Source organism: Anas platyrhynchos, chromosome 11, assembly GCF_047663525.1.
Source record: "Anas platyrhynchos isolate ZD024472 breed Pekin duck chromosome 11, IASCAAS_PekinDuck_T2T, whole genome shotgun sequence".
Classification (NCBI taxonomy): Eukaryota; Metazoa; Chordata; class Aves; order Anseriformes; family Anatidae; genus Anas; species Anas platyrhynchos.
This window is the reverse complement of record NC_092597.1, coordinates 9,724,663-10,301,378: the sequence shown is the minus strand read 5'-3', so window position 1 is coordinate 10,301,378 and position 576,716 is coordinate 9,724,663. Positions and strand designations below refer to the sequence as shown.

General features: G+C 39.7%; 3 protein-coding genes and 3 long non-coding RNA genes across 19 annotated transcripts; 4 read left to right on the top strand and 2 right to left on the bottom strand.

Annotated features, from left to right (window-relative positions):
* Positions 1–96,880: 96,880 nt before the first annotated feature.
* Positions 96,881–507,026, top strand: RORA (RAR related orphan receptor A). 8 transcript variants are annotated; one of them, XM_038185245.2, is made up of 16 exons: positions 96,881–97,241; positions 97,898–98,005; positions 98,502–98,633; positions 132,764–132,855; positions 135,415–135,657; positions 136,531–136,778; positions 393,542–393,571; positions 476,120–476,205; positions 484,897–485,038; positions 486,416–486,622; positions 489,979–490,100; positions 491,532–491,664; positions 492,428–492,535; positions 494,006–494,116; positions 495,282–495,394; positions 496,628–507,026. In XM_038185245.2, exons 5-16 carry the CDS (start codon positions 135,605–135,607, stop codon positions 496,790–496,792), a joined length of 1,518 nt encoding a protein of 505 aa, XP_038041173.1. In that variant the 5' UTR covers positions 96,881–97,241; positions 97,898–98,005; positions 98,502–98,633; positions 132,764–132,855; positions 135,415–135,604; the 3' UTR covers positions 496,793–507,026. The 8 variants fall into 8 exon arrangements, with proteins under 8 accessions (XP_038041173.1, XP_027321953.1, XP_027321954.1 ...); XM_027466152.3 differs by having other exon boundaries at positions 96,915–97,241; positions 486,416–486,811; XM_027466153.3 differs by having other exon boundaries at positions 96,915–97,241; positions 135,415–136,101; positions 486,416–486,811.
* Positions 225,534–229,469, bottom strand: LOC119718090 (uncharacterized). The gene is made up of 2 exons (XR_005268722.2): positions 226,887–229,469; positions 225,534–226,449 (listed from the first exon to the last, which is right to left on the bottom strand). It is a non-coding gene; the product is annotated as an uncharacterized lncRNA (long non-coding RNA).
* On the top strand, positions 352,881–381,743 carry LOC110354189 (uncharacterized). Its single transcript, XR_005268721.2, has 4 exons — positions 352,881–353,376; positions 376,241–376,323; positions 380,884–380,995; positions 381,434–381,743. It is a non-coding gene; the product is annotated as an uncharacterized lncRNA (long non-coding RNA).
* Positions 481,942–509,498, bottom strand: LOC113844831 (uncharacterized). 3 transcript variants are annotated; one of them, XR_011811894.1, is made up of 6 exons: positions 509,317–509,458; positions 508,205–508,293; positions 495,694–495,762; positions 492,782–492,863; positions 482,398–482,459; positions 481,942–482,291 (listed from the first exon to the last, which is right to left on the bottom strand). It is a non-coding gene; the product is annotated as an uncharacterized lncRNA (long non-coding RNA). The 3 variants fall into 3 exon arrangements; XR_011811893.1 differs by having other exon boundaries at positions 481,942–482,459; positions 509,317–509,498; XR_003499784.3 differs by lacking the exons at positions 481,942–482,291; positions 482,398–482,459 and having other exon boundaries at positions 492,612–492,863; positions 509,317–509,485.
* Positions 509,499–509,544: 46 nt separating this feature from the next.
* Positions 509,545–533,795, top strand: ICE2 (interactor of little elongation complex ELL subunit 2). Of its 3 annotated transcripts, none has more exons than XM_027466150.3 (15): positions 509,545–509,655; positions 510,448–510,552; positions 513,148–513,415; positions 514,204–514,323; positions 515,426–515,560; positions 515,920–516,036; positions 517,531–517,690; positions 519,532–519,716; positions 520,797–521,748; positions 522,330–522,508; positions 523,751–523,880; positions 529,406–529,490; positions 529,583–529,633; positions 530,716–530,974; positions 532,099–533,795. In XM_027466150.3, exons 1-15 carry the CDS (start codon positions 509,627–509,629, stop codon positions 532,267–532,269), a joined length of 2,946 nt encoding a protein of 981 aa, XP_027321951.1. In that variant the 5' UTR covers positions 509,545–509,626; the 3' UTR covers positions 532,270–533,795. The 3 variants fall into 3 exon arrangements, with proteins under 3 accessions (XP_027321951.1, XP_071899371.1, XP_005028026.1); XM_072043270.1 differs by lacking the exon at positions 509,545–509,655 and adding an exon at positions 509,828–510,339; XM_005027969.6 differs by lacking the exon at positions 509,545–509,655 and adding an exon at positions 509,847–509,902.
* Positions 533,796–547,131: 13,336 nt separating this feature from the next.
* Positions 547,132–575,149, top strand: ANXA2 (annexin A2). 3 transcript variants are annotated; one of them, XM_027466031.3, is made up of 14 exons: positions 549,206–549,358; positions 553,531–553,590; positions 557,076–557,175; positions 563,124–563,218; positions 563,960–564,016; positions 566,367–566,480; positions 568,142–568,232; positions 569,212–569,291; positions 569,640–569,699; positions 570,310–570,403; positions 571,165–571,260; positions 571,991–572,049; positions 572,684–572,806; positions 574,772–575,149. In XM_027466031.3, exons 2-14 carry the CDS (start codon positions 553,543–553,545, stop codon positions 574,829–574,831), a joined length of 1,077 nt encoding a protein of 358 aa, XP_027321832.1. In that variant the 5' UTR covers positions 549,206–549,358; positions 553,531–553,542; the 3' UTR covers positions 574,832–575,149. The 3 variants fall into 3 exon arrangements, with proteins under 3 accessions (XP_071899373.1, XP_027321832.1, XP_027321834.1); XM_072043272.1 differs by lacking the exons at positions 549,206–549,358; positions 563,960–564,016 and adding an exon at positions 547,132–547,181; XM_027466033.3 differs by lacking the exon at positions 563,960–564,016 and having other exon boundaries at positions 549,214–549,358.
* The last annotated feature ends 1,567 nt before the right edge of the window (positions 575,150–576,716 follow it).

Here is a 576,716-nt window from a genome sequence, read left to right as displayed (position 1 = left end):
AAAGTAAGTCCTCCTCCATGGTGGTGGCACTGCAAAGGCAGAAGAGCTTTGTCCCTACACAATGGGGGGTCTGTTTGCTTTGGAGCAGCAAGGAGCCCAGGTGTGGAAGCAGAAGGGCATAGGGCGGTTCAGCTCTAGCTCCTGAGGACTACCAGGAGCACGTTGCCTCGTGTCCTTTCCATATTAAGGACTAAGTATGACATACAGAGTCTGAGTCTGGGCAGCACTGTAATAGTTAGTACCTGTGAAGTTTTGTTATCTCATTGGGGAGATAAATTGGTGAGTTCTAAGGAAGTTATAAAGTTCCTTGTATTACTTTTACTGGATTAGTTAAACCAGCTGAAGCAGCAGGACTACACTGTACTAAGACTGCAGGAAGTAAACTGCTAAATGCTGACACTGGTCGTGAAACTGATTTTTTATTCAGGTGTCCTTGCAGCACAGGACTATCTGACATCATATTTATTGTCTGTATGCAGTAGAAATATAAGAAATCATATACATTTTGGTAGGTAGTGTTCTGATTCAGTTGTAATAATTCACAGTGTTGCTTAAGGGCTTCCATATTGCTTTGGGCATAAAGCTGTATTATAAATTACAGCACACAAAGCTGAGTTTGACCTACCAGTTGATGCATAAGAAACTGACTTAATTCTGAATATTAACTACATATTGTGGCCTAGAGGTTTTTTCTCCTCTATCTGTAGCACTGAATTATACAAGAATCTTTCTCTTGGGTGAAACCTAAATATAAATACTTTCCCAGCCTTAATACCACACAAAGGTACCAATGGGAGAATATTTTCATCCTAAATATTTCTAATGGCAGCAGAAAGTAATTCTGAATATTGACAACTACAGGAAGTAACTATCTAGACTTCTCAAAAAGTAAGCATCAGGAGCTGATTTATATCTGAAGGATTTAAGTAGTAGTCATTATGAATAGAGAAGTATTCTGATTGCAATGGCATATTATTTCTTGTTCTGCGTAGACCTATCTTATGATCATGGATCCTAGCTTAGCTTTAGAATTTTGCCTTAGGCTGAACTGTATAATAAACAATTTTGGACCTGGTGAAATTGTCTAAAATAAAAATGATGTGGTCAAACCATCTTGGAATTTGAGTTCCACTCACAAAGTTTTTGCTACTGGTTGATAATGCATGTTAATATGATCTGCAATATATACTTGCTCACTAGAAGGACTAGAGGTGTGTCTTTGGAGACTGAGTCAAAATGTGCTCATTTTCTTTGAAGATATTGCTGCAGAAAGTCACAAACTAGTTCTTCGGGTTATTTCATAACTATCTGAAAAAAAATCACGACAAATCACGGGATTATCTTAAAAAATAAAATAATTACCTTACATTGTACTAGAGGTAAATGTGTATTAATAATTATATATTGCATTTTCTGTGAAATTCTTAGGCATTTGCAGGACTTTTCCAAAAGTACAACAAAATTATGTATTTTTTTCTGTCCTTTATGAATCATATCATAGCTATTTTTTTTCTTTCAACTATTCATTAACCTTATCTGATGAGTAAGAATGTTGTATACAATGGTATCAGTTACTGTAAAGACTGCAGCATATTTCAAGTGCTTTAACCAGCAGGCATACAATTCCTCACCACCCAGCAGTGTTTTCTGTTGCTCATGCTTCACTTAATTCTCACCTCCAGGGTTACAGCTCTGGGTCTTTACAAACAGTTGGCTTTCTGTATTTTTTCCCCATTTGTCTAACAATGCTCTTTGGTACCAGTGTGCCTCTCTGCCAGCAGGAGGCATGAACTGAGCTCTGAATGGCATCACCTATAAGGACCTATCCTCTCCTTGTACAGTATGGCCCCTCGGGAAGCTATGACCTCTTCTCATGCCCAGATCTACCACCTGATGAGATCTCCCCAGGAGATATTCTGTAAGCCATCGACTGTCCTTAACAAAAAAAATTTAAAAAAGTGACAGTATAAAATTCTCAAAAATGCTGGATGGAAGATGAAAGCATTTCAGTGATGTTTTTCTTTGTGGCACATCAAAAGGAGAGATGAGTAGACTATTTTTACTTCTGCTATCATCCTGCCTCAGAGGAAAAGGGAATAGAGAGGAAGAATATGGAGCTGGTCTGCTTGGTATCTTCTAATCCCCTATATTCTTGCTGAAGAAGGAAGACCAAAAATTCCAGATCCCCAGGCCCATACAGATGCTATCAGTCTGGATAGGCAGTGATAAACATTAACAGTTCAATCAGTCAGTCAGGCCTTCATTTCTTTGCAGGTACCATAGTAGCTACTATTACCACGCAGTTATTATTTCTGCTTGCCTGCAATACTTCAGGTGGAGTGCAGATGATGGATATTCCTTGTAAATGCTAAACTGCATTTGAAAACTTGTGATTCAAGAGCTCTTTAAATACCAAGTCATCAGATTTTTTTTATTTATTTTTTTTTAAGAAAAAAGGCTCATTTCAAAATATTCTGAAAACATTCTGGAATCAGCTTTCAACTCTGAAATACTTTTTCCACAGTGCTTGTCTCTACAAATTCTTACAATATGTTATCCCAGAATTATAACCTGGTGTGATATTATCTCATTTTCAGTCAAGTCCTGGTGAGAAGCATATGACAAACAGCAGTATACCCAATCATTTCCAGATACATACTTCATCCATCATAAATATTTAAAGTTTAATCATTAATCAAAACAGCTGCACCCTTCCTTCAAGTGATCAGCCACTAATAGCTTAAGAACTCTGATTTATTTTAATTAAAAAAATGCAAAAAAACAAAATAAATAAATAAAAATCTGGCTTTCACAAGCTCTCACCCCATCCTGCCCTTTCTCTTTTTTGCAAAAGGGAAAATAGTGGATAGCTGTATTCTAGTAGCTCCAACTAACGACTAAGTTAACAAGACAGTTGGAACTCTTTTGGGATTACTCCTGTGTGGAGCTACCTTATGGAATCTGGTTCTGGATTTTCAATCAGTTACTTGGCTGTGAGGGATGATGCTATGAATGCTGCAATGTCTTTCTTAGTCAAGAAGCACTAGAAGATTTTGTTGTTGTTGTGCAAGCATAACCACATGGAGCTCAAAAGGTGAACAATAGATCTTAGCTAAAGTTCTTTTGTTGTTGTTGTTTGCTTTGTTTTTTAACTAAACCGACAAATAAAAAACACTTCCTTTTATTCCTGGACTGGAAAATACAAATCCTTTCTTGAAAGAACTGCAAGCTCTGCACTATATAAGTACATTAAGCTCAGTGCAGATAGGTTTGGAAGAATGAGAAGTTCCTGGCCTTGCTTTAAATTCCAGATTACAGTCACTGTTGTTTTAAACCTCAGTCTTACACCTGGAAAATTTTGAGTGAAGCTCAGCAGTAGCAGTAGGTTAAAACGGTAGTGAGTTCTCATCTTGGTGTCTGTTTCTTTCCTGGTAGTGTAGAGTGGTAGTTTATTCTTTTCCTTACAACTGCAATTGCCAATATGTAGTGAATAAGTAATGGCTGATATTTGATATTTATGCGATAACTGACTGTAGCAAGCTACATACATTCAGTTTTCATCTGTTCTTATCTTTATTTAAAAATATATTTGTGAGGCCTCTGATTATATGACTTCATGTACCCTAAGAGTGCATTGGAACAGGGTTGACGCTATCTGATATCCTGAATGGGTATAGACCATCCTAGAGTGACACGATTTTAGCTATCATATCATGAACACTTATTTTTGTGCTGTTTACATCTATAGCCTGTATTCAGTCCCAAGATTCATTCAAAATGTTCTTTAGTTTGTAGACTTGTGACAGAGTGAGCGAGGTAAAAAGCCAGCTCACGTCTGAAGTGATGTGCTTTCCTGCTGCCTCCTCTCCCTCCAGGGAGGAATTTGGGGAATTACTGACACCGAGCAAGTCTGTACAAAAAAAGGTAACCTGGTGCTTGCAGGGCAGTAAGGCTTTCCCAGCAGTCTTCTTTTCTCCATGTCACGGCCTTTCTGTGCCACCTGTTCCTCTCGCCATACATCAGTGAATGTCCCCATCTGCTCTCTGTGTGCTGTTCGTGTGTACTGTGTTTTATTAGACTTACCGGACTGCTATGTCCTGTGTGAGACAAATGTAATATGGGTACTGTTTTGGGCAATAATCCCACTTGGTGCCATTAGCCAGCGCTGCGATGTGCAACTGTTTGGTAACTATTAACCTGTAAAAATCAGATGATCTATCATAGCCCTAAATCAGTGCAAGAGAGCCAATTTTATAAAAGAGGGATCTGACACAAACAGAATCATGTTATGTCAACAGCAGAGCTACAGACCAACTGAAATACAGTTGTAGTAGCTTAGTAGTCTTGAACTTTGATGGCTTAGCATGACAGATGTTTCTCTGGAGGAAAGAACTTGTTTTCTCATAGGAAGAATAGGACTTTTCAGTTCCTGGGTTAGTTTCATTCTAAACGCGTCCTGCAACTCACATTCTATCTTAGGTAGAAGAATATTCTGCACATGGACTTCCCTTCAGTGAAATCTTTGCTGTCCAAAGTAGGGTTCCATCAAAATGGGATTTTCTACCAGTATTTACTCGTGCTCTGCTAGCTTGGCAGTACACAAGATAGCAGCTGAAAACATTTTTTTTTTTTTTTAATATATCTTAAGTGATAAGAAATATAGACTGCAGGTTTGAAATTTTGCCCATTTGGCTTTCTTTAGAGGAACAGCTAGACCTTTTCTGTCATGTCTAAAATTGAGAAAAGCAGACACTTTTAAAATACCAATATCAGACCAAGAAAGAGTCAAATTAGTGTATCACTCTAAAAAAACAAAAGGTGTGCAATGTGGTAAACAAACCAGCAGAACTCTCCGCTATCCTGCACATTGGGACGCTCCTTCAGTTAATGGCCTTCAAGTAATACTCTAATGCAAATGACAGAAGCACATTTTTTATTTTTATTTTAAATTAGGGCAGTGGCACAGAGTTCTTGCAACTCTTTGGATTTCCCACATCAGGGTCTGAGCCTTAGGACAACTTAGGATGACTCCTTGTCAAGAGAAGGACTATCTAGTAGGAGTGAAGGTTGTCAATTGTTTTTCCCTGCTTCCCCGAGACAAAAACTTTCCAAGGTTAGAAAACACATTTGGGATATTTCTGTGAAATACTCTCGCTGCCTCTCAAACAGAAATCCTTCAATTTTCAAAGACAGTGAAGTTGCAAACTTTAGATATTTGAAATATTGTACAGTGGCATAAAATACAAAACCAGTTACAAAGTTACACAAATTACCCCCCAAAATTAGTAGTAGGCGTGAGCTCTTCCTTCTTTTGTGCAATGATGAAGCTTCAGGAATTTCTCAGTTCTAAACCTATCAGGAACTGTATTTGCATATATTAAATAAATCATTCTCTATTTTCAGTTCTAGGGTACCCAGAACAATTTACCGTGTAATTAATACATTTTGTATACAGAAGTCCTTAGAGGTAGCCCTACTCTGTCTGAACTCACCCTTATTTAAGCATAGTATGAATGCAGGGTGTGGAGAAGGAAGACAGAAATCCCCTCATCACAAAAGCAGGATTTCTGGGAAAATTGCTGTAAATCCCAATCCAGTCCTCTGCCCACTAGATGGCACAGGCCTATTATTAGGGATTTGGTGGCTGTGAAAAGCAATACTTTAGCTCTTTGTGTAAAGGCTTTTCTACCTCTATTGGTGCTACTGTGAAGCGGAAGATTTGTTTTTCTATAACAGGCATGTTGTTGTTAGCCCCAGGAGAGCTGTTTCAATGCTTCGGGAAAGGGGGCGAGTCAAGCAGTACTGGCATGGAACAATTGATAGACCTAACTTCTCTACTCCCTGTGAACAATATCTACCTGAGCAGGGAAGCCATTTCTACTGGTGTTTCTTAGATGCAGCTGACATAAGAAACGGGAACTGTCAAAAATAGAATATAGGAAGCAGGGGACTGGGAAGAAATCAAGTTTATACAAGCCATTTCTGGGACAAAAAGGAAAGAGAGACAAGTAGCTAAGGTCAAACTAATGTGGTCTGAAAGACGAAGTGATGCCTCCAGCTACTTCATGATGAACAGAATCCCAATTCTTCTTTACTTGCAGAAGGATCTATATGTTTCCTGTACACACTTGAACCTAGGAAGATTTGCAAAACCCAAGTAGATAATTAGTGCTGTGGTCCACTTGGGCAGAAGGGGCTGGTGAAATGGAAGCCAGGGTGACCGTTGCTGTTACAGAAAGATGGCAAAATGAATGATATTCCTTGAAAACAAAACAAAACAAACAAACAAACAAAAACAAACACATACACAAAACCTCTTTTTCCTCATGAATTGTATCAAAATCCTGTAGCAGTGAAGCTGGTAATAAATTTGCTACCTCATCTCGCCTATGGAGTAAAATGTTTATAGCATTTATAATGAAAATCGTGTGTTAAGCGACACTGCAGTTTCCACAACTGCCAACTCCAGCACTTGTTTCAGAGATCTAGTTTCCTTTCTGGTGCAGAATTCCTTGTGCACTGTAGGATTTAATTGTGGATTCTATGAATCTCTTGTTTTATATCTTGAGATCTTGTAGATCTGTGTTGTATCTGTATAGATCCTCGTAATGTGGTAGCCACTGAATGGACAAGGAGGGCATGGGTAAATGTCTAAACATCATGTAGTGCAGTTTGAGGTGGCTCAGGATAGATATTTTTTCTAAAGAAAGGACAATGGATGGTCTACATGTGCCAGATTGTAGATGAAATTTCACGTAGTTACAAGCTCAACATTTCTTGAGGTAAAATAGCTTTATCAGAGTCTTATAGGTAGCTGATAAATTCTCCAGATACAAACTCCCAGTAGTGACAGTTTGTGCCAATTCTTATCCTTCCTGGTAAAGACACACAGTGTGCAAAATCAACATTCAGTACTTAAATGTAATCTCTTATCAGGAACTGGACTTGGGGTGTCTCAGTACCTGTTCTGCTTGTCTCTTGGTGCTGTGGCAGAAATCCTCAGTGACTGAAGATGGGCAGTTACCTGTTAGTGTGGACTCTTCTGCCAGCTGGAGGCCAACACTGAGCTTTGCACTAACGGCAAATATGCAGCTGCTGACACACTGCTTTGGAAAAGGCCACGGGCACTAACAACAAAAGGTGTGCTGTGTGGAAGTGGCTTGGCTTTTTGTAACATCATCAGGACCTACAGTTCGATTCTAACTACGTGGTTTGAAGTACCCAAGTGTTCTTTGGTGAGGTACTCCACATTTTGTCAGGGATGTTTTCTACTTTCCTGAGACATCACTTTTCTTCCTTTTTCTAAGAAAGTTATGTAGCATCAAAAATGTGTATTAAGTTGGGTTGACTTTCTAGGTACCATGGATAAACAGCTCAGTGGATGAGTCTTCTCTGTGATTGAACAATGTTTGGAGGGAAAAGATGCTGAAAGCGGCACGTATCCTGTTGAATCTATTCTGTTAATGGCAAATATAAAAGACTGCTGTCTAACAGACTCAGCAGAATGTTTATTTTGCATTATTGTCCACTTATAGGTTACTCACATGGATTTTTTTTTTTTTTTTTTTTTATATATGTGAATGTAAATGTTACTTAAAAAGGACGCTTCATGATTTGGAAAACCAGACTGTCTACATAAGGAAGAATTAATCTCATGAATGATCTCCCCAGCTATTTATGTTGAGACCTAGTGTTTCTGAACTTTAAGAATACAAACTAAATAAGGAATTTGAAGCTCCGAAGGATATTAGATATATTACATACCTAATTAAAAAATAATAGTGGCAAATTCTGAAAGGAAAATGGGATCATAACAATGGGACGTTCCTTGTAGGTGGGATAGAAATTACTTTTTGCTTTTAGATGCACAGCATGGTTTAAGACCTGTAAGCCAGACTGCTGAAATACAAATTTAGATACGCAGACATTGACAGAGATGACAGACTTTCACATCTGGAAAACTGGATAATAACAACAATTCAGTTCATGTAGACGGATGAAAATTATGCTTTCAATTCTGATGCATGGCATGAGCTCTAGATGAGCAGATATAAATTGCAGTTTGTATGAGCTGAGTTTTTTTTTTAAGTGAAAAAAAAAAAGAAATAATTGCTTGCAGAAACTGTAGTTTGGTGAGTTCTTAAAGAATTCTTATGACACATCTAGATTTTTCCCATGCTGCTTGCAATGTACATTACCTATAGTAGAGTAAGTGATGAAGTACTCTCTGACTGCCAATGTTTTTGAGTCTATCAAGAAGTAGATTATCCAATTTGTTGTATACATTGCACATGTGCACTTGCTAATTCAAAATGCTGATGCACCAGAGAGAGTCTAGGCTGCCCGAGGAGTCAGCTCTGACCCATTTCTTTGATATATGACTTGTTCTGTCTTTGATATTAGCAAAGAAGTTTTCTATCCACTTGTAGTTTGAACAATAATAGCTTAAGGCCTGAACGCTACCTATGATTTCCATTTTATTGTGAGCATCTGTATACCACACAAACCCAAAACACAGGGAATATACAGACTTCAAAGGAAAAAAATGTAAGAAGATGGGAGAAGCATCTCTTTCTCACTCCTCCGAGGTTAGAACAAAAAGCAATCTACTAAAGATGATCTCACAAAAAATGTCAGTCTTTGTATATTTAAAGTAGAAAAATGTGACATTTTTTCCCAGATTAAAACATGTTAATGGGAAAAAATTGCAGCCATAATAAATATTGTATGAAAAGCTGCCAAGTAACAAAGCCTTGACAAACTCAGGAGAACAAGGAACTTCAGTTGATGCTGCCACTTTATTTTAGTATTATATTCTACCTACTCTTTCTGTGTATGCAGAACTCTTCAATGTCAGTAGGAGTTTGGCATAAAGGGCAGATTAATTTAGACATCGCATTGATATGTGTCTTCTGGAACAGTGTGTGGCCCGGTGGTGCCATACTGGTGTCTTATTTTACTACAATTTTGAACTAAAAAGCTGTTAACCTGTTTGAAATGAAGCAATATTATTGAGAGTCACAAAATATGTCAGACTTTGCAGAAAGATTAAAAACAAAACCAAAGAAACCACATCAACTCTGACTTATATCAGCGGAATATCAGAGCTGATGCTTTGGACATTTGAATGCTGAGATGGATAATTGATGTCCTAGATATGGGATTTTAAAAACAGAATTTACTTTAGTGGAGTTTCAAGCTAGTTCTCTTCTCGTGGGCACAAGCATACTGTTGGTGGAGTTCAGCAGGCTGAGCACATGGTCTGAAGAGAGAGTTTGTGGTCTGCTCATGATTTGGGTGCATACAGGTTAGTAAAATAATCGGGGACATGTACAAAGAGCAGGAGCAGGCTTGTTAAAGTTTTGAGCAGATGTTTTGCAGGCAGTCAGAATGCCACAGCTGAGGCATCTGCAGGGCAATTTGCTGTTTTTTGTAGTCTTGCTCAAATGCTCTTTCTCCCAGGTGAAGAAGCTCTGACAGGGTGACTGTATGCTTCAGGATGCCTTGTTTGGGTCTGAAATCTCACAAGTCCCAAACAAGTCTAGATGTCATTTTCCCTGGCCACAGAAGATGACAGTTTTGACTTTTTCATTCCACCTTCCATAATAGATAAAGTTGCTAGGAGCAAGCCCTTACAGATGAACTGCTCAAGAATTGGTGTGGATCACCCAGATGTTTCAGACGGATGAACACTGTTTCTTTTTTCTCAGAGTTCCTTGGTGAGTCTCTAGGTTTATCATTTACTCTTGAGGCCATACCTCCTCTTTTTCCATAGATTTCTGGCTTGAAAATTGCTTGATATTCATTTCTGGAACTATTACCCGTAAGTCCAGCAAATTTGTTGTACAGGAAGCTGTACAAAATTGTGGAAAATAAATCCTTAGAAGGCTGCTAAACAGAGAGAAACTGCTCTAGCTCAGGAAATCCCTGAGCCGCAAATAGCTGAGGACTCAGCTGCAGTAAGAGCACTCAAAAGAAGCATCATATATATCTGTTCTGCATTCATACTCTACCTTAAGGTCTTACTTGCTGTTAAAAGCAGGATAGTGTGCTACATGGGTCTTTGCACTGGGTACACTTGCCCTATGTAAGATGATCACTTATCTCTGTCGCCAGTGCAGGAATTCCTCTTGCTTCCTCCCACTGTGTTCAAATCAATTTCAAGGCAAAACGTACTGAGCAAGGCAAAGAAACTATTCAAAAGTGAATTTTCAGAAAGATACAAATGCAACTAATTGAAAAAAAAAAAAAAGTTGAACAGAGGCAGTTTTTCAATTAAACCAAGAAGCAACACTTCTAATAAAAATGAATTTAAGACTCTTCTGTTCTTTATTCTTATACTGTTATTTTCCACCTGCATCCTGATTATAAGAATTGCAATATTTTGACTGAAAGCTTTAAGATACAGGTGAATCTTAAGTAGTTTTCTTTCACTTTGGTTCTTTGCCTTTTGCTTTTTTCCTTATATCCGCTAAAAGCTGTGTTGAGTTCTAACTATGAAAATCTACCCAAAATGCATATTATCAAAGCAGTGGAACTACGAAATGCAGCAATCCACTGATTCGAAAGTAATAACAATACTGAGGTTCAGTAGTATGTTAAAATACAGACACCAAATTTCAGACATTTATATAAAAGGTCAGCTAATTTTTGTTTGGTTTGCTTATGCAAAATCGGATAGGGTAGTTGAGGTGTAGAAGACAGTTGACAAAAATGCTGTTCTTCCTACAAGTGTCTTTCTATAACTCCTCCCAAAACAGAATAAAATGCTCTATGAGAGAAAATCTAATTTTGTCCCAATATTTGGTACGTGGTGGTACCAATACTTGTCTGAACTGTTCACTGTTTTCCTCTGAGCAGTGAGAATTCCACAGTTGAGAATTCATTGTCTTTCTGAATTAAATGAGTAATAGTCTGCTCAGTAAAATGTAAAATCATCATAATAGTCTTAAAAACCCAAACGATCCAGATTCGCCCCAGAATGGCTGACTGAGCAATTGTAGCAGCACTACTTCTGTGTGTGGGGATTAACTAAATTCTGCTCATTTCATCCATAAAGCTGGATGAGTCTGCAATGTTGTTGTCCACTACCTTACTAGAAAGTGATATGTTTTGCTCTCTGATTCTTATTTCTTTATTGTACTGGTCTAAAAGCTTCTCAAACTACCCTGTCAGAAACCTAGTGCAGTCCCCAGAAGTGAATTTCAAAGCCTGTCTATATACAGTCACCTCTACAATGCAGAGAGCCAAAATACTCTCTGTGTATGAAGGATCATTTGCATTGTCTTAAGAGTGAATAATTTTTGTAACCAAGGATTTAGTCTTGCTACAGAAATAGTGTGCGGGTTTAACAGACCTGTACTTAGTCATTAGTCTCTATTTTCCCTCTACTGGTGCATGACACAAGGTGGCAAAAAATATACTGTAACAGGAAGAATTTACAGAAGAGTTGGAATCTGAAATATGGATAACTTCCTGTTCTGTAGCTCAGTGTGCATATTGTAGCTTGTTACCCAAAACATTAAAATGTTTTATCATGCAGCTACAAATGGGGAGGAGAAAAATGCAGGGAGGGAGAGGGAAAGAGAAAGGGGATGGAAAGAGAGAAGGGGAGATGAAGCAGCACAGGCAAGGGAGCAAAGCCTTTGGATGCTGTATTTTCAGATTCAGAACTTGGATTAATATGGATTGAGCTTTTTAGATTGCTTTGGAGTACTGCACATGGACTTGATCTGATAGGAAAAGGACGCCTTCAATGTAACCTTCCCTCCTATAGTTCTGAACAAGTTGCTGGCTAATAACGTGGAAAACTTCAAACCATATCTAAATATTAGAGCATCAAACCAACTGAAGAAAGAATGACTTATTAAGGTGATAGCACAATGCGAGTGACCTTCTCGATGTGACATTTGTTTGGCAGAAGAAACACCTCCAGCAGATGTTTAGTATTTAAAACAATTTGAGAAGAAGACTTTTCTGTGGAAGTACGCTGCTAGATCATTTAAATACCATACAGCAGGCTGTCTGACTACACAGCTAGCAGCTAAGTAATTTTTTAGGATTTGTGTATAGAAGAGAAGAGATGGTTTCTGTCAGGCTTATAGATTCAGGATTCTTTTCTTCCTGCTCCCTCACTTCCTGTATGATTTTGAGGAAATGTCTCACCTGCACCTCATTTCTGATACCTGCAAATTGGGCTTTTAAAAACCAACACAGTATTAAAAAAATAAAATGTGTCCATTGTACCTAAAATGTTTTGAGTATCCCACTGATAAATAGGGGCAGTAGTATTGTCTGAGGACAGAAACCCACCTATCTTTGTCTGAAAGGCATTCTTGCCCAAAGTGGTATTTTCTTTCCTATGGCAAGAGAATGATGCAGCAAAATTTTTTTGTTGCCAGAAAGACACTTGCCAAGGGACACAGCTTAGAGCTGAGTAGGAAATTCATGTAGTCATGGTCATTTCACATTTGAAAATATCCCTCAGTGTCTATACAGAGGGAAATAAGCCTGCTACCTTGCTCAGAGGAAGAGGAAAGACCTGTGTTCAAATCCCTGTGTCTGATCAGTTGCTCTCATCCCACAGTCAGTGCCTAGCTGCCAGTGACTGGGGAAACAGAGTGGTTTTCACTTTGACCTGAAAATGTGTTGTGGACCCAAGAAACCCTTTTTGATTAGCATGTCTTTGAAGTTGCTACATTCCCATGAAAGCTCTTTGATTCTTGACAAATCCATTTCATTTGCATTTTATGACAAGGCAACTAGAACTGATGAGGAATTTTTCTCAGCCGAGGTATCCTGTACTTTATCAAACCCTTAGAAGGAGAAGCAGGAAGGAAAAGAATAGGTACAGCTTGAATCCATTTAGTTTGCTGTCCTGATCAGAGCAAGCCATTAAAGAACAGCTCACTCAGGTCTGGTGTCTCACAGGTTTTGCCAGTACCCCTGGGGCTATGTGGTTGCCTGATGTGTTTGCATATGAAAGAATTTCAGTATTTTAGGAACAGAATAGGTTTTTCCTCTCAGGAGAAAGGACAGAACAGAATGCAGTTCACAAAATTCCATACACTGAAGCTGTAGTACTTCCTCAAATGAAGTCAAAAGACTATATGACCAGGATAAGTAATAGTATATTTTAATTCCTGCTGTAACTGGCTCGATAGTTTTCCGCTGGTGGTAAGATCTACTTCCACATTGCACAGTTTTCCCAGTGTTATTTGTGGACTCTTAAGGAGGGGAAAGAATCTGCTCCTTCAATGAATAAATATTTGTCAAGAGAAAATTTCAAATGACACCTCCCATTCTTGCCATGAACCAAAATCCCAGATCCCTTCCTGCGGGACTGCTCTCCAGCCTCTCGTACCCCAGTGTGTATGTGCATCCAGGGATGCCCCTTCCCAGTGGCAGAATCTGGCATTTGCTCTGGGTAAACCTCATACGACTGGTAATTGCCCAGCTCTCTAATTTGTAAAGGTATTCTAGGTAAAAAGATATCAATAATGCAGGTGGCATAGTATAATATATATTCTAAAGTCTGTTTGTCACGTTGGATGTTATCTGTTCCCACAGAGAGGGAGCCCTGTTTGAGTAAGGTCACTGGCAGAAAAGAGCTAATAGCAAGATCTGTTCTAAGTCCCTGCTGTTAACGGAGAGCTGGTGTCATGTAAGATAGAAGGCTGAGGTATGCCTCTCTCACACAGCTTCTCCTCCTTAGTGTAGCCCCTAGAACATGATTTATTGTTTCACCCATGTGACTTCTAAGAAGGCTTTTTGCCACCTTTGCCCACAAACCTCTTTGCTTATTGCTAAACAATTGGCTCTTGAAATAAGCAGTGCCTTATTTGTAAGTCCAAACGTTACCTATGTCAAAATGTCTAATTTATGAGAACCATCAGAATTGTAAAAAGCCTTATCCAAATTAGTAATTTAATTTTTATTGAAAATGAGGCAATTTTTGCCTGAATCCTGTTCCATGCTCCCTCAACCTGTGAACTGGAAGATTCCTAGAGCCCTACAAACTGAGCCCACTGGTCATCTCAACTTAGATCTGAAGTTGCAATTGCAGTTAAAAATTAAAAAGTGATTGGGAAAGGAGGGGCACAGGTGAAGTGTTACATTCCTGATATTCAGACAAAAACATGTACAATCAGTACACAATAAACATTTATAACAGTAATTACTCTCTGCACTCAATTCATATAAACATTTCTTGATTGATATATTCTTGGCATAGGGAACTGAATCTGAAGGAAGCCTCAGACTCTTGAGATGCCTCCCAATACCTGCAGTCTTCTTGTTAGCATTAAGGCTTCTTAACTTCCTGCGTGGCACACTGGCTCTTTTATGCTTTAGTAACAAACTTTCCTAAAGCCTTTTGTATGGCAAAGTGGCAGTCACTATTCTTACAGCTTACTTCTTAAAAGTATTATTTTTGATTTGCTAACAGGAAACTTGAGAGGCAGGCAAGTGATGAGAGAAACCCATGGTGAAGGCAGAAACAGAGCTTGTAGTCCATGAAACCGCTGACACTGGAAGAGTACAAAATCTGTCTGTAGCAGTAACACGCAGGCTGCTTTAGGAATGTGTGTAGCTCTCCATTAGTGAAGCTGCTACCTACTTGCCCATTGCCAGAGGCTGTCCCTGAAGCATGCTGGTTTAGGCCAGGTCTGAGAATATCTTAGTTCAGATTTTGTGTGTGTGTGTGTGTGCCAGTATTGTATCTCTGCCTGCTTGCATTTTGCTAAATTCCTGGCTGTTTGTCACCCTCTAGAAATAAACTGTACAGGCTAATTGTAAACTGAAAAATATTCTCATTTAACCATTTTGAATAAGTCTTTTTCTAACAATAAGTCTTCATATCATACTTCCGTTTACTCTTGTCAAAATAGTCACATCTCTTTGCATTTCGGTTGTCTGCAAATTAAAAATCTCTACTCTTTCAACTCAGTATGTGGAGAGGATTTTCCAATGCTTCTGATCATTCTTGGTGTTCACTGCTCATAAAGCACTCCATCACTTCTTCCTAATACAAACATAAACAAACAAACAAACAAAAACCACAAACAAATCCATTAGAGGAAATTAGATTTCTGAATTGTATACATGGAATTAAAATTACTTTCCCAGTGTATTTTATATATAAAGTATTTTTCATTTTAAGGGTTTTAATTATTTTCTGTTCAGGATTGTATATAGTGGTTTACGTTGTCAGTCGTGGTGTAATGTTAAGCCTTTAAGATGCTGGTATGATTCAGATTAGTCTTTCCATTGTGTAGCGTTTGTCATTTATTTGCTTTTGGATCTCACATTTGACAACAGTGATTGCTCACCAGGCTCCCTTGTAAGAACTTTATACCCTCTGTCCTGATTAACCTACGTAATTTCATGTAATCTGCCTGTTTTGTAACTCCACAGCTCTTTTCACTTTGGACATAGAGAGAATCATGGGAACTGCAGAATATTTACATTTGAACAGAACGTGTTAAAAACTATATTAAGTTACCAAGTTAGTGTTTCTGAGCCGTATATAGAGGAACAGCTCCATTTCTATAATTTGAGTTTTTCCATATTTTTCTTCTCAGTTTTTTGTTCAAAGTAAAAAGTTAGTATCAGAGCATCTGGTCATATAAAGATCATGTTACACTAGTGGTACCCTGAATTGCACAGAAATTAGAGGGCAATGATTTCATTGTGCTGCTGCTTGTGTTATAAACTGTAAGGACAGTCTTCAAGGCTACAGCTGGGGGTAGGGGAAGAAAAGTTACAGCTGTGTTCATATTTTACTGAACTTAAAAGTGTGACTGGGTTCTCTGAATTGCTCAGCAATTTGGTGTATTATATCTATTAATATGTGTCCAATGGTAGATGAATAGTGTTTTAGTAGCTGAGTTAGTACTTTGCGAATCATTAGGAAGCATGAGAGGAAAGAGTAGCTACTCACAGAAACATGAATCCTGTGTAACTCTCATACATATTAAATGAAGATTAGTGCCTGTCTACCTGTTTTCTGTAAATAAGTTATCTTAAAATTCTTCTTACAGTGGTTGCCAGGATTCCCATATTCTTGACAGCCACAGAACAAAATAAACACTTTGCAAGCCATGAATGGACAACCAAAATATGTTGCTATTCATAGATATGAAGAGTGTGCACAGTACCAGTCAGAAGGGAAGTAGGAAATGGCAAGATAGTCTCTCTGCATCTATTGAGCTACTGCTTATATTTGGATTACAAAATTATTGCATAGTTTAAACACGACAAGTTTTGCAAAAGGCTTATTTTTTTTTTTATCAGACCAGCTAGCGCAGCTGGAAGAGGAAAAGGGCTATTGTGCCAAAACTTTCTAGGTTTCAAGCTCTTGGTTTGATAGGAGATACTACCTCTGCCTCTGTCATTCCTGTACTTTACTAACCAGAACATACCAATGTGTTGTTGGACTTCAGAACTCGAGGGGAGTTGACCTGTTTTGACTTTGTCAGTCATCAAAGAGACTTGTTAGGGGCTTGTATTAAGAGTGCAGCTATTCCCCAGCTCATGATATATGGTACCTAATTCATCCTACATATAGCCCCATAGAAGTCACCAGGATGTTCAGGGGAGACTTTCTGCACTGTGAAAGTAAGGACATCAATATTTTCCTGATAAGTACTGAAAGTAGCTACAGTCTAAATTTGTCATTTTAGACATATTGTCTAATAGGACTTTCAACCTTCCACAAAACAGTTTTATTAAGAGTTCTCTGAGAAATATTTTTTCACTGGCAGGACCTTATTTCTCTGAAGGATCTAGATGCAATGCTGCTTGAACACTTGACTAGGAATCATGTACTCCATGGATAATGTACTGTTATACCACAACACGTGGACGTATTCACAAAAAAAAAAGTAAAAATCCTTCATCCTTAACCACAGCTTTTCAGAGTTTATTTATAAGAGGATGTAGAGAAGTGCCACTGAAGAACTGGAAGTGCCATACCTTTGCATAGTTGCTGCTGCTTTTTTTATTAGTGGAAATTTTACTACCCTTAATGCTAAAATATCCTTCAGTTTTAAGTCCCTGTTTAATGTGTTGGTCCCTACATTTGTTTGGTTCTCAGTAGTGCAGCCTGATGTCGGCTGTTCACCTTTCACAAGTTTCGACCAGAAACAAATGTGCAGTTTTCCCTTTCCTGAGAGTTCTGCCCTTAATTTTGCTGCTGCTTTGGAGGGATAGAGCACCTGTTGGTGTACTTCTTGCCTTTTGTCTGTCACAGGACACCTGGAGTGAAAATCCTTGACTTCTCAATCTACATGTACCCAAAAGGTCACTTAGCTGATGGCAGACATGGGTATCATTTCGCTGCTCTTACCTGGCATGTCCATGCAGAGAGGACTGATAGGCTCTGTGCTGTGCTGGGCTCCTCAGCTGCTTCCCTGCCAGAGCAAGGCCCCAGCCACGCTGTAACTGCGCTGGGTCGTTGTCCACGGGGAGGGACAGCCAGGACGTGCAGCCATCAGAATATCTCACTGTTGTCTTTAGCTTGGTATCAGAACGGATGAGGAGTTTTAGTCTGAAACACTGCATTTCCAATGAGCTGTTACGTGTTTGTGACCATGACTCCGATGCTTCCCCCTCTCTTTTTCAACTCCCTCTCCTTTTTCTACCTGATTACCTCCCCATGCCCTCTCCCTGCCCTGAAAGTTGCTTTTCTCAATACTGGCAGGGAAATACTGTGGTCTAAAAAGCTTGAGTGAGTTGTGAAAATCTTTTTATTACCTGCCATAAGTCACTCGTCTTCGCAGCTCTTGCATGCTCCTCTGGTTATTTTTACTTGCAGAATGTTTTTTCCCCCTTTCTTCAGCTGCTGGGCAAGATGGCGTTCATTTGGCTTCAGTTCTGACAAAAGATAAATGAGCTTTGGGCCCTCAGTGATTCACTCTGGCTGCCAGGGGGTTCCAAAATAGCAAACTATTTTTCATAACCGCAATGTGATATGAAGTGAGTTGCAGCAGGTGCTCTAACGTATACCACAGCCGTCTGTGGAGTAGGGAATTCATTAAGTTTCCTCATTTGTCCAAAAAAAGTCACCTTTCTGACTGGCTAGCATTCTGTCTTTGCCAGCTGAAGGTACCCTCTCCTGAAGCTAGAAAAAGTTTTTTGTTTTTTTTTTGGTTGTGTAGCAAGTACATATGGAAATGGTACTGTGAGGTTGATTTCATCGTCTTGTGAAGAATAATTCTCATTTGATAGATCCATCATTTACTTCAATGGGTTCAATGGGTTGTTGTTGATGTTTCTTTGTTTTGTTGGTTTTGTTTTGTTTTTGTTTTGCTGTTTCTCTCAGGGATGCAGACAACATGGGTCCATGATTTTTTGGCCTATATCCTCTTATTTGCTACTGTGTTGCACTGTCTTCTGCATTTATAGATTTGCTGCAAATGTTAATAAAATCTTAATTGCAGTTGAGGAAAAAAATCAAATATTTAACAATTGACAGTATGCTCTCGATAGAGAGCTTCTTTCATGGGCCTGCCATGAATAAATGAAGCGTGCCTGCTAAATCAATGCTTCAAAGCGAGCTGCAAATTTTGGTGTAAGATCTGTAAAAATATTTTCTAGTAGAAATAGAGAATAAATGCTCAAAGGTAGAAAAGCATGTCAGAGCCCTGCAAATTTCAGGGTAAGCCCAAAGAAGAATTTGGAGGAACTGGATTATTGCAGAAACTGAAGTGGGGAAAAGAAAATGGGTTCTAAATAGTGGCTGCAGCTCTTGGCTCACAGCAGGGAAGTGCTGGCCCCTCTACCTGCCGGCAGCAGCACTGTGCCACGAGGGGGGAAGCAGAGGATGCTCCCCCGTGGGCTTTAGCTGCCTCTCCTCCTGCAGGGGGAGAGGGACTGAGCTGGTGACCACTGAAGGGGTCGCATGAAGATAACAGAGTGAAACGGAGGTTGTACCCGCAAAACATTTGGGAGAAAGTGCTCCACAGCCATGAACACACTGTGGGAAAGAGGCCCTCGAGCTGGACACAAACAAGTGGCAGGGCCTTCTACCTCACCTCCCAGACCTTTTGAAGGAGACGCTAAGGCATTAAGGATGTTTTAATGGCCAAGCACAGATTTTGCACAGGTTCCTACCTGAGATACCAGTGACATAAATAGGATGCCATGTAACCACTCAGGTCCTGCAGAATCAGCTCGTGAAGAATTTATGCCCATATAATTGCTCAGACATGGAAAATGTAATAAATATTAATGATGTTCTCAAGGAACAGTTTCCAAAGAAGAAACATGCAGATAAATTTAAACTTATACATATTTTAATCTATAAAATATAGATTTTTCTTAAAGTGCTGGAGTACTTAAACCTTATATATAGCCAAGTATTCTATGCAAATGTTTTCATACTGAGTAAGATTTATGTGACCATATATTGTAGCTAGATGCTCAACACACAGCACCATGTTTATAAGCACATCTTAACTGAAACACTTCTTTCTTCCCTGAAAAATGCAGCACCCCAAAAATAAACACTGTCAGTGACAGAGAGGCCCCTCTCACATTGCAAGCAGCAGCACTACAAATTCTCATGTGCTGTGTACGGTTTGGGGCTTAGTTTGTACTGCCCTGCAGGAAGGCAGTGATCCTAAGGTCTCGCCAGAACGCAGCTCATAAAAGCATGATAAAAAATATCTTCTCTCATGGAGTAGTATGTGTAATGGATGTCTACACCTCACCCAATGAGCTGAGCTTCCAGAGCTCACTCTGTTGTTTCTGGATGATTTTAGTACGATTTGCCACTGCAAAATTTGGTCTCACTACTGAGAATATTTGCTGATGCTTGGGAGCAATGTAGAAAAGGCTATAGACCATCCAACTGGCAGGGAAACCAAACATTATACAAATTGTTTGTAACATTTGTTGTCATTCTCTGCTTCCAATAGCAATGTGAGAGAAATCTCTGTTACAGATGCATCTCTCTCATCACTCCAAGGAAGAGCAGAGCAAACAACCTTCCTAAGTCCCCAATGTTATGGGCAAAACCAGGCAACCAGACTTGATTTCCCAGTTGTGATTAATGCATTTTAAAAACTTGATAGAAAGGGGAAGTGCTCAAGAGGAATATCTTCAGGCCTCTAGCACACACTATAAAGCTAAATAAAAAATGGATTAGAAAAGCAACAAAGCAAAACAATTAAAATATATTCAGGACGTGATCTGTGGTGCAGTGTTCATTCAACACACTGAATGTATCAGATGGAGTTTCTGAAAACAACACACTGTTAGTTTCTCATTGATTATATTTGATTAATATCGACTTTCTGCCCTTATTTACTTTCATTTTTAATGGTACACTTCCACTGAAAGGCAAAAGGCGGATTTGTCCTTTGGCAGATCAGACAAACAAAGAACAATGAAAAAAATCTTTGGTTGTATATTTGCCCAGTTATTCATATAGCTTGATAAAAAATGGATACATGGTGCATGATAAAGACCAACTTCAAAATCATACAAGGTTTCAGGGTTCTTGAGTAAGCAGGAAATTGGCTTTAGTGGAAATTCTCTTCTTAATTAATTTCTTAAAGGACACGATGGCGAGCTCATCTTTTGACTCAAAATTCTCAAGTTAACTCTGTTCAGGTCTCTCTAGCATATTTTTTGCATCTAATATGAAGTGCAGTAACGCGGATTTCACACGGTATCAGTAAGTGTTTTGACAGATGAGAATCTGCCTACTTCTTTCTTTGCTTATTTGTGATGTTAATTAGAACAGCAACAACAACAAACCCCACAAAGCTGGTTTCTGAGCTGAAGCAATGATTTGGATTTCCAGTGCAGTGGTTGAGGATTATAACCATGTTGGGAGAGGACCTTTCTGCTGCAAACTTTGCATCAGTAATGTGTTTCAAGAGCTGATTCAGCTGGTTCAGCTGTGCATGTGTGGCATTGTGGGATATCCTTTTTAAACTAATTTCTGCCTTGCAGTTTTAATTGTTCACTAAAAGTTTCTTGTATTATACAAGTGGATAAATTAGGAATGCTTAGTTATTACATATTATTACATATATTGTATGTGGCAAACAGTAGTAAAAGAATATTACAGCTTTAAATTAGGCATTCCGACGTTAATGACTACTAGAATTAGAGATGCCCAGATGCTTGTTCTTTGCCGGATATACACTTATTATGAAGTGTTTTATTTGCATGGTCCTTCTCTTTGCATTATGTGTATTTGATGCAAGCTAAAAAACAAACAAACAAACAAAAACTTGCTGGATTAAGCTTTAGTTTTTTTATTGACATGTGTAAAGGTCATTAAGAGACCTGGAACATTTGTTTTTCTTCTAGTCACTGCTCCTAAGCAATCTAAAGCTGCTGATTTTCATCACCAGTCAGACAGAAATATTATGACTACAAATCACTGAAATTGGGATATTTTTGTGCCAACTTTCCCCAAAAATTCAGCATAAGAGGCATACCAAACAAAGTTTTATTTTGGTGGCAAAGTGATAGGGGAAACTGTGATAACATTGCCAGCAATTTTCACAACATTTCTGTAATCTCACCTCCAATTCATGCTGTTTCTGAAATAATAATATTGTCTATATATTTACAAAGCAGTTTTTATATTTCTATATGCTTTTTGTATGAATGTTTCTTTTACTTTTTATTTTTTTGGGGGGGGGGGGGCAGGGCATTGACAGCTAAACTCAGGTTTGAAATTTGATTAAGAAGATCACATTCCTATTTGCAACATGAGGTACAGGATATTGTTTCTGTCATTTCCTTTGGATGATTTATGCAAGGATATTTGGAAATAGAGGATGGATTTAAATTGCCAATATTAGAAAAGAGGTGTTTGCAAGCAATCTGTAGAACAAAAAAATGAGATTTCAGATTTTTGTTCTGTTTTCATATAACTGTTGAGAGTTTGAACATAAATTTTAACTATTTTTTTCAGTATTGTAGCACTTTTTTTTTTTTTTTTTTTTTTTTTTTTTTTTTTTTTACAATTCAATACTGTTTGATATTTTAAGATGGATACAGTGGTTTGTTAAACTGTCCTTGAACAGACATTGATGTGTTTGGGCAAGTGCCGTAACTGAATTCCCATCAGTGAGTTTAAAGAGTTCAGAGCACAATCCTTCTGTTACAGCACAATCTCTGAGCTACAAATCCAAAATCTGCTCTGCTCCTAGCTTTCAGGACTTCAGAAGAAAAACAGCAGCAGCCATTACCACAATGGTGACTACCTTGTAAACTTCATGGCACATGTGGTGAGATTTCTTTGTGCTGGACGGCTTTATGTGAGAAGCAGAACTGATAAACGATAATCATGATACAGCTATACAACCCCACCCCTAAACTGACATTGTAAGATCATGGTATATATATGAGACACAAGGACGTGAATGCTTCAAACAAAGTGTTTCAGGAAATAAGGTTCTTCTAGATAATGATGAAGCTGCCCAGCTGGGCATCTCAGCTATTACCATTCTTGTATCCTTCTCTCGAATCTGACAGGTTGCTGCAGTCCCAAAAAGGGTATCTGCAATATACAGAGATAATTTCCTGCTCACTTCCGTCCTACTTCTAGTATCTCTCATTCTTGTTACAGAGGGAGCCCTACTCTCTCCCTCCTCCAAACAAGCACATTTCTGTATGCGTAAATCATGTCTTTTTTTTTTTTTTTTTTTTTTTTTTTTTCCATTTGGTTGGCACTTTCCATGTAAGTATTTACTCTTTGTATGTTTATAGGAAAAAGCCTGTGAAAGTTTCCATATCCCTTTTGCTGGCTCTGTATCCCTGAGCCCATTGTTCTTTGTGGTGCACTTCTGTGCAGAGAAATGTTAGCGGGGCTACAAAGACCACCTTAGTACTTCCTTCTGGCATAAGCAACTCACTGGTGTGGGGGGTGCAACCGTGTGGATCACTTTGGAAGCAGTTTTCTCTAAGGATCAGACACTAGGAAAACAACATTTTCCAATATTTAGTCTCAGGAGTCATTTCTACTGTTTTTTAACATCATAACACTCAGCTATTAGCCACAAAGTTGGGCATCTCAAAGAAGGCATGCCAACGTGTTGTTTTGAGGTTGACCCTAGGTATCTTACTTAGTTCCCTTTCCTTGACTTCCAGCATTGCCACAGACAATATTTGGTTTGTGTGCACTACGGCAGATCCGATTTAATAGTCTTGTGGTATGTCTTCGGACATCATGGTAGAGAACCTAGATAATCTGTCCTCGTCAGCAACACTAGCCTCTGCTTTCCACCTACCCCTCAGACCGTAACTTTTCAGAGAAACATATATTGGAGTCGTATTTATTATTTGAAAGTAAGAGCTGCATCATTTTCTGCACCCAGTCGTGTTCTTAGATTGGAAACAATGCCACCTGCAGCTCTAACCACCCTCCTTTCTCATTACAGCCAAATCCTTAGAACCCAGTCATTTTAGGTGTTATCAGAAGATGTTATTACAGGAAAGCCTGCTGCAGTTAATGTTGTGTCAGCATTTTTATTTTAAAGTGTTTTGCATCAGGCCTGTAACCAAGCCATATAAACTTATGCAAGGCAGCCATTTTTATCTAAGAAAATTTAGACTTGGTGGTGAAGTCTGACGTTAAAGGAAGTCTGACAGCGTTCCTAAAATTACTATGAATAGGAATTTCTCTTATTCATTATTTTAAATGTAAATTAATGGTGAGATTCGAGGGATGCAATTATTAAGCAATATCCTGCACTGCTGGAAATCTAAACAGAACAGAGATGCATTCAGATTGTCTGAGCTGGCTTTTGCCTCCCGGAAAGAGAGATGTGCTAGAGGGCACTTAGCTACAGGAACAAGTCTCCAAGAGGGATAAAGCAGACGTGTGAGATGTTTTTCTAGCCTTAATTTCTGTGAATCAAGTTTGAAAAGAATACAAGTCAAACCTAAAATGAATAGGTAGATTCCACTCTGTTCGCATCTAGAAGTAAACAAATGTGTTAATAATTGCATTTAACTCAGATAGCAAAGGTGTTTGACAAGAAAGCAGAAAAGCTATTACAAAGTGATTTAACTGATTTCCGAATGTGTTGTGGGCAGTTGTCCATTAGTCATAACAGTGGCGGACAAGCCAGACAGTTGCAAGAGTGCATTTGCTTCATATTCAGATACACGAGATGTAGATGTGCTGTTTTTCAAAATTAAGGCTCAAAAACTCATTCTTTAGGATTCTGTCACACCCCTGCTCACAGGTTTACCCACAGATGTGTATTATCTGAAAGACTCAAGTTGAGACCCCCTCCAAATCATCTAAGTTGCTGCTCTGAAAAATTGCGTAGTAACTTATACGTAACTCAATAATCAGTACATGTAGGAAAATACAGAGGGACTAGTACAAAATATGGGCTACTACATCTTCATTGTTTTTCACGAAATCCATGACTGTCTACTTTTCTGTACACAAAAGGATAGTAGTCCATGACTATTCTGCAAGTTATTCAGGAATATTCACTGTACCAGGAAAACGTAGCCTATTATATTGGACCCACCACAGGTATTAACATTTGTGTCTGTGATTGCTGCAATGAAATCTTTTGGGGGAGATCTCTTGAAGCTAGAGCTAAAATACTGGGGAGCAGCAGCTCTAATCTTTGTTATTAATATGGAGGCTCTTTCCTGTTGGGTATCCTGTGATTTTGATAGTGGCATCTTAAGTTAGGCACTGCCATCACACTACTTGGAAATGAAGATACTTTCAGTCAAAGTCTCCAGAGTTATTTCTGTCATGCAGCAAGGGACAATGCATTCTCAGAGAAGGCCTTGTACCACAAAGACATCCCATACAAAAGTCTCCCATGCCATGTCTCAGGCAGAAGGCTGTCTTTTCAGTCTTTTCTGCCTCATCAATCTGTGTTGTCTAACTTGATACACCCAGACCTGAGCTCCTGATGTTTTCTGAAATGTCAATGAAAGGATGAGGCCACTGTTTGTGTCCTGTCAGCTCTACTTTGTAAAGAACAACTAGAGGACAAACCAATTAGTTTTAGGAATACATTTAATTAATTTGTTTCATGGTTATGTGTTGATATGTACATCTCTGTTATATCTACTGCATTAGTGCAGTGTCAACAAGAGTTGGCCCAGACCATATGTTTTGGGTAAGATTTGGGCATTGTAAGAAGTTTTGATATAATTTTATTTGTTCACAATAAAAATGTGGCTTCAACAAAAGTAAAGTGCATCTTTGGCTAGCAGAATGATTCTATTCAAACGAAAATGATGTTCTTTAAGAATAAGTTGTATGGCAAAGTTAATATTACCTTTTGGCTTTGTATTAAGGTCATTTCCAGAATGTGAGCACATCCTAATATGTATGTGCATTCAGAATTTCTTTTCTCTTTACTTCCTTATAAGAAATGAGATATATTTGTTACAGAGAGAGAAATACACCACAGAGTGATACAATGCCGCCCTTCAGTCCTCAGCTACAGCAGCTATATTTAACCTTCAACACAAAGCAAATTACAGAGTCCACTGAATTAGAGATCACTAAGGGTCAAAGAGAAATTGCTTTAATATTATGGTGGTTCTCTTTGTTCTCAACAGATGACATTAAAATATGAAACTGAAAGACTGCTGTGAAGAGGTTTCCAGCTGTGAAATACTCTTTCTTGGAATCCCAGCATTATGCCTGTTAAAGTACATTTCTCTCAGCTGATTGTGGCTGATGGCTTATGGTTTTACCCCCGGGCAGCACCCAGAATGTGGTGGTACTAGAAATATTTCCCCAAATGTATGAGCCATTGAAAGGGTGGTTGGCCTTATCCTATTGCTATGGGGTGCGTTTTTCTGGTTGCTTGTCTGACATATGGTTGAACATGAAAAAAGGCCTTGTAGAAGATTCCCAAGGAATTGTTCCACCAATGATGTAGTGTGAAAATCTAGACCCAAAGGCTCTCTGTGCCTTTGTTTATCATCTCGTTATGTCTGGGGAATCCACTGTAGTGTTTGTGCATTATACCAGAAAAATCCTAAGTGCTCCTATACAATTACTTTTCCATAGGAAAGTACTTTGTTTCCACCCAGATATTATGCAGCTGTGAACATGCAGCTGTTCTGTTGCCAGCTGCTAGAATGTGGTCCCGATATTATGAAAAATAAACTCAGGTGTGCAAGCTTTTTAGGAGCTCTGTTGGCTTCTTCAGAAGTTTTCTTTAACTGGGCCTGTATTGATTTGGTTGTCAATTCTGTGTCTTGCATAGGTTTGCAAGCACACGCGTCGGCATACCACAGATGCTAGTCACTGATCCTGGAAACTATATTGTTACCAAAGCACAGTAAAATCATTCTGAATCAAGGTATGAATTTGCAGCTATGGGTACTGACTTAGCCTTGTATTTGAAGCATTTTAAGGGAGCCTGATCTTTAGAAACTCTGAATCTGAAAACACTGGCAGAGTGTTGTCTGCTGCTCTTTCTGTACAAATATGCTTGCTCTAGCTGCACATATGGTCATGCTTTTCTGGTCTCCGGTGAATTCTGAAAGTTGAAAGGTAAAGGGCTTGCAAATTATTTAAAGGGTATTGTCCTCTTCCTGCACGCTTCTTGGAGTAAACAGGACAAAACAGGAGACCTGCTAGATGTATTCTCCATCTCATGTTCTTTTTATATTGCACACACTTCCAAAGTCCTATCCAGCTATTTCTAAAGCTTAGTAGCTTTAGAAATACAAGTCCTGAAATACCACCCACCTTTAAGTTTTAAGTTACCATACTAATAAAACTCCAAATAATGCAAAGTGGCACCCAAAATGTCAAACAAATGCATACTATAGTTTATTTTTGTGTTCCTTATTTTCATATCCTGTCTTCTTTTGAGGCTCTGTATTCCTGAGATCTTCATTTTTACTTTGTACTGTAAGAAATAGAAATACATTTTGTGTATTAGCTCATGAAGCTGGTTAGTTAAGCTCAGCAGGAAGTGTGCTACCAAGTGTACATCGCATGCATGCATATGTGCTTGTGCTGCTGCACTTTCAGACGGACTCTCACGCTCTCTGTCCTTGTCTCTCTGACTTCCTCCCCTTCTCAGAGAGTATTAAAATGTGTGAGCAGAATCTCTAAACTGAAATGAAAGTGCTGTTGTAGAGTACGCTGAGTGAGAAGACTCAAAGCAGAACACTCAGCTCTAATGATGTTTTGATCTCTCACTTTACACTATCTTTTTAAAGGAAAAAAAATGGAAATATCTGTTTGGATGAAAGCATGTTCTCTCCTTCAGCAAAAATATCTGATAGTTAAAGAGTCGTTCTCTTGGGTTGTTTCTTAAGCCTAGTTTCAGATCAGCAAAATATGAGGCTGTGTGTTTTTGTCAGATAACCTGAAGGGGTCTGGAAGGAAGTCTTCTTCCTTGATAATGTCTGGCACAAATGGCTGGATGCATCATGAGAGTGAGTGCTTTGGTTTTTGCCTCTGTTCAAAGCATGCCATGCAAGCTACCTTCAGAAGCAGAGAATGGAACTAGACGGATGATTTGCCTGCTCCAATACAGCAAACTGCACCCCGATACAGAAATTTTAGATCCTTTTGTTATTTCCTTTCTTTCTGAAAATGCATAGTGTGCTGATGCTGACTTTCTTTGAATAGCTCTGCTATGAAGTGGCTTTGCAAATATCAGTGAAGCCTATAGGCTTGCCTATGTAATTATTTGCATGCACTTTGGTTGTCATTGTGGTCCTTAAACCTTGGTTTAAAAAGTTGCCAGCCTTCCATAAGAGCCTGGGCTCTGCAGAAGAATTGACCTTCTTTTTGCTTCATGCATGAAATATTTTTGCAGCCCTGATACTGTCCTCATTTCTACCTGTGCCACCCTATGACTTTCCCAGAGGTTGCACAGGTGCAAGTGGTGTCAGAGTTTGAAGCCCATGAGGCTGTACAGCTGGTCCAAGGACCTGAACTTAGCAGTGCTGGCAATGCCTTTTTACTCTGTTGTGCTGTATGGCTAATGAAAACCTCTGACTGAACAGGGATTCAGGCCCCTGATCAGTTCCTGAGATGTTCTACTCTGGGCGGGATTGTGCTATATAGATATGCAAACCAAAAGATATAGGTAACTCTCTTAGCCTCATCGTGGATCTACAGAATGCCACAGTAATCATGAGAGGCAGCTGAAATCCTAACATGAGCAGAGATGAGGCTGAAAATCCATGCAGAGATGATCTGTTGACTAAGAAGGTGCCATCTTCACAGTGTCGCATCTCAAGAGCAGAACTGCATGTTAAATATCTCAAAAGCTACAGAAAAGCAACACCTGGATGTGTAACAAACTGACAGGTTTATTCTGGGATCACAGCATTATGGATACAGAACATTCCTCAGTCTGTCTCCATGATGTTTTCTTTTAGCATTCTCTTGTAGCTTTCCTAGTAATCTGGGCAGATCTGTAAGAATGTCCTCATTTGGTTGTGCAGACTTTTTTCCCTCCCAAATGCATAAAACTCTATTTTTTTTTTTCAGTTGGCTTTTAAAGATGTTTTTGATTTTATTCTTTTGCAGTAGAGTATATTTTTAAAACTACAGACAGTGCAAAAATTTCTAAAGTATTTCTGGTCAGATTTCTTCTCGGGTACATTATTTTGAGATGGCCCCATCATGCCCTGGTACGGAGCTCATTAGCTCCTAGCTTTTCTGGTATACGATGGCAGAGGAGAGAATATATTAGCTAGTCCTAATGACTAGACAGCCAAGCAAGGGTGCTGTAGGCAGTGATTGACAGGTAGAATCAAGCCTGGATAGTTCATTCTTTCAAAGCAGAAATAAAACAAAAAGGGTCAAAAGCTTTTCTGGGGGAAGACATTCTGTCCTACAGATTTCTGTCTCTCTCTCGCTCTCCTTGTTTGTTCCTCTCTCTTTGTAGTCTCAGAAAAGTGAACAGCGACAAACGAGCAGTTTCCGGGTGTTTCCTTGGTCTGTAAAGTTCCTCTCTTTACATTTGCTTCATTTTTCACACAATTCACACTTTTTCCAAACACTTGTGTGTGTGGTTAACTACAATGATTTTCAGTAAATGGAAGCACGATGCTTTCCGTCATGTATTGATGTAGGAGGAAGAGAGGGGAAACCTAAACCTGCTTACCATTCCTCAAACGCCAGGACAAGAAGCAATATGCATTTGTTGCTTTCTCTTGTGTCAGTTAAAGGTGGGATAGGAGTCTCAGCTGGGCACTTGAACAGCTGGTTGGGGTGGAAGGAGCAGGAGGGACGGCCATTCACCACCCATCAGTGTCTTAGATGCAGGTATTTGATGTTATGATTCTCGGTATTTCCACCATTGCTCTGTTTCTAGAAAGATTTGAAAATTTTTGTCAGATACTGCTTACTATACAAACTTTCAAGTGTATTGAATTGTCAGGGTTTATGAGGATTTTCAGAAGCAGGAACCTCAAATGAAACTTGAAAGTGAAGAGTAAGGGTCTCTGAGTACATGCAGCAGCTCATGTGGAGCGTCAGTTGACATCAGCAGTTTGGAAAAAAAGAGCCATTATTTAATGTAGGCTCTAAAGGTAGTTAAGAGTGAGCCTGAGGGAAACCTACGCTGTTGATATTCACAGAGTATGCAGGGTGTTCTCCAAGTGGTCCAGAATCTCTGTCACATACCTTGGAATGTTCCTATCAACTAATTTAGATTCTCATGTAAAGAAATGGGGGCCTGAGGCTGTGTAGAGCATTAAGGGCAGGCACTTCCTGATTACTTTCTCCCTTTGGAAACTGTATCTGGTTTCCAGACAAGTGGAAAGCAAGCTCCAATGGTCTTGGTGTGAGGAGGCAAAAGGCAAGGCTTGGAACTGGTGTAATTCAGGCTGTTCATCCTTAAAGCTGCTGCCTATTTTGTCTGGTTTGAGATGAAGTTTGTTTTGTAATCTCAGTGTCCTCATGGAATGAGGCCAGACATATAACTGGATCTCTGGATATTAGGGTTCTACATGTCTGGGAAAGGAACTGAAGGATACTGGGAACTGGTTATGTTGGATGTCTGCTGCTGCTCAGATGGCCCCTTGAACACAGAAAGAACCTTGGCATTTACTGCAGAGAGGTTTAAGCATATGAGCAGCTCCACCTCTGCTAGCACAGTAATGTTCACCAACTTCATTTAAAGAATTTACTTAAATGCTTTGCTAGGCTAGGTATATATCTCCCTGAAGTTTACGGGCTTTTGAAGAGGCTAACACTGTTTTGTGAAGTCTTTGGGAAAGCATTTTATTAGTAGAATTTTAAGTATCTTTAAAAAACACAGGAGTAGGAGAGCAGCTATCTGCAAACTTGGTGCAGAGAAGGAAATAAAGTAGGGCTGGATCAATAGAACCAAGGTGTGTGGTTTTTCTTTTTCTTTTTTTTTTTTTTTTTTTTTTCTCCCACACCTGCTTTATCTAAGATTATCAAAGCCAACAGAAATGATACCTCTTCAGTTACTGTCACCAAGCAGAGCCCACCAGATGTGTTCCAGCTGTTTGCCCTCAGATTTCACTGTCACTGCTGTAACGCAGCACTAATCTAAACCCCAGAGAGCAGACAAAAGGGCTTCCCAGCAGTCTGAGACATGTTGGCATGAAAGAAAAGCCTGTGGACCTCCTCGCTGAGAAAACAGTAGCCAAAGCTACAGAGGGGCTGCTCGAAGATGGAGTGGGAAGGTAATGGAAATGCATCTGGAGGTAGCTGAAGTATAGCATATAAACTGAGGTTAAACAAGGGGGAAGGATTGAAGAACTTTGCCAGAGTGAATGATTTCGTAGATTATTGATTTGGGCAGCAGTTTATTTAAACATTAAAACTCTGAATGAAGCAAGTTACCCTGAAGAAAAATGTGTCAGGTATAGAACTTGTTACAGCTAACTGTTTAGCCTCTGAGGACTTTGTAAACTGTCCAGATATATTTATTATAGAAAATATTTTCTTGAGGAAAAATAGACTGTTTTCTCCTTCCAGAGTACACTGTGGTATTTTCTGATGTGAATGCTTGAATTTTGTCGTCTGTTATCATTACAGCTACTGTATGTATGTATGACTGTGCTCAAGAATTTGTAACCTCTCTATATTTCCCAGGGAAAGAAAGTAAACAATAATGACTCAAAGAAAAGAAAAAAAAATACTGCAACAGCACATAGCAACAGTTGTATCATTACCCATCGAGACATATTATTACACTTAGTGCTATCCCTCTGTAGTGCCCCACAGCAATGTGTAAGAACTGAGAAAGGATCTGTCATGCAGGGATGGAAGGGGGCTTAGGACAAGGAATGACAGAGCATATTCCTGCATTCTTCATGACCCCATGAAATCTGTTCATACCACATCCCTCAGACTTCTCTGTTTACTGCCAAACAAGATAGGTAAAATAGAAGCCAGGCAGTCAGTAGTGGGAGGGGTTATGGAGAATACTTATTCTGCATTTAGTAAGGACCAAATCTTCAGGCTTTTACAGAGCTAAGCAAAACGAAGGTATGTAGAAGAAATAAGTGAAGCAGGCTCCCTCCATTGGGTTGTTTTGCCAAGGATAGGGCATGTTTGTCCATAGGCTATGGATGCTTTCAGAATTGCTATGGGTGCTGCTGTTAGTGCTGATTTCAGCTTCTGTCTTTTACTGCCTGCTCTGACACAGGCTGACTCCCATCAAATGTGATGTGGTTTGAAGTTGCATCTGTCTGTGCATGTAGGAGGGAGGAAGGTTTGACTAGACAGTTTGGAATATCAAAATCAGATTTCTGGTGCCTAAATCTTGAAATATTTCTATTGTTTTCTTGGCTTTTTATATGAGCTTTATTTATGAGTTTTGTGGAAGCTATTGAGCTCATGTAGCCAGCTACAACTGCCATTAGATGGTCTCCCAGCTTTTGGAGTTTCAGCTCAAGTAATTCATTATGTCCATTTCTATGATTACCCTATCATTTCTTTCCTTCTTCGTCCTTTTTTTTGGACTCACCTTCACCTACACAGTTTTCATCTTAGAAAATTTTCTTTGTCAAACACATGCACATTAACTTCCAGCCACTAGTGAGCAGCAGCACTGCTCCCCTCCCAGAGCAATCTCCTGGCAAGCTCACAGCAGCCTGCGTGTCGCACAGCGAATGCGAAGTTCCTCAAATGCAGCTCACCTCTGTACAGCTCCACTCCAAAAAGCAGATGGTCATTTGCATAGGAAAGTGTTTTAATATATGTCTTTTTAAATTGTCTCTCTTCCCTCTCTCTCTCAAGCTTCAGTCCAGTGCTTTCCAGATGCCTTTGTGGATATTCAGGCAGCATTCAGAGGTAGGGCACTGGCATTGCACATGACACTGTGTGAATGTAAAAAGATTTGTGTCCTGAGCAGGAAGGACCCATTCATTCGTGTGTAGTGCTTCAGTCATGGTAGAAGTCATACTCAGGTAGCTACTGCTGTTCCCATCTCCTTGGCACTGCTTGCTTGCACACCTTGCACTTCAGACCAGTTCAGTTAGTATATGAAAATGCTTCCTAATAGCACAGTTGCACAACAGTTGAACCCTTGTTTTCAAGCATTTTATGTATGTGTTTTGTCTTTAGCTCTTAAAAGGCCCACAGAATGAAGAATAGTCAGCAATTTACTGCACAGAAAGAGGAGGAACAGCAAATAGGTTATATTAGCACTGGAACACCTGCAATTCAAATGAGTGGAGTGAACAAAAAAAAACATGTTTAGTGTACAAATCAGAAACACTTGATACTGAAATTCATTGTTTTGGAAATACAGCTACTTTGGGTTAACTTACTCCCAGGAAATAGCCTTAATAGAATGCCTACTGTCCAGATTGTATGATTCCTCTCCTCTAGTTAGCAGCAAACACCCCCATGTACTCCCTAGCCCCCACCAAATTCCACTATTTTGATTTAGCAAAGGATTACATTTCTTTGTTGTGCATTTGTTTTAATGGGTATCAGGTCCGTGTGGGTATTGCTGTTGGCATAGCAGCTCAAGAGTTCAGCTGCATGATTACATGGCTCACTACCTTAAACCACACTTAGATATGTCCACCATTGCTAAATAATTATAACACTGTTAGCAATGCATCGATAATTTCTGCTGTCCCAAAAGCACTTACTATGAAGCCAAGAAACCTGGCATTGAGGTTAGATGTGGAGGAAAGGAACTACAACTAAGAAGGAGGGCACATTACTGTTCTGTCTGTGACCTGTACTGACCATATGAGGCACAAAAAAAGGCATCGCAGTGTCCCTGATCAGTTGGAACTGATTGGTTTGTGTTGTTGTTGTTTTGTTTTGTTTTCTTTGTTTGTTTGTTGTTTCCCTTTTATTTCTAAATTTAACTTTATTCTGAAATATCTCAGTTCATAATGCTTCTCTGGGAAGGCAGGTAACACCAAAGAATTAAAACATCTCTATTATGTGTTCCACCTTAAATTTCTGATAGGTAAGCCACTGCAATTCCACATCCCCAGAGGTTTTGTTGTTTAAATATTTAAACAATAAAAATTACTAAAGCTCTGAGAATGATGTCTCATGATATTCAGTGATCTGAAGATAAGCAGTATCAGCCTTCAAGAAGGTACAAAAAAGACTTCCATGTAGAAGGTGAAGAAATATAGTCTCACTAGAGCTCTGTAAGTGAAATCACCCATATTCGTTTATGCTAGGATATGCTATCTGACAGGTCAGTCCTGGAAACTGCCTGTTGCCTTAGCTTGTACACAAGATAATTTTAAATTATCTTATAAATTAATTATCAATTTAATTAAATAGTAACTTTATCATATCATAAATTTCAAAATGATATATTTTCAATCAACACCTTGCTGTAAATCTGAAAAATAATTGTTCACCTCTTCTGTTAGGCACAGAGGTAAGGTCTAACTGTCCTTGGTAAAGGGAAGGAGAAACCAGCTGCCCATATAAGAGGTTTTAGCATTATTATGCTTTAACACTCAGTCAGTTTGAATCCTTGTGATAAGACCTAGATTAGACCTACACTTCTTTGTGTTCTATAATGACAGTCATCTTGAACAGGCAGCCCAGGCCCCCTGAATCCCAGTTAACAGTTGCCCCTGGAAGGTTTGGTTAGGTGCAATTCAGATTTAGGCTCATCTATAACGAGGATCCCAGATGGTTTCATGCATCTAGGATTATGCTTTTTTTTTTTTTTTTTTTTCTTCTGTGTTTCTTCAGTGAAGCAGAAATCTTTCCAGTTACACCTGTTTTTTAACCCTTCCTTTATCAAAAAAGTAACCAGATGGTGACTTGCATTTCCTGGGGGAGCAAAGGCAATGAAGGCTAACACTGGAGCTTAGTTCTGAGCATCTCTTGTCTGACTGTGCCGTGCACATTTTTGGGAACCTAAACCAGCTGCAGACTGGTGTTTCTTTACATTTTGTGGTTTGCTAACCTTGGTTTCAAGCAACTACACTTTTTAAAGTGGAACAGCCAGTGGTGTCAGTGCTCATGAACTGGTCCTGTTTGTACTCTCACTACCTTACACAATAAAAAACATCAGATGTTTAAGTCTAAAATGTTTTGCCTAGAAAGATGGTGTGAATCTCTTTGAAATAGAAATGTATTATGTTTTAACGTGTGAAAGTGGAAAAAATGCTTCTATGCGTTACCAGTTCGTTACATTGACTATCATTTGTGTGGTCCATGCCACATCTATGGCAATATGCAGCTGTGCAAATGGACATATTATTTGGCTTTTGTCAGGTCACATCAGTCAAAACAAATGCTGCCTTCTGTTGCTCAGCTGCTTTGCCCACGCCTGTGCCCTCCTGGTTTCTTTGCTCAGTGGAATCCCTTTTTTGCTCTCATTCTGTCTGCTACAAATGGCTAGGAGTGGGAGTCAGCAGAAAGGGTTTGATTTTCTTTCAAAGCGAGTACAGCGGCAGACAGCAGAACAACCAGGCTCTCCAGCCGTTCACGGAGGCACAATGGTGTTTTCAGGAAGCTGGGCAAGCTGGATTAATGTTAGGAAGCATCTGGTTTTAGCTTGTTTGCAAACCTGAACAGGTCTGAGAGGTAAGGAGAGGACAGTGGGAGTTACCAGAAACACAGGCAGAAAGGGAACAGGTGCTTGGGGAAAAGGGGGCCTGCCCCTCTGGCCAGGAGCAAGGTGACTGACAGAGGGCAGAGAAGAGGCAGCTCTTCCATCAGCCTTCCTGCCCTGCAGTGGCACTGATGTGGCTCAGTTCCCACTCGGCTCACTAAATGACCTACAGCTGCTCTCTCTTAATTCACAACACCTTTCAAGCAACCATGTTGGACTGGATTTTTCTGATATTTCTCTTGAGTTTGTCATCAGTTCAGAAAATCATTGACAGACGCTTTGAAGCAGTATGAGAAGTAACCCACCCAACATACACGTTGCTGGACAATATGCTTCCTGCTGCTGGCTAATATTTCTACCAGTGCAACTTCATGTCCTACCCACAGAGGAAATGTGAGAGTGAGATGGTTCACATGGGTTTGGCAGGCTAAGCCTTGTGGAGACCTCCAGAGCACAGTGACTAAGGCACCTGTGTGCCTTTGTCACCATGTCTGTGTTAGTCTTTGTGCTTCTTTCAGCAGCAGTGATGAAAAAGCTGGAGAGATGAAGCGCAATTTAAATCCCGAGCATCCTCTCTGTTTCAAACTCCTGCACTTCTGCTTGCTTGGCATTGCCCTAGTCTTGCACCATTGCAAGCTAGCAAAACAAAATCAAGAGATTTTATAAAAACAATGCTAGAGTGTCAATGACAAGTTTTAAAGTATAATTGGGAAGTGAGTGGTTTCAGTCCTCCGGTTTTGTCTTAGCTGTTAACTTCAGAGCAGTATCTGCTGCAAAATGGAGGGATTTCTGTGGGTTTAGCCCAGCTGTCACAATCAATGGTGCGATCTGAATGGGAACGCTACAGGAATTATTTCAATACGCCTTCCTGCCTTTTTATTTTATGTAATTTAAGTTACTCAGAACAGTTTACAGTTCAGCAAATGACCGATTTGTATTGGCGTTTCTTTTCCATTTTATTTTTTTTAGTCAGCTTAATTTTTGCAAAGACTCGTTTCTTTTCCCCACTTCCATTTTTTAATCCCCCAATGTCATGGTTGGCTACATAAGTAAAACACTCTCCCCCTTTGGGATTTCATAGCCTCTTGATTCAGAATTTCATTCTTATGAAAAACCTTTAAAAACATGGTCGTTAAAACATCATGGATAATCAAATGAAGTGATGAAATAGTCCCCTAAGAGAAAACACACTTCAATATGTAAAATATTCCCTGCAGATGTCTTAGAAAATGTTCCCTCTCCTCCTGCAGTTCCCACTGGCAATATGACATGCTTTGCATTGTAGATGTTTTTCCTAAGTGTCAGGCATTAGGACTCCGTAGAAACGCCATCCTTTCTCATTTGCATTCTGTGAAGTTTAACCGAAGGGATTTCTTCCGAGGGCATTCACAGGCAGAGACAAGGATGGATACAGACCTGTCTTCTGTGCTATGCTGTGTTAAACAGTCACATGCAGTCCTGTTTTCTAAGCATCTACATTAGATAAATAAGGTAAATCTCTGGCAAGTAAATAGAGAAATACTCACTTTGGGCTTTTTAGCATGAATACAGGATTTTGCCTCACCGCTGCAAGCAAGGGTGTGTCCAGGGTGTCCTTACAGGGCCTTGGCAGTAGGTTTGGCTGCACCAGTGCAATGCCTCGTGCTTTGTTTATGTTTGCTGCATATGGTTTGTGTGCAGCCCATGAGAGAGTGGCCTGAAATCTAACAATTCCCCAAATCAATTATTAATTTGAGCTCAACAAATTTTCCTGACCTGTAATATTTAGCAAGTCAAAATCAAAATATGCTCTGGCCACTCCCAAGCCAGGAGCTTTGAACCTGTTTAATTCTGTGAAGATGCCTCTTTCATTAAGGAGATAAATACTCTTTACCCAATCTATGATTTTTGCTCAGGGCCTGGTTTTGATATTTGAGTCATATTGAATTTGCTTCTGACTTGTCTTTATCAAATGAATGACCTCTTCTGGCAAATGCATGTCACAACAAACCATTTGAATGTTACCATAGCCTCTGTAGCTGCACATGCTCAAAGAAGGTATTATATGAATGACTTTGGCCCTAAAAGCTACCAAAATAATTTCTGGGCCTTCTCAGATTCAAACAGCATGATGCAATGCACTAAGAAGCCCATATTTGGTTGAATTCTGTTAATTTTTTATTCTGATATTCAATTTACTGCTTGTTTGAAATTTTCCCTATCAGCTGTGGGATAATTACTTATCAGGCCATAAATCTGATGTTCATGAACCAGTGATCCTGCTTGTCCTCTCTCCTCTCCTCCAGTATGACCTGATCCTAGTAGATGTGGAGCTTTATTTTTTCCAAATGACTCGAGGGCCAATAATCATGACTGCTGTCATGTAAAACACCATCTGTGATTCTGGCTTGGCGGTGCTGTGTTCCAGAATGCACAATGCATGAGCAACAGTTCAGATTGTGGTAATGTGTTGCTCTTTCATGGTGCTGTATGTGCAAGACAGATTTCCTAAGGATTTCTCTAAAAGCAGTGTCCTGAATAAACAGAGACAAGGCAATCAGTGTAACAAGATTTGAGGTAAATACTTAGCATACTTCCTTAATTACAGATCATGAGCTGGTGAAAATCCTTATATTGCATGGTTTATTACATACATAACATTTTCAAGACTACCTAAGTTTGTACAAACAATGTCTTAAAATCTAAGTGTTGGATTTCTGCAGGTGTTGAACTCCTGTACTTTCCATGGGCCACCAGCATCAGCCATAAACCTCACTTAATGGTTTGAAGCTTCCTGTTGACAGCACAAGCTAAAACTTATCTATTTCATCAACTACACAAATTATATGAGACCTGAAATGAAATAGAAACTGTTTGCTGCTCAGCAGAACCTTATGCATTTTATCTATCGATATTAATCACAGTTATTCCTCTCTGCCATTCTAGACAGAAGTCTGTGATGGCAAATATTTTGGGGAGAGTTGTATCTTTCATACATGGGTTTGGCAGGAATGTTCTCCACTCACAAAGTCCTAGGTATAATTCTATATATCCTAATACTTAAGTATTTGCAGAGAGATGAGGGTGTAGTAAAATAGTGCACATATATATATATCTAAGTCCAGCTCTACTCCATGAACAAGATACTAACTTTTATTTATAGCCTTGTATGTATGTAGGTGCACGTCTAATTCTAGCTCACCACAAAGAAAGTAGTTTTTTTATTTATAGAACATGTACAGCATGTTCATCTCTATGGAATCTGAATTGTTCATCAGCAAGACTGACAGCTGACAACTCTGACCAGCTTAACAAGGTGCTTTTGGATAGATTTCCCAATATTTAAGACAAAGAAATGAACTCTCCACTCATTTAGATAGATGAAAATGTCAAATTATGAGAATGTAAGTAATTTATGAAGAAGAAAAGCAGTACTGCTTTACTTTTAACGTTTTTCTTCAGGTTAATAAGCTTTGGATTACAAACTCCGTATCTTGGAACTTGCCTTACCTATTTTAAGAACTAATCAGATTTGAATATAAAAAGTGAACCAGCATTATCAAGTGCAAGAGTGAAATGTTATTCGAAGCACTACTTGTTTCCAATAGCTTACTGCGTGACTTGGTTTGGGGATTTGAAAAAAATGAGATCTAGTCATCCTTACTGTGCCTATCGTCCGGAAAGATCCTGTTACAGAGAGGAGAGGAGTTTTTAGGGAAAATAAAACCCTTAGGCCAAAATATGTGTCTCATAAGGTATAGTAGGAGAGTTGCCTTTGACTATTGCTTGTCTATGTAGAAACAACGAAGGACACAAACAGTCAGATAGTTCCAATAAGCTGTTATCCCTCCATCTAATTTGTCTTCGATAAATCTGTGCAAAAGCTTGTGGCTTGTGCTACTGATTGAACATGGGAGGGCCAGTTCTTCTTTAGAAGATTTTCAAGACGGGTGAGCTAATTTTAAAGACTATCAGAGAGTTGCACCTCCTCTGTATATTGCTTTTATCCTTTTTTTTTTTACTTAATGCAAACAGTCCTGAAGGAAGTTTGGTTTAGTGTCTTTTTTTTTTTTTTTTTTTTTTTTTTTATCTTCCTAGTCATACTTTTAGTGCTGTGGAAATCGCTGCATGGTTTGAAACTACTTTCTTTGCCCTTGTTTCTCTGTTCTGTGCTCCCCATCTCTTTAGGGAACCTTCAGTTTTCACCTGCCTACAAAGTAAGTTTCAGGCTGATGGTTAGAGGGTCATGTTTCTGCAGAAGACCAAGAGCTGGCCACTCTGAAAAGCATGAGCACTATCTTTTAGCTTGGAGGGGGAACCCACATGCTGTGGGCAGTCAGGATCTTTAAGCGTTGCTGGCGAAAGCTATTTTTGAGGGTTATGTTTGTACTGGCTAGTATATCGGGACTAGTCACTTTATTATTTGCACTGCAATTGCCCCAGGTTCTTTGGTACTATCCAACTGCAGAGCAGGAAAATTATGCCCCCACTCTGCAGAACTTGCAAGTAAATATAAGGCAAAACTCAACAGGTGGGAGCAGACAGGGTAACAAATAATTGATTCAATTTTGTCTGCTTCCTGAACTAGCAGATTTGTAAACAGCTGGAGATCCCAACTTGATTTTGAGCTACTCACGTATGAAGATCAAAGCCATATTTCTGGAGTTTGATTTATGAATTAACAATATTCTCAAAATAGCAATATGCTCGGGTTTGAGGCTTTTAGCTATTCCCAGCATTTGTGTAATCCTGCCCCCCGCCCATACCTGTCCATAAACCTCGGTGTGGGGGTTGTTGTTTGTTTGAAGGCTGCTGCAACTTCATTTGTATCTGCGTGGGGTAGCAAGTCAGCCGTGCCAATGAGTCAGCAAAACCTACTTCGCACTTTCCCTGCAGTATCAACAGCAGCTCCTGGCAGAGGGTATTTCAGGCAAATGCCATTAGTCTGTTACGAGGCATACTGGTCTAAAGCAGTTCATGCAAACAGCTGTACTGAAAATATCTAGGCATACACAGTGTCTGGGATGTTTCGCTTCAGAGGCTTTAGGAAGTCCTGACTCAAACCTCCACCTCCTCTACAAAGCACAACTGGATGTGTGAATGGGCACAAGGACGCACTGGTAAATCTGTTGTGTAAACACATGCATGGGGTTTTGTGGATGTGACAGAATGAAAAATGAACTTGCTGCATCTGAATTCCTCAGATATAGTATCACATTTAGTCAGCTGTTTTCTACTGCATGTCTGTTGCATGCAGACATGGACCCTTTCCCCCAGCTTCCAGCATGGGTCTGTCTGCCCCTGGTGGCATCAGAAAGAGACAGAAAGAAGCACGGCTTGGGAAGGAGATCACTGCCCGCTAAAGCCAACAAAACTTGCTACCACTAAAGCCATTTCTAAACTGCAGAACTCAGAGCTTTTCTATGTGGATTACTAAAGCTAGTAAACTAGGTTGTAAACATGAGGCCTGATTTCCATCACAGGTTCCACACAGCTGCACTGGCAAAAAGAAGAGGGTAGAGGTAAAGAAGAGGTCTTTAGCACTAAGGCAGGAGCAAGCAGGCAGGCAGAAGTGAGGGGGAGACAAGAATGGGGTGAGTTTTGGCACCCATCATTGCAATTAAAGAAAAAGATCATGTAACAAAGATTTAAAGTGACCTGAGTAACCTTAGAGGCTTTCTGCTGCCCTTGCTATTGCAAGGAAAGTGATCCAGGGTGGGGAAAGGGGAGAGGAAGACAGCAGGGACCTGTAGCATCAGCTAAACCACCACAGGTTGTGTCCCGGAGCCCTTCAAGCAGGCTGTGCATGCCTTTTGCTTAACCAGCCTCATTTCTCTGCAGTGAGCACTAGGCACTTGGAAATTTTATCCCATAGCATTTTACCATGGCAAGGAAAAAAAATGAGGGGGCTGTCCTGGGAACAGCACCCAGAAAGAGCTTGTTCACTAGCATTGTAAAGACCCTTATATTCTGGTTTAAATAAAGCAAACAAAAACCACACAACACCAATGGGACTTGTGCAGTGGGGTGGCTGGGGGTGGCACAACAGCCTTGTTCACTTTTCACCAGTAACTGGTGGCTAACTGGAACCTTCTTAGCAGCAGAGCCTGCTGCAGCCTGTTGGGGTAGTGCCACGCCATGGCCGCGTTGTTTGGATTCACAGCCTCGCCTACTGCACAGTGGAAACAATAGGAGAAATATGTGCTGTATGGCAGCGCTAGTGTATATCTCTTGGCAAACAACTACAGTGAGCCTAGCTTGAATTTTAAAGCAAAGCTATTAATTACATGCCATTGTGCTAAACATTGATGAATTTCTTTGTGGTGGAAAATATGTGCACATTTCTTCTAGGCATTAAAGCCTTTTCTCTTTGGTGGTGGTAATTAAAAAACAAGGACAATATGACTGGCAGAAGGGAGTGGTTTTTTCTTTTTCTAAGAAGACATAATTTATAAATTAAAAGCGGTATGTCTGAGCCAAGAACAAGCTGAAGGGTGGTCTTCTGAACTATGGCATGAAAGTCATCAATGAAAATGAAAGATAAAAGATGAAAAGCATGATCTCTTCCTGTTAGAATAAGCTTTTTTTTTTTTATTTTATTTTTTTATATTTTCAAACTGCACAGAGCTGAGTTTGTAACCCTTACACACTCATAAGGACAACTGGTCAAGAAAGTACTAGCTCCCTGAAGCCAGCCCTCACAGGAACACACTTCAGTCACTGACATTTCAGAAGATGAACAGGGAGCACACCACAATGTCAGGATTGGCTGTGTTCATCTGCCTCTACAAATCTAACCTGACTAACCTAACCTAGCCTAACCTAACCTGGCCTAACCAAGCCATACAAAAGAGGGTGGGTGAAGGACCTGGTAGTAAGTACAAATGAGTAATTATGTTCTAATTATATTCTTACAAATACACGTTTACTTTACAAATGAGTAAAGATCCAAAATACACTAAGGGGCACTTTCTGCTATTGCAGTGGAAATGGCAGATACATGTCCCACCTGACATTTCCTGACAGAAACACTTCCCAACGTAGGGTGCCCTTTCACCATGGATATAAGGTTCTTTACATTTCTTTTACCACTGAAAGGAAGAGCTTAGCACTCCTTTTCCCCTCCTTCAATGCTTCCTCTCCCATCCTTACACTAATATTCATGAGGAGTTGATCTGAGTGAAATTTGGTGGATATGAATATGAAAGCCATTAGGGAAAGAGACAGCTTTCAACCTGCTTAGGTCCTGATTCACACTGCTGAGCAGCCTTTCAGGGAAATAACCAAGAAAACACAGGTGGAGAACAGAACCACCTCTTTCAGCGGTAATCTGAATTTAGATTGATTTAAGTAAATCGTTAGTTGTTCTATTCTTTAACAAAGAGACTTCTGGCTGAGAACTGGATCCAGTTAGTTACTGTCCATCAAGGTACCTTCTCTAAACTTCTGGAATTTAACAGTCCTAGAAGGGTTGGGCTTTAGTTTGTTTGTTTCATTGTTATTGTTTATTAATACTTTGTTCTAGTGTTTGTGAATTGGCTTCTCTGTGCTCACACCCCACTTCTCCAAAACTGCTTTTAGCTGTCTTGAAACCCTGCCTCAGTCTGCAGCTGTGCATTTTGTTCACGGGCCCTGTAGGAGCAGGTTGCAGCCTTGCAATTCTTGTCAGTTAAGTGCATGGTTTAGAGGATCCTGCTCTGCTGTGGCCATGGACGATGGAGCTGTGTGGTTTTCTCCAGTCCTGTTTTTGTTCTCTTTTTGACAGCTGTGTTACTCTGCCTTGTGCATGTCAATCATTTAACAATCTCTTTATCTGCAACTTAATTAAAGGTCAGCGCTGGCTGAACTTTTTTCAATTAAGAAAAAGTAAAACTAATATTCTGTTTTCAAAACCACGTCCCTAAACTTCAAAAATCTTAATAAAAATACAGGGTTTCTAAGACCTTTCCCCCCTGTACTTTTTTGTTCTCTTTCCCTGTTCTCTGTTCTTTGTTTCAAGCTTTTTTTTGTAAGAGACAAAACCGGAAGAAAAAGGTACAGAGAGTTGGGAAATAAAAAAACCTTTTTCAACTCTCCCCACGCAAGTCTCTGTCTTTCAATCAGTGCAGGTTAGAACTAGCTGCAAATGCATTTCTTTGGCCCCAGTATGCCTGCGCTGTGCAGCACCTCTGCCCTCTCCTTGATATTTTTAGCCCTGCTTTTCTTGGCTGTATCTCTGCTCTTCCTCTGCATTAGAGGACAAAGTAGCCTCCTGTGTGGTTCGCCTGTTTTCACTGCCCTTTGCTGCCCTTTGGCATTTTTTCCTGGAGGCAGGAGGACGAATTTTACTGGTATTCAAGCTCAAGGCATGATACTGCTATAAGTCTCTGATGACACTGGGTATCACAGGAACTGCTGCGAACTCTGCTAGCGCTTCTGAGAGGCCTGATTATGCAGTAGGTGTCTGTCTTTGTGTCCGTGCACTGTGTTACTTCAGGGGAGCTGAGAAGGAGATGAGTTAATATCAGCTCTTGGGCCATTAGAACAGCCGGAGCCTGGATGGCAGCATGTATTGCCTGGGGCCATCCTCCCACTTGGCATCTCCAGCCTGACGTCGCCTCTGCTAATTCCTTTTGGGTTGGCTGCATGTTGCCCCAGTACAGAGGCAAAGAAGCATCAGCTGCCTTTGTGTGCCACTGCTGCTAGAAGCTTTTTGCTAATGGCAGCTAATGTGACAGCATTGTTCGTGTTGCAGTTATCCCCTTGCAGGAAAACCGCGTGGGAGGTCATCCAAGCACCGAGTGCTGCGGAAGGAACTCATTGGTGGGTGACAGATGAAAACCAGCAGCGAGGCATCTTCTTCTGTCTCTTTCCATGGGGACTGCAACTGGCAGAATTTGCCTAACTCCTCATTTCCATTCCCTGCAGGAGTGAACCTGAGCTCTCCACTTGCTTTTTTTTTTTTTTTTTTTTTTCTTCCTCTTAAAAGTATTTCTGAATTCTGAAACTTCCAGAGATGTCTAGATTAAATATAGAAATAGTGTCACAGGTCCTACAGCTGTCAGAAGAAAAATGAGAACAGGACCCTGATTATGAGAAAAGTCACAGTTTTGATGAGTAAAATACTTCCCCAAAGTGATGATTTTTTTATAGTCATCTTGGTGCTTGTACTGTGCATAGATTTAGAGTACTGGTGTCTTACTGATGTTGTTTTTCTGATTGGTCCTGATATTCTAACAATAGAAACAAAATATCTGGGGGTTTTGCTAATGATTTGTCAAGTGAAAAATGTTTTGAAAAGGAATGCTGGCTTAGTCAGATTCATGCTTTGTTCCTCCTCTGGCAGAGTGGAAGAAGTGACTTCAGCGTATTTGGAAAACATCATTCATGGCAAGTGGAACATGTGTGGATGAGGTGAAACCTGAAAGATAATATTTACACCTGTCACTTTGCTCTAGAGGGTTAGACTAGGTTTTGTTTTCCTTAAATTCTTCAGGATCAACAAAATTGCATAATACTGTGAGATGCAGGCAAGCAAGATGTGCTTAGCACGTTGCAATGTAGGCGAACGGCCTGAGTTGTCCAAAGCTTTTGTATCCAGCACAAGACTGTTCTATCAGTAATGCTGGATGGTCCATGGGATTTTTCTGCAAAGCTTAAGAGACAGCAAGTTGTATTAGTTTCTGCCATGGTCTGAAGTGTTTGCCTGGGCAGTGCAGAGGGAACACAAAGCTATCAGACCTGCTGGGAATTTCCTACAGAGCTGCAGCTCTGGCTTTTTCCAGGACAAGTGGCTATTAATGCTGTGGGATGCACTGTTGTGTTTGGGTCTTTCATTGCTTGTTTTTAAATCTGACAGGGAATTCAGAATATATACTTAGAGCAGGAAGTATTCGCTCCATGACTAAGTATACAGTTGCAAAGAAAATAAATAGGAAACATAATATATAAGTTTTCACTCATGTCATATGTTTTGGTTAATATGGAGAGGCCCTAACATCTTTGGGATGTTTTTTTCTTTTCTTCTTTTTCTTCTTCCTCCCCCCTGAAAAGTTGAGTTCTACTGTGAGGAAAAAGAAGAAAGCTCTTCCAACAGCAGCTGTATTATTCAGGCTCCTTATTTTAGTTTTGCCTATTGCATGAGCTGGCTGCTTTTCTTACGGTGCTTTAATGCAAAGTTTGAAGTAGAAAAAGTGACCTTGTTATGAGAATACCTAGCAGACATTCAATATACCAGCAGGACTAGCCAAGTAAAGTTAATGGCTTGAAAATTCAATTTCCAATGGTACTTTCATTTTTCTTTTTTAAAATATTTTTTCTTTGCAGTAAATTGACATTTAAATAACACGTCTAATTCTACCAGCAGAAGTATTACAAGGCAGTGGTGTTTCTGTGTCATCTTCTTCTGGCTTTCAGGGTAGCTGCTTGACATAATTAAAAACAAACAAACAAACAAACAAACAAAAAAAAACAGAATGAAAATGAGACAATTGAATACATGAAATTCAGCTACAGGAATTAAATAGTCTCCTTCGTATTTCTTTCTTCTATGTCTATTCTTCTATATTTATGTCTTATAAACCATCAATTAACTTAAGTTTGACTGGTAATGAACTAAAACTGAACTGGGGTTCATATTTTTCAGGGGTACTTGAGAAAATGTGTAAGGAGAAACAGGCAAGGATTAGGCTGCGTTTGCCCCATCTAAAGAACTTGTAGACAGTAGAAAATGGAAAATCCAATATGACATCTGAATGTATTTAGTGTTTTGAGACCCTGGTATGAGACTTCTCTGCAGTTCAAGCACTGTTTCTTAATACACATTTGTTATCTACAGAGGAGGTCTTTCTCTGTCTGTTTTTCCCTGGTTAATGGCATTATTTTTTTTTTTACCTTGTAGTTGAAAGACCCAACAGGCTCCACCTGCCATACCAGCATAGCCTGCTGGAGCAGCAGCATATCAAACTAAGTAATTTTTTCTTGCTAGCATTCAGCAAACTACTTTTCATAGCCAACCCGAGACTTTGCGAATGGGGCAGCAGACAAGGGGTTATGTGAACTTGCGTATGTTGGAGCACAAACATGTCATAGCCAATTTTAATCCTTAAGCCTTCTTTTGTTTCGAAGGTTCTTGTTTGCTGCAGGTATCTAAATTTAGCTATATTTTTGTCAGCTAGAACTTATGTTACAGAAAAGAATGCTAGCAAATCTCAGCAATGTCACACTTTATTAGTCATGCAAGCACTTAAAAGCAAGGTTAGAAACACAAAATTCCAGAGATTTGTGGTGGCAGTTGTTTAAAAATGCCACACCGAGCTTTTTAGGATTTACCTTCTGAAAATGGACCAAGTTAAAGCATTAAATTTCACAAACAATGTGGCTTTTTTAAGTTTGGAAAAAGGAATGTTTAAATCCCAAAGAAAAGCTTCACTGGACATGCATGCTCCTCTTTTTTTTTTTTTTTTTCTTTTTTTTTTTTTCCAGCATTCTTGAGTCTATCACATTCCCTTCCAGCTTCAGAGGCAGAAAATAGTATTTGCTGACAACCTGCTTTTCTCTCTGGTAATGGCTGCAGGCAGCTTAGGTCCTGCAGATAAGCTCAAGCGACTCATGGCATCCCCTTCTAAACAGCCTTTATTCTCCCGGCTGTTGCAGTGTGTGTTGCCTGGCTCTCCCTGCTGCGTTGCTCAGGTGGGGAGGGTGAGAGGGCAGGAGGCGCGCAGTGCCATGAGGCAGGCAGTCCCCCACACAGCACCTCTGTCCTGGTGCTAGGCCCGAGGCAGTGCCATTGTTTCTGCTCTCGAGGTCCATTGTTCAAGTTGCAACATAAAAATTTACCTTGTGCCTGTTGATGTGCACTTGCTGCGGTGTTTTGAGTAAAAGAGAGAAGCTCCTCACATGACTATGTACTTATTTCTCTTTCTTTTTGAACACAGCTGAATAGGATTGACAAGGGGGATTAAAAACCAAAGGCTCTTCCAGTGTGAGCACCCAGAACTTTTTATTACCTTTTTTTGGCTGCTTATGAACATTGACTACTTGGAAACCTGATAAGAGAATAACTGTTTATATTATTTCTTAGTAAAAACATGTACTGAAAGTTGCATGCCCAAGAAGCTGAATTGTTTTAATGTAACACAGAAATTGCATCCTTCTTGCAATAGTGCCACTCTGTAAAATCACTCTCAAGCATCCTGCTGCTGGTCCAGTCTCTATGTTCCATGAGCTGATGCTTGGCTTGGCAGAAGAGGAATGACAGGCACCTACGTGGCAGTCTGTTGGCATTGCATTTCTGACACTGGTGCTTCAGAACATCCCAACCAGCCACATTTCACACACACAAAGACTTTCCAGATATTTTATTAGAGGATGCCTTTCTCCAAAGGGAATGGTTGACTGGTAATCCAAATAGCTATTCAATAAACAGTTGAGCTGTCCAAGATTGGAAGGAATCAGATCTGGGAGCTAGGATTGTGAACAGGAGGTTCAAAGCAATCCCTGGGCAGCTGTGACAGAAGGGAAGGCCAGACCACAGAGCCTGGCTGGCTGAAGCGAGAGCCTGCCTGCCCGCCAGGGAGCCACACAACGCTGTCTGAAGAAGAAACGAAGTCTGTGCCAAGACAAAAACTGCATGTGCAAGGGCTGTGCTGAGACCTTGTTAGCTGTTTTTAAAACTAGATTTAGCCAAAGATTTGAGTGGAGACCTGCTGGGTGAATGCTCTTTTCTTACTCCAGCTGCTAAAGTGCTTCTGCTGAGGAGATTCCCAGTGCTGTTCCCAGCAGCCCAGCTCCACATACCATCACTCCTGGCTGGTGCGTGCTGCTCTCTGCCCCTCTAGCCAAGGCCTCAAACCTGAGGAGACTGCACATCCTTGGTGCGTGTGGTACATCTGTAGTCCCTGTCCCAGGCCCAAGGGGCTGCAGGCTGGTAGTTTATATCTGGCTCAGAAGGAGGGCAGTAGGCCTTATACTGTGTCTTTTGCTAACGGAGTGTTTCCACCTGGTGTGACTGGAAAATTTTTGCACGTTTGAATTGGAGGAGCAAGGATCCCTTTATCTCTGTGTGCCTCGTTTGATGAGGTGGAGGAAATGAGAGCCTCAGCTCTGAAACCTCTTTAGATTTCAAGGAATGGCAGCCAGTTCTAGGAACATCTCAAAGGAAATGAAGTACACAACTAAGTATCTTGACTTTGCTTCTGAGTTAAGAATTGCACCTCAGTAGTAGGTTCCTGAAGCACGTGGGAGTCAGAGAAGCAGTGGTTATACATCTGCTGGGAACCTCAACAGTTCTCTAGAAATTCAAGGTGTTTTTACTAGTGTTGTCTGCATTATCCTGGCAGTTTCAGATGTATTTTGGCAAAGCTATAAAGAAACAGATTCACATATTATTCTAAAATGGAAGATACGAGAAATAAGTCCAGCCTGAAGACTTGGTATCTTCTGTCAGTAACAATATTTGGTTTGTTATCTCTTTGTCTTTTTTCTTTTTTTTTCTTTTTTTTTTCTTTTTTTTTTTTTTTCTTTCTTTTCTTTGTATCTTTTTCTAACTTTTTTTGGCTTTAATAGTGTCCTCATCTCTTTAGACTCGGAAATATGGATTCCTTCATAAATGAGCTTTTTCATAAGACCTAGACAAGTTTATACAAGTTGTTGTGAATCCAAATTGTGCTATATATAACTAATATTGCTGAAAACTTTTCTGCTTTTCTCTGGTCAAGGGAGATATTTTGTAATATCTAATTTGCTCTAATTTTGTAATATCAATTAAGCTCTAATTTGCACAAATACCTATCCACATCAATGCAGAGCCTCAGCCACAATATCACATCTCTAATTGGAATAACCCATTTTGGATTATTGTTGAATGCTGGGTGGGAAATTACAACATTTTTCAGCAGAACTGTACATTCTCCCTTCTCTCATAGATTCATTTGTTTGTTTAATTTTACAAAATACCTGATTCCAAGCTCATAAAATGTCTACCAAGATTCTTCTTCCTAACAGAAGGCACACAGCATTTAAGGAGCTAAACTGCTGCTGAAATAGGGGTTTCCAGAGGTCTGGATACATTTTGGTATATTCAGAAAATAAATATGTACAATGCTTAATTTCAAGGGATTAGGGTAGGCCAAGAGATTATTTGTAACTTTCAAACAACAGGAGTGACTCCTTACTGTGGTGGTTTCACACCGATGGCCAACTAAACTCCACCACTGCACTCTCTCATTCCCCCCTCCTCAAAGGAAGAGGGGGAGAAAATATAATGTGGAAAAAAAAAAAAAAAAAAAAAAAAAAAAGGCTCATGGGTCGAGATAGGGACAATTTAATTAAAGTTAAAAAAAATAAAAAAATAAAAAAATAAAAAAATAAACAAACAACACACAACAAACAAGCAAAGGCCATGCGGAAGCAGAGAAAGCCATTATTCTCTACTTGCAGGAAAGGGACTCTTTATCAGAGAGTATAGTGATAGGACGAGGAGTAATAGTAAGCTCAGTAAACTAAAAGAAGGTAGATTTAGATAAGATATTTGGAAGAAATTCTCTACTATGAGGGTAGTGAGGCACTGGAACAGGTTGCCCAAAGGAGCTTTCCCATCCCTGGAATTGTTCGAGGCCAGGCTGGATGGGGCTTTGGGCAGTCTGGGCTGGTGGGAGGTGTCCCTGCCCATGGCAGGGGGGTTGGAACCAGGTGGTCTTTAAGGTCCCTTCCAACCCAAACCACTCTATGATTTCATGACTCTAGGAAATGTACACAAATTGTAACCTAAACCCTATAAAGGGTATAAGCACAGAATGGTTGCTTGGAAGTAAAGGACATTTTGAAGGTTGCTTTGTTAAATTGGATTTATGCCAAAGTCATAAGTATCAAGAAATAAAATCAAAATTCAACTATTTCAACTTTTTTACCCTTTTCAAGATATAGAGATACAGCTGCTAATTTTACAAACTATTCTGCTTGAAGGAACAGCAAACGTGAACCATAAACATCAATGTATTGCACTTAACATGGCTCCCCGAACAGATTTCTGAAGGCAGCACAATGTGAAGTTGTGGGTAATTGAAGCCTCAAGGCATTCTTGTCCCTTGATCTTTACCTGGTTACAGAACCTCATCTTCTGAAGCCAAATCCCATTAGGATACCCCAAAATGACAGATGGCTCTGCCTAACTGCCAGTCGGCACAGATGTGATCCTTGTTTTTGGATAAACAGTAGGACTCATTTTTGTATGTAGTAACCTAAATTTCCCTGGCCAAAGTGTAGCAGTTCTTTGATGCTAAAGCAGGTTGTTCTGTATAAATTAAGAGGGATATACATGTGCACGTGTGTGCTTGTGCATGCAAGTCTCTAAAATTTCTTTGAAGTGAAATTACATATCTGGGGCCTGGGAAAGCTGTACTAGCATAACACAAGGTGTGAATTTTATACTGCTCCTCTTTCAAGAGTATCTCCTTCTGCAGAGCACTGTAACCACGGAGTTCTGCTTCAGTTAAGCTGAGATGAGGGTGTATGTGTGAGAGGTAATGGCATGACTTAAGCAGCTTGAACACACCAGAGTAACCAACCTTCCTCTGCAGACTAGTCTTCAGGTGAATTTAATAAATAAATAGATGGATAAATGTTAAAAGTATATGTTCAAATAGCTATTTGCAAATGTATTACATATTGTAAGTATGAATACATCCTCACAAAATGACTCAGAAAAAACATTTAATCTTCCTCTTATACAGTTGGTAAACAATAAATATTAATACTAAGCAATAATTTCCACAGGATGTGATACCTCCCTGTTAAATGCATTCTTTACGACTTCCATTACTGCCGTGAGTGACTTATTTGGCTGAGAGTTGCAAAACTGTATAGTCTAGAGGAATCACAGCATGGAGGCAAGGGCATCTTTCGCAAACAAAAGGGGTTCCTAAGTGCGTGGGTATGGAGTGGTTGTGATGTTTATGTACTTCTACTCTCCTTTCTCATTTGGGTGCTGAATGGTTACTCTGGGTCAGAGACTTATACGCAAGGGCCTTCGTTCACTGTAGGCATAATTCACCACGTCTGCATACCTACATACAACTTCACAGAATCACAGAATCACAGAATTTCTAGGTTGGAAGAGACCTCAAGATCATCAAGTCCAACCTCTGACCTAATGCTAACAGTCCCCACTAAACCATATCCCTAAGCTCTTCATCTAAACGTCTTTTAAAGACTTCCAGGGATGGTGACTCCACCACCTCCCTGGGCAGCCTGTTCCAGTGTCTAAACAAGCCTTTCAGTAAAGAAGTACTTCCTAACATCTAACCTAAAACTCCCCTGGCGCAACTTAAGCCCATTCCCCCTCGTCCTGTCACCAGGCACGTGGGAGAACAGGCCAACCCCCACCTCGCTACAGCCTCCTTTAAGGTATCTGTAGAGAGCAATAAGGTCGCCCCTGAGCCTCCTCTTCTCCAGGCTGAACAAGCCCAGCTCTCTCAGCCGCTCCTCATAGGACTTGTTCTCCAGGCCCCTCACCAGCTTCGTCGCCCTTCTCTGGACTTGCTCAAGCACCTCGATGTCCTTCTTGTAGCGAGGGGCCCAAAACTGAACACAGTACTCGAGGTGCGGCCTCACCAGAGCCGAGTACAGGGGGGCGATCACTTCCCTAGCCCTCCTGGTCACACTGTTTCTGATACAAGCCAAGATGCCTTTGGCCTTCCTGGCCACCTGAGCACACTGCTGGCTCATATTCAGCTGACTGTCCACCATCACTCCCAGGTCCTTCTCCGCCAGGCAGCTCTCCAACCACTCATCTCCCAGCCTGTAGCTCTGCTTGGGGTTGTTGCGCCCCAGGTGCAGGACCCGGCACTTGGCCTTGTTGAACTTCATGCAGTTGACCTCAGCCCATCGGTGCAGCCTATCCAGATCCTCCTGCAGAGCTTTCCTACCCTCGAGCAGATCGACACATGCGCATAGCTTGGTGTCATCTGCAAACTTACTGAGGGTGCACTCAATGCCCTTGTCCAGATCACTGATGAACTTGCATAACTTGCATAACTTGTTGTTATGCAAAGTCATGGTGAACCTGGACTTCTCAAGCTCCTGGTTCTGAGGCCAAGACATATCTGTTCAACTTCCAGAAATGCAGAGCCACCCTAACCCCTCACTGTACCTTATCCATTAGTCTCCACCTAACAATGAGATATCGAGGAACTTGGACTTTGTCACTTGCTCTGAAATTTTAGACTCTGTGGTACAAACTCCCAGGAGCATTTTATGCCTATGTTCATTTCCTCAGATAGCAATTGTTGCATCTCTAGTATTTTAAAACCTTTCATTTTGCTCTCAATGTGCTGAGAACAGTGGGATGGCTAACTCACAAACTACCCGTGTCTCGTGGGCATGTGTTGCTTGGGGACATTTGCTGTGAGCAGTGGAGCTTGTTCCAGAATGGCAGTGTGAAGTTGTGTTGTAAGGGACAGAGGAAAACATTTGTAAGGGCAGTGACAAAAAAGCCATAGACTTAGTCAGGATGCTGAGGATGCTGATGAAAGTGTTCAGCCTGGAAGAATTCTGTGAAGTTTCTGGTAACTCCTGGAGCCATTACTCAACATGTTAGATTCATTTTAAGGTTTCCAACAGTACAAGGAAAAATAATTCACTCAGAACAGGTTTGTAATCACACCTTAGAATAATTTGTAGTACTTGTGTTGGCATTCAAGATAAATGATAAATGATAATTTCCTTTTACTAGGAAAATCAAGTGTGGTTTTCCTTCAAATATGAAAGGGAAGAAAGTAGGACAGCATTAGTAGCTGACAAAAGGCCAAAATTGTATTGGTCAGCTCTGCTGAGGAATAGTTTGGACTGAATCCTGCTCCCATGTGAGGCAGAGAGAAAATCTGAACATAAGAAAACTGGAATTTGGGCTATGCAAACAAATAATGAAACAGATTATAAACAAATTCAGAAAGTCCGTTTCAATAACTTGAAAATGCAGTATGTTGCTGATAATGTTTTAATCACTGATTTAGTGAAGTCCACATTTTCCTTTTGTGTCTTTCCTACCCATCACGCATGAATATTCTGATTTCATGCACAAGGTGCATGCGAAGCTCTGGAGAAGGTGCCTGGAGTAGGTGCAAGCACTGGGCTCATGGCTGTACAGAGCCTGGGCCAGGACACGTACCCACATCTCAACTCCAGCCCATGGTGCTTCTTGCCTTAGAGCCTTGGCATCTTCTTTGTGTAGCTCTGCCCATAAATTCTGCTGTGTTTTCTTTTTAAAACACTTCCTGGGTCGTCTTGACAAGTTGTTCTGTTAGAGCAACTAAAAATAACTGCAGCAAGGAAAGAGGACGGTGCCTATGCTCAGCGTGGTCTGAATCTCCCCGTTGCAGAGAGAACACTGCACTGACTGGAGCCAGCAGGGGACAGGTGGGGCAAGAAGGTGTTGGGGCACTGCTGTGAGCTGGAAAGTCCCCTTGTCTGAGCTGTGCATGAGGGAAATCTGCCCCGGCTGAAAAGCAGGAGCCTCTGCAGCCTTTGGCTGTTTCTTGTGGCTGAGGTGTCATTTCATCTGCAGAAGAGCACAGGGGATTTCACCCACCCTGCTCCTGTGGAGTCTGTGGGGATGAGGTGACATCGGTTGCAGGGCAGGCAATGGTTGGCCATCCGAAGCTGAGGAACAGGAAGGACAGGCGCTAGGATCGGGCCAAGAAAAGAAGATTGTGACAGCCAATTCTCAGCCCCCTCATTGCAATCTGAGACAAGGAATTCCTTGATGGTTTTGTGGTTTGTTTTCCTGGGCTCAGCCATCTCGGAGGGCTGTTGGCATGGTGCCAATGAAGATAACGAGGGAAAATGCTCACAGTTTTACTGCGTTCACAGCATCAATGTGCATCTCTTGTATCGATCTCTCTGGTTTCTTGTGGCTGGGAAAGATGGGGCTGGGGAAGCAGCCTGTGGAAAACACAAATTCTCTGGGGAAGAGAGCATCCTTGTCCCTGCAGGGCACCCACTGTGACCCACGGGCAGTGATGAGAGAGAAGCCCTTTGGGCAGGGGACATTAATTCCAGCAGATTTGTGACACTAAATGCAGCCATTTGGTTTTACTCTGGTAGGAACAGCTCATTTATAAGAATGCACGTCCTCTTTTCAGATTATATCTTTACCATTTGAAATACCAACTTCTTGGAATGGTTGTTATTTACATTTTCCCTAATTTTTTAGCAACTTTTTGCTTTGACATATTCAGCTAAATGAACAGAGGAAAACTTGCATTTGTTTACTTGTTCTTTTAGAGATAAAACACCTCTGTGCCTCAGCCTTTGAAATACTGTGAATGATGTTTTTTTGAAAGTGAATTTAGAAACTATTCTGAATTAAATATTTATGTTTAAGCTTTTACAAGGCAATCTGAATAAGTCTTTTGGTTTTTTCCATAGCAGACTTAACCGTTCTTAGCCATATATGAGAGTTTGATTTCCTAGCTACAAAAGCCTTCTGTTGTTCTTTGTCGGCAGTTCTGGCTGTCTGTAACCTCAGTGCTAAGGTGCTGAGCTAGGATAACATGAAGAGGGCTCTGCCCACATATTACACTCTTGAAGTGTTCCTGTGTAGGGTCCAGACAGCCAGTGCCTCCAAGGATGCAATTCCTGGTGGATCAAAGTAGGTTAAATACACAGTATTCTCCCCAATTATATGTGTCATTTAGGAAGCCAGCAGGCCGTGGTATTGACTATCCCAGACTTCTGGGTGTAGCAGAGAAATGTCTCTGTGCTGGGAGGCTGAGTGGGAGGAGGGTAATATAGGTAAAGAGATTGTGAGAAAGACCGGAAAACAGCTTGATCTGCAGAGTGCAGAATGCCAGAGAGGAACTGCACATCCACAGTGACAATAGGAAGAAAATCTATAGCATTGTGGACTTGTCTGCCTGTCCTCAGAGAACAGATGCTTATGCTGTTTTTCAGGAGCAAGGATAAGAAATCAGGGACCAGAGGCTAAAAGTATGCACTCTGCTGGGAGCAAGCAAGACTCCACTAGATGTCCTTCATGTCCACATAAATGACACTGTCAGATTTCCCTGAAAGGGCTGAAAGGTGTTTGCACCAGATTAGAGAAGATGCACGAATGAGTGGATCTATGACTACTGTGGGGTTCCTGTCTGTGTGAGGTGAACTCATTCACAGTAGCCAGTGGCCTGCTCAAAGCTGTGACCTGATTTTGTTGATTAATACTACTCTTTAGAATGCTGAGAAAGATGTCAGAAGCAAAAAATAACACCTCTGAGGGGTTGGTGATGTATTACAGTCTTTTGGGGTATGTTTTAGATGTCTGTTAATTGGTTTTACGTACTTTCTTTTATAGTATATTGTTGTTTATGTTTATATGTTTACTATAGCCACTAGGAAACCACTGTGAGTGTAGTAGTTTCCCAGAGACGATCTGACAGAACGTTAGTGCTTACTAAGATTGTGGTGAAATAAAGCAAGGAGTTTAAGTTTTCTAGTTTGAATGGCATCTGTGTCACTGAAGTAGAGGGTTATTAGTATTGCTAACACTCATAGTATTAATAATTATCAATAATTTCCACGTAAGGACATGAGATGGGAATATGGTACAGCTTGAGAGCTGTAGCTGTGTACACAGACTGGGGAAAGTGTTTGTTATTCAGTGCAAAGTTGTAGGTGAAAAGGTATCAGATGAACGTGGTGACATGTATGTATCAAAACAGTGAATATTAGACAATTCTTACAGGTGTTTCATCCAGGTTATGGAGAGGGTTGGTGGTGAGCATCCATTAATGACCCGCACAGTGCGAGTGGGGAGATCATTTAGGGTACATAGTTTGTGGATGTCATGCATATACATTAATGCTCAGTACGTTGGACACAGAATGGAGGAATTGGAACCAGCAGTGGACAGAGGAGAGCAGATATCACTGGAAAGACAGAAAACAGCACTCTTGAGCTGCTGTTCTGTTCTGTACTAATGCTTATGCTGTCCAATTCCTTTACAGCTAAACCATGGGTCTGGTGGGAGACCTGAGCCTGGAAAAAAAGAAAAGAAGTGGAAATTGCTGAGAAATTGAGTGTTGAGCAATGCATGCTCAGTGGGCTGTTAATTCTATCAGATGTTTAGGTTCAAAGGGTTTGCCAGCTCTTTTAGCAATGCTGTGCCATTTCTAATTACTCTGTGATCTTAGCACCATTATTGCATTACAGCACAACTTGAATGTTCTTGTACTGCGCTATGCTCCAAGAGGGTATCAATAAGCATAACTTTCAAAAGCTGAGTTTCTTTTATGATCAATATTGACAAGATAAATGTCAGCTTGCACATAGCACATCCACGTCCTGCAGCATGCTGGGAGATCTCCAACTGTCTGGAGAAAACCTACATTCAGCAGTGCAGGAACGGGACAGGGAGTACCTAATATCGTGCAATGAATAACAACAACATACTCAGTTACATTCATTTCCATCATTTAGAAAAGAAAGTATTAAGTGAATATTGTAAAGCGTCTTGACTTCTGCTGTTACAAACTGAAGAAATATGGATATACACTTTTAAGGTTTCTCACTTGGTTATTTTCTTTCTTTGTTGAATGGGGAAGGATGAAGCATTTTAGCAGCCTGAGTGCCTTAACAATATGCATAGACAAATGTGTGCAGTGTGATATACTGTTTCAAGTGCAAGGGCAAAATTAGCATTACTAATACCAAGGCAAAAATATGTGATGAATTATACCTCATAAGAAAGCATTTTATATATACTGAATTCTGAGTACTTGTATACTTTGTGCCTGTTGGTATTTAAAAGTGATTGATTAGGCTGACATTGTCTGAGAAAACTGCAACTGCCCTGTTCCTCTGTCATGTTACAGGAACAATATCTCAATTTTATGGAATGCAAGGCAAGTTGCAAAGCTTCTGTGATTATTTGCCATAGAATAAAGCTTAAAAAAAAATAAAATGTAAGCTTCTGTATTGTAAAAGCAGAAACAAGGAGAAGAGCAGGGTCTCAGAGAAAGGAGAGGTTGAAGAAGATTGAAGGATAGGTATGGGAAAGCAAGAATTCAAACAGATGTGGCAATTTGTTTTATAACATAACCATAAAATGCCACTTAAAATGCCTCATTTGTATTCTGTGTCAATGTAATAGATGTAAATCTTTCAGAAAGTTACTAAATATACTTTTCTGTTGGCAAGTACAGAAAGCATATGATCAATGGAAGAAACTTGCTGCGATTGTTGTTGTTTTTAGGACAGCGCGACTGCACATGCTGGGACTAGATCACTCAAACCAGCCCTCTGGTTTAGACCATCCATTCTGCCTCCCTGTTTGGCATCTTATGGCTTTATGTCATTTAAGCATTTATTTTCATCTTGTAAGTCATAGTAACTGACAACTGACGTCTGCTTTTGACACTCATTTACTTATCACACAGAGGCCCCATCTATCTCACACATATATGCTGCCTCTCTCAACAAGGCCTTCTGCAAACAGTTTCAAATGATTTGCATTAGGAAGAGCATCACTCCCCACGAAAACAGTATTGCTTCAAATAAAACCTACTTTTGTCAGGATGAAGGGAAGCAAAGGTTAAGGTAAATTTCAGTTAACAAAGGACTCCTCTGAAAAGACAGAACAGATATCAAAAGAGTTTTTGAGGTTTCAGCTTTACTGAGTAAAAAACTGTAAAAACAGTGTGTGACAATATTGATGAGTCTCACAGCGGCTTGCCAAATCCACTCATGCTTCAGCTTGAAATTCCTTTTCCAAATAAACTCCAGGAATTTCAGGAAATAATGGTGTTAGTTGCGACTGCAGTATTTTGACTGAAATATTTTCAACATGCGAGCTTTCTGAATCTATTTGTAATATATTTCTCATTTAGTGATTAATCACTAATTCTTCTCAGGTAGAATTATGTTCTTTTTATCCTTGCCTCTCTTTTCCACTGGAGCATTATGTAAGTGTGTTAGTCTTACGGAGAGGCAGTGAAGTATATTACCTCTATGGAGAAATGACCTGGGAGTCATACCAGAGCATTATTCTGTATTTTCTCTGTCTTCTCTCAGACCATATTTCAAGATTGGAAGTGGTTCTCTGTTCCGTACACACGGGGGGAACAAGTGCCTTATCATGCCGGCTGCTAGGTCCTGACTGCCATGGGCAAGGCAGGAAACTGGGGTACCTAGAAAGTTCACCTCCAGAGCGTATGAAGGAAAAACCAAAACTGTCCTGCTAAGCTTTTTGACAGAGAGGGTTTACACCTCCTGTGATTCAGTCCTGCCGCTCTGTGTTTGTGCTGCTTACTTCAGAAGGTTGGGTGAGAAGCTGAATGCCATGACAGGTTTAGTGTCACAGAGATATGCACTGATGCAGTCAAAATCCAAAGCTTGCCTTGTTTTCAGTGGGTGGTCTAGCCATGGGAGTATCCATTTTCAATTACTGAACTCCCATTTGGCTTGGTAGCTACTAGACAGAACATGCCAGTATACTAGGTAATAACTGAGCCTCAATATCTTGTTCTTAGAATTTTACTACATGTTGAGAAGATGCACCCATGACAGCTCTTTGCTAGTGTTCCTCTTATTTCCTTTTTTACTATAATGTATTCTGAAAAACTAACATTCATCTCCCAGAGTATTCAGTTTAAAGTGCTTCTTTGAGGTACTCCATCTCTGAGAAGTGGCATGTGTATTTGTTTTCTTTCTGTATCTGGAGGAGTGTGTATTTCTTGGATCAGTTTTCTGTATCTGGAGGAGTGTGTATGTGTAAACGGCTTTGCTGTGCAGTGGTTGCCCAAACAAACACTGCTCAGGCACGTATACTGGAGCTGCACTGCATGACTGGCTGACAAGGAGATAGTGAACCGGTCGTTTGCTTGGAAGACCGGGGTGGAGGTAGTCTACTCCAGCAGAGGAAAAACCCACATAGTACTTCTGCTTGTAAGTGCCTACCTGCCCTTTGGCTTATCGTTCTCTGGTCATTCCTTCCACTGATTCACTGCTCTCCAGTAGATAACCCTTTTGGTTTCACATCTTCTCCTTTCTATACTGACTTTATTTTCCAAGAGAGTATTGTTCTCCCCACTGCTCATGGGCCCTGTGGTCATTGTGGCAGTGGCAGGAGTTTCTCAGAATGAGCTCCTGTATCACTTCTCATCTTGTCCCACTATACTCTCAAGAGTGTTTTTGTGCCAATTGATTCTCCAAATATTTAAGCTAAGTAATCTGCCAAGAATGGTGTCAGCAGGAAAAGGATGCTGCAAGCCCCAGAAAGTTAGTTAAAATACCATTATCTTCTGAAAAACAACATTAAATAAAACCTTATGCAGCTCCATGTTTACGCCTTCTCATGACTTCTGAGTTAATTGACATTAAAGATCTAACGGCCTTTCTTCAATTACTTGTTGTGGTTTGTTCTTAGCTATTTGCCACTGAAAAATACAAGTAAAGGAGGTAATTCTGATGGATGGTGGAATTATTGTGATGCAGGTTTAGGATTTAGTCATCACTGAGTTGTCTATAGGTGGCTGTGTCCACGGTGAGATTTGGTCTCAAAGAATTAGAAAGTTGTATCCTTCTAAGAATACTTTTTTCTTTAGTAATTTCAGTCTGAGTATAACATAGCACATTTTGCATGTGCCTCTTTTCCAGATGCCTTGCTAAAAATTTCCAGACAGAGCTTCACTGTCTGAAGAAGGCATGTCTGTTTTGTATTTTTATTAACAAGGAGGAAGAGAGAAAGAAGATTGAACCAAGAGGTGAATGTTTGTGGCAGAGCAGCCAGGCTCCGGAGCTACAACCCCTGTTTCTGGGGGTTTCCGAATGGTGTCGATGTTCTCTGTGTGAGCCTGTTCATTCAGTTCAGAAAATGTTTGGCAGATAGCCACAAACGTTCTGCATATGTGCAACTAAAAGCACCAAGGGCTACCAAATAGGCAAAATTTGGTATGGACTTTGGATTCTAGATGTTAAATAGGAACTAAGGATTTATACAGCATTGCAGACACTAATCAGATTGTACAAGTGTTATGAACTATACTTAGAACTGCAATCAACCTGTGTTTCCTCTGTTTACTACTTTTGCCTCCCATTCTGAATCTCTATCAAGATTTACTTCCCTAAGGATCTGACTACACAAATTTCAGGGAATGATTCTCTGAAACTTTTTACCTCCCAGTCTCTCTTTATATCTGTCTTATGCAGCATGCAGTGTGGTGTGGGCGACTGCATCCCAGAGCAGGCTTCCATGGACACTGCAATTTCCTGCAATTTCTTTGCTTAGCAATCCCCAAATGCATTTCACAGCACTAATGATCTGTCCAGTGCCTGGCCAATTTGAGATGTTCTCAGAATGATCATGAAGCATCTAGTAATGACACTTGGCCCTTCCTTGCCTGCCTTTGCTTAGTTCTGACAGGACAAAGTTATATATGCAGGCAGGGGTATCAGAGTTCACTCAGTGAATGGGGATATTATCAGTGGATAATATCATGAAAATGTAAGCAGACACGATAGATGATGGGGACTTTGCACAGTATTTTTCTGGCTTCACTACCATTAAAAGATTTGAGACCAAGAGAGCCAAGTACTATCCTACAGCCCTTTCCAGACTTCACCAGGAGAAAATGAATGTGTAAGTACTACAGCACTGGGTGCTTCCACTGGCAATGAATGAGGAAAATCGGTAGCTTTATAGCCCAAATTATCTTAATTCATTATGGGATCAGCCAGTCTTAGCAGGCAATGTTGTTACCACAGTAATGTAATTGAGATAGTATTTATGCTGGTGTTACTATAGGATCCACTGGGGGCTACAAAGAGAGGCGAGAGCTCAATAGCAAATAATCAGGCACATTGGTGGAAATAACTAAATGTTTTATATTACTTCTGACTTTTATGTAAATCTCTGGGAAGTAAATAAAGTAGTCTACTCTGTCCCTGTGTCTTCCAGTGACGAGAATTAGCCCAAAGCAAACTTAGCAGACAAATCACATGTTGTTAGTATTTTCATATTTTTACTGTTCCCGGAAAGACCAATGATTTAGGTAACATGAATGAAGGAACAATGATGTCTTTTCATTTTCTTCTTGCAAGGTATTCCTTAGCAAACTTGAGTATTGACCAGGGAATTATAGAGCATATACTTCTGTAAAGGGATGCCTTATTGTAACTTTCTGATAATTATTCTAATTCTGTCTTAAGTGACATTTAGATATGCTTAATCCTGAATATCTATAGATTATTTTGCATACAACAAAAAGACGCAAGCAAATGTACTGCAAACTGCAAATTTTATGTCTTTAACTTTTGGGACATGAAGTAATTTGTTTTGCTTTCACTACAAGCGTCACTGCTTTGGTCTATATAATTTCTTCACTAGCTGTTTTTGAAGCATATTCTTAATCTCAAAATACCTTCACTATAAAAATAAAATGCTCATGAGATGCAGTATTAAAATGTGTTTCTTGGTGTTACATGTTTTCCATCTTCATGAAACACATTGTTAATCTCAGAGAAATGTTAATCTTTGGGTATACACAAACAGCAAATCTGTTTTTCTAATTTCATCCTTAAAGATAATAGACTGATTCACACTGCGAGCAGTGAAGCCTGAAAGTGAAATAGGTTTAAATTTACAGCTAAGCAGTCCATTTTATATTTTGTCTTGCTTTAAAAAAAGATTCATGGATATTTACATGTAATTGTGCACACAGAATACATCGCTTACATAGCTTAAATATCTTTTTCCCTGATTAGAGCTTTTGTTTGTTTTCTGGATCTTAAACCAAAACCGAGGTTTAAAAAAAAAATTAGAACTGGAAGGCTAAATGCAGGGAGACTGTCTCAAATGAAGCAAACTGTCAGGTATCTATGAATATAAATAGTTTTTAGCAAAACATGTTATCAAGGAGTTCTCTCAACTATATTTGGCATTTTTGGAGCAATAAGAGTGTTGGTGCTTTATTAAAGAACAGTTCTGTGAAAAGGGAGAGTTTGTGGAGCCTCAGCCTGGAGTGTCCTTGAAATGGGAATTCGGAAAGGCGTGTTCCTGCAGCTGTGGCAATATCCAAAAAACCATTATTATCTTTTTATGTTTTTGGAGCAAACATCAACCAAAAAGCTGTAAATAATCTGCAAGAATGCTGAACTGTCACAAAATTATTTATGATGAAAGTGGAGGTTATAAAATATTCATTATTTTTTTTTTTTTATTCGTGCAAGAGAGTAAAATTAAACAAGGTGAACAGCACACCTATTTTCTGTGTCTCCTACTTCCCCTCTTACCGCCTAATAATGATGGGGAAGAGGTGGACTGTGAGCGTTTCAGTTGTAGTTCTGAGCAGAATTTTATATTGTTACATGCCTCAGAATCTCTCTCAAATTTGTACTTAATCTGATAACTTAGCCTACAAAGCATATGTTCCCCCTCAGCCACACAGAGTATTAAAGACAGAATTACAGGCTCATCTTTATGAAGGAGGAGCTGTATTTTGAATGGAGAGCTCATTACTGTATGTTCAGTCTTGTACCATTTTTGCTTTCCAAAACTTCTATTAGAGTTAATAGGGGCTTCATGTGAATGTGAAATGCAGGATCAGACTCCAAGATGATACATAATGCAAATCTCTTCAACCAGTAAAATACAATGGAATTGCGGGGTTTTGCTCACAGACTAAGTTCTTACTGGTTTATTCAGCAGTCGAGCAGTAGCAGCTTTGTTTTTTTTCCTGTTGTTTGAATCCTAATGAGCTTACGTGTCCACCACTAATAACGCATGAGTGCTCACCACATCTGTGCACAGTCTGAGAATCACAGTAGCACATTCACTGCTTTTGTGGGCAGTAGGTGTCTTGGGAAGATGACCTTGCTGGCATATAGATCGGTGCTAGTACTTCTTGTCTTCTGATCCTCAAAGAGATGGTGAGTTCATGAAAGACCTCACTGCACAGGCTGTAAATTACATTGATACTGCCCAAACTGCAGGCATCAGGAGCTAAAACAAGGTGAAAGGACAACCAAGAAAGGAGGTTTGGACAAAGCCCACAGCTAAATGCTTAACGGTTTCTGTCATCACCTATCTCCAACACGGGGCTGGAAAAAAACAGCAGAAAAAGAACCCACATCTGTGTGCATGTCCCTGTTTTTCTTTTCTTCCTTTTCTGTGCCACATTGCACAGAGCCTTGAACGTGTTAAAGGAGGACAAATGGGAAGAGGGGGAAGAGGACTGAGAGGGGGTAGAAAGGGGAATCTCACCGTCCAGTCCCTGTGGTGTGGTATACTTGGCAAAGAAAGGGATACCACCCACTTTCAGTATAAGGATCAGGCTGCTGCAAGCATTTATTCAACTGCCAGCGCTGTATTCAGTTCTCTGGATACCATTCCTGAAATCATTTCCCAAACCCCAGCTGTAAACAGAGTTACTAAATGCATACCTCATAAAAGCACTTCCTTATGCAAATGGCCCGTTTTTCTTTTGTGTATATAAAGCCATTTGGGCGTATAAAGCCTGTGGGTGTGCATCGTATTCAATTTGTTTATGATTGATAGACTGTCTTCCAGACCAGAGGAATAAAAAGAAAAGTGGAAGTCAAAGCCTCTGATTTTTATTTCAGTGGTAGCCAGGCACATACATCTGTGTGCAGAATTTGGCACTCAGCAAATCCAACTTTTGCCAAACCAGCAAGAGTAATTGGTGTAACAAGGCTCTCCTGAAATGAAAACATGCACAAAGTCAGTATTTCGCGTCTCTGTACTGGACATTATTTTTAGGGTTAATTTGGGTTATGCGGCTATATTGTTCATAGTTAACACAGGGTCTTTACTGTTCAAAAATTGCATTTAATGAGCACAAATGTTTTTCTTTTTGTTTGGCAGTGTTAATGGCCAATGGAATGGCCATAGTAGATGCACCATGTACCTGTGTGATGACATTTTCCTGCGCCAGACTCCTTAGAGTATAATTCCAGTGCAGATAGTAAGGAGAGAGAAGTCGGGGTGATGCACAGATGCTGGCTAGATACTAGGGAGGGAGTTTTTTTCTGTCATGTCTGTCTTCTCTGTAGATCTGTCACAAAGGGATGCCCTTAATAGACATTAGGCTGTGTAAAACATATTGATTGGAGCTAGTTATGTGGCATAGGGATTAAATTGCTTTGTCCAAAGTACTTTTTGGAAGTAACATGGGTGTTGAAAGTCCTATCTGGGAAACACAATGACAAACTTATTACTTCTGGAGCATTAATAACTAAGATGTTAGTATTTTTCAAAACATCATGGTTTGTTTATGTTGCAGATTATTTTCATTTACTTCCTGATATTTGTGTCTTTGAGTGTCAGGGGATTGTACTTCCATTTTTTTTCTCTGCAGGCAGAATGGCTACAATTTACACAGAAAAGAGAACTAAGATTCACATGAATCAAATATTTCAAATACTGTGTGCCTTATGATAAAATCAGAGAACTGGAGACACTCCTTGGGTGTTTGATTTAAAATACTGTGCTGCGGCATTCAGGATTCTCCTGAGGATTTCATGCTGACATGGGAAGGGCGTATTCCCAACTCTTCTCTCCCTGTTTTCTCCCTGATTATCTCTGAAAACAAAGATGGGTGAAAAGGGGAGGGGAAACAGAATTTATCCCTCTCCCATGGGTTTAAGAATTATTTTTGTAGTAGAGATAATTAGAGGACCAGGTTTACCACATCCCGAAAGTACTGGGTAAACATAAAGCTTCTATGAAATGTCTGTGACCTTCTAAGGGGGAAATGGGAAACCCTCTGTTCTCCCTTCCCCAGGATGAATGGGCATGTTAGATACCAGGTTACAACCCCACAGGACACATCAGAGCTCTTTCAATTAGGGATTCAAGTAAGGCATTTTTCTGTGTGACTCATGTGAAAACTGGAAGCTGTACAGTTCAGGCTGGTCTTGCTTTAAAGCTTGCTTTAAAGCAACATTTTTGACAAAAAGAGAGAATACTTTTGATTAAAATGTAATTTGGTTACTAAAGCCTATTTCAGCAGGCTTATCAAAAATCTCTAAAGTTGAGTTCAGACTAAAACATATTGCCACATACCCTGCTTTCACAGGTTCCCTTCCTGCCTGACACTGATCTGACTTGGAATCTTCCTCTGAAACTAAGCTAGTGGCAACATTTTAAAAAATAAAGAAAAGAGGAATGAAGAGAAAAAGAAGAGGGAGAGAAAAGAAAAAAATATGTGTCATCCTTGATTGAAAGAAGTCTACTCTTGTGAGCTTTGCAGCTCAGTTTTGTATTTTCAAATTGGGTACTTACCATAAGCATCTGGCCTCTTGTATGCTCGTGTAACCTCAGCCTAACCATGTCGAGTGTTGGGTGTCACTGAGAGATGTGTCACTGCACGTCATCCCCGCCTTGATGTCTTTACAGACACCTTTACAGAAACAGCACATTCCAAAAACTACTTTAAAACAATTCCTGAACAAACATTAAAGATCCTCTTTAAAGATCAAAAGAGGAATGCCCAGCTACTTTGTCAGGAAGGAAGCGACAAAGGGGGCAGTACACTGAAGGTGTGGGTGCTTTTAAATAATAATGCTAGCTCTAAGAACAGAACCAGAGGCTTGGTCCAGTCACCCCCTGGAACAGCAAATATGTCTTACCTGACAGTGTCCAATGTGGTCATTGTCTTCTTATTCATTTTTAATAGTGTATAATCCGTGGTATTTCTCTGCATCAATATCCCCTACATAATGGCCATTCATGCTTTAAAGGCTTTTTAGATAAACTACAGCTATTTAATATTTTCTTTTATATTCAACCGGTCTTTTCCTTTTCATGAAGGAGACCATAGTGATCTAGCGATATAGCCTGGCACTGCTTTGTCTGTTACATGATTGTTATGTTTCCATTTATATCACGGTCTCTTCTGTACTATTCAGATCCAGAAAGAGGGGGAAAAAAAATCTACTGCAGAGTTAGATTTTCTGTTTGTGAAAATGCATTTGATAGTCAGGGGAGGAGGTGTTTTCATAAAGTTCAATTTTTTAATAAAATCCAATTTCCTTTTCACATCACAGCCACACTATGACAAAGGGATTGCAGCAGGTGCCTTTCATGGAGATAACATAGCTGTGAAGCTTGCTGGCCTCCTGCTTGCTCACACTCCCTGTGCTGACAGCCGGCCAGGTGAGGCGCTGCTTCAGAGGAGAGGTCCACAGCAAGGGCAGCAGCAACAAGCTGTGCAGGACCAGGGCCTGGTGGTCTCTGTCCTCTGCTGCTTGCCTTTCACCATGTGGAGTCCCTTACAGTACTGAGCTGGGTGCTGCTGAAGCAACAGTGCAAACTCTTCATTCCCCAACTGCTCTCACAACCCAGCCTGACTGGCCACAGTCTCCGTATTTCATATTTGTGGTCTAGCAATCACAAACACGGGGCATTGCCAAGCGATGGGATCACACCTGCCATTCCAGTGGTGGTGTTTTACAGAACAGCCCTCCCAGGGACCGAGACCTGTGTCTGCCCCTGCAGGACAGGGCACTGCAGTACAGCAGGGATGACCATGGCCAATCCTTTGTGTTTTCTGAACAAGAGGAACACGTCAGACAGCCCCTGGTTTGCAACAGGACCCTGACTTCCTCCTTCCACCCTCAGTGCTCAGTTCTAGGTTTGTATGAGGGACAAAGCACTGAATGGTTGATTTTCTCTCTTCCTCCAACGTCGGCTTCACAGAGCATTCTTCATCACATTCTGTGCTCTTCATCTGAATAAGAAGGAATTTCAGTGTTTTCCCTTTCCAAGATGCACTTCTTGTTTTAGTGAGAAGATCGCAGACACTCATTCCTGCGAGTTGATCTGTTACAGTGATCTCAAAGATGGTTGCCCTGGCTAGGCAGGGAATGCTCGTTCCTCCAGTCATGTTTGTACGGGTCTCAAATCTGAATTATTTCACTGCATGGCTTTTTTTTCTGGCTCATAAAATGGAACTTTGAGACTACTGTGCCCCATGTCATATCTGTAGCAGTCCTTTCTGAATCTTGTAATAAACTCCACTAGCCCTGAAAGAATTACCATCAGTGTTTTGAAATCACCTGAAGACAGGGCGTCCTGCTGAGCGCTGCATAATAGCAGAGAGCAGCTGCTGTATGCTTCCTTGATACTGTTTTCCCATGTTTAGTAACCCTTGATTGTTGCTGTCAGTTGTACAAGGCTTATAAAAGCTGATTTCTAGTTTCAACTGTGTGTGCATATCTGTTGGTATTGTCTGTATACTTAGGTAATCACTCATGTTGACAGAGAATTTCCCCTGTTCTTCCAGGTCAGAGACCCTCCAGTCATTACATTAATTTTAACAGTTTAAGAGTGATCAACAGCAAAAGCAAAGAACGCCGTTTGCTTTCTTTAAATAAACAGCTCATCTTCCTGCAGCTGCTGTTCCCTCTGCTTATCTCTCTCATATATTATACCATAAATGTATGCTGCCTGTGAGCTCTAACCTCCTGGATGTTTCATAATTCTTTGGATTGCATCCTTGGCAACAACTGTGACTTGCAGCCCATCATTAGGTATGTTGTCCATTTATATGAGACCAGATGCACTGTGTTGGGAAGTTGACAGAATTTATATAGTTCTAAAACCACTACTACACTGAATGCCTTTCGATAAACGCACAGAAAAAAAAAAAAATCTATCTTTTTTTTTTTATCAAAAGGATTATTCTCTTAGTCTTCAGTAATATGGATGTTGGTGGGTTTCAGCAAGGCCCTGATTTGGTGGGTTATTTTTAACCCAGCATGACATCAGAAGTGTTACTGAATCATATGAAATGTTTTATTCTGATTATTTTTTTTTTTTAATTGTATCTTCACTTTAATGACACTTCACACAAACAGTTCGGTCTAAACCCTTCCTTCAGGTTAACGCATTTACTTTTCTATCTCAAACTGCCCCAGTTTCTTCTAAAAGCTATGAAACCTTAAAGCAATTTAGCTCCATTCTACCACTGACAGATTTAACTCTGGACAAATCCATGCTGAATTTGTTAATCTGTCAGATGGACCTTTCAATACACAGCCTGCTCATTTCCCACAGTTTCAAATGCACAGAGCTAGTGCCTTGATATTTGTGTCTGCTTTATGCATCAAGCTTTACCTTCCCATTTGTCCATACCCTTAATCTTCTGAAAATATTTTCAAAATGAATCTTCCTGAGTTTAATATGTGGCAATCTTTCACATACAACCAGTGTTTTTCTGCAAAAGTTTGTATAGCTTCTAGAAGTCTATTCACGGACAGGATGGGCTATGATACGGAGCAGTGAAATGATCAGAGGGCCAACACAATAGAGGTGGAAGGCAGAACCAAACCCAGCCAGTTCCTTTTGCCTCCTAACACCTACCAGCCTGTTAGCGTATGTGTATAGCCAAGAGCAGAGGAACTCTATCCAGTTTTGCTGCTAACAGAACAGACACAACTCAGTCCTGCTGTGTTTGTAACAAGTAGAGCATCACAGCTGTAAGCACAAACCTCAACAGCCTGGCCTGAAGAAGTCCTGAGCAAAAGCACAAGCAGTTAAGGCTTCATCTACCTCTGTTCAGCCCATGACATCTCTGGTGGGATTGCCACTCTGGAGAATAATTGTTCTGGGTGTTTTTTTTTGTTCTCAACATCTGCCCAGCAGAAAACAGATTGATCCGTGCAACTCATAAGCTGCTGAATAGGCCTCTCATGGAAATGACTCTGTTTTCTTTGTGGTGTGGCCTGAATTTGAACTAGACACCTGAATGTAGAAGGATGTGTTTGGTTAACATTTCCAGGCAGATACTCAGGAAGTTCTCCACCCTTTTCAGTTTTGAATTGTCTTGTCATATGGGATATGTAAATTGTGTTCAAATAAACTCAGAATAAAATCTCGTGTTCCTCCCCACCTACATGCATATACAACCTTTTCATCCACCAATTTGTGTCAGACCCCTCCCTTTGGCTAGTGGTGTGTTTGTTGTGCTCCCAGAAAACTGCCTGTACACCGGCTGCACAAATTGCATGCTGAGTGCTCAAATTTAAAGATACAGAATTTACATTTAGAGACAAAAAATGCAGCATGGAGGTTGCTGGAGCCCTTTGCACCAGAGTGACATTTGTTCACTGTAGGCACGAGTGTGTTCATCACATCTTTGTGCTTAATCTGGTGAAGCTGAAAGTAAATGCAATTCTTACAAGCAGGCGTTTACAGAAAAATATATTTTTGCAGCCAGTGTTGGAACTTGCAAGGACATTTGAGGTCTGATTAACCGTTTTCTTTCCTGTCATCTACAATCAGAAGATACATTTTTGTTTGTTTTTGTTTTTGTTTTTGTTTGTTTTTAATAATGAGCACAGGGCATATTGGACAGCATCAGTAGTAGGGTAGTTTTGATTCCAACCATTGATTTAAATGCACACTACCTGCCAGCAATATAAAGGAACAATATTGGTTGTTTTTTGTGTAAGACACAAACTCCACCAAATAAATTCAATATTAATAGCTTGTCTTCTACCACCAATTACTTAAAAGCAACAGGACATTTTGAGACAAGTATTGAATTGTTATCAAAATGTCTCAATCCCTCAGCTCAGGCTTTGACATGTTCTATAGGGAGTTTATTTCTTTAGCCAGAAATATGGCATTGAGGATTCCACTCAGTAACTTCCCACTCAAGTTATAGATTTTCTGTCAGAAAAAATAAAATCATGCTTGTATACAGCTACAATTAAAACATATGGCTCTGCTTTGGCATCTGTTCTTTTTTTCTATTTAAGGACTTGAAAGTGTATAATAAAATGGGCAGTACTATGACTATATCTAGTTAGAGTTAGGGATTTTACACTGATATTACTATAACCTCTCCTTAAGAGCTATAAAAATAATTCTTTACTGTTGGTCTGTAGATCATAGTTTCTTCATGTAATCTGTAACACTCAAATTAAAATGTGTTGTATTAAACTCATGGAAGATTAAATCTGGAAATGGTATTAAAGTTTGTTGTAGAAATACTGCGTAGTTAAGCTGAAGACTTTCACAGCCAGTTACAATTGGAGACTCCATTTGCCCCTTTGAGCTTTCTAAATTGGAAATAAATAACTTTTTTTTTTTTTTTTTTTTTTTTTTTTTTTTGTACAAGTAGTATATTTGTAGTGGAGGTGAAGAAATAAAATCCTCAATATCTACCTAGGCTAAATTTGGAGACCAGAAAAGATGTCTGAAAGCTGCATATAACTTATTATTCTAAGGCATATACAAAATCTCTGTGAAATATGTGCGTTCTAAAATAAATTTTGTTTTCCATTTTGATGCCATTTTTACTTTTCATGTTCCAGCTTCTGAGTTATCAGATTGAGTGTTATAGTGTTATGGACACAAATATGGAAAAGATCTTGGTTGTTTGGCAGTACCTTCACACTCACTGATCAAACACAAAGTGCCATCTGATCACTTTGACAAATCACAGCAAAGAATGCAGTTTACAGTTGAATTATCAGGAGCCACAGAGCAAAATATGTGCTAACATATTCATCACATTGAAAGATGAATACATTTGAGGAAATCATGATCTTCATATTGATAATCTATGAACTGAATTTCAGGCTGAATTTAGTGAATAAGTTACTCATGAATTATTTGCTCAGCTCTGAAAACCATGATGAGTCTTTTCAAAGTAGCTGTGAATTTTTTGATGAGTTTGAGTCTTGAAAGCATCTAGTTTGGATTGAACTGTATATTCACATTTGATTGGAGTCTTTTTTCAGTTACAGGCTAATGAGAGAACTAAGAACTGCTGCTGCTAAGAGACAAATCCTCCCACTGAAGCTGTTGGGACTTTGGCCACTGATTTAGTAGGAACAGCAGTCCCTTGCAGGTCCCCACAGTGGTCTGGGTGCAGCACTGGCTGAGGGTTCCACAAGAAACCAAAAAGAAAATTCCATTAAATGTGTTTCTTGTGCATATAGCTTTTTGTGATACATCATAGTAACAACAATAATGATAACCCATTGACAATGCCTGATAGGGGCAAACATTCTCATTAAACAATTTTGAACTATTGTACTGATCTATTTTCCAGTTAAGGAATTCAGTGATCCAGGAGGCTGTCAAAACAGCTGCTTTGTGGCTATTACATACTGCACAAAGAGACCAGTTCTCATGTTTTAGGGCGTCAGGTAACGGCCTGCATAGTTCAAGGCAAAAGGTCAAGACAGAATTCTGCACAGCTGACTACAGTGACCATGGGCATGTTTACATGAGCAATTAGCCATTGCCTACTGGACCTGGAGAAAATGGAGCAGGAATACAGCACCTATGGGGAAATTCCTACCTTAGTCTGCCACTGCTTCCCACTAGTACGTGGTACATCTTGCATCTCTATGGATCTGTTATTTAAGTCATAACACCAGGGTCTTCCATCGGCAGATTTCTAAGTCCTTTAGTAAGAGTTTCAGTCTCATGGTACCTTGCTTCATCTGTGGGGAACCTGAGGCACCAAGTGACGTGACATCACTGAAGTTAAGGAGACAAGGCAGGAAATAAGAACCCACGTCTCCTGAGTCTCATTCTTTTGCTATCACCATCAGACTGTATGCCCTATGCTGTTGAGACCCCATGACCCACAATCGTATTTTGCTGACGTTTTCTTTTTCTCAACCAATATAGTGTTTTCTTTTTCACTCTTGCAGCCCTGTTTCATACCCATTTATAAATCCATTTGTACATTACTCCAGTTGTTTATTACAGCTGATTCAAGAAAACTTTTTATTAACTTACTATATGTATATATGGGCTTATATATATAATTCACATTTGAAGATAGTAAATAATTGTTTTATTTTGTTTGTTTATTTTTTTTTTATGGCAGCACAGTCTTGGCCCTGAGGTTCTTAAATCAGTTATGTCACTTTATGGCTTTCAGTTTATATATATTGGGTGTTCCAGTCCGACATATTTTGAGCGTAAGACATACAATAAGTGCTCTATCTAAAAATATAGATTCATTGCTATGACTCAGAGAAAGAGAATTACTATATCATAAATTCTTGGTAATCTGTCTTTCCTAGGGCAGCTACGGTTTTTACCATCTGCTCATATATTGACTTCTCCCTCTTGGCCAACATGAGTAGTCAGCTCCCTGAAGCAGCAAAGATTTTCATTGTATTAATGATTAGAGATTATGTGATGGGTGGAGACACAGACAACGAACATATCAAAAGTCTTTCCTTTTCAAATGCTCTTAGATTTTTATCTGTGTGTTCTTGCAAAAATGTATTCATTTATTGTCCTTCGTGGATGCACTAACTTCCAGAAGATTCCTGTCTTGCTACTCTCCAGGGAAAATCCTCTTTTCTTCTCCACTATTTTTGAAAGCTATCCAAGATGCTGCTTTGTGTCTTTTGCACACTACTTCTTTGGAGAGAGACTAGATGAGTATTTAGCTGGATGCAGATTAAATGTAGTGTTTCTCAAAATGTGATCATGGCCATTGATGTATGTTTTTTCAAAGTAAAGCAGTTTTGATTGTTGATATTGTTTAAGGTGTAGTTGGGAAGGAATGAAAGTTAGGTGTTGGAAATGAGTGGGAGTTATAGGACAAAAGGTCATAATACAGCTAAAGGAGAAGGATGAAAAGGGAGGATCATGGTGGGAATTGCTCCATATTACTTTCCAGGGAAAAGTTACATCTATATGGAAGCTGTCTAATGAAAGTTCAAGGGAAAGAGAGAAGCAGAAGAGACAAGTAAGCATTCAAAGGCCCGGTTTGAGTCCTGGAGTTTGAGTCTTATTCATATACTAAAAGTGAGACCTTAGCAGTGAGATGGAAAGAACACAAAAAGCTAGGAAAAAGAGCTGGAAGTATGTTTCGCTTAGCCTGCTTTTTTGGTTTAACCTTGCAAGGGTAGGATTTGGCTGTGGATAGATGGCTACAATCACATGAGCTTGTGTGAAACAGCTGGAGGAAAAGTGGAAAAAGGTAAAAAAAGACAAAAAATGGTATTTGTTAACACCTTGTTTTAATAGGTGAATATTGGGTCTGGAGAGGTCTTAATAGAATATTTATTGAACATTAAATGTGAAAATTTGCTAAATGATCAAGTCTCTCCATGCCCACTGCAAGTTTGTCACGGTAACTTTGGCCCTGCAGGTAATTTCTGTTATGTATTAGTCTTGTTTTTAATCAGAGTTAAAATGAAAACCTATGTGCATAGCACCCACAGAGCAGAGAAAGATTTTCTACTTTGTCTATTTTGGTGCCATTTTGAAGAATAATGGGTTTGGTTATGTTTATTCAAACATAAAACTGTTATTTCCTCCAATCACTTTGTTCACAGTGGATATCTGGGTTACCCTTTTTATCTATTTTAGATCCCAATTCAGATATTGAAATGAATTTATCACAATATTCCCCCAGCTCATACTATCCTTATGTAAGCATTCTGGTGAGCAAGTTTTAATAGGTGGAATGTCTGTAGAAAGAGAATTTTAGATTCTGCTATAAGTACATGTGGTAACCAAATGTTGTCTTTATGTGAACAGCTGCACCCCAAGTGCTAACCAGCTATTGTATCACAAAAGCTGTGATTTACCTGGCAGCTGGAAATCAAGATAAATATATTAATTAGAGAATTTCTGTTATTAATACTTAATATTTCAGATTGTGACTTTTTCCCTCTTAAAATAGTATTAATTTTATTTTAAGAATGAATAAACTGATAGGAATATCCAGTAACTTGTGCTTATTTTGCCACAAGAAGCCAATTCCATCTCATTATTTTCCTAGTTCCAATTCCTTTGCTTAGACAACTAGAATGTAGGCTTGTATCTGTCAAAGAAGAGAATTATTAAGTAAAAAGAGTAAAATTAATAGCATTTCTCCTCTCTCCCCCCCCCTCTCTTTTTTTCTGAAGAGGGAAAACTATTCTCTCTTGAATCAATTCTTTGAATTTGGCCTCAAGTTAGTATTAATTTCTCCAAGTGTTTTTCCTCTGGAAGCTTCTGTATGCTTGCTAAACCCAGGCTGCCTGTGTGCACATCTGGTCTGTGAGTACATCTGTCCCTCATCGTTTTAAGGCACAGAGCGGGAAGTCCCCAGAATGGTGTGGGGTCTGTCACCGAGATGCAGTTTTCATGTGCCAGGTATCTTCCTGATTCTGGTTGTAAGTAGTGAGAATCAGAAATGGCTTTACTGGTTCTCTCTCTTCCCTCTCTCTTCTCTCTCTATCTCTCTTTTTTTTTCTTCTTCTTCTTCTTTTTTTTTTTTTTGATTTGATTGCATTTAGGCAAAAATACTCTTTTCATTTACTCGTACTTCTGCGTCACATGGCTTGTACCGTATCTCCTTGAGAGCTGCTTGCTTAACATTAAGATTTAATACTTGGTGTGCTAGTTTGCAACTTTGTTCAAGTGCCATGGAAACAGCATCCTTGTTTGTGAGACAAATACGTGACCCATGCCACTCTAAAGCATGATGTCTTTTCCTTGTAAATCTTCAGGTGGATGTTGGCTAAGGGAAAGTGGGAAGCAGACTGCTTCCTCTTCTTAAGGAAGAAACACTGACAGTGGCTCTGAAGGCTTCTGTTGAAATGCAGCTTGTGTGCCCCTACCTGGCCACAGCTAGAGTCAGACAATGAAGTCTTGTCTCGTTGCACCTTGTAGTCCTTAACAGAAAGGCAAAACCATTCACAAGGCAGGGGAGACTTTGTGAAGTGACTAAGATTATTTCTCTGACACTAACTAGCAACAATTTCAGTTTACAATGTGTCTTTATCTTAGTTACTCCTGTAATCTGAAGTGTTATAAGGAGTACTTTTGGATGTTTTAGGAAATTATGGGCCATCTGGGGCAAAGGCACTGTATTTTTGCATGTTCAAACATGCAGAAAACAAGGAGGGAGTAAAGACTTCCAAAGTAATTTTGGAAAACATGGGAGTGAAGAGCAAATATGTTGACCCACAGATGATTGTGGATAGAAGTGGCTGTTTTAATGTACTCTGAAAAGTCCGTTGCCTGAATGAATAGTACTTCCCGAAAAACTGATATAGAGTTTAATAACCTGTAGGCTTTCATGTCTCACATTGCAAGCTTTAATAACCTATTACAAAAATTCACGGGACTAATTCCCTTCTGTATATGTACAATGAATCCTGAACAGCATGTTGAATAACATACACTAAGTTATGGTGAGCAAAGGAAGTGCCTAGGCAGATTCTTCCACTGTGGTCTTCAGAGTGCCGATGGTTACACCCATAGAACAATCAGAAATATAAGTACCTACTTGTTGTTTAGCTCCTTTATTGGCAGATAAATCAGGTCAATATTGACCTCTTTAGTAAAGATTATTCTTATTTCACAGATGCGAAACTGAGGCCCATAAGATCTCTGGGGTCCCCCTGCAATTCTTTGTGCACACTGCCTGCCTTCTACAACAAAGATACTTTTAGAACAGAAGCCTCCTCTAATTAAATCCATTCCTCCTCCCCTACACACAGGAAAACTACAAATGCCAATGGGGCTACAGGAACAGGAATTGTGAATTACTCAGTGCAGCAGATTTGCATAATTTGGGGTTTTCATTCCTTTTCAATATCTGAGTTCTATTATCTGAGCTGACTTGGGGTCGAATGCCTGAAGCATTTCATGCACCCGAAAGCAACATCAAGGCCATAGTTGTGATCCTTTGGGAAATAAAAGCAACATATTCTCTGCAGAAGGATCACAAGTTTCTCTGCCAACTGAAGAGATGCTTGTGACTTGCCACAGGACAAAGGGGAGAAGCATGGGATAAAAATCTGTTGAACTCTGGGTCATGATTCATTCGTACACTTCCCAGAAGCTGAAATGACATACAAACAAACTGAACCAGAGCTCTCGCTGCGGAGCCAGGAGGGGCCAAGGGACTTCCAGTTTCTCCTCAATGTTGTAAATGAGGTTTCTGTCCCTCTAGCTCTGCTTTCATGGTTCTCCCAGGGAATTCTCAGGACCTAGGTAGGCATTCTCTTCTATCAGACAGAAGGAGAAGAAGCAAACAATCTCTCAATAAAAATACAAAAGAAAAAAAATCATAAGCATCACAGAAGCTTTGCAAACAGAATGGCATAAAGCTTACCAGGCTGACATGCCAGCACTTCCCCAGAGGAAATACTGGGAAAGAATTCAACATGGAACATTTTTATATCTGAAGGGGAAATGTGGGGCATAAATCTGAGCCTTTTTTTTGTTTGTTTGTTTTAAGCAAACATACTCCAGGAAACTTACATATATAAGTTAAAAAAAAAAAAAAAAAAAAAAAAAAGATAAAATAAAGCCCCAGTGAAACCCATTCTCACTGTTTTACTCAGATAAAATGGTGAAAGCAAATCTTTAGCTAAGGCAACAGTTAATTGACATAGTGCCACTGCAGATCAGGCAGGCCAGAGAGGTGTTTTGCTGCTGTGGTAGGGAGAGGAAGGCTGGTGAGGAAGTAGTTAGAGATACTTTGTGGACATGCAGCACAGATGTGCCTCGCTAGAGGGATGAAGAAGATATGGGAAGTTAGCTCCTTGGGGTGTTAACATAAGATGAGAGTGCTTCCTGGTGGCTTGAGTGCACGGGGATGGCTCCTGGGGCTGGGAGGCTAGCAAATGGCCAAGGGGCAATTAAGAGTTGGTTGTTACTCCCCAGCCTTACATCATGTTCCCTAAATTTGCTACCTAATCATGTGTATCCAAAGTGTCCCATGAAATGGTTTCAGTGGGCAAGGAAAAGTTTACTGCTAAAGTCAGCTGTGTTTTATACTCTAAAGTATTTCTGAGTACTTGGTATGCTCTTACATGAGGAAAAATGATCATGATCTGGATTTCCAGCTACAGATATAAGTACCAGTAGTGTATTATCTGCAGTTGAAAGACTCACCATTTTCCATTGGAGCAAAATATAATGAATCTCATTAAATGCTGATATGAATGTGTGGGAATCAGAACAGAGTCCGTCATGAACACTTTTCTGTGCAAAGTTGAAAGACACAAAGACTGTTAACATATTACTAAACACATTGTTGGGGCAAAATTTTACCTCAGTAGATATGAATTTCAAAAGCCAGTGGTGATGGCTTTTTACTACTTTATATAAATTATTTTTTTATTTAGTTATAATAATTGTATCTAAAGGCAATAAACTAATGTAAAAGTGTCTGACTTAGAATCCAGGGAGAATAAAGATTCACTCACCTAAAGGCTGTCAGATACATGGACAAATCTATAACTGTATACTACAGGGTAGTAGCAAAATAGAGGTCTCCATTTTCTTGGGTTTTATTTTAGTTTTGTAATTATGTAGAAAGAGTCTTTCCAAATCAACTCATTTATGATTCATGTTGAACAGTGAATTACTCCAGTACTGTATTCATTTCTTATTGTAGAACAGTTCAAAGTGAATAGGCTACACTTTATTCTACCTAGGAAATAGCTAGAAAGCAGTGGAAAGAATTTTTTGTTTGTTTGGTTGGTTGTGCGTTAGGTTGTTTATTTATTTATTTTTTACATGGGAAAGACAATCAGTATTCAACTCCTTCCATTCTTGTTGGCTTAGTAATATTTGTCTGGATCAGTTCTTCTGGGAGGACGTGTGAGAGCAGGGTAGGAGGGTAGTGAGAGATCTGGAAACGCAGAAGCTTAGGCAAGGCTGGCAGCGAGAGCAGGCAAAGCTCTAGGTCAGTGGCTGGCAGATGGCTTCTGAGCTGAGGAGGCTGCTGGCAGATGGTATTGACAGTGTGGACAAGACAAAGATTTTGGCTACAGAAAGGGAGCTTTGGAAAGACACTAGAAGTCTATCTTTCCTGATAATATCACCGTCCAATTTGGATGCACATCACATCTTTTTTTTTTTTTTTTTTTTTTTTTTTTTTTTTTTTAGGTAGACAGGTTTTGTTGCAGTAGGAAAGAAAAAGTGACTAAAACAGAGAATGTGAGGTCTGTTATTTGGTGTAGTTCCCAAATTCTGACCATTCAGTAACAGAAGAAAAAAACACCTTACTATGCGTAATTGGCACGTAATTATTTGTGATTACTAGTCTGATTTCTCTGCTTCTCTCACTGTTACTGAACTAATTATGCCTCTTATGCAACATTAGCAAATTAAATCATTCCAATTATCCACATTTATTTCCTTTCATCTACTTGTGTTTTCTTTACTGCCATAGTTCCTTCTCATCACCCTGTGCGGCAGTGCCTGTCACATTTCTGCTTGCAGCCTCATTTCTTTGTCTTGGGCAATTAGCGGGTGCTAGGGCTGGGCTCAGCTCTACAGCACCCGATTCTAAAACTGCCTGGTAGGCACCTGCCCGCGCGTGGCAAACGAGCGGTGAACGCGATGGGGCACGTGCAAAACTCGGGGCGTACCCGTGCATGCAGATGGCTCAAAGGCAGAAAGCTGGTAACTCTCTGAGAGACTTTGAGAGGAGGGGAACACCTCAGACAAAGTAAGAACTGACTTGAAAGGTCTCACACAGAAGACCGAGTCTTGTTACTCGATTTCTGCTCATTTTGGTTTATTCACTTGAAGATGCCAAAATATACAGGGCAGTGAACCCTTAAGCAAGCTGAAAATGCTTTAGGAAAGTGGAGGGTCTGTCATGGAAATGTTTTTCCGTAATGAAACTGCACTGGATTGGCAGAAGCAAGCATTAGGACTTTTAGAATCGCCACAAACCTTCTCCCTCCTTACGTAGCTGGATCCTTGACAGGCCAGGAGGCAGCTCTCTGCTCTGTCAGGCCTTGGCTGCCCTGAGCAGCCTCCTCTGGGGCCTCCCCATGCCCACACATGGCCCCAGCAGCCATTTATGCTCAGCTTGGGGCCCTTGTTCCTGTTTTAACTCATGCTGTAGGTGTATCTGTCTCTCTCCAGCTCAGGCACAGCTGTGTCTGTGGCACCTATGGATTGCTCCTGTCTGTCGCCTGACCTGGGGACTGGCTTCCTAGTTTGGCCTTGGAGCTGCCTCTTTGCCACAAGTTTTGCTGCTGGTTTGGCCTGGGGCTGTGGGATGGAGCCCTGCCCTGACAGCTCTGTTATCCCCCTCCATTCCCTGCCCTTCAGGGAGCAGCCACCCCTTGCTGTGCCCTGACACCCGTGTGAGAAGGGGCTCAGGGAGTGGCCTTAGGCATGAAGCTGGGATCTGGGCCTCAACTTCCGCATAGCTTTGCTCAGCTTTGGAGTCTGTTTCCCCAAATGTGGGTCTCAGCCAGCCCTTGCTGCCTCGACAACAGGAACTTGTGTCTGCAGTGTGAGGCCGTGGCTGTGCCTGCTTCTGAGGCTCACCAGGCTGCAAGTGGACTTGTTTCTGATGGAGTTGTGCTAAGAGGTAAGTTAGTTGTCAGTGAGTTTTGCTTATGGCCCATGAGTAATTCCAATTCTCTTTATTTCTTCCTGCTGAAAGAGGCATTACTGCAGCAATTGTATACTGCTTCACAGGTCATAAAATACCTGTTATTGTTTCATGGGATTTAGGCAACATTGTGTACTTAAAATATCCTACTTCTGTTGTAGTATGATTCAATGTCACATGGCAGCATAGACACTGTGAACCAGAGGTGTGTGCCCACTTTGTTGTCTTACAAATGTCTATCAACGCTGCACAAAAAACTTCTGTTCCTGTCTGGGGGCTGGTTGTGGAAATAACCACCTGCAGCTGCTCCCCACTGTATCTTCAATGCAGGTGACTGAAGTCTGCACAGTGTGACTAAGGGTTTGCGTACCGCATCTGATGTAAAGGAAAATTATGGCACCTCTGGGTGCGATTTCTAATTTTCTGTTTTCTGCACTTGATGTGCTAGATCAAGAATGATGTCTGTTCACTTAAATACTTGATTGGGAAACAGCTTTTCCCTGTGCAATTGCAAATGAAAAACAGTTGCCTGTTTAGGTGTCCTATTTGTAAGGTGAACAGATGTGTTGAATTGTTTGTTTTGTTTTGTTTTTATTTCTCACTGCCGCATTTTCCTTTGTCACTAACGTATCTGTTTCTGCTGTTTTCTTGCTCTGACAAAACAAACTAAAGAGCAAATAAATAAAATAAATGTTTTTTGCATTTAACCTTAGGAAAAGTCCATAACGTAGTCCCACTAGGAACATCTAAGTAGGTACAAGTTTAGATGTTATACAGAATTAAATATAATTTTACAACAAGAAGTCAGTAAGTACTGGGAGAGAAATCACCATTCTTTGCTTAAACCTGTAACTTGGATTCAATGTTCAAATTCAGAAGGCTACAAAATTTAGAAAGGGGCACAGAACAGTCACGTGTCCAAGTTAAGCACTAAAGAATGAAGCAGGGAGATGACAAGCAGGAGCATATTTGCATGTCTCAGGCTTGCCTTAATGATTTTTTAACTTGCAGATCTGAAAACAGGTGAAAAGGGTTGGTAATTAGTCAGAGAGGTTTTTCTTTCCTTTCTTCATAGATAAAGACCTTGCTTTATAGACGAATTGGAATCAGACATTTAACTTCTTTGTCTTTAATATATTTCCTCTAGAAACAATAGCAATGCTCACTATATGGCAACAGAGTCTAATCTGTTTTGATATAATCTGTTTTTGTGATAGTGTGTGACAGAGTGAACATCCAGTGCTGCTGAGCTGCTGTGATGAGGCTGTATAATAGGAAACTTTTGAATCCTGAAAGAGTCGTCAGTAAAACCTGATAATGTGCTATATTAGCATAGCTGTATGTATGTTTAATTTGTACTCATCTCTGGTCTGACACTGTGGTGTGGAGGTGTTTTGTTCTGAATTCCAGTGCAAGTTTGACTAAGGAGCAACTTGAATAAGGTTTATGTGTGGTAGTAACCTTGCCTATGTGTAAGAGGAAAAAGCACTGTATGCTTGTTTGTAGGTGCTAGTGGTAGGTGATATTTAAGATGGATGAAAAAACTTGCAGGGTCTTTTCTGGAACTGGACATATGCAGGTAAATGAATTAAAAAGATTTGTGCATAAGTAAATATTCATTTACCAGGTTAGTGAGCTCTGCAGCAATTGGAAATGCTGAGTTCCTTGTACTTCCTCCTGGGAGTACGTAAATGTCATGGAAGGAATTACATTTGACTTGATTCCTAAATTTGCTGCCTTCTGTCCTTTAAGAAATCAGTGGCAATGGCATGATTTAGAAATTAGTGTCACAAAGAGCACTTGGAGGACTTCTGAGTGTTGTAAACTGTTTCAGTCTGATTGTAATTGGGGACTGCTTAAGACTTCTGTTAAATCTCGTGTCTTACAAGTTTGAACACAAGCTTTTAATTACTGGAGTAAAAACTGATGATTGAGCTTAATGTGGTACTAGTCTGCATAAACTGGTGAATTTCAGTCAGTGCTTACCAGCTGTACTCTGAGATGTGATGTATTCCTAATATCAGGAGCTAGCCTCATGTCAGGCATGTCAGTGTTACAGCAGCTGTCAGTTATAGATTTAGTATCTACCTGTTTTACCAAACTTTCTGGCAGTTATAAAAATGTGCCCTACCAGTGGTTCTGTGGTGATTCAGTACTTTGCTTATCGAAAAAGTGAAGTTCTGAAGTTCCATACTTGTTAAATTTGCTGGCATCTTCTTGACAAGATATTCTTGGTGTTAACTGCACTTCTCAGGTACTGCAATTCTGGGAGCATGATTACAATATTTAGTGTGATACTGCCATCCATTATCACCAACACCACCTACTTTTGCAGAGCTGTAGCAGTGGGCGTAATGCTATCTGGTTCACATTATTGGCCTACAATTCTATACACAGAAAAAAAATAAACTTCAGACTTACGATAATGTGGGTATACGTCTAGTTTGAAGATTATTATCCATATCTCTAACTGAGGAATGTCTTTCTGCAGTGGGAAATTATTTTCAATGAGAAGTACAACCTCATTTTTTCCCTTGGCATCTACGTCTGCAGCAGAGGGGCAGCATTTGGTGAGCAGGTAACACTGTTCTGAGGGGGCCAAAGCCTCTTCACGTGGTCCAGTGTTGAAGCTGGTGCTGTTTGGGCACCTGTTCATGTCACAACCAGCTTAATTGCTGTGACCTTAATGAATCTTCTTTTCCAGTTCAAGGCAAGATGAACCAAATAAAATACATGCATCTTTCAGAATGACATAAAGGTAAAGAGCAAATGCTATGCAAGTGCAGGAGCTTGCCTTGTAATTTGAGGGGGATATGGTACAGAAAATGTTGATAGATCTTCCCAAGCACAAACCAATATTCATTAGCCCAACCAGTGATACAAGAGTCACACAACAGAGACTGTGGCAAATTGTTTGCAACTGGTACTAAAAGATGCAAATATTTGCTGTGTTTTGTGTACTGTGATGAAAAATTATGACTGGGGCTAAAGGCTCCTTTTATATTACCAGCTATCTTGTAACAAAAAGACATAGCCTACCTTCAAGTAGGTTAAGACAGACACTAAGGTGCTGCCAGACTTGCTCCTATTGGTACTCTCTGGTCCTGTGCTGTCCTGCACTGTTCTTTCTGTGTGCCTCAGTGATTGATATCCAGCCTCAGGTCACACTTGATCTAGCCAATATTTATTTTCAATCAAACCATGAGCAGACTTTGAGGCCATGTAACATACTAGTGTCTGGGCAGCAGGGTTTCATTTTGCTCAGGGGTTAATATGTAGTCAGTTGCTTGGTTTATTCATGTCCTTATGACCTTTGGTCCTTTTAGAAGGGATGAGGAGGAAGCTCCTGTCTCTCAGCTACTCTTTGTTCCTGAATTGCTCTCAGCTCCTTCAGCTATCGTTCTCCCTCTAGGCAAGAATCTCTGTGTGAGCCTTTTAGCCCTTATGTCTCTGTTCTCATTCTGCAGCAACACTTTGCAGCTTTCCTCTTCCACAATCATTTCAGCTTCCCTTGGTGGCACAGGGCCTTTCCTTGGCCCAAAGGCAGGAGGCCACCTGTACAGTGTCCTGACTGCACCAAGTTTCCTGTCATGAAGCCAGCGATTCTGTGACAGACACATATATAATAGTTATTGCAGAGACACATTTAATTTATGAAAGAAGTTTAATTCCCTCAAAGGAGCAAGAGCTTAAATAACCTTAGCTAGATTTTGAGCTGCATATTATGTGAATAACTTGGGTAGCAATAGAAAAATATAAGTACAGATAAATTTATGTTCAAGATGAAATAGCCTTATGTATTGTACTTTGATTGAGAAGTAGTAAAAAGAAGAGAATCTTATAATTAGACCATGCTCTGTGGGAGGGACTGTTTCTCCATGAGGGGACTAATGTGTTTACTGACTTTATATTATGTTCTACTCCTACTACTGTAATGTGAAGTGAGTGGTAGTTCCATTTGATGAACAAGTAAAGGGTAAGGTTAAGGTGCTCATGATAATTTATATCTGTCAACTGTCCTTAATTATAATAAGCATGGAGTTTTGGATAGCTGGGTGAGAATGGCCATTCTGGGGACGTTCTGTCAGGTTTGGTATGGCAGCATTTATTTATTTATTTTACATTTTTTTCCTATGGAGAACATCTGTGGAACTATTTCAAGCTATTTTCAAGACTGTTCTTCTGATAGCTGATATTTGGCCATCAGAAACAAGACAGTGGTGTCTTTTGAAAATTAGATTGAATGAGATTGGGCATGCTCAACTATCTGCTAGAGCAGATAAAGTAAAAATGGAGGGAAATGGAAGACAATGTCCACAATAATAGTGTTGACAGAATTGACCCACTGCATGGGGAGCACTTCCATAATTTTTGTCCTGTAGTTGTCTTTAAGCTTGAGTGTCTGTTGGACAATGACAAGGGATCTCTTTTTTCCAAAATGGAAATCTTACAAATGCTTGGCTGGAGGCATGTGACTTTTCATTTTCAAATGTTAACATTATTTTGTGTTGTTGTTGCTTCAGACTTGCGAGGACAGGTTTGACATGAACTTATAGGCTGATATTCCTAACTCTGTTTTGGGAGTTCAGGACATGTCTGGTGGTTTGTTAGGAGGGCTCTCTTGTATGGCATCTATAGCTGCAGTATTTCAAACTAGGTTAAGCCAGAAATTTATGGCTAGGGTTAGTTTTGCCCATAGCATGTAGGACTCAAGTAGAACAACTTTTCTCCAAGTAGTTGTAGCCCAAAGAAAATGATTCCCACTGGAACTCCCAGAAGGATTGATCAGCAAACGATCCAGTTCAGCACCTTGCCCAGACCCAGTGTCACATCCTGCACTTCTCGCTCCAGCGGTGCCACTAGGGCTTTCCTGTTGTCTCCCATGCCGTTCTTGTAGCTGCAGAGTATGCTGCAGTGAGTCAGCTCCCCGGGGCACGTACATACCGTTCTGATGGCAGCAGCCTGCTGGGGCGGCTGCCTCCCTGCAGACGGGAGGCCGCGCAGTCCTGCTCACCGGGCTGGGATGGCACCTGCCCTCCCTTCCAGGCGGGGTTCAGCTTGCCTTTGCATAAAGGGTGAGGAGGCTGTCAAGTCAGTCACATAACTCTGCCCTAGCCTGTAGGTTCTAGCTCATCTTGTCTGTTATCTCCATGATCTCAAATCATGTGGTATGTTCTTAGTGTAGCAGCCAGGTGTAGGCGGCTTGTGGAGAGAAGGGGATGGAAGGAGACTGGTGGTGGTAATGAGAGCTCTTAGTGTGCTGCCTCCTCTCTTCCTCTAGTGCAAGGTTGCCTGAAAGCACAGGAAGAGATACTATTTTCATAATTTCAAGGTCTGTGTTAGTAGCTTCTGGCTTGTTTCACTTGAATTTGCAAATGTGTGCAAAATATAGTATCGTTTTTAATGATACTAAAGTTTTGCGGACATGCTACGATAAATGGGTGAGCAATGGGGAAGCTGGAATTTAGGTACAGAACACATGAAAAAAGCCAATGAATGAATTTGTTAGACAAGAGACCCATGGAAATTAATGGGAGTATGTAGGGTGCATTGAATGTTGTACGTATGCTACATAAGTGTGAAAGAACCATGATCAAGAGAATCTATTTCTGGTGATTATTTGGTATTTTATTGCTCTCATTGCGAAGATGAGGAGATGTTACTGCTATATTAGCTTTCTAGTTAGGCTAGATTATAAAAACTTTTGGTGCTCTTGGTATATTTTTAATGATATTGGCATAACCTGGTGCACAGAAACAAGTTCAAAAAGCAGATGAGTCCAAAAATGCATTAAAAGCCAAGGTCCTGGATGAAGTTGTAAGGTTTCCACGTTCTATTGCATAGCTGTTAGCTAATTTAGTGACAAACTTATTTCCAGAACTTTTACTTTAAACCTTGGCTACTTGAACTGCAAAGACCTGCAGTAAAGAATATTCTGTAAGTTTGAATTCCTCAGGTGCTACATGGGAAAGAGTGTTGATCTGAATTTATACCTACTTTATTTTATTTTATTTTATTTTATTTTATTTTTGTCACAAACATTTATACTTAAAACTATTTCAACAGATTTTATTTCAGATACAAAACTTAGATCACATTTTGATGTAATGTATTTGGAATCACAAAAAGACAAATATTATTAACTAGGATATTTTCTAACTGCAATTTGGATTGAAATTTTTCAGTCCAAATTGAAAAACAAGTGCACATATGTAAAATATGTGTGTAATAAAAATTACTTGGAACTCAAAAAGCTTTTCAAAGTCACAAATGGACTAATGTTAATGAATGCTTTGGCAGTGGTGTGGGCACGTGACTCTTCTAGGAGAAGAACAAGATGAATACCTTCTGAAATGATCAATTCCAGGTATCACAGTGGGTCTATTTTTCAAGTGCAAGTCTGATGTCAACCATTCAAGCTACTGTATTTTGTGAATGCAGACTGTGATATGAGATGTTTATTTTAAAGTAACATCAAATAAGCAAAATGGGACCACAGCAAAAGCACACAAAATGAACTGATGTGTGTTGCAGCAGTATCTCTAACAAAATTGTGAATTTTGCAGAGCTTTAATTACTAGTTAACTAGATTCAAGATGGGTCTGTATATAAGCTGAACAATAGATACAAAAGAGCATTATGCAGAGCATAACATGCCTCTAAGCATTGTTTGTTCCACTTGATTTGCAGTTCCACATAATAAGATGCCATTTGGGCTAGAGATTTACTGTATGCCTTACCTTTAGTAGACAGGCAGAAAATTTTTAATCATCTATAGTTACTACTCCAATTAGAAGATAACTATTCATAAGGTTTATTTTCTAGAAATCTTTTACTGAGATTTGGTTATAATGGTCTGGAGTATAAATTCACCATTTGTGGTAGATGGAATTGAAGATAAGTTCAAGTAGCTTACTTCGAACTCCACCATACATTATGTAACTCTAATGATTTCAAATGTAGCTTAAGTTATCTTTTATATTTATATATGTAAATATATGTACATATATGCTTTATAAGTCTCTAATATTCTACGCTATTTTTGAGTTAAGTTACCAGTACTGGGCAGTAACTAAAGAGCTTGTAAATTCTTTGGGATGAGGACTTGGGAGAGGTCATTTTTAATGTGAATTCTCTGATGTTAAGGTGGAAGAGTGTGCTTGAACTTGCAGAAAGGCATGTTCCTTTCAAGTTTTCCTCTTTGATATATTGCTCAGTAGTGTAAGGTGCATGGAGAAGCCTGGATGTGGTGGTTATTTATTTATTTGTTTGTTTGTTTGTTTGTTTTGTGGGAGAGAAGGTAAATTGTACTAGTCTGGTTTTCCATCATCTCTTCAACAAGGAATTCCCAATTTTGACACTGCAGAGACACTTTTCCTTCTAGCTTCTAGGTTAATAGCGGAATTTTGCTTATTGTAGCAGTCAAGAGTACACCTAAGCTGCCAGGAAAAGTCCAGTGAAGGCGTTTATTCCAGGAGGGATCTCCTGCTTACAATCAGCTAACCCAAGTCTGGTTGAGGGTGAGACATACTGTGAAAATTCTCCCATCTGGAGAACTCCCTTGCTGTGTTATTTAGCTAGACCACAATGTGTGGCTGGCCTTTTGTGAAAACGAGAGTTGCAGGGTCCAAGTAATAGGCAAGGAACATTGTAGTGAATGTGAGTGATAAATGGCACTTCTCTACAGCTGATGGGATCTTGGGTCAGCATCATGAAAGCTATTGCTGATATTTCCCAGATGCAGTGAGTCAATAACATGGAAATTTAATTAACTCAGAGCCAGGCATCTTGTCCTTTCTCACGAATGTCCAGAACAAACCAGATCTAGCAGCATAGGTGTTGCACTGGTTTCAAGATGATGTACAGTATTTTTTGCTAGCAACTAGTTTGCTGAATTAATGCAGAGATCTAGGGGATGAGTTATTTGTAAATTAAGTAACTTTAGGGAAATGTGAATTGGATTTGTCTCCTTGTGCAAGCAACTATACCAACATAGTAGCGTGTACGATAGATCTCTATTGCTTTGTGCAATTGATTGGTGTTTATTTGTGTAACAAATGGCATTTACAGTTGGTCAGAACATAAATTTGCAATCCACACTTGAAACTTGGTAGTATCTTTCATCTGTACTCATAAATATAATTGCCTTCTCTAGAATTGCTTATATGAATTTCTGAGAGCTGCCAGAGAAAACAGGTACTAAAGCACTTCAAGACAGAAGGAAAACTCTTGAAAGACTGCCCCATAACATAGAGGGCCTGGAGCAATGCTGCTTTGAGTCGTTGTTCCACCTTCTTCCAGCCTTTCTCCTTTCCTCATTACTTGAAGTTGCTGAGACCTCTGCAGCATGGATGATTGAGAAAGAAGTGCTACAACAGGGTAACAGGCAAAAGAAAACAATCAAAACAGTGAGGGACTGGAAAAATTACCTACTGAGGCTTTTGGCCCTAGGTAGGGATGTGAAACCTACTATGGAACTGAAAGCTCTCTGCTGTATAACAGGCTGTAAAGGACATTTGATAGTAATAAGGAAATAAGTAAGCTGTTGGAGTATGCTAAAGGTGTCAGCTGCCACAAATGATTGAAATAGTTTATTCTTTTCCATGCTCTCCACATTTGCACGTATCCTGTGGTATTTTGTCTCCTGTAACAGCAGCATAGAATAAATCTTTGTTTATTGCTGGAATTGTAAAATAGAGTAGGTTAGCAAGTTCTGTTGCTTCTGGCTCTGATGCTGCTGTTGGGGCAGAGTGAGCAGGGAAATGGCAGAAAACTTCACTTTTTTTTTTTTTTTTTTTTTTGCTCGTTCTTGCTTTCTTGCTTTGGTATTGTTTTTCCAGCCCTGATGAGGATGGGTTACTAGGTATGGGTGCAGTCTTTTTATCTTAAGTAACAAAAAACAGGGATCTAGGAGCTCAAACTTTCACCTACTCTAGTAGTGGCTCTGTGACACATTATTTCATTCTAGGCTAAAAATGGTTTATTACATAGGAGAACAGAAAGTAAAATAGGTTGTTTAATGCAATAAACACTTACTACAGATAAATTGGGAGTAAGTGGTTTGGTAGAAGAAAGATCGGAGTGGTTTTTTAATTTCACCATTGGATTCATTGTAAAAATGTGTGTTTCATTGCACTTCGAGCATTGTGTTTCTTCTGAACTTCAGTGTGATCAGTGTGATTTTTGAGTCTTGACTAAGGTTTATAAGCCAGGAATAGGAAACAGACATGATCATTTTCACTATCATAATAGTCAATGATTTAAAAAATAAATAAATAAATCCAACATTTGCTTTATTCACTATTCCCGGGCAAATGCTGCAAAGGGAAGGTCAGTGGATACACACCCATCAACATATAAATATGATAAATTTCAGATCATGTTTTGTGCAGGATTTCCTTGTAATTACTTTTTATTTATATGTGTATGGTTGTTTTTAAATCAGAAGTGTTGGAAACATGCAATTCTTTTCCCATAGCTGCTTGCTGTGTCTTTTGAGAAATAAATGTGTAGAGCTTTTTAATGAGATGCCTTTATGAATGCACAACCTCAAATACATCAGCATGAAAGAAACAGCAGAAGTGAATGTTGTCCTGCTTGTGTTCTTGGCAGGCTCTAAAAGCATAGCTGTGTCCAGTTGCATTAACTTTAAGGAAAATCTGTGATCTTAAGGGGACTGGGAGACTTTGAGAGGTGATGGCCCAGCTTGGGTAAGTGATGTTTGAGGCAGATGCATCTCCTATTCTCCAGTGCATTGGGAGGGGGAGGAGGGGGAGAGGGCACTGATGCTGGGTTTCAGCCCAGTGCAGGCCTCTGTGCAGCAGTGAACTACTGCTGGATGCTTGCTCCCACACTGGCTTTGGGCTTCCTGGTGGACCATGTGCCAGCACTGGATTTACTTAGCACAGATACAGTTCCTTCCACATCACAAACCTATCACAGACCCTGTGCCATGTATTTGGTAACCACAGTGTCTATTTGCCACTGTAAATCTATGGCAGTTTGTTGGATTGCAGTCCTGTCACTTTACCTGTGCAGGACAAGTGTACCATATGGGGGCTTCTGACTCATACACCCAGATTTTTGGTGAGATGGAAGTTAATATTTTTTATAACAGCTTTTGATAAATCTGCCTTGAATAAAAAGTTAGCTCTGGGCGTATCTTGCAGTCTAAGAGGGAGAAAAGTAAATTTTAGGAGCACCTTATGCAAGTACCTCCTGAATCTACAAATAGGATAAGGTAACTTATCCTTTAATGGATAAGCTACCATGTCTGTGGGAAACTATTTTAAACAGTACAGTGGGAAAGAGGAGTGTCACAAGTGACTCAAAGAGATGAGACACCACAGACTGGGTTTCAAAGATATGCAGTATTTAATTACTGTGCAGATATCACTGTAATCACAGTATCCATCCAGTGCCCATGGAAAACAATCCACTTTTTGAATGAATTCAGGAAGGTTTGGAGCTGGATACAGCCCAGACCTGTGTTTAAGTTTGCTTAATGATACTACTTTTGAGGTGTGACTAAATAGCATTAAATATTTGCATAATGTCTCTTAGCTGGAAAATTCGTATAACTACTGAAAGTTAATTTAAAGCAGATAACTGCTTTGAGTGATCAAAAGCCCAGAAATGTCAAAGCTGCTTGTTTCTATTTAAATTGGTGGAAGACATATGGCTTTTTTGATGAATTTTTACATAGAAATATTACCGGTTACCAACCGGCTGGTTGTTAGGGTATCCCATTGCACGAGGTGACGGGGTGCTGTAATGGACATGGGCACATAAAACATTGAGGGAGAAAGCAGGGTGTGTGTTACAGTGCATCAGTTCCTCTGCAGCACTTGCCTGTGTGCATCTTTCCTGCCTGCGGAAACCCTTGTGTGACAGCTTTCTGCTGGGCAAGAGAGCATGCCCAGGTAGTTACATTGCAGAGCTCTGCGTGCTCTGAGCTCACACCCCAGTTTGCTTTGCAGTAATTCATTCATATAGTGAGCTCTGATTTCCGTTATTTCATAACAGATATTTGTGTATTTCAGAGCAAATAAATGTTGAAGATACCCAGTTATCCTGTGACAGTTTTTTTAAAACCTTTTAGAAGAATGAAGTATTAAATTTAGACTGATGATAAACTTGCAGAAATATATCTACATGTAATGGCATAAGCATGCTAATGTATTTCATGTCTTTATTTTTAATCTGTTATCACTTCATCTGCTGTTAGATCCCTCCCTTCCCTACCCAAGGATAAGAGCTTTGGTGTGACTGCAAACAAACAAACAAAAAATCCTTCTTGGAGAGAAGAAAATATTTTTTCCATGTGAAGGATAATCTCCTTTTAGGCTGGCCTTTGTGCTTGTGTCCAGGGAGATTACGGGAGGGTACTTGAGAGTGGTGTCTCCAGTAGAGAATGATTTTTCAGACTCTGTTACGGTCATTTATTAACTGCAGTTTGGAACCTGACCTCTCAGGCACTGCCATAACAGATTGTTAAGGTGAAAGTGTAATTATAGGCCAAAGCTGGTGTAAAGTTTTACATATTAAAGAGCTGTTCTTACACTTGCTCTACCATTCAGTTATTTTAGATTTGTGGTGGAAATGAGCTGTCCAGTCTGCATGAATTTAAAGGACCACATTTCACCTTGGCCTGTACTATTATGAAACAGATTACAACCTGCAAGACTTCAAGGGTGTGTGTCATGTCTAGAAGAGGACTATCTGATGCCATACAACTATTTAGTTAATGCGTTCTCTTTATTACTTCTCTTTCCATCACAAACAAAAACTGTACAAATATCTCTACAATTGGTATTTCTTTCACTTGAGGAAAATGCCAACCAACCTGAATGATTTTTTGAGCTATCTTTAAGGATAGGTGTAAGAAAGACGAACAGTTCTATTACCCAAATGGAACTTCAGGCACAGCACATTGAGACACTGATCCCATTAAGGAAAAATGCTGATTTTAAGTGAACTGCCATTGGCAGTTCAGTTGTAACTAGCATTATGGTTCGGGGCTTGATTTGTTTTCTTCTTTATTACCCATAGTGCTTCTCTTTTTATATTGGATATCTTTTTCCCTCTAGGCTCAAAACATTACCATGCCTCCAGAGCAAATATCCAACACAAACAATGGCACATAGTTTTTTTCCTCTTGCTGCTAATACCTTTAATCAGAAGTATAGACAATTCCAAAGCAGCTAAATCAACGCGTGCTGGCCTTTGAGCGCACAGGGTGCTGTTGATGCAGATACCTGATGGGATAACTGAGCATTTGCCACAGCACTGATTTTCTGTGACCTTCCACGTTAGTTATGTTGAAGAGTGGAATTATTGCTGTGTATCCGATGGCTCCTTTGGCTGGCATGGTGACAACTGCAACAGACTGTCAATATCATGTGCTTGGCTTTACTTTTTTCCCCTTAGGGTACTGCCTGTTTTGCTCAGCTGGTAAAGCCCAGCACATCCATACTTGTACTCCATTTTTCTCTAACTACATTTGTTCATGCAATATGCTTTTGGACTAGTGCTTCTTTGCTGTATTAGCCCTTTTACTGTAGTTACTGTTGCAGCAAGGGATTAATGTCTCATTCTTGTAGTTAGAAATGGTTGGAGAGAACCTTGGCTTTTCCTTCTGGGCTGGTTGCCAGTATCCTTGCCAGTAGACAGTGTAGGGTGGTGATGCTAATTTCTCCTATTTAATTGTACTACCTGAGAGTATGTAGTATGGATGCCTCCATACTTACCAGACAAGGCTGCAATGCTTGTTCTTCCATGGCTATTCTCTCCACGTGTCCCATTTGACTTACTTGAATCATACTTTGTTCCTAATCCATCTTAACTTGCTGTCTTCTCTTCTTGAACTTCTCCTTGCAGTACTGTGATTTTTTTAGGTATCTGCATTTTGACCAATTGATTTGAGATGTTTGTTCTTTACTTTTTTTTTTTTTTGGTCCAAGTGTGGCCCTTTCATCTGGCTCAATAGATAGTCTAGTGTTTTATTAATCTGCTTGCTAATCCATAACTGACAATCACCCTTTAAATCAATTACAGTACATGAGAACACGCAGACTAAGTAATTGTTGCTTTTCTTTTAGCAACTGTAGTTTTTTCCCTAGTTCTTCGTATAACTTTTCAGGTCTGCTATGAATTTGGATGTGTATAGCTACTTTTTCAACCACAGGACAGAATATCTTGGCTTAAAATCACATGAGATTTGTCTCTGACATGGACAAGGTACTTGAAGGGTCAGACTCCTACGCTTCCTGTGTAGATTGTGAATGCTCATGAGAATGTTTTCATTAGTATTCATGGAACATTCTCATTCTGCAAACATTCGTGTGAACAGTATTTGTCAGAACCTACTTATTATACCTAAGCCTTCAATAGAAGTTTAACATCCTAGGCCAACATTTCTTTCAAGGCTGTAACAGGTTATTCATTTTATCAAGCAGGCTGTTTGCAACACTGTGTTTAACTGCATGTCAGCCATAGGAAATCATGGATAAGCTACAAGATTGGCTTCTCTATGGGAATTCATGTCGGCTTGCACACAACTTCTTTAGCTAACTCTATTACTGTAAGGTTATTATCAAGTAGATATATGTGGTGCTGACAGCTCCTGACAGGAGAGTGCTTTATTACATAGAAGCTTGCAAAGAAAAACTTCAACGTTACAACATGATAATCTTTTATGCCCAGAAAGCTACATATTGGACAAGAAACCCACATAATTAATATTAATTGTAATGAAGTGTGACAATCAAGAAAGAATAACAGGAGATTTTTCTCTTAAGTCAAGACCTCAATAGAACAGAAGATATAGAGCCAGCCAGAGATGGATGATGGAAGAACACTGGCACTGAATAATTCATGAAAGAACGCAGTAGATTGCATGTGAGGTCTGGAGCCTTTTAAAGGCCTATGAATAGATGACAAAGTTCACTTGGTTCAGATAAATAATGATGAGTCTTAAGAGAGAAGGAAGGCAGAGAATGTGCATGTGATGTAACATAAACTATTAATAAGAGTTAAGGCGTCGTATACTTGCCATGTCAAGTGTGAATGATCAGAACATGCAAAGCAATGTATGTAATGTGTAACATGTAAAGGAACAAAAGCAAATTGACATTCATAATGTTTGGTAATTTAAATGCTTTTTAACTGCATGTTTATGGCATAAAAGAAAATTCTACTATTTTGAGAGCAATATGTGCATTAGGAGCATTAAAACCAAATATGGTACATGAAATACATGGGAGTGGTAGGTAATAAAACATGTAATGAGCAGTGTTGCTTGGGTTATAATAGGTGAGTGTGAGAAGAGATTCTACTCGATTTGTGAATGTCATAATTTGGATTAATATTGTTTCAAGAAATTCTGGTCATGCACTTTATTCGGATCTTAAAAACAGGGACATAAGGCTACTGGAGAGTGACTAGAAAAGATGTTTTGTGCTGAATGAAGTTTCCACTACAGATATGAGAAAGTATTTCTGGGAAAACATTTCTGTAGAGAGACCATTGTACTTAAAAGAAAAAATGTTTGAGTTTTAAGGCTTGTCAACAGGATTTAATAATGGATCTTTTTCTGCTAGCTTCCTGAAAGTCAATTCACAATTGACCATCAGCCTTGTCAGCGATCAGCCAGGCCAGTGTTCCCTTTTGGGGTTCTGAAGTGGCCTAGCTGGCATTAGCAAGGATCTGATCTGTGTTTCTGGGCAGTCCCTTTGATTTCCTCAAGCTGAATAAATTAAGTGCCACAATAAATGGGAAACAAGTTCTTGGTTATTTTATCTACACTGCTATCTGTCTGCCAGTTTTTCTCCTGACCAGTAAAGCTGTTGATTTAATTCTTAACATGAAGATAGAAAGTTAGAAAAATTGTAGGTTAAATGTGAGAGGCTAAGCATGTACACTCCGTTTTGAGGAGTGTAATGTTGCAGTGGTGTGGAACAGCAGCTTTTGGGTTTGCAATCCATGCAGGACAAGGCAGCTCACCCCAGGTGGGGGGATTGGGGTTGCAGTGTGTGGGCTGCAGAGGCTGTGCAACATGGTTTCTTTGAGAGCATTGCAGGAGAGAGGTTCAGGAATGTCTTAATGACAACAGTCAAAGGCATAGGAACCTTCTGTAAAGAAATACTAAGCCTCGTGTAGTCCATAGGGATTGGTACATCTCACATTCTGGTGCATGAGGTAGTTTTGTATTGACAGAGGTCTCGATATTCTGCTGCAACCTTTCGTAGTGTTAGCAGAACACTGGAAAATAAACAAGATTTTGTTATGAAGCCTGAAAATTACTGATGCAGCTATGGTATATCCTCTGTCAGATATTTGGATAGTAAACTGAGTTTATTTTACACTGTCCTACCTTTCTCAATTCTGATGTGACAGATTTGTGTTAATGTATATGGTTGTGCTGTAGAGGTTGTCACGGGGAAGTGAGAAGTTCTGGCAGCTGAGTACAGGGCATTTGGGAACTATCAGTGTTGGGAGTGGTGTGGGAAATGATTTGGAAGCTGGGTATGAGCATGTTGTTTCTGCCTTCAACACTGAAGGAGCAAACAATAGTTTCAACTTGCAATTCAACTGATATGAATGGATAGTTGACACTCCATATTCCTATTGTTTTGACTGTCAACAAATACAAGAAAACAGTGTTGAATGGGTTCTCATGTGATGAGTATTTTCTTATCTGTGACTACAAGAGTAAGGATGAAACCTCAGGTCTCTCCTCTGGGGTTGTAGCTAAGTGTGAGCACTGGCCAGGTGGTGTGGCCGCTCTAATGCCTATAAGCAATGTCAGCAAAACATTCCCTGTAGCAGGAGAGCTTATTTTTGCTGAAAGGGTGAAAAATAAACATTGCAATTAACAGAATATCAGAGTTACTTTACTTGTGTACTGTACTAGCATTGATACTGGCAAGGGGGTTAGAAGCTGCTTGGTTTATTTTTTTTCAGCAAGTATTTGTATTTGAAAAGAGTTTAGGACAAGTACTAGTTTCCTTTACTGCATCATTCAGCATTTGTTGTGGTCACTTGAATTAAGGAGCTGAAACTTCCAAGTTTACAGAAATAGCAAATCTAGAAAACAAGGAAGCAGCCCTGCATAGCAAGTCAGGAAGGCACATGTAATTGTAGCAAGGTGATCACTGAAGACAGATACTTGCAGATGTGATTGTAAGAGCAGATGGCAAAAGGCACTTAGCTGTAGAAAATCTGTTATTGTAACTGAAGTCTTTCAGGAACAGATGTAAATCCTAGCTTTAGGTGGAGTAAAGCTCTGGAATAACCAATAGGAGCTGGCTGGCAAGATGGTCTTCTACACATGTATATGCTAATGTAAATGTCCTAATGCAAATTTAAGCATTGAAAAACATTGTGTAGATTTGGGAAAATCCCTCAAATTTTAATTCCATAAGCAAAGTATTTTGGCAGCACATGACAGAAATAATCCTGTTCCCAGATGTTTCATACTATTGCAGTTGAAACTACTTGTATGGCCTTCTTCAAGACAGCTCTAAAATAGCACAAAAGCTTATTGGAATATGAAGCAACTCATCATACACAGTGCAGCAGAGCACTATGTGTGAACTCCTAACATTGCAGTCTTCTGGGGAAATACCACAGGGAACTAACTGAGTCTTCACCATGCTTTAAAGCATGTCGATTATAGAGCAGGGTGGAAGAAAACTCCTGAAACTGAGGGAGAGGTAGTCCTCTGCAGATATATATGGATGCCATAGCATACCATATGCTGGCATTTCTGGGCTGCGTGCTGACAACTGACTTGCGTGCTGCAGATGACATGGAGGAGTCTGAGTATTCAGACTTCTTGGGCATTAAGGTTTCTGTGTTCTTTGGTACATTTGGTTGTATGCATACGTCAGCAAGCTGAAAAGCAGTTATTTTTCACTCCGAAAATGGAGTCTTAATAGAAATGTTTAGGTGCTGAACAAAATACACAGAAAAGCGTGGGAAATGTGTTGCTAAATCCCTGAGAGGGGTGGGTATGATCAGTTTAGTGTTTTAAAAAACATGTGGAGCCTTCAGGTAGGAGAACGCTGGCTCACTTTTTAATTAGAGAATTTCAAATGAGTAAAAATTCCCAGCCCAAAGCTGAAGAAGCTTGTGCTGCCTCAGCCTAGAAGGTGCACGAAACACCTTTCAGAGTCCCCGCGCTGCCTTGCACGAAGCTGTGGTAAAAGCCGTGAGTATCCCTCAACGTGCCTCAACACAAGGGCTGCGGGACCACCCGAGCGGCACAAAGGCAGCTGAACGAACGGGGACGTTCCTGTGCAAAGAAGAGGGCCCCGCTCTGCCTGCCTCACCCGGCTTGCCGGCCGCTGCGGCCCCCGAGGTCCCCACAGCAGCACGGGCAGCGCGGGGCGGGGGGGTGCGGGCAGCTCGCTGCCCTGACGGGGCCGGCGCCAGCCGTCGAGCGGCCGCTCGCTGCCGGGCGTCTTCCCGGTCTCCTGCGGGACCCTCCCGCCCTCAGGCCGGCGGCCGCGGGCAGGCCCCTCAGGCCCGGCGCCCCCCGGCCTCGCCGCCTCAGCGCCCACCTGGCCGCCATCTCGCGGGCCCGGCGGCCTCGGCGCGGCGGCTCCGCGGAGCTCCAGGGCCGAGCGGTGACTCTGGGCGGGGAAGGCGCCGCAGCCCCGGGAGGTTGGGGCCGGGCCCGGCTGTCCCTGAGGAGAGGGGCCGGGCTCCCGCCGCCGGGCCGCCCCTTGAGCCGGTGGCAGCCCGCTGCGGTGCCGAGGTGCGCCCTCACGGGCTGAGGGAGCACGAAAAGCTGCCCCTCGCCAGAGCCCCAGCCCGCCGACTCCCTGACAGGACTGGCTGCTTGTGCTTAACAGCTTTCTGCTGGTATTTTGACCCTTCAATTGGCGGCTTGATTACTTAGGTGATAATAGTCATTGCCTTTTGAAGTACCTACACTTACTTATGACGATCTTAATTTAAGTGCAGAGGGCGAGTGGCAATCTTACTTCATGTTTTGCCTTGTGCACGCATGTCTCCAGCTAACAGGCACAGCGATTCACAGCTGTGACCTGCACCCTGGTGTGGAGCCTGCAGGCCTCTGGACACTGCTGCTCAAGATGTAAAGACAAATCAACTGTGTTTAATCAAGATGATCAATCACCGAGCAATTCGCTTGCTATGCCAGCGCACAAAAGAGGGCATACATTATCTAAGGGGATTATGACTGTGTTGTTTGTACAGTGTGAGGTGCCTTCTCATGTGGAAGTAACTTTAGAAAGAGGATAGGTAGATGTGCTGCCATGGAATGGGTGAGTGGTAGCATGAACTGCTGAATCATAGAGGATGGATGGACAAAAACCCATCAACACTATTTTAGAGCCAGCAACATGTACTCAACAATCATGGTACTGGCACAGAAAAGGGCATAGTTAAAATCAGGTAAAAAAAAAAAAAAAAGTCTGTGAGTCAATGTCATAGTTATGTATGCACAGAAGATATATTTCAAAGGGAATTTGACTCAAAGGGAGGATGATGATCTGTGATCAGGGGGTGACAGGCACTGTATGTACCTTTCAGATGCGCTCTCCTTTGCTGTTGCCATCCACCTGGAGTGTTGAAGATTCTGGACAAGGAACTCAATGTTAGTTTTTGTTTTCTTAAACTCTAGATATGTGTTGTGGGGCAGTGAGTATCCTATTTTTTTCCATCTCATCTACAATTTTTAATCTTTTTTCTCACCTTAAAAGCTAGAGAGTGTGTAATTGCAGCAGCAACAACTTGAAGACTATCTTTTTTCCTTAAAAAAAACAGCAAAACTTAAAGTAGAAAAAATGTTCATCTCCAAATGTTCATGGCAGGGTTCTCCCAGAGCCATAATTTGCACGGTTTCTTGTCATACTGCTCAAAATTAAGTGTCTTTTCATACTTGTCTCTTAAGTGATTCTGTAAGGTCCTGTTTAACAGCCTCATGACAGTATGGCAGTTGTCCTATTAAATGGCCAAATATAACAAAAGCAAATAAAGAGATAAACACATGGATGATGGTACTTACATTATCACCTAACTGTCTAAATCAGTGGCAGGCTTCAAATATCTTCTCTTCAGCTATTTGGATTTATATGAATTATATTTTACTGTAAATACATTATTTTCCTTGCTGCATGGTAAATCCTACCTGAAGTCAACCGTGCAGGTGCAACAAGAGATTTCCTCTGTGACAAGAGTCTTGCTAAAGATGGAAATTTTCACTGTGGACCAACACATCCCACTTCTGTGAGCAGATTTGTCCTGGAATACAAAGGACTTGTATTTGGTAAGTACAGTTATTATATACACATGATATAAAAGACTTGGAATTAAGGAGATGCAAACACTTATAAAATACTGTTTTATATAGTGTATGCTTTCTGGTTTTGTGTTTCAGCCAAGCATGTGGTTCTTAGCACTGCAAATGGTGGTACTGCTGATTATTACATGCTTTGTTATTATGAGTATGGAGAATATTTGATATCTAAAACTGAGGAGAACTTGATTAGAATTTTGAATATTTACCAATAATGAAATAAAAATACAAGTTAGAGGGAGAACCCTTATAAACTGATGTTTGGTCATACAAGAGTTGCTGTAAGGGAGGACTGGACAATAGGAGCTTAGAGTGAGGCTGGATCTATTCCAAATGCTTTTTTAAGGTCTTATGAAAAATTAAAGTATATACGATGTTGAGCACTTAGAAATTTAATTATGAAAAAAAGAGTGGCTAGCTGCAATCTCTTGAACTCACAATAACATTCCTTTCTGCATGTCTATGTAGTATGCAATTACATGTCTTTTTAGACGGAAGTTAGAAAATAATAATTTCTTTTTTATGAAACATTGTTAGATAAGAAACCTGGTTTGAGTTTAATAACATCCTGTAAGGCAGTTTTTCCATGCTGTAATGTTACAAGAGAAGAAGAAGAAACATGTTTTTGTTCTTTGTATGACCCCAGAGTAAGAATGCACCTTAGGTATTTCCAAGCTAACATAGGAAAGCTATGTAAATAATGCTTTTATCCCACAGTTGAGCCCCCCTTTAATTAGGGAAAGATGCTAGTTTGTCATTAGATGGAATAGGAAGCTAACTCCAGCTGTAAGCCTCGCTTTTTGACCTATAATTCTTGGTTCTGTGGAGCTATCTGGAATATCTCCACATTTCACAATCATTAACAAATTTAACTTGCCAGCTGCCTTGTGAGGTAGGTGAGTACTGTGTTAGCATGCTTCTACAGATGGGGAAACTGAGAGACATTATTCTCCTTTGTTGCCTGAAAAAGCACTTTGCACAACATACAGAAGACATGCTTGCCTGCAGGAGATTACAGCCTAAGTACAAACATAACATAACAAATGGATACCAGAGAACAAAGGAGGTTGAGGTGAATGAAAAGAAGAGAGAGGCAGCAAGACCATGTGTTCATTTGGGGAGTGATATGCAGAACTTAGTGCTGTGGCCATAGATATTATTTTTAATAATATTTCAGTTTTCTCAGTGATGTCACGTTTGTGGAATCCAAAACCAAGGACAGATTTGAGAAGTATCGTGGACACAGATAAAAATTATGCTAAGCAACATAGAGGTCAAATTTGTAGGCAGAAAGCAAATTAAGTTGTTCATCTATCACAGACAACGTAATAGAAGGGTTGGCAAGCGATAGCTTGAGTGAGACTTAGCTGACTGAAATGGCACTTGGGTTTACCTCCTATTAGCATAATAGTGTCAGCTGCTCTGGGCAGGCCAGCAAGTTTGCCCCCCAAAAGCTCATGCCAGCAGTTCAGGGGGGAGTAGAAGCAACCAGATGCAATCTCTTTTCCTTAGTTTCCCTCTACTTAGAGCAGCTTTTTTGCATTTTCTGAGTAATCAGCTTTGGGTGATAGACACGTCCTAGACAATCCAGAGGAAGAAGAAATGTTCTTTCTGTGAGATGATGCTAAATCTGTGGGTGTTTCTGTAATAACTTTGGAAATCCAATTCTATTTCCAAGTGCTGCAATCTCCATTTGACTTACTGTGAGCCTCCTACTATCTGATTGCCTTAAATAGTTGAGGACTCATCTGTAAACATATACAGTCATGGTCGCTGAAAAGCTGCAGAACCCTAACAAGGAGGTTCTGTAGAATTACAAAACTGAAATAAATTTAGAAAGCAAGAACACTGAAGCCCAATGAACATTTGAGGCAGTGTCACTTGTGATTTTGGGGATAAGTGTACCAGTATTACTTTTGCTACATAGAAGGCTGTGTCATTTTGGATGATAATACAGAATATTTGCTTTGCTGCTAATGCTTTTCAAAGATGCATTAGGTCTTGCATTAGCAGCTGTCTGCTGTTTTGGTGCAAGCAGATAAAACTGCAGCCTGTATTCAGCAGCTAAACAGTGATTCTTCTTTTGGGCTATAGGATTGGGACCCTTTGCACAGTGGTTTTGGTTCTTACCTAGTTAAATGCACAGTGTTTTCTATTAGAAGTTAACCTTCAACACTGGGGAGAGGGCGGTGGCATTAATGTGTGTTATTCAGTGCTCTAGAAATAGCTATTACTAGGTTTCATTTTCAACTCTAATATATTTTTGGATATAAAGAAAAGATTCCTAGGCCTTTATCCATAGGATCATTCATGTAAAAAGTTACATGCAGAGAAGGGGAAAATAGAGCTTGGCTACTCAGGGCTAAAAACGATTGGCTATATTTTGATTAATATTTGTCATAAGCGCCACTTAATGTCAAATGCTTATTCAGCTTATGATTTCAAGTCATACAATGCACTGCATTATTGTAGGTAGGAGACTTTTGGGCATCTGGTTCTTAAATGGAACACTTTGCATTCCGAGGCATCCCTGAACATTGTTGTTAGAATTGTCATTTTAAAAATGTTTTTGTCCTGCTTTTAGAGCACACTTAATCTTTTCCCCATTAATCTGCTTTCCCTAATTCTTCTGAAGGATCCCCCACCTGCTGTGCAGGCTACACAACACAGCGAATCTAATCATGTCTGGAATTATCATTTTTATCAGTTTAATCCATATTTTTCTGTTATTTGTTTTTGAATATCTTAGACATTTTATGTACTGTGGTGAGTAATGGAGCAATTGTGGTGGTTAGTGTCTTTTCAAAAAAGCAGTGACAATACAGCTAAGATAATAAATTGATTTTCTGGAATGCAGCATTAGTGTTCCATGTACCAAGCTTGATCCCTAGATTTATAGAATATATTTTAGTCTTCAAATTGTGGATCAGTTGAGAAATCACGTCTCTGTGTTTAACTGTTAGAACAACTATTCTGAATAGTCCTGATTAACACTTGCACACCGATTGTACACTCAGCCTTCTGCTACCTTTCTAAATTTGTTCTCATACTTTCATGTGAAGTTGTAAATTGTTAACTTTTTTATGGGAAGCTTTTATAAAATGGCTTATAGCTTACAGCTAAGACAGTAAGTATTCTCTTTATGCTACAATTTGCTTTCACAAAGCATAGCTTCAAAAATCTGGAGAGAACACAATCTTAACTCAAACCAAGAGACACTTCTGTGGAGTGCATTTGAATTTACAGTGGTCTAAAGAGAGAATTTGACTTAGTGTTTCATTCCTTATTCCAGTACCTTTGTTACTTAGAGTCCTTAATCAAATGCTAGCACTGGCAAGGTCTTCATCTAATGAAGTAACTGTTAGCAATACCCTGTACTAATTTGGAAGATGATGTTTTTGTTATAAATATGAGGTGCTTAGGAGCAAACTAGATAACTTCACCTAGATGTCGTCATAAATAGCTGTGGAAATGCCATCCTGATTTTGGGGTTTCATCCTTTTCGTGATAGGTATTCCAAGTAGGCTGTTCAGGCAGAGTTGATTTCTCTTCTGGTCCTGTCCTTTGCTTTTGTTTTGCTGTGAAGCTGTGGGATGCTCAGCGTTGGCTGGCTGCTTACATTTATATAAAGGTCTAGCACTGCTACATTGGCAAGGCTGTTTTGTAAAAATGTAATTTAGCAGAATTCTTGCATAAACTAACAGACTGTAAACCATTTGCAGAGGGTTATGGTTTGTATTGTTTTTGTTCAAAGCAGGACATTAGGGCTCCAGCCACATTTCATTATCCATTTGAGTAACTTTCCTCAATTTAGAGCTCTCTGCCTAACCATGAGCACTAAATTAATGCTAGATTTTCACTCTGCCTAGTGGGAACACTAAATAGATAAATAAAAATCATTTCAGGATAATTGTAGGTGCTGTGGGCTGAAAGCCAAACCAGGCCAGTTCAGCCTTTGAGCCCTGTCTGCCTGCTTTTCTTTTTTCCTTGCCCATCATAATAGGGTATTCAATTATAATCTTTTCTCTGTATGTACAGTGGAGGTTTGCATACAGTGGCCCAGAGGCATTATTAATCTCAGTGCATTTGGAGAGTGAATGAAAAGACTAAAGGTTTAGGGGAAAATCTCTCCCCCCGTAGCTGTATTCATCACTTAAGGTCTTTGTCAAAAATGTACTTTTCTTGCTTCTCCCTCCATTCCTTGGAGCATAAGCTAGAAATGACTCCAGAAGTTAGAGGACAATGGAAGCATTAGCACAGGGATTATGGATCTTCATGTGCAAGATGGGGGGTGGGGAAAGGAAGAGACAGGATAGAAATTTAAAATACATGCGTAGACTGGTGTTTACCACTGCATATGAAGCAATAGTGTAATCAATTTGTGTGAAGCTTTTCAGGCCAGTGGAAAGATGTTATAGAAGGGCTCTTTCTATGGCTGGCAAATGGATGATTTAAGTCGCAAGTTTTAATATAATTGTCTAAAGAAAATGCTTGAGAAAAATAACACATGTATTTGATTTAATCAATTATGGCAAATCACAAGCTGCTGGAAGAATTCTTCCATTGGGGAAAAACAAAATCCTCTGGATTGGTTCAGTGAGTGATTCTTGATTCTCAGTTTTCTGTGTGCTTCCCTGTAATATGCACATGGAAACTTTAAAAAATACCTTAGTGTTTTGGGGAAACTGAATGTCATGGCTACTATTGAAAGGGTTTGTTCAAGTTGAGCTGGGGCATATAGGTTCATCAACTTGTCAGGTGTTAAGCATTATGAATCAAACTAGCTTGATTTTTTTCAAGGCAGTTTCCTGCATGTTTTCTACAACATGAGTAGCTTGGATCAGCAATGGAATGTGATGGAGCAATTAGCAAAGTCATCCAAGTCATAATCTCTATTTGTTGTAGGTTAACCATTCATAAATCTTAGCATTCCAAATCATCAGACCACTAAATATTGTTCTTTCCTGTGAAGACACTAGATTTTGGTGCTTTATATTTAATGTTGGTGGGCAAGCTGATTTAAAGCACTGGAAGTAGCATTATTGCTGCCCCTGCTTCTATGAAATTGCTTTACCCCATCTGTAGTTACACAAAATTGCTTACTGAGCTTATCCTGGTCTTCCCATGCAGGTCCAGCAGATTTCCTTTGGTAACTCAGTTCCTTAAAACAAAAGTAGCTGCTTACTTCTTGCTTCTGATGTACTATGTCCTTTCCAAATATTTAGGTGCTAACTATTATTTGGAGAGGTTTTAAGGGCACAGCCAATGCCAGATTTGCCTGTGCATATCTAAGTAGGAATCTTAGAACAATTTCATATGTAGCTGAAAGCTGCCATTCTTATGTGATGCTGACCTAATTAAGCAGTATTAAAAATTACTCTAAATGACAAATCAATTAGTCTTCTGTTCCCCTGCTCACCCTGCCCTCTTGATAGAACTTCTACAATGACTATTTAAAAAAAAAATACTGTTTGAACAACCTGTTAGTGTCTAAAATAAAAAATGCAGGAAAACCAACCCCAAATTAAAACTAAACAAACAAAAAAACAAAAAACACTAAAACAGGGGAAATAAAAGCATCAGAACTTGTAGAATTCCTCAGTGGAAGGCTTCACGCCTGCCTACTAGTAAACTGGTATTGTATGGAATCTGATTTAACCTGGATAATGCTTTAACAGTGTCTTCCAGCATAAAAGCTTTAACATTTCACATCAGGACCTTGATTTACTTACCATCTGCTCAGAGGTCTGTCATCAACAGAGATGATTACTAGCTCCCTTCAGATAACTGGCGTTTGGCAGGGTTCTGCTAAACAGTCTATAACCTTGAAGAGAAGGAGTATATGATAACTCATGCATATCAGTTAACCTTTAAGTGGCTTAATAGTCTTTCCCTAAATAAAACTGGTAAATACTGCTGTTTTATCCTGCTTTTTTTTGTGTGTGTGTGATCTTTTTCCCCCCACTAATTGAGTAAAAGCTATGGAGACCTTGGGAGCAGGAGATCAGTGAGGAGGAAATGTCCTCTGTTTTGTTTTTGTTCTGCATTAATTTCCTTAACAAACTAGTCCGTACTGTACGTATACTTGTCTGTGTTATTCGTGGCTGCTGCAATGACATTTCTTTTGAAAGAGTTTAGAGATGAATGTATTTGTGAATAAAAAAAAAAGAGCTAGTCTTGCTATCTCGTGCAACTTATTCCAGTAAACTCAGGGAAATTATTAGGATCAGTTTGTCAGAAGTCAAAGTATAAGACTGACTGACCTCAATTTTAGCTTTAATATTGTCTGACATTTGAAGAGGCTAATAATGCATTTATTTGACTGTCAAGTTAATGACTGAATTGGTTGTTAAGTTGAAAGAGAAGAAGAATATTTCTAAAGAGGCAGCTGCATGTTTAAGTATTCTTAGAATTGGTCAGATGTCGGTAAGGCAGGCTTACTAGTATTTGGTTCCGACCTAAGCACATTAGCAGTAGTTAGACCAGGGTCTCTTTTAGACCAAGTGGCCAGACACTCCTGTAAAATTCATGACTTATTTTAAATTTAACTGATAGTTATAGAAGTCAGTATGGAACTAGATTTTTCAAAAATGTGGCAGTGCTTGAAGCACTGTGGGTTCTGCCAGCAGTGTCATTTACTGGTGTGCACAGCAGAGCGGCCAGCTACCAGATATCTCTTTCAGTATATGGGTTCATCTAGAGGACATATGGGAGGCTTCTTTTTGTGTTTCCTTTTTATTTTTACTCTTTGTTCAGATTCACTGTTCTGCATGGATTTTTTGATGGTTTGGGGTGGAAGATTTTCAGGGTGAGCTGGCTAGTGTTTCTCTTTAGACAACTGGAAACACTACTCCTGTTAGTTGAAAATCAAATCAAAAGTTTATGCTGTGACCAGAACACTGTATTCTACCTACTTAAAATTCTTTTCTGAATTTGTTATATAGTATGGGGACAATTTTGATGCTGACTGGGTCCAGTTTGTAGCAGTAATGAGAACTATAAACCTGGGCAAAGAACTTAACTAAAGTAAGTTTGATATCTTCTCTTCTGCCAGAGATTTAAATAGGTTTGAACCTACAGCACACAAACCCTTTGGCTACTGGAGGAACAGTTCCTGCAACATAATGGTTTAGAGGAATCCCTTTCAGCGAGATTTCCTCCTAACGTTTTGAGCATCCTCTCATTGGAAACTGTTAAAATAGGTTAACTTAGGTCCTTTCAGTCAAAAAAACAAAACCAAAATAACCACTCTCAACAATAGGGAGAATGGGTGGTGGGATGGTGGCAAGCACACGTCATTCACAACAAGGTTCTATGGTTGAGGGCTTGCAATCAATAGCATTTTAATTGGGGCAGGTGATTGTAGAATTTGGTGTATAAAGAAAAGAGTAGAGAGTCAAATACTTAAAATCCTTGCAAACTTGGCTCACAATTTTTCCAGCAATGTTTTAGCCTGGAATGTCTGTGGTTAAATGCTTCTTTATTCTACTGCTCAGAAGGAAGTCAGAATTAAAGGTGACTGCCTAAGGAAAAGGCCATGTGCATGCCACTTTCAGGTTTTTACACTATGATGGGAAGCAAACTTCCATGTTCACTCTGGTGTCCTTTTTTTCTAGGTAATTCCTGTGAGTTAGCATGGGTTTTTCCTCGATACGTAAATTTAACGTCCCACCATGCTAGGTGATAACTTCTCGCTGAAGTAAGTCAATGCACTGAAGGTCTGATAACTACTTAATTCCTTTTGCATCCATTTGACTAGCTTCATATTAGTTAATAAATGGATCTGTCAAGTGTGTTCAGTGTTTCAAGCAATTGAGAACATCCCAGTGCTGTCAACGTGATAATGAACTAGTAGACGCTGAACCGTTTTTGTGACTGAAAAAAATGGGCAGTGGGGCTTGCTTGGGTTACTGTTGGACAAGTAGCAAGAAAAGCATCACTGATGAAAAAATTATCTATGTCCATGATATTTTTTTTTTTCCTATTGAGAATACTAAACTTGCATCATACATAAAGGGCTGGTAGATTCAGAGGCTGGGCAGAAGTCTTAACTACAATTTGCTTTGTGTTATTTACCTGGAGAACGATAATGAAAGAAGGTGGCTGTGAGGCTTGTTCCTGTGGAAAATTATCTGAAGATGCATGCTAGCCTTGCATGTTAGCAGCTTGCTATAAACATGTGTCAAAAGAAAGCTTAGTCTAAACAAACAGGACTGTCGTTACTGTTGCACACAGAGAACACAGACATAGAATACTTAGCTTCCAGTTGTGTAACAATGCCAATCTGCTTTTAGGTCTCTGGAGGCCAGCTGGGAATTATACAACAAACTATCCTTCAGTCTTCAGTTCTGTAAAGCAACTGAGTTACAGAAGGAGATGTTTTAATGCTTAATTCTTAAAAATGTTTCGCAATAATCTGTGGGATGGCTTGGCTATCAGCTTTAATGGCATTATGCCTGATGTGCATTGTTTACTCTAAGATGAGAAGCTGAATAGCGTAACTCTGAATGGTGACCAGGTGCAGCAACACCTTTTTGTATTGCTTTCGAATTCCTGACTATGCACTAAGACTGCAATTATTTGGATAAGGTTTGGCATAAAACACCATAATTTGGTTCTAAAGGAGCCAAAATTAGCTTAGCCATGATTAGCTTATGAATATTTCTGTACTGCTAGTGATTGACAGGAGTCCCATGGACTTCATACTACAAATAGATATGATTTATCCATTAATGAAAGTCGCCTTGTTATTGGTAGGCATGTTAAAATAAAAAAAGCCACTCTGCAAATGCATTGTTCTGGAAACACTTAAGCTTGTTGATTACTGCACAAGCAGTATTCATAAGCATCTGTTTGTATTGTAAGCCACCGTCTCTGCCCATGCACATGCTTCTTTTCATTTGTGGATACATATGAGCGCAGGTTATGAACATCGTTTGTGAAAATATCTGAACAGTGGTATATTTAAGAATTGGCCCTCTGCTGTGCATGAGTTTCCATTCACCAAAGGCTCATGTGACAGAGGTCAAACACAGTATGATCTTCTTTTTGGAAGGTATTTAACCTAAATATTAAAGCTAGAAGGACTATACACTTCTGCAGAAGTTTTTTCTTCCTGATCTACTCTAGATTGTTCAGGTTTGGGACACTTTCGGTGGGATTTTCAGAACCTTTAGTGTCTTTCTGGTGCTCACCTAGAATAGGTGAGCTTGAATGCTTAATTCTGAAGATATTTTGCAAAATAGTAGTTGCAGAATGCAGGCTACCTGTCATTCAACAGTCTGCTCTGCTCCAGTTGTGTTCTATGTGAGCTTCGGGGAAGCTGAAAAAAAAACATGGTGTAAACAAGCCTGTTTCTCTTTGAGAGAGGGAGAATTGATTGGTACCAGAACATTGACTTTATAAGTCTTTGCCTGAATTACTCTCCTTGGAACTCTCCATGTTAGATTTGATTGTTTGTATCTGCGTCCCATACTTTGCATTTTATATCATGCTCCGTGAAACTCAGTATTGTGTGGATCTTCAGGCAGTTTCCATTTTACTTTGACCTTCCGTGAAGGATCTTTTCTGTCTTTCCAAGTGTCACCTACACTAATACCGTAAATTGTTTTACCAATCTTCAAAGCAAGGAGTGTGTTACACAAAGCTCTGTAAATGTAAATATCTCCCAAGTGTTACATTTAAATGAAAAAAAATATATATTCCTAATGTTAAAACACAGGGGTTGAACTCTGATTTCTAGATGTAAGGCTGGATTAGTTAGTAGGCATCAGCCCCTCTGAGCTGAAGGAGCACAAATTAATGGATTTTCATCTGCAAGTGTCTGGGAAAGGAAGGAAGAATCCTGGGTGGACAGAAATCAATTTCTACATGTTGATTCTTCTCTGGCCTGTGAGTCTTTAAGTCCTTTGCTGATGTTGTAAGTTAGAGCAACCTAAAGGAGCCAGAATAAATTAGGGCAACCTGCCCAGAAGGAGCTCTAACCATGACACCAGTCCGTTCTCCCACTTCTACGCAGAGTGGAGCTCTGGCACACCAGGAGAATCTCCACCTGTTTTCTGACTTTGTTCTGATCATCTGAGGTGTCAGAGATACAACTGCATAATTATTTCTTAGGTACTTAATATTCTTTTGATATACTTTTTGTATTTAATTTTCTAACTAGCTAGTCTTTCTGTCAAATGTCCTAGCTATGTTTCCCTGATTTACTTCATCTTTTAAGACTAATGATCTCTGGAGCTGTCAGTAGTATTAGATGATTTTATAGGAGCATTAAATGTTTGGAAACTGTCCCAGTTTCTGCATCACCTTTAGATAAGGTGATCTTCTGTTTAAAAGTTCTCCATTGATCTTCTTACTTTTAAAGTTCCTCCAAAATACATAAGAGCAGACTGAAAAAATAAATTAGACCTACAGAAAATGCTTTCTGCTAAACTTACTAGAAGTAGGTAAGTAGAAGGTAATGCAGTCTGGTCATGAACTACTAGCTAAATGAAAAGGACCACATCTTCTGTCATCCTCTCTATTGCTCCGGATTCAGAATCTCACAGCTCCACTCATGACATGGTTTCTGTCTGGTAGTTTAGTCTTGTATGCTAAACTTGTATTAATTGCAATTTTTTTTATACTTTTTTTTTCTTTTTTTTCCCCCAAGTAATTCTTGCAGATCATCATTTAGCTCTATTTTCAGCTTTTGAGAAGCCATTTTCATGTAGCAAATATTAAAAGGTTTAATATTAATTACACAAGCTTTGGGGAAACAGTCTTGAGAAAGTAGGTGAAATTACTCAAGATAGTCTTCAAAGTGGGCCAGTCTTTTTATGGCTACTTTGAATATTTTTTCCATATCATAGATTTCCTGTGTGATCAGGATCTAGGCAGGGTAACCAGTAACATCCTATTAAAAATTTATTCATTACATTTTGCAGTGAACGTTTGCACCATGATGATGGTAAATGCAAGCCATGTCTTAATTTTTAGAAAGATTATGTAAGGCAATCACTTACCTACCTTGGGGCAATATTCTCTTGCAGATATGTGGGTGCTTTACAGAGATGTCAGGAGTAAAGATTTCAGGTGTTGATTCCTGATTCAAACTTGATTTTAATGAAAATATATTTATGAAAAAAAGTATGTAATTGACCTGTCTTTGTTCATCTGAATGTGATTGAGAAGAGAAATTACCAAAGGTATCACTTTAAGCATATAGAAACTGTTACTGTCACATGCAAACACAGAAAGGAAGAAAAAGCCTCTAAATGCTCTCAGGCTTCAACTGAGATGAATTACCTCGATAGATACCCAGCAGTTCTGAATATGTTTCAAAGAATGTTGTCGCTATAATAAAAAAATATATGTTCTTACTACAATTCGGGCTGTCAGGAGAGGCTTGGAACAAGTCTGACTGGAATAACAAATTGTCACTAGTCCAACTTTATAGTGGGTGTCAGTGGGCACCAAGCCTATTATGCGGAAGGAAATTCTTACTGTAAATGTGTTAAGAGGCCCTTTAAGGCCTCATGGCTTGCAGAGTCTCTTCCACACATAGTAGTGTGCTATGCTTTTCAAAAAGGGCCATGTCACACAGAACTGAAGACTTAAACAAGATCAAGCATGGGCTGAGGATCAGGACACGATTTTTTGAGGTAGTTGTCTTCCTGGAATCACCTGTTTGTTTCTTGATCCAATATTTAATATTTTGAGAACATTTACAGTTATTTAAAGGCAAGCAGGAAAAGTTCATTTGTTAAACAGAGAACCCATCCCAGAAGCAGTAAGTTTTGAAGCACTGTGTGGGAAATGGACCAGCATTCTGGTGACGTGAAGTTGCAATAGGAACCAGTGGGGGGAACAGCCTGTGGATGGTTTTGGAAGGCTAACTTCTTATCGCGGCGTTCTGTTCCTCTAATCCAACAGAACTGTAAATCATTAGCTTTGAACAGTCAATACAAGTGTGTCCAGAATATGCATTTTTAATCAACCTTACAATTCTGCAGAAACAATGCCTTCTAATGTTTAACAAAATGAACAGCAATATCAAATAATTTGATTGTCAGAAGAAGCTGAAGACCTGTCTGGGATGATAGATATCTGTAGATTCTTTAGATGGAAGCCCCTTGACCTTGAGTTGAGCAATACTTGGTTCATAGTGGTGAATGAAAGTTAGCTGGATTATCAGAGTCAACAGGGGACAATGGTTTTAAACTTCAAAGAGTAGATTTAGACTAATAAAAGGAAGAAATTGTTTACCATTACAGGGTCAGACAGCATAACTTGTTGCATACACAAGTTGTGGATAAACCATCAGTGGAATTGTTCAGGTGGGATAGGGCTTTGAGCAACCCAGTCATGGCAGGGGTGTTGTACTAGGTCCCTTCCAACTGAAACCATTCTGTGATTGTAAATGTGGAGGGTAGTTTATATTTGTAAGGAATGGAATGAGCCTCTTGCTATATTAATTGCAATTAATTATCTTGGTAAACAGTAAGGCCAGAAAATATAGTGCTGTAGTCTGAAGTTAACATATCAAGCAATCAAAAACGTAGCAAAAAAAAAACAGAAATCAGTATTGCAAGTGAAATAACCCACCATAAAATCAATTTTAACACTGAGAAGCCACATTTTGCAACTTGAATTTTAAAGAGAAACCACACTTGTCCTGGGTGGGAGTTGTAGAACTGCAGGTCTTTGGAGCTTGTAGCTGCAATACTTTGCTTCACACAGCTCTCATGCAATACTGGGGAAAGGAAAGAATAGGATGTGATCTATACTGTCTAGTACAGATTTTGTTGGAAGGATTAAACTAGTTAATTTTGATCAGACATGCCAGTTACGAGGCACAATGACCATGATTTCTGCCATAAGTAAACAGAACAATTTTACAATCGATTCATTGACTTGTGACTGATGGAAAAGGTTTATGATCAGCACAGTATGTTCAAATCATTCCTTTTTCTTAAAAACAAAACAAAACAAAACAAAAAACACAACCACCAAACCAAAACAAAAAACAAGGACCACAAACAACAGAAAAACAGACCATCAGGCACAGCCTGTGGAGACTGCAGAGCCCTGTTGTGCAAGCCAGTCAATAAGGAATTACAGTAATCTAATCATGAAGAAAGACAAAAGTGTAAATAGCCTTTTCAAAGGCTTCCTGAGATGGAAGTGACAACTACTTGGCAATAGCATTTTCAAATGGTCTGGAGATGTTCTTGTACTGGAGATGAAATACTCCTCTGTGGTCTAATATGATTCTTAAATGTTTCCAGCTCCTACAGAAACCACTTGATTGCAAACCGGAAAAATATGTGCTGGAGGAATAACCTCCTTTGAGCTTCACAGCCAAGGGGCAGTATGACTGCCTTGTTCAAGGAAAGTTTGACACAGGGGATTCGACATGCACCACAAATGCCACTGATGTTATTCGGTTTGCATCTTTATTAATGGACAAGCTTGTATACAGCCTCTCTGGAGAACCATTGCTCTTCAGGCCAGTGTGACATGTATACAGTGCCTCCTAATGCAGAACTTCCACATCTCTTTGGGGTGCAGAAGGACTCGCCAAATCTTTTACAGTGAGCAAGGTCAGGTTGCACTCTTTGTTCTATACAGGCCTTTGAGCTGAAATTTTGGACAGCTTAAATTCATTATTGTTGAGTTTTTAAACACTTGAGAGAGTTTTTCTTAATGTGTTATTTGGAAAGACATTTTCCATTTCATACTCGGAGGTTTTAGGAGTATAATGCTGTCTGATAGAACAATAAGGTTTCTTGCAACCACAGTAAGAATTCAGCACTTGTAGTCCTCTGGAGGAGGAAAACCACATGTTTTAAAATTAACAATAAAAGGAAAAGACAAAAGTTATAAAAGAAAACTATTACTAAGGATGACTGAACTCTGCAGTATTCTATTACTGAGCCTGTTAATAAAACTTTGAGCTAACTACAATCTGTTCGGTAACAATTCATCTGGAGGTGTATATTGACTAAAACCCAAGACTGATTCTCTTGTAATTCCAATTACGCTATTTACTGCAGAAGTTCAGAGCTTTCTCAAGGCTAACCCTGCATCAAATGACTGCTTTGCTCCATTATGTAACTTTAAGGTTGTAATTCTAAGGATTCTTAGTTGTACAATCTTCCATTCTTGCAATGGATACTAATCATAAACTTGTAAATCATGTTTCTACTAGAACCATTCTGTAGCTGTCCCCAAGCGTATGAGATTAGAAGGAAAGCGTTTTAAAGCTCTGCCTTTTCCAGCTTGTTTGCCTTGCGTGTCTGAGAGCTTCCTCTGCCTAGTTGTTTTCCCTGGTTTGGCAATTTTTATTCTCATGCTTGTCTTTGGGAACTCTTCTCCATCTTTTTAAGAGTCTGTGGTAGTAGGAGCAGTAGTGCTGGAACTCTGCAGGCAAACATACTCACAAAAGGAATATTGAATGAAGGGACAAGTATTAAAAAAACAAAACAAAACAAAAAACAAACAACAACAACATCAACAACAAAATAATAATAATAATAAAACAAGGTAGACATGGTCTCTTATGAGGTGTCAAAATTGTGAGAAAAATGTGTTTTGCTCTTAGATGGGTTTATGAAAGGCAGGTCCTGCTTGACTAACCTGATCTCCTTCTATGACAAAATGATGCACTTGGTGGGTGAGGGAAAGGCTGTGGATGTGGTCTACCTTGACTTCAGCAAGGCTTTTGACACTGTTTTCCACAGCATTCTCCTCGAGAAACTGGCTGCTCGTGGCTTGGACTGGTGTATGCTTTGTTGGGTTAGAAACTGGCTGGATAGCCGGGACAAGAGCTGTGGTGAATGGAGTCAAATGCAGCTGGAGGCCGGTCACTAGTGGCGTTCCCCAGGGCTCGGTGCTGGGGCTGGTCCTCTTTAATATCTTCATCGATGATCTGGATGACGGCATTGAGTGCACCCTCAGTAAGTTTGCAGATGACACCAAGCTAGGTGCGTGTGTCGATCTGCTCGAGGGTAGGAAGGCTCTGCAGGAGGATCTGGATAGGCTGCACCGATGGGCTGAGGTCAACTGCATGAAGTTCAACAAGGCCAAGTGCCGGGTCCTGCACCTGGGGTGCAATAACCCCAAGCAGAGCTACAGGCTGGGAGATGAGTGGTTGGAGAGCTGCCTGGCGGAGAAGGACCTGGGAGTGATGGTGGATAGTCAGCTGAATATGAGCCAGCAGTGTGCTCAGGTGGCCAAGAAGGCCAACGGCATCCTGGCTTGTATCAGAAGCAGTGTGGCCAGCAGGGCTAGGGAGGTGATCGTCCCCCTGTACTCGGCTCTGGTGAGGCCGCACCTCGAGTACTGTGTTCAGTTTTGGGCCTCTCGCTACAAGAAGGACATCGAGGTGCTTGAGCAGGTCCAGAGAAGGGCGACGAAGCTGGTGAGGGGCCTGGAGAACAAGTCCTACGAGGAGCGGCTGAAGGAGCTGGGCTTGTTCAGCCTGGAGAAGAGGAGGCTCAGGGGTGACCTTATTGCTCTGTATAAGTACATTAAAGGAGGCTGTAGAGAGGTGGGGGTTGGCCTGTTCTCCCACGTGCCTGGTGACAGGACGAGGGGGAATGGGCTAAAGTTGTGCCAGGGGAGTTTTAGGTTGGATGTTAGGAAGAACTTCTTTACTGAAAGGGTTGTGAGACACTGGGACAGGCTGCCCAGGGAAGTGGTGGAGTCACCATCCCTGGAGGTCTTTAAAAGACGTTTAGATGTAGAGCTTAGGGATATGGTTTAGTGGGGATGGTTAGTGTTAGGTCAGAGGTTGGACTAGGTGATCTTGGAGGTCTCTTCCAACCTAGATGATTCTGTGGTTCTGTTATCTGTCAAGAGTTGCCTTTTTCATGGATAAAGCTTGTCTATAGAATGTAAGACTCACTTCAGAGCCTGAAGAAAGAAGGGGATTACTTTAACCATCATCAAATTTAGGCAAGAGAATCTCATTGAGCTACATCTTGCCTTGCTACTTCATGCACCTCCAGTGCTTGCTGTCTGAGCATGAATGGTGTCTTGCAAGGGAGAGCTGAGTCTGTGGACGTGTCAAGCAGCTTGCATGCTTCTGTAGATAGCAGAAAACAGATTAAAATGCAATTAAGCATACACTTGAATTTCATATCAGCTCTTTAAGGTGCTGTTTCCACTAAGTAGCAGTAGTATGGATACTTCAGTATCCAAGTGAATTACGTGGTAAAACCTTGGAGAGACAAGGAGGAGTCTGCTTCAAAGGATACAAGGCAGCTATGGATTGCCTGTAGTGCAAGCAGTGGATATCGGAAGCACTGCAACATGATTTCAAGCATTGCATTTTATATAAGAAGAAAGTATTCTTGGGGTCTGCTTTTCCTTAGCTTTCTCTTATAACCTAGAAAATTGAAATAGAGTTGCAGAGGTATTCTTTCAAGTTAAGATTTCTAACTTTTAAATGGTGGCTGTGAAATTTCAATGAATCAGGAGGAAAGGCCATATTATATTTTCCTCATTGACTTTTTTGAAGAGAAGGTAACAGGAGAGTAGCATCTGTGACTTAATCAGAATGCAGTATTTCTATCCAAAGTTACCTGCTTAGAGGAACAAAGAAGGTTGCAGGGACCAAAAGGCTGGGAGAAAGGTGCAGATGAGATTATGCCACAAGGGTGATATATTCTGTCATGGAAATAAGACAACTGTTGCAACTTCAAGGTTAAACTAGAAATAGGAGATAGGGAATAAGGCCGAGATGGAGCAAATATTTCAGGGGAATGAAATGCATTAAAGATAACTGGAAAAGGAAGAAGAGCACTGAGAAATGGAGAGTGATGGAACAACTAATGAGAAATAAGGCTAAACTGGAGAGACCAGAAAGGAAGAAAATACAGAATGAAATTTTCTTGAAAATGACTGAAGTAATTTAAAGAACTGCACTGAAATACACATGAAGCGAGGTTAGGAAGTATGAAGGAATGCTGAGGAAAAGCCTTTTTCTTAAGTGGAAAGATTATTTAGAAAAACATTTTAAAATCCTGTAATTCGTGGCAATTTTGCTGGCATTTATTCTTATAGCACTCCTCAGGTGCCTGTCTGCTTTTATGAAGTTATATGTTTATAAGAGTGTGGTTATAAAACTACTATTAGCAGACACTGAAAAAGAACACCGGTAGTGTTGTAGAAACCATTAGTAAATATCTTACAAAAGGTAACTCAGTTAATGTTTTTTTCTTTGAAGACTACATAGGAAGCATAATACTCATTGCATGAAAAATGTTTTACATCAGGTAGGGGTTTCTCATTTAAAAATGTGGTTGTGTAACAAATCTGTTAAATTTTCATGAGAGAGCTTGAGATTAAACTGATGGCTTTTTATTCTTCAATTTTGTAAACTGTTCCTATGGTAGTTTGGCTTTTTTGTTGTTGTTGCTGTTCAATTTGAGGTTTTAATGGGGTTAACCACCCTAACTTCTACATGAACATTTAGTAAGCATTTCAGTACAATTTAACATTCACATCTGACCTAAAGATAAGAATTTGCTAAAGCTGCATTTGGTAAATTTCGTTTCATTTTCATTTGGTAGAATGTCATTTGCAGAGTCCTTTTGGAACTCATACTGGAAAAGCTGCTGTGTGTAAGTGTTTCTCGTGTTTCTCTATGGTATTAGCAAACCAAATACCAAGCTACTAAAGACTCTGAAAAGAACACGACAACAATTCGTCACTAAAATTTATTGCTTTTCTGAAAACTAGTTCATCTGCCTCAGTTTGCTCAGAGTAGATGAAGTAACAACAAATAGTATGAATTAAATACATGTACACATGCACGATCATATCATTATGGCTTAAGCAAGTATTTAAAAAAAAAACGTAGTTTATATTGATATAAATATAAGATCACTTCTGAATACTTAAGATATATTTAGAAAGTTAAATGTGTAGCAGAATCAGAAGGAAATTTTAAAACAGTATGATGAAGAATAAGATGTTGGAGATTTTCAGCCATTGCCTTCTGTAGGCCTGAATTTGGAAGTCTTTATACATTAGTGTGAAGATTAAGAGAAGAATTTCTTAGATGTCTAATCTGTAAAAAGTTCCTCTAGGGATTTGTTTTTGTTGATGTATGAAAATTGCAAAATTACATTTTGCAGCGGGGAATAGTAGATGAGACTACAAAAGCACAGAGTGTGGGACAAAATAAGTCCTTGCTATTGGTACTATTTAAGAACCAGAACTATATGAAGACTTTATCTACAGCTGACCCTTATGTGAAGGAACTGGTAAACTTTAGAATCTGTGAAAATAATGATTTGGAAATGTTTTCGCACAAGGAGAAAAACAAAACCCTAGTGCCTTGGGGTGAGAATTTAAAGCCTTGTCTTTTTCTAAAGCTCTTTGAAGAATTTCTTAGGCAAGGCATTGTGATGTTTGTGCTCAAGCTTTGGAAAGCCTGAAAAACTTTAGTTTTTACTAAGTATGTTATAACTAGAAGCACTCAATTGAGTGTGAGATCTGAGTTTTACTTTTTCAAGTGAGCATCTTTGTCCAAGTTTTCCTGCTAAAGTATAGGATGAAGGATCTAATTTATGCAATGAACAAATGTTTATCCCATTTGCCTTCCTTTCTGAAGGAAAAAAGGATTTATCTTGCAGTTATGACTAAATTAAAGGAGTACTTTCATGACCTCTGTTACTGTGTACTGTCTTTTGTTAAAAGCATTCCTGAAGTTTGCATATTGAGCAGGAAGATGTTGGTGTTTTTTTTTTTTTTCTTCAGGTCTTTAAAGAGTTTCTCAGTTCTGTAAGTACGCAATGCCTCTGTGTCCGTAATTAACAGTAGCTGAGAGTGCTTTCTTCACTGAAGGCTTAGTCCTGGTCTCTTCCTCCATATAGTTGGCTGACTGCTTGTAATGTACAGTTGAGGATAGCTCCCGTACAATTGTTTTTTTCTTATGCTGTAGTTGTAAAAGGTGCATTGTGCACGGATGTAGTAAGTCTAGAAGTAGTACTTCTGCATTTAGGCAGGATTCAGCCAAAAAGACAGGATGATGTAAAGTCTAGACCAAGTGCAGAAGATGAAAGGTGAGAGATTGTTTGAAGGTGTCTTTTGCTAAATACTTAGTGAGTTTTTTTTTTTTTTTTTCTTTTTCCCAGCATATGAACTAAGTCTTTTAAATTGGGAACATATTGGTGGTAGACCATGAGTTCAGAGCTCACAACTTGAAGGTAAGTTTTTTGGTGAAATTAGTAGCGTTTGGTTTTGGCTGTACATGAATTAGTGTTAATTTGCAAATCTTCTAGTAGTTTTGATTTCCAAATCTTCCTTTAGTGGAAGAAATCATGTTGTGTAGCAATGCTGATGAAAATCATACTAACAATTCTGGTAACAGGTAGAGGTTTCAAACTTGAAAGTTGTGTGAGTACCTGGGAGCCCATGAACAAATGTACAGATATGATGGCTGAGCTCCCCTACCCTTGCTTCAATATCTAAATGTGCCGAGGAGCATAGGTACACTTGCAGCAGTGCAGTATGACACATTTTGCCTAGTGACTGCATGCTGCCATTCATCCTTTGTTTTTTTTTCACTCCCCACTGCTACAAAAATCAGGCATTTTTGGACTCAAGTACTGGGAAACTTTCAGTATGTCCTGCATGTTATTTGGCAAACCATCTGTCTGTTCTAGTCAATCTGCTTACCCCAGTTGTGGGATACAAGCTCAGATGAAATGTGCTTCATATCAAAAAGCCACCAGAACGATGCATGTAAAATGATCAGCTCTTCAGTGCAAGTGACTTGCCATAACGTTAGTCTTTGTGTAGAATTAACAGGAACAAAAGCAGGGAGAGTATATGTTTTATGGCACACTGGACTAAAGTAATTGCCATGTTTTCAAGTGAGATTTTTCCTGTGAACTCTGCTTGAATGAATATTTTGTAGAGACAGGAGCTATGTTCAGTAGTATTTGTTGGGTTACCATTGAATAGGTGATAGTGATGATCTTGTGAGCTAAACAAGCCTATACAAATCTTTAACAGCAACTACAGACCAAGTTGCATTTTAGCTTTGGTCATTTCTGTTTTTACAATCTGGTGGTACTGCATTCAAAGTCCTGTACTTTAGTAACAGCTGTTCTTGAAGGAATAACATGATGCAGTAATGCAAATAGGGCCATAACTAAAGGGAAAACTTCTTTGGTGAAGCTTAAGAAGTAAAGCTGAGTCCTTGGTGAAAGAATCTAGGTATGGAGCAGAACTCCAGTACAGAATAAAATAGGAGAAACTGAGTATGAATGAAGGGGAGGGGATTAAAGTCTGATGTGTGTGTATGTTGCAGCAAAACAATACATTGCAGCCATGTCATGACTGACAGCTTTAATTCCTCCTGTTTGTATGTGAAGAGGATCCACGTTCAGTTGCCTAGCTCACAGAAACAGACTGAACCTTTTTCATAATTATTAAAAGTCAGCAGAAGTTTTAAGATAATAAGATGGGAGCTGGAGCAAGACAATTATAGTCTGAGTTCTTCCACATAAAGCTTTGTTGAAACAATTCTTAGATGCTTCCGAGGCCAGTGTATTTTATATGAGTCTGGCTGACAAGTGTCAGTTGTCTCTCCTCACTGACAGAAATATCTCCATCAGTGGTACTTTTCAAAACTTGAGCTTTGCATAGGAAGCTGTCTTTATTCATAGTAAAATGCACATTTGTGCTTGACTTTCATGCATTGATGTGCCTAATTTCTAAGGAGCCTTTTAATTTTGTATCAGTTCAAAGGGAGGAAAAGGTCTCCTTATCTCCTACTTTTTGTCCAATTTTGATTTTAAGTTCTTCCAGGACTTACTCTGTCTAAGGTGAAGCAGCTGAGCTCTTCTCACCAAGCATCTGTTTGTGCCAGAACCCACAAGATGAGGAACATCAATGGCCTAAACAGGTGCACTGAACTCCTTTTTAACTTCTCTCCCTCCAGGCCTTGATGTAAAATTGGTGTTTGTTTTCCTAAATACAGTCATAACACAGCCCACCTTATTTTGATGTGAAACTTAAAAGTTTTTATTAAAAGACCATTTGATATTTTTAGTGTCTATGATGATAATATTTTCTCTGGCATTTCAAATACTTCTTTCATTGTAATTTCCTCAACTGGAAGTGGTTTCAGGTAGCATAGATCATAAATTTAATCTTGTCTTACAGTATAAACTTTGGTGTAAAGTTCTCCCAAATGTACCTTTTGAAAACTTGACAAAGTAGTCAAGTCACCTTGTGACAAAGTAGTATTGATGTATTTGAGTCAGATGAATGCTACATTTTATACATTTCAGCACGATGGTTTTCATTGTCAATGGTAAATATTTGAATTTTTTGGTGAATCATGTAGCACTTTTTGCTCTTTCTCAAAGGAAATTTTGTAGGGAGTGTTTTCCAACACAGCTGTGTAAGACTAAGATACAATACAAAACAAGAGGAAAGGGGGGGGGGGGGAGGCACTTAAGATGTTAATCTGTAAGTTCTATCTGAATGTTGTGGTACATGATCATTAGGGCAACCAATGCTGAAAAGCTGCAGGATGTTCTGGTGGATCAGGTGTGCAGATACATATTTCAGCAGGTAGCAACTCGTGTTACGTCACTAGTTCATGCCACTTTTAAGCAAGTTTACTACCTGATAGTCATTTGTTCACTGCCTCTGTAATGGGAAATAGCTCATATGTATTCATCTTACGGAGCAGTATTTAACTCCTAGGTTATGGATTCATACCATTCTCTTTCTTTCCTGTCCTCTGGGCAGCAGGGAAAGCCTCAAAAAGTTAAGCGTATCTACTTTACGTTCCTCCATGTAGGAGATGCAGACCTCAGGTGGAGGAGGGAATAGAAATGTCCTGGAACTTTTGTGTGCACTCTAACAGCTGAGTTAGTAGAGTTTTATGTAACTGTTTATAAAAGACAGCTTCTCTGTACCTTCTGTGGTTTATGATGGAAAAGACTCAGTATTGGAAGCTGAGAGAGTGGAGGCAGCTGCTTCCCTGCAGAGAGAATGGTTCACCTGGTGTCTGGAGCCCTGTGACAGCTCTATTAGTGCGTGGGTCTCATCCCTGCCTCATCCTCCTGCACTGTGCAGCAACCCCAGACACTGGAGTTTGTTTAAGAGTAATTTGACTGTGAGTTAAGCATTGTGTCAAGGTGCTGAAGGTTTTATGTGCATTCTGTTCAAAGTCTCCTGAGCATTTTTGAAAATACTTAAAGCTTAATTTTCAAAGTTGGTAAAGGAGCCTCTACTGAAAGTAGTCTTGAATTTGATGATCTACAATCAGCAATATCTGGAAAATTATTCTGATTTTGCTCCATTGTAGTTGTTCTCAGCGTGTGATATTCTGCCTTGAAATGATCTCTGTAAGCAGTCTTGATCCTAATCTTCCCATTTCATATGATGCACCAATGCCTTTGAGAAAAATCCAGATAAACCAGTAGAAAACCTTTTTCTCTGAATGAGATGTAATTGGAATTTGTCAGAAAATGAAATGCTAAGAGTGTTTCCTAAAGAAATGTGTTTCAGGACACCATTTTTTTTTTGTAGACTTGCATAAACCTGAATGATACTGAAGAAAAAGTAGTTCTTGATTGAAAAGGATTGAGATTTTCAAAGGTCACTCAATTTTTGTCCAAATTTCACAACGCTATTAGGATATGCTTTTTAGATGCATAACATAGCCCATAATAAATTAATATGAGTACGTTGACTGGAGTATGCTTTCCTCCATTTTCTGAGCACAACTGAGAACTATAGGTGAGATGGATGCACATGATGTGTTTACAGTTACTTTTATCTTTGAAAAGCAATAAAAGTAAAAAGTAGAAAAAAAAAAGTAGAAAAAAAAAGAATGAGTAGCTTATTGTGATTACCAAGTGCAAGGAAATTGCATTTTTATTTATCTGTATTTTCATTGAATCCCTTTCTGAACACTAAACCCCACTATTTTTACCCTTGGAGATCTCCCTAAGGTTCCAGTACAGAATGTTGTTCCATCTGCCTCTTCTGGCTTCTTTAATGGTGCATAGCAATCTTACGCAGGAGATAATTTTTCCTTCCCGGGAGTGTTCAGCAGATTAATATATGGCTACTACTCTCTCCTATATTTATTTTAGCACATCATATAAAAGAATACACAGCAGAGGAGAGGGGTGAAGCAACTGGATCCCTTTATATGGATAAATAACTTTAGAAAATGATCTTTGAGCTTATATGGTGTAATTAAACCCAGTAATGAGTTAAAGCGTAAATACAGAATCAAATAATGTGGAAGGCTTTCATGTTCAGTATTGAAGCATCCATTATTCTTTAGGCTTATAATACTACAGCTTGTTAGAAACTGTTTAAGTCAGAGTGATTCAAAATTACCTGTGAAAATCTGCAGCTGGAGCATCCTGAATGTGTAAGAAACGGTTGCAGCACACTGGCGGCTTAACACCCCAAGTCAGCAATTGCATTTCATCCTTCTGAGCACTTGGGATGCAGTAAACTTGACGAATAGCAACTTGGACACAATGCAGCCGCTCAGAACAAGTCCCCAATGCAACTTCATCTGGGCAAGCTGTAAATTTACCAGTTACAGCTCCTTGACATCTTCAGCTTGATAAATCAATACACAGTATGGAAGTAACTCTGGCTGGGCCGTACTTAAGAACTGATTGTACCTCGTTAGCTTAATGCCTAAGTCACCAGTCGGTGGGTCTGACAACAGCTAGCCTCCAATAAGGTCCTCCTGTTAGCTACATGCTAGTCAGCCTACACTTGCCTCTTTGACTCCTTCAGAAGTGCAGATAGCTGGATTTGAACTGCTTGCATGTTTGAAATGCACACTGAGAAGTCCCTTTAAGACTTCCTCTCTCTAAGAGGAATCATAGAATCATAGAATATCCTGAGTTGGAAGGGACCCTTAAGGATCATCAAGTCCAACTCTTGACACCGCACAGGTCTACCCAAAAGTTCAGACCATGTGACTAAGTGCACAGTCCAATCTCGTCTTAACCCAGCTTTATTTTTTTTTTGCTCCTTTTCTCCGGTTTCACATGAGCTTGAGTATACCCAGTCCGGAGAACACTGAGGACATAATGTAAATCCCTATTGATTCTTTGATTCCTGTGTTTGAGAACTCCAAAACTGAAGTGGGTGGAAAAAAACCTTGGACATACTAATGTGCTTACTGCTGGGTTTGCATGATGTTTCATCCTACTACTGTGTTTTCTGGGTATAGATTTTACTGTTTGTTACTGAGGGTCAGGATATTCATACTTTGTGGATACTCCTGAGCATTTTGACTGATCAAGCTGAGCCATTTACAGTACCAATCTGCATAGCGTGATCATGGAATATTTGCAAGTGGCCAGATGAATTGCAGTGGCCAAATTCATTTTGGTTGCAGTCAGTGGACTGCCTGATCACCAAAGCTGTAGGAGTTAGAAGCTGTCTCCTGGTTCTCTTGGAACTTGTGTGAGGACATGTGGTCCAGGCAGTGGAGCTGTTGGTTGCTTAGAGTCTGCAGGTTGAAGACTGCTCCTGACCCCAGAAGAGTATGCTGGTGCTGGGAATGTGGTAACTGTTTACTTGTAAAGGGATGTGGGGGGAATGTGATGTAGGGTTTTAGAGCATTGCGTCATTCCTAGCTTCTTGTGAATGCACATTCTGAGTTAAAAAGCAGTAGAGTTCTGCCTGCAGTACAAGATTGTGGAATTCCCTCTCCCAGGAGCAAGCCTGAGGTGGTAGGGGAGCAGTAATGCTATACTTCCTAATGAAGCTACAGAGGTGTGCACAAATTAGTCCATTCAAAAATTGCTCCTTCTGAAGTTGAAACATTAAGGGAGATAATGCAGATTTTGCAGACTCCATTTTTCTCTCTTCTAGAAGTCTAGAAGTGTGGTGCTTAGTTCATGATTAGAATTATCAAGCACTCTGGTAAGTGATCAAATGCAAACACACTATTTGCTTATAATATTATGGACCCATTTAGTAATCTACAACGCCTGTTGGGGGAACAGCAAAAAAATTACTAGTTAGCTTTATTTTTGCAGTCTGTGGAAAATACTACTACTAATAGGTTTCATATCACTTTCTGAACTGCACTGAATATGATTTTTCTTCTCGTTGGAAGAGAACGATTTTCTTTTCTTTAACGATTTTCTCCAGTGATTAGAAGGTTCCCCCCTGAGAATGCTCATCAATACCTGTAACTCTAGTTAGACACAAGCATCTAGAACAGAAAACTCCCTGGCTTGCTTTGCCAATCTGGCATAGCAGTTTATGAACTGCTTGCATTAGGAATCTGCTGGATAAGGGAAGTAATAATGGCCAAACAATGAAATATCACAGATTGTTCAAAGGCAGAGGCAGTAAGACGATTAAGCACAGCCTTGCTTAAATGTAGAAACAGTATGCACAATATACAACATGCACAGTAGAATAACCCGTTCTATTTCATGGGAGTAAAGACAGTACTATCCCAGGTCAGAATAAAATTAAAACAAAATTTATCTGTAACAAAAAGCAAGTGTGTAATAGGGTTAGACTGAAGTTGTGAACTGGAGATGGTGCATATAGGAGCCTTCTCTTCTATGTTAACCAAGGAGGATTCACAGGCAACAGACTTATTAGGTTAAGCAGACAACTTGTTCTTGAGTGTCACGAACAGATGACACCTACTTGGCATTCTGAAAGGCTTTCAGGCTGTATGGATGTGCTAGACACCAACAGAGGTATGCTTCAAAGTTATTTTCCTAAACGTCATTTTACAAATTTGAGGTAAGCCACATTCTGTTTCAATAACCAAGTGATATAGTTGGGTACGCTTCCTTACAGGTAAAACACACTGTGCTCTCAGCTAGAATTTTATTTCTATTCTATAGCAGTGAAACCTTGGGTCAGATAAGGGGATAAAAGTTTTCAGGTATTGCATTCTGATGAATAGCTAGCTGTTATTCATTATTTATCTATTCCAGAAGCTTAATGAACAGCTGGAAAGCTAATTATTGAATTTCTGTATTTGTGAAGAATAGCACTTCAGAAAGTGCAGAATGAATACACTGAATACCACAGACAAACTTCTGAATATTCACTTAGATTTAAAAATAAATGTACTTGAACTATGCATGTCCTTATTTATTTGTCTTTAATGACTTTTTGTCACCATTTAAGCACTTCTGAAGGTGAGCACAATGTGAGTTCAAGTCAATCAAATCAAGGAGCATCTGTATAGAAGCTTACATATTGTATTTGTAGTATTGCGTATCACCTTAACAGATTTGGGAAAGAACCAGAATTCTTAAAAAGCTGGCTGGTATGATGGTTAAATGGTTATGAATAATATAATGGTTCCTGGTATGGCTAACTCCTCTGAGTAGGAGCAGCCAGTCCGTCTGACAAGAACAGTGATGTTATTTAATTATTTGTGGTCCTTTTGATCTCTTGCTTCCCTGCACTAGCAAAACAAGTACCATAACTTAGCTTAAGGTTCATCACAGATAATATTGAAAGCAGTATATGATTCCACATATGTTTCCAGCAAGGTGATTGTTTTGAACGTCTGTGCTGTTCCTGATGGTCTAGAAACTAAACCAACAAAAATACACAGTGAGCATTCTGCTTACAGAGTGTGTGTGTGTGTGTGTGTGTGTGTACGTATATACATATACATGTATATATACATATACATGTATATACATATACACACACAGATACAAACTATATTCTAGGATCAACAGGAGGGGCGTATGGAGGGTTGTTTTTGTCATTGCCTCTTCTAACTCTTGATAATTCCATAGATGCTGTCAGGGGAACAGAAGTGGTATCATGTGACCTATCAAAAAAATCAAGGCAGCTCAGTTTTCCAACACTGGAGTAGCTTTATTTCCTTGTATTACAAAATAATATTTGGGCATGAAAAAAGAGCAAGGTGAAATAAAGTACAGTTGTCTTGGTACCACTTTGAGTTTTTTGAGTTTGAATCAAAAATGAAAAAATGGAGGGCGTGTATAAAAATATCAATCAAACATCTTAACTCAAGCTTTCCTTCTTTTCAGAAGGAAGCTTCAGTAATTTAAAAACATTTTAAATACCTTTTTGTATCTAAAATCATAGGAACAAAGAGGGTCATGTTGCTGACATTTATGAGGTCCTAGTGTTCAGCAAGTCATTTAAGCATGTGTCGCGTAAAACCTGTGACTAGCTTCATTCCTTGATAGCAGTATGCTTTCCCAAATCTTACTTCTCAAAAAACTTGATCTTTAAAAAGTCTAAATATATGTAACTCCCTTGAAACTGAGCTTTTTTATTTTCTGGATGGTTTGCATGCCCTTAAAGTCTGAGCTATACATTCTATTAATTGCTCATAGCTAAATGAGGCACTCAGATGTTCTGACTGATACAGGAAATATTGAGCAAGTCCATGGCTGTTCTATGTCAGTGTATGCAGTCCAATGGATACTTAACTTTGCTTATAAAAGGATTTTAAGAGCATAAGCAAACAGTTGTTTACATATTCCATTCTTGACTATTAAAAATGTGGTTTTAAAAAAATATTTTGGAAACTTTTTGTGTGGTTTTGGGTCTATTCTGTCCCCTCTCAACACCCAGTCCCTTTCTTCTTGGAGGCAAGCATTTGGGGAGTTGGACTCTTCATGAAAATCTTTCATCCACAAAATAGAGTACTGCAGAAAAAAAAACACTACTGTGGTAATCAGCACATCCATCTGGGAGAAAAATAGGGCTGAGCTCTTTATTTTTAATAAGTACTTAAGAATAGGCTTGGAGTTCCTACTGAACTTAAAGACTTGATTGTGCTAGCTAAGCATAAGTAAGAAAATTTAATTCTAGCATCCTGGGTTAAGAGTCCTTGATAACGATGGAATATAGTTAGGAGATCAACTTAGAAGGGATGTAAACTGCTTTGTGAAAGTTGTACTTTGAGCCCCAGAATGCAAAGAGCATGCCATCTTTCTTATGGATCTGAAGTGCAGAGCTGACCAGACAGAAGGCCCATCATGCCAAATGAAAGAGCACAAGATCCCTGACAGAAAATTTAAGATTCTGGGGTTCATTTTAATGCTAAGTACAAAATAGTTCTCCTGGATTTGTTTGTGAGCCTGAAGTGGTACAGTGTACACTGTCTGGAAGATCATTGTAGGCTTCTTGGTCTTTTCTCGTCTCTTTGAAACAGATGTGTATGTAGCACTTGGGATAAGTCACAATGGTTATTTAAAGCTTTCTTCTAGTCTTGTTAGATTTTATTTTCTTAAAAACAATTTTTAAGGTAGGGCAAAAAAGTGGGGAAGACTGAATTTCACAGTGGAATTTAATCATGAATGGTGAATATAAAAAATAAAGATTTTTTTGGTTCTTACAATCCAGGCTTACCAATTTCAAATATTTTCACCTCAGACAAATTTTGTAACGCTGGGGGGTGGGGGAAGAATAAGCATAATGAAAGCTAGTATTTGTGCTATGTGTTAAGCTCTACATTTAGACAATCAAAAATTCTTAAGTAGAACTACTGTGTTTTTGCATGCTTGTGATGATTTATGAAAAGCCACAAACATTGGTAAGGAACTTTAAAGTGAACAACTATGTGTTCCTCTGAAAATTGTTCACTGATCTTGCTGTTCCCAAGAACCATTTAATGTTGTTGTAACTATGCTATAAAATGAAGTCTCAGTGGACAGGGGGAGTGGCAATAAATTCTATTGGTATGTGTAACAGGAAAATAGCAGTGTATTATAAAGATCATGGTTAAGTTCAAGACAAGTTAAATTAGTGTGAAGTTAGTGCTGTAAATATTAAATTATTGGTTTAATCTATTTGAATTCAAGGCGAGTGTTTGCTGTCATGATAAGGTGAGAAAGCATGATCCTGTCAGTGAAAGTTTGCATTGATTACTCTGGGTGACTAATGGCAGGACTACAGAGATGAAACATGGTGGTAGCTTCAGAAAAAATGGGAGAAGATCTGTTGACACTTCATTAATGTACCTGTAGGATAACATGTTCACGCTGGATGTGGACAAAATATATTCCATTTTATCTAAGTCAATAAATTTTCATGTTATTCACCACTTGAGATTTTACTTCTGTATATTTTTGTATTTTTTAATTCTCTTTTTGCTTGAGTTGATGATGTATATTATTTTCAAATGGTAGTTAATTCTCTGTAGTAGCATTGAGAATTGCAGAGGTAATCTACAAAAGAATCCAATGTGTGATGGAAGATAGTGAAGATTAAAAAAAGAATAGCATAAAACTTGCTTTAAGTGGCAAGCTCAAATGGGAGAGTACTGTAAGAATCAAAGTATGGCAGTTTTTTTTGCTTTAAACTTCAAAATTACTGTTTGGGGGTATCATGAAGTCTCCCAGTCACAAAATTTAAACATGAAGACAGACCAAGTTTGTATAGCAAAGAACTTCCTATTTTGACTGAAACCTGTAAGGCAGTTATTTTTCTAATTAACAGAATAAAGTATGTCTAAATACATTTGTGAGGATGTTTTACATAGCTTGTTTTTGTTTGTAAATAACAACTTTACTTTAAATAAAAGGTAAGACTTCTGCAAAGACAGAGGCGAAATGTCCTGCCTGTGTCAGTTGATACTGCATGCATAGTGCATAGGCTTGGAAAGACTCAAACAGGGAGTTGTGATCTTGTGTTGCCAGGTTTTACCTAAGCTTGAAATTCGCTAATTTTGTTCTTTGAATCAGAAGGAAACGATCTGATATTTAATTTGCATAATTCACATGCACCTAGAGTCCTGTGGCAAATGAGTTAAAGCTAGTTATTTGGTTAACAACCTTGTCCAGTTTATTTAAAATTACAGATTGTTGCAAATAAAATACCAGAAAATCCACCCTTGCAATCATTTTAATTAGACTGAATAATTTTTTAAGTTTTCTCCCTTCTCTTTGTAGAGGTACTGAGTGTGTCAATGTGCTTCTTCCCTCTGGCATTCAATAATAAGTGATAAAGGTTTTGAAAGCTGTTCTGTGGTAGGCTCTTTATTTTGTTGTTTTAGACTTGTTAGTCTGTCCTGGTTTGAGAGAAGTTGCAGGTTTATTCAGTGATATGGCTGTGCATTGCCATAACTGCCTGGTACTCACTGTGGTACTCCTTGTGATTCATCCTAATAGTGGGGTGCTTAGGCAGCCAGGGAGCAGGAAGCACATTGAGCCAAAACGACGTGGAAACAGCTTGCCTGTTGTTTAAGTCCTTATTTTGGGAGAGCATCTTACAGCTGTACACAGACACAGGTCTCAGGACACTTGTCCTAGACTCGGAAACCTTACTCTGAAGGCCTTTTTTTAATGTCATAGTAGGACCGAACTTTTTCGTGTTGATCTGCAAATGATATTGAGGATGGTTGAGTCCCAGTTGAAGACATTGAGAGCCTCTGTTGATGCTACTACTGCTGCTGAGTAGCCTACTTAACATTATAGGTATACTTCTGGAGTTGAAGTGCTGTAAGAATCACCATATTGATTGTACAAAGGCTACCAAAGAGCTCTCCATATTCTAAGTGGAGAGAGACTGACTTTTTTTAGCTGGAGAAATCCATACTTGGGTCAATTGAAATAGCTATAATTTTTGATCTATTTATTCAACTGAGGAAATGGAAAATGGGCTTTTTATAATACATCTTTTAAAGCATGTTAAAAAGAGTTTTTAAACATTAAAAATAAAAATGTGCCTCTTTCAGCATTTTTCTTTGAAGTGTATTTAAATTTATATTAAGTAAAAATAGCAATGTGCAAAAACCCTCTTTTAATTTCAGATTAAATATTGCTTGATTTACCAAACAAAAACAAACAAAAACCAAACATGTTCACATTGTATTTTTTTGTCACAGAAAAAAGAAATGGGAAAAAACAAAACAAAACACAACAAACAACAGAACTCCTAGCTTGTGTTTTTGTGCTCTATAGAACATGAAGACAAATCTTACAGTAACTTTTAAAAACTTTTTTACACTATTTAAACTGTAAGTTGTAGTAGTTCTGTTCCCTTCCTTCACTCATCTCTAGACCCAAGGGAAAAACAGATCTTTTCCTTCTCACTGTTCCTTTGTTCCTTTAATACACTGGAATATATTCACTCTGAAATTTCTCTTTCAAGGATTTTTTCAGCTTAATACTTGAAGCTCCATATTCACTCTTCTATATATAACTTTTCTGGGTTATAATTGTTAAAGACAGGCTTTATACACATGTGTATATATATATTAAAAAAAAAAAAAAGACCTAAATGAAACTCGAGTTATTTTATCCTGGACTGTCAGTAAATTTTTTTGACTCTTAGTATGTGAAGAATTTTCTATTCAGATCTGTTTCTATCTCTCAGTGTTTAAGTGCAATTTTTGTAATTTTACTGTATGCTAGGTAGCATCAGTTCTGTGGGAAAGTGGTGCAAAAGTAATCCAATAATCACTCCAATAATGAAGCCAATTTGCATCACTTTGGCATTGTATTATTAAAAACAAATGTTTGTCTCCAAGGCAAATGAAAGAGTTAATATTTTTGCAATCTTTATGCTTTTGTGCTAGGAGTAGTATTGGATTGTGGAGTGTTACGTTCTTGAAGAGTTAAAACAGGGAGAATGTTTTCAGTAATGCTGGGCATGCTAGTTGACCTTTGCACACAGTAGATAGCTTTCCATTTTTCTCTCAAATAAAAATATTTTACTAGATACAGTGTTTAAATCAAATGATGCTTCAAATAATGTAAAAGCTGAATAATTATTTTAAATTAAATTGTGGCTTTCACTTCTGCCTTTCTGGCATAATTCAGTTAGTGCTCATCTAAGCCTTAATGTCTCTGCAGTGTATTTGGGCCGCTTGAATAAACTGATGGTTAGCGTAATTTTTGGGTACATGTTCAGTGAAGGAAATTATATGTCTAAGCTAGCCACAAGATACAGTTCTGTGACCTGGAGAAGAAGGAGGGAAATCAGAAGGTATACAGGCACGGCTCCTCCCCAGTGCAATAGGGTACCTGAGAAAGCTTCCCACCTGCTGTCCAGAGCACTTTCCTTGATGGCTGGATTGTGAAATAGTGGGAAAACTCAGGTATTTTCTATCATAATTACCCCATTTTTTCTGGAGGTAGTGGGGTAGAAGTCATTGTGAGTTAGTGATGAAGTGAAATATGTGACTATTCAGTATCGTGACGTTAAAAGGGAAGCGTGCCAGTGGTGTGGTAGGTTTGTATGAACGCTTCGCTGTGGCTTTGTATCAGAGAGTATGTTCTTCACATACCTCATACGCAGGTATCTGTGCCATCTTTCTTTCCAGATAGTTAGAAGTAAATCACAAAGCATATTATTTGGCCATGTTTTGGATTGCAAAAAATGCAGGTGTGTTTTGGCTTAAACTCTGTGCATGCATTAGTTTCTAGAAAGTATCTTATTAGTGGCACGTTAATGTGGCCCTAGATACAAGATAACTTGTAGCTTTCCTATCCAGAATGATTTGGACCTATTAATTCCTAGTTTGATATGCTTTGCTTGGCCAGTGCAAATTTCCTTAACGATTTCAAGTGAAAGTGAGCTTTCCAAATAGACATGAAATATCAAATATTTTGAGATGCTGCCAGCGAGACAGTTATTTCAGAATGGTTCTTTCCAGTAAGGTGTTCTGAAAGAGGCCAGTGACAGGATCTGTTGGGAGGATGACAAGACGCATGAAGGAATATGAACAATGAATATTTAGATAATAGTAACATTTTTTTCGACGTGAGAAGCTGTTGTTACTCTTTGCTTTAATCTGTTGGTAACCTACTATTGTTTTTAGGGAAGCACACTTCTTGCATAAAAAGTATGAGTTATGTAATTCATCCTTTATATCAGAGTAGCAGTAAACATTGCATTTGAGGGAACAGCTGTTCAATAAAAACACAGTTAAGAACAAGGTACTGAAGCAAGGGTTTTAAAAAACAACCAAGAAAAACACCCCCGTGTTTCGGACAAGGAATGATCCAAGACTTCAGAAAGCATTTAATGTACTGATCTTCGTTTAAAAACTTCCAATTTCTTGAGATGAAAAATGAATGTTTGGATCTGATTTTGGTCTTCCAGGTTTTCATTCAAGCCTTGAGAGAATATGGGTTGGCTGGATTGCTCCTCTAATTCAATTAGATTACCTTTGTGGGAGGAAGAGGTTGTCTGCAAGTGTATGCAATGTGAGAACGGTGCTCATCTTGCTAAAGAAAAATAGCCTGTAATTTTTTTAACCAACTTCAGGAGAACAGCAAAGACAGCATACTGAGAAAGACAGATATCTCCTGGCCTTTTGCCTTCATTCATTCATGAAGTATTGAATTCTTAAGAACTGGCTTGTGCTATTGCTGTTCACTCTTTACACTTAGGGCATGGCGATTGTGGACATAGTGCTGTACAGATAAGTGCAAAGACTTAATTACTTCATGTGTTGCATGCTTCTCCAGTTCAGTTTTTCAGAAAGGAACATCTAGTAAGGAATGAATCCAAATGGCAGAGGAAGAAAGTGAGAACAGAGACACAGAAACAATGATAAGCAGCTCATAGTTTAGATGAGTTTGCGACAGGAAGAAGATTGCACTGAAACTGTGCTGTGCTAGCTAAAACAAAATGCTCCTTAATCTTTAAACAATTATGTGTGAGTGGAAGTTCCAGATGAACTGTTGGATGTTTCTACTTTGCTTAGCAAGAGACTGTGTGGGAAAGGGTCCAGTGAAACCTGCATCCAGTACTCATACAGTCACAGTGCCTCCAGCACAGTTGGCTTATCTCTTATTATTTCCTATTTTGTTTACATCTAGAATAGGACAGAACTCTGTTTAAGTAGTATTTAATTACTGCCAAATACTCAGCTTCAGTGATTAGTTCAGGTTATATATGTGTAGTCTGCTAGTCTGCTTTTTTTTTTTTTGCTTAAGCTTAATGGGGTGCATAATTTCCAAAAGTTGCTTTAATGTATTACAGGCTGTGTGTGTTTCAAGTGGAAGCCGTTCCTTGTCCTGCTGTAGTATTCAATTAACCAAAGTTCCATGAATCCCTACTAGATGTGCCACAGAATATGGTTACAAAGAGTAGATACTTATGATCTAAATTCTTTTTTCAAGATTTTTCGATAAGGATGAATGCATCTGAATTGTACTGGATGGCCCCAGATGAGAGGACTCCACTCGAGACCCAGTAGATGTCCTGCTACTTGGTGAGTCTGACATTTGCACTTCAGAACGTATACTACTTTTTCTTTTGACCTTTTGTGCTTTTTTCTTTTCCTGCAAAGCCATCAAAGCCACAGATGGGAATGTGTTTGGTGGAAAGCAAATGTGCCTTTGCCTTGGCAGCTTGTTGCCTAGGAGGAGCTGCAACTGGAAGGATTTGGTGGGGAATGTCACAAGGGAACACCTAAGACAGAAAATACACCAAAATACTTTGCTATTTCTTTTTGTGTGGCATTACCCAGATGTTGCCCTTGTGTTTATTCAGCTCTGCATCAATATGGTCTCCACAACTGCTCAATTGGAGCTGATAAAGCTTCCTAGGAAGGTTTAGCAATCCCCTTTGACATGTTGTGGCCAGGGGTCACTGTAGTCCAGTTTCACAGTAGGGAATAGAGGCTACTATGGACTTCCTGGGTTTGGAATGTACTTTGGCATTCTTTTTCAAGTAAGGCATTTTCACAGCTGTATTAATGACATAATTAGGCCATTATTGACTACCTCAAGTTCAAAATGTGCCTGTAGGTTAATGAACCACAAACAGTAAGGCGAAGTGGTGGTGTACTATTCTGTTGCAAACTACCATTTTCCTCCTTGTGTGTGCACAGCATACCTTGTGCCTGTCCTGCACTGGACCAAGCTTTCTGTGTTGTTTGGTTGTATGCACGATAGATTTTTGTGCTGCTCTGTCTGTCATCCCATGTGATCTTAATATCTTGTCTACCGCAGAGTCACACAAGAATTGTGTGATTATTAAGATTTTTTAAATGGTTTAGTTACTAAAACCTTTGCATCTATATAAAATGAACAAGATTAATAGGAAATGTTGGGAGCATTTACCCTTTTTGTTCTATTCCTGTTACTTCTCATATGATCATTTCTGGGCCACTGTTAGAGATAACATCTGCAGCAATTTCTAGAGCACTTCTTAATCTAACCAAACCTTTTTTTGTCAAGTTATTCAGCATACCTATCTTTGCCAGTAATGCCATCTTACTTGTTAAAACAAGCTTAGTGATCAGAGTTAATGAACCGTGTTTTGGTATGACTTGAAAGCTAGAAATAAAAGACGAGAAATTGAGGAAGACCCGTGCCCAGGAAGCATGTCAGCAGAGCTGCTTCAATGACAGGGAGCGTAACAAAAGTCGTCATGGTTTTCTCTGTTGCATAGAGCTTGAGTGAACTGTGACTGTAGCCTTTCCTGAAGGTGCTTGCAGGTTTTTCAGGCACTCTGTTTTTATGAAAGAGCAAAGCTGTTTTGTCTCTTTGCTGTGCAGGTGCTGCAAAAACTTAGATTGTTGCCTCTACAAGCATGCTAAAGATCTGTCCTGCTTTATCTGTTTCTTACTGTTAGTGACTTGAAAGAGATGTTAAAGAATGCAAACTCATTTTTTCTTCTCACTGAAAAGACGCTGTAGATGCTTGTTTACTCCTCTGATTATTTTCCCCTTTAATTTCGTTTTAAAAACAAAGCTTTACTATATGATATCCTATTGTAGCCTTCAGTGTTTCACACCCTTCTTTCTCTTGTAAAAAACAAACAAACAAAAAACAGACAAAAAAAGTCAATTGGAAAATTGTTTAGTTTTAGGAAATGGGCGAAGATGCTCTAAATGACAATTACATTATATGGTAGGTGTATTAAGCCTCAGCAGCCTTTAACACATCAAAGGAAGAAAAAAAAATATTTCATAATTTAAAGTATCTGGAATACTAAAAACACTTCTGCAAAACACTCACGTGAATAATCCTTACTGTGGCAAGGAGCTCAATTGTTCCCAGTGCTGGTGAAAGGCAGTGGTCTGGCAGCTTTGAGGAATGAAGTCCTCTATTTATTAGCTGGGCAAGTTTCCCAACACACACTGCCTGGTCAGCCTGCTTAAACCCTGATCTGAAGAGTGCGGGATAAGCTTTCTCTAAGGATAACAGGCATTTCAGTTTCCACAGCTCACATAATTCTTGTCTCTATTTGGAGGTTGCCAATTAGTGGAAAGTGAAGGAAGAGAGTTTGCATGCAACTGCAACTCTAATCCACCCAACTTGCATCACGGAAGGACCACCTCAGTGCCTTCAGCAGATTCTGGCGAAACCATGCCAAAAAGGCTGTGAACCTGTCCGAGTTAGCACGTGTTGTAGTGTAAGGATGGGACCCTCCCCTAGAGCCTCAAATCAAGGCAAGGAGAGCAAAATGTACTCCTGCCTCCCTCCTCTTTACTCCCACTCCACCTCCCAGTCATGCAATTGAGAAGGTGCTCTATCAGGCAGAGATGCCTTCATCACTGGCAAAAATACTTTTGTGCTCCTGTGCTGGGTTTCCAGGCCTGCAATAACCGAATGCTTAATCTGCAAGAGCTACACTGGTTTACTTAATGGGCGAATCTGGAAGTCGAGGTCTGACCTCCTCAAATTTAGTTGTTCTGTGTAAATACATGCAGAATTGTTTGTAATGCTACTCTATGTTCTGCAGTCGCTGCACATCCCTTTATAATATATGCGGCCAACAAATAATCACAAATACCATGTTTTTGTTTCTTGTTCTTTTTTAGACACTTGTAACCAGAACTTTGGGATCTCCAAGTCAACTGACCCAAGACTATCCTTAAGCTAGAAGAAGACATATTAGCAGTGCAACATGTAGTGCAATTTGTGGATGACATCCTAGAGCAATTATGACATGGTCTGTTTCGAAACAGTTTATGAGCAGGCCCTATTTGTGACAGCAGTCCAGTAGCGGTGATGGGACAGCCAGAGGATGGATGTGTCCAGAGTTTCCCTATGAATTTCATGAGGTACCAAGACCAGTGATGTTGATAGCAGTGGTAGCAGGACAATACATACGTTAGCAAAAGGTGCTGCATCAGCTGCTTGCACACGACTAAACACCACGTTGAAAAGCTTGTACTGCTCTCAGTACAACTATTGTGATTTGACCTGCTCGGTGAGGCCGTGCTGCCAGCCCGAGCAGCCCAAGCACGCAGCTTCAGCACCTTCTGTGCAGGAGGCACTAGCCATGCAGTAGAGCTGCACGTAACATGGCCTCTTCTGCACGAGGGATGTTCTTCAGCACCCCGCTCACGGCAGCTGTGAGTTCACCTTAAAATCGGGTAATGGACGAGGAGTTCATCACACCGAACCGCACGGCAGTGCCTGGGGAAGGCCGAGCAGCCCGGGAGGTTTTCTGGTACCCGGCTGGGCACCTTTTCCCTGTGTCGAAGCGCACTTGCCTGAAAGAGGTATTGTCTGAAATGTGCCTGCGTGGCCGCAGAGCGGAGGGGTCCTGCGGTGCTGCACGGGGAGGGCATCCTCTGCTGCGGCTGCAGCCCGAGCGTTCCGCGGAGCCCGGGGGGGGGCCGGGGCTGCGCGCTCCGGGGGCCGCCGTGACCTTGCCGGGGGGGTCCCGGCCCCGACGGAGCCCGGGCTGCGGCGGCGCCCGCCGCTCCCTCGGCCCGCCCGGGGCTCCGCACGGGGCCGGGGCCGGGGCCGGGGCTCGCCGCCCGCTGCCGCCCGGGGCCGTGGCGGAGGGCGGCGGGCGCGGGGAGCGCGGGGGGTGCGGGGGCGGGGGGTGCGCAGCTCTCGCTAGCGCTGCTTGTGGTCACAGCCAGGCACGCTCACATCCCATCTGGAGCACGCTCGCGTTTCTCCCTTCTGCTTCCCTACCATAGAGTCGCGCTGGAAACAGAAGATAGAGGGAGTGGAGGAGCTCGCCATCTCCAAGCGATCTACAGTGGGAAAAACATGGAGTCCGCTCCGGCAGCCCCCGATCCCGCAGCCAGCGAGCCGGGCAGCAGCGTCTCCGAGGCGGCCGCCGGCGCCAGGGACACCCCGGCGAGCCTGGAGCCGGCCCGGAAAAGCGATGCGCCGGCCGCCGGCCGCAGGCAGAGCTACTCCAGCAGCGGCAGCGGCAGCAGAGGTAGCGAGACCGGGGGGAGGGGGCCGGGGGAGTGGGAGCGGGGTGGGTGGGAGGAGGGAGAGGCGAGGGGGGCGAGGGGGAAGAGGGGCCAGGCAGCGCTCCGCTCCCCCGCCGCAGCGCCCGGGCTCGTCGCGGCCGCGCACGCGAGCTGGGCACGCTCCTGCCCCCCGCAAACCCTCGCAAACTTTTCCAGCTCCGCGACCGCGGCGGGAGGAGGGACGGGCGCGCCGGGGGGACCGGGCGCTGCGCCCCGCTCCGCTCCGCTCGCAGCCGCGCCGAGGGGCAGCGCGCTCCGAAATTACATAATTTGATAAATATATAAAGCAACAGCCCGAGCGCCGGGCTCCGGGGGAACAAACTTTTAAAGCTGCAGCGTCCTTCCCTTCCCTTCCCTTCCTCCCGCTTCGCTCTCCCCTCGCCCGGCTCCCCGTGACAGCTCCCCGCGGCGCGCTGCTGCCCGCTCCGTGCCCGCTCCGCCCGCGGCTCAGCGCCGCTGCGGGGGGCTCCCAACTTGGCCGAGGGGCCCCCGGCTGCAGCGCGCCCACCCCGCGGCGGAGCCCCCCCGGCCGGAGCTCCGGGCCCCCCCCGTCCCGCAGGTGGCGGCCGGGGTCGAGCCGCGGTGCCCGGGGGCTCGGTGCGGGGGTGCAGGGGGGCGCGGGGGGGCTGAGCCCCGCTGCTCGCCCGCGGCTCGCCAGGCGCTGCCCCTGCCGGGGGCCGAGGCGCCGGGTGAGGGGGCGATGGACTGGGGGGGGGCGGGGGGGCAAAGCGGGCGGCCCCCAGCGGCTGCCGGGGGGAGAGGGGCGACCGGCAGAGGGGGGGGGGAGTGTTGGGGTCGCCCCTCCCCGGCTGGAGGCTGGAACATGGCTGACCATGTGCTGCCGAGTGTTTGGCAGCGCCCCCCTCCCGGCCACACCCCCCCCTCCCCGCCGCCATCCCACTGGGGGGAACCGAGGGGGGGCCGCGCCCGGGGGCGCCTTGGGATGGAGGGGGGGGAGCGTGGGGCGAGAGGGGCTGCGGCCCTCGCCCCTTATGTAACGGGGTTCCCGCCGCGGGGGGGGCGCAGCGCCCGCGATGTGCCGGGGGGCGGCCGGGACCTTCCGGGGCGGTGTCAGGCTCCGAGCCCCCCCCGAGCCCCCCCCCGACCCCCCCAGCCGGGCAGGCGGCTGCTGCCGGCGGGGTCCCGCGGCTCGCCCGGCGCCGCGTTACATAACGCGTGTGTGCGTGTGTCTGTGTGTGTGTGTGTGTGAGTGTCGGGGGGCTTCCCCCGGCCCCCCCAGCCGCCGGGGCCGTGCCGCCGGTGCCCCGCTGACCCCCAGGCCCCTCCTCCGCGGGGGGGGCCGCTCCGTGCCGGCGCCGCGCTGCGTTATGTAACGGCCCGCGGGGAGCGGGGAGGGGGCGCCGGGGGTCCCGGCGGTGCGCGGCCCCTGGCGGGGGCTGCGGAGAGAGGAGCGGCCGGCGGAGTGTTTGGGTTTGTCGGGTGATGTCACGGAGCTGGCAGAAAACGCGAGCGTGCTCCTCGAGTGCGGGCCGCCAGGAGAGCGGGGCTGGCGGGGGGTCGGGGCCGGCGTTATGGAAATCCGAGCTTTGGCAATAAAGTGCCCTGCGCGCCCGCCCGGCGTGTAAAGCCCAGCACACAGCACCCTGCGGGAAGGCAGCGCGGTGCTGCCAGCCCAGCCGCCCTGAAAGCAGGACTGGATGGACGTGCAATGTGCAATGTGGTCCCCAGAGACTTGCAGCTTTTTTTTTTTTCTTTTTCTCTTGAGATAGAATCCGAATTCTTTCATATGGTTCTGGATTTCTTACGGCAACAGCATGACCTTAATGCGTGACGAGTATAGGTGAATTTATTTTTAGAACAGCTGCATCGTAAGCTCATACGTTCAGCTGTGTATTGACTCGAAGAATTTGCCTCTTTGGGTTGTGATTCTGTAACGTGTTCCAAGTTGGCAGATCTGGACTTTCGTGCAGTCAGTATGGAGGAGTGGTACAGTAAACACAAATACACCCGCACTCACCTGTCTATCTGTAAGAATCCTTGTTTGACTCAGCAAACCTTTTGAAACAATAGAAATGTTTGTTTTGTACCCTTTATTTTCATAGCTGCACCTGCTGCAAAGCAGCTTTGATACTTAAGAATTTATAATAGCCGGCTTATCTAGAAGAAGAAAACAACACTGAAGAAAAAGCTATTGATGAAGAACAAATGGGGAAATTTGCCATAGACTAAGTTATTGAGTGCAGCTTTAGTTATGCTAGCATTTCAAAATACCGTATTCCTTGGTACGCATGTATATTTGGAGTGCCACATCCTTAAGTATTTTGATTTTTATTTTGTTAAGGTTATGCTCTTTTTGTCACAGTGTGTAATACTTAATGGAAAGCATAAATTCAGGAGTAATTAAAAGCACCATTCAAACTAAGAATCGTTACCCGATTTATTTAGGGGATGGGAGCATGCATGCATGTATGCCGGCATACTTTGGGACGTTTCTTGTAGTCTGATACCAAAACTGGTCATTAGAAAGATGACAACATGCATGGAACAAGTGGGAAATTATTAGTAAAGCCCTTTTTTCTTTTTCTTTCTTTTTTTTTTTTTTTTCCCCAAGAGAAAAGAGTATTGTTACTGTTAACATTGATGATTAAGATTTCCCTAAGAGCCATCACAGTCCAGCAGGTTAAAATCTCAGTCTGTATGTGTTTTTTGCCATAAGGGCTTGTAGTTTTCCATGGGAAGCAGCAAGAATGCTTCGCTCACCTGCTATGACCCTGGACTGAGACTCTAGGTGCCATTTGTTACCCTTTGCAGGCTTTGACATCTGTGGAGTTCTCCCCGTGCTGCAGTCTAAGGCTTCATGTTCTACTAGTCCACTTAAAAGTAGTCATAATTGAATAAGCTATGTTTTAATAGAGAGCTGTTGCCTCATAAAAAATGAAAAGTATGTAAAAAGCTTTTTAATCTGATAAAAAAAAATGCTCTGTTTTGGAGAGCTGAGCGCTTGGTCTCAGTCAATCAAGAGAGGACGTCTCATGGAAAAAAATTGAAAGGCAGCATTGGCAGCGGTGACAGATGCTAGGTTTACATATCTTTATGGTATCTGGTGTTTTCTAATAGAAAGCTGAAGCTGTGTAGGTGCTTGTATTCTTTTTTCCTTGCTGTTGAACTGTTGTTCACTGTTTTCCAGCAATCTTATTGTTTTATTTGGAATTTAATGTCGTCTTTTCAGCCAAATTCTTTTTTTTTTTATTGGTAGATTGGGGTGCTGGTTGTGGTTTTTGCCAGTTTCATTTTAATTGGGGTGATGCTCCACAAGTGAGGATGTGACTTTGTTAACAGTGATATCAGTAGGTTTGTTTTGTTCTTTTCTTTAAATATTCTACTGCTAGATTTTCTACCTTTCTGGGTTTAGACTATTTCACAGAGTATACTTGTAAAAAAAATTGATGCATCATTTTTGGGAGAGGTCTTTGGATTTGTTCAAATGTGGGCATGTTGTAGAGATCATTTAGATTGCCTTTGTCATCATAGCGGGCCATGCTTTGTGCACTACTGATTTAGTTATATTTTGGTGTATTATATGTGCTATGAATCCTTTAAAGGACATCGATGTTTTAAATGCTTGTAGCATAGGAGCAATGATAGCAGCAGTATGTTGTTCTCTTAGGAACAGTGCAGCTCTCATTTCAATAAACCGTAACCTATTCTCTGATTTTATTTGCTTGAGAAACATCTCAGGAGCTCATAAACCAGTATGTAAATACTGTTATCGTTCAACTAAATGCTGTGATTTTACTAAATAAAGAATGTGTTTTGTAATGGAGATTAACGGGCTGTGTGACAATTTCAGTTTTGGGTACAGCGCTGTGTTTGAATGGAAAGGGCAATTTCAGCTTTGGGAGGTTGTGTGATTTTTCTTGTATTTGTTTTCTAAGCTACAAAAATGTGTATTGGGGAAAATCTGGAATGTCTCAATTGATCTCAGTGGATTTAATCTGAGAGCTATCCCAGTGAAAAAGAGAGGGGGAAAAAAAGCTAGTTTTAAATTACTGTGCTATCTATATCTCCCTTGAAATCAATTCATGTGCTGGTGATCCATTCTCTGCTGAAACAGTTTTGAAGAACAAGTTTTCAGTAGCATACAGTTGTAGAAGACAAGATGTTAAAAATAAAAATATATATGTATTTTGGGGTATATCTCAATGTGCTGCCAAGTCTGGCTGCTCTGTAGCTTAACGTTTGCTTACAGGCCATGTGTTTCCTTGCTCGTAAATGTGAAGCAGAGGGGCTTATGGGCAGAGGCAGCAGCAGCCGGCGTTCCACAGTTGCGGAAGGCAGAGGAAGGAGAGTGCTGGTCCCAGAGAGTTCCCAGCGAGCTGTCAGAAGGGAGCAGTGCACTCGACTCAGGGCCCTCCCTCTCTGTTGAGTCAGCTGTGCCACCTCCTCAGCTGCCTGTCCCTCCCAGAGCCTTTCCTCAGCTGCAGGCACCTGTGCCATCCAAGGCTTGCTGCCATCTTAATTCCTCGGGCAGGATGGGGGGGATCACTGACAGCTTCTCGAGTGGAGCTGAGTTTGTCACCGTACACTTACGCCTGGACCTGAGCTCCCTAGTGAGATTCTGTAGGTTTCCTGAATTTCTCTGGCATTGATAGAAATGCAAGTTCATACAAGTCAGGCTGGGGAAGCATGGCATCCACACTTCATAGGCAGATTTCTGCTGTCCCGTTTTTCTTTTTCTTGTTTGTTTCTTTCAACTATCTCCTCTTTCACCTATTGCTGTTGCAGTCTTTGTAGCCTTGATAATCACTTCTGGAAGCATATTTTACAGAGCTGTTAGTGTTCAGAATAAAACGTGTATCCACGGCTGGCAGCCAGTTCGTGCCTCCTTAGCTGCTCGGATCCTTGCAGATGCATGGAGGGGGGCTTGGCAGAGCACAGAAGCTGGATTCTTGCACTGTCACTAGATCCGTGTTACACAATTCATGTCATGAACTGAACTTCATTTGAAAGGTTGTTAGCTTTTTTGGCCTTACTGTTTTGACAGAAGGCTTTCTATATCTTTGCTGTTCTGACAATTGGAAGGCCTCTTCTAACTAAATGCATTCGTGTTCAGGTAGTTCTCCTGCTTCTTTAAATATTGCTTATAAAATCTCCTTGCACTGAAAATGAGGAGAGGCTGGTATTGTGTTTTTTGATAGCCGAACCAACATACTTCTGTTCTCTGACTCATGGTTTAGTACTTGAGCTATGTGTTGTAGATAGTCTGTGCTGATAGAAACACAAGAATAGCTTGGGCTGTAGGTTAGGAGGGGTTAATCCTATACTTTCTTGAATGTAAAGGTTGTGAATTATTTTTCATACTCTTATCTGAAGACTCATCTAGGCATGTTTCATGCACAGCAACAACTGAGCTCGTCAGAGACTAAAGGTATTAGGGTGTGTACTTTTATGAAGAAATTGTGGGGCTTATTTTACGGCAGTTTAATCTTCTAGTTTAGCCTCATTGCACCATTCATTTGGAAGGATCCCCAGGTGTTTTAAACACTATCGGGAACCATTTTGCTTATTACTGAAATCCAGCCACTTCTAGTGTGGAATCTGACAGCTGCTTAATGGTGCTCAGCCATGCTAAGCAGATCAGAACAGAAAGTGAAGAATACCATACCTGATTGAAACACTCTGAGGGATTTTAGGTACAGATAATATAATTATCTACATTGGAATTGGGTCAAACAGCACTATTCCTGTAGAAAATTACTGGATATTTTCAGTGCCTGTGTATGGTCAAGAAACTGGTTTAAAATACCTGGAAATTGTACCCGCAGCAGTGAGGTAATCGAAGATCCTGCTGTTTACCATATTGTGATCACCAGTTGCAGTATCAACAGTGTTTTCTTCAGGTATTTCGCTGCATATTCACTGTTTGGTCTGTGATGGTGTCGGAAATGCTACAGAACTGAGGAGAGAGCTGGGTGTTGCAGTCGTTCCTTTGTGAGGCAGATTTCTGTGCAGTTGCTTTCTTTAAAAAGTGCTGCCTGTATTCTGGGATGTGTCCGGATATTTCTGAGGGTTTAAAAATGGTTAGAGAGGATCTGTTGCTGCTAGGCCAGTAATGCGTCGGGTGCGTGCGTGTCACAGGCCTTCCTTTTGGAAAATCGGTGGCTATCTTCCAGTTGTCTTCAATTTCACTTTCCATACAGTCTTGCAAAATAGAATATAAGCAGAAGATCTGAGGATGCAAAGGAACAAATGTTAAAATTCATGATCAAGTGAATGTATATAAATGCCCCAGTAATCATGACTGACTGCAGAGGCTTTCATTTGTAATTTAATCTAATAATTTCCGTGCATTTCTAAAGGAACACACTATGAAGCTAGCAACTCGTGAAAAATTGCTGTGCTGTTACAAACAGCATTTGAGCTGGCATTATAACAGCGTGATAGATAGATAGTGAGATGGAGAACAAAGTTAGCGGTTGAAACCGAGCTGAGAGAAATTGCTAGCAGAATGTGAGAAAGCAGAGCTGGATTATGATAACCTCCCTGGTAGAATCAAATTAAACCTTTTTAAAGGTTTTATTGATTTTAGTTTGTAGTTGTACTCTGTATTTACCTCACATGGGTACAGGAGATTAATGAGGCAGGTGTAGTGATCAAGGAGTGAAAAACTGCGGTGCTGCTGTTCTTTTTTAAATGTTTCATTTTGTACAGACTGTGGGATATTTACAGCATTAATTGACAATATGTCTGTCAGCTTCAGTCCTGCAACTGTTTAAATGGATTGAAAGTGCTTAATATACAACAGCAGTGGCAATGAAAACTCCTGGACTCCTCAAAGGGGATTGAAGAAACAGGTGCCCCCGCCCCCCAATTCTTTTCTAACTCATTTGAGCATGCTTAAACAATGCGTGCTTGTCCCAGTCTATGCTTGTCCAAAGAGACAATTTGCATGAAGAATGGTGAATGTTGGCTGAGAAGGCTATGGCTGGCTTTGAGAATGCGGCTGAAAGAATGCAAAATGAAAGATCAGGAAAGAGGTAGACCATTTGGCATAACAGCTATCAAGTATACCTCCAATGCACTGCCAACTCCTCACATCTGAGAGAGGAATTTTTTTCAGTAGTTACATAGAAGTGTATGCCTTATATTTCTGGGCTACATGCATTTGCAGAACTGTAGACACCATGGGGAAAACTTAAATTATGTATTAGTAGAGCTTGACTTGACTGTTCTGGTACTGAAGCAAGGTCTGTTAGATACAGTCAAGGATAAAACCAAGGCCAAGGCTTGTGAAATACAGATTATAGGTTTTATTTTCTTCCTGTCATGGAACTGTGAAAATACTTAAAGTAGGATTTCACCTCGTAGTTTCTCTTCAGAGGTGGAGGTGGGAAAAATGTGTCTCTGTGAACTGATGGATGACTTTGCCAAAGGTCTCTATCAAATGCAAATTAGTCAGAGGGCTGTGCTGTGTTGCATCTGTAACTAAGGGCGGAAAGGTAAGATTTGAACTATTACGTTTAAAGAAGTACTGAAATTTATAAGACAAGCTAAAATACAGATTTTCTTAATACTGCACTTGAAGTCAAAAACTGTCAGTATAAAGTAAATTCTAAATCCTGTGTATATTAAAAAATAAAATAAAATGAAACCAATCTCAAAGGAAACTGGGGCATAACAGAAATCCTTCCTCTCTTTGCATCATCCTTCATTTGTGTAATCTTAAGAGCAATTTTATAGTCGTTTGTGTTGTGATTATAGAAGTTAGGAAGGGTCTTTTTCTGCCTGGGTTATTATCAGGTGAGCTTTTAGAAGTTCCATTGGAAGGTACTCTGAACTGTTAGCATCTGATGTTGAATCATAGTGTTTTTGAGACAATGCACGTAGAAGTCTGTTAGCAAAAGCACAAGAGCAACTCTTTCCAGGGCTGATGCTTGGAAGAATAGTAAATGAAGCAAAATGTAGTGGTATTGTAATTTCAGTTGGTCTTTAGACTTTGAGAGTCTTTTAAAAACAAACCAGTAAGTCATTTCTAAAGATGTTATCATTCAACACTCTTGATATTTGCAGTGATATATTATATTCTACTAAAATCACATGTACTTTTAAAAACTGAAGTAACCTTATTTCCACAATCAACAATCTGCAAGAGATCAGATTAAGGTATGTTGTGTTAGCAGCTTGAAAACTACTCTTGGCTATTAAGAGTTCTGATCTGCTGGCAGAAGACTCGATCCTGTGACAGTCTCTATGTGTGATTAATACCAAGCATCATGAATGATTCTGTTGATGTCAGTGATACTATTTAAATGTACAAAGCTGCATGTGTGTTAAGGATCAAGGGAGGACTGCTAGCAATGAAGAACTGCACTGTAAGGTTGTTGAAGAAAAATAGACTTCTAATACCAATGGACATGGCTTTGGAAAAGACATGAATGAACTGTCGTTTTCAGGGTAGGTAGTACTGGGTGAGTAACTGTAGTTACTTTGGCAGATATATTATTATTCTGCTATAATTTTAGTTCCAGGATCATATTGCAGCTCCATCACTGGCGAAGAATGTATATCCTCATTTAAGGACTGTTGTTAGGAGATGAGCAAGAATTTTCCTGTGTGGAGTTGCACTTGTCTGTCATTGTATATGGAATGTGTTCATTAGGAGTAGTAAAAGTTTGTAACTGGTGAAATCTTAGCTCTATTCCTACTAGAATGCTTTGCTGTGTCCTGCTAGAGAGCAGGAAGGAGGGAAAGGGGAACAGCCCGTAAGGATTTAACTGTAGAAAATCTACAAGCTGACAGTTGAAGTGACCTGGCTTACTGGTGTCCATATCAACTACTTTGGCTAGTTGTCAAAATCGGTTTATGCTAGCTTGGCTTCGTCCAACAGTGTGACTGTAACAGAGTTCTCTGCCTTCACCCCACCCCAGGCAAATTATACTCTAGAACTTCACCTCTTTTTAGGGCTTCCTGGCTCCAGTTAGTGAGGAAATTGCAGTTGATAATTGTGTTGACCTTAACACCCTACTGAAATTACAGCATCCTAGATATGCTCTGGTATGACTATTAGTGCAATATCCAAGGATATGCAGAAGATCAAGGGATGGTAATACTTATTTATTTTTAAAAGGGAAACAAAATTCCTTTGAAATTCCAGTTAGTCATTAATTTTCCACAGCAGTGACCGTATCTCTTAGAGGATAAAGCAGTTCAGTCTCTAAAATATTTAGTTTCAGTTCTCCAAAGAACACCCGCCTGTACCACATTCACCTCAGAAGGGATAGGGACAAAATATTCTGGACAAAGCCAGGATCAGCTAGGTTCCCAAACAGCCAAAAACTTCCTTTTAGCAGGCTGTGTTTTGTCCCAGAGATGGGCTTCTCCGTTCTAGCAGTGTGCTGAAATGGTTGACTGGAGTTCAAGTCCCCCTTCCTGTTGTTTTCAGCCCAATTTAGAGGTTGTAGAAATGGCTTGTCACAGATCTCTGGAATTGGCAATTCCCTTCTGAATTTCTTTCGCGTATCCTTTCTCTCTCTCTCTCTCTCTCTCTTTTTTTTCCACAGCAGCAGTTCAAAGCAGAATGTCTTCAGGGATTTGAGAGCAAATGATCACAAGTGTTTAGGTGGGGACTTGTGCCAATATACTCAAAATATTTTGTTGCATTGCCTTTGTCTGCACACAGCAGAATGCATGCGGGAAGCAGACTTAGCTCTGGAAGGACAGCAATAGAAAAATGCAAAAACAAACCCAGAAAGGAAGTAAGTGAAGCCAAAGGGGAGCTTGTAGTTTAGGGTAATGAACAGTAAAAGAAAGACGTGGTACTTAAAGAAGAAGTGTAATGAAAGGGCTCAAAGGAAAGATGACTGATTTAGAGAACAGCCTGAAAAATAACCCTAACGTTTGGAAAAGGGCTGGAATAGAGGGAGAAGCTACAGTGCCTATTGAGGGGCAGAGGATTTTGTTGCATTATTGCCTCAGGACAATTCATAAATGAATATTCTGTGATTTTGTCTTTACTGAGGAATGTAATAAAACATTTTTTAGTGGACGATGGAGTCTCAAACAGTTGACTGAGATTTGCTTCAGCACCCTATTGTTCCCAATGAGCTCTGACTAAATGCTTTTGCCATAGATGTGCTAATGTGTTATATGAATTACTTGTCTTATGTCGGTGCTGTAAAATTAGAAGCCCTTCCCCACAGTGTGTTGAGCAGATTAAAATCCAAGCCTGTTTATATGGTCCAGGAAAGTGCAAATTATCTTAAATAAACAAAAGTATTGTGATCTAACCAGGGGGATGCTGTGAGACAGTGGTATGAAGCAAATGCATTTTGTAACCTAGATGGTGAGACAGGTTTCCAGCTTCCCTTGATAAGGTTTGTGGTGTTCTGATTTCTGCCTTATATCAAAGAGTTTGAGATTGGTAGTTTCTACTAAGATACCCCTCGTGTTTGAAAATTAACTTCCTAGGCAGCTGTGCAGTTCCCTTTCCAAAACCTTTGCAGTGACTGAAGGGCTACATCTACCTTCTTGTAGGCAGTTCAGGGACAGATTTCTGGCTGTTGTGAAGAGTGCTAAGCATCATATAAGAGGCTACTACTAGATATTTTTTGTAAGGAAGAAATCGTTTGAAGTAGTAGTTGTCCGATGGCTTTACAGTGGTGTATATGAAATTCAGCATTCACTTTACTCTCTTCAACTCTTGTATGCCAGTCCCTCCTGTTCCTCCCTCCCTTGTAGGTAGAACGTAGTGTAGTTGCAGTGGTATTTCACCTCTACTGGCTTACTCTAATCTTAGTGTCATCATGTTCCAAGACACTCAGTGATAACTGCTCTTCTACCCAGACAGTATTTGTCACATAAAAAGTCTAAAACTAGAATGCAATTACTGCAGACATGAAGTACTTAAGGTAAAAAGAGTATCTTAACTGTGTTTGAGCAACAACTTAATTAGGAGATCCCATGCTGTTGTTGGACTTGATGATCTCAGAGGTCTTTTAGAACCTAAATGTTTCTATGGTTCTACTGTAATATATATTTGGGAAGGGACAGAGTAGTGATGTGACATCAGAGTCAGCATGGTACTTTTTTGGACTCAGTTTCTATTTTGGTGATTTTCTCACTTACTTCTCTTATTTCTCTGCACGGAAATAAAAACCAAGGTTGTATATTGCTATGCCAGTATAATGTGACTCCTTAGGGCCTCTCCAGATCATGATCAGGGTTGAGAAGTTGTGGAAATAGCTAATGGCTGCACTGTACAGAGGTTTTGACTGAGACACACTGAGCTTCAAATCCCAAGTAAAGTAAATCCCTGGCTGGTAAGTGCCAGAGAATGCACACCCACACTTACCTGGTTCGATCCTGCTTCCTACAGGAAACAGAGGAAGGGGTAAGTACAAGTCTGGTGTTACTCTATTTGTTGGTGTCAGAGGAGGAAGAGGAAGTAAAAACTATGCCTAAACTGTTTTCCTTCTTACTCTACAGCTTCTAGTCTAGGTATCCTTTGGTAAGACTAGCTCCATGCAGCCATGTGTCCCTGGGCTATCTGTGTGCTTTGGTGGTGCAGGAAATGCAAAACCTGTGCTCTGTTGCTGGTGCTGTAGTGAAAGCTACTGGTGTGTGTGCAGTTATGCCAGCAGAAGGGAGATTTTTTCAGTTTATTTTGTGTTCAGGGGAAGAGTTTAACTATGTCAGCATAAAAACGTTTTGTTTCATAAAAACTGTCAAGATAGCCATGCTGGAGACAGTGAGGGCTGGGGAGGAACAGGACTCCTCTGCTGCAGCTGTATCAGCAGAAGCTGTGTTGTGTGGATGGTGCTTAACAACCGTCAGGGGCACCTAGAGAATCTCCTGCTTAGCTCCTAACTGCTAAACCGCTGCTGGCCTGTGGAGTTACATGGTTTATCTTGTAGGAAAGACTTCAGATCCCGTGTAAACTATACACTGAAGTCTTGGGGTGATCTAAGAAAATAAGTTTTGGTGCATTATGTAACTAACGATATTAAAACTGCATAAGAAACAGATAAATAGCTTTTTGTAGCGGGCGAGGGCAGGAAAGGTCCTTCTTTTGATATAAATTCTTACCTGCTTTTATGAGAGTATTTGCCTCATACTTGACAAGACCAGCACAGGGTTGAGTTGATCTCATGCAGTTTGATTTTTGCAACCACATTCAAATATAAACGCAAGCAGTTGAGTTTTTTTGTGTAATGCTGACATTTCTATGTGATATTTCTCCCAGAAAAGTAAATATTTCTCTGTTACTGCTTTCCAGTATAATGTTTTCTGTGTAAACACACAGCTTTTGATTTGCATTTCTTTTTAATTTTTCCAATCTGTTTTGTTTTAAGCATAGAGACTTGAAACTGCTGGACATTGCTAAGAGCAAAGCGTTATAGACGTGAAACAAGAACAAAACGGGGAGTAATTAAGGCTTTCTTAATATTAAGGCATTTGATATTATTATTACCTTTAAATATGGCAGTTCAAATTTAAGGCATACTTTAGATTAAAACATGATAAAGCTTTTGTGCGTGGCTTCCACCAGCCTTTATAAGGACTGAGCAGGCTGCTTGCCTGCTTTTAGACAAATTAGAAGTAATTTGTCTTCTAATGTGCGTTTAATAGTACTATGGCAGTCATTCAGTGTTGCAGACTCAGGTAGACTTGTAGCATTGTGGAACAGTTTCTAATACATTGCAGAAACATGTTACTCAAGGAACTGCAGGAATAGATAGCCTCTTGATGTTTTCCATAAGAAAGAGCAAGTTGAAAGAAAAATAAATTCCTTTTCAGTGTTGCGGTGGTTATAAATTTGTTTTCTGTTGCTGGTGAAATTTGCTTGTGCATGTTGCAAATGAGGTGTTTAGGACTTTAGGACTTTAGGACTTGTTTAATGCTTCGTGGTGGAACTGTGGAAGATGGAGTGCAGATGTCGCGATGCACGTCACTGAGTGCTGCACTTATTTGCCTGGATGCAGGTGTCCAGAGTCACTGTGTCAGGGGAGGGCAGAGTTGGGAAAAAAGCATAGTGTAGGTTTGTGTACTGGACGAGGTGATTCAGTTCTGTGTGTTGGGTAAGAGTTCTTACTGGGGCAATTGAGTTATCAAGGGAAAAAAGTCTTTTAGAAGTGCTTAAAAACAAGCATAAATTGTTTGAATTCTTAGTAGCAGTATTTCATGTGGTTTATGTGATCAAATCTGTGCCTAAAAAGAAATGGGAAGGGATCACATGGCCTTAAAACTTTTTCTATTGGTGTGTTTTCCTTTGGACACAGGGAAATACCCCCCGACCCCCATGTTCACCCACAGCATGTGTGAGGTGACTGCAGTCACTGCATGGCCACATCTGACGTGGTTCAGCCGGGAGCAGATCCCAGTCAGTGTCTCATGGCTCAGCACCGTTAGGGTATGAGAGGGTGTTGGGAGGGCTCCGGTTTGATGGTGGCCACATCAGACGCTACTGCAGATTCTGAGCTTAAAATGGAAGTGTGTGCTCAATACATGCTACCAGCCATCAAAGACTATTCAATCCCAGTGGATTTTCAGATTCGGGATGCGAAGAGCATTGAAACACAGTTTGTTGCATAACTTCAGATCCCTAATATGTGGTTGTTTTATGGATAAGGATTAAGGGCAGGTTTTGTCCAAAGAGACTTTTAGGAGCTGAAGATATCTAAAATATCATTAATGAAATTTTCTACTTTTTATTACCATGTCTTGCTGATGCATGTGTTACCGTTAAAATTAGTAAGGAAGGCTGGTATTTAATCTGAAGATAATACAAAGTCAAATTAAGTGAAGCAAAGGAGCCCAAGGTCACTGCTGTAGGCCTTAAAGAAAAAAGCTGATGCCTGCTTTTTGGTTTGTGTCTTCAGGGACCATTGCTGAAGACCTGTATTTGACAGACTTCAGAGCAAAGGAGTTTTATCAGAGTACTTTATAGTCAAAGTAGTAGCTAGTAGAATGGAGCTAGAAATGATGGGCCTCTCCATGGATCTTCTGTCGCATTGGGAAAATACAGCAGATACCTTATCAATAAATTTGGAGTAGCATATTCTGGATGCAACATCATCTGTACATGTTCAGTGAGAAGGGAGAAAATACCACTTTACAGAAGAGGTGCACATTCTCTTGCAGCAGTTGACAGATGGATTTGCTGTCAGAGAACTAATGGTGAGATTCTTATGGGAGAAACAAGCTGCAAGTCTTTCCTTAGAGTACGAGAGAACTGATAGAAATATAAAACTAAAAGAAAACCCTACAGGTTTCTGTTGCCTCCTTCCTCATTTTGAACTTAAGTTAGATGAACAAATTTGGAATAGCATTGATGCCAGCTGTCTGACTGGAAAGGACAGGAGGTTGGGAATTTGGAGAAGAGATGGAATCCCAAGCATTGGTGGGCTTTGGACTTCTCTCATACCAAAACCCAAGGCAGTAATTAGTATAAAAGCGTATTGCATTGTGCATAATGCACCACATACCTCAAACAGAAATCAAATACAACAATTAAAAAAAAGAGCTTTTCCTTCAGAACTCCCCCCCCCACAGATAACAGATCCCACATTTAATCTTAATCTGAAGAGCTCACATAAAGGGGTCACTCAGACCCTGTTAATAACTCTCCCTTCCTTCCCATCACTGTTCTGTCAGTTGGCTTTCAGCCACTAATTCTTCACGATTGTGTCAGGTATACTGAAGACCCCTTTTTATTCAGCACTAAGAGAATGTTTCAGGTTTCTGTTGACTGTCTAGTTTCTGCATTTCTCCTGGGTTTACTAATGCTCTGAATTAAAATTTCCATTTTAGGAGTGGAAACAATTCCTGAAATGGCATTTCCTTACCTTCTCAATATACACGTTGTCCTTTAGAAGTGGCATACCCTGCTTCCCAAGAGACTAGGGGAGCTTCTGCTGTTCTTTCTGTTTGAATCTTGCTAATGCAAGTGTTGCCTGGTATTGTCTGTTAAATCTGCAGTGAAACGATGTTAATTTCTTCTGTTCTGGAGGGTGGAAGGAAGCAGTAGGTTTTACTCTTAGTATTTATGAGACCCAAGTGGGCATGGAAGTCACTTTCTTAACACAAGAGTTTTCTAAAAATATTCTTACGTATGTTCATACTAGTAGCTTGCTCAAGCTTCTATTTCTGAGCTAAGCAGGTTTTGAAAGAGCTTTCTTTCCAACATGAAGACAGTAGGAGCTGCTGGATATTAAAATTTAAGTGAAGTATTTCTATCTCTAGAGGAAAGTTGCATCTTCAGGAAAAAATGAACATCATCAAGTTAGACTTGATGATCCTTGTAGATCCTTTCCAACTCGGGATTTTCAACGATTCGATGATCTTGATTGATAGTGACACCTGCTGTATTTGCTTTCAGTGTGTATTTGGGGAAAGCCATCTTCCCTTTATGGGTCTGCGTGATTTTTGAAATCTGTGATCCATCTGAATATAAGCTTTTAATCATTGGGATCAGTAAGATTTTTATAAATTTAAGATTAAATGCTAGTTAGCAAGATGGAGATGCCAAGCTAGAAGTGGAGTATTATTAGCTAGCCAGTAATACGTCCTGAGTATGAAGGTTTCATTCAAAGCATTTAATAAGAAATTTTATCAAGCAATTCAAAAACAGCAAAGTAAGGTTTTAGAGAACAGCAAATGCAAGGGATGTGGTGTCCCATTAGCAGAGATCATCTCCCAGGTTGTTTTTTTTAATTGACAAAATTATAACAAATGATGGACTGCTGAGATCAACATGTTGTAATGACCAATTAATGGAAGCAAGATGATGATTTTGTTTTAGAAAATTGATGTGGTGAGCAACTGGAACAGATGCAGGTATGCTTATAAATTGCTAAATTGATGCATTGACGTACTGCTTCTGAAAGATGAACAGCTGGGAAAGAGTTTGAGGAAGTGTTGTTTTTTGCAGTAGATAAATACTGATAACCACGCTAACAAAAATAATGTTTGAGTGAGTATTAAGTGGCTTATGTGCTTTGTGTGTTGAAATTAAAATGGAATTGAGGTCTCCTTCCACTGAGGACTAATAAACTGTTTCTCTTCTGTTGGAGTAATTTAGTTCTACTATTTTTGCTTTCTCTCATCTGTGCTGCTTGTGTTTCAGCCTTCTCAGTATCTCACCTCTAGGTATTTCTCATTTATTCATTATATATCTTATTCCTCATTTATAGCAAAGACTGTTTTTCAGGGTGAGTAAACTTCGTGATAGCTTAATGAAATATATCTTTCGCTTCTTGCTGTCCTAACAACCTTCCTTCTGGCTAGACAAATTTAAGCTCTGGTCTTTCAGAAGACATTTTTGTGTACAGGTTTGACAAGTAATGTTAGCTGTTTCCTGAAAACAAGCTAAGATTATGGACTTGGCAGTATTTACTACCAATTCTGAATATGAAAGAGACAGTATCTAGTACTCACTGGGGAAAGAGCCCTTGTTACAACTGGTGCTTAGATAAAGTAAGCTGCTAGCCCAGCCACACTTCAAGAGGTATGGTGACCAGAGTTTATTATGTTTGCCATGAGGCTGATTGCTAATGCGTTTGCTTTGTTTTTCTACTCTTTGTAAGACTCAACCTGAGGGAAAGGAATGGTTTTAATAAGGCTCTGAAGCCTAATTGCTTTGATTAGCTGAGAGCAGACTGGAGAGCACTGCTGGTGTAGTCTACATTGTACGTCCTAGGCTTCGTAGAAATGGCAATAAACATATGCAGAGGCTTAAATGGCTCTCTAAATGTTTCCTGCATAATCCTTCACTTTTAAATGAATCTATTTGCACTTTGTAAAAAGTAAAACTTGTGCCAGCTTTTCTGTTTGCTTTTGATGTAATGCTGGATACGCGATCAGTGTTGCGGTATGAGAGTCACGCAGTACAAGTAATAGTCTTATCCAAACAACCAAAACCATGTTCATGGGCTCCTAAAGGGCAAAAAGAACAAAACTGAAATTAAAAACTGAAAGTAGTTGCTCAGAGAATATATAAACCATCAAAACTATAGCATTGTAATATACATAAAAGCAATTTTTCTGAGGGGGGAATTTTGACCATTACACATTGATTTGCTTTAAACAATACAGTAATAGCTGTAGCAAAAAAATTAATGAATGTAGACTCTGTTTCTTCCCCAAACAGCCTAATGTACAGAATAGTGAGGAACTTGTATTTTTCACAGCAGATAGTGCTGCCAGTTTCTAACCTACGGTATAAAAAGTCACTCTCGCTGAGAGTGATTAGTGCTCTTTAATGTAGATCTGACAAGGAAGAGTAGGTATGTTCTGCTGCCTGCATGAGAAGATTTCCCCTTGATCCTTTTGGGGAGGTTGTGTTTGTGTCAATAAAATTAAATGGTTCTGGCAGAAATGCAGAAAAATCCTAGTGATACCGTGAGTAGGTATTGTCCCTGGAAGCATAATTCTTGAAGAGCAAGTGAAAGTTGTTGCTTGAGCTGGAGAAAGGAGTATAAAAATATTGTTTGTGTGATGTCTGATTAATTAAGAAAATATATAACATGGGTTGGGAAAGAGCAGAAGATGGGAGAAGCCCTGTCCTGAGAGGCTTCCAAGGTCTGGAAACCAGATGAGTGAGTTTCTGTACTCTACGGGTTTTGAGATTTGCTTCAGGTATTTGATGTTGATAGTAGTTACTTTACGCTGTGGTGAAATCCGTGTCGCAAATCCAATAACAAAAGCAAATTGGTGGAAGATGCTTACCTAGTTTGCTTAAAGTCTAACTTCACAGCTTTTCTGATGTGCAGTTACTTTGCAGTGGCCATGAAGCTTCAGCCGTTTTCCTTGCAAACCAGCAAGTAAGGTCTGTTATCTATCCTCATCAGGTTTCTCTTTTGTAGTTGTCTGAAAAGCATTAGAAGGGAAGGGGCAGGTCTCCACAGTTGATAAGAAGCCTTATTGTGTTTCACTTTCCACAGTGTTAGCTACCATAGGGTGTTCTAATACTGCTCGTCTTCAGGTATGCAATATTGATACCTCCTCCTCATCCAAAATACAGAATGTGAGGTAGTCGGCTTGCACAGGATTAATCAAAAAATAGAGAGGTGTTTGCACAGTAAGTTAATTCTTCAAAATGTCCCTTATTTCTAAAAATAAAGAAGTGGGCATTTTTAGGGGAAAATAAGGATCAAACTTCTGAAGGCTGACGTCCAAATAAAGTCAGGGAATCACCCTCAGTGTACCTCTTTCTCTTCTTTAAACTACAACAATTCCATAAGGGAAGCCCAATGTTTCGGGGTGTACAGCAAATTCAGATATCTACACCGTGGGTGTTTAAAGGTACAAGTGGGAAAGGAATGCATCTCATAAGTGTGGTGTACAGGTAAGAATTAAAAGTGGGAAGCTTATTTGGGGTGTCCTTTCCCCAACTTACAGTGTTTAGGGCAACGATAAACTGAGAGCAATTGACTTTTATCGACTTGTGACTTCTAGACAAGATTTTAAAAAGTTAATTGTTGTGAGGTTGAGCATTGCATTTCTGTGTATTTAAATGGCAGAATTTTCCAACTGCTGAGTGTGGCTGTCAACCCAGTGAAGCTGAACATGATTTTGCTGTTAGTGATGCAGTCCTGTGTATGTGCTAATGCAGGAAGAGTCCTTCCTTTCTGAAGACTGTTGCATTTCTTAGGGCCTTAATGCAGCAATTAGGAAAGTCACTCGTAATTCATTGTGAGAAAAAGAAGTCAGAACTGGGTGTTGGAGAATAGGCAGCCCATTGCAGCTAGACTGGTTCAGATCTAATGCAATTATTGTTATCAATTTACACTTCTTCCAATTCTTTTATTTTAGCACTTCATAATGTTCTTCATCTTCAAGTAATTTGTCTGCCACTGATTGGGAAATGCTTCAGATTGAATGAAGTGGAAAGACGCTTCTTGTTCTATATATGCTATATTTGATTTTTTTATGGGTGACTCTTGGATCTAAATGTCATGTGCATTTAGGAAGCTGCTGTATGAATCTACGCGTTGCACAATAGAGGGTAGAATTTGGCATTTTGTACCACTGTATTATAGTAAAACAAATAGGAATTCTCATGAAATCATCGTAATACCTGCGGTGTTCTAAAGGCTGAAAATTTTGATTTGATTTCAGTAATTTCAAGTTTCACCTTTTATTTACACAGGCCAGCGTCAGTGTTGTCATTGTTGCCCCCTCACCCCCAAACATTGTCGCTTTAACTGCTGGTCTCTGACTCCCAAAGAATCAATGGCTTTACTCCAGAAACATTAGTGGATCAGTGGACTTTGAAGATTAGTAGGTCACGACCAGGTACAAAATAGATGTTGTAAAACCCGGGCTCTTGTATTTGCTTGAATCTTTCCTCAAAAATGAGAAGGGTTAGCTTTGAACAACAGACCTCTTTGAATGGATTAATTCCTTGTGTATTTCAAAGAGCTGAGAATATGCTGAAGAAACTACAAATGTGGAATTAATTTTCAGTGACTTGAGAATTCAGCTAGCTGACAAATCGTTCTCTTAGATAAGGCAGAATGGTGAGGATGGAAGTAAGGCAGTGAAAACCTGAAGAGGAGAGCTGTAAATGCAGTTAAGGTTTTGCTTTTCTGCTTTCCCACCTTCTCCTGCAGATGGAGACGCACAGAAGTAGCTGCCTTACGGTCACATTTTTCTCATTTCAATGTTTTGTTTTCTGTGCAAGACTGGATGGTTAACTACTACTTAGAGTGTCAAATAAAGGCACTCTAAGTAGTAGTTAATAAAGATATGTATGGCAAATTTGTGTCTCTTGCTGAGCTGAACTAATCTGTAACTGTCCAGTATTCAGCTACAGCCCCTGAAATGGTCTTTCTAGGCTTTGTAGAGAAGCTTAACTAGATCCAAGTAGCTTTTGAAGGTCTCTCCTGTGGTTGTATTCCATATGTATGTTATTTCACCTGCTTATACGTGGAAATGATGGGATTTAAAAGGGTTGAAGGTTTGATGTGGGATAAGCATGAACACAGAGAGAATTCCAAGTGACTTTTGTTTCTTGTCAATAAACTGACCATAGAATGTTTTCATTCCTTTACCTTTTTTCCTCCTTACCCCAAACGTTGTCTTCTTCATATTCCCTTTGTTTCTCACTCTTTCACAGGGATTTTAATTTTCGGTATGTTTCCCCTCCCACCACTTTTTTCTGATCGGTTGGTTTTGGTCATGTCTGATAGAAGGACAGATGTTTCACAGATAATGACGTATCTGCAAGTTCTCCGAGAACAGACCTGCAGAAGAGACTTAATTACACGCAATTAAAGGAAAGCATTTATTAGACACTAGAGAATCCCTGTAGAGGAATGGATTTAAAAATGATTCCTCTACAGAAACAAATGCAAGTGGAGTTTGTAATTGATAATGATGTGCATCAAATCCCTGTAAAATCTTTTAATGGTGCCAGGCTCCTTGCTGTGTGTCAGGCTGCATTTGTGATGGAGCCTCAGTAACATTAGTTGGCAAATCTGGTTCTTCATCCATTGGCTTTCTAATCTAAAATGCATCCCATTCTTTTCCTACTGCAGTTAGAAACGATACCGATCTACAACAACCACGTGAGTCTTGTATATCCTTTTGAATTAGTAAATTACCTGACCAGGCCAGACCTACGTTACTGTTGGGAACTGAAAGAAAATCTCCCCTAGGGCAATATTATCTGCTTTCTTCTCTTATAGGATATTGCTTCTTTTTATTTTTATGCTGTGGTATAGCATGGGAACCTGTATTTGGAGCAGCATATCCATGCAGGTTGGTATTTTGTAGGCTTGCTGTATGGATTTAATCTGTTGTTATTTTTTTTGTTTGTTTGTTTTACTACAGTTGTTACTAAAGTAATTTTATGGGCTTTCCCTCATGCCTACTGTAAGGGAAAAGAATTTCCTCTGTAGTTGCAAGGTGTGCCTTGAATTTTTAGGGCCATTGACAGTTTAATTTGGGAACGATCTAATTAGGGATCCAGAGAACTGGATTCAATGTATCCTAAAGTATTGACTGTCCTGAGAGATGCTCTGGCAGATGGTTAGTTCAAAGTGAGTTTACCTTGGGCTCAGTTTCTTTAGACTGACAGCTTTTTTTACTCAATTAAATGAGACAACTGTCAAAAGAACAGACTCTGAGTTGATGCAAATAACTATGCGGCACAGATAAAGCTTAAATGTGTTCCTTGAGTCAGCTGAAACTGTCAGGTGCTTTGAGTAACTAGTTCAGCCAGCCAAAAAGGCACACTGGCAAGTAAAAGAAAAGGTTGAGGGGGTGCCTAAAAATAAAACAACTCCCAGGTTTTTGCTATCTTTTTTCATTTACTTCAGTTTTTGTCACATGCCAATATAGGATGTTGGAAACTGTTCTTTGCTCTCAGTCTAGTCTTCATTTAAGTAAGGAATTCTCGTTATGTTCTAATTATCCTCTGAAGTTGGTTTGTTGTTAGTGTGCCCAAAGTCTTTAGGCTACAAAAGCATGAAAATAATGAGTTATTATGATGGAGCTGTCAGTCCCCAGACTAGCTGTCCTTTGCTCTGAGATTTTAGCTGTCTGAAAATAAATTAAGGTTTTTTATCCTTGGCAATTTAAAAATCCATCTGTGAAGCTTATAGCTAAAGTTCAGTGTGTGATCTTTATCCTCTTGACCCCCCCCCCAATAAGAAGTAAAGTATCTCTTCCTGGGGGTGACCTCACTGAGCAGGTAAGACCCCGTGTTTCTCTTACCCATCTGTTAAGTCGCTGCAACTTCCATTCCTCATGAATTAGAAGGTGTAGTGGGCTTAGTGCAGTAATGAGGCCCTGCTAATGTTCTGCTGCCAGTTGGATGGTGTCTTCTCTGCAGCAGGATTTGCCCAAGGTACATTAGGAAACTGGTGAAGGAGTAGACAAAGTATTCTCACACGTGAAGCAGAAGCCCCTCGTCTGCTGCTAACCTGGAAAGGATTTGTTGACATTTTAAGAACCTGGACATAACTGTGAAATAAGAACAGGTAACTCTGAAGGGGAAAAAACATACTAACTGAACAAAAAGCAAAGCTGGGGCTTATTGTGGAGAAAGTTGTGATATTTGGGTAGCTGCTGCTGCATTTTGCAATGCAGAAGGCTCAGAAGGAAGCCAGTTAAAAACTTTACTGCATTTTAACTGAGAAAAGGGTAAAAGTAAAAACTAAACAATGTGCTTCCTCTTTCCCTTTGAAATTTCCCTGTTCACAAAGAGGAGTGGGGCAAGGCAGGAGCAGCATCCATCTGATGAAAAAATCACATTAACTGCTATGTGACACCATGCAGCTTCTGTGGAGCTTTTTGTTATGCTTCAAATATGGCCTCATGGAAGACTCCTATTTTCCATTGTCTAAGATGATTAGAAATGTTAACAAACCTGTGTTATTTCAACTTTGATGAAGTGGGCAGAAAGTCCCTTGTGAGAAAGCTGTGTTTGATTCTCAGAGTATCTAATGCAAAGACAGGGGCCTCCATTAGCATGTTGTCACAGTCCTGTCCCAGGAAGTGTGTTATGAATATGTTAGTAGACTCTGGCAGCTTCCATCAGTTGGCTCACTGAAGTGCTTTAATTTAATTCTTCAAATGTATCAGACACATGAAATTTTCAAGTTCTAACTAGGAAATTTCGATGTTACTTCTTGTGTGAACCCAGGAATCAGAAACTCAGCCTCCTGCTCTGGGCACATCCTTCTTGTCAGCTTTGTTGCCAGCTTCCTGAGCGACTGCTTCCATCGCCCCTCCAGTGCTGACACAGTACTCCTCTTCTGTCTTCACTGGGTAAATCACGGAGAAGTGTACAATACCAAGCTCATACCAAATCATATCAAGCAAGCTCATATCAAATAAATTGAAGAGTCCAACAGCAAGGAGGCATGTATTTAAGATTTCCACCTCCCTCATTAGGATAGAAGTTTTCAGTGCTATTATTTGTCTGGCATTTCAGCTCGATTCAGAAATCTACCTTGTGGACTCGAGTGAAGAAGCTTTGTTTCCCCGAACAAAGCCCAGTCCAATGAGTTCTGTAGGGCTTTTGCATTTTAAAAACATACATATGTCACTCGATACATTTTCATGAACTTATTTGAAAGTCTCTTTAAACCAGGAGCATTAAGCTCTAATTTCAGTGTGAATGAAAATGCTGACTAGAATGAAAGTTAAAGAGAAGTGATGAGAACATCAAAGGCCTTGTTATGTCTATTAGGAAACAAGATACAGAACTGTCTGCAAGCCTACAGGGAGAAGGGAATGATGAAGCCAGGAGTAATTGGGCGGAGGGCTGTGGCCTGTGGGTGTCATCAGCAGTCCCTGAGTGTGTGGGGAGTGGCTGGTGCGATAGGATCGGGTAGGTTGGCAGGGCTTCCGATGGCAAGCTTACATACAGAGGCTTGCAGCTAACTACTAGGGCTTATTTTTTTTTTCTCTTCGTGTCAAAAGATCACTTTTTGGTTGACTTGTTACTAGAAAAACTTGTGATTGAGTACTGCAGCTGGGTGGTAGGTACTTAAAGCCAGTGAGCTATCTGACAGCTGCTTCAAGTAGTGCTGGAAGGGGCAGATTCGGATAGCCCAAGTATGTAATGCTGGCGGATGTGTGGCAGTAGAGGTTCAGACATATCTTCATGTGAGCGTAACTCAGGGGTTGGAGGAGCTGGGGAGTACTTGGTCGAACCAAATTCTGAGCTTTCCTCTGTTGTTACCACTGAAGATTCACATCTGCTTTGTAGCTTAATCCTTTTAAGGTGAGCAGTGGTGAAAGTGAAAATAGATCGTTGTCACTAACTGCCAGTCGTAACCTTTGCATTTTTTTAAGTGCTCTGCAGTACTGTGTAGCCATGTCTCTGTCAGACAAGTTCTGAACCTGCAGGATGGGTTTGACCAAGGCTGCGCAATCCACTAACCGCTGAGAAGCACTTTGGCCTGCTGCTTTTATCTCTAGGGAAGAGATTTGAAGATCTAGAATGCTGTAGGGCCTAGATTGCTAGCTGCTGCTCTGCAGTCTACTTGATTATTATGCTTGGGCTTTCATGTTTATTTCTGGACTTTCCTTAAAACGAAAAAGAAGGAATTGCATTTGTTGTGCAATGCATAAGTGAGTAAATCTACTGGCGTGGAAGGTGTTGGTCTTGGCTGTCCACGCACCGTATAGGTGATGTGGGCATGTGCAGTTCAGTATGCTTGGATCGTTGCTGTCCAGCATAGGACTCAGAGCTCCTTGCTTGGCTGGGCTGCAGAATGGCAAGAAATAAATCCCCGGGAAGTTTTGTAAATCCTGCTTTTCAGCCCCAACAAGATTTGTGGTTGGAAGAAGGCAAACGTGTAATTTTCATTACCCAAATGGTGTATGTCTGCTGGTAAATCTATCAGCATATGCTTTTAGTTGAATTTCATGAAAAAATTGTTTTTTTGTTTTTTTTTTTTTGATACCCTCTTTTTTTAGTTTTCATCCTATTAGCAATCTATCGTACCTTGTTTATGAACGTGGAATGGTTTTGAGTTTTAAGAGATGTTCTAATGTGCTTGTCTTTTGAGTATATTAAAACATCTGCAGATGTAGCTTCAGTGTATGCTTTCCTGAGGTCACAGTCAGATTTTAGCTCACACTGTTTAAATATATCTACTTTAAGTGCGTTACCTTTGGAATGGATTAATGTAAAAAAAAGTGTTGGCACATTCTGTCCCTAACCTGTGAATTGGAGGATAAGTTACAGTCATGAGGCAATATGTGGAAGTCAGTGATATGATCGTCTCTCCCTCTGCAATGTCCTCATTCATTTAAGTCTGAAGACACGTTTCTGTTAGAACTAAAGTGGAAACTGTTTTCAGCAATGACAGAAGTCAATTTTTACGCTCCAGTAAGTGCAGGCCTTTCCCAGTGAAATCTGAAGGGATTTTCAGGACAGAAGACAGACCTCCAGGTTCTGGCCTGGTCAGCAAATGGCACGGCTCTGTCTGTAGAACAGGGGATGAATGTGTGGTGCTAGAAAAATCTCTTCACCTGAACCAAGCTCTTGAATTGTGTGAAACGCCAAAAAAATCTTTATGGCGTTTCAAAAGCATTAGAAAGGTGGATGTAAAGACCCTAAAATGAGACGATCATCAAGCTTAGGGAGGCTTTTTCAGAAATAAACTAAATTCTGAGATTTTTCATGTATTTCTTGCTACTCCTCTTCTTGTTTGTTTTCAGACATGAGTTGTTTGAGCTGTGGTACTGTTACCTGACACTGTTCCAGCACTGGTGCTAATTCACCACTTTCAGTTAAAGGTAACTCAGTGCCTTGCCTGTTGATAAATGATGAAAGAAGGGAAACAGATTCACAGATTAATGTTAACTGATAGTCATAGGGAAGCACTAATTGCAAGTGCTAAAACAGTTTCATAACAGTGCTAATAATACACTTTATTCACATTATAAGGTTCCCTGTTATGATTTCGTCACGGTACAAGCTCACACGCTTTGGCTTCTCACTGCATTAAACTGTGAAAGTGTCTGTGTTGCTGGTGCCTGCTGTCTGTATGCGTGTGGGGGAGAACATAGCCGGCTTCATAGCTGAGCAGCCGTGCCTTCCTCGGGATTTGTTGTTCTCAGGCTTGCTATTACAGTGGTTGTTACCCCTAGGCTTCTGTAACAAGCAGACTGGGGTCTTGACGTGCAAGTGACCTGTCTAATTATTTCTATGCGTGAAGGAAACCAGAAAGGGCCCGATGTCTTTAAATTTCTATTATTTCACATGGTCTGGCTGGCAATAGACCTCTGTCCTAAACCTGCAGAGTTAAATTTACCCAGAATGACAACTGTATACTCAGGGTTTAGTTACATAACAGCAGTTGCTGCGTTTCACATTGCACTAATCCAAACACAGTGATAAAGCAGGCCATGAAAAAGCTGTCTGTTTTTCGTATGTTACATGGGCAATAGGATAAAGAGCTTTTTAATTTGCCTCTCTACATTGCTGAACGTATTCTGTTGACTTGGATGTTGTGCCATCTGACAGCTTATTTAGTATTTTAACCAGTATATTATCAAATAATGTTGTTTGTTGCACAACTTGGTAAATCCTGAAGGTAGGTGTGAAGATGGCTGTGTTTATAAGTAACGTGCGTGCACCTCTGTATGCATTTAGATTGTAGTATCGAGCCTGGAAGGTTATAAGGTACGACAGTGGTTAAACTGCGCCTCAGCTTTTACGCTCTTTTCTGAAACTGCTCGCATCCCAGTTCTGCAGCAGCTCTTTCCAGCACTACTCAGAGGAGAATCATTGTGGTAATGTAAAGCAATTACCTCTGCATGCTCACAAGTCCACAGTGGTCATATCATCTATCATGTATCCTATCATTAACATAGCAGGGCTCAGTTTTTGAGCCCTGCTGAGAGCATGCCATGGTAAGGGAGTTGGAACTAGATGTTCAAGGTCCCTTCCAGCCCAAACCATTCTGTGCCTGAGTGCACTGTTGAGTTCCCTTTCTGAGTGTTGTAGGCATTCAGTTCCCCTTGGGAATGTTTGCAGAGCTTTGTTAAATATTAGAGACGCTTCTCCAACTTCTCATGTATTTATTCCAAAGAGAAACTGTCCCTGGAGGTGAGGAAAGGCAACGAGGAGGAGCATGTTCGAGACTTGGGTTCTGGCAAGAGCTTGAAGTTGGGGGACAGCTTGTGTCCCAGGTTGTGTATTTCCCTGAAATTTCCTCAGCGTTCTTGCTGAGTCCCTGAGCTGCTTTCTCAGCCATGTCATTTTGGGGAGAATTCTGAAGCAGTGATGGTTTCTGTTTGTGCTCTGCTAGCATCTTGCTTGGCACTCGGTAAATAAAAGTAAAGACTATCCATGCCATACAACGAGCCTGAAGGTTGAGAGTTTATGCCTCTGATCCTTGGAGGGGGTTGTGTCTTTTCTCTGGCAAAATGCCTGTGGGTGTGCAGTGGAACCTGGCAGAGGTCCACGAAAACCTCTCGTGCTGGGCTGCACAGCGCACTGTGGGGCCGGCTTCGCAGGGGAGCTGCAGCCTGAGAGGCTGGGTGCAGAACTGTGGCAGCAGTACCAGAGGTGATAGCTCATGAAACTGCTCTGATATTAGTAGGGACTGGGCTGGGGGCATTGAGGACAGAAGCCTTAGCAGAAACTAGAAGGAAGAGCTTAAAACCAAATTGTGCAAAGAACAGAGGTTACCATAAACCTTGCAGGATGTGCCAGTGGAGGAGGTTGACATGTTAATGCTCAGGCTCTTCAAACTCATTGTAGTGTGTTTAGAAACACTGTTACATATAATCAGAAATAGCAAATCAAAATAATAAAAATAAATAAAAAAAATAAAACACACAAAAAAACCCTACAACCCAGGACTTAAATGCATGCCCAGAACAATATATCTTACTGTCTGTAAATGCAATTTACATGTTATTCTTAGTCATATAATTTGGTTTTCTTAACTCTAGTCTTCCTACTAATCTTTATGCACAGAACTGTTAGGATGATTAGTTATATAGCTATACACTGGCCCTGGCAAGAGTACACTGAAATAATTTGCATGGATACATTACTTTTAATCTTACACACATCTGTCTTTAAATTTAGAGTTTCTACTTCTTGGACAAGAACTCAGTAAAATATAAAAATCACTTCCTTAAGCTAAATCAATAACGACATACGTGTGCAGTGTAGGACATAAGTGTTTTAATAGGTGTCCAAGAGCAAAATGATCTGTTTTTCTGCTGCAAGCAAAGCTTACAGGAGCTAATAAGGAGCTGTGGTTAGATAATATTTCAGTATTCTGAAATGAGGCTCTTTCTTCTGCTACAGGATGATTTGAAAACCCCAGCATAATGCTTTAAATTCTGTTTCGTATTCTGTATTTTGTACAGACTGAGCTCCATTTGTGAATGTTTGCTGCTATTTGCTTTTTATTTGGGAGCTAATGGGCTTATTTTCTCTTTTGAATGAACACGTACTGTTCATCCCAATTAGAATTGGGAGATATAAAACTTGAATTTTTTCTTCCTATTCAGCTCTACCACGTTTCCTAATTTGTGCTCCATTTCTTGGACACTGTTGTATGAGCAGCCATTTTGGCCTCTGCCTTTCAGGATGAGAAGACTCAAGTGTGTGTGACAGTGGAGACATAATGACAAGGGAAAATGTGATTGTCTCTTTTGAACATCCTAAAAAACCTGTTACATTTCTGTTAAGTATCGTAGCGTTCCCTAGCTTCACCTTGGTGTAGTAACTTCTGGGTCCTTAAAACCAAAGGTGGATGTGCTAATGTAATCCATTCCTTTTAAAAATTAAACCAGAGGTAGAGCAGTCATGGTTTTGGAGGCAAAATAGAAGCATTAAAATGCTAGTAACTAGAGTGACTGTACATTTCTGCATTCAAAACAAGGGGACTTCTGGAAGAAGGGCCTCGTCTTGTACTCTGAGCCGTAAAAGCTGCTGCTGTCTTCACAATAAAGGTAGCGCTGTGCTCGGGCGTGCCCATCCTCAGGTCATCAGCTCCGATCTGTGACATTATGTCCTGAGCAGCAGTGCCATGTGGCTGATGTACGTGATGGAGGTCTGCAGGGTGGCGAAGGTTAGTGCCTTTGATAGCCAGCTTGTATTCGGCTTTTTGAAACCCTTTCTTTCCCCTTAAAACTTTTTTTTTTTGGTTTGCTAGCACTAATCTGTGTGACAGAAAACCAGACTTGAGAGCAGTGTGATGAATATGCTGTGTTTTCTTTCCTAATATCTTGGGCAGGCAAAGCACTGAAAAGATTTTGGGGTTTTGTTTGGCTGGTTGGTTAGGTTTTGTTTGCTTTTTGCTGCCAGTGGTGACTTTTTCTCCTTTTTCTTTAGACAGGGTGACTGTTTCCCTCATGCTTATAAAAAGACACAATGTAAAGCAGTGTGTCTTTCGGCTGCAACAGCATTCATAGGAGATTTTAATACAACAGGCTTTGTCACTGGTGTTCTGAAGTTTTCCTGGAATTTTATGGGTGTCTGAATGCAAATATACCCCACCCCCGTTTTTCTTTTTTTGCTATTTGAAGGTTCGTTTTCTTTAGGGTATCACTTCATTCCTGCCAATCTGATAAAGCTAACTTAATTAAAAATATTACCATTAGATCATACAGTTCTCTTTATTAGTTTAGTCCATGGGGCTCCTTTTCCACTGGGAAATTATTTACTTCAGAACTTGCAAGAGTAGCCTTGGCTGGCTTTGTTTAACGCAGCTGCTTTAAAGCTTTCTATCAGATTAATGTTTTTCCAGGCCTTTTCTTGCAGGTACGCTGTTGCTCAGAGATAACTCCGATTGCTCAGATCTGTGGTGTTTGCTGCAGAGCTCATCGGAGGGCTTCGTGGCAAAGGAGCCATAATGAGTTAGTTTGGATGACTGGTTATTTATCCCAATTTTCTTCTCCTTTTTTGCTGCTTCTTCATTGCCACCACCTTACTTTTTCTTTCCAGTGAAAAAATCACCTTTTGGTATATGGACTGTTTTTGTATGTCCCTGTTCTCTCTTGCAAGGATTTTTTGGCTTCACTTGGCGAGGGAAGAGGGAACTGCTAGAGAAATTCTGTGACTACCTTCTCTTCTCACCAACAGCTTTAAGCAATAACACTGACAGCTTGTTTAGCTGGAGGTCTGGCCTGCAGGTTTTTATTTGTACTTCCTATCCATTGTATTGTAATGTGGAGGAGGGACTGGACTGGATGCTGGAAGCAATCAATGTTTTATGTCATATAATTTACAATACAGGATAGAAGAGCAGAGCCACGTGTAAATTCTGTGCTCTAAAACAAGTTGTGTTATGACTTCACCTCCATTCTTGTGTTGCACTTTCCATCTGTATCTGACGTTTCTTGCAAGTTTTCTGTATCTGGGTGTTCCTGTGAAGCCTAACGTGATCTTTATAGCTGCTCAGACTTCAGTACTACTCTGGTGCAGATGAGAAATGGCAGCAAAACTAGCATGTGTTTGTTCAATATTCTTAGCTCTTTTAACACAGACCCATTTCTTTTTGCTCTCTAATCCAGTGCATCTAGTCTAGTGTTCAAGTTGTTTTTAACTAGATATTTATTTCTAAAACCCTGTTACAGACCAGATGATCGTATGTTAACACATCAGCCTATATAAACACACTGGTGTTCAGCTTCCGAGTGCTGTGGCATTAGACAGCAGTCCCAGCCAGGGCAGCTTTGCAGTTTGAGCAGATGCAGTGGCCATGGGGAACAAGCTGCAGGACTGCTAAGGCCTCATAGGCACAACCAGGTTTGAGACTGATTGCTAACCTGTTGAGTAACAGTCTTTTGATATATTTGAGATGGGACTGTTGTTTCCAAACCTGTCTTCTGGGGTATATGACCTGATTACCTACATGCCTGAATACAAGAATAAATATTGCTTGTGCTCATAACATTTTTTTTAAGCTGAATGCTGAATCTAATGTTGAGTCTAAATCATTCTCTACTCATACTAGCAGTCCTGCTGAAGTGAGAAATGTGACTAAGCTTTGTCCCCCTGATATTGCCTATTTCTTTTTTCATGGGCAAGTTACTGTTGTAGTTTAGGCAATGCTTAATGCTAACACGCAGGCAGCATTGTTTTTCAAAATTCTCCCTCCTTCGTAATTAAAATTCATGAGCAGTTCCCCAGAGAGCCACCTGAGGTAACAGTCTTTTCAGTACGCCTTTAATATACAGGAACACTGAATACAGGCATTTGGCTCGGTTTGCTCTTCCTCACTCTTCCCTGGCTGGTCGCCTGTATGTGTTGTGCAACAACAAAACTGAAATCTGGACAATTTATATTTCAGTAGTGATGGGATATTCTCTCTTTCCCTGTCACTTCACATTAAGGACCTGCCACTAATAAAACTAATTAATAACTCTTGGCTCTGCACAGAACACTTGGACTCCCTCGTGCTGGCGCCGTGCCACGGTAGCTTTTGAAAGAAGTGCTTCATCTTAGTCAGGGACAGGATGAATATTTCTCCACAGTTGTAATTGGACAAAGTGTCTCGGCATTTCAAAGACAGCAGATTAGCAGGCTGTAGATACCCTTGGTGGGATCTCCTTTCCATAGCTTCCGAGGCAGCGAGCTGGGAGGGACTCTCGTGTCTTGTTGTGGTGCTGTGGCAGCTGCAGGATGAAGGAGAAGACTGTACCGAAGAGGTAGCTCACGTTGCAAGGCTGCACCCTGCACAGAGCAGGCCTGGAGGGAAGGTGCATGTAATACCCGCAGAAAGGAGGATGTGCGGGTAGCATAGCTCCTCACTTGAGATGAAACAAAATCAAAAGGAGGCCTTAGACTGTTACAAAATCATCTGATAAAATGATAGAACCTGTACTGATCAAATGACAGTCCTGCTGAAAAGTTAGATGTCCACGGGAGGCTTTGCTGGCATTGTGATGCCACTTGTGGGCGTATTTTGTTTTGTTTTGCTTTTTTTCCTTCTCACTAGTGACATAACTGTGGCAGCAAAATTCTGTAGTATAACCTGGGCTGTGTTATATAAAAACATTGTGCTGCCATCTACTCCTGTCCTTCTTTCTCCCCTTAAAAGCAACACAGCTATTTACTTGCACACTGTAGCTCCAAGACCCTTTCCTCTGATGGGTTTTTGTTCCAGGACAGGAAGCAGACCCCAGTGGGCCTGGTGATCCCTGATGTCATGGTACAGGTCTTTATTGATGAGGCAATAATCATAAGGAGCGTTATGTCTGACAGCTGTGAGGCACTCATGCTGTAGGTCCTGCTCAGGCAGCTGCAGCTCTTTGTGGATGCTGCTTCTCATACCTGCTCCGTTCTGACGGGGCTCAGTACAAGGACTATGACTGAGGTGGGCAGAGAATTGCTCTCAAAGAAAACTTAAGGAAAACCAGTAACATGATTGTGTGTAAAGAAAACAGACTGCAGACAGCAAGCCTTTATGGGTTTCTCACCTGGGAAGTAAGTATCTAATCCCTTACCACCACTATCCTCAACGTTACGAATGTGCTTCCTTATAATTTGTGATAATTTCTTAGGCTAAGTTATTTGTCAGTGTTTTAGGAAGGAAGGGCTTCAGGCTTATGAGAACAACTCAGTAGAATCATAGTTGGAAATACCCAAGCATTGATTTTAATATCCCACAATGTATTAAGTAAATAAGCGTCTCTTCTTCATCATACCGCCCAGTTTACTGTCAATGTAAGACACTACTCATTTGTTATGATTAATTTTATGGTATGGATATTACTTTAAAAGGTGGATTCTCTGGCAGAACTTGTTGTGCAGGTAAAATGATGCTGGAGGAGGTGGCAAATGTTGGATTAGAGGTTAAGGGTGGCAATGCTGAGAGCACCCAAAAGCCCGCATGCTTTCGAAGGCAAAGTCTTTCATAACTTTGTGTGCATATGCGATGGGCCAATAGTCAAGGAAACACTTCTGACATGTTTTTCTGAGTTTCTGGTGCTTACAGAGCTTTAACAGTCACAGTGAGGGAGCTTCAGCAATCAATATGCATCAGGTGTTAGAAGAGGAAGGAGGGCTTCTGTTTGACCATAGCAATGTCGTTGTTACTCTGAAGAACATCTTGACAACTGTATATATGGAGTTGGTGCTTTTCCAAGTTCTTTGTCCTCTTTATTGTGGGGATGGTAAAAGATGTGAAGCAAGTCTGACCCTTTTTTGATGATGGGAATCTGAAGTAGTGCCTCTGACTCCCCTGTAGTCACTTTGGAATTAGACCAGTGAGACTGTAGAGAAGAATTTGCTGGTCTCGTTGCCAAGTAAACTTACAAGTGTCAATATTACATTACTAAAGAGCAGCCCCAGCTCCACAGGGCCTGGAGAAGCATTCATATCCATGGTGTACTGTCAGAAGAAAGCAGGAGTCCCTAACTCCCCGCTATAGGCTTCTCCTCGTCCTGCTCTTCCAGCCGTTCTCCTTGACATTTCACTTCAGTCCTTTCCAGCAGAACAGCCAGTTGGCAGCCTCATGGTCTCAGAAAATATAGTTGTTGTCTCTTCCCCCCAGCATTAAAAAGGGGAAGGTTGGCTGGAATTATAACTGGTAACTTCAGTTCCTTCGTTACAGAAAAAGCTTTCAACTGCTGCCATCTCCTTCAACTTTTGTCTGGGTGTCAAGAATAAGAACACAGCTGAGCAAAAAACTCTCTCTCCAGCTCTGCCGTGGAGTTGTTTTCAGCTCCTTATTTGTGAAGTCAGAGGTAATGCATGAGTGTAAGATCTGTGAGACCTGACCCTCCATTTTTTCCTGGGATTTGCTGTTTTCTCGACATCCCCCCAACACCCTGGGTATTTTTTTTTTTAATAAGAGGGTTGCATTTTTTCACTGAACAGCGGTTGCCTTCACTGCTGAGGCTGTTAGGCTGAGGCTGTCTTTTCCACTAGAGGTTCTTTGTAATCTAACCCAAGTTTTCTAAGCAAAAAGCAAATTGCTTATCTTAGCTTAAAGAATTTATTTTGTAAATAATAACAAGAAGGTTTTTTAAAGGTGCAGTTCACGGCAGTGCAGTTGGAGGAAAGCCAGTGCTGGATTATTAAATTACTGCTGTGTTGCAAATCACCGCCTAGCAGAGGAGGGCAGGAGAAGGCTGTCAGTGATCAGCTGGGTAGGAGAGCTGTCTTGGGTGATTGTGCTAGAGGATTAGGAGAGAGCATCAAAGGAGCTATGGGTGACAAAATGAGCTGGGCATTTGAGCAGCACCTGAGGAAGCTTGGTCATGTAGATCACAGCAATGAGAAATCAGGTTTTGGTAAGGCGCAGGTACTGCTGAAAGCAAGGCTGTTGTTGGGTCAGAGTTTTTGAGAGAGGGATTGCTTGTGATGGGAGGGGTTTGTCTCAGGATAATGAATTATTGTGCCCTTCCTACCGCTGCTGAGATGCTTTATTACAAGATTGTTGTATGGCCCCTATAACCACATTTTGATGTAATTATTTTTGTTTTCCTTTAGAAGTTGTCTTTTTAGTTGGAAACAAGGATGTTGGAGTCTGCTTGCTTGGGGTTTTTGTCATTTTCCAAATATTTGCATGAGTTCTTTTTAAGGAAGGTATGCCATGATTGCAGCTTCAGATGTGCTTTGATATACTCGGCTTTATTCCACAAAATCAGGAAATACAAATTTCCCGACATAGTTGTTCCCTACATATCCAGGCATTCACAGTGCTATCTATTACTGTAATTCTCAAAGACTGATTATGCAATCAGGAGTCTGGCGTATTTCTACAGCTGATTTCTTAAATGGGACTGTTGAGAGATGATAATGTAACACTTGTTTGTGGTTAGTAGTCAGAAATGGGAGCGCTTTACAGTCTGTGGAAGACTCTAAAAATGTAGTCTCTACACAAAAACAGTGGGTTTATGCCAAATCAAAAACCTGGCTAAAGCCCTGATCGCTGCACAATAGCACGCAGGGTCTCACCGCCAACCTCTCCCTCCTGCTATGGGCAGCAGCAGCTCCCTGTGTCCTGTGTGTGCAGGAGATGTGGGCTGAGCAGGCAGTGTGTTTTGCTGAGGAATGCCTTCCACAGGTTCAGACCCCTTAGCTAGTAAGTGCACTTAGATGAAAAGGGAAAAGTGATTTGGTTTGTCTCTGGGAGCGTGGTGAATCCTTTTTTACACACAGTTGTTGAAAAGGAATACAAGAGTTAAGGAGGAGGATGTTTCCCTGAGTCAGAAGGTGCAGTGGGGAAGATTGAATTACTACTGAGTGCTCCAATTTGGCATACAGGGAATATTCTGAAATACCCTGTTGGTTTTGTCGTTACTGTCATTTTATTTTGGAAGGTAGGAAAAATAATAATTTAAAGCATATTCTTTCCCAAGTATGCCTGTTTAAAAGCTTCCTTGTTCAAACATGATTTATTTGACTGCTTTTGGGAGGCTTTAGTGTTGTTCAATACTGAGCTTATTTGCAATTTAAACTTATGGTGACTTATAATGTTTGGAGGGTGAATGCCATTTCGTATCCAGCTCATATTTTTGATTGTTCACTCCCTAATGAAATAGCAGTGTTGACTTTGATTCCTGCACATCTATTATCTGTAAGAATCCCTCTCAGCTTTTGCTTCATTGTAAGGTTCATTCATCAAAAATGAAATAGTTCTTGCTCCTGATGGTTTTGATGACGGTATAAATACACAATGCTATCTGTACTGTCTAAACAAGTTGTGCGTGAAGACGAGTAGCAGTGTCATAAATCAAGATGGTAGGCTTTTACATAGCCTCCACCGTAGGGAGCATCTCTCTTGCATTGGGTTCATTCCATACACTTCATAGGAAACATACATAATGCATTGGTAACTATGAATTCTTTACTAGTTGGATATAACTAGTATATTTAAAGTTAGAGGTCAGGATGTGTGATGGTTCTGATACATTAAATGAGATCTCTTGAAAGTGTTTTTTCTATATTTGCCAACAAGTTCCAGTATTGCCTTTGCCTTTTCCATTGGCAGCTATGAGCACTGGAAATTTCCCCATTTTTTATAATCCAGACAGCCTTTCACTCCCTGTGATTTCTGTGTAATGTTCTACATAGCCATGCAAATACAGAAAGTGTAATTTATCTGGTGGTGCTTGATAGCTGCAGCACACATCTGCCTTTGGGTTTTTTTGGGCACCTGGTTGTGTAAACGTTGATACGGTCCAGCTTTTTCATTTTTTTCTTAAACAAGTTATTTAAACAAGGATTTACAACTTCTTTTCTATTTCTGGAAGTGCTTCATATAGATGTATTACTGGAATAATCTTTTGATACATTATTGTGGTGCTGATGGAGATTTTATGATGCATGTCTGCAAACAAATTCTCTGGACAGTTGTCATTACATTCTAGCCAATATAACAGAGGAATTTCAGAAGGGAATCTATGCAAAAGGAAAACCACAGCTATTGTGGAAAACAGGCTAACCACAGTGGGGCATCTACCAGGTTGTTATTCAGGGCAATAAATGCATGTAATTGTAGATATTAATTAGTTCTTGCAACATTAAGAAAAATGCAAAAAAAAAAAAAAAATCCTCAAACTCAGTAGTGTATAATATACACATAAACAATATAAAGCCTGCATGTAAAACCTGCCTAGTGATTTAATCTTAAACTACTTTTCAAGTGTTCATAATAAACCTCTTGGTAATGAATAAAAACTGAATCAAAAACTAGGGGCAAGTCTAACGCCACTTCCTTGTCTGAAAAATGGTGATGGGAAGATTGTCTGGCTGGAGGCTGAGAACGAACGTTGGGAAGAGGGTAATCACACTTCGGCTCAACGTTCACTTGCACTGTCAGAGCCTTGGACTAACTTCGGGTGCTTCTATTTACAGATTTTTGCTCCTATCCTTCCTTCTTTTTGTTGGCTGAGAACAGCAACCAAACGTCTGCAGTATGCATTGTTCTTGTAAGATCCTGTAGAGGCTAAGTGGTCTCTTGTGTAAGGCTTAAAATCCTAATTTGCAGTTTGTGATGATACACTAATGTGTTCATGCTTCTTGTGGACAGCTTTGTATCTAAATACCTCACTGCAGCATTCCAGTTGTCTTGAGGAGATCCAGGATACAGTAGGAAACTTGTTTTTTCCCCCCCTTTTTCTTTCTAAAGACCTCAGTTGGTTGCAGGGCACAGTGCCTAGCTGCAGAAGGTTGCAGAGATCCTAAGATGCAGCCATTTTCTGCCTCTGTGAAAGGCCCTGAATTGAGAGATACTTCATGCAATTCCAGGCAGAAATGTGTGATCCTGGGAAAGCTGTAGGAAAACACTGGTGTCTGGTGATACATGAACACTGGTGATACATGCCATGTATCTCTAAATGGTTTTGCCCAGTGACTGATGTCAGTGGCTGATTTTTTTAACTTGCTCATTTGTGCTATCATTTGAAGTGCAACTGGAATTTATTCACCTGTTTCCAATTCTGTCACATTCAGTCCAAGAACAAGGATTTGTATTCATCAAGTTTCCTAGCTTTTTAAACAGTATGGAGTAGTGTTCAGCTTTGTGGTTTTGTTGTTGTGGTTTGTTTTTAAGGCATCTTGTATAAGACTTTTCCAATTTGAGCCAGCAGTCATTTTTCATTTTGCAAAGGGTATTTTTGTGCTTAACTTTTTAAGAATCTGGTATTTAGCACTTGAAGTGTCTTTTTTTTTTTTCTTTTCTGTTTTGCAGGTAAATTTTTACAATGCTTTTGTGTGTTGAGGATTTTGGCCAGTCTGTGTGCTTTACTACCTCGAAGCCATCTGTATAGGCAGAGACATGTTAAGACAGAATCACAGCGTCACAGACTGGCTGAGGTTGGCAGGGACCTCTTGTGTCCCTCTGGCCCAACCCCTGCCCAAGCAGGGCACCCAGAGCAGCTTGCCCAGGACCCTACCCAGGCGGCTTTTGACTGTTCCCAAGGATGAGACCCCACAAACTCTCTGGGCAAGCACTGCCAGCCAGGGCTCTGGCCACTGCACAGTGGAGAAGGGTTTGCTGATGTCTGGACGGAACCCCCTGTGTTCCAGTTCATGCCCAGCGCATCTTAAGAAGTCTGTTCTGTAACTCTTTGTTCCCTCTATTTATTTTTTAGAATGAAAAATGTTGTAGTTAGGTGCTTGTGTCTGCCATGTGTCAGGACATCCATTACTGGTGGCTGGAGCCCTGACCTTTCTGCTGCAGGAGCATAATCCCTTCTGCTGGTGGTGCATGCTGGTGCTGTCTGACAACAGAGACACTTGGACATTATCGTTACTTTCTGTGAAGTCTTTTTGTCTTTCTGGAATACGGACTGTGATGACCTCTCTTCAACTTACCAGTTTCCAACTTTGTGGAGGGAGTGACTAAAGGAACAGCTTACATGGGGTAAAAGTCTCTTCTGACAGTATTTGCTGACCAGTGTTTTGCAGCTTCATGTTCTAATTGACAAAAAGCAAGGAAAGGAGGCAGCAGTGAAGGGGGAGCGAGAGATAAAGAGCGTGTGTTGAGGGAAGGAGGGAGAAAGGCTCCTTGCTGACCATTTAAGCTTTTTTGTCTGTGTTAAACGATATAAGATGTCAAATTTTCTGTGATTTTTTTTTTTTTTTTTTTTTTTTTTTTTTAGTTCAAACATTCCCTAATAACAGAGAGACTGAGAAGGAAATGCAAATGATTGCAATGTGCTATAGCACTAAAGCAAGGGACAGCATGGATATCTGGAGTCTTGTGCGAGGTAGAAGTTAGGAATGGTTAGGAATGGTAGGGGAGCTACTAACAAATGCTCTGGAGCTGCACAGCAACAGCAGGGTGTGTCAGTGTTTGGCTTGACGAGGTTTTTGTGCTTCGTAGAGGCTTTTCTAGTGCAATCCTGGAACAGTTCTGCATTGTATACCTTAGAGATAAATCCTTTGAAACCTGTCAGTCTTCTAGGCGGCATGTTTTACAGTATGCACTGCCTCATTGCCTATGTCAACCCAAAGCTCAAGAGGCAATTAATCTTTTTTAAACATCATCTTGGAAACCTTTATCTTCAGTAAACTTGGGTATATATGTAAAAGAATAAAGTGACAAGATACTGCATTGCATTCTTGGCCTGATGCTGGAATCGTGTTGTAGTGTAGTTGAAAGAAGTGGCAGGAGATGGTCATTTGAAACCAGTCGTTTGGTGTGTTGAGGTGAACAACTGTGTGCGCACTGTTGGCACACTGATTTCTTAACTGCATGGTATAGGGAAACTGCATTTCTTCGACCCTTTAACCAGCTCTGAGGAATGTAGAGCAGCAGTGTTGTCAGAGGTGGCTGGAGCTCTGGTGTTCCTGCTCCCCACAGACCGGCCCCTTGAGGAAGTGTCCCCATGTCTGGGTGCTGGTGGTGGTAGCAGACACGTGGCGGTGAGTTTAGTTTCTTTCTTAACAGCTTACTTCAGTGTACGGAGACCTGGTGCTCTGTCCGTTCAGAAACTGTTCCATTCTTTCCCTAAAGGCATCAGGAAGAACAGTGTAAGTTGGTATAACATAACTATATGGGCATGATGAAACAATCTCATTGTTAACTTAAATGATATTGCGGTGAACATTATTTGACCTGAGTTCTTATGGTTAGTGTTTTAATGCTCCCTAAAAGAGAGCGTATGCCTTTTCTGGAAGACATTTTCTGAGCAGACTGATTCTGTTGTGTGTTCAGCAGCTCCAAACATTCATTTTTAACTTTGTATCATGTTTAATATATGGGGCTGAATGTGAAAATGTTATTTTTGAATTTGGGGGGAAGTTTTAAACACAGGCGTCTACACGTTAGACTTGCCTCTGAAGAGCTGACAATTCATTTGTAAATTAAAAACATTCCCTGTGAACTCTAAACTTTATGTAACATCTCAAAACACATTTGTCTTTTCCTGTGGTCTAAGTGAGAACGTATATGCCTGTATAAATATGCACTAGCACATGTTTTTTTTTTCTTTCAAAATGGCTTGTGGGCCCTGACTGAGCAGGCTGCACAGTTACTATGCTTGGATTGCTTATTTAATAAATCGAAACTTAAATGTCTTGTGTGTGTTGGTTTGGGGGCAAAAATATGCAGTCAAAAATGAAAATTGTCAATTTATTTTTCTGAAGGAAAATTACTCCTTGGATGAAACATTTCTTCCACGTATGGACTTGTTCTGCAATACTACAGATACTCCTTTTCATGAGAAGTGTTAAGGACACAAATATCTTTATCTGCAGTGTTTTGGTATGAGTGTAATTTTGGCTTTGCAGAGAAGTTTGGTTTTGTTTTGTTTTTAAATGTGGAAGTGCAAATTAACGAGCATCATGTAGGCATGACCTGAGTTGTCTCACTCAAGATTGGATACATTACATAGTCTCTTGCAGTTCCTATGAGTCAGAACTGAAGTGATGCTTTATTAATGAAAATAAATAATATTCTCCAGTATTCCTGAACACCTAATAAGCCTTTCAGGCAGTAGAGATTCTTGATCTGAAAACACCCTCTCTAATGAGCTTTTGTATGTATATTAAGACAGACCAGCTTCTGTCACAGGTCACCTCATTTGCTAATTACTCAGAATTCAGTTCAGGTATTTGCAGTGAAATTAGCATGCAGAAAGAGCATTTCAGAAAGTGTTTTCTGCTAGGAAAAAAAAAAAGAAATAAAACAAGCAGAATTTAGAGTAACATTTGGAAATGCAAAAACATTTTTATTCCCATGAACTTGGTTGCTATAGGAATATGGAAAAAAGGTGAATAATAATAATGAAATAAAGTGGCAGTAATATGCCCTGAAGAAGACATCCTCCTCAGTTCTGTGCAAGGTCTTTCCTTTCAAAGTCTCCCCCCCTCCCTGCAAATGAAGAAGGAAAAAAAAAAAAAGCACAGATTAAATCTTTCCATTTGGTGGAAGCAGAAAGATAAAGGATCATACAAGGCGTATGCGTGGAGGTTGAAGTAATTAACAACAGCTGGAAAAAGAGGAATAAAAGGTTTATGAATCTGACTTCTGGGGAATCTGTTCTTCAGATGACTTATGCCATCTAATTGAGAGATTGGGAGGGGAGAGAAGAAACATTCGTGGTGTTGGTCTGTTTCCTGCCATCTGGATGGTAGTTATCTTTTATGCTATCCTTTGTGCTGTTTTGTTTGGTGTCCCAGATGGATCAGCTCATAGCTGATTTCAAAATATATCCCCAGTGCTCACAGTATATTTATTCCGATGTGATAGAAAAGATTGTGAATTTTCCTTTGAAAAGCTAGCCAAACTGTAGCTTCTTACTCCCTTGAAAATGTTGGTCTTTCTCTACTGTCATGGTGCTTGTATGTAACTTGGGTTTTTTAGGAGTACCTGCTTCTCTTCAGTACCTTCCTGGGCATAGGTGTTATCCCGTACACAGTAGGTGATAGCTCTTTGGGTGGGAGTGCTGGAGAAGGAGAAACATTGCAGAAAAAGTGAAGAGACCAAGTTGTCTCACTCCACAATGCAATGAAGGTCTGCCAAGCTCTGAGAACAGTGTTAAGTCTTAGACCTTGTTTCTTTTCAAGTAGTGCCTCAGGTCACCTGTGCAGTCAGAATGGGAAGGAGGGTAGTGGCCGAGGAAACAAAGTGAGCACTGAAACTGCTCATTGCCATTGAACTTGGTAATGATTCTTCTGTGAAGTGGCAGTAATGAGCGGTTGAAAGAAGTACTGTGTGTACCCTGACTAAATTGCTTCCAAACATCATAATTGGCACAGTTCTGGCTTTCAGTAGACCTGGTAATGAATTTTTGAGTGGTGTCCACATGTACTGCCTGTTACTGGACTTGACTCCCATCCCACTTTGAGTCATCCCATCATGGGGTGGATGTTGCTCTCTGTATTAAATGTATTTGTCCAATTTTAGGAACAGTAGTAATGATGAGCTTGAAATCAACTCCGCAGTTGATGGCAAGTTACTATTTTTTCAGGCCTCCTTTCTATGGTTCTGCTGAATTTTTGTCTGTTAGTGATAGGTGTGTCGTTTCAGATGATACTGCCTGGAAAACCTAGTGTATTGATTGCAAGAGAAAAAGGATACAGCAGGCTCTTAAAAGGTACTGTTATACAAGGGGGAAAATAGATGCCTTCTTGTCTGGGAAACGTAGACACCACTGAGGTGTTTTGAATGCCAGAAAATGCCTTCGGTTCAGATGGGCATGATAAAGCTAAATGTCCCTTAAAGGCTTATGGCATGTGTCTGTGATCAGAATTCAACTCAGTTCTCACCTTCTGCTGACAAAATAAAAAGGAGAGGGAAGTGGCAGATGTTTTTTTTTTAGGAAAGAGAAAAGTAGAGAAATCTGGAGAGACTTTACCTCACTTACATGAGCTCTTCCTATATGTATAATTTAACATGGCACCTTATATATAATTTAACATGTGAAATAAACATAACATTTGAATTTCACAACTGGAACTCTTCTACTTACTGAAGTGGATTTTTTTTCCATCTGTTTTTAATTTGAAAATTCACTTTCTTCAATGAAATGAGCATGTATCACGACTTACAAACATTGCTAGATCTTAAGAGTAGAGAGTGCCTGACATACTGCGCTCTCCCTAGGACAGGGAGCTGAACCACTGTCCAAGGTGTATGTTGAATTGATGTCAGCATCACAACTGATAAATCACTTTCATCCTTCAACAGAGCCTTATTTATAAATAGCTCTTTAATAGAATGCCCTCAGTTTGCAATGATGCTTTTCAAACCCCTGAGAATACTGGCTCTTCCCTCAAAGAGCCTGTAGTCTAAATTAAATAGATAACCAGGAAGAAAGGATCAAAGAGAAGAGAAGTGGAAAGGAGAGAAGCAGTGGGTAGCAGGGAAGGGAGGTGGGCATAAATCTCAGGAGATAGGTCCTGTTTTTATATTCTGGTGTTGGCTTCTTATTTTTAGAAAGAATATTGTTCGCTGTCATTGTAATTGAAATCAGATAGTGTTTGGAGCAGAGCTCACTGAACAAACTCACCAGTCTTGATGAGTTTTGTGGATGAAGAGAGGGTGTTCTTTTGTGTGCCAAGAGAGGAAAGGCTGTCCTGGACGTTAGGAAGAGCATGAATATGCTGCTTGCAAGGAGTTTTTACAATAGATGAACAACTAGTGTCCATAAGCTTTGCTTCATTGATTTTGATTCATTTCAGCTGAGGGTATAACCCAAAGGGAGCAGTTGGGAGAAAGTAATAGACCTAGAGGGGAAGAGGAAATTGTTTTACCTGCAGTAAGCTTTTGGCCTTGCAATCTGAATTGCACCTTTGCTCCTAAGTGAGTGCTTTGGCATGTCATGCAGAACAAAAGTGACTTACTGTGCTGGCACTTCTTAAAAAATAGTAAAAACAGCAACAAACCACACCAAACAAAAACACCAAGAGAAAGACAGAATAAGGGTTGTTCACCTTGCTTCTTCCCTGCCTTCTGACATGGAGGTGTTTGCAACAAAGCTGCTGGTGACAGAGACTGCAAAAATGGGAGGATACATTTATTTAAGATTTCTTAGCATGGAGGAAAAAATAACCCCAGACAAGATGTTTTTGCAGTTAAACAGGTGTGCTGTGCCATGTGTTTGTGTTTTTTTTTCCTTCCCCCCCACCCGCCATTCTGCAAAAAGTTTGCTTTTTATGTTGTTTGCTCATTAGTGACTTCGGGTGGAAAAATCAGTCACTGTAACTTGTCTGTGATGGTCTCTATTTGTTAATGGTAATTTATAACCATTCATTTGCTGTCTGTCTTTTATTTTTACTACAAGGCAGTGTTGGCTTTGATATTTCACTAATAGAGCTGATACCGTTTTTACTTATCCTCAATCTGTTCTTGGTGGTAATACCAGCCAAAAACAGGAAAATGGATACAGAACCTTGAGGAAGAAAGAGCAGTTAGAAGCTAAAAGCTGGGCAGAACTGACAGATCAGCAGAATGGGTCTCGGCGAGCAAAAACTAACAAATGTGAGTTCCAGGTAGCTTGAGTCCTGGTCTCTGTTCTCACTCAATTTCCAAATAAACTTGATGATAAAATAGTCGAGTAGTGCTGTTACATGGAGCTAGAATTAGTAGTTGTATTTCAGTTTATAATTTTGACCCTTTGGCTTTTCCTCTTAATATGTAGGGAAAGATATGTATGTATACACATGGAATAAGGTTAAGTCAAACTTTGAAGCCATTATAGTTTGTATATGCGTACTTAGAGGTCTTTACTTCTGTGAGTAATTCGTCAGTTTCTGCTGTTATGACAAGGTACCTGCAAAAGCTGTCACAATTCGAAGAGTTTTATGCTGACAGGCCTGACATGCTAAAACTGTGGTTACGTTTCTGGATTTGCAGTCTTATCCCTGTTGTCTTGTGTTTGAATTTAAACACTTAGCCTTCATGGGGAGAGATGGTAAATATAAAGTTCACTTGTTAGATTTGGCAAATGCTTTACATGTGTACACACAAATATGGAACTGAGAGAGTTAATTCCAGGTTTGAATTCAGTGCCTGTCCCAAATTCATTGTCAGCCTGAAGTCTTGAATCGTGATGTGACAAATAAAGTAGAAACCAGCTTCACTGAAGATTTAGAAGTACCACGATTTTATCTTGCATTTAGTGCCCTGTCCACAGGGTGCTGTAAGAGAATGCTATTGGAGCTGCTGGGTATGATAGCTATGGAAGATAATACAGCAACAAAATTTTGGGGAAAAAAATTTTTACATCAGGTCTTCTCTTAAAGGTAAATAAATCTGCAAGTAAGAGTAACTGGACACAGAAAATTCCAAGTGGTTCTCCTGGCCAATTTTATGTGCCCACTTTGGCCTAAGAAATGCAATGAGATACGATACTAGTTCATTCTGATAGTAAAGATCTGAAGGCTTTGTACTTATTTGGTACTTACTTGTACTTACTTATAATATAGCAGATGACAGGGGGATGGTGGAATATGGGGGGGGGGGGAGTATGTTACTTTTCAGATATTCACCTCTAGAGGATGATGAGACAAACTATTGCTGCTTGGAGGGACTGTGGGCTCAGGATGTGAGAGTAGTACAGGGGTGCTGACTGGTTACCTGTGTGGTGGAAGTGGAAAGCAAATGGAAACCCAGAGAGCGGATTGGAGCTTTCCAGTTTGTAGCAACTATTTTTAGAGCAGTAACGTCCGTCCTAGCCATTTAGCTGGCCTCATAAAATGGTCAGAACTTATTAATAAGACTTACAGCCTTGCTACGGAAACCTTGCAGACACTGGAGTTACTGAAAACTTTCCCTTTCAGTCCATATGCCATCAGTGAGGGTTATAAAATGTTTCCAGTGCATGGAAAAGTTTGCTAGTCCAAGAGAAGTTTTCATATGTCAAATACAGCATCCCAGTAGGGCTCCTGAAATATGTCAAACTGGTGGAAGCTTCTGAATATAAACAGTGAGTGTTTCTTCAAAAATAGTACTAAACTCTCAGTTTAAAAATGTATCTGGTGGAAGTATGGGATTTGTGTGCCATGGTCAGGAGTGAAAAAAGTCTCTGCCTATTTTCTTCAGTGTAAGGAATTTCAATATAGAAACGATGATCAAAATGCTTGGTAGTGAACCTGCTTGCTGTTAGGGATGAGGCAGACTTCCTTAATTTCCAGTCTCACAAAACGCCAATTCTATAACCTTGCTATTTTGTCCAGGCTGTTGATATGGCACACACAGGTAAAATGCGCATATTAAAAGGTAACCAAATGTAGAAGCATTAAGTATTGCTGTTGCCACTGTACAGTACTCGACTTGTTAACTGCACCACGGTAAGACCATTCCACTTATTATTTCTCTTTGTAAAGCAGTGCTTTTATTTTATTGCACAGCCATGCCTGTGTTCTTGATCTTTACTTGAAGTTGGTGAAACATCTTGCTGATACTTTTCCATTAACCTTGCTTGGATGAAGATAACAGTGGTGTAGCAAAATATGTCTTTTATTGATTCCCTCCTTTCCCTCCCTGAATTGCTAAGCCAACACGGAAAGGAGAGAATAGCTATTTTTAAAATACCTGTTATGGTTAAAAACTGCAGATAAGACACTGACAATTTTTCTCTTATTCTGCTCTCTTGGTTGTCAGCTGCTGTTGTGGCAATTGAACCTCCAGCTGGGAGGGTGGGTAGCAGCACCCTCTTGAATCTCTTTGCAGTGCAGGCCATGAAAAAAGCTTTGTGGATGGGTTTGTGCATTGCTTTGTGCTAGCCAATTTTCCAAAAGCAAATTGACCTTTGCTGTATAGCATGTTTTATGTCAAGGAGCAGATCAGACCTGCAGCCACTTGTGCTGGAATTGTCTTTAAGTGCAGAATTAGATTTTATGTTGTGATCGTGGTACCAGCTATTAGGCTGGTTGGTGTTTTCTCCCTTCTCCCTCCCTCTTTTTTAGATTCAGCCAGGACTGCCTCTGAACGTGTCTGAATAAATACTCATCGTGACTTCTAATGGCAGGGCAAGAAAGGAGAGCCCTGAGGATGTCTCCAACTAAAAATACCCTCCCTGTGGAGCTTGCTCGGTGCAGGTGTAGCCAGCAGTAACATCTCTTCTGCCTCTCCTAGTGGCAACTCCATGCACTCAGGCTTTCACTGCGGGCTGACAGCAGAGACAAGCGGGACGTGGGGCTGAGTCCTAGCCCCACGATCAGCAGGCTGCAGAGCCAGAGCCATGAAACTGAACAAGAGTGGCTAAAATGTATGCTGGCTTACAAGATTCAAAGTGATGCGTTTGTCTGTTGGGCCTTCTTCGAGCTATGGAGGGAAAAATAGAACAAGATTAGGTTTTCCATAATTTTCCCCCTGTAGCCCTAAGAAGACTACATGTCTTCTCTAATCTTTTCTTTCTATCCTGCATTATTTTCTTCCCTCCTCCTTTCCTTCTGTCTCACAGCTCCCCTCCCCGCACGCACACAGACGCAGACTTTTGACAGAACACCAGTTTTATTCTTGAGCTCTTTTTAGCCCACATGGGTGTCTAGTCGGTGCCTTAGCCCCAGCTAATACATGGGAGTTTGAATAAATGTGTAACAGCAGGTAGCAAGTGACTGTTGACAGGGTGACATATTGACTTAATATCTTGTGTAATGTGATATGAAGGATGTGCCTTTTGGTGAGTATTTTCATTTTAATTTTTTTGCTTTGCTTAGGCAGACACTTGTAGGCAGTTCTGAGTAATTGTCTGAAATCATTAACATGTTTATTAAATAAGGAAGCAGAGTGCATTATCTAGCAAATCAATTATGTAAATGCACAAAAAGCATAAGAGATTAGTCTTTAACTGTTGCTGAACTGCAGCCACTTTCCTAAATTATAGATGAAAGTGTTTTTTTGTCACTGTCTGTGTGATGTTAGGCTCTACTTTGCTCTCCTGGAGCTTAAAGTAACAACGATTAATTGGTGATACTGTGCAAGAAGAGGGCAGTTCTGATGTACACTAATGAACACTGATGTGTATACATCCTTTCTATAGAGGAAAACAGATGGTCTGTAGTGAAGAACAGACGTAATCTCAGTTGAAGGGTCTGGATGACAAGATAAACTGACAGCGAAGCCCTAGCAATTTATTCTCTCATCTAGACACTGGGGAAAAATCTCCAGGAAAATCTGTTAATCTCGAGCATTTTTAGCAATATGTTTTCTTTCTGGTGACTTACGATAAAATGAGACTATGCCTCTACAGTTCTACCAATCCTCAATATACGGATGGGGGAGAACAGAAATTAGCACTTGCCGTCTGTGTTGAAAATTCCTCACTTGCAATTACAGCCATGTAAATGGCGTGTGGCGGGGAATATGTAGTAATAACAGCACAAGCCACACCGCTCCGTTTTCACCCACTGCATTTTCGGTCTTGTTCAACTGGAAAGAGAACACTGCGTCATCGTACAGAAAAGAGGGACGCTTGCATCTGGTTGTGTAAATAGGTTGGACCACTTTCAAATGCTCAGTACAGGGGATGCAGAATTTCCCCATAATGTCAATTTTGCAAGTTACCATGAACATTTGAACCATCTACAGCATAGTTGTCTTGAGGAGATTATGCAGTTTATTCTGTGCTGGAATGCTAGCACAATTAGTTCAGCTTTTTATTTCTGTTGTTGTAATTTCTTACCCAGGCTTTAGTTTGCTTGGTTGAACTGCCTAACTTCTTTACAGAGCACATCCTCTTACTAGCATCCAAGGTTGTCTTCATTTCTTGGAGATGAGGATCTTTTCTTTCTCCCTCTCCAGCAGTACTCACTCTTGTCCTCTAGTTCTGACAGCCAGTTTGGTGCAGAAAGGCTTTGCATCCTTGCCTCTCTTTGAAGGGCTGTGCGCTACAATAACAGTCGTCATACTGTGTGTTGCAGAAAGTTAATGCCTTTTAAACTCTGTAGCATAGCTGCTGGTCTCGTTGTAAAGAATGCATGCTCCTTTGCTGTTTTTCCTGTTTCTGACCATTTTAGTTGGAGACAGCTACCAGATTTCAGTGCAGTTAAACAGTACAGTCGAACATGTCAGAATTGCCTATTTGTTGTCACTTGAAGGATTTCTGGAATATGTATTGCTGATGTTAGAAATGTGAAGATGTGGTGATTTAGCTGGAGACATTAAATGATATTACTGTACCTGCAAGTAGGATTGTTTCAGTTTCTGTTGAAATTTGCACTTGTGAAACTCTGGTATACCGCCTTCCCAGGAATTCCCAACATTAAAATGACCGTGTTAAGGTGTCACGTTTATTAATTGTCAAAATTAGATCCATCATAAGAGAGCTAACAGGTGTGTCTGGTTGAGCTGGAAGATGAAGATGAAGGTGCTAGTGGATATCACCAAGGAGCTGAGAGATGACAAATGTGTTTGGATGAGGTAAAGGGGATTGGAAGAATGCACTTCTCAGGAAAGAAGTAGGAAACATTGTAGACTCTGAAAAAATGTCTCAAGTGAGCAGGAATGGAGGAATTTGTTTTGTGCTGTCATCTCTGTTGATTCTCTTATAGCGTGTCTCTCTTCATGAGAAGTCATCATAAGGGAGTCAGTGTTGTAGTAACTAGGATTTGGTGGTTTATTCATGTTTAGGTTAAAAGATACAGCAAACTGTAAAATATTACTGTGCTTTTATCAATTCTTTGTGACCTAAACTGTGTCCACATCTTTAGTACTTTCAGAGACTTGAAAATCTTTAGCCATCAGTGTTAAAGATCTTTATCCTGCAATGACTCACTTGGGAACAGATTCCTGTACCTCAGCAAAGAATAGAAATAAAATCAAGGTTAAAAGGTGGATGAGGGAAGTCCATCCTCCCCGTTTTCCCAGAGGCTTTGTGACTTGTCCTGTGAAGTGGGAAGAGCATGCCACTGTAAGAAAAGAAGAAATGCATTGGGGTTTGTAAAGCACCCTAGTTTGGAGTTTGCCAAGTACTCAGGTGGCTCTTATAATATGGCAAGAATTCTTACTTCCAGTTTCTTAAAATGTAATTTGGCTGTAATAAAAATGCTAAGAAGACATCTTAATTCATTTGGTGTGCCATCCTATCCTTTCACACACATTTGTTTTTCGAAACATAAAATTGAAGCTCAATTCTTGAATGGTATATTTTGAGAAGGACAGCTTACAGCTTTTTCAGGTACTGAAGATTGCACTTCATGTGATAATAACGCATAGGTGTGGCACTTCTTAAAAAGTGGGTTCTCAGAGTCTGCACAACACCTCCTTGACGCTATAAAAACATCTCTGTGATGAAGCTCAAAATGTGACTAAAATATTTTGATATTGTTTTTAACTTTTTTGATACATCTCTTGGCTCTAAAGATGAAAGGGTTTGCTCCTAGAATTTACACTTCTCTGATGTGATTAAAACCAGATAGGTGTACTCTAAATAGAATGCGCTCTGTGTGATGATAGGTATGGTTTACTGTTCTTTGAGAAGGAGGTTTCGTACAGCTTTTCTTGATGAGTTGCTTGTCAGTGTTTTCAGCAGCCCCTCCTTTCATCTATTATTCATTTTGGGAGAGTTAATGGTATGGTTTGGGCGTGGGCTGGTACCAGGAACCAGTAAACTATAACCCCTGCAAAAAGAAGAGATCTGCAAAGCTATCAGGCATGGAGGGGAAAGCAGTCAAAGTGCATGGTTTTTATAAAGTAACTCCTTTATCCAAAAAGAGCCCCAGTTATATGCTGCAAACTCTCCTTTAACCCCCCATTTGACTGCTTAATTAAGCAAACAAAGCAATTATCTTTTGCAGACCCTATGCCTGCATAAGGTATGATGTACATGAAGACCCCTGTACCCTAGTGAATGGATGAGGAGATTGATGCTCATTCCCTGATAAGTACTGGAACATATAGCAGTGTCTGGGAAGACTGCATCTCAGCTTTTTCTGTAGCACATGAAGACAAGCAAGGATGTTGTCTTCACTGTGCAGGCGTTGGAGCCCTGGCTGGTAGCGCTTTCCCAGAGACGTTGTGGGGTCTTATCCATGGGAATAGTCAAAAGCTGGCTGGGCAGGGTCCTGGGCAAGCTGCTCTGGGTGCCCTGCTTGGGCAGGGGTTGGGCCAGAGGGACCTGGAGGTCCCTGCCAACCTCAGCCAGCCCGTGATGGCTGATTGTGTCTACAGTTTGTGCCCCGTGGTTTACTGTGAGGTCTGTAGGGCTCCAGTTTAGTGTGTATGTAATGACTGTGAAGTCCTACGTGACCAAGGATATGTTGCAGTCTCTGTGTGCATATAGATGGATGTATTTATAGAAGAATCCCTGTGAATGTGAGAAATAAGCCTTTGAAGTGTCAAGCCAAATATTCTGGGGGGAAAAAAAGGATTTCTTGTCGGCATCAGAAGCTTGCATTTCATGTAGACTTGTCTCATTTTACCCAAAATATCTCCCCACAGGTTAGGAGAGCTGAAAATAATAATAATGCGGCATGTAGGGGGAGGGAGAGTGAGAGAAAAGAGGGAAATAACAAACATCTCTGAAATGTTTTTGTTCCTCCTTACTTATGGCTTGCTTCTTTCCAGTAGCTTTTTCTCTCATTTCATTTCCTGTTCTGTCACAGGGCTGCCAGAGAGAGAGCTGCCTTGCTTCCCCTTTGGTCAGCCCCCTGCAGGCGTCCTGTTGGCAAGAAGCAAGTGCTGGAGGACAGCTTTCAGTCTTCTCTGAGCAGGCTGGACCCTGCAGAGGTTCTGTGGTGCTTGGGCAGTGCGATGGGAGGTCTGAGATGGATGTGCATACCTCAGCTGGCTGCCACCACAAAACTAGCCCAACCCTGACGTGAAGCTTTCCTTTGTTCATTGCTTTCCTTTGGAGTAGAGAAGGCATGCCGTTACTCCAGAGCCACAAAGGTGTCCAGTAGTCTTCTGTTAAGCTGCAACAGTGATGTTATGAGAGCAGGCCGAGTGAATTTTGGATATGGATTAAAGCCGAGGAACGTTACTGAAAGGAGGGTTTTTGCAAAGCCAAATAAAAGGCAGATGTTTTTCGAAATTTACTCTTGAGTTGATGGCGGTGTTTTTATGTATTACGTCCATTCCAGAAATAGGGAAGCAATCATTTTTATCAGGAACTGTTTCAGGCAGTAGTTCAAGGCTGGTAGGTGTCTTTGCACACATTGCCACTGGGACATCTCTAAATCTTCAGTTGGTGCTTTCAGTGAGAAATCCTTGCTCCCTGTTAACAGGTTTGGAAGTGATTACCTGCATCCCTTGCTGTATCATCATGGCTTGAACACAATATGTCCTCATCCCAATCGAAATAGCAGAAAAAATTTTGCAAGTAGTTTGTGGTGTTAGGATGAGAATTGCTTGTAGCTAGTTACTTGTAGTGTTCATTATTTTTGTGTTGTAGGTGGTCTTTTCCTTCATTGTTGTGGTTAATGTCACTTGTATTACTGAACCTAAAGAAAACCAAGAAGGCAAGAGGGTTCACTTAGAAATGGGACAGAAGATACTCTGTTTTTAAAATGCCATATGCTTCATATTGTTGTATTAAGCTTTTTCCTGCTACGCTGTAAGCTTGTGTGCTAACAGCATGCACTGCTCAGAGGTCATTTCAGTCCTGAGGTACTAAACCCTTCCAAACAGTGTGATTTAAAAAGGGTTTGTGAAATCTTGCCAAATAATTTGTTGTGCTCTGTATTTGAAATCTTATTGTTAACCCTGCATTGGTGTGAATTGGGTGATTGTCTTAGTTTTGTTCTTGGAAAGTATTGGCAAAAAAGCAAAGGCATCAATATTTTTCTTTTAGTGTCTGGGGGACTCAATCTTCCAGTTCAAGTACAGACAACATTAATAGGTTGCTAGGTGCCATCTTTAGGGTGTATTTTGAGGAATTTTAGAGAGACCCAAATGAAGTGAGCAAGCACGTGGAATTAAGAAAGCGTTGATACGTAGCTGCGAATTGATGTAAGAGACAATAATTGCAAGTGCTTCATATTTTCATGGAAATGGCTGGGTTGGACTGGGCTTGCACCTTGGCAGTTGAATTGACTTGCACTGCTGTAGGTAAATGTTAACATGCAGCAAACACTGCAGGCAGATGAGCTGGCTGCCAAAAGAAGGGCATTTTTCAAGTGTATTGCTGTAGCGTTGAATGAGAAGCTGAGAATATGGTTTCTTTGAGAGATTTAAAATATTAAAGAAGCCAGTAGCAATAAATGAAAGTGCATCCATTGGTTAACAGCATTTGGCTATATATCAAGACCATTTCTGGAAGTAAAACTTGTAACATAAATTACTGAATACTGAATTACTGCAATGTGTTAAGGATTCTTTTTAATTACAGGATGTTAGGGCTTCAAAAATAAAATTCTTCAAAGTTAATCACGGAGTAAAATAACTCCATATTTAGCTGAGCTTCAACTTCATTAAAGCTGTTCAAACGGCTGATGGAGCCCTAATAAGTTTTGTTCAAAGATAGGAAATCTTTGAAAATTTTCTGCAAATCTAACTCTGTTATCTTTGATACACTTTAATTGGATATTGCTATCTCTATTCATGTTGTCCAGCAAATTGCATCAATGATACGGTGTTGCAATGTATCCTGTTACCCTGAAATTAGCAAATCAGGGATTGTGAGGGCTGTTTTCGAAGTAGAATTTAAGCCTTTCAGGTAATACATGATCATAACTCAGGTACAAAATATATTTTTCTCCGTATATAAATATAAAACTGCACTGGGGAATGGAAGGCAGGAGAAAAATGGAGTAAGTATCATTCTGACAGTATCAAATCATTAATGAAGGCACTGGTTCCTTAATTATTTACAACATATTCAACGTGCTAATCTGTTTTAGGATTGTTAATTTTGAATGTGTTGCTGTTATATACAAACATTTTTCTTTTCTGGTTTTATTTTTGAGATATAATTTAATTACTGATGCTGTTCGGTTGCTAGTGCTTCAGAGATTGTTTTTTTTTCTGCAAAGTAGAGCCACTATGTAGTTTACTACAAGATACCCTGTTACTTGAAGCTGCCAATACTGTGGAGATGATGGAGAAAAATAGGAACCTAATATTTATTTTCATAAGGTGAGGTAGACCAGATATGGACGCGATGGGGAATGGATACCGTCTTGTCATCTGCAGCAGTAAGCTTGCTAGTTTTTCTTCTCCCTGTCGTTTATGTTCTTGTCTCTACCACTTCCCAGGCAAGGGAGCTGGGCTGTGTGCCAGGGCCCTCTCTCCTGGTTGGGAGCTGTTACTTTCAGGACCAGCATCTCTCCATCCTCTTAGTGTCCCTTAAACAGTGTAAACACCAGACACCGAAGTAGCATTTTGCCCTCTGCTGGGAAACTGGGTTTGACAAATGTGAGGTGTGAACTGTGGTGACGAACATTGTGTTGAAAGAAACTGCACATCTGAAAGAATGCTAACTGCGCTGGTAGAGTTGGTTTTTCGGATTCATTTTCTCAGGTGTTTTAGCAACAGCGTAAGTTTCTTCTCTTTGTGTGGTGTTTTTTTGCTTTATGACACCTATTCATTTGACATCAATGTTGTCATTAGAAATAATCTGTGGCTCTTAGGCTCCAGTGAAGTCCTTTGTCCCAGCCCCTTATAATAACGGGCTACTGCATTCTATCCTGCCATTGTATTTATGGATCTGATTTGTCGTGTAAAAAATGAAGTGCGCAAAAAGTGGAAATGACCTACTTTCTAGTTCTGGTTTGGAAGTAGGCAAAATATTTTGTATTTCTTACATAGTTCCAGCTGAAGTTGCTGGAAGGATCATTAAAGAAGTATATATATACATGTATTTTTTACTTTGGTATTCTGAAATTTAGTTAACAAATCTTTTTCAGTGCTATTACGAGATGCTGCTTGAATGAGCCCATACATCTTAAATAATTCTACGTATGTATAGCTTCTTACTCATATTCGTCTTGTTATCGATGACATAACTCTTTAACTACAAAGTTGCACAACTTTTCTTGAACATGATGCTTTGCATGGTACTTAGCTGAAAAAATATCTTGCTGCACAACATCAGAAATGACAGAGCCCAGTGTTCTGAAATAATACATCGTAAAAATACCATTTCAGTGGATAAACTTTGTGCCTTTATAGTGAAAAACATCAAGCTCTGCTCAACTTTCTGTGATACAAATGAGAAATACTGAGAAAATACTTTATAGCTTATTCCTGTGTATCCAAGATCCTCCATTTTACCATCTGTATTGCTTTTTTGATCTTTACTTAACTCTGAAACTGTGAGGCTGATTAACACAGACCATTAACACAAAGCCCTTGTGCTTTGTTCATGTAAATGTAATGTATTACCATATTTTGGGGGGTGAAGTTTATTGCCGCCCCTGCAGTGCTGAGCAGCTTTGCAAAACTTTCCAGAATCTTTCAGCTTTCTTTCATGTAGGCATACTGTTAATTGTGGTTTGAGAGCCCTTCTGTGTTGAGATGGATTTTATCCTTGGGAGTATTTAGCTGAAATATGGAAGACCCTGAATTGTGGCTGGTGGCCATCTAGAACTGTAGGAGAACTGTAGGGTTTTTCGAATGAAAACCTTGTGGTTTAATACAGAAAATAAAGATTGTGAAAGTCACTCAGAGGACAATGTTATCGAAGATGTTTTGGCATCTGTCTTCGGTTCAAATATTTGGCGTGCGTTAGAAGCTTTATCCGTGTAATTTAGTAGTCATTAGGTACAGTGGGGGTTCTAGTTACTGAATTTGCCACTCCATGAAACAAATTCTGGTCACTGTAACTGAACAGTATTAGCTTTTTTCCTATAAGTTGACATTTTATCTGCAGCTCTGCCCCAAGGAGGGAAGTTACTACTTCATGTTACATTTTTATTTTATTTTTTTCAGAAAGAATTTCTTTGCTGCAAGAGAAATAGCTCAGGAGCCAGAGACAAACTAAAAAATAGGCCCATGCTATTTCCCTGATAGCTTGTGAAAATGGCAAATGTATGTTTTAATTTTCTGCCCAGTTGAAAACATGTTTCGTTTTAAACACCTGAGTTTCCTTTTCTCCGTCTTTATAGTTTTAATTAATTTTAATTCTCAAAGCTTGATGACTTAAAAAACCAAAAAAGGCACTTATGAAGGCCAATTTAAAATCCCCACGAAGGCTTTTTTCCTCAAGAATTAATGTGATTAATGCTTTGTATCACCCATTCATTGTGTACTATGGGATCAATTTATATGATCTTTATAATATAACTCCCCCACATACATAATCTATGTTTGTTTGGTGATCCTGTGTGTATAGACATGTTTTTGTGTGTATCATTAAATGAAATCTTGTTTAAAATTACTTCCTGTGTAAGGCTCACAGGGAAGGCGATTCTTTGTACACTTTCTTGGATCTGTTGTGCCAGGATGTTTGCAAATGCACATGTTAATGTGCACATGCACAACCCTGTCGTCAGATTTGGTGAACGTGTCTCTGAAGATTTTCCAAACTTAGAGAAGAGGGAAAAAAGAAGTCAATTGATGAGGTACAGATGTGCTTTATGTAATTGTACTGATTTATGAGAAGTGCTGTTTTATGGTGATGGCAGTATTTTGAAGCTAGAAGGCTTGGATGCTGTTCCCAGCTCTGTTGCAGACTTGTGACACAGTCATGCACAAGTCATTTGGTGTCACTGCCTCGGCTGTTACTGTTGTCAGGTTCTTAGAGGTCCTTTGATTGCACTGCGTAAGTAGGCGTGTCACTGTGGTATGAATGAGCTTATTGCAGTAACAGTAAATTTATCAGGACTGTAACACTAATAAGCGTAAAAGCAACACTAAGAATGTTGCTCCTGCACGTTATTAAGTACCAAACAGAAGGGAAAAATCTACAACTGTATGAGACGAATTGCATTTACTTAATGATTTAAATGTTTTTTTCCATGACTCAACTGCAAGCATTTTTGTGTTACTGTCATGTTTTTTGAATCTTGAAGATAATGCAGATAGCATTCTTGGTTATTCTGGGGGGTACTACAATGGATAATATGAGCTTTATTTACATCATTTTTCTTCACATCAGGCTAATTCCACTCCTTGTAATCCTTAGCATTCTTTGTCTCATCGGTGGCCTGTGCTCAGTTTTACTCGTTTGATGTTTTGAGTGATGAAGATTTAATATTCTTTGTCATCTTGTGAAGTAAATTGTCCCATAATAGTGATAGTAAATCTACTCAGTCATGAAATCCAGAGCTGGTTCTTTCTGCACAGAGCTATATTGCAAACATTGCTGAACACAGATTTGGGACTAGTGTATCACAGTAGCTGTGAAGCTAGCTCATTAGATTAAAAAAAATGAATTGCTGTTTGAAGGCAATCTTCCTCCTCACTTTTTTTACCCTGAGCAGGTGCTCCGTGTTCCACTGTGTATTTACTGAATCTCAAGAGTGACTTGATTTTTTGCTTTTGTCGGTGGATGGTGTCAATGCAGCAGAGCCATACACAAATGTGTTTCCTTCTTGCTATGTAACTTGTCCAAGAATACAGGAAATGGATGGCAGCAGTAAAATGGGAGTAAATATTATCTATGTGTTTGAAGGATGGATGAATAAATTGGGGAAAATGGAAGACAGCTATTTGATGATTATTGAGAGACAGCCAGAGAGAAGTAGCCAGCTTCCCCAGCTACCTTTCACAAGTTAGCCAACAACCGTTGTCTTGATAAATAGCTCATGCTGAAACTGTCCTAGCAACAGCTATGTTTAACACTGCCTTCTGGTGCAGATTATGGATAGCAGTGCAGGAAGAGTACTTTTCACACTGTCCTCTTATATAAACAAGCTGGAAAAAGGACCATTCAGATACTGGTTTTAAAAAAAAAAATTACTTGATTATATCAAGGAAGAGACTGTAAGTGAAGTGCAAATTAGTAGGTGAGCAGAAGATGTTTTAAACAAAAAAAGGTATAGGTGAGATAGAGGAAAAGCGACAAAAATAGAAACCAAGAAGAGATGAAAGATGGGAATAGAGAGCGAGGGAAGGTTAGGAAAAATATGAAGTGGAACCAACATAAACTCTGGCTTTCAGAGTTAAAGATGACAGAAATTACAGTAGCTATTCATCTCTTTAGCTTGGCTGAATGCAGAGGAGTGTAAAAGTTAAGGTCCCGTTAAAGGGCAGGTCAGCAGTGTGACTTCATCATTCTGTGCTCCTACCGCAGTACAAGGGCTTGGAAAAAGGAATGAGATGAACTAAATGAACTGAAGGTACGTTGGAACATAAAATACTCCCTTCTCTTTTTTCTCAAGAGTTTACGATGATTCAGCATGAAATGCAGGCAGTAATGCCCATTGCTTTGAACTGGACTTAAAAGTCTAGAATGCTTGCCACATTACAGGTGGATATCACCAAAATTATATGAATTTAGGTTGTCTTCATCCAGATGACAATTACATAATTGAATCAGACCTCTACCCTTTTTAGTCTCTTTGATCTGACAGTGTTCTGTATTGGCTGCTGTGAAGGGAAGTGTGAGAAAACCTGCAATGCCCAATTAGGGAGTGATGTGGCCCTATGTGATTTTTTTTTTTCCTGTCTCTGCTGAAGACTGGCTTATGCCATGAAGCATTTGGATTTATATCCCTTCTACATTTACTTAATTCTGTGCAACATAATACAGGAGATTCTAATTAGCTATATGAATCCCAAATCCTTTTTAAAAAGCTGCAACAGTGATTATCCTGTATCTGGTTCATCCATTCTTTGGCTGTCTTGTAATACTCGTTCACTTGGTAACAACCCTCCTGGGTTGGTACAACCATAGTAAACTTGATAAAAAAACATAAGCATAAGAGAGTAAGTTAAGAATTAAAAAAAAAAAAAAAGAAAAAAAAAAAAAAAGAGAGAGAGAGAGAGATTCCCCTATTTAATGCTGGTAATTCCAAAGTAGTTGGATTCTCTTGGTAAGTGTTGTCCTCAACTTGTTGTTTATAATGCTGCAAGACATGATGTATCAGTATCTCAGCCCCTCCGAAACTACTGCAATCTGTTTGGTAGCTGTCATTGGACTACGTGCCATTTTTGACTGTCACATTTCTGTGTTAAAAGATTTTTCTTGGCACAGTGTTCTAAGTATTTTTTTTTCTACCGCAGTGATCTGAAACTGAAGTTCAAGTATACCTTAAATGTTTTCCTGATAATTAAAATTTGGGAAGGAGAATACAGCTCTCTTCCCTGAGAGAAGGGTATTAGAAGGAAAGTAGGAGAAATGTTGGTGGGAAGTTTCTGACTGCCTCTGACTTATTTTACGGCCTCACCTCTGGTACTGTGTGCGGTTTTGGGGCACCACAGTTTTATAAGGACATAAAACTAGTAGAGAGTGCCCAAAGGAGGGCAGCAAAGCTGGCTAAGGGTCTAGAGAGGAAGATGCATGAGGAGCAGCGGAGGTCCCCTGGTTTGTTCAGCCCGGAGCAGAGGAAGCCGAGGGGAGGCCTCCTGGCGGCCTGCAGCTCCCTCACAGGGAGCGGGGGGCAGGCGCTGAGCTCTGCTCTCTGGGGACAGTGACAGGACCCGAGGGGATGGCATGGAGCTGGGACAGGGCAGGGTCAGGCTGGGGGTTAGGGAAAGGGTCTGCACCCAGAGGGGGTCGGGCACTGGCACAGGCTCCCTGGGGATATGGGCACAGCACTGAGCCTGCCAGAGCTCTCAGACACCTGGTCTGATTTTTGGGTGGTCCTGTGTGGAGCCAGGAGTTGGACTCGATGATCCTTGTGGGTCCCTTCCAACTCCAGATATTGTATGATTCTGTGATGTGTCAGTTGAGCTTTAATCCAGGTTACCCATAATTTTTTAATGGGAAAAAAATTACTATATTTTTACTAAATAAAATTGAATTGGTAAGGTAATAAGTAGTTGTCTAAATTCAGGAAACCCTTCGCATGCTTCAGGCAGTTGGTAGTAAAGGAAAATAGAGGTTAAAACCTTGGTTAGAATCATTAATGGAAATTGAGCAATGTATCTAGCACCAAGAGGGGAAAATCGTTTCATATGTGAGAGATGATGTGTATCCTAATAAGACATCTTTTCACACCCACCAGGAATACAACACACTCTGTTATATCCCGTCTTGTTTTGAGTAGGAAGAATATTTTTTTTTTAAGAAAACCACTTAGGAAAGAGAGAAGAGATTTTCTTGTGTGCAGAAGATATCATGAATCATTTTCATCCCAGTATGTAGCAAAGAGGAGGAGCATGCCAGATGAGAAAGGATGTGTGACAGTTTTCAGCTGGCCTTCAGAATGAACATGGTCTGGTGGGGCTCTGACTGCTTTGTGACAAAGGAATTACCTTCGGTGGGGAAAAATAAAAACTGGAGGCCTCTGCATCAGCTGGAATGCTAAATATATTGAAATATATTCTTCCGAGTTGTAAAAAGAAACAGCTAAGACTGCAATTGGAGACAACAGATCCCAGAGGGGTAACAAACAGGCGCCCGCATGGTGGTGCCTCTGCTAGGCAGTCCCAGGCAGGGGGAATGCTGCTGCTGGAGGGGGCCCGTGTGCTCTGCTGAGGAAGCTGAGCCGAGAGACGGGCACAGCCGCAGGCTCTGAGTCATGTGGCGAAACCCATCCTGAAATGGCAGAGAGGTGTGTGATGGGAATGGGGGAGGAGACTGAATTTAGGGTGATTCTGGGAGGAACCTGAAAACAAAATACTTCGAGAGGGTGTTGAAGTGGGTGGCAGTTGCCATTTCATCTCTTTTTCTCTCCTGGCAAACTTTCTTGCTTGGTCGCTCCCCTGGCAGAAGCTGTACCCACCCTGAGCAGCAGTCCACCTGCCTTCACTTCCCTGCATCTCCTGGGCAGCTGCGAATTCGGAGTGAGAAGGCAGCACCTTGTGTCAGAGGGGAGCACGAGGCAGAGCCTGCAGGGGGGAGCAGGAAGGCGGCTCTGTGGGGAAAGCATTCTTTTGTGGTTTCCAAGTGGCATGTAGTAGGGCCTTCTTGGTCTCCAAACTCCAACCTATTCACCTACACACAGACAGGAGAGAAGCTGTTGTGGCTGGAAGAGTTGCTGGCAGCTGTTCTTGGCAGCTGTCTGCTCTGATTGTGCCTTGAGGCAGCCCTGGGCGTAGATACTTGAACCCAGATTTGGGTCTCTTCCTGTGCTGGCAAACTCTAGAGGGAGTGAAACTGCTGAGAAAAAGAGCAGCAGGCAGCCACACCTTGGAGCTGGACAAGAATGCCATCTCTCTTGAAATGTAGTTGCCATTTGTAAGAAGTCAGGTTCCAGTTTTTGCATTTAAGAAACTGCTGGTCAATTGGCTTAAGAGCTTCTTGTCTTCCAGTTAACTGTTATTGTAAGAAATACATTATTTGTTGACTTCTTGCTGTATGATCTATTTCAGAAAGTGACATTTGTTGCTTTTCCTGTCCCTAGAAGAGACACAAGCAATTGCACACAAGGAAGCCTCTAGGGGAGGAGGGCAGAGAGGGGTGGATCTGCTCTGCTGTCTAGCAGAGGAGCTGAGCACAATTATTTTCATAAATTTCAGAGCAGAAAAGTGTAGAAGTTGAAGGATGCTGGAGAAAGGGTTGTGGTTATGTACACCAGCTCTCCCCATGGACTGAAATAGGAAACACAATCTTCCTACAAATGGAGATGTATTGGCATATCATCTAACATCTGCACTGCCAGGAATATGAAGCCAGGAGAAAGGAGGGTCTCCAGCTGCAGCATGTAGTTGAATGGGAACAGTTTCTGCAAGGATAGGAGACCTGAGAGGAGGCTCTCTGAGTTACCACCACCTAGAGACTGCTTTTTATGGGTCTATTCAATAGGATTAGGGATTTCCCTAGGTAAATGAAGGCTCAGTCAACAGTTACTGTGATCTTGAAGCTCTGAGGTAAGCAGAAGTCTGGGAACAAAATTATATAGTCTTCTTGTTTCTTTTCTTTGTGAATTGCTTGACAGCTGAGTGGGAGAGACAGCCAGGGATAGCTGAGGGAAAAGAAAATCTGCGCTTCATTCTAACCCCTTTGCTCACTCTTTCTGGAACTTGCCTAGCTACTATCAATTCCTCTTAAAAAAGAGATCTTTTCCAAGGCCTTTCTGTGCTTGGTTGTTACAGTATCAGCTGAATGCTCTGCAGGGTAAAATTCTGTTTCCCACATCTGCTGTTTCTATGAGAAGACTTGTTAACATAACCGATTTATGGCATACTTAAGAGAATATACCAATAAACCTGTGCATTTCAGCAAGAATTTTTATGCAGGATTTTCCCTTCAAGTGGCAGTACGGTTTGATGCTTTCATATGAAGGTTTTGGAGAGTTTTTCTTGTTTTAATGAAATGATAAAAAAAAAAGTCATATTTCCTCAGCATTTAATTATAAGAAGCGGGTTTGCTAGTCCTTCAACAATTGGTACAATACACTGTCTTTTTTTTAATGGCATCCCAAGGAATGCATTAGTCTTTGAAGCTGAAATACTTTGACATCACATTGGGTGTTGAGTTGCTATAGTTTCAAGGGCAGCGTTAGCACTAGGAAAACTGTGTCCTTGAGACGTGAGCACGGGCAGTCCTGGGCTTCTGGATGTTTTGTGAGCAGAACTTGGAAAGTAGCCGTTCACATCAGCAGCTTCGTTGCAGGGCACAAGGAAAATTTGGAGGAAGATGTGCAACTTGATTCTTCTTTGCTAATAGCCATTTTGTTAGATTTGAGTAGGTAGAGCTTTGTGTTGCGGCTCTCAGCACTTTGATGGAAAGAAGAAAAGCTTATGCCTAGTGTGCTCTGTGTACGCAGGAGGAATTTCTATGGCAGGCAGAACTCAGAGCGAGAGAAGGTACAGAAGGGGGAGAATTCCTGTCTTGGTGATGAATAGATTCTTCCTGCAAGCCAGTCGCTTAACTTCACAAAATACATGATTCAACCTGTAAAAAAAAAAAAAAAAAAAAAGACATATTTTTATCAGGTGCAGATAGCATTATTGTGTATGTATATATACTTTCTCTGAAGAAGCAGCAATACAGCAGTTTGTTTTTTAGAGTATAAAATGGAAGTTTTAAATAACCAAAACAGGTGTATAAGCTACCTTGCTTTACTTCGCATTTAAGTGTCTTTAAAAATAGGGCCCTAATTACAGCTGTCCCTCAAGTCCCATAGCCTGCAAATAAGAAACATAGCCACTGAATGTTTAAAACAATACATTATTTTTCAATGTGTGTTAGAAATGAATTCCTCTGAGTTGTATTTAACGCATTTATTTAGAGCAAACATATAATAGCTTCACTGTGGATAACAAAATGTATCTCTCAGAAAGGATGATTTTCTTAAGTCTTAATGAATGCCTTATTGAGCTGCAGTGAACAGACCTTCTTCTCTACAGACAATCTGTTTCTGGTAAAACAGGTACGGTACCATGATTGGCACAGTTAAATTATCCTCTGATTTTTCAGTTCCTTCCTCAGGGTAGCCAAGGGTGAGTTGAAATAACAGCATTTAGAGCTGTGCTTGATTTCTTCCCATATCACAGATACATTTCCCTCTTTGCCCAGCTAGAACAACACAAGCACACTCATGAAGCCTTTCACAAGCTTCATAAATGTATCCCAGTCAAGTAACCTGTCAGCTGGAGGCCTGGGATTCTCCTGCACATCAGGTGATTTTGTAGGGGTTGAGAGATTGGTAAGACTTGGTGGGTTCATGGAAACAACAAGGAGTCCCAAAGTTAGTTTCTTTTCCCCTGTATTACTCAGTTTCTTTTTTCTTGATCCTTTGTCTTTCACCTCTGCTTTTCAGTCTAGCCAGTAAAATTTGCTTAAGAAAAAAGCTACCTGTAGTTCTGGGAGAAGTTATTTGGCCCTTAATGAGTTCAGCGATGTGTTTAGACCGTCAGGATTAGCAGTTTTCATCTAGAAATACAGCTTTCTCACCAAAGTGTACAAGGGATGAAATGGTGCCAGAAGAGTTCCCAAGACTTTGAATTCTGTACCAGGGATTTCCAACTTGGAACAGCTGTATGTGCCCTGAGGTTTTTATGTTCATTTGTCATCTATCTAACAAGCTCATGGCACATACATATATTTGCCTGTGAATAACAGGGAAATATTTTGGATGTCTGAAGGGAATGCAGTTAATCAATTTGATTCATTGCAATACTTATTAGCCCTGATGGCTGAGCCTCAGAAGGTTTGCCATTTTCTTTGGGTAAAGTTCACTGCATTCTAGGCCAAAATTTTTGAAATAAATATCTTAACTTTTATTACCCAAAGAAATTGTCAGATCTCTCCAATGGTTTCAGATGGAGTGAGACCAACTTTTTTTTAAAAAAACAACAACAACAACAACAACAAACAACAACATACAACTGATTCAGCTGAAATGCAGAGTGCAGGCATGCAGAAAGTAGGGGTGGGGGAATCTGAATTAAGGTGTGGGTCCTGCTCAAGTCTTAGGAGGCCATTTAGGTAGTCCTTTTTATTTTGTCTCTTTGCCCACTGCTACTTAACAGCTTGTAGAGATCTTTTGAAACTCTATTACTTTATGCATTAGAGATTTGCCTGCTTCCACCCTCCCCCTTCTGGGATTCTGTGAGGCTTTCTTCTCGTATGCTGTGCCAACAGCAGATTTTGCCTGAGTATTCTTTTTCTCATTAACATCAATTGAAGTGAGACGTCAGAAATCCAGGACCATTTGCAATGACAGGACAGTGCCAATGCTCTTCCTTTTATAACCCATAGGAATAAAACTATGCAAAGCATCATTTCATTATTCACTTTATGATAGCCTGCATAAATTACAGATCATAAGCTAGGGAAATAATTTTCATGATGTCCTTTGTCAAATATCCGAAGTTTAAATTTTGAGAGGAAATAAGTGGAAGAATGAAAAATCAAAATCCTATCACCAGTGGATTTTGGATGTCATATTTCTTTGTTAACACTTTTAGCAGGATAACCATGTTAGCCTAGTTTGGGAAGTGCGGATGGACATGAGGCTGTCTATTTTTTTGCTGTTTTAAATCATGTGTGTGCTGAAAATTATTTAGTTTTCTTTTAAAGCTCCCTGATTATTTTGCCTTGTCTTACTTTTATTTTTTTGAGGATCTAATAGAGGGAACACATTCAGACTGATCATTATGAACATTGCTCTTGTGCATTCGTTAAAATATTTTGGGTTAATTAATGAGGTAAAAAGCGGTTGAATTAAGTGGAGAGAAAGCCATGCTATAGCATACACTGACAGTAACCACCATGACCTTTTTTATTGGATTCTGTGAATTTGGTCCACGTGGGCAGAACAAACCATTTTTCCTCATGGGGATGCAGCCAGAGCAGCCTCTGCCAGAGCTCAGATTCATTCCATTTTTCTGCTCCTTTGTTTGCAACTATTGTTCATGTTGGGATACGCCAATAGCCGAGGGGGATGGCAGCAGGCTGTTCTCTCAGATACACCCAAACCTTAATAGCATGATGATTAGGCACATGATAAATATATTTCCTGGCTCAACATCTTGAGCCTTGCTACCTTTTGAAGCTTACAGAAATGGTCAGATGTTTCTGTGGAGAGCAAGACGAAGTAAGAAAAGGAAAAAAAAAAAATCCATCAGTCTTTGGGTATCCCTTCTGAAGGGATGTTGCAATCACACTTCTCTCCTGTAAATAAACATTTTAGTTCAGGGAAAGCTTTAGGAGGTACAGGGGGGCACCTTCATTATGAAAGGAGTTATTTAGGAAAATTGAAGATATTAAAATAATAGCTGAAGTTCAACACTAGTTTGAATTAATTTAATGCAAATTGATTGAACTGAGGGACTTTGGGAGTTCTAGTTTAAAATAAACCAATTCAACTGCTTGATTTTTGCTAATTTTCCTTGTATTCTGGTCAGGGGTCTGTAGAGCATGACAATCTTTGGTCTGACTGGGGGAGCAAGAGAGTTTTGGGGTTTTTGTTGTTTTCTCTCTGTGATCATGAGAACAAAGTCTGGATTTTAAAGAGAAAAGACAGAAAGCCTGAGATGCATTCAAAGGTGTGATTCAATGTTTATATGTTCCCTTACAGTTCCTAGGCAGAAATAAGCTTTAAAATGCAACAAGAAACAGATGTAGTTAATAAAAAGAGAAGAAAATGTATTGACATACTGTTTAGTAGGAGAAAAAAAAAAAAAAAAGGAAAAATCACCCTCTATCAAATGTGTTAAGATTTATGTATTCGTTTTTCTAGATTGACAGAACATACCATATCTGCCAAGTGGCATTTCAGGGTGCTTGTAAGGCGCGTTTAAGGAAACAGGTTTTCATCCCTTCCTGCATGTGAAAGACGTAGAGCTGCAACGTTCATAGGTCCTTTTCCTTGTATCACAGCTTTCTGGGACACAGATTTTAGATGTGTCTGGATCCAAGACGGTGTGATGGAATTAGAAAGTACCACTTAATATCCTGTACTTATTAATTTTGTGCTTGTGCAGAATCAACCAAGGTAGCTTTTAGGAAGGTTGCTTAGGGTGTCAACAAATCTTTTTAAGATAAAGGAAAATAAAGGACATTTAACAGTCACTTCACATAGTTCTTCTTAGACTGAGGTAAAGTTCAGTAGTGAGGATGAAAATAAAAACAAAATATAACCAAAGGCACTGTTAGTGTAACTCTAAATGTCACACACCCCTTACAGAAAGTATCTCTCAGATTAATTATGGAACCCCTGGATTTCAAGAAATCAGTTGCGGAGGCAGGAGGGATAGTCCTCCAGGGAGAAATGTAAAGATGCTTCCTGCCAACAGGAAGAACTTATTAGGGAAACTAATTGCTATAAAATAATACTAATAAATACCAAACCACAAACAGCAACAAAAACAAATTACAGAGAAGTTGTCAGACTGAAGGAAGAAGGGAAAACAGAAAGGCTTAAATGCTGCTTAAAAATTAGTGGAAGAATAGACAGCGTTTAGTATAGTTGTGTCTGAAATGGCTGGCCAGTTTTAAAGATATTTCCAGGATTCATTTGGAACGCCTCTGTAAGTGTGTCGGAGTTTTGTTGTCTTCAAATGTTGCCCTCCTGAGCTCACACCTCCGGCACGCTTCAATAAAACATGCTGTGTTCTTGGCCATTTGGATCTAAATCATTTTTTGTGCTGTCAAATGTCATAAACTTGTTTATCGCGCCCTGTGCCACAGTGGCCATTTCTTTCATCAGTTTGGGTTTGATTTGTGTGTGTTTCATCCAGCAGTGTAGTAGGAGGAAGTTGTTGCCCGTGTCTGATCTGCACATAAGAGGATGGCTGGATCACCTGCTGTCTGGCCCCTGTTTTTTCCTGCCGTCCCGCTTGAGCAGCTCTGCTGGCCTTTCCCATTCTAGCTGCTGCAGTTTTCAGGGTCCATGGAATATAAAATGGCTGGCAAGTTGTTGCAAGGTACAGTCACTGTGGAAGCTGTTGTTGATGTATTCTGATAAAAGTTTAAGTTAAAACTTTCCAAATGCTCTGCTTTAGAATTAGAAGTGTTAGAATAAGGGCACCTCTGTTCTTCGTGTGTCTACTAAGGTACTGTTTCTTACTTGCATGATCATAACTATTTTTAAATATAGTGTCTGACCTTACTCTATTCTTTTAAATACAGAGATATGAAGGACTTGTCTGTTCTGAAGAATGCGTAAGCACACAATGAAATACCTTCCACAGAGTTGCACTGCCTGGTGCCTAGGCCACTGGCAGGATTCAGGTGTGTGGTACAGCTGGTAGCCACCAGAACTATGGAAGAACTTAACTAGTCTTTTGGTGCTGATAACCAGCAGTAGCAGAAAGGTGAAACACAGTGGGTTTAAACTTTTGGTAATGGAAGCAGTGAACTTGAGGAAACCTGGTAAATGTGCAGTAGTTCTCTCAGTAGGTACAAGAGAACTGGTGTCCTTTCCAGCTTGTCACCTTCTGCTTGGACCTTTTCTGCAGTCAGGACGTGGCTCCAGCATTGCCCTGTTTCTGGCACCTCTCTTCTCGTCTTCTTGCACTCAAGTTGTGCTCCTGCAGGTCCGTGAGTACATACTGTGAGAGGGCAGGAAGAGCCGCCTCCTTGTTCTCAGTTCTGGTGCCAAAGCTGTGTGTTTGTGTGTGTGAATATTGCTATATTCTCAGGGTGTCGCTATGTCAGATTCTGGAGGTTGGATCTGTTCAGCACTAGGGGTGATGCTAGAGCTGTTGAGGTGCACAAAGTGTTAGCTTCTCTTCTCTTTTTGAGGCACTTGAAATTTCATGTGCATGAACTTTGATCTACTATGAGAGAGGGTTAGCTGTACCCCTTACCTTCTGGGCGTGGGTACCCAGTGTGGAGAAGTCCCCCAGAGAGCAGGCAGGGTGCAGTTCTGAGCCACAAAAACAGGACGGCACATGCAATTTGGGCTATGAATGTAGCTCCCTGCTCTGTCTCTAATGTATGCCTGATTCTATCCCTGTTACCTTTGGCAGCATGTCAGACCATCTTCTGTTCTCACTGCTTGTATTGTCAGGCATTTCTTCTGTCTACACGTGGTTGTTGTTGTTTTGTGTTGTTTTTTTTCCTCCCCTTTTAATGCTAACTAGTTTGCACAGGAACTGCATCTCTCTGCATGTTATCACCACATGGAGAGGAGTATTTGGAGTGATAAGGCCGAAAGAAACAGAAAACAATAGTGCTTATATGGGAGATGCTTGTTTATTGTGCAGGACTTACAGTTGGGAAGGTGGAGGGTAAATGACTCTGAAGAGAACCAATCTGGGAAGCAATCTCTGTATTAGCCTTGGTGTTACAGAAGAGAGGAAGATATGTTGCACAGCTTGAAGAGGCAGGACTTCTATTTTCTTTCTGAAGAGGATGGTTATAGCCTGTGTGTGAAACGCTAAAGAGAAGCTCTCGGCTTTGTGCCACTTGGAAGCCTTTACTGTGGCTTGCTTCAGCCTCACTGGTAGCCAGGGTTCGGGAGGGTGCTCCGTCCTGGATGGAGGGCTGTGGGACAGCTCTGCAGACTGTCAGGTTGTTACTGGAGTTGTCACGAAGTGTTTTTTTTTTTTTTTTTTTTTTTTTTTTTTTTTTTCCCAGTGTCCATAAACTAGTAACAGGCAGGGAGGTTCAGCCTGCGAGTTGAGTCCTGGTCTTCCCAGGAGCTCGGGACAGCAGTAGATTTCACCGAAAATGGTTCGCCAGGAGTCAAAACTATTTGGATTCTACAGATTTGTTCTTTTGCGCCAGATTTTATGCTAAAGTAGGAAAAAAATGTTTTTATTTAGCAGGAGAACTTGAGTGCATGCTGCTGCACTTGTCATGTGTTCATGTCTCATCCTTTTAGTTTAAGCCAGTCTATTTTATTTTGATCTTTAACCCTTCAGTTATGAGGAAAAGCAGAAGCTCAATATTTGGACAACTATTTACTAAATCATCTCTAATTCCTGCTTCTCAACTGGTGTGTCAGTCAGCTCAGTCAGTGCGTTTGCAAAGGAGCAGCCTTTATTTGCAAATTTATGTCTCAGATCATGTCCTTCCTGTATGCCAGGTTTCAACCCCCAATCGCTGCCTGTTTCCATGAAGTACGTACAGAAGGTTGTCCCAAGTAGCTGTCAGGAAGTACTGGTTTGGGATTACACTCGTGTGTAAGTGGTGCACTGTAGGCAAGTGCAGTCTGAGGTGCTCAGTGGAGACAGGAGCATCAGGAGTTGAAATGTACTGCAGTTGAAGGAGTATGTTCTCATTCACAGGTTTGCAGTTAAAATTGCTCACCAAATGGTGGAGATGGATGAAGTTCAGAAGGACTCTTGGGATCCTTTCCCCACTGCTCGAGTATGAATCATTGCAGGCCTGACATAGTGCCTTATAACTATGGGGTGTATTTCTCTCACTCAGCAGGCGCTGCATATGGCTCAAGGCAGTTTACAAAGTTTGTGGTGTGATGCTTTGATAAGGCAAGTAAATCCTGGTTTTCATTGCCTTCTTGTTGATTGCCCAGTAGTGAGCATTTGTAAACCCTACCTCCCTCATAGAAGCATAACTTCATTCAGAAAAGGGAAGAGAATAAGAGGCCTAAGCCTTCAGTGCTTGCAAAACATGGCAATATTAAGCCCCCGCTGTTGGCTTCATCAACATTTTGGTCCCTAACCAGGTCCAAAACCTGGCTTACAGCTCCCAGATTGGTTTCTGCAGGGTTTGAGATGAGAAGTCTAAAGAACTTTTTCAGTAAGCAGTCCAGAGCTTGATGTGCAGAGGTGATTGGAAAATAGAATAGGATTTTTTGTTTGAAATGGATGACAGAAAAAGAGCAAGGCCTCACAAGCCTCTCTGTGGCAAAGAGAAATAAGGCATGTGGCGATTGACAGATTTACGTATCTGGGTAAAATCTTCCGCCTTTCCAAAAGAAGAACTTTCTCTTTATGCAGTGCTAGTTTCAAAGCCTCCAGCTCATGCTGAGCCTAATGGCAGGTATGTTTCCAGCTACTTCTTTTTTATGCTTGAAAATGGGATCATTCTCAGGTCTGCTCATTGTCATCTTGTAGCTTTTCCCTTTCACTAATTTCCCCAAATGAGTTGTGGCCCACTCGGAGGACTACAGGATTCATTAGAGTGAAGCTTTTTGAGGATGTCCTTGGTGTTCTAACAGGAAGGAAAAATCCCAAAGGCTGCCAGAGATAAAGATCACCCACTGAAAGGATAAAAATGAACAATGCTTCTCACAGCGAACCTAAAAATACAGTACTTGGTTCTCTCACCCGGAGTTTAGTTATTGAAATAACAACTTGGTCGTACAGTGCCAGAATTATTTTGGTCTCAAGAAAATAACAAGTTTTGCAAATGTAAACAAATTGCAATGTCAGGGAAAACATGTTTTCAAGTCTAAACATTACCTGATGTCCTGGGGTAGGACGGGTTTGTGTGTGGAGGTAAGAAGCTGGAGCTTGGAAGATCCCTTTTTACTACTTAACTCTCCAACACGCTTCCTGAATAACTTTGGATTAGTTGCTTAATCTTTTTGTGCCTGCCTATCAGCAGGTTTTTCAAAAGTGGAATGGGAACAGCCGTGCTTTTCTGCTTGTGAAAGTGGGTTACAGGTTGCTTTGCTGTGTTATTTGGAGTTCTGTGTCAATGAAAAATAGAAAAACAAGTCGAGTACACCGCAGAGTTTGTGACAGTCTTCAAGCTGATTACTGCCACCTTTAAACTGCTTATTTACTAGGTGAGCCTATGCTTAAGTTCCTTGCTGAGTGGTTGTTCATTGTAATTGAATTTTCCTTTATCTATTTTAATTTGATTGTCTGCTTAGTGTATGCACACAAACATGGTAATGACACTTACCCCATTCAATAGTGCAGATTTTAAGACACTATAAAACAGCCCAACTCTGTAATTCATCTGTGTATAAGCGTACACAATATCCTGTTGTGCGTGTTTCTGCATCCTGCTTCAGATCATAGAACTGGAGGAGAAAGAAGAGGCATTTTTTACAACTGCAGTCAGTGCAACTAATTGTTCCTACTAGGTAAGGATATGCCCCTTTTACTGTCTCTGTGATGATGGCTTTTTGTTTCTAGCTACAAGCAAATCTAATTTGCAAATGAAAAATTTCATTATAGCAGAAGTTGCCTGCAAGGGAATTAAAGCAGGCACATTCAAAAGAATTCAGCAGAACATACAATTGCTTCTTAAAGAATGGATTTATGATCCCGGTTCACAATTAAAATAACAATTGCTTTAAAGTGGTACCTATTATTTTTTAAAAGGTTAGATGTTCCAACAATAGAATTTTAAGGGAACAAGTCAGCTTGTGAGCAAAACATGTGGTAGGTAATTGGCAAAGCTCACTTAATATTTTTTGTTTGCTATCCAAGAGCTATTCACGATGCCACTGTAACAGTATGTTGTTGGTACAACAGAGCTGACAGTTTTCTGAGATGAAAAGGAAGAGAATGGAATTAATCACACAAACTTCATCATCCAGTCTGGCATAACTGAAAGAGTGAAGCGAGTTCTGCTATACTTGAACTATTTTAAATAACTGCATGTTTTATTAATACCGTTTTTTCTCTGTTAACCTCTTCTGTGCTTTCTGTCTAAAACGATGTTGTGACTTCTTGCCCTTTGAAGGGAAGCCCCAATACACAGGTAGCCTCCCTGTGTCCTAGCTCTGCTGTACAGCAAAGGGGAGTCCTGCAGCAGCCCCTGTACTGTATATGCACACACATACATGTATGTATGTTGGATTACCTGCTTGAAGACCCTGGCAGGGGGCTAGTTCAGAAGGGACAAAATAATTTTCAGTATGTTTTCCCAAGCCTGTTCTAGCAGCTAAGTCTTCTGATAGTGGCTGCTTTGTTTGACATAATGCAGAAAGGGTCTGGCAGGCCTTGTAAGAAGCCTGCCTCCTTTGGGAGGGGAGGAAAGAGTACTAGGTGTCAAACCTTTCTTGGGCTTCAACTCATTTGTTATGGTTTTGTACTATTTTTACCCCTTGCCAGTGTATCATTGGAGGCCATGCTTTCTGTCCCTTGTTGGCATAGGGCTTCCTGCAATAAGGAGGGGCTCCTTTTTTTATTATATTGTTCAGTTCAGCACGGTGCCACGTGACCTGCAAGTTGCACACTTGGGTATTATCTGTGTTGGTCTCTGGCAGAGAGAAAGCAAAAGGGTCACGGAAAGATAGCATTGCTAGCTTCCAAGGAAACTGCCCTAGGTCTAATCTTTTACATGTTTAATGTCAAGCTATGGATGTCTTTGTGCAGATGACATAAAATACTGGGCTTGTGTTAGCTAGGAAATCATGCTTTCCTCAAAGGCTCACTTTGATTCCTTTCACTCTTGTTCCATTGAAGTTGCAAATTGCATCCACTGTGAAGTAACCTTGGTTTGATGGTATGTTGGATATTTGCCCTGAACCTATTACAGTTTCATCCATCTGGAGCTCGGGTTTGCCACGTTAGACAGTGAAGGCTCTATTCAGTAGTTCTCTCAAGCAGCAATTCTGCAGCAACGCTGTCAAAGAAGTGGCTGCACCATGAAGCCATGGAGTTGTAGCACACGGTATTTGATGTCCCCTTGTCGATGCTGAGGAGTCTTTCAGAACTGCAAATTTCTTTCAGGCTTTCACATGGTTTCTGTGTCTCTGGAATATAAATTGTGTACACAAAGAAGGCAAAATAGGTATTTGAAATTTTCTATCAAGACAGGCAAATGCTTAAAACACTCTGAAATCCTTCAGCTGCTACACTTCTTAAAAATAGATACATGCATGTTCCTCTGCATGTGAAAAGCAGCTTGTGAGGAATGGATGACTGAGACTACCCCGGAATTGTTGACCACCAGAGGATTGCAGAGATGACAGTTCTCATGACTTGCCACAAATCTCATCGTTGTTCTGATAACTTGGTAAATTAAGGTCATATTTAACTTGTTAGGAAAAGAGAGCTCCTTTTAGAAAGGACACAGTTTTCCATTAAGTTTTCATTTGCTTCAAAATCCTATCCCTTTTTTTCAGGCAGCATATTTCTTGGAACCTTTAAAATAGTGAATGCAGAATTGTGATCAATTGCTCTGGGCCAGGAACTGTATTTTAATACGTATTGCATGCATTTAATACGTATTGCATGCTCTGAAGAGCTTTCTGTAAAGACTCAACTACAAATACTTGTTGATGATACTGTCCTAGAATGGTCTTGAGGAAGAAACCTGGTCGCACGTCTTGAGGGAAAAAAAAAAAGAAGCAATATAACTATGTTTCAGGTTAATGCTATCTTATTTAATGTAAAATCAATGAGTGCTGCAGAGACTACAGCAGGAGAAGCTTAGTTGAGTTGTATGCATTTATGATGAATGCTCTGGCACTGCAGCCGAAGACCTGTTTCAGTAAAAAATAAGTATTTGTTCCCACATGGTTTCATGGTCTGCTTGTTTTTTTACGAGTGAAATGTCATGGTCTGCATGTGGTCTAAGGGACCTTGCTTTCTAGAAATGGGGATAGCTAGTTACCCTGCCCTGACAGAAACTAGCTCATGTCCAGAGGTGGGATTATGTTACGAGATGACAGAGTGAGCGTTTTAAAAGAATATTTGGAACAACCTGACTGACTTGCAGGACACTGAAATCTCTGTGCTTCCTTGCTGGAAAGCTGAACCTGACTCACTCTCTCCCCTGCGTCTGAGCTGCGCTTTTCTAATAAGCAGCTACTCTTAGTGCTGCTGTCACTTTAGTTTATTGCTTGACTGTCTTTTTCCTCATCTATCTTACTCTAGTGCTCTAAGTATGACTAGACAATTTGCTTCTTTATGTGATGTGGAAATGTTTTATCTTTGCTTTATAAACACTGACAGTGTTTTTTAGCACAAGGATTGCCAGCCAGTCTGTTTTGTTCAGACTCAGAGGCAGCAAAGTTTTGACACAAAGTTTGTTTTCTTTCATAGGCTCTGAACTTTCAGATTAACAAATTGCTTTCTACATGCTAATCAGCTTAGATAAGCAAAGTACACGCTAACACTGTTGTGCAGATGGGGGAAACCAAGATGCAGGAACATTAGGAAACTTGCTCGAGGAAGTCTGTGGGAGCTGACCCTATTCTCAGCGAGACCCACGCACCATCCTTTTTCTTGTCAGATCCTTTCTTTTTACTGAAACCCCTCCCTCCAACAAGTCTCTGATACGTAAAAAGATTTTTTGGTTTGTATCTGCGTGTCTATATTTACTTGCAGCTAAAACAATTTATTGGCTTCCCATGTGTGACTGAAATCCTCACTCGATTGTGAAGCGTTCCTAGCTTTGGAAAGCAAACATGGCTTTGCTGCTTATCTGGCAAACTGCTGCTCAGAGGCAACTGCACCAGGAAGCGAGTTCTGCAAAAAGTACAGCGAGTGTGCGGTGTGGAGCTGACTTGCATAAAGAAAGTGTTCCTTCACCTCAAGTACCCTGCAGGTCGTCAGCCTGACTGCACCGAGCTGCACACGCTGTCCTCGGCCTGAAATAAGGATCCCCGGGTGCTGGGGAGGTAGCGGTGTCTGTCCTCTCCTCTGGCAGTGGATGTATGGAGTTAAATGGTATAGGGAGCTCGATATTTACTGTTACTGTGGCAACTTCAGATGATGATTTATTAAGCTGCCCTTTTTTCCACATTCAGGACTATGCATTTTTGTTGGTCTGGGCTCTCGAGCGAATGTTTCTTTCCACTCCCCGGTGTGTCCTTTTCTCCTATCCAATTCTCTTTTCTGAAGTGACAGAGCAATGGAAATGTGTTTGGAGCAACCTCTGTCAGGCACACAAGGCTTGATCCGGTCGTTACCTTATTAGTAAATATGTTAATAGCAGGTACTGCTTTGAATCCGAGTGTAGCTCCTCTGGCTGGCGGAGCAGTGGGGGGCGTCACAAGGCTAACACAACACAGAGCACTTCAGGAAGCGCGGGGGAGACCTTTTGGCCCAGCCAGGCTGTCAGCTTATTGATCGTAAACTCTCCCTCTTGCTCTTGGTCCCCTGGGACTGTCTCTCTCTGCTCTCTGCCTTGTAGCAGTGGTTTCCGAAGCCCCCCCCCTTTGCTGATTGTGCGTAATTATTGCAGTGACAGCGCGGCCGCTCTTCTGAGGCACAGTCCCCCTTTGGAGTCTGCAGCCTGCTCTTGTTGTGTGGCTTAGTGCAACTCAGCGAGCCTGACTGAGCGTCTGAAGTTATAATTTGTGATGGATTTGCAAAGTTCGGGCCTCAGTGACTTCCGTGGTCATAATGACATTTGCCAGCCCATTTGCGCTCCTGTTCTGGGGCAAGGACAGTGGTGACCTCTATCGATGTCTGCGTCCTAGCATATTGCAACTGTTCTCCCAGTGCTTTGCATCGTAGGCCAGCCTGCTTTGTTCAGCATTTGGAATGCCAGCTAGATATAGCCCTAAGTAAATTCTCCAGATGCAAATACAGGAGACTTAATAAATTATTCATTTTCGAGCTGCATAGACACAGTTTGAAAATCTCGAGCATGATGGTAACCAGGCCCATGCAAACAAAATGAGTGGAGCAGTTACTGAATATAGAATTGTTAAATGAATCTCAAAGCAGAAAAAAATATTTCAAAATCCTGTCAGCCTTCTTATCATGCATTTATCTTTGAGTAGGCAGCAATCTTTATGGCTATAATTTCTGATAACATTAATTTGCATGTAAACATTGCTTATTTCAAATATCGGTCTCAAAGGGTTTATTTTTCACTTGTCTTTATTCTCCAAGGTAGAGGTGTGTCCTAGAATTCTCAAGTAATCCAGTTCTTGATGCCCCCTACCAGTTTCTGCTGGCAACTTGCCTTCTTAGATAAGATTTATTTATGTAGTGGAGTTCCGGTAGGATTTGGGCATATTTGATAGTCCTTTTTTTCACTTGAGTTTAGCAGTTCACTACGGCTTCTTGACACAGTAAATATGTATTTTTAGGTGGTTTTGATTCTGTATCAATTAACTAAATGTATAAATAGCTAATGCATAGCTTTGTTCTTCAGCTAATCTCTGAATTAACTTCACCTGCAAGTGAAATGCATACCCATGTATATACTTTCCATAAATATTTTCAGGTGGGATCTTGAGTTTCAAATGAACTTGTTTTGCTAGAGCTGGGCACGCAGTCTTTGTCTTGGAGAAATTTGTGCATTTTTTCTCCTCAGTGATCTATGCTGCACTGTTCTGAGGCAGGAATATTTTCCTGCCTTAGTTTCGAAGCATAAAATAAAGGTACTTTTATAAGAAAGTATGTTTTAGATATATATAAATACAAGGTGTAAATAAATTAATGAACAGCGCAGGACTGAGTTGTCAGCATGTGAATTGACGTTTGTCAATATTAATATAATGATGACAGCAAATCTGCATATAGGGCTTTTCGTGAAGTGCCGTTGTGTTGGCAACACTGAGCGGCTTTAGTACAATGCTGGTTCAGTTTTGAAAGTATCACTTTCCACACTGTGAAACTTGTATCAGAACTTGTATTTTTAAAATTGAAGACTTCAGTGTGGAGGAGGAAAATACCAAACAACAGCAGAAGTATAATCATAGCTATATCCTACAGCAAGGTTGCTGAAGATCGTATATAACATATATTTATATTTCTCCCCCCACCCATATCAAAACCATTCTTCCATTATGCTGGACACAGGTCGTAGGCAGCATTTTTCAGTTGCAGCTAAAAGTGGCTCCTTTGTGCTTGCAGCCCTCTGCCACTTGGTTTTATTGTTTGATCTGTGCCGCTTTTCAAAACTAGGATAAAATAATTCATCTTTCAATGTTCATTGCCAAAAGATATATTAATATATCTCCCAGCCAGTACTTATTAATATGCCTCTATCTTTTGGATTTTCACATACAATGCAAGTTTGAAAATGTCTTTGTTAGCTATTACTGGTACCCCATAGAAATCAGGTACAGTAGAAAAGCTCAAATCTGATCATAGACTAAAATTGTAAATTCCTGTCGTTGTTAGAAAAGGCAGCACAGTATATTGTAGCGCTGATATGAAAAAGTACTTTGCCCAACTCACCAGCTGCTACAGGCACATTTTCTATAATCCAGTGCCTGTCAGGCACAGGAGAGGCTTGGTTCTGGCACCTATTATGCAGCAGTATATGTGTCTGATGAAAAAAACTGTACTAAAAGCATGTGGGAAGATGGAGAAGAATAAGGGAAAGAGACGATTCATTTACTGCCTCTGCCTTTTAGAATCTCTCTGCTTGAGAATTTGAATGACCTCCCTGGCTACCATTGATTTTAATGTTAATAATAGGATAATATAAAGAATCAAAAAAAAAAAAGGGGGGGGGGGGGGGGGTGGCAAATATCCCAAACTGTGCAGGAGCCCCAGAGAATAACTGGCTGGATTTAGCAGCTGGGGAGCTGCAGTCCCACCATTATTGTCATATCAGAGCAATCACTGGGAATTGCTGCTGCAATTTTACAGATAGTTGGAGAGAATTCAGTCCAGGAAGAAAAAAGCAACAATCCCATAAACAGATTGTTAAAACTAATGGCAGAAAACAAACAGTGCAAAAAAGAAGGGCTGTATTTTCTGCACTTGCATCTCAAGTAAATAGAAAGATTTTAAAGGCTGGAATGGACCTTTGTTACTGTCTAATCTGATTTTGGTTTAACAGTAGCCACAAACTTTTGTGCTGTGTCAAGCCCCTGGATTTTGTTTTCCAGTTTGGGAGGTTTATGTGATTTGAAGGACTTCAATCTAAGCCTAAGCAGTACCTCTGGCCACCATACTTGCTGAGTGCGAGTTTTAGAAAGATAGGCTGCTTTTATAATACTTCCTGAAACAGGAAAACAATTGAAATGATTATTATCAAGGAGAATGGCTCCCCGGTTTTGCAGCACATGTCTACTGCAGAACTCATGCTCTTCTGTTTAGGGATCTGGCTTTGGTAAGATCTTCAATTTCCTGCCAGCAAATCCGTTCTTCGTGTGCTGAACACGTGCAGGAGGTAGCATACAGTCAAACTCTCATGGTACCTTCACTGTTTCTTTATTGGCATAAAGGCTTAATGGCATAAAGGTACCCGTTTAGGTGAGAATGAGAAGAAGAATTCAGAGAGAGAACAAATATGCTTTGCCTTAGTGACATGATGTGGGATTAGCGAACAAAAATTGGTGAACGTCTCAGTCCCTTTGCCAGGAAGGCACACTGTGTGTGTTTGCTTTTTTGTAGTGGGGCTCATAAAGTGGCTCCAAGGAATGCCACTTTGGGGTTGCTCACAACCATGACCACCTGGACAGGGAGATTTGTATTCTGAAGCAAAGCAGTAAAGGTGTGACATTCTGTGCCGCTGCTGCTTCCAGCTAGAATGTCTAACATGAGCTGGTGATACCTGTTAGCAGGGGCTCCTATTTCCAGTGCCATGTATCTGGCTGTGTTATGGGGATGTTCTTAAATCGTGCAGGGGAAAGGATGAAACATAATGAAAACAGGGAGAGCTTTGCCGCATTAGAGGGGGACAAGGATTTCTCCGCCGTCATTTGTGTTTTTTCCCCGATTAATTCTTTTTTTCAAGAAGTAATATCAAACTCGGTCATGTTAGGATGAGAGCAATTCATCCAAGATAGGAAAGGATGATTATAACAATAAAAGAGAATTATTTAATAGGAGAATAATTTACATCAAGGAGTAGTGGGAGTAAAGTGAATTCTGATGTTTTGAAGGTTGATTGGGTGGGTGGGCATGTTGACAATAACAAGACAATCATATCTTCTTCAGTGACTTACTAACAGGCTTCAAGGTTTTAAAATAAAATGTATGAATTCTGTGCAAAGTATTGTTTTTACAACAGTAGGACAGCTGGTGTAATTTTGTTTGTGACAGACCTGAAAATAACTTGGGTTATATGCTGACCTTTTGGGTCATGCTGTCAAAAAAAAGTTTTTTTTTTTTTTTTTTTTAACTTTCATTTTAGCATTTCTATGATTAAGTGCTGTAGTTCAATTTTACTCTATCTATGTACTTCCAGTAGCTTCTAGAAATCTTCAAAATACTACTCCCGTATTCCAGGAAACATTTCCTTCTTGCAGAGGCTTATGTTGTGGGATAAAACCTTTGGTGCATATGATGATGTGTTTGGGCAACACACAATTGTAGACAAACTCCCTGACGGTGGCTTTTTTTTGTGTGTCGAAGTGTATCTTAAAATGCATTTTAACTTAGAGAAGTTAAGTGTTGTAAGTGTTAATAAATGATGGCTATCTGTAAAATGATGTTTTAGGGGGAAAAGTAGATAAATCAGTGGCATGGCTGTTTTCAGATGCCATTATGATGTATACCCAGATGACAACTGTTCTCTGCCTGGTGTGTAATCTGGAGTAAGTCCTTGAGTGGATTCTTTTGGTTGCTTTTATTCTTTTGGTCGTTTTATACATTTATCAGCATAGCAATGTATATGCTTTATCAACATATACATTGGAAAACCCATTTGTGTACCAAGGCTAGCTCATACCGAGATGTAAACCAGGAAGCTAGCCTGGCTGAAAAGCTCAGCAAACAAACAGATCCTGCTCCGCTCAAATATGTGCTTTGGTATTTAGCACTTGGGGGTGGTTGACTGCCTATAACATTTGTGGCTTGAAAGGGTGAAAGAGAAATAGGAACAAAAGCACCACCTATTATAGGGAGTGCCTGTCTGGAAAAAAAAAGCAGCACTAGGTCACTGCAAGATGAGCTGGGAGGGCCAATGCTGGAAGTAGGCATGGGAAACAAGGAAGCTTGCATCTGTGGGGCCTTCCTCTGAAACTAACTTCAGATCATACAAGGTGCCATAGTTGCCTTCTAGCCTTAGTCTGTGAAGCGTGGGTGTTGGGTTATCGAATTGATAGCTTATTTTGTTCTGTACTGCCTGCTTGCAGGTTCTTGTCAGTTTGTGGGCACTGGGAGGCTACATGAGACACAGTCAGGGTAGTTGTACCTTTGTTCAGAGGAAAGGAAAGAAAGCTCTTGCAGCATTAAATCCAAACTGATTAAATTTAATTATAGATAGCTTTCTCATCTTACATTAAATTACTACATATTTTTCTTCTAGACATTGAAAAGAAAAAAGGCAATTAAAAGTGTTGATGAATTTCTTGGCATTTCCCTCCTTTTGCAAATTGCTAGTCTCAAGACCATTTTGAAGAATATATATATTTATGTATTGTTTGTGTGCCATTTTGTTATTCAGGCAATTTCTGTTCCAATTTTAGCAGTGATTAAACATTAAATTTGGGTGGGGGACAGGTGGTGCTGTATTAAAAGGTGCTGCCTTTGCTCTGATGCAGTCCACTGTGTCCTGCTGCAGAGGCTGAGGAGGCAAAAATCCAGTCACTTCAACTACAAAGGAAGGGCAGATATTGAAGGCTGCTCCTTTGCTGTCCTTTCCTGAGCTCAGCAAGTCCAGGGGTTGGTGTGTGGAAGAAGTAGCCAGGTACCCAGGGGCTGGTAAATATATGCGGCATGGTACTTGGGTAGGTTTCCTAGTGTAAGTCTTCCTGAGAGTAATTATATCTCCCTATTTTTGCTTTTAGGGGATGATTAAAACCAAAAATCTGTGTTCCCTAACATCTTACACAATATGCCTCTGTTTTTGTTTTTGTTTTTTTTTTTTTTTTTCTCCTCTGCATGTAGTAAAAGGAAGCAGAAAAAGGGTTTCGAGAATGAGAAAGGATCTTTAATCAGATTCATTCTGTGTCTCATGCTTTCACTGCATCAGACATTTTTTATGCCCCTTTTAACGTATCTGAGTATTACAATCTTTGCTGTATCTGTCCTCTGTTGATGTGGCCACCTGAAGAACTGTCATCTATAAGTTTTGCTTTTCAGTATTGCTATTATTTCTGTATTGTTATGTGGTTACAATTGTGGGTCTCGATACTACAGATCAAGCCTGTGGGCATATTTTTAAAGGTGTATATTGTGAACATTAGGTTTTGATCCATGTGTATTTCACAAAGGCGTTCAAACCTGGTAACTCCAGTGTGTCTTGTGCCCGGCGAAATCTCAGAGGATGTCTGAGTTCAGGGAACTGTCCAAGTTCCCCTCTTCTGGGTGGGTGACCTCCATGGGAAGCTCTTGCAGTTCTGAGCCGGTGCAGAGAGGTAATGTGATGGTCATATGAGTTTCCATCTTGCTGGCCTGAGTTCCTGCAGTCAGTAGGAAATTTTACAAAATACTCTTTGATGTAATGGGCCCTGTAAGGACAAATAGAGCACTTAGGCTTTCAAAAGCTCAAATAAGTATCTGCTGGTACTCACTGAACACCCAAATCTCCATTTGGGAAATACCACTTGATGACAGAGTTGATGAAGGGTCCTCAGCCTTCAAACACATACCAGCTATATATAAAGAAGGCATACTATATATGGTCATTACTCTCTTTGGGAAGACGTCGATTCCTTCTGTTGTTCTCCTTTGCTTATTTTAGTCACCCATTTCATACCTCCTCTTCAACACTTGACCCTTGAAGATAACCAATCTGTGGTGCCAATCCGTATTTCTTCAGAAAACTTGGAATGAGAAAGACTTACCGATGGTGCTAGGAATTCCTGATTGTCTCAATCACTGGTTCACGGCAGTGGGTCTCACCTTTATATTACAAATGCGATTCTTGGCTTTGGGAACTTTAGGACTTGAAACTCATCTGCAGTTCCTATCTGTAACAGTTCTTCGTACTGTCACAGTGTGGGGGATCGAATGCACTTTGTTCACCAGGATTTATTTGAAGTTCCTTCTTGCTTCTTCCTGTGAGCTCTGCTTTAGTTGCAGCAATCTGTGCACTAAATGTGGCTCTGGCTAACTGCCGTATCTCAGACACAGTCATGGAGAATCGGTGCAAGCTGGTGCAAGGATACCAGAAGGATCAGGACTAGTTTTAACACTTTGATTTTTTTCCAAATAATCAACAGAAATATTGATCTGAATCACCGACACTTTATTTGCACAGAAAAGCAACTGAAAGCAAGGTAGATGAGGTAGTAATGACACTTCACACAGAGAGCTCTGAGTTGTTTTGCCTCTTTAAGCGAGAGACTTATGTAAATCAACTCCCTTAAAAAAAAATAAAAAATGTTTGAGTGGGAGAAGACTGTATCATGCAAAGCAGAGATGCTCTTCTCAGGTAACAGCTGACCACAGGCTTCTGGTGGAGGAAAAAGTGATGCAATACCAGTTTGTGTCAATGGGAATGAGATAGGAGGAGAGAGGCGAGGCTTTACCTCCTTATATGCTTCTGTATGTTGGCAAGACTGGTATTTTAATAATTCCTTACATTCTAGGATCATGTATTAGGAGGGACATTGAAGTATTGGGTAAGGTTCAGGGAGTCACCTGGAAATATTTGGGGTAGGAGAAAATGGTCTTCGAGCAGTTGGAGCATTCTTTCTTGCATTTACCAGTGAGAAAACTAACAGTCTGTAGGGTAACTGTTTAAGAATCCTCAGAAAGAGAAAAGCCTAGATACTAAAGGGACTATATTTAACCTGGTGGAGAGGCAAAATGGGAACCAGCAGCTGAATGCTGGAGCAGATGAATTCAAACTGGAGAGTAGGCAAAAATGCTCAGCACCGAATGTGGTTAAACATTGGAAGGAATTACTAGGAGGAACAGCTGATGCACCATTTCTTGAAGTCTTCAGAATGAGCTCGGATGCCTTTCTTTAAGAAACGTTTTGATCAAATACTTTTTATGGGGCTTAGTGCAGGGGTTAATGATGTGAAATGCACCAACCTATGATAAGCACGTTTCACAATGTGCAAGAATAGGTCATCCCACTGGTCTTTTTGACTTAAATTCTGTGAATTTATGGATGTCTGATACAGCTTGAGTACCTCTTTGTACTTTGCCCTAATTCTACAAGCCTTTGTACTATTTTTTGTCATTATAATCATAAGAATACCTTGTATATTATTCTCTCAGTTTGTTAGCTACTATTAGTTACTTGTGTGAATCCAGCCATTGTTATTGTAAGAGTTACTTGGGAAATTATTTCACTTTCTCATGTTGGATTTTAATAAGGTGGAAGTGATTGCAACTTTTAACTCCACATGTTTAAAGACAAATATTATGAATCATTCAACTTACTTTATGAGAGGATTGTAAGTTACGGAGGTCAGAAGATATAAGTTAGCACTTGCACGTTTGACAGGACAGAATATACTGCCTGGTAGCTGTTGAATTCCTCTGTTGTTCTTTAAAGTTTGTTTGTCGGTCGATGTGTAAAGCCAGGCTCTGCTACATATGGACCATCCATCTGATCTGGGGCTTGCTGTGTTGTCACAATCTTCTGATTTGTACTTAATGCTGCTATGTTTCTTTCCTATTGCAGAATATGAAATATTAGATCCTGAGACTGTTTTTTATTTCCAACATTTATGGGAAATGAGAACAGTTTGTGAAAGTCTTTCACAAGACTGTGTAGGTGTGAAGTAGTATTTTGCTTTTGTGATTTCTATATCGGTACAGCTTACACTGGCATACACTCAGCAAGCACACACACAAATGTGATGTGATTTTATAGGCCTGAATAATGCTCCCTTGGGCAGATGCACTCCCGGTACCCAGCAAAACAGGGGGCCTAAAGATGAGATGTTACTCTATATAGCACCAGAGTTACTGGATGCTGATCCTGGTTGGGGCTTGGAAACCTGTACCAAAGGATGATAATAGCTTTTGTGCTGTGCCACTGGCAATAAATAACTAACTGTTGCTAAAGTATTTTGTAATGAATTGGAAAAAAAAATCATTCTTGAATTTGAAAAAGTCTTTATCTCTAGGAATATAAATTCTTTCAACAGTATGCTGTTGTCCTCAAATGTAGAATGCCTATAGCAGAACTTCTTTCCAGAGTTAGCTAAGAGGTATAGTTGATCCTGTGCATTGCATTTTGTTTATCTTATATACTTGATTGCAAAATACTGAAGCTTAAATAAAGTTTTTCATCTGTGATATGTTCCTAGAAATTAAAGCATGAAAGGTGAGTGACAGAAAGGTTAATCTGAAAGATAAATTAATCAGTGTTTGAGTCCATGAACTCCTTGATAAGATTGTAGGAAGTGAGTTATACCAAGAATGCTAAGTGTTCGTTGGGAAAGGAGTTGTCACTTCAGCACTATCTTGGTTGGAATCACACGGTAACAATATGATTTGTGCGCCTCTGTATCTGCGGACTGATGCTGTGGTACCCGTGTTGTCAGGCTGACTATTTCCTGCTCTGAAGCTGGGAAAGAGAAATGTAAATACAGCACAAAATTTCTCTTGATGTTACATGGTGACAGCAATCTTTTCTGATAGAATTGCGGGAATAATATTGCAGGTTGAAGTGTTAAGGGCTTTTCATCTCTGAAAGGAGCTGGTGGAGCCTCTGCCTTTAAACTTTATTTTAGAATAATTGATAAAATAAATATATGTCTGAAAAAAATACACTGAGATTCATATAAAAATACCCTCTTTATTGAAGTGATTTGATTAATTTGCAAGCAAAATTTTGTTTGTTTGTTTTTCTGCAGTCTTGTGGTAAATTGACAGTTGCGAAGACTGAAGTCTTCCCATGCCTTACTTTCTTTTGATTTCTCTTCATTTTTGCACACTTCCATTGCTATTTGTTGTGATATTCTTGCAGTGATGTTGGTGAGCTTGGAAATATTTTATAGTTTGTCAGAATCTGTTTGATCCTCTTGTGAAATGTGACAGCTAAAATAAGTCTCCATGACCGGTGAGGTGCTCTGAGCAGGAGCGCGTGGGCTCTGGTGCTGCGCGGACGGACAGAACATGGCTGGGAAAGGGACGCGGCTGTGCTGCCCAGCACCTTGCGTGCTCAGGTCCGTGGGACCGTGAAGATGTCTGCGGTGAGATGTCCTGTCAGTACTGGGAGGATCTACATTATCTGCCCCCTGCGGTCAGAGGTGAGCAGCCCCAAAGTCACCTTGTAAAAACCCGAAGCTTTTCCCATGGGATTCAGTAGCAATCGATGGGAGGGCTGTGCTGGTGCTGCCATGGCTTACTCTGGAAAGCCCTTTGCTTTTTGGGCACTTGGTCCATGCTGGGGCTGTCGAAGAGCTGTGGAGGGGAGTGGCAGGGGGATGCTGTCAGAGCTGCCCTGTGCCTCATGTGGGTGTATCGATGGGCTTACAGGGAGAGCAGGGTTGGGAGGCTCCGAAGCGCAGTTGGTGATGTCTGAACATGTAATCTGCTTGCAGATAATCATTTCGGTGCCTTTAGAGTGGGGACAGGAAATTTCCATCTTGCACAAATTAAAAGGCAGTTCCCCCAGGCTGTGCAAGAGGAAGAGGTAACTTGAGGAGTTTTACTTTGTTAGTTCTCAGGCAGGTGCTTTGTGGGGATTAGCGCTGGCCCAGCTCCGATGTTGACAACCTTCTCTGTCATCCACCACAGTAATGCAGGAGGAGCAACGGTAAAAGAAGTGGCGATCTTTTTTCTGCTCTTAACCACTAGAAACAGATGTATGATCTTCTGTAGTTTATAAAGATAGTATTAAAGAGTTTGCATGGTTTCTCTCTCTCTCTTTTTTTTTTTTTTTAAGTCAAATGCTATTTCTGAGCTCCAAGGGCCGACAGCTGTTCTAGTTTTGCTTGGGGACGTTTTCACAATGTGGATTAATCAATGTTATGAACTGGGTCCATGGGGTTTTGGGAATGTAATTGGTTTCAGATGACACTTTGCTAGTCAATCTGTGAAACAGCCGAATGTTGACACAGCTGAGCAATTCCAGCTGTTTCCACTCACCCCTTCTTCCCTCCCTGGATGCACCAGCCTTTTCCCTCTCTCTTGTCTCCCTTTCTTATTATGATGTTGTGAAAGAAATTTGTGATCTGTTTCTGCCATTTGTCCCTGCTCTGGTTTTGCTTCTCTTCCCACCATGCTTTCAAAACAGATTATTTCAGGATTTTTTTTTGCCCATTCTTATTGGTTTGGGCCTAATTTGCTCTAAAGGAATTAACTCCTTTGAAGCATATTTAGATGTTGCTTGGGAAGTTGGAAAATACTTCTGCGTTTGTTGTAGCAAACCTACCTTCAAAACAGCTAACAAGTAATGGTAACAAAAGACAGGGACAGACTGCAAGGTCTCTGCGCAGAAACGTACTGCAGGACGCCTTCCCCTGCTGGGTTGGAGGCAGGATTGCTGTTGCTTTGTCCAACCTCGTATCCTGCCTTTGGTAATGTTGGTTGCACTTGGGTGCTGTTGTTCGAGAGCTTGATGAGTAGTAGTAACAACGCCCAAGAATGGAGTGGCTCATAAATAGCCTATGTCATTTATTCTTCTCAGATTATTATTACAAGTTAGTTTTATTTTCATTTTTCTCCTTTTTTGCCCCATAGCATGATGAGCACAGATAGATATGCCATGCAACCTGCATCTGGAGTATATATTTACAATTTCAATGCTGCTCCTGATTTGTAGCAGAAAGGAATAAAGTAGATACAGTGCAATACTATGCACAGCTCTTTTCCATTGCATTTCTGAGGTGCTACCTAAGCTGCTGCTTTGCAGCAAGGAGTACAGCGTGGAACAATTGGCTGGGCCATGAAAACGTCTGGGTACACAAACGCACACAGTTCACAAATCTAGCATTTCAACAAAAAGGCCAAAGGCTCTGAAGAGATGCTCTGGCTGTGTTAGGGGAGAGCCTTTGGGTCACTATACCTCTTGTAATATGCTCTTGGCTAGCTTTTTTATTAGTAACTACAGTGGCAGTGATTTTCTAAGTTCAGTATTATTTTCCCATTATGAAGTCAGAGGAATCTTGAAGAATGTGTGCTGACTTTTTTGTTTGTGCGGCTCCTGCAATGGCAGGCTGTTCCAATTTAGCATTGGCACTTAAATTCCGAAACGTACTGTCTCCAGGCACCAATTAGCTCTACTGAATTTTTGAAATGGCAGAAAGCACCCATGGATCTTCAATCATTTTAAGTCATGCCTGTTATTTTAGAGTAGCATGTAATGGAGTGGCTGGTTAACTAGTTTCCATACGTAATTGTTAACGCTTTACCTACAGATAAATTTCTTTGACGACTATGTATGGCTTATTTAGAAAATTATATACATGTATATATGTTTAAAACATAATGGGAAAATGACAATCTGTGAGTATCTCTTAGTATTGTGTTGCTGACTGAGGAATTTGTATGTTTGTGCACTGTAATTTTCAGAAAGTCTTTGTGTTATTAATTCCAGTGTTGTTTGTTTGTTTGTTCGTTTTCAAATGACAGGGTTCTTCCATAATATCTCACCTTACAAACAGTATGCTGGCAGCAAAGACTAGTTTTTCAGGAATACATGGTGGAGGCATCAGTTCAGTACCTGGCTCCCCATACACTTTTCCCATGTGACCGGAAAGCAGCCACTTCACTCCTTGCCTCAGAGGCCTCATTCATTGAGTGGGATAAAAATTTCTGCTTTCTGAGTTTTTTCCGTCTCTTCTTTTTGCCCCAGAGATTTTGGATTTTTACTAGCATCCTAACCAGTGTTGAAGTGTTTGCCTGTGAACTGTTGGGGTTATTCCTTCTGTAAAATGCAGGAACTGTGGGATGTGCTAGGCTCTATCAAAGGGACTAGAGCTCTTTTTTTCCATTTTATTAATGGAGACCATATTTTCTCAGTGCTGAGGGTAGACAGCTGTTGGACCTGAACAACCATTTAAAATAGTTGTACTTGCTACTTGTGTGTATGACTTCAGGTAAATCTTAGTGGTAAATTGGATCTCCCATTTAATCCAAATGATACTTCAGATAATTTGGGATTTTGTTTTTCTCATCTGTACCAGCCCGTAACTAGATGTCAGTTTGGCAATGGCAGCACAGAATTGAGGAGAGAAGTGAAGGATAACACTTAAATTAGCTCAGAAACAAAATCACAATGTTTCTTTAAACTAGAAATGGATTAAATGATTCAAGCAGTCAGGTATGCTTCTTCCTCGCGAGTTCTTCAACACCCATAGAGGTTTCCTGTACAATCTTTGGAAAATCTTTCTTTATATCCTTAGTTGTCTTTTATATTGACCCACCAAAAGGACTAGGATCTTGGAAAGTCAGAGGGAAGGTATGCAGTCAGTACCGTGTCCGAAGTCCTTCTCTGGTGCATGGTTCCTGTAACACGGCTCAAGGTGTTGTGCTCTGTCGGGTGACTGCCACTGGCTGTCAGGTAACAGCGGGCTGAAGGAGCCATGGATTGTTTCACGTTGCAGTCTCCAGCCTGCAGTGGAAAAAGAAGTTCTGTTGGTAGGACCTGTTTAGAGAGCACTTGCACGAGCTTACAGACAATCCTGTGCTCTTCGTAGCGCAGGGCAGGCATGCATTATCTAGCATGTTTTTGCCAGTGCGATCACTTGTGCATTGCCTTTGCCTTCTGAGCTAGCAAGTGGTCTGACGAGGGAAGTTGGATTGAGCAGTGTGCTGAACTCCTCTGTTTGAACTCAAAGCACTTGTTAGTATCTCCTGTAAATCTGTGTTGCTGTGGGCCCGCAGTGCCCGGGTACTGAAGCACTGAGGCTGTGCTAGATCTCGGCAGGTCGTTCCGCTCCCAACTGGACGGAGCTGTTGCCATGTCACACACAGCCCTGGGGTCAGCCTTGGGCCGTGCTTCTTGCTCGTAACCTGCCGGCTGCCTCAGGAGAAGGGGAGGAGCAGCCCGTGCACCCTGGTGGGTCCTGAGCTTTCCTGGTCAGCAAGGCTGCTCAGAGGCTTCCCTGTGCCAGAGGAGGTCCTTGGCTGCGGTGTGCCCTTTGTGGAGGCATTTTCACAGGAAAGAATAACGTGGGGTAGCAAGTTGCCACCTGCTGGCTGCTCCAGAAGAACTGCTGTGAGGCTTTCTCTCCTCACACGAAGGGCTGCCAGCTGACAGGTTTTCCACCAGCCCAGCAGGCTTTTGGAGACCTGGTGATTGCCAGAGGAGCTGCTGAGGATAGGTATACAGGGGCTCTGGTTGGCCAGGAGGCTGCTGTTGCAAAACTAGAGGAAACCTGGACTAGTGTGAGGTGACTAAACCTCGTACCTTAAGTTACTGTGCTCTTATCTGGAATAAATGCCTTTATTGTGGAACAATTAATTCTAATTACTTTGTGTGTTCCCAGTAACTTTCCTGGATGTCAAAGCTCAGGTTCCCTCAAGAAGCTCCTCTAATAATATAACTTCTGAGAACAGGAAAGGTTTCTGAGAAAACAGTTTGTAATAATAGGTCCATTTGCAAGTTAGACTTTGGTAATCCCAATACCAGTCACCTCAAAGAGAGTTAAGAGGCTTTAGAGCCTCATGTACCCAAGAAACCTGTACCCTTTAGGTAGGGAGACCGACCTCGCTTGCTGCCTGTCTCTGCTGTGAGGTTGCTGGCAGAGGTACAGTTTGGATGGTGAGAACAGCAGCCTCCAGTGATAATGCCCACAATTGGTATTGACAGGGATCTAGTCCTAGCGTGTAAATGTTTCTGACTGGCCTGTGGTTTGTGATACGTGTGTTCTCAGTGGGATGCCAGTCTGGCTCTGAGCAGGGGCCCCCGGGTACTGTCACTTAATAACAGAAGTAACAGGGGCAGAAGGCACCAATAATATATTTTGTTAACATCCAGTCACTTATCTGCAGACATCAGACTCTCAGGAGTGTCTGATATATTGTCTAATCACCTGCTCACATGCCACGTACCCATCGTCAAAGGAGAAGTCCTTATTTCTATTTCTTCCTTTTTTTAAGCCAAAGCAGAAGCTGTAGGAGCAACACACTAACAGAATCCTTATGTATTAACTATTTCTAGTACCCGTGTAACATGTATTTCAAAAGAAGCAGGAAAGGGACCTTGTATATAAGGGGAGCTGCTTTACATTTTCAGAAGCCTCCTTTCAGTCTTCTTCTGCTTTCTGGAAAAAAAATAGTTGCAACTTGCATACGTCCGATGTCATGTTGCAGAAATTTCTATTTAACCATTGCTCTGTATTCAGAGGAAGCTCAGGTGTTTCTTTTTTCTCCAGCCATTTAGATGTCAATGCTTATTAAACCCTGTCAGAGCCCTGCATACGCTAACAGCCTCTAATTGCCCTGGCCATCCTCAGCTGGGGCCTCTACCCTCCACTCCCCCACCTCCTACTCCTGCTCTGGGCCTGCAGCTAAGCTCAGGTCTGGGCTGCATCAACAGGCTTCATATTTTCCTTTCTCTCGCAATTGAATAATGCGGTTATATGTAACTTACCATCCGTCCCCAAAAGAGTGATAAGAGGAGATAACATTAAGAAAATTTCCATCCTTGATCATATCATTGCACACTGGTAAGTTGTTGGTAGTGTGGTGTGCTATGCTACTAAGTTTTTGAGTCATTGGAAATAAAACTTGAGTCATAAACCTCTATATTCAGTTGCCTGGTATGTTTTGAGTGGTGTTTGTTTGTTTTCTTTCCTGGTAGTAATTATTCCTGCAAAGAGCAAAGTGGGAAAAGCAGTTCTGAGAAGCAGATAGAGTAAGCTGCAGTTCCAGTTGTTGTGCAATAAAAAGAGAAAGAGTTATAGTAGAACCCAGGAACCTTGGCTGGTATTTCAGTGTGTGATTCAGTAGGTATGGTGAAATAACCAGTCTGCTGGGAGTTGGCTGATCGTGCTTGTTGAAGCACTCAGTCAATACCTAGCACATGCTATTAAGACAGATGATTCTGAGAGCATGACAGGTGCATCAATGAAAACTTAAAAAGTTTTTCAGAAATATCAGAGTTCTATGTTAAAGGAGGATCAAAACTGACAGTTTTGATCTTAAACTTAACAGTTCAGATTTTTAATGGATGTGACACACCCCACACTTACTGTGGCACCACAAACTGAGTAAAATGTTCATCAGAAACATCTTTGCTGTACTTACCACTGATAAAGTTAAAATCGAGGTCAAGATACCACAATACGTGGGAGGAAGCTGGGCGAGAATTAGCAACTTATTCTAAGGCTTCATCTCCAGCTCGCTTCCCAGTTGTCTGTTGCCTTCTATTTCTCTTGATGACTGTGAAAGAGCCATAAGAAATTGTATGATACATATGATTTTCCTCATTATGTGAGATCTCTGGATCTTTTTAGAGGTAAGTTCAAACAGATTTAAGCTGATCCAAGAAAAGAAGCCGTTTAAGAATTCATCCCTTTTTCAAGTGGTTCACTTGATGTCGCACGCTCTGGCAGGAGGCGAGAAGTTGTTCTGGTGGAGGCTCCTGGCAGCCCTCCTTTCATTCAGGAAGCTGGGGCATGGTTGGGCCTGGATTACTCGTTGTGAGGGAAGTTGTGCACGACTTCAAGGCAGCAGCAAGCTTGGTCTTCCATTCCTTTTGCTCTCCTCCCAGTTGTACTCTGCAGCCTGTTCTTTCATACCTTTACAAAAACTCGAAGTGCCATTGGTGTTTGTAAGAGAGAAATCTCCCTGCCGCTAGGAGGCTGGGTTAATGTATGGCCACATACGCCGTTTATCTGTTCAGTCCTGGTCTTATTCCTCTCCACTAAGCAATCCCTGTTGTTGGTGGGGCTGCCTTCTGGATCCCCCGTGTTCCTGAGCCAGGTGTGATGAGTGGGGGCAGCGCCCATGTGCAGACCTCTGCCCTCCGCAGTGCCATGCTGTGAACCCAGCCCCAGGGAAAAATGCAGGGCTGCTCCCTGCCCTAATAATGGTGAACACTGAGCAGCAGCCACTGCTTAGGGAATAGGCAGCTTGTCAGAGGGTTTTATAAACTTCATGGGGCCTTTTAAAACTTACAGCTGGGGTCTTGCATTTCCTGCTCTCCCACCTGCTTGTACAGTCTACTGTGAGTGTTCTGAGCTTCTTGGATCGTCTCTTTAAGCAATCTCTTTAAGCTCTTCTGGTTTTGATTGTTTCTTTACTCAGCCTCAGTCTGCCCTCTTGTCATAGCCCATTTCTTCAAATAAAGCACTTGGGTTCAGCAGAAGAGAGTTCTGATTTCTCACATGGGTGCCATAGTTGGCAAATTCAACCTCTGCCTCAAATAATAATTTGCTTTGCTGTTCCTTGCTGTGAAAAATAATGCAGATGTCCCTAGATTTCTCTCCTGTAGCCCTGAAGCAGAGGAGTACCAGCTCACAGTCCCTCTAAGCTGGCTGCCCAGGTCTCTGATGGAGCTGCAGCATGCAAGGCTTGCCCTAAAGGCAAGAGGCAAGCACCCGCTCTAGCACCTAAACATAACAGCTGCAGAGAAGCAGCCTGCGTTGCTGGTCTCACAGAGCATTTTATCCTCCCTCCAGCATTCACTGATAGTTTTTGAAGATATTGAGAGCACCTGAGAAGGAAATAAATCAAAATCTTAGTCAGCATTATTGCAGAGAAGAGAAAGTTTAAGGGGACATAATAGGAACCTTCCAGTACCTGTGAGGAGGCTCCCAAGGAGCTGGGCTACTGGCAGTGGTGCAAGGGAAGAGAGGGTGGCGATTATGGACCGAAGGTGAAACGATTCCTGTTAGATATAAGAAAGGAAAATCCTTATGAGGACAATCAAATATAGGAAGAACTGGTTGTCCTGAGAGGTTGTGATCTCTAGCCTTGAAGGTTTTCAAGACCCGACTGAATAAAGCCACAAACTAACCGGTTCTGCTCCTACAGCTGGTCCTGCTGTGAGCAGGAGGTCGGATGAGAGGCCTCCTGAGCGTCCTTCCAGCCTGAGCTCTGCTGGGGACAATTGCCTGTGCAGAAGTCAGGATGGTTCATCGCGGCGTATGGGGGTATTCTGTTGCATGTTACGCAACAAAGGTTTGTCACAGAGTTGCCTATTTAGAACAGTGCCTTCTGTTTAACTGCCAACTCTGCTGTAAATGAAGTCATGCCTTTAAAAGAAAAAAAAAGCTTGCGAGGGGTTTCATGGGATTGAGGCAGACAGTCTATAAAATGCTTGGGGGAGGGGGAACAGGACTGACAGTAAGATGTCCAACTGAAAAGGTCCTCTTGACTCTTTCCTGTTTCCACAAATCATTGAAACAAACAAACAAACAAACAAAAAAAGGTCACAGAAGTAGGATTGATAAGCAGGAGGAGATAAAAGGGACTAAAAGCATCAACTACTGAAGACTAAATCAGATCAGTGAGAATTAGATCTGGAGAGACCTTCAGAATTTGGAGAAAACTTACTATGTCTGAGTGGACAGTCTAAGCAAAGAGGAGACCACAAATATCTAAGTATTTCGATCTGAGAACTAGGAAGGTTGTAGGTTTGTTTTTTTTAACATTTAACATTTTTTTAATATGGTGAGACCATACTGTCTGATGATTACAGTGGAAGTACCAAGTCTAGAACTAGAAGTCCAAGCTACAATGAACTGGCCAAATGAGGAGTAACTATTTCATGTCTGGCATATATGATTGATGTGCTTTTCATTTTGGTATTAAGTTTAATGGTGACCTCTCTAAAGATGAACAAAAAAAAAAAAAAGGAGTTATTAAAGGAACTCAGTAGTGGGGAGAACCCCCTAAGTAAGCAGCGCTCATTTTCCCATTGATCCCTGTGCTTTGCAACTTTGTAGGATCCAGTGCTGCAGCATTTTGATGACAATATATTTGATTTTTTCAATGGCTTCACTGGTCACAGCTCCCTGGCTTGGCTTGGCTTGGCTTGATGTACCAGAAGGTGTCCTTTTAGTGTGGATGGAGCTGCAAGCCAGAAATTGGGCTGGCGTTTCTTGTTATGCCCGGAGTGAGGAACAGGAATGTGTCTTGTTAGGAGTGCTTTCAAGACGAACTAAATACTGCCAACAAGAGCCACCCCAGAACACCACGAGAGCACAGTTTGTTATGGGGAGAAGAGCAGGAACAGGCAGCGTCCATTAGTACAGAAGCTGGAGTTGTTAGATGGGTGCTTACCTTTGTGCAGCTTTTTCAAAGGCTGTGATACTGCTTTTTTGGTTTGTTTATTGCATAACTTCAATATAAAGGAATTCCTAAGGCATGAATGCTAAAGCGGAAGGAAAGAATAAGTGGTGCCAGTTAAATTTTCATGTATTTATGCCTTATTATGGTCTGACAGTCAGAAATAATATTCTTTCCCTTTTATCCTGACTTTCTCTTTTGACTGTGTATTAAAAAAAAAAAAAAAAAAAAAAGCACCAGCAGTAACAAAGTGTAAAAGATTGAATTAAATCCTAGTTAGAATGACTTCACCTTAAATAGTGGAATATCTTAGATCTTTCCCTTCCTTTTTTCTTTCTCTCTGTCTAGTCTACAGAGACTTGGCAGTCTCAGATACCCTTGGGTGTTCAAAGGTAGATCAGTCTGCGGCAGGGCTGCCTTTGATGTTTTCACCTACAAAAATGTCACATCACAACCTGCTCTGCTATTTCACATTGAATGTGAAAGATGCACTAAAAGGTTAATTTCAAGTCTTGTTGAATTTTACACCATTAAAGTCAATGCCTTTTCAAGGATGCACCTAGAATGTTGTTAGAAGGCTGAGAGAAGGGGTTGGTTCTGAGCTTCCCCTGCAGCTGCTAACCGTATGCATACGGTGCTTGTGGCTGCGTAACCCCTCGCTGCAGGAATATTCCACCCTGTTCTCCACAGGGAGAAGATTTGCATTGCTATACATACCTTAAATTCCACTACATCTACCAACGCTACCTTTATCCATCTGGGCAGTGTTCTGTCTCAGAAAAGAAACTTTGAGAGAGAGAAACAATTCTTTTGTGGGATATTTTGTAAGGCTAAGAGGAGTTGTGAATATCTGTTCTGATTTGTGAGGTTTAGAAGCGTTTTCTGGAAAGACTGTAGATTAATTACAAATGCATGTGTAAAATATTTTGAAATGTAATTGTTTCTCCCCCACCCTCCATTCAAAACTGGTGTTCTGAAGAAATGCTTCATGTTTGCATCAAACAAATGGATGATTTCTTCAGGGATACCATAGATTTGACTGGGGAAATGCGCTTTTGGAAAGGACAAGCGTACTGGATTTCAAATGTTATTTTGAAAAAGAATAAGCTTTTCTAAAAGATGCTTCAGGTTGGGGAATAATACTTGTTCATCAGTCATATCACAAACAGGGCACAGAAAGATTTCTGATTGGACAAATGCTGCAAGAATGGGATAAGTAGGTTGTGTTTGGTTTTTTTTTGTTTTGTTTTGTGTTTTTATTTTTTTTTGTAGTAATTGCTAAATAACTGTATTTTGTTTTCTCATATTATAATGACAGCTTCAGACTCAGTGAGAGCACTTAGAAAACACTGTGACCTTTCCTTAGCATAACTGAGATCTGTCCTTTAAATGGTTGCTGAGCTCCACGTCCTCTGTCTTTTTTCTGTTCCTGAAATCCTATTTCCAAGCGAGCAGTGAGAAGGCAGGTAACTCACTCCGGTGTCCTCACCTCTGTGGCATAGCAGAGGCTGGGATTACATGCAGTGTCATGCTGTGCTTTTAAGGATGTGCCACATTTCCTACTGTTTTAGCTCAGGAAACGTCTCTGTCACCAAGCCTCTCTGCTCTTCCATGCATCCCCTAATTGTGAGAGACCTCAAGGTGCAGCTGGAGAGCACTTGGAGCCTAATTGGTGTGTGAAAGCTGAGGACAGAAAAGGCAATTATGAAGTTGTGGTCAACTTCAAGAAGGGCTGTAATTGAGGCAGAACTGAAATTAAAAATTGGATTTCTACTGAGCTGAAGTGAAAAGGATGTATGGAAGACTGCTGTAAGCAGCAGAGCAGCTGAGGCTCTGAGGGTGCACTTTCTGCAGCGATGCAGGAGACATCCCTGGAGAAGTGGGGATGTGAGGACCCAAGTGCCTTGGGCATACCTGACATAGGATTTAGCTTTGCAAGCTGCTTGGCATTTTTAGAAAATATCTGGGGATTACCTTAGCTAAACTCAGTATGTTACAGAATCTCTCTTTGTCCATCCCCCTCATAGTCAATTATATTCTGCTGGTACACCGCAACATGGACTAGGTGGTCCTTTCAGCTGCCTGGTGTTCTCTGCTTCCCAGCAAGTATCCTGGAGATACTAGAAATGCTCTCAAGTGGTATTTTAAATCAACCTAGTAAAGTTGAAGTAATTTGACAACGGAGCTAATTTTACTGTTCAAACTGTAACAGTTGCTGTGTACACGAACTGATAATGAATCCATTTAAAAATCTTTCTTTCACCACTTCTAATAATTGGATGTAGGTTTTGTAAAAACATATTAAAATTTGCATCACGGTAGCTTGTTACTGGTTGGCTGAAGGTTAATAAACACTGGCAAGTTGTAATTCTTAAAGTAACAGTCCAACTTGCCCTATTTGTTATGGCATATGTAGTAATGGTTGATTTTTTTTAAGCGTCTTAACACTAATTGCACCAATATAACCTTAGTTGATGGCTCTGCGAACAGGAGCATAGTGTGCATGCAAAGCCTCTGTGCTGAAAGAATTGACAGCATCTTCCCAAGCCGGTCATTTCCAAAGTTAGCTGCAGATGGCTCGGTACAGCCCCTAACCAAAAAGCAGGGCTCTGCTCCTGTAGGCCTGAGGAGGAGAAGGTGCAGGTCTGGTGGCCCTGCGCTAACAGGAGCTCTAGGAGCTTTCCAAAACATACCAAGAGCAGAAGTAATAACCAAGAGCAAGTCATAGCAGCTAGAAAGCAAGAAGTGCCTAATGTGTACTAACCAGCTTGTTTGTTTTTCTTCTCACATTATCCTGATTTCATAGCCCAGGCTGTACTGTCACTTTGCCTGAGATTTGCTCGTTAAGGTGATCTGTTGATATTTGCGTAGGGGAACTCAGAAGCTGCTTGGGAGAAGCAGTAAGCTAACGAACTGCAGTTATTGCTTGGGAAACAAGGTGGTCTGCTGACAGGGCAACCTGGCTGGGAGGTGCGATTGCACTGGAATACTGTTCTTTCAAATCGATTTTAAGTGATGCTAGCTCTGGCTGTAGTAGCACCTTTTATTTCTTCAGGCTTCTGTGACTTCAGTCTCCCTCCCTACAAACTCTCCCTTGTACTCAAAGGATGAAGAAATCATTTGGGCACTGCTGTGGCTTCTCTTTTCATGGTGTGGTGCGTACTCTGATGAGGATCTGCTGTGCTCCCACCACAGCTGGAGTGATCTGTAATTCAGACATGTAGTCCTAAATGTTGTCAACTTCTGTGAAGCATAATGTAGGTGTTTAAAGGGGCCGGTTTGCAGTTGCAAACTTTCAAGGACAATCTCATTAAAATCTGAAGGCCAGTGTATTTTAATGTTTTTTTTTTTTGTTTTTTTGTTTTTTTTTCCTCTGTATTTATCCCTCCTAGGGCTATTACTCTACATTTTCTTGTAAACTCATTAGGATCTTCTATGTTAAAAGGAACTACTGGCCATCCTGATATTAATTAATGAAGACAGTACTTTCTGAGCTCTATCCCACAACTCAAATTTTGCTTTGTTTGTTTGTTTTTTTATTCACATGGAGCTTGTACCATTGTGTAAAGACCAACTCTGCAGACTGAAAGGAGAATTAACCAAAGTCATAACTAGTTTCTGATAATACCCACCTTATGAAATAGTGCTATTACCCTTGTCACGTTAGCTTGACCCTGCCTTGTTCTGGGCTGTCTGATTGCAATTTGCCCTATGTGTCTGTCTTGACATCTGTCCCCCTCCTTTCCGTCCCATTTCTGTAAAGCTCAAAGCTGGGACTGCAGAGGCTGGCAGGGTGGAGCTGCCACACACTTTACCATCCTGCTGCTCTTGGTTTGGTGAATTGTGGATGTGGAGTAAGTCAAGGAATGCTTTTGAGCACTGGCTTTTGCTGAGGCTGGTCTGTTTTGTCTCTGTGCTTTCTTTGTCCTGCTCTGGGCTGAGAACAGTACATGACAAATATCACTAGGTGGCATAGCTACCCTGGTGTACTACCAGGTTAAATTGCGTTTGTAGCAATTGAGTTGTTGATTATAGTTTGAAATAATTCCTTCCTAAAAGACACTATGTCCTGGTCTTTTATAGCACTCTTAACACTTCATCGTTGGACTCAAGAATATGACAGCAGGCAGATAGGCATGTGCACTCTGTCTTACATAAGTTAGAGCTGTCCTGAGAAACCTGAGCTGTTTCTGCTAACGCACTACAAAGCAGTGCAGGCAAAAACCTAAAAATTTTGCTTACTTGGAAAAAATTAAATTAAAACAGTGTTTCCAGAGCTGCTTCAAAAGTTGTTTCACCAGAAGCATAGTTTAATCTCCCTGTTGAGTTACCGAGCTCCTGTGATGTTGTTTCAGCTTTTTGGAATTTATTACAGGAAATCCAGCGTATAATCCAAATTTAAATAAAGCGCTTTTAAGTAGGTGCTTACATTTTAAGGACACCCTTAAATGTTTTCATAGAAAAATGAAGAATATAGAAAGTTTCTGCTGGAACTTAAGCAGTAATTAAGAATATTATTGGACTGGGACTAGTATGTAGTTTTGAAACCAGTTGGGGAACTCCATTTAAAATTACATGATAGCTCTTGTATGTGTTTCTCATAAGGTAGAAATCAGAGTGTAGGATGGACTGTATCAGATGATCTAAGTCAATTGTACTTTGAGTTTTGGTAAGTTAGAATGTCTTTGATCTGGAACTCAGAAAATTCTCAGAAATTGATGAGGGAACGTCAATTTTTTGAAGCAAACTCATTGAACTGTGATGTGTCAATTCACTTCCCTGAACCAGCATGAGTTTTCAGGTGAGTTGAGTTGTCAGTAGTGATTTCAATTGGAGTTGTAGGGATTTGTTTAAGAATGGAATTTGGTTTTGAATTTATGGTAAGGTTTATGATTTAGAAGGACAGACCAAATTATCCTGCAGTCTCGCAGTTTAGTAGATTGCAGAGCTGATATTGTTACACACTTTGCATTTTATGCACTGTAGCATAAGCTGTGTGACTGTAAAACCTAGCAAACTTCAAGAACTTGGTTTTCTCTTTGCCTTTTACTGTCTCAGAACAGCAGCAGGTGGGCGAGTTGCACAGCCTGGTTGCTGTTCGTAATCTCACTTCTCAGTATCTATTGCAAAACTGAGGCAGGAAAGATTTCCATCGTCTTCCCTTTTGAGATAACAGCTGATTAAGAATTCTCTTGTAGGCCTTAAAAATCTAAAAGTCAAGCTTACATCCATCCTATAGTATCCCTTCAACTGGCTGACTTAGTTTGTTATGGAGAAACTTCCTGCTCCCTCATCTGTTACACGTGAGGTGTTTTATGCCCTGGGAAGCATTATGTATGGAAATGCTCTGGTCCTGACATGGCCAAGCTCTGGGGCTATGGGGATATTTTGTTGGGGCTTAACAGATAGGATGGCAAGCTGAGTGTATGAACGTACAGTATTGAAATAACATGCACTTCTCTTACTTGAGTGCCATTATTCTTTGCATTTCATTCTGTACGTATGTCTGAAAAGATAGCTACCTCACCAAAATATTCCCAGAAAATCAGCATTGTTGGGCAAAATAGGCTTCAATGCTGGGTCTTAACCATGGGGCTGGGGACGTCTTACCTATAATAGGAAATGACTTTCAAGTGTGTGTTTCTCCCCCTTCCCCATCACCAAAATATGGCGTAAATATCAGATTGATAGTCTGCTGGTTTTTTTCCCTCACTGTGAAGAAAAACCTTCATTGTAAAAGGAGTGTGTATGCTGGAGCAGCGGACAAGGATGTTCATACCAGACCGAAGGAGCTGAATATGTGTATCTTAGGGTGTACCCTTCATACGGAGACCATAGGAAAGCATTTAAAGTGGATACTTTTTTTTCTATTCTTCAGGTAACTGTAGTAGCAACCCTGATACAAAGGGATTCCTCAGCATCATCGCCTGCAGAACCATTTTTGGTTCTAAATCATAAACTGATCAGACAGAAACATGAGTCAGGCCTCTCTGAAGTCGGTCAGCATTTGGTCTGAGTTTAGTGCCATGCCTAGCTCTACAATAAACACTGCAGGCAAGCTGCAGGATTATCTTTTGGGCCTTGCTTAACAGGGTGCTGAGGGCTTCCCCCACAGGAGAGAGTGAGTTGTCAAAGGGGATTTTGGTGGCTCACCGGGGCCTGGTGTCACGCTCGACCACAGCCCGGGACTGAGCAGCTCCTTCCTCTCAGGCACAACAGCCAGCAGCTGCGTTGGCTCCCTGGCGCTGCGATGCATAGGAGATTTTTATAGGCAGAAAGTGAGCAGTTGTAAAATTGTTGTGTGAAAATAAAAGCACCTTCAGTGGAAAACATAGCTCTACCATGTGCATGTTCCTAATCTGTGCCCTTTTTCCTTTTTTTTATGTCTTGAAAGAGATGTCTTTATCTGTGATCTGTCTGTCTCCCTCTACCTTGTCAATTCTGGCCTGATTTTGTTTCTAGATAGGCATTTCTTTATGTGCAAGTGAGTACATGCCTGCAAATCTGATCCATACTGTTTCTCCCCCTTGATGTGCCTTATATTTGTTTTGTTTTCCCTTTTAATTAGGCACACAAAGCAGTTTGGCCAAAAGCATGCCACAGATCGGTGGGGAAATAGAGACTTAATCTCCAGATATTTTTGTCTGTCTTCTGCTTGGATTATATAATTGGAAGAGTTATGGTCCCTGAAACCCTTGCTCCAAACTGTTCTCAAAGTGAGATATTAAATAAGTCTTACAGTATATTTTTTGGATCTTACTTGACAGCCTAAAGTTAAACCTTCTTAGCATTAATCCTTTTGGAAAGAGATGATTTGCTATAAAAGTGCCACTTTCATCTTGATGGTGAATGTGATCTGAAGAAGACAGGCAGCACCAACAGGACCAGCCAGAGATCTGTCCTTTCTTTGGTGCAGCGTGGAGCAGGTGAGGGCAGAACTGCGGGTGAGCCCCTCCTTCTTGCTGTAGAGAGGTGATGTTTAGGTGCACCACTTGGGTATGCTTTTTGTGCTAAAAGTTACCGTGTAGCACATTGTAAGACCCAGCTCTGAGGAGTTCTTAGGCTGAAGTATTTACGTGTATAGTGCAGGGAATTGTTTTCAGTGGGGATGCAGAATTACTCGCAGGAGCAACTCCATACAGCCAGTGTCGGTACCTGTGCTGAACTCAGTTGTCCTTGCTCTGGTTTGCTGAGTTTCCTGAGGTTTGTTAGGTTCAGTTAAATTGGATTCAGAGGGAAAGACACCAACTAAGTAACACAGCAATTGCCTTGCCGTGTATCCTTCTGTGAACAGCTTTGGACAAGAGCTTTTGTTTTTCAATAGCTGAGCACACAAGGAGTTCTCATGAGGAGCTCGGAGCCATAGAGTCAATTTGGCCTTTGTTTTTGTGTAACTATCACTGCTGTATCTTGGCCTCTCAGAATCACTTGTGGGAATGGTGTTTCACAGACCCTGTAAAAACACCAATTTTGAGCACTAACAGTAGAATTTGAGCCAGATAGTTTGATCAGGTGGTGCTATACATTAACAGCAGATCATATTTGTCGTATGCTATGAAGCTAAACTATTCCAGGCTATCTCTGTAAAAGTAAATACAAAGTAAACATACTTACACATTACCTCTGTTATTTAAGGGAATTGCACCACATGTGGTCAGATGGCTAACTGTGCTCCTAGCTATTCTGACCAGTCTTTTCCACTCCCGGACCTTCAGGACAACTTTGACATAACTTTCTTCAGAGAGGTCTTCATGCAGTTTTCTGAGAAGAAAAATGCTGTGTTTGTGTGGAGTGTGTGGGCATGTAACTGGAGGTTGCTTCTGAAAAATCAACTTTATCTCTGTGGTTATCTGTCTTTTGCTGCTAGTGAGATAAGGATTAGGAGAAAATGGAGCACTTTGACGGATTCTTTTGTCCTTGTGCTTTGGGTGTGCTGCCCTTCTTATTTCATTCGTCAACCAGGATGTGAGGCACTCATTCCATATCTTGGACTTGTGCTGTGTCTGGTAGACTACGGGATATGCTCCTAACAGTGAAGTTCCTCTGCCAGTGTCAGTGGGAAACCTTGTGGCCATGGTTAGCCCTTTCAAACAGGTGCAAATTACATTAGAAGAGATAGGTGGATGATATCTGTTTTTCATGGCTGACACCTGAAAAGCAGTTCTGTATTGCACATTACTAACTTCAGCTATGAAGTATGTGCATAACCTCTACAAAGCTCTTTGATTTTACTAAACGTCTTTTATATTTGGATTTTGTTAAAGATAAAACAAGTTGTGGTATACCGATAGAGTGCCACTGGATACTCTGTTCTAGATGACGTCAATCAACTACTCATGGCAGAAATCTGTTCTGAAAACAAGTGTTTGTTTTTTTTTTTTTTAAAAAAAAAAAAAAGGAAAAAGAGGAAAACCAGTGCTGATGGTTCCAAAACTGGACTAGTGAACACGGATGCATGTGATACTTTCAAAGTGAAGCCCTTGTGTGGGGTATCTTTACAACTATTCAGATAGATTCCTTTTAATTTGAAACAAGACCATAGAGCAGTGGAAATAGAAAATATTTCAGCAATAATTCTCCAAGGTGGCTGCAGAAGTGTAATATGCAGCAGGATGGACATGGGAAGGAAAATACAGCAAGAGCTGCATTATGTATTTCTACCATTATGGAGCTATCATCGTGCCTTCCCAGCCTCTGAGAGATACAAATTAATATCCTGTGGCTGACCAATTCCATTCTTTTGTCAGAAAAATAATTTCTGGGCAAGAGATGCTTTGAGACTACTGCCAGCACCTTTTCTTCCCTTTCACAAAGTACAGCAAAGCTTTGAAGCTTCTGTTGTCTATAGCTCCCTTGATTTTTGTCAGAAAGTCTGAAGATGGTCAGCTCTACCCAGAAGCCTAAAAATAAGGGAACTCTTGGGAACATTTTAGAAAGTTTTTAGTATGCTGTAGTTTGGTTTCATTCTGTAAAATTAGTTGAAAATGGCAGTGATGCTCTTGATGACAGCACTGTTACAGCATAAAAGTTGCACTGGGATTTTACATATGAGAGAGGATTAATTTACTGGTATATGCAAAGTAAGCGAATAGCAATTTGTGTGTCTAAATGGTTAGTGAATGAAAAGCCTGAGAACTGGTTTTGTTCAGTCCCGTATGTAGATGTAGAATTCTGTTAGTTAAATTGCTTGCAGCACGAAGATAATAATGCTTGACCAGCATTATAACGTATTTCAAGACATGCACTGAAAAAGTGCTTCATAAATATGTCTTCAAAAAGAGTAAAACTTCCTGTACATAAGAAAACCATGAGTACATTTATGATATGAATCCTGATGAGGGGAATGGTGTGTGTTTAAGGAGAAGTTTTTAAGATAGGATAAGGGAAAAACATGACGTAACAATTACTTGAGGAAAAGCTGGCAGTGACCTGTGAGATGTGACAAGTGTTGAAGTAAGTCTGGTAAAGGAACTCATGCACAATTCTTCCTCTTTTTCCTCCTCCTGCAGTCCTTCCCGATAGTTAAACTAAGAGGAAGATGTCTGTGTTATGAAGGCCTTCAGGAAAAATAGGTAACCAAAAATGTGAAAACACGGGGGAAGCGAAAATCAGCAGCTTCTTGCCAGGAAAGGAAGTGTAAGTTTATTCTGGGCTAGGCAGACTGTCAGATACTGGTCAAAATGCTAGGTAGGATGCAGAATCAGAGAAGGAGTAGGGCTTGTGGAAGCTATTGACAAAACCCTTGCAGATTTGTTGTGCTGGAATTTCACTGAAAAATATTGTGGTCTAGAAGTTCCCTCACTTGTATTGATTTATCACATTTTTAATAATTTCTTGAGCTCTCTTTATTTATTTATTTATTTATTTATTTATTTAGCTTTTTCCTAATCCATAACTGATTCTGAGCAGGCATGGGGAAAACTTGGTATGGGGCGTTCTGTGCTACTGCATTCAACCAAGCTGACACGGACTTCCATTTTCTGACTTGTGAAAAACACTTGGTCACTATAATGAGAAAGTATCTGTGATTTTTTTGTTCATAGAAATCCAATGACTTTTTGAGATGTTCCAGCAACTTCGGTGCATACACAGAGGCTTCTTTGCCTTCTTCATGTGGGTGTTGTTTAAGGAAATACAGAAGGCTGTGTATTACGCCTTGAGGAGTTTTTTGCAGGGTTTAGATGTGGCCCTTTTAACTTTCAAATGGCCAGGTTGGGTGAAAAAAGATGACATGTTGCCATGTTATAGTTGGCAATGTGAGCACAATGTTTGTCTGTAGTGAATTATGTAAGGAGACAATGGGATGGCTCCAAGGGGAGGAGATGAGCTATGAATTTGTGGTGATAAATCCACAAGCAGAGAGTGGAATGGATGGGATTATGAAATTGTAGAGCTTCGCAATTATGACTTGTAAAGGAAATGATGTCTTGTCATACATGGAAAGATGGGTTTTCCAAAGAATATGAATGTGTTGAAGAAGGGAGAAGCAGGAATAAAAGACAAACTTGGAAACTAAAAGAAGGATGCTATTTAAAGAAAAGGAACTCCCATGGCTACACTGAAGAGGGCTGACAGGTTGAGAAGAGTAACTGCAAAACATTCTGAATTATGGGTCTGAGCCTGCAGGCTCGGTCAATCTGGGGAGCAGAGAATTCATTTTATGGTTCCTGGACTGCAGTTGGTGAAGAGTTCTTGGCAGTAAAACATCTCCTGCAAGCTTAGAGAGGGTGGTGAGGTGATGGCGGTGAGTTAGGTCAGTATTTCTGATGTGGAAAAGATGAAGGTTTGACTGAACTTGGAAAAGTTGAAAGAAAAGATGGGATGAAGTAATAGGGTTAGGCAGGAAAGATAGCAGGCATTAAAAAAGATAATGAAGAAGTATTGCCATGGGCAAAGTGGATGTATTGGAGGAAGAAAAAGTAGAACATCTGCTTTATCACTGAAAGAAAAGGAGGGTGACATTATGGAAGCAAAATCAAATCAAAGGCAAGGGGAAGATTATGTTACACTTGCCAGCGTTCTTTGGACAAACCATTAAAATCTTGAGTGTGGAAGCAATGGAGACAGATATGAGTCAAATGCAGTTGGACAGTGACCACGACGGTGGATGCGGGATTCAGTCAAATCAGAGAAGTAATGGATTTGCAGGGAAGATGGCCAAACAGAAGGAGTGTTTATATTGGAAGAGGTCTGCTTAGTTTCTGTCATTCAGCCTGTGTTACAGCAGCAGAAGGGCATGGTGTGCCAAGAGAGGATGAGCCAGGCTTGAGGCTGAGTCATCTCCGACTTGTTTTGTTCTTGCAATACGATGATTCAGTGATAGCAGTAAAAGTTAAGGAACGGGAGGTCTGAGATCAGACAAGTCTTGCTAGTGCTACCGACAGCATCTCTACTCCTTTGATGTGTCACCGTGATGAAATTATCATCATATGAGAGGAAGGTGCAAACCAACTAAAAAAACCTTTAGCGGCTGAAACTGGAGAGTCTCTGTGGTGGACAGTAGCTGCAGCTGCGCTGCCCACACAGTATCAGGGAAACGAGGGTCGCCGCGAGTGATTAAGCCTTTTCAGCTGTTCTAGTTTCTGTTCATACGTGTTAAGAGGTGCTGCAGATACCTCCTGTTTTTTCTATGATGCGCACAGGCACCGCTGTGAGGTCCAGCATGTCCCTGGAGCTAGGTGGAGCAAGAGACGTGATGCAGAAATAGTTTCTAAATGTCCATTCTCTTCTGAGCTGACCATCCCCAGAGAAGAGGTGCACTGGAAGCATGGCTGAGGGGCCGACGATGGCTGCTGAGTGCTGTGCTGAGCTCTGCCCTTCTGTCCTCACTGCACAGAGCCCCGCTCAGGCTGTCCTGCCATAGCAGCACCTGGGGCTCCCGCTGCGGCACGTGGCTCTCGGGGCATGTGGTCAGGGGGCCAGCTGGTACTGAGAGAAAAACAATAACCATGTTTTTCATCATGGATTGTTAGTAATGAAGTCATCTTTGCATTCTGTGAGTTGGGAAGTTTGAACACGTTTAGCTTCTAACTAAAGCTTGATTGTTAGGAAGATGGAAAGGTGTAAAAAACAGAAGTACGAAAGAAAGTATTATATTGTTCTCATATAAGTTGTCATGTCCTGAATGATAAGAAACGTTCAGGGAAAAGAAGTTGCTGTATTTCTAAATCATCTGCCAGTTACTTAAGACAATTTGGGAACCACCATCCTAAGCAGTCTCCTTACAGTAACTAATTCTTCCCCAGCCAGAGTAGGAGCAGGGGGCATTTATGAGCTGCATAGGGATTGTTCTGAAATCCTACCTGAGAAAGACATCACCTGCTTGTCTTTTAGCTTTCCAGATTAATTCTTTGGCCTGAAAGTAGGAACCAGCTTATAGATTGACATCTTCTTTCTGATGTTTGGGTCCTTAACAGGGTGTTTCTCGAGGGGCTACTAGATTGCCTTGCCACTGTGGTGTCTTTTATACAACACCGTAGCAGCTGTCATAGACAGCAGCAGAGGAATGCTTAACTAGTTGACTGCATTGTAGCAGGCCTAAACGCAAAGCTACAGGAGAAGCAGACTTTGGAGCAACATGTGAGTAAAGAAGCCCTTGAAAAGTTGAAAGAAAGTTGAGTAACAGTTGAGGCACCAAACCCTCATAAAAATTCTAGCCTTGGTTTTCATCAGCTTAGAGCGCTCACTTTACTGCTTTGAAATGAGCGTAAGTGGACTCTCCTTCATTGCTCAACACACGGTACTGTTGGCTTCTCAGTACACTTTTCAGGCAGGATCTAGTAACGCAGAAGTTGGTGTAGCTCTGCTTGATTGCTGCAATGATTTACAGCCCATAATGATTTGGTTAGGGACTAGTTCTATTTACCTTTGAGATACAGTTTGAATAATCTTAGCTTTGATGTGAGACTTGAGGTTTAGCATCTGGATATGAATTTACATTTTATGAATATTTGCTATTGCGTTGAGTTAAAGAAAAGCCTCTATTAGGAAGACATGCAGTGCTTTCAGGTTAAAAGGCTACGGTTGGGGCCATCCGCTCTTTTTTAGTTTTTCAGTGTCCCAGTCATCCGCATTACCATTCAGTTGTCATTTACAGCTCCCTGGGTCTGTTGGTTCTCTGCTTAGAAGCAGCTGCCGTGTGATGTGAATGATATTTTAAAGTCCTGTGTTTGAGCTCTTGAGATACCAATGCGCAGAGAATTGGCAAGCTATCTGAAACAAAGTGGCATGCTTTATTTTGTCACTAGAAGTATGTTCAATCTGCTATTTGATTTTCTGTAGCATTTTGATTAAGAGCTCCAGTGAAGTTATGTGAAAAGTGAAAATCCTCTTTATTCTTTCTCTCCAAGAAAATGAGACACACAACATTGTCAAAATATTTGCCTAATCTTGCAGATTTGGATGCTTGTTGTAGTTCTTCTGACAGACCAAAACAATGGTCATTAAATGAGAAGCAGATGCAATAAGTATGCAAGCAAGCTTACTATGATAGACTGATGGGGGTGTTTTGGGGGGAAGCTGCCAACAATGCTTGCTAAGCACTGGAGAAATAAGCAAAGTAAAATCCTTCCTTGCAATTGTACCCAATAAATAATCACTTTCTGTTAGTAGTCTAGGCATTATACATTTATGCATTGGTATTTTCATATGTTCTGGTGCAATATTGACTTAAAATCTGGATGCTCCTTTTGGCTTACTTGATTTTTTTCCTTGCCAGGAAAGGAAAATGCCAAAGAAATGCTTTAGCTTTTTTTTTTTTTTTTTTTTCTCTTCACTCAGTGTGCAGAACTGTTATTTTAGGACTAAAGGACATTGTCCAGGAAGAATCTGGTTATGCTAAGTTACAGTCGCAGTTTGGTGTGATTAGAAAGACAGAGACTGCAGAAAACAAAACCTGGAGTCCAACTCAGGGAGTGGTGAAATTTTGTATCAAGGCATGCAATACGTTTCTTCAGCAGATATCTAGAAGTCTGCTTTCTGCTTGCATTGCTGTGTGGACTGATCAGGATTTTAGTACAAAATCTGCCTTGCATTATAAGATGGACTTAGAGCTTCTCGGCTTTACTATTGCTTCACTTATTTACTCACAGCATAGGAATTAAAGATCTGCCTTTAAGAAAGAACTGAACTGTTATCCAGGATCTGCCTTTAGAGTGATCTGTGTACACAAAGCTTGTGTACACGATTGCTGTTAGTTTCTGTGGTTACATTTCTTATGCGTCTTTCTTATCCGTAAGTTACAGGTATTAGCTGATGTGGGATAATTCTTGAGCCTTAAGTTAAAAACACAGAACTAAATGTTGGCAATATGTTTGTGTCGTAATTCAAATTCTGTCTCTTCATGCTGCCCCATCTTCCAAATCCTTGCATCTTGTCTAGGTTCATGCTTGGCGTATGTGGAATAGCACAGAGTAAGGATAGTAATATTAAGGTCTACTCGTGTATTGCATAGTGAAGTAAACGCAATAGGCAGCCTCTAAGGCAAAGGTACAACAGCAGTGCAACATACTGCATTACCCAAGTCCGTCATTTACAAGAGAAAGATGCTGCGGTTTATGGTGCCCACACAACAGTCAAGATTGACTTGGTTTGCAAAAGCCTGGTCTGAGTCAGATGTCTCCTGGAGCGGCATCGATGTGCGGTAACTCAGCTCGGGCAGTTACAGCTCTCTGCAAAGACCAAGCACCTGTAAGGGTTTGGTGTTTTTTAAGCATATGTTGAGTGAGCTCAGGGCCTGGATTCAAATGAGCTACTTGCAAGGCATTGTTCACAGCCTTACATATTTGTGTATGGCGAGTTGTCACTGGAACTCGAGTCTAAATGCTCAGGACATTGTTGTGTGTTATCCTGTATCTCAGGCCTATCACAAAGTCCTTACAAAGATAACATGAGAACCATTGTACGGATGTATAGCTACTTCTGGAAAAGGTGTAATGCCAAGAAACATCCCATTTGAATGTGTTTTTTTCCTGACTTTTGGGGTACTGTTGTGTCCCCATTGTAGATAGAACTATAGTAGGCAGTGACTTTACAAGTGGTGTTCTGCATTGATTGTGAGGGCATTGAGTTCTTTGTGAGAATGTTAGTCTAAGGTTGATAAGATGCAGAACATAAATGCGTCAGTAGCTGCCTGTTCAGACTGAGTAGTGCCAAAGCTCTACGTACAGAGTAGCTACAAGTGACTTCCCTTGGTTTTGGCTCATGGGTGTTGCTACAGCACTTGGGATTCTTTGCTCTTTATTGTTTTTGCTAGTTTGTTTATAAAAGGCCATGCACAGTTGGTAAGATGTGAAGCATTGTATGGATTATTGTCTGGTTTCAGCAGTGTGTATATTTCACTAATTACTCCTTTAATCAACAATTCTTTGATGTGAGATACCTCGGAGTCTGAGAATGTGTGTGATACCCAAAGCACTGCCCCTTTTATTCACAACAGAAAAGGTAAAGACTAGAATTTCTAAGCCCCAAGTCAGATGATAATTCCCTTCCTGGAGCTGTCTGTTAATGGAGAAGTAGTTCTCCTGGCCAAAGGTTGAAAACAGCCGAACCAGATCTAATATCCAAGTTTAAACATCTGGAAAAAAATATTTATAATTCCTGAGAGAAATATGGAAATGTTGATCATTAACTGTGGTTAGAGACTTTAGTCGCACATGCACTGCTTCAGTGTGAATAGCCGGCACTTCACTGCGCACAGCATAGTGTAAATTTTGGACCTCTGCTAAGGATTTCCATGTGTCTTTAATTCTGGGTCTCTTCCTGCCGACTAGCTAGAGCTAAAAGTACGATATGTTCAGAAATGGAGTTCTGCCTGCTCGTGACCCCACTCTACTTCTTTTTGCATAGCTCTCTCTAAAATATATTCTTTGCTTTTCTCTCTGTGTACCTCCAATGCAGTCTAATGGCTCTCATCCCTCTGGTGTCTGAAATACATAATTTTGAGGGTTTTAGGCAGCAGCCCCGAAATCTCTGATGCTGTCAGCTCTGGCTGAGGGACAGAGAGTAGAGGAACTGTGGCCTTCTGTAGGACGTTCTTCATGAAGCCCTTTAAACACAAGTTCGATGAAGAAACCCAAACCACAATAACAGTTTGGAAAAGGTTGGCTACGTTTGATTGGAATGCAATTCAACCATTTTTCACCTATTTATTCATGCTTATTCATTTTACCTAACTATTGTTTGTCTTAGCGCAGGACCATCACCTGTAGACAGTGGTGCATACTAATGCCTTCAGGACGTGGGGGCAAATGATTTAAGCATGGAAGGAGTGATCAAAATTTCTCTCTCAGCTTCCGATTATTTGATTGTGTATCCTGAGTTGTTTGATGCCTCTGAAAATCTGAGCACTGGTGTAAGTGGCTAAGCTTGAACTCATAACTTTCCCCACTCTTGGAGGGGGTAAATTGTAAAGACAAGTTAATCCTGGCAGAGCTGAGATTAGAAGCCTTATCTCTTCAAATGAGTGCTCTACCCATGAAGAGCCTCCCGTTCCCCATCTTCTGATTAGTTTCAAACTCGAGTTTAAAGCCAATCACAAGTTAATATAATAAGAGGAATAAGTGCTCCTCAGATGCTCAAAATATTTTTTTCAGATTGTAGTTTCTCTGTACCAGTTTCAGCTGGCTTATGAAAGGACTGTAGCAAAGCAAACTGACTTGTATTAATTTTTTTAATCAGTGAAATTAAGCTGAGGGCCAACTTGGAAGACTTTGGTTCTACTGGAATAACATCTCTGATTAGCTTGGGGCAAAATTACTAATTCCAGTCAGGGATTTTGAATTTTTCATTGGGCTTAATGTGCAAAGCCCTTAAATATTCTGTCATGTTTAGTAATTTGAAATATCAGGATCCTGTGAATCTGTGTCTAAAAGGCTAAACCCTAGAAAAATACAGCTAAAGTTTTTGCTTTAATATTCCTAACTAAACCAATGTTGCCTTTGCTGTAGTTTTCTGAACAATAGCATGAATGCTTTGAATGCCAAGAGTTCTTCAGTGTAAAGATTTTAAAGCAGTTTGGTACGTGTGAACTCGTAGTACTGATAACAAATAAATCTTGCCAAAAGCTTTAGAATCTTCTGAATGTTGTGCTCTACCAGTGGCAACTTGGGGAGGTACGTGTCTTAGAGCCAAACATGAAATAGCATGTACTGAAGTGGATGCAAATTGAGCTCTAGCTAATGATTAATAATCCATACAGCTGTTAGCTTGAACTCTGTACATTCTGGGGCTTCACAATTCAGCAGGGAAAAAAGAAAAAGTGGACAATTTCAGCAATGATCGATGTGTTGTTAGCGAGTAAAAATAAATAGCTGATGATAATTGTGATAGCTTACAAAGAATGAGGTTATTTACAAATGCTCCATTTTGCATGTAATCTGACGTCTTTTCCCATGAGCTTGCTTATAATTCATATTCTGCTTTAATGTGCCTGCAAAATGTGCTTCTTTCTGTATGTGTATTATTTTTAGGATGTTATGTTTCCTTGGTGCATACACAATGAGCCTGAAATCCTGTAGGAATGTGTTTAATTTGAAAGTTTTATCCTCTGGGCCTGGTTAATTCAAATACAAGGCTCAGAACATTGCTGCAGTGCCTGGAAGAATGCGGGAATGGCAAATCATGTGCACAGAGGCAACGGGGAGCCAGGCTGCCGTGCTGAAAGGGGCTGCCGTCCTGAAGAGCTCTCCTCTGAAGCTACTGTGCTCGGTTCTTGCCTGTGACAGTGCTCTGCACTAATAAAATGAGCATTTGGCCAGGTTTGCTTTCCTTTCTAGCCTCGGTGTAGTTCCTAGGGCTGGTTGCAGTGTTCGCAGATTCTCGGTTACCCAGCGGCACGGTGCGGAGCAGGGAGCTGCTCGACTTCCCTGCTGGCAACGCAGCGCCTGTACGGTGATTTAAGAGGATTTGTCGGTGTCATTCCCCACCCTGTTTTTCTGGAAGATGGAAAAATACAGTTGCTAAGTCCGTAGTACTCTGAGCAGTCAACTCTGTTTGCGTCTGTAGGAATGCGAGGGCCGAGGAATTGGAGTGTGCAGCCTGCTGGAAAGCACTGCTGGCTCGCGGGCAGCAGGGGGGAACGGGCCTCACCGCCTCGCGAGGGGTGGGGGAGAGAACCGAGAGGCATTTTTTATAATACCCTGGGCAGCGTATGCAGGATGTTATGTCTGGCTTGGACTGGGCTGACGTGGTGGCTCTTTTTTTTTTTTCCCCTCATAATGCTGGAAAAATAGATATAAGGGAAATAAAACTGGAACAAAATTAAAAGCAAGCTTTCTATTTCACAGTGAATAATTTGCAGCATCTTTCCCCAAAGAAATTGGGCTGCCACGAGAGATAGGAAGCAAGCGGCATCGACTTTTCTGCAAATTTATACAGTCTGCTTGAATATCCAAATGCCTGCAGCCCCATTGCGTGACTCCGGGAGAGGCGGCTTTGGGGCCAGCTGCCGGGTGGGGCTGGGAGCAGCCTCCAGCAGCCCAGCTGAAGGAGGGAGAGCTCCAGGTGGGTGTGAGGAGACAGGTGGGTGGGGAGAGATGACAGAGCTCCGGCTTTCTGTGGCTTTCTGTTGGCTGAGGAGCGGCGCTGGGTGGCTGGATGCTGAGGCAGGCAGGGAAGGCATCGGCTCCCTCCTGACAAGGGATGCGCAGTTGCTGGAGCTGACTGCGTCCTCTTCTCCACGTACCTTTGGAGGGTGGAGTGGGTCTGATTACTTTTCCGTAGCTGATTAGGAACAACTACAGTTTACGGCTGCTTCCTTTCCAGGAAGAGGATGTGGTCGGATTTTTCTCGGGTCTGACACTAGGCCCGTCTGCAGTTCAGGCTACTCGGGCCGGCATCCTTCTTGGAACAAGGCTGTCTTCCCTGGCTGTCATTTTGACCTGATGCGGGACATTTTCCTTCTATCTGAAATGTTGAAGCATACCCAGGCCCCGTGCAGTCCCTGCCCTCTGTGGAATTTGCCAGTCACAGCCCAGACTTGAGCCTCTCTTTTTAGAAGCAGCTGTATTTAACAGCAAAGGAGGGGAGAGAGAGGGGGTGGGGGTGGCAATTCCGTTCAGTGCCATATACCTGCTTGATGGCTGCGTGCTGTCAACTGCCTCATTCATTTCAGTGTACTAATCAGTCCCTAAGGCTGATTGTTGTTTCTGGATTCGACTACGTGCAAGTGCTTTTCTATTCCAGTGAGTCTGGTAATCTGAGTCCCAGTGGCAGGGCCGGTACAGTGCAGCCCCTGGCTCACAATAAACAAACTGTGCATTTCCCCCCCCCCTCTGCTACTTAGGCTGAGCCTTACATTGCTCAGGAATTTGTGTCCCTACTCCTGACTTTCATATACAGACGAAACAAAACATAGGCTTTATTTCATTGTTTTTAATACCAAGAGGGAAGAGAATGAAATGGCTGTGCCGTTTTATCTGCATCTCCTTGTAAGGCAGGTGCTCTGTCTGAAGAAAGAAAATGAAACGTTTATTTGGGTTCATCGCATTCTTCAGTTTTCAGAAGTCTCAGGGAAAGGATTACTCCCCCTGCTTCTCTAGGTGTGTAGGCTGGGACTTCGAGCTCAAATTTATTTTGCTGAGACTTTGGAGTCAAGTTTTATATGCGGTTTTTGATGTAGGGCCTAATTAGGCCCTACGTATCTTAATACTTTTTGCTACATCTGCATTAAAGATGGCATTGCATATATTTGCATACCATTTACATTTAAAAGTTAGCCATGCTGTGTGCAATAATCATTTTAACCAAGCACCATTGACAGTCAATATTGTGAATAAGCAGCCACAATATGGGTTTACACAGTGCATGCTGTCGTCTTTCTCAAGCAGTCTGGATAATTTGGGATTTACTTTTTATTGGTAGGATATCTCTCTCCTAAGCAACGGCAGTTTAAACATGAGAGCTCCTGCTTTAGCTGGAGCCCATCTTTGCAAGACCATGTCAAACTGTTAAAATGCTCAGCAAAACGTACCCTGAAGTTGGAGCATGTTTGGTCTGCTGCAAGTACTGAGCTCAGTCAGGATGCTCGGCTGTTACGTTCCTTTCTGGAGCTCCAGCTTGGTCGGTCTCTGCAAAAAAAGAAAAAGGGGGGAGGGGGAATCTCCATTAGTAGTTATTGGTTCTGACATGTAAAAGGTGGTTGTTTTACTAATTTGTTTTCAAAAGTGCTGGTGACAGACAGCAGTGGAAACTCCTGAGGTCTTCTGGGTATTGCCCTGTAAGCATACTAAGTTATTCAATTTCTCATTTATCAGAAATGAAATCAGAAAAAGGATTTACAAATAGCAGCAAGTCAGCAAAAGAAACAGTTACCTTAAAGGGCAAAGAATCCTGTCCTTTGACATTTTATGCCAAACATTCAGTCCGAGAGATGCAGATTTATGTCTTGAATAGTCAATTTAAAGAATACCCAAGCAGAAACATCTATATTTTACTCAGCAAAACTCAGTCTGTATTCTTTAGCTTAGGGGATTGACATGAGTCATTTTATGATTATGATGTCAGACTTTCATAAAACCTTTTCAGACATTCATAAAAAAGTATGGGAAGAGCTTGGAGTCAGCTAGTGATTAGGCTACTAAAGATCAGATGAAGGCATATTCTCTTTAGACAGATTTCAGATCTGATTCTATCAGAGATGGAAACAAGAAGTTTGACTTTTGTACTCTAGATGAGATGCACAAACCAGAGTCAAATGTTAATTTCCATCTCGGTGTTTAAGTAATAGGAAAAAACAAGAAGGATGAATAAAATCTACAATCTCTCATCTGCAGGCAAATGATTTTCCTCCTTTGCATTTACTTCTCTGACTGCTTTCGTCTGTGTAGACGTCACAGCCAGCTGAGGTTTGGCAGGTTTGCAAGTTAATGAACTAAGGATTTGATTCTGCAATAATGAAGCTAACTGGCAGATTTTCCATTGTCTTGGTCAGATGCTCTGGAAACATACGTTCCTCTGTTACTTTCAGGAGCTGAATGATCATCCCTTCTTCTGCAGTGTTCCCAGTTGGATGGAAAGATGTTGCTAATCATGCGACCTCTTACATTTTGTTTCCCTGTTTTATTATTCTTCCTCTAAAAATTGAGCACACTTGAGTTCATCTGAGAAGTTATGAATTGAGTAGTTATGAATTAATACTGTTAATAGAGCCGTACTGTTTCTATAGCAGTACGAAATCAGTTATGCCAGTGCAGCAGCACTGTGTGTGCCAGATGATGCAGTTTAATGAACTGGAGTTGCTAATACTGGATTAAACACCATGATACTGCTATAGCTAACTGGGGGAATGAAAACCATTGCATTTCCCATGTAGTTGAATCAATTGTGGTTCTGTTTATACTATGCCTTATGAAAACCAAGCAGATTTCACATTAATAATCATAATAATGTAGTCAAAAGTACTTGGGCTATCAGTGATAGAAGTGATGCATATCACCAAGGACACGTAAGGAAAGACTAATTAATTACTTCTGGCCCACTGCAGGTAAGCCAGTGAGTTAGGCCTGGCTTACCTGCAGTGGGCCTTCCTCCCTGCTCTGCCTCTGTGCTAGGCTGTTGTGCTGTAGACCACGTAGCATGTATCTATACCATGAGCTATGCAATGCCTTCTTCATCTGTACAAGTTTAGGATACCATGCTGTAAGACTTCTTCAGCTCCTGGATCTCTAGTCTTTTGTGGCTGTGGGAAAACCTGCCTGAAAATAGCTGATTTTGTTACTGAAGAAAAGTCACCACATCGTTTTTCAGTAATTTGATTCTATATTAGCTTTGTGCTTCTTGACATTCACCATTTTTTATAACATCATCGCATCCAAGTCAATCAAAGCTATTTCCATAGGGGCCCTTTTCAGACAAAAGGCTTTTAGAGCAGCACAGCTTCTCTGCAAGCGAGTTTTACGCCACATGAATTGTGTTTTAAAGAAATAAGTCTGAAAAATGAATTTCATATCTACTTAGTAAAATACGAGCTTAGTTTCAAAATCCATCAACTCTGAAGTGTCCCCTACTTGGAGAGTGTTCTGAGGTAACATTTCCGCTTTTGTATTTACAGGCAGCCAATCTAATTACCTGAATGATGCTAATGTGTTGCTGATAACCCATTATATGAGGGTGTAAAAAGCTGGAGGATGATTATAGATCCTGTACTTGTCTTAAACGATGAGAAACTAAAGCATAAGAGAAGAATGCAGAAAACAGAGCACGAAAAATGAATGTTTTAGTAATAAAAATCATTTAGATTAAGCACAAAGAAGAGAGGGGAAGAAGACGAAATTCTCCCAGTAAACAAGTGATACTAAAACAAGAGGGATTTGAATCCAACTCAGAATGCTCTATGTATAATTGATTATTAGAATTTATTTTGATTGTGCTGTTCTTTTTTTATTACCCAAGCCTAACTGTGCTGTAAAATTTATCAGGCAGGAAATTAGTGGTTTTGGGGTTTCTTTTTCTTGGTCCACATAAATACAAAATCATTGTGGTTTTGTCACCTGGAGAGACATGAGCAGTTTATCTTGGACTGTTATCTAACATGAGTTGTTTATAGCTGTTGATATTAGCTGTAAATATTCAGTTACACTGGCACTTAAATAGTCATCCTCAATTTTAGCAACTCCCTGACATCAATCAGACCATTCATGGTATGCAAATATCATTTCAAACTGTCAGCAAACTCAGGTGACATGAGTTTATACTTCCTTCGCAGTTGTTTTTTGTGGGGTGAGGATTACAAGTGTGACCCTCAGACACGTATATGATTTAAGAATTAATAGTAAGTCCCCCATAAGAGAGGGTGGAGCAATTCCCAGAAGCCTCCTTATATCTTCAAAACTGTTGTTATTATATAGTGAGCAAATTTAAGACCTCTTAAGGTGTTAGTGTGGGAACGTGTGCATAGCACAAGAACAAGAAGCAACAATCTACACTTGGAGCAAGGAAAATCGCTGCTATGTATGAGAGCGGTCAGGTCCTGGTTTCCCTGAGCGACGGTGGAATCTCTGTCCCTAGAGTTACTCAGCAGTCCTCTGGATGTGGCCCTGAGCAACTTGAACTAACTTTGAATTCAGCCCAGAATCTAGCAGGACAGGACATACAAAGGTGCTTTCAAAACTAGATTAATGTGGGATTCATAGCCAAATGAAGGAACATCACTGAATGTTTAAGGAACATCACTGAATGCTTTCTGGAACTGAGCAATTTTTGGTTCAGTGGACAGATGCTTTCTGACAAAAATGGGAAATGCTAGTGTTTGTGTGTTTGCCAATGGTCATTACTGGCATATAATGAAAATGCTTTTCTTTTTACAGTTATTATAAATGACATATAACATTTTTCAGTGTCACATGTCTCTTTGTGACCATAAAATACCCTGGTGCCATCTGGTTATTTGCGGGTTATATTTGGATTTACCACAAAACAGCCTTTGGTTTTTAATATCAAAGACATACTGTTATTGTAGCATATATGGTGCCCAGTGCTGGAACTCGTGGCATATGTTCTTTTAGCACATATTTCAGAATTACTATTGACTTCTAAACAGGCAATATTTTGGAATTGACAGATATTAAGCATAAAATCTCATCAGTCCTTTGTATTTGTTTCTTACTCAATGTATAAGGAAATACGCTGCTAATTCTTGCTTAAACAAAGAGAACTACCTTTTTTCTGAAATAGTTGATCTTGGTCAAGATCTCTGAGAGCTGCTAATGAACTTGTTTGTGGAGGGGACTGCAGGAACAGTGCACATGGTGTGACTGTAATGGGAGGTTAGTTCTTTAAACCGCTTTGTATTAAATTTATGCACTGAAATGACAGAAGCAGGCTAAGCACAGAACTTGTAAAACTCTTTGTAGCCTGCACTTGTAGGTCAGGCAGTCTCATAAGCGATTTAAACTGGGAGGTCCTACATGGCTCTCTTCTACTCTAAAATTGTAATGCTCAGAAACACTCAATATTCAGTCATTTAGATTTGAGTTTAAAAACAAATTGTTCTAAAATGTAACATGGAAAGGAAATGACTTCTAAAACAGAGCTCAGGAGGTGAGAGAGCTGTCAGTTTATTGCATCTGTTGGGCACCAAGACGGCCTTTTTGTTTTGTAGTACATGTTCCATGGGAGATGAGCTAACAATATTTGCAGTTTATATGCTTGTTTATATGCTTATGCTTATCTGCTGGCTTTTATTTCTTTCTGGTTGTTGAAATTAATAAACAAGTAAGCTTTTCTCGTGGTTTGGCTTGGTACAGTTGTGTCTTTCCAAGCCTGTTAGCAAATAGGTCAAAATGCAAACCCCCACTGTCAGAGTGTTGACTGGCTGACTTCCTGCACTCTGACTCCTAGAGGTCCCCCTCCCCTCGCTTCCATTTGAAAGGGAATTTGGTTTTCATTGTCACGTGGACACCTTAACAACACTTCTGTGCTCTGACACTGCTTTTGTTTAGTGAGGGGTTTTGTGACCAGGTTCTGCCCTGGCAGAACACCCGTAGGAGCAGAACAGATGAACACGTTGGGTCTTTTCAATCTACTTCCGCGCGTTGTGTTTTGGTATTCTGCTCTTTAGGCTTATGACTTCTGTAGACTTTGTGCTTTGAAAATAGCCTTGTAATCACTTTTATATAACAAGATAAATTGTGGCAAAGGGTTAGCCATGGATTCACTTAATACAGTTACAGCTGTGTGTCAAGTTCTTGTGCTATAGTAACGCATTGGTACTAAGATTGTACTTTCACAGAGCCCATCAGGAGGCCATGGATTAAGACACTCTGGGTATCTGTGTATGGATCTGTCCAGAATTCACCAGTGATGAGCTTTTTAGCACCATAGTTAAAATACTTGCGCTTTTTGCCCGTGTTCTTGGTGTTCCTCAATGTTATTGAGATCTCTTCAAAACTGGCTTGAAATTTTGCTCTGTCCTTGCATTGGCCTTAGGACCCTTTCCAAACAGATGTCCTGACTGATGCTTCTTGAGGCATTTGCAGGTATCCAGGAATATGCAGAAGTATAAATAGCCTTGAGGAAGAGAAAAGGTCACATGCTTACTTTACTGAACAAGCCACAAAATATTTTGCTTGTTAAAACAGTCTAAGTTCTTTGCTTTTATATTTTTCTTGTTAGTGGTTGTTTTGTGTTCTGTTTTTAACAGCAAATTAATCTTTTCTGTCAAGAAACACTGTCAATAAGAGTAGAGGCATAATAGGTAATTTATATCATGGAAGAAAATCTCAAATAGAAGGAAAAGAAGTACTTTCTTCTGTGTTGTAAAGTGAGTGTCCTTGAGACAATGAAAAGGGTGAAAAAACTTTCCCATTCTGTCATGTGATGTCTGTGAATCGGGATCCTGCAGATCAAGGGCTGTACAGAGTCTTGGGCCGTGGCCACATGCAACGGCTCCTGTGATCTGCATCCATTTAGAAGGGACAGCACACAAAGCTCATTCTCAGCGCAGATGGAGTATCATGCAAAACATGTGAAGGCAGGGTATGAGAAAGTATCAGGAACAGGTAAACATGGTACAATGGGGGGAAATGGGGAGCAGTGTGTTAAGCAGGAAGATGATTTGCCTGACTTTTCTTGCTAATCACCCGGTGGTCTCACCCTTGATTCCCCGGGTGGTAGACAGATGTGTCAGGTGAGGTCATTGATCCATCCCTTTGCCTTTGTATCTTTTCCCAAAATGGCACTATCAAAGACTCAATTTTGCAAAGCAGTTAATCTGTCCCTGCTGGCAGGGGGTATGTTAATTGTCCTACAGGATAATAACTACAGGAGTTTCTCCTACTCATTTGGCCTTTATGGTATCCTATGGCATATCTGCTAACTGCTGTATATGTTTAGATGGCTCTCTTCATGCCCTTACCTGTGTGAAAGGGTAAACCATTGTATGTTCTTTCCCTTTCATAAAATTACCGGTGTTTCACATGCGCTTGTCCTATCTGATCATTTCTTTTCAGAATAAAGGAGCCCGGATTTCATAACCGTACATTAAGTTTCCTGACGCTGAAATTTCTTAATGCAGCCGTTCCGAATTTGGGGTTTTGTTCCTGCAGTAAAAAGAAACAACCCTTTGTAAACTTAAGTTTACGTGAGGAACATTAGAATGAAGGAACACATTTGTTCCAAATGTTATCACAATTATCTGGGGGTTTATAATTAAAACCAAAAAGCAAAAAGAGCACCGTAAGTATAAAATTTGTTCCGCTAGAGGCTGGCCTTTTGCTTCTGGTTTCACTTCTCTTTTAGCTTCAGTCTTTTTCCTTTCTCCAGTTCTTCTGCCTTGCTTTTCCTCTCCTTCCTCAAGCCATGCTATGTGCTGTCAGAGTCATGTTATTCTAGCCAGTCAGTCTTAAGCAGTCTGAGTCTGGACTGAAAAAACAAGGCTGGTTGTATCTAGAGGCCAAAATAGGCAAGACCTGTCTTTTTAGGTCAGGAAAAATCCTGCTTACCAATGTCTCTTTTTTGTACTTGACAGCACTTTCTCAAAAATGTCTTCCATGCAAAAATAGAAGCTAAGATATATTGTTAGATGCCAAGGGAGCAGGGGATGCAGAATTTAGAAATTCAGTCGTCTGTGACCAGATTGTTACGTGACTTTGTGAAATGCTTATAACCCATCTTTGTTTCCCTTTTTGCTACTGGAAAATGTCTAAATAATACTTTGCTCACTGTGGCTTTTGCAGCTTTACTGAGGCTTAATTAGTAGATGCCCACAAAGCACAGGAAAAATTGGTGCATTTCTTAGTGAATTGCAGTGATATGCTTAGTGATGCCAGAAGCCCATAAGCTTTGCCCTTCTGAGAATGGTCGGAATTGGCTTCTGCGAAGTGTTTTCTTCAGGACACAGACTGATGAAAACTCACAGCTGAATTTATGTTGAATAGTGTGAAATACTTAAATTGCTTACTTTATAAGGTCTGCATGTATTAGAAGATTAAGTGTTGGTCCAGGATCTAATAGAGGTGGTCTCTTTTCCTTCGTGCGTTGATTTCTATTATTAAAGTTGACTTGAGTTTTCTCCTCAAAGGACTATTGATCTGAGCATCAGTTTATATGGAGCCCCTTTTGCTGCTGTTGGTTTGCTGCAGGTGTGTATGTGCAGGTAGGATAACTAACCTGCAGTAAATGAGCTTTGTGCATGGAATTTACATTTTGAGAGCAGAATTGGTACGCACCATCAGGGGCTGTGGCCTGCACCGGTGACAGGGCGCGTGCATGATATGTGCCGCCTTTTCTGATTCTTTCACTAAAAAGTACTGGTGTGGTTCTCCGGTACCACCTAACCTAAACCATGGTCCCGTCTGCTCTACATCTAAGCACACTCCAGCTTTCACGCTGCCTTCCCTTTCTGATACAGCAGTGCAAGAGTGCTTGGATCCCCACAAGTAGCAGTTACTGCCCATACAAAGCAGAGGAAGTACCTGTGGAAGTTATTAATGTGGATGTCTACTAACTATCTGTTTTCAAGTGTCTCTTCTTGGCTCTGCTTCGAAGCATTGGAATGCATCAAGGTACGCCAATATTCCTTGCTTCTACAGCTAATTGCAATGAATAATGGGGTAGAGGTTTGTCAGATGTTCTAGGGTGCTCCTCCAACGTAAATCAAGAAAGTTACAGATAAATGCAGTGGAGAAGACTGTGGAGCTTGCTGTAAACCTTGCGAAATGATTTAAGAATGGTCCTTTGAGTTTCAACCCAAAGGCCTTGTCACTGGTAGCAAAGATACCTGAGGAGAGTACTGCTAGGATCACTGAACTGCGATGCGTGAGACTGTCCTTGTTTTCCATATTCAGGGAAGCAGGAAAATGGCATTGCTGATATTTACCCACATGCTAACGTGGATAGAAACCCTGCTGCTTTACGGCAACCCCTGTGTAGGGATTTATCCACACCAAATAAAATAATAATGGCTATGTTAGGTCAGGTCAAGCTCAGTCTCCTGTCTGAAACAGTAACCATATGTCTAAATGATTTAATGTCAAATCAGGCATTTTAAATTCAGTACTTGCATTCTGAGGAAATGGAAACTTCTTTCTTCTTTATGAAGCCATTCCTCTAATTCCTTCTGTGTTCACTCTTTTAGCACATTTGGAAGCACTCTGATGTTCAAGATTAAATTAACAGGATTCCCCCTGCTGTTTCTATTGAATTCAGTTAATATAATGAGTTTATTGTTAAATTAAACAAAATAAAGCCTGCCACGTGGCAGCAATACCATTGAGATCCCATAATTTCTACCTAATAACAGTCTACCTAATAACAGTGTGTACTGTCGGTTAGAGCTTAAAGGGTGGAGTGTGTGTGTCTGTCAGACGCGTTAAATACTTCTCAAAATTTTGTTTGTTTTTCTAACTGATTATATGCCCATTGTGCCTGTGACATGGAATTCTACACTTTTATCTCTGGTACCGTGTGGCTTTCCCTGTGGCTTTCTATATTTCCCTATGGCTTTCTTGCTTTGCCTGTGTATGCTTAGGAATTCTCCAGGTGTTTCTCTGGCTTGGACAATGTGTATTGTCTTAGCTGTTGCTCAGCCTGAATATTTGGAGAGCTATGGCTTAGGCTGCTGGCTCAGTGAAAGTATTCCCTCTAATATCAGCAAATGTGCCCTGGGAAGGGGCTGGCCATACCTTATGGCAGTACCAGCCAGAGCCCATCCTTACTTGTTCAACATCTGTGCTCGTATGTTCTCTTCACCACTGCAGTTCCACCACTGTAAGGAAATTTTTTGTCTGTCTTGTTTTCTTCTTAAACTACTCTTTTTGTTCCGCCATCTGTTCCATCTCCACTCAGAACACTGATTATCCACAATCTCTCGTTCTGTTCTTGTTTTGTGTGCATGTCATCTTTTGTGGCCAAACACAAAAGCTAGCTAGAAACTAAATGTTTTTGTATCCTCACGTTAATTCAAGTGTCAGAGCCCTGAGGCCCTAGGATGGTTATCTGTCAATGGCTGCAAGGTGTGTCCTGAGTGCATGTCATTATCATGTCACGTCATTACAGAGCATTATACGTGGCTGTTTCTTAATTTTACACACACTTTTCTGCTTTCTGCAATGTGCCTGTCTCTACGAACGGCAAAGATTTTTAGCTTTGAGGCCTGTCCAGACCTGGAAAAACACAGGATTCAGTTCTGCTGTTTGTTTTCCTTGGTTCTGGTCTCCAGTGATACAGGCCGACTTGTGGGTTTGTAGGCTTGCTTGTATTTTGAGAGGATTCTAGGACTTGGATTTTGGTCTGTCGCTAATTGAAATCCTATTAAACTTAATGCCTGCTTTTGATTAATTTAAAACTGTTGTTTGGTTTGCAACTTAATGCTGAGACGTGGGGCTTTGACACTTAAATGCTCGCAAGGCATGTGCATGTGTGGATGAAAACCTGAGATGATTGCATAAGCCCCTATGAAATGAAACTGCTGACTTACCGCTGCTGCCTGCTCTTAGATGAGAGTTTATTTAATGTTTGGAAAGTAATGTGTAGCTAATGGTATTACCATTCTTTCGGGCTTCATTTTAAAATAAAATAAAATAAAACAACAAAAAAAAACCCTCGCTTCACTTCTGGAAAGTTATTTTTCTTTTCCATAAAAGACCTCTACAGGTTAAATTTATTTAACAATTTTCCATCGGTTGAGTGGCACAAACTATTAAATGTTAACTGTAGGAAGGTTGCTATTCCAGCTGCTAAACCGCTTGAAACGTTAAACATGTTACAGGAAGTTGTTTTTCCAGTCTCTTAAGTGGTTCGAAATGTTGGAGAGATGTTTAAAATTCTTACCTCTCTTGCCCTCCCCAGAAATCCATCTGCAGCTCAGCTGCTCACAACGGTCTTTGCAGTCGGGGCCTGTTTAGATTTTGCTCATGAAACCAAGTGTGAAATCTGTGGCCACAAGCCAGTCCCTGTCCCATAAGGCTGGGCTTGCTGAAGCCCTCTCAGAAGCTAAAAGAAAATGAACCAGGAGAACAAGCCTGCGTATTTATAAAAGCAAATCTGTCCAGGCGTCGTGTTTGTTCAAGCAGGGCTTCTCGCAGGTCAGCTCCAGACAGTTCCAGTCCTGCTGCGAGGCTCTTCTCCTCCTGCCAGTCTTGGTGCTGCTGAGAGAGCAGCGTGTGTGAGGCAGGACGTGGGGCTCTGCTGCTTGGTCGCTGCTCTGGGTGTCCTTGGGTGATACCTCCACAAGGCCAGGCTGCATGGGGCTGGGGGCAGCCTGGGCTGGTGGGAGGTGTCCCTGCCCATGGCAGGGGGTTGGAGCCAGGTGGTCTTCGAGGTCCCTTCCGACCCAAACCATTCTGTGACCCATGATGTGAGTACTTGCATATGCAAAACACAGTACAGTCTCAGAACAGAAGGGAGTTTTGAATGAGGAACAGGTTTACTTCTAACTCTTGGTGAAATTTTGGCCCTCGACAGAGACCACTGTAGCCCCGTGTGGTTTGTCAGAAGTGGACAACAGGCCTTTTTTAGAGGAAGTGTCAGGTACTTTCCATTCTTCCAGGATTTTAGGAGTTTAATGCTTTTTTGCCTGTGGTCCTCATTTGTTTCTTCTGTATTTTTCTCTGCTGAGCCTTCTCCCTTAGCCCTTGACAGGGATCACTGCCTCTGGTTCCTTTTACTGTGGAATTAGCGAAGTAGCAAAAGAAGTTGTTCTTTGTAAGGCTTTGAAGGTGGGTGAACAGCGTTTCTGTGGCTAGTGTTTTCTCTTTCACTTTTCTTTCCTTTGTGGATTTGGTGTGCTCTTTATTTTTCTGAACAGGAAGAAAACCAATGTAGTAGGTGAAGTAGACTTAGCAGGTGAAACACATCTGAGGGCGAAAACGGCATCAGTAAATATGATGCCTAGAAATAGAAGCAGGCACAAGGTATTGCATAGATTTTTCCCTGCCTGCTCTTTCCTGATAAAAGGCTGTTAGCTCAAATAAGTATAGACAGACGAGAAGTTCCAAGCCAAACTGGGACTCCTGGCAAACATCAGATCAGGCTGAAAATACCACTCCAAGTTAGAGACAGTGCTCCAGTTAGAGGTGTGACATCCCACACAGATCAGCTTGAGCAACTGTGCTGGGGAAGTGTTGGGTTTATCTACTGTTAAATAAGAAAACATGTCTAGCTGTAAGACAGGAGGAAGGATGGAATTGGAATGAGGAGCAGAGGGCAGGAAGAAGAAGAAAATTCTGCTCCAAGGTCACCTTTTACCAAAGTTAGGGAGGGGAGATTGAAGAGAGCTTTCTTACTGCTTTTGATGGCTAAGGGCTGCTGCAGTCCTGGCAAGTCTCTCAGGAATGGTTCAGGAAGATCTGCTGCCATACCTGAGGCAGACACTCATTTATCTGAGACACTATGCTCTGACCGCTAACAACCAGCTCAAATTGGCTTATTTTTTCACATTTGTCACAGAGCCAGCTGCATTGTCTCAGCTGTGCCTCTATGAACAGGGAAGTACAGACCCAGAAAAAGTTTGAGTCGTTACTCTTAAGCATTTCTTCACCCTCTCATCTTGTCTTTTTTTTTTTTTTCTTTTTAAGCTATGTTTATAACCCTCGTTTTTTTAGTTACCTTGAAATCTTGGAATAGTTCCCATCTCTTCTGCAGGTAGATGCACAGTCCTGACAGTATCTTGTTACAGCACCCACTGATAAAAAACTGAAGTTACCTACCTGTAAGGTAATCTGAACCCCATTGTAACATCTGCCCTTGTCTGGCACCAAAGTGGGTTGTCTACTGGAGATGGAGGGGAGAATGAGTTAAGATGGTTGATGAATCACTCATCCCCTGTTGGGGTGGTGATGTTTGAGTTTTCAGTCTCAGGAGCTCTTTGCCTTCCTGTTCCCAGAAAGGGATTTCTGTCAAAGCCTCCACAAGGAAAATTCCGAGCCCTGCTTGAGCTGTGTGGGACTATCAACTGTTATTCTTATCAATTATTATACAATGCATCAATTATTCTGTGTGTGACCTGACCACCTAGCAGTGTGTTGCCTGCTAGGTCGGAGATTGGTACATCAACTGGCTTCTGCGTGAAACCAGGGGTGTGTTTTTGTCAGTGAAAGGGGGTGTATCCAGCACCTGGTAGGTGTGAGAGCTGGTGTTTGCACGTCACTTCGTGATGGGCACACGTGTTCTCAGAGACATCTTCAAGTTAAGTGACTTGTGCCAGGTCACCCAGCAAGTTAATGGCAAAGCCAGCAATATTGTGGAAACCTTCCTGGGCTCCAGACCGCTAAACATGCGAATACGCCGGAGTCCTGTTTTCAGTGTATTTTCCAGGAATCAATAAGTAGCAGTCACAAGAGTTAATAGCTACCAGAAAGATGCATTATTTTATACTGCATACCATTTAGAAGATGCAATTCCTCTAATGGTGCTAGTGTAGGAGTGTGTTGATGTTGAATCCCCTTAGCAGTTTGTTAGGATTTAACTCAACCTCTGCTTGGATTGCGGTCTGTTTTCACCTGCACATACTTCTTCTTTGGGACCTCGAATCATCCATTGGTTTCTTGCATGTTGCTTGTCTCCTCTCAGCCATGGGAGAGAGGTGATCATTTGTTCTGTAAACTTGAAGTAGGCACATTTTGGAGCAAACCACAGAACCTGTCTGTATTTGTTTCATCAGTGATCCCTTCTCAGACTGATTTTAAATGCGAAGTCTGTATCGCTTTGTGTTCCGTTTATACTTGTTGTCCTCAAAGAAGTACTCTCAACTAAGATAATAGTTTGAAGATAATTTCTAGGTATCACTTTCTCCTTTTCTCCTCTCCAGTGAATTCGTGAATCTGTGCCCCAGTGATGAGACGAATCACTGCATAGCTGCAGAAAACCTTTCTGCACCAAGGATTCAACACCAAGGATTGCCTGTATTTGTACCTGAGAAACCCCTCCCATTTGAGCTGAGATTTGCTCCATTTCTGACAAGGAGAGAGAGCAGCAGATGCCTTACAGTTGGCATTAGATGCTCCAAAATGAGGAACTACATTTTTGGGCTTGAGTAAAAGAGCGAGCTCCCACTCACCTCTGTGGTTATAGGCAGAAATTTCTGACACATCTTTTGGAAAGTAACGCTTTCCGGCTTGAAAGCACTAAAACGTCCTTTGTTGTAATAGCTGATGAGTGAGGTAGTGGTAGAACCGACAGAGTGATAATACCGATTGTGTTTAGAGAGACACCAGCTGTACAGCTGGAAGACTTGCTAAAATGAAAACTAAATTATTTGCAGAAAGCAATCCACTCACAGACTTAGGAGCATTTGCCATGGAGGATTTATACTGCACGGAGTATGTAGTTACAGGTACTCAACTCAAATGTCACTCCCGTGTGCAGTTGAGCCCCATTTTGACATCAGGTTACTCTTCAGAAAGCTGTGTTACAATGCCAGTTGCTAACAAGCTCCTTCAGGTGGGAAGCTCTGTAAATAAGTACCAGAGCTTGAGCCTTACTGGTAAAGAAAGTGAACCTAACTATAGAGGAACCGTGCTAAGAGAGTGCTATCGTGTTTCTTTTATGATTATTTTCATCACAGTTACGGGGCAGTTGTGCCTCAGCAACATTGACATGCTTCAGACACCTGAAAGCACCCAATGCTTTCTAGTTCCTGGTGGCTATTTTGGTTTCTTAATCTCAGAACTCTTTTGAATGCAAGTAAACCTTCACAGATACAAGTAAACCTTTTGTACTTGATACCGGTAAACTTTTAGCAAGTGCAAATAAAATGTACCATTGCTTGAAAAAAATCAAGCAACTTCAAAATGTGTATGAGAGTACGTGTGTATATATATACACACACTTTGTACCTGTTGGGCAATAAGCAATTGCTTTTTTCTTTTGTCACAGATGGAATCAGTAGTAGGTATGTGCAGGGATGGTGATGGTATTAATGACAAAAGTCCTGAAATCATACAGTTTCAATCCAAAAGACTGATGATTTATGAAATGTAGCTTTGTGTTGTTGGATGTACTGAGTAGTCACTAGATTTGTTAGTTTCCTGTTATGGAGTAGGGTTGCTTGGTTTGTTTTTGTGTGGCTAAGTAGTTGAGATGAAGCTTCAATGATTTTTCATACTTAGAGCTAAAAATTGAGCTAGTATACACAAAAGTGGTAATGCATGCTTAAAAATCAAAAAAGGGAAAAAAAAAAAAAAACAAAAAACTAGTCCCAACTTAAGAAAAGTGAAATTCTTCTTTGAAAGAGTGTATTTTAATCAATTCTTTATTCTAATTAAAGTTACCATCAAAGCAGCTAATTTTCTGAATGAGCTTGCGTTACTGGCTAGCGATCTTATTCTGAAGTTACTCCTGCTCCGAGGCAGCCTAGTGTGTTTCATTTTCTTTGCTGTTTTCATAACTTGCTGCTAGAGCACTGCACCAGTGGAAACTCGCTTCTTTACTGGCTCTTAGTGGTTTGCTAGGTGCTGGCCGCAACACGCCGTGGATAGAGAGTGGTGTGAAAGCAACTGCTAACAGAAACCATGAAACACATCTTATTGCCTGGGTAATAATGGAACCTGTTGTATCACTTAAATAAATGAGAGCTGACTTAAGCAATGATTTGGACTACGTGTGGAAGAATGGATGCTGCCGAAATTTCCCCAGGAGCTGCAGAGAGCTGTGCTGGTGCCTGCTGGAGGCCCCTTGCTCATGGTCGCCCTGCTGGGCGAGCTCACAGGGCTGCTCGGTGCTAGCAGCACAGGGCTCTCTGAGCAGTGGGTGGGATCAGGCCTCCAGAACAAGGACATTTGGTGCTCCTTGATGAGAATGCCCTGTGCTTATTACAGTCCTAATTATTGGCAAGCATCTGTACCAGGTGCCCAGTGAATTACTTGTCTAAATCTCTGAAAAATCAATTTAAGTCCATTCACAGTCGAGTCTGAGGCTGTTGTTGTCCATATGTTGTGGAAATCAGTGTGATTTCAGTTTCAGTACAAGGGAATGATAGATCAGAAAGATGTAAAAAATGTTCTTTATGTGGAGATGTGGAACAGCTCGGCACAACTAGCAGTGCAGGCAGACACTGCATTAGCAACATGCACACACAGTAAGGAGCCCAACTTGGTGTAACCACTGACCTTCAGGAGCTGCTCAGCAGATAGCTGATTTCCAAATCTTAGTGAGGTTACATTAGCTATGCTACAGCTGACCTCGTGAGGGACTGGTCAAGAACCTGAAATGAAAGCATCCCAGATCTGCGGACGGATGGCCCGTTGTAGGCCTTGGAGCGCAGATAACAGAAGCATGACCCAACCCCGCTGTTAACTGTGGAGCACTGCCCCTTTCTCAGACCTCAGTGCTAGTTCCCTTCCTGCAGCCTATGACAGACAGGGTGAGCCAACAGCTGCAGAATATAACTGATGCACAGGGCTCATAACCAGATGGATGCACGCTGAAGCAGAGAGCTGCTTCAGTCTAAACTAGGACTCACCGTGCAAACTGTGACTGTAGTGGCCAATTGAATTCATTTTGCTGGTGTTACTTGGATCACTTCAGGTGTGGGTACACCAGGTGACATCTTATAATTGATCTGGATTCTTCAAACTCTAATTTTGTGTCTGCACTAACCAGGTGGCTGAAACCATAAAAGCCAAAGCAGGGTCAGGTGGGCTTGCTGTGTTACTCGGCCACATAGGCAGCTCGCAGAAAATCAGGCACTATTGGCATAAGTGGTGGCATTCGCTTCCCAGGTTCTGATCAGAAGCTGAGAGGTTAGACCTGAGTGTATCGCATCCTGAACAGATGCAGCAGCTAGGCCCTGGATTATAACTGTTTGTAACAGGTGACTAGGGCTTGTACACCAATGTAGGTGTAGGTATTTGTTTGATATTTGTGGAGGAGGTCACGGTCACCAGCTTGTACTGTTCTTGCAGGCAGAGTAGAAGTGCTGTGAGTTCAGACTCACGGAAATCATCTGGTGCCTACAAAACAGGGCAAATGGTCTGCTGTTGTAAGCATGAAGGCCTTTGGTTTGAAAATTATTAGGAATCCATAAATTTTTTTTCTCTTTATTACAAGAAATAAATATTTGCTTTGCTGTGTATAAAGTGAAAGTAAAGATCAGCACCAAATGTGCTTCAAAGACCTTTAAAGACTAGCTGTTGTGCAAACTAACAACTATCAAAATGAATTATTTCTAATGTATTTGCTTTATGTACAGAGAAGGCATAACATCTACTATTCATCGTGTCTTGTAATCTCCCCTGGATGTAACAGGCCTGAACACATGCTGGAATGGTGTTTGTGTGTGATGCAATAGCGTTTGATATTTTCTTATCCACGTAACATCTGGAGACAAACTTTGGAAGCACTGCAGTCTAGTGATCTGACACAGGATCAGACTAAAGACTTGGGGAGGGTTGGCTGCAAACAGGATTATTTACCCTTATTTATCTCACACAGTAGAGATATTTTCAGAGCCTGTAAGTATTCTCTATCTTAAAGAGGTACTGAATTGATATGTTAATATGAAATTACTTGATATTAAATGCGATTTATGGACTGTAACCTTGAAATCTCTGCAAAAATGTAGAATTCTCTATGACAACGTTTTTTTCTTCTGTTTTTAAAAATAGTTTGTGTAGAAGAGTTCTGCCCTGGAATTGTTCACATCAACATTGCAGCACGTGGATTATTCTCATCCAATTAGATGGGAAGTAAACATTCATGGTAGAAAGTGTAGTAAATATTTTTCTCCCCCTCACTTTCAGAAAAAAGGTTCTGCCAAGTAGCATGCAATGGTGTATAACCCCACTGTTCTGTGGTCAGGATTTCATCTGGAACAGTCAAAGAAGATGAACTTTAAATTATTGGCTGCATTTGCCGGAAAGTCTTTTTGGAAGATTATTTGAATGGTATTTGCTTGTCATTCAGAGTAAGTTAGGTGACTGATTTATGAATTTTTTTATTGATTGATTTTAGCCAAAATAAGCAGTAAAGTTTTATTTAGGACTATCATATATTGTGTGAGTTTCAAAATTACTCAAATGCGTAGTTGGCATTTCAGTTTCCAAGGGTTTTATGAGTCTGGTTTGTCTTTAACCGTGAAAATAAAGATGATTGTTTTGCAATGTAATAAATAACGCAGACTTACAGAAATATTCTTAGTGGCAATGTTCTTATTTCTCAACCAGCACAGCCTGGCTTTCACCTCAATTTCCTTCATTTAATGTCAGTTTCCTGCTTGTGCGTGGGTTTCAAAGGTCTCATCAGCTGGGAAACGGCATTAAAGGCTTTCTTAACCTCACCCAACCAAGTGTAGGAAAGACAACTGAAACTTATAATGTTTTCTTTCTCCTCCAAAATTAGGTTTGGATCCAGAATTGCCATCTGGGCTCACACCTATTTCTGTAAAAACAGATCTCATTCACTCTGCCGTGTATGTTAGCGGACTTCTAGGGTGAAACATAACAGTTGTTAGGTAGCCAACAGTAACAATGGGATAGGAAATAGGATCTAGATGACAATTTCTTAAGAACATAGCATTACTAAATTCTATAAATTACTAAACTCAATGTGTGTGCACAAAACAGCTGTAGAAAAGCAAAACTTTTGGCAAGCTTATACTTTGGGATGGTGATTTCTATTTAAATTTTATATTGTGGGTTTGTATACAAGTATATCAGCAAGAAGAAGTAAGCAGATAACAGAAGAGTTGCCACTGTAGAGATTTAATTGTAAGTCATTTGGTTGAATGTTGTGTACCATTAAATAGTAACCAAGAATAAGTACATCAGTTTTGTGAACACCCTTAAAAGTACATTGCGCCTTTGGACCAGTAGCATATATACAATCTACTGAAATCACAATATTGTTCCTTTTAGTCCTCATTTCTTATATATCTGAAATATCTATATGTATATACCGCTATGTATACACAATATATACATATACAATATGTATACCACTGTTTCCTTAAATGTCTGTTCCCTTTTATAAACATAGGCAATAGGGTAGTCGCATAATGGTTTAAATACACTGAATCTTGAAATTCTTAAAACAGAGTTGAATGACTTGACATTCTAAGACAGTTTATACATGGGCTTCCCGAATGCAGATATTCTGTTATATTCTCAGATTTTGGAGAAAAGTGATACTTCACAGTCCAGTAAACTCAGATGGGTCATGCTCAGATGCCCAGAAAAAAAAAAATAAATCTGAATCTGCCATGATAATTTAGAGGATTTTTAGTATGTTCTGTAACTTCTAAGTATGTAAAATAGGTTTTGAGAATAACATACCAAATCCACTAAGGTGCTAGTAAAATTAACTCTGGATACTTCCTACCTTCTGTGTTGTTTCTCATCTTCAACATGCATTTAACTTCTTCATGAAGGAGCTAGTTTGCTATAGATGATTTCTGATTCTAAGGATTAATGAGTACTTCCATGTGAAAAACACAGAATTTCAGTCAAGCCCTGAATGTTCAGCTAATTTATAATTTGCTGAACAACCTTGCTGTTTTTTGTCTCCAGAATGCAGTGGCTTTTTCATATTTTTTTTTTCTCCAGGTAATCCATAGAGTTTAGAAGTGAAAATATCCTCATTGTGACAAAGCTTGTTTAGATCAAATGCAGATTTTGGCAGTGGATTGGTAATGAATGTTTTAGTCTTCCAACTGAAAAGAAACTTTTTTACTAAGCAAACTTATTTCACTTATTGCATGCATAATTATTAATATTATTTTCAAATAGCAATAAATAACCAGCGTGCAGTGTAATACTGTTGCCTATTTAGAACCATAATAATTGATCCTCGTGTAGCAGTCTGAGCAGCTGCTTCTGCTTCTCCCTTTGGGCAGAGGGGTGGTTTGAAGCCATTTAACGCTGGTCCAGTGAATTCTGTGAGTTCTGTAGTGCAGCACCCTCCTGCTATTTACCAAAATGTGGTTGATCACTTGTGACTGGATCAAGTTGTAATCGGAGTCTTTATTAGGAATACAGAGTCATTAGTAAGCTGCTGCTTTCCCGAGTCAACACTGGGGGAGTGAAGTGTTTGTTTGCACCCTCTTTTATTTATTTGCTGTTACTTTCTGTTTGCAAAACGTAAAAGCATCATGCCTGTTTCTTCTATTTTCCCCCTTGGGTTCCTCGAGCTGAAGGGCCAATGTGGCCGTTCCAATGCAGGTCCTGGGCTCCGATGGCTGCGTCTTGGAGGCAGGCACGTAAGGAGAGGAGGGGTGGGCAAGGGCATAGCTGGGAGCCAGGGGAGCTGCGGGGCTGGGCTCCCTGCCCAGCTCTTCCAGCGCCGCTCTGCTGGTGCTGCCGGCAGTGCCCCGTGCCCTGTGCTGCAGAGCTGGGGACGGGCTCCTGCAGCCCCTCCCGGCGCTGCCAGCACCCCCCTGCCCTCCTCCACTTAATCCAGCCATGTGCCTGAGTGCTCAGCGAGGGGGATTACTTTAAGTCTGCATATTTTCATCTTCCCTGCGTCCAGGTCAATTTACTGGCTGGGCACAGTGAGCCAGAAACTGATTGGTGTAGTGTGGTGCAGAAGCAGCCAGCTGAACTTTAATAAAAGGCAAGGCATCAATTTGAGAGGTTACTGTGTTTACAGGTTCTCCTGCCGGATAAATCATAGGAAACCCAGGCCAAAATAAACAGCCAATTTTTCTTTTTTCCTTCCTTTGTGGCAAGGTGATTATATTTAAGAGAAGTGTAGGAATTTCCATCTTTCCAGTGACACCATATGAGAACCCGCTTAGCACTGAATAGTGACAGCAAATGCTGAAGTGGAAAAAATATTTTCATCCATCTGCACTAATCTTCTTTTACTCCAAGATTTAGAGAGAGGGAGGAAAAAATGAAAGAGTGGAATCAGAAAAATCTTAAAAGCTTGGTTTAAGCTTTTAGCTTTGCCAGCTCATTCCCTAGTCAACGAAGAAAGTGCCAGACTTCTGCATTTGTGGTGGGGATATTGGGATTTTAATAATTTGAACAGTGATGCCTGCAGACCTTATTACTGAAAATAAATAAATAAATATCAGCCTTCAAATATAAACAGAGGAAGGAGAAGTAATAGCTGGACAGAATTGATTCTTTTTTTAAAGCAGACTGAAATACAGTGTACAAGTGGAAAGAACATAACTAGTAGCTTGACGTTCACAAGAAAACTGTAGAAGTATCCTGTTTTTTTCTGCTCCTACGTAATTTGTGGCTTGTTATGCCGTCAAATCACCCATGATCACCCATGCTGTTCTGAACTGCACAGATCCCTCTGCTTTTGGAGCCTTGCCAAACTGATGACAAACATGGAAGGATTTAAATGCTGTGAATTATTCTCTCATTGCTTTTACCTTGGTAGATGTCACATTTTCAAGGACTTGTTCTGTACAATAGGAAAATCTAGGATACTTTACTGCTTTTTGGCATTGAATCAGACCTGAAAGTTGCGTGCTTGCTTAATCAGGGATACATTTTCCTCCACTTCTGTGGGGCCATCCTTACGGATGTAAAGTAGTGCTAAATTTCTTAGTGGTACATGCAAATCTTGTTTTAAAGCTGGAACATCCCATTCAGAATCTTAAGGAGAGAAGCAAAAATCAAAGAAGAATTCATAGAAAATATACTGACTTGTTAAGAAAGATCTTTGTTGCTCTGGCACACAATGAGTAGATACCAAAATCACTGGCAAAGAAACAATTAAGAAATGAACAACTTTGCAGAAGTCAGTACCTCTCTTCTCTGTCAGGGTGGGTCAGCTAAATATATTGCTGCGTTTTTCTGCTGAATAAAAGGCCTGGGTAAAGAACCAGAGTTAGGACAACAGGAACAAAAACATCCTTTTGAGTTAATCTTTGGCAAAGTAACCCACCATTTGAAATATTTAAAATGTTCTTCTGGTTCAGATTTTTTCCTCTTTCCACGTCTCTGCTCCTTTATTAATGTTAGCTGTGGGGTTTTTGTGCATTCCGTTCTCTGTTCCTATTTCACTGGATATTTCTGCCTCCTCCTTGTTTCTGCGGAGCAACACAAATGTATCTCAAAGTTGAGTTTTGAGGCTTGTATTTTTTTATTTTGTTTGTTTGAATGGAGGGTAGAGTTTTCTTCATCCCCACTAACGAGAGTTTGTACTGATCAATGTGGTAATAATTTGTTTTTCCAAGTAATGGTTGAGTAGAAACTGGCCTTGAACATCTCCAGGGATGGGGCAACCACAGCTGCTCTGGGCAACCTGCTCCAGTGCCTCACCGCCCTCTGAGTAAAGGACTTCATCCTAACATCTAATGGAGATCTCCCCTCTTTTAGTTTAAAAAACATTACCCTTTGTCCTATGACTCTCTGCCTGTGTCCTAGGTCTAATTTTTTTTTTTTTTAATCTCCCTTTCATTACCAAAAGGCCATAGTGAGGTCTCCCCAGAATCTTTTCTTCTCCAGGCTGAACAACCCCAGCTCTCTCAACCTTCTCTTCAGAGGTGCTCCAGCCCTCTGGTCATCTTCATGGCCCTCCTCTGGACCCATTCTAACAGATAAACATCAATTGTTATATGTTCAGAATTTTAAGCTCTAGCTCAGGAGTCATTGTATTTGGTAGTTTGTATTCAGGATGTAGCAGAGGGAAATTGTTGTTTTGCTTTTATCCCAAACCTATGGGAAGTGAAATGATTCTCTTCTGGAGGTGGCATATCAGCCAAGGAAAACAATCTTGCTTTTAGAGTTATGTAGTGCCAGTTGTAATTGGCATGTTGTTTTTGATGAAATCACTGTTTTCCATACTCATTTGTTTTTCATAAAAGCTTTGTCAACCTCTATTCTGATTTCTTTTGGTTCTAATCTGAGTCTTTGTGCTTTTGGGACAAATAGTCTGAAGGTTGATGTTTTGCCAAAATGAATACTAGAGCACTTCCAAAACGAATTAAAATGAGAACTAACGAAAGCCACTTTGCTTCTGAATGAGGAATCTTTCAAAGAGTTTAATGATCTTTAATGCATAGTAATTTTCACTTTAGTTAATTTGATTTAACTTGACTTGAATGAGGCTGTGCAGACAAGCACCGACTCCCATTGATTTTCTGTGGGACTTGAGCTCTTTTAAAAAAAAAAAAAAGTACTTGTGAAAGATATGATAAGGGTACATTTGAAAACGTTAACTGCTCTTGTCCTTTGCTTAAGAAGTACTTAAAAACAGTGCATTTAGCTTTCATAGCACCTTTGACAGTTAAGCAAAATTGTAATAGAAATTCTTAAAATAGAAGTGTGGTTTTTTTCTCATCACTACGGGACACATCATGGTCACTCAGAAGCTGATGATGCCACGGGCTTGGAATTCAGCTCCAAATGCTGTAGCCCCCGCATATCAAAGTTAGTTATCCTCATGTGCCTAACAGATTTAAGTTGCTGGAAGAAAGAGCGTGGGAGAGGCTTAGTACAACATTTTCATTCCTTGTGCTTGTAAAAATGATCTGGGTTCTGGTTTATTTACACCATGGATGGAGAGGAATAGAAGTCTGTGTATAAACAGCAATCATTACAGGCTATTTTATAGTCGTGAAAATCCTGGAATGCTTCTTCCAGACAGTTCTCAACATGTAGCACAGCGGCTTTCTGAGAGTTTTATGACATCAGCAAACTATCGCTTCATTCAGCTATTAAATAGAGCTGAACTCCAGCTGAAGCTGTAGAAATGTTTTTCCCCACTTGCCCGTGATCCAGTGCAAATAAATGATGAGCTGGGAGTTTGGATTTATCTTGCTTGAAAGTGAATCATAGAACTCACTTGAGGTGTTGATACTTCTCAACTGGAAGTGACATCTAAGTCCTATCTGCTTTAGATATGCAAGATTTGTAGGTGCATGGAATTTGTTTCACTGTTGTGTTACTATTGTTTTAGTGTTTATAGTTTATAATAGTCTGTATGGTGAATTGCAGTGGATTAGAATTTCACAGAACTATAACTGCTGCACGATAAAGTAAAGAGAAGACAACTACAAAATAAGCATGATGGCAAATGAAGTTTGAGCTAGTGCGTGAAATGATAGCAAATACAGTTAGCTAACAGTTGGCCATGGACAATTGAGTAATTGGTCCTGAACATGGCTGGAAGGCTGTGCTCTTAATTACTAATTTCTTTCCAAGATGGAGCATCTGCTTTCTTTGTTTAGTTTTAATAGCCTGTGGTTGACAGAATACCTTCTGGGTTGTTTGTTTTTATCCCTGAAATACTTATCAAAGTCATTTCTATTCTAATAAGCCATGTATCCAGATGCAGTGACTTGGGGATTATTTGCAGGGTATTGCTTTCTCTGTGTTCTTTGACAAACCACAAAGGTAATAGGGAATAGTGTTGCAAGGTACCTTGAGAGGTCATCTTAGCTATTCCTCAGCCTCAAGGCAGGATCTTTATCTGGAAAGCATTCCTAACAGATGTGTGCATTAAAGAACTCCAAAAATGGCTGGATATTCTGTAACCTCCTCAGGTCATCCACATCAGGTGTTCCTAATGTCCAATCTAAATCTGCTTTGTTAAAGTTTAAACTCATCATTTTCCCAGGGTATCCTGAGGAGTCACAGAAATGTGATGACTCCTCTCTTTAGTAAACTTTATCTGGAGGCTTCTGTAATGCCTCTGTACAGTCTTCTGATACCTAGACCATGAAGCAGATGTATTTTCTCTATTGTGAAATACTGCTATTAAATGCTGCTGGGGAATGACTGTTTCCTGAATCAATACCATCAGGAGCCTAGAGTAGGTGGCAGAACCCAGCTGCCAAGCATGTCAACATTTATTCCTTCTCCACAGTATTGTTAGCCTCCCAATGTGCTCAGGCTTAGAGAGCTGGGATCCAATCCTTCAGATTTTTCTCTGGGTTTAGCTGTGTGTGTGTCTTAGCGTTGTACTGGAACTGATGAAGACTTCCTTGCTTAAATAGGCCTGTACGCTAGTTAGGACTGGCTCATGATTCCTTTAGGTTGCAATAAGAGACTATGTCTGTCTCAGTATATTCTTACTTTTTTTCCCCACCAATAATATTAGGATTTATCAGTTTTTTTGAGCATAGATCTGTCCAGAGCTAAGCTAGGATAAGTCATCTGACCTCAGAGTGTCTATTCAAAATGAAATAAGGCCTATCAACCTATTTTTGCCTGTTCTCTTCAAAAGACACTTCAGTCTTGAATTGTGAGAGCCCTGACCCATGCTTGTCCTATCTATCACTGCAGTCACCATACTGCCAATAGGAGAAAAGTCCTTAGGGCAAAATGTGTGCTGCTTCTGAAAACCAATCTTTTAATTCTGGTCTCTCTGGTTCCTCTTGTTTTCCTGTTTGATAATCCTAGGAGTCATTTAGGGAAAGATAGGACAGCTATCTCCCTTGATGGTGTAGGGGAATTATCTTCTGGAAAGAGCTTCAATACCTCATTTGAGCAGATAATTCTTGACCAGATGATTGCTCATTAAAAGAATTCAGCTTTCAGTCTTAATGTTGTCATCAGCATCTGTAAGTTAGAAGAACTGAAAAATGCATGTTGAGTGTAAGCTTGAAGCACTCCTCTCAGGGACGTAAGGCCCTTAACCTTAATGGGAATTGAAAATGGACTGCTTCACTGTAAAACACAAAGGTGAGATAAATTAAACGGACTTTGGCTATTTTATTTTGTGGCTTTTACATTGGTAAATGCCAAATTATTAACTTAATATGAATCTTCGGAATTCTAATTTTTGAATGATTAATTTTCCTAATAATACTGTGGAATAAATAGGTTTCCTTTACAACTATAGGTGTTGTTCCGTGTCAGCACGCAGTCCTTCATGGATCACAGTGCAATGAGCTGAGACAAGCAAAGAGTGAAGGGACTAGGTACTCCCTTGGCTCTCCACCAGGCATCCCTGGGAGTAGGAAAAGAAATCCAGTTATCTGCAGTTAACACTGGGCAGACTAGGTGGCCAGGATAAAGCAGGTAGCCGTGAGTTGGTCACCTGGTTGTACGCTTCATGAAGGGGAAGAACTTTAAAATACCTGAGTTTGGTCTTTTATTGTCAGTGGAAGGAGAAAACAAAACAAAACAAAAACAAACAACAACAACAAAAAAGGGCTCAAGCTTAAATATTGATGCATTCATTTAGGCACTCCTAAAAAAAAATCATCATCACTTCATGAAATGACTGAGATGAGACAGTTTTTATCTGGGAAAAGCACATTTAATAGACGTTCCATGAGACAACAGAATAATTGATGACACTCCTCAGATTAATTTTTTTAATTGAAAATCATATACCTTCCTTATACAAAGAGTATAAGAATATAAGTCTAGTTACATTATCAGTTCATTAAACATGTAAATAAAATGAGGAAAAAAAAATGGCAAGATTTTGACCATGGCCTAAGATGGATTGTTGTCACAATATTTAATAGAGTAGCATTTGTTTGCGCAAGCACCATAGTTATATCAGAAGTGTGTAGATTCCACACCTTTTTATGTTTTTGAATTACCGTAGAAGAGCAGTTATGATTAGTAAGTTGCTTGGAGTTAAATCACAGCTTTCTACTCTTCAGTAGCAGTTATTCATAGATGCAGACTGTGAATATGGGAACATACCCAATCTTAACTCTATTGTGGTCTTCCGAAGCGAACGTTGTGATGTGGTACAGAACAGATCTTTGCCTTTTGGCTGTCTCGCTTTCTTCCTTATTTCATCTTCCCGGTGACTGAAAGCAGCTCAGTGAAGCAAGGTACACGCTGTACAGTATACTGTAGATACCCAGCATTCAGCATATACCCAGCTTATTACAGAAAAGCCCCTGCAGCATCTAGTCCAACTTTCTGACCTTTCTGTCCCTTAGAAATATGGGCATTGGTGGTAGGGCTCAGGATGTCTGGGTTAGCGGCAGCCTGTAGTTGTATAGTAGTGAGAAACGTACACCCACCTGTTCTTTGAAGGTGGATGAGTTCTTTGAAAAGAAAGGTGTGTTGGAACTTGTGGCATGATGGGTTTCTGTGCTGCAGAAATAATTGGCAGTGCGGCTGTTGGGATTTCCCACGCCTGCATGTAGTTTACTGACCATAGACGTTTGGATGTAGATGTCATGATTCATGGATCCTTTCTCTTACCAAACTTTGAATGGAGTTAGTACTGTTACAAAGAAAAGCAAAAATACATGTGTTGTGATGTAGTAATTCTGTTAGTAATTAGATGGGAATTAAGTTGCTAAGCAATTACCAAAAATTTGTCAAAATATCTGCCATCTCCCCTAGGATTATTTATGGAGAATCAGGTCTCTAGTACTGTAGAGTCGTTTGTGACCTGCTGCATATATATCATCTCAATCTCAGTTTAGTAACTTCATTTAATAAGCTCACTTGAGCACTACAACCCCTTTGAGTGTTCTCTCGAGGCCTTTTTAGGTATGACAGCCATACACAGTGCAGGCTCTGTGAGCAGGGAGGGTTTCCCTCCTGCTCGGAGGAGGTGCTGTGTTCTTCAGAATGCACCAAGTTGACTTACGAGTAGAAATGTGTGTGGTAAAATCTATAGAAGAGCAGTTGAATGGTAAGAGCTGACTTAAAGCAGCACCAATGTTATAATTTGGAACTGAAGGATGGTCTCCAGAAAATCCCCCATCCTGCTGTTACAAATTCACCTTGAAGGATGGTTGTGACTGGCTGCTGACAAAGGCTCCGGCTGGCAAAAGACATAATATATATTGCTACAGGTCACATAACGGTAAATGAACACTTACTGTCTCTGTGGCAACTGGATTGATTATTGTGTCCACCTCCGAAAAGATCTGGCTCTGTTTTACAAGTAAATGCGTTTGCCCCTGCTGTGTTGAAGTCAGAAGATGGGTTCAAATACACAGAGCTTGAAGTGAAGGCAGTAGTGATGTGCACAGGAGATAGTTTCAGCTTTTGCAAAATTACTTGTCATGTGTGTATATAGAAATAAATGACTAGGGATATATGCACATTCTTTTTTTTTCTTGTAAGCGTGATTTTCTTTTTGCAGGCCTACATACCTAGAATGTTATTTCAAGTTAGCAGAGAATATTTCATTGCCAGGTACTGGCTTCGCATCATAACCTGTGGTTTGATAAAAAGGTCTCTGTTGGTAAATACCATTTAACTTTAACACACTTGAGAAAATTAGAGATGCAAGAAAGTCCACGTAGGAAGTTTTTCAGATCGGAGCCTGTGGTGCATATTTCCCTTTGCTAAAATGCCATGTCCATTGTCCCAAATGGGAATTTGAATATTTTCACATTGATTGTTCGCTGCCATGCAGCCAGAGAGGCAGTGTCACCTTAAAGAATGACCATATGGATTTTCGGGATGTGAGAGGCATGGGTATGCACAAATCAGAACAAGCTCTGGTAACTGTCTCATTTGAGGAGTATCATGTTTGAAATCATGGTTAATCAAGTGGGCCAAATCTATATTGTAATTGACTTTCTAGCTTTTAACCTTCCGCAAGCTCTTTGAGGATATGGGATGGTGAAGCTCAAGTCCTAGCTGTGCTCGATGAGGCACCCATGTCTCAGCCTGAGCTGTTAACTGTTCTAAGGTAGCATATTTGCAAAATTCTTAGGAGTTTCATCTTTACTCCAGTACAGAATGAAAAATGTTTTCTAATTTGTCATGAAATACAGTTCTTGTGTTCCTGCCAGCCACAACTGTAACTTCTGGCAAGAGTCGGTTTGGACTGCAGTCAGCACTGCGATCGGGGAAAACGGAGTAGTAGCCTGGAGCTCGCTCTGCCACCCACCTCCAGAGCTGGGTCAGACATGCAGAGACCTAAGCTCTGAGTGCACTGTGCACTTTCTCCATGTAATAATGTCTGACAGGAGGTTGAGAGATACCATGTTTTGATGGAGAAGATTTTTTTTCCAGTTAAAGGCATTCAAACATATCTTTCTCTCATGTTTATTTATATATGCATATACATATACTTAATACCTACCCTTCAAAGGCAGATACAGTTTCAGAGGTGGAGTCTGAGCTGTTTTCATGAGGGAATTTTTGGCTTCCTCTCAATCTCCTTGTTCAGGATTCTACATCACGTTCTCATATGCAACTGTGGAGCATATTTGCAAGTATTGATTGGACTGAGGTGAAAACAGCACAGCACTGAATTTTCAGGGATGTATAAGCAGCAGCATGACATTCTCTGCTTCCTGTGGAGTTCAGCTCCACAACCAAGTAAAGACTGGCCCAAAGATTGAATAAGCTATTTGCCATTTTTACTTGCTGTATTTTCACATAGATGTTTATTTTGTCGTCAAAGCATCTTTGTCTTTTTTTCCTTCCCTGTATTAACTTGCTCTAGTTTTTTGGCTGGCATCTTCCCCTTCGTCTAGGTAACGTCAGAATGAAACCCCTGACTTTGTCACTGAAGCAATTTTTCACTAGAAACCTTCTCTGCCGAGTAATTTCTAATGGCATCATTAGGTAAGAACCATGAGCTACATAAAAAATAAAAAATAATAATAAAAAAAAACTTTAGATTTAATTGCTTTAAAAGGTCTTTTCATGTGCAACAACAACTGCTGTATTTTAGTAAACTGGTAGTATATGATGTGAGGGAATGGAGACTTGAAGAGACCAGAGCAATCTTCAGAAGAAAGCAAAAGAAAACAAAGATGTTTGTCTGGATCTGTGTCAGTAGGAGGCCACTGTGGCCCTACAGGAGTTAATTTGTTAAGTATGTTGCTGCTGGCATGCTAATTAGGTATTTCTTGAACCAAGGAACTGTCAGTTGCAAGTTTCAGAACTATTATTTATTTTTTTTAAAGGCAGATGAAAGTTTCTTAACAAGACTGTTCAATAATGTTTCCAGTAATTGGAAGAAATTGACAGTTTTGATGAGGAGAAGGGCCTTTGCTTTTGAGTTGCCTGCTCTAGAGGGAAATTTTAGAAAGGTGGAAGAATGAGGGTAATGGAGCCCACAGCCCAAACCTTGTAGGGTAATTGTTTAGGCTGAAGAAGTCCTAAACTGGTTGTTGGTGCTAATGTGACTTTCAGGGATAGGTGGAGCTACCAACTGTGAATGGCTATAAAAGCGTAAGTGTGCCTATTCAAAGAGCAGGGTGATCTGTGTGTTTGTTGCATGTAGATTACCTTTGATTGTTAAGAATGTGCAATCCTTCACCTTTTTTAAATAGAAATGATTGAATAGTCATAGCTCCCATGAGAACATAATCATTCATACTGTGCTATAGAAGACTTGAAGACACTTCAGAGAAGTACATAGCTGTGAATTGAAACCATCCATAAGTATGGTGTGTCCTAAATATGTTAGTGCAAACACTGCTTCCACCCTGTCGCAATGCTAACTTCAGCACATTCCTGTATTTCCTATAGTGCCCCCCGCCCTCCCAATGATGGATCCTAATCCCAGAGAGACAAATAAGTGAACTAATATTTAAAAAAATGCTGGAAATTGTTCTGTAGAATAAGGCAAAAATGGTTTCCTTTCCCTTATTCTTATATGCTGTTTTATTTCACATGCCATCTATTAGAACTTAAGTACTGTCTACACCAATTTTGCAGACATAGCGTGGTTAATTTTGATACCATTGAAAAATCATTTAGAAGGTGTAAAAAAGATAATGCCATTATTATATGTACGTCAAATAAGCATAACATCAACAAGCCAGATAAATGGAGAAATATGCCTTTCAGTAGGCTTTTGTTTGTTTGTTTCTGAGCTCTCTGAGCAGTCTCCTGATTGACGAGGGCATGTGTCTTCTCAGGGCTGGATGGGGCTTTCTTGACAGTGGATCCAAAGAATCAAAACAGCGTCCTCTCTCTGTCTAATGTGTAATAATGAACATACATGTACATACCACCTGTCTTGAACAGTATTTTATTCTAGTTTTCTATCTGGAATACTAGACTTATTTACTTCTTACAAATAGCCAGCATTCTATGCACATAGAATCTGTAATTTTTAACATGCCTTTCTGTTTTAGCACATAGGGATGTAAATTATTCAGATAAATTGCTCAAATCTATGTGATCCATTCTTAGCAATTCAGTTTTCAGAGACCAAATGTTTAGCTCTGTGGTCAGAAATAATCTTAGGAAATCTAATGACTGTCAAGCTTGTCTTAAATAGCTTTTCTGTGTTTGGAAAAGCATCACTTAGCTCAAATCGGTCCAAAGAGTAGGGAGAAAAATGTTTTGGTCTTAATCTCTTTTCAGAAAATAATTCTTTCATATCAGGGTCATGGTTTTTTTTTGTTTTGTTTTGTGTTTTTTTTTTTTTTGTTTTTTCATGTTCTGTTAGTGAGCTTTCTGCTTCTGCTTTCTATCGCACTTAGAAAACTGGCAAGTACGTATCACTCTGACGTGGTGATTTTGATCATTTTTTTTGTTTGCAGTCCAAAAGGGACTCACTTTCAAACTACCTTCAGACACAGTGTTTGTAGAACTGGGGCAGTTGTGGATTCAGAATGTCAAGCTGCACTTCTTGGCAGTGATAAATCTCATGACCATTACAGGCAGCATTCCCTCTTGCAGACATCAAATTCAGATGAAGGCTGAATTTGCCCTCGTTCTTACATGCTGAAAATTTTCAGTTGTTTGGATCTGTGAGTCTGTTTCAGGCCTGTAGATGTTGCATTTTGTGTTTTTTTCAAGGAAGACACTAATTGACAGTTATGCTTTGATGTTAACTGTAACGATGTAAATCTGGAGCACTGTAATTGTTTTAGCTTTTTACCCCCATCAAAGCCTTTTTCTGCTTTCTGAATCTTCTCTTATTCAGTGTAGTATCTTTGAATGCTGCCTTATGAATCCTTGGTTTTAGTAGCTCCGTATCCAGTTAGGCTTTGTAAGAACAGACTTTGAACTGGTGAATCTTTATTTATTTAAAGGACTTGGCCATGAGCAAAATGCACTAGCAGCCATCAGTTTGCCTTGCCTATTGGTGGCAAGCGTGAGGAGAAAATGAAGGTAAGGCAGACTGCAGCAGTAGTAATTACCTAGGTGCTTGTTTAACCATGCAGCAAGTAATGAAGTCAGGGACTGTAATGTCACATCAACTACATTACCTCATTTTCTTCTCTTGCAGACACAGGGAGGTTAAAAATAATGAGCCTGTCTGCCTCTCCCCATACCCCTGAGCACATTGAATCACAAGCACCTTCTTTCTAAAACAAATTTATTTCTTGCTGCCTCCTTCCCAACAAAGACTTGCCCGTGATGAATACCAGACTTCGCAGCATATTTGTCAAAGCGGTACACCTGTGAGGGTTCCAGCACAAGATAAATTTTGGCAGGCCGAGGGAGTAGGGGGAAGTACTAGGCAAGGAATAAATCTTCGTGTGTTGCACCGGACTGCGAATGAACATTCTCCTCCTAAGGATCGCCCCTCTGACAAGTTATGATAAATTACACTCTTTGTTGACACCTTCATCATGTTATTTATGGCTCATTAATGGAACCGAAAAGGAGACTTGTAGCGCAACAGGGGCATTGTACAGTGCTTTTTCCACTACGTTGGAACTCAAACCAAAGAACAAAAAAGGGAAAGAAAAGGTGAAGCAATATATGCATGTGTGTACTCTTCACTGGAAAGAGCTAGATGCTGTGAGATACCAGTCCAGAACTGTAGCAAGTGCTCTCAAAAGCATTTGTTTGGTCCTCTTGGATGTCCCAGTAGACATTGTGTATGTTTGCCATGAGCTTTAATCTTTAATTTGTACATTTGTGCTGCTTTGCCTGTTGTTGAAGTGTAAGATTATCAATCCTATATTAAGGTAAGTGTCTAGCCTATTGCTCTGGACTCAACCATTCCTTGCTCTGCTGATAGCATTCTTCCCTGTGCTTCCTATTACTCTCTTGCCAAGAGTCGGGCCATTCTGACATGATGGTGGGTGAGAAGGAAGGAAACTGAATTGCTGATGAAAGAGTGGAACATCTCTGAACACAAAATGCTGTTCTTTTTTTGGCATTGTATGCCTAATTCAGTGATGTGTTGTTTTGGGCAACCTTGGTGGATCCTAGCCCTCTGTTGCTGTTAAAGGCTAGGTCTTTTGGCCAAACGCCCTGTCATGGCAGTATGGGCGGGCGTTTTCTCTGAGAGGATGTAGTGTAAACAGGAAGGGGGAGAGGTGCAAGATCTGAGAGGGTGGCTGTCTACACTTGTTATGCAAGAGGTGCCTGCAGGAAGCGTAGCTGAAAGTCATTGAGGGGGATGATAAAAGATAGAACCAAATCCTCTTCAGTGGATAAATAAGAGGCAGATGAGCTCGCTTCTCTGGAGAAGTGCAGATCTGATGCTGAGCTGTTCAAAATCCGAAGTTGTTAGAAGAAGCTATGGCCTGAAGAGAAATACAGTAAACTGAGTCATGAGATTATCTGTCATTTATGTGTTCTGTGAGACAGGGGTACCTTCAAAGACTGGCCAAGAAAGAAACATGTTTCACTATCAAAGGATTCTGTGATAACCCTTCAGCATCTCATTGGAGATACCATCTGAAATGTACACATATCCATAGATGCATGAGCAGCATTAGTCATGCACTTGCTGTTTAGGCTCCTCTCTTCTAAAGGAGCCAGGTCCTTCTGTAGTGGTAAGCTTGGGAGTTCCTTAAATCAGTCAGGGAATGACATGCCTCTTGTTAGTATGGTTGAGAAGGAGGCAGTACTTGGGTTGGGTTTCTAGAGATGAGAGCTTTGTTCTGATGTAGTTGCTTTACCTGCTTTGTAGGCATAATTAAACTTGTTGAACTTTAGGTGCTTTGGCATGTCTCTTTAGGTGTGAAATAAAGCAGCTCTTTTATCTAAAGATTGAAAAATCAGTTATATAGGGGCAGGATGTAAACAGATAACATTGACCATGAAAGTGAATTCTGCTTCTGATGCCTGTCCAGCCTCTCGGTGCAATGCAGTGGCAGTCCCTTTATGCTGCCAGCTGAGGAATCCCTGTGTATAGGGGCGAACTCCCTAGTGTCATTCAGTTAGGGGAAGGCACCCTATTTTGCAAGATTCTGTAGCTTATAGATAGCTGTTCTGCATGGGCTCCCCATAGCTGCTTATTGGCTGCCAATAAATTATTACAGCAGTTGCTGTTGTTTCTGTTTCAGATGTTACACTTGGTCATTTATTGTTAAGACTTGCAGACTGGGTGACACCCAGAAAAATCTACTTAGAATCCAAACCCTTGTTTAGATAGGTGATGATTTGGCCTGGGGGAAGCAGGGCCTTTGGAGCTGGCAGGAGCATGCAGCTGCCAGCAGTGCCGGTTAAGGAGCAGGGAATGTTTTTGCACCTGCGGCTGCTGGTTGCAGGGCTGGGCTGTGACACGTGGGCGCTGCAGCTCCGTGCAGGGGTGCGCTGAGGGGTGCTGTAGCTTTGGAGCCAAGCTGGGAACATGGCAGCACTGCCATAGGGGTGCACGGCACTGGATCCCGCTGACGGCTCCCTGTTGGTCCCGCTGCTCGCTGTGGAGCCTGCTTTCCTCTCAGAGGTGGTGCAGCTCCCCGTGCTGCCAAGAGCAGCGTTACCCACAGGGGTTTTATTTCCCTTTTCCTTTTTATACGCAACATGAATAAGGATTGAGGCAGTGTGATAGCCTGTGAGCTCTGGGGCAGTGGACAGCACTGGCTGCACAGCGCCGCAGTCCCTGTGCGGGGCTGAAGCCACCTCATAAACAGGGGAGGGGCGGGCGGGAGCCGCCGCTGGCTCCAACGGCCGCACGGGGCGCGTGCCCCGCTCTCGAGACCGCCGCGGCCCGCGCGAGCTCGGCGCCTTCCCGCCTTCGAGGGCGTGCAGCCAATCAGCGCCGCGCACGCTCAGCCCGCTCCCCACCCGCCGGAGGGCGCTGAGGCGAGGCCGTGAGGGAGCCGCGGCCGTGGCGGGGGATCTGCAGGGCTCTGCAGCGCAGTGATCAGTGATTCCCTCAGCGATCAGTTCTTACCTGCAGGCCTGCCTGCTAACGGGCGCTGCTATTTTTCATGTACGTTTCCAATTCCTTTCTATACGTTTAGTCTGGTTTACATAGGACAGTCTAAGTGGGGCTGCAGTCGTAACAAAGATGAACTCAAAAGGTGGATGCTCCTTTACATCTGGAGAACAGGGTCACTAGGAGCAAAAGAGAATTGCACCCGAAACGTTAGCCCCTTTGCTCTATTCTGAATTGCAACCCAACCCCAGGCTGAAGGGCAGCAATCTGTCGGTGACTTGCTTTGTCTGTAATCCCTCGGTAAGGAAATGTGGTGCTGTTGGTGGGTGCGGTGGCCAGCACAGAACCTGGACCCAGGGGGGTTCGGTCTACACAGATAACTGGTTACAGCATCACCTCCCCCCCCCCCAAACCACACCACAGCAAGGTAAAATGCTGAGGGAGAACCAGCACAAGCAGATATGCTTGGGTTTCCACCTTCTTCCACACTAGATAAATTTGATGTTTAAATATTAAAGAATGTTTTTAATATTATGTTCTGAGCTCACACGTACTCTGGAGGCAACCTGGGTGCTCAATGATTTGTCCGGTGCTGCAAAGCATCCTGCACAGTCTTGCTCACCCTCCCTTTTTTCCTCTCCTTTAGGCACCGATTTAAATGTGAGTGCTGCTTATAGGCCTTCTGTCCTTCATACCCCATGCTGGTTGCCAAAGTATTAGCAGCTACTTCTAGAGCCAGGAAGTAGAACTCTGCAGGCTGAATGTGAGCAAAGAGAAGAAAATCATACAGGCAGCACAAGTCTGAGAAAAATAGATCAAGTGAGGAAAAAAGTTTGCAGCAGGCATGTTAGCACAGTTAGTTTTAAAAACAGCTGTAACTAACATCCAGTTCTACTGAAGTAGGCAGAACCACCTCCAATACGGCATCATATTTCTCATTCTCTATCCTTTGAATGGGAAATCAGCATTTAGTGTCTTCTGTTTTGTTGTTTTATAGTTCTTTTTTTTTTTTAACAATAATGTATGTTTTTTTAAAGTACTCAGAAAACATAATTACAATATTTTTTTCAGAGTTTTCACTGATGGATTACCTTTCTCATTTTTGGAATTTTTTTATTAAAAGCTGCATGTAGCAATTTGGGCCATATCACTAGCACAAGAAACAGGTCCGTGAATGAGGCACTTTGACTGAAATAGCCTTGAAGAGCTGCTGCTTCCTCATCACTCCTGTCTTTCCTGGCTGTCAGATTTCCAGGAGTTTGACTTAACATGCTTAACAGATCTTTATATATATATATATATATATATATATATATATATATATATATATATTATGATTGCAGCATGTCGTGGTGGGTATGGTAGAATATCTGTGTGACGAGCAGCTATAGTGAAATAATTCCAGTTTAATATTACATTTGAGTTTCATTATGCCAACTTTTTTCTTCATTATTGATGGAACGGAAATTTTATGCATGGTATCCTATCTCTGTCCCTAATAGAAAGGCATAATCTGAAAGTGCTTTTTAGTCACAAGTCATCTTGTTCAGTCTTTCACTGCCTTGGGATAGTTTTAGACTAAGCCATTTTTATTTATTATTAATCATATCACTGGGACATATGAATTGATTCTCTGCATATTTGCATGTGCCCATTGCTTCATTTCCAGATGTTGATACAAAGGCTTAACCATCACAGCATGCGAAGACAGCACCATCTCTTGGGCTTCAAATACTGTAACCATGTGAGTAGGCTTCCCCTCTAATTAGTAGTCTATGAACTGTGAACTGGAGGTAACTCATGGACAACAGTTTACAGAATTTATGTCACCCTAACAGGCCTTAAATTCTTGGACTACTTAAACACGAATCAGTCACATACAGCTAACAACACGCTCGTGATCTCAAACTTCGCTGCTTTTTTTTTCAGGCTGTGGAACTGCGTTCTTGTTTCTGTGACGTGAGTAGAAACCATGTGCTCTGTAGTAATGAAGATACTGAAAAGAATGATAGCAGCACTGGTGTCTTACTGAAATTGAGCAATTAAGGTATATAAAAGCAAAACAAAATTCTTTGGTGGAGGGGTAACATTTGAAAAATGGTGCTATTCTTGATAACAAATAGAGCAGAATCGGCAGCTGTAATCAGCTCATGGGAGGTAAGTGCCACCCACACCACGAAATGTTGGCTTCAGTCTGACTTTCTGCTTTTTTGTTCTTTGTCAATTACAAAGCTAAAGGAGGAGGGAAAAACAACCTCCAAGTCAGTCTTACATAATACTTTGTTTAGTAAAGGTTCTACTAATCATGTCAATACTGAGCCTCTAGTAGCTAGTTTTTGGTAATTACATTGGAAATGCCCAGTTTGTACATAGTAATTCCAACTATAATTACCATGAAATTATATAACTGCAAATTACTCTGTCATGTGGATGGCCTAAATAAGCATGTATAGTACCTGCTCTGTGATAACAAATTAGAATTACATGGTTGGTTAGCTAGTAGTAATACGAGATTTTTTGAAGTGGCCAACCAAGCTGGCGAGTTATGTGGGAAGAAAGCATGTTCTTTTTCTAACTCGTGGTTTAGATTTTCAAGTAATAGATTATTTCTTTCCCTGCTTAAAGGGAAAAAAATAAAACGGGGGCATGTCTGACTTGGGGTTTGTTTTTAATGAACATTTACATTGTATTGAATCATTTGCTTGGTCATTGCCAGCTGCTATGTTTATTCTCCTGGGTGCCTGCTGCTGCTTCTGGGGCATTTCCAGTTTGTGGTGTGCAGTGATTTTTAATTGTATGCGTTGGACTGATTCACTATTTTTTTCTTTTAATCAAAGAGCATTTTGTCCATTTGCAGGAAAAAAAAAAGTGTAGAAAATAGCTAGAGAGATTGTATACAGGTACTTTTTGCTTCCTTTTAGTTTTCTTTGAGGACTGGAAAAATAAAGTGTGAAAGTCATGCATCATAAAACAGCCTGCTCACTGTGTGGGAATTCTGTTGCAAAACATCTGTACTGTAATTCTTCCTTAGAAATGATAGAAGTAATGTCATTGTTTCTCTTTTGTACTTAATCTCTAATCTGACGTGTTGGGGAAAGAAGGCACGCTTAACAGAAAATGGTGGTATTGGGTCATTTGAAAGCCTAGCCTCAGCTAGTGTAGAACTACGGTAGCTCAACATACAGCCTTACTCTGGAAGTGGATTCCTGGTTCATGCATGCATGAAGGTTAGTACTGCTAGTTGTTTTACATGATGAGAGCGAAGATGCAACCTTGACAAACACAAAACTGATTAAATATGTTTTTTTCTCCAAGAGTGTTACTGTATTTATGGTAGTCACAGCCAGAAATGAAGTTACTGCTGAAAATGGCTTCTGCATCTCAGTGCAGAATCCAGGGATGAGCGAAAGAAGAGAACAAAAACTCCACCTTAGTTTGGAACTCTGGTGGGGGAAATTAATGACAATGGAAAAACAAAATGTTGGCTGGAAAACAAAAGTGTTGTCTTTAGTTTGGGCTAAATGTAGATGGTGTTTTCACTAAAGCCCACCAGGTGGCAGCATGAAGAGGTTCTTACGTTACTTGATCTGTTATGCATGCTGTCTGGAAATTTAATGGAGTGGGGGGATTTGCCATGGAAAAAATGAGTTGCTGCAGTCGGACCATGTTGAATATGGATTTTTCTTGTCTGACTGGACCTGTTTTTAAAACCATTTGGAGAAGACTTTATCTCTTTAAAAAGCTTGTTTCATTTAATTTGATTGTTAATGATCTTAGTATGTTGTAATTTGACCATGGCAAAGACTATGTAACTCAGGACTTAGTTTTTATTAAAGGTTAGAACTTCTTTCTTTTTCAATGGTAATTGAATCTTCGTGCAAAGGTCATGACAACTGAGCTTTTTATCTACAAGAATCACACAGAAACGTGTAACTGAGACAAAAATTGGTCACTTTTCACCCCAAGCCATTCTACCTTCAAAAGTTAAGTTTTATGAACTGTATTTTAATTCTGTTGATCTGATTTGTGGCTTCTTTGGTCTTTCCCCAAATACATTGCTTTATAACCTCAGCTGTTTGTTCTTATCAAAATTTCTTCTGTATTTCTTGCAGAATCTCTTCTTTACCTTGCTTCCTATCTTGAGGGATAAACATTTGTAGAAGCAAGTAGTTGCAGGTGGAGTTTGCGTTGTTTACACACAATTGCAACTCCAAATGCATAGCGTCCATTCACAACAGCTTGTTTCTGACAGCGTCATTTGTTAGTCATTGGAGTGGCAGATGAAAAGCACTACTAAGAGGGTTAACGAGTATCCCCACAGATGGTAGCAGGCCCTCTGGAAATGGTCATCTTTGCCATTTATATCCTGCATTTGGTAGACATTCCCTTGAGTTGCCATGCCAAATATTATGCACTTCTCATTCCAAGCAAACATTAAATGTGGTATATGCAAACATGTATCTATGTTAAACAGCATTAGCATGGAAATTCTTAGCCTGGAAATGATTCAGTTAACAATTTCTTTTGTTTGTTGTCTACCTTCTGCTTTTCTCATAGCTAGGTTCATCACATTGATTCTTCAATGAAGATTTTTCCATTCTCATATTCTCCTTACTCTGTTCTTCATGTCATCTCTTAAAAAAAATAATAAATCCATCTTTCAGACAGTGCTGATTTGGAACTTAACGGTAGAATGGTTTGCCATGACTATGACTACTTTTTGGTAACTGATATATTTCGGAAGGTTTGCATGAGAGTTTGTAATTCTGGTTCAAGTGAATTCTGCAATGAGCCCTTTGTTGTCATTGTTGGCTAGGTGCTTAGCCTAACTCTGGTTAACTTTCAAAAGAAAACCACCAAAAAAACATGCATAGTTACTTATTTAGGCTATCAGAGAAATGTTTTGAGAGAGTTTTATTGCAGAGAAATTGTTTGACTATCTGAGCTGTACTTGGAGCTGTTAAGAGATGTGGTAAAAAGGTAACTGATAAACATGTTTTTAATCTGAAGCAGGATGGGATTTTTTCAGCCATTTTGTTTGTTTTGAATTTTTGTACAAAAGTGACGACAATTGTTAGGACATCTGTTGATGTGATGCGTGTTATGTAAAAAAAAAAAAAAAGCACAAAATCTTTTTTATACTGCAAAACCAATTGCAATCCAGTAAAATGTATTAAAAGTGGAGAATTTCTGTGCAAGTGTACCCTTTTATAGCATGTGCTCTTAGTCACATTTGCTCTAACACTTCACTATTAATACTCCTGAAGTCAAGTAAAGTCCTTCTGAGAGAGTCAAGGTACTTGTTTAAGACCAATTTTTGTGTGATGGTTACATGAAAAAGGTCTTTGAACTTTGTGCAGTCTTTGTTACTATTTTAAAAATGGTAGCAGAGTTCTTCCTCCACGAAGTTAACCTAGTATCTGGGGCTATGTTCCATTCACTTGCTAACCCTCAGCTTTACCTATACAGATTTACTTGACAGTTGTGTACCTCATAGGGCTGTGTAAGTAACTGTATAAAATATCTCCAAGTTAATGACTCCAAAGTAATCTGAAGGGTATAAAACATATATCCTACAGATGTAGTACTTTCCAATTCTACATGTATGTCACCTAGTCCAGTAGTTTTTTTTCACATCTTCCGTGTATCAGCAGTTCCATTGACACAGATAACTTTCTTCCTGTTGATTTTACTTTCTTACTTTTGAGCCAAAATATCACCAAAGCTAGAAAATTACCTGGTCCATTTGAAATTATTAGGTAAACTGGGATAATAAATGTGAGCCAGGAAGGGGGTAAATCATAATAATAGAAACAGTGTTACCTCAGAATGCTTCTAGTTAGTGTGTATCAAATGACTGATTCCCGCCAGTCTCTTGTGGAATGGGATGCCTCCTGATTGAGGTCTTCATGTTACTTGATGATTTTGCTCTGTGTAGTGTGCCAAAACTGTGATGAAATGACTACATACAGCAAGCAACTGATGTTCATTTTTCACTTTACAAATTGGTGTAAGGTTTGAAGGTTACTCTTTGGCACAACTCCTGTAAATAACAGCTGGGGGGGGGAGAGTGGAACAAAAACAAAGCTGCATGGAAGTTTCAGAGGACAAGTAACCACTTTCTGGCAATACTAATATTGTTTCTACAGCAGTGATACCTTTTATGGTTATTTGTTGTTTTTGACCAAAAATAAGTACTTCCCAATTTATTCTTCTAATACTTTAAAATTCCTAGTCGTCTTTGTGATGCTATCATTTTGATGTTCTGCTGTGGTTTTCAAAAGCAGGTGAAAGAGATGAGAATGCCTATGAATACTGGTTGTCTGCTATTGCTTTAACATATTACATCCTGAAAGTCTTGGTTAGAAGACCAGCATACTTATCGGACTAAGATAATAGCTTTGATTGTTAATCTGGTGCTTTATGAGCTATGAAACTTTATAAACACACCCAAAAGTTCTTGCTTAGTGTAACCTTGTTTGAAAACTAACTAATGACTTGAACATACTCAATAATTTTATTAAGATCCTTCTCAATAAAAGAGATGAGAGTTTGTATAAGACTTAACTGTTGAATTTCTTGAAAGTATTTGAAATTCTTACTTTTTATGATATGGCATGATTCTCTGTGCCGATGCGTTCTGTGGCTGCTTGCAACCACATCCAACTGAAACTGCCCTGATCTAGTCTGCTGGTTTAATTAAGAGACAAAATGCTGCTTTCATCCTGACAAGTAGCCTGACCAATTCTCAAAGAGGGTGCAGTCTGTGGCATAAGAACACATTGCTTCACCAGCAAGAAAGAGTCAGAATGGTCTCAGCTTTCTGCAAGGCTGTGCAGTATACTCCTGAAAGTCAGAGCAAAGTGATGAGTATGGCAGCTGCTGTTGAGAGAGAGAGAGAGAGGAACGTGAGACAGTTTTCTGAGGTGACTGCTGTACCTAATCTAGGGTAGTTCTGCTTAGGCAAATAAACTAATTGCCTGGGCTAATGCTATACTGAAAGTATGCTTTAGAGGGCCTGGAAACTGAAAGCTGCCTACTGATAAAAATGCATTTAAAGCTTGAATATGCCTCATTAACTCATAGTGTATTGCAAGTTTTTTTATTTAACTGCTAGGACAGTGTTTTGGTTTTTTTTCTTCTCTTTAAAGTCTGTGTTATGGATGATATAGTTATTTTCAGAAATAAATGTGGAAGTTTTTCAGAAAACGAAATATCACATATTCTGATAGATACATATTTATATATATATATGTTACCTTATTGATGATTCAGAAAAGTAATTGAAGTCTATGGTTTGTTCTGAAAAAATAAGGTTATGGCCTTAAAAGAAGGAGGAGAATTCTCAGATTTCATGTTTTTGAAGTAGTTTTAGAATAAAATAACTAAGCAATTGTCACCATTTCAGGGAATGTTAATGATTTTTTTATAGTTGAGATAAGTCAAGCCTAACAGTTTCCTGTAGGGCTGTGTGTTGCTTTGGCAAGTGTACAAGAAAAGGTTTTTAAGTATGTGGTATTTTCAAACATCATCCCAAGGAATGATGGGTTTCAGAAGAACTTTAACTTCTGAGTCTAAATTTAGGCAACAGATAAGTTTATTCAATTGATATCTTTAATTAGCAGAGATTTCAAAGAAAAGATATCTGAATGGTTAGAACTTGAAACTTGTAGCTGGATAAAATGTCTGTTGTCAACATCTTGAACCAGTAATGTAGGTTTTTAAAGTTGATTTCCCTTAGGGATGCCTGCAGAAAAACATCTTATGTGGAGTAGCATATAATGTTTCAAATGTACTATATGAATGAAAGTAGCTAGGGAATGTGCCTTGCTTCTGCGTGGGTCCCTTTGAGGCTTGGCATTCAGCTTTACAATTAGAACAAGACTATAATGTTGTAGTTGACAGTTTTGGGTTTCTGTTGATTACACTTGAATAGAGAAGGATGTTTATAACTTATCAGCTTAGAATTTAATAGTTCGTTTTTTTTTTGCACCTATTAGAAAATTCTCAGCAAGTTTAAGGATTATGCCTGTAGAATTGAGGCTGCAAAAAGAATTAGCCTGTAACAGTATATATTGATTATTTTCTTCGAGCAGTCAGTTGATTTACTAGTGAATAATACAATATCATAAAATATTCTATAGAAAAGATGGTATAGAATAGATGAGCTTTCTAAAATCTTTACAATTTGTATTAGAATGAATGTTTAGATAATAGCAAAAAGAAATCTTAAAATATGTTTTCATTGGTCAGTTTAGGTTTTTACATGCTTCTAATAAATGTTGCATATGAATGTGAATTAATCGGAAACATTTCATATTCCCGAGAATGCAGATGTGAAGTATAACTAAATGCCTACTTTCTGATAATGAAGCACCATTGAGCCATACTGTCTGTTTACTTCTTGTCACATAGAGTACTGCGCATCATGTAAGTAAAAGAACCTACTTATTTAAACTGCATCTCAGAATTGAAATAGGTCTTCTAAAATGGCAGCGGTATAAAGAGAAAGCTCTGCCTGCAGAATAAGCCAGTTAGGAAAGGAAGCTGTGCATAAATTCCTAATTGCTGAATATCTTACAGTTGCACTTAGCTATCAGTTTTTCATTTATTTATTTTTGTTGCTGTTGTGTTTTGTTTTTTTTTAAAGAGACCGTGGAGGTGAGACAATATGGAAAAAGACAAAAATTTTGTCAATTCCCTCCAGTTGATAAAGGAAAACTTTATAACCTTATCTAAGCCTTGTGCACGAAGTTACATGGGAGATCCTGCAAGTAATAGGTACATTCTAAGTTAAGGAGAAGAACCTGGAGATACTGAAATACGTCTGATATCTATCAAAGAGCGGGTGTCATCCTCAAAGAATGTGGCACAGGCTCCCCAGGGAAGCTGTGGCTGCCCCATCCCTGGAAGTGTTTAAAATGAGGCTTGATGGGGCCTTGAGCAACCTGGACCGGTAAGAGGTGTCCCTGCCTATGGCAGGGGGTTGGAACCAGGTGATCCTGACAAAGAAAAAGGCTTCAGTTCCATAAAGAGCCACCTCTTCTTTTCCTTAATGACCCACTGTGATGTAAGAAGAAACATTGTTTGCCTTTAGACTACATGAACTATTATTAATTGATATACAGGTATGTAATGTGCTGACCTAAAGCTGTTATATATTCAGTTCTGGAAAGGAGTTGTTGTGATGTAGGGGGAAAAAAATAGGAAAAAAAAAAAAACACACAACCTGAACACAGTGGAAGCAAGACAGTATTTGAGAAGTGCAGATGGTGGCAAGTAGGGACCATTTGTAAGATCAACATGTAAGTGATTTTCTATCTTGCTATCAGTTAGTGCTGAGAGAACATAATCCTGAGAGGCTTTGTAAACTCAAATAAGGAAACTATTTGAGAAAAGCACTCTTACAGTTCTAGTCCAGGAGGTGAATGTGAATGCGGTCATGCTGGCACATATCACCAGTCCATTCTGTTTATGAAGAAAATCATGTAGTATTTTTAATGCCTATTGATTGCCATTATTTCATTCACAATAGCTCAGGGTGCAGAGACAGATGCTGCATTCTGTTACTGATTTAAGCTTAAGTGACAAGTCCAAATGAAAGACTTGTCCAGATTACTTTAAGACAATAAACATGACAGCTCCTCATTGACAGCACGCTAAATATTAATTTCTCAAACTGAGGTTTAAAGGCTTTGACATGTGTCAAGATTCTGACTACTTAAAACCAGTCTTCCACAACAATTTCTTACAGACTGAAAGAGCAAATGTTGACTTATATGACAAGCAAATAGGACTTTGTAGTCTTTATTAAAAAACAAACAAACAAAAAAACTCATTGAAATTTAACTCTGTATTCTTCAGATTTAATGTAATTTCCAGACAGGATATTCTATGAATTTAATAGGCTGCTATTCACAAATAGCTAGCTCAAGGCTTGTTAATTGCCATTCATTCATGCTAGGCAAATGTTCTTAAACATGCTGTCCTAGCCAATAATACCACCAGTGAAAAGAAAATGGAGTCAATGTTGTTGCTTGGAAGAATTGCCAAATACTGTATTTGTTGTGAAAGGTAGAGCTTGTATAGAAACAAAACAGGAGAAATAGTGTTCTGAAGGCAGCGCTAGATGGCCCTTCTGAGAGGCATAAAAATATATTTTTTTAAGATCTTTGGATACTGAAACCCTTTTACTGCTGCTGAGAAAAATCTCTGACAGGATTTATCTCCTGCTAATCCTTAAGGGTCTTGTTTTGACATAGTCTTTACAGAAGATTTTCTCAGTTACTTCTGATTTGTTATAAAACAGCAATTACTGATCTGTCCTCGAGCACCTTTTAGGTGCACGTTTGCTAATGAAGTTCATATATGTACAGGAATGAAGAAGAAAAGCCAATCAGAATTGTTTATTGTGCAAATGCAGGAACATTAGGATTTTCCTGGATTTCTAGTTTTCTTTCTATCCCGCTGGGTGCTTAGAGTCTGGATTTCATTTAGTGTGCTATGTGGTCTGTTCACCAGTTTGTGGAAACTGATTGTGTTCTCTTTTTACTTTGGACTTGGTATTCTCATTGCTTCATTTAAACATGAAGACATTTTCTTGCACTCAAAGTAATGTCCACTTCGAGATTTCAGATTGATAATTTGCACAAGAAACCAGAAAGTCCCATTTTTACAGTGTTTATGGAAGTTAAGGGGACTAAGCAAACTTGATTGAAATGGCTTCGCATTGTTCTTCGCTTTTTTTAAATGAAGAACTCAAATACCCAACAAAATGTCCCATTTCAAAATCAAATATAATCACAAATAGTACTGAATATCTAGAGAATGGCTTAGCATCTAGTTCTGACTTGATGGTATTTTGGGTTATGCACATGTGCTCTGTTTACAGAATCTAGGAAAATAAGGCTGCATTACCAATTTTGTTTGGGCCTGATGAAAAGGTGACATGCTGTTTAGCTAAAAAGATCTTGGATCACGTTCCCATGACTGTCTGTTGTTCTCCTGCCAAACTGTCTCTTCCCTGATCTGGGGGAGCTGTCTGTGTAGTTGACACTGTATTAATTCATCTGTTGGCTTTGCTTCAGAAAGCAAGTATGGCTTTTAACCAGTGTTAATAGAGTAATATTTTTTTCTAAGTCAAATAAAAACAATGATAGAGCATACTGGAATGATAAGAAAAATAAGTTTTGAAGGCAAACTGGGTCTTTAAACACTTTAAAATTCATTCGGTTGTTTGTATTTAAATATTTTCCTTAATTCTAATGAATTTACTTAGTCTAAATCAACACAATTGGTGCTTGCTTCACAGACTATGCAAACCATTTCAGTTGCAAACCATTTCAGTGGTGAATCACACTGCTTTCAGTCAAACATGCTACTGTAAGGGTTTTACACTGCAGCATAAAGCAAATTTTGCAATAATATAGAGATGCTGAAAAAGTGTATATGTCTTTCTGGTTAAGTTCTTCTAAAATTGAAGACAAAATGCCCAGTTGGGGGCAATTCAGTGACTGCCATTTAAAATATCCCGAATCTCACTCACAACTGTGCTGAGAGGTAATTGCTGTAAAAAATACTGGCCTGTCTGAACTTCAGGTCTGGAAAGCAAATACTGTTACTTTTGGCAAAGAATGGGGGTTAGAATTTGGAACAAAATATGGTTATTTATAACTAGGGATAATTTCAGTGGTAAATACTTAATGACATGGTTTGATCTAAGGCGATAGAACCAGTGAAGTACCTATTCTGCCCTTTGTACCATTGTCTTACCTGGGTTAATGACCTTTATAAGAAGCAGCTTACAGAGCTTATTACAATGAATTTGTCTAGAAACCTCATGAGGAAATCAGCCTCAGAATGCCAGCTATTTCTCACTCCTGTTTGTTCTGGAAATGTTCTGTAAAAATTGTTCCTAAACTAGTATGGGAAATCATAATCTACTTTTGGGTAAAAAGTCAAAAAGTAACTATGAAGAAAGACTGTCATTTTATGATCTTAAGGAATGATTTTCTGATTCTTACAAAGAAGTTCATAATGACAAGCAGGACGTGGACTGAGCTGGGGAGGTCCTCTATTTTTCTTTCCTTACCTAGTTATTTTAAAATGAAGAAAGCTACCCTCAAGCAAAGGCCCATTAAAATGCCCTCAAGTGGACTTGGTGGAGAAGAACTGAAATGTTGTCTGTACATACTGCACATTGACTTGATACAGAGACAGGTAGACAGAGCTTGTTCTGTTAGTTGTGTTTTCTATATCATTAATAAATAAATAAATAAATAAATAAATAACGCTGAATGGAAGAGATGATAAGATAAACATAGCCTCAACCCACTGGATCGAGTCTGTTGTCTTAGGGATACTGCAGGGCCTCAGTTCCATTAGGCATGGGCTATACTGTCCCAGCTCCAATTTACAAAAGTTAGGGTGAAATGTGATTTGTGCTGCCAGCTTGTTTTGGTGAAATACGCTGTGGTATGGATAATGTGGACTCTAACTTAGCCATGATAACACTTTACTGTAACGATGAATCTTGGCACATTTGTTTTAACCTTGCCTGGGAGTTGCGTATGGTTGTTTAGTATCTTAAGGAAGAGATGAAGAGAGTGGAGCTTACATTGGTTCAGTTATATTGGTGAAATGTGAAATAATATTTTTAAATATGGGAAAAATTGTGGAACTCTATGGGGGAAGAATGTCTGCTGTTCATTATGGCCTATGCAAACAGAGGTGTGTAGAGAATGCTAGTGAGCTGATTGCAGCATCAGAGCTGGAATATATCAGTTCTTTGTGCAATCAAAATGGACTAAATGGGAATATTGAAAATATATATAATTGAGAGCAGCAATTGATCATCATGATTATCGGCTTCACTGCTGTCGAAATCCATGTGAACAAACAATGGGATATATTTTTCCATGTTGTTCCAAAATATGCAACTCTTGTTAGTCTTAGAGTCTCATTTATGATTCATGCTTCATTTCCTGTACTCTTGTTCATACTTATTTTGCTAATTGGACATTGTATACAGCAAGTCTGTTGTAGTCTTAATTTATGATGGGCACTGTGTTGTTTCTACAATAACCCAAAATCTACCTTGAATACTGCATGATCAGAGCCCTTGATACTCTATAGTTCTTTCATTATAAATTTGCAGTCAAGTGGTTCTCAGAGTTGGTCTGTCTGATTTCCCTCTCTGGGTACTAATTGCCACCTCTGTGCCATTATTACACATTTCAGTAATAAAAACTAAATCGGAACAGACATTTATTACTGCACAGAGGTACTTCTTGAGTGGTTTAATGGTTGCTTGATAGTCCAGCCACCCATGATGAATAGTCGCAGATATTTTGCTTTCATATTTGGCCAAATATTGGCAGATCTTAGCTTTCACAGTTTTTCAGTGGTATTTAAATTCATTTTCTTTCTGCATACGAGATAAAATTTCTAGTAGGTGTGCCCAGTGCTTAGTGAGATACGGAGACTATTAATTATTTTTCTGTATAGCAGAGGTTTTGCAATTACTATTTGAAGCTACTAAAGATTTTTGTTTAAAATTAATAATGCTGTTATCAGTCCAGACAATTGTTTATGCAAGAAGATGTTACTTTTTTTTTTATTATTATTCTTAACCAGTGCTAAAGATCAAAATGTAAATATTGCATAAGTTAATAAGGCAAAAAAACTTACCTTATATGCAGTGAAGTTGTATATGTTACTCAGGCTGCCTGCTCTTCCTCTTGATTTAAGGATGCTCTCTTAAAACAAAAGTAATCCTGATAAAACCGTTGGGTTCTTCCCATGATTAATATATAGTATGACACCCAAGGGTCAAGAAAAGTGTTTAGACAATCAAAACACATAATTGAGTATCTAGTTAAGCATAAATAATGCCTTTAAAATGACATCAACTGTGCTTGTTCTCTTCATTTCCTGGACACTTAAACCAAAAACAAACAAACAAAATCACATTTATGGCAGTAAGAAAAAGAGGGAAGAATATATTATCAGAAAACTTAAAGGATTTGACCTAAATTCATGCATACTTTTGATCTTAGCAAGTTTGTAGTTGTTGTGTGCTTAATATAAGAAACGGAAAGCCCAAGTGCCTATCTACTGTCTTAAGCCACATTTCATTTGCAACTACAATTTAGGCATTTCTGCCATTTTTAGATGTGATTAATTTTAACTTCTAAAATATCATTTTTTCCTTAAGATACTTCCTAAAAGTCATTTTGTGTCTAGTTCTGTCCCAAGGATGAAACTGTCTTCCTGACTTTATGGATTGGTCTACATGTTTTATTTTCCCTTCTGAGAGTAAATTAAGCAATTCTCAGGAGTGAGGGAGAAGTCCAGTGCCTTGCCTTTCATTCCCTTGGTTGAGAGTTGTTGACTCAAGTCAGCTTCCATGGATTTGCAGCTGTCTATTCTCTCCCTCTTCCTAGACTTGCTTGATGCCTGGTTATGGTCAGATGTTTGCTATATAAAGAACTGTATGAGAGAAAGAGCTTTTTATCTGTGGTTTCTGGGACTTCGTTTTAATTCTGTTATTTTATTTCAACACTGAATGCTCCTTCTTGTGTCCGTTCTTTTTCCCTAATTCCTTTGCTTTTTCAGTGTGTGACTTTCACCAGGCTATTAACAAATGCAGTTGGATGAGAGACTTGGTCCTTATGCTGCTTATTCTCTCAGGATACATACTTCAATGAATTACGCTGAGAAGTTATGTAGGAATTTTCATGTCTTCCACACTGCAAATAAATGGATTTGTCACCATGTTACAGATGCAAACAGCTTGATGTTGAAAATCAATGCGAGTCTTGATGATTCTGATATTTCTAGTACCGTAATTAATTCAAAGCAGACTTCTGGTCATCTGCCTCATAAGCATACTTAGTTAGCAGGTCCAAATTTAATTGGCTTGATATCTATCAAAGTACTACTTCTCATTTTCATTATCATTATGTACTGATTTTAGTTGTATGTGAAATCTGAAAAAAAAAATTGATACTTTTTAACACTTCCCACAGTACAATATACCTATACTTTTCATGTATTTCCACAATATTTTTGTTTAAAAGAATCTCTTGTCCGTGGAAAGAAAAACCAAAATGTTTACTTGTTTAGTTTTCTGCATCAAGCACTCTTGATCAGTTATGTTCAGGCAAGAAATAAGGAAATTCTGCATCTGTTCACAAATTTAAAATGTGTGCCATCATCCTAATATTTATACTAAAAACCAAGTCTGTATATTATGATAAAAAGACTAATCAGAATCAAAAGGAAAATCTAAACAGGAATATATAAATGAGTCATACCGTTTTCCTCTACCTGTATTATCCATAAAGAAAAATGGAAAGAGTTCTTGCAAGTTAGAGGTTGTAAATACCTGCATAATTTTACTGTATGCTAACCTTAATTAGAGGTTAATGTCATAGAACCCGCTTTGAATACTGGGGAAAAAAAATCTGTTTTGTAATAGATTTGGTTAAGCCTACTTGCACTGTTACTTTGAAAAAAAGCAAAGAACCTTGTAGGTAGACTTCAGATTTACTTGGTTGTCAGTCATAGATATTCCAGTTTGAAGTCTAACTGATTCTCTCAGGTTCAGGTACAATAGTAGAATGTTAAAGATCACAAATATTTCTCTCCTACCCATGATACAAAATTTATACTTTTTTCTAGGAAGCATTTAGTAGCAGAACTCAAGACGTGCTCTTGAATCTGCAGTCTCTAGTAAATGAAGATGAGATTCTGCAAATGTTTTTTTTGATGAGGAAATGCACATTTACAAACCTGAACGTGGGAGCAGATTTCTTCTGGGTTTTAATTCACGTATGCCTAAGATCCGTTTTAAGACTGATCTGTGAGGTCAAGTTTTCTTGAACGTAGAAAAAAATCTTAAATCTTTCCTTATTAATAATACACGAGACTATATCTTGGGTGTTATATTCCCTGACAGATGACAGGTTATAAAATGAATTCTCACGGTGCTAGCAGTGGATCAGGTTTTTTCTTCTCTTTGTTTTATTGACATAGTTAATTGTAGTTAGGGACACATGTTCACATAGTTCTATACTTTCCTGAAATAAATAGGTTGTAGAATGAATTTGTTCCTACCTACGGTATATTTTTGTGGAATAAATTAATTGTCCTTTCCCATACATTACTTGCTAACACAAAGCTGATATCCTAGGTGTGACTTGCCTGCAAAATTTAAGGTAAATATGTCAAACCGAGTATGAAGTAAAATGCTGAGAGAGCTCCTAGTTCATGGATGTCTCAGTTGGAACAGTGATGTTTCTCTGTTTACAGTTTCATACTGAAGCAAAGTTAATCTCATGTTAAGAAATGGCTTTCACTTTCTGGTATAGAGCCAGTATGTATGAAAAGATGCCCTTGTCCAGAAATAAAAGCTATCAGAGGTCATGAGAGAAAATGCAGAGTTTTGAGATGACATAGTTTGTCTCAAAACTTGCTTAAGTGTTTAAAGGGATTGAAGAGTTGTCTTAGTGCTTCATACATATGAATTTTCAGTAAGGGATAGGTGACAAAAAGATGTGAAGGTTCCTTTTGAATGGCCATTTTAGTTAGTTATGTAGTTCAATTTGAAGTCTACTTTACTGGATGTTACTTCATCTATCAGTTCATCGAAATATATAAGCATTAGAAAGTGAATTTGCAATAAATATTTCAAAGGATTCCTTCATACAGGCCTGTTTTCAAAATTGAGAGGACCAATTTCACTAGCAGCCTTCGTGTTCTTTGCTCTATGCATTCAGAAATTCCCTTACCCTGACTAGAGCAAAGCAAGGAAATAATTATTTTTGCTGCTTTTAAGATGATTGCTTGTTCATCATAACGGTAAACTTTTAAAAGACTTCCTTTCATGCTGTATTACCTTTTGTATATATACTATATGCTTTTGTAAGCTCATTGTTAGAGGCTCAGGTGTGTGTATTCTTTACACAGAACCACTGTTGGATACTTTTGTTTCAAGAAAGCATCTTGTTTATTCAATTAATAATAAATATTTGCTTGCCTTTGTCCTAAGAGGACTTTGCATATCTAGTCATGAGATGTGAAAGGAATGAGCTTTAGTGTCTTGTGAATTAAAGAAAATGAGAAATATGATTCAGCTAATTATTCTGTGCCATTCATAGCTTCTATTAAGAAACCAAAAAAATCTATCCATAATTTCTAACAGAGCAGACAATTAGTTCATTCTGTAGGTGTAACGTTATATGGGATCAAGCCAAAAGCACTAGAGACAAACGGTAATATTACATTTGTGTAGAGATGCATTTCACACCAGTAATTACTTTCCAGTTTATTGAGTCAGTCTATAAACTATTCATTACACAGCACATACAAAGGCTGATCACATTGAACAGAGATTCTACTGGTGCCTGATTGGGGAAGGAATGGGAGTTAAGGGGAAAAGTCTTCAATGACAGAAAAAGCTGTAGGCTTGTCTTACTTCGTCTTGCCTGTTCTATCTAAGTTATGTATCTAGGTGAAAAAGATGTGGAGGACTTTAAAATGCCTTTGTGAGGTATACTTGATAAATGGTATTGTGTGTAGTTGGGATAGCTGTGGTCTCCTAAAACACGTAGTGTTCATAAAGCAGTTAATATATCATGTAGATCCAGCCTTCTAGTACTATGGGCTTTGTATTGTGAAGTGAATAATAGCTACAGCTTGCTAGGGCAGCGGTTCAATGCAGGTCGTGTATTTAGAGCACACTGCACTTGAGAGCTGAACTCAAAAGCTTAGCAGCAGACTTCCTGAAATCTGCTCGAGTGGCCTTGAACAATACAGAATCAAAAATCAGAGCGCTTACTTGCAAAAAACTTCTCTACCCTAAGAGAGCCTTATGCTTCTGAAAACAGAATGGGACCAATAATTGTCAAGATACTTACTGAATAGGCATCCCAGATGGTTCCAATCCTACCTACAAGTGCTGCTCCTGGGAGCATCGTAGCAAGGATAGTTAGTATTCCAGGAGCTCAGATGTCATATCAGATGTTTTCTGGAAACATCATTAAAAACATTGCATAGCCACACAGGAATAGTTGCTTCTATAGGTAAACTATTACAAATCCTACATATGGAACATTAACTCTCTGGAACTGCTGTGTAGTTCTTCAGCCATTTGTTTTATTTTTACGGATCAGTTTATAGCGAAGTGTCCTAGGCTTTTTAGCTTTGCTGTGGTTAATATAGTTTGAATTGCCAGAAATGGCTGCTTCTGCAAAGTTACTTTGACAAGAAATGTCTCGTATTGTATTTCTTTATTACAGCCTCAGGACTGAAATGAGTGCCTACATGCTTACCATTTCCCTTGTCAAATCACATAATTACCTTGGTCTCATTTTGAAGGTGGCTAAGTATAGTAGGAGAGAAGAAAATTTCAGAGTGCATGTTGCTACCTCTGAGCACAGTGCTATTGCTAGGATTTCAAAGACTAAAATACTGTTTTCTCATTAAATCTGCATGATGGCACTTAGGTTTTTATAATTATTGTTTGACAGCAATAAAGTTTGATTAATAAAGCTACTCAATTAAAAAGAAGTTAACAGAAATGTGTTCCCATTCGATATCCTGGTCACATAACTATGTGCCTACGTTTTGTAATGGTAGCCATGAAAATTATTAAGAAAACCAAGGAAGCCCAAATAATATCAAATAATATTCAACCATACTTCGCTATCTTTAAAAAATAATAATAATTGAATAGCAGTAGTGCCATTGGGGATACTTAGCTTGAATAATCCAGGTAGTAATAAAAGGGCTTGAGAGGAAGAAGGATTAAGCATGAGGCCTGTATAGTAGATAACTTCTTCATGTGCATGTGGTGCAATAAATTGATTATACTGAAACCGAGGAAATTCTGTGGAACCTTGTTCTAGTTCTTGTATTTTCTCTAACAGTAAGAGGTGTGGGTTTTGTTGATTATAATTACTGTTGTTAGTGAGCTACCTGCAGAGAATTGAACCAAATGAGAGTTTGCAACTATTTTCATTTGTAGAACGAAGTTCGGATCCTGCATTTGATTGTCTAGACAGACTGCCACCGTCCTTCTTAGCCCAACAGTTTCCTGCCCAAGTTCAACTGTGGTGTGCAGTCTTTGTGATTTTAAAATGTACTAACCCCAAAGGCTGAACTTCATTAAATAAAAGTAAAATCTGGCCTACTTACATTAAAGACATATATATTTACTTTTTAAGCAAACACCTCTTTCAGGGAGAATCTATGATGAGAATAAAATTGTTACAAAGCTCAAATGCAGCTTGAGCCTCTTTTCTTTTTTTCATCCTACCTGTTATGGCTGAGCAACGCTGCTATACTGGTTGATCCAATAGTCAGAAGGGTTAATACAGAGTTACAGAACACAGGTGTTAGTCCTATGGATGGTAAGAATTGCAGGATCTGTGTCTTAAAATTAGTCATTGATAAAGAGTGTTGAATACTGCTCATTAAGTAAAATTTAACTTGGGGTGGTTATTTCATTAGGGAAATTAGTCACAGCAGCATTTGCAGCATACTGTTTGGCTTCTGAGGATGACAGTGTAAAGTAGATGCCAAAGGACATCTCATTATTGTGAAACAGTGGGCTGCTGATTCTGAGCTGGCTGAGTTTTTCTCTGCAAGCAGCAAGGAAACGAGCCATCAGAAGTCTTACTCAGTTGTAATGCGAAGTGATTAAATATTCCCCACTGGTTGTTAGTTTCCTGGCTAAATAAGGATGCTGGGCTCATTTCTTATTTCTCCTCAACTAGCTGTACATCCATTTCCACCTGTCTGAAACCTTTTACAGGTCCAGGGACAAATAAATCACTCTTAGTATATTCCCAGGACAGTCTCCAAAAAAAAAAAAAAGGGATATCAACATGAAGGACAATTGCACTGTTGAGCTGTCATCCAGTCCCCACAGGTACCATGAAAAATTACAGCCAATAAAATAACATTTTTCCAAATGTGACACTACTCTTAAATTTATCTTCTGCAATAAATGGGTTATAGAGAGAATTTCTATCCACTTGAGTACAAACTATTCTTCAAGCACTCAATAATAGATTATAGATGAATAGCAATATTAATTTATAATAGAGTAATTGTTTTGCTTCCACAGTCACTTTCACTAGCTCAGACAGTAATTTTTCCTGATTTTTTAGTCATATTTCTCATAATGAAAAAAATAAAAAAATCAGTATCAGGCTAGAGGTATTGGAAGCCACGTAATCCAGTGTTAAAACAGAAATCGAGGTCTTAATTCAGTCTGTTGTACTTCAGTGAATGGTTACAGTATGCATGTTTGCTGTTGTCTGAATGTTCCTTAGAGAAGTCTAACAGTTTAAAAAAAAAAAACAAAAACAAACAAAAAAAAAAACACTGTGATTGTTTGAGTGCCAGCATAATGATTGAGAGATTCATCTTTTCCCCAGTTTTCCAGCTCTTGAGCATAATATTAATGTAGATTTTGTATGAATTTTCTGTGGTGTTGCTTAAAACTGGTTCAAAATAAATGCGGACAAAGTATGTATTTGAAATTCCTAGAATTTGGAAATGGCTGGTACTTACGCAGTATTTATGCATGTATATCCCCTGACAATGTAAAACCAAGAGCATCATTAACATTAAAAGGATTTGCATCCTACACAGAGAGGTGAATAGAATGTTCTGTTAGGATCTATTGTATACATCTGTTGACAGCAACAAGGGAGATTTTTTTTTATCCTACTATATGATATGTTTTTCCAGATGGACTCCAGCAGACACTGTCAATCATTTACATCTCTGTATTTTAGACACAGTTGCAATCTTATGTGTAAATCAGCTGGTGAAGGCAGGTGTCTAAAACTAGAGGTATGAAATTATTAAAGTACAGATGCTGTTGGTCGCAGCTACCTGAGCTGCACCCTGCAGCAAAGAAGGCTCCTTCCTGAAGTTATTTATGCAGTGAATTGAAAGATGTATTTGACTTTTAGCTTATTGATAAAGACAATTTTGTATAATGTCATCTGAAGTATTTAATTTTCCACTATCATAAACTCATCCAGATCAAGCCTTCTGTTAGAGTATTTTTCCCTTTAAATATATTAGAGATAATGTAATATGAAGTAGTAATTTATCTTCGCTTTGTTGTTGGGAAATTTTCCCTCCTAGCTCTGCTCCAAGCTCTTACAGATCCTTGAAGCTCCGCAGCCCTATGGAAAATACTTAAGTAGGTAGTGTTACAAAGATTTGCTGGATGGAGAGGCAACCGGTAATAATACATAGCATGTTTCATCAGTTTTACAAGTAACTTCATTAAGTAGCTCAGCAGTTCAGATTAAGAGATGAAGGCGTAGAAGGTTGATGTGGCTTAATTATGGCAGATCAAGGAGCTGAGCCAGTCTTCTAAATCCTGTTGGTACGTTCCTGTGTTTTCTGTTTTTGCCTAGCTAAATTGAGCATGCGAGCCATCTTTAAAGGATCGGTTGTTAAAGGAAATCTGTGTTCTTTTCCCCAGCCCTTATTCATGTAACTATTTACCAGGAGAAGGAGTTTTCAGTGTCCTGTAGAACACCAGGGTAATCCTCTCTGCTGTTCAACTGTGAAATTAGATGGTTCAGAGGATTTAGTCTATGTCACTGTGTCGTGGTCATGAGTCCTCGTCACTTCTCACTAGCAAAGGAGGCTTGCCCAGTGTTCAAGCTACATGGTTAACTTAGCAAGATGTAGTTCTGAACAAGTTCAATATATTCTATTTTTGTATGAAGGTACATATTTCCCCTTTCATATTTTTCTCTTCTTCTATCTCAAATGCCACTTATTCATGAAGATGGTAATTTGCTGTTGTAGGAATGCTCCTGCAAGGGGTCTCCTTATTAGACTGTAGTGTGCCTTAAGGGTTTTGTTTCATCCACGGTATTCGTGACAGGGACACTGAGATTCGCATCTTTTTTTTTTTTTTTTTTTAGCCGCATGTCATTCATAGGAAGTCATTCAGACTCTGGGCAGCATCTGTTGCTGAGGCTAAAAAAATAAATGAATTGTGATCATCTCCTGTTTTGCAGTCAGCATAAGATCATAAAACCTGCGTGCTGTATAATGGAGAATGTATGTGATCTGATAGGAGTTTGAACCGCAATTATTTGGGAAATCTGTTTGTATGCTATGTGAACTCTGGCTGAGGATATTCAATTGCTTTGTTGTGAGGAAAAAGAAGTTAAGGAGGGTAAGACATGTGGTATCAGGACCAGGCTAGGAACTACAGTGGCTTCTATTTAAACAGGAGAATATTACCACAATAGCATGGCTACATCATTGTCAAAGCAAGCCTCACAGGAGGTGTAATAGGGATACCATCTAGGTTATTCAAAAAAATAAATGTGTAATTTCAGACTTCGGAACCAAGGATATGAGAGGGAGCTGCAGGGCTGTATGACAGTCAAAATATGGGGGTAGGGAAAGAGGCAAACTGAACAGGGGAACTGTAATGAAATCAAAATTAGGAGGAGGGATTCTGCAGTCTTCAGGGGACTCCAGAATACATCCAGTGAATGCTCAAGTGTTCCGGTATGACAGAGAAACGTCTGCGCAGACATCATTAGGAGTGGTTGGGAAATCTGTGAATGTATATATCTCAGTGTTGTGCTAGCTAAATATAGCTAGGTAATAACTGATTTTGTAGGACCTCAACACAGTACTTGTGTTCACTTTAGGTATCTCTTGTCCCTGAAAAGTTGAGCCATTAATCCAAAATTCCCTGAATTTAGGGCTCTGGGAGAGAATGATCTTTAAGTCACTGAAGAATACGTTCTGTTTCTTGGGGGTTTGGCTCAAGATTAAGAAGAATAATAATGTGCATACAGTTAGAAATGTGGCAGAGGGGTCTGGAAAACGTCTTGTGACATCTTTGGGCTAAGTGCAGTTTAAAAGTGTATGCTACTGAAGTTTCCTGTGCCGGGTGTTTATTTAGGTTAGGTGCAAATGCTTACAAAGAACTGTGGTAAAGGAAAATTGCTGCAAAAGATGACTTCTTGTGAGACCCTCCTAATCAAGGCCCAATGAATTGTTCACTAATGGGTGGTTTGTATGAATATTGCTTCATCCAGTGTAACTTACATAGGCAAACAGTTCTCATTTTAGCTGGCCTCTTTGAGGGTACTAAAGGCAAATAATAGCACTCAAGTCATTGCAAGGTGATAAAATACAAAGCCCTCAGAAGTATGGAAAACAAAGGGTATATGTTATTGTTTTTCTGTTGATAGAAGAAAGCAAAAAATATATATCCCAATGGATAGTTACTATCAGGATCTTGCTGTATGTTACAGTATTTTATTTCAAAACTGCCCTCATATAGAATCAGAGAATCATTAAGGTTGGAAAAGACCTCCAAGATCATCCAGTCCAACTGTCCCCCAGCCCCTGATACTATCCACTAAACCTTGTATAAGAGCAATTTCTTTTGAAGCTACTTTACCAAGTGGTATCTATCTTAGTGCTTGCTTTTAATTGCAAGTTAATTTTACTGCACTTGTCATCACATTTCAGCCTATTGTACTACACAACATTGTTAGTTGGACTGGGTCACCTGTTTTCAATTTCCAAAGATCTATTCAGAGGGCCACATATGTTTCCTATTTGGCTGAAGTGCAGTATATTTTCATGCTGAAATTATGCTACTATTTCTATTAGAAATAAATAATTATACTACAAAGCAAATACAACACTACATGTTAATATTGACATGGAGTAAACTGCTTGTCAGAACTGAAAACCATGTTTATTTCCTTGTCTTTGAAAATACTGTAGCAGAACTTTCACCAGCACATGAAATGGATGCAAACTGACACAGGGTCGCAGCTTAGCAAAGCTTCAAGGTTTCACCCTGGCACCATTTTTGCTGATAAGACCCAAATTTGCTTAGTATTAAGTTATCCTGTGTACAGGGCTTTGAAGGAATGTTGGTGTTTTCACGCTTGTGGTAGAGTAAGGTTGCAGCATAGGCAAAGTATCTACAGCATTTTTAATGGGGTAACCAGCTGCAGACATAAACTAATCAAAAGTTATGTGGCCTTCAGTAAGTGCTTTGCATATACATCAGCTGGAAGAAAAATCTTACTTGCTTGAGTTTTTTTGTATTAAAAATTTCTTCCAACACATTTGCAACAAGTTGTGAGCATACTCAAAAACAATTGCCACAGAGTAGGAAGGGTGCAAGGATGTGTTTTTGTGCCAGAACTTTCATTGGCCTGGGTGGAAACACCTGTTCTGCTAGGTTAATGGTTGGGCTTGATGATCTCGGAGGTTTTTTCCAACCTAAGTGATACCATGAATTATCAGTCAGTGTGCAAACTCATTGAACATCATCAATAGAATTGTTGGTGTGGAGTGTCTTCATCCATTCCTGTTGATGAGAGAAAGATGGGACAGAAATGAAAGCGAACAAGTAACTGAGGATTCTTCAGTTAAATGCATTTGGATGAAAGCCAAATCATGCTGTGCATTTCTTGTAATGCTATAAACAGTCTGAACATAATGTTATCACCATTTGTTTCAGGCAGTGTTATTTTGTGTGTGATGAATATATTCCGGAGGACTCTAATTAAGGAATAATAGGAGGCATGTTGAGTTTACAAGGCAAGCGTACCAAGCGGATAAACTGTGAGGGAGCTCAGGTTATTGTTGAATAGAGCAGATTGCTTAGAAGCTTCAAAACTTTTTTCATGAAAATTGTTCCTGTTGAGTGACTGAGGGTGAGTTTGTTGCGAAGTCTAGTGAAGGGCCTTTTGAAATAGCCTCAAGTTATATTGAAGGCTGTCTTCAGAAGACAGAAGCATGCTAACAGAACTGTAATACATGACTTCAGTTGTAGCACTCATTTCTCTTTTTTTCATGAAAGCACTAGACTGTTTTAAGAAAGGTCCTTCTTAGTAATGAATTTCATTGTTACTAACACTGGTCTGGAAATACAGTGAGGGAAAGCAACAGGACTACAACCAAGCACTAGTGACTCTTCTTGTATAGTACCCTAAGTACAACTTGCTAATGAGAAGTGCTATCTACCTGTACAAACTGGGGGGAACAAGACAAACTGACTTAGAGTGTATTAGTTCAAGTGGGCCACACCAGTGGCCAACCTAAACATAGTTCATACGCTCTAAGGATTTGAGGAACCACAGAGATGGGTGATTTTTTTCCCCTCATTTGTTTACAAAATTATACAAAATATTTAAATTGAATAGTAAGGTGTTGCCTTCAGGGGGCAGTGGCGACCTGGTTCAGGAACGGCATGGCGACCAACCCCAGGCCGCTCGGTCCATCGGCTCACAGACACCAATGTGGTGGATGGCAAATGGCGTTTATTGTCGAGTCCCATGGCGTTATATAGCCGAGGCCCACAACGTCACTTCTGCTTGCTTACGTCACAGACCACGCGCTACTGCCCATCAAGGGAGGGGCTCCACCTTTCTGTACAGTGCGACATCTTCTGGCCGCCAGACCCTAACTACCCACAGTAAGGACACACTTGTCCCTTTGTATTTGTTAATTCATAAATATCATAGTAAATTTCTTCATATGCCTATATAAGTACAATCACCTTGCATATGAAAATGCTTTTCACTTGATGGTTTTCTCCAGCTGCTCCTCGTGTCACACAGCTGCATGGTAAGCAGAAGAGCATCCTGCCTGCGCACATAATGCATTTAGAAACCTGTTACTGTTTCCTAGATAGAGTAAATTAATGGAAAGTTATGGGAAGTCTTACTAAAATACTGCTGAGTAACGTTTGAGAACTGATACATTCTACTTCATATGTTTATCCTCTCAAGATGTTTGTAACCTACCACACATTTAGCTAAAATGCATGGCTATGCATATATTGTAGCAATCACGTTTTTGGGGTTGAATACTTTGAATAGCGAAACATTTTTGTAAAAGGTTGGGCTTTTAATTCACATCTATTGGGGAAAAAGGTTTAAGAAAAAGGCATTTGTTTTTATTTTTCTGACGTTGTTGTGAGATTTTTCTAGTAACTGTCTGCATGAAATGTCTTAAACTTTCTGTATTTTCATTTGCAGCGTTTTTGTGATGAAAATATAAATACATGTGTTAAATACAGTTACTGTACAATAACAATTGGCTCTGGGGAGCTGTTCTTTATCTCCTCATGCAACATGAAAGGAGAAACAGGAGTTCATAAAGCATCGTTGTTTTCATTTGATACAACTTGCTCCAGGGAGTGGAGAGGAATGTGAAAAACAGGTGTCTTGCACATTTCACCAAACATTCTTGTTTTATTTTTTTGGCTCAATAAATGAGTACCAGACATCTATAAAGCTTAACTCTTCAGCAGTGGTCCAGCTCAGAAACACTATTGCACTGGATAAGACAATACTCTATGCATAAAGAATCTAAACATAATAGGATAATACGGTGTTTAGGAGTACTGCTTTTTCTTTTCTTTTGCACAGGGAAGGGTTAAGTAATCCAGTTCTGAGTAGCTTTTTCTGTTAGGTTTTCTCACACATGTAAGCTACTCTTTTTTTTTGGGGGGGGGGGAGAGAGGGAGGGAGGGAAATACAGCTGTAATCTGTTGTGTAAAGTATTGTGGTAGAAGTTGGGTTTAAAGCTATTCTTTGTAGAAGCAAGGTCTTATGCAGGTTTTTCTGGCATGACAGAAGGAATGGAAGTAGTGCAGAAGAAGATGGGCTCCTTTGTGTAGAAATAGAGGGCTTTTCAGGGAGTTACTTTGTGTATGGACCCTTGTAAACAGAGTTACATCTTATTTTACCTTTGAGTAAACTGAATCTCTATGAAATACAATTCACATACACCCCGGGGAGAAAGAAGCCACTGTAAATATTTCAGTAGCAGAAATGTCAGTTTGTTGCCAGACCATCAGTAAAATACGTTTGCAGTTCTGTTTTGGGTTAAAGAATTCATTTTGTTCCTTGGATATGTGACCAAAATTTCTATCTGCAATCTAAACTGAGTAGTACATAGTAAAATTGTTTTTATCTTTATTGTGTTTTTACTACAAGTATAGAATGCATAAATATCTCACAAGAATATTATTTCAGCATGGGTGTAGTCATTATCTTGACCAACCAGTATGTAGAAATGAATCTGATTCACAACCCCTGTGGATATTGTAAGTCACGGTGTGTGAGGCCCACTTCTAGCAGTTCTCCTCCAGTAGAGGTATGTGGACCCTTGAGGGCTGCAGTTCTCAAGTACAATGTTCTGCTTCCTGTCAGTCTGTTCTAAGGAGAGATCCATTTTATACTTCTAGTCAGGGCTGATGCAACAGTTGTTCCCTGTTCCCTTATGTATGCTGTTTGCTGAAGGAGGTGTAAGCATACACTTGAAAGCTGTAAGGAACCATCCCATTTATCAAAAAAACTTGTGCTGTGCAAAACACCAGTATCCAGCAACATGCTAGTGAATTTGTTACCACAAGCAATGGAAAATAGAAGAAAACAGTGCTATATAGATTCTTTATATCTTTCCTTACTGTTCAGTTTAGTCTGTCTTTTATCAAAATATGTTTTTAATTTGATCATTCAAAAAAAGAAATCTTTATAAGACTGCACTACTTCTGGTTGCTCTGATGTTTCACTTCAAAAGTTAACTACTCCCAACATCACTAATTTTGGGTTATGCATTTAATCATTAAACATGTATTTAATAATATTATTATAGGTTCCATGAATTACTTTTGGGAGAAAGTGTTTGTGGGTGTGAGAAGTATGTGGGCTGCTTCCATGTGTGAGGTCAAGATTGCTACTGAGATTACGTACATCTATTGCATATGGATGTTGTGCATGCAAAGCTGAAACGTGGGGGTGTGTGACAGTTAAAAATCTGTCTGCTTTCGGAGTGCTGATAGCTTGCACTCAGCAAAAACCACTGGTGTCTAGTTCTCTGGGCAATGTGGAAATTGTGTCTCAACTTAGTTTTCCATGGATTTAGTTCTTTACTTAGGACTTAGATCAACTCCAAAATTCTGATGTACCACAAGACAGCCATAGTTTCTTGTATGCAATATTCAAAGCTTTACATGATTTCTGTAAATCATCTTAGAATCATTGAAGACTCAACTCTGCTTCATTGATATTGGTGAATATCTGTGACTTCAAGTTTATGTTGATGCATACGAGTAAGAGAAGCACGGTAGTTACAGATGCCATAGAATATCATTAAGTTCCAGTTCATGTTTCATTTAAATTTATTGTTATTGTTTGTTTCTGACATGTAACTTTATCCTGAACATGGTGTGCTTGTTTCTCATTAAGGCTTTATAGAAAGAGGGCGTTGAAGCATAAAATCGAACTGAAGTCCAACAAATGATTTGCATTAAAAACACCGATTCATCTCCTGAAACTGAAGTTCTGCAGAGGCAACTGCAGATCGCAGCATACTGCTACAAAGACACCAGCTCAACGCTAACAGTTAGGAGGTGAATGGTTACTGGCTGTAGTTGTCTTACCAATTTCTCTTTTTTTTTCTGCTGGTTACTTTTTACACAATTATAGTCTTGTTTTGTTTGTTATTACTGAGTATCTAGTGCAAAATTTACAAGGAGTTTTCTGTAGCTGATTGTACCTTACCAAATTAGACTTCAGTCTTCTACTGAGTGCAGAAAATTCTTATTTCACATTGTGTTTCTTTGGCTTTCATAAAGTAAAGTGATGAAGAAGTTGGGGTCGTGCCATATCTTAAGGTTACTGATCTTTCATCGCAAGTGCCTAGGCTAGTTGAGGCAGTAAGTTTTAGGAAGAAAATGGCCAAGGTTGTTTATAGTGAACTTCTGATCTACAGTGAGTTGCAGTTGGTCATTCTTACTGATTAGGGCATTAGGATTAGGGCATTCTATTCTTTGCTGTGTTTGTGAGTTTCGTTCTTTGATTTTTTTTTGTTTGCTTGTTTGTCTTAAATTGAAAGAGTATACTTAGGGAATTGGTTCACTCCCAACTTTGGTTACTGTGTTAGTAAGGTTATCCACTTTCAATGTTCATCAACCCTTGTTATTCTGCCACAACTTCTCTCTCCTCCTTCCCCCAAAAACTAACATGTCTTTGTTCTCGTGATCTGTTTCAGACTTCATATATAAATATATGCAGTCGGAAAAATAATGAAAAAGAACTTGCTGATTCACACTATGAAGCATGAAAACATTTTTAAAAACAGTCACTGTCTCAGGTGTGTCCTGGCCATTGCAAATCTGACCATGTGTAGTATGGATGGAGGAAAGAGCTTTATTTCCTCTGAGGTATTGGATGCAAACCTCCATAAGACACAATAACCAGATTATCCTGTTGTTTTACATTAGAATAGGTAGCCTAATATTTTAATTAAACAGTAATTGCTAATAGAAACATAGCTGAAAAAATGTATCCATTTGTTTCTGCTGAAAGTAAAATCAAATCCTGTCTCACTTGGTAAGAGCCGTGTTAATGCTACTGGGTCATCACATGCTATCCTGTTACCCTGCTTCTCTTTACCCTTGCTGACTTTTTACAGTTTTCTGACTCATTTTTCAAGACAGTTTTTTGTCCTGGATGTTCATATCAGTTTATTTAGTCACAAGAAAATCTGAAAGCATTGCTGAAAATGAAAACTTCTGAACTTTTGGCAAACACTGACTCACCAGTTTTCTAGAGCTCCAGGTTTCTTCCATTCCATCCCTTTGTTCAGCCATATGGCAGAATGATCTGAGTAGCTGATTGTAGTGTCCATGTAGCAGATTATGATTTTGCACCAAGCTTTCTGAGATCCTTCAGTTTTTGAGCAGGAATAAGGGAAAGAAATACCTGTAATACACCTGTATTGTAACCTGTGAATATCAACCATGACAGAAATGAGGCTGCCTGTGAGAGCTATAAAAGTATGGCACAAGCAGGTTGGGGGCGGGGGGGGGGGGGGGGATTCATCTCATGGATCTCTATATACTGGCATTGAAAACATTTACATTTGAACTACTCTTGTAGATTTTCCTCTGTAGTCAGCAGAAACAAGTAGGCACTTCCAGATCATAAATAATTTCTTCCAGTGGTAGACAGGTCAGTTATTTTATGCTGCAAGTCCCTATGTTGCTGGAGTTAGATCAGATTAAGCCTTGAAGACTACTGAATGTGAAAGTATTAGAAGTTTGAAGCCTCAGTTTGTTTGCTTGTATTTCTTTATGGAAAACATTTATTTTTTTCAAAATGCTGGAATTGCATTCAATAGCAGAATGTTGTAATGTTTATGTGAGTCTGAGTACTTTCACTAGCTTTCATTAACACAACGTGTTTAATTGGATGACAGCAGCTTGTACAATCTTCTGCTTATATAAAGGTCATTCACAAATGCAGTGAGCTTTTACTGGAAAAAAAAAAAACAAACATGTTAGTCTGCAGTATAAGGAGATTCTGATTAGGGTAGAAAAAAGGTGTTTCTTTCTGAGAGCATCAAAAAGACCTGTCAGTCCAAATTGATCAGAATCCTTAACCCCTTCCTGAGACTTAAGCCAGCTGAATTTAGAGATGTGTAATAAAAAAATACAACTTAAAAAAAATCTGCACCTGATTGGGTTTCTAGCAGTCTTGTACACTTAGTTATTATGGTACACTTGGTTATTATTCAGAATGTTTCATCCTTAACTAAGGCTATCTTTTTATGTACCATCTTTTTCTTATTTATTTATTTATTTGTATCCAGTTTATTTTTCAGTAAAGATTTTGTTATTTATTATTACAGCAGCTGTACCTCAAAGGAAATCTGAGTATAAGCTTTTTTTTTTGCAACACTGAAGGCAGATTTGGTCACAGGAGGAGACTTTCCATTGAGAAAGGAAACTGCTTAAGTCCAAACGCATATGATTTGTCATGTAGCTGTGTCAAGGATTACGTGGTGGTGTTCTTGCTGATTCAGGTAGCCAAGTTTGCAGCAAAGCTTCATCCTTATTGTAAAGTTCTCCTTGTTTAGCAAGAAACATAATAACAGCCATGTGTTTCTCCTTTGTTTATACCACCTCTTCATTGGGCACCAGTCTGAACGAAACGCGATGTAGAGTTTCGTATTGCATAGATAATAACAGCCAGTCAGTGTTTTTGGTACTAAGAAAGCAGACCATCCATATTTTTGCCTTTTATTGTGAAGTTCATGTGGCACTTTATCACTTAATTTGATAGAAATATACAGAGAGTAATTCAGCGTGGAGAGTAATCCCTTGTCAAATGCACTTTGAGAGCTAGCTAACGTTTTGAGTTCGCTGAAGCTAGGATTTGCCATTCCAGTTCTGTCGTTCTCTGACTCATTTATAGCCTGATTAAAACTTTATGCTGTCTGTAATCAGGTAACTATGGGTCTTATTGCTCCCTTAAAGTTTTGATATAGACATGCTGTAAATGCCCATGGCAGAGAGATTACTGAAGCCTGATCTGTTACAGTTTGTTTACAGGCATATTTTTTTTTATTTTTAACCCATCTAGGACAATAAACCCCATTTAAATAACCAAAAAAAAAAATGCTTTTAATGGTGAAGCTTATATGTGTTCTGTGAATACTTTAATCTACAGAAATGAAAACAATAATGGTGTTATAACTGCCTCTGTGCTATGGGTTTTGCTGGGACAGTACTGTTACAAAATAGAAGAAAAAAAAAATCACACCTCTAACCAGAAGTGTTACATGGGCAAAAGTTTCTCAAGTAGGCTTGGACTCATTTAGGAATAGATGTAACAGAAATCTCACAGTATTAGTCATTCTTCAGCTCTTTCTTTGAATAACGTGAAAGTTAGTAAACATATTTCCACTACTCATGGTCTGAATTGAGCTGGAACAGCTTATGGTGGTTTTGAATCTCAGAGTTTTGGTGAAATCAAAACCTAAGCTCTTTCTTTCATTTCCAAACTAATCCACTCCACATCTATGTATGATTTCTCCAACCCTCTTGCAAGGCTCTTTTAGTTAGACTGTCTTCTCCTTCTTTCCTTAATAGGAAATCACAGGATTGCGCGTGAGCTTTGTAACTCTGGAACATGTGCTTGTACTGGTACACGCTGTGTGCAGAGAGCTCATGACCCTTCCAGTATTGCTTTGATACTGCAAAGTTCAGGTCAGTTGGGGTTGGCAGTTATTATATAGCCCTGTAACAATTATGTATATGGTAGTTCTGTTTTGCGGTAAGGGAGAGAGAACTACTGTAAGGGATGGATATTTCAAAGCCTTGATAATTGGTTGATATTTTTTCTCCTTTACCTGTTCTTATTATCATTGCAAACTGATTCAGCAAAGAGCCCAGATCAGACGGAGATATAGTCAAATGAAAGATCCCATATAGCTTCTGAAGTGCTCAGCAGAAAGAAGGTGCGACAGACACAGTTTTGGTTGTATTGATTCCAAAACGTTTTTTTTCAGTTGAAGCCATTTTAGGCAGAAAGCAAATACTGATCTAAACTAATACTTTAGATACAGGCAAAATGTTGCTTGATTATTTAACCAATTTTTTCTAATGGTTTATTTTAACTGAGATCGCACTGCCTTTACGTGGTTGTAGTAAAAATGTTGCTCTGATATTTTGTGAGCCTGCCTGGTTCCTTCAATTACCTTGAAGTGTTAGCTGGCCCACTATCTGAACAAACAGCTCAATAAAATGATAACTCTGCAGTGTATACATCATGCTAAGTAGAGTTTATCAGAGAGAACCAACCGTTCTCTTAGTTATCAATTATAGCTACATGGGAATTTCAGCTGCAGCAAAAGCAAGATTTATACAATCTTATATTGACACGTCAAAGGAATAAAATATGTGACTAAGTTTAAAAAGTTTTGTCAAGGTGCTTGGTTTTACCACATTGAGACTTGATGCAAATATCTTATTAGTGTTGCGGAGTCCTGTGATCAGTTCCATGGTCCTACAGAACACCATTCAAGCCTGAGTTTTTGTTTTCCTTGCTGTGAAAGACGCTCTTGGAGTGAAGGGCATGGAACCCTTGTCTTTTGCACTCATTGCTCATAAAATGTTTATCTTTCCATGTTGTTATTGGTTTCGTTATGACTAATGACATTTGGTTTGTGGCTTTAGGGTCTCACACTGCAGAATAAGAGAAGGAGCTTTGCATTTCTTTTCCAGTATTCAAATTCAGTAGCTGTAAAATCTATTGTTCCACTTTTTGAAATTTCCTCAAAGGTCTTTCTGTTTGTTAGGTTTTTGAAAAGGTAGAGAAATTAGGAGCTAACATTTAGCGTTCCTGGCAATTCAAACAAGCATTTTAAACTCAGCTCTAAGTATTCCTTTGGTGGAGCAATCTTACTTGCTAGTTTTAAGTAAGTCATACTCATACCTGTTTGTGTTTTAGCTCAGAGCACTTCAGTGGAAGCCAGCAAAAGTGTATTAAAGTGTTAAACTAAACCACTCACTTTGCCTGCTGGGCATCTTATGTCAGAGATGATGCTGATACTCAAATCATCAGTTGTTTAGGCTATAATGTAGACTAAATGGTGACAAAATGCAGAAGTTCAGAAAATTCAGAAGGTTTGTGTGGGTATCTGCAATGCTCCTGTTTCTTCCTATATCACAAGAATCCTCACTGGTATGTGTAGTTGTTTTACTAACAGTTTGAAGGAGCCTTCTGATATTCCCATCAAACTAGCCCTGCTTAAAAGCCATTGAAGCTGTTACTGCAGATAAGGGCCAAGTCTGTTCCTTCACTTTCAGAATACCGTTCAGCCTTGTGTTAATCCTTGTAATACTAGGTGACAACAGTTGAAGAAAAAACAGTTTTAATTAGCTGTTTGCCTTTTCCCCCCAACAAAAGCAGTTTTAAAATGAGATTTAAGTCCTCCAGCTTTTGAAACACATTCCATTTGGGCTGTTTTTTGTCAGCTATTCAGTCTTACAGAAAGATGTGCACTCCCATTCTTCCTCACTTTGAGAGCATGGATAGCTTAATGGTAGTAACCAAATTCAACAGGAGTTGGGCTGTTGACTGAGCCTTAAAAAATTTCCTCAGAACATACTGTTGCAAAAGTGATTTTCTGAGGTGTAGAGTAGTTTCACTTCCATCTGTCATATTCTGCTTTTATCATGTATCAGGATCAAGCTTGTAGTATGGTAAGGACTGCAGAACTACTAAAAAAAAGTTTTCCCATTTAATAGAAATCAGTATTCAATATACTAGACAGCTTGGAAAAGACAGTGTTATTTTCTAGCCCGTGTGAGATGAAACATCAGGAAAAAGGATTCATGATCGTATGCTAATATTTAGTGGGTAGTGGTACCTCAGTAACCATTGTATTGATGTTTATATTGAATCTTTTGAATCAATCATGAAAAGTACTTATGCCCCTCATAATTCCCTAGATTTATAGACTAGATTAAAGTTAGTAATATTGGTATTGAATGACAGTTGAGTTATGCACATATGGAAAAAAAAATCTTATTTTTGCATTACTATCAGGCGAGCTCAGACTTCATGTAATAGTGGTAATTGAAAGGTTAGTGGAAGTTTCCCATCCTTATCTGAGATGTGTGGTACTTGATTCTTTTAGTTAGGAAGATAAAAATGTTAAGCTATGAAATTTACCCTGTTTCTTGGACACATGTATATCTTAGCAAAGCATATTTAGCTCACAAGAGAAAAAAAGAATTGTTAGTGAGAACCTTGAGCTGAAATTTCAGTGCCATTACTCTTAATTAATTCCACTTTTAGAGTCAAAATACAGGATCAGAATTTCGGCAGCTTGGCAGTGGTTGTGTGTTTTCAGTGAAAAAAGGCTATAAGGAACTTGTGTTTTGTTTTTTCTCTGCTTTTCCATTTTGCTGCTATGTAAAAAATAAAAGATGCAGTAACTTTCAAATATTCTGATTCTCCAATAATTGCACAATTACAATGGAAGTAATCTGTCTTTTGATTTTTTCCAGTATTTCTTGATGATACCAAATAAATCAGGAAGCAAGTGGGAATCTGAAAAATAACTATGAGTGGGCCATCCCATTTTAGTTTTGAAAGTCTTGATTTGATTTTAACATTTATATGTAGAGCTGAAAGATGTTTTTTTCTATTCTTATTTTACTGGAATACATTTTTTCACTGTTTGTCATGATCAAAAATGAAAGTTGACATTTGTTTTTGAAGGTGGCAGTGCTGCAGAGGTGGTGACTGGGATCTGTTGATTAAGGTTGGATTAAAGGACCCATCTTTCACACCACTCTGGTTCGAAATATTTTCACTTACACGGATGATAAACAAATGATCTGACCTGGACCTGAAACGCTCAAAGGTCATTGTGTATGGAGTGTAGTCCTGATATTGCATTTCTGCTAGCTTTTGGATACATCGAAAGTTTTTGATGGCTCCTGTATCATCTTTTAAGACTTTTCAAGGGCAGTAGGATAGACTAAAACTTAAAGGTACCCACGAATTGTCGTTGTTTTAAAAAATATATATATTTATTTTTATTTTTAATAAAAAAATATATTTTTAAACAAACAATTTCTGATTTGTTTTGGATTTTGAAGCTTTAGATCTATGTTTTCAGAGATTTTTCCGTAACGAGGTAAGGATTAAGAAACTTGCTGTGTGCTAACACTGTGTAAAAATTTCATTAGTAGTCCTAGTACATATCTGTTTTTCCCAACAGAAACTAATGATGCCAATCTTCTCCTTCACGTTTTGGCAGCAAATATCTTAAGGTAGTATGGGAATAGATGAGTTTTTCCTTTCCCAGTTTACCTGCCAGACAGAAAAAATAAAGACCTATATGTTTCCTGGTGTTCTTCAAACCACCAGCAGGCTGGTAGGGTCTATTCTGTGTTTAAGACAGAAGAAAACTCATAAAACCTGCTGGCAATTTTTCATTATGCACATATATGGGACAAAGAAAAGTTTTGTTTCTCTCTCTCTCTCTCTCTCTCTCTCTCCCTGTCATTTTTCCTCTTTATAGTTTTGGCCTGTGATCTCAGACTGCTTCTCAGGCACAAAAACATCAACTATACGTTGTTAGGTTTCTTTTTGTACTGCAGTATAGCACTAGGAAGCAAACTAAAATACCTGTGCAGGGTGGAGAAATGAGTAAACGATGTCAAAGCTTGAAATGGGTTTTGTAGTGGCACAGAAATAGACAATTTTTAACCGTCTTTTTCTTCTGTGTCTGCAAAGACTAAGATCGCTAATGAATCACTACACGTTTGGTAAGCATATTTCTTCCCCTATTATTTTTGAGCATTAATGCTTTGTTTTTCTGTGAGCTTTTGGCAGTATTGCAAGTTCTTGTTGGGTGGGTTCAGGGTGGTTTAGTTTGAGGAAGGGAGAGGGGAGGCATTGTGTGATGCCATAAGGACCTTGAAAATGTAATGAAATATATGTAAACTTAAATGCAACACCTCTCTCTCCCACTTCAAGCAACTGCGTTTAATTATAGTTACTGTGCAGATTGGATGAATTTCTGAAACAGGTAATTTTGTGTTCTTCATTTTCTCCTTAATTCATGGATTTTATATTTTCTTTTAAGGCTGTTCACTGCCTGGCGCTATGGATACAAATACTAATGATTTGAAAACAATTTAAAAATGGAACAATATCACGTGTTTAAGAAAGTGTCTGAAAGGGAGAAAAGACAACCTGCTTTTAATTCAGTACAGAATGCCTTCTAAAATGTCTGTCTTGATGCTGTGCAGTAGCCCACTCTGAAGAGGGAGTCTGTCATGGTTAACCCTGCCAGAACTGTGGGCTGCTGACAGGGAGAACATGTTGCGGTGGCAACTCTGCCATCCAGCAAGAATAAAATATGCTCACTTTCTGTCCTCACGGTTGGCTTTCTGCCTGTGTCTTGGACAAGTTTTCTAAATTTCAGGAGAAGTCTCAGTGCTTACTTGGAATTTCTGATAAAAATTTGTGGCTAGTTCTGGTGGAATAAGAAGATTGTGGAAGTGAGCAATGATGTCTTTGATCTGTTTGTTCATTAGGTTATTGTGAAGTCCCCGAAATTCTAAGGCAATTTGGTATCATATGTACTACGAAATAGAGCCCTAGGCAATACCTTATTTCAGCATACTATCCAACACATGCTGACAATGAGTGAAGCTACTTGGCGCTCTCTTTCCATCCCCCTTGTTCTTATCCTTTATGGCTCTAGACCTGCTTAGTAACTCATTAATTAAATAGTAACTTTAGGATTCAGCCCTTTGTGTTTTAAAGTCTGGGTTTCATCATCAAGGTGTTAATATAGATGGAAAGTACTTCCATAAATTCAAAGATAATTGCAGACTAGGACAGACACCTAAATTTGACCAATATAGTTCTTAGTAACTTTCTTTGACTAGGCTTCTTTAAAGTATTCTATAATGTTAATGCAGTTTGACATCCAGAATAGGTGGAAATTGTTCCAGTGGGATAATTGATAAAATTTTTCAGCATAATTGAAATTCAAAATTCATTATATCAAGAAACAAATGTACACTGCTTTTGTGCTGTTTATTTTAGCTGGCTAAGATTTATTAGCCTACATCTGGAGGTTTAGAAGGGCCAGTTTAGTTGTAGCCTCCATGCAGTTTTGTTGCTGTCCTTTAGCTCATTTTTGTTTTTATATTATAAATTAATGATTGAGAGAACCTTGCTTTTAAGGTTGACAGCACCATGCTTAAAGGAATAAGCCCCACTCCAGCTTTGGTTCTTAAAGTTAGCAAGTGCGTGACTAGCTCCTAAATTCATTGGAACTGTTCATAAGTGTTTTGTGTAAATGCTTTAATGGTTGAGGCTGGGTAGTCCACGTCTTGTAGTTTTGAGCCCATAGCTTTTGCGTTTTCTAGTCAGGGCATAGTTCTGTTTCCATTCACAGTGACATGATTTGAGAGAGAGAATTAGAGTTGTGTCGGAATCAGACAACAAACCTCTCCTCTCCCCCCCCCCAGCTTTCATCTCAACTACTTCTAACCTTTACTATGGTTAATAAGGCAGTATTATTCATTTTATAATGTATGAATGACTCAGTTCTACCAAATCACTATGGGCTGAAAATCCACATGCAAAATCTAATTAAATATTTTGTCTGATACCGATTGTACTTATATGATCCAAATTTAACTCCGTGGAAATGTGTTAACTTATTCTGGTTTTATAAGGCCAGTGACTCTCGTCCATTGTTTGAGTGGAATGGTGACAAGCCAGGGAGAGAGTGTGTACTACCAGATTTGTGGGTGTTGGTACTTAGCCATTGGCATGTTGTCTGGTACGGGGGAGTCACTTAATGACTTTTCCATTATAAATCAAGAATGATGAGATATATAGTAAAGCCCAAGAGAACTGCAGGTTATAATATGTAATGAATGGTGTCTGGTGTAAGGATCAAAAGAATTGCAAGGGTTAAATGACTTACATTCAAGCAAAGAGTAATGCTTACACTTCCAGTATAATGTAAGGAAAAGATGATAATGGCTTTAGTGTGGTTTTTTTGTTGTTACCTCTGAACCAAGGAAGTATCAGCCAGTTTTCCATATGTGTTACCTTTCTCAGTCTGGTGTAGGAGTAAGGGAGAGAGAAAAATCCTCCTCTCTGTTAGCATTACCTTTGTCATTTATATTAGATGAGGATTAGTACTATGAGACATTTTTTTCTTTGAAATATAATGCTAAAAAAAGAAAAAAAAAACTTTTGGAACAAAAAAAAATTGGGTGGTTTGTGCTTGTTTTTTGGCTTGTTCCAGTTCAGAACACCTGCTTGTTGATCATGTCCAGGTCAGAATCGTTAATGTATCAGAGCCCTTGCAAATCTGAGCTGTAATTTGTACCACTATAGCTGGGTGTTTGCACTACTCAGCCTCCTAGTATGAGTCTACAGAGAATTCCTGTCCTGGGTTTCCTCCTGAAAGCCTGGGGGCAGTGGCAGTGGTGGTGTGAAATTTCCAGGTAGTCTTGATGTCACGATCAGTATTCTGAGTTATTTCTACCTTTAAGGGGCTATATGAGTTGAACAATTTGGAATGTTAAGCATCTGCTTTTTAAGTACTTCAGTATCAGGATCATTACAGATTTGTTTACAGAGATAAGTTACACTTCAGGTTTGTATGTGAATCGAGGGGAAGACAGGCCTGTACTTTATGTAAGGATTTTATGAACACCCTTAAGAGTAAGTAAACAATAAAAGTAATAAGAAAACGAAGGGATAAGTAACTATATAGGCAGTTTCAGGAGAAAAAAATACTCATTTGCAAAGTCATGTTTAGTGAACAGATGATATTTAATGAGAAGAGTTATTACAGGTACAATTTCAAATTTATTTTTTTAATTGTGGAGATACATGTATGTTGCAAGCTTAACATTTTGTACATGTTGATATGGCAGTAGAGTAACCATTAACTTTACTACATACACTTAGATGAACTTTGCGTTATTTTTGCTTTGGTTATATATTCTAATTATTCTGTGATGTATTGGGATCGTGTGCAAAGAAATGTCCACCCAAGTTTGTAAGAATAATCTTCCCTTTCTAGACGTTATACCAGACTTGGACAGCATCTTGATATCTCACTGTCATGTTCTTAAACGCAGGAGAAGACTGAATCTGTCTATTTCTGAAACTCTAGCTTTTCTAGTAGGAATGGATAGTTCTGACCCCCCTTTATTTGTGAGTACATTAGAAAATTGAGAGTTTCATCTGGATGTGGAAGGGATTTCCGTTTAAGAGTTTATCTGGTTGCCAAAACCATTTGGGTTCAAGGCCCAGCCCTGCTTCAGTCGGGTCCGGGATTATAGCTGTGGGGCTTTTTAGCATCAGGGGCAACCCTGGACCAACAGGCAACTGGCTGTTCTGCATCAGAACTCTCTCAGGCTACCTAAGTGCAGTTCTTCAACTTTGTATAAATCACTGGACTACATGCCAGACTTGTATCCTGAGCCTTGAGCATTCAGTCTCTTTCCCAAATGGGTGTGTTTCAGTTTGTGTGTTTAACAGTCACCATTTCACAGAAACTTGGTTTATCTGCCTCTCTGAAAATCTTAGTCATGTATATTAGTAGTCTGGGATAGTATTTTTGTTCTACTTATGCTGAAGTCCCATTAGTGCTTTTCTTAATCAGACCAAGTTCTGTGGTTCTGTTAATTGCAATGTGCTGTATTTTAGAGAGATGCTCATGTGTGGCTTAGTGCAAATGTCTGGGTGCTGAAGTTCCTCACTGCAATTTTATTAGAGACATAATAAGAAGGATGCTATAGGTAATGTGAGAAAAATAGAAGTTTGTCAGATAGTTTACCATAAATGCAAGGTACAGGAAGACTTGCAATATGGTAATGCAGTTTGTCAAACTGGGAAACCCAAATATGGAGACATGCAAGCTTTTTTGCATAATCCTTGGAAGTACGTGCTCTCAGTACTGAGGAGAACCTGACATGTTTTTCATCTTCTGTGTTAACAGATTACTGGAATAAACTAATGCAAAGGATGCTGATGATGTTTGCTTGTACTAATAGAACCCCCTCCTTTGGTTGTTAGGTGGGGTTTCTAAAATGCTCATTTTAATTCTCAGCTGAGTTCATCTGGCTTCTACAAAAATGGCTTAACACCCCTTGCATGCATTTAGATTTTAACAGCTTCTTCAGCTCATTGGTCTCTGAGTACATGCCATGGAAGAGGATGGTATGAACAGCTAAGAGAAGGAATGGAGTTAAGGAAACAGGGAGACGTTATTCTTTTCTCAGTCTGCATTCAAAGTCAGTTTCTCTGTGAATTGCTGTAAAGGAAAGTGTGACCAACAGTGGGGGAAAAAAACAAAGTTGCTTTGACAATAGCTTTGAATTTGATAGTAAATGAAGTGAAGTCACTTCAGTTTGAATGTTGAGTGAAGTGGAAGGCTAAATAAGGTTCTGTAATTCTATCGCTTCTTGAACCTCACCATCCTTTGAGGTGTTCAGAATTAAATAAAAAATTAAGCATCTCCCCGGCCTGAAGCATCTGTTCTCAGCAGAAAGTGTAAATTGACAAGCAGGCCTTATAGAATTGTAGAATGATAGAACCATGAAAAATGAAGTCAGTGATTTAAAAAAATATCTCTGTGCCAGGACTACCTGTAAATTTCTTTGGAGGACTCCTACAACCATTCAGAGAAGTTAACATCATTTGCATGTTTTGATTAGATTGCTGTCAGACTTCCTCTGACATAATATAAAGAAGAGAGAAGCAGTTTTTTGAACAAGTCTCAGAAACTTCAGGTCAAAATATATTCCTTGTAAACAACTTTTAACTGAAGAGTAAGAGTTTTGTGTACAGTATTGTAAGTCTTCAGTATAAACACATCTATAACTTGTTTTATCACAAGGAGGAATGCTCTCCCTGTATATTCCTGTTTAATGAGAAGTTCATCAACATCTGAAGTAAATTCCTGAAGTACTTAGTAATTAAGTGAACCTCTAATGTTATTGTGGCTGGGAACTGATTACTTTGAAGGTCTGTGAGTAAAATCGTAAGTTATGGCATGCTTCATAGAGATGCAGAACTGCATGACGTCTATACAATGTACAGCTATGTACTGGAGAATCTCTTAAAAAGTGGTGCAGGCAGGATATGTGTATGGAATTTTATACCCTCAAGCAAGGAGAAATACGGAGGTAGAAAAATGAACAGATACCATTAGTATATTTAGGTGCATGGTAATGATCCACACAGCAGATTTTAGACATTGGGAAAACTGCAGTGCTCGCTGCCATTTAACTGGGGCCGTGAGTGTCTGGAGTAGCAATCAGGAGTGTGTGTACATGTAAATAGGTACACAAACCCAAAGAAAAGAGAGTGTACTCAAAACTTCACTGTCTCAATTGCTTCAATGTCTTCTGGATAGATTTATTCATAATGTTAGGATCTCCATTAGAGCAATGGCAATAGATATAATCTTAAGAGACCTGTGACTGTAGCAATGAAGTTGGACCACTGCCCTAACTACATTCTAGCATATAGGGAAAAATGGGAAGTTTAACAGCTCTCACCCTGCTCATCGTTTCTGCCTGCTGTCTAGAAATGCATAACCGACAGCAACTCCTCTCTAGATCAAGTTGTGTAACCGAAAGTAGTATGTAGGAGAAATATCTGTAAAGACAAATAGACATAACTATTAGCTAATGTTACTATGCAGTCCATTTTCTCACTTTCAGACTGCTGACTGGTTGTAATACAAGCATGCAGCTGGTATTGTAGTGTTTTATTGGAATTGCTTAGCACATTGAGTACATATTGACCATATGAGAGCTTCATATGGATGTAGTAATGGGCTTATTAACCAACCTTTTTATCCTGTAGATGCTATACCTGCTTTCAAAAATGAGATAAAATCTGCCCCTTTTAGTATTAGCAAGGTTGGCTTAGTCAATATTGAATTAAGAGTATTCTTTCTTTCTTTATTAAAATTTCATGTTTGCATTTTCTAAAATATAGCATTGAGACACCATGATAATACAAGACAGTTAAATGCAGTAGCAGGAAAATGGAAATTTAATGAGAGGTAAAATTAGCTGAATACGTTTCCTGTTTCACATCAAAAAGGGTAACCAAAATTCTTGGTCACTAGGTTGAATATGTTGAGGTTTTTTAGTGAAATACAGAAGAAGTTAACTTCACTAAATTTTAGTTGTACGATTCTCTCCTTAACCTTAAACTTGAAAAATAGACTGATTTGATGAATCAAGAAATAGGGCTTCCTAGAATAATGAAAAAGTTTTCACATTCTTTTGCCATGGTCCTAAAGCTCTTCAAAAGATAAGGAAGGGACTTGAATGGCATTGTTTGGTTTGTAGCTTAGATTGATATATTGCAGAGAAAATGAGTGAGGTGGCATTTTCATTGAGAGCAGCAGTGTTCTCAGCTACTTCTGACTTCAGTGAAATCAGGACAAACAGGGAACTTACCTTTCTATCATCCCTTCCCCCCCCCCCCTCCCCCCCTTTTTAATTTTGGTTCTTTATTAAGACATCAGTCCAGAGCTAAGGCTAGATGACTGATTTTGCTCTATTCAGAAATTCTAGTTGTTTCTTCAAAAGTTCTGAGTACTGACAACTACAGAACTGGTGCAGTTTCTGACCTTTTGCTGTTGCTGTAAAATGTAATCAACTTTTAGGTTACAACTATATGGAGCCTAGACAAAATTTTTTGCAGTTCTTAATTTTTCATTACTTGAAAATGCCAGCTGAAAACATCCTCTTCACATGGAAAGTTTTGTTTGTTTGCTTCTGGGCATTTGGACCAGTTTGGCTGGGGAGGGGTGAAGTTACAAAAACATGTATTGAACTAGGCAGAACTTTCAAATTCTTTATTAGCTGTTTCATTTTGTCAGGTGCCTTGAAATGTTTTTGTTTGTTTGTTTGTTTTTGCTTTTTACAGTGAAAAATCAGGAGCAGAAAATTTAGATTTATTACAGCTTTAACTTTTCTAAGAAAAAGGGAAATAGTCAAAACTATTTCACCAAGCAAAATGCATATTAAAGAAGATTTGGCTCTATCCCAGTCTCTTCAGAGATGAGCCATAAAGCTCATAGTTGAAATACTTGTAGAAGTGATGGTAAATGAATTATGTTGCTTTCCACTCCCAGCATGAGAAGGTGCTGTGACTTACTTTATCTTTTTTGCCATTAAAGGTGGGAATTTTGTGGAATATTGAAACATGTTGTCATCTTCCTGGGTCACTTACTCTTTAGTATTACAGTGCTGGTTTTGTGGGGTTTTTGTCTTCTTGTTTCACAGGAGAGAGCCTGCATTTGCTTTGCAAGCTGTAATACTGGATGTTGGATTGAGGTAACAATTAAGTGGCTGGTTACAGTTGAAGATCATGTTGCTTAGATAGGAATGAAGTATCTTCGTGTGGGTTGTCAAAGTAACTGCTCTCAGTGAAATCATTCATGTGTTGGCGGGTGTTCCCTTGGCTGTTGGAGGTAGAGTTTAATTATTGTACTAGAATAAATCAGTAGATCTGAATCTTGTGAGCTGGACAGCCTCGCTTGCGTGTTAGTTTGTGGATTGTGTTGCAGTAATGAATCATAATTTGGTTGAAATCACCATTTGAACAACGTCTTGGTTTGCACACCCAGGGAAATGAAGTGTTCTCTGCCCAAACGGTTTACTTGATAGTCTACTCCTACTCCCATCTGTCCCCAAAATCTATACATGGGAGAAAACTTGCAGAGAGAGGCCCGGACTAGAAAAATACTGGTCAGTTTTACTTCCCCGCTTCTCCCTCTCTCCCCAGTTAAAGATTATTTTAAACCTCACATTTCCCTAATGTGTTCGAAGATTTGACTCTTCAGTCTCTGACTCTTCAGGGATGCACCAGAGGTGGACGTTCCTAAATGACTCAGACCAGCTTTTAAAAAGGTTGTATCCTACGTTGTCCTTTTTCAGTTTGTGGTGGAACTACTATGCCATGCATTTGTTCATGCATGCTGTACATTCAGAGCTGTAGTCTCAGTTCACCGTCAGTTGGAAAGCAGCATTCAAGCACACACACACACAGAAAAATCATACCAAAGCAAGTCAGCCCACAGCAATATGTAGCTTCTTTTTCCATTGCAGAGGTTTGACGGACAGAGATTGAATTTCTGTCCTTGAATACTTTCATTGTTATGCAGGAAGGTGTTTTGAAGCATTAAGTCAGGGATGCCTTTAAAACATTATGTACCAGCTGGAGAAAAATAAGTGATAAGTTTCCAGCAATGCACATCACTGCATTTATGAGTAAATTATATTGGTCTCTGCTGGAATGGACTAAGAGTGTGTGTGATTAAATAATGTTATTGTAAAGACATTTATTTATTTATTTATTTTACTTCACACCTGTTCAGACAATGACCAGCAATTACCTTCATTTTCTACTAACCTTGTTGGTAAACCTTCCCTTAAACAAAATAAAACCAACATTGTTCAGTGCAACAGACAGGGGAATACCATGAATGTTATGAAGGTAACACACAGTAGTTCCAAAAGTTATGAGCTGTGCTGTTCTTTTGTAACTTTAAAAGTGAACCACACCACTGGAACCACACCATCTGCCTTGACTCCTTATGCCTGCTCACATGGAAGCAAGTATCTCTAGTACTAAACAGAGAAAGACATCCTAAGTATTCTTTTTTTTTTTTTTTTAATGAACAAAAATAATTGTAGTTGTTAGTTGTTGTTCTGTTGTTGTTTTTTAATCAGCTGCCAGTGAATGGTTCTTTTAAAATTTTAATGTCTGGGAGAAGACGGATCTGATACAACAGCCTCTCACATCCCATGGAGAGTATTAATTTGTATGTGTCTTTTGGTCACCTGTTCCCCTCCAGTGCTGTAATTGGTGTAGATAAGTTGGTGAGAATTTTTGTTACCTTGCTGATTTGTAACACGTTCAATGGACTTAGTACACGAAGGAACAATTTTGATTTTGTTTTTATAGGATTTCTGTGAATGGTTATCATCACTTCCAAGCAGCCTGACTATAGAAGTCTGTAAACTATAGGAAAATTGCACAGGCCCTTTAGGCAGGTTGAGAATAAGGACATTTAAGGTCAGTCTGTTTCACATCTTTATGCCATTTGTCTTTAGAGACATCTGTAATTCAGACGATCTTAATATCCTTTGTGTTTTTCAGTTTTACATTTTGGCATCATATTCTGAACAATAGTCCAGAATGTTTAAAGAGAGGAAAATAAGACTTTGGATCAGCATTGAGTAATGCAGCATTGCTGAACTCTGAGGTCCTATTTGCTTTAAGAAATATGTAAGCAGCTAAAATTGTTTCCTCTCTTAATGGTGCATTTCATTTTTAGAACATGCCAATGAGACTTTTTTTCTTCTTGCAGTTTGTGTAGCATTCAGATGTACTGGGTACCAGGAAGCCATTCACTTCTGTTGTTCATTATGTTTGTAGCAGAGTATGTCAACAGAATATTGTTAGAAAGTTTAAAAAAAAAAAAAAGTGTCCTGATTTTTCTTTCATAAAGTCAAAGTGAGACAGTTTCTATCCCCAGAACTTACAAAGTTTCAGAAGCAGAGATGTATGTAACATGTGGAAAGTTTTTTCCAAAAGCAGCAATGATCTTCTGTTTAGCCTTCTGCTATTTAACAAAAATCCATTCCTTCTGTTAATCTAAGCTACTGAATCAAGCCAACATACTGCTTCTGTTCTGTTTTTGTCACTTATTCCAGTCTTTTGTCAATGAATTTGAATTTCTTGCTGAAATTCAAAAAGTAAAAGGAACTAACTGCATTTCTGAAGAACAAACCTGTTTTCCAGCAGCTCTGCAAAGAGAGTTCATTCACTTGATCACACTCATACAGGTCTAGCAAGCAGTGAGGTTTTCAGACTAAATCTTTTAAATGGAAATCTAACAAGTTTAAGCTTCTCTGGAAGTTTCATGTGATTATTTTTTTTTTAAATCCTAAGCAATTAGGACTGTACCCACAATTCAAGGAGGCTGTACTTGCAGTATGCATCTTTATATAGACTCTGTGTCCTGACACTTAATCGTATGAATTCTTCCCTCGGTCTCTTTGAACACTGTGTATCACAGGCCGCTTTCTCAGTTGAGTTACTAATAGGCTAGAGCCCCACTGTAAATGGAGAATGGCAGAAGGTCCCATCTTAAATGTACCTTGAGCTGCAGTTCCAGCACGAGGAATCTATTCTAGCTCCAAATGTGCATTTGTTGAATTACAACATGAATGCAACCCCAGCTGTCATCATACCTCTCCAGGCTCAGCAGAACAGAAGAATTTGAGCTTCAAAAGCCTTCAACTTACTAACTTAAACTCACTAACCCTAGCCTCTGCAAAAAAACTACATCTGTAAGTGTTCAGAGGCTGAGTTTAATGCTAATCTTTCCAGAAAGGCTACAAGCTCCCTGATGGTTACACTGGCTATAGTTTTTGGAAGGGTTTGTGATGCTTGCTAGGCAATGCTTGCTAGTCGAAGGCAAGTATATCAGGCACATCATTGCATTGATGTTGTTTTCTGACAGATGTGTTCTCATATGGCATGATGTATATTAATGGATCTGATATGTTTGGGAAGGTTTTCAGAATGCCACACAGAAGGGTCGATTTACTTGTCAGCACAGACAGCTCCAGCTGAACTAATTACAGGCACTGTAAACTTCTTTAATTGATACAAGTCATGTTGCGTGATAACTGTCTAAATACAACAAGAAACAACGAAGGAGGTTTCTTTGCCAAAACTAAATATAAAGTTGTTATATACACAGAATGTCAGGAGAAAAAAACAAACAATGTTTTCTTATATACTATATGAACACTTCCTGTTCTATACAGGCAGACTTCTGGCCACAAAGAGTTAACATTCATGAGGAGTGTGTGGAAACCTTACATAACTTGTTCAGTCTCATCTCATGGGTGTTTCTCTGTACACTCTGCCAGAACTAATTTCACGGTTTTAAAACAACTCATGATACAAAAAGAATACATAATGAGTTGCTGTGAGATATGATTGTTTCCCGTTTGAGAGATAGAGACCTGTAGCTCTCCAGGACTTAAGAATCGTTTCTCAATTAAGCACGGGATGTATATAGCTTAACAAAGGCTACAGGGTTCCTCTCAAACACATCAGGATTTGACTGTTGATAGCATACCTATTGGATGAATTTGAGATACTTCTCCCTCCTTTTCCCCAGCATGTTTTCCTCCACTAGTTTATAAATTCAAAGAGACCATAAGCTTGTGTAGACAAAAACACTGACCTGGCATGGTCTGTCTTATCCGGCATACTGAGTCCCTGTCATATCTTAGAGTTTGAAAACAGACAAAGCTTTCTGGTGCTGTCAAAAAAGTCATCTTGGAGAAAAGAAGCAGCATCCAAACTGTCAAGACCAATACTTGCTCCCTCTCAGCCAGTGACGTTTCACTTCTGAAGCCTGCATAGCAATAAGCTACTTATTTGAGTTATCAAAAGACACAGTCTATACAAAACAGGAAAGTCAAATGGAACGGGGTGGTGAAAAGGTGTCTGTTAATTTGAAGGTGCTAAATCTACTGATATTTAAGATAGGTTTCCCCCTAGCCTTGAAGACTTTTACAGCAGAAGCTAAATTGCAGTTCTGGGGAAGGCAGAAAGTACTCGTATATGAAATGGGCAAACACTTCAGAAAACTTGCTGAGGGCGCAATCCGACAGTTCATGGCACATCCAGACTTAGTTTGAAAAACAGCTTGTTGGCTAGTGAATCCAACCAGCATGTGAGAAGAGGTTTGATTAGTTTGCTGTTGCAGAAACAGTACAGTGTGTATTTTAACATAATTTCCTACAATCTCTGTATTTCAGGATGATCTGAAGTAGAGTTGAAGATCAGTTGGATATCCATGGCAAGGTCTTGTATTACTCTCTGAGGCAGGAAGTAAAAGGGGAATTAACTGGCTTTTATTTGCCTAGGTCTTTCCAAGCTGCAAAGCAAGACTTATTTCAAAGTATGAGAGCCACTTCAATTTAAATGAATTAGTACAGCTTTAGATGTGAAAAGAAATTCATAAGGATCTTTGGACTTCCAAAATACTTGAGTAAAGCAATTGGGCTTACTAGTGAAATTTCGCTTCAGTAAGAAAAAAAAAAATTGAAATAAATGTCAACAGACTGAGAGGGGTCTCCTCCAACATAGTATGTTTTGTTGTTGCACAGCCATGAGAGCTATTATTCTAAACTTGAACAACTCACTGTCTTGTGCAACTTCATGTACTAGAAAGATAGAAACAAGATGAAGATTCCTTGACCGATCCTTGTACTTGCCCTGCTGTTCTCTGGGGAAACATCCCTCTCTTGGCTTGAAAAGAGAAGAAGGGTTGGTGCAGTGATGCATTCATGATTTCTGTACCCCCAGGTACCAGTCTCAGCCACAAGGTGAGGCTTAAGTTGCAAGAAGGGGTTATGCTGGTCTGTATGCTGGGCAAAAGTAGTGATGTTACAGATGATGTGGTGGCAGGATGCATGAAATAATTTATATTAATTTCTTAAATTCTCTGTAACAACAGTGCTGAAAGTCCTGAAAGTTCTTGGGAGAATTCCAAGAACAAATTTCCATGCTTATTATCCCAACTACGCTAATGATGAAAGGAATTTTACTTTGGTAAAAATCATTTATGTCCCAATAGGAAATGAAACCTTTTTATAGGAAAATTATTTTTTTTCACCTGCAAAACCTGTCGTTTTTAATGTGAGGAAGAACCAGATGATGTAAAGCGCAAACATACGTTGATTCTCTTTTTAGAAAACCAGTGAGAATAGGGATGCAAATTAGTTCACTGTAAAGATCTAATTAATCAGCCTCTATTTTCTTTATTCCAGTTACCTTGAGTTAAAAGTCATGTTGTCCTTTGGGTTCCGACTGACTAATGTTTTAGGAAACTGTCTGCTACTAATCTGACAAGAATGTCAGGAAGGGTCGATGCTTTTTGTATTGTAGTTACGCCGAAACAATGACTGATTTCAGTTAGAATGGTATGTTGGGTCTATTTTGCTTCTCATATTTCAAAGGACAACTGAAAGTAACATGAATGTGCCCTGAGAAACTAGCCATAACATATGTTGAAAGCATGTTCTATAAAGATCGACCAAACAGTTTCCCAGCTTTATCTGAAGGTAGCATATAGATTTGGTAATGATTTTTGACCCACCCAAAGTTCAGAGATAGCTGAAGCTGGGTGGTTGGTTTGTATTTTTTCTTTTTTGGATGTTTGCTTTGGCAGGAAAGGGAGGAGAATGAAGATTGTGGTAAAGTAAGCAGGGAACCGCAGAGCAATTTTATGTTCATTAGGAAGGCCGAGTTACTGTTACTTAAGTCAAATCTTCATTATGTCAGTATTTGTAAATAATGGGTTGAGTTAGCTTGTTTCCAAAACCAGCTGTGTTCAGTGAAGGCTGGAATACAATAATAAACTATACTGTAGTCAAGAGAAGTAGCTAGAATACCATGTCATGTTTTGAAATGATTTTTCACTTACTAGTCAAGCTGAGTATCAGTGCTTCTGGGTTGGAGGTTATTAACTGTATTTGGTCTTTGAAGAGAAGAGAGCCCCTTGTAAAGATGGCTTCAACAGCAAAGAAAGATTTCACAGCAGTAGCCAATTTTCTCAGGGAACAATGCCATGATTGCCCAGTCCTGTGTAGATTTACTTGTCTGATCACTTGGAGGTAGTGGCAGGGAAGCCAGGACACCATGCTGCAGGAATGGGGGAAATTTCAAATGTTAGAGAGAATTAACTGTATCAATGCCAATAGCAGTTCTTGAAGACAGGGGAGCCAGAAAATCACACCCATGAGCAGGGCCAAAATTGTAGCTCTTCAATGAATTAATGAAAAAAACTTGAAATTTTACAGAATTTTCAGGAAAAGAACACTGAACATTAGCTATTTGTCTCTCCTCTAGGACTTAAGAGTTTTCTTCCTTGCTTGCTTACACAGGATCTGCTTGTGCACTGCTGAGAGCAGAAACGTCCTTAGTACAGTAGAGCCATTGCTTTGTGTTCAGGATGACCAAGGCACTGAGGTGAAAAAGGGCATTAAAATGTCATTCATCCACTCCATGGCACTAGCTCCAAGGGTTAAAATATTACGTCAACCTACAGGTAGAAGTGGAAAAACACTAGCTTACTGGTTTTGCTTATTTATTAAACCTCTGTGGGTATTTTGCAGTACAGCCCCCTTGGACTTGCCTAATCTTTTGTTTTAACTTCAAACCAAAGACTAGATGTGGCCCAGAGGAAGGTGTGTGCTGTAGCTCTTCAATGGAGTGCAATTCAGATTGTGCTCTAGCCAGGATTTGACTTTGGCCAGTTGAGTGGAAGACAGAATGTTACTGTCTTTGGAGCTAAGGTCTTCAGCTGTCTACGATGGTGCAGCATACTGGAAAAACTGGGAATGATTGATCTGTGTGGCCAGCATTTAAGTATTCAGTTTAACTCAGTTGAATACTTACTCTTCTGGGTGCTGTGGGGTCACAGATGCTATTAAATAGCGAGAAAGGGTCACTGCTAGACTCTGAATGAAATTCCAGGCTCCCAGAGTTTGTCGTGTACTAGAATTCTAGGGTCTTTCTTAAATCCTCTCTTCTTGTTACTATTTTTTTTATGCGAGGGGACTGCTAAGCTCAAGTCAGCAAAGTGAGGAGGGCAGGAAGGTCTTGTGAGATGTATTCTCTGATACAGTCCTCCTCACCTGCATTTTTCTTTTCTAAGTCATGAGACGTGTTACTATCACTCTGAATGTTCTTTGGCCAGTCAGATAATTTTTAATTTTAATACCCCTCTCAAGCTATAGCATTTAAGGACATTCTGGTTACAAAATGCATATTTTTTTTAGTGCTGACAGGGGAAAATAATTTGTAATTCTCTTTTATTTTTTTCTTTTCCTCTCTTTTACTTTGGGATGCCAGTCTTGCAAATCAATATTTCATTTTGAAGCAGCCATGTTTGATGCCAGTTCTACTTATTTGCTTTGCAGTCACTGCAGTAATGCTTTGTAGCTCTGTCAGTATGTAAATTAAACCAAGCATAGATAGCTTTGTGTTGCTTAATGTTCAGCTGATAAAAATTAATGTGGTGTGAAATGAGCATTTTATCTGACTGCGGATACAGTGACGGAGTTAATTAGACTGGCAGAGCAAAACGTTATTAAACACGCAGGCCCCTGATCATCAAGAGCTAGGAGAACCTCAAAAATGTGGATTTGGGTGGGCAGTGTAATGTAAATTGATTGAGGCAGGCTCAAAGCAAACATACTGAGAATGGTGCGCTCCTTCAGCAATAAGACATGACAGACTGAGCAGTAGTGCTGATGAATGCATGCCTTGGGTGCACAGTGTAAGGTACAAGGCAAGCCAAATGCTTCTAGCACGCTTGGGAAGTGCATTAATCAGCATTAACACATGATCTCCAGTGCCTTATTGTCATTAAGCATTGTCACTTATTAAGTTCAGAATTTGGTGACAGTTAAATGATAAGTAAGCCAAATCAAATAAAGCAGCAAAACATTTAATTCAGCATAAGTTCTTTCAGTAAAAGTATTTTCATACCTTTAGTTAGTTCTGTTGGCAGATTGCCTTGCAGCACTCATGTAGTATGTTGCTATTTTCTGTGATTAAAAATAAGAAGGACAATGGTATCTTTTATTCTGTAAGCTGTGTATATCCGTAAATGTTGATGCACTTAAAATCCATACTCTGACAACTGTATATCTTCATATGCCCTATTTCTGTTTATGTAGTTGGATAAAATTATGAAGAAAATCAGAGATGCATTAGAATATTGGCATGAAAAGCTCTCTTGGATGCAACCAAACATGCCTTTTCATTTTTGATGTTGTGAATTGGAGAGACTAGCGTCCAGCCTCACCAGCATTAGTACATAGGCAAAGTGTAATGAGTCTAGTGGTTTTAGTCACTGAGACAGACACCACTGTATGGTTTTGGAGTATGGTGTTTGTTAATGTGTGATTCCAGACTTTAGGCTAAGATGTTCCTATTCAGAAATGGGATACCATAAGTCTTGTTTAAATGTATAAGCCAGCACACAAAATTTTAGATGTGCATGTGGATGCTTGGGCTGTCAAGTTGCAAGACCTCTGTAGAGGCAGAACAGAAGGTCACCTGAGAAATGTGCATTTAAAAGGTTTCTAAAAAGGCTATGCGGGATGAGTACAGAGGACATAACTGCTGTGCTGGGCAGTAAGAGCTCAGAGTTTGCTTTTTTGTCTCCTTGGTGTATCTTTTTGTGTGAGAGCCCTACAATACTTCTGAATTATCTCAGTTTTAACTTCACAGCAACCTCCCTCTTAATGAAGTCTCTTGCTAAACTTAGGAGACTAACATTTTTACCTGCGACTTTGTCTTCCCAGTACTCAGATAAACAATATGTCCATAAAGTTATTGTTTATCTGTAATCCAGGCCAACCATTTTGTGCGCTTCATCTTCTGCTGACTCTTACCTTTTGATGATACTACTTAGGTTTGTGCTCTAATACTCAGCTCTAAACAAACGGGCCTTTTGTCTTCCAATTAATAGTTAGTTCATTTGTCTTATGCTGTACTGATGTCCATATGTTTCTCCAAGGTACAGGTATTGTTTGTCTCTCATCCGTCTCATGTTGCACATTGTTTTCCTGGGGCCTGCAAACTCATACAGTGTGGTGTAATGCTTTGTCACCTTGTAGGATGGGTGAACTGTACTTGCAAGGGTTCTTAGGAAGAGCACCTTGTGCTACTACGTTCTGTAATACTTGTTGTGAGTCCTACCAGACTGCTGCTCGCTATTTCTAAATAGCATAGGCAGAAGAGACGAAATATTAGGAGTAGGCAGCAGGACACTCAGTGTCACTGTTGACAAAAGTTTTAACAAGAAGCAGACTCAGAGCAGTGTACAAGTTGATGTCCTCTGTTAATTACTAAATATAATTGACACCAATGGGAGCTTCCAGGCAGAATTGAAGACCTTAACGTTTTCAGCTCAGTTGCACAGTATTTGTGAAGGTGACCAGGGTGACCCTCTGTACGTTACTACAGAAACCTTCTGATAGAAGGACTTGGGATTCTCCTTTCATTGTGCATGCTTGTTACATCCTGGGTCCATTTGTGAGAAAGATGCTATAAGACTGTCTCAGTATTTGCATGCGCTGTTTTGGCCTTTTTATGCCTTAGAGATTCTCAGGTAAAATCCCCACTCCGTTTACTTATTCATTTATTTGAAGTTTTTACCACGTGAAAGAAACACTGTAAATTCCCTCCCTATTTTTGACAGAGCCTTGATAAAGGAAGCTGAGAGTTTGTATTGGTTTCAAAACCCACGCTGTTCCCTTTTTCCCCTTTGCATATCATAATTGAGTGTCATGCATCTATTAGGCCCTTTAGAGAGATGCGCATTCTCATTAGCTTCTCAGATACAGCTGAACACAAACAGTTCAGTACTGGTTCAGAATTTCAGGTATGCTCTCTAAAATCCCTCCCCTCAAATATATGGAAGTGTAACAAGAACAATGTTAATTACTGTACTAGCAATGAATTAAGTAGCTTGCAGAATTGGCAACATCTGCATGCTAATCAGGAGTGACCTTTATGCCAGATCCTATTAAGTTCTTCCATTCCATTTTTCATCATATTGAAAGGCACTCAGTTCTTTGCAGAGTCGCATTTTACTTAACACTGTTTTCTTTATGATTCATTCTGGACTCTACAGGGCCTTCAGTGCATCTAGGAAGACAGCCAGTTGTTCAGAACTGGTTTTGTCATCTGACCTGAGAGATCAAACCTGCAGAATCAAAGCTACTTTTTCTGAGGTTTTGGGGTTTTGATTTTTTTCCTTAATGTTTCATTACCAGGAAATGAAAATAAGTCCACTTCAACTGTAGTAACTTGTATTCACTGCCTTTTATTTCTGTAATATCCGAAATTTCAGGTATACTGCTGCATAACGTTTGTTTCTTTTCATATAACTCCCCAGATTTTTAACTGAAAAGTTATAAGTTGTTAGCACCTCAGTTAGCTTGGAATTTTGATTAGATATCCCAGAACACAAGCTCATCTTGTTTGGACTGGAATTCTATATTGAGAACAGCCACTTACAGATTTTCCAGACTTCTCTTTGTCTAGGTTTGGATGGGGGGGAAGTTTTCCATGGTATCACTGTACCTGTTTGTGGTTTTGACCAAAAAAGATGCAAAGTAGAAAAAGTTACCTATTCTACTTCAGCTTTAAAGGTCAAAGTTAATGATGGCTTAAGTTAAAAGTTGTTTTACTTCAAATGATTGATATGACTCCTACAGTTATTTGTGGGATTTACAGCTAAGATTACTGGTAAATAAAATCGTGATATTGAAGGTTTTGACCATCATCTAAATGGCAGGAAAAAAACTGTCCTCTCTAATTATTATTATTATTTATTTTATTATTTTTAATTTTCAGCCAGCAATATCAATGCATTTACTGAATTAAAAAGATGGACCATTTTGTCCTTATATGAAACTGTATATATTTTTGTAGCTTTGAAATCAATAGATACGATTGCAGTGGACTAAGCCATCTTCAATGTTTTGCAAAGCTATTTATAAAGCTCCTTATCTGACAAAGAGTATTCTAGTTTTCAGACTTGATCCTTTTGATTAAACAGAAGAATCTCAAATCTTGCCCTAACCTCTCAAAGCTGGTGTGGGCCCAACAGAAGTAGTCTGGGTGCAAAAAACACAGTGAGTGTTGGCTTTTTCATATACTGATTTTTCTTCCCCTTGCCCATTCTTTCGTTTCTTAGTTGCATAATAACAAGCCAGATTAGTAGTGACAGAATTATGCTAGACTGCAAATTAATTGTCTGTGGTATGAAATAACCACATAAATTACTCTTTATGCAAGCATTTAGGTGACAGTGAACACTACCAAAAATCCTGTCATCTGAGACCATTTTGGGAAAAGTGACTGAGGATTAATTTAATTATTATTTATTTTTTTTAAACTGTTTTGTTGTTGAGACTTACAGGGTCAGATCTTGACCTGGATTAAATTGTTTTTATTAAAAATAAAAAATAAAATTTTTATCAAATTGTTGATTAATAGTGTTCTGCTTCTGGTAGTTCATTTCAGGTAGCTCAGATCCTGATTTGGTACCACAGCTAAATTTGTGGTATGCCTATGCCTTAACAAAATACTGTGTGTTGGGATTATCAGAGAGGTTTGGGTCTCTTTTATGTGTTGTTTATCCTTTTTGAATGCTTGACGCACTGAAGCAAAAGACTACCATGATGGTAGAAATCACTTAATTTCTCTTTTTTGATCATGTTGGAGACTCCAATCGAAATTCTTTCTCACAAACATGCAAGGTATCTGTCAGTGAAATAGGTGACTTGGCCTGGCAACAATCCTTTAATTCATACACCCTTAATCATTAAGTTTATTTGAGGAATGCAGGTAGTAGTAGTCTACAGACAAATGATGCTATTCCAGTGTACGTGCAAGTGGCTGAGATTAATGCATTTCTGTGCTTTTGCTGATTGTCTAGATTGAAACTGTGCATTGTTCTACAGTGGGGGGAAAAAAAAAAGAATAACTTCTACAAAATGAAAGTCTGTTATAAGTCTAGGAAGAAGTCTAGGAAGTCCATTCTTGTCATAATACCTTTGGAATGTGGGTTCCTCCTTCTTTTTCCCTTTGTGCACTCCCTGCTCTGGTGAGGCATTCAGCTCAGGGGGTTATATAACAGTGTCTTGACACCGCAGCCAAGTTACCAGTAGCTTTGGAGTTCAGCCTACTGAACTGTAGCAGAGTGTGAATTCTCCTTAGTACACTTGGCGGTGGTGCTAACTGCATGAAGAAGCCTGGTTAAAAGATAAATGGATGACTTAAGAGTTACAGAGCAGCTGTATTTAATGCACTAAGCTGTCGGTTACTGCCTTCGTGTTGTCAGAGTATTGGTAAACATGCTGAGCAGAGCGCAGAACCTGATCAGTAAAAACGAATAGCTCTGCTCTGCCAAACTGTGTTTAGGCCTTGTCACATTAACTTGGAGATGCTGTACTCAGCATTCACCTCATGGAAGCAGCAGTCTCTTCCAACAATGAAATAGTCAACAGCATGTGGCCACACAGTGACTGGATTGCAGAATTAGTTTCGTTTTTGTTTTACTTTTTCTTCCAAAGCCTTAAAACTTAAACTCCAGAGTTGCTTAGTTCAACTTTATTCGGCTGAAGTGCTTTAAATGGAAGTGGTTTGTGCAGGCAGGATGTGGCACAAGCATATATGAATGGATAAATATAAAATGAATGTTAAAAATGGTATATTTAGATAGATATTGGGTAAACTGTTAATATTTTAAAAGCTTGTTTTGAAAATCAAGTCTGTGGTTGGTATAAGAAAGGATTATGTCAATTTCCATAGATGTATCTAGATAAAGTCCTGTAATTTCACTGTATGTTGTGAAACAGTTACACGGGTAATGATATTACTTATTTTCCTATACGGTATTTATATTAAAATACATGTATGGAAAGTGTCTTTTTTTTTTATAAATATAGGTAACCTTAATATTAAGCCTCATCAGCTTTATAAGCCACTTTAAATAGAAAAGCCTTCAGTTTACAGGAAAAATTGCTTAAAAGAAAACTGCGGCAGATACGGGAAAGGTAAGTAGGTTTGTGTTTCTATAGCTTAGTGTTTCTTTAATTGTCAGTCATAACCCAAAGGGTCACAGGAAGTTCAGAAGAGATCATGAAGTTTATACTAGCCAGGGTTCAGCTAACTACCTTTCATTTCCAGCAGTGGCTTGAATCCTCTGGTGTTCACATGTGCATCTGTTACCCATAGCCTCTGTAGCCAGCTCGCGCTCCTTGCTTGTGCAGAAAGCGTCAGTTACCACGAGCACCCAAAAGTAGCTCTGTGGTCCCCATGGAACTGCTTGCAGCAAGAAATTTGACCAATGGGTGCAAAAAAGGTAATGGTTACAAAAAATAAAAAATTAAATTAAAAAAAATTAAACACAGACTTAACATGGTATATTTTGAAAGTTCTCTGAAACCAGGGAGAGAATACTTTGTGTATTTTGCATGGATCTAAGTATCTCAGTCCTACAGTACTAAAATTAATAGGTGGCGGGGTCAAAATGTAAAGCCTTTGCTCATGGGACTGCAACTCCCCTTCTCCTCTGCCATATATTCATTAAAATTAGAGGTACGGATAAGCAGCAGCAGTGCAAAAGCAAATACAAACGTTGGTTTATGTATCTGTATTAGCGTGAGTCATCATTTGTGTATCAAACAAATGCACATGAAAATTGTGGTATTAAATTAGCATGCTTTTTTGCATAATTTTCTTTTCAGTTTCATGTAAAAATATGCTGGGTGAAATAAAGAAAAATTGCAGTTGATATCTGTCCATCACAAATTTTCATTGTATACTTGTTACCTTACCACAAAAGTATTCCTTGCCAGGAAATCTTGATTTGATAAATCCAAAGCTTTTTCTGTGATCCAGTGTAGCATTTTCTGCAGAGATGCAATTTCTAGTCAAAACTTTAGAGCCACACCCCTCAACACACTAGCTTCTACTATTACTAGGCAAGATTCAGAACAGAACTGGAACTTTGTCTTTCATATCCCAGGTGAGTAGATATGGCCTTGTTATGTCCTTTAGTCTCTTCAGCTGGAACTGTTTTCCTTAGCATAAATAATTATGCAAAACATCAGGAAACTTAGGCTTTAATTCTGCCTTAAGAAGTAGTGAGCAATCTGATGGGGCCTTACTGTTGCTAGCTGCAAAATGTCCTTTTGTCCTTCTAATGTCACATGGGGATAAGACTGGTGAGAAGACCCCAGGAGGCACTGGACATTCAAGGGTAATGTATAGATTCTGAACATGCAGATTCTATTAGGCTAAGCCCCCCAGATATTTGGATGCTGATCTGAGGCTTGGATCTGTAAGCTAATACTGTAAAACTTGCAGGCCCAAAACTTAATATTAGTGTTTCAGTACCATCACCTTCAATTCATACTAAGGTGTTGTTAGCAAGCTTTAGTATGGGATTCTGTTGCTCTCCAGCTTGAAGCCTCATCAAATTGCAAAAATATAGACACAGGCAGCATGAGGGGTCCAGTTTAAATAATACAGCTGTGGCTTCTGTATGTTTAAGGGGCTTTGCCGGCTGTGCTGACACTGAGCAGTTCCAAATGAATTACGTGTATGCCTCATACAAGTGTGCTGGACCTGCATGTATATCACAACAGTATTCTGCAATGCGAACTTAAGAGTGGGGAGAGTTCTTTAACAATAACAACAAACAGGAAGATTACTCATTGCTTAGTTTGCTGAGGTGAAATAAAGGATTTAAACTGCTTGGCATGTGTAAACTGTGCAGTGCTGGTTGTTGCAGGTGACTATGAAGTAACCGTGACCAATCTAACTCTAGAACTGGAAGCCATGTGCTTTCATCAGCATGACCTTACAAACCTGCTAATGTGATGGCCTCAGAAACAGATGGTCTGTCTGTCAGCAGCTGCTACTTCTGTGATGGAGTTAGTATTTCTGTGGAGTTCTGAAGTGCTGTCAAAATGTTCAGGCAAGAGTACTCCATGAAGGTGTTTTCTGCACAATGCTTCATTTGAAACTAGTATTGTATCTCTTGGCAAAGTAATAGGTAGGTTGATCTTAGATGGTACTGAAGATTTAATAGATAAAATAATCTCATTAACAAGATGTACTTTGAGTGGCCCTACCTTCCTTAGGAAACACGTGCCATCATTTCAAATGTCCATTCTGTGGTCCTTCAGCCCTCTGCGGTATTGCCACCACTGGTGATAAACAGCAAAATTTGCCATTTTTTTTCATTAAAGGGATAGAGATAAGCATGAAGATGTGTCTCAAGGACCTGTTTTTTTAGACAAGAAACAGTCTTGAAAATTTTGAAGTTTATATATCCCATCAGATAGCTGATGATCCCCTTTTCTTACTGTGAATGAAGATGTATAATGAATTAAGTTCAAGTATACTATGCGACTAGATGACTTCACTGAGGTGGCTGGTATGGCAGGTGGTCACTCCATTGAAATGTTGAAGATGGCTTTTGATGGCTACACCTCTGCCATCATATGAAGGTTTAGCCTACATAACTAGTGGAACTGTCTGCTATTCTGCATTCTTCCAATCCTTTGCTCCCCCCCCCCCCCATAACTCTAGGGGTAGCAACATTTGGAAATCATGTGTTTTTTTGTTTGTTTAATGAATTCTGTAGGTCAGAGTTTTATGTCAGAAGCATTGAAGCATACTTAGAGTCTTTTCTTTTGTTTCCATGTCCACTATGCAATTCTGGTATCAGCTCTAGAAAATAACAAGATACCAATGCATGTCTGCAACTGGGCGACTGTATTACCAGTTTTGCTAATTCAGATCCAGTTTGGCAAAGTCATGGATCTATTGTGGAACAGGTACTTGGGTAAATCTGTCAAGGAAAGTTAAAGAAGAACTATTTGAATAAAGTTTATTGTATCCAGGCCTTTGCACCTAATAATGGACAAAGAGATGGAGCAAGATTTCTCTGTTCGAGCAGTCTTGAGCAAGAGTAGCTTTACTGGCTGCATTTCAAAAAAGCTTTTCTTGACTGTGGGGGGGGGAAACACACAAAGCATAGTCCTGTCTGTTCTGGAACATTTGAGATATGCCTAAATTAACAAGTCTGTATTAGTCAAGTTGTAAAATAGGTTTAAAAAAAAATCCTTGAGAAATCTGGGTTGATCTCTGGATTACATTGCTTTCCACAAAATGCACTCCTTGGTAATTGTTTGATACTGAAGGAACAAACTCCTGTGAGATCTATCAGTGTAGCTTAGTGGTGCAGTATGCATGTTTGTGGTAGGCACCCCTTGCCGGAGGCTATATTTGAGCTCTCTGTCAATAGTCTCCACAACAGAAACTCATATTGACTCTTAGATTAAGCTGGAGTCTCTTTATATTTCTGACCTCAAAATCAAGAATGTCTAAGAGTGATGTGACATTCCAGGTGTGCTTTTGTTAGACCGTGTTAAGCTGTTTCTGTTCTAATACTTTTTAAGCTATTATCTGTCAACACCTACACTCTATTAACAAGATGTACAGTATATTTGTGTATTTGGTGCATGTGAGATGGCACTTTGAGTTAGGCTCCTCCAAACTGGTTTAAAAGAATGCACAGAGATGAGCCTCTGCAATTTGCACCCTTCTTATTCTCCCTTTATTTTTAGGGAAATTAAATGCCTGTCTGCTCCTGCAAAGGAAAGTAGCCTTTACAAAAAGATGCTTAGTCGTTACCAGGATGAGTAGCAATGGACAAATATTTTTTGAATTAGTTTTATACAGATTTTTCTTCAGGGTGGGTTGAGGGGATGTGTGTGGATTCTTGATGGTCACTAGTTCAGCAGAGTGGATTAAAACTACTGTTCTATACAATGCTATGGTTCTATACTGCAGTTTTAGCTGCTACCTGAAACTAAGAGCATTTATTGAATTAGTAAGTATGAACTGGCAATAATTGTTATGTGGACTGCAGCTCATGAGTTTAAATGAGCTTCAAACTTAATTTATTATTCTTTTTAATTTACTGAAACACTGCTTAAGGTAAGCATTTTTTAGTCAAACTGATGGAATTCATGTTTAATTCAGATAAAAGAGGAGTTGACTTTTTAAATCTACATTCTCGTGCAAAAGAATCAAACTCAGCAAAGTCATAAGAATTAGTTATAATATTCTATTCCATTTTTCATTTCAGTGTTGCCACAGTGAATAAGGTTTGAAAGGGTAGGGAGTAGTGCTCAATTCAGTGAAGTGTGACAATTCTTCCATGTCAGTGATTTCAAGCCTAAAGGGGGTGACATCCCATAAGCACATTCATCCATTTGTGTTTATTAAATTAAAGCCTATGTGAATTTGCAACAACAGACTGTTCATTAACAGGCAAAGAGACTATTGCTTTTCTCTTGGGACTGGTTTGGCTTTTATCCATTGATCCATTCTTACATTGACATAAATATTAGGGTTGGGTTTTTTTTTGGTTTTCTCCTGTAAAAGATGAGACAATAAACAGCAGTGAATGATTTTGTGCTGGTTATTCTTATATCTACCCCATACCATAACTAGCAAAAGGAGTTACAAAGTATAAAAAAACAAAAACAAACAAACAAACAAAAAAAAAATACATAATACGCTACCTTGAGGGAAAAAATAACCTGAATTTTTCATCTCTTCACTAGCATTGTGCAACAGTGCAACAGTTTGCTTGATATGGAGGTGTTGTGGAAGAAAATACACGTGTTATATAAACAGCAATGAAACAACTTCATGCAACTATTGAACAGTCATCTTTAAGATATTTCAATAATACCTAAAGATCCCTAGGGAAAAGCTCATCTTTGTTGTGTGTTGCCCTGAACAGAGAGAGAAGAAAATAACAGCTGTACCTCAAAGTTAATGCTCTCTAGGAAGCTAGATATCAGACAAAGGGAGAGAATATATCTGTTACAGTTTTTAAAGCTCTCCAGTTCCTTTCTCCCTCTTTTAACAGTAGTGCATATTTCAAATAATTGGAAAATGTCCGTTATGACTTCATCTTACTGCCTCTGTCCAGCAGGGCAGGGAATTACAGGGAAAGAATTAGAGTCTTTCTGACTGGTTGATGAAGTTTGTGGGGAAGTGTAGAAAGGAGGAAACATTCATGTTTTTGCAAGAAGCTATGAACAGTTTTTTCAGAACATGGTTTTAGGTATGGATGTCCCAAAGACCAGATACTTGAGTTGAGCAGATAATACAAAATAAATGAAAGATGTGGGTATAAATTGAGGGATACAGAAAGCTCTATTTATTCAGGGTGAAAAAACAATTTTAAGTGTAGCAGAGGTAGAAGAGAAGCAAAGATAGATTTAGGAATATAAGTTTCATATTGGTAATAAAACAATGAATCCAACGAGAGAGAAAAAAAAAAGTGACAGCAATCGTGCATGAGAGGTGGGGGGTTTTTTAGGGCGTTGGAAGTACCGCTTGGAACTGGCTCATGCTGAAGAGCAGGTGTGGTAGTCTGTATGGGAGGGTCAGATAGAAATCAGTTTTTCGCTATGGTAAAAAACGAATACAACATGGATACAGCATGGTAATGGGTAGATTATTGAAGCTGAAGCTGCTGAGAATGAGTGTGTGGGATTATATGACGGTATAACCAGCAATGAGTCACAGAAGAAGGCAGAGCCAACAGAAAACAAAAGCCACATGAAAAAGAGGGTGCGTCAAGCTATGGAAGGTATAGTTTGGTCAAGTTAATGGGGCTTCCTGGCTGCGGTTAGCATTAGAGGACCTCCTGGGTAGTTTAATGTAAAGTGAAAAAACACCAGAAGCCCATCGACATGAGTAAACATTTCTGTTAGCTGTGAAACTCGAAAATCTGAAGTGTGGTAGATTCTTTAAAGACCAACCCAAGTGGGCATCAGATTGAGAATTCAGTCTGGATGAACTGAATTGAGTACTCTCAAACTAAACATTAACCTTTTTCTAGGTCCTCTTTTTTTAAGCACAGATAAGAAAACATTACAGTTTTAAATCTGAATATATCTACTTTCTAGTTAAAATGCAAATTGAACTAAGATATGTGTTGGAGAAGGGTCTGATGTACAGTAGGGTTTGTCAGATTATGTCTATGCATCTTTCCTGGGTTTTGGCAGTAAGTAGAATTTAAAGTATTAAAGCATTTTGAAAAATATCAAATTCTGCTCCCTGAATATGGGATGAAATAAACACAGAAAATTGTGTTGATACGAGATGCCTCTTAATTATAACTTCTGTGCTGCTCAATTATAGCCATTCCCAAACATGAAGTCGGGAGCCTTGAAATCTGCAACAGTTACACTTTTCTAAAATGGTATTTCCTACTATTTTTCACAAGGTGTCTGTTTTTTTCCCTTCCTGTCATGTAAGGGGAGGTCACAAATGGTGCTCAACATATACCAGGATCCAGTCTCAGTTGTACACAAGATCTGAGTCACTCTCTGAAGGTGCCTGTGTCTCTTCATTGATTGTAGATGCAGCCATGAGTGACTGATGCAGGTTTGAAATGTCTGACATGCCATAGGGGGGTGCCTGCAGTTCCCTGTTGAACGGTGTAGGGAGCTTAAAAAACAAAAAAATGATCTGATGTGAGCACCTTGGTTAGGCGCCTGGTGTTTGGGGGAGACTGGGTGTATAAATGTGGATCGTGTCTCCTCTATTGTGTGAGTCAAAGCCAATGCATTCTGGCACTACTTTGTTTGTGCAGCCTTTTATGCTATCAACTATTAAGCTAAAGTCAGTAGGCTCTGAAACGAGTAAGATGGAGCACAGAGCCCATCCTGTGAGCTGTTTAGATGGAAGCTCATATGCTGAGACATGGGAATTTCCAGGTGAGCGAATGATTTGTAGGAGTTTTTTTAGTCTGAATGAAAGAGGTAGCAAAAGCCTCACATTGAAGCCTGGCTGTTGATGATGAGCAGATAGTGAAGCTTAGCTTTTTGTGTGGTAAGAAAACTGTAGAACATACCCTATTACAAAGAAGTTCTGGGATTTAATAAAAATGAGCACCTTCAGTACACAAAAGCTGTGAGCAAGAGTAACTGTTGACAAGATCCAAACGGCTGGTGTCAGGTTTGAGATTTCTGAGGCCTTCAACTTCACCTGTCAGCCCTCAGCCTTCTTCCCAAACAGCCTCTCTGAGTTACCTGTCCTGAGTTTTGTTATAAGCTTGACATGGAGTAGGTACAGAACAGGGGCCTCACTCTAGGGAGACCAGTCATTCTTCTGGCATTTAGCGATCTCTCTTCATTGTTTGACTGGAAAGAGTCAAGGAGCAAGAAATCATAACTTTATTCTTGTTTAATATTCATGTGACTTCCTTTCCTGCAATCTGGAGGGGGAGGGATTTTGCATTTGAGGTGGTGATGATGTGCATCCCATCTCATTCTTCAGAGGTAAGCTTGGCTTTCCAGTGCCATTATTAGTTAATTGTTTTGCAAGTGACACATCTTTGTACATGTGCTCTGTTGCTGTGTATTAAGCCCTGTAGTTATTCATGTTTTTGGATGCTCTGAAACTGCGTGTCTTATTTCTTAATTACAAACGTTAATGCCAGTTTGTGTGATGCTTATTTATAAGCTGTAATAAGAATACCTTTCTTCATGGCTGTTTTTTTAATACCTTGTATTTGCATGATTGGCAATGACTTTATTTGATGTATGGATTGCAAAAATAAAATAAACAAGATGATTTTGCAATCATTTCTATTGCTAACTCACTAAGCAGTGTTGACAGTCAAGTGTGGAGAAAAAAAAGGCTTTCTTAACTTCTCTAGACTCATAATAAGCAGAGACTTTAGGATATTAGAACTAAGGAAGTTAATATTTGTCCTTACTGGCTTTCTGAAGTGTGAAAGGTGTTGGTTCGGCTGTTAAAGGGCCCTTTTTACAAAATGGAATTTGGGTTCACGTTGTGGACCTCCTATAAGGCTTCAGAAAAGCTTGGATATGGGAGTTTCAGTTTGAGTGTATTCATAGAGCACAGTTTCACATGAGAAGAGGGAGAACTGCGTGGCTTAAAGAGAGAACTTAGGGATGCCTGAGGTGTTGAAGGACATGCAACAAGGAAGTCTAGTATAAATAAATCAGTTCAGGTATTAGTGATATTTGAGAAAGCACAGGTTTTTTTTACAGGTCAGAAAAGCTTTTGGGGACCCTCACAACCTGGTCCCTTACAGAAGCCTTTGATGTGGGTCAAACACAAATGTTTATAGTTTGGGAAAAAAATGGCAAAATAGGGAAAGGAGAAAAGAGAATATGCGAAATAAATACATTTCAGTTTACCTGTTTTTTCTCATTTTTTTCCAAGAAGCTGAGGGTTTGCAGCTACTGCTTAGAAACAATAACACAGAACTTGGAAAAAAAAGGGGGGGGGGGGGGACAATTTTAGAAGTGTTTGTGTTGCTGTTCGATAGCTGACTGTTTTTCATCCTAGTGCCTGTAGTAAGGCGTACTTCTACCCAGTCAAACCATGAAAACAAAATTGATGCTGTGTCAGCATCTTGGCTGCAAATAAAACTCAAAACAGATTAAAGGACATGCTAGGAATACAAAATAAGGTTAGCAATAATGCTTCAGCTGTGACTTCTTCAGGCTGTGGAAATAATAGAGCATAATTTAGTAGAAGAGGAACTAGGGAGTCAGCATGCACACACACACACAAAATGAAAGGCGAAAGAAAAATGAAGGGAAGTGGAAATAGATGTAGGGGAAGTTTGGCAAGTCTTGTCAGTGGTAAATTATTACTCTGGCTGTATGGAAAGACCAGAAGGGATTTAAAGAAGTGCCAGAAGTAGTACTCTCGTAAAGAGGGCAGTGATTGATGTTTGTTAGAGAGCTGCACTGAAAGTCCCCAAAAAGATACCAAATCTACGTAGAAACTGAGTGTATTTGTTAGCAGCTTTCAAATGAACCCAATGAACAGTGCAGGCAAGCTATTTACAAACTGTCCTTTACTTCTTTGAATACCTAGGAAAAAAAACAGGCCTGCAGTCCCTCATGGAACCACACGCTCCTTTGCAGCAAAGGTCTGTTGTTAGTTTTGTCACTGACATGTAAAAATACGTGGTAATTCTAAGAATTAACTTTACTTATTTAGTTAAATTGTGCTTTTTTTTTTCTCTCTCTTTTTGTTTGTTTGATATATTAAAGATACTTTCTTCAGTGTGACCCTCCTCAATACTGAGGGAGGGTACCTGGTAAAAAAGCACAGCAATGTATATAGTGTTGGAAGTGCTTGTCTCGGTCTCTCATAGACCTTTTTCTAAATATTAGGCAAGATTTGCACCCATTATTTCAATTGATTTTTTCAGAACGGTGCTGTGAAAGTATTCAGCACAGTATAGGAGCTTGGAACAACTCTTGATTCCAAATGAAGCACAGTGCAGGTTTTCAGTGGCTTTTCTCTCTGCACTTGCCTGCTCAGTATTCAGGCATCTTGTGAACTGAAAGCACCAAACTTAGTACGGCAGCTGAGCACATCTTTGACTTTGCGGTACTTGTTGAAATGCCATAACAAAGAGTGAAGCTGAAAAAAATAAGTGGAACAGAATGATGACAACTCCACTACTTGGAAAAACAGTTACTGCAAGTCTGGGTTCTTATTGTCTTTCTTCACTATCATATCTGAGCTTTTCTAATACATATATTTCACTGAGACCAAAACAAGTACTTGAGCATCGTCCCTCTGTTAAGAGCAGTGTGGGGATGTGAATTTTTTAACAACGTATTATCTCTCATTAAGACAAAAGGAAGTTGAACCACATATTCCAGAAGCTTTAAAGATAAGGCACTGTATCCAAAGCCCTACCCTTTCTTCTTTCCATTATCCAGGTTTCCTGTCTAGGGAACATTTAGCACTTTAATTCTAGTCCTGCCAGTAGCGAAATAGGGAAGACGGCAAATTGAAAGAGAGGTGTAAATTCAACCTTCAAACAATGTAATCTCACAGCAACCATCATGTTAAGTTTAGAAAACCTAAAATCAGTGAGAAGCCTGGTGGGAGCACTGACATTTCTGAATAGGGTTCAGTCTGTGAGGAGCAGAGTCTTGCAATCTATTAAACAACATGTTACAATAGTCAAGTCTAGATATCACAAAGGAAGGGATTAATGTACACACATCCACACAGGAATCTTTGATGCTTTCAAATGCTCCTCATCATCTGAAAACCAGTCAGCAGGCATCGCCTACATATTTCACAGCAGTCCACCTATCTGGGCATTTCAGTATGACAGCAGGAAGCCTTTTGAAATGATAGTGAGACATTTCAGTGTAGCTTGCATTCAAAGTGGTGCACTGCATATCAGTGGTGGTGTGGGTTTTTTAATATATGTATATAGAGAAAATATATGGGCATACAGGCACTGAGCTGACCAAGGCAATGCTAGCTAATTTCGGATCAGATTTTGTACTTCACTGTCGTGAGTAAATAACATGGCTAAAACTTCTGTAGCTTCTTGTATAATAATACTCTTGCAGCAATAACTGTGTAAAAGAGAGAGGAATTGATATGTTCGCAGGTAGTAACAACTAAAAAACCTACAAAAACACTTAAGATACCCAAAACTCTGATAGTGTAACTGCTCTCCAACTTATTTCATTGTTGCAAGGATTTTTTTGGTGGTATTTCAAAGGAAGATTGATTGATTTTCTGGATGCAATTTATTTTGGGGTAGAAAAAAATTTAAACTTGGATTGTCTACCCAGTATTCATTACTAGTGTGAGGAATAGGAAGCTAAATTGCCCTTTTGTTTGATTTTCATGAGTACAAAGTAAGAAATAAAGAATGCTATCTGAGCTGCACAAGCTAAGATAAACAGTATCCAAAACATCATTACCAAAATAGTTTACCCTATAAAGTTTTTAATACAGTTTTTTAAATGCTGGGTAATGTAGAAGGTAAAGTAGATTTAATTCCAACTTTGTTCTACTCCTGCCCATTAAGGAACTTTCACTCCTTTTACAGCAACAGTAGTGTAGGAAGTTGAATGCATGCCTGCCCAAATTCAGTGCGTTATTATTATTTGATTCTTTTATACTCTTTCCTGAGCATTAATCTTTTTTCAAACATGAAAGAATAAGAAAATTCCATTTACAAGTAAGAGTAAGAGTAAGGTTTTTCTTTTATGTAATGCAAACACACGTTGGTCCTTAAATGTGAGATATGACATTGATCCAAATCCATCCAAGTAATGATTAACTGACAATTCTACTACACTGGTTGATTGGCATATTGCTGGGAAATCTTTAAATACATGTGACAAGAGAAATCTTTCTTGATCCCCTTTCGTGATGACTTTGATCCTGTGATAGAGGAAACCCTGTTGGTATCTGTGCATGTAACCTACTGATACCATGAGTACAATAGTCTGTCATCATGTGGTTCTGTTAGTTCATGTAGTACTGCTACTTCAGTAGTAAAAGATAAAATACTAAATGTAAAATGTGAATTGTCAAAGTGTAAGAATGTAAAAAGTAAAATATCCTGTGTTAAAGATCATGAAATAGAAAAATAGGAGAGAAAAATAAGAGGAGGAAGTGTAGCAAAAAGTGATGCTGGCAAATAAAATGTGATTGGAAGTAAAGAGGTTGTTTACTTCAGAGAATGAGCTACTGCAGGGCTGTGTTGACTGAATGACTGTCCCTGTATGCAGTATAAGTAAATGAATTAATAATCAAGGGAAAGTCTTTTAAAACTGTTTCAGATGATAGCTTTAAGTGGATTTGATCTGTTCTAGCCAGTGCAGTCTGGTCTCTTAATTAGGTTTCTATTCTTACAGCGAGGGATATGACCTTCTCAGCCTGGGGAGCAAGATGATTTCCATACTCCTTAATTTCTTAGGAGTTATGCATGTGTTGCCACAGATAACTCTCACAAACAGTGAAGAAAGTTTAAATGGTTGAGAGACCTGCTTAACTCTGTGCACGAGGTGCAGGCTTTATTACCACTTGTTTGCCTGTGGAGTTCTTCTCCACCCTGTACATCTTTTTCAATGCATGTGTTATTTCTTTCAATTGGGCTTGGTGGTAACTCACGGGGAGCCTCTGCACTTGCATCTATCTTCTGCATTTCTTAATTTCTTTTGGAAATACTCTATTCTCTCACCTTATTAATGTTAAAACAAAAAAAAAAAAGTTTTTTTTTTTTTATTGCTAAAGGCAGCAGAATAGTGAACTTCTTGGTGGAGTACTATGTCTTCCCCAGCGAGTGAAAGCTAAATTAGTTCTGAGGTGCTTTCACTCAGTGGAAGCATAATGAGAGACACCAGCCACCTCTTCATTAATAACATGCCAGTCACATTGGGAGCAGCATACAAAGCCTGCTGGGAGAGCAGTACCACCAGCAGAAGCAGGTAGGAAGCAAAAATGAGGCTTAAGGAAAAGGATACACAGGTGGAGATCAGGGCTATAATGTTAGAGGGTGTGAAGGCATTTCTGCCTGATAAGCAAGTGACTCAGCCTGGCTGGAAGGGCAAAATTGGTGCTAGCTTTTAAATCACACTACTGTGCCATTACAACAACAGTACTGCTACAGCTTGAAGAATTGGCAACAATTTTGAGTACAGGCTTAACTTTTTCTAAATACCTGTTTATTTGTATTGCCTATTCACATCTTAGCAAGTGTATTACTCCTTTAATAGAACTTGGAAGGTTCTGAGTTCTGCAGTCTTGGTCCAGAGGTATGTGTGTGTGATACTGTTGTGTGTAGCAAACATGAGGTGCTGGAAGAACCTGAGCATGATCACTGTGATGATGGGATTCCTGTGGTATTTTTGCTTCCTCACTATCCTGAATTCTTCCTTAGATGGAACGATTAGGGGGTTGAGTTCTGCTCTTCTGCCAGGTTAACACACTGGCAGTTGGTTCCTGCACTTCTTTCTTTCCACCTCTCCAAAACAGACAAGCAGCAGAGTAAAAAATCTCTTTATAACCACAGCTGTAATATTAATATTCAGGCTTGCGTGTTAAACCTTAAGGAGCTGTGGACATGGCTTGGTTAATCTTGATTTCCTGCTAAAGTACTAGAGGAAAAACAGAAGAGGACAAAGCACTCCTGTTTGTGCAAGTGCAGGAATAAACCTTATATTCTACTGGTCTTCCTGAGACATCTGTTGGCACCAAGTCTCATGGCTACTTCTCCATGGAAAAATGACTGCATCAGATTTGTGAAGGAAAGAGTTAACTGGTTCAGTTTGCAGATGCAGACTGTGCTATAGGAGATTACCTTTTACTTCTGTTTTTTCTTCTCTCCAAGGGTATTTCTGAATCTGTCATCAATCTTCAAACTCTGCAAGTGGTCCTAAGATTTCTCTGACTTGTTTTAGCTTTGTTACGTAGGTTTGCAAAATTGGGTAAATTTGGGAGAGAGCTGTTCTTCAGATTCTGCAATCCAGAAACTCAGCTATTTTGCTCAAAGTCAGATGCATCAAAATGACAGCTATTGCCATGGTTGATGTGGGTTATTTGATGCTGGGTATATTTTTCTGAACCATTCTTTGGTCTCTCTGAAGGTTAACATACTTAAAATATAAGCAGAGACCACAGCTGATTAAAACTTCTGAGCATACAGTTAAGCATGGCTGTATCCTTCCAGAATCAGTCGCAATTCTAATTGGCAAAACAGCATCTTTGTCTAATTATTTCAGAAAATGTTGTTCATATCTAGCAGAGAAGAAATAGAAGTGGTTTATACTGCTTTAATTATTGTCCTTCTGGACACATAAACTTGGGTCACCTGTTAGAGAAGTTGCAGAGACTAAGGAATTAAGTTACATTTATTATAAATAGCAGAAGCATCAGATGAAATGACTTGATAGATTAATTTAGCTCCTACTGTCTGAGGAAACAACTGCATGGTTCTTTGCTTTGGCTAGTACATAGACACATGAAGGGAGTGGCGTTGCCTGTCTGCTCAGACCAACCCCAGTTTCAGTCAACAGAGATCTGTCTTAGGTGTCATCAGCATATAGGATCAAATCCCATGAAAGGGCAAATTGCTGATTTATACTGTGATTCTGCTTTGTTTCTATTAAAAATACTCTTAAAATTGTAAGTCTACTAAAATAATGCTTTCTCTTTGGTATTACATGCCATCCTTAGCTCTCCTGTAGTTGAAAGAAGATTGAGTAGTATATTACAGGTGTGTAAGTAATTGGTTTATAAAATCTCTGCCTCTTCCAGCCCCGTGTCCAAATTATGCCAGTCATATGCTACTTCTGGTGCTATCTGTGGTACTTGATAAAAAGCTTTCAAATTATGGAAGCACTAGTATGTATTTTATGATTTCTGCATTATCTTCTAATGGCTTAAGAAGACATTAGAGACATACAGTGGGCATTACAGCACAGTGCCCTCAGCTGTCACTTCGAAGTACTGTCATCCTTCTTAAATACATAGGAGTCAGGCTGGAGTTTCTCCTACACAGACATGCAGAACAAGAGTAGAACTTGTCATTGCCTTCTGCTTATGAATCAGCGTTAATTTACAGTGTTGTAGCTGATTACTAAATGCAGGCTGAAGAGTTTGTAAAGAATTAGTCTTGAATGCAAGCCTAATGAAAGAGCTGCGCAAGTTACCTTGTTGAAATATCTGGCATTTTAGTTAAGTTCATTCACCCATAGGACCCTACAGCCTTTTTAAATACAATCTGTTTTTCTCCTTTCCCCTGTCCCTGCCTTGTCAAAAAAAAAAAAAAACACCATCAAAAAAAAAGATGGAAATATGATCTCTGCTTCACCTTGTAGTAACAGTAGTGATGGTGCTTTGGGCGGGTAGATCTTTGTGTATTCCTCAAATCATTTTCACAACTGTTTACGTTCTCTTCAGTCCATAATAAAGGAATCTAATTAGCCATGCAAAAATGGCCTTTCTGCCTGATTTCTTGCTGTTTGTCTTCAGCAACTATTTGTTGTGGGTGTCATGGCTATTGTTATAGTTTAGACTTCAGGTTTGGGCTTTACATATAAAGAAATGAGTCCTGAAAGCTTCTTAAGTCCTAACTGCATCAGTATGAGCCAGCTGTAGCCAGTACTGTGGAGGATTCTTCTGCCTGTCTAATAGCTTTTGGTATTGCTACCTTGACTATAAGGTGCACAGGCAGAGAGTAGATTTCCATAATTTTAGGTGTCTTTATTTCTGAACTATGAATTGCTTGGCACTGCTCAGCTATCCAGCAATACAGGCATGAAAATCATGTGTTTTGTTGTGGAAGCCTTGGTGACAGATCAGTCTATGTAGCGTCTTGGCTGTGTTTCAGATGTGAATACTTCATTGACAGCAGACAGGACCAAGGACTTAGGAAACTTGTATTAGAATCCCTCCTCCGCCCTCCCCCATAAAAGTCCATTTTGTTTTGTATGGGGGAAATTATGTAAGCGGAGTGTCTTCAGTGCAGTGTTAAAAATAGCAAGCAGTCAGAATGAAGGATACCTAAAGTATGTTTCCATGTTTGTTTTTTTTCACATCGTGCTTTCTCACCATCATTGTTTTGTTCGTGTATCTTGCATATAGAGAGCAGTATAGGAATAACACATGCACTGTTGAGGGAATCAGCATTAGGATACACAAAGTATCTAATGTTTCATGTTTTATCCTGAACATATGCAATATAAATATTTGTAAGCAAACTGGCTGTTTAATAAAGGTGACCGCAGATTAGACATCTGTAATCCAGTAACATGATGGGCAAGTTTCATGATTATACGGTTACAAGAACAAAGTAATGTGTTTCTTATTATGTGTAAATCAGATTAATACTAACAAGTTGTCTTAGTTATGCAGAAATTACAGACATGGGGGAAGAAAAAGCACAGCAAATTACAGTATGTCTATGCATTCATACTTGCATTTCATCAAAGCATTATAATGTTGATAGAGAAGAAAAACAAACAGGAAGGAGCAGGAGAGGTAGGTTTGTAGATGATGCTTCCAGTGTGTCTGCCTTATGTTGTGCTTATAACACTTCAGGAAGGAATTGTGTAGTACTTGCCTTTGTATGGTCTTCATTGTTCATCACCATGATCACTGCTAGCATTTTTAAATGGAGGGCTTCTGTCATTTCATGTGATCCAGAAATGGGAAAAAGCCTTTCTTTTTACCTTGGTGAAGAACAAGACTATCAACATAATGTGCCACTGCAAACAAGATAAAATGTAGTAAGCAGGTGCAATGCAATTAAACTTCCAGCAGTGCAGAATGACTGTGAGAGCTGAATGCTTGTATGATTATACCTATATTGGAGGAGGTTGAATTCGGTAACTACACAGTAAATCTACTTATTTAACATTATATATTTAAGATAAAGCTTAAATATACAGTGGAGTTCTTAATAGAGTACTGGGAAGGAATTAAATAACTAAAGGATTTAGGCCTAGATTTACTTCTCATGATAAAAATTGAATGTTGGTGAGCTGAGATACCTTTTTAAATTTTTCTGCCTTTTTCAAAGCGCAGAAGGTGTCACTGGCTCAGTACAGTTTGCAGCAGTGGCATGCAAATGCACACCACTCCTAGTTATTGTGCTTACCTCAGCTTATGAAGCTGCCGAGGCACAAGGGATGCTGCTTTGGCATGTCAAGGTGTAAAACTGAAGGTGGTGTTAAACCAGAAGAAGCTATGTTAATTCACCTCCATTAAAATATTTAGGATGGAAAGTAGGTGTCTGCATTGGAAGGAAGAAAAGACAAACAGGAGTCATTTACATATTTCTGAGAAGTTGGACACACACCCAAATTGTTTTTATCTAGTGAGCTTGAAGGAATAGTTGTTTAAGAAGTATCTGCTTTTCCAAAGGAAAGGTAAATAATTTGTGGGCATTTTGCAGGATTAGCAGTGATCACAAACCATCCATGCTAGCAGAGCAATGTGATGAACCTGGTTAATGGTTGCTGTCTTGCATCTAGCCAGCTATCACAACAATCAGTATAAATCTGCTAGTTACAGAAAAGGTCTTTGTACACCTATCAGAAGGCTGTCTTGTCCTATGTAGATAGGATAACAACTATGTAGTTACAATCTTATAACGCAATGCTCATCTCAGCATCCCAGCAGTAGAAAATTGTACGGTATGTGAGAGAGGGACCATCCAGAGACACAGAATGCCAGAGAACCGAGATGGATCATGTCAGGTCTATTGGACCGTGCATTAGGTGCTGTTCGTTCAATTCCCCTGCCTTTGTTTAAAGCAGTGGGAACATAATAATTATATGACTTACTGTTGGCAGGAAGGCATCCTCCAGCAATAAGTAAAACTCCAAATAATCTGTGCTCCAGTACTTCTGTAAAGGTATTTCCAGAATGTTTCACCCTACTGAAGGGACATATAAAGTCTGTCAACTTCTGAATAGCAATAGGTGTTTAGGAAGCTGCTTCACCCTGGTGGCTCTTGTTACAGAACATGTTATAAACTGCTGTCTTTATTTGCATTCTCTCACTCTCGTTTACAAGGTCAGGCCTGATGTTTTGGTTGTTTTCCCAGCAGTGTTCTACTGACCCATTTTGCCATAATCCCCTGGTGTCACTTAAATAAACTGGGGAGGGGGAGATTTCAGAACTCGAGCGTTTTCCTCTGCTGTTGTGCTCTGCTGCAAATTAATTTGATAGTATTATGTAAGCATAATCATCTACTCTAATCACATCACAAGATTGGGAACAGACAGAAATAACAGAAAGGAACATTCTGGATAGTGAAAAGGAGTCAGTGGAGTAGATCATTGGGCAGGACCTGAGTGGGAAGATTTCTGAGGTTAAGTCACCAGTATTCCCTTGGGCCAGTAGTCCTTCCTCACACCACTGGAGATGTAGCTGCTTGAGAGCTGAGGGCTTTTGTTCATTGCAATCCACCAATACTATTGATGTGTCTCATGTTTCTGTTCTGGATGGAAAGCTGTGAGGTACTGGGTTTTCTAATGGAAGTTAGTAGTATTGTTTGATCTTGTTCTTCCTATGTTTGTCTGCGTTTGTAAGAGTTAAATATGAGATCTCCTACTAACACTTCATATCCTGGTGGTCGTCTTTCTCAGGGATTAAACAAGTGTTTAAATGTTGAATAAATAAGCACGGGCCTGTGCTCTGCTCTCTAAAATTTGTCTTTGAATGTCATTATCATGAGCTTACAGGCAGACGTTTCATTAGATCTGAGTGCAGTTAGCTCCTTCGCCTAAAGTGTAACCTCCGCATCCTTCATTCCACTGGAGATTTTTCCTTGCAGTTGAGTTGGACGTTCACAGGTTTTTCTTCTACCAGTGATACTCAGCTGTGTGTGATGTTTCTTTTTGCAGCCTATAACAGAGCCATGCAGTGCAAATTGCTCAGGCAGCATTTAGAGGAGCTCATGTGGGGAGATTTGTTTATATAAAGTGCACAGAACTTTTTGGGAAACCCACTTTGGTTTTTCTTTTCATTTTTGATAAAGCAGTAGTTTGTGCTGTGTAAATGCAGTGTAACCTGCATTCCAGCTTGCCTTCAAAATGGGCAAACACAGCTGTTCTGTGCAGCATGCTTTGACCTCTTTAGTATGATTTCCATTGTACAAGTAAATGGAAGAGGAGGAATTACAAAGCACAACAATATATTTGAAGGCTTGATGGAACCTAGTCTGAGCTGTGAGACCTTTGCTTTTATTCTTGATACTAATTAGTACTGTAGCATCACAAATTATCCCTCCCACTTGTTTTTTTTTTCTTTTGATCCTCATATCCAATGTCTCCTTGTCCCTTCCACACTGAAAATGATCATAGTAATCTGACTGAGCCATCACCTTTACACAGATAGGAAAGCAAAACCTCGAGAACTTCCTTGAAAAGTGATGTAGTGCCATGAACTTTTGCAGCGTTTTCCTATTCTCCTCAGTCATATCCCCATGAGATTTCATTGAGCATCTCAATGAATCCCCAACTTGTTAAACTAAAAAGGGACTAGATTCCTGCAAACAGAGGGAGACTTTGTTTCTGGAGAAGATAGATCAAAAGAATTTGTTGATATCCAGTCAAACATCCATAAGAATTTTCCAGGAAGGAGTCAGTAAGATGCTGCAGATAAGCAAAAAGTCCAGAGTTGTGAAATGAGACATACAGCAAAAGGCGTCACAGGCTCAGAAAAGCATTCACAAAACCCTAAAAATGTCATATGCCTTCAGGGCTGTGAAAGCATGTCAGAGTGACCTGAAGTGCGAAGGGGATGCACCTGCGGCAGTGTTACTTAATTTCTTCTGGCCTCTCTGTGCAGAGCTAATTTGAAAGATTCCAATGTGGAAAAGGAGATGGATAAGCCCACAGGAATTTTAAGGGAAAGTAAAAGAGGAGAAGGAGATTAGGGGAGAGTGAAGGCATGAAATTGGGACTCCTTGGCAGCCCACAGCTAGAAGTATGTAGATGAGCTGTTACTGTTCCCAGGACCTGCCTAGTCAATGTCTTAAGCGTGCCTATGCTTCACTGTGTAGAGAGCAGATCGGTACAGTTAAGCCCACAAAGTGAATATGTGTGCAGCACAGCAGAGCCTTTGTTGTGGGCTCACTAGACTAGCCTACAGGATGCTTCCTCAGTTGGTGGTGTTTTGTATCTTCAAATAAGTCAGCAGTCCAAACTCTGTAACAGATGTAAAATGTGGAAGACAAAGCAAAAGCAGCTGTCCTTGCATTTGTAGTGGAACTGGAATTGCATCAAGGGTTGCTTCAAAAAATAGCCGAAAAATCCCACTGGATTGGAAACGGTGTGGTTGGTTTCTCAAGGAGTGCAGAGAAAGATGGTGTTGAGCTGTAGACCAAAGAGGGGGCCAGATGTTGCCTCTTCTGTGCTGTGCTGGGCAGGTGACTGAGCTAACAGTGGGTAATTTTTGCTGTGTTCTTAAACCTGAAGTGGAAGTAGTGCCCTAGTAAGTGGTATTTATAAATAACCATAGTCAAAATACTTGTGAGGTCTTGCTGCAGCAGGAGGGAGAGAAGGTGCCTCCCAAACATTTTTGCCATTGAAATAGTTTTCCACTAGGTGCCTACCCTTTAAGATCCTCATAATAGCTCATCACTATAGCTTTCTTTCTCTCTGTTACAAACATTGTTAGGGTCTAACATACTCATCTGTGGGTTACATTTTGCTAAGGGACATTGTGGGCCAAATTACCTTTGAAAATGTCATCATAAGAAAATTACAAGCAATGATAATAAACTGGTCTTGACGTGCCTGATCCTTCACAAGCATATCTGCCTCTTACTCACTGCAATTACTGTGTTCATACTGTGCATCCCATTAGGTAACTGAAGACTGCAAATCACCCACAGAATCAAATCAGCCACCGTCACAATAATCTGGAATAGGTGGCCTGTCTGCTGGTAGGCATTGAACTGAAGACGTAGTATTACAAAAGTCCAGGATAGGACCCATGCTGTTGCCAGGAGGGAGACAAAATACACGATTTAAGATATCTATTTGTACATAGTACCTTGGGTGATTCTGACTAAAAGGGCATTCACTGAAAGTATTGATGAGAAATATTAAAAACCTCTCTATCACTTACCACTGTTTTCTGTCAGCCTACGATTTTAGCAGCTGTGCTTTCATGATTGAATTTGATTTTAAATAGTGGCCATTATTCAAAGGTGTTTTACTGTTTATATGACAAAGTACCAGCCCAGACTTACCTAATCGTGTTTTGTTAAGTTATGTTTTAATGACCTTCTATTATATATGCTGCTATTCTCCATTGGAAGTTTGATTTTTAGGGGAGGTTTTGAAATGAGGGTAGACATTTTTCTCATACTATACATTCTTCTTAACTGAGCACCACTGGTACGCAGGAAGTCAGTGTCTGTCTTCAAACTGCTATGAAGAGAGACTAACAATATATTGTTCAAATAAAGCAGTATTTTTTCAAGTCAACAGAAGGCTAGTTTTACAAGAAGAAAATGCATCAGGTTAGCCACAACTAAAGAAACAATTTTTTTTGTGTGTGGTAAGCAGACACTGCTGCTGTAACAACAGGAATAATCTAGGACTTGTGACGTTTCAGCAGTTAATACTTGCATAGTAATTAGCACAAGGGTAGTTACACAACTTCTAGGAACAGTTGTTAACAAGATAACTAAAAGAAAACTTCTTCCACTATTGTCTGCACCTATGTTCTAGCTCGGAACAGGATCGTGCTTTTGATATAAATGTCTCAATCATCTTCACTGTGAAGCATTCTTGGAGTGCGTGAGTGGGATTCTTCTCAGATGAAACAAAATTGCCAGGTGTGTTGTAGTAGTGCACCCAGTATGCATCCAGACGCCAGTGAACATCCAGCCCAGGGGACTGGACTAGAGCTGGTCTGAAATAACCCCCACTGGCATAGATCTGTACAGTGTGGGTGTTGGAGTTGTCAGTGGAAACTTTTTTTTACTCTACAGACATGTTCCCATTGCACCACGCTTTTTTTTTTTTATGTAAACGTCATCTCAGGCATGATAAAAGGGCTGTATGTTAGGGGTTCTTCTGTTACAGAGCCAAGTTCTGTCATGAAAAAGAGTACCTGAAGCCCTCAAAAACCCACGGAGCTTCTCAGATGCTTGAATGGGACCTGGCTCTAGGAGCAGATTCCAAACCCTTTCCACTTCTGACCTCTTTGTTGGAGCTAACTGCACATCATTTATCTTGCCAAGTCATCATGGCTGGATCTAAACAACATTTTGAATTCACTTGACCTTACATTCTTCTTTTAGCCTAAGGTGATTTTTAATTAGGATTGGGACTGTGGCAGATAGTGTACAGAAAAGCGAAAGCACATGTTCTAAGAGTAACGTGTTTTTTTGTTGATATTTGAAGAGCCAAGCTGCTTATTAGAGTAGATAGATTGTCTGTCGCATAAAGCAGTATAATATGGGGCACAGAGGTAAAGAGTTGTAAATGGCTAGGATGCTGCCCAATTTAATGCCCAAAAAATTGTTACAGCCTAATGGTGGCCTAGTTTCTTTCAGAAATTAATTGGTGATGGAAAAACAATACCTTTTAGAAGATTTCACAATGAACTGACCTTGCAAATGCTTGCTATTAAAACTGAAACTAAAGAACTCCTTGGAAGAAGCAGACCATGGCAAGGAGAAGTTAAGGGCTTATTACCGCGGGTACATGAGTGGCGCAGACTTCATTTGCAAGTGCAAGATCATAACAACTGAGTGAGGTGTTGAAAAGCGATGCAGGTGATAAAGTAGCTTCCTTGCAAGTTGGGGTCTTCTCAAGTCCAGTAGGATTCAAGTCCAGTAGGATTGGCAAACATTGGTTACCTTGCGGATAGTCTTCAAATTAGGAGCAGAAGAGGCTGAAGGGAATCTAACTTGAATCTAGAGCTGTTAGGGAAAATAGATGCATCTGTTCAAAGAATATACGTTTTTGTGTAACAAGATTCTTCTTTTACTAGATTTCCATTATACAGTGAAGGACATTACCATTTCAAAGGCCCAAGTGAGCTTCTGGCTAGCAGAACCACCAGCATTATTTCATTACAGTCTGTTTGCTGAAATTGAGTCTTCCTGTTGTGGTTTTGACTTTTGCTCTGCATAAGTATAAAAGGCTTTATTTCTGGCATGCAGTCTAACAAAGCAATTATTGTTATTTACCTCTGTTCACTCAAAGAGGACCACTTCACATAGGCTGTGCTGCAGTTGACAAAACCTAACGGTATTGTTGCTGCTGCCTTTAATGATTTCTCAGGCTCCAGTTCACATCAAGGAATATTTATCTCTTCCTGACAAAAATCTAAGCCTTGACTGAGTGAGAGTTTTGCATTTAAAATGGACAAAGTTCACGCATGATATCAGTTTTTACTTTACATGCCCCTGAAGTTATTTATTAGTCCACTTTTGTGTAAGATAATTTTACTTTTGAATTTACAGCTTGTGTTGTGGTTTCCACCTTCACTGGGAGGTTTAACATTTAGCATTATTGAGAGAGTTCAGTGACCCTTGTTTGAAAGTCTGATAGTAATTTATAAAATAGACCCTACCAAATGGAGTACTTACGTGATCTGAGGTGTTCCCCTGTCCAGGAAAAAAAAAAAACCCTCTGGGTAAAATAATTGATTTTTTTTTTTCCATCTTAACCTTTCTTGTCAGACCGAGTTTCACTTTCAGGTGTATGTTTTGACTGGTTCATCAATGTATATGCAGGAATAAATTACAGTTTCCTGCAGAAAAACATACCCAAAGTCAGTGCAGTATAACTGAAGGAAAAAAGCTTCAAAGAAAGCAGTCACACAGAGATTGTGGGCTGAAAATAAGACAGCTGGTTCCTCTGCACCCAAATATGTGAACATCTCATAAATGATCAGTGGAACATCCCATAAAGCCTATAAGTATAACCATTTGTGGAAATCATTTTGAAACGCATGCTTTAAAGCTATAAAAGGTGTGGGAAAATACTCTTGCAGATTATAGTCTTTGCAGATATGGTATTACGGCTACTTCTAACAGGACAGATAATGAGCAGAGGATGATTTGAGGTTAGGCAGCCAAAGAGACAATTTGTAGGTGAAGCAGTATGTCCCAATGGAATTTCTCTTGATATCTAACCACATACAACAACATGAAGTAGATGAGTACAAGTCGTGCAGGATGGTTTGGTGTGCAGTGTGCCTGTCTGATGAAGCCCGTGTGAGAGAAGTAGACCCACCCTGACCTGTGTTTGTTGTGAAGCTGAAAGGGCAGGGATGTTTAACTTTGCTCATTCTGCCTCTTGGGGGGGCTGTGTTCCTGGTAGCTTGTGTTAATCTTTGATTCACTAGAAGAGACTCGATAAACAGGGAATAACTGGGTTTATCTCAGAACCATCATGCGGTGCAAGAGAGGAACAATGAGGTTGACTCTTCACATGAAATGATTTTATATTATTTTTAAAAGCATAGAGCATCTGCAGTGTTCTTGGGCAGAACGTTTATTTTTTGTTGTCAGTTCTTTTTCTAACAAATCCCTGAAATGCTCATACTGTTTTTGTATTCTCAGCCATATTAGATAAGTGAAGTTGGTGAAGAGGAAGTTGCAAGACATAATTAGCTGTCTTCTGTTCCAGATCTTGTTCAAGTGGGTTTTATATCTGGTTATGCACATTGAGGGTATCTCGAACTACATGCTTGCCTCTTATCTTACAGAAATCTATGCACTTCCAATATTAAGTCCTTCAGGGGAAAGATCTCTCTGGTTTTAACAGTACTTGATGCAAATCCTGGAATGCATTTTTCTGTTTTTTTTTTGTTTGTTTGTTTGTTTGTTTGTTTGTTTGTTTGTTTTTATATACAAAACTAATGGCAATAGTGGAAAAGATTCAGATTTTTTTTTTTTCAGTGTCCGTACCTTGCTAAATGCATTAAGATGCTGTGAACTATGATGACTGTCTGAGTGAAAAGAGCATAATTTCCTGTTTAACAGCTTCTGTTTGAAACTTCCTTAATGCCTGGCCCCATGCATTGGTTTCAAGGCATTTGCACAGCCTGTTTCACCTTCCTTCCCACTGCACTGGTGATTGTAGGAGCTGCTCCCATTTGACAAGTAGAGTTGATTGAGGGGGAATGAAATGTAGAGAATGTGGAATGTGTTTTATAAGCAGCCTAAGTGGGCTTGAGTCTCACTCCCAAACTATAAAATAATCTCCAGGTGAAATGAGTAGCACGCTACTCACAACCAGAATTTGGCTAGGTGAGTGGTTATGCTTGACGGGATTAGCTGTCCCCTGAATATCTGAGATCATGTCTCTCTCTACAGGCCCTTTAAAACTATCTTGAGTCTGTATTAAAATGGCCTCAGTCTTTTCCAGTAATTAAATTCCAGCAATTTTGTAGAAGTCATTCATCTAGCTGGTGAGCATCATTGTAACTCAATAATGTATTTGCTCCTGAAGGAACCAAGGATGGTCAGCCATCAGCTCATGTCCTTCAGTGGTCTGCTTCAGTTAGAAACATATATGTTAGTCAGGGAACAGGAACAGTCCCTCATGATTAAATAAGAAAGCATGTGGCTTTCTTCAGTATCTGTGATGCTGCTGATACTGAATCCTGCCTGTGCAATGGCAATAGGTTGCTAGTTTACTTTTTCATTTGAAAAGGTCAAATTATTTTAAATCACAAGTGAATTCGTCGAAGTGTATTCATAACTGGGAAAAAGTGAGAATTTGTTACAAAGATTATTCTCTGTGAATAGTTCACTCAGGTGTAATCTGCACATTATGGAGTGAGAGGCTGAATTTTTTCTCCTACGCAGAGATCGAGATGCATCTGAGTTGTTGATAGGTCATGCTGATTTGCTTCTGTAAACTGAGTGGCTGAAGAGTACATTTCATGACATGATGTCGCTGTCATCAAATCTAGCAATGCTAGAAACAGAAGGTTCATGTATCTACAAATCTCCCACCTTCGATTAATAGGCTGGCATTTTTGATTCTTGAGGTTCCTTCGCTCCCTGAGCATATCTCTGGTCTATGCTTAGCTGACTAGTATTCCAGGCTTGTATCCCAGACAGTTCCTCACTCCGTAAACCACATAGGAATGACCTTTTCCCGTGAACCTGAAGACATACCTTTGGGATCTGAGGAAGGACAAAATCTGGAAATGGTCCCTGAGCAGGAGACAATATCCTCCTCTGAGAGCCCTGTTGCTGGGCTCTCATAGCATCACAGGCCAGCGCAGCAGCAGCAGCTTGAGGAGAACTGTGCTGTGGTTGGGGTGCTTGTGGCAGCTGGTGCTCAGCTGCATACTTGCACTGCATCCAGGGAAGGGCACTGGATTGGGCCCCAGCCAGGATGCCACTGAAGAGCTGTGTTTTAATTGTACCTGTTCTAAAACGAAGATTTTTTTTCTACTTCAGCTAGCTTTAAAACATTGAAGAACATTTCCAGCGTGGAGTTGCAAATTTTTCTCCCTGTTAGCCTGCATATCTCTGAATAATGGCCTTTATTTGTCCAGGGAAGTCAACATAATCCTTTTCTTAAAGAGTAGCCGTTTAATTGATCCGGCCACTATGCATATATATACACCAAAAAATACTGGGTAACTTTTTCACTTTTGTTTCCTGATACATGCAGGTTGGTGTTCTAACATTGTTATTTTCTAGTTATTGCCAAATGTGATTTGATTTCTTAAATTCTTTAACTGAAATTAATAATTGTTCATTTTGATGAAGCTGCTATTTTAGTAGCTGTGACTTAAAATCAATAGCTGTTAGTCTCTTGGTGGCCATTGCCCTATCTAGGTGTTATTGCGATGTTTATAAATACAGTGGTTCAGGCGGGTGAACTCATCTTTTTTTGGTGTTGGTGTGTTACAGTGTTATATCAATAACAGGAAAATATTTCAGTGTCAGGCTCCTGACAATGTAATAAGAGGACTCTGTTTAGCAGAGAAGAGGCAGAAAATTCCTTGATAATCTGTTAATCTACCCTGCTCATCTACTCAGTCTGACTGTAGAGCGTGCAGCTGCTTAAGCAGGCACCACTTTGAGTTATCCAGGGCAAAAGTCTTATGTGAAGTAGTAATGCAACTGCTGAACTTCTAGTAACGAAAACTTCCCATCATTAGTTGCATACTGTGAGTGCACAGCTTGGGTGGGCATAAGGGGCTGTGCTTGCTCAACATCCAAAGCTGACCTCTGGTTCATTTACAAGACACCAGTATTTTCTCTTTTCTGATATTTCAGTGTTAGTTGTTTACTATATTTGCTCTTAATTATTTGTTGTGTTATGACAAGAAGAAGGCATTAGAAGTGACAGATCATTAATAAGATGATTCTGTGCTTTGTTTCACTGCTGCATTACTACCTTGTAAGATAACTGGCAAAAAGAAAAAGCACAGACAAGTGTGGTAATTTCATATGAAAAAAATTACTACAGCAGCAGTCAGTGTTTCTGAATAACACAGAGAAATTGATGCCTTAAATAATAATTACTCTCACATTTTATACCTCCCAGTTTCAGCTACCTGCTGGTGTAGACTGCATTAGAAGCTTAAGCTGCCTTCAAATCTAACTAGTATTATCTGAGGAATGCAACTATCAATTCAAATGATTCAGTGGCTATGTTAAATATTATCACATTGAAAATAGAGGAGAATATTGAATGCCTCAGGGTGATACTATTTTGTATTATTAAATATTGATTGAGGATGTGCAGTTAGGTTAAGACAGGGCTTCAAAAGGAATCAAAAAGGACTGAGTTTTTCAGAGCCTACTCACACTTTGAGATGCTCAGTTCTTGCCCAATTTCTTTGAAGGCAGAATAGCTCTTAGTCAAACGTCATAACTGATACAAGAAATCTTGCTACTAGTGGCTCTTTACAAAATGTTACCGCACCTAGACAAAGTTTCTTGATGTGGGACTTAAGTCTATTATTTAAAAAGTAGTTTGGCCTTTTAACCAGGGTTAAATTCTTGCTTTGAAAATAATACCTTTTTTTGGTTAGCCAGAAGGAAATTAGCGTCAATCACATAGACTGCCTTTTATGTTTTCTGTTTTCTCCAGAGGAGAAATGTGTTTCTCCAGAGAGTACATGCTGATCACAGTATAGTCTCCAGATCTCTGTGCAGCCAGTATTTTCCCACAATAGAAGTCAAAACCCTTGTTTCCTATCTTTTTGTGTTCAAGTGATAGTTAAAATATTTTAAAAACATGCTTCTTTCAGTTGGAGTATAGGTAAAGCCTTACAGACTACCGTCCTTTGATTGGGCCTGATTTTGGGAATAATGCTCTCCAGATGTTAATTATGTGAGAATCTATTGACTGTTAAGGAATAATTAGCAAGATTTTACTGATAATGAAGGAATTAAAGAAAACAAGAGGAAAACTTCATATGCACTATGAAAATTTGTTCAGCAGTGATTTCTGATGATACATGTTCTTACTTTATACATCTGAATCTAAGAGGGGAGCAGGTCTGCTTTTATATCTATATAGTGTGTGTAATGACTAGAAGGAATCCAAAAGATGGGAGAAAAAGTAAGTGACATCTGTAGATGCCTTCTTTTGTGGGCAGACTTGAGACAGGCTTATTGCTGGATCTTTTTGTTCCTCCAGACCAGTTCCAGAGTCATCTACTTCTTAGATCTTCTTGCTCCAGATTTTCTTGTGAAACCTTTGCACGTATCAAAATATCAAGCTAGCTTGGGAATTTTAGCTTTGCACATAAATGACTAGCCTTCATCCAAGGGAAAGCACCGTTTGAGGCTTGCTTATTTTCTGCAGCTCGGTAAAACCTCAGGCTTGTTTGTAAGTCATCAGAAATGTCATAATGATGTGTGCCCAGTTGCCCAGGAATGGTCATGAGCACAAGGAGGGGTCTGCCATGGAAGGTAAATATGTTGAGAACTTAGTTTGCTACCTATGAAAATATTCCACGTTTAGTAAATGAAATACAGATGGAAGACATTGTAAAGACCTATAGCCAAGTTTGCTGAAGTGGGTACAACACACCAATTTGTACCAGAGATTAATTTCGCACCTAAATAGAAGAGTCTCTGCGGGGAAAAAGCTGAGTGGGTGTACCACCCACCATTGTCAGAATAAAAGGAAGCCAGGACGATAATCAGAATGGCTGATGACAAAATAATTCAAGTAACTGAATATTTTATCTTACTTCTTTATAAATGAGAGTTAAACTGCTACATAAAAGGTAGCTACCAAAACTAAAATAGCTGTTCAGAAAAGACTGGCAAGAACTAGCAATCAAATCATTGTACATGTGGAAGTTATTACAACTTAAAAAAAAAAAATTTAGATCAGGGTTAATTATAAGATGATGCAGTAGTATAATTAGTATTCTTCCTATGGAGGATTATGGGTCCTTCTAAATGCCCTTTTTGATTGCCTTCTTCCCTTTTTTAATTTCCTCCTTGTCCTTTTTGATTATCTACCCCATGACCCTCAGGGCTCCTAAATGTAATACAATTGAAATAACATTTTTGTTAGAGGTGTTTTTTATAGGCTATTAACCTCTTGCTTACCGAGCACTAAGAAATTGTTTTCTGAGAGAGCTCCTGTAACCACAGAGGGACACTCTAATATCCCTGGAGTTTTTATGTATTGTGTCTTTTTGCATGTCCTCAAGCAACCTCTGAGGATCTGTCAGGAACTGATCTGCATGAGAAGGAGCAGAGTAAGAAAAAAGAACTTCTTTGGAGTATATTTTGCAGCTTGGCAACATGAAATCTATTGGATTTTTTTATATTTCCAAGGCTGCTTCAGTGGTCTAACTATGAACATTAAGGTTTAACATAAAAGACCATTGCTAACTGTCCTGTAATATGATTCTGAGACTATTCCCTTTTTTGATTGTCTGTAAGAGCTATAGGCTATTTTTTTTTCCCATATTGTTCAGTTAGTCATTTCCATGGAATCCTTAGTAGGACAGCAGGACCTAGCACTTCAGTCCATTTTGGATCCCATAAGAAAAAAGGATTATTTCTTGCTACTTCTGCTCCAAATGAACCGATAATTTGTAATTCTTCCTCAACAAACATGCCCATTTTGTACATTTCTCTTAGTGCTAATCTTTTTTTTTTTTTTAAGTTCATTGTTTAGAAGGAATATTGTTTGCACCTTGTTAACAAGATACATTGACTTCTTGAGGCGCCTTTCATGTGTAATAGGATAGTTCAGTTGGAAGAGAACTTCAAAGATCAAGTCCCACTGCCTGAGCACCTCTGGGCTAACCAAAAGTTGCAGCATATTCATGGGGACACTGTCCAAACACCCCTTGAGTGCTGACAGGCACAGGGCACCAGCTGCTTTTAGGAAGCCTGTTCAGTGTCTGACCACCTCACGGCACAGAAACGTGTCCTCGTGCCCAGGCTGAGCCTCCCCTGGTGCAGCTCGGTGCTGTCCCTGGTTCCAGGGAGCAGAGCCCGGTGCCTGCCTCTTTGGTTTGCCTGCTCAGGGCACTGCAGAGAGCAGCCAGGTTGCCCTGAGCCTCCTCTTCTGCAGGCTAGGCAGCCCAGGGGTCCTCAGCCTCTCCCCACACATCATGCCTTCCAGCCCTTCTGCCAGCTTTGTTGCTGTCCTCTGGATGCTTTCAAGGATCTTAGCATCCTTTTTATACTTTGGAGCCCAGAACTGCATGCAGTATTCCAGGTGAGGCCGCACCAGTGCTAAATATAGTGAGTCCCCTCTTTTAACCAGCTGGCTGTGCTGTATTTAATGCACCCTAATATGTGGTTTGCCCTCTTGGCTGACAGGGCCCACGGCTCTCATGTTGAGCTTGCTGTCAGCAGCACCCTCAGCTCCCTTTGTGCTGAGCTGCTCTCCAGCCTCTCATCCCCAGTTCTGCACAAGGATCGATCATTGCTTTGTCCTAGGGGCAGAACCCATCATTTTCCTTTGCTGAACCTCATGCTGTTGCCTATTGCCCAGTGCTGTCTAGATCCCTTACAATGCCTCGGTTCCCTCTGGGAAGTCCATAGTACCTTGCAGTTTAGTACTGGCAGAAGACTTGCTGAGTATGCTTTCCACTCCAGATCATTGATAAAATGTTGTTTTAGAAAACAGGCTTTCTGATAAAAGCTTTGTTCTTTAACCACCTTCCAGTATCCGCCAGGATAATCTCCGTAGCTGTTCCAGGGACTGAGGTTAGACTAATGGCTCTGTAGTTCTTTGGGTCTTCTCTCATGCCCTTTTTGTAGATGGGTACAATGTTGGCCAACTTCCAGTCACAGGAGCCTCCCCAGGCTCCCATGACCTTCTGTAAATTGCTGAGGGGTCCAGCTATAGTGACTGCTAACCCCCTCAGTGTTCTGCGGTGAAGCCCATCAGGCCCCAGCAGCTTGTGAGCACTGAGCTGATGCAGCTGTTCCCTTACGATTTCAGTGACCGCAGATGGAAAGTCACTGTTTTCAGTGACATCAGTATTATTCAGTGTACTACATAAAACTAATCTGTGATGGCACCTCAATACATGAGGCCGGTTGTTAATTAAATTAAGTGCATCTATTTGCTTGTTTTCATTTTGCTTCTCCTGGTGATTTTCTTGTCCTTGCTGAATTGGGCAAGTGCAAAGTGCAGGCAAGGTTCCTGCGTTACCAGGCAATATTCCTTCCTCTATCCAGTCATTTGAACAAAAGCACCATGTGCATCTCTTCTGCTCTTTGCAAGGCTGAAAACATAATGCTTAATACCTTTTAAGTTTTCCCTTTAGGATAATTACCATTCTAATATTTAATGGGAAGGTCATTGGTTTCTGCTCTGCCAGTAAGTGAACTGAATTACGTGAGTTCTCAATGCATCCTAAATGGGGTTCTAAATTGTAATTTACAACTACCTTTATAAATAAGATCGTGTTAAGATTCTCCCTGATAATAAGACATTTTCTTTGTGTAGAGGTGGTTTCTCTTGTGTTCATTCGCTGCAGGTGTTTTCTCAAACAGGTTCAGTTCAGTAGTCACATAGATGGCATTTTTGTACAGTGGTGCTAATATGGTGGTATTAAAGCAGGTTTATTAGCATTGATAAAGAACTAGTGAATTAGAACTTGAGAGAGCTTTCTACTCTGTGTTGGCTTGTGTCAAATATTAATCAACAATTACCTCATCCATAAAAGTGAGAATCAAAAAGATTTAATGTGAAAAAGCAGTTACGTGACAGTAAATCAAGTCTGATTGCTTTACCATCTTGTGTAGTGCTTGCTCCAACTAATCAAGGATGTAAGTTAGGGGCTGGGCTGGATGTAAGAATGCATCTTAGAGCCTATTTTTTCCCAACGTGAAGGACTTAATATGAGTTCATCTGAAGAAAAAAAGCTGGCAAGAAAGTGCTGTCAGTTATCCGTACAAAAGCTGTATGGTGTTGGTGCTGAACAGATCTGAGGAAGGAAATCCTGGTCAAAGATAGCAGAGGCTACACAGTTATTTTCCTGTTTGGCAGAAGATACTGATTATGTTTTAGAAGAAGTATCAGAAGTTAAAATGATACCTTTTGGGCTGAGAATACTTGCATGTTACTTTGTCTTTCAATACTTGATATGTTTTTTGGAAAAAGAAACAGCAGCCTTTTTCTGTAGCCCAGAACTTTCACACCAGTACAATACTTTATCCTGTTGCTTTAAGAATGACAACACACATTTGGTATAAATTGTTGGTTGCCACATTTAAAACATCCCTGGGTGTCTATACTCATTTTTGAAGTGTTGAAGAATGAAAAGACCAGTCTTTCAGGCTGTCAAATCTGGAAGCCTAGACCGGAGGAGAGCAGGGAAGTTTTCCAGTGATGCATCTCAGCAGAGACCTGTGGAGTGCTGAAAATTAGTAGCTTGGCACTGGTAGCCTGTGAAACCTCTCTATTAGCACTTCATGGCGAGAGATGTTGAACTGTGTAGTTATGGGCCGCAATTTCACTACAGTTCAGGTTTAGTTCCACTTCTCATCCTGTCTTCTCCCTCGCTCTTTCCCAGAATGATGTAGTGTGTTTGGTCAGTTTGTTTTACATTTTTGAAACTGAAAGAAAATGGAACAAACCACGTGTTGTTCTTGGAATACATTGTCAACTCGCTTTGCAATGAAACAGCTGTGTGTGCAAAGCTTGCAGCTTGTGTTTCTTGGGACTTAAATGCCCTTGCCTGGCTTCACTGCATTCTCTCCTTGATTCCAGACTAAGCAATTGCCATTTCCGTTTTCCTACTTACAAAAAACTCCTACAGCAAAAGAACAAGAAGAAGGGAAATACAGAAACAAAAGCACTACTTGAATTCTGCATTTGTGTTAGCACAATCAGGACATTCCCAGCATTGTAGATTTGATACGTTTAATTCTGTTAACCAGAACCCTAGGTTTATTTTCTCACAAGATTGTGAATAGATAGAGGCTTTCATGGTGTCAAGTGAAAATACATGCTGTTATCCAAAACCTGACAGAAATAAAGGTTAGGTCTAGACTATGCCTGTGCTGTCTTTGTTAGCCAAGGCTGACTGTGGTTTGTTTCCCATGTGGATTGTGTCCATGTTGCCTGGAAAAGGGGCGGGAGGCTAATTTCAAGCCAGTCATTATCCATGGCTGAATTTTCGGGGTGGGCAAATGCGATAACTGAGTCAGGACTTGAGCAGGAGTGTGATAATGTGGAAGGCTGGGGAGCTCACTTGGAAATACGGGTGTGAGAAACCCACCTGAACTGCCTGACAAGGTACCTCTGCAAGTTGGTTTGGCCTTGCTGCCCTGTATTCTGAGCCTGTATGCTGTGCCTGAGGAGACGTCTTGCCAGACTCTGGGTCAGGAATGAATTGGGCTTTTTCTGTTCTTTTGGAAGGTACACACACTGAAAAGTAATTAAACCATTTCTAAAAGTGGTTGTTTTTATTTTTGGTCTGCATTTGTTTTACAATAGAGACAATTACACCTTCTGGACTTGGGTGCGAGCGTTGTGAAAATGCAATGGTAATAGGACTATATGCCTAAAGTTGTGCACTTTTAATTTATTTCCTAATATGTGGATATAACCTAAATGTTGGTCATGAGCTCTGCTTGGAGATTTTTGCGTTAAACAAATGACAAGTAGTGGAGCTTCTGGAGCATTGAGGAGTATTGCTGGGGAACGCATACGTAGTTGTTCATCTTCTAAGGCTAACTTAAAAGCTGAGCATTTCATAGGCCCTTCCCTTTGCCGTCTCTTCAGCTGTTTCTGTAAAGGATGTGAAGCTAACAGGATAGGCCCAGAGTTTCCTTCTGACCTGTGCGGCCACTGCCTGTTTTCCAGTGGTTATGTAGCAGGTGAACTAAGTTGCAGCTTGGAAAGCAAGTGGGGAACAGGATCTTGACAGGCCTAAGTCAGCTGCTGCTTGTGTATCTAAAAGAGAGGTTTTAATGTATGCCAAGCCCTAAAATGATTACTAAGTCTTCCTTTAGTCAGGGACTCTGTGGAGCTTTTGTTTTTGAAAAGAAAAGCCCATCTCAGGGATAAGTGGTGTTTCCTGTTGCTACCTGTTTTCACGGTTTAGTTGCAGAAGTTGAAAGTCAGTCAAAAGGTTCGACTCTAGCATGCTTTGCTTGACCAACAGATAATGTTTCTGACACCTGTGCTGTTGCAATATTATCAAAACAAAGTGTCTCAGTCAGTGTGTGCTTGTCACCTACAACGTTAGCTAGGACCCAGCAGGTGTTAACTTGACAGGAAATGGGAGAAAATATTGTATATAAGACAATTTTCCCCAAATTGAAACTCTCAAAAGATAAGGAACGCTGCTTGAAACAGAAACCACAAAAGGTGGGAAATTACAAATTACAGCTATTAGTCATTCTTTACTGGCAAGAGAAGGCAATAAAAAACCCCACATGTTCAAATATGGTGTGGTAAATACAGCGACTTTTCTTAATAGACAGGGCAGTCATCCTAGGATCTGTTAATCTTGAAAATGGGTATACTAAGCAGGCAGCAATGGACTGGTCTTTTTAGAGAGAAGGTTTTGGCATGAATGATATGTTCTTTGATTCCTTTGGTATATCTTGTGTTGATATAATTACACAGTTGCTCTCCTTCCCTAAATTTGCTCTGGTTACGCCCTGGGTATGGGAAGTGGTCTGTATTTATGATTTACTTTCAAACTGTCTGAACATTAAATTATGATAACGTTGCGACCCCTAACAAAAACCGGGGGAAAAAAAATGGGGAAAAGTCTACCCAATTTAACATGAAATGTGAGATTTTAACAAGACTACTTGTATATATTCTGGATATAATGAGGAATTGTCCACCTAAATGAGGTAAAGTTACTGTAATATTTAAACAACAAATATATATACATATTTAAAACATTAATAAGCAGACACATTTCCTTTCAGTGTATGAAAGCATTCCAGACAGAAACAAAAGTAGGAGACTGCTAGGAGAGAATCTCTTAACAAGCTGATCTTTCAGATATTTTTTTTCTTGTGCAGTAAAGAACATGAAAGCCATACTTAAAAATTTAAAGCCTTGATATGTTCCAGTTCTGTGAAGCAGCAGAAGGAAGAAGCTTTTCAGAGTGCTGTAATTCCCTGTCCAGCAGCTCTTTAAATTAAGATATTTATGACAGCTGTTTGCACTTAATGAAATGCATGTAGACGTGGCCATTAATTACTGCTTTTTTTCCCTGTTATTATTGATATTCGGTGAGTCAGGTAGTTATGATCCTGCTGTTGTCAGTGCAGTAAATGCACTTTTACTTCCAAAAAAAAAAAAAATTTAACCTTTCTGCCTCCCTGTTTATCTTTCCAGTGGCTGAGAGTTTTGTGGAAAAAATATTCAACAGTAAGTTATGGAGCTTTTTTTTGTAATGCAGTCATTTAACAGCCTGAAGTTGGCAGTGATCCCATCCACCTTAATCCTCTTCACAGTTTGCAAGCAGTCAGCCGAGAGCAAGAGTGCACTAGGCCTTAATAGACTCTAGTCTTTGAACTGTGGCATTTGCGTTTAGCTTCCAGAACTGGTCTTAAGTGCCTATTAAAACCCTACAGCGTTGGTTTCATTAATTAGAGACTCCTTTCCACTGATTTGTGGAAAACATCGGCCAACTTGTTCTTTCAGCTCAGTAAATATTTATACAACTCCTGTATGATTTTTAGTAATGAATACTGCTTCTTTTCAGTGCATCCAAAAGAGGCTGTTTCCACACGTTAACAGACTCCTTGTCTGACCCCTTCTGAGCAAGGCAATTCAGGTTAGGAAGAGGTAAGGAAATAGGTAAATTTAAATCTCTGTATGTTTGGAAGATTTTATTTCCTGGGTTTCACTTTGCTACATCATCATTTTTTCATCATATTTGCCAGGAGTTTGAGTTTAAAATGAAAAAGCCAGTGAAGAGCAATTACTAATTTAAACCAAGTAGCCAGTGCTATCAGTGAATATCAGTCCAATAAATGAATATTGTGCTGTGGTGATGTTAGGAATAAATCAGAATATTTATATGAGCTTTCTGGGATGTATTAACACCTTTCAAACTTAATCCTATTTATCCCTACCCGTAGAATCACTGGGAGGCAATATTATCCCAGTAACGCAGATGGGGAGCAGAGATTGAATGCTTGGCTCAAGGATACATTCAAAATCCTTGCCTTAGACATAGTGGCAAAATCACCCATCACTATGGGAAAATACATATATTGACACGTACATATTTAACCGCATATGCAAATACATGTTTCCTCTGCAAACAAGTAAAAGGTGAGACCTAAGCATTGAATTCCTTTATGGAAACATCACAGAAGCTGCTTAGAGAATTTCTCCCATTTTTTCAACTAGTCATTAGGGGACTCTTTCAGAATTCCCTCAAATTACCTTTTTTTTCTTTGTTCACTTATTTCTACTGTGTCCTTATCTTTTGATTCAGGTGCTACTCTTAGTTGCATTTATGCAGTGCTATTGATGTCAGAGTAAAATGCTATTTTTATGTGATGCGACATAGGCAGTAGTTTCCTTGGTTTCTCATTCTTTAATGTATGCAATTCGGAGAAAAAAAATAGCCAGCTCTTAAAGAGTTGTTGGAACACTGGGTTCACATCTTTGTGGAAGTATGAGGAAGAGCATAAATATTTAGATTACAAGAGAATGCTGAACTAAATCAGTTCAGTTTTCTGCATTATGATGAGGCAGATCCATAGTCCTGTCTCTTAAGAAGCCATTTCTTAGATAGCAAGCTCTCCTTTTTAAAAGTGTAGAAGGCAAGAGCCGCTTGGAAGCATCTCATCATTTTTTAATGTGTGCAGTAAACTTGATATAACTATAATGAGCATGAGAAAGTATTTGTTCATTTTAGTGGAGCTCAGCTGACAATTTTTTGTTCAGTTTATTACACACATTAACGACTAGAGACATTCACCTGGAAGTGTTTGTTACAGGCATCTCAAAAGTGAATATGATAAACCGTGTTGGTGAGCTTAAGGCGTGTGCTAAATTACGTAGCTGTTACCCAGCAGCTCAAAGTTCAATATTCCATCCCTGTTTGGTCATGTTGAAGTTCACGGTGGTTTTGATTGCAGAAGGGAGTGTGTGGAGGCCCCACAAAACCTTGGATTGCCTCAACTGTGAAGTCCTCTTTGAAAGCAGTTCCAAAAAAAACCCACCTATTTTACTAGTCAGTGCCAAATCATATAGCAGACAAGAAGGAATAGTTAATGCTAGGTTGGTTGTGATAAGTATGCACAATAGATGTCAACTTATATTTTCTCAATAACAGATACAGAACAGAAAGTGAATCTTACACTATTATACATTAACATACATGCTTTCTATCTGCATGTAACTATGCTCTAAATGTAGGAATGTTTAAACTAGGGACCCTAATTAGATGCCTAGTGTTAAAGTAGCAGTTCCATTATTGATGTGCTAAGGCAGCTCTGGATTACTTGATGTGGGTGAGCGTAGCAGAGTTACCTGCTGTGGAGAGGTAAGCCAGTCTGCTATTCAGCAGCGGTCAGCTACACCAGCAGGTGATGCAACCCAGAGCTGCAAGGGAGACTCTGGCAATCCTTCCCTTCTGCGAAAGGTTGCATTTCAACCAATCTGACCTATTTTATAATTTAGTTGCTAAATTTCCTGTATTCTGAAAAGTATCATCAGTCTTGGAAGGATGACAGCTATAGTGACAGAACTCTAGAATGGAAGGCTTTTATTTTCTTAAATGACATTTTTTGGGGTCTTTTTTTTTGTGGGTATCACCACTTTTTTTGTGGGTATCACCTCTGTCTAGGGATAATTATACGCATATGTTGCATGCAAAAACAGTAAAAAGAGTAATAAATGCAGTGCAAAAAGTAAGGATCTTATACCAAAAGTCTAAAAATATTAATCATTTTATAATGGAACAGCTTGGACATTGATTACTGTCATACAGTGTTTTAGATGAACTTAATGTTTTAGTGCCGGGAATACAAGAAACTTAAGAAAGAGGTGTCATTTTCTTACCAGCTTTCCACCTGTGCACTGAAGAGTTCTGTTCACCAAAGAGCTCCATTCAGAGCTTTTGTTGAATTTAATTGGCAGTGTAACTGGCAGTATTCCTAGCCGTTTCAGCACAGAACAATGCTTGGCTGCTTAAAATTTAAAAAGTCTTTTAAGCACTTCAAGTTTTTGGATGAGGTTGTTGTTGTTGCTTTGGGTTTTGGTTTTTGTTTAGCTTTCAAGTCAGACTGCACGTATGTTTAAAAGTAAGTTTTATTGAGGAATGAGCTTAAAGAGCTAAACTCACTCTCACCCCCGTCTGTAGATCTAATTCAGCCTACTGTGAGATAAAGAACAGTGGCAGAAGAGAGACATTCACCCTGCTGCAGCTTGTTGGATTAAAGAGAACCCTTTGGTACTGAGTGTTGTCAATGCAGCAACTTTTTACGAGCACTAAATTTACTTATAAAAAGTTATTTTTTAATTGCCCCGGGACAAACCCTTGCATGTCATATTTTTGCCTGGAGAAAGTTTTTATATGGAAATACATTTTTTAAGATGGTACAGAGGATGTCGAGAGTTTGTCAAGCCAATTGATCCTGCAGGGAATGTGCTGACTTTCAGTATGTATGGAGGATTTTTAAAGCAGCTGAGCGAAATCCCTTCTCAGATAAGATGCTTTCTGTATTGTTAGTGAAGAGCATCCTCAAATCGAAATAGCTCAAACATAATCAAATCTCCCTTCCTCAATCCCCTGCCGTCTCTTCCCAACCCCCTACGTGAGCTATCCCCAAAAGAATAATCCTGGCAGTGATGTCATTAGAATGAATTTACAGACCAATGCTCAATTTTCTTGTCCTGAGCTTCAGTTGCTAATGCTGTAAATTTGAGCTATGTATGTAAGGGAGTCAGGTTATGCTTTTCTCCTAGCCTTGTTTAATTTCCCTGGAGCTCTGAGAATAACTAATGTGGGATTCTTTGGATCTTTTTTCATATTTTTTCTTTTTTCTTGTTTTCTTTCTTCTTTTTTTCTTTTCCCTTCTTTCTTTCTTTACTGCTATACAGCTTCATCTTGCTTCCAAGCCTTTGTTAAAGCTCTTGCGGTGTTCCTGAGGGGACCACTGTCTTCAGGGAACAAAAAGTTTAAGGAAAGGATTTTGCTGGCTAATTGCAAAGATGGTCACGATTTTTGGTGGGTGTTGTGGATGGTGATGTAATGTATCAAACAGAATGAAAAAAACATTTGCTTTAATCAAATTTCTGTGTTTACCCAAAATAAAAGTTTGTGATCATTGTGATGACTGGGTGATTTTGACCTGTAGAGTTGATCCAAACTTACATCAGGATTCAGGTCCAATCTTAAAAAGTTTATCATGTGAACTTACCAGGCAAAGAGTGGAAGATACAGGCTGGACGTGTCTGCTACGTTGGTAGGAGACTGTAATACACAAAAATGGAACGAATTTTGCTCAGTCATTAGAGAAACTGATGATGAGACAAGAATGAGTTGAAGTCTCTTGATTCTGGGTGCAGTAGTTCAGATCCAAACTTAATTATTCTTTTTCAGCTCATACAGTTGAAATTTTAACCATATAACTTCAGCCTAGCAGGTTCAACCACACAGTGTCAACCATATCAGCTCCTTGAATTCGTAGAAACAGGTCTCTTCCCACAGGCTTGCATTTCAGAGGAGTTTCTGTTAGTTCGTGGTTCACTAACAGGTTCCCATGAATTTAACATGCAGAGCAAAAAAAAAAAAAAAAAGGCTAAAGTCAGTCCGAAATGTGCTGAAGGCAGCAGTTTTGCTTGAGAGTTAGATCTAAAATTAACATGGATTTTTTTCTGTGCCAAATTAATGTACATACTGAAAGTGATAAATAATTGTTTGAAGTACTCCGCTGCACTTCATCAAGTTTAGTGTACAATAAACAAGAAACCTTTCAGGTCAGAAAAAACAAATGGACAATAAGCCAGCTAGGACAAACTAAGAATTGGTAGGCAATAGGCAGCTTTACCAATCACATTCCACAAATCTGCGTGTGAAGCCTGCATGTATTGTAGTAGGAGTTTTCGAATGATGGATGTGACACACAGATATACTGTCACACTCTGTGAACAGGAATGCACAGTTACCTATCAACAGAGCTGCCAGAGGACTGGACTAACAAGTGCAGAGGCCTGGTTTTATTTTTCAGATGATTGTAGCTGTGATGTGATCATAGTTGGTGTGCGCAGTACACATATCTACACAGTATTTTAGAATACTTCTTAACATAACACGATCTTTCCTCCCTCCCTCCCTCCCTCCCTCCCTCCCTCCCTCCCTCCCTCCCTCTTCTTTGTCTGCTGCAGGTATTTTCCTACTTCGGCATAGAGCTTTTAGGACATCAAGAGTTTCCCTTAATGGAAGACCTTTCCTACTGAATGGAAAGGTTCTACTAGGTCCAGGATAAGGGGAAGCATAGTAAGTTTGTAATACAGTTACAGGCTTGCTTAGAGCCCTGTTGTAAGAGAAAAATACAGCTGGGTGGTATCTGTGCTCTGTAATTAAATAGTTAAAAGGAATAAAACCTTATTGTATAATAATAAAAGGGCCTCTGTGCTGACAAGGTAAACATGGAGTTTTCAGGGTACTGATTCAAGATGCCCCTTTTGACTTGTATTTCTGAAATGCTAAACACCAGTTTTCATGGTATGTTATAAAAAGCAAATGGTCTCTGTTCTAATTTATGTTTTATTGCTTTGTTTAATGTAATTCAGATATTTCATAGCAAGTTTTATTATAGAGATTGTAAAATATACTTAAGGTCAAAGGGTTAACACCTTGCTGTATTTCTTAAGCCATGTAAACATGTTATGAACTGCGTTCAATTCTGGAACATAATCTTTTTTCTTTTTGAAGACTGAAGGTTTTCCCCTAGACCCGAAGTACAGGGAACTGCTCAGAACTGTACCATCTATCACCAACCATCACAGCAGTGCAATGAACACTGTAAAACAGCTGGCATCCTAAGCATATGGAAATGAAAAGCAGTAAAGGTATTTAAGAAGGGGGAGAAGAAAAACTGAAAAGTGTGTGCCACCAAGGTTAGGGTATAATTATACTAAATTAATGGAGTTAGATGACAAATTTAACTAATTCTGTTCTGATTTGTAGCATATACAACACCATATATGGCTTCTGTCTCGAATAAAAAAAATGTGTAATGTTATGTGTTTTTTTTTAATTTCAGGTTGTTTTCAAATTATTACTTCTGATTTCTTTGAACTGAAATGATCTAATGGGGATTAAACTTGTTTTCTAGTACGTTAACTAGTACATTTTCTAGTAACATTAACTTTTTTAATAGAGAAAGAATAGGCTGCCCTTTTTAACAGACCTACCATTGAGGTAGGTCATAATTTTCCTTTATCACTTGCAACTGGCACTGAAAATGCTAGATGAGTGAAACTTAGCAATTTTGATCATTTCTGTTGTGCTATAGTATTAAATAATTGTTAAAAAGGAGCAACAAGTGCAGTATTCACAAGCTAGCTAAGAGGGAATTAGAAATTTGTCAAACTTTTGCTAGGAAATGTAGTTCACATCAGCAGCAACCAGTTTATTAATTTTGCTGGAGTCGACAGAGTTTTCTCCAGAGTGTTCTCCCCTTTCCTGAAATAAATTTAGTGATTTAAACTCAACTCTCCAGGGGTCTCAGCACTGAAGGAGTCTGAAGTGTTGAAGTGCTACTTGTGCTATATTCAAGTCTCAAATTTTGCATAAACTTCTAGCACAAATCCTTCCCTCTCTCTATTTTCCCCTCATTCATCGATGCTGATCAAGAAGACATAATAGAATCTTATTTCTTTTCCTCATGAGAGCAAAGCAATGAAAAGTTGAGATTTAACCTCAGTATATTTTGAAAGAAAAAAAGGGAAAAGTTACCATGATGGGAGGCTGCTTGAAAAATTACAATTTTTGCAACAGTCAATCTCAGAAGAATAATGAAAGGCAAATATACATGTACATTACAGCTAGAGTATTCAGTTGGGATAGATAAAGTAATGACTAAGAAATCATTTTTTTCTGGATCAAAAATATAAATGTATAAATACTTAACTGAGCAATTGAGCAAAGAAAACACACTCCTTATTAAAAATACTGATGATTTTTCAATTACATTTTAAATAATCCTATGGCTGTAGTAAGAAATCGATATCCAAAGTTGGCTTCATTTCATGCACAATGGGCCAAACTCATCCAAGGTGTTAAGTAGATGGAAGTCTGCTTTAAGTCCTTGGAGTGAACCAAGGAATTCATTCTGCATAATAAACTTCCTTTGTGGTTTTGAAAGGGCTTGCACAACAGAGAAGTGGGTACCTTATGAATCAGTTGTCATTTAAAATGATTTAGAAATACAGAAAGCAACACTATGCTGTACTTAGTGTCTAATATTTATCAAATACCATAGGGTGATTTGACAAACTTACAGGAAAAATATTTTGTGTCTTATATATATATATATGTAAATATAAACAAGATCTTGTCTTAGCACATATGATAATGTCATCTTAGCATGTTGTTACAAGAACTACCTTTAGAATAGAGGCCCAAAGGTCAGTTCTAAAATATAAATCCATAATAGGATGAGATTAGCATATTGTTAAAAATTTGCTTTTGTTGCTTATCTTCTGATATCTCACTCATCTTGATGAAGTCAGAAACCGATTGTGAAAGATGCAGTAAGAAAATACTTTCTTACTGTAGTTTTTGAATTAAAGTTGGTGCTCTAAGCCAGGCAACCCAGTTTACAAATCCAAGACTTGCAGTTACATAACTACTTAGTTTCTGTTTCTTTGTCTGTAAATGGCAGATAACATTTGCTTTTTAAGGATATATAAAAGCTAACTTGATCATGTGAAGCATTGCAAAAATGTCAACTCAGTAACACCAAGGAAAACAAAAGAAGTACCCATGGTAGAGCTGTGTTCTTTTTGATGTGGGATAAATCTTCACATTGTTGAGTTTGACTGAATATAATTGTATTTTTCACTAAACGCCTCAGATCTTTGCAAACATTGCAATTCTACTTATAGTCAGTCATTCAGTAAAGTGCAATTTTGTAGATTGATTTTATGTTATGTAAGAAATTGGCAAAAAAAAAAAAAAAAAGTTATTGTAGCTTGCAAACATATCACCTTGTATGATATTCCTGCTTGTTTTCAAAAGTTAACCTGGAGTTTATTGTGGCTATATTTGGATTGGAGATCTCCCAGAGCAACTTGTATGTCAGAGCAAATGGGGTTGATAAATCACTTGATAGTGTCCTTCCCCCCGCCATTTTTTCTATCTCTGTAGAGAAGCCTCATCTGTGGTGTATCAGGGGGATTGTGCTAGTCAAAATGTCATCTTTCAGCTAAAATATGTAGCAAGTTTTCTACATCCTTTTTCATCCCAATTTTACAGCCTGGCCAGCTCCTTTCACTGCCATCAGAGTGGTGCGTTTGAGTAGTCTATGGATGTATCCCTTCTTTGTCCCAAGTGACTGTCATTACAGAGTTGACAAAGCAGTATTTGTAGTAGGACAACAGGAACTGCTGAAAGGAGGGAGAACACTTTGATATAACAAACTTGCAGGGCATGTTGCAGCACACTTCTGAACCATTTTACATGCCAGCTTTGATTTAAACTGATGTAGGAAAGACGATAGATGCACAGATGTAGAAGCTCCTGAAATCCAAAACCATTATGTCCTTCAGATTTGTTTTTGGACTTTGTTTTTATTTTATAGGAAGAGTTATATATACACAGTCATTTAAAACTATGTATATTCCCATGAAAGAGCAGCTGAGAACACAACCCTGTATGTTTTCCTTCCTTTCACCTGAAGAATCCTTGGGGTTCAGTGTCAGACTGACACACAGAATCAACCTGATGCTGACAAGTCACTTTCATCTTGAGTAATGTGATATTATATGGGGTTTAATGCAAATAACTAAACTTAGATGGAAATTTGGATGATGGAAAGAATGGAATGTTGCATCTAGTGACACTTCTCCAAAAGAAATGCAGAGAAATGGCACATAGTTTATGAGACAGACCTGGACAAAGATACTCCCAGGACGCATACAGACTTCAGAGACCTGTGACTTTTAATTAGCCTAGAACAAGCTACTGCAGAAAAGGTGGCAGTGTCAGCTGTATGTACATAGAGCAGCAGAGGGTTTCCAATACATGCTTTCATTCTGTAAGATTTAAGAGTATCTGGCACGGCCTATTGGCACTATATCAAATAGGTTCTGTGATACCAAGCAGTGTATGGCACAACGTGCTATGAGCTGCTCAACAAGATAGGGTTTTGTGATGAGAAAATACTTTTTTTTGTATTACTGAATGCTGGAGGCCTGAATCTGAAATGATTCATTTCATAGATGAGCATGCTACATGTAAGAGTAGGCAGCCCATTGCAGCACCAATATTCACTGGATGTAGGTTCAGAAAACATACTAGATCAGTAACTCATGAATTAAGGAACTGAATTCCTCTTCTTGTTGTTGTTGCATTTCTAAATGCATACAGATTCCAGAAGAATCTGTTGCTCTCATATTTACGGATTTTATAGTCATACTGTGTTCATGGACAACTCATAAACAATTTCTTTTTCTGGTCACAAAAATACTGAGAGGATTTCAATGATAGTCTCCTGCTCTCCAGGAGACAATTATCTGTACTCAGCATTAGCACAGAAGACAAATGGATGTATTCTTTATAATATTTTATTGCAAGGTATTATAGGATAAAATAAGAGAAGTAATCTAAAATTGTATCTTAAAATGCATTCTAAATAAAAGTCCAGTATTTTCCTTCCTTGATATAACAATATCCATCAGATCATTTTAAATCATAAAGATATATTTAAAATATTTGTTAATATATTTAAATATTCTTTAATAGATTCCTAGCATACAGAATATAAGTAATGACTGCAGCTACACGTTTGATAGTTGTTTGGTTTTGTTTCATATTCTGTTTTGTTTTACCAATGTGAAAGCATTAGCAGCCTGTATGCAGATGTTCGCATCATAGTTAGAGCTACCTGAAGGCACAGAACGGGGGCCCTGAGGCTTATTTTACCTCTTGTCTTGAAGAACTGCCTTGAGGTGAGAATTGGTCTAGTCGGGACTGGTGCAGCTTGCAGTTTTATCACACGGTTGCTGTCTCAGCCAGTACTGCATCTCCTGGACCTCTGTGTGGTAGTTTCCGTTTTGTTCTGAGGATGGTTGAATGTCCGTGTACCTGGAGAAATGAGTGAAAGCTGTTGGCCTGAATTAACATATGGCAAGTAGCTACCACCCTCCCACGCATCCCCGTGCGCATGTGCCAAACTTGCTGCTTCTACGAATGTGCTGTTCAACTCGTGCTGATGTTCAGCCAGTAGGAAGTTTGCAGAAATGATGCTCACCGTGTAACAGTTTATATCAGCTGAGATATTTTCTTTGTCTAAGATCACATGAAGCAGAAAGTAAGCAGAGCAGTAGTCTGTGAAGCAAATGCTAGGAAGGGCCAGCCGTAAGGACTGATTCCCCTCAGGAAACTACATATATTCCAGAGCTTCTTGCCTGCATATCTGGTGCAAGTTAAAAAATGGTTCCTATTAGTGTGCTGATAGGACAGATCCTTCAGATAGAGGAGATTGTTCTTTGAATGTCAGTGGGAGAAAAAAAAAAACAGCTTACAGCAGTGGTGTCTGCCATGCTTCTGGCAGTATTCTGCTGTTGTTGTTAAACTGCATAAAACGATGACTTACAGTAAGGCTCATGGTTTTAAGTAAATATACAACATTAGAAACGCCTGTGACAGTTTTTAGTAAGTGCTGGTTTTCTTCACAATTTGTAGTTTACTTCCAGAGCTGTAGTAGTTTGCTAGGATTTTTGAAACTTCGTACATTCAACTGGATTCCATCACTGTGATTGTGTTGCTCTGCAAGACTATTTTTAAATTCTTAGTTTGTGATCTGTTCAGTCAATTGTAGAGTAAGTAGTCATTTAAACAAAGCTCATTCAAAATTTTCTTATAAGGACTCCTGCTGGAAATACTCTTCTATATACAGTTCCGAACTGTCTTTGACTTTTAATATGTGAAATACGGTGCAAATGTGGAATGGATACTTAGCCTGTGCTGCAGCTGTACATGTATGTAACGCGCTGATGTTAGTCACATAAGAACATAATGGTTACTTAGTGAAGTTTCATCTCCTTGCTCCTAATCTTATCCACTGTTTGTGAGGACAAAAGAAACAGAATTCAGAGGGATCTTCAGTAAGGCTGTAAGAAAAAAAAAATGTGGTTAAAGATCATTTTCTTTACAGCCAAAAGTCTCGTTCATCATTTTCTCACATTTATTCACTATTCCATCACACGTCAGGAAAAAAGAAAAAGTGCTTTGTGCCATCAGATGATCCATCTCCTAGTTGTGCAATGGTGCCAACTGTTTGTGTGTGAGGGATTCAGGCATAACAAGGTGACTCTTCATCAAGCATCAAACAAGTGTTAAGCTCAGGTTTCCATACAGGTAGGAACAGATTACTTATTGAAAGTTTTTTTTGAGTGAGTTTGATGTGGCCAGTTGTCCAGGATGAGGGTATGGGGGAAATGGTTTGCTTAGTATTTATCATAAGTGAGAAGTTAGTATCTCACTTTTGGGCTAACATTAACGATCTATATTGTTACCTTGGCTTTAAACACAGAAACTTTTATCTTTCATTTTTTTCATGAAAAATTCTTGTTTTGTTTGGAGTAATTTTCGCGCTAGAGGTTTGAAGTCAGTTTGGGGACTGCTTTCTAGTTTGGGAAAATCTAGAAGGAACAGGGAATTCTTTTAACTGAGAATTGTACAGATTAAAAATAATAATTCTCCTGATAGCGATATTTTGTCTCCTGTGAATACTTTGTAACTTTGAAAGAATTATAGTTACTTGTAATTTATTTTCACAGATGCATATTAAGGGTCATTTGTCAGGGGAGGCTGTCACATACTGAAAAATGAAGTCATAAAATGCTTAGACGATGCAGGAAGTCAGTCTCAGAATCAGGAAGCCAGTCTCAGCTGCAAGGGCTAAGAAGGTCATCTGTCTGTAAAATAAGGATAATACATTTTAAAAGGGGGGGAGGGGAGGAAGAAAACTTGGGTTTTAATCTCTTTTCCTCAAATATCCTGTATCCATATTTGAGCAGAAAGGAATAATAATAATAATAATGTAGCTAACTCTGAAATAACCATATGATTCTAGAAGTAGGACTAGAAAAACTCAAAAACAAAATTCTGAAAAATAGGACTTAGGTATAAGAAACAGCTGTGAATCTTAGGAAAACAAGTGTGTTGTTTTTTTTTCTGACTGAAACATTTAGGTCAGTGTTGTTTTCTAGGACCTTGGTGTATTATCGTGGACTTTATAACAGATGCATGATCTAGAGCTGACTGAAAAACTTGTTTAGATGGTGAACTCTTTCCCAATCAGTAAAAGCTGTGAATAAGCCTGGGAAAAATTGGATTATTTATATATATATATATATATATATATATATATATATATATATATATATATACACACACACACATGTATATATATATTACAGTTATCATACTCAAAGTGCTTATAAAAAAAAAAAAACTTTTTTTTTTTGTAGTTAAAGGAAGTTTCATTGTTCTTATAAGTCCTAGTGCGTAGGTACTATACTTCTATAGTATCTTGTGTCCTTGATCCTTGCTACCCTAACGCATAATTTGTTTCTCTTTTGAGTGAACTATAAACATTAGTGTGCATTAACAATTTTTGAAACAAAGTGCTAAAATTACTTGGAGCGCTTTCAGTAATATGTGCTGATCATCATTAATGGCTCTTTTGTCCTAGACAAGGACACTGTTTTGCAACATTTTCTTTGGTTAAATCCACCTGAGTTGTATTTTCTATACTTTTATGCACTTTATTTTTTACCTTGGTCACTATAAACAGTGCCTATAAAGGCCACAAAGCTTCTTCAAACCAGAGATCCATACAGACTTAAAATAAACCCTTTTTAAACTTTCTAAAAGAATGAACTCCTGTCTGAATACGCTTAGATCTATTATTCTGCTTTGGTAGGTTCTCTGCAAGTGCCCAAGTGTTACATATAATCTTCCACCTTAATTGCTAGCTTTGTGTAGTGACAAAGTAAAAAAGAAGTGGAGTGACAGGATGGAACGCAGTGGGATCCAAGCTTGTAATACATTTTCTTTCTGATTTTACACAGTATGTTAGGCAGGAGGCATAGAGTTTAAAATTTTAATCTTTTATTCCAAAGATTTACAATTTGTCACAAAAGTGCTAAGTTCCAGAATATACTAGAGCCACAGTGCTGGCTATGGGGGAGGTTAGAAGTAAGTAAATCATTTATACGCACACACAACAAGCATTATATATGTAGACAATCTTACAACCATATACTGTCATCAGATTAATGAGAATCACTTATGGCAAAAAAAAAAAAAAAAAGCAAACTCTACAAAAGGAAGGAAACACAGTGGTGTTTAACATATGTCCTGAAGATTAGTTACTAGGTTTGCCAGCGACACATGTCTTTATCCATATAAATTTCTGGGGAACAGTTTTCCTGGAGGTTTAAGAAAATTGCTCTCAAGAATATCCTCCTTTGATATTTTGCAGAGTAATGTATTCTGCCAGACAGGGGACTTTTTCCTTATCATTCTGTACATCAAAGTATGTTTTCCTCTTGAAATACAGAAAGTTGACAACTGTACAACAGCAGCAGGGATCTAGGTTCAGAGTAAGCAGCGTTTCGTTATGCCTCTCTATTTGGATGGGAAACTGTGAGAAATAGCTTATGATGTATAAAATATCTGAGTCTCCTTTTGTACTTGAAGACATTGTTATCTCTATTTGAAGTTGGCTAGTGAAGGTCAGTCAGGCTAACCGCTTGCAAAAGAATATCCTGTCTCTGTTGGTAGATACTCTTTTCAAAGTTCATTGCATACGGAAAGCTCTTTTTGTAAATATCACCCATCATGGCAAATTAAATGCAGTAGGCGGGAGGGGGAAAGGCAATGTGGTATGAATTCTTTTCATTTAAAACAATTGATTGTTATTGCAAAGAGCACTGCATAGCAACAATGAAAAGTATATCTAAGAAGTTAATTTGTTTAAGATTTGGTGTTGATCAGGAATGTCAAATTGCATTGCTGAAGTGATAATTTCTGTGATAACTGTAATACTGAAACTTTCACTCACTGATAACCACGGCAGTGATATATTGTGGTATTTTCATGACATTTCCTGCTTTACTTTGAAGTCTAGTTGGTTAAGTCAGGAAGTCTTGCTGCACTGAAGTTAGGGTTGTTTCTTGCCCTGTTTTATTTTATTTTTTTTTTATTTAATTTTATTTTTTATTTGTTATAGAATCAAAAGCTGGCAGTTTAGGATAGTGCTAATAATGGCAAGTGATCACATATTACTCAATTATGTCACTTTTTGAAATGATGCCATATATAGGAGGATAAACTTTAAAAAATGGGATTTTACATTAAATCACATTATGAAAGGAATCAGCAGGTCATTTGCACTCCACTCCACAAAAATAAATACATCTTTGTCTTTCAGCTTTGTATTAGGTTTTGGTTTTATTATATAATGTCCACTCAAATCTACGTAAATCTATGGTCCAGTCCCATAAATTTTATGAACAAGAGTAATCCGAGTTAATCATGCCCAGTTCTGTGAAGAAAACTGCTGAGTATGTTGAGCTTGCAGAATTAGCTTCTCAAGAGATCCTGTCAATTTCAAAAGAACTGTGGAGTTGTCTGCATAAGACCTGTAGGATACGACTCCCAGGAAAGGCGTACAGACATTTATGTAAGTGGGAGTTAGCACAGACCAGGAGGAAGCCAAAGCTCATGCAACTCCCCTTTCTTACATGAAGTAGCTTTCAGACTGTTTTTTTCATAAAACAGTAATTTCTTGGAGTTGATTATACTTCTCAGATGTTTTGACTGGCAGTCACCAGCCTCCTGCATTAAGGCTAAAACAGATCGCAATGAAGTAGGAGTGCATTGCATATTTGGTATTTAAGGCACTAGCTGTGGTGCATCTAACCCGAGTAACTGTTTGGATATGCCAGTACTTTTTTCCTTACATTTCCCAGTTGCTTATAGTTACTGATGTGACAGAGAAAGCTTATTGGAAATTCATGAATTAGAACTGAAAGTTAGACTAATTTTAACGTAAGTGAAGATTCCTGGTTAATTTAAATCTCATGTTGTTGAACTCACTGGCAACATTTATCCTGGTTCCACCAGATCACAATTAAAAACTTAAAAAATTCGATTCAAAGCAAAATACTTTTTGTTTGTTTGTTTGTTTGCTACATTTAAAAACATAATTATGATGATGATGTAAAAAGAAAGAAAAAAAAAAACAACCAAACCCCACTTCTGTGTTGTTATAAAAGGTTATCTAAAAATATCTGCGTAAAACAGCTAAAAGTCTTTATCAGATGGTAATCAGTAATTATTGTGGAAACATATGATTGGAAAAACCCACCACTCATTTCATATTAAAAAAAATAAGTCAAAAAATATAAATGCTAATGTTTCCATCACTGTTTCATGTATGGGGAAAAGTAGTCCCTCAGCCGGTGAATACAGCTAAGTCTGTTTTGTGCTGTGGCAAATCCCATTGTGAAGAGGCTGTGAGTAATCAGAAGTGACAGCATAAGCACTTTCTGTTCAAAGAGATTTTACAGAAAGCATTATTTTCTGAGAAAAGTACACATACGGCTCCCATAATGCTGAAAGAGCACTGACGTATCAATTCATTAGCACTGGTGTTGGGAAAGGAAGTTTTGCAAATGGTGTTCAGATTAAAGACCTTTTCCCACTGCATTTCCTATTCAGTGAAACGTCCTTAAAATTGTAGGAGCTGGCCAAGCAAGCTAGGACAGGGGCAGGTACTTCTGCCAAGGAAGTACTGGGACAGTTCCTCACGATGAATACTGTGGAGAGCTGTGCATGCTCTTCAGCAGTCATGCAAGAAGACAGGGAAAATGCTCTTCCTTGGTAGAAGAACAAGTGTTCTAATGACAGCTGTCATTTCAAATCCAAAGAGTAAGGCGGACCTTGAGAAAAACCTGGGGGGAGGACTGCATATGGCAAAAAGCACACTTTCACTGGCCTTTCTCCGGCTTTGCCTTAGTTACTTCAGGTCTCTGCTTTTTCTCACTCCTGTAGTGACAGTCACCTCCTTGACGCATACAGCTGACCAACTGCTCTGAGCCACCCAGGCATGACTGAATGGGAATGAAAATCTGAGAAATCTGGCTCTTACAAAATCCTGATTTACAGAATGAATTTTCAGCCTGTAGTAGCTACTTCTGTAACTGAATAGCTTTCTTTCTGTTATGCTTGTTTTCCTTTTGTTCTTTTTGTTTACTGTGGCTCTAGGGTTCCTAGAATGAGGAATAGAGAGGTTTGGCTGGGACCTTTCAGATTTAAGTCAATACACATACATAATTGAGACCTAGTAGTCTGATTTTTATAAATTACTTCCCAGTATCTGCCATTTACAAAACTACTCAAAGGAACTAACTGCCTAGAACCTTTTCACAAAGCTTGGAGACTCAGCTTCTATTTGGAGTGGAAAAGAAAGGTTCCAGTGCTCACACTTGCAGAACTTGGTGATTCAAATCCAAAAGACCGATAGCAATACGGATACAATTAAACCAAAAAAGAATCTCATTACATTTATGTTGACTTGATATCTAAATATCTGGGTTGGCAGTATGGATTTAGATGTATACCAAAATCAGGATTACTCTGAAAACTGTTGGCTTTAAAAGTAAACTCTCTAAATTTGCAGATAAGATATCTACATTCTTCTGACTCCTTCTAACGTGTTGCTGTCTCCCTGAGATGTTGTGCGACAAAGTAAAAGGCCTGAAATAGAAGCCTGCTTTTTCCATAGTGATTTCTTTTGCAAAAGGGTGGTTAAAGGAGGAGGTCTCTCTCTTTAATAAAAAGAAATCCAAACGATTCCAATTCCAAAATTTCATTACTGGCCTTAATCATAAATGAAATATTTCAAATACTTGTTCTGCTTCCAATAACTTCTTACTCTTCTCATAAAATTCCCCCCAAGGAAAGTGAAGCTTAAATTCTGCAGTCTGAGTACAGCACTAGTTATCTGCTAAAGTGAAGACAACATTGTTTGTATTCAAGCATGAATTCCAATGACATTTAACAGAGTTAATTTTATCTTTATCTGGTATTATGAATTTTGCCTCACTCTGTTCATTTTGTTGCTTTCTTTAAAATGCCTCTCACATTTCACTGGCACTAGACCATCACTGATGATTGCCATCACATGCCCGTCTAGTATAAAAACATCTTTATTACTTCAGAAAGTATACATTTAACAGTTTGGAGATACTTGCATCTAGCTTGGAATTACGGCGAGTCATGCCATATCAATGAGAGAGCTTTTCATTTGGTTTCAATGAGCATAGGCCACAGCTGGCAGTCAAAGAAGTACTAGAACTTAATAACGTAGCAAATAAATTGTACTCTTTGTGTCCGTTCTGTCTGGGTAGGTTCATCTGTGCTACGTCACATGAGTGTGGTAAAATTGTTAACCATGTGAGGTAAGATGGATCTTCCGTAGTGTTGTCAGTATCTTTGGTTTGCATCAGCTTCTGTTTTATAAGAAAGTCAGGTAGATAAACACGCCAACAACAAAATGTAATTGCTGTGTGTTAAAACATTCATTGCGGAGGTGTAAAGAGACAATGCAATATTAAAGCCTGCATGCAAAGAAGGGAGCTGCTGCTTGCTCTGACAAAAAAAAAAATCATTGCAATTTTCATTCTTCTTTTGTAGTGGCAGCTGTGTGCCTGAAATAAAATAGTTTAACAATGAAATAAATGTCAAAAGAATTTACACAGTGGTCATTTTGCTAACATTGGGATCATTTCTTCCCTACAGGTATTTCTGTAACAAAGAAGACTCATACATGTAAGTAATATCTTTTGATTTGGTTTTCTTTAATGAATGGAATTCATGTTAGGCAGTGCTGTGGCTCTGCTAGGTGTATGTCTTGTCTTGAGAAGGCTCCATTTTAAAAATGCTGGCAGGTTTTCTGCTTTAGATTGGTTCCAGTCCTGGCCTGAAATGTCATCTAAATAACTCTACTCTGCGTGTGTGTGTGTGCATGTGCATATGTGTCAAGGCCAAGGGCAGAAAAGGAAAGATATGAAGACAAAAGACAGAATTCCTTGTTTTCTAGTATGTGTACCTTGCAGCTAGCTGGTGAGTAATATATCTAGAAAACACAGGTGGTTAGAGTGGTTATAATTTTCTATGTATATTGCATTTGAAACAGTATGTTTTTATGTGAAACAATATGTTTCACAGAAACATAAACAATTTGTTTCACATAAAAAGAAATTATTTAATTGCAAGTCTTCTGTCCCTATGCGTTAATCTGTAAGATAGATCATTCTGTGCTTGAGCTTAAGGAGTTCTTGATGGAAATAAGATGATTATTGTTTTGCTCTCAACTATATTATCAGTCTTCATAAATGGCAACCTTGGAAATGGATGTGGATGCATGCATTTACTTACATGTACATTTATTCTGAATGCTCTTCAAAGAAAACGTTATTGGGAATCGGATCTCATCTACTCTACAGTGAGTTAAATGCACAATGCCAAGAAAATGTTACAATTTGTAGCTGAAGGAGGTATGTTGAGATTCTTCTGATACTGTGAAGGTTTTGAAATCTGGCAGTGCAGGAATTGTGCTTGCCCAGGATCTCAAATAGCAGTAGGTTGAAGTTGAAGCTACTAGTCCTTTGAGGGCTTTCTAACAAAACAGGTGGTAGGGTGCACAAAATTTACAAAGATTTACAATGCATTTTAACAGAGTTATGCATTTTAAATATGTTCACCACGACTTCATAGGCTTAAAGTGGTCATAAAGTATCTTATGTTAATATTCTTATTTCATTCTTGTTTTTAAAATATTCGTGTATTGAAAAATCTGACTTGATATTGTATGCCACTTGTGAAATCTCCCAACAGAGATTTTAAAAAGTACAGTTGCTTGATATAACAGTTTCAAATGAGAAGTTGATCGGTATGAATTTTGAAGCAAATGTTAAATGTCACCAACCTTTAGAGCATGATAGTCCTCTGATTAGGTGGGCTTGCTCCTTAATGTATTCTTAGGGTCAGCTTCTGTTTGGGTGAATGCATATATGGTTTCCATCAACCTTACTGAGAGCTACAGATAGGTGTCTGAGAGCGGAATGTGACCCTTTTTAGTAAATATTTGAGCTCATGCTGACTGAGATTAACAGTACAGGAGACTGAAGTCCTCTGTATATCCGCAGGCCAGGCATTGTACAGACAGCTTCCTTGCACAGCCTTGCCCATGAGCTCAACCCTGGCCTGGAGCGACCACCCTCTCTAGAGGTGGTAAGTAACTCAGTATTTGTGCTAGCTCAGGCTTGGGCCTCTCTTGTATAGAGGCTAGTGACTGTACACGGTGGTGTGTAACACTCCACCTGGAAATCAGCTGAAACCGCCCCATATGTTTTGTGAATGGCAGTGCCATTGACTGACCAGCTGTAAGAGTCGTGTCTCCAGTTCCAATATTCAGTAATTGTTGTAGGCAAAATTAAGTAGTAACCACAGATCTAAAGAGCACAGGAATGTTGTCAAGCCCTGCCAGCACTGATAATACGCTGTCATCACACCTATCTCAGTGGATGCTGTGCTTGAGGTTCATTATGACATGAAGGTGTATTCATCAGCTCTGTTAGGTGGTTAGCTGCTGTTCACTAGGTTTGGCCTTGAATCTAGTGAAGAAAGAAATTAGGGTCCCAGCATCTTCTGCCATATTCTACATTGTGAGAACTATGTTTATGCTATTCTACGGGAACTGGCTAAGAGTAGTTCCCCAATTTGTTAATCAGTTTTCATGCAACTGCTGAAGCATGAACAAGAAGGTTCCCTTAATAACAGGAAGATAAGCTTGCCCATTAAGAAGGGATTAAAATAGAAGGAGCAATATGCTGTAATTGCCATAATGAAAACGCAGGCTACATTTGCTAGCAAATCTATATGAGGTTTATTCAGCTCTGGTTGAAAGTCTTTTAAAATACATTCCTGTTACGATAAATTCTCATACAAGAGGAATTGATGTAAATTGTGCATGTTTGATATTTTGACAATATGCACAATAAACATTTTTTCCTTATTACTTAGAAAAAACCTACTGAATACAAAAAGTAGATATCAGTATTAGGTTTTAGAATAACTTGAAAAAAGTCCAATTTTACATAAAAACCTAAATGCAAAGATTTTGAATTACATCTGAGTTGTTGAGTCATAGAGCTCAACAACTGCAGGTGACAAGCAGAATGTTTTCATGTATCAAGTCTCTGTATCTGGAGTTTACCTATCACTCTGCATTAGCATATACATGTATATAATATACCCAAAACATGGTACGTGGAGTGGGATTTCTACAAATTTCAAAAACATTCCCACGAACACTTTGTGAAATGTATATGTGTTGTCTTTATTACTGTTTAGAAATCTGGGTGAAGTATTTGTATTCCAAGTTTACCATGTACAGCATCTGAGGATGTTGACTGACTATAAAATAGCACTTGTTTGTAACAACCTTTCAACTTAATTACTGAAGTATGATGCTAGAAGTTTGATATATTGTGCACTTAAAGGATTGGATTAATCCTTTTCAGGCTTCATCTGAATAGCCGTCTTTATAGTACGGGTTTTGAAAACAGTGGTGTTCTCGGTCCACTACCTAAGTTCTTCCTGGTTTTATTGTTTGAGATTTTGGGTATATTTTATCCCCTTCTTGGCATTAGTCTTTGACAAATGTGCTCTGTCAGCTGAAGTTGAACTAGGGGGCTGCTGACTACTGAGTGCTTAAGTCATTTCTGGAAGAAATGTGAGTTCAGTATTCCTGCACATGCACTATGGTGTTCAAAAAAAATAGATCTCTCATAATGTAACAAGCTAAGTATAACCCAAGAGATTTTTACTCTTCTTGATACAACCAATTTTATCCAAGTATTGTTTCATTTGCTGCTTCCCTACATCCTCTCTGTATCAGAGTCTGAGCATTACAAAACCTGCCATTTTTAAACAGGGAGTGCAATACTGCTGCTTTCAAGCTGCACTAATGAGAATAAATTTTGTCCACCCAAAAATGCAATTTTTCATGCAGTGGATTAAACAGACTGTAGCAGTAAAAATTCTTACCTTCTGTCTATTTGTAGAACTATTATTTCTTGGGCTCACATGCTGATTTGTTAAGTTATCCATCCTGTATAACCTTTAGACCAGTGAAGTCAAATATTAGAGGCAAAACCCTATCCCATCTTCTGTATAAAGGGGGACTTTTGGTGTTGCAGTTCTCTTTTGACTGGTGAAAGATATGACTGACATTTCGATTCTTTTCCTGTTGTTTAATTCGAACTAATACTCATAATACAACTCGTTCCTCTCATGTTTCATGCTCTGAATAAACAAGTAGATAGCTTTAGATAAGTAGCTTTAGCCTTTTCACAAATTCAGACAGGTGTCATTGCATCAGTGATAATAAGGATCTGAAATTCTGGGGGAACCAAACGCTGCAAAGGACCATCAGCCATGACATATGCAGTATTACACCTCCAGCATCTTAATCTTAAATCTTGCCATATTTCATGCAATGAGTGTGATGACCTCTACCACACCGCTTGTGTCTCAGAACTGTTACACAAATAAATCACTTTCTTTTTCTTCAGACCACTTTTATATTCTAGACACTGACTTTCTTAGAAGAGTTCGACTTGACTACTATAAGAGTGAGGAGTTGTTTCCTGCTTATGTACCCAGAAGGCTAACACTAATGAATCCTTGATCTTATGGAACCTTCTTTCTCTCACTATTTGAATTTCAGTGAACCACAGTCAAAGGCTTCAGAGGAGTTTGATTACATAGCTGGAGTTCATATCTGTATGGAGGTCGGGTACATTGAGTTACTTGCTTACCTGACATTTTTAAGATGGAAAAAAGCACCATATATTTTCACAATTTTCCATCTGTCTTCAGAAGGCCATACAAGTACTCCCACAGACCTCTGGAGGAAGCTCTTAGATTGGTACAATGTTATGCAGCAAAAAAGAATTAAGACCCCTAGCGTAGTCCTGCTGACATACCTGTGAGCAGAGCATGACTGAAGAGGCAGGGACCTGTTTGGGGCTCTCTAGCATGGACTGCATTAACCCAGGTGCTACTTTGAATTAGGGACAGCTCGTTGGGTTTAATTTTTCAGGGAGAGTACACCTACAGATCACCGTCAACATACAGGCAGCCCTTTGAGAGCTAAGTCCAAAACTCAGCAGCCTACTTCACGCACTGAGACTATGGCATTATCATTTGGAAAGAAAAAGCGTGTTTCTTTTGGCAGTCCCAGGGATGGATAGCCAAGTACCTCAGTTCCTGTACTTCAACCAGGCCACTTTTCAGAAAGAGGACTTTTCAGTGAAATTTAAGATGAAAACCTACCAATCCAGTCTGGTCCTCTTGTGCCTTTATGGGTAAGGATTTACCTCACTGGTAATGGATTTTTTATTATATTTTTTATATTTTTGCCTTTTTTTTTGACACTGTTCTCTGCTGAATCTCTGTCTCAGAGTCAGACATGAAAGTCCTCTACAAAAAGATGTAACTCATTCTCTGATCAGTTAAGCTGTTGGGAAGTTCAGCTTCATCTCAAACACATATCCAGAATACCTTTCTTCCTGAGGTAGAATTAGGTCAGGACAGCTGTGCCTTCACAGGACCTGGTCAGGATTGGTGTGAACTTTCACATTGCACAAAGTTACTGTCACCTACTCCCTGAACTACCACAAGTTTTGACACTTCCCTCTTTATTTTGTTTCTCTGCCTGTTAATGCGTGATACTGGCAGAAACCATGCTTTACAATTATACTTTCTAGATTCCATTATGATAAGTACATAAGTAAGAAAGTCGCTATTAGTGATCTATGGACTAATTTGTTCATCCTTTATTATCTCTAACTGTAATACAAATGTACTTTGTGTTATAATCAGTGTACTTTGGTATTGTATGATATCCAATGTACTTTGGTATTACATTCAACACTGTGTATTTTATATTTTTATAACCCAGGGTATAACCAGATTTAAAAAACAATAGTTTTACCAAAACCCTCTATAGATTAAGACTCCTTTGTAACATTATGCAAGATATTTGCCCTTTATTTCAGACTCTGGAGATGTTTCCAAAGCTAGCCACTAATTTTAAAGACAAGAACTCCTAATGGAGAATTAAGTAGGGACTGTATGCTTTGAATCTTTTTCACCAAACAAAAGCCATCTGCAAGAAGAAGAGCTGTTTGACAAAGTCTTTGTTGACAAAGACTGCAAGTAGACCAACCCCTTCTGCTATCTGAAATGATATCTGCTCTCTGGTGTGGTATTCCACACCGAGCACGCTGCCTTCATTCCCACATGAAGCTCTGTATTGATTCCTATACTACTTGTAGTAGGCCGTGGTCTAGAGAAATATCTTGAGTCTGTATTTTAATGAGACTGAAATTCAGGCTAAGTGGTCATTTCATGTTTCAAGCTTACAGTGTAGCTGGATTGTAGGTTTGATTAGACAGCATAGGGAGATAAAGTTGGCTTTATGTTAGATAAGCTCAGATGTTGGACTTGGAATAAAATTCAATAGGTGTTTCAATAGGTACATATAGTCCTGATATGGACTCTTTCTAGAGCTTGGAGTGCACCACAACTGTCCCAAAAAAGAGTGCCCTGTTCTTTAGGTGTAGACATGCTCTTAATACTGTTGTGAGCAGAGATCCTTTCCTAAACGATGTCCTTCATATTTCCAAGTGGTTTCTAACAAGCAGTGTTCTTCTCTTAGCACCTGAGAAGGATGATCTGGGACATGAGACAATTTTTCTGCTTTTAAGATGTCCAAATATCCTAGAATTGTTTTTCACCCAAATTCTACAAGCATGTTAAGGTTTGCAGCTTAATTGAACCCAATACCTGAATTTCGGTTTTTCTGTAACTTTTTCCTTGTTGGTATATTACTGTATTTTCCAGTATGGTATATGACCAGTAGTCTCAGTGCTAATGATTTCTTGAGGTATGTTAGTTATTCTGTTTAATTGCATTAAAGGGAAAATAAGTTTGATGTTTTTTCTTGATCTGATTTATAATTACTACATGAGTGGCACAGTCTATTTCCTGTGTTTTGAGTCCCAGCTGAAGTAAGTAGACGACACTTTTCCTCACAAGATAGGAGGCTGCAGAATATTGATGGTTAACAGGATCTGCTGTTAGCACCAATGCCTAAAGAGAACAGGTGAAAACTAAACCCTGTCCCCTGAGGCCAGTAAAATAGCTGTTTGGTCCCCTGTGTGTAACCTCCTAATAACTTTACTGGGCAGCCTTAAGATCCCTTGGGGGCTTCTCTGCAAGAGCACTCCCTCTCTTTGCTCAGATAGCTTATTAAAAATGATTTTATAATGAAGTTGCCTCAAATAGCAGCTACTTTCCTACTTGTCCTTGAAGCACTGTTTGCCCTGCTGAAGAATCCTAAGACAACTATCTAGGGCTTTTCTCTTGTTCAAAACTTTTACTGAACTACTGCTATACTTGATTTTTTTTTTCCTGTGAGTCAAAGAAAACCTGTTCAGCATCAGCTAGATACTGTACTTTTAAATCACCTTTGAAGACACCCCTATAAAAAGTTTGTTTTGGGTGCTGTCACCACCAATCAGTAAGTCTTATTCCCTGCCACACAAAATACAATGCCAGTGACTCGTTTCTCATCTGATAGAAAATGAATGCTGCTTTCTTGTTCTAAATCTGTTTTTGCACTTGGGGTATTTTACAATACAACCAATGTGAAAACAAATAAGAAGTGCTGTTGCTTATGACTTTCTTCTTTAATATGTGGATCACCAGGGCTGAACGAAGTACAGTGTGGCATAGTTTGGCTCTGAACAGTCTGAGTCTAGGTAGCTCTAACTATACATACTGTGGAATATCAGCACACTGAAAGCCTTCTGAGCACATACTTAGGAATAGGTTCCTAAGAGGTAATTACCCTTACTAAACAAAGATGGTCATGTTCTCCAAAGACTGATTCAATTTCTGTCATAGTTAAGCAGAGGCTTCCTCTCATTTCATTGATGTGGGACCAGACTTGGTGCAAGACCGGTCCATCTGGTTTGAACTGTTTCTTAAAGTCACCTTAGTCTTTATAAAAAGGTAAGTCTTTGTTTCTGTGAGTGGATTGTCACTAAATACGGCAAGGGAATTGGTTTTTCACAACTATAAAATTAGGGTTAAAATATGATCTTTGGGTCCAGTGTGTTCAAAGATCAAAAGTCAAAGCCTTTTTCCTAAGGTACATGTTTTATTCCTCTGGACAATAGTACTGCTACCTTTCTTCAATACAGTAAGAAGAGTCTGTCCTTAGAGCTCTCTTCTCACAGTCATTTCACTTCATGACATTGTTTCTTAAAACACAGTGCTACATTTTTTGTTGTAGTAAGGCTGAATTCTAATGATTCTAAAGCAAGCTGTCATACGGACGTCTCCAAGGTTGGTATCTGATCCCAAAAAAGCACATTTTATTATCTGAATTTTGAAACCAGTGACTGATTCCATCATTCCTAATAGACTCATTTATTTGACAGTGCATTGCTAGACTTTTGCAGTCACCATTCTGAAACAACTGTTGGAACCTGAAAAGGACTTTTTAATCTACATTGATGTCTAACCTTTTCAGGACTGTAAAAATATTGGAAGCTCTTGCAGCTTTTCTCTGAGAAGATCAATCTGAAATCATTTAAAATTTTAACCCCAGTTATGGACACAGTTTCATGCTGAAAACATATAAGACAGATCAGTTAGTCATTCTAACTCATACTGAATGGCTTGTTCTTAAATTTATCACCAAATGGTAATATTATGTGAAACCACTATTTTAAAAAGTCTGCTAATGTAATGAAGTGTACTTGGTAATGCTCACCTAAAAAGGACAAAAAACCTCAAAGAGCAGTGTGGGTCAGTTTGAGGAACTCAGGTTTGGAGTTGAAAAGTATGAATGGAAAGGTATTAGCCTGAGGTTGAATAGAATCCTGATGCAAGTTATGATTAAAAAGGAGAGTGGGTGATTCTTGAATTTTACACTAATTGAGTAAAGGATCAAAAGGTGGTGGCAGATACTTTGGGTCAAGTTTCAGACAAAGTATATAAATGCTGTCCGTATTTGCATTGGTAATTTGCATGAGAGCTGGAAAGATGGTCATCAGCTTACCTAACTGATGATGACGTAGAAAGTGCATATGCAAAATTCTTCGTTCAGCCAGAAGACTAGTTCCAGAAAACGTGGTGCCTGGTGTTATTTTAGTATAGGGTAGTTGTTTAATTTCCTATTGTACTTTAATTTAAAACAGCAGAAGAAATACAGCTGCTTTCATGATACAACGAAGCAACACATAATTTTTCTGTAATGCCATAATGATTTCCATTCAATCAACTGTATATGCAATATGAAAACATAGTTAAAATATGCATGATTTTGCAAATACAGATGTGCCTATTCGTACACATTGAAATAAGCATCACAATATTGAAATGACTTTTTGCTAAATATATTTTATATGCGCATAAAGAGACAGAAAAAGTCAGTAAGTATCAGAATTACGCCCTCCAGTCTGAACATCGTTCAATTCCAGTGTGAATATATTTTGGTACTTCAACTCTTGCAATTGTAAGTTAAACACCAAAGTTGCACAATTTAAATGATGCAGTCATCTTGCGTTGGATTACTGTATTGTCTGGTTTTGGGTTCACTGTTCGCTTTATCGAATTAGTAGATATTACCTAAACAGAAACTAGGGGTTTAAGGGATTGCATCTGGGACTTCAGTAGGCTTTCTGTCTTTAACTTACTGCTATTAGTGATAAAAAAACCATTGACTTGAATGGAAATAGAACCGAACCTTCAGTGAATTTTTGTAAAACAACCAACCACCACCACCAACAAAAAAACTAAGCAGTTTAAGATCTGAAGTGTTAATTAGACTTGAAGCCTTGGCAAAGAGCTTGACAACTTTGCTGCAAGAACTGATGCTGTTATGAGACCTTTTTTCTATCTGGTTTATTTTCCACTGTGTGTAAAGACTTCTTGCTTAAGGTTAACATATGCTATCAGATTCAGCAAGCTGTAACAATATGACTTGCTGAACAACAGACCAGACACACCCTTAAAGCATATTTCCTCTCTTTTTTTTTTTTTTTTTCTTTTTTTTTTGAGGTATTTACCACTGACTTCAAAAGCCAGTTCACAACAGTGGTGGTATTCTTGCAGTTTTCTGGAAATTCAAATTAGGCTTAATCTCTGTGCAACAGGGGAAGGGAAACCTCTGGTTTCAGAATGCCAGTGTATTACCAGAGCCATTTTGTGATTTCCTTTTAGATAGAGTCATCAGTTGATAACCATCCTTCCCACCACTGTTTGTCTGAAGAAACTGTTTTCTTATCTTTGTTACTGTTACCTAACTGATATGTAGGTGTGATATTTGCTGGCTGCAAAGACAGCTTTTACAGATAAGCCACATTTCCTGTTTAAACTCTTAACATTTCTTTCATGCTGACCCCTTTTTCCTTTTCTCCCCCTACACTGCCAACTTACTCCAGAGTTATGGTCCTTGAAATAGAAGTGGAAGTTAAGTGGTCATCCAAAAATACAACTTTACATGCTGTTTAAGGACATAAAGAGCACTAAAGCTTCATTCAATCTTGTTTTCCTGTTGAACGGACTTCCTGATACTTCACTGAAATAGTTTGTTTTTTTCAGCAATTTTCACAAGGAAGATTTAAGAAAGAAAACAAAACAAAACACCTCTTTAACACAGTGAGCAGTGAATAGTACTTCACGTGAGATGGTGATGACTTGGCTTTAAGAGCTGGGCTAGAAACAAAGCAGTGAACTTTATATTTCCATGTCCTGCTAGAGCAACTTCACCACCTTTCTGTCAGCTGTTTTGAGAGTAGATTTTGATACAAAATCCTGTCCATGATGAAATGGTAATGTACGTTCCTGTAGAGTATTTCATCTTTGACAAGTTCATATTTCAAAATGAACAATGTCACCAGAAAATCCCCAGCCATATCTAACAGAGGGAACTTTAGAAAACAGGCACAGAGAGCCTTGACCTGGGAACATAGGGTTTGACAATTCAGTAATATTCCTTGTGAAACTAATCCCAGTTTGCCGGGAAAATTCCCTTTGCTGCATATTCATTTGCTGCTTTTCATTGTCATCAGAAGGGAGGTTATATGATGGTCACTTGAGGTAGGAGCCTACTGAGTTTTTTGTAGATAGACTGCTTTTCTCACTCCAGTGTTAAATCAGAAGTTAGACTGTGGTCCAGCCTGGCAAGCGGTATTGCATTCTGCTAAGTGCCAAGATGGCTTATATGTAGCTACTTATGTTCTTGGCTCAAGCTATTGAGTTCCTTGTCTTGAAATCACCAAGATGAGAATAAGAATGTGATTGACATTTTACTGTATGTCCAGAATAAGCAATAGAAGACTATTGACATACTTATTTCTATAGTAAAATAGGTTGTCCATTAAATCTTTAGTGTTCTTCTGTGTCAGAATTCGCTTGCATATATAATAGTGGCACTTGCATGGTAAGCCTCCAGATTAAGCTTCATAGTGCTCTTTTTGAGAACCAAAAGGTCTATTTAGCAGTTATAATTTCATTAAGTGTTAGTTTGACATGGACTGCCCCTGCTGGTAGGATTTGGGCAATTGCTGAGAAACTTTGCTATCTACAAGTTTGTAGAACTAGTATGATTCCATTCTTCCTTTTTCCTTTCCTGTCTTTTAGTTAATCCCATCCAAAATCTTTCTCCTAGGTACTTGTCATTAAAACAAAGGCGCTATCTGTAAATAAATTAACCAAGTGCAAATGTAATTTGCACAGAGCAAAAAATAAATAAATAATCAGTATGCTGGTTTTGAATAACATACTCCAAAGTAGACATTCCCTTTTTATTAGGTTAGTTCATTGCTGTATAAAAAAAATAAAATAAAATACAGAAGTTTTTAATTGAGTATTTAAATAATTTTAGCACAAATTAGTCTTTTCTCCTTTTAGCTTCTATTGTTTTCCAGTTTAGAATCACTGTATGGTTTAATAGACAGCTCCTTCAATGGGTTTTGTGTGTTTGCCTCACATTTGCTTCCAAATAGTTTTGAGGTTAGATTTCTGTTATGATTGTTGTTACTCTTAGAGCTTGAGAGAGAAGAACAAAAGGAAAGGAGAAGCAAAAAGAAAGGACTCAGTTACTATTGTCCAAAATGTTAAGTGCAAATTTGACATATTTGTACCTGTTAGGTAAGAAGAGACACTGAAGCTTCAGCTGAAGTAGCTGGTGACCAAATTGTGCATAAAGGAATGGCAACAGGAACTGAGTGATGGCAGACTTTGTGTTTGATACATTAAAGCTGTTAAACTTCATCTTCCTTCCAGTGAGGTCATAAGTCAACACACTATTACCCACATGCATCGAGCTAAGCATGTCCCGATTAAAATAGGATTAGAGCTGAAGTTCTTTGTCTCTTTCAAAAACGCACTTCTGAGATGTTTTGTGTAGGAATCTCTATGCAACAAAAAAAAAGTTGGAAACAAGAAAAGTGGAAAATTGTGTGTTCTTCAGAGTCAGTAGAAATACTGCCATTGGTTTTAGAGACAGAAGATTCTGTTCATTCTGTTCTCTGCAAAGTGGTATAGCTTCTCCTTTAAGCCTGAAATGGTACACCATGCTGTACCTGGTTGTTTGCTGCTGTTGTACAAGAATTAGTTTCAGTAACATCAGGAAGTAGAATCTTATCAGAGTATTTGCCAGTAGGTTAATGCAGTTCTCCCAGACCAGTCTATCAATGGATGGTAGCTTTGTCTACCTTGCATTATCAAATGTACTACTCATGTTCTTAGGTGCTTTTAAATACATTTCCAAAAACATCAATATTTCAAGTTCTTAAAAAGTAAAAGCAATTCTATTAGCTGTTGTATCAATCCTTCATCAATTATTTAATATAAATGTGAATCCTAAACTATTTTAAGTATTTTGCAGATGACTGGGCTTAGTGTTGAGTAAATACTTGTTTCATTTCTAAACGTGTTTTCATGGAAACAATCCGTCTATAACACATTGTATTTCTATGAAAACACAAGCTTATTAAATGGCAATCAGTTTTTGTTTTCATGGCAGTCATCTTGAAATTGGCATATTCGCTGTGTCAGTTTCTTGTGATGTAAGCTTAAAACTGTCAGATTGTGTGTGCTCAGACATGAAGAGGTCTGGAGTCTCATACACAGAGAAGGAGGAGAAATTAGACTCTTGCCATTTAGCAGGTGGTGGTAATTTAGGAGCGTTTGTTTATGAGGCTTGAATTAAGATTGTATTAAGATAAGAGGAACTTTTAGTCTGAGTATACTCAAATATTATAAGCTGATAAACAAGCAGCTTCTGTGTCAAAGTCATGGAGTCATTTGTGCTTACTAAGGGCTGACTACAAATATCAGGGTTGTCGGTGGAGCTTCAACTGTCTTTGCACATTTCATTTTATCACTCAGCTCATGCATTATAGAAATTGCTTTAAAAAGCAAGGAAGCTGAGAGAAATGGCTTCACATCCCTGTACACACCCTAGGCTACTGGAGCTGACTGATCTTCAGAACTATAGCAAGGGCTTTGGCATTGCCTAGCCATTTGGGAGCTGTAATTGCAAGTTCATGGATCACACTGTAACAGGCTGAAAAATTACTTTCAAAGCAGCCTGGCTCCTGGAAGACAGAGCCTTCTAGGTAACGTCACAGCAACAAAGTCCTCTGTGTCAGTAAGATGGGGCATGTTGAATGAACTCTGGTTTATCAGTAAAATCAATTTCTCTTCAATAAAACTGTTCTTTGTTTTATAGGATAAACTGATGGTGATCATATCATGCTTTAATTGAGTGTGACTTAGAAATGGCTCGTTCTTCATGTGTGCAAAAGTTTTCAGGAGTAATGTTCAGGTGTAAGCGCTGTAGTATTTATTATGATGTCAGGTTACGCAAATAATTAGGAAAAGATAGTTGAATATTTAGCTTATTACTTCTATAGGAAAATGTACAAACATTTTACGTGCATGTTACAATTATATTTTCTCTTCCTGTAATTGTAGAGATGTCTTTCATGCATTTTGCTGCAATAAGTTTAAGTTAAAGGGTAGAATTAACAATGTGGTTTATTTAATTTTGTTTCCAACCCTAGTGGACAGATTTAAGATCCAGTTTTCACGTTTTGTGGGAAATATCTTTTGAATATCTTTTTGATTTTATTCTGTGTTTCTCTCTTCTGTGCTCTAAAACCAAAGCCAATTTGTCATGGTTGGAAGAAAATGTAGCACTTGGCTCAAAATAGTATGGATAGATGCTCTAAGTTCTTTACATCATGTTTGTGTAGCACCTACTCATATTTCAAATGCTCTCTAAGGGTAACTTGTCCACGCTTGTTCCTCTGTGGAGTCTCGCACGAGCTGTGAGAAAGCCCTGATGCCTAGCTGAGCCTCCCTGACTGCTGGGATGTCTGTGTTAGACCATGGTTCTTCCCTTTGTAGATCAAATTGCAGACCCTGATTCTTTCCTGGGCATCACTTGCATGTAACTTTCTGAATTCTGTCCTTATGCTCATCTTCTGCCTCTCAAACTGTAGTTGATGACAGACATCCACCTGGTGACAAGCTTAATGATTCATGAAATCCTAGCCCTCAGGGAACTCGCTGGTTATTTATTGTTACACACAAACAAAAAGCAGATAGTAAATTAATCATTTTCAGATTTAGGTGACTGAAATGGTTGTTTGAATATCTGAAATAGGTGGTGAATATTTATAGACATTCGCATAACAGTCATTTTTCATTTAGTCTTACTGCTAGACACACGGGATATGCTGAGGCTGGCTGTAATTCTGCTGCAGTTGCCAATAGTTTTTGAGCATTGAGCTAAGTGTGTAAGTGTTATAGGTGGTGTACCACACGGCTTCATGCCAGTGCAACTGTACTCTGAGGCCGTTTAATTTTAAAGGAAGAAAGAAAACCGTGTAGGTGCTGCTGAGCCATGATGTCAAACACTTTATACTGCTTATGCTATTTGTACCGTGAATTTTCACCACATAGTAACAGAATAAGTTTCTGATTTTTCCCCAGAATAGCTTTCTTTCTCTGCTATCTCTTTACCAGAATAACAGAAGGAAATGACAGATTCTGAGCCTTACCCAAAAGTCAGAGGAAGACTTACTGGAGATTTAACAATATATGTTCTGATTAACTTTGATACAGTCTGTGCCAACTCCTCGGTACATGTTTAGAATTATTCCTAGCTGAACTTGGGATAGATGGAGCATAAAGATTCTAGTCTGGAACACTAAAGGCACATGTATTTTAACAACTTGTTCAGATCAAAGGGAGCAGCTCTATAGGGCAGAGCAGCTGACACAGGGATCTGACATCAGGGTGACATAGGTGTTTCAGAGGTTGTTTACTTGGGAGTAGGTCTGGTCTAGTCTGAGGAAGCCCAATGCAGCTGGAGTGCATTACATATGGTCTGGGAGCAAATCTTTCAGTTCAGTTTCATCTGAAAGGAATCCCACTCAAGTGCTCTGAGGCCACTTCACGATGCAAGCTGAAACATAATGAAGTGATGGAGAGAGTTGTTTCAGAAGCACGCTGCTGATCTTGATGACTCCTGATCCTGATGACAGCTGACTCCCTCATTTCTCCAGAAGTAGAGAAACGTTTTTCTCTTTTCTATAAGTGTGGAGCACTCCTCCATTATCCTGCGCAGTAACTGCTGAGGGATAAAAATCTTAATCAACATCATCCCTATTCAGAATAAACTGATGGTTCAAGAATGCTCTTTATGTTGTTCCTCATTAGGGAGAAATTCATAAAGTCAGACTGATCTTCCTTTTTTACCTTTCTGTTGTGTAGCGTAGCCGGTATAAGAACCCAGAGTTCGTTCCAGTATGTAGGGGAACTTTTTGAATTATCACCATATACACAGAAAACATTTATTGGGGTAGAGTGGAGAGAGATTATTGTGCCCCAGCATGTGGTAAAATGGACACTGAAATACAGCTTTCAATGCTATCCTGTGTTATTTTTGTCTGGATTTCAGGCCCAAAGCCTTTGTTGCTCTATATGTGGTTTACATTGCTTACAGCATGGAGATTCATGAAGAAAAGAGGAACAAACGGAGGTGCTCTGTAAAGAAAAGTTTTCTGCACAGAATCCATATTTTTTTGCATGTGTGCAGATGGGACTTTTCCTTGTTGTTATCTATAGTCATTGAGTCAAAGGCTGTTTTGGCAATTCTATGTGCTGTGGAAAGCTTTGGCTGCCTTTACTAACTCAAAACTAGTCCTGGTAAATGCTAACTTGGTGTAGTTTGTTGAAGTACTGACAACATGTTGTTTGGCCGAGTAACTTAAAAAAAAAAAAAAAAAAGACTGATAATTAGCTCCTACAAGATAAAGTTTTCTCTCATATTTGAATACATGAGTTGGCATTTGCTTCCAGGCTCTGAATAAGTATATCAGTAGCTTCTCACAGTTGTCTCTTTGGTACCTGGAACAGTTCAGCTATCTCTACTGACTTTGTCCATCTGACTGTTCATAGCGAGCTAAAAAAAAGCATGTTCCTACCCTTCTTTCATGTAGTGTTACCTAGAGATGGGCCTCCAGAATCTCTGCAGGTTTTGTAAAGACACAATTTCTCTGAGTCACTGTTTTTGTTCTGTTTCAGTGCCAGCTCATTCTCTACAGTCAACTTCGTTTCTTCACCCTAAAAGTATCTAAAAGCATTAGGCACTAGTTATGTGTACGTTTGGGTCGTCATAACTTTGGCACTTCTTCTAAGCATTTTGGCTAAATACTGCTGTCCTTTTCTGTCATTACTTTAATTGTTTTATTCGTTGGCACTGCTAAGTGTTTATAGACTTGTTTCCTTTTCCTCCAAGTCTCCATTCTCAATGGAAAGGTGAAGCCCAAGCAGAGAATGCATCATTTTTGCTCAGAATTTCAGTACACTGTATTTATCTAGCTTTCATCTTGTTTTTCCATGCTCTTTTGCAGACATGTTATTAATTTGAATGAGAGGGAGTCATGGATAATGACCCTGTTGTGGCTTATGTATGAATGTGGTACTCTGTGTTTTGTTTCTTTACATCTGTGTTTTTAATGTTATGTATCTTTTTTGTTTAAAATATAAATTTTAAGAATTTAAGCATTACCAAAAAAACTGGACATGTGATGATTTGGCTGGGAAGGCACTAACAATGGTGGCTGATGCAACCAACAGTTTTATTTTTCAGTCCTTCACTTACACAAGCCAGTACCAACAGACCTTTTAATTTATGGTGCTAGCAGAGATACAGCCACAAGAGCTGCTCTGTAATATCCTTTTAAACAGTAGTTTTCCTCTCCCTATAATGAAAGGTGTCTGTTGTATATTGTTGCCCATTCATCATTCCTCAGTCACCTGCTGCCTCAGTCAGTTACTTCTTAAATCTGAGTTAACCTTCTAATGTGATGCTGCTCTGCTTTCTTCCTTGTTCAAACCTATTGTTCCATTAACCAAACTGTCCAATGTGAGTCCAGTCACCTACGACCATGTGGTGTAGGATTTTATCTATCTCTTATGCCTGCTGTTCCTTGGAGCCATTTTCACAACATCTTTGTGAATAGAAGAGCAAAGCACCTAGCTAACCTCACCATTCATTATGGGCTCTTGGTTTTGCTTTGTTTTCCCTTCTTGGCTTAGGACTGCACATTGTTCTCTAATTCATTCTGCAGTCAAGAATGGAACAATTAGCCTCAAACTCTCTGGCTCTGGCAGACTATTAATCAAAAAAAAAAAAAAAAAAAAAAAAAAAAAACATTGGCTGATAATGCTGCTCTATGAATTATGAGCTGACTGTAACCCAGGGAATATTTTTATTGTTCCCTGTACAGTGGCCCATCCTTCCTTGACTCAAATGCACCAGAAATATTAAGATTATTCATGTCATAGAATTTTAACCATTATGTTATTAAGGTTATTATCTCCTTAATGCAGTATTTCTGAATCTCCTGTAACCACCTAACATGTAATCATCAAAAAACCACTCCATAATTCACTTTGGAATTCAGTATACTTTGGCAATTTGAAGAGGGAGGTGGTAAATAAAGTTCAGAGAATTTTGGTAAACAACTGTTTTACAAAATTTTATTGTTAGAATTACAAGCTTTTTTTATAAACGCTAGACACAAAAAGCAACTTTGTAGGGCACTACCAGTGACTGAGAATCTACTGCACTTGGGCACTGTTGCATACTGATGTATCTGCGAAGCACATACTGATGTTACTTTCACTATTTGTACTTTTTTTGGCAATGTTTTTATAGGCCACTGTCCTATGCCATACTGCGGTCCCTAGCCAGCAGGCCAGCTACTTCCCTAATGTTTTGTTTTTTTTATTGTAAATTATTAGTGCTTCCAAAAGAGCTTGAATGATATAAACAATTACCCGCCCCGACTGTGTTTATTTCTGGAAGAAGTCCTGGCCTTGCTTACTAAACACGATCTGTTTTGCTTACTAATAAGTATTATAAACCACTACACTCAACTTAGATCCATCAGCTCGTATCTGTCAGACTCTTCCTGAAAGACAATGTGAATCTGTAGTTCTGCTAGCTGGACTCAAGTGTGATTCTCATGATACGTATAGACAGATTTGTGTTCTTGAAAAACACAAATTACACATGAAATTGAACATGGTAATGAAACCCATGCTACATAAACCCTGTTTTCAGTCTGAGGAGCCACAGTAATGTGTCAGCTTCTAATAGCTGCTTAACTGTACGGGTGTACGTGTGTGATCATTTTTCATCCAGCAGTACAAAATTTGTTAGAAAGGTGCTCTGCTCTTCCTACAGTGGTGCGAAAGTAGAGGTGCTGCAGAAGGACAAGAACCTGGGTCTGCCTTGTGTTCTTCTCCACTCTTTACTGGATGATTGCTGTTTCCAAGGTAAAAGCTATAGCGAGTGTAATACTCAAATAAAATATTTAAAAATAATGATGCAGTTATAAGCAAATGGGAGAATAATCAAGACATGCAGTGTATCTCTGGAGGACTAATAATGAAACTTGTTGCCAAGAGTTTTCAGAGTGTTCTGAGATTTTCATCTAACATTTTATCTTTCATTCCTGATCAGCACACAGTGCTGTGCTGCTAACGGAAGTATAATAGCCCGTGTCAAGATTGATTTGGTGTGCTTCTAATATGGGAGCCATAGCTTAGATGAGTACTCGCTGTTAATAGGTTCATGTAGGTCCCACTTAGTGTTTAAATTGACTTCTAACTCATACTTCAAATTAACAATTTAAAAGATTAATTTAAAGAACTCAGTACCAATTACTGAAAAAAAATAAGTCAAATTAAGTGTAAATGAAAGATATTTTGGAGTAACTTAATCAGTCTTGGCATCAGCTTGGCTGTTGCTATTATCTGTAACTGGTTACAGAATATTCCAAGCATGACCTTTCATGAATATTTCTCAGCGCACAGAAAGTAATCCCTTCCTTACCTAGTCTACAAACTGTGATGTCTCAAAGGGGGCATAATTGCCAGTAGAGATCAGACTGTCTTTTGGGAGCATAAGGACATCTTTTCATCTGAGCAAGGACAAATGCCAGATTTTGAGCAGAGTCTATCCACATGTCATCATAGTCATATGGAGGGCTTCCCCTCACTACTGTCAGAGCCAAGTAATTCACAGTTTTTAATATTTCAATATCTGTGCAAGGCATAGAAATACTCTGATCTATAGAAGGAGAACCAAGACCAAAAATGAAGTGATACAAGGCCTTTTCCAGCTCCCACTTGTGGATGCAACGGTTTGTGTGAATGTGCCTTAGTCTCCTGGCAAAAGCAGCCCAATTAGCCTGGTTCAGCAATTCTGGCCGCTTACATTTTTTTTCCGATAGAGATTAGGGAGTGGTTACTTGTTACAGTGGTAAACTGCCTCAGAAGCTGTCCCGCAAGCAGAAATTGAGGGGTTTGTTGTTATACAGCGGTGCTGATCTGAGACTGAACATCAGCTGATTTTGTCAAAGCTAATTTGCATCTGCTGCTTGCTGTCCTGGTCCAAGTGGCACCTGTCTAGTCTAGGTACAGGTACACTGATACAAGTATCTTCTACTAAATTATTTTTTGCCTGGGTTTAGAGTAAGTAGCTGTACTGGCATACGTTGCATTCTTACTAGCATGGTTTTAGCCAGCACCATGCATTCAGAACAAAGCTTTCCCTTTCTCCTGGTGACATGAATGTTTTGTACACACACACCCCCCCGATAGATGGCTTTCTAACTGTCACATAGACCACCTGGGTACTATGTGTTTGCTGCATGTGCTCTTGATTTTTAATTTTTGCTGCTGGCAACATCAGTACATAGGGTATGTTTTGGCACTGTCAGCTCATTGAAATTTCTGTGGGACAAAGTAGCCCCTGCTGCTACTTAAATGTAACTGCTTTGTTTTCTGTTAGCAAGCTTTTATTATGGCGATATCCAGGCTCTAACAAATGTACTTCTTTTAGATAGATCTTTAATTCAGATTGCTGTAAAGACGATGTAGTAAGATTGATTGATGCTACTGCTTAACGTTTTTAATGTGTTAATGCTAATAACTTCCAATCAGAAAATCTTTTTTCTACTGAATTATTCACACTTTGCAAATCTATTTGTCACTCTCTTGCTGTAGAACTTAATCAGAGTCTTCTTAAACATGATCCCTTTCCTTCTGTCTGTTCTCCCCTCATGAAATGCAGGCTTGTCATTAGTAATAGCTGCTTCATGAGATGTGAAAATTAGTTTGGAAAGCCTTTCTTCTTTATCTGAAAGGCTGTTGCATTATTCTTTATCTAGAAGAACAGAGTAGTATTTATTAAGATATATTTTCAGTTTAGATGGCCAGGTCCAGCTAGTGCTAAAAGAAGGATTCTGACATTTAGGAATGAGTCTCAAGGGACGGTAAGACCATGCTTTGTAAAAAGCAGAGCTTAGTCTTCTGTACATGCTGGCGGGAGCCAGGAGGCCAGAACTCTGTAGGAAGGGTGAGAGAAGCTCTTCTTTTTCCCAGATGTTAGAAGATGAAGGAAGAAAAATTAAGTATGTGAAGCATTCACTGCTCTAAAGGAGAACTTTGTTGAGTTGTTGATGACTTTGTTGATTGTGATTGTTTATCACTTGGTGAAAGTGGCCCCTTAGACGTTGATCTGCTAATGCTACCATGTTCTCTTGCTTAGACTGCATCGTTTCTGCTTGCCCTTGTCTTACCACTTTCCAGAGCAGGCTGTGGTGGGCCTTAAAGATTCACTATTGCAACTAGTGGCATTTTATAAATTCTAGCAAGGAAACTACTCAAGAGGAACACTAAAATAAAATAGAGCTATTACAGTATTCTCAGCCAAGATTGTATCATGAGCTTAGGAAGTTAATATTATAATAATAAACAGCTAGCATGGGTAACAATAGCAGCAACCTTACAACGGCACACTTAGTATGTTCTAACAACCGGATTAATAACCCTTCAGTGGCCTTAGCTATGCCCTTTGATGGCAAGAAGGTGGTAAATATACTATCCTGCTATATCTTTACTGCTATTTTAAGTCATGTTACCTGAATGTATGATACCATGTGCTAAAGTTTTAGTGCAACACTTCTGAAGACTCTAATGTACTGTTTGTAGCTGAATTGATCTTCTGTATAAAGAGCACACAGAGTGGCCGTACTTCTTCAATCCAGAAGGGAGAGCCCCTGAAACCTGTGTGTACCATCGAAAGCTGTTTAGGCACTGCAAGGTTTTTAGAATATAAACAATGTATCTCTCTCTCTTTGAATACAGGGTTTCTTTATGGAGTGCCAAGCTGCAAAATAGTCCCTCTTGTTTTTTCTTTTTTCTTTTGAAACCTTCAGCAGTCACCTTTAAGAATCTGACCCTTATTCTTTTTGCTAGGGAGATAATTACTCACTCTCAATTGCTATCTCTAGAACCAGTTAATGAATGCTACATAATAAACAGAAGTAGGGCAGCTGGATGAGAACAATGCACAGGTGGGTAAGAAGACTTCATTTGGTGAGGAGATAATGAGCATGAGAACTTGTGGTTTGTCTAAATACCACTTTCACAGATAGCTCCCACATTGTTAGTGTTCTTCCTCTCAATCAGTTTTTCTATTTGTTAAGTGGCAAGAGGAAGGCAGTTAGAAAAGAAGAGGTTTCTTCAGAAGAAAGAGATTCAAGTAGATCATCATCCTTTCCCAGACCTATCCTAAACATATATACTTTCTTATGTGCTGTTGTGCACCTTCCCAGAGGAAGCTGATTCTGCAGAGTAATTCTGCAGATAGAGTAATCGCTGTTTTGCTGTGCCCCTCCCTGCTCCCCCACCCCGCTCCCCAATCTCTTTGCAAAGCCTATACCTTCCCTCCTTTGCAAAATTGTGCCAAATCTAACCTCTGGAGGTGAAGACGGGATTTATACAGGATTTATTATTGAAATATCTGTTTGTATGATGTTTGCTCTGAGAGAGAAGGAAACTGTCATAGCTCTGCCATTCCTGGTGTTGCCATGTGTATAGAACAGCTGCACTTCCTAGCTGGGTTTTACTATACACCACAATAAACCAAGTCTGTCACGATGAAGCTCAGTGGCCAGTGTGTACACACAAAAAGGTAAGTAACACTACTATCCAGCTTAAGAGTTTCTATGTGTAATACAAGTATTTCCTTTGCCTCACAGCCTCTCCATTACAGCAGTTTTCATAGACGCATTTTTGAAGCCAGTGCTAGGTCATTACGAGATTGGTGTTGTGTAAAGTCACACCAGTAGAGGCAAATGACTCAGTGACAGGAACTATTGAAGATGAACTGAGGGCCAGGCAATACATTCGGTGTTTTGTTAACCTCGCTGACACGTGGAAAGGAAATGGGGTCTGAAGGTTTCTGGCTTGTGAACTGAAGCATTAATCACTTTAGCAATTGCAACATTTAAGTTAGTAATGTGGCTTCTGATGCTCCGAACGTGATTTGACTCCATATAATGTCCTGTTTGAAGTAGAATCAAAATGCATTAAGGTGGAACGTCAGAAGAAATCTGTAGCAGCTAACTCCACTGACTTCCATTACGATGTGAGCACCTGTCTTCCTCAGTCTTTTGAAAATTTCTACCTTAATCTTTCAAAGGCATACTTAATCCTCAAAATGGCAAAAGTCATAGCCAGAACAGCTTCCAGCTAGAGATGCGGTAGGAACATTATGCACACCATTCGCTAATACAGGCACGTACAGGCCAGCAGTAGTTCCAGTATCTGTGCCAGAAAGCTAATGAGAACATATTTGGCCATAAACTTTCCTCTGACTTGGGCAAGGACATGCCTACTTTTCAGTTGTCTCATGTCCACCAGCTGTAAAATGGAGGTATCAAAGTGACAGTGCCAGAATAGTGTGATTTCTTAACGCTTTGCAGTGAGAGACTGAGACATGATAATTGAAGAAACCTGTTGTGAGCTGCATTTGTACAGCCAGGTATATATTTTTCTCGAGTAAATAGGCTGTCTATGTGTGCTGGACTGAGGTATTTTTTTTAAGAACACTGGGAGTGGGTAAAACTTGCTCTCCTGCTTTTGAGCTCTGACCCTCTTTCTGCCCAAGCCCCCTGCTGACAGATTTTAAGATGCTCATTAGAACTTGTTCAACTCTGGCAGATCACAGCATCACAGACTGGCTGAGGTTGGCAGGGACCTCTGTGTCCCTCTGGCCCAACCCCTGCCCAAGCAGGGCACCCAGAGCAGCTTGCCCAGGACCCTGCCCAGGCGGCTTTTGATGATCTCCAAGGAGGACACCCCACAACCTCTCCGGGCAATCGCCGCCAGGGCTCTGGCATCCGCATGGTGAAGAAAGGTTTCCTTATGCCTGGATGGAACCCCCTGTGTTCCAGTTGGTGCCCAGTGCCTCTTATTCTGAGCATTTTCTAATGTGTTGGGTCTCCCAGTCATCTGAAACTTCCCCACAGGTTGAAACTATCCACTTCTAGAAGGAAAACAACAGACCTATCTAAATGGTGCAATTCAGTGCTGTGTAAAACAGCTGTACAGCTAGTGCTGGGTAGCAGAAGTAGCATAATTGCATTTAGCTGTAATCACACAAACCTTGTGAGTTTGAAGGAGTTTTAAAAATTAACATTTTCACCTGTGCTTTAGCTGGGATGCTACTACTGGCATGCACGTTCACCTGTACGTACCTGACCTGTTCTGTCACTGAAATGGCAAAGTCACCTTCCTACTGAGGCAACCTGAGGCTTCTCGAACTTGGTGTGTCACAGCGTACTGGACTGTTCTCTTAGCTTGGTGTTCCAGCTGCAGCCCTGCTGAGAGGTGCTACTTGTCTTGTTTTTGTTAGCATGGTTGGACCTGTCATGAATTCATACTTGATGCTTGCTTTTAAGGTCTGCATGAAGTTAATTAGTTGGATGTGTCTGAAGAATAACGAACCTTGGATTTACAGGAATTGTTACTATGTTTTTCCCTTCCATCGGTGTTTGATTTATACCTACAAGAGTCATTCCCAGAAGGAATTCAACTGGGTTTATCTCACAGATTTTTAATTTAATTGATGAGTGTTTACATGAGCGTCCTTGCCAAAGTGAGGTGATTTGGCAGTCCTCTGGAATGTAAAGGTTAAGTATATTGATTTAATCTTTTCCCAGGGGAGCTGTTCTTTCTGTGGCAAGACATCATCATTTTTGTTCTTGTGAGTGTTTGCAGCTTTGTTTACATGGATCTAATTGAATTTGGTCTGTACTATACTGTAAGTAGAAGACGGCAGTTTCATATAGTTCTTTCTTCCTAGAGTAAGGATTTTTGGACTCTCAGACAGTTTGGTAATGAATTTCCCTAAGCAGTAATTCTTCAGAGCTTTCAATATCGTAAGTACTGAAAATAGGGAGAATCTGCCATTATGTGCACAGTTAACAGGAACTATTCATAGTGATGGTAGGATTTTCTACCCATGTCTTTGTGTGATTAGTGCTATACTTAGCTTACAAATAAGCTTATCTGAGCTGTTGGCATACGAACAGTATATGTAAGCCATATTTATTTTAACATAGGCTCAAGCTTATAACAGTTTCAGGTTTAAAATTACACATTCTTGGAGCAATGTAAATATAAAACCAGAATGGTAATTTTGTTTTCAGAAACATGGAATATTGGGGAGGGGGGAAGGGGAGGCTAGGTGAGGTGTGTCTGGAACATTTTGGCTGAAGTGCTCTTTCATCTACATTGGCGTGGATGGGCCTTGATCAGAACTGCAGGTCTGGATGGATCACTAGCTGCTGAATAGCCTGGTGAGGTTCTCAACTTCCCAGCTACATCAGAACTTGAACATGGGCCCTTCCAATAGTCTGGAGCCAGGTACACCCAAAAGAGATGATTTTGCATATGCAAATTAAACTGGTTATGTGAATATATCTATTTCTTTTTCCTCATCACATCTTTTAATAGCTATTATTTTTCCACTTTGTTTACATTTATCAACAGTTTTTCTCTGTGATCTTCTTTTGTGATCCAAATCCAGAGCTCAGTGATCCGTTTCACAGAACAGATGAATGACAGGTGTATTCTAGTTCTGCATAGTAATTTATCTCCCTTGTATCCTTTCCGCTGGCCCTAGTTGGAAAGCAATCAATAAAGAAGCAAATGCCCATCCCTAGGCTTCTAATTCTGCCTTTTCAGAAGCAGATTCAGGTGTCATGGTTTACAGGCAGGTAACTCTACTGTAAAGTATGATTACAGTGGAGATAAATCAGGGGTGAATGTGATCCTCTTAAACCTAAGTTGAAAAAATCTGTTGGTTTTTTGTTTGTTTGTTTTGTTTTGTTTGCTGTTGTTTTGTTTTATTTTTTTCTCCTTGCAAAATGCCTCTTCCTTATGTGCATGGACTCAGTGTTAACAAATTAGGCTTCTTTTTAGAAAGAAGCCTAATTTTCTTTCTTACCATGTCAAAGCAATAAATTTCCTGTTATTTTGTATTTCTATTCCTTCACTCCTGCAGGGACTCATTCTTAACTCAGGGCTTTCTTTGATCCACATAGGCCTTTTGGAAATAAATTTCAAATATATATTATGATATTTCACTTTTGTGACTCCTAACAGTATATTGTTGTTAGTTAAAAAAGCCAAGACCCAGCAGCCACAGGAATTTATGCCCATTACGGAAAATCTAGCATGGTTTCTTTGGTATGGCAATACCAAAAAGTCTGCTGGCATATCCAACTAAAGTACTTATAACCATATAAAGTGAATGCCTTTTAGGAATTGGATTAAAACACAGACATAATATTTTCCATCAATTAGACATTGAGAAATCCCAGACATACAGTGCTGCATGTGAAATTAGATACCTTGGGAAACCTATTCCAAATGGAAATCTTATATGTGGGATCCTGACTCAGTCACCACTCCCTCAGTTTTTTACCCTTCCCAAAATATATTTGGATATACTAGTAATGTAAATATAGTAACGTTATACACAGTAAGCATGCACAGATTGAATCAGGCCAGCTACACTAAATGTAGCCATAAAGAAACTACAAACTTCACTATTAAAAAAAAAACAACCTGCCATTAATGCATATTTACCTGTTTTTTGATGTTAATGAAGATGTGCAGCACTACTATTTGTGGAATCGTTTCAGAAAACTATATTATTTATATACAGAAAATGACACTTTATGGTATGAGCCTTCTGTCACAGTTGTTTGGCATATGGGAATTATAAATAGGTCTGGGTAATCATTGATGTGCTATGCTTTTGGCAGTGTGGTCATTTCTGACCCAAAAAGAAACCACAAAACATAATGATACAAAGGTCCCTTCTGGCTTTTTTTGTGTGTAGAAATATTGTGTGTTTTGGTTTCCCTGCTTAAGCTGCAAGAAAAAATGGAGTATTTTTAACATGATTTTTTACATGCTCCCAAAGCAAGTCTCTTTTCAAAACAGTTTGAACAGTTACAGCGCTTTGGGCAGTTCTTCATTAGGGTAGTAAAACTAGCATATAATTATCAGTCTTGCTTGCCAAATGCATTTGAGATCCCTCCTCCAGAATATCCAAATGAAGTACTCAACACCCAAAGTTTTAGGCCTGTGGTACAGCTCATTTTAGATGTAATCAAAAATAACCGTTTCTGAGTGCATGATGAAGTCGTCTGCGAATCGTGTGTAAGAGGAAGTGGTTTCTGAACTACATGGACAGCTTGCAGGTTTGGTTTGCAGTAATACCAGGTATAAAATGGCAGTCCAAAAGGTAATACTTACTTCTGCATGGCCTAGAAGAAGTTTGGTAAGATTTATTGAAGTTACTGGAGCCATTATACGTTTTGACAACTCAAAGTGCAATGTATTTTTCTTCCTAATTTCTGCACTCAATTGATTTAACTGGAAAGTCATTCTGATTCTTTTTTTAACTTTTTAAACATAATCTGTGATCCAATTTCATCCAGTTCTGCCAGTCCTTCGACTTTTGCTGTTTTCAATAACTAGTTTCTTCATCAGAATTTAGTTGGCAGCTCTATTGATTGATGTTTGTGGTAGAACAGAATCCAGTTGTCTTCACTTCCAATATTGTAAGACAAGACGAACGCTCTCATCTGTGTCATTCGTGTAAACAGTCTGTGGTTCTAAAGTTACTTAACTTCACCAGGAAAATGCCCACCCATGTTACTTTTTGGCTATGCTTACAATGTGGACAAAACACAGCTCTATTTTTTTGTTTGTTTCTTGTTTTGTTTGTCCTTAAATCACTGCAATAGGCTAGTTGGGTGATATGCCAGTTAATGCTTTAATGAAATATATACATCAAGGTTGCCAAATAAACAGCTTTTGAGGCTTATATATATTATTATTGTGGGAAATGTTTCTACTAGTTTATTAGATAATAGGTGCAATTTGAAGAAGGAACATGTAGTTCTCTTCATCTCCACTCCCTGTGCATCCTTTGGGTGTGGGCATGTAATAATGAAATGTGTAACTCAGCACATTTTCAGTTTACCTGGTTGACAAGAAGTTGTAAAGCAGCATATATTTTCTTTTGCTTTCTGTCTAGTTCTGGTGAACAAACCGGATAGACTGTTTTCTTAAGTGGCCTCCTTTTTCATAAAAGGCTTATTTTAACAACATACTTAACATAAAATGCAGAAATGGCTAGTGCATGTTCATAGCCTTGTACCTATTGAAACTTTTTGCATGAAGCTTCTTTTTTTGTAGATACAGGGAATAAAGGAAGTGAACACCTTCCAGGTGTGTGCATGAAAACACATTCCAGACATATAAACAGTGGTGTTATCAAAGATTTTAGGAAGCATGGCCCCACATACCTGTTTCCCAATCCATCAGGATTTGAATGATTTGTTTGCCTGTGGGAGTTTGATCTGTAAGTTTGGGACTTCTTAGAGAGGAGTCTAAGGCTTCTTGCCTTGTGGCCATTTCCCGTGCTTGCACCAGGACTTTGTACCACGTTGCAGCAGAGTCTTTACTTTCCCTGCCCATTGGCAGATCCAGACCTCGGTGGACCTGCTTTTTCAGTCTCTATAATGTTGTTTCCAACACTTCTCTGTGAGGAGGTCAGCTAGGCAAATGATCAGCAGAGCCTACAATTCCATATGTGGAATGAAAAAAAACTTTAAATGGCTAAGTCTTGTTACAAATCATCTTTAATGAAATATTCTCAAGCCAGGGAAATGCATATGGAGGAGGAGTGTAACAGCTTGCACTTTATCACTAAAAACTGCGGTCTTCAAGATAGGATACCAGATACTGCTTTTGTTGAACAAGGATTTTTATCTTCCTATCCAATCACCCCCTGCCACCACGCTTTAAAATTCTTGTTTCCTTGGTCAGAAAGCTGGTTCAGACACCACACCTGTGGTTTCCCTTGTATTTTGGATCCTTTCACAGAACTTGGTTTCCATAGTAAATGCTCTTCAAAGAAGCTACGGTTCCATAAAAGCACTCTGTAGTTCTCCATTTTATAAAGGACCGCTCTCATTAACTCACTGTTGAATAACTCTTATAACCTCAGGTCTATTTGAATTCCACTCCAAATGTTCCACTGCAGACCATCTGACATCTCGTGGAACAGATATAAGCTCCATTGCTGAGTTTCTGATCTCAAGTCTTACCTCTCAAACTATTTTATTATAATAAATATAATATTTGAACAAAATATGCTAACGGAGACAGCAAACAAGGGCCTGTATTTAGCCGCACAGGCTTGAAACCAGGAGAAAAAAGAAACAAATATTGTGGTTTAAACATTTCGAAAAAACTAGCGTTTTCCATACTTTCTGCGGTAACACAGTGCGAACCTTTTGTTTTCTCTCTGCTGCCTCTTTTGATTTCTAAAAGCTTCCTGTTTTGCTGAAATACCACCACATTTCTTATCAAAATTGCAGACGGAAGGATGCACACACCACACTGATTCAGGGAAACCTTCATTCCTGCCTATCCAACCTAGACAGATAGAACTATTAGACAAATAGGTGATTGGTTTCGTAGATATGAAAGAAAACTCCCCCAAGCCCAGTAATCACAGTTTAGAAATGGTAGCTCAGGCAGTGGGAGACTAGAAGAAATAAGGCGTTGTCAGTGATGTCTCCATTTGTGCATGTGCCTTTCAAGTAGTGATCTTGAAAATCACTTAGCTGCAAAACCCGTGGCTTACAAACCCAGCTCTCGCAGGCATAAAGGCCACCTACGTGACCAGGAATGTGGTGCAGACGGTACAGTATCGCATCCTGCAGCACTTACGTACAACGTGGCACTAATGGGAGGAACTACAACACACCAGTCCCACTCATCCCCTTTAGCAAAACTTAGAATCACCATAAATTAGTAAAACATCCATGCTGTTGTTGATTGGTCTTAGTGAAAAGGAAAAAAATAATAACCTGTAGGTAAACTAATAATAACTTTTAAAGAGCCAAGATAAAGCTTTCAAATATGACCTAGATGTATTTAGCTTGACTCTCCGGTATTGCTGTTTCCCTAGTCCTAACTCATGTAAACCCTCTGTCCACCATTGGCAGGATCTTGTTCCCTTTGCCAAAACTTTGCTATTTATTGCTTTATATCTATCAGTTGTGAAGACAATTAGGTCTATCTCTAGTGAGACTTTTTGCCTTTCTTAGCAGAGTTGGAAGCGTGCAGGTATCCTGCTGTTCATGCCTTTTAAGTTTGTTTTTGTCTTTGCTGGATTTTGGATCATGTCAATAGTCTGTCAGATCTCCAGCACCGAGCATGTGAAATGTGACTAAATGTTGTCTTTTAAATTGGGATGACTGTAGCCTGTGCGGCATTGTGGTAAATGAAATAATTACAAGCCAAGACATTACCGTGTTACTGATAGGACCAATTAATGCAAAGCCGGTTCTTCCTTAGATTGTCCTTCTGTCTCCATCAGAAAATGAAAGGGAAGGGAGCTAGGTGTCTGGATATGAAAGAAACAGAATCATTCCCATGAGTAATGTAAACAAGTAAAAGTTTCTTTAAAGAAGGAAAAATACCTGTAACGAACTGCCTGAAAGTTTTCACCTGCCATAAGAACTCTATAAACATAGTGAACTTTGCCCTTGTATGTTCGTCTCTATTTACTTTGCACGAAGTGTTTATCATAAAACTGTGCAGTTATGTCAGACTTGAAGATTTGGTGTAGCAGTGTGAGACAGACTCCAGCGTCCCCCTGACAAAGATAGCATCTTTTTCACTTAGGGAAACGACAGCCCTCCCTACTGTTTCCATGCTGGCTGAAACCCCAATGTGAACCCCAGCTGCTGAATGTTTCATACAGGTAGGCTACTGATTCTGTGTGGATTCAGGGCCAGATTTGAGCTTTAGTTCTTATGATGGGTAATTTTATTTTTAGTAGGCTTTATAGATTTTTCCTTTCAATTTTATCATTCAAAAATTCAGTGTATTTCTTCCTTCTTAATACTGTTAATGCTTTGCAGGCTTACAGACTGATTGCTTGAAAACATTTTTTTCTTACTTGGTTGACAAAACCAATGAAGCATTTATATTGCAGTGTTTTGGCATGTTTTCAGTTTGGGATCACTAGACAAGTAAAGAGGAAGGGCTAGAGTTTGTGAAAGCAAAAATAATGTGCTTACTCCTCACTGTGAAAGTGCATATTGCTCTTTCCAGAGTACCAACCTTAAACTGGGGAAACGTCTTTAGACATTAAAATGCTTTTGTGTAGCTTTGAACACAGTATGGCAAAGCCAGCTTCTGTACAGATGAAACAAAAGAGGAGGACAGATTAGTTAGAAAGAAGTAAATATCTTCAGAATGTTGTTTCCTTCCTATAACAGGTCAGCGCATATCTGAAAGCTTACAGTGGGTTGGGAGGGTCCGCAGAGATCCACTCGGAGGCTCTTTCGAGGAGGTTGTGCCTTCTCACCAGAAGGGCTTGAAGCCCTCCAGACCACAAAGGCACCCAATCCCTGGGAGCTGTTAATCCTCAGTTCTCCTCAAAGATAGGTCTTTGAGGAGTCTCTAGGCTAGTTCTAGGAATCTCTAGAGGAGTCTCTAGAGGCTAGTTCATACGTGTAATTTCCGTCCTTTTTTTCCAGAGGACTTCAGGACCCTGACTGTGTGAGCATGCAAAGATATTGAGGACCTACAATTAGCTCATTTTTTTTTTCTTTTTTCGTTATGGAAAAATGCCCAGTTCCAAAATTAAATATAGGTACCATCACTTAATAGGACAGCCCTTACAGCATGGTTAGAAGATACTTGCTATTGAATCTATTGTATAATGCAGAATTTTAGCATAGTGTCTTTATCACAGGCATTGATAAATGCCCAACATTGAGGGTAACTGCATATACTTGCTAGTTTTTGGAAATGTCTTTTCTGTTGTACGCATTGATGTGTGTTCCTGTAGCACACCTGGTTTTGAATACTGAGCTTTTGAGATTCAGCCCCACTCCAGGAGGTTAGCTCCAGCTACCATTTACTATTTGTGTCCTTTTCACTTCAATGCTGTATGGAAGTACAGCAGATGTATCATACTGCTGAGGAGAGTCAAGAAGATGTCACAGGGACTGCTCTATTTTCACATTCTGTCAAAATGCACCTGTCCCAGATATTTCAGAACACCTGGTTCTTCTATACACAGTCCCCAGAAGAGCAGTGATCCAACATACTGCATCAGTGCAGTTTGTCCCGAAAGTATGAATAACCCTGCTGTCTTCAATAGGATTTCTCAGCGTGTACAGGAGGCAGGGATTGGCCCTCTATATGCAGCACATTTTACCTATACCATCATGCAACTCTTAGTGGATTGTGTAACTATAATAGGTTTGTTTAACAGATATATATGTGTAATAGCTCTGATGATGTATGTTAACTGAAAGTACAAATCCATTTCAATTACTCATGCTAGAGCGCAAATAGGTTTTTTAGAACTAAAGCTAAAATACTATTTTAGGGAGGCAGTTTACATTCAGTTACTCTTTGTTCTTCAACTAAAAAATGAATAGAATTTGTGAAAGCATCAGGTACATTTTTAATTTTTTGGTACATTTTTAATTTTTTTTTTATAAATTTTTAAAAACCAAAAAACTATTGAAATTCAAGTGTCTGTTATAGCTGGTAAAGAACATGCATTGCAATGCATTTGCTTTGGAGTCGAGAAGTTTCTGTTTAATAACTGGGGTATGTGTTAGAACCTGATTACAGATGTGCGTTGGAGAACAGCTGCCATGTGTTAGAGGTAACCCCTCCAGCTACAGCAGCCTTAAAGATTAACTATGTCTTAAATTAGTCGTGATTCTATTAGAAATGTCCCTCATATTTCATAGTCTGGAAAGGAATATGGGGAAAGAATGTCATAATGTTTCCCTGTTCTTTGACAAGTCTTTCAGTAGCCCTGTCAAAGATCCTTTAAAATTGAATTGAAATAATCAGAAATGATGTGCCTATGTGAAAAACACTTGGCAGATTCTTTTCTGTAAGACAGGGCTATGCTAATGAGTTTTAAATCACAAGTTAAAAATGATTGTTATCAAGCAAGTGGTAGTAGTTCATATTGAATTACTAAGATGGAAAATGAGGCTTCTAATTACTTTACATGTTTTGCTTTTCTAAGTGAAATAAGATAAAAAATGCTGTCTTGAGCTAAATTAATACAAATGCAGGCTATAAAACCAGGTTTTATAAGAAGTAATAGATCATTCCCTACAGGTGGTCTGCCCTATATGCTCTGCTTTGTAGTCACATTCATCAGCTTAGAATATACTGCTCTCCCCTCTTTTAAATCCAAAGATTGTGTTGTGCAGGTGTTCTCAGAATTGGGTGATTATTATTTAAAAAGAAAAAATACTCTCAAATAATTATCTTCCTTTGTGAGTGAATCATCTTTTTATTTTGCATCTACTGAAGACTAATATCCTTCAACAGTGCCTCTTTATCGTGTCTGATAATCATAATTATGCAAAGGAATTATCTGCGTGGATTTCATGCCCAGGATCTTTACCATCATTTGTGTAGTTTATTTGTCACTCTAAGTGCATATGCAGTGGTTGGTTGGTTTAAGAACAATTGCTGAGGCTTTGTTAAGTTTTGACAGTTATCATTGAAGTTTATGTTATACTTGAAGATGAAGCCCTAAAAGCCGTAAGCAGCTGTCACTTACAGTACTAATAGCATCATAAATCATGAAGTTTCTTTTAATAATGTTAAGAACGTAATGGTTCCATGGGGGAGGACATCTGGAGTGAAGGCTGCTGGAGTAGATCATAAGTTTCATGAGAACAATAGCACCTGACTGGGGCAGAGGGGAACAGTTTGCCAGCTGTCATCAGAATACTAAGAAGTAAGAAATGTAAGAAATTAGCAGTGATCTTATAGTACATCATCAGAGGGAACTTTGGATTTGCCAGTATTCATGTTCTGAAGCTCAGCATTGACCTGAGGAGGAACTGGAGAAAACACCACATGCACAGGTACCTAAGACCTGCTAGTTGAATACTGTGCTTAAAAGAGGGAGCCAGACAAGCTTAGAAGCCCACGCAAGCTGTGGCTTGAAAACTAGTTCTGGAGAGAGGCCTGACATCGACTTGAATTGTCTGAGAAAAGTGTATGTGGTTCTAAGCTTCTGTTTTGTACTGAGACACAGAAAACATGCTGCATCGTCTAATTTTTCTCATACTAGCACAAATACTCTCCAGCGCAAAGCTGTATAAATAATGTATATGCTCACAGGAGCAGGAAATATGCTGCTGATCAGACAGTGTCAAATTGGATGAATCCTATCCTGGAAGCTCTTCTTTAAATGCGAGCAATAAAGCCACTATTGACATGTGGCACTACTGACTGAAATGTCAATAGTTATAAAAAGAGTATTTCATAACGCAGAAGCATTGTTTGCTTGACTGGACAGATGCTTCTGCTTTTCCATGAAAGAAAAATGATTTCCATATTAGTTCTCTGAATGCTCAGGACAACTTATTTGTTCCAGTGAAGCTCAGATTCTTAGTCGTATGTTGAAAATAATGAAAATTTGCTTGCTGATCTTGTGTAGTGTAGGAGGCAGCTTTGACACTGAGCATGACTTGAAGCAGCGTCAGCACTGGTGTGCTTACAGGTTAGTGCAGATCAATTTGGCTAAATCTGGAAATGGGTACCAGGCAAATTCAATTTTTGAAGCATCCTTATCCTTACCCTTTAGCTCCTTAAGTGAGATTACTTCCATTGTTCTCTGGCAACTCTGACTTATGCATAGTTTCTAGAGCTTATAAGCAGAACAAGCTGTCTGTGGACTGTTATATTTCTCTGGTTATTCTTATCATGAACACAGTCCAAACATTCTTTTTGTGAAGAGGTTAGAGTGTGTGCCATAGACAGAGAGGAAAACAAGAGGCCAAAGTGCTGTTAATGCCCTAGGCACATGCAGAGGTAGGCAGAGTATCCACTGATGCATATATATGCCCCTATCATCTTGACTGTTGAACCATTCATCAGGAAAAGGCAATAAAGTCATTAGGTTCCTTCCTGATGCTGCGTCTGGCGAGACATGTGGGCGAGGAAGATTCAGAGACAGAAATCCATCTCAATTCATCAGATGCTCTGCTCACTACTAGTCTTTCTCCATCCTTGGCCATTCTTGACAATGCAAAAGAGGGTAGAAGGATAAACCCTCAAATTAAGTAAATAGAACAACATCCATTCAAAGTGCATCAGGAAAAGTTTGTTATTTATCCCTGGTGTGTAACTAGCTGAAGACCTGAAGCATATAGTCAGGTCAGTCATACGTTTCCTGGGGAAATCAAGGGGGCTTGTACCCTTCTTGTTAGTTCTCATTTTCTGTTTCTCGCTTTTCATGCCCTGAAAACAGGGCACCTCCGTCAGCATTGCAAATCTTCTGCAAATGACTGTACACACTATGTTTTGGGAAATGGACCTAATACTTTTTGAAACTAAGTTGTTGCTCGTAAAACTTGAGTAAAAAATGTACAGGTCAAAGACTTTTTTAGATGAGTAAGAAGCTTTCCAATACTATTAGGATGTTCTTCAGATTTACATGGAAAGACAGTTCTCTGGAGAGCCTGTTTATAACAAAAATGATTATATGATGATCCTTAAACAAGAATCTAACAATTGCGTATTTGAGGATAACCAGAATGTTGCTGTTCTTTGTGCTACACCATCTTGATGTGGCATCTTGACAGTCATCTTCATACCATCCATTGACATGTCCCTACAAGAAGGGACGTACAATAAATACATAGCTCCAGCTTTTGGCAAGCAACACCGGCCAAAAATAGCCAGGTAAGATTGTGCATGAAAAGGAGTACATGCATCAACTTGTAAATAATTTTTGCTATTTGATTACATGAATGTCAGGACAGTGTAGAATGTTTTGATAACATTATCTAAGACGACCTCAAAGCCATGTAGATGAGAATCTTCCTGAGATCAAGCAGGGACTCGGTGGCAGTGTGATCAGAAATGCAATGCTAGTCACTTCAGAACCACATTTTAGAGTACTCAGGTAAAACAGAAATGTTACTAAATCCAGTTCAATGTGTTTATGCCAATCTTGTTATCATTTTACAGACCCATTTGCAATTGGTGGCAGGTGATTGGCCATAATCTCATTTTTCTAATCACTTTAATTCCAGCGTGTACTGCTGTTTTCTTGCATTTTGAAAAGCAGCGAATAGCATATCCTTTCAAGGGATTTCGAGGTCAGAGGAAGTTGGGTGACAATGTAGTTCACTAGATTTCTCCAATCTTTTACTGCCCGTAATAGCATATACAGCTGATCGTGACAGTGACTTTGGACTTACCTTTCTTCTAGATGGATCCCAAAACATTTTGTCAGCTTCACACTCAATTTCACCAGGTGCAGAACTGTAGCAGCTGTTTAACAAAGTGCAGCAACCAGTTCAACAGTTGTGAATAGCAACGTACTTAATTGAAACTTGTTGGGTAGTTTATAGAATGGCTTGATTAAGACGTATAGCTCCAGGCGCACACTGCGCAAAAGCATACCTCCTCAGCAAGAATTTAGGAAGGCATTTTGTCTGAAGCAAAATAGTATGATTGCAGGGTCAGCATAGTAGCAGTTTTAAATAGATGAAAAAGAGGCAACTTAATGAGGACAACCTCAGTTAGATTCATCTTCAGCAGTGTGCTACTTGGAGTGCTGGAAACAAATGAAGATTAAAATACCACTAAATCTAGGGGGGAAATGTGTTAAGGAGCAGTAATTTTGTGTGTGTTGTGTATAGCAATTACAAACCCCTTCAAAAGTGAGTATCAATAGGACAGACAGAATTGTGTTTTATATTTTAAAGATCACTTACAGCAGCAGTCTTCCTACACTTTGTTTTAGATGTGCTTGGTAAACAGGACTGTTATGACCCTACTGCACCTGCGGGGTTTTGTGGTGTAATTATTGTTTTGTAAGAAGCCCAAAAGGCACCAGTGCAGAATTCCGACACCTGGAACATGCTGTGCGCTGTAAAATCGCATCTGGAGCTGCACCCCTGTGATAGGAGCTGGGAGCTGCACGCTTCATCTGACGGTAGGACTTGTGATTGGGCTGCAATTGGAGAGTCTACACTTCAGTATCACTGGCTTTTACCCATATATTGTGAAGCTGTCATTACTTTTTCTGGCAGAGCTTAACTCCACAGAAGAGCTAGTAAAATGTTGGCAAGAAACTAATTTTTATAGGTGTTTCAAGTGCTTGAAATGCTTCGACATTTCCAAACATCCATAGGATCTATTTGAATCAGTACAAGATTTCCTAAACATTTTAAAGAACGTCTTTCATTAAAACCATATGAAAAGTTAAAAAATAAAAATATGCATGATTGCATAAATTTATCCTGACAGTTGAAGCCATTTTTAAAGCAAAAACATATGTGTAAAATTTAGTTCTAGGTGGTTTTAACAGAATGAAGAAGCTGTTTCACTGTTAAAACTGAAAAATATGAAGGCCCTGGCCCATTTCTTGACATGTTTTTTTTGCCACATGTCTTTTCCGGGAAATAAAGTTTTCATCCGTTTGGGAGGAATGCTGCATGCAGTCATTTCTCTGCAAGAGGATTTACATGCAGTTGTACATGTGGCAGCGACCCAGCAGTGAGGGAGGGGATGCTATACATTGGAGCGGTTTGACAGCTTCAGCTTGGTAACAGCCCCACGTGGTTCCTCCCCCAGCCGGGGGGTTATTGCACGACACATTTTTGTCTTTTAAGCACATTTTCCCCCCGTGCTCTGTAAGGAGGAAAGGTGGTGGCTACACCCTGTATTTATTATTCAAATGTTGAATTTTACTGATAAGGAGATCTCAGAACTCCTCCTGAATTAAGCTTAATGATACAGTTCCACTTGGGCAGGGATGCAAAAGCAGCTGCAGAAGTGGTTGCCACTCATGCTGCGAGTTGGGCCGACAGAAGCACCATCTTTCATAAAGTGCAGTCAGATCTCTTCTGCTGGGGGATGTCTTTGAACAAGTTGTTAAGAGTGGTTGTTGGTTAATTTCAGAGGGTGAGTTTCTTCCTTTGCTCTCCAGCTTGTAAAAGAGGTGGAGGAGGACAGCTTTTCAGGTTTGGTCCTCTGCGTGCATGGAGTGCCTGGTTAAGTGCTGTTTCCCTGATGACAAGTGATAATAACCAGCAGAGGTGCTTCCCCTTCCTCTCTCAGCAGTGTCACGCTTTCTTTTTTTTTTTTTTTTTTAATTTGCCTTCGCAGCTAGCAAAGTTTGCTAGACCCAGTTGGTTCCTGCACATTGTTACAGAGGCTTGTGGTTAGGCCATCAGGCTGTGCCCCGTCCTGCCTGCACGACCCATCGCAGTGTGCGATAAGCTTCCCCGAGATGCCGCCGCCCTTACGCGGATGGGTGGCCCCAGGCCCGGCCCAGGGGCAGCTGCCCGCTGTCCTCAAAACCTTGCGGTATCGCAGCGGCTCGGTGGTGCTCACCCAGCACTTTGCAAGCACAACAGAGGGCGAGCTCATGGAAAATAGGAAGCGTTTGTGTAGCTTGGGCAAAACCCTGCTGTGCAAAGCCGCGCTGGCATCCGTGTGCCACCAAGCCAGCTATTACTGGCCCATCACATCGCCACTGTCTTGCCACTTGTGTTGTTTGGGCCTGAAACTCCAGTGCCACTTTCTGTATTGCCATCGCTTGGTAAATTAGGAGGAAACTCATTTTGAATTGCATTTCCACAATGAGGTCAAAGAAAGCTAAAGTGTGAGTGGATGTGTTTGTGCAGCCCCAGCGCAGCTAGCAGATGGCCTGAGTTGGGATGTTGATAGCAACTCGGGGACTATTTTAAGTGTGCTCTTCTCTCTCTGTAATACTCGTTTTCCAGCCTTCAAAGTGCGAGAGCTGTGTTTGCCGCTTAAAATGTCTGGTGACCAACCTTCTGCAGCTTTGTGAAGCAGCCGTTGCAAGGCGTTTGTAGGAATGCGAAATCTGTGTCGCCTGCTTATTATCGGGGCCGTTTAGCACATCAGATGTCATTCCAGATTACCGGTTTCATTTCAGTTGGACTGGAAATAAATACAGATCAGTAATAATGTAATGCTGCGTACCTTAAGGTTAAATGTCTGACAAGACAACTAGCGCTAATGGACTGTGACATTTTTCAAGCCATAGGTCTGCCACTACTTGCTGTGTCGGAGTGCAGTGTTTACTCTGCGTTACAATCTATTCAGACACCATTCTTCTCTCTCATGCAAGGTATCTGGCTGCATCTGAATTGCAGAGCAGCTGCAGCAGCCGCCCCCAGTAACAGCAGCGCTTTGCGGGGCCTGACACGCTCCCAGCAGCGCTGTCAGTGGGACGTGGTTCGGTCCCACATGTCCTGTAAGAGTGCTGTTCGGTGCCTCGCAACTTTAAAACATGTTCTGCAGATAAATGTCTGCGAACACAAAGCTCATCGGGGAGCGGATCTGCTGCTGTAACTTCTCTGGGCAGTGTCTCACCGTGCGTGCAGTGCTCTCGGTAGAAGTGGCTTGGCGTAAGGTAGGGTGACAAAGGCAGCTCTGTGTACCAGATACCTGCTAGGTTCATCCTGCTGCACCACAGTGCTCGTGGCATTTTTTAAGTCAGGCAGATTTAAGGCAGTATCGTGCTGTAATGGGACTTGACTGGCTAGACCGATGAATGTAAGTACACCTGGGTAGCTTCTAATCATGTTTGAATAATACTGTCCTGCATTAGGAGCTCGTTAGAGAAATAGGTAAGGACGAGCCGCTGTGGGCCATTTATTAGGAGAATGTTTCAGTGCCTCCCCCGTAGAAAGGTTCTTTCCACGCACTGAGATGCTTCCCCTGCCTCTCGGGTATCTGCCTTCCCTGCGTTTCTGCAGGCGCTTATCCGTGCCGCTCGTACTGTGCCATGCACTGTGCCGTCCCCTGCTCCGCATCACGGCGCATCGCCGCCTGTCTCCTTGGGGATGCTGGGGCCGTGCTCCCTGCGGGCAGGGCAGGCTTTCCCCGCCGCCAGCCCCGTCTGCGGCCGGTGCCGGGCTCCGGGAGGGCTCCAGCGCCCGCCGGGCCGCCTTACAGCGCTGTGGTGCTGGGCCCCGGCCCGCCGGCGGCCCCGCTCGGCGCTGCGACCGCCCCGACCGCCCGGTCCCCCCGCGTCCCCCCGCGGCTCGGGGCCGGGGCCGGGGGCGGGGGCGGGCGCAGGGGGCGGCGCTGCGGGGCTGGTCCCGGCCCGGCTGGGCTCGGCTCGCCCCGTGCCCGCCCCTCGGCGCCGCCAGGGGAGGGGAAGCAGCGAGCGGCGTAAACAAGGCGGGGGCCGGGGCCGGCGGGCGGCGCTCACATGGAGCCTCATCTGGGCCGCGGGATGGCGGCGCGGCGCGGCTCTGCCTCTGCGCTGGCAGCCGGCGGCGGCTGCTGCTGAGGCGGCTCTCGCCCGGGGCCCGGCCCGGCCCGGCCCGCCTCCTGCCCGCCTCCTCCCCGCTCCGCTCCGCTCCTCGCCGCTCCGCTCCGCGCCCCGCCGCTTCGCCCCTGACAAATGATGTGTTTTGTGCTCGCCGCGATGAAAGGTAAAGGTAGGCGCTGCCCCGGCACGGCCCCGGGCTCGCTCGAGTCGCGGCCCCCCCCGCAGCTCCCGGGGGGAGAAGGAAGGGGCTCGGCTCGGCTCGGCTCGGCTCGGCGCGGGGCAGGGGGAGCTGGCCGAGCGGCACCCGGGGACAGGCGGTGCGGCGTCTGCGGGGAGAGCTGCTCGGCCCTGGAGGGCTTTGCGACCGAACGGGAATGACAGCTGCTGAGCGGGGGGCGCAGCCCTCCCCTCTCCCTGCTCTCCGCCGCCAGCCCTCACGAGGGGCGATGCCGGACTGAGAGCCGAGCAAGTTTTCGATGAGGAAGCCGAAGAGCAGCGGTGTGTGCCCAGTCCCTGCCGTGTCCTAATAAAATTGTGCCGGTGGTATAGATTTGCACTACAGCGTTTTAAAGTATTACTTGTATTTTAAAAAAAATCTTAAAACAGTAGTTGTCATATTTAGCGAGGGTATTCTTCCACGGTAATCTCCAAAGAGCATCGCTGCTGACGTTTGAATGTAACGCTCTGACCGAAACTCACGATCTATTCCTTTTAAATTATTTCCATGAGTTGCATAGGTATTTTTTTTTCTGAAGTTTCTCCTTTTCGTGAAATATGTACGTGAAAAAGAAGGTTAAACCCTGCATCGCTGAGAGCCTGCTTCCTTTTTTTTTCCCTCTTTGCAAGAGCAGCAGGCAGTGCGCACCGATAGCAGTGCAGCGTTTGAAGCAGGGTAATTTTCAATTAGTGGGCTTCCTTTGCTTCTCGGAGGGAGCCAGAGTGAACAAAAAGAAAAGCACTATATTCATTAATCATTAGTTCTGCTGCATGTATTTGGCAAGAAGTTATAATTGGGTTGGTTCAAATACTCGCATCTGAAACAAAAGAAAATGTTTTTTTTTTTTTTAAGTGTGAACTCCATGGCCATTCTAGCAGTCCCTTAGAATTTTACATATAACAGCACGGTTTGTTAGCATGTCCCTCGTAAGCCTGCCTCAACCATATAATCTAAAAAACTATTTTTATTTTTTATTTTTTTAAGTACACCAGTTTTAAAGAGAATCAGAGTATAATCGCTTTGTATGCTTTTGGACAGAGGCATGAGGCGGTATTGTAAAAGAGCAAGAAGCTGATTTTCAGCAACTCACCTTTGAAGTAATCTTTTTCTATTCTTTTGGGAGTTTCATATAAAGCAATTCCCATACTGATGTAAAACCTTGTCAGAGCCCATATTTTGGATTTTCAAGTGTAATTTGGAACAGCTTTATTGTGAAGTCATTTAGGGCTTTGTCCTTGTTACAAAATGCTTCTACAGTAAATTTCATTCGTATTTCGTTCCACTTAATTTTCTAGTGCATTGAAAAACTTTCTTGTTTCTTATGTTTTCCTTAATTTGCTGGATAGAGTTCAGCTGAAGGAAATGTGTTGTCATTTGTCTTGAAGTGACCTCTGACTTCCATGAAATAATAGATCAACAATTTTGTTATTTGAGAGACAGACTAGAAGGGTAGGGAATCCAGTTTTATATAAGCTCAAATGCACAAGGGAAAAGTGCAAGATGCGTAGGTGAATTTAATATTTTATTTATTCTTGATGCTGAAATGGCATCTTTTGGCTCTTCTAAGCTTTTACGGTTGGTGTGTAGGTAAAGTACAGAAAATTATGGTCTGCAGAACGATAATGAGATTTTTGTATTGTTTTCTTTTTTCAAGCAAAAAAGAAGAGTATTCATTTCTCTTCAGTTACTTTCAAGGTACCCTGAATGGGTACCATGTGAAATGAATTCTGAATCGCAATTTTTTTACGCAACATAATGTTCCGTCAAACATGCCTGCTTTCATGTTAGAAAATACTCAGGTTTTCAGACTATATACAGGTTTGAACGAGTGAAAATTTTGGTCAGCTGGGCTGGTGTGCTCCAAGAGCTGGGAAGCGAAGAGCAGTCCAGTGAGGAGGCGGGAAGTGCCGGTGAAGCAGGCAGTGTGATAGGAAATGGCACTTCATGGTTTCGGGCAGAGAAGAAAGGCGTTTTTTTCTCTGTTTCTAAGAAAATAGGCAGTGGTGAAGCATCACAGTTCAAAAAGCTTGTGCAAATATTTTTATCTTTAAAAATTGTTTACTAACTATTACAATTCTGCCTAGAGGATTCAGGAAACCTTGTGTTGTTCGTTTATATACATCCAGGCCAGACTTAACTAGGTGAAGGTTTTAAGGGGGAGTGCAATTTCTGTGCTTGACCACTGAAAGTTTGCAAAGAAATCAGATAATTTTGCTAACATATGCATTGGTACAGACCTTATTCCTGCAAGTCTTCTCGGGGAGAAGCTTCAAGGTTGATTTGAAGGAGAACGGAACTAAAGGCGGTGAATCGGTGAGCAAATATTCTGCACTGGAGTAAAAACAAGTGGATTAGGTTATCGTGCCAGTACATAACTCGAGGTGAGCCCAAGACAGAGAGAGCTAGTCAGAAACTTGTATTTTACACGTTTTTGGCACCTAGTTTCTAGGGGGACTGACGGGAAGCAGGCCTGGGAGTGGTGAGAGCTGAAGTACTTGGCCTGTACAGTCATCAGGCCACAACAGTTTTCACTGTGATGAATTAATAAAGTACAGAAAGAAATGTAGCAGTGGTTTTGCAGTCCTTTAAATGGACATTTCTAAATGGTGATCTGTGGGACGTAAGGCATGAATCTTCTGTGCTTTTTCTACAGGGTATGTTTACTGTTAAGATAGAAGTGCGTGACCCGAGCTACTAAATTCTGACCTGTGCTGTGTTGGTATCAATGAAGTTGAATCTGTTGCTGCTTCATGGGCCACATTAGAAGAATTGGTTGTTACCTTGCTGTGGGAAGAATTGTTTAACTTTCCAGGTCTGTGCTTGAACCTTTAGAAATACAGCTTGTTTTCTGACTGGTGCTGTTTCTGAAAGAGGGTTTAGGCACTGAAAAAGAACTATTTAAGGAAATAGAACGCGTGGCTTTCCCTATTAGTGCAAATTACTTTCGTATCTTGCTGTATTTTTCCTGGCAGATGAGCAGGGCTGTAGTGCTGAAGGCTGTGAGCTTTTCTCGCGGCGCCCTCCGTGCTCCATCTCTGCAGAGCCAGCTCGCTTCGAGGCCTAGTGGAGTTTGCAGGGCTGTTTACTGTGGTTGAGCTTTCCTGAGCCTGCCAAGCCTGACCTTTTGACATGTTTTTTGTCATGTTTCTTGGCACTGACCTATCAGCACGTTTGTAATTACTCTCTGCTTTTCACCAGTAAACAACCGTGCATGGGAAAATATCTTGACAGGGGTTTAAAGAAGGTTGCCTCACAAATTGAAGCATGTTTAAATCTGCTTTTGCTTTGGCAGTGTTGAGAGTTAAATCCAATGTAGTAAATACGCTAGTACAGAACTTGGTTGACTAAATATTAACACAGTCTGGCCTTTGGAATTGCTAGCTGAGAGGCTATTTTCTTGCTGCTTTAATTTACTACGGCTGATCTGAATGACTGACTCGTACCTAAGACATTCATTGCGGCACATTCACAGGATACGATTGGTTTGAGGTTTATTGCTGAAATCTACGTTTCTGGCCCTTTGAAAGACTAAAGATTTGCAAGTAAAAAGAGGAAATCTGTCTTTATGTCTCACTCTGTGATAATCAAAGGCAGTTGCATGCTCTGTACAAGTCTCGGTTGGGGACATTCTTTCAAGTATGGAGAATCTGCATGTCCTGTTTAAGTCAGTGATAACTGGGTGCTGAACACCTCACTAGGTCAAACTTCAAACTTCTGTACAGCTCTTGCCTAGCTGAAACGGCGAGCCTGTTCCGCCTGGCTGGCAATACGATCTCACAAATAATTCTTCCAGGCCAGTTCTGAATAAATAGGACAAAGCCGCAGTGACCTGCAGACACCATGTGAAGACTAATGTACCCTTAAAAAAAAATAAAATAAAATCCTGAAGGGGTGAGGCTTTACAGGTAGGCAGGCAGGAATCACTGAATGGACTTTTGGGGTGCGGGTTCTGCACAAACACGAAAGCTTGCCCCTGTTTGGCTGGGGGGGAGGTGGCAGTGGGTTCAGCATGCCAGACAGGGTGATGGCCTGCAGCCGTGCTTGGCTCTGCCTGCTGGAGGTGAATGTGTGTATTGGCATTTATTTGCTCGGGGAAAAGTGTCTGGAGACCCCAGCCAAGCACTGAGTCCTTTTTATATCAAGTTTTTCACCAGCATCTATGAAAAAGATGGTGTTCTTTTCTTATTCCCTGTTGTAGAGATCATTGTGTGTTCATGGGTTTTTGAGGCCTATGTAGCACCAAATTTTAACCTGAAGGGTTTTTAAATCTTCCTTACTGCTTCTCTTGCCTACAGTACGCTGTAGAAATGATAACTATCATGTACTAATTACTGGCAGGGTTGCAAGTATTTCATCTTCACTGCACAAGAGAACTCTAAATTGGTATATTTGTTTCTAAACTGTACATTGCTAAATCAAAACTGTCAAACCTTTGTGTCTCCCATGAATAGGTACATGCAACTTTGCCTGACTTTGCAATTCTGTATCTACTATTAAAGGAAGTGGAGATGCAGTGTGTTTTTTTTTTTTTTACACATTCCCACGAGATAAGTTGTTGTAGTGTGCAAAATAACTGCATATAACAAAAATTAGTAAAGACTAGTCAGACTTGATACGTTTTAGCATATGTTGCTCTTTTTTCATTTGCAATAAGAGAAAAAAAAATATTCACCTTATTGTATTTATCTATGAGCAGTAATTTGCAGTTAGAGCTGATAACTCCGAAGATCAAACGGCCGGTAGTTCTCTCCTTTCATGAGTTGTCTTTTCCTTGAGGACTGATATCTAAGGGATATGCATATAAGTAATGGTGCAGAAACTCTCTTCTTTGCCTCTTGTTCTTTTTTGAAGATCAGTTTTCCTTGGTTTTGCAATAAACAGTAAATGGGGAAGGGGAGGATTCTTTTCTCCAGAACAGCTGTGTTATGAGAAAAAGGTGACTATATGGTGCAGAGCTCTTTGCTCATTAGATGAAAAAGATACACAGACTGAAAAATGTAAGCAGAAAGCCTTATTAGGGGTCCTGGCAGAGGAATGCTTCTTATGCTGCACGCTGTTTTAAAGGGAGATTTGCCCGTGATTAATCAAGTCTTTCGTTTGCCCTGTGTTTTGTTTTTCTTCCAGTTTTCTCGCTAGAGGCATTTAGGCTAAAGAAGTTCTACAAAGTACAGGTTGGCACGCTGGGTGCAGTTTCAGGCTGCTCCCCAGTTGGCTGTGCCTTCTGTCGAGAACACCAGGGGATGACTCAGGACGGCGGTGACTCATGGGGTGTCGCAGTGCTCCCCTCTTCAGAGCGTGGGGGAGCTGCAGTCCCGAGCCCACTGACAGCTGGCAGGCTTTGCACAAGCCAGTGCGCTGCAACAAGCCCCTTGCAGTGCCTGCACTCTGCGCTGAGGTTGTGTCTGCACAGGTTCCCAGACAGGCTCCCATTTTCATGGAGCAGTCAGCATTTGTTCCCTTTTCCGTCTTGGTGGCACGGGAAGCCAAAGCCTTCATGCTGATGGGAAGGAGCAAGGGGATATCCCAGAAAATCTGAGCCCGGTTTTAGTAAATCACAGAGAATCTGCTCCATCCTGCTGCCCTCGCTTTATGCACGTGTACTCTCAGCTTAAAAGCACAAAGCTGGGACTTGGTTGTTAGCTGTGGAGGTGCAGTCTCTGAGGCAGCTGATGTTCTTTTTGCTCCTGGGCTGCAGCCTGATGTGAGAGCACTCCCATCAGAGTCACAAGTGTAAGGGCATCCCCAAGAAGTTGGGGGGCTCCACAGCAGTGCTGGAGGGGGTGGGTTGGCCTGCTGCCCTCACCATTAACGTAGCCCATTTATCCTCTGCTGTCCATGAGTGCAGCTGGGTGCAGTTTGTCTCGGTGTCACCGTGCAGTGGTCAGCAGCACCCGCAGCTGACACCGTTTGACGTGCAGCCTGGCTCTGCAGCACTTACACAGTTGACTTCAGCCATGTCTTGATTTCGCTTCAGCTTTTTGTTTCTTTTCCTTCATGGCGGAGACTGATGCAGGACCCGTAGCTTGTGGCTCTCCTGTTTTCGTGGATACAGCCTTTGGGCCTTTTGTCATGCTGCATATGTAGCCATCTAGGCTAAAATCAGTGTTGAGAGGTATAATCATCCTGGCTTTCATTTTAAGAGCATTTATCTCTAAGGTTAATTAAAGCTACTTGAATGTAAATAAGGCTAACCTCTTCACTTCTGAACAATGCAAATAGAATAGTCAGCATACTTACAGGGTATCAGCCATGTAATTATTGTGTAATATTTGTGTTCTTTGAAATGCCATGGTATTTATTGCCATTGAATCCTGGTACAAGGCCTTCATACAGCCAACTGGATGGCTCTTTATTTGCGCACTTTGGAAGAAGTTGATCATTCTGCGGTGGGGGGGGAGATAAAAGCGATGTTGAATTTTTACATAGAGAGATGCTCTGCTGTTACCAAGGGTTTTTCAGAGGGTGTTCTTTCAAACTAAGGTGACCACAACCTGGAGTTTTGCCTGGCTGACAGCGTACTGCTGGCTGTATTCCTGCATGCCAGGATTGCTTTTTGCTGGCTCCAGGTGGTGCTCGCCAGAGGTGTTGCAGGCACCTCGCCCTACAGAGCGTGCACAGCAGGGGAGGGCAGGGTGTGTTTGGGCCTCTTGCCACCTTTGCTCACACCTAGAACATACAAGAGAATACTTTCTGTACTGTGGACTAAAAAAAAAATCAGGAGAAGGCCCTTGTATTTGCACTTGCTTTCTTCTACAATATGCTGTTTGTTTAGTACTCTTAAACCAGTATAGAGTTTGTTATTCTTGCTGCTGCTTTGTAAACTGCAAGCAGCAGAAGCCCATGGAAGGATGCAGTATGGCCACGGCTTCTGACTTCCATTTTGGGCAGAATTGTCATAGTTCCAAATGCTAATTTCTGGACAGATTAAACAGGACAGTGGGAATAGGGTGGTATGCAGGCCCTCCACTACAGTTTGAAAGGGTGTTTGCAATACTGAATTTCCATCTCTTTCTCCAAAGCACAGTGAGAGTCAAGATTAACTCAGCAATTTTCTCTCGTCACCCAAGAACCATTTTCTGTTTAAGACCCAGTACAATTTGCATGATCCAATTAGAAATCAAGTTCTCATTGCATGTGGCATTAATTAACATCCGTGAGACTTAACATCAGTGGTCTTAGGCCCAGTTAACCCATAGCACAGTATCAACTCCTAAAACTTCTGTGAGATGATGTTTACTTGTTCCTTAATTTTGAGGAGAGGAGCACTCTTTTGCCCAGCCTTCTGTGCCCAGTCCTGTGCCTACTTGAAGGGTCATTTATCTTCCCCTCATCCCAAAAGGATGCTAAATTCTAAGCCCCAGGTGTTCTTTGCCTGAAGCTGGTAGTCCAAGTAGAGCATAGACAGCCCGGGAAAAGCACTCCCTTGTCATCAGAATATTTGGAGCTTCCTCTCTGTGCATTTCTACATTTGCATCCTTTACTTGTGACTTGCATTTGAATGATCTGAATTGCTCTACTAGTTGAAAGGAGCAGCAGTAGCTGCTCACTTCCTATATCAACTGTAATGTTACTCATAATGGGTGTGCTTTTCCATTCAGCTAAATTAATTAGCTCATCTTTGTCTGTGTTTGATTTGGCAGAGTGGTTATTGTGGGAAAACACATTTTCTAGTTAATTTATAGTGATTGCTTCAAGCTCAATTTGGGAATTAATAAATCCATCTTCTGCACTGCGCAAAGCTGTTTATTGTAGATTTCCACCGTTTTTCCCTTGTTGGACTAGGTTTTTCTAGTTTACTTCAGAAACATCTGTGTGTTGGGTGCTGTATTACTAAGAAATTTTGGTGAGTATAAATGTCAGCGGAGCTACTCTTCAGTACGAGGCCTGGTATCTGGGGCCGGGGCGCCCTGGTGCTTTGGAGGTGTGTTTTGAAACCTCACTGCAGCAGCACATCACGCTCCACCACACGAGAGGGGCAAACTGCTGGTGATCAGCTGGAGAAGCTGAGCTTATGCTCAGCGTTGTTTTCCTTCGGAGGGACACTCCCTGCAATTGTGGGATTGACAGAGATGTATTGTATTAGGCTTTGGGTAGAGTTTTTCTTGTACTGTGGGTACGTTATTGAATTAAAAGAAGCATTTGCTTAAAATATGAGTGCATCAGGATGTTTATGACTGCTGGATAGATTCTTGTATCAACAGATAATAAAAAAACCAGACAGGTTAATTAAAGAGCCATAGATCTTTCATTTGAGAAACCTCATATACATAGGCGCCTTCTGGATGGCTGCGGAAGCGGGTGCGGCGCGTTCTCCCTCCCGGCACTCCGCAGCCAGAGCAGCAGCTCCGCAGGGCGCCCAGGCAGGCAGCACCCTGGGCAGGCGTGGGGCTGGGGCCCAGAGGCAGGAGCTGAAGGCAGATCGTTTTCCTGTCTCCTTATCTGCTGCCTCCTGCACGGGATGCACTGTTGGCAATTTTAAGTGCAGCCTCTCCGTAACATAAGCAGCATTTCACTCTTGTTTTTCGTGGTGGGCTGTCTTGCTGCATGTTGGTTGAGTCTGGGTGAGTGCTGAGAGCTTACCTTTTGCCTGGACCTGAAACGGCCCTGAGAATGTGATGTTTCCAGTCTTGCTAAGGTTGGCTCTACTTAACCCTATTTCCTAAAAACCTGCAGGTATCTGTCAGAAGAAGCTGGCAGCTCCTGGTCAGGAAGGTGAATCGCAGCAGCTGGCTGCCCGGCATAGCCGCTGCCGGGGCGCTGCTTCCTTTGAGCGCCTCCAGCTCTGAGCACATCGGTTCTGTTCCTGAGCTGCGAGATAGTTTGGGATACTGGGAATCACTGTCTGTGACAAACCTTCCTTTGAATAATCCTATTTTTCTTTCACACTAAAAATGTTTCTTCGCTTTACATTTTTAACTGGAGATGAAAGTGTGTGAAGTAGTGCATTTCTGTGGCTAGAACACTGGCCCCAGTAGTACTGGTTTAGTGGTGGAAACATAGAGCTCAGTATGGGGGAAACTTCCCCTCCTTACTGTCACTGTCCCAAAATACTCTGATTTTCTTCCGATATTTGCCCTCCCAACCACACTGTTTATACTTGCAGAAGTGAAAAATAGCCAAACGTAATGGTCACTCTAAAGCAGAGACCTTTTGAATGGCAAAATCTCACTCCAAAGGATTTCTGTTGTTATGGTTGATTTAAAAGCCCTCACAAAAGAGCTTTGGGATGGAAACTCTTGTATGTCTCACAGGGACAGCTCTAGTGTGTACTGGTGGTAAACTTGCACTTCATAGCATGTTTTTTCTGCCCACATTGATTAGAGTTTTGTAACAGAAGTCACTAGCTTTGTAATTTAATCTGCCTTTGTATTGTCAGATCTAAAATTTAGTGTCTGCTCTCTGCAGTATGAATGTTGTTATGACGACTGAGTAGAGCCTGAACGAGAAGATCCTGACGAAGAAAAACCATGAGAACTGGCTATGTAAAACATGCTGATACACTTGTTAAGAAGTGATGAAGCACGCAGCTCCAATGTCAGTTGTCATTAGGTGTTTGATGAGATCCTAATAAACTGCTATTGGTGCTTTTTACTGGCTGAACATGGCTCTAGCTCAGACCTGAATTGTCTAAAAGTGAGTAAATGCATACTTGACTAGTTAATTATATTTTGTTAAACGCATTCAGATATATTAGCTCCTGCTTGCATTAATTTGTAATACTTGAAAAACATGATTGGATTTTGGTTTCCAATGAAGTTATCGTTCCAAAAGAGTAGCACAGTTATTGTGGAAATTCTGAAAATGAGTTACTGAGAAATCTGACTCATAAAGTAAGTGCCTCGTGAAATTTGAATGTTTAGAAGGGAAAATGACTGGCAGCTGCTCTTGTAAGCATGCTAGTTACAATAAAGTATAAAAGTTCAACATCAAAGAGATCACTGCTTAGTTTGTGGCAGACTTGTACATCAAAGAGCAAATACAGGACAAAAGGAACTGTAGAGATACAGTTCAGCCTTGCAGACAGGTCCCCGTGGAATGCTAGAGAGAGCTGCTTTCATAATGTGGAAATTATCTCTGGCACATCTTCATTTCTGATTTGGGGACTAGGTAAGGTGGAGAATTCAAAGCAGTCTTTCAGAGTCCAGTCTTGCCAACATACTTGGTATGAGCGTCTGAGCTTACGTGATGTCAGCCGCGCAGTTTCTGTGTGCGCTGTGACTCAAGTGTATAAACACGGTCGACAGATTGGCAGTATGCTTACAACACCACGGTCTCATTGGTTGGAGGGAGGATGGGCAAAAGTTGTACAAATGCAGAAATGAAAGCTAAGTGTCTGCTTCTGGAATAGTTTTTTATGTTGTTATACCTGTGGTCAGATACTGGATCATGTCGCCCTAAGAGGCTGTAGAGTCTCCATCCTTGGGGATATTCAAACCTCGACTGTTCAGAACCCTGAGCTGTGGTGGATCCTGCTTTGGCAGGGGCCACACCAAGCAGCCTCCAAAGGTTTCTTCCAACATAAACTCTTCTGTGATTCTGTAAAATAACACTTTTATGTTAAGGCAGCCATCTACCTATATTTCTAGTTAAGACTACTCCTAATACAAGACATGATTTAGCCAAAAATGTGACCAGCTCCTACATAGTGGAAGTCCATGCAATATATTTTTGTTGTTGTTTTAATCTTTTCTGAACTTCTGCAACATGGAAGAGAGATGTGATTTTGTGGATTCAGGCTTTTCATAGCTAGTGTATTAAAACACTAATACCTGAAGTCTCCCTTAAATCAAGGTGAAAGTTTGTGATTTTCTACCTTTAGAACAAAGAAAAGAAATACTGGCCATCTAGAGCACACCTACTGTGTCTGAGCAAGGCAGGGTCTGAGGAATTTGTCACAGAAAATGGTTTGACCACCATTGACCAATTGCAATAGTATCGTGTTAAAGTTAGCGGAGGTTTTGCGATGAATCTGAATGCATGTTTTAATACTACAGTGAAAAGTAGGTCACGTCAGTTCTTCAGCTCCAGCCTTTCTTTTTCATTTGTGTTTCTTGTCTATATGTGCTGACTGCTTATGTGGTGTAAAAATGTTAATCATGAAATCCAGACTAAATCTGAATTCTCTGAAGTTCGAGTTTGCTTGGATCAACAATTTTAATACCAATTTCATCTTTTATGGAAATAGTGTTGTCAGCAGACTCTGATTTCTTTTATTGCAGAACTAATAATACTTACAATCTCAGGGAATCATTAGGAAATACAAAGGGTTTCTGTTAAAAACCCTAGGGAAACCTGATTAGGCATACTCCTGTATAATTAATTGATGTGCTACTACACTAAGTGAAGTAGTGCATCAGTAAACAGAAGTCACAATGTAAGAGGCTAAGAAGAACTGCTGGGAATTGTGTAAAGACATCAAGGCTCAAAAAGAACAATTCGGGCACCTCAAGAGAAACCTGCATTTGCATTTTTTGGAAGGACAAAAAGTTCTCCATAAGGCCATGAAAGAGGGAGCTGGGAAGGCTCATGCTTATGATTAGCACTGCCTCTTGCCAATGAAACAGTTGTAAACAAGTTCGATATTACCATTCGCAGTATTCCCCAATGCTTTTGGATTGGTGTTATTTAATGTTTTGATCAGTCCATGGACCAAGCATACATATTCATACGTTTTTAAATCAGCATCAGGTTAAGTGTTCTTAAAATGACCCTTTTGTTAAAACAGTGATTTAAAAATATATTTTTAATAAGCAAGTTGCCATGTGAAATATAAAATGGGTTATTGATTTGTACCACTGTTTGTCTTGTTTGCTTTGAGACCATGAAGAAATTACAAGTATCCTGTCGTATTCTCTTCGGAAAAGTCGGGGTCTTCTATAACGCTACTGTAGAGAGGAGCTGCAGTGGCTGTGTATGTACAGACATAGTGCAGATCTGATGATACATAGGTGAACTACTCTTATGAAAACACATTCAAAACTTTGTATCAAATTCTTTTCTGTCCCCCCATTGATTGCATGACTGTTGCCCAACTAAAGGCTTCTACCCTGGGAGACTATGCACACAGCAACAAGTAGCAGTGGCCAGGAAGGAAGAAGAAAATAGTGCCACCAGCATCCCTGATTTCGAGAACTTAGTTCTTAGTGATTTGAGAGGTGTTGCATGGAAAAACAAGTTTCTATTTTTCTGTTTCGAGAAAAAATATATCCTAAGTATATTTAGGGAGGCCTATTTCTCTCTCTGTTGCCTCACTCTGTTGATAGGGAGAAATGAGCCGTATTTGTAGAGCTTTACCAGCTAAGTGGCTTTACTTGAGCCCCACAAGGTGCTTGAGCACTTCTAATAGCACTGATCATTTCTGTACACAAGGGCATCGGGGAGAGCTGAGGGTGCTCCACACTCTGAAATTGAGACTTTGCTGAGGAACTGTAATAATTGTTTGTAAACAGTAACCATTACTCTCAAGTAAATGTGATGATTGTGTGTGCCCTGTGATGAGGAATTAACAGCAGAGGTGTTTGTACTGTGCTGTTACAAGAAGGTGGAGTTTTCTTCGTTCAGTTATGTCAAGTCCTGACCTGCTAGCTGGCATGGAGTATGTTTGGAAGAGTCAAGAGCTTTACATTGTAGAAAGGCTAATCAAATGAATTCAATGTATGTGCTGAATTGGAGGAACTTTTAAAAGAATCTACTTTTGAATTAAAAAAAAAATAAGTCTTTAGAGACTGTCTTTCCCACCTTTAAAATACCTGAACTGTCAAGTTAATAGCTTGTTATTTCAGAGAGTTTGTACATGGGGAGAGTTGCCAACAACAAAGTCAAAAATCCCAAAATGAAATCCTTGAATACTTTTTTTTTTCTGGTTTTGGATTGAGCTGAAATATTTCTTAGGGAAGTGCTGGCAAAAAAAAATGATGCAGGATTATGTTACTTAACTTCTCTTGTTGGATTGTTGCCATGCTATTAGAGATTTGGAAACTATTCTAAGTTCAGATTTTGTATCAGCAACGGATGGGATCTCTACACATAGATGAATATTCAAAATTGTCAGAATGCACAGGTGGTCAGGTTGTTTCCTCAGAGGCTAAAGGTAAAGCTCTAGGGACATGTCTAAAGCTGGCATAAACCTATGTATCTCATATGAAGAGCACTGCTGTGCATTATTTCTACATTTGAGCAAGTTTTTTTTAGCCAAGCGTATTTTCATTGGTGAAAGTTTTACAGTTTTTGAGGACTCTTATCTACTTCTAGTGTAAAAGCACCTTCATAATTGAAATTACATAGCATGACTTCAAATATAATCACCAAGTATAATGTGGGAGAATAATTATAATTAATTCCAGTGTTCAGAAAATGCTTTCAAATTTGTATTAAGCTGGATCTCAAAATTGTTATCACTTTGGAAAATGTTCCGAGACTGCAAACATCTCAGTAAAAAGTCTTTTTCACAAAGGGCTACTTTGGTTCAGCTACCTAAGAGATTTATCCAAGGAGCAAAACCCAGTTTGCTTGCTGCTAATCTGGTGCTTTGCAAACAAGATTTTATTTTTTTTCTTGTTTTTCAGAAATGTAGGCAGATATACAATGGAATAGTTTCTTCCCATAAGTAATTAATCCCATCGTAAACAATGTCAGTAGCATGTAATCTTGAGACTTGTTTAGTTTTAAATATCTACTGTGGGTTTTTTTGAAAATAATGTCATGTCCCTAGCATTTTGAACTCATTCACAACTCATGCTAATAGAACTGGAAAAATTATTCCAAACCTATGCACTATTAGGTGTTTACCTTTCTTTTCAAGACTTGGTTGTTGTACCAAGTTTGTCCAAAGGAAGAAGTTATCCTTCATCTTGACATGTAGCAAGCTGCTGCAAGGCTGGTGTGGCAGATCCTGTTTGTATTTCTCTTCACATTAGTGGAGCACCTTGTATGCATCAAATGCACAGGTCATCCTTGTCACTGAGTGCAGGCTGGCTGAGCTTCTTCTGTACAGGACCTTTGTGATAACATTGCAGAAATATTCCTGCTTTTAATATGGGCCAGTAAGGAAATCAGGTCTCTCAGTGAAGCTGTGCTTATTGCTGCTATTCGAAATGATATTCTTTCCATGCTGAGCTCAGCCATTTGAACAACCCGATCAAAGAAAGTTTAGCATGGCCTGGAAGAATAAAAATTTTTGCCATTAAAAGAAAAAAAGTGTAAATACTGTGTTGTTTTTCAGGGGAGACGCTGTAGAGTAACTATACCCAGTGAGAAATGGAAGAGCTGTATGATTAAAGAGAAAATACATGTAGCAGAGAAGGAATTTAAATAAGCACGTATTGGTTTCCCTGTGTGCTAATTCCATCACAGTAGTTCCAAGTACATTGTTCAGTTGAATTAAACAACCCACCTAAATATTTTCAGGCATTGTTCATTAACAATAACTGTTTTTAATGTCAGAGAGGGTAAATTAAGTTGGTTACACAATTTATCAGACACTGCTAAATATTGTGGATGTTATTAAGTAACCAGCAGCAAGTCTGGCAATGTATTAAATCTCAAGGCATTGCATAAATAGTCCCAGATGAGAGAAATAATCTCCAGTTCAGAAGGTAAGTATCCAGTCTGGTGTTTGCACGGCTGTCCTGCTGTCATCTGAAACAGGGCCGAGCCAGGCAGCCGTGCTCTGTTCATTTATTGGCGAAATTTTGCCCTACCCTCCGCAAAAGCCAGCCTAAACAGGCTTTGTGTTGGAAGCTGTTAGGACCAGAGCAGGCTGACATCTACCCCAAACCAGAGGACACAGGACAGATCTCAGTGCTCTTCAGCTCCCCAAACAGCCTGTAGCAGTCACAGTTATGTCTTTCAAGTCCTTTCCAAATGATCTGATATTAAGCTGGTAAAGCGCTTACATCTGGTAGAAGTTACACATGTAATAGCTGTCTGCCCACAGTTCTTATGAGCCCAGGCTTTTTCTGCTGTGGGGCAGATTTTACCTTTACCCACCTGTTCCCTGTGTAAAGCACGGCTATTGCACCTTCTTCCCAAAGGTGCTGTTGGAGAACAGCAGCTCCTCACCAGGAAAAGGGGGCATAGCACTTCGGTGTTTAGATTCGGGTAGTGTTTCACTTGCTGGATTTAGTGAGCTATCCTTGTTTTGTTGATGAAGCCAAACAGCACCTCGGAGTAACACTAGCAGTACTATCCAGATAAATTCTTCCTTTTCTTCTTCCTCACTTGTTCTTACTACCTGCTCTAAACAAATCTTCATGTATTTTTTTTTAATTAAAACATTTTTTTCCCTGCAGTGAATCTGTCAGACAAAATAAATTGACATGTCATTTAATAACTTTGTGGTTTGCAGTTTTTTCTCCTTGTTTTAAGTTGATGCAGAAAGCATTTTTGATGCTGTTACACTGTGATGGATAAAAAACTGCACTGACTTTTGTTCAGGAGAGGGAAGAGAGAATCTTTCTTTCAAGGGCTGTAGATCAATTGGTGTCTTACAGAAGTAATACCATGAAAGAAGGGAAGAACTCCTCTTTGATACTCAAGTATTTCTATTCCAGTTGGTACAATAATGGGCTTTTTGAATTAAAGGTTTCCTAAAGCTTGTATCTATTTCAGAGTACTGACAGCTGAAGCTCACTAGCTGAGCCAAAATTTATGTTTATCCAAGCCTGTTAAAATCAGAATTTGTGTTGACTGGACTAATGTCTAAGCTTTAATACCACTTTTATATAGAAGGCTGCTATTCAAATGTTCAGTGAAGTTCTTTACAATATGCCTTTGAGTTATGATTTATAACTGGATTCGTACGAATAAATGCTTTCAGCCAAATGCTGTTGAACTAATTCTGTTTTGAAGTCATTAATTATATTTAGCTCATTTAAAAAAAAAAAAAGAGAAAGGCATTGACTAACCCATGTAAAAATGGCAACAGAATTGTTTTGTTAAAAGGCTGTTGGGCCTCTTAAGCTATGCAGAGTGACTTGTTTGTTGGGTTGTTTCTGTTTTTTTGTAATCAAAGAAGTGTGAACAGAAGCTCAATAATGCATTGCTATACTGCAAAGACAATTCGCTGTTGAACAGGCATTAATACACTTAATGCTTTTTGCTTTTATCGTGTTAAGGTCTTTGGCTTTGCAGTAAGATCTGGCTATGCTGTGAGCCTAATAGATTGGGCAGAATAAAACCATTGTATTTGGTTAGTTAATCCATTAACTTTTGTCAGATTGGTAAATTTTCAAGGTAATTTTCCTCTGATGTATTTTCAATTGAATAATTGGTTTGTTATATTCAGGCAATTTAATGTAAGAGAGAGATGTTACGCCTTTGACGTTTTATATGCATTGTGTGAAGCTCATGATAAAGTGCTAGCTGATCGTCAGACCTAATATCTAGATGCATCCAAAACACAGTGGATTTTAATGTAATTTTTGTGAGCCTTTGTGAACCTGCTTGTTACACTTGTTAACAGGATTCCTTTTTGACTTTTCTGGAGTTTGAGAAAATACCATAAATCTGGTAAATCCATAAATCCACATAAATGTGGATTGCTGGGGCTTGTGCTTCTCAAACACCCTCCCAACCCCAGTTTCCAAAGCTTCCACTCTGTCAAAAAAAGCAAAACCTCCGAGTTTTTGACTTCTTAATTTCACCAAGGAGAGTTAATACTGCAAAGACAGATTGGGAAATGAATAGCGTATATGTTTTTAGACTGAAACGTGGTACTGCTGCAATCTCCACCTTTCACTTTGTTTTGGCTATTCAGTTTGGGTGAATGTAAGAATCTGCCTGCTTGGAATTCACATCTCCGTGGGGTTGCAGGGGGCTGCACGCAGTACTGTCATCTTGCTGAGGTGCTGTGTAATTGCCTGATCCTCTTTCCTTTGCTGCCTAGTTCCTCATTTCTTTCATTTCATTTCTTTCATTTCTTCTCCTTCATGTTAACGTTCTTCATCTCTAATTCACTTTCTTGTGTTCTTGTTTCACTCTCTTTTGAAAGCAAGCTGCCAGTGCCTTATTTAATCCCTTTATCAGTGCAGTTAGGGGTAACAATGCAACTGTACCTTTTAGTCCCTTTCTAGCTGGCTGTTTCACATCATCATGAAAGAATGAAAGACAGAGCCCTCTAGAACACCTCTGTGCTTTACCTTTCTAATCCTTCATGCTCAACTCTTCAAGAGATCTTTGTTCCTTTAGCAGCCTTCTGGAATAGCTCCAAGTACACCAGAGGATTGTGACAACTGGAAGAAACCAGATTGTCTCCAGATTGTCTTTCGGTTTACCAAAATTTCACGTCTGGTCAATAAAGCCACGCTTATCCCTCCCACCTACACTTTTCCCCTGAAAAAAATCTGAATTTCTTATAAACTTTTTGCATTCTGGGCCAGGGTCACCAACAGAGCACCCTCACTGGCAGTGAGTGCAGCTCACTGGCACCCTCAGTAGAACTTAATTCATGCCTGCTTTTCACTTCACTTGGAGAGAAACTGCTGCTTTCAGATTCTGAATGTTAGAGGAAAGAGGCATGGAAATAATGTGCCAAGGCTCCTTTGTAGCTACAATGTCTAATTTTGTGTAACAAGCTCCCTGAATGTATACAAATTATTCTGCTTACACATGTGCTTGGTAACAAATCATCCATAGGATGTATTTTTAGAAGGGGTCAAACCTCTGCTTCGCTCATGCAGTGCTAGGTAGATGTGAGTTTACTAAAATGAGCTAGCAAGAAGCCTGTATGAACTTACTCTTGAACAAGTTGTACAAAACACAGAAGTCATTATCTAAATTACATATGAGGTATACAAAACCAGAATTATAGTGGAGTGAGTTTGTCAACAACTTTTGGAACTGAAATAGGAAGGGAACAAAGAAAACATGAAGAGACGTTTTCATATTTCCATTACACAGGGATCATATTTCTATTTGAATATACACATTACTTATTTGTATATATACTCTGAGATCTTCATCCAAAACCATGGTTCCTCAGCTCAACCCTAGTGACAGCAGTGAACCTGCTATCTACCTGCCCTTTCCTTGTCTTGCTCCCTGAAGCGGTTATTGAACTGCCACCTTTATCTCAGACAAGAACCTGGTGCTGATAAGCTTTTACTGAAGGCAGCCAGTAGGTGTTGGTTTGCATTATCAGGTTGTTTAGAAAAGTGGTCTCCCAACAGTGTTAATTGCGTACCCCTATCAGAGAATGCAACCCCCAATATATGTATTTTTATTTATAAATTATATATGTGTATTACTGTGTTAATATGTACATGATAAAATAAGCACAGGAAGAGAAATTTAAAAAGGATGAGATATAGATGTAGTAATTTATCAGTGGTATAAAAACACTTTCTTCCTGTACCCCAGTGGATTGTCTTGTGCACCCCACTCTGGAAAGGAGTTGGTCATGAGCTATTATTGGTCATTATCAAAGCACACTTGTTTCTTGTTTCATATTTTGTACTCACAATGTCCAGAGCTTGTATGGTAACAAAAAGATTTATAAAATAACATATCTGGTAGTATTTATATTGTTGGTAGAATGCAATCCGGCAGAACTTGACTAGGGATCCACATGCTGGAAGCATAGATGGATTGGGCTACGTGTTGTAAGGCCCAGCCGTATACTCACTACCTGAGTTTCAGTGGGGGAATTCCTGGAGGTGGCTAGTGAGTTGTAAGACCACTAAATCTACTAAAATCTTTTAGAGAAATCAGTCAGTTATGAATGTCATGAACAATTTTGAATGTCATTTCCAATTTTCACAGATCTGTTGCAGGTTTTTTGGCAAACTACTGACTGATGATAGCATGCGCTTTTCACTTCTCCATGAGAAGCATAATTCAGATGTGAAAAGACTTTGTTTTTTTTTTTCTCCTGCCCCCCCCTCCCTTGCCAGTTCTGGCTTTGGAAACAGATGGATGTAGATAGCTGATAGCTGCCATTTTAAAAAAAATCATGTTTATACTTGAGTTTATACCTGTTTTACTTGAGGATATAGCTTGACAATATGTTCTTCTGTTAATTTAGCCCATGTCTCATTTAATTTCTGAAACAAGGACATCTTCAAACACCGTTCGGAAACTCTCTTTTCTACTTGTGGACAATACTGGGAAGTGTATCCTGCACACTGCAAAAACGATTCATTTATCCTTTGCCCTTCTAACAGCTTTATAATTTTTGTCCCTCACAGGACTGTCCTGTGAAGTGCTGACATCAGCCAGTTCATATTGAGTTACTACATCTCTAACAATCCAAAGCTGCATTGAAGTCTAAGTGTGAACATAGCTTCTCTTTTAATTCTAATTAGAGCTAAAAGGAGCACCTGCTTGCACAGTGATCACTATATAAAAATGCTTCTCTGTCACTAACTGGTATGTGACACTTGACCAGGCTGCTTACAGAAACCTGTCACAGTTCTTATGCTTGACCACTGCTTCCCCAGCTGATAAAGTAAATATTTTCTTTCAAACAGTTCTGTGGCCTCTCTTCTCTTTCCTCAATTTCTCAGTTTCCAAAAGACCTTCAAGAAAATGAGAGCTGTCGATTATTGAATCCATTGCTACCTGGTTTCATATTAGCATTTTGTTTCAGTTGAATACAGTGACTGAGGACTACTACTGTCTGTCATCTTTTACATCTGAAATTATAGAAGATTAAAAAAGAAAATAAAAAGAATTTAAGCTAAAATTTAAGTTTAAAATCTTATGACTTCGTGTCTGTACGTATTCTTGCTTCTTTCTTGTTTTGTACTTCTTTTATTAAATACTTGCGGGTTGGCAATGCTGTGCGGTAGAACGGTGAGACATAAATATATCATTTGCAGTAGGAATACTGTATGGAATCTCATCCTTGTTTTGCTTGAAAACAAGACTTGATCATCTTGGCCGGGCCGAACAAAGCCAAGACTTAAGGGATATGCATTGCTTTGGCTGCAACTTTATTAACACATTTGGGAACGATGCCCAGCAATAAATCGCACAGCGTGAGTCATCGCTTACTCCTTGATTGTTCCTACCTCTTTGGGAGTGCTGCCATCAGCCTTCCCCCTGCCAGCCTGCTGTCCTCCTGTTGCTGGGCCACACCACCTTCCGTGTGTGCTGGGAGTACAGGGAGACTTGGTGAAAGGAGAGGGTAGTTTCCCCACTGTACCAGATGGTAGGAGCCGTAGCTCCTTTTTCACAGCTTTCTCAGGGAACTACAGCTGGCCTTTACTGGTTTATTTTTCCTCTCCGGCAACGTGACTGTGAGAAACTGTGGGAATGTGTTTAAGACAGGTGCCACCTAGGAGTGGCAAGCCCTGTACCTTCCCACTGCTCTTCCTGGGCAACACCTAATTTCAGAGGATCACTGACATCAGATAAGGGCCCAGGAAGGCTTTGTTTGCATGGGCTCCGTTCAGCTGCTCTCCTCAGTTTTGGGAAGACTTCACATTTTAAGGTCCAAGATGAAATTTGCAGCCCAGTTTGGTAGTGCTTGTCTTCCTGCTCCTCCCACTCAGGCAGTCATGCACATGGAGCCCCAGCTGCCCTGTTATTCCAGATTGTGACTAGTTTCTGTCTGGGAGAGTTACTTGACTCTTTGCTGCTACCTCTGCTTGTAATGCAGAAGTGTATTGGTCAAAAAGTTCCCCCTTGCTAAGCTCACAGAAGCAAGTGCAAAATACCTGAATGTTAAAAAAGATCGGTATTGTTGCCTTACAGGGAGGATTCAGAGCTGTACCATCAATAGCAAAACACTGCTTTGCTGCCCTGGTAGCGTATATTCTGAAAGTGGATGGTTTAATTTCAAAGTGGCATTTCTCCAGTTTCTTTTGGCAAGGAGCACTCCTCTCTGCCCCAGCAGAACTGATTCCAAATTCTGAAAAGTTACGGCTTTGCATTGGTTGTATTTCCTCTGTAATCACTTAAATTCTTTTTATGTAGGGATGATAAATTACACTGGGTTGGACTAGAATGTAAGCAGGCTGGAGATCTACTGAAGCGTAGTGATGGCAGAGTCCCAGCCATAGATCTGTGTATGAAGATATGTGGGAAACCCCAGCGGTGCTTTAACTCTGTATTCTGTATTCTAGGACAGAAGCATGAAGGGTCAGACAGGGCCTCCTCCGTTCCATAATACTGTATACAACATGAAGTTGAATGTATGCTTTAGAAAAATAACCATGGTGTTCAGTTGGTCATGAAATCATAGGCAGTCTTTATTTCTGTAAATAAACTTCGCGACAATTTTGGGGCATGCTGAATTTGAATGCCATTAAAGTTGCAACAGAGTTTTTGATGGATTAATTATACCACCTGCGAGTAAACAAAAACAAAGATGAAGCTCACCTGAGCTTTGACTGAGAAATCTGAAAATTGCAGTTTGTTGCATGTGTTCTGGGGATTGTCATGGGCTGCTCTGCCTGCTCGGGTGTTTGTGCTTTAGTGAGAGGTTAATGTTGCTTTATTTGAAATAAAGCAAGTGGATTCACTGGTGCACAGCAAGTGAAAAATCCGTTTTTCTGGTATGGATTATGATCTTCAAATCAAAGGCAAAAATGAATATTAACTTCTTGTAACCACTGAGCTACTATGTTTCAAAGAGAACTCTTAACTTTTCGGTATGCGGGCTAGGCAGTAACTTATGACAGAATTTTGGAGCCAGTTTCTACTGTTGTTTGAAAGCATATTTCAGCTCCTAATTGTACAGTTGCTTTTCAGTGGCTCCTGAGAACCGTAACTACAGATTTCATGAACTATATCCAGTTTTTATCTTTCAGTTTTTATCTTCGTGTGACTATTTGAATCAGTATTTTTTAGAAAATGAGATGAGCTTAAGAAGTTTGATATGTCTGGTTTACATAAAGCATTTAATAGTGAAGACTGAGTTGGTTCATCCTATATCATTAAAAAATAAAATCTTAAGGTTCAAGGTTTAGTCCTTTATTTTAATTTCTTGTCAGCATAGATAGAACAATTATTAATGTTCATTCCTGCTTGTAGTCTATTTCTGGTCAAGCTAACATGAAAGCTCTAATTTATTTTGTTTTATGAGCCAGATTGTAGGCACTGTATAAACACTGGAAAAACATATTATCTACCCCAATTAGCTTATACCTTAAAATCTGTGATAATCAACATGTTTATTGTAAGACATACGGTATTGTCTTTCCATTCTCCAGCAAATTAGACTTGTGTATGTGTGGCAAATAATGTGTCCAACGTTCAACTCTGGTTGCTAACTTAGTAAATATTTCAGAATTCCTCCAAGTCAGTAACATTTTGTCAACATATCTTACATAAATTGTGCTGACAGCTGATGGTGGCATTTCTCTCCAAAGAAAACTAAATGCAGGAGATAGCCTATGTTGTATGAAATCCATACTGCTAAGAAATACATATTCTTTTACAAAGAAGTATATATTCTTAAAAGATATCTTTGTGTAATTCAGTAAGCTTGGTTTTCTTGAATTGTATGCAGATCCTATCATAAGTTCTGGAATGTGCTCTTTCCCTTTTGCCAGGGCTGCCAGACAGAGCCCTCTGATAATCTCTTTATCTATAGGGTTGTCTATAATGTTAATTAGTGAACTCTTTGAAAAACCGGCTTCCACGAGTTAATTTATGCACAAAACATCACTGAGGGTTGTGTTTTACCTGTTTCCCAACTAAGGGACTGAAGTACAGTTTAAGAGACTTGGCTTGGGCCACACAAGAAGCCTGTGTCATAGCCAGGAATCAAGACTCACAATTCATTGCCTAACCACAAGACTTTCAGAAAATAAAATGTTGAACAAAAGCAGATGCAACACTGAGAATTTGAGGCTTGAGTACAGTTTACAGGGTGCTTAACTCTCTGCCCATAAAACTGGAAGGATCTGCTTTGGAAGGCCAATAATGCTTATGCATTCCTAGCGATTTAATTGCAAACTGCCAGACTGCCGAGATTTCAGCCTGCCTGCTATTTCAGTGGTCTTCTGTGCAAATCCAGACAGTACAGGATTTAGTTTTCTACAGATGCTTTTAACCCATTGATGCAACTTTGTAGTAATAATTATTTAGGGCTGATCCCTTGGCGCAGAGGAGAGGAAACAGAATTTCAGTGCAATTCTGTCCACGGATCTTCAGAATGGTCAAACACATATTACAGAATCATAAGGCAGGAGCTAAAATTGTGAGGCTGCTATTTGAAAGCTTTCTTCACTGCACTTTTCCTTATGTTTGTATGTGTTTTTTGAGCACACGCTCTCTAATCTAGCAAGGACATGATAAGCTCTTGAGACATAATAAGCTCAGTAAGACTTGAAACACTGTTTACCTATTGAAGTATTTTCACGGCTTCTATTCCTGTTGGTGTACCCAAGCACTCTGCAGTATTTATTGGATCCTCACGGACAGGAATTCTCCAGTCCTAATGTTCTACAAGTATGAATTGAATTACAGGAGGGCATGGGCCCAGCTCCATGATGCTTTTTAATCCTTTAACTCCTGGTGTTTTCAGTGAGGCCTACGTGTTTTACGGAAGTTAGACACACGCACGACTCAGTGATAGTTATGACTCGCACTGGCTTTCACATGCGATCCTTGTAACAGCACAGGGACTTGAAGTCAGATCATCTCAATCCTGTGACAGCAGGTCCTGTGTTGGCACGAGGGAAAGAAACATTTCACATATTCCTCTGAGAGAAGGTAGGAAAATTCAGACTAGGATAGGAAGAAAGGATGTTTTTTTTTAACTGCAAGGAAAACAAGCCATTGAAACAACTTCTAAGATCGGAGTGTATTTTCTATGGCTTGATGTCTCCTTGTGTATAACAACAGCAGCTTGAAGCGAGATGCCTTCCAGTATCGCTGGTACATATGTGTGTCTCGGAAAACCCACTAAGCCCACTCGGTGATAGTCCACCATTTATATTGCACGGAACATGAGATCTGATTATAATGTCACCTGCTGCCTATAGGTTTCTGCTTCTGTAAATTTTTTCTTAGCCTGAGCCCATCACACTGGTGCTGGAAGCAGTATGTTCACAGAACTTCCCTCAGTCTGAGTAAGCAGACAGGTGGATATTTTCGAACAGGCAGTTGAGTATGGGATTTCTCTTACGGTTAGAAATTCTGGAATTGGGAATATGAGGAAGGGGAATGGGGTACAGTCTATCCCTGAGTTCTGAACGGCTAAATTAATATATTGGTCAACTATCCTTCCACAGTGCAATTATTTTTTGCACATGGAGAAGACACCTCCCTGAAAATTCCTTGTGACATAAGGTCTCTGACTAAAATTAGGTCATAGCTATTTAATTGTTCAGTTGTCCACCCACAAGGGAGCTACAGAGAGCTCTTTCAATTCCTTGCAATCAAGTAAGTAGCAGTTATTCTCATTTATCCTCTAAGGAAATAGTCCACCAAAAATAATGGGTTGATTCCTTAGCCCCTCCCTGTCACTAATCACTCCTCTCTCTTAGCTACGTATGGACTTGGCCCTCGTCACCAGGGTATCCAAGTACCTCAGTCATTAATTTTCAACTTACAACACTTTGGTGATGTAAGAAAGTGTTGTCCTCATTTCACAGCTGAGGAATTGACACATCAAATAAGTGACTTGCCTGAAGTTTCACAGCAATATTGGACATAGAAACCAGTGACTTATTCATAGACTATTCAGTTTCTTGGAAAACCAGCCTGTGCTCCTTGTCCTTCTGTCTGCTCCCCCTCGCCTCCTCTTCCCGATCTGCAGGCCTAGCAGTTCAGATGTGTGTGTTCCAACCATCCACAGGCGAGCGCTGCCAAACAGACGCACCCCTCCCTTGCGCGAGCACAACAGCATCTCTGCAATCACGTGGGGAATTAAGTCAGGAAACCGATTCAGGGTAAAGTTAATCCGCCAAAGAACAGTTTCAGCGTGAGTTGTTGGCTCGTCTGGCTCACGAGGTGCAGCTGTACAGGCACGGGAGGAGGGGGAGAGGCAGGGGAGGGCAGTGCCTTTCAGTGGCTGAAAATCGATGCTGGTGCGTGGCTTGCGGAGCTGGTGTGGTGGGGTTGTGTGCTCCTGTCCCTGGTGGGAATAGAAACAAAATCAAAGCCTTAAGTGAATTTGGTTCTAGTTTGTTCTTTTGAGTGTAGATTGTGAATGTGGGATTTTCACCATGTCTGTAGAGCCTCCCCACAGCACGGTGAAGGGGCAGCTGGGAAGTGTGGAGTTCGGCAAAGCTGTGGATGAGTTCTCGTGACGATATTTTAGTTGTTACCCACACGGCAAGTTTCTTGTGTGGCTGCTATCATTAAAAATGTTTGACTCTATATAAACATTTTCTGCTCAAAAGTCAACAATTTCTGAAGAGTTATGAATGCAGCTGGGGAAGGTCACTATTACCAGGATAAGTACATTTATGAAGGGAATTACATAATGTCAGTGTTGCAGCTTACTACCACATCTCGCCTTGCGACACCTGGACCTACGTCAGCTCATGTTACCTTCCCTGTCTATTGTGAGTGGTTCCTCAGAAAACAAGACAAATCAAAATGGTGTATGCTGGGGGGGGAAGGATGTTGGTCTTTAGCTGCAGATTATCTCCAGATTTCTGCTGTGACTTCTCATGTGAGAGTCATGCATACACGTAGAATGCCTTGTTTTGCTGTTCCCACTCCCAAAAGTGCTGTTGAGAGAGCTTCCAAATTGCTCTGCTGAGGTGTGCTTTTAGCTTTCAAAATAAAGCACGTATATCAGAATTCCAGAAAACTTCAAGTAGGGACCTCGGCATGCTAATAAGTTGCTTGCTGACAACTAAGGAAAGAAAGATGACAGTAACAAACACTGAGAAGTAGCATAAGAGAAACATAAGAGAACGTGTAAGAAATTGCTTCAGAAGAGAACAAAACTTTAACAACTGCTGTTAATGTTTTTTTTTTACATGGTGATGGTATCCTTTCACCTGAATTGCCTTATGACCTAAAACAGCTGAGACCCTGGAGAACTTTTTTGCTGTTTTTGTGGCTGAACCGTGTCTCCCCCACTTTTCTCATTTTCATATTCTAGCTGGAGCATGAGGCCTCCCTGGGAAAGCGAGAGGCTGTTGCAGATGGTCCTCAGTGGTATAAACTTCTGTTGAGAAAAAACTCTGGCCTGTGTCAGCTGCAGCCACAATCCTTTTTCCAACTCTGCTATTGCAGAAGTCTCATAAGAAAAGTGTGGGTGATTGTTTTACTTGTTTCTTTTGTTCAGGCTTTGCTCAAAGGCTCAGGATTTGGACGTAAATCAGTTTGAGTTTTCCTCCTCTGCTGAACATAGATTGTAATGTAACAGCACAGCCACTCTGTATAGTAGAAACCTAATAAAAAAACAGATTTTAACATAGTCACTAATTCCTTTGAAGGAGGCAGTGTTAGCAATTACGAACTAGACTAGACATTGGTAAGAAGTTACAAAATAATTACAGGCTTCCTAAAGTAGTACAGTGAGTAATTACAGGTTTAAAAATGTTGTTATGAGCAGTAGTTTATATCGAAACTTCATCCTGCTCCTTGAAACCAGAATACATAACTCTCACCCTGCCACAGCAAATGCTTGTCCTTCTCTACAGAAGAATGTAGCCTTGCGTTATTGTACAGCAAATGTTCTGTGGTACATTATTTAAATTAGCATATAATAGAAACCTAATTGCCCACTAGGGCCCAAAGCTTTAGCTGGTGTAGATCAATGTGCTTCCACTGAAGTCAGCGTAGCAGTGTTGATTTTCACCCCTTGAGGATCTGGCTCAGCAGCTTGTTTCTATTCCAGGCATTGTTAAAGGAGATAGTGTGTTTAGAATATTAAACCATGGCATTGTCAGAGATAGTCTACTCAATTCATGTGTGAGTGAAGAGAAATAAAGCGGTAAAACTATTATTTTTATCTGAGGATTTCAATTTACAATGTCAATTATTCATATTGACTGATCTGGTACAACAGGGAAATCATAAGCATGGGGTCATCTTGTTGTGGTTTTAATTTCCTACGTCTGTAGTTATCTAATCCTCTCAGTGTGAGCAAGCATGATTAGTATTTATTTCTATTCTGTGTTCCAGTGCCCTGGGCCAGGTTCCATGCTAAATCCAAAGTGACTCTCCTACTCCATTGTCACTAACTTATGCTGCAGTAATTTAACTAAAATCTTTACCTTCATGTCTAAAGCACCTGAACATATTTCTTCTGTGTGGATTCTGCCCAGATGCTAAGGTTTGTAATATATCTGTATTTTTAATTGGTTTTGGAACTTCTTGTAGCAATGTTTCCTGAATAATACTTGGGGAAACAAGGATTTGGAAAGAGCCTGGTTGCTTGTTAACCATTGAGACAACCAGGAGGAGTGTTGTTACAGCTGTACAACTGGTTAATAAATTGCTGCAGTAAGAACAACAGCTGTCTCTCTCTCTCGAGAGTCAAGTACCAAAATGAATAATAATTCTTCACTCTGTCAAATGGTTTTTACAAAAATTTAGAATGCTTGGTTTGAGAAGCTTATTTTATTTATGAATGCTCCATTCAGGAACAGGGAAACTTTAGGTCTGAACTGAGCCAACAATCCTTTGTTGAGTTTGTTTCCTCCCGTTTCACTGCCATTATTCACAGAAGACCTCTGGCTGCTCCCCCACTTATCTCTGCTTCCACTTGTCCCCCTGGTAGCTTTGGATAATCAAAGTTATGCTACAATTATTCTTTCAAGAGCAGAAATACGGGAGTTCTGGTTAAACGTTTTGGTTCTTCATCAAAGAGAGCATAGTAAAGGACTCTGTATAAGTGTTTTAGAATACTACAGCATTAAAACTGTCAACAGTTGGAGTTGCTTGGCGTTCGTTCTTGTCTGTCTTCTGGCATATGCAGAACAAACACAAAAAGAAACATCAGCAGGAGTGATGGGTGAAGACTGTTATGAAAGGGTTGAGAGATCTTCATTCTCAGTAAAATATTCTATGGCTTTATTCAGCTCTGATTACAAGGTTGGTTTCTTGTCCTTGCAAAGCTCAGTAAGTGGTTTTCAGTATCTCTGGATACAATTATTACAATAATACAGGTGTTGTTTCTGTCATTTTACTCTAATCTTTATCAAGCCTCCTTTGTTTTAGGAAACACAGATGAAATACATTCACTACTTGCCTGCTTCTGCCATTTTGTCATTTGGCCTTTCAAACCTAGTATTAACAATGCAAAGCAAGTTGGTTCTTCCCTTTTCATCTCTCAGATGAATTTAGTAGCAAATGATTCAATCACTTTATACTCTAATTTCCTGCTAGTACTCATACTCTACCCAACACATGTATTCTGCCCCTTTCTGTGGGGCATAGGATTGAGTTCTGCTCCTTTGTACTTTCAGAGCTGTCTGAAAAAGATGCCAGTATTCTCTGTATTCTCTGTTTGGTTCTTTGAGGGATCATTTTGCAATTTTTTTTTTATTAGTAGTATTACTTGTTAATAAACAGAGGTATAAATGAATTATTACAGTAATCATACGAATGTTGGTGATAAGGCAGTGTATGTATCCACATCATCAGGTTCCTTTGGTTTTGGTAGTAGGATTTTTCAGCTTTGATATTGTTGTCTTTCTTTTCCCCACTTAAAAACATGAGAACATATTTAACCTGTGTGACCATAATATGCAACATGAATCACCACATGTTGAGGTAAAAATGCTGTCCTAGAGCCATGTGCAGGAGAATAACATCTTGTTATCCTCATTGAAAAGAATGTCAAAATTTTCACGTCTGATGGTCAACTGGCACAACACTAAAGATGAGAGCGTGTGTTTTTGTAATCACATCAGGTAACTCACAATGCAAGCTGGTGTTATTTCTAGAGTATGGGAGCCTCTGATGGCACATCATATTTTCTTACCTGTATAGGTTTGATGAAAAGTTGAATGAACTTTGAGAGCAGCAAAATATGCTGGTAACTACACTGCAATAGATCAGCTGATAATAATTTGCTTGGATCATTTTACTTCCCAGTGAGGCCATAGTGGTAGAGCTATTACGTGTTGGGCTTTTTGCCTTTTTGTTAGGAAGAAGCAGGATTGCAAAGATAATGGGTGAAGGCGCTGGAGCATTCATGGCAATAATTTCTAAGAGTTGGAGATAAATAGGCAGGCAAAGCTGAAGACTTATCTGGGTGGGGATATTAGCATTTTGAATACTCTCTGCAGAGATGCAGTTATCACTTAATTGACTTTACCTTAGGGAACACTAGAAAATCACTACTCGGCCATAAAGGAAAAGCTTTTTGCACAGAGTCCACACAGCTCTGTTGTGCTGTACAAGCAGCTGAGGTCGTTACGCTAACAGAGTCACAACAGGGAAGGAGAAAACCTGCCTCGGATCTGCTGCTATGGGAGCTCAGACATCTTGTCCTTCCTTTAGATGTATCCTCATGATTAACTTCCTCAGCTTGAATCGCAGCTGTCACCTCGCTTCTCTCTTGATACCACAAAGAAAGTTGGTGTAAAGGTGAGGGCGTGGGGCCTGCCCCTCTGGATGCCGGCTGCTGCCAGGCAGGCCCTGTCCCCAGCAGGGGCAGTGGATCCATCCTGGGGCTGCTGTTTCAGCCCAAGGCCCATCCCATCCCATCCCATCGCCACCAATATGGTGTTGCAGCAGTCAGTCCGTAGGTCTGTCTGCCACATGCACCCCTCATGTCTGGCTGTCAGGGCTTGCTCTGCTGCCCTTTCTGTGGCATTTTTAAGCCAGAGGGGAATTCTGCATTCAGAGTCGCAGCAATTTGTGCTGCAAATTGGATGGTAATTGACTGCTCCCTTGAGAGGCAGGCACGATGTGCAGCCGCTGCACGCATGGCTGCTCACAGAGCTGTGCGGGCGTGGAGGAGGGGAGGCAGGACCAGGGCCGGCTGATCAGAGGGAGAGGGCAGGGACATGCCCACCTGGTTTCCTGTCGCATCCCGCGTCAGCTGCACAGCCCAAGGAGCAATGTAGGAACCAGGAGAAGACACTTTTTTTTTTTTTCTCAACTTGGTTTTCAGTCTTAGTCTGGAACAAAGGGGGTTATTTTGAATTTTAAGGATTTTTGTGGAAAAAGAATTGATCGTGTAGTGTTTAGAGAGGCTTGAGTCAGACCTTTCATTTGCCTCAATCTGCCAAGAACAGATTGGTCTCTTGCAAACAATATTGTGCTTGTATGAACACAAGCTGATACTGTTAGTAGACTGAGATGGGTGTGTGGTGTCAGAGCACATCTGGTTTCTTACCTTGCTTATTTTCTGAAGCTCTTCACTATTTTCAGGTGTGCACAGCTGATGTCACTGAAACCCTCAATTCAATAGGATCTTTTCCTACAGAATAGTTGCTTGTTTTGTTTGTAGTCATTATTTTAAATTTTGCTATCTAAGCATGTTAGGATTTTATTGGTATTATTCCTTCAGCAGCAACATCAGTTACTCTAGGCATTGTTTAAAATATATTTTTTTTGCATTTCTTAGTGAGATTTGGCTTAGAGCAAAATCATTAAGGGGAAAAAGAATTAGTAAATCAAGCCCTTCCTTTCCCTTTTCGAACCTCTAATTTTTCCAACCTCAAGTTAGTACGTGAAAGGGGTTTAACAACTTTAAATTGGATTTTGGAATGTCAGATGACTCTAATAGCCTTTATACACAAATAACAACAGAAGAGCTGATTATTATTTCTGGGCTCTGCGATGCACTTATGTAATCGTTAATCTTGGCACTTCTTTATCTCCAGCAGATTAGGTGGCCACTGTCATTTTGAAGACTGCCATTAAGTCGACTTTGTTAGTGTTTAAATATGTGAAGCTTAACTTTAAGCTTCCTTAAAGTATCTGATGGAGGTATCCTGTGCATACAGCATCGTAACAGAGCAATTGTAGTAAGTTTTAGTCAGATATTTGCTGCAAGAGTCCAACCGTAGATGTTCTAATGTAAAATATTAGTTAAATAGCATCTGAGGACACTCTGAAAGCTTCTTAAGTGTAAAGCATTTATTTATCTACTTGAAACAGCAAGCAAACTTGCTTTATCTATTGCCTTGCAGTTGTTTTTATCATGGAGAGGTAGGAAATGAAATGCTATGAAATGAATCGTCAAAAGAAAGGGTTTTAATGGAGGTCAGAGCACCTAATATAATTGTGGCAAAGGAAGATCTTTCACCTTTTCACAAGCCTGTAATTTTCTAAAATGTTTTTGTGAGGAAGTATTTTTTTCCTTCCATCATCCTTGTCAAAAAATGATGATTTTCAAACAGTGAGGATATTATACACAGACAGGAGAAGAACTACGGAACCAGAGCTGAGGCCAGGGAGATGGCATGAATGTGACTGGCAGGGGGACAACAAACCACATGCACGTAATGCATGGTTTGAAGAACATGTTGAAAACTATCTCTGGCAGAAATGTTTTTGAGTGTTCCCTAGACTGTTTTTATTATGCGGTAAGCCCCACCCTATACAATTTCCATCTCTGATATGATACTGCATGTTCTCCTTCCTGGTGTTGTTCTTGCGAACAGGTCATACATAGCATTTCCTTCCTGTGAACATCTGATGGAGGAGAAAAATGTGCACCCAACCACCAACAGGCAGAGCTGGCAGCCATCCAGCAGCTCTCCCTGTCCTTGGCAAGATGGGCAGTCCTGGCCTGGCTTCAGAAGAATGAGGGACCACCAAGGAACTTAATGCAAGTCAAGAGGACTACTAAAAGTAGTTTTATTAATCCTCTAAAGACATCTGAAGAGAGCATGCAGAGGAGCCGTGAAAAGATGAGACAGCACATAGACACTAAAAACAGTGGCAATGGACAGCATCCCTGATTATAAAAATAAATAAATGTCCCTGTGCCAGTTGGGAAGATGCAGAACACAGACTCCAGAGGAACCCCTGTGTGAGGTTTGAGGGATCCTGGTTTGGGCCTGAGTAGGTGAGCTGCTGGCAGCCAAATATCACTGAAGGAGTTGCAGAATAAATTCTCAGTATTGACTGCCATGTGAATCCAGACAGGAGGTGTTGGAGGAAATTAAAAATGAGCGAGTGTTAAACAGGCTTTTTACTGTTTAGAGTTCTGAAGTTGTTTTTGGTTGTTACTGTTCATCCCTTAAATGAATCATCTGAAAATGAAAACTTAAACTAGACGTTGAGAGCACACCTTTGTGAGAAACTAATGATTCCACTTGGCATACAGCATCAAAGGAAAACTTTTTAATGACATCAAATTTGTGTACAGCCAAAAAGAAAATGAAAATATCTTAAAAAGGAAGATGTAGTCACTTGAGAATGATGGAACTTTTCTAGTCTGGGTAAAATATTTTTTTTGTGCTACTTTTTCTTATAGAATTACATCGAGTTTTTGAATATTTTTTCATCAAAGTGCAGCTCTTTTGCAAGGAAGTGTCTTCTGCACTCGCCACGTTTGTCTTGCTTTAACGTATTCATACAAAGTGTCATTTCTCAATACACATAGTGATACATCCTGCAATTTCTGCAGAGGCCAAACCCTTAATAAAATTTTTGCAGACCAGCAAAATGGTAGGACAAACCTGAATCATGACAAAACCCTTTGTTTAAAGGGACACCTGCCTTATTGGGCAAAGTATATCCTCTTGTATTTTCCATATGCTTTCCATGTTCCTTTTTCCAGACTGACATTTGCTGTCTCGGGGGTAATAAATACTGAACTGCACCATGACTTGGCCAAACTGTAAATGTAACAGAAAACGTGCATTGGAATAGGGAACAGGCAGAGGTGATGGGTCACTAACCAGGGGAAACCTGCAAAGTAGGAGCATGCATTCAGGAATTACGGATTGATCAGAGAGCTATCTGCCTATGCATGGAAAGAATGAAATGGAAGCATTACACACAGTCACATTTAGTCTCATTGACCTAATGTTCAGTGATTCACCTTACAAATGAATTTAGTTGAAATTGTTAACAATTTTCATACCACGTTGCAAGTGAAGTACCACTTTTACCACTGTTTCAAAAAGCTAGTAAAAGATCTTTCCTTAGTGAACAAATGCTAGTGCAATTTAGCTACCAACTAATTAAATTTCATAATTTGGCATACAGTGTAACTATATGCCTTTTAATAGGGACTAAAATGATTGCTTTCAAAGTATTGATAATTTAAGACTGTTCAAAACCCGTGAAAAATAATTAAAGAATGTTGTGCTGGCATACTTTTTTCTGGCTTAAAATTAACAAGTGGTTTGTAATTTCTTCTTTGTTTTCATGCTGCAAACAAACAAATACATTGAGATGCTCCCATAGGCCAGCACATTTAATTAGGAAGAAGCTGGGAGGCCAGTGTTGGAGTTAACAAATTCCATGTTCAGAATGCCAGCTCCTGCAGCTCAGAGTAGGAAATTTCATAGAAAAGGTGGACTTCATGCATTAATCAACAGAGCAAATTTAGAGGTAATTTAGATTTCCACTCTGAAACAGACATTATTAAAAGACATTCCTTATTGAAATTAAGTCTTCTCTTATATCTGTTTATTTCTGTATTTTGTATAAATATATAGAAATATAGATACATTTCAGCTTTTCAATGCAGTTGGAGGAATTTGACTCCTTTTGTCAGGGAGGCGAGAATGCCTTCATTATTCTCCAGCTAGTTCCAGAAAATAAATTTCTTCCAGATTATGTTCTCATGCAAATTTCACTTTTTCTTCCTCTCTGTTACTACTAAGAATGAAATACCCAACTCCTATATGGAGTACAAATCAGAGTAGATTTGCTTTTATCTAATATCAGGGAAAAACAACTGCAGAGTTGAAGAAATCCCCGTGTGTCTGAGTATATCAGGGCACTTTCTCTGCCTTCAGGTGAACATGCATCTTGGCCTGCCAGCTCACTTCTTTCTTTCTTTCCTCTCTCCTTTCCTTTTTTATTTGAACAGGCAATATGCATTGGTTTGTTCTAGCAGCAGAGCAGCATGGTACAGAATGTATCTTAACAGAACTGTGCTTATGCCCCTGCTGCAGGTGTTCCTCTTCACAGATACCCAAGGTTACTGGTTATCTGAAGGAAGAAATTAGGGATGACAGAAACCAAGTGAAGTCTAGAATCCTCTATCAACATAGCGTGGAATGAAATAACTGCTAGCTTGCTGCTTACTGGATAAACGCAGTAACAAATCAGAATAGAAAAAACAGGCAGTGCTACCACTTACCGTGGTCATAACTCACACCTGTGTTGCTTCTGAAAGTTGTATTTTGTGTAATTCTGTCAAGAGCAACCTTTTGTAGGTATGCAATTAAACCTGTAGGCTTTATTTATTTATTTGTTTGTTTTAATCAGATAACTGGTCTGCTCACAATCACTATTGTGTAGTTTTGTGGCAGCTTTTATCTAAGCAGTGCAAAACACAGCAGATGTATGACGAATGGTGTTTGTTTGGAGGTCTACTGACTTGCTTCTTGGGTCATAAAATGAAGATGCAAGACTTGGCAGTATGTACCAGTTGCCTAAGATAGCTGTGTAGAGGTAAAGGCTGATTATCTTGATTATGTAGATAGAGAAAATGAGAAATGGACCAGTGTCTCCATTCACATAGACGTAATTCTCATACTACTGCTGATTTGCTACGTCTTGATGTGCAGTCCAGGGCTTTGAATAAAACTATGTTGTGTTCCAGTAAAGGCAGTCACATGATTGCAGTGTCAAGTGTGTTTTTGTTTGTTGTGAAAACCTGCTGTACTGCATTGCTTTATTTAACAACAATTATATTCAGCTCAGTCCTTAAATTAATCATAGTCCAAACCTTCCTCATCATAGCCAATACATCTAGTGTTAATTTTGAGCCAGAGAAGAGAATTCAATACTCATATGTTTATTCGTAAGCAACTGAGTGAACAAGAAAGAAAGCAAGAAGCCGAAGTATTATGGAGTATAATGATTTTTTTTTGTTTTTGTTTGTTTGTTTGTTTGGTTGTTTTTTTTTGTTTGTTTGTTTTTTTGAATAAATATAATATAATGTGGAAATACTTTCTGACCATATCAAAATAGTCAAACCAGTCTTAAAATGCTTTGGATTTGAAATGCATAGAACCTTCTCCATTCTTTCCCTCTTCTAGTCCTTGCTGTTAATTCTGGTTACTATGCCTGTGGGTGGGGTCTAGAGAACAACTCTTTCCCCAGATCTGGAACCAGGAAGTGGTTAGGATTTTCTTAGTTTTTTTCTTATCCTTGAAAGATTTTATATCATTGTTACATAACTTACTGCATTGTACAACTTCTGCTGTATTATTTCAACCATCCGCACAATTCCTGTTCAATTCAATTTCATGGAATTAGTAACAAAGGTGGAGCTTTCAAACCCCCCCTCAATTTAACAAACTGATAGATTTTAGTTATAAGTTGGATGTCCTATCAAGTAAGGACTAGTTTTTTGTGCTCCTGGATGACAGAACATGTCTGGATGTGGCAGCCCCAATTATTTTAAGCAAAAGCGTGAAGCTCACTGCTTTAGTGTGATTTCTGATCTGTGGTTTGCCTTTGTAATGTGCCTGTAGTCCCAAGCTAGAATTGTCTCTATCAGTCATTCCTTCAACAAGGAAAATCAAACCGTTTAGCTTTTGACTGCAAATTAGATCACTGCTCTTTTTTTCCTCAAAAATAGAAGGAAAAAATAGTTATTTCAGTTGCTTCATTCTAGAAATGTTGAGATATCAAGTTGCCTTGTTGGATCAAGAAGAATAAGAATATTTCTGGATGAATAAAGACAAGACTGTGGAGGGAGATGAGACTGTAGTAAAAACGAAAAAAAAATGATTTTGTGTTACACACATGACTGAGCAGGAGCAGACTTCATCTCTTTGAGTTCCTCTTAACACCTTTCGTCATTTTTTATATTGTGTTCCTAGACCCTTGTAGAAGTCCTATATTTTGTGTTGGGAACTTCATTTTGTTTTATTTTTTCTTACAGAGGTTAAGCATATTTTGATGTTCTATTAAAGTTTTTTTCAGGAGTTTTCCATTTTAATATAAAATTAAAAATATCACAGCAGCTTCACAGAAATAGTTGTGCCTATTCAAGAATCCAAACTATTTTCCATATATTCTCCTGTCATTATGCATTCAGGTATCTTTGTTGAAGCTAGTGCTTAATGTAATAACAAGCTCAGGTTCTTTAATTTAAAATGTGTAAGTAAAATATCGAGGTTTAAAGAAGAACATTAAGCATATAATTTAAAATGTGTAAGTAAAATTTTGAGGTTTAAAGAAGAATATTAAGCATAAACGCCAGTGATTCTGGCATAAGAATATGAGCCCTTACTGCACTGTTCCCTTTGACGTGTCTAAATCAGTAACAGAGGCTGAAAGAATTTAGATTTATTCCTAAAATTCATCCTTGCAAGCCCCAAAAGTGCTCATGTTATTGTTCTGTACTATTTATCATGCATCTCATTTCATACTCTTTGAAGCCGAGTGTTTGTAGCATTATGGAGTGCTGCACACAATCAGTTGACCTAATAAGAGGGATCCAGCTGTGTTCAGGCCCAAAGAGCCAGCTTTGGCATTGCAGCATTTCTGCCTCATGTGTTTGAGGTGTTGCTCATACTTTACTTTTAATTAATACTTTGGTCGCTACGTTCATTTGCACTCCACCCATCACACCCACGGACTTCAAAGGATTTGTACCAGCATAACCTCAGTATTTATTTTGTTTTATTATTAGTTTGATTTCCTAAGGAAACAAGGCTTAGAGAGGTTGTTGTGTTTGTCTTGATTTCTGCCCATCCATCCTACTTCTTAATTTCCAAACCCATTTTCAACCTGTTGGTCAGTTTTAGGGAAGCTGGAGAGCATCAGCAGTCTCAAAGAGGTGTTCCTGCACACCTCATAGTAACTGAAGATGGCCAGGTGATGCTCTGAGGGATGCTGCTCAGCTTGAGCTCAGCTATAGGTATGACAGCTTGTAAAGGAGAGAAAGACGCAATGAACGTCCCACGTGCTGGGAGAGCTGCTGTGATGTCAACTGTACTAGCCCCCCAGAAATCCAACCATAAGACACAAGTCTCTAGCATGGCAGCTTTCTTAGGTATTCTCAGGAACTCTTTGTTCCTAGCTATGCCATTACAATACCCAGCAGCCTACTCATGGTCAGAACGGAATTAAGGTGGGGATTGCACATTGAATAAACAGGCCTTCACACAAGGAGCGGGCAGGTAAATGGAGTTTGTCTCCATCAGCTATTGATCCAAGCAGTTACTGTGTGTTCTGAAAATGCCTCAGATGTCTACCAACCAGATGTCATCTTTAGAAGTACACAGGCTTTAAATATTTTAATATATATGAGTGGACAGATGGTCACTTAGCGTAGCATATTAATGGAACAGGCAGAGCTATGCTGCCACTGGCTTTTAGTTTAGTGGAATTGCAGTGTTTGTAAGCTGCAGGTGTTCAGAGGCAAGTAATTTGCAGCCAGCTCAAATTACTTAGGGTACATGACAGAGCAAATTATTTAGGTAATGAAGCTGAAAATGCAGGAAGATTAGAATATTATATAGTAAAATCATTCCATGTTAATTCAGTTTGTGATCAGATATTATGTTGCTTTAAATACCACATTACATGCAGTACCCTTGTTTGAGTCAATGAATATGTATGAATATGTCAGTGAATATGTATGCCTCCTAATTTAATCAATATACTTACAAACAGCACTAGCAACATCGTCTGGCACAAACTGCATCCCTTTAGAAACAAGTTAGCCCAATTTGTATATGTATCGTGCTTCATTCAAAACCCTTCTGAATTAGCTACAAAGTTCTACACGCCCTCTGAAGCAGGGGACAGGTATGCCACATCCAGGGAAGGGAATTTAAATGTTTTTTGAAGAAAAAGAAGAGAGAACTTCTTAAGCAGTACCCTGAGTCTTAAGAGACCCTAGCTCCTGTCCTGACTGTAATATGCACACCACATCTGGCCGTGAAGTCTTGAGTTCAGCTAGCAATTTTGGCTACGCTGCTTTCACCAGAAAGCAAGTGGATCCCAGAAGGATGCTTAGTGCCCATATAGCTTCTAAGAAATAGACTTCAGTCTGGCACACTAACCAGTACAAGCTTCAGTCCATCTTTACTGAGTAAAAAAAAAAAGAGGATGTACACCTGGAATTTTCATTCATACACCTTAACAGAGAAGAGAAGAGAAAACTTAGATCTTTGGAAAATCTTTTTTTTTTTTTCTGAAGAAGAAGAAGAATGTTTTCTTCGGGGTGGATTGATAATACACTTTCCTGTGTCAAGGCTCAATGTGTTTCTACTTGGATATCAGAACTGAGGAGAAAGATGTTCCTTGCTTCCATGGCTGTACAGAGCCTTGTCCTGATGGGAGTCTGCCCAAGGAGTTAGAAAGGAAGAAACTATTTTGATGAGCTTGTAGAGAACAGTTCCTTACCAATGCAGAATTAGTTAGTTTTCTTTCCCCTATTGCTCAAACCAGACAAGGAATTCACACAGCATTTCATGATGTGGGAATTAATAAAAAGGGACAGGCTGTCTGGAGGGGTTGGTTTGGGGAGAGGCCTAAAAAGGCAGGCAAGTCCAGTGAAACTGGTTCAGATCTGGGGAAAGAAGTGAAGCCTGGAGTAGGAAGAAATAAGGGATATTCTTCTGTTATAGATGCCAACAAAAGATGTTGTTTAGTTGTCTCTGGTTGTCTGGTAGACATGTTCATTAGGAGTTAGGTGGAGACTATCATGTAATTTAGGCATATCAGAGCTACTTAAAGATACTACCAAGACACATTGGATGGAGGAAGAAGAATGGTTCAGGGGACAAAATACATTTTTTTTTTCTCTTGCAGTGTTTGGGCTCAAGTTACTGTTCTGTCTGATTTCAAGTAAATCAGAGTGTGCACTCAATTTTGCTGCTATAAAATGAACCATCACACAGCATTACAGCAGAAAGAAGATACATTTCTTGGAAACTACATGCTGTGCCAGTGATAGGAATAGCTGCGTTTTAAGAGATCTTCGATATACACGTATATAGAAGTGGGTGTCAGATGCCCTTCAGTTTTACACTAGAGTGCCCTGTGTTTGACATCAGGTCACAACTGCTACCTGTGGCCCTTAGTGGCCGTGTCTTTCTCTCAGGAGCTGCTTCTCTAGCAGTTTGTTCAATGCTTGAGGTGGGTCTTCGTGCTTGTGTTTGTATCTTTTGCTCCTGGTGTTTGTTTGGGCTTCACTTCCTATTCATCACTGCCTTTGGCAGAGGACATCATTGGTAGTATTCTGGAGCACTGTTATTTTAGGGCGTGAAAGAGTCTCAGGCCTTTAATCTGGGAATAGATGGCATCTGTCACCTGGGTATCTAGCGGTTTCTAAGCAACCACGAGAGTTTATTTTTTTCTGCAGTTCATATTTAAGAAATAATTTGCTCATGCATGAACCAGAATCAGCCTGAGCACCACCTCAGGAGACAGAAATTGTAAACTGTAATTTAGGCTAATTCTAGTCTAAAATATGAATTAGAGTATTTTATACAATCTTGGAAAATATACTATATAAATATATGTAAGCATAGCACAGGTACAATTAATGAGAACACGGCAGGAAGCTCTAAGTAACTCTGGGAATGTGAGAAACCAAGTTGGAACATATTCTTGACATGTAAAAATATTTCCCACCTGCCTTGTTTGCATAAGAACAAGGTTTTAGCAAGTACATATTTGCATGTCAAAGTTATAAGTGGGGAAAATATTTTCACCCTCGTAAGAAAAATGCATAATCTTGGCACAGGCAATTTGCATTTAGTAAGTTTAAAGTATCCAAGTCCTTTCATGCTGTATGGAAAGTGTATGAACTTGCGACAGGGATTCCATTTCAATGAGCTGATTTGCAAAGGCAACCACATAGAGCAGTAATTGATCTGATGTCTTTCCAGGCATTAATTTGTAATACAATTGGTTGTGGCAGTCCCAAGTAATTTATGTTTCTGAGTTTCATCCCACTGTACTGTATCTCAAAGTGAAATGTTAAGCTGAAATTGTAAGTGCTATGTGCTCTTGAAGGTGTAGTAAATTCTAGGGAATTGGGAGTTCTGAAACGATTCTGGATTTGGTGCTGTTTGTATGCACGCTGGTCAGCACACACCGGCAGAGCTGGAGCCTGTGAACCTGAGTAGATTCTCTTCTAACAGTAAAGGACCCTGGCAAATGCATTTGGGACCAATTATTGCACCTTTTAGGCTATTAGTAAGCTAGCTTCAGGCCATCACTTTGAAGGCATGTTACATTCCTTCAGAAACACTCTGCAAATGTCCTGTTGCTTAAGAAACAGAGATTGCATAGACAGACTTCATGGGTGATTTAACTAATATGCTGGAGATTGTAGATAAACAAGATCCAATTATATCATACCTCTTCGTAATAAGGCAGTAATTATGCATATAAAAGTGAAATGTGAAAAATATATTACCATGTAGCTAGCTGTTCAGATGAGCTCTATTGCTGTTCCGCCAAAGGAGCTGGAGAAGGCTGGTGACTCCTTGTAGCAGAGTAAAAAAATAACCATATGTTGAAAAGTTACATATGGGAATCAATAGATCTATTCCAGAATCTGCCCATAGGATTTCTCTCTGAAATTGAACTTCTGATGTACAAATGTTGAACTTGTGTGAATTTCACTCTGTTCAATTTGGTAATATAAAGTGTTAACTTCAGGGGAGGTTATGCTACCCTTTCTGTTCTGAGGCTTTGGTAACACAGGATGCTCTCCTAACAATTAATGCAGAGAACGAATTAATAAAATATCATCCACTTTATTTTTCTCTTTTATTATTTCACTTCCTGCCTTGCTGTTAGCTGAGAGCCAAGTGAAATTAAAACACTTCTTGGACGACTGCAGGGCAGAAGTTTTTGTCTCCTTAAGCATCCTAAACGCACCTTTTAATTTCAGCCTATCATTTGTTGCTGCAGGGAAGGTGTGGGATTAAATATCAAGAACGCAAAGATCCTTACAATGGGAGCAGATGCAAGTGGTGTCCTGCAGTACAAAAATATTTTGAAAGCTGCTGATACGGAAATACCAGGCCAACAACAATGTAGTCCCTTAGCTGCTGGGTACTGCTTCCCTTAGCAGAGTATTTCAGCTGCTATTTAGGTTCCTGGGAACAAACAGGTACCGTTCAGGTGCTCCGTTCACTGCATTTGATGTAGCGAGGAGAATATTTTGAAGTAACAGTTGAGCACAGTCAGTGCTGTACTCACAGTCTACCGGTCTTGAGTTTTGGCCTGATCCTGAGCTGTGGTGGAGCATACAGTAGCATTCTTGTTATAAAAGATGATTCTATTTAATAGTAAGCAGTCAGTTAAGGATTTAATGGCACGTAAAATACGGCATTTGAAAGAGTGGACATGACATTTTGAAAGCTTTGTTGAAAGTACAATGGAAGTTAGGCTAATGCAGTATCTTAGGTGCGATTTTGTGTGTTGTCACAGACTGGATAGCCATGAACTGGATGAAGTAAAGGCTCTCTGAAGCTATCAGGCATATCTTGAGAATGGGTGTCAGTTCCTCGCAGGAGATTAACTGCACTTCAGCTGTTTAATAAATCACAGTGAGAGACGCAGCAAAGGTTGTCTTTGTATTCCTGTTCAGGATAACCCAGTTCAGGAAAATCAATGTCGGCCGATCCAACGCAGCTGCAGGACAGAAGGTGCATTCTTTGAATTTTTCTTGCTCTCCAGCTGATAGACCCATTCGGTGTGTTTGTGTGAGCACATGCAAGCACACATAAAATGTTGATTGCTGCTCTCTGACATTATAAGCTGCTGCCTCGGCATGGTCCTGTCTGAAGATACACTTGGCTAGCAAAATGACTGCCGCTGCCTTCTCTGAAAGCAGTTGAAGAAGTATTCCTGCGTAGATGGGGAGTCCCTTACTAAATCCTTGTATTCCTTGTATATTCCCATGTCTGGGAAGGAGTTGCCATTTAGAGATGTATGCAGAGAGTTTTATCACACAGTAAACTGAATTACAAGTATATATAAATAATGATATAATGATATATATATATAGTACATATTATATATATATATATGATATATATATATATATAGTATATATGTAAGTTTGATGTAAAAATGAGGGCTTTTGCATCCTGTACCTCTCTATGGCATTTTCCAGACTACATTATCTCCTCTGGTTTTTATATGCTGACTAGAATGCTGCTGTGTTTTCCTCCCTCATTCACTCTGTGTAAACTAATACACAAAAATTTACTGATAATTCAACTCAGATATGTGAATTTTGGATTTCTTGTGTAAACTGCAGTTACTATTTACCGTGTTGCGTCTCTTACGTGTTGGCCAGTCACGTGAGCTGGATGGCATTATCTTGACTCCTTGAAGATGTTGCATCCATTTTCAGGCAGGGCAAACTTTTAAATTACATTACAACCTCACAGGAGTGAGACTGGAAGAAACCTTTCCACTGTCTTCCTAGCTCTTTGGCCAAAATGTGAACTCTCTTACTCTTTTTGGCTTTGAAATGCTGATTCCAGCCTTCTTGTGGTTCTTAAACACCTTCTCAAATGACCCATTTTAATAACCCAAAAGCTATTATATAACGAGCAGCCATAATTTAGTCCAAAGCTCTAGGGGACCCTCACAGTTCAGCAATGAATAGTTAATGCAGTATAATGTTTAGCAGGTTATTAGTTTTCACTGTACAAATGCTGATCGGGGAATGCTTTTATAAGGTGTTTAAAAGAAAATGTAATTAACTGGTTGCGTGTTTCTGTTGCAGCTCAAATTGAAATTATTCCATGCAAGATCTGTGGAGACAAATCATCAGGAATCCATTATGGTGTCATTACATGTGAAGGCTGCAAGGTAAGGGTCTAAAAAATTAAGTCTTAAAACAGCATTTGGCCTTTGGATAGTGATTCTTTTTCTTCCTCTTTTAAAGAGCAACTATTGTGTGGAAGTTGAATCAGTACGTTTCATTTCAAAGAATATGAAATCAATTGGTGAGTCTGAAGTACTGTTTTCATTTGGGTTTTGAAAAAGGCATTTTTGTGACACACCTTTCAGGACAGGCTTCAAAAATCACGCAGTTGTGCTGCATGTGCTCTAAGCTGTTTCTCTATGAATACGCAGAAGAGGTTTAAAAAGATAAACCACTTCTAACAAATAGCAAAGAATCTGTTCTGTGGATGCACTTGAGAGGGAGTTTGTGATTTTCTTGAGTCTCCCTCTCCATTTTTTGCTTTATAAATGACTAAGAAGCTGTGCTGAGATAGCTACTGTGAGAGCTCTGTGACTTCTCAGTTTTCTTTTGTAACCTGTTACAGTTACAAATCTCTTTTGGTTTGTATGGAAGATGCTTTTGCACAAATACTACATGCTACTGTTATTAAACTTATTCAAGTCTTTCTCTGAGCAGTGTGTATTCCTTACCATGTAGCTCATTGCTGTGTTAAGGTTTAAGCTTTGATTTTTTTTTCTGGATTTGTACCTTTAGGAACTTTAGTGAACAAGGACTCCAATAGAAGCACTTGTGTTTTGTTTAGTTTGTCTCTCACAACCAAGAACTAGACAAAACAATGCTAGCGCTAGCTCACGGTGATGTGAAGCTGATCGTTTCTTTTTATCACTAGTGCAGAATTACAGCGCTAGCTTGGGAATGACACAGTACGCACAGCTGTGCTGTAGCTTGTGGCTTTCTTTATGTAAGTATGTGTTGCTGTCCCATGCTGATGGGTTTTTCACTATTAATCTACGCTTTAGTTGTCAAGAAATTACATTTATGGTAGGTTTTAGGGTACTCTCCTGACATGCTTGATACTGCCTTCCATCATCAAAGAAGCAGCGTCTTTGCATTCACAACATAGAGATATCTTTTTTGTTTTTCCACTGAAGATTTTTGTTTTCATTCTCACGTTCTTTTGGGTCTCATGCAAGTATTGGTAAGAAGAAAAAGAAACCTCAGAATGCTAAAATTATGTAGGACTACACCTCATGCCCTTTGGAAGAGCTGTTGCTACAGAAGAATGCAGGAAATGCACTTTAAATGTAGGAAAAAACACTTTATTCGTAATAAATAGTAGTTTGTTTGTTTGTTTTTTATTATTATTTTTATGCAGTAGCTGAACAGCACTTATCAAATCTCAGCTTTGAGAAGTGGCAGACATTTTCAGTGGCAGTTCTGCTGTGTGATTGTAAGAATATCAAGTTACGTTGACTGTCCGAGACCCTTTAATCTTTACATGGTCTGGGACCTGTATACCTGAAAGACTGCCTCAAGGTTCCTGATGAGCATCATTGTCAAGAGACTGAGGTTAGCATAATGCTAACACTCATCTGTGCAGAAAACAGGGCTTTCACAACATGGCCTGCTGCAGAGCAGGAACAGGCTGCCAAAGGGAAGGAAAGTTGCCAACTGTATCATCTTTGGCTTCATCGTCATGCGTTTCTTTGAATGCAGGCCTTCTCTTAAGCCCTGCATGCGAGAAGAGACCCAAACAAAAGCAGCAGGATGGCTACATACAGGAGGAAATAACAGAGCACGCACCATACTCACAGTCACATTAGTTGGTATGTAGCTGCTAAGAGTTTAGCACTGTGGGTTAGAAAAAGAAATCCATTGAGAACTTTCCCATCAGAGTGACTGTGCTTTCACAGGAATAAATGCAAACAAAAAAAGTTTAAAAGTTACTAGGAGAAAAATCCATTTTATACCTCCAACAGCCAGAACAACAGATGCTGGCCTCATAGTGAGAAATGCATGTGCAGTTCCTTGCATTTTAGAACAAAACGTTTTCCTTTGAACTCTATATAATCTGTCTCTGAAAGTCTGTGCAGTCCTCAGTCTGCCTTTGAGAATGCCACCAGAATGGTCAGCTGGTGGGAAAGGGCAGAAGGGAAGACAAGCAAGCAAGTATACTTACCACGCTGAAGCCTATTTGAACACAGGTGGAGCATGTGTGAATAAACAAGACAGTGGCTCAAAGATTGAAGTTAGGCATTTTCTCCTTCTCTTGCACTAGCAGAATCAAGTTCTCTAACTATACAATTTTAGGCTGTATTTTAAAGCAAATAAATATCAACTTAGTTATTTCTCTCGAGGAGGCAAAGAACTCTGAAGTTCACTATTCTTTAATGCCAGAGCATCAGAGGGGTGACCTGCAAGTAGTGAAAGATAAGGGAGTTCTAGTGGGGACAAGTCACAGGAAGAGTCTAAATGATAATGGCTGTACAGCATTTAAAGTACACTACTGTAGCAGATGAGTTTTGTTTGTGCTAAGCTCTTCCACAGTAATGTCAACAAAGTCTCACCCAACAGAACTATTTTGGCTGGTGAAAAAGTTGGCATAACTTGGCTTCTCCCAAATGAGCCAGGTGTGTATTGGTCTGGGTTTGTTCTTTTTTTGTTGGTGGTGTGGTTTTTTTTTTTCCCCTGAAGTGTGTTTCCCAGCTTTTCTGTGGCTCTGATCTCTGCAGGTTTGAGCATGCTTACATTGCTCTTCATGTTATGTTAAACCTTCTTTCATAAAAACTACTTTGCTACGAAGACCTAGTTCCCAGCCCTACACTGACTCATGGAGCCAATGTCCTACACAAACGTAGTCCCATTGAAGTCAGTGAGGTTCTGCACAGAAGAACCCATTCACGGGCTTCGGATTGCAGGATCAGGGCCTCAGTCATCGTAAATGAACAGAGGTGCTGCTGCCTTCTCAAGCCAGGCCTGTCAGGAATGATTGATGTACGGGCAGCAACAGCAGCAGGGTGGGAAGCTTTCGGCTCCCTTACTGTTTTGCACTCCACTTTGGTGTGAACTTTAATGTTACTTAATAGTAATGTTAACATGAATGATACTGTTTAAATACTAATAACCATTAGAAATATGATTTCTTTAAAACCTAACGTGAAGCTTCAGTTGCCAAGACCTACTTTGTAAGCTTAATCTGTACCATGTGTGAAATCACAGAAAAGCTCTGGTCAAATTGATTTTTGCTGATCCTATTTGCCCTGGTAGTTTTGTAGCCCTTCCATTTCATATACCTGAAAGTTTTCTGGCCAGTTCTTCTTGCTTTATTGCATTTGACATATGAGAATTGAAGACTTTAAAGTCAATTAGTGTTTCTTGAGAAGTTTTAATTTCCTACCTTGCTTTGGGGTTACTGGCTGTTTTTATCACGTCACTGGCTGTTCTGCGCAAACATCATTGACTACTCCCAACCCGTGAACCCATTTAACTGAATCTGAATTCACGTTAAAAATATATATATGAAAAATAACACCCCCTCCACTTCTCCCCCCCCAGTGATAAATGAAGTTTGTAGCCAAGCTCTGTTTCATACTTGATCTCAGAAGGCTCCTGTGGCTAAATATAAATCACATGAATTTTAAGAGACTGCTCTTTCTTACCATCATTGATACATACAATGGAGGGTGATGGAGAGGGGAGAGAAAATGAGTAATTTAAGACTTCTGCTCAGAAGCACAGGTGAAGAGTGCCATGGACACTGTAGCATGACTCCAACAAAAGTTTATTCTTGTGTTTAAGATCAGAAATGCTAGCACTGTACTAGCACTATTGAAAAATCTAGTATATGAATGGAGCACTCGTTTAGCTGTTAGTTGTAGGAACACATTAAAAACATTTTTCTCAGTATTAGGAACCATGGTGAGAAAGGACACTAGTTTGTACACATGGTTCCATCCAGTTCAGTATTTTCTGCTTCAGGCTGGTCTACTGACCTGTACCAGATCTCTTTCTTTTAAGTATTGGCCTCTGGCCATTTAACCATGCTGATTCCCTTCTTTTTGCTCCCTTGCCCACCTAGGTATGAACTGCAGATATTGTTTGATTCGTTATGAACGACTAGACAGGACTGAAACACCAGTACAGATTAATACATACATGCTTCTTTCAAATCAGCTAGGCAGATTGTTTTTTGAAAGAGAGACACCAACACTGTCTTTGGTACTGCAAGAAGAAATTGTTGTCAGGTAACACCTGAATGCTGAAAAGGACATAGCAAAGCATTTAGTTTGAAATGAACTTGGTGTTAACGAACTCTATCTTAGAATTTACTGATGCAATTACTTGCTTTTGCTGTCAACAGTGCCAGTTCATGCCCAACTGACCCACAAACATATTAGTACGACTCCTCTTTGCTTAAATGCCTGCAGTTGTTCTCATAAGACCATCTATGCCTGGCACTTCTGCACATTTCTCATATTTTCAAAGGTTTATAGCCCCTGCCGTCTGTCTCCTGTGTCTTTTTAGGTGGTTCTGTTCATCGCAAGTACAAGAAATGTCCTCATTTGTTACTTCAGAAAACAATACTTGGTATTGTCATTTCCCATCTTGTGTTGCTTTTTTTTTTTTTTTTCCTTTAGACATTGACTTTGTGTACTAGTTGGTTTTTCTTTACTCTGCCAAACATGGAGTGTCACATTGGTAATGTAAACACGTACCTCTAATTCATGTTTTTGAGGTTTTTCTTTCATAATGCTTTGCCTAACCAAGTTTAAGCAAAAGATGTAAGAAAGCAATGAGCCATGTTACAAAGAAGGTATGTAAGAGGCCTTGTATAACCTGATAAGCAAAATATCATTCCTGTATTTGCTACTTATGTAAAACTGATTTATTTTTCTGTTTTCAGTGTCATTACAACATTGTTATCAAATACTTTATTAACAGTTTATTTTAAAATTTTGTCATGGTATTCCTTCCCCTTTATAATTAAAATACATGCACTTTGCCATAAAAGGGTTAAAATCCACTTGTAATGTTTACATTTCTTACATTTGGCAGTGTATTTTTTCTGATGCTTCTTATAAGAAAATTTGATATAGTTTGCTTTAGAAAAAAATAAAAGAATCACCCCCCCAACTAATTGTTAATTGCTCAGAATATTGCAAAACTTAATGATACGTGGCAGTCTTTAAGTATTAGCCATAAATCACGGGATTATGAATAAGTCTTTTTTGTCACGGGCTTGCATACAGTCATTCCAAAACGTCTGCCATTAGGATGCAGCAAGGCAGCTGTCAGCTGTTTTCTTGTAATTAAACAGCCAATGAGCAGCTAATTAAGACATATGTGTATACAGAAGTGGAAGTGGGTATGTTAATGAACTGTAGGAATCAATTCATTAAATGAAAATTTGTCAAAAGACCAAACATGAGATCAGCATTTCAGCCTGCGCCACACTGGAGAGGGAGTCTGTGCGGTGAGATTTGTGACATCAGAGAATCACAATCGGATTTTTCCCTTTCAAAGTAGGAAGCTTAGACAGAGATGTCTGTAACACGGAACCACTGAACAGTGAAGTTGCTGGAACTATTAATAGACTTTGTGAAAACTGCTATTTACATTTCAAAGTTCTTTTTTAACAAGTTGTTATTCAAACTGACTTGCAAATGAAAAGTTCTTGTGCCCTTTTTCCCAAACTTGATTTTTTGGCAGCGTATGAAAAAACATATATTGTTTTGTACATAAATAGGAGTCTGAAATGCAGAGATGAGGCTATGGCTTGTAATCTGCTCCTCTCTTCTTCTGGCACTGTGTTAATACAGCTACATAAATAGGGAGACAGGCAAAGCTCAATGATGCCTCATCAAAATCAGCTGGCTCTTTATTCTGACATCAGAAGGCGGCAGGGCTCCACGCACTCACAGACACTCTGATACCAGAGACCTTGGCTTAGCCCATGCCATCAGTCAGAGCGGTGTAACGTAGTGATATTTGTCTAGAGCAGGAGTAGTTTTGTTTGATCAAGAGGGGTCCAGTCTGCCTGTGGCCCATTACGCAATTGCGTGAATTTCAAATAATGGCTATGAACATCCATGCAATTAAGGGTATGTGGCCTGGGCTGGTTTGCATAATGATTGAATGTATACACGTGTACCAAACATGCATACACCTCCTCCTTCCTGGTGGAAAAATTATAGCTAGCTCTGTGCCTCTGGCAAAAGAGAGAAAATAGAACAACACAATTTAGTGTCTTTCCTTCTCTTCTTCTCAGAAAATGAAATTAAAAAAAAAAAAAAAAGGAAAGAAACTATATTTACCCACAGAAGTCTCCTCTAAATAGGGGCTTCCCTTTACCTTTAGAGATACGAGATACCAGGGACTGTCAAAAGGTTAGAGAAATCACCGATAAATGACAGCAGCATACAACATAGAAGAATTTTGCAATTAAAAAACCTTCAGTTTAACTTTCTTAATTCCACCTCAAATCTCACATGTTTCTGAGCTCTAGACAAGTTTAAATTCACTTCTAAAATTTGAGGCAAGGTTTTGTGTTGTTTTTGTTTTGTTTTGTTTTGTTTGGGTTTTTTTTTGCTTTAGCTACTGCTGATGTTTTCAACATGCCTACGCAATACTGTATGGTTTGTTTTTAAAAGCACTCTACTACATCTCTGATTTGTAAAGTGCAAGTGCTTTTAAAGGCCCCAGTTTGAGGCAGTTCTGCTCTATTGAAAATATAGCTTCAAGCTGTAACTTAGCTGATATATTGTACACTAAAATGCATTGAGCAGCTGTGTCTCTAGGGAAAATCTGGAAGAAGCAAAAAACTCAATATTTTCTCCATTATAATACTAAAAATAATCCTCAGGTTGACACGAATATTCTTAACAGAGAGAAATATGCCTAATTGGCAATACAGACACAGCACAGGTACCAGCCAGAAGAAAAAGCAGAGATCTTTGAGGCCAGGTTCTTTGTAGATATTGATAAAACTGGTTTACAGGGTGTCAGTGGGGCAGAAGATGTAATACAGTTAATATACGAGCATGTCATTCAGTGCAACTGTTGAAGTGTTTAGAGAACTGAATCTTCTAAAGCACTGATAATGCAGAGATGCAGAACCTTGAGTTCTGCATCTGCATCTAAGTCATCGCTCAAGTTGATCCCTAAGCCTGTTTTTCCAGTGAATCGCATTGTCCTTATATGCGTAGTTGCATTGGAGTGCCAGGCTTCAATAAGGGTGCTAACAGAACTGGAAATTAAGCTGTCTACTTATCTGAGACTTTGTTCCTCCAGAGAGATCAGTCATGATGTTGGAATGATGCCTAAACGTTTCCTTGGTTTTATTTCATGTTTTCTGTAGGGTAAAATGCATTCAATTGGAGCTCAGCATGTGCTGCAATACTTTCAGCCTCAGTGACAATTACTTCACTATTGATAAATATTAGTTGAAGTTCAATTAGATAAAACAGACCAGAATAAATGGTATGAGAAAAAGTATAAGAAAACGGGATTAAAGAAGGCATCTTAAGTTCCCTCTCTTTTTCTTTTTTTTTTTATATATTTCATGTTTCCCCAGTAGAGCTTTAATAAAGGAGACGTAACTGATGAAAACTAGTACCCTCCTCAAAAGATGGAGCATATGGCTTTATCTCAGCATTTTGTCATTCTTCTGTCTGCGGGAAGTTTCTTACTTATCATGCAAAAGTCCTTCTTGTTTATTTCACCAAGTGTCTGGACAGAGTGTGCATGTGCTGAGAGACTCCAGAATGTGGTCCTTGAATAAATAAAAGATTGGTAAAAGTCCAACTTTAATTAAAGGGTGCCCAGCCTTTCTGAGGAAGTATTTTCTTTGCAGCGGTGTTAATTAATCCATTATGTGGCAACATAAAACTAAAATACTGTGCTCACTGATCTCAAATGCCTCTTTAGAATGACTACATCTTTTCAGAATCCCTGTGAAGTAGGTATTACACACATACCAGCTTACGTTTGGGCAGTCTGTGGCAAAAAGATGAAATGAACTTCAAAACAAGCAGCTGGCATAGTGATTACTAACATGCCATTCTCGTGGAAAGAACTAACTTCTAACTACTGCACAACCTTCCCGAGTTAGCTTTCTTTGGAGGTGGACCTGCCCATTGTCGTTGATTCAAAAAAGAGAAAACAAATACATAAAATCTGTTGCAGCTCCCCCCCACCCCCACCTGAAACTCTTCACTGAGTTGAACAAAAACTCATTTGTCAGCATCAAACTAATTTTAAATGTATATACATTAAAGTTTTGTTCTCTATAGAGGCAGTTGCTCGGTATCGTGCTCTATTTTTAAACACGTACATATGTTGATGAGGCTGAACATCAGTGTGCTACTGTCATCTCCAAGAGCAGAACAGGCTATCAGCTGTTGAATTAATTAGCTGTTGAATCCTTCCTATTTTAATACCCATGCTGACCCAAGAAAGGTAGGAAATGAAGGAAATTTAGGTTTATAATTATCTCATTTGGAAATAATTGGTGTACAGTGTTATTGTACATCACATGGAATCTGTGAAATCAGTGAAAAAAAATGCAATTCCTTTATGTGTCGTAACACTTTTTTAATAGTTGTTTCATACAGCTTACTCAGTTTACTGTTTTTTGTTTATTTTGGGGGGATGACACAACACAAACAAAAACTCTTCCTTTAGTTGACTATAGGACACCTGAACTTCATTCTCAGTTAGGTATGCTTCCTTCCTGAGTCTTTATTCACTCCATCAGTTAACAGCTTCTTGACTTGTATTACACAATTCTATTGCAGTTCTATTTGCAATTCTAGGGCTTTTTCAGAAGGAGTCAGCAAAGCAATGCTACATACTCCTGTCCTCGTCAGAAGAACTGTTTGATTGACCGAACCAGTAGAAACCGCTGCCAACACTGTAGATTACAGAAATGCCTTGCTGTGGGGATGTCTCGAGATGGTAAGCTCTGATAACCCACAATTTAATTGCAAAAAGCAAAACAGTATTTAGTATACTGTGTGTTCAACTGAAGCAACATTAAGGTTTAAGTTACTGGATATCAACCTGATAGCTGAGATCATTGGGTGGTTTTATGTTATACATTTAGATAAATACATATAAATTAGGGCATGTATGAATACTTTTTTTCCTACTCATCTGTTGTAGATTCCAGCTAAGGGTTTTGCCTTTGGTCACGTTAAGATGCAGTTTTTAGTATTAACGTTAATACTACCTCTATGCATTCATTCCAATTTAAGTGACATACTGTTGTTGCAAGTAATGGTCTGCCATACTTAAACAGATCAGAACTGGTTTAGAATAAATACAGAAGTTAAATGCATATATAGTGAATACTGGAAAAAAATCAGAGAGAAAATCGTTGTTTCTTCAAACCTGTGTTGTAGTGTTTGTTTTTTAATGGTACATTTCTGAAGAAAATGTGTTCTAGTGCAGTTACTATTAAGCTCAAAGTTACACCTAGTGTAAAGATGCAAATCTACCTCTCAGTAAAATGCAAGCTTACGTTACTCTATTAGAACTGAATTTGCAGCTGATATTTGTATACCTCCTCCACAGGTGTAATGAGGCTGCCATCACTTAGACAATTTCAAGATTTAACTGAGTCTTTTCCCCTGAAATAGTGACAGCAATGTTGCATGTTATACGCACACATGTGCATTACTGTATGTACATCAGGCCCGAATAAGGAAATAGTTTTCAGATTATGTGTACTTCTTAAAATAAATTTTCTTTTTTTTTTTTATTGGGTATGAAACTAAAAATCTGAAATGGTTGACCATGTAATGAAATGACGAGTTCATCTAACGCATTTGCTTTCCTCTAGAAGGAAAAAAAGGTGGTAACCATCTTATTAAACTGTGAGGCTTTAACAGCTGACACAGGTCCCAGAAATCACGTAACATATTCTTAGGACTTACGAATATATTCTGGCAGGAATTGGACATTTCATCTCAGACAAGCATAGTACTTTGTAGCTTCTGCTTTTCTAGGTGGAATTTGAATGCTTAAGGGATACGTGGTCAACTTCAGTGGATATATAAGAAAATATTTTAGGCACAGAAATGGAAAGATAATAAATCAAGCTAAAACAGTAACTTCTAATGGTCAATTTAAGTAGTATGCTAAAACGGTGTTTTAAAGAGTACATGATGCTGTTATATTACCAGTAATTGACAGAAGTGATTCTCAGGTCTGCCCATCTTGCTGATTTAGCTTTTATACTGTCTCCTTCAGTATAGTTTTTAAAGACCCAAGACAAATAAAATGCAGTAGTGGATTTATAGAAATGAAATGTCTTGTGTGTCTGTATTTCAGCTGTAAAGTTTGGTCGAATGTCAAAAAAGCAGAGGGACAGCCTGTATGCGGAGGTACAGAAACATCGAATGCAGCAGCAGCAGCGAGATCATCAGCAGCAACCAGGAGAGGCAGAACCACTAACACCAACATACAATATCACCACCAACGGGTTAACAGAGCTACATGATGACCTCAGTAATTACATTGATGGGCATACCCCTGAAGGTAGCAAAGCAGACTCTGCAGTTAGCAGCTTCTACTTAGACATACAACCTTCTCCAGATCAGTCGGGTCTTGATATTAATGGAATCAAACCAGAACCAATATGTGACTACACACCAGCATCGGGCTTCTTCCCTTATTGTTCTTTTACAAATGGGGAGACCTCTCCAACTGTGTCCATGGCAGAATTAGGTAATGAGAGAGAAAAACTTCCATTGTAATTGTCTTGATAGTGTCCTTTGGATTAAAATGACACATTTAGCCAGGTGATAGTGAGAATGCTGTTTCAGGACAGCTGTGAGCATGTATGGGCATTCTTCTGTGAAGTGCACAATACCCTAATCATGGTTGAACACATTACAGAAGTGTTACAGGTCAGATCTAGTAATGTTGCTTTTGTTTTCAATTCTTGTAATAGTACCTTCTGAATACTGATGAACAATCTAATTTTTAATTCTGAGCAACAAGAGTATTTATTTAATTGAAGATTTATTTTTGAATGTCTTATCTTCCTTTTTTACTAAGTAAATACCGTATTTTCTAATGACAAGTCATGATTTTCTAATATGAAAAGTCAGTGGATTTTCTTCCACTGTTTACCTGTAGCTGGGATATACAGAAAACATTAATGTAATCTGAGGGCAGTTCTCTTTTCCAGTGGTTGAAGAGAATCTGGACTCAGATACTTCAGAAAAATTTTCAGTGGAGCATGTTTGGATAATTTCCCTAAGATCCATATAATGACCACATTAATTAGGACATTTTATTTCAAACCTTTCACTCAGTGATTACAGTAGGGCTGAATTCCACAACTCTTACTTATCAATATCTGACTTAAATTAGAGAGCACTGAGTCAAGTAGTCAAAAGTGAACTAGAACAGGACATTAGAGAAGCCGCTTTAAGATGCCTATTTATTCCATTAATAAACAACCTAAAAACTGAAACAATCAGGTATTCCAAAAGTAACTTTTTCTCTTGCTATTTTTTTGTTTAGTGGCAAGCATATGATAAAAATATTCTGCTGGTTTTACTTTCATTTACATTCTCCAAGTACCTTCAGTTACAGATAAAGTCAAAATGAGAAGAAAAATAGGATAAAGGCTATTTTACTGGCTTTGTCTCACTCGCTGGTTGTTAAAATTCTTGTGGGAATTAGTAAAAGATCAACATTAAACCTATATTATAAAGAAAGGGATTTTCCTTCTTAGGCCAGGTGTTGAGTTTGGAACCCTTTAGTAAAATGAGTTTGTTGTATTGCTTACCTTTATTTACACAGTGCTTGCATTTAAGCCTCGTGGAACGTGATTTGGGTGCCCAGCATTGACATTGCCAAACAATGTCTGAAGAATGTTTGTCTTCCAGACTAAGGTTTCAATTTAGGAAGGTGTGGCTGTTCAATGAAAGTATTTAGGTGTGTGCTTAAATATGGTCTAGAACTGAGGCTAAAGTTAGTGAATAACATGGTAAAATTTCACCTTCTGTATCCTGCAAGGGCATATGAATAATGCTGTCAGATGCTGCTAGTGAAAGTAAAAGAGTAAATGGTAAATGTTTTAAGTACACACTTGTAAACAAAATTTGTACTGAAATACATGAAAGCGATGATAATAACAAAAGTATTAACTACCTTATGTTGTAGATTGTTGATTGTTCAGGTAGCAAATACAATCTGATTTTAGATATTATTTTAAACCAAACTATTAATGCAATAAGTACTAAACAGATTGATCAGTCCAGCAGCTCAATTTGTGAAGAGTTGGGATAGGGTGTTATTAAGCAAAGCAAATTTCACAGAAGACCTGACACTCGCGTCCTTTAGGATATCATGTAGTTCTTGATCACCATTCTTTTTCACTTTCATAGAATCACAGAATGGTTTGGGTCGGAAGGGACCTTAAAGACCACCTAGTTCCAACCCCCTGCCTGGACCCCTGCAGGGACACTTCCCACCAAACCAGGTCACCCAAAGCCCCATCCAACGTGGCTTTGGGCACTTCCAGGGATGGGGCATCCACAGCTTCCATGGGTAGCCTGTTCCAGAATCTCACCACCCTCAGAGTAAAGAATTTCTTCCTAGTATCTAATTTACATCTACTCTTAGTTTAAAATCATTACCACTTGTCCTGTCAGTGTACATCCTGGCAAAGAGACTCGCCCCGTCTTCCTTGTAGGTTCATTTTAGTTACTGGAAAGACATACTGTGGTCTCCCCAGAATTTTCTGTTCTCCAGGTTGAACATTCCCAACTCCCTGTCTTCATAGGAGAGGTGCTCCAGCCCTTTGAGCATCTTATTGGTCCTCCTCTGGACCTGTTCCAAGACTGGACCTGGTCCACGTCTTCCTTGGGCTGGGGACCCTGCAGCTGAACCCAGTACTGCAGGTGGGGTCTCACAAGAGCAGAGTAGAGGGGGAGAATCAACTGGCTGGTCACACTTCTTTTGATGCAGCCCAGGGTATGGTTGGCTTTCTGGGCTGCAAGCACACATTGCCAACTCATGTTGTATTAATTTCATCTACCCTTACCCACAAGTGCAGAGCTATTCTCAATCCACTCATCACCCAGTCTCTACTCATGTTTGGGATTGCCCCGACACAGGTGCAGCCCCTTGCACTTGGCACTACAAGCCTTCCCAGTCAGTGATGGCCTAACTTGAAAAAGCACTGACTGCAGAACTGTGAGACAAGGCACTAGGCCTCTACTTGTTATGTGCTAAAATACATGTCAAGAGACAAGACAGAAAAGAAGATTTCTAAGTCTGAACAGTACTTCACAGTATAATTCTTAGTCCAGGTTTCAAAGCTGACTTAAAAGCAGGAAGGCCGCTTACTGAATTTGCAGTAGTTTGAATGCTCTCTGGTTTCACTAAATTTTGCCTTTACTTTTCAAGTTTTTTGATCTTGCAGGCTTTCTTTGCACCCACTGCTGTGTAAGTAAGAAGTTTGTCCCCAGTACAATTTTCTTTATTTAAAAATAAATTCAAGTTCACCTAAACATCTTACAAACTAGTGAAAGGACTATACTTGGTGTTCCTGCATTCAAATCTCAGAACTGCATTGTGTGCGTGTGTTATGTGTGTATGTGCATGTGCAGAGTGCCCTCTAATGGATGCTGTGGGCCCCTGAGGAGCTGGGCCAGGTATGTTAAGATCCAGAATTCTGCTTTGTTTACCGTGAGTCAGTTAGCAGTTTGCATTAATTTATTGTTGTGAAGAAAAATCCAAGGAGATCTGAAATGAAAGCGTTCTAACAGCTAACCTTTCCCCACCTCCTACTTGCAAATGGAGTATGTTAGTTTCCTCATGTCTGAAGGTATAGCTTTGCATTTTTAATGTGTATAACTTTTTGGTCTTTCTTTTAGAACATCTTGCACAGAATATTTCCAAGTCTCATATGGAAACTTGCCAGTACTTGAGAGAAGAGCTACAGCAGATAACATGGCAGACTTTTCTTCAGGAAGAAATTGAGAACTATCAGAACAAGGTATAAAAGCGTGCCGTAGTTTGGCATGCTTTTTCTAAAGCATGGTATTCCCATAACACACTGCAAAATTCACTTTTTCACTGCTTTCTGTTTACTATCAGGAATATACATTTGTGTGTTTTCAAAACAAAACAAAACAAACAGTACTAGAGCCTAAATGAGTATGGCAGGAAATACTTTGCATTTGTGATTGTTATAAGTACAGGAAAAGATAAAGCTTCCCAAACATATTTGTCTCTTATTGATAAACAGATAACAAACCAGCATTTTTTTTCACTCCTAAATGACATGTTATTTACTCTTCTTAGTTTGTAATCACCCCTATTATCCAAATAAATAAATAAATAAATAAATAAAAATCAGTTGAAACCATCAAGTTGTAACTGTAGAGTTCTTTACAGCTGATCTGTAAAATAGTCATCAATACGAGGACATGCATGAATCTTGGATTGGAGTGTCTTACTCATTTTCCATTCCTATCCAATAATCAAGAACCTGAATAGCAGTCAGTCAAAAAGCCTGTTGGCTTCTTTGACGCTTTCTTGTTTTGCATGGTATATTTCCTTTTGAGGTTATAAACACAGAACTCATCAGATTTCCCACCTTCATTGCCAGGGTTGGATCCCTGATTCATTCTACAGCTGTCACAGTGTTTCAGATTTACCTATAGAATAGCATCAGAATGCTTGCCATGCCTCCAGTAGGTATTGTAAGTTTTAATCCCTGTTTGTATTTTCATTATGCCTTCCATCCACGTACTACTACCAAATGGATACTTTTGGAAAACTATCTTGAGAGTCACTACTAAAGCACACTGTTCTTTGAATTTATTTTTCATTTCCACAAAAAAATACTTAACCTTTAGGAATATTTTTTTCCACTTGTTAGATAATCTCATCCTGAATTATTATTAACATAAGAGAAATTCACTAATTGCATGCTGCCTTTATGTCATTCACAAGATGATCTTCATATACGTATACTTTATATGTATCCTTATGAAGACCAGCTTGTTAGGTAATTCATGTTCTGTAATAATAAATGAATAAAAACAGAAGTTGATAGGAAAAACGTGATTATGCAGTGCTAGAGTCAATTGGTATTTTCTTTTGATGCAGTGAGTAACAGTCCCACTGAAATCACCAGAATTATTACAGTTGGAGATTTTTTGGCTTATGAACTAAAAATATTGCAACCTGGATCTCTCTGCCATCACTGAAGAAGTTTTACATGTTTGCATTTTCACTCATCTTCATGAGGCTTTTTCTTTGAGGTTAACGTCCCTTTTGTTATAAGCAGACTGTAGCCAGGATTGCTGGAGAGAATTCACTCCACTTTGATTTTCAGCTCAGTTTTACTTTATGAAAATGGGCTTTCCAAACGTTAAAACCTTAATTAGTAACTTCTCAATTTTTCTTCTTTCTCAAACAGCAAAGGGAGGTAATGTGGCAGTTATGCGCAGTCAAAATAACAGAAGCTATACAGTATGTAGTGGAATTTGCCAAACGCATTGATGGCTTTATGGAACTGTGTCAAAATGATCAAATTGTGCTTTTAAAAGCAGGTATGTGGGTCAATTTTAAGGTCTGCTTCTATTAGTTTTGACTGAGGAAAGTGCTAGCTGTATACAGTTATTATGTATACATATATACATATGTTGTACAATGATAATTTAAAATACTACAAGAACAAACGTACAAATTCTGTGTGTCTTCTGTTTGAAATACTATGTTTTCTTGGTTACTCTGGATGGAATGAGTTCCATTTAGTGGAAGATGTATGCTGCCAATGCAGGGGGGTTGGAACTAGATGATGTTTAAGGTCCCTTCCAACTCAAACCATTCTATGATGAGTTCCAGTCTATGTATGAAATTTTCATTATGAACAAAGGGAGCAATAAGTGTGTAAGGATGAAGAAGTTGGATTAATTTTTTTGATTTGGCGTACTAACAGTGAATAACATATTTGTAGGTAAAAATCCAGATTGTTCTACACAAGATGTTGTAGAAGTAATGCAGATTACTTGGACAAAGCTGTTAAAGCTTCATGAGCATAATCTAAATGAACTGCTTTGACTTCAGAGACTTCATTATTCTAATGAAAAATATTTATTAGGATTAACTAAGTTGCTTTTACAAAAAGTTCTAAAGGGGTTTATGGGAATTATGTTAATTGTACTATCAAATCGAACTATTCTTTGTTGCACTACAGAAACCTACTACTCTACTCAATCTATACTGAAGGCAGAACATTTTGAAGTTTTTGAATCCTCACTTGCAACTGAAGTCTCTACTTAAATAGTCAAACATACATTGTTTCTGTTTTAGGGTCTTTAGAGGTTGTGTTCATCAGAATGTGCCGTGCCTTTGACTCCCAGAACAACACAGTCTACTTTGATGGCAAGTATGCTAGCCCAGAGGTTTTCAAGTCCTTAGGTAAGGAAATGTCAAGTGTTGCATTTTAAACCACAGAATAAAAACAATAAGGTAGAAGAGCAAGAGAGACAGCTGCCTTGAAAAAATCAGCTTGTAGTATTCAAATAAAAAGAGAGTTGAAAAGCTCAAACTGCTTATTTTGTAAACAATCGTGCTGGCTCTGTTTGAAGCCAAGCTGATTTCAGGAGTTAAAACAGCTTAACTCCATGCAGCAAAGGATTGTTGGTGTTAAAATCCATCATGTACCTTAGATCAGGGTAGATCTGTTTGGACACACTTGTGAAGAACAAGCTCAGATTTCATAATCCCTTGTAAAGTTTGATGTATCCTGTTGAAAAAAAAAAAAAAAGAAACTTTAAGTCTCTTTTGGATACACTGACATTACTGCTTTGAAGTTGTTAATAGTGCCTTGTAATATGCAAAATCTAGTTATTTGCAAGTAAAATATTGTAAATATTTTTTTTAATTAAACCATACCGTAGCAATTTTTTTAAACTTCTATTTTTAAAAGGATGCATTTAATTGGGTATAAATTTGGGATGTAAGCCATTTTAGAGGGCAGTGAAAAATGGCAGTGACAATATGGCAGAAGAATACCATACAGTTAATGAAGTATTCCATGCCTTTCTAAAATACCTCAAGGTACAAAGTCTCAGTGCAAACAATTCAGAGAATGCAGTATCAGATGTGGGCCTCTACCTGCTACTAGATCCAATGAAACATTACTTTCATCTGTTACCAACTACACCCAGAAATTTAAGCTGGGTTGGGGGCTGAGATCTGCAGAGGAGAACCCTATTCCAACAGAGGTTGCAGTCCCTTTCAAAGCAGGGCTCAGCTTTTGTGAACTGCGTAACAGCATGTGTAACAGCAGCAGTAACCTGACTTACACCTGTGTGAGCAAGAGAATGGATGAAAGGAGACACAGTTCTTTTTCTGCATGAAAAGCTTTCAGACCCTGGCTTCTCCTTTTGCTCCTGCATGTATCTTGTATGCCTTTCTCCCCTCCCTCTTCTGTGTGCTCAATATTATTGAAATCAGCATTTTTCAAGTACACATTTAAAACATCCAGTCCACAGTAACATGAGAAAGTTTCATTTAGAATGGCAACAAAGCCAAACTAATTTTGAGTTCAAAAATGGCTTGGTTTTCATCTGTATTTTCCCCAAAAGAACAACAAGATAAAATGTACAAAGCCTTCAGAATACTGGGTACCAGGGTGTGGGGGACTTGTGGGACTAGGTTAAATTGGTAAATAAATAAATAAATAAAATAGGGTGAATAGGTTAAAAAAAAAAACAGGCATGAATGAGATCTCAATATCATTACTCAACAGTCCTTAAGGGGAAGAATGTTCACTCATGAAGTATTTTACACCCATGTTGCACCTTCATCAGAATATATCAGCAACTGTGTAGCTTTGAAATGGTTTTAAACAATTTGGCATGAGCTGCACCTTCTTTTTGGCAGGTTGTGAAGACTTCATTAGTTTTGTGTTTGAATTTGGAAAAAGTTTGTGTTCTATGCACCTGACAGAAGATGAGATAGCTTTGTTTTCTGCATTTGTTTTAATGTCAGCAGGTAAGAGAAAAAGTATTGCTCTAGGTTTCTACGGTAGAGTTCATTTTCATTTTGAAGTATCTTTTAATGGTAAAGCTAAGACTATCAGACAGCATGAAATGTCAACATTGTTTTGGTCCCTCATGACCTATTTTTTTCATAAATATATTTAAAACATAAATTTAAGAACAAATCAAGTTGGAAATTCTAATCTAAACCCATGTTTTCTAATGTTTCTCCTTGTTGTTGATATAGCTTCTTCACAAAAGCTTAAATGCATGTTGATTGAGATCACCAGGGCGATCTAGGTGGGACAGGCAGAACATGGACAGCATTGAATTGATATAGTCAACTGCCAGTGTGTGTGAGTGTGCAGCTGTAGCAGAATTGTCACAAGCACGTGATAAAATATGTTTTTTTCTGAGATTATTATCTCAAACAGATTCACACAGTACTCCAGGTACTGGGAAGACATATTAAGTTGGGTGAAATAGGATACCACTTGAGAAAGTCAGTTTGTGTTTGGCATAAGACCAAAGGAAATACAGTCTTTTTTTAAACTGCAGTATAGTGGACTCAGCAGTATGTGTTGGAAGAGTCTATTAGCAACAGTGAGTTTATTGACTCCATCATAAATATATTTTTATGCTATTTGCCGTGATGGAAGTATGTTTGCCCTTTGTCTTAGTATTTAAGCTACAGAATCCCTCAGTTCTGCCACACTGGCTGTTGCAGGTAATCCTTCATTTCTGCTAGGAAGTTTAGGAGCACTTTTTGAATAGCTTAATATTGCTTCTGATTTTTCTGTATGTCACTGTAGGTCTAAGCAAAGAGATCCACTCCAACTGCTTGTTCATTGTGTAATCTATTCATTTCCCACTAAAAAGTTGCTAGCTTCGTTTTGTAAACACCCTGCATTTTAAAGACCTTATTAGCAAATAATTAATAAAGCTTATTCAGATATGCAGCACTCTTCTTATTGAGGGCTTTATAAAAGTATTTTTAAATGGAGGTAATAAATGTATTCCAAAACCTATGAATTTTAAAACTCATTTCTTACGTAAGAATGTTAAATTGTAAGGAAGATTGCAAACAGGAAATACAAATTTGCAATAGAATTAGTATTTCTTGGTGCAATGTGATGGATGTACGCAGTACTAGAGGTGTTAACTCCATTTGTATTTAGATCGTTCATGGCTCCAGGAGAAGGTAAAAATTGAAAAACTCCAACAGAAGATCCAGCTAGCACTTCAGCACGTCCTACAGAAGAACCACCGAGAAGATGGAATTCTAACAAAGGTATGAATCATACTGTGCCATGTCACGACTGTGAAAGTACACTTTCTTATGAACAATGTAAAAGCTTTTATTCGTTTACTAAACCATACTTTAGTGTGGTTTACTAAAGTATGGTTTAGTAAATGCATAAATGCAAAATGAAAATGAAAACCCATCAACGTTTTTATTCTACTTGTCCTAAACAACATTTCTGCCATGCAGAACACTATTTCAGTTTTCCAATATGCAGGCCTTGATCTTCATGAAACCTCTGTCTGCATGACAACTAGGTTGTGACAAGACACAATATCCAAACTAACCTTGTTTCTCAGCATTCCGTGAGTTCCCCACACAGTCTTTTTCTCATCAGTTTTTCCAAATCTTGATGGCTAGGGAGGAGAAAAGAGATAGTAAATACTATTATGTTAATCTAAAGTATCATCACATAAGTTTTCAAAAATTCAAAGGCAGTGTGATGTTTTAAAAAAAAAAAAAAGTGAAAACCAGGGGAAGGACAGGCACTTCCTTGCAGACTTAGTTCCTTGTTGTTCATGCTTAGTTTAACACCATGGAATTAATTACAACAAGCAGGATGTTACAGCCCAGTATAAAGTCTAGACTTTCCAGACTGTCCTCATTTCAAGTCCTAGCTTATATCATCCTTTTCCCAGCATATACTTTAGATACCTTTGTTAGAAGGTTCCAGTGCTTTTGTACAAATATGTACTTAGTAAGTTCAATGACCGCTCTAGCCATATTTTTGAGTACAGATTTTTCTGATCTTTCCTTTATGACAATTTCATTTTACCTTTATTGGGCATAAATGTAAATAGCCTGATCTATTATACTGCCATTTCCCTATATAATACAGTGGGTTTAAGAGCTATCAGCCATGCCTTCTTCCAAGGGAGTAGCTAAGTAGCATGAATAAAGGTCCAGACAGGTAATAGTTCCATATCAATCTGGTGCTCATGGTATTGCCTAGATACTAGGCAAGTAATACATTTTCCTAGCGACTTCAAGGAAAGATTCTTTCACAAATAGTATTCATACATTACTTGATAGCATTTTAGTGGCTTCCCCCTTTTCCTTTTTATTAAATCTGACATACCATACTCAGCCACTACTATGCTTCTGAAATGTCACTGTTAAGGTAAACAACTGAAGTGAATTCCGTATGTTTGAGAGAGCTCTGATCCTAAGGAGGCCTGGTTCTATGTATGACTCTGTGACTTCTGTTCATTTTTTTTACAGTTAATATGCAAAGTGTCTACTTTAAGAGCACTGTGCGGACGACATACAGAAAAGCTTATGGCATTTAAAGCAATATACCCAGACATTGTACGACTTCATTTTCCTCCACTTTACAAGGAGTTGTTCACTTCAGAATTTGAGCCAGCGATGCAAATTGATGGGTAAACGTATCACCTAAGCACTTCTAGAATGTCTGAAGTACAAACATTAAAACAAAAGAAAGGAAAAGAGAAAAAAAAAAAAAAGAAAAAAAGAAAACCAAGACACTTTATATGGCCCTGCACAGACCTAGGGAGCCAACACACTGCACATCTCTTGGCAGTCGGGGTCAGGCGAAGGATGGGAAACAATGAAACAAAGTTGAACTTGTTTTTCTCATGCATATGATTTCCATTATGCCTACAAATATGGACCCTTTTTCTGTCTCAGCTTCTCAATCCTTGACCTCTGTTTACACAGACTGAGGGTACTAATATCAGAAGGTTGTTTTCTCTTGTAGTTCACTGCCCAGACTTCTGACAGAACAATCAATTTGTTGATCAGAACAGAGAGTCCACCTAGTAATCAGCGACTGGTGTGCATTGCAGAGATTTCAGCATCAGTTTGCACAACTTGCTCATTGTTTCATGAAGGACGATTTTTTTCACCTACCACTGTTTGCCAGTAGACAGAACGGCATGAAAAGGGTCCATAGCAATAGCAACAATAGCATTATAATATATTACAGGGTAAATGGGCATGAAGACTATATATAGCAAAAGAGATATTGTTTATATATTGTTTTAATTAATATAAAATGTAGTTACTGGTATAGCTTTTCTTGTTGAATTGATAAGGCACTTTCATTTTGCACCTTTTTCTTTAAATTAAATGCTAGCGTGTTCATTGTTGTGTTGCATGTGCACCAGAAATTCAAGTTTAACTGAAAAAGGTTTTTGGCAGGTACTGGTACATTGGGAGGTATTTATGCTGCTGTTTTCCATGTTACTTTTAAAGAGAGGCTGGTCATATCCTGAAATGGTTACACAGATTTTTTTTTTAAGAGTTAGAAAATAATGAAAAGTTTCTAAATTAAAATCAGCTTTTCAACTGTTAATTTAAAATGTACTTTTGTTTTCAAATCTTTCAAACCTGGATGTTTAAAATTATATGCCAAGATTCAGATTTAGGCACACAAGTCAAAAGCCTCATTTTCAAAGGTGCTGAGTTTCCTTGGACAAAGTTATCTTAAGCAATTACAGATCACTTACAGATAGAATAAACCTTCACCCTTGAAAATCAGACTGTTAACAAAGTGTGCAAAGCCCAACATAAACCCAGGTTTGAAGGGATTTACTTAAGTCTGTATCTACAGTAAAAGTATGTGTATGACATGTATGTGGAAAATTGATTTTTAGACATAATATTACATACTTTTTACTCCATTTTGTAAACAATGCCTTCAAACTCCAAACTCTATCCTATCAAAATCCACAGGATGTTTGGTTTTGGCTTCAGTGAGATTAGACAATGACCCATGTTCTTCAAACATCCACCAGTTCAATTTAAAGTAGCTGAACAGAATTGCTCTCTTTATTTAAATCGATGCACTTTAAAGTTTATCACATGAGAACAGACCAATAAAATAAGGGTACGCTGTTGCTAGAAAACATTGTTTTGGACTCTGTTTAATGCCTGGAAATCACAAATACCGTAAATCTACATTCTGGCATTTTGAAGTTGTGATTCCTGCATTGCGTAACCAACTGATAAGCCAAATCTTGCCATCTTTATTAATACGTTACCATTCTCTTTACATATAGTACTGTCTCTGAGTAAATGCAGCAAGATACAGAAATTAAATTAGTTCTGAAGGGAACATATCCACACTAAACCACATCACAAAATAAACTGTGGCTTATTGCACCAGAGGTGCGTAACTGCTTTTGGATGAGATGAGTACACACAACCAGATGTCTTATAGACCTGTACAAATTAAGTTTATGATGAAGTACATATGAAAAAAAAATAGGACTTTAAAAAAGAGAAAAAACCCACAATGCACTCCACCACTTCAATTTCCAAAGATAATAAATTGCTTACATACAGTCATTGAAAATAACATTGAATTGAACAGAAGCACACTGAAGTCTAACCATTTTAAAAGAAGAACTAGGACAGCAGATCATTACAAGCAAAACAGAGATTTATTCTGTGATTTGAATGTTTCCTTTGGGGTCAAATTGAGCCATTCAGCCATGACCTCTCAAAGTTGTTTTTTTTCGTCAGGGAACCTTGTAGATAGCACTGGATAGCACTTGGCTATCATTCCTCTATATGGGGTGAAAGCAGGGAGAGGTGGACAGGAACACTTGCAGCTTTGTGAGCACCAGGATGGAGGCCAGAGAGCTGTCCTTGTGCTGTGCCATCCTGCCCGCTCCCAGCCCAGCACACGCTCTCTGCAATCTCACTGATACCTTTTCCTAGAATCATTGTTTACTTTATTGGAGTAACTGGCATGATACGGTACTTTGATTCCAGTATGTGTTCCTACTTTTAAACCAACATTTTTAACTAACAAATGTTTTCTGAATGTGACCAGCCTGAGGTGCTAGTCCTTTAAAGATCAACTAAACTTAATTGCAGTGTCAACTAATGAGTAATGAAGTAAGACTTGTACTTTTTTAGAGAGTGAGATACAACTCCTGTTTCTGAAAATAAGTAGACTACGAGGCAATTGGGATTAATTTTCAGTCACATCATTAACCTATCTTTTCCTGATGAATATTAGTACTTTACCAGGCCTTTAGACGCCAATGGTTTTGTTCAGTATCTAGTTCAGAGTATTTATACCCATAAGTCACTGACAACACAGAATTTGGGAGCATTTAATAATAAAATGCATAATCATAGAAGGGTTCCTAATAAGGCCTTAACTGAAAGCCTGTTACATCTAGAATTGGCTTGTGCCATGATCTCCCAGGTTATGCAGCACCTACACACTGCTGTTTTTCACAGCGGGAGCTCCTGTGTACTAGCACCTTGTCAAACCAGGCTGTGCATACACACCCCAAGGAAGTCTGCTTTCCTGATCACAGTTAGCAGCCACTTGGCAGTAAAATATTACTGGCTTTGTCTCGCTTGGTAGAGACAAGGAAAAAAGAGATACGGCCATGGCAGATGTACTGAAAAGACGGCAGTTGCCACAGGGGCTGTTATGAAAGGGGATGTAGACTAGCCTCAGTGCGGCTGGCCGGAATGCCTGCCATGTGAGAACCTGACGCGGCAGAGGAAGTGCACTCTGCACAACTCTGGGACTGTGGCCTGGTGTCAGACAATCAACAGACTATTCAGTTAAAAACCATACTGGGGGGCAGTGGATATTCACAAGTATCTTCATGATCTGCCCAGCTGACTACAAACAAAAACATGAGGATAGCTGAAGATAAAGAAGTAACATACTGCTCTTGAATGATCCATTCATTGAGGTCTGCAAAGAGACTTTTTATTGGGCATAACTATCCACAGAGATATTTTCTGGCTTTCTAGAAAAGAGTATAGTATACTGTCATTTGGACGGCCCTAACATACTTCAGCATCTCTAACATTGTTTGGTTTTTAAAAACTATGGGATGAGGTGAAAAGGGAGGCTGTTTTTAAGTTTGGTTGTTCTTTATTAAAGCTTATCTATCTTAGTATGGATACCAAGATATCTGTGTGTGTATGTGCACCTGTGTGTGTGAGAGAGAGTACTGTTGTGCGCACATGAATATATGCGTGGGTGCGTGTGAGTGGCTGCTTCTAGGCTCTTAAGTGTCAATGAAAAAAAATGTATTGAAAATACTTAAGACAAAAACAGAAGGTGGAAAAAAGATTTATTCTATACAAAGCCTTGTCTGGACCACTTTAGAGAGACTTCTATTTTTTTAACCCTTCTATAAATATTTGATGGCACTTGAAATATTCCTGCAATAAAATGTGATTTGTGTAAACATTAAAAAAAAAAAAAAAGATTTTGTAATGTGAAACAATGAAAGAAAGTAATGTAATTTTTCTAAAAAACAAAAAAAAAACACAAATGAACGAACTTTGTATTATTTTCTTGATGGAATTTGTCTATTTGTCTTTGGAAAACTTTTTATTTCATTGAATGTGCCATAGTAGAGGTGTGTGTTTCTTTTTCTTTCTTTTCTTCATTTTTTACATTGTAGATTTAAGGAATAGCTGTGTTCCGACATTCCAAAATGCAAGATGACATAGCGGTCATGATTAAAAGGTTTGATTAGTAAGCTTCAATCATTGTTGCTTTTTTTGCACATGTTCTTCATTCCTCTACAGTGCAATATGTACATAGAGCACTTGCGGGTGTAACCTTGATCCCTCAGGGAAAAATACATATTTGTACAGGATTTTTTTTGCCTTTTTTTTTTTTTTTTTTTTTTTTGCTAAGGAATGTCGATTGAATCACTTGTCTGTTGTTGAGGGGCAGCCAGATAATAATCCTAAACCACTGTCACAAAACATTGACTGTTTAATAATTTTGTGCCCTTTGATTATTTAAAAAGAAAAATAAAAGTTATTTTCTGACAGTTCTTTGTGCTGATTGGTGAAAAAAAGGGTAAATATATAAGCACCTTATGATTGACTTAACTGTGAATGACAATCCATCTTGTTATCAACAACGGAGGCCCTATCATTTTGGAGCTGGGGTTAAGAGTCAGAAACTAATGTGCTCAGGGATCTTCTAAAACTCTTCAACAGGGTGGCCAGTACTACTGGTGGGACAAATTACTTTAAAAAGAAAAAAAAAAAAAAAAAGCTAGTATTTCTTCCCTTCCCCTTTCCCTCTCTCCCCCAGGCACAAGAGAACTGGATAGATTTTTATTTTTTTTTAACTAAATGCTCTATGTGTGCCTCGTTCTATGACTCAGTTTTGCAATCTATCTGCTCCTTGGTCTTTATTTTCTTCCAAACAATATTACTCCAAACAATTGCAAAGGTTTTGCAATTATATTTTAGCTAATAAATGAATGCTGATCCATTAATAGATCATGATGGAAATTTAATTTCAATAACCTCTGGACGTTATTATAATCATAGGACTTTTTCCAGGTGAATTTCTGTGTTTTGCAATATAAAATGGGTTTTCAGTATTTAAATTGTCAAAGAAAACAGATCAGTTTATAATAGTACAATATGAATGAAAATGCAATGATCAGGTTTTGGCAGTAAAGTCACATAGAATACAAGAACAGTAATTCAGACCTTGTCTGTCATTATCACTTATGCTTCATGGTAAAGCAAAAAACCTGACAGGAAAGAAACACTAAGGCTGAAGTCAGTCATTTTCGTATCTAGTACATCAATTTCAAATGATCACAACAGTAGCAAAAACCAGCAGTGTCTAGTAAGTCTCTAAGTGCCAAATTGTATGATTCTGGAAGCCTATCACAATTAGTTTTCTTTTGTGGCCTCACATTCTTTTGAAAATGCAAGTAGGAAAGTAAATAAGCAACTATGGCCAAAATGAGCAAGATTTCAAGACTGGTTAGATCAGGAAGAGAGTGAATTTCTCTATCAAACATCTTTTTTTCTTGCAAAAAGCATCAGTTCTCCAGTATCTTAAGTTAGTAAGTTTGTTTTGTTTTCCACTGGGTCTGTGGCTTCCAGTTGTTTACTTGATCTTACATATAATCATTAGGGAAACCTTTCTTAACATTTTGCAAGCTGATGGTCCAGTTTAGCTTGGAATGGCCTTCTAAGGCTTACAACTGCTAAGTAAGTATGACCTCCTGATTAGCTTGTGTTCTGGCAATGTCACCAGAAGAAAATCACTATTGCTGATTCTCAACAGAAATCCTCCTATTCATACTTGCTGATCAATTAAATATACTATTAATACTCGCAGTCTACACAATGTATTAACTATGTAGCGGGGTGATCCAAACATTACAGTATCTTCTTTTGGGCTCTAAGGATTGACATAGATGTTCCCCAGTCTGTACTTGATGAACAGGTTGCCAGTACAAGCTGTGCAAACAGTATATGATTTTTTCCAGCAAATTCTTGAAGTCTCCAAAGTAGATAAATTTACTAATGTCAGTGTCAGAAACAGCATTTATCATCCAATATCCCAAAATAAGAAGTAATTAGCTTTTGAGTAGTCAGTATCCGAAATTCTACCTGTGCTAGCTCATTTTGATTGCACAGAGGAAACATTTTTATTTTCCTTAGCTAGAGAAATGTAACTACTAGAATTATTTTTTTATTATTAATACTAATATTTATTACTTTAAACATTGCATTCCATCAATGTATTTGAATATTAACCTCCTATTTTCTTTTTGCATAAATATTTGTCAGTAAATCATTTGGTGGAAATGAGGGCAAATGCATAAGGATACCAAATACAACAACAAAAAGAGAAGTTTTAAAATCTGAATGAGTTATTTATTTAAAAATCACTGAGTATGTGCTTTAATCCTAGTACTGTGTTAGTAGCTCACTAAATAATGCTAAGTCACTGGACTTGAGGGGAAAATATGTAACGTTTAGGTTAATATACAGTCTATCTTTGGAACTTTATTCAGGTACTAAATAGAATTTTAACATCAAAGTAAAAGCTGTATTCTACCTATTTCACACGTAACATTGCTCTTTATCTTGTCTTTTGTTTGTTTGCCTTTATCATCGGTAGAATATAGCAATAACTTTATAGCAATAAGTAGGCTATCCAAATAAGAAAAAACATGATAAAGGCTTCAGATCAATACTCATGGGTTCAATCCTTCTGCCACAATATTCATTTCTTTGTCTTCCCTCAGAATTTCATTACTTCTTCAAGCTGACCTTCACAATCAAGTTGTTCAACTTGATATGTGACACCACACCTTTTTGTTAACACCTGCATGTTTTCAGTGTTCCTATGTCCTTTGTGTACTTGTTTTCCTGCAAGTCAGTGTTTCTCAAGCTTTCTGAAAGCACAGTCGCTCTGGGCTATATTTCTTCATAGAGCTCTATGTGTTGGAATTAACTTAGTTTTCCTGAGGTAGGGAGTGAGAACCAGGTGTAATTACTGGCCGCCTTGCCCAACTAAAGCAACTGAGCTGCTGCTGGGTGTTCAGCAGTAACTCCATGGCTACCACAAGCACAGGCAGCCAACAGCCAGTTCTTGCAGCCCCTTCATGCCCGGGGAGCTGAGCTGCATCCACTAAGTAGGATGAGTTCCCCGGCCAGCACAGTGCGTCTGTTTGTGCTGGTGAACAGAGCTGCTACGATTCACATAGAACCGAGCTGTGTGAGCCTGACAGAGTGTTTTGATAATAATCTAAACACTTGGGCAACTTTTAATGGTTGTGACTTTCAGTTTGAGAAACACTAACCTAAATTACCCCACAGAGTCTTAATGTAGATGCATAAACTTTACAGGAATTTGCAATCTGTAATGCTGTCATTTCTAATGCAGAGAATTCATAAGCAATACAGTGAATTTTATTTCACAAAAAGGCATACGTACTGTACACCTTTCTAAATCCAAAATGTTCCTCATTTCTACATTGATTTAGAAACAAGTTACAAAACAGTGGTGAATATTTGAAATATTAGGACATTAACTGGCTGCTTCTTTATATGTAACTGTACTGTCTGCCTGCTCCTTTTCTGGAGATGTGTTTTTGTATTGGATGTTTGGGCCAATGGGAGGCTTCAAGCTACAATGTATTTTCCCAGTTTAAATATATTTAACATATGACAAACCCCAGACAAGGCTTTTTAAAATGTATAAAGAACTGCAGTGTTAGGTGGTTTATTTGCAAACTGTTTTCAATGTTGTCCATTTTTATGGCACCTTTAACAATATTCTTGTTTCCAAAGTACAAAAAAGGTTAAAAAATACTCTAGCCATAACTGAATGTCAAGCAATAAAAACAAATGACTTTTTGTGCATAGATTTAAAAGAAATACAAGTTTTAGACATCTGCATGTAAATGCAATCTCTTGTTTACTGCTTTCTTAAACTTGAGCAACTGATTCCTTATTTTACTACTAATTTAAGGACTTGTAATGGCCTGTAAACATTTTATCTTGCTCTATTCTTTCAACTCTAACTTCGTCTCTGCTTTGGAGTCATAATATTTAATGTTGTTCTGCTCACCTCTATACAGTTAACTTTTTGCTTTCATTCTGTATAGATAAAGTTATACTATAAACAGCCTACACAGTGCAAATATTTATCTGTTTATCAAATACCACATTATGCTGTATAATATCTGTTTTACTATATAATCTATTTTAGACATAGCTGTTTAGAACTAGAGTGTGCTATTTTTGTGTTTTTCTGATGTGTGGTGCTAGATAAGTTACTTTTGTGAACAAAAGCAAACAAACCCCTTTTATTCCTAGACAATACCACCTTTGGGTCTTGTTAATTTCACTGAGTATAACTATATATAAATATATATATATTTGTGTATATATATATATATACACCTACATATGCCCAACAAGTACCTGTATCAGAGTACAAGATTTGGGACATGGTTTTCTCTTTAAATGCATAGTGTCATTATATAAATTATTCTATAGTATATTTAATAAGGAGAAAATTACTTCACCGGTACAGATACTTGATATCAAATGTAGAATTTTCTTCTACATTATTAACATTACTAAAAACGTTCTGTCCAGCTTGTTACCCTTTTGGTTAATAAATCAGTCTGCCTGTATTGTATCAGAAACAAGAAAAGAATCAAATCTAGCAGTATAAACTATTTACAATATGCTGTCTGTCTGAAAGGGAGGTAGTTATTTGGCTTGTTTGTAGATATCTATCTTCTTGTGGCATCTGATATTTATAGATGTTATTCTGATGGGTGCCTTCCTCCCTCTTCACATTAAATAGGATCTGTACACACTCAAACCGCAGATGTTACTAGGCTATGCCTACACAATTAACTCCAGTTACTGTAAATAGGAATTTTCTGTAAATCTTCGATGATAGATCGATGGCTAAATTCAGTCCTTGGGTATGCTTTATAAATCACGCATACATATCTGAGGACAGCCACTAGCAACTAAAGTTAATTAAGGAGTGGAATTCGCAACATTTGTCAGGTCTGGGGGTTTTGTTTTTATTTTTCATATATACCTTAATTTACATAGTCATGTACCCTTAAAAGTATTCTTATCCCCTGTTCCTTTCATTCTAGATACTGTTTTCGTGTTAATTCTTAAAAACCAATGGATATCAAATATCTAACTAAGGAGGTAATTAACCTTTTAAATATTTATTAGAATTTTTCTGTAATATTACTGAATTTATAAGATCTTTAGCAAAGATTTTTGAGCAATTTATTAAATACAATTGTTTCTGTTTACTGCACTTTTTGATAATAGAAGGTAGTGAATTTTAAAGCCATGATTCTTGGCTTCCATGCACTGCTTTTATACCCTCAATTCAAGGAATATATATATATAAATAATTTTTTTTAAACAGCAAACATACTGTTGTCCTAAAAATAAATACAAACTTTACTGCACCGTGCATATATTTTCATAAGTGGAATGTTTAATTGCAAACACTATCAGGATAATTATAAAAACCTCTTGAAGCTACAATCTTATTTAAATACAAGCCATGACAATTTTATTTTCCCTTGTTGATTTAAGTCACCTTTTGATATTTTCAAAAAGAAAAGGAGTCGCTCTTAAATTTGTATGTACTAACTTATACGTAATGCTAGGAACACGTTCTCCCTATTGTTTTAATTTTAATAGTTTGATATATTTATGCAAAACCATTTGGTTAATATATTTTCCCTGTTGACTAAATGTTCAACGTAACAAAATGAGAATAAATGATGATTTCAAATATACGTCAGTTTGAGGATTAAGCACATGAACTTCAAAAACCTCGTTGAGTGATATGCTCAAATTTCTGTAAATACACACAACTTCAAATGAAACTATACTGTACATGTAAATGTATGCCGTCTGTTATGTGTACAGTATGTATAAATTCCTTTTCTAGCCACCATTAAACGTAAGCCATCAAGAGGAATACTAAAGTGGTATTGTACTAAACCTTTGCTAATGATCTTTACCCAATCACTTAACTTTTCACTTTCATGGACCTTTCCAATTCACTCTTACGATAGCCTGCTTATATTCAAGTTTGTTATTTTACTCAGTCCCGAAAAAAAGTATTTTGATTCATTTTGTAAATATGACTGTAAAAATAAGAGATTTAATGTTGTCTTTTAAATACTCCAATTTTCATTCTAATATGAATGTTGTTATATTGTACTTAGAAACTGTACCTTTAATATTACATTACCTTTATTAAGTGCATTGAACACATCGATTTTAGATGTGCTTTATGTACTGTTATCCTGTAATAAAACTTCAGCTTCTAATGGAAAAATCTGTCTTGACTCTTTTTGTTAGTAAAATCTTGTGTTTTTCTGTATTTTGATATGTATTAGGTTAATCTCAAGAGATCAACAATTACAAAATTAGGCTGTGCTTTCAGGCACATATATCAAGAGGTTTTTGTAATGTAAATCAAAAACACTTGATGGCAGGGAAATTAGAAGACTCCCCAACACCTTTTAAGCTCCCCTTTCGGCTAAGAAGAGCATGAACATCCTCAGATTTATTTTGGATCAGTCTAGCTTCCCTATCCTTGAAAGTGTCTTCTTTAACATCACAGTTCGCTGCGTCAAGTGCACCATACAAGAAATCTGGCTTAAAAACTAACCAGTGAATTTGGAGATTACACTTTGGGCTAGTTCTGAAAGAGGATTCATGGATCAAAACTGAAGTTTTAGTATTATTTAGTCATGAAAATTCAAAGTTGCAGCTCCCCTCTGTTGTGCTAACTTGGGGGCACCTTTGATTTCTATCTTAAGACTTCAGGCATGTAAAATTCTCTTTGTACCTCTAGCCAGCAATGCCTCAGTCTTGGCAGAACTTTAACAGATCAGTATTAATTTGCCTGACAATAATCCAGAATTAGTTATTAGCATTCTTCTTTGAAGCACTGCATCTGGAAGCCTTCACCTACATATTGAATCTCCAAGAAAAAAATGATGGAAGCCATTGCTCTCCTAGAGCAAGTGCTAAGTAGTGCCATTTGTTCTTGGGCAAACTCAATGGCTTAAGCACTCTCTGAGACACTGGAATTCCAAGTTTAATTTTCTCATCCTCAGGATGTGATTTCTGCCCAATCTCTTCATTTGCAGGAGATGACACTAGCCACTGGACGAACTAGCCACTGATATGTTAGGCAACATCCATTCAAAGTAAAACAAAAGAAATTACTGTGAAATGAGAGACAATCTATGGACTCCCATGTCTGCCAGTAACAAAAGCTGAACTGTAGGCTAGGATCTGGTGGCTTTGAATGTGTCCTGGTGCTCACATTTATGTCACAGAAATAGAAAAACCATGTTTATAAAGTATATCACTTCAAGGAAGAAAAAAAAAAAAAAAGGAAAGTGCAGGCTTTAGGGAGATGCCAGACTGAAGTTTGACTTAACTTGACACATTCACAACCTGGGCAAGTCTTCTAATCATTGTGCTAAGTAACTGCCACCATACCTGAGCTTTGAAGTAAGATTACTCCTCATAAGGCTACCTCCAAGAATGGACTCTGGGAGACTCCAGTGAGAAATAAAACCTTTCTGCCTCTGAGACAAAAAAAAAAAAAAAGCGCAAAATTAAAATCAGACCATTTTCTTAATGCTGAACTGCAAACTAGAGACTCCTTGGTTGGTGGGTTTGGACAAAGACTCACAGAATGGTTTGGATTGGAAGGGGCCTTAAAGACTACCTAGTTCCAACCCCTGCCATGGGCAGGGTCACCTCCCACCTGACCAGTTTACCCAAAGCCCCATCCAACCTGGCCTTAAGCAGTTCCAGGGAAGGGGTATCCATAGCTTCCCTGGGCAACCTGTTCCTCACCATACCCAGAATAAGGAATTTCTTCCAAATATCTGATCTACTTCTACCCTCTTTTAAAACCATTAACCCTCGTCCTATCAGCACACATCCTACCAAAGACAATTTCCCCATCTTTCTTGTAGGCCCCCTTCAACCATGGCAAGGACGCACTGCGGTCTGCCCAGAGCCTTCTCTGTTGCAGACTGACCAGCCCCAGCTCTCTCAGCCTGTCTTCATAGCCCTTTGATCATCTTCGTGGCCCTCCTCTCTGCTACTGGACCCCTGGACCCGGATGCAGTACTCTCGAAAATTCTGAATCCTCACAATATAGATAGGCATTTGTATATAATCGCCAGAGTTTTAGTTACAGGACTAGGTGCTCTGAATACTTTGACCGCTACAATATGCAGTTTCCTCTTCATTTCTGCATCGGTAGAGCTGTGAAGAGGATCACTTTTTCTTATAAAACCACAAGTGAATGACTTTCTGTGATGTAAATCTACAGCTACTAAAAACATTTGAACTCACTATTTTACCACACTGGGAAGCCTCATCATCAGAAAATTTAAAAAAGGGTGGAGGGGGAGCAGATTTTGTGGCTCTGCCCTGCTGCTACCAAGTAACCCAGGGAATAACCCTGCGAGATTGAAAACCCAGGGTTTTCAATGGTGGCGCAGCCACCACCGTGAGGCGCCTCGGCCCTCACACGCGGCCAAACCCCCTGAGGGCCCAACCGCCCGGCAGAGCCCGGCCCGGCCGCCTCATCGCACCTGAGGCGGGCACAGGCGCCTCGAGGCGCCCGGTTCCCGGTCAGGGCCACACCGTAGCGAAGGCCGTGGAGGCGGGTGCGAGCCCCGGAGCAGCCCCTCAGCCGCACCTCCGGCCCGACCCCGCGCCCTCGCCGCGGCGGCGCCTGCCACAAGATGGCCGCCGGCAGCCCACCGCCCGCCCGCGCCTACGCCGCCATTGGCTGGCTCGGCGCAGCCGATCCCCGCGCGCGCTGCGCTGATTGGCCAGCGCCGTGAGGGCGGGCTCGGCCGACGAGCGGGCGGCGGAGCCGTCACCCTGAGGGGCACCAAGATGGCGGCGGCGGAGCAGCGGCCGCAATGGTGGGTGCGGGGCGCTCCCCGCTGCCCCCCGCCCGGCGGGAGCGCGCCTCAGGGGCGGCGGCGAGCGGGAGGCGCGCTCCGCGCTCACGCTGGCACCGCGGCGGGGACGCGCATGCGCCCGGGCGGGGCGGGGCGGGGTGGGGTCTGAGTTCCCGCCCCGGCCGGGGACTGGGCGGCGCCATTTTGTACCGCTGGGCCTGTGGGGAGGACGGGCTGGGGCTGGGGTTGCGCAGGAAAACGCTGCAGGGTACTGGCGTTGTTTGGAGTCAGCTTTTTTAATGAGTGAAGGAGGCAGAATTAAATCTTTCCTCTTGCTTTTCGAGGCAGTTCGGGAAGATGCGTGTTGTGTACACTGCACGGGAAGGGCTTCATCCCAAAGCAGCCTTCAGGTGGCACGGGCTGGCTGACAGACGATCTCCCGTTTGTGAGGAAGCACAAACAGGATGGCTGTGCTTTTTCTCCAAATTCTAGCAAGTTTACTCTGGTGGAGTTTGACTGATGAACGTCTGAAAGCATAGAACTACATCAGTGTCCCTGTAGCCGCATCTAGAACTTATACACAGAATTAATTAAATTGTTCTGTTTGGACCATGAAGAAGGTGTTTACATAACTACTAAAAACCACAAGGGAATTTGTCACTGCATACATAGCCTCTGAGAAGGGAAGGGTGAAACACTGTATAGGTAGTTGCGAATTTTTAATAATTAATGCTGTTCGTTGTTCCTCGGGGTCAGATTTGGCCTTCAGTTTGTTGTATGTTGCAGTGTGCTTATTTTGTTCTTTATTATCAGGGATATTCCACCAAAAAACGGCAGTGAAGTATTTTTCTCGCATGAAATTTATGAAAAATACTCGTTGGCTCCAAGTCTGTCTGAACTATGGAATTTATCAAACAGGTATATATATATTTTTTTTTTGTACATTCTTTGGTCTTCATAGTTACTCTTTTGAATTTATATGTGGTCATAGTGTTTTGCGAGCATCCTGGCTATGGAGTGATTTGTTAATGGCTATGTGGGGCAGCAGCTGGGCTCTGCTTTCCTGGTGTGAGCCCACACAAGGGAGGAGAGTTTAGGTTGGGACCTCTGGCTGGTCCTTACTGTCTTGGAGAATGGGGCTTATATTTTTGGGAGGGTTGTTTCATTTTGGTGTTGAATTCATGTGTGGGGTTGGTTTGGTAGTGTTTTTTTTGGTGTGTTTTATTTTGGCTTGCTTTTGCATACCAAAGAGGGCTGAAGCACTCAATCGTGATAAAGAGTCTGTAACCCATGAACCAGACCTAATTCTTTTTAACAACTGCTGTCAGTCTCTTGTCTTCTCACTTTCTAGAAGGCTGATGTTTCTATGCAGTGAAATCCTTTTTACTTGTGTCTTTTGGAAGTAGCTAGCACTGTTTATACAGAAGAACAGCAAGTTAGCTGCAGTGGAGGTTCAACTAATTCCTTGGGTAATCAGGAAACTATATAGGCTGTTAGCTGAAGGATGGGAAGTGAAATGCTGAGGACACAAATAATTTTGGCATAGATAGTACTATGTGCTGCTGGATTTCAAAAGCTGGAATATTGTATTTAGGCTATTGCCTTGTTTGTTTGAAGAACAAACAACTCCAGCTGTTAGGGAGGTAGAACTGAAAGCTTCTCTTGATGGATGAATATTCACATTATGGAAAATGGGGATGGAAACTCCAGTAGCTGTTGTGCTCTAAGTGAGGAATTTAGCACGTGGAGAAGTAATTTGTTCCAAAGGGAATTGCTGTGTTTTCATTAACTGATACTGAAAACGTGCTTCGTAGGGGAATAGATTTCTCGCCATGTCCTACATCTTTAGCTAGAGAAAGGGATTTAAGTATTTTGCCTGGTTTATTTATGTTGGAATAACTCTCCGTGTGGTGACTGAGATGAGCACAATCCTCACAGGGTATTATTTGTTACTGCTGTAGGATTCTTCCATTCGATGAGGTTAAAAAAAACGGGTGGGGAAGGAGTTTGGAGAATACATGTCTGTACTTAGGAGTGTGGTTATGTTCAGTTGTGTATGGTAGAAGAGGGTTTATACTCAGAAAGAGGTTGCAACCCCAAGAATTTGGACATCAGTGGAACTGGGTTGAGTGGCCATTATCAAGATCAAGAAGAAGAGAAATGTAACCTGTTGGGGTAAATATGAAAGTAAAAGCTGGAGGAAGCATGTCAAATTGTATATTGGGGTTTCTGATAAATATTTACAAAAGCGTATGTTCTCTCACCATAGAAGCTGTGGAGACAGGTTGCTGATAAAATGAAAGGGAAAAATTTAAGCCGTCAGCTTAAATAAAGTATAATGCTGTAAATATGGACAGAAAAGCTCTGTCAGATTATTTTGGTTTGCACCCTGATGAAGATTGTGACAGCACTGCATACTGAAATGATCTTGATGTGCTGCCATTTCATTCAGTGCTGAATATAGCCAATTTAAGCTGCTAGAATTTCTTGACGTTCTTACATTGGCATATCTGAGTCAGCATCTTGTTGCTGCTGCAGCTTAATTAAATTTGCCAGTTTGTGCCACAAGGATGGACACATTCTCATATTCAGAGAGACAGCTGTGAAGTATTATTAAGAACTGTGGACGTGATACTGTTGGGTTTGAATAACGCCTGAGATGTTTTCTCCTTCTGGAACCGTATCTTAAAAATATGCTTTTTCCAAGATCAGCAGTTAACATTCATTTTGTTAACCTTAAATATTTTCTTTCTAAAAACCACTTATTTTAAACGAAGCAGGGCTAAGCTGGTCTTCACATACTGGAGTTGTTTTAAAAAACAGATTTATAACGCTGTTACTTTGTTGTTGTGAGGGATGCTAATGCTCTTTACCTTAGCCCGGTGCCATTTTTGGCAAATAATTTTAGCACTGTTCAGAACTGAAAAATGAAGTTTGTGTACTCTATTTTTAGCAAAAATCTTTAAGGAGATCTGGAATTCCTATTGTGACAGTTAAGTAGGTTTTATTTATTTTTTTTTTTTCACAGGGAAAGAAAAGCTTTTTCTAGGTAGTCTTTCCCCTTTACAGACATAACTTCAACTCATAAGTTAGGCCTCTCTTGAGTGCAAATTTTCTGAATACCACACATCAGCTAATGAGGAGATGTTGAGGCTATCATTGATGTGTTTCCAGAGCGAAGAATCAGAGTTTCATAAATAGCTTTTAATCTCAATATTAATTATACAAATGAATATATACACCTTTTAAAAAGAAGATAAAAACCCTTTTTTTGGGTCTTGAAATCAATGGCAAACCTGCTGTTGGTACTAAGGGTTAGTCTGATGGCCCAGGTGAAGTTTCAGAATAAGAAAATTCTTAGGATTTAGGCTAGGAATTGGAATAGTACAGTATCACTTGATGCATTTTGCTGAATTTGAAATTTAATCTTGCATGACTGTCTTTATTGGTTCTGAAAAATATTACTCTTCAGGTGAAAAGCCTAAGTTGTTTCACTTACTGTTTTTCTTTCAGAGTGGCAAAGAAAAATGTGGAGGCATCGGCAAACTCTTCAGAAAACAAACAGACTTGTAACACACAGGCTGCAGATCCACTGGAGGTGGATGCTAAATCCACAACTGATGATCATCCTTTTCCAGAGCCTAGACTCCCCTATCCATTTACTTCTTGTTTGACTGAGAAGGAGCAGAAAACATACTTATATCTGATGACAAAGTTCTCAAAAAAAAACAACCATTTTCCACTCAATGCAGCAAATCAAAGAGAATTACTCATGTATTTGGTAAGCTGTATGTGTAGATTCATACACACATGAATGTCACAGAGGAGAGTCTTACAATGTAGCAGAAACATTTTAAAATTGAATTTGTTATAACTCCCTTTAAACCTTCATTGCCACTCATAATACCATATTAAAAGTATTTGGGGTAACATTTTTAAATAAAGGGAAGGTTTTTTTTTTTTTTAAATTGAAAACTATTGTCTTTTTTTCTTTTTAGCAGGAGCTAAAATGTTTCATGTTGGTTGGTTGTATAATTTTAGCTGAAGTGCATGTGGTAATTAATCAGTAAACGTTTTAGAGCCATTGCATTTGGTATCCTGTGCTTCCTTGTAAATACCAATTCCTTTGCTTAGTGCTGTATCAGTGGGAAAGTCTTCTCTGGCCAAATCAGTACTTACTGCATTGTTGCTATTTACACTGTAATTGCTTATTAAGTCAGAGCTCAGATAACCTCACTTTGTCACTGTAAACTTGCTCCAATAGTATCTTTTAACCCCCCCTCCCCTCCTCCCCTCTTTTACTTCTTTTAACCACCAATGCATGGTCAAAAAAAGCTTGCTCTGTTTTCCTTTGTTTTTAAAGGAAATGGGCCTAATCTTGCAAACGTGTTTTTTAACTTGTGAAACTGAAGGCATGCAGAGACTTGCCAGATTGATCATGAAATGGAATCTGTGCCCTTCCTTATACCCATTGCCTGTGCTACCTCTCTGGAAATTTGCTGTTTACATACCTAGCCTACAGGTTTCCACTGTGACTTAAAAATGAGAATTATTTTTTCCCCTCCCCAGCAAATGAAAGAAGCAGTAAACAATGAAGTTGCAGAATTTATGAAATTTGCTCAAAATGCTGCAAAAAGCTGTGTCCAAGACTACGATAACATCTCTGAAGATGCAGTACTTTATACTGAGGTAATTGTTAATGCCATTTTAAATTTGTATCCTTCTTAAACAATCATATTGAAATTGTGATTAAGATGCATACACACAGCTCATGGGATGTGGTGTTCCCAGAACTTCTGCTGATTCCATGTCTGGTTGAGCCATGGAATTCCACTTATGCTGTCCAGCGTGAGTTGGCCCACAGTTCAGATGTAGTCAATAAGATATGACACAAGTGAGGTCATTGAATGCAATACTGTAGAAAGGTATAGTAAGTCATCAATGTGAGATCCTATTGGAAAGGAAGAAATCACTCTTTAAGTGCATTTACATTGACAATCTGAAAATAAACATACACTACTGGAGCACGCATTGAGCATAATGTTAAGCTTTCCTCCAAAGTAGTATGTTACAAAGTCACTTTAATCAGAGGTTAATCAGGCTTTAATCATAACCATCTGCAAGTTCATGCTGTGTTAAATATCCAGTCTGACAATTTTAAAATCAAACATGACTGCAATTTATATATCATTCTTGGTTTAATAACACATTTTGGGAAAAGAATTCCAGAATACAGATTTGATAAACTTTCCCGTCACGGGTTGACTTTCTGTTGATTTTTTTCCACATAGTATCACACTTTTAATTAAAAAGTGGCCTAGTTAAATACTTCTTGCTAAAATTTGTCTGTTCTACTAAGTACCGTATCACTTTCTTTTACAGAATAAAACAGAAAAATACATGTCCTTATTACAGGGTAGAAAGTATAGTTAAAGTCGGAAGGATTGATTTTATTTCATGAAAATACTTTATTTTGTGGGTTTTCATGTACAAGATAATTTTTTTCTCCCATTAACACAGTTAGGAAACGTGATGACAAAAATCATGCTTTAAAAAAAACGTGGGGGATTTATGATTTCATGTCTTACAGTTTACAGCTATCTTAAGCGATAATAATCAATCTTAATTTCTCAGAACATGTCTCCAAACTTTGAAAGTAATCTGTTAGATATTTCTGTATTCTCTACAGGAAGAATATTGAAATGGAAGTATGGCAACTGCAGGAAATAAATTTATTGAAACTCTTATGAAAGACACAAATGCTTAAAGGTTTTGTTTGTTTGTTTGTTAGGAATTATTCAGTGCTTGTATTGGACACGTGAAAAAGTACCCTGAGTTTTACACGCTCCAGGAGATCATGAGTATCATGGGAGGAAAATTTAACACACAGTTGACCTTTAGGCTGGAAAAAAATCTTCTTGTAATGGTAATATCCTACATATACTTGTTGTTCTGCTGTTATTCTCAAATAAGTATATTTGTATTCGGACTATGTTATGCCAAGATTGAATTTGTTGTTAAGTAATATCCAATGCTTGGTTAGGGATTATAACTCAGTGAAAATCATTTGAGTAAAAATAATGAAATTATTCTTGGCAGTAAGGCTGTTAACCCCCTTCGTTGTATGCTTACAGCTAAAAATTGTATATTAATAGTCCTTTTTTTCTTCTTAACATAACACTAACTTGCACCTGCATAAATTATTAATATATTTCATTACAAAAATGTTGGGTCATCATGATTTCAGTTAAAGTTGTTTCCTGGTGTTGCTCTATTTTCTTTAAGGGCACAGCAAAATATGGTAAAACGTATTTCCCTACCATGCCTGTTCAGCTGCCCACAGATTATAAAGCTGTTACATCTTTTATAACTCCAGATAAAAAGGCTTCTATTATGCAAAATGTAAGTAACCTTTTATTGTCATTTTTATGGCATATATTGTAGTAAAGAGTGATTTGTTTCTTCTTATGTGGCAGCATTGTTTCGTTATTTTCGTCTTCATCTTAAACATCTTGCAGCATAGAAAAATGTACTGTGTTGTTACTTGGGTAGTATTTCATGTATAGCAATCATACCATCTTTGAAAATCAACTTATGGCATTTTTGAGCTAGTGCTTCATGATGGGACTTCCCTTTTCTCTCTGTGAATCATTAGAGTAGCCCTTTAATTAGAATACATTGTGAAAGCTAGATAGAATTGTTTATTAGAGTATTATTCCGTTTAAATTTTGCTTTGCAATTATAAAGCTGGGGTGTGGGTGGGGGAAGGCAGGTGGGTGAAGGTTTGTGATTTAAACAGTCCTGACAATAAGAAAAAATACTTTAGACTGTTTAGTTTTCTGAAAAGTATATTACATTTCCTTAATCTGGAAATCTCCTTTGCTAAACAGCATAAACTCCATGTCTGAGTTGAACAACTTTTCCATTCCACCTGGTTAAGTACCTGCTGTTGCTGTTTGTGTTCATCCTCGGAGGAAGTGGATTAGTGTTTTCATTCTGTATGATTTGCTTAGTTTGACTGTTTATTCCAGATAGTTTGCTATCCACCTATTTAAGGATTTTTTTCACATATCAGAAACCAACCTCTCAACAGAGACAGTGCAATTGCAAAGACGTTTGTTGCTTAAGAAAGCAGCAGAGGTGACACAGGAGAATGATTTACCATTGAAGGTGTTAGAGCTGTAAACTACTATTTCTCAGGTTATCTCAGGTGGCAGAAAAAAGAATATGGCTAGATGTTCCTATGGCTAGAAATTCTCTCTCATGGCCCTTAGGGCTCCCGTGCTTCCATTATCTCCACAGTTCTTAATTGTTCTTCTGCCTTGTGAGCATGCCCAACCTCTTCTTTTCATGGGGACCTGTATTCATAATTTTTCTACTTCTGTCATCTCCGTTTATATTTTTCATGTTTTTATATTTAAGGTTCTTTAGAGATAATTTGTATTCAAACAACTGTGCAGTTTTAATTGTGCTTTCCTGTTAGACTGCTTTATGATGCTATTACTTAACTTGTATGAACATCTGTAATATATGTTAGAATGAATGTGTTGTTTTTTCTTCTACATTGTACTCCTATATTTTAGTATCCTCCAAATTCCTGTTTGACCTAGTAATTCAAATTAGTAGGAATTAGGAGAAAGATAGAAAATAAGACATTTTTCCTTATGCTGAAAGGTGGAACTGTAGGATTCAGACAAAAACCTTAAGGAGAGTTGTTGTGCGTGTGTTTTTGTTTGTTTGTTTTTGTTTGTTTGTTTTTTAAACGTTTTCCTTTGATTCTGGTGGTATTTGGGCTTCTGTAACGGTGCAAGTTAACCCATGTTGTTTGGTTGGTTTTGAATTTAAAATTCTATGTCTTTCCTAAAAAACTTTTCAATTCTAACTTTTTCTGTTTAGGATATTAGTTCAGATTCAAATGCAGAAAAACTTGCTTTGAAATACTCTCCTCAAGTTGTTTTAAGTAATCAGTCATTATTTACTTTGCTGAATAACCATGGACTAAATTACAAGGAACAGTGGGAAATTCCAGTTTGTGTTAAGATGATCCCTGCTGCAGGTACAGTACATTTTTTTCCAAAAACTACATTTTTGTCCACGAAGTCTTTTATATATTCTCATAATCTGTTTTCAGCTGACTGAAAAACAAGAAATCAGTACGACCAGTAAAATCAACTGAGGGAAGGGAGAACATAGTAGTCTGGTTAGTTTACACAATAATAAAATAGTTTAGTTTGGGTTAATGAAAATCATAATTGTAATTCTAAGTTCAGATTCTTAACCCTTTCTGAAGAAGCTGCCCTCTACAATGTATCTATGAATGTCTCAAGTGCTTACATGTTTTTAATTAAAAAAAAAAACAAAAAACTAACAAATAAAATCTGGCTCATTCAGTTCATACATCTCAAAGGGTAAAAATCGGAAGTAAATGATTTTCAAGTGTAATCTGGTAATTACGAGTCATATACCTATGCTTTTTAAAGAACAATGGTAATTTAAGTGCAGTTATCATAAAAAATAATTTTCAAAATCCATTGATATAGAATGCCATCTGTTATCAAGGAGGAAGGCTAATAGCAAGGTTATGTCATCATTTTCTATACCTCGTTTTCCTCGTTACTGAGAATAGTCACAACTGCTATAGGTATGGCCATTAATGTTGGGTTTGGAGAGAGACAGCTGTTTTCCAGTTGGGGAAAAAAAGTCAGTTGAATGTCCTTTTGCTTCTTAAAACTGTAAACTCTGCTCCTTGGTAGGAAAAAACTGCATGGTGCTGTTAATACTATCAAATGAACAGGTTTCAATAAGATAAATAGAAACTCTGGAGTTTTATTTAAATAAAAAAGAACAAGAGCAAGTGCCTTCCTGAATTAAAAGGTCCAATTCAGATCATGGAATAATGAATATACTCCATGAACATTCATTATTTATTCATTTTTCCAATCGCAACGAAAAATGTTTTGACTAATCGTATGAATACTATACTTTTGTCAAGCACCCCATCAGTAATTTGAATATAGAGTGCTTGTTACCCCTTTTTTTCCCCTCCATTATGAGTATTAGTAATGAATATTATCTTGAAATGTCTGTTGTGTGTACTTCACACAGATTTGTATGGCAAACTCTTGGATAATAGTAGCTAGCAAATATCTGCACGTTTTACAAGTTTTTAATTTTTCTACAGAAACATTTAAGTACTTTATCTGTAATAATGTGCCTGACTCCTTTCGTTTCAGCTTTATGGTTCTTAAGCTTAACTTTTAGATTCAAAGTTAACAGCCAGTGGGGCGCTGGGAGTGTGTTAGCATTACATAATGTTTCTTAAAGGGTTTCTTTTCTGTATCCATTGCCCACTCCCCTCACCCCTACATCTCGCATTAGTGTTTTTATTTCTTCTTCAGATTTTTCTAAAACAGAGATAGCATGGCCCACCTGTGCCATTGATTACTATATAATATTGGCCTGGGTATTGTGTTTGGTTTTGGATGAATTTATTAATGATGTGTATATAAGTTATAAACAAAAGAGAGTGGAGCAGCAGAGCCCTAATCCAGTCACTGAGTAGAAGAAATGTAAACTGCAGCCATTACTTTGATGTGATATGAAGAATCTTGAATCCTTAATTCTTACTTAGAAATTCTCTATGTAGAATTGCGTTTAAAATGTAATCAACTGTTAATGTGTTCTGTATTGCTGCTTCAGGATGATCATAATTTGCACTATATCTGGACATACTTCTATTTTCCATTGATAGTGAATGAGAGCATAATATCTAGTGTGAATGTGGAATGGATTTGAACATATTTGGAAATTCAAAGATTTATTGTTTAAATTGTACAGTGGTCTTTTTTTTTTTTCTTCCTTTTAATAAGAACTCAATGACTTCCCTTTCTTGAAAAGATAGCAAACCAGCTAAAGTGGTTTACATTGACTCACCTCTTCTGAAAAAGGAAATGACAGTAAGAGAGAGGAACCAAGTCTTCCATGAAATTCCAATGGATTTCCTAGCAACTAAGAAGTCTTACATTTCAGTTTCTGATATTTTGATGGACAAACCAGCTGAGGACAATCTACTGCAGTGGGAAGTATGTAGCTTCACATTTTCTTTGGGTAAAACAAAATGAAACAAACAAACAAAAATCCTACTAGGTGTTGTGGTTTAACACAGCCGGCAGCTAAACACCACACAGCCATTTGCTCACCCTCTCCCCTCCCTCTCTGGGATGGCGGAGAGAAATGGGAAAGTGAAGCCTGTGAGTTGAGATAAAGACAGTTTATTAAGACAGGAAAAATAATAATAACAGTAATAATAATAACAATAATGATGATAATAGTATTACTAATAATAATGTGTACAAAACAAGTGATGCGCAATGCAATTGCTCACCACCCGCTGACCGATGCCCAGCCTAACCCCGAGCAGCCGGCCCCCACACCCCGGCTAGCCACCCCTATATATTGTTTAGCATGACGTCAGATGGTATGGAATACCCCTTTGGCCAGTTTGGGTCAGCTGCTCTGGGTCTGTCCCGTCCCAGCTCTTGCTGCACCCCCAGCCTGCCCACTGGCAGGACAGAGTGAGAAGCTGAAACATCCTTAGCTTGGTGTAAGCACTGCTCTGCAACAATTAAAACATTGAGGTGTTATCAGCACACTTCTCATCCTAAGCCAAAACATAGCATTCTACCAGCTACTAGGAGGAAAATTTAACTCCGTCCTAACTGAAACCAGGACGCTAGGTTATAGTTCTAAGTTACTTGTGTCTTAATAAAAGCAAGTTTAGCTTTCCTGTAGAGTTTCTCTACTATTGAGGCACAGGCACTGTCTTTAAAGATGTCTGTTTGTCTAGTTCCTTTAAATGCTTCCATTTTGTCTTCAGCTCAGATTTAATGTTTACTTCTTTAAAATATATTTTGACTGGTTTATTTAGGAAATAAAAGTCTTACGGGCTTTTCTTCTCTTTTGAAAGGCCTTTCAATACCTATGGTTTAAGATATTCCACATGAAACACTGGCATTTTTCATTAACAGCCCCTGTCCCCAACAGTCAGAATGTGGATAGTAGAACAGTTTTCAGGTTTTTCAGGTGTCTCATTTGTGACTCAAACATTCTATTTATTGGCCTGTTTGATTGTATTATATTTATCTTTTTGTCCCTGTGTGAAGATGGCTTCTGATACTTACGAATACAGGCAGATTCCTCTTCCAAATGACACAGGAATGGAGTTTGATGATGATGTTACAGAACTGGAAACTTTTGGTGCAGCTGTCAAACCCTCAACGACTTCTAAAACAGAAAATACTTCTACAGTTAGTAATGCTGTTAAAGTTTTGTCACATGACCTAAAATTAGGAAAGAAAAAGACATCCACTCTAAGCAGTGGAGCTGAACAGGGGAAGACCTCAGTTTCTGAGCAAGGAGTTTCATCATATTCCAACATACAGTTTCCATCATGTGGCGTTCTATGCTTCAGCCCTGGAAAAGACTCATCTCATAAAACCTTTCAGTCAGAGGAGGGAGAGTTGAACAAAGCACAGCATGTCATGAACACGAATGTATCAGACAATGAAACAAAATTAAATACTTCATCTAATGCTGTTAGTTTCAAGAAAGAGTCTGATCCTGCGCACAAAAATGAGACATACACTCCTTTATGCAGTAGTGACACTGATGAAGATCATTTGATAATTGATACAGAATGTAAAAACACTGATTCTTGCAAAACAACTGTACCAAACACTGTTTCTCATACCTCATTACGGACTTCCAAGTCACCTTCCCCCACCCAAAATCCATCAGCAAGTATGACTGATTGCTCAGAAGTCATCGATCAGGGAAAAAGTGCTTCCAGAAAGCTAACAAGAAAGTTGTCCAAAGAATTTGATCCTGTGGGACAGATTTTAAAAATGCAAACAGAACTCCTTAAGTCACCTTCCCGAAAAGGTCATGAGCAGCCATTAGTGAGCTGTGATAGTTCTACTGCTGTGCAAGCTCATGTGCCTCAATCTCCAAAACTGTCAGCAACCTCCCATGCAGAAACTTTGCCAAGTCCTGCCTGCAATCCCAGTGGCTCATCTAGGAATACCTGGACATGGCTTTTTCAGGGCGTGCCAAAGAGTAAGTAACAGTGTTCGTTGGGTATTGAGTAAAATTGAGACAGTTCACTAAAACTTAGGAGCAAAAACATTGTAATTCTTTTGTGTGAAGAAAATCCTAATAGTACTTCTGTTACGTTTATTTGGATATGATTTTTTAACAGTACCTTTGCACCACTATCTAAGCCCGAGGTTTGAGCTGTTTCAGTAACTAATAAACGGATGGCAGTTCTCAGTAGACATTCATTCTAAGTATGTTTTATACTGAGTGACTGTGACATAGAAAACAGCCTTTCAATTCTATTTGTATAGAATGGTCTGTTTGTGTAAAAAATATAATAAGAAGGATAAAATATGGGGGAGTATTTAATAATGTACTCCTCAGAAGTTACAGTAGACATTTTCCAAAATCATTTAAAAAAAAAAAAAAAAAACACAAACAAACAAAAAAATAGAAGTGACTTCTTGTGCCTAATGAGCAGGCCATTCACCCCCAAACTATTGTCAAACAAAAAAGCCACCGTGAGAGGGGAAAAAAAGCTAATTAGCCTCATGGTGAAGTATATGCAAGTTTTGTCATTTTCAATTTTATTTTTTCTATAGGAAAGCTGCCAGATGAACTTCAGATGCTTGCAGAAAACCCTTCAGAGTATAAAGCACCTCAGGATGGCAACCTTGTGTATAAGCTATTCAGTTTGGATGATCTGTTATTACTTGTGCGTTGCAATGTGCAGAAAGCGAAGCCATTGCCACATTCCCATAAAAAGAAAAAAGATCAAAAGGTACAGCATTTTTTGTTCAGGGTTTTTGGTTGGTTGGTTTAGTGTGGTGGTTTTTTTTGGTTTTCAAGTTGTGCTCAACTGTAATCTGTTCCTTAAATATTATTCCATTTTAATTGTATCTCTATGGTGTACATCTTTTAAAGTAAATATTTGCTCTAGGAAGAAAAGCAACTTTTTTTTTTAGCCTACTTGATTAGAACAGATAAATGTAGTTTTGCATTTCTTATTTCAGCTATATTTCAGTAATATGATATATCATTATACTCACATAAAATCAATTTGAACTATTCTTAAAAGTTAATGCACCAATTAGTTTTTCACCAAACATTTTGAGGTTGTTCAGGATCACAAGTACATTGCTTGAAAAGACTGTGGAATACATTTTAGCAAATTGTTCATCCTAAGAGCTAAAATGCTTCAAGTACAAGTGAAATCTAAATATTCCTTTTTATATCAGGTCCTCATTACATCGGGAGAAAGAAAGCTTATTCTGGAATTCTCAGTAATTCATTTTTTGTCAAGAGTCCTCACAATCATTTGATAAATCTGATCTGGCATTTCCCTCCTGAAAATACCAGAATGGTGGTAGGCAGGTATACATATGCTCTAGGAGTTGTTTATACTCTTGTTGAAATAGAAATTGGTCTCAGTAGCCCAGATTACTTGTTAAGATTCTGTGCTGCGAATCGTTATTTTGAAGAGTTATCCTAGCTTTGCTGTCCACTGCATGTAAAAGCCTGTGAATGGCTGCTTGGTTTTCTAATCAGAATTTGAACACTGTTTATTTTTGAAAACTACTGCTGGAGTTTAAACCTTAGTTTGTCTCAATTGAGAGAGGCTTATATTTTCTCTGTTAAACATGCAAAGGTGAGGTTCTGACAAGGTGACTAAATGGCAGAATTCTAAGAATGAGCAAATCAGTATAATTATGTGTGTTTTTTCTTAAATTCCTGCAGAGGGCAGTAGAGCATAGAAGTGGGTACTTCACAATAATAGTCTCAATATTATTTGTAAAACCTTGCCTAGGCTTCCTTCCCCCTGTTCCATTTCACCTTCCTTTAAATAGTGTCTCCATAGCCTTAAGCTCATAGCTTGGGTTTCATAAAACATGAGCCATTACATGAAGTCCTTGGCGTAGTAGAAAAATATATTGATTATTAGTGACAAAATGTAGTTCAAGTGCAGTAATCATTTTTTTTTTGACAGTCAGTGCTGATTTTGCGTGTATTTTCACTTTTGTAGGTTGTTCCAATATTCCTGTTGCCAAAACTGGAATACCAAGCCTATTATGGTGTTGAAGCTCTTACGGAAAGTGAAGTATGTCAGATGTGGACAGAGAGTATGTTGCATTCTGCATGTTTATTTTATATTGGTAAGTTTGTGTTGATTTTTGCTTAAGAAACATGTATGTCTGAATGCTCATGGAATAACATGAGAGAAGTATTTATTACAAATATATTTCACATGTCCTTATTTAGTTTCATTTTCTAATTTAGATTTTCACTTTCATCTTAAATAAGTTTTGTGTCTAAATTTTTTTCCATGTGGTGATATTCCAACTTTGGTTTTGGATGGTTAGCATCCAGTAATGTTTTTTTCAATAACTGCATATATTTGCCCTTCAAATAAAAATGTATCTATAGCCCTGATTTTTAATTTTCAGAAATTAGTTGTCTTTATTATTTCTTTTTTTTAGTCATATACAACATGAATTACTGTGGTGTAAGGGTTGTAAAAATACCTTTTTATGAGATATGTTCTATAATACGTTTTATCATTTTGTGAAATCATTTTAAGTGAATCTGTTATCACATACCAACAGTGGTGAAGAACAGACCATCAGGTGTGTGGTTTAGAAAATACTGATTTCTCAAGCTTTGAATCTTTGGTATGGGAAAGGGTCAAATGCTACTTGTTTCTTTTTTACAGCTGCCAATAATGTTTATACTTCTACACTGATAACATGTAGACAGATAAGATAAGAGAATGAGGAAAAGCAAGCAAGATAAAACTAGACCAAGTTTTATTGCTCAAAACTATGAGAAATTGAAAGCTCTGAAAAGAATATACTTATGTCTCAAAATTAAAGTACTGAAAATAACTTTATGCTTTTGCAGAAAGAGAACAATACATAGCATGAGTTTATTGAAAACTTTTTATAGCAGTTGTATTGCTCAGGAGCTTTGAACACACTTACATGATCACACTTACATGACCACATTTTCCAGATTTTCCATTGTCCATATCTAACTGATCCATTAAATTTTACTTCCTAATAAGTGTTAGGACTTGAAACATACCTGTCATGGGGTGGTCTTCATACTCTTTGTCCTGTATCATGCAACAGATGGAAAAAAAGATGATGTAATAATGTCTATGAATGGGAAGTAATGTGTATTCAGTGCGAATGAAGTTGTAAAAAATCCTGTGTAGAAGAGATTACAGCCGTAAATCAGAGCATAGAAAATAAAAATACAATAAATTGGGGATAAAAAGCATGGACATGTTAGCAGAAATGTGTCTTAGTGTAAAGACCATTTTGTGCAAAATCAAAACTTAAACCAAACAATCTAGGAATTCAGTGTTATAAGGGTAACTTCCTTAACAAACTTGCAGTAAAATATGCTGTATTCATGTTTGTACAATGATTCTTTTAGAAGGCAAGAAATGTTATGCCTAGTAGGATACGTACTGTTTTGTGGAGAAAAAAAAAAAAAAAGGTATGTATAAAGAACTTGGCCAGATTATTTTACCAAAGTTTTTAATATACACATATCTTTAATACCAATTACCTCGTAATTAATAACATTTTAGAAGGAAAGATCTGCAACAATTAAAGAAGTTAGCCAAAATGCATCTTATACCACGTTTGGTGCTTGCTTTGGGGTGAGGCCAATCCTGTTTGTACAGTGAATGAATGTTCTGCAGCAGGGCCTTGCTTTCCTGTTGTAGAAAGATCTCTGTTTTTATGGTTGTTATGGTAGCAGTTGTGGCCTGTGGTTGTCTTAACCTTTCCACTTCTGCGCTGAATGACACTTTTTGCTCTTGATGACTCATGCCAGAATGCTATTTTAGAAATGTTCAGTTAATTCTTTCCTAATTTCTACTTAGAAACTTTGCATCTTATAATGGAAGTATAAGGTTTGTGGGAAATCAGATACGTTTTAAGTGATAGTTTAGCTGATAGAATCTCTTTGTCTGCTCTCCATATTTATAGAAAGTTTTTTCTACTTTCTAAGTTTGAAAGTAATAATTGATGTGGGTTTCCCCCCTCTAAAATTCCTCACAAAGACAAAATAGTGACAATAGTGACATACAAAGTTCTCCATTTCTAATTTATATTGACATACTCTACTGAAGCTTTTTTTTTTTTTTTTTCCTTTTTTGCGTAGAAGAACAGTACTAAACTGCACTGAAATTTAGCCCCTTCAAGAAAACTTTTTATTAGCTTCTCTGGAGGCACAAGCAGTGTGAGGAAATAGGGAAGCTTGTAGAGGCTGATGATTGGCTTACAGAGCATGCAGGCTGAAAGAATGCACGTCTATCTAATCTTACATCAGTAACAGGATACTTAACATATGGCTAGGGTGCAGAAGTTTGCATACAGCTCACCCAGCCAACACCCCTTTACTGGGGCTCGCAGGAATGTAGGAGAAAAAAGTCTGTGTGCTGCAGGAGTTGTTCTGGCATTAGCAGTCACCCCTTCCTGATTCAGAGGTTTATTAGTCTCCGCTGTACGGTGCAGATTCCTGCTAACCATGAAACGGGTGTGGAGCCCTAGGCAGGCAGGCTTTGATAGACGAGCTTCTGACAGGCTCTCTGTTGTGCTCAGGAGAAAGTGTCCCTGAGATTGAGAAACACTAGTTATTCCAGTCTTCGTTGTTTGTCAGCTCTTGGATGTGCTTCTTCCAGCAGCAAAACCTGGGTCCGGGAGGGGCGGGGCTTGTAGGAGTTAAAGTGGTACTCCTAGCATGTGGGGCAGGCCTCCTCCCAACTATTTAACAACAAAATATACATATGTATATATATATCGATTTATTTATTTATTTTCTAATGCTACACAAATGGACTCTGAGAATGTGATTAACTTTTGATACTGACAGAATATGTGGTTTATTCAGGTAGGCAGGTTGGGGGCTCTGGATTTTTGGTACCAACATGTAGTTTCTCATAGAGGTAGGTAAAATAGATGCATGGAAGTCAACATTAAGTTTTGTGAAAAAGCATCTGCCACAGCATTTAATAGGAAACTGTTGCCATGTTCTACTTCAGGCTTCTTTCTGCTATGGTTAAAAATGTTAAAAGTCAGCTGTAAAATTTTGCTTTTCAGCTGATGTTTTTGGGGAGCTGTGAAAAACATTGTGGCAAGTGTCCTGGTTTAGTTAGACACTTCTTTCAAATGGCATGTTTTTTTTTCCTGAAACACAAGTGACAATTCTCCAACAGTGATAATATCCCTGTATTACAGGCAGCTTAGAATAGGGTGAATGTCTCGTTGTTCGTTACTCTGATAAGTGCAAGTAAGACTACTGCTATCATGTATTTGGGGTAAACAGAAAGACAGACTTGAATTATTCATCCTCTTAGATCATACTACAGTATGAAATTTTTAACATGAAACATGACCTATCATAAAGGAATTTTAAAATTAGCAATAGTAAAGACACAGACTTAGTGCTCTTCTTGAATTCACATGATAGTACACCTGTGAAGACATGAAAAAAATGTTTAAAAACTTATTTTTACCATTAATAATGCAGTACCTGGAAAACTTGCCACCTTATTCAGATAGTTCTGAGACTATGTAGATCTTAAGTGAACCCTTTATAACTGAAGTTTTGAGTGCTTAGCAGACATCAGTGGTAAGTTGGTTAGGAGCCCTTGGATCTTGAAAGAACTACTCACAGTATTAGTAATCTTTTGTGTTGCTAGATGGAAAGTTCTTTGGACCTTGGCCAGTGCCCTATAATTGTCCAGTGTTCTTCAGTGGTATTACTCTGACTGAGGGAAGAATCTCGTAGCTCAGCACAGTGACTCAGCCGTGCTGCCAGCTCAGGAGATGAGAGAGAAAACGGAAGTTTACCCATTGCCTCCTGTGTAAATTGCAAGATGTGCGATCAAGTGGAATTTTTTATTTCATATATTCTCATAGACTTACAGTTTGTACAAAAGCAGAGATACTATTTTCAAACAGAGTGTGCCATCCTCCAGATGGCAGAGCACATTGCTCGGTTGGTTGCTTTAAGACCCCTTACTACTCAAATAAGAAGTCCTGCATCTGCAGAGGGAAGTAATCTCTGTCATATTTCCTAAACTGAGGACTTGTATTTTGTTTAATCAGTTTAAAAAAAAAAAAAAAAAAAAAGTGATAAGCTTTGCTGATTAAAAATGGAAATGCTTCATCCCAGATACTATTCTTCAATTGGCATTAAGTGCCCAAGTATAGTTTACCTTCACCTAAATAGAATAATATTGATTTTTAAATAAAGATGATTTGAAAACTGATTGGAAAAAATTACTGTATGGTAACTTACTGAATGTCAAGTATTTTCAGTCAGTCACTTCTCAATTATAACATACAGTAATATAAATCAGGTATGAGTAGTTCATAGATTTTTTTTTCCCAGCTATGCTGTCAATGAGTTTAGAATGGAGAAGATTTTGATTTGACAAGACACTAATAAGGAATGGAGAACACATTATAAAAAAATAAAATTACTTCAAGTTTCTTTTCTTATAGTTAGCAATGCAGAGTATTAATCCTAGGTATTTAAGCCTTATACAAAATACTGATGTCAAGAAAAGCAGTAAATGCACTGGTATTTAAAAGAAACCAGATGTCCTGGTGCCTTTTTGAAAATCTAGTAAAAAAAAGAGTTATTACTTGGTCATCTGACATCACATGTCAGATGACAATAACAAATTGCTGAATAATGTTTATCCTTGAATGTGAAATGCTTTGGCTTAGCAGTTATAATTGTACAATTGAAGCGTGTAGACTACCTACAAGAGCAAATTTGTAGCAAGGCAGTTAATTGTATTGAGCAGGTCATTTTTATTATGCTGTCTTTTCCTCATTCTCCTCGTGGGAACTGTAATAGAACAGTTTTCTGGGAAAATCTCAACATGAGAACTTGGCTTCATAGGTCACCACATCAATGTACAAGCTACGGTAATGATCTCTATTGCTTATTAAGTGAAAATTTGGGCTAAACCATTCCTCTCAGCAGTTATTATAAAAATGTGTTGAGAAAAGCTTTGAATTGCTATTCCTAGCTATGTCAAAGATAAATAGTCTTTACCAATTTGCTATGAAAAAGGCCGGAATAGTAAGCTGTAATTTTTTCAAAAAAAAAAAAAAGAAAAAAGAAAAAAGAAAAAAAAAGAAAAAAAGAAAAAAAAAGAAAGGCAAAGATATCCTCACAATATGAAATAACATAAATGTTCAGATACCATATCAGAATAGAAAATGAGGTAAATTAAACACCGAGGTAAATTTACCTTAAAAGATAAACTTGGGTGATGTGTACAGTGAGGAAGCCTAGTGTTAAACGCCTCAGAAGAATTTGGGAAGATACAAATAAGCAGACAAGATTAAGGCCATGGCAAAATGAAGTTACATTTGCTAGACCTCATGCAACATGTGAGATTTACTGGAATCATGGACATTTCCCTGATTTAGAAGACAGTCCAAATTCAGTTACCCATAATGAAAAGCAACTGAACTGTACGTTTTACTTTCATGTACTGTGCAATAAGTACTTTTCACTGCTCTACAGTGTAAAAGAGCAAAAAATTTTATTCCCTTTAAAAAGCATTAGGTCTGCAAGTTATGCTTTTATATTTGGTTGTTCTTTCTTTTTTGAAAAAAAAAAAAAATGTATTGATATTTTACAGGGCGTATTGATGCTTTTACATCAAAGCTTATTATGCTAGAAAAGATTTCTCCAGAAATATTAAGAGAAAAACTTGGATTGATTAAGTGAGTATTTTTAGTAGTTCTTTAATAATGAATTTGAAATTATAATTAGCCTTACAAGTAACTACTTTTTTATTTCTTATCCTTTTTTACAGGCCTGCAAACTCATTGAATATACTTCATCACATTTTGAAGAAAGTGTCTGAGTAAGTTCTCTATTCTTATTGGCCATATTTATTTGCAGTGTTATCCAAGTGATCCTATTTCTTCTGTAGAATAGTTGTCTACTCTTTGATTTTTTGGAGGATTCTTTTGGATACATGAAATATTTTAGATTTTTTAGGTCTAGCACAGCATAATGTAATACCATGTAAAAGTGTTCTTAGGGTTACAGTTTCTGTGTAAATGATGCAAAAGAATAAGAGCTTGTTTCTTATGAAACACTTACTCAAGAGAGGAGGCTGGACACTTCCAACCTGATTAAACAGGAGTAAGTTGTAATACTATGTATGTATGCTGACGTTTAGAACTTGAACTTTTTATTTTTTTTATATTCTTTTTACTTTATGTGTAGCAGTAACACTGACTGTTATGTTCCCTTCTGCTTAGTATAACAGCTTATGTTTTTTTCTGTACACCATTGTAACCTTTCTTCTGTTTCCTTTTTTTTTTTTATTTATCTACTTCAGGGCTTTCAGTCTGCAAATTTTTCCTTTTTTTTTTTTTTGTGAAGCAAGTTTCTTGCACTGTGTGAAGCATCTTAATTTGAATTACAGACGAGTTTTCCTGCGCTTAGTAATTTCTGTGGCTTTGTAATTTGTCACTAAGATTTTTTATATGGGCAGTTGTTCGACGTTTATCTTCTTGAAAACCTGTTTAATCCTGTGTGTATAAAGCAATTCTGCTCTTTGGGTCTATCCATATAAGCATTGTGCTTGGTAAGATGCTGGTTAAATAAAATGTTACAGTTTGCTGTAAGTGGGCAGTTTTCAACATATGCTTAAATGTTTTGTTGAAACATAATGTAAGTAACTGATGACATACATTGATGATAAATTTGTTCATTATAAGTATATTAGAAAAATATAAATCGGCAAGCATTTATGAATACAGTTTAACTCACTCATTTTTGTCCATAGTCGTTTTGTGAAATAGGGACAGATAAGTAAATACCTAAAGTTGCTTTGTTTCAGCATTAGAAACTTACTAGTCCTGGTCAAATGGTCAGATGAAGTGAAACAACAAAACAAACTAATAGTGTTTTTAATTTTTATATCTATCTTTTCAGTTTGCAGGAGGGCTCTTATCTATTGACTCATGCCGCAGGAGATTCATCAGTTGCAATCTACAAGAGTTGTCTTGACAAGGCAACGAGAGCATCGTATAACTTACATAAGGCCCATTGTGATTTGCCCACAGTACCTGCCACATTGTCAGTCCCTTGGGTGCCACTAGATCCCAGCCTCCCTTTGCCCTATCACATGAATCATGGCAGAGTGCCATGCACCTTTCCACCTGCACCCCAAGAATCCATGTGGAAACACAAGGTCAGTATCACACTTAATGGAAAAACAGATCACCAGTCTTGAAATTATCTATTTTAATCCACTGGATGTAGCTGATGAAATTATCTGTCATCTCTGGGGGTATGAGAGATCTTTTAGACTTATGCATCTACTGCCAGGAATAGGGATGCCTTTTTCCTGAAAGGTATTTCAGCTGGGATTCATTTTACTTAACTTTTATGGAAAAGCAATATTGGAGCTTGTTATACTTTCAACAAAGGGAAATGGAATACTTTGTGTAGATCTACCTTTGCACCAGGACAGGCCTCTTCAGTAGACTGCAGGACTCGTGCTGTAGAGTTATTTTCTCCCTAATGACTACAGAAGTATAGATGATGAGCACAGCTGTAAACAGGTACGGTCAGGTGAGGTGAATTCTACTCGCAGAGGTCTGTTCTATAAGACATTATATTGAACTTTTATTCCAGTTCTCTTCTAATGTGTTTTTTAAAAATGCACCTTTTTCCCTGTTCGGCAAAATCTCTTCAGAAAGGAGTTCTGCATTGTTAATATTAGTTAATTGTGCTGTTGGACACCAAAAATAATGTAGCATTTGCCTTAAATAAAATGTTTGTAATTTTAAGACTTTCAGTGCAACTGAAACAGATACAGTGTTTCCATTTATAAGGATTTCCTAGTTTTGCTTCTGAGGGTGCTTTTCTTGATGTATTTTATGTATGGACATGTCAGAAGTAAAAAAAAATAATAATAATAAAAAAAAATCAGGCATTATTTTTTTTCCTTTTGGTGTAGATTTGCTGATTTGTTGAAAACCCACATGCTAACTATGCCTAGCTTAGTAGACTGTGGGATACTTTTTATGCCAGTTGTATGTTTTACCTACATCCTGACCTCATATGAGGGCAAAACAGAGCAGTTTCTAATTATGTTGTGTGCTTTGGTTTCTGCCAAACGGAAATCCAGGCGTGTGGGCAGATCCCACTGGTGACAGGAAGACCAATTGTGCCTGTCACCCAGTCCAGATACAGCCTCTGAGGCTGGCTGGAATGAGAAGTAGAGGGCAGCTCTCTGCAGGTAGTTGTGTGTCTATGCTTAATACAGATTTAAGATTATTAATTCTTTTTTTTTTTTTTTAACGTGCCTAGATGACGGGGGTGAAAGGGCAGTCGGACACACCCTGTGAGGGAAAGCCAGTAACTATGGAAACAAAAGGCAATCCAGCTAAGCCTGTTAGAAATGAAGGTGTGGCTCCAAAGAAGCTGAAGAAGATTTACTGCAAACAAAGAATGATGAAGAAAAAGTGGAAAATGAAGTAAAATACAAGTGAAGTAGGAATAGCTGAACTGTGCTAAGTATGGGCTGGAAAAGGAGAAAATGAAACAAGAAATCTGAGGCTTTCTTGCAGTTTCAAAGGAGCCAGAACAAGCTGGCAGGGGAAACAGCTCCACAGCCATGTTTAAAACACTGAAAGAGTCTATAAACCTTAACCCTTTCTTACCTCAGTGCATACATTCAAATTAAAATCTCAAGTTCAGTCAGGTTTGTTTTGTTCCTTTTTTTAAAGGCAGGTGTCTGCAGCTGAGAAAAGAGGAGAAATGTATATTCTGTCTCATTATTTCCACAGAAAAACTGCGTCATGAGGAATGAAACAGTGGTTGACAGCAGTATCTGATGTCAAACAATAGCAAGAAAAACAACTTTTCAGTTCCCGTAATTCAAGAATCACTACGTATTTGTATTCTGATATTTTAAAATCATATTTTGCTTTATGTGATGTAAATAAGAGATTTAATTAGTTTATCATTTTAGCACGGTGTCTAACAATTTTTAAATTACATAAAAAAATACAGTCTTTTTTAGGGTGGTGTAGCAGCTGAGTCTTGGGGAACAAAAGCTGTGCTTGTTTGAAGACTATGTGCTATAAATCTGCACTAGGAAACTTAGAAGTATAGCAAAGTTTGAAACAGTTAAAGAGTATTTCTATGATTACCCAACACAATTTCCAAGAAGTTTGGATTCCAGCATGTCTTCAAAAATTAATATTGCAGTTTTTTACTGTATTACTGAATGGCTGCAGCCTAAATATTGTATCAGATTGCGGGTGGATATACTATAGTGTTCGTCTGAGGTATTAAGGTTTGCCTTAGGTCATTTGATAAAAAATCACCTGGACTATGCTGTGCCTCAGCAGTTCACTTAAAATTTACAGCCAGTCTGACAGACTGAAGTTAATAAAAGAGAGTATTTTTATTGTTTGTGAAAAGGCCATTATAAAGCATGTTGTAAGCTGTGATGCATCTGTAACTAACGTGAGAAAGATAATATTAAAGCTATTCTACAATACTGACTTCCAAAACAGAATTTCAACAGAAACAATGTTAGAAATTGTGGCTGCAAAATTATGTTCTCAACTGTAGCTTTTGCTTTCTATCTTTTGGACTGCAGCCTAGGTCTTCCTTTATTAGAAGTAATGATTTTAGAAGAGCTCACAAATTCTTGAAAGTTTCAAGAATGAAACCAGTGAATTCTTTCCCATTTTGGTATTTTAAATCACACTACCATTTTAAAATGTCTGGGCCACTTCTTTTTTTTTCTTGAATGATATTCTAGTTGTTTATATACTGCTAACATGTGAATCAAAGACCTTACAGGTTTCCTTCCAAGTGTTTTATTTGGACAAAGGAAGATTACCTACTCTTGACATTATACTTTTATCATGAAAGTAAAAATAAAACATTTAATTTGTTTACTGGGTAATACATGTTTGAAAAATCCAGCAGACAGGTTCTTTTAAACAAGTTTAAGCAATGAATGTACATTAAAAACTGTTCTTTGCAAAATACCAAGTATTTTCTGATTTTTGTCCCTGTTAGATATATTTATAATGTTATTCAGTTTATTTTAGCTGTAGCAATGTTACTGACAAGCTGAATTAGCGTAGAGCTGTTTGCACATTACAAGTATTCCTGATTCAAAATCCAAAATCCATCTAGTGACCTCCCATAATAGGAATATTTTAGTTGTGAGTCATTTCTGCCGCTTAACTTAGTCTGTGCGGGGAATCAAAGCAGTTTTCAATGTGTATACATAAAATCTCCATCAAGACTTGTGTGGAATTTAGCTTCTTGATACAGTTTCTTATGTTAGAAATGTGTGCTCGGTTTGCTAATCAATCTATGCAGCTAAAAGACTTGCTTCTATCTTTTAATGTTAACCTAATAGTAGTATCCAAATTGTAGTTTATTATCCATTTAGAATATGTAGGGAATATGGAGTCTGTACACAACACATGAAATGGCTTTTTAATTCATTAATATTTTTTTTAAATTTATTTATTCTGTTTTGGATTAAGTGGCACTGGAGGAATTGGCTTTAAGGTAGGTTACCTGTTTGAAAGACAGCTTTTCTTCACATAGCATGGGGTTTATTTGTTTGTGCCCTTTGTTGGGTACAGCACATACTATCAAAAACTCTGGTCTGTTCATTTTGTTGTTGCCATGCCAAATGTACCTTCATAACGTTTTTACACAATTTACTATTTTTACAAGCCAGTTACAGCACAACAAGCTTTCTGTTGTCAGAAAGGAATTCCTGTTCTCCATAGCTTTGAAGATGCTAAAATGAATCTTGGGGATATTCTCCAAGGGGAGGAATTTGAAATAACCAACACAGAACAATATCACTTGGATAGCTCTTCTTTGTAATAGTAGGGAGGTTTTGTGTCTTACGTGTGTTTGTGAATGCACTCCAAATCTTCATGGACTTGAAAAGTAAAGAATAGATTTGGTTCTGATAACTATTGCTGCTTCCTAAATCAGTATCACATCCTTTTCCTATGTCTGCCACGTCCTGGAAGGTCTTAGTACATGAGGTTCTGTGGGAAGAGAGATGCTAGTTTTAACACCATATGAAAACCAAATCTTGTCTTTTTAGGTAAGAGCCTGATACAGCGTAAAGACAATATGTCCTTGATATCTTGCTGCTGGATATTCCTGTTTACCAAAAGATTGCCTTGCTTTTCAGCATTGTTGGTTTGGTGAATTTAAAAATGGAGGAATGTGAAATATCATGGACTAAAATCTGTTGTGAGTTTATTACTTTGCAAAATTTCAGCTTTGTAATCCAATGTGATACCTGTATTTAAAGTCAAATTACATTATTGTTTTCTCTAATTACAATTCCGAAAAAACTCTGCTTGGTGAAAGGGGTCTGCTAGAAGAACATATTGCTAAATGCTCATCAATTTGAGGCAAAAGTTGTAGCAAGGTATATTTCATTTTGTATCTAAAATACCATTTAAAGGAGTTTGGTGAAAGGAGAAGGGATAGGATACTTATTTTGAGCAGTAACTTCTGAACTTTGAAACAAAGCAAAAGGCTAAAAAAAAATTGATTTAAAAAAAAAAAGGGATTTCGGTCAAGTTTGAAAAACTGCTATCAGTTGATGAATTGTTGGTCCTATGCAGACTGATCCTAAAGGGACAGTTACCTGTGGAGGAGAAGGAAGGAATACAGGAGACTGTTACGTTACTACCAGCCAATTCCCAAATCTAACATAGAGTGTAGAGCTGTGCAAAGAAGGAACCTGCAGTTGGAGGAGAGTGAGCAGGCCTGGATCTTACTCCATAGAAAACTGTTCCTCTATCGATAGCTAATACTGATCTTATTTGTGGCCTCAGTCCACTGAATTTAGGAACAAATTTTCAGATGCCACAATTCTGTCATATAATTCCAATCTTCAGCTTGGTGTTTGGAATGGGTTGTGCATTTACATTAAGGTTTATAGGACTCATTTTTAAATACAATTAGTACTTTTTGTCGATCTGTACTTTAAGAATATCTTTTATATAAACATTTGAAGTGCGTAGTTAGATATTACTTATCCCATCTAAAAATCTTCCAGTTTTATTTTTCCCTCATTAGATTTCTGTCTTTCTGTGATTTACGTGGTTATAAAGAGCACATACTGTCCTGTCTCTTACAACTGGAAGTTGTAACTACGGGAGAATTGCCCTAACTCTCTAAATTCGGTATTCAGTTCTCTCTCAGCATTTTGGTGCAAATGTTTGTGGTCTGGTACTAATGGGGCAGCTTGTGCTGCTACTTGTGATTTTTTTTTTATTCTGGGTGCAGGACTTCTTTTAAAATTTTCATGCAGTTCTTATTGTCTAGGTTTCTCTGAACAGCAACTCTTTGTCAACTCTAATTCTTCTCCACGTTCAGTGTCATCTGCAAACTAAGATTGATTCAGTTGTTGTAGCTGGATGGTTTATAAGACAACTGAATAGTAGTGGACGAAGTGTCAACTCCTGAGGAGCTCCAGTCATGACTACTAGTACACCTCTGAGCCACTAAACACCTCACAAAAATAGAATACACCGTCTGAGAACATAAAGTTTGATGTGCTGTATAAAGTGACTGGTACTAAATCTGGTTCTCTCCATTCACTACCTTTTTTTACTAGGTTAAATTGGTAGGCAGTCTCAGTTTAGTTTTGGAGGACTAGAAGGGCAATCATTACCTGGCATTTGAGAATATTGGTTGATGTGCACGCAAAAGCATGAAACATGACCAGTTTTTTCATATTATGTGAATGACTGCAATGGACTACTGATTATGAAATGTAACTTTTTTTTTTTTTTCAGTAATAAGTGCTTTCAAGCTCTATTTGCACTTTGCACTGAAGGTTCACTAATGATTGGCTTTCATTTCCACATGTGACTTGTTAGACTTCTTCACTACTTGTCTGAATGCAAAACTTTTTTAGAATACAATGTACATTGTTTATGTAAAAATGTTAGGAAAAGATTTATTGTGTTTTCTCAGTGTCTTTTAATGTAGCCTAGCAGCTGGAAGCATGGAAAAGAACAGGGACCACGTGACAGGACATTCATCCTTGTGCTGGCAGGTAGACGCTACCCACAACAAGTAAATACCAATTCAAAGCAGTGACATTCAATAGCAAACATTGAAACATTTAAAAAGGTACTTCTTTTGCTTCTTATTTGTTTGTCTAGTATTCTAAGTAGCAGCTTGTCTCCAGAACAAGGTAAAGACCAGTTTAGATGTGGTCTTTCAGTGTGTTTAGTGATGACCTCCATTTAAGCTGGCTTTAGTTCTACTGGAAGAAGAAATCAGAGCATTTTCAGTCTCTCTTTGTCTAAGTCTGATTGGATATATAACGTCTCAGATGCTTCTGAGAATTTCTGTAACTAAGCTTCTTTTTTCTTAAGCACAATACGGCCTTTCTTACAAGGAAGGGCACAGTCCTTCCCAGAAGCACTGTCATTGCTTGATATGCTTTCAAATTTCTCTTTGTTTAGAGTAGGTTTGCTTTTTCATAGTTGTTTTTAAATCATATTTTTCTGCAGAGTTCTTTAAATTTTGTTTGCAAGTTTGAATTCCATTACTCTATGCTGAAAATAATACATTAAAGTATTTTCGAAGTTGTGTTATTCTACTATGTATCCCAAATTACATTTCCAGAAAGCAACTTATAGTGTCCAGGTGGTTTAAGCAGAGAATATTTGAATTGCATCTTACCTAGTTTGTAGGTGAAGATTTGTCATTGTCAAAAAGCTGACCATAGACATTCTGAGTCTTACAAGGGTCTTCTATAGATAATCTCAAGGCTGATTTAATTTATGACTGTCTTCGAGGCAAGCCAGTACATATCTGCCTGTAAGCTTGAGAAGACACTGCTGTCCTATACTGTGCAGTGGGATTTTCTGTTGTTCCTGTGATACTGCAGCAACACACTGCTAGCTAGTTTGGTTTGTAGAATAATTTGGTGTCATTATTAAATGGTATTCGTCCTAGTGCAGTCTTGAGGACTTTCGTCAGTATGAGAATTCATCTCTTGTGCACTTACCTCATGGTAATCATGGTAATTTTGTATGAAGTGTAACAGTAGAGGTAATTCAGAGGAAACTTAATATCTTTTTTTTTTTTTTGAAGTGCACAAGTGTACATTTCTTGAGATTGCCTTAGTAAAGGAAAATCGTTAATTTTTCCACTGGGCCATTTCTTTGTTCAGAAGAACCAAAAGGAAAAGTATACTGATATTGCTGACCAAAACTACTATCAGCCAAGCCAGCTTCTTTCATATTGAAGGTGGTAGTTCACATTACAGTTACACAGATACTTTTAAAGGCAGCTTTTCCAAAAGGTGCATAAATGCATTTCAGTTTTGCTAAGACTTACTTGGAGATACTTACCTAAACAGTTTGCCATGCATGTCTGAGATTCCTCTGTTGTAAGGCAGCATGAATGGCTAGGAAAGGCTATATCACCTGCCTGTGTCTCAAAAATAAGCACATACCCCATCAGTGCTTCTCATTTCTCAGTAACTGCCAGATAACTGTAATTTGTGAAGAAAGAAAAAGAGCAAGCTCTACCATGGTAGATATCAGAACGTTTTGAACAATTATAACACTTCTGACTTTTAAAAGTCACTATGTGAGAAAAGTTTGAGTTTTAATAAATCTTGACATACTTTTGAGAGCCTTTTGAGCATTTAAAGGATGTCAGAAACCTTTTAATACTTGAGGACATGTGACTCATAATATTTTTGAAATTTTACCTTAAAGTAAGAGCTATATGCTACTCCCCACCACTGCCTTGTACAGGAAACCCTGATTTTTTACAATTTGCAGGCTTTTAGGAACTGACGCCTTCAGAAAAATGGTAGTTATGAGGCTGGCAGAGATATTTGATACTTAGAATGCTGTGTTAGTTAATATAATCATAATCAATCCTTTGCTAGTTATGACCTGTGTGAGCACCATAATAGTCAGATTTTTATGTTTAGGGCGAGAGAGCTGCTGAATCCCTCAACAGAATAACATCAAAGATGATAAAGTAGTGCCAAATGAAGGATGATTGATCCTTAGCTATAACTGGTGCAGGTGAGAACAGTACTGAGTTTGAAACCATTTACAACATGGTTATTCAACCTAAATGCATTGAAGGTCGAGGGAAACCAGCTGATGTGATCTTTTTGGACTTCAGCAAAGCTTTTGACACGGTTTCCCATAGGATCCTACTGGACAAAATGTCCAGCATATAACTTAACAAAAACATCATCCGATGGGAGAGCAATTGGCTGACGGGCAGGGCTCAAAGGGTTGTGGTAAATGGGGCCTCATCTGGCTGGCGGATGGTCACTAGTGGGGTCCCTCAAGGCTCCATTTTAGGGCCAGTCCTCTTTGATGTTTTTATAAATGATTTGGATGTAGGACTAGAAGGTGTTCTGAGCAAATTTGCCGACGACACCAAACTTGGAGGAGTTGTGGACCCAGCTGAGGGTGGAAAGGCCTTGCAGAGAGACCTGGACAGATTGGAGAGCTGGGCGATCACCAACCGCATGAAGATTAACAAAAGCAAGTGCCGGGTCCTGCACCTGGGACAGGGCAACCCTGGCTTTACGTACAGACTGGGTGACAAGACGCTGGAGAGCAGCCCCACAGAGAGGGATCTGGGGGTTGTGGTCAACTGCAAGTTGAATATGAGCCAGCAGTGTGCCCTGGCAGCCAGGAGGGCCAACCTTATCCTGGGGTGCATCAAGCACGGCATTGCCAGTCGGTCGAGGGAGGTGGTTGTCCAGCTCTGCTCCGCACTGGTGCGGCCTCACCTCAAGCACTGTGTGCAGCTCTGGGCACCACAATACAAGAAGGACATTAAACTGTTGGAGAGTGTCCCCAGGAGGGCGACGAAGATGGTGAAGGGCCTAGAGGGGAAGACGTATGAGTAGCGGCTGAGGGCACTGGGCCTGTCCAGCCTGGAAAAGAGGAGGCTGAGAGGGGACCTCATCACGGTCTACAACTTCCTTGTGAGGGGGAGTGGAGAGGCAGGTGACCTGTTCTCTGTTATCACCAGTGACAGGACCCACGGGAATGGTGTTAAGCTGAGGCAGGGGAGGTTTAGGCTGGACATGAGGAAGAGGTTCTTCACCGAGAGGGTGGTTGCACACTGGAACAGGCTCCCCAGGGACGTAGTCACTGCACCAAACCTGTCTGAATTTAAAAAGCGATTGGACTGTGCACTTAGGCACACGGTCTAAACTTTTGGGCAGACCTGTGCAGTGCCAGGAGTTGGACTTGATGATCCTTATGGGTCCCTTCCAACTTGGGAGATTCTATGATTCTGTGATTCTACAAGGGAAGGTCATACAAGGGGAGGTCATACATTGTCTGCACAAGTATAGTCAGAAAGTTTGGGCATTTCCTTATAAAGATATTTAATGATAACAGTAAATTCCCAGATTTTATACAGAGGTTCATATACATGTATCCCCAAATTATCAGCTGTAGAAAATCAGAAAAATAGGCAAGCTTTTGCCCAGTCTAGTGCTTCCTCAGACCTGAATCTGACATAGAAAGTGGGAAACTACATCTAGGAACAGATTCAGTTGTTGGGAGCGCTTACTCCCAATTTGAGTCATTCCCAAGTCTGTTTTAAGGTCATGGCTCTTAGATTAATGCAGACTTGAATATTTGTATATCCCATAGTTAAGCGAACAGCATGAGTGCCATCCTGTGCCACGCCTCCTGCAATGGACGTTTCAATACATTCCGAAACTGTACCTACTAAATCGTTGTGCAAGCAATTCAGGAAAAAAAAAAAAAAGTAAATTTCTACTGAACCAAGCCATTCTTAGTTATTGCATTCAGTTACTGTGCTTATGCAGTTCTGTTTTCTTGATTAGCTGAAGAAGCACAGTGCTTCCATGTAATTCTCTGGATATTCTGTTAAAATCGGAAAGTAATACAATAAAATAAAAAGGAGTTGTAATTGCTAGATGACTGCACATGCTACTTTAGTTATTTTAGTTGTTCGTTTGTTTGTTTCATAGCCATTTACAAATGAATAAGTGCATTCAAAATTATTTGGGTTCTTTACAGGTACCCTAAGCAGAATGTCCATTAACATTGATCAGACTGACTTTCTATCTCAAAAGCAGCACATTTAGGTTAAGAAAAATGGAGAACATGCTATGCTGACACTCATTATCTCTGGAGAAAAAGAAACTTGTGGGTGATTACACCTCTTGCTACAGCCTTTTAGTCGATAAACAGTAAGTTTATATGCTGGTACATGAACAAAAAGTTTGTTTCCAGCCTTGTCCAGGGAAGATACCTCATACAACATCATATCTATCAAAAGAATGCATTATAATCCAGTTGTAAAAGGTTTCCCTCCAGCCTGAATAGATTTGAGGAGATGAAATAGAGTACACATTTATTTTGCTTTCAAGTAACAAATTACTGTGGCTTTATGTTATTCTGTGTGCTGTGAGCGCATGTGTATGTCAGACTGTTGCTTTGGCTTCTAGCCATTATACTTGCAAAACTACCTCGAAGGCTTTCTTTGGTATTGCCTCCAACTCCACAAGACAGGCAGCAGCTGTCTCTCCATGTCTGTTCTTGTAGATCAGTCAGCTTGTCTTGCACTCCTCTCTGCTTTATATGAGGTTATTCTCTACAGACAGTGATGGTTGCTTATTATTGTGTTGATGACCTCCTAGAATGATAGCAGTACCAGGAAAATAAACCTTAGTGTTGAACACCTGATTGAAAGGCCATCTGTAGTTCTGCTTTCACTATAGCCTTTTGTTTCACTTCCTAAGGTTAACAAATCTGTTCCCCATGGAACTAGCAAGCACTGTGCTGATCAACTTAGTGTTTGTTGAAGGCTTGTAGTTATGCAGTTACGTATTAGATGTATTCCTTCACACTGAAATGTGGAGGCTTTTACATACATTTCTGATTCATTGGAGGGAGAGAATGGTGATTTTAGAATTCGAACTTGTACTTTCGACCTGAAAATGCAAGTCTTAGCCTGCCTGGCAGAAACAGATCTCCCCAAGCAGCCGTTCCCTTTCAATGATGCAACATATTTATTTGAAATCAAGTTTCTTTGCCTTAAATTTGATCTAAAGCCATGAGTTGCCACTTGAAAGAACAAAAAAGGATGTCAGTGTCAATAGTCCTGTTTGATAAAGAGAGATGTTTCTGAATGTGTGACTGTTTTGCATTGAAAGGCATTGTTTGTTCCCCAACCACTACAACCTCAGCTGAGCCTAATTAGATAATGAAGTTCAGATCATTTACTAACTTAAAATCCTAATTTTGAGTTATTTTGGACTGAAACAGGGTTGATAAGTTTTAAAACAAAAACAAACAAAAGCTTTCCCGTTATTTCACAGAATCATTGATCTTAATTGAAATTTGCAGATGTGTTCATCTGGTGTAGTAACCATATGCTGATTTTGGTCAGTGAATCTTTAAGTGATTTTTCAATTCATTTTCATGGACGATTTCAGAAGTGGTATGATGTTTAATAAGGAGGGGCTATTATTTTTTGCGATATGGAGTTATTAGCCTGCAAATTTGCCATAGGAATCTATTGTTTAAGGACTGTTTAAAATAAGCTTAGCTGGTACTTAATTAGATTTCTTAAAACTTTTAAAATCATGCCAATGAAGCCTCATGAGTATATGTAAGACGTGGCAACCTCCCCTCTAGTTTGGCAGAGGCCAGGAGATGATCCAAACCATGGGATTGTTTCTGTTCTGAGTCACTAAAATGGAAAAAAAAGAAAAAAGAAAAAAAAATAGAACAATGGGAAACAATGAAACAGACAGACTTGGTCTTACGTGAATCTTTTAACACTATTCCTAGGAAAAATTCCTTGTGGATTTTTGGCAGCATCTATCTTTTATAGCTGTTTCTGTTCTTTGGCAAGAAAGACCAGTCTGTTGTGGTTATTCATGCTGATTTGTTCTGGATGATGTCAGGGCCTCTGTGTGCACGAGTAATATTTCCTACAGTGTTTTCCAGTATGTTGGCAGTCCGGGGAATGTTATTGCAGAGCTGGCAGCTGTGATCGTTTTACACATTGTGCCATCTAAATGGCTTCAAAATCTCTCTTAATGCTGTAATGTGCTACTAGTCTGTTTGCTAGCAGCATTATGCTGATATTGCTCAAAAAAGCTGAACCTATCATAGCAGGTTTGAGATGTATTTTTAACCTATTAATGTGTATAGGGCCAAAGACATCTTTATATCTATCTAATTCAGATAGAATTGCAACTCTCCACCTCCTGAGGAGATTAAACTGTGCTTGTGAAGCTATTTGTGATGGTCTGAGAACAGAAAGTAAAGTTACCTTCCTGTACATCTGAGCTATGTTCTACAGTCTGTGTAAAGAACAAGTTGTATAATTCTAGCATTAAAAGATAGTCAGGCAAGGTGTCAGGAAATCCCTGTGAGATTGAGGAAATGCACAGAGATGTAGTTACACACATAGCGACTGTTTGTACATCCTGTGACTCTTTCATTCACAGTAAACATGCTGAGTTTACTCATCCTGCCAATACCACCAGTAAAAGGAATAAGGCAAGTGTATCTATGTATGTATCTATGCTCTGTCTCCGGGTCAGATGCTAGATAGCTACTTCTGTGAGGCACACTAGAACACCAAAATGCAGTGTTTTAGTTCAGTGTTCAGTGTTTGTGTTCAGGATTCAAAACTGAAGTCCAGACGCTATGAATGCTTGTGAAGAATGTATGCCAGATGAGTTACATGTGTACCAAAGAACAGAAGAGCGTCTGAGTTGCCGGGTATCATTTGTTTGTGATGCACATTTGTCACTAAATCCCTGTCGCTTGAACTTGTATATGACTCCTGGCTGACTCCATTGAACATGCTGAACAGAAAGAAAGGATATGTGGTAGCTTGTTTTCCCCATGCTTCAAATCAGACTTACTCTGCCTTTCAAGTTGCTGGCTCATGTTGTTTTCTGTGTCATATAGGTGAGAATAATGAAGGATCTTGCTTCATTTTGAGCATCTTGACTGGAGCATAGATGATTCCATGTTATTTTCTGTTAACAGCAGGCAGCCAGTGTGATGGGATTCCACCATGGTGATCAACCTTTGTTTTTTGGTTATTGGTGGTGACTTCAATTAGGCTATATATATTCCCTGAGACAGCTTTCCTGATTATTAGCTTCTGTGCGTAAAGAAGTTTCTTTCTGACTGAGCCCTGTAATTAAAGTCCTAAGTTATATTTTGCTTTGCTACTCCCTTGCCTTGATTTAGATCCTACATCACCCAGGCATCTGTTTCTCTCTGGAGGCAAGCTCCTTGCTGCCCATAGGGCTAGGGAGCAAGGATCCGCTGAGGCTGTAAGATAAAAGAATGAGGATGATATTTCCACTGGTGATGAGGAAAATCTCTGAAAATAGAGTTCATTCTGCGGTTATGGTTGGACACAAAAGAAAGTGTGTTTTGAGTACGAACACAGAACAGCAGATGGAAGTGAATTTACATGCGTACAGACTAGAGAAGTAGCTGAAGTGATTGAACAGAGTATAAGGAGATATGAGGTGACTTCTGAAAGTTGTGTGCAAGGTGCAGCTAATTAGTGGGGGAGAGAGGTAGATGTTTTACTAGTCATGGAAAGTATTTGCTGTCAGATTCTAACGCAAATGGGCGAAACATCTTGAGATTCACTATGGGAGGTAACTGTAGAACATGGCCATCACCTCTTCAGTTGAAAATATTGCTAAATACATACTTAAAACAAAGTTACATCCATTTTCTTGTAATGTAGATGTCATACAAAACAGATGGAGGTAAACTGGAAACAATTTATTGAATATGATGTAATTCTTTATGTTGAAGTAATTTATTTGAAGAGTTAACAGTCAAAAGACAGGACCTGATCAGTGAGAAAGCAATGATTCCGAATCACACAGCAAGCCATAGCATACAGTCCAGGCTTCCTGTTTCTAACCTGGATGGCCTACTCACAAGCATACCATTTATCTGCCTGTAGCCAGGCTGAAATGGCAAATGCCACCTACGCTTACCTACTATAACACTTTATTTGTAAAAATGCACACATAACAAAATAGGTGAGATCTGTCTAACACACAAGATCACTCCAGAGATAAATGTAGCTCTTTAAAAAGAATTATTTCAAGTCAATGAAATTCTGTGTATAGAACAACATTTGTACAGGAATATGTGTGTACGTGTAGGAATTAGATTGCACAGAATAGAATTGATCCCAGGGATGAGGTTTCTAGGTGGAGCATCTAACAGGATATCTAGTTCTCTGGTACGGTAGCAGATAAAAAGATGACATTGATATTCACTGTGCTTTTTGAAAACACAGAGCAGAATTACAGTTCTGTAGGATTAAGAGTAAATCACTATGGATGGTAATGAAAAAATCTGCATTTCCCAAGGGGGAGGAAAAAAAAAAGCACTTCCACTGTTTAGAGCTTTCTTCATATAAGCAAGGTGTGCTTTCAGAAATCTGCAATAGATGTAGTAACTTGCCAAGTCAGTATCATGGGAGTCAAACTAGCATAACTTGAAAGGTATATTTTACTTTTTTGTAACCTGTGATCCCTCTAAGTACTAATAACAAATCTGTGTATTTGTTTCCTGGCAGTTCCCAAATCAGACCAAATAACCAAGGTGCAAAAATAATACCCAGAGGTCTGCCTGATCATGTGTTAAGCAGAATGGAATTTATATTATCCTCTTGCAACATAATACGTTCAGTGAGGCAACATGGTACATAGAAGATCAGCCACACCTAAACCAGAAAGTCCTCTGTCTTCATCCCGTCGTTTTGGTATTTTAAGAAAAATGTTTACATAGGCAATAAATGTTGACAGAATTGTGGCCTTCATAACTACAATGTTAATGCGCTTTTTTTTTTTTTTTTTTTTTTTTTGAGAAAGCATTGTGAGAGAGCGTGAGCAAGATCTGTGTAGATGAAGGAGCCAAACAATCCAGGGACTGAAGTGAGAGGAAAAAAAAAATTGAGAGCCAGATTGGCCCCATTTGTATTAATGTTATTGCAATGGTAAAGCTTGGCACAGAGGGGAACTTAAGTTGAATGTTCAAGTTAAACAGATCAGTTCTCCAGTAGTATAACATAAGATGAAGAGAGCGACAAGGAAAATCAAAGATGTTGCTGAGATGGAAGAGAATAGGTGTATTAAATAGAATGTAAACAGAGAAAATGATGAGTATCAAACACACCAAACAATATTAAGCAATAATTTAAAAAAAGGGGGGGGAGGAAGAGTTAGCAGTGGTGATGTCACTGAGTCTGAGAAGGTGGAGTAAATGGATGTACAGGCATGTCCATAGAGGGTGAGATGAACCACAGCCACAGTGAGCTGTCAGAAAGGAAGAATGAGAAGTTAGCACAATTATATTTGTTTTTCCATCCTCAGGACTCTGGGGAGCTCCAGTCAACAAAAGTGTTCTCTGATTTCTGTGGTCAGCATGCAGGAAGACGGGGATCACAAATAGGTAATTGCAGCTGAGGTAGTTGCAGGTTATTTGAAATAATGACTTTCTGTGCAGTTATTTGAAGGGGTTGTGGGGATTTAGCAATGTAAATATACGTTGAAAACCTTTCCTGGAACTGCTTACTTGCAGGCTAGTTGCAGCATGTTTCTTCCAGTTAAACATCTGAGAGGCAGGCACAAAGGGATACTGGGCTTGTGATAAGTGCAGTCCTTTTCCCAGCCTTCTAACCAGCCTAATGCTAACAGTAGTTACTCTAATGTCATGCTAAGGAGCAGTGGTTGTGGACCAGAACGTACTGTGATCCGTGTTGTACAAACCCTCCAAGCTTTCAGTAAATCTTCAGAAATAACCTATATGACTTACAAGCTTATGTCTCATTCTAAAAAATGATTCAGGCACTTGGCTGCTGTTCTCCCATTGAATTAATTTCCTTTCCTTGTTTGGCAGATAACAAGTCTTTCCTATTTGCACAGTCTGACTGCTGCCTTCTTCAGCTCACTGGTTTTGCAGAGTTGTGGGTTTTTTTTCCTCAAATACAGGAAGAATGTATAGCATTTCCATGGGCAGGATCTCCAGGCCTTGGTATTAGAGGATGTTTGCCAAAAGTATTGATGTCTTTTCTGCTGTTCATATGTGTTAGATTCCCCAGCTGGTACAAGTGCCTTTGATGTCAGTAGACCTACATAAGCAAAGATCTATTGAGGTAATTCATTATGTTTTAATATAATGTTCATGTCTTCATGACTGATTTCAGTTACTACTTTTTTTTTTCCCCACTATGGTTCACTGTCTTTTTTTTTTTTCCTTACTAAAGCACTACTTCAACAGTCCCTGAAGGTTGCGTAAGATCAGACAGGCTGCTGAATGTGGGAGAGTGTTTAAAATGAGGTGAGTGTGTGATTCGAAGATTGAATAATTGATTAAGTTGGATATTGGAGGCAATATTTTCTGTTCTTTTCTGAAGCTGTTGGAATCACTGGAAAATGTTTTCATGTTGCACTTAATGTAGCTAGAATGGTAATAGTTCACTTGGTATCAAAGCTGCTTCAAACTGTTCATATGAAAATCTAGTTAAAATAATGGTGGTATATGAGCTATATGCTACCTCAAGTTTTAAGAAATATTGAGTTGTTAAAAATAGAATAATTTTCCGAGGAAATGGAAATAGTAGTGCCATTAGGCTGCAGTAGAGGACAGAAAGGTAAGTAGACCTTCAATTAAGAAAACAAATGTGCTGAGATAGAATGAATGTTAACATGTGCTGAGGAGTTTTTATACAAGAATGCAACATAAAGTATTGGCTACACGTACATATGTGAAAACATTTTCTTCCAGCTGAGGGGGTTCTGGTTATGCTTTTCCACTGCTTTGCTTTGAGAATGTTTGACAAGAGATTGGGAACCCACTCCCAGCTGCTAAACTATCCCTGAGGGATTGCATCCATTAGTAAGCAAATTGGCTGTCTGGCATCTGCTCAGCTGCTCATCCCTATTTAAAGCCCCTAATGAATATTGCAATACAGGATAGCTGTTACTTCTGGGACTGTGAGTATTTCTGATTTGTGAATCACCTTTCCAAGTTTCCAGTGATTTTTCTAAGAAACCTGAAAAGCAGAGAGAAATTATGAGTTTAACTGTTAGTGACAGACCCTGGTGGACAGGAATTAATTCTTAAAGCAGATTCATTAATAGAGTGGCCTTGCCAAAAAGAAAACTAACGTGTGAAACTAATGCGATGTTGGCAATGATGTTCTTTGTTTTACAAAATGCTATGCTATCATAACTTTTTCTGAATAAAATAGACGTGTAGGGGATAGCTATAGGAAAAGGCTATTAACGTAATTTTTACATTCTGCAATGACTGGTTAATCCATCCACTCTTGCTTCTACCTGATGTTCAAAGTCTAGTAATACTTCCTTTTTGAATCTCTGATCTGGTTCAGTCCCAGCAGTTACCTGGTCTCGCAGCCCATGTTCTTCTGTCTCTGTAGTGCTTGCCTGCTTTCGTTGCTGCTGTGTTTGGTACTTGGCCGAGCCTAAAGCCCAGCTTTATAGTGGAGGCAAATAGCTCTCACATTCGCTCTCTGACAACATACGGTCGGAGTAACTGCCTTGAGGTGGTCACCTACAGGGGATTCAATAAAAACCAAACCTGTAAAATACAAGGCTAACCCCACGTATTGGGAAGGGGGAGCGCTTACTTCTCTCCAAAGCTTTTGGGTTTGATTACCAGTGCATCGTCCACGTATCGTGGTGAATCCAATCTTAAGTGCTCCCGTGAAGGTTTTATTTGAGAATTTCCTTTTACTCTACGTTGTTCTTTGTGACCGCGTCACCTCTGGGCTTTGATCAGTCTTTTTTCGCGAGAAGTTTTTTTTCCTTTTTTTTTTTTTTTTTTTTTCCTCGGTTGGGTGTGGTGTGCCTGAGTTCACCCAGCACGTATGGCTGAGCCCTGGAGCAGAGAGCTCCTGGCGTTTATGGCCGGTGCCACACGGCTCCTGCCTTGTGCCAGCGGCGATCAGTCGGGCTGTGCCGATGAGTCAGGGCCCGCCGGGGAGCCGGGCTCGCCCCGGGCAGCGCCCGCTGGCAGCGGGGCCCGGGCTGGCACCCCCCGGGGCTGACGTGGCCGAGCCGCGGGGGGACCCCCGTAGGGCGGGCGGTGCCGGGCCAGGGGCTGCCCCCTTCTCTCCTCTCCTCCCCGTGTTGTCCCAGCCCGCGGGGCCCGCTCCCCTCAGCCCCCCCGGGCTGCGCCCCTGCCCCCGGGGCGCGGCTCCAGGCGGCTCCTCCGCGCCCTCGGGCGGCGCGGGGCACAGATACAGGGACACAGATAGCGGGGCACGGATACCGGGACACGGAGACCGGCCCGGCCCTGCCCTGCCGTCGCCCACCCCGTCCCTCGCCCCTTCCCCGGGGCGGGCGGCGGGCGCGGCCGGGTGAGTCAGCGCCGCGCCGGGGGGGCTCGGGGCGGGGAGGGCCCGCCCGGCCCTACAAAACCCCGCCCGGGCCGCCGCCGGCCCCAGCCGCCGCCAGAGCCGCCGCCAGAGCCGCCCTGCCCGCCCCGGCCAGGTGAGGGCCCCCCGGGCAACCCCCGGCCCCCAGCAGCGGCGCGGGGGCGGGCGGCGGGGCCGGGGGGGGCGAGCGGGGGTCGGGGCAGCCGCTGCCACCGAGGGAGTGGGGCGGGGGTCGGCCGCCGCTCTCCTCTTCACCTCCTCCTCCTCCTCCTCCCCCTCTTCCCCCGGCCACTGCCGCCTGTTGCCATTTCTCGGCGGCGGCTCCAGGGGCGCTCCGCGTGCCCCGCAGCGGGGCCGGGCGTGGCGGCGGCGCCCGGGGAAGAGGAACGGGCGGGCACCACGGGGCACCCCGGGGCGTCACCCGCCTGTCCCGGCACGGCGCGGCTCAGCCCGAGCACCGCCGCGGCACCCTCGGCTCCCCGCTCTGTTTCCCCGGGAGCGGGAGCAGCGCGCTCGTCCCGGCGGGGTGGGAGCGGAGGGGCGGGGGCGGCGGGGGGGGCCCGGGCCCCCTGCGGCTCCTGGCGGCCCGGCCCGGGCGTGGCGCTGCCGCTGCCGGCGCTGTGCGGAACCGCTCGGGGCTGGGGCGCGGCGGGGCACAGGGGCGCTGCTGGCTGCTCTAACGGGAGGAGAAGGGAGACTTTTTATTATTTTTTTATTTTTATTTTCCAAGGTAGTTAGGCAGGAGCTGGTCGTGTTCTTATGCGTGACGGTTTTAATACTTCTTATTTTTTTCCTCCTAGTTTTTTTTTTTTTCCTGTAAAATCTCTGAGGTGAGGTAAGTTGAGTTCAGAGAGAGAAAGAGCCTCGTTCCTGTATGTTCAGCGTCCTCCTGGAACGGGGCATCTCCTGGGTTGTTAGTGCCTGTGGAAGAGAACGGTTCTAGAGTGGTTTGTGGCTGCGTGGTTTAACAGTTTTGAAGAGCCTTTTGTTTAAAGCTATTTTTTTTCTTCAAGTAGTAACTTCAAATGTCCTGCTAAGTCCTGCAGCGTGGTTTGGAGAGAGAGTGAGCCTGACAGATTTGTGCTGGCAGTTAGCACAAAACGCGCTGTAAATGAAATAAGCACCCAGTGGCTTCCATTGCATACATCAGTCACTGCAGCTCTTCCTCTTCCCCACTCTCCCTCATCTCCGTTGCCAGGCCTCACCCTGGTTTGGAGACCTGACACAAATGTGCTCCGAGGGAGGTGGTTTCCATTCTCTCATTCCGGGGATGCCGCTTCCTTGGCTCATGTGGATGGGAACACCCTTTGCTCAGGCTCTGTCTGCAGGGGTAGATTAAATTCTTAAAATGCTAACTCTGCTTATTGAGCAATGTCGTTGTTTGTGCATACCTGGCACTTTTTTCCATGGATCCTGCGTGGGTTTATGTTTGTTTAGTTTTCCCCTAACATCACATACCTGGGCTGCCTCTGGGATTCAAGGTATGGGGCTTTCCTGAGGGGATGCGGAATACAGACTAGACCCAATACAATAATAGGTTTGGATGCCACTAATCACTGGTGGTGGTGAATGCAGATTGGGGTCAAATAGTTGTTCATCGCTTTTAGTAGAATAACAATTTGATTCAGGTTATGTAGTGCAAACTTATGAATCAAACTGGCTATAGAAACTTGCCTGAAGTTATTGAAGTATCTGTTTACATTAGGAGGGTGGGAAATGGATTCTTCCCAGCATAAGGAAGAACAAGTTGGTGCATACATTTTCTATTTACATGCTCAAACCCAACCAGAACTTCTCAAATATACATTGGATAGAATCAGTCCATCTGAAAAACACTCAGTCTGTTCTCAAATGTGATGGCCTTGCAGAGCAGGGTGTGACAAGAGATGCATTTGTTCTGAGCAAAGATCTTCCTCTGCGAAGTTTCTTGCAAAAACTCCCATTTTTTCTGTTGCCAACATGCCGCTGACGGACGGGCGGTTGCTATAGCATTGTTGTGTGCTGATGACATGAACCTTCCAGCCCCAGCCCTACGTGAGGGCGTGTTAGTTCTGTTCCTGGATGCTGTTCAAGTGTTTTGTTCCAACAAGCCTGATTCAATGTGGTTTTTAATTGATTTAGAAATAGGAGTCTTGCGAAAAGCTTTGTGAAAGATTATACTGCAGTTGCTTTGCTTCAGTTTTCACTGGTGTTTTCTGGTTCTTTGCGGCAAGGAAGACTACAGGACTTCCATTGCTTATCTGTGGGTTGTAACACTGTCTGAGTACAAAGGTCTCATTGTTAGGCACTTCATTTTATTGAAATAAACATGAAGAATTTCATAACTCTGGAATATGTCATCCACCTCTAAAGGGTATATGTAATAGTGCCAACAGCTCACTATGACTTCTGCTGCCTATCTTTAAAAAGCTGGGTTGGATTTTTGCTCTGAAAAAGATTTATTCTCAAATAAGTCAATGTGTGACTGTGCTTTTCATTCTCTGCCCTTTTTTTCCTCCCTGGAATCTTAATTTCCCCTGAAATAGAGTTACATTTGTTACTCACATACATAGGTTGCTTCAGAAGATGGAAGGTTTTCTTGCTGTATTTTAAGTGAGGAAACATGCAATTACTGCATTTCCGCTACGAAAGCCATGTAGTTGTGTTTCTGCATTTTATTTCTAAAAGTAAAGATTTCAGTGCTTTTTTCTTTTAAAAGAACTAGAGGGGGGAGCATTTCTAGGTGTTAAAACAAAGCATGGATACTTGCTTTAAAGTTTCACCCAGATCTCTGCTATTTAGAAACTATTTGTAACTTATTGCTAAATTCTGAGGTCTTGATTCCAGATCTGATCATTGACTGGAGGGTAGTTTGGTTTGCCTGGGGTGTTTGCCTGAGGAAGCCCCAACATCATAAAGAGTCACGAGTAATTTCAGTCAATGACAACAAGTTCTGAAAACCTCTGGAAAGGGCACACCTAGGAGTTGGCTCAGAGGGCATACTACCTGGGCGGCGGACTGGGAACTGGTTACAACATTGAAGTGAAGGGAATAGCTCCCAGTGAGGCTGAGAATAATGCAATTTTGATTCCAGGTCCAGTTATCAGTTAGTTTAACTTCACTGATCTTAAGGTGTTACTGAACTTTCTCTCTTACCTCTTGTCAAGCCAGTTCTTTTCCCTGTTTGATAATGCTGTCTCTACAGCTTGACTGTAGAGCTCCTAAGAAGCAAGCTTTGATTTCAGTGGACAAAATAATGTTTGCTGCAGGTGCAACCTGAGTGACTGGAAGGAAATGTGAATGGCAATATCCTTCCTTTCAGCAGAAGAATTTGCAAGCTGTTTTTTGGGACTCCATCAAGCCACTTAAATATTGCCTCTGGTGTATAATCTGTGGGGAAGAAAAAAAAAAAAAACAAACAACAAACTTCCTTAGTTGAGAGACCCTTCCAGTAAAACAGCAATACAGCCCTGGCAAACGTCCCTGCCCAGAAAGCAGAGCTGAAAATAAGCAGGGCGTTGTAACATACATACATCAAATCACTGTTTGTTTTTGCAGTGTCTCTGTCTCAGGGCTGTTTTTTTTTTTTTCTGTTTTTCTTTACATGTCGTAGCAAGATGTTGGACAGTTTCTGGCAGTGAAGCAATGATATTGATTACCTTACCTCATAGGCTATTATTCAAGCTAACATTTTAGAGTAGTCTTTGTTAGCTGGTATCTGACAATCACATTACTAATGGGCATTTGTAGCCTTGCCCTGAGGCTCTTATTACTGGGAAGTCACTGCAATACCATATGGTATTAGAGGCATTGAGGCCTGTGTCCAGGATTAAAGATTAAATGACGTTATGATTTTGTAAAATGTTTGCATAGATATAAATAGTTTCAGTGTATTTTTTGAGCACCTGAGGAATTTAGCATCTGATTTAAATGCTGTTGCTTGTTGCTGATGTTTGGATTTGAGCTGAACCAGGCTATACTCCTTCTCCACAATTTTCCTTGCACTGAGTTGTAGGTTCAGTTCATCTTTTTTGTAAGGTAGAGATTATCCAGTTCCTAAGCAGCAGAAATTGTTTTATAAGAAGTAAAGAAAAATTTTTGTTGTACTATAAAGTGAAGACCTTTCACTGTTGCATTACTTACAGTAGTGTGGTTTGGAAACTCTTAAATCATCATTCTTGCTTGGGATTAGTTGGATTGCATTGGATTGTGTCAGTTTCAGTGCTGCAGTGTGCAGGTCTGTGTAACGTGCTGCTCTAACTGTAAATATACTTAAGTCTGCTTGTTCTGTTTTTTCTCTCCCTCCAGCATTCTTTCACGATGTCTACTGTCCATGAAATTTTAAGCAAGCTCAGCCTTGAAGGAGATGTAAGTATTATTATTCAAACCAGAAAAGTTTGTTTTACTTAAATGCCGTGTCTTTTTTCTTTTACAGAATTCTTCCAGCAGTTTTGCTGAGCTGTACGGTTCACAGGATTCCACGCATCTCTTCTACTTAGACTTATTTTGACTAAAATCTGGTCTGTGGTGGTCTGTTTTCAGCCACGAGGCTACTGTAAATCATAAGGCAGTTGTATGAGGTGACTAAGGACAGCTTGTCCAACTGGCCAGCAGCATGAGCAATGTTCATGTGCAGTTTAATCAAAATGCTGGAAAATCACACTCTTTGTTTGACTTCTTGTATTGCAACATTAGATGGTAGGGTTACCAGTGTACTGTCAGGATATTGTGCCATGAATTTGTGGTTCTGTGATTGGTACTGAAGAGGAAGTGAATCCCATGTATGCATCATTTCATCATGTTGCTTATAAACTTACTATACATTTAAATTTTATGACCAATAACTGCAGACCTGAGCATGGTACAAGCAAACTTTTTGCTGATTTTTGGTACTTGTGAAATAAGTTAGAGTGTATGATCTCAGTCAAAGAGCTGTTGAAAGTAACTAGTTACTGCACTGTAAGTAACAGAGCTGATTTTGTATAGCGAAAGCAATCAGTTCTTCAGATTTCTTGTCCATCTTAATTTCAATGGGGAATTTCTTTTGTAATAGTATTTGAACAACCTAGTCTTATGTGAGTAATTTCAAAAGTCAAATTCAAGTACCATTGCGTGCCAGCATTTTCATCATAAATCCTGCCTGCCACAGAGCTGAAGAAATTCTAGGGAACCTGTTTGTTCTGTAGGTCTTAAGTTGGAAGCCAGAGTTGAGTAGCCAGTTCACATACATGATTTGCCCAGTTCCATTCCCCTAAATAATGAATCAGCAAATTAGCTAATGTTAAACACAGTATTTCAGCCATCCATTTTTCTCAGAATAGTTTTTAATTTTTGTAGTATAGAATAGGCACAGCTGAACCCTATCTTCTGCAAGAGGGGACTTGTGCATTCTGCATCATTGTTATAGCAACTGATGTGTTTCAAGACCAAAAAACTGCCTTTACTAACTGGCCTGCTTGCTTCAGACTCCTTCAGACTGCCTTCTCTTTCCTGTAAGGAAAGAGGGAGTTGAGGTGAAGTTAATCTGTGCTTGCCATTTCTGCATCTCTCCACAAGAGAGAATTGAAAGATTGTCAGAGATCTTCCTGATATGCTTTATCATATCCTCTTTACACTGGAAAACGGAAGCTTATATTTTAGTCATGACTGTATAGATCACTTGCAGGGTGATGTCAGGCCAACTCATTTTTCAAACATGACTATTTTTTATTTTATTTTTTTTTAAGGCAGATACCGAACTGTAGGTATCTTGAAAGATTCATGGTTTTTGGAAGAAATTTTTGGAAGAAACCTTTTGAGCTTTCCCATTAGTGACGTATAACCTCTCATTGCTGTTTTGTTCTTCCCAGTATGGTTTAATTCCTCCAGCTTGGAAGAAGTAAACCATTTGTAGGATGTCTGAAACAGACTAGGTGTGGGGGGGAAAAAACGATCTTCCCCTGCTTTAGTCTGACCCGAACTGCTGGTGCATTTACACAGTAGGCTGAACTTTTACTGTCACATCCTGGAAAATTTTGTACTAAACTGAATGCAAAGTCTGTTGGAAAAACTCTTCTGTCTGAAAGCATACACTAGCTGTACTCTGGTACCAGAGTAATATGAGACCTTATTGTCTGGAATGGCTGTTTTTCATAGTCAGAATAATCAGCCTGATAAGACCTTTGCATACTTCATTGAGGTACCAAAGAGTCAATAAACATCGCCTCAGAGAGTAAAACATCTTTGTGGATGCTGATTTTGGAGACGGTCCATTTACTGGTGGAGTAGCTGGCAGTTTTCTGTCTTTCCTGGATATATATCTGCATGGCGCTTTCTGGGTCTTTGAATGGTGCATTAGGAATCTTTCAGGCACACTGATTTCTTTGAGACTGCATTGCTCATCTCCATTTACTGTTTTAGTTAGCAATTCAATCTGCTAACAGGAAAGGCTGTGCTTTGTGGTGTGGCTGTGAGCCAGACTGCAGTCAGTTGCAGCCAGACCGCTAGGTTGAGCTGATGGGAAGAGACCAGCAAGAATGGTTCGCTTTATCAGTGCTTTATGGACTCCCATCTCTGCAGAGTAACACAGATGTTTTCAGGAAGGTACAGTGGCTACAGCCAGAGGAATCTGTTCAGGACAGCATGACCTCTACAGGACAGCATCAAATGTAGTTTTGTTGTGTGTGTTTGTTGTTTTTTTTTTAAACTTAGAATTTCTTAATTAAAATTTGTCCTTTTAAAAACTTGTCTGTAAAAAGATCTTCGAGGCACATTAAGATATCTTAGTCCTGTTTATGAACCCTGATTTCTGTTACAGTTAGGGACTGAAGCAAATGTTTCCAGGGATCCTTACCAAAAAAGCTTAGTCACTCATTCACTTAGGGAACAGCTATGGTCATTTCAGATATTAGTCACTATGCATCTCTGCCAGAGTTTTAGCTCCCTAAATTTGGCTCACCAGAATGGGATTTATGCATATTTCTCGGCTATTTATATGAAAATCTGTGGTTTAGTTTAACCTGCCCATGGGAGGTGATATGAGTTAATATGTTACTTGCATTGAAGCAGCTGAGAAGAGCTCAGTTGCTATTCTCTTGACCTCCTGTTTGAAGCTACAGTCCTCTGGAGAGGGCAATCATAAACAGCTGATAAAATCTGGTAACTTCTAAAATGTTCCAGTTGTAGATACTCAGCAAACAAGTGCATTCTTAGCAGAGGTAATTTGAAGTGTCGTTTAGTTTTGTTGGCCTTGTGCTGGTTAAGCCAAGCATCTGCAGGCACAGACTTTGAAAAGGAGACAGCAAGTAACTTGTGCTTTCTGGAAGTACAGGTTCAAAAAGATATATTTGGTGTTGTGTTTAATGTCCATGAGATAGAGGATGAACAATCAGCAAGTCAGAACAAGTTTCACGCTCTATCTCACTCTACTTATTTTTTTCATTGTAGCTTGAAATCACAAGTAACGTGTTGGCTTCAAATCTAAAATACTTCAAGCTTTCACAACAGTTGCTTAAAACTTATTTGAATTACCTTTATGTAGTCAATTTTCTTCAAATCTAGCCAGAAAGCTCTAGATTTTAGAAAATCTAGGATTAGCAAATAAACTTTGAATGTGTTAGATTTTTGCTACAGTAGTATCTATTTGTGCATGGTAAACGTGTCTGAATGGGTTTCTGGAAAAGTCACATCTGGAGAACAGAGTTTGGTGGCTCTTAGCAGAACTCAGTCTTCATAAGCATAGCCCAAGGTAGTTGTTGTATTTAAACATTTGGCTAAATAACAGCTAACTAAAGGAGGTGCATGTTTTATTAACTGCAGTGAGAACAGCTTGTATTAACTTTTCTTTTTTTTCCTATTCTCCCCCTCCCCGCCAGCATTCTCTCCCTCCAAGTGCATATGCCACAGTTAAAGCATACTCAAACTTTGATGCTGACCGGGATGCTGCAGCCCTGGAAGCAGCCATCAAGACCAAAGGTGAGGACCATGGGCTGTGGATTTGATCCTTCATGTAAGTTAGAATGCTTACATACAAAAAACAGGCAACCAAACAAAAGGTAAAGCATCACACAACCAGCATTCTGACACTTCAATGTCCATAATCTGGATACCTGTTTTAGGGTTGGGATTTTTCAGACCTCAGTGATGAAATCTTAACAGTTAGATTTTGAGATATGTAAATGTATGCTTTAAAACACGTTTTAAAAGGTTGTACCCAGGAGTTGTTTGGGTTATTGCTGGAAGCACCCACTTCTTTTCTTTTGGCTTACCAACATTTGAAATTCTACTACTTTTCTGCCACTGAGAATCAAGTGTCAGCTTCCATGGCAATGATTTGGGACCAAGGTCTGAATTGCAGATTTCTATTGGATTGGACATTGCTTCCTTTCAGCTCTCCATTTTAGTTCTCCATTTTAGTTCGATTTTGAACTAAATGCTTGTGTATCTTGTAGGGGTCAATGTCCTAGAAACAATAGAGTCTAGTTTCTGAAATGATGTCGCAATATTCGATGAGTGAGGCAGTATGTCAGTCAACTACTTCTCTGAACCAGGCTCCCAGGCAGACTTACACATCCTTTTATCAGTGTCAGGATCCACCACTTCTGCTGGCTGGTGGGGAGACCATGATGAAGCAGAGGAGATGCAGCCCCATGGAAAAGCCTGGTGTACTGAAACAAGCAGGAGTACAGAGAGTGTGGGCTGCAACTCCTGAGTAATACTATGTTAGTATTCCTGTGGTGGTGATCCTTGATCCTTGTCCTGCTCTAAAACAAAGGAAGGGTGCGTGCCAGGCTTTCCAGACTTTCTCGGGGCCTAAGAGGCAACACCTGGGCCTAGCTAGAACTTTTAAGTGTTTTGCCCACACTTCAGAAGAAGGAGAAATTTAAAAACCAAACAATTTCTCATCAGAAAGAAATGCTGAGTCTTCCATCAGTGCCAGCAAAGCACATATTTGGCTTGCTATAAAACATAAAATAGTACCCGTCTCTAACAAGCATGAGGCTCCCTTTCACAAGATTTCTTAATTTAACAGGAGAAATCTGTTGTATGCTCGTTAAAGTACGTTCAGTTCTGATTTTAAATGATTTTATGGACTGTTTTTTAAAAAGTTTAATTTTAAGAAAAGTAAATGTTTGGCAGAAGATGCTTTGCATGTATGTAGAGTTTTGTTTAGATTTAATATGTATATGAAATACATATTTTTACAATCCTTGGAGTAGTCTTTAAAGTTGTATCTTTTGTAGCGACACTACAGAATTTATATGGTGTATAGTCTTATCTCGGGGTAAAATTACAGAATCACAGAATTTCTAGGTTGGAAGAGACCTCAAGATCATCGAGTCCAGCCTCTAACCTAACACTAACAGTCCCCACTAAACCATATCCCTAAGCTCTACATCTAAACGTCTTTTGAAGACTTCCAGGGATGGTGACTCCACCACCTCCCTGGGCAGCCCGTTCCAGTGCCTAACAACCCTTTCGGTAAAGAAGTTCTTCCTAACATCTAACCTAAAACTCCCCTGGCACAACTTAAGCCCATTCCCCCTCGTCCTGTCACCAGGCACGTGGGAGAACAGGCCAACCCCCACCTCGCTACAGCCTCCTTTAAGGTACCTGTAAAGAGTGATAAGGTCACCCCTGAGCCTCCTCTTCTCCAGGCTGAACAAGCCCAGCTCCCTCAGCCGCTCCTCGTAGGACTTGTTCTCCAGGCCCCTCACCAGCTTCATCACCCTTCTCTGGACCTGCTCAAGCACCTCGATGTCCTTCTTGTAGCGAGGGGCCCAAAACTGAACACAGTACTCGAGGTGTGGCCTCACCAGAGCTGAGTACAGGAGGGACAATCACTTCCCTAGCCCTCCTGGTCACACTGCTTCTGATACAAGCCAGGATGCCGTTGGCCTTCTTGGCCACCTGATGAGCACACTGCTGGCTCATATTCAGCCGACTGTCCACCATCACTCCCAGGTCCTTCTCTGCCTGGCAGAGAATTGTTTGGATATATCTTACGCATTCTTATATAAACAATATACAAGTACAGTATTTGTGATGGGGGGAGCCAGTTTTGAGAAGCTACCATTTAAATATCTAGTTGTTTCCCAGCAATGCAAACTCCCTGTATCAGTGTCACCTCTGTTTTGATGGTTGTGTGTTACATGGGTAAAACTTAGCCTTGCTGGCTAAACAACAGATCTATTTGCCTAAGGACAAAAACCTGGGTTAGAATGTCTGACTGTTCTGTTCTGTGTAATATCTCAGTACTCCAACATTCATTCGCACTCTTCAGATTAATTCTTCAAAGGTTAGCCATCTATTTATCTGTTGCGGGATCTGTGAGAAATACTATGGTGTGTTTATTGGGACTTAGATGCTATCTGCAAAAACTGTGCTGCACAAATACATTGCTCAGCCTTTTGCTGGGCTTTCACTGGAGTTGAGTTTAGCGGAGGGTTGTTCTGTGTATCCAACAGCCTAGAAAGGGAGATGTGCAAATATGGCTCTAGAGTATAGAAAAACTGGTAGCAGTTAGCAATAGTTTGAGCTAGAGTTTGCATAATGCCAGTGAATTGTTACAGTTCTGTCTTGTTGCGTTTGTAGTAAATGCCATTGCTATGCTATTTTCACTTTTACAGTATTGAGGTTTTCTGTAGAGTTCATCTAGTACCTTAGTATTTTCTTTTTAAGTGTTGTTTTGCTGCATAGGACAAGAAACCATTTAATATCTGTATAACACTCCATTATGCCCTTCATGTTGTATAGATTAGTGCAGGTATATGAGCTTAAATAAAAGAAATACCAGTAGAGCATATGCTAGATTTCCTTTTCATTCTTTGTAGGAAAGAAGACTGCTAAAGTCTCTTTCTTGTTTCCAAAGTACTCCCCAGAATTATGACTTTATGTATCTCAAATAGTTTAAATAATTGTCAGGCTAGTATGTGAATAGTTCAGTACTTGCAACTCAAACCACACCCTTTTGTTGAGGTCTGTGGTATATCTTTTGATTCCCTGACTGGCAGAATTCAAACATGATTTTTTTTTTTGTAGGAAATGTTTTATTGTATGAATGTTTTATTACATTCATATAACATATAAAACATCATATGAATGTTTTATTGTAGGAAAGTGTTTGTGACATATAATTTTATATATATATATATGTATATATATATGTGTGTGTATATATATATATAAAGTGTATATATATGTCCAGAAATCATTAAAACAGTAATGAGGTGTAAACCATAGTATAAGTGTTGTGTAAAATCGAATTCACTTTTTTATGTGGTGTGTTCAACATGCCCATACCTTTTAGCAGAGTTTTTCTTGTTTTGAAGTAAAAGTTTAGAGGAATTGTGCTGGCATGCTGGTGAGGGGGCACAGTGCCCAAAATTCACCAAACTGTATCAGTTGCATATTTAGAATATCAGTATATCAGAATATCAGTAAAGAAACATTGCAACATAGTTTGGGTTTGGTGCAATGTTACTAAGTAAAAAGCCGAAGCTCAAATTAGTCCTATTTTATCTGAGTTTTTCCCTTTAACTCTAATGGGTTTGGGGTTTTATCAAAGGAAAATAAGACAAGTCATGGTCGTGAGCTCAGTCAAATGGTTATAGGACTGTGTTGGTACCAGATCTTTGATGGTTTTGAGGTCTTGCAAGGGCTAATTGCATACATCTCCCACTAATAACGGGAGCCAGCTACAATCCCGCTTAATTGATGGATGCAGGTTGATGATCTCTGTCATACTTCAATGCTGTTAGGGCTGATAGCTTCTGGTGTTCTGTCCATCGTGCATTTGAAAATGAAATCGAAGAGAACAGACTTCAACTAAGTGAGTTGAAGAAACATATGCCAGCTCTGGCAAAATAAGAATGTTTGCTCTGTTCTCACCTCCTCCAAGAAAATTAGGAGACTGTTCACATCCTCTTTTTTATTCAGAACAATGCTGGTGCTTTAGCAAGTATATTTCCATCTGCAAGGAACCTTCTGTATTTAAAAAACAAAACAAAACAAAACAAAAAAAAAAAAAAAACTGAGCAACTTTGTTACCCATTGATAAAAATATACTGATGAAATCTATCCTGAAACTTCGAGAGACTTTAGTGAGCAGCAGAGAAAAATGAGCAGCTGAAATGCTCCACCCCACCTCAGCAGATGTGAGTCAGCATCCTGTCCAGGCAGTACCATTCCCAAGTGTGCAGTCCATAAATGCCAGAGCAATGAGTTGGCGCATATTTTCATCCACAAAGCATTTGAATAAGAAATTTGGATGCAGTCATTTGTGGGCTTCTAAGCTATCACAATTGTCATAAAACTTCCAAATGTCATTTATCAGTTTTGAATTGTTTAAATTTAGAATTTATTAAAACGCTTAAGAGATTTTTCTATGCCTAAGCCCTGTAAAGGCTGAAAAGCTGTGTGCGTGTGTGGCCATTTCTGGACTGGGAGAATTTGCTTTATTTTGTAAAATGGAAACACTTTAAAATGTTCTAGCTGTAGATTATGGCTGAAGTGTGCAGTCAGCATGTTCTCAGACCAGAATTTCTAACTAAGAGGTATAATGCTTTCCAGGGCTTTTTGGTATTTGCAGGCCAAGCTTATGTGAATAAGAGCACGGATGTAGGTCTGCCTCGATATGAGCTAAGGACATGGGGCTATCAAGTACAGTACTTCCACATGAAGAATGTGGGCAAGAGGGAGACAGGAAGCTGAATCTTTCAGACTTGTTTCAGATTCTCTAACTAGGAATTACAAATTTTTTTTGCAACATTGAGTATGATTTATTATATAATATCTATTGCAGTTGTCTCAAGCTGCTGTGAGGTTGCTTTTGGTATTAGGGAATATAAATGTAAATGGGTTCTGGCAGGGATCCAGGATCTGCTCCTAGCTGCTGATGCATTCTGTACTGTCTGGTTTCTATCAAAAAAAAATCATCACTTACACTAATGTGTGCACAAATGTGAAAGAAGCTATTTGTAATGTTTGTTGTAGTAAATGTAGAGAACTGAGTCCCTCTGGGCGTGATCTGATGTCTAGTTTAGAACCTCATATTTGCTTAAAGCCTACCATGCAATTCACTATTTAAAAAACTATACACAAATCATCTTTCTGTTGCAGAACATGCGCTATATTAGTCTTAGATGTACAATACTTAGAAATACTTTTTTCCTTTTCTAAGCTTGTAGTTGAACGTCAGTGCATGGATTTGGAAATCTTCACTTAAATTCATTTAAAGCTAAACCTTTATTGATGCATTGTTCAGCTACTAAAATAGAGGTTGGGATTTTGAACACACAAATCTCTAGCTAGCTTTATTAAAGCTCAGTGCAAATCTTCTAGTTGTGATTAAAAACCAAACAAACAAAACGTACAATGTTCCCTCCAGTGTGGAAAAAACAAACAAAAAAACCCACAACCAACGACTATACAAACTACTACAGCTGGGAGAACACAGAGGATACTGTTTTATTTTTATTTTCCCCATTTTTATGTTTGGAGTGTTAGTTAAATGACTAGGGGGTGAATTAGAAAATATAACTGTTTTATTATGAAGCCTTAATTGAAAACACTGAACTCAAATGTTTAAGTTTAAATTTGTTCCAGTTTTAAAGCCTGTGTTCCTGAGCAACTTGCTTTGCAGAGTACTGAGTGAACACAAGTGAAGCAGAAAACAGAAGCAGCAAAACAGGTCATGGACTAGACTTTGTTGATGTGTTTACTTGCCTGTGCACACAAAGATCTGCATTGCATTGAAAATCTGGTCTGTCTCCAGTGCCAGGGCATTACATATACCAATTAATAAGAGCAACTGAAGTTTGCTCCAGACAGCGCATATGCTGTGTTTTGAGTGTCAGGGAACATACTAATACAAAGGGAGAGTAAAAAGAATTTCCTTAACTTGTTGTCTTATGTCTTTTTAGGTGTGGATGAGGTCACCATCATCAACATCCTGACAAACCGCAGCAATGAACAGAGGCAGGATATTGCTTTTGCCTATCAGAGGAGAACAAAAAAGGTAGCAGAACTTGCAGAAATGCTAATTATTAATTTTATGGATAGTTATTAGATTTTCAGGCCTTGTACATCTTGCAGTTAACTTGGAATAAGCTGGAGATAAATACTGTTTGGTTAATTTTTTCAGTGGAAGATGCACATACTGTGCTCATATGTTAGAGTTTAGGACTGGGAGTATTCCAAATAGGTCAAATACGTACAACTGGGACTGAAACCTTTTGGAGATGGTGATTTCCTAGCACTTACAGAAATCATGATGGGTAACATATCAGCCATCCAGCCATCAAGATTCCATGCTGAAATGTGTTCAACAATAGTGAAAAGCCATTGACAGCAAGTGTCTCAATTAGAAGGAAAAGGTGAAAAGCAATGGTCTTAGGGGAGTTACATATATTGTTAAGACAACTCAGCATAAAGAAAACATTCCATTTCTGTTCACAGGTGTAGTTTAAATGAGAAAAGACTGCAGTCAGTTGTTCTACAAGTGCTGCAGATGTGGAACAAAGTGATGTAATGAGCTGAACTAGGTACTGTTCTGTCAGAAGTATTGTATGCACTGATCTATTGATGGAGAGAAATCTAAAATAATAAGCAGCAGTCTGCATAATGAGTCCTTCTGTCTGGAAGTCAGGAGATGTTCTCTTGACTTTTGAAGTTGAAAGGCTTATAATTTAAGTTTTATGCCCACATAAAAGAAGAAACTTGTGTAGAGGTGGAATTATGATGAATGTATCTCTTTCAGGTTTGCCAGACCCCAAATGGTAGTCCTACAAGCCAGAATGCTCATCCAAAACCACATGTAAATTTGAAGTTTAGTTTTGTAAATTCACCAGCTGTTATGCATGGCTGATATAGGCACATATGTGCGGAAACACACATAGGTTGGACACATGCATGTGTGCACGTCTGCACCTTGGCAGTCACTTCCTGTGGGTAGTGGGAAAATCTTCCATATAAACTGGACCCTAGTAGTCAAGTGTATCACTCTAAGCTCTGTTAAATGTTTTGCATGACCACAAAAATGCACAGCCAAGAAAATATGCAGCTTCTTTCATGTAAGTGTTTTTATCTCTTCCTTTACTTTTTTTCCTTGCTGCAACCCAAAAGCAAACTGAATTTATCAAGTACAAAAAGTGCCTAAGGATAAACAGCTATAGAAATAACAGAAATCTTCAGTAGAGACCACTCAGTGAAATAAACAAGTGAATGGTAAGAGAGGAGAAAATGGAATACAAAAAGACGTATCTTGTTCAGTGATGCAGGTATATGTTCCAGGGGAAGTATCTCATGGATTTGTTTGGCAATACATTGTGCTAGGCTGCTCATTTTGTGTGTTGCAGGATTTCTCAATAGATTATTATAATAAATAAAAAGTTGCAGATCTAGCCCCATTTTCATTCCTATGAGTTGAGCTATGTTTAGTGGGAACTACTGGTAATCTTGAGGGATGGTTTGATCTATGAAATCCTTCCCCATCACAAGCATTAGTGGAACTACTGGTGACTGCTGGGGGTTCTGCATGCGTGTCTCTCCAAAGCTTCACGTGTTTCTGGTCAATCCTAACTGCCAACAATGATCTCTAAGTTTGAAAGGATCTGCTAATAGCCACATGCTCATTTGGAACACTGAGTAAAATCATCAATTTACAAATAACAAAGAAAGCAGTTACCTGTCTGTTGCCTCCTATGTGCTTCTCTCCTGGAGCACACTTAGCTGTGGCTGAGGGTGGCAGAGTGGAGCCCCCGCTTTACTACGTGTGGGGAGACACTCTTATCTTTCCAGGAGCCTGCTCATATGAGGGCATGTTCTTGATTCAGTTTGGGGTGTTTTGTTACAGTTAGTTTGGTAACTCATATTCTATTGATTTGTATTTCCTTCAGCCTTGGTGTGAAAGTGCAAAGATTGCAAAGCCTTTACTTGTTTAATTGTGATTCATGTCATTGTTAAAATTCATTTTAGAGGTATTTGGTTGTTTTCTGTTTCAGCTGATGTCTGAAGAACCTGTTTCCACACAAATAGTGAAATCTTGTATGCAGTCAATTAGTGTACTAAAATATCTGTTGGACTAAAGCAGCTAGATGCCCAAGACTCAACGTTGTGGCCAATCCATGCAGTAAATGCATAAAGTATTAGCATATATTAGCATCCTGGATTAAATTGGTGACTTTGGAAATAAATGCCTTGTCTGTTTATTTCTCTGGTACAAACTTATTTGCAGTTTTGCTGAGGCTACTTTTATCTTTCTTCTTTTCTTCCCTGCCTCTCAATCTCACAAATTGTTACTGTAGAAAGCAGCAATTGATAAGCAACAACTCTCCTCTGAGTGCTGTGTACTTACCTTCAGCTTAGGGAAGGTACTGACCTGTGTGGACTCCAGACTTCATTCCAGGGATTTGAACTTCGGAACTGCACTGCAATGAAGCTGATCCTAACATTATTTAAGTAACATCTGAATTCCATAAAAGAGGAACTGTCACTGACTTTAATGCAGACCCGCATGCATCCTGTGAAGTGAATATACGTGTTTCTTCGTCTAGGACTGACTGGTGATTAACAATAGACTTTGGATACACAATTCTGATAGTTTTCTTGAAGATCAGGGTATTTTTTCTTCCCTTAAGGATCATTCTTTTTCTCTTCAGCTGGCTGTTTGGGAACTGGGCCTTTACAATGGAATAACTGCAGTCAGTTTTCCAATGTGTCAGCTAATGTAGGGTTGTGATAATAGGAAAAACACAAATAATATGGTGCTACAGGGAAAACTGTGAACGTATGATGGAGAAACCCTGACAGTAGGGAGCCACACTCAGATCTGTCAGTGCTTATTAGATCTAACAAAGTGTCTGTGCTTCAAGACCAGAGATGAGTTGTTCAGAGTCACTTGGATGTCTTTGCATCATGCTTCCCAGCACTTTGCCAGCCACCAGTGAATTTCTCTGTATAGTCAAAGGATGAGAAAATTTCTATTTACCCTAACTTCATTTTTAGGCTTTCACAAAACAAAAGCTCTTTATGTTCTGTTTCCTTGTCGATTGTTTAATAAACACTGTTGCAGGCTTGGTGATTTAAAGCACTGCAGGCTAAATTCACTGGAGATCAGAAGTGAGCTTTAATTTTGTCCTTCCATCCTGTCTCCTTTTTCTTTACAGGAACTTTCAGCAGCACTCAAGTCTGCTTTGTCAGGTCATTTAGAGGCAGTGATCTTGGGCTTGCTGAAGACACCATCACAGTATGATGCATCTGAACTGAAAGCTGCCATGAAGGTAAATGAGATTTGTAATTTCAGTCTGTTAGTCTGATGTCACTATGTCAGGAATTAATTTGTATTCAAGGGCAGTTTTCAAATACATCAATTTTTTTGTTTTATTTTATTATTTTAGTTTAGTCCTACAGTTTAAGCATCCATCTGCAAGGCATCCAAAATCTCAGTGGGAAATTAAAGAAGTTCTGTGATTTTTTTTCATGTGATTTATAGGGTTAATTAAATCCTCTTTTTAGGAAAAATTGAATCAGGTCAGGTGTAACTGATAGGCTGCTCTGACTAGTTGCTGCTCTCATGACTGTTCTTTAAAACAATGTACAGGTTCCTAGTACAAAAAAAAAAAAAGGATAAGAGAGCAGCTGCTAGCTGGAGCTATTAAATCCTCTGCATGCATTTATAGGCTGAGAAAGTAGTTTGCAGTTACTGGGTCATATCACTGATTTTGAAAGAACATCGTGTACCAGGCCTGCATCTGTGTAGAACATAAGGAGGAGGGGGCATCAAAGCATTCTTGGAGCAACAGTAACACACTGAACTCAGTCCCCTACAGTCACACGTAAGCATGGAATAGGTCACTAGTTGAGAAGTATCTGCTCTGCCAGCCACTGAAACAAGACTTTGAGAGGTGCTCATGCCACGGCTTTCACCTTTCTAAGCAAACTAAAGTTTGGAAGCTTGTATTTATAATCATCCCTTAAATTCCAAATATTCTTCATGTGGTTATTTTTTTAACATGTAAAAAACCCCACACAAGTATTACAATTTATATGCTGAAACTCAGAACAAGACAGATGATTTACTAATTTGTCCAGACTATGAAAAGCAAGTAGAAAAAAAAAATGCCAGTACTGATATGGTAACCCTTTAATGGGGGGCCAAATCCATTCTTTGAGCAATCATATGCTGCCCTCTTCTGGTTTAAACCCAGGCTATCCAGAATTTGCTGTAAATCTAATGTGTGTGTGTGTATCTTATGCCATATTATGTTTAGGATAACCATATACTTGCAGCATTTCTGCTGCATTTACCACCTGAATACCAAACCATTAACTTAGAGTCACTATAGGTACGAAGTATTATATTCTCTTATTAAGTCGGACATTCCCATCTCCCAAGCACTCAGTCTACTCTTCTGAGTTTGCTTGAGCTTAAGATCGATTTGATTATTTTCTTAACTTTGCTTTCATAGTTGGTGAGGTGTCTGGAGGGAGGTAGGGAAGAACAAATTGGTTGCTGCCCATTTGCATGCTAAGAATCAGAGTTTCATCCTGTGCTGTCGATACAAAGAACCACCCGTAGGCTGCTATAAATTGACTTCCAGCAGTTGCGGTGGTGGTGGTGAGGTCGCTGAGAGTTACAGACACTTGTGAAAAATGCACATTGCCCAGAGAGAATACTTGCAACAAGATCTCAAAGCTATTAGGGAAACCTAATATTTGGCAAATAGAAATGTTCCATCTGGGGTGTCTGTGGCCCATTAGAAACATCTATACAGTTACCAAAAATATCCTTGAATGGTTGTGCAACTGTTAAGAGTGGGAGAAAGGAGAGAGGATAATGAAATATCTGTAAAATATTTTGAAACTGTTCAAGCATGTCTGTTTTTCAAGCATGTCTGTTCAAGCATGTCTAGCAACTAACTGAACTACATATGTGTTCCAGGGCCTGGGAACTGATGAAGACACTCTCATTGAAATCATCTGCTCACGGACAAATCAGGAGCTTAGTGAAATTAATAGAGTCTACAGAGAAAGTAAGTTCATTTTGAAAGTTTCAATGCATTATGTTTGAACATGAAGCTACTTGGATAATAACCCCTTTGTATTGATTTCACTGAATTTCTTATACCATGTCTGCTTTGATTCTCTGGTGTTTGGGTATAAGAAATCCCCTAAAGCATACTTAGAAGTTTTTTGTTAGATCTGCCAGAAAAGACATGAAGTAAAACTTCATAAAATTGGTCATTCTGTTTGTGTTCATTGCAATTTGTAGTACAGATGTCCATTATCTGTTTGTTTCCTTGAGCTTCAAGACTGAGCTTCACCAGAAATAGATTGAAATAGAAAAAATTGCTCTGTGCTAATGCTTAACTGTTGTCAAGCAATTCCACTAAGACACTGGTAGAATCAAAAAGGACAAGCAAAAACAATGTAGTCTTAATGACATATATTGAAAAAACTATGTAACAGCGGACAGAATGTTGCTACTGTAAATGAAATTGCTATACAACAGGAGAGAGAATGTGATCTTGTAGCATTTGGAAAAACACAAAGATGTTGTGACACCATACTGGAATCACATGCAACATTCCTTTTTTCTATCATAACAGCTTTTGTCTTCTGCATTAAACTTGTAATTGTAGTTGTCTAATTGTAAGTCCATGAGTGGTGAAGGTCTAAATGCTATGGCTGGCAAACAAGCAGTCATTGATAACTAAGATCGGTGTAGTAGTATATTCAGCTTAAAGCAAAATTCCCTTCCTTTTAATATCCTCAGGCTCTCCTGTTATCTTTCCACATCAGGAGGTAGGCTTTGTTGACATGGGAACTCCAGAAACTAGCTGATAGCAGTGTTTTTTTCTTTTGTATGGAAGCATGCGTTTTCCTTGCTTTCCATGTATGATTTAGATGGTAGCTGTATGTTGCTGTGCATAAAACAGTCATCAGGTACTGTTCTAGTAATGAGATATTTGTAGGATACCTTTAATTGAAAAAGAATTTTTTGTTTTCTAGTGTACAAGACAGAACTGGAAAAGGATATTATATCAGACACATCTGGTGACTTCCGCAAGCTGATGGTTGCCCTGGCCAAGGTGGGTCTTTGTCTTTCCGCTTTTCCTAATGTGCCTGCCCATTGGTAATTGACTGGTGATTGCCAGAAAAACAATAGGATTTCTGATTCAATATTAAATTTCCTTGTATTTTCAGTCTTTTGAAAATAAATAAAAGTAATTCAAATGTTGAAGGATGGTGTATTTTGACAGGAACATAGTGTTTATAGCCGCTTCATAAGCAAAGCATAGCTTCATTCATAAAGTGAAGCATAAGTTTACTCATTTAGCAAACGCTGATTAATAAAACAAAAGAGAAAAAAAAATGCATATAGTAAGTTGCTCACAATCTATTAAATGTCTTCTAAACCCTGCTATTCTCATTTGAAGGGCAAAAGATGTGAAGATACTTCTGTGATCGACTATGAACTGATTGACCAAGATGCTAGGGTAAGTGCTGGTAAGAACCATGAAATGTCTCAAGTTGGTCAAACTTATGGAGATATTCAGAGTACAATTTCTGTGAGAATTGGAAGCATTTATGAAGACAGGTGTGTATATTTCAGATGGTATTGCTTAGCAATGTTTGCATGCTCTCAAGGTATTTGTTACTTGCAATCTTGATGACAATTTTCATGGGCTACTTACCTGTAGAAAAACTCTGGTATTTCTTTTAGGCACATAGAAAATGAGATCTTGTAACAAAAGGGAGCATCTTGCAAAGACTGGCAACCAAAAAATTGCAAAAGATTTAGAGAGAGGGATTATTGAACTTAGTGGCTGTGTAATGCTTGTTGATTACACCTGTAAGTTACCAAAAGCAGTTCTGCTGAGGTAAACAGAGCTAATTAGAGTAATTGCTTTCTATTTACCTCTGCTTAGTTTTAGTCTTGGTTTTGGGTTACATCTATATATTTTGTCCTTAGTGATCTGCCCAGCCATGTGTCCTTTTGTATTTCTCCCACGGACACAGTTCCAGTAGTGCTGTTTTTCTAGTAACTGTATATATTTGAGATGTTTTTTGTGTAACTCACGATTTTGCTTTTCTTTCTAAACTCAGGAACTCTATGATGCTGGTGTGAAGCGGAAGGGAACTGATGTGCCCAAATGGATCAACATTATGACTGAAAGGAGTGTTCCACACCTGCAAAAAGGTGCTGTTCAAAAGATGGATTTTTTTCCCTATAAGAGCAAGTTAGAGCAAAGTAGTAACTATTTTGTCCCAAAGGTGATGGAGATGAGTGTGAAAAGTAATAAAACAAGGAAATCTTACTCATATACATATTGTTACAGGTTTTTTTTTAATTATCTGTGGATATGTTAATCTCAAAATTTGAATGTAGAGCTCTTTTTTACTTTTTTTTTTTTTTTTACTATTTTTTTTTTGCAACAATTGCCCAGTGGTATGCCATATACATTGAGAATGAAAATGTTACAAATCTAGAAAATGGGTTGCGTGAAACCTTGAAGAGGTCCTTCAACTTTTCATTCTGTCCCAGGGTAGGTTAGCTATATCACACATTTAAATTTGACATTGAAGGCCATCAAGCAGCTTCTGTAAGCACATGGGAAAGCCATTTGAACATTTTCAGGAGCTAAATCACTGTTGTTTCTAAAAATACTAGTGACAGGACTAAGATGGTATTCTAGAGGATTGTGGAGGTGTTCAAGGAAAACAAAAAGATAATAGCATGGGAACTTCATTATCAGCTGGCAAACTGGCTGTACTTAAGAGAGAGTTCTCAGAGGGACTTGGACAGATATTTTTTTAAAGAAAATATCTGTCCAAGATATTTTTTTAAATAATTTTTTAAACCATGTCTCTGCATTGCTCTGTCTGCATTTTTGGTTTGTGTGGTTGCTTTTACACCTCTTGGTTTGACTTTGATTTCATCTGCTTTCTTTCTTGTAATAGTGTTTGAGCGGTACAAGAGCTACAGTCCATATGATATGTTGGAGAGCATCAAGAAGGAGGTTAAGGGAGATCTGGAGAATGCCTTCCTTAATCTTGGTGAGTTACTCTGAAGTGGTCTACCTTTAGATAGTATCTTTTTTGGTGCACTTGCAGCATAATGGGATGAGAATAGGGCCCAGGTTCTTCTGTATCTCTGGAGGAGAAAGAAACTAGAAAGGCTGGCACTATTAGGTCCATTTGCATATTTTAGGACATTACAAGTATTGAGAAGTAGCAGATTTTTGCCCTCTGCAAAATATATATCTTAATTGCCAAATGAAAATGAAAAGGCACGTTTTGTGATCTATTGTTAGTTTAAGGCTCAGTGTCACAGAAATTAATGTTTTTTTTCCCCCGAACACAAAAGGTTGGAATTCTAGCTGGGCACATTAAGCATTCAACATGGACATAGGCTGGAGATAGAGCAGTGTGTGTGTGTGAGGGAAGATAGGATGTGGAGGATACTGGGTGGCTGCTATTTTGGTATGTGTTGAAAATGACATTGCCAGGTTTCATGGGATATTTTTTAAGAAGAGAATTCATTTCAAACTGAGAGAAACAAATTGTTTAAGGAAACTGCAAAACAAAAAGGAAGGGATAGCCAAACAACTTGTAAGCAACCTCAGCTAAAAATGATTAATTACTCCAGATCCCCTTCTGGAGAAACCGTTGGTAGAAACCTTATTTTGAGTACTTAGCACATCTTTAAAAAGACTCCAAGATTCTGTGTTCTGTTCTTCCATGAATGGGCAGGATGTGTACCTATTCCTCATCTTTCTCTCTTCAGTCCAATGCATTCAGAACAAGCAGCTGTATTTTGCGGACAGACTGTATGATTCCATGAAGGTAGGGAAGACTGTTCATTCTTACTACTCATTATCTTCTAGCCATTGTTTCACCAAATTTTTGTTTGTTAGATAGTTTTATTCATATGATGTCTAACTGGCATGTGGATGAATGAACCAAGACTTAATACTGTTCAAAAGCATTCTTTAATAGCTATATGTATCTGGTGTGGGGAAGTCCGGGGGGGGTCATGTAATAATGATTTTCATTAGATTAGTTGACTGTTTTTGCAGGTAAACAAGAGCTGATAGTAGAAAAATCATTTATTGAAATGCCAAATCAGATAACTAAATTTGCCTCAAAACATTTCCTTGAGAAAAGGGATGGAAGAGAAACGCCTGGTGACAGCTGTTAGACAATACCAGGAAGAAGACCTCCTGGTGAACTGGAACTGCGGATTGCAGTCTAGGTAGCTAGATGGGTGTCTATGGGTGTTGGTCAAACACTGCTGATGAGAAGGATATGTTCATGCTCAAATTCCTGGATCACAATAATGACTTTAGTTAGAAGGTGTAATTCATTGGATCTTTTACTGATGCATCTCAGTTACCTGTAGTTCATTGTTTTTCTATCAGTTACAGCATCCTTTCATGCATTTCATCTCTTAAAGTTCTAAATGTGAATGTGCTTGTAGGGCAAGGGAACCCGTGACAAGGTCCTGATCAGGATTATGGTCTCACGCTGTGAGGTTGACATGCTGAAAATTAAGAGTGAATTCAAGAGGAAATATGGAAAATCCCTCTATTATTTCATCCAGGTAAGTTTTCAGCTTTCTGTTTATATTAATTGTGTGGACATTCATGGTGCTCTTCTTTGGGCTAATTCTACCATTAGAATTCATGGGAAGTCCTTCAGAGGCTGCAGTGAGAATAGTAGGTCATTACCAGTTATCAATGCCCAATAGAAAAACCCACCTTAAACTTTCAAGTCTACTGCTGGTGCAGTTCCTGGCAGCCAATTGACTGTTATGTGTGGGTTTAGTCCAATGAGTTGATGTATTATAAAAGAAAATTCTGTTCACCTATCTCAGACTAAAAGAAAAAAAAAAATTGCTCTAGGATTGTCATGGTTCTGCTTGAGTGGGCAGCCGAGCTCCACCACAGCCGCTCTCTCACTCCCCCTCCTCAAAGAGGAATGGGGAGAAAATATGTGAAAAGGGCTCAAGGGTTGAGATAAGGACGAGAAAATCATGCAGTAATTATTGTAAGGGGCAAAACAGACTCAGCATAAGGAGATAGTAAGATTTATTGCCTATTACTAACAAGCGAGAGAAGTGAGAAACAAAGGAAAGAAACCAAAAGCACCTTCCCCCCCATCCACCCTCTTCCACCTCCTCCCCCCGAGCGGCACAGGGGAACGGGGGAATGGGGGTTATGGTCAGTCTACAGCACTTCTTCTCTGCCGCTCCTTATCGGTCACTCTCGGCCCCTGTGCTGTGGGGTCCCACCCACGGGATGCAGTCCTTGATGAACCGATCCGGCGTGGGCTTCCCACAGGCAGCAGCTCTTCCAGAGCTGCTCCAGATATGGGTCCGTACCACGGGGTCCATCCCTCAGGAGAAAACTGCTCCAACCTGGCTCCCCTACGGGCAGCAGCTCCTGCCAGATCACCTGCTCCTGCATGGGCTCCTCTCCACGGGCTACAGGTCCGGAATCTGCTCCGGCAGGGGTCTTCCACAGGCGGCAGCCTCTGTCGGTGCAGGTCCACCTGCTCCACCGGGGTCTCCTGCACAGGCTGCAGCGTGGAACCCTGCTCCACCGTGGTACTCCACGGGCTGCAGGGGGACATCCTGCTTCACCATGGTCCTCACCACAGGCCGCAGGGGACTTCTGCTCCGGCGCCTGGAGCACCTCTCCCCCTCCTTCTGCGCTGATCTTGGCGCCTGCAAGGCCGTTCTTCACTCCCTTCGCTCTCCCAGCTGCTGTGTGGCGCAGTGTTTTTTTCCCTGTCTTTAAATATGCTCTCACAGAGGCGCAAAACAACATCGCTTATTGGCTCAGCTCTGGAAAACAATGGGGCCCTTCCCAAACATGGGGCAGCTTCTAGATCCTTCTCACAGAAACCACCCATTTGCCCCCCCTGCTACCAAAACCTTGCCATGTAAACCCACTACAAGGATTGCTGAATGAACATAGATCATCTGAATTGTTATCTTTCATTCCAGTGCCCAAGGAGTAGGCTTTTTAGCCAGATTTTTTGTCCCTTTGTGTGATTGTGTAGAGGAAATATTAAGTGATAGATTTTATTTAATTTGGGGTATAGGTAAAGAGCTTGTGCAGCTGTTTAAAACTGTTCCTATATCCACCTTTGCATCAGCAAGATACGTTCTTCCTTGTTTAGATGTAGTTGCAATCAAAACCTTAAGCCCAAATATTTTCCTAAAAATGTCAATTTGAAACTATAAGTAAGTTTTCAAAATTGTGAATTTAATGTATAAATTTTTGAGGTGATTAGTGAAAAGGAACAGAATCAAGTTGTTCAGCTTTCCTTTGTTGTGTTACTCTTTTTTTGTACCAAAACTTCCTGCATTGACCTTGCATATGTTTTGCAGAAATGATAAATAATTCCCATTCACATTTAAGTAAAACTCCAATTTTGATAGTCTACTCCAGGCTGGCAAGGCTTCAGCTGTAAAACAGTCAGTCCCACATGTTTAGAATATAAAGTGTATGCCTTCATATTTTGCAATTGTTTCTTAATACATTTTTTTTTGTCTTTACAGCAAGACACAAAAGGTGATTACCAGAGGGCACTGCTGAACCTGTGTGGTGGAGAGGACTGAAAACTGTGATGGAAGAAAACCAGATCAAGAGACATGCTTTTTCTGCTCTTCCTATTACTGTAACCCTAGGAAAAATGACTTGCCTGGCTAACCTTGACTTGCCTTTCTATCTGCAAGACCACTGTTATAGCATGCTTTCCAAGTGCTGTTTGCACTTCTCTCAGCAGCAGTGCTCTGCTTGGTTCCGCCAAAGTCCTTAACAGCATAAAGCCACAGAAACTAACGTTACAGAGATAAGAGGTGAAAGTGCTTCTGAAAGACCGCCTCTTTGTGCCATGTTTCTAATAAAACTTAAATAAAACGGAAGTTTTACTTTAAGATGTATCTCTTTTGGACCTTTAATTTGAAAATTGTATGAACAATTGATACATATTTAGCCTTTGCCAACCGTTCTCTGTATTTTGTTTTCTCCCTGTGGCTGAAACCTCATCTTCCACCCTCGAAGCCTTTCCCCTGTTTGGTTACGCAATTTCTTACGAAAAGCAAAACGATTCCCCTGATTTTTATTTATGTACGTTTGCAAATCAGTGACAGTAAAACTCAAGCCCCGGGTGTTTGTGTTTGTTTTTGATTTTTTTTTTTTTTTTTTTTTTTGTCCGTGTAAAACAAGGGGCGAGTATTTGTGAGTCCCCCTCCAGCAGTGTTCAGAGCGGGCCGCACCCTGCCGGGGTGCCTCAGGCCTTCGGCCCGTGAGGAGGCAGCTTCCCGCCTTCTGCCTTCCCGCCCTTTTTCCCGCGCGTGCCGCTCCCGCCGGGCCGCGCCTCGCGCCTGAGGGGCGCTGAGCTCCTCAGCAGGCTGCGGGCAGCCCCCGCGCGCCTCTCGTCTGCCTCAGGGGGCCCGGGGCCGCCCAAAACCCAGCCGAGAGCCGTGAGGGAAGCCGCAGGCGTACGCCGTGCCCCCGATGCCCTGCCTGCCGCTCAGGGAGTCCTGTTTTTTGCTGTGGTGACAGGTATTCAGCGCTTCATTCGGGAGTGTTGCGTGTCTGCCCTCCTGTGTCGGGGCCGAGGCGAGCCGGCAGCGTGAGGCGAGGGCCCTGGGTGCCCTGTGAGCGTTCACCAAGCACATTCAGCCTCTCACAGTGGCTCCGGGCACAACTTCACTATAAGCATTAAGTAACTGACGAGAAACTGTTTTTCTCGTTTCTCAGCTGTTGTTGCTTTGGCAATAAGAAGCTGCTAGCATGTATCAGCCGTTTTCTCTCAGACATTACCTCTTTTGTGGCCCTGGTTCAGAGGCAGATGGAGTTCTATGGGTAAATCTTAAGACTTTTTAAATCAAGCCTTCTGAAAAGAGAAGCATGCAGTAGTCTGTTTCGTGTTGCTATTGAAGGGGTGAGAGATCTATGCAAAAATGCCTTGTGGCTGTGCACCACAAGGAATATTTGGTATAAAATGTAGTTAATAAAATATTGGTAACTTAAATACACAAATGATAGCATTTTTCAGGAGCAGCTCCAATTTAATGCCTGGTGGAGCAGTGTCGTTCACACCTGGTCACAAAATGCCTCTCTGACTAGATTTGTACATCTAAAAACTATTGCTGAGAGAGCAAATCACTCTTTGAATCTAATTAGGTAAGCCATCTCTATAAACTTTGCTTGCTCAAATGTGGCCGTTTAAAAGAAATGAAATGGCGAGTATTTTTCCAGTTCGTGGAATGAACAACTAGAATTTGATGGCTAGCGTGCTTTGCCTCGCTGCTATGTGGTGTTTAGAATTGCAGGCAGTCCTTTGGGAGCAAAGCGATGTTAAATAAACCTGCACAGTTTCAAAGGCCGGGATCGTTTTTGCTAAATGTAGACTAGAAACCTATATTAGCCTCCTGTGAATTCTAAAAATGTTTTCTGCATGTAATACGTGTTTTGTTGATGTCATTCATTTATATA

Excerpts from the sequence above, each read along its gene's own strand:
- RORA (XM_027466152.3), top strand. The coding sequence starts at position 135,605 with ATGGGACAGCCAGAGGATGGATGTGTCCAGAGTTTCCCTATGAATTTC. Across the intron at positions 393,572-476,119 it reads AACAAAGAAGACTCATACAT|CTCAAATTGAAATTATTCCA; the intron begins GTAAGTAATATC and ends TTTCTGTTGCAG. Across the intron at positions 492,536-494,005 it reads AGAGGTTTTCAAGTCCTTAG|GTTGTGAAGACTTCATTAGT; the intron begins GTAAGGAAATGT and ends TCTTTTTGGCAG.
- ICE2 (XM_027466150.3), top strand. The coding sequence starts at position 509,627 with ATGGCGGCGGCGGAGCAGCGGCCGCAATG. Across the intron at positions 516,037-517,530 it reads AGGCTTCTATTATGCAAAAT|GATATTAGTTCAGATTCAAA; the intron begins GTAAGTAACCTT and ends TTTTCTGTTTAG. Across the intron at positions 517,691-519,531 it reads TAAGATGATCCCTGCTGCAG|ATAGCAAACCAGCTAAAGTG; the intron begins GTACAGTACATT and ends TTTCTTGAAAAG.
- ANXA2 (XM_027466031.3), top strand. The coding sequence starts at position 553,543 with ATGTCTACTGTCCATGAAATTTTAAGCAAGCTCAGCCTTGAAGGAGAT. Across the intron at positions 557,176-563,123 it reads AGCAGCCATCAAGACCAAAG|GTGTGGATGAGGTCACCATC; the intron begins GTGAGGACCATG and ends ATGTCTTTTTAG. Across the intron at positions 572,050-572,683 it reads GACTGTATGATTCCATGAAG|GGCAAGGGAACCCGTGACAA; the intron begins GTAGGGAAGACT and ends ATGTGCTTGTAG.